At 44.8% G+C, this 576716-nt stretch overlaps 1 protein-coding gene across 3 annotated transcripts; it reads left to right on the top strand.

Annotated features, from left to right (window-relative positions):
- Positions 1–132315: 132315 nt before the first annotated feature.
- Positions 132316–433163, top strand: LRRC8D (leucine rich repeat containing 8 VRAC subunit D). Of its 3 annotated transcripts, none has more exons than XM_078646094.1 (3): positions 132319–132516; positions 160612–160755; positions 430138–433163. In XM_078646094.1, the coding sequence occupies exon 3, from the start codon at positions 430140–430142 to the stop codon at positions 432723–432725; it is 2586 nt and encodes an 861-aa protein (XP_078502220.1). In that variant the 5' UTR covers positions 132319–132516; positions 160612–160755; positions 430138–430139; the 3' UTR covers positions 432726–433163. The 3 variants fall into 3 exon arrangements, with proteins under 3 accessions (XP_078502235.1, XP_078502220.1, XP_078502226.1); XM_078646100.1 differs by having other exon boundaries at positions 132335–132516; positions 160615–160755; XM_078646109.1 differs by lacking the exon at positions 160612–160755 and having other exon boundaries at positions 132316–132516.
- The last annotated feature ends 143553 nt before the right edge of the window (positions 433164–576716 follow it).

Here is a 576716-nt window from a genome sequence, read left to right on the forward strand (position 1 = left end):
CATTTGCACATCACACACCATGGCACAAAAGAAAATGCCCAAATACACAGAGAGGGAGTTGTCAGTCATGGTAGATGAGATAATCAGAATACAACCACAAGTGCTTGGTACCCTGTTCCAACAGACATCATTAGCCACCAGAGCACAATGAGGGAAAGGATAGTCGACAAGGGCAATGCAGTAGGGACCACTCCGCGCTCCAAGCAGGAAATCATGAAGTGGTGGCATGACCTGAAGAGGATGGTGAAGGAGAAGAACAACAAGAACCGTCAGCTGGCTCAGATGACTGGTGGTGACCCTCCCATTCCACCAAGAACATTCACTGCATGGGAGGAGAAGGTGCTTGCCATACTGCATCCAGAGAGTCTCACAGGAATAGCCGGGGGAGTGCAGGCTGGTAATTACAAACGAATGTATACCATTACACTGCCATGTACTGTCTTGCACAACTACAAAGCATCACCTCCTAGGCCCAATTCCATTCATCTGCACCACCATGCCCAACACAGGTCTCACAGATGTAACATTCACCCCATCTGATTCACCCCAAAGGCAGCCAGCACTACAACTCCCACCAGGCCCCCTGTCCCACCCCAGAGCAAGACGTAGCACTCGCCCCACCCAGAAGCATGTTGCCGCCATTGTATCTCACCAACCAAACTGACAGGTAGGTAGCCATTTTCCCAGTAAGGGGTGTTTGGGGGTGGGCGGCCTGTATCACAACTCCCAGCAAGCCATCCTGTCCCATCCCTGAGCAGGATAGAGCACTCCCCTCACCCATAAGGATGTGTCAGCCATTACAATCCCCTCATCAAACATACAGGTAGGTAGCTATCTTAACAGGGAGGGGTGTCTGTGGTTGGGAGGCCAGCACTACAACTCCCAACAGGCCCCATGTCCCACAGTTCAGCAACATGGAGCACTCCCCCCACCCAGAAGCATGTGGCAGCCATTGTATCTCACCAACCAAACTATAGGTAGGTAGCCAACTTCATATGGAGGGGTGTATGTGGGTGGGAGGCCAGCACTACAACCCCCACCAGGCCCCCTGTCCCACAGCTGAGCATGATGGAGCAAACCCACCACCCAGAACCATGTGGCAGCCATTCCATTAATCACATCAAACTCAAAGGTAAGGAGCCCTCTTAACAGGGAGGGGTAATTGCTCACATCAAACTAACACGTAGGTATCCATCTTAACAGGAAGGGGTGTGTGTAGGTGGGAGGCCAGCACTACAACTACCACCAGGACCCCTGTCCCACAGCTGAGCAGGATGGAGCAAACTCACCAACCAGAACCACGTGGCAGCCATTCTGTTAATTGCATCAAACTCACAAGTAGGGGGCCCTTTCAACTGGGAGGGGTGTTTGCTCACATCAAACTAACCGGTAGGAAGCCTTCTTAACATGGAGGGGAGGTTGCTCACATCAAACTTACAGGTAGGAAGCCTTCTTAACAGGGAGGGGAGTTTGCTCACATCAAACTTACATGTAGGTAGCCATCTTAACAGGGAGGGTGTCTGTGGGTGAGAGGCCAGCACTACAACTCCCACCAGGCCCACTGTCCCACAGCTGAGCAGGATAGAACAAACCCACCACCCAGAACCATGTAGCAGCCATTCCATTAACCACATCAAACTAACAGGTAGGAAGCCATCTTAGCAGAGAGGGGTGTTTGCTCACATCAAACTTACAGGTAGGTAGCCATCTTAACAGGGAGGGGTGTCTATGGGTGGGAGGCCAGCACTACAACTCTCACCAGGCCCCCTGTCCGACAGCTGAGCAGGATGGAGAAAACCCACCACCCAGAACCATGTGGCAGCCATTCCATTAATCATATCAAACTCACAGGTAGGGAGCCCTCTTAACAGGGAGGGGTGTTTGCTCACATCAAACTAACAGGTAGATAGCCACCTTAACAGGGAGAGGTGTTTACTCACATCAAACATACAGGTAGGTAGCCAACTTAACAGGGAGGGGTGTCTGTGGTTGGGAGGCCAGCACTACAACTCCCAACAGGCCCCCATGTCCCACAGTTCAGCAACATGGAGCACTCCCCCAGCCAGAAGCATGTTGCAGCCATTGTATCTCACCAACCAAACTTATAGGTAGGTATCCATCTTCATAGGGAGGGGTGTATGTGGGTAGGAGGCCAGCACTACAACTCCCACCAGGCCCCCTGTCCCACAGCTGAGCAGGATGGAGCAAACTCACCACCCAGAACCATGTGGCTGCCATTCCATTCATCACATCAAACTCACAGGTCGGGAGCCCTCTTAAAAGGGAGGGGTGTTTACTCACATTAAACATACAGGTAGATAGCCATCTTAACAGGGAAGGATGTCTGTGGGTAGGAGGCCAGCACTACTGATAGAGCAAGAATTTGCATATTACGCGACTTGCTCGAGTCATGAACCTCGAATCTGTTATAACCCGGTAATCCAATTTGTTCGTTGTACTAATTTCCCTTTATTTTTGAATGTGTGTGTATCTTAGTGATGCTTGCCTATGTGTTTTTAATACGAATAACCCTTGTCTATAATATGGCCGCTGTTTAGAAATTTGCTTCTGCGCATGCGTTAGTCATACTCACGTGATGTGACGTAGTTTCAGTTCTGGAGGGAAAGGGTGCGCATGCGTAATGCAGCTAAGATGGCTGTCGGTGTATTAATGTGGTGAAGCTTGTGCAGATGCTCTCGTGTTATTGTGTGTTGCTCTAATCTATAACCGCATAGTATATTTTTATAATGATAAAAATAAAGTACAGGATCATGATATGTAATACATTCATTTATTTCTAAGTTTTAATTTGTTTTCGCTTACTTTTCATGTACCGCGTTAATTGGGGGGGTCCGAACGAGGCGAGAACCATCTTGAAGGTCCCTTCTGCGCATGAGCGCGCAGCCAGGGAGAGATGTAGCCTTGAGCAGTGGAACTCAGCCAGCTGGCAGCCACAGTCAAGATGCTCCTGCGAAAGCCATCTCTGACCCAGGAGGATGGAGCAGAATTTGTTCTTCATTTTGTAACAATTGGATTTCTCTATTGTATTCTGTGAAACTTCTCGTGGGAACCCCAATCTTGCTAGGCGGATCCCTAGAATGTAAATTTGGGCTTACAGTAGTCTGTTCTGATTGGTGTGTTAACCTAGCCTACTTTGGGACCAATCGAAATTGTGGATTCCGACACTTTGCAACATTGGGGGGTGGTACACTGACCCCAAAACAGTATAACTAGCCTAGGTTCAGCTAGAGAAATTGTCCGACTTGTCTGAATAGCTGACCTGTCACTGACCCAACGCTCTCAATAGGTGACTGATACAGAGGTGCTGCGGAGCACTCTGTCCGAATTTGACCATAGACTCAAAGGTTTTACTAAACCTTAAGAGCTGGCGGAGCACTTTGCTGGGGAGTTCGCTAACCCAATCGGGGTTCTGACTGATAGCTGCAGAGAGGGTGGAGCGCAGGCGTTGCTTCCAAACTGCGGGTGCTGGTCGTGCCTTGGTGGTCCTGTCCTGATCCTAATCTGGTTTTCCTGTCCTGTCCTGGGGTGTCCATTCTGCACCTGCTGTCCCATTGATGACTGTCCTTCCGTGGGGTATTTCCTGTCCTTGACTGATCCGTGGCCAGGGTTGGTTTTTCACACCGTTCTAGGTAAATATTGCTGAGAACTCTATACTGCACCTTCTATTTTCTGTCTTTGCTTTAATAAAGACATACCTTTGCACAAGTTAATTTTCCATGCTTTCCGCAGTCTACCTTATAAAGGTCAATGCATTTATTTCCATAGCATGTTCCTATGTTACCCTACCTTTTAGAGCACATTCTCTCCATACCGTTATAATTATAGATGTGGTTTATAATTTTTCTCCAGCATACCGTCCTGAAGTAATTGTTGCTATAATTTAGCATGCTCCATTCTTTCCCCTTCCTATAGGTGTATAGAATTTATCTAAGTTCTCTCCCTACCCCTGAAGTATTTTTCCAGTAGAGAATTCCTAGTACGTGCATAAAATTGCCCTTTATGGTTACCCATTCTCGAATTCTATTCCTGAAATCTACTTAGTATATTTCATGTTTTCCATCTCATAACCCATAAATGATTGCCCTTACACTTTTTTTGTATGGTTATGTGCTTTTTGTTATCTTGATTATTCGATTGCCTTTTAACTGTAAGCCTAATGCTCTCAGAAACTGATTACTAAGATAAAACTTTCAAAACTTTCAGTTGTCCGTGGTCATTTTATGAATATTAAAGTTATATGAAGTAGGGTTTGTATTTTTGCCTGCCTTCTTTCACAGCTAGCTCCCTGATCCATGGTGGTCATAGGTACCCGTAACGGTGGATTGGTAAGTCGGGTACACTAGAACTAAATAGGAAGGAATCAGGGTTGCTGATGGTAGGTTTGTGAGGTCACCTGATTAATGTATATGGTGAATTGAAGTTTATGGGCCCGATACATATATGGTAAAATTATTGGTCGGGTGACCCACGATCTCTATCAGTAATTTTCTGGTAGCAGAGGTGATGGTTAGGGACTAGTTAAAGTTAGGTAGGACTAGTAAAGCTAGTAAAGTTAGATGCTGCTAGTTGAGAAAACTATTGCTGCTAAAAGTAAAGCGTTTTAGTGGACTGATCACTCACGTGGAATGCTTTGCTTAGAAAAATTATGAAATGTTTTAAATTGTTTTTTCTATTGTACTGATACATGTATTAACCCATTCGTAAGTTAATGTTATATGTTCGTTGGGAATCCCCGGGGAATTGAATAGCAATTGGTGAAGAGAAACCACTTGCTTTGAGGTCACTGGCTTTTTTATTTTTGTGCAATATATATACCCAGGCAGACGAACAAGAAACGGTCTGGCTTTTCTTTAGAACATATTGTATATTATTCAAAATTCACACACAAAAACATAGAAATGGAGCAAAGAAATGTAATGATATCAAGATTAATCTTTAATTATGATAGAAAATGAATAAATCCATATAGTTAGTCTGCCTGGGTATATATATTGCACAAAAAATTGTTTCCCTGACCCAGGAGTCATATCCCAATCAGGGGGTCCTTGATACACTACACAGTTTGAGGTCACTGGCTCCAGGAAAGTTGGTGCAGGTTAGGCAGAACTGGAAGCACTAACTAGGGTTTTTCTGAATATATGTTTGAATAAATATTAGCAACGAGGTTCATTGGCAAAATTCCTATTGTGGCATAACCTAGTGTGGGTCACACCGGAAAAGTAGCGGGTTCATTGGAGCTTGAGTGAAAACAAAGGGGCTTGCTGGTGAAACTTTAGACTTGGATATAGCCCGGAAAGGTGGATGAGTCTAGGGAAGTAGCAGGTTCTCCAATGCTTGTGTTGGAGGATAGGCAGAAGAGATCTATCCGTAGTGTGTGAAAAGTAAATGGAAGTAGTTTACTTGCAGTGAAACAAATTCTTTTCTGTCTAGACACTTGAGTACAGTGGCGAATGTGTATTCGTTGTTAAATAACCAAGCACTAGCACTTTAGAAAGAAAGAAAGTTTCCGTTACCTTGTGAAGGAGGGAGTCAGTTGCGAAGCTGCTCTGACGTCACTCCGAGCCGCGCTGGGATTGGTAGACGCAGCGGGTGTGTAACGGAGCTGGAATTGTAAAGGAGGGGTGAGTGCCGAAGCAAAAGAACTGTCTCGCGAAAAGGCCGCGCACCCATTGGTCGAAACTATTTGAAACCGTGCACTTCATTGGTTGCACGAAAATAAAAGACGCACTTAGATTGGAAGTGACTTTGTAAACAAAGTCACTCACAGAAATCGTATGTGGCATTCGTATAGACCGCATACTAGACCTGATCCACGACATTTAGGGTTTGAGAACGATCAGTGGAAAGGTGTTAAAAACGACATTATGTACGGAAACAAGAGAAAACTATCCCTTGTAAATAAAGTAAAGAATTATTTCAAAAAGGATAAACCGATTAGAACCCGAGAAGGTGTTGTTGTGTTTCCGCCACCAAATACTCCCGCATCTTTCATGATGTTCGATAAAGGGTACCACTCGTGTGTATGGTTGGAAAATTGGGCGGAATACACAAAAGATGACGGAGTATTGGCTTTTCCGTTAGAGGGTACATTCAATGGCAGGATTTTATTTAATTTGAGATCCCGAATGAATGATTTACATCCCAGACCTAGATTGACGCAGTATGAAGCGCTAGAGGAATGGGAAATCGAAGCTTTTGAGAGGGATAAGCCCCGAATGGATAAAGGGTTAACTAAATTTTATCCGAAGTTAAAACAGGAAACTCGAGACAAAAAGATGAAACAATGGAGACAGAATATGATTGTAGAAGGACTGTTTCCAATGATGCCAGTGGGTGATCCTCCTGGGGGGGGAAAAGAAGACAGAAAAGTGCAAACATTGGGTGCCTATTGGAGAGTCGGATGATGAATTATTAGATGACCTGTTTATGAGAAGTCCGCCTCCTTACAATGAAAGAAATAGACCTTCCAGTGAAGGGGATAATTCTCGAAGACCTCCTCTCCGGGATGAGGCCAGATCTGTCAGTGGAGGAGGGGGTTGCCTCATACCTCCCTATACTGAGAGTTTAGGTCCCGTAGATGCAAGGGATATTTATCCAAGAATACCAGCTAGTGGGGACGCAAGATACTCCTGTGAAAGAGACTTTTGCTCTAGACCTCCCTATGAAGGGGAGGCAAGACCATCAGGTTCAGGAATGCCGTTCTTACAACCTCTATATGAGGAGGGACCAAGATCCCTAGGCACAGGTAGTTTGTTCCCAAGACCTAATTATGGTGAAGGACCAAGTGAGACGCATCCCACTGCCCGAGTTATGCTCCCACTCTAACCCCGCAGGTGTTACATGACAAATCCTTAGAGAGGTTATTGGAAGAAAAGGAGCGAGAAGCTCTAGCAAAACAGAGAGCTGAGATAGTTCAGAAAATCTCCCAGTTGAATACAAGTCCTGACGCCTTGACAATTCCGGTAACTATCGGACCAGTGGTTCCGTTGTATGGGGACCGACAAGGGAGTCCAAAAACTCCAGTCATTACCCCAGTCATAGCACAACCCAGACCAGAACCCTTAATCGTAGATGACCAGACGAGCGAGTGCGAGTCTGAGGTCTCACTGTTAGATCTGCCCATTAGGAACACAGGGAAAAGGATGCAGAAACGACATAATCCTTTCAATACGAGGGAAATTCAAATGGAATCGACTTCGGGTACTAAGAGTGTCACGCCAGTGACTCCTGAAGAAATCGAAAGATGGAGTCAAGAATTAGAAAAACAAACTCCGCAGACGAAACCTTTAGATCTCTACAAATTGAGAGTAGAAATAGAAGAATTAATGGCAGGAAATGTGGGATTAGACAGACTAAATACCTACTCTGAGGATGAGTTGCTGTTCATCTGTAAGAGCCTTACCCGGAATGCTAGAGTACTCCATGAAAAACTGACAGACACTGCAGCTAGCATGGGAATAGATATTTCAAAATCAAAACCCTTGCAGAAACCGTACAGAGCAGATTTTTCAGACAAAGATTTGGAAAGCCTGAATGTGTCAGGGAAAAAGGCACAGGTCAAGGAACTATTGACAGTGTTGCAGAAATGGGGAGATGTAGAAAGATGGAAAGCCAGGTGGGCCAAGAAGAAAGATGAGGCTAGATCTAAACAGGCGACCCCAGAATTCGTTCTAAAGGAAGCTAACAAGCCAGAGCAGTTATACCCTATGCGTGAAGTGCCAGGTGGAAAATACGTGCACGTTCCGTGGTCCAGACAGGATATTGTGTCCTTTACAAATGATTTCCCAAAATTGCGAGAAAAACCCGTGGACTGGTACAGACAGGTGGAAAGGTTTGTAAAGGTGCAAAAATGCCCTTGGAAAGACTTGGATGGGTTCTTTTACATTGTGGTCCCTGTAGATTTGTGGACCGAGTGTAAAATAGCCATAGCTTGGCCTAGTGAGGAATACCCGAGGTACTCTAAAACAGGGGAACCCTCTAAAGAAGTGATGAAAAAATATGAACAAGTAATTCAACATCTGAAGCTAAAAGTGCCCGCAAAGGAAACTGATTGGACTAAGATAGATAGAACCACGCAGGAAGGGGACGAGACTGTACACTCCTTTTATGAAAGACTGTTACAGGTGTTTAAAACATACAGTGGCATAGATAACATCGAGAAGAAGGATATGACCCACTTCATTTACAGGTTTGTAAACGGTTTAAGACCCGAAATTTGCCAGTGGATCAAAGATAATAAAATTTGTTGGCAGTCTAAGAAAATGGATGAGGTCCTACGGTACGCAAAGTACTGTGAGGACGAAATGGCAGAAAAGCGAAAGGCTTTGAAGGAGAAAGTGATGTGGGCACAAGTAAAATTAGCTGAACAGCAGGAAAAACAACTGAATAAATTAAATAAGAATACCCAAAATCAAGGTACTGGGGGTGGAGGAAAGCCCAAAGTAAAAATGAGCAGAGAGGAAGCTAAAAAGAAATTTCCCTGCCACCAGTGCGGAGAAATTGGACATTGGAGGGACGAGTGTCCATATTTACAGCATGATAATACCCAAACCCCTGATTTAATTCCACAGACGCAGAATGAAAAACCAAGAAAGACCCAGCAGCAGGTAAAATTGCCCCACGCGCCAAAACCTAATTTTAAGGGAAAATCACCGCAGGGTGACGACATAGAGATCTGGGGAGGCAATGAGAACAGAAATGCAGCAACTTCGTAGTATTTGTTAAATGACACTTTTTTCTGTGACGACCAGTACTGACGGGGCCTGAGAGGGGAGGACAAGGAGTGTGTACTTGGCGCCTCCTTGCCGGTAGACCAATCAGGGCCATACATTGAAGGAAAGGTTGATGGAAATGATGTCACCTTTCTGTTGGACACTGGTGCTACCCGTTCTACTGTGAGAACAGCAGACGTTCCAAACCTACCCCTCTCGGGAGAAGCAATCCAGTTAGTAGGTGTGTCTAATCAATTGATTAGTACCCCAGTTACTGAGCCCATGGAGATCACAATAGGGAACTTTAAAGAAATGCATAGATTTGTCGTTTGTGACACCAGTCCAGTAAACTTACTGGGACGTGATTTGTTGTGCAAAATGAACTGTACTATCTTTTGCACACCAAAGGGCGTCGAAATTCAGACCCCAGACGAATATGGCATCGACAAATTAATATTAATCAGACCTGACTCAGAAATTAAACGAATGACTATACAAGACTTACCTGAAGAACTTCAACAGGCAGTGAAACCAGAGGTATGGGACTTTACTGGAAAGGATGTAGGATTAATGGCAAATGTAGATCCCATACAAATAGCCATGAAAGAAAATGCAGTTTACCCTAATGCCAAGCCCTACAGGATGAGTGCCGAAGTAAGAGCAGGAGTTGCCATTGAAATACGGAAATTGATAGAAGCAAACATCATACAAGAAGTGATGAGCAGCCCGTGTAACTCCCCCCATAATTGGAATTAAGAAACCTAGTGGCAAGTACAGAGTAGTGCAGGACCTGAGAAAGGTAAACAAGATTGTTGTTCCTTGCTGTCCTATTGTCCCGAACCCCGCAGTGATTCTGTATCAGATTCCTTGGGACGCTGAGTGGTTCACTGTGATAGACCTATGTCACGCATTCTTTTCGATCCCATTGCATCCAGACAGCAAATGTATTTTCTCATTTGCTTTCAACAGTCACGTGTATGTTTGGAATCGTGTCCCCTAGGGGTACACAGAAAGCCCCTCTATCTTTAATCAGATCTTGAAAAAATGCCTTGAATCTTTAGTCTTACCTGGAAAGTCTGTGCCGGTACAATATATTGACGACCTCTTGGTGGCGTCCAAAAGTCATAGGGATTGCGTGATTGACACCATTGCCCTACTGAATCACCTAGGTGAAAAGGGACATAAAGTGGCCCCCGAAAAATTGCAGTTCTGCTCAAAATCAGTAAAATATCTGGGGCACCAGATAGAAAAAGGTGTCAGAAAAGTCACCTCAGAGAGAGTCAGAATAATTCAAAAAATGCAGTTACCCCGTACTCAGAAAGAAGTCAGAATGTTCCTTGGAGTTGTAGGATACTGCAGGCAATGGATTGTGGGATTCGCAGTCCTAGCAAAGCCTTTGATTAAGATGACAAAGAAAGGAGCAGAGGACCCAGTGGAATGGGATGATGAAAGCTTAACAGCATTCACTAAATTACGAGATTGTCTGTGTACAGCCCCTGCTTTAGGGATGCCTGACTATTCTAAAGAGTTTGCCCTATTCTGTGACACACGTGACACACGAGACAATTGTGCATTGTCGGTCTTAACTCAGGAGCATGGGTTGACTAGACGTCCAGTGGCATATTTCTCTGCCACTTTGGATCCAGTAGCTGCTGGATTACCTGGGTGTTTGAAAGCCGTAGCTGCAACTTGCACAAGTTTAGAACAGAGTGAATCCATTGTTATGGGACATCCTGTAACTGTGTATGTTCCACATGCAGTTGTGATTTTACTGACCCGAACTAAGACTCAGTATCTCACCCCTAGTCGGCTGACTAAATACGAGAGGATTCTCGTGGGTGCTGCAAATGTAGTCATTACTCAGTGTAATATCTTGAACCCAGCCACCCTACTCCCTGACTCAATGATTATAGAAGATGGGGGAGAAAACGAGCATGACTGCATTAACCTGACAGAATTCAGTACTAAACCCCGCCCAGACATTAAAGAAACACCCTTGCCTGTACATGATGAGGAATGGTTTGTGGATGGCTCATGTATGAGACACGAACTGGTGGGCCTAAGTGCTGCGTATGCTGTGGTCGCATTAGACAAAATTAAAGAAGCATCATGTTTATTTGGAATAAAGTCTGCACAAGTAGCCAAATTGATTGCACCGATAAGAGCTTGCAAATTGGGAAAAGACAAAAGAATAACAGTGTATACTGACAGCCAGTACTGTTATGGGGTTGTGCACGACTTTGGCCAATTATGGCTGCAAAGAGAATTCCTGACTTCATCAGGTACCCCCATTCGAAATGGAAGGGTTGTACAAGATTTACTGGAGGCCTTCCAATTACCAACAGAATTAGCAGTGGTCAAATGTGTTGCCCATAAAAAAGGCCTTGACGCTGTATCTTTGGGAAATGATTTTGCTGATCAAGTGGCAAAACAGTGTGCTAGGGATCGCATGTCAATAAATACCAAACTGGGAGGGACTGGAAACAGCTGCCAACTTATGATGTTTGAAGAAGTGCCTACCTGGGATGAGGTGAGAGAGTGGCAGCATGCTGTGCCATCGGAAGAGAAAGAGAAGTGGAGGAAACTTGGTTGATGACCAAGACGTGAGGATGGTGTCATTGTGGGCCCAAATGGTATGCCTGTGTTACCTAGACACCTGCTTGCCTCTATGGCCAGATTGATACATGGAAATTCACACACTGGTAGGGATGCCATGGTTTTGGTGTTTCAACAAAACTGGTATAATCCGATGTTCAGGAAGGTAGCAGAATCACTCTGCCAGAGGTGCTTGACATGCCAACAGTTCAACGCTGGGAAAAGAACAGTAGTTGAACTGGGGAAAATTGGAAAATCAGGAGGTCCCTTTGTAAGAATTCAGATTGACTTCATCACCATGCCTCGTTGTGAGGGAAAAAGATATGTCCTTGTCATTGTCTGCCTGTTTTCAAAATGGGTGGAAGCTTACCCTGCCAAACAGAGTGACGCCATAACCGTAGCCAAATTGTTACTACGAGAATTGATACCTAGGTTCGGGGTTCCAGTCACTATTGAATCAGATAGAGGCGGACATTTTCAGAATGAGGTAATCAATCAGCTCTGTAAATAATAATAATAATAATAAAGAGCTTATAGAGCGCTCAGTAACGCCATCACGGCGTGTCCCCGCGCTAAGCTACCAATGAAGCAGCATAGAAAACCCAGACTCTATGCAGTATATAGATGTGTTTTGAGCAGAGCCCTAAACCGCAAGCATTTGGAATCACACAAAAGCTGCACTGTGCACATCGTCCAGAGGCTTCTGGAGTAGTAGAGCAAATAAATGGCACTATAAAATCGAGGTTGGCAAAAATGTGTGACTCTACTGGCATGAATTGGATAACTGCCTTGCCTCTTGTTCTGATGGGACTCAGAAGTATTCCAGATCAGAAAACAGGCCTGAGCCCCCATGAAATCCTGATGGGAAGAGTGATGAGACAAGCATGGGTACCAGGATACAAACTGTTAAGCATTACTGATGATTTGGTACTTGAGTACTGCAAGCAACTGGGTGACCAAGTGCGTTCTATCTCTCGCCAGATTGGGGAAGACGCCGTCGCCAACCCGACAACTCCAGTTCACAAGTTGGTTCCTGGTGACTGGGTTAGAATCAAGAAGCATACTCGTTCGAGTTGCCTTGCACCAAGGTGGGGAGAAAAGCGCCAGATAATACTGGTGACCACGACAGCAGTGAAGTGTGCAGGCGTTCCCAAGTGGATCCATGCCAGCCATACACAGAAGGTGATACCTGACGAGGAACCTGGAGCTGAAGGTTGTCCAGCTGAGGGGTCTGCAGACGTCGGTCCTGAAGTAGCTGATGACGAACAGCCGAGCACCAGCCAAGATGATTGGATACCTATAATCGATCTCACTGAAGACCCAATCAGAACAAGAGAGCGAAACTACGAAGATAGAGAGTGGAATAGAGAGGACGAGACAGTCACAGGCGAAGACCCTCAGATTATTGAGATTCACGTCAAGTCTGAGGACGAAGAGGAAGGTCAGACAGGGACAGAACGAGTGATCGACACACCTCCACTAACTCCTGAAATTGAAAAGGGACAGACTAGAACTAGTATAAAAGTTTGAGCAGAAGAAAATCAAGGGATCGAAGTGCTTGAACAGGATCATATAGAACTAGAAGAACGTGTTCAGGACATAGAAACAGAGACATTCGAAAGCCAAAACCAAAATTCACCTGAACCAGGCCAGCTTAGTAACCAGGCAGAAGAAATAGATACAAGACCTGGGACTAGTCAGACAGGAAGGGAAGAAACAGAAGCAGAAGTGCCACAAACAAATGAAAATAAAAGAGCATTAGAAGAAAGCCAAATCACAGTGCCAGCCAAAAGACTAAAGAAAAAGAAAAATATCGAACCAAGATATATTAAGAGACTGAGATTGAGAATAAAAACAGTCGAAGAGAAACTTGCAGACAGAAGGAAAAGTCCACGTATTACAGAGCAAGCTGGAGAAAGCTTCAAAAGAAGGAGTGATCGAATAAAAAGACTGAACGAAAAATACCAGGATCCTGAATGGACATACTTAGTTTTGGAAGAATTTGAGGATCTTGATTTCTCTGACGAAAGTGACGGAGAACAGGTTGCCGATCTATTTGCCGAAGAAGACGAACTCACCTGAAGTTGCTCAGTGTAAGCTACCTGTGCAAAGTTACAAAGAGGGGTTGAAAACTTCTTCTGAGCAAAATGTCTGATTCAAGAGTGAATGGAAGGCCTAGATGCAGTTGTTGCTAAACATGCTGCAAAGTATGTATATGTAGTATAGCTATAGTGATAATAGTTTGGATAGGATTAACAGTTTTCATTCCTTTTATGGTAAGCAAAAATACTAATATTGACCCTACACAGACTATCGACACTGAAGAACTGACAACACGAAGTGTAGAAAGACGTGAAAAAGCACTCAGACAAACAAAACGAGACTTAGAAGCATCAGATGAGGAAGGACTACATTATCATGGAGTTAAGAACCAAACTCATTTAAATGTTTTCGCAAACCTGTTAGTACATTATGTAGAAACTATGGAGATAGAAGACTGCTATGTCTGCATGAAGCTACCTACTTCTGTAGCTGAAGGCGTGACTTATCATCACCTACCCTTGACATATGGAATTTCCTGTAGCATTTTAGCAAGCTTATTTTACAAAAGAGGATCGTTACAGTACTATTACTCTAACAATGACGTGATATTTTCTGAACTTCCTATACGTGGAAATCTGAATCCTGTACATACTAAAAGTGACGTTACACGTTATATGGGAGAATACTTTCTGACTATAGGTACCATAGACCTAAATGACGCACACAGAGATAACTTGACCTGTTCATTACATGAGCAAGAAAAAATGTTTTTAAATATGGCAGAGAAAAGAAGGGAGAGTTTCCAAAGAAAGGCAAATGACAAAAGACAAGAAACTCCTAAATGGGCTGAGAACATGGAAAGCACCTCAGATGGTGGGAGTGGTCCTGCTTTGATGCTGGATTTCGAAAGGAAAGGGAAACTTTGTCTTCATCGCGAGAAGACTAGTTATTATAATAACATTTTCATTGGTTCCAGTCAATGTGAACACAATTACAAGATAATTGGAGGATGGGGTTTCAAAAATGGGTCAGAACCTGTGTTTCCGGGAATTTATTATATATGTGGAAACAAGGCTTATTTCAAATTGCCGGATCACTGGTATGGAAGCTGCTACTTTGGCATTGTTTTCCCGAAAATATACCATGTGAATAAAATTGCTGGGAGCAGTGAAAACACTAATGGCTTAGTGCGTAGCAAAAGAGAAAGCGTAGGTGAAATAATGGGTAGTATTTTTAGTGCACTGATACCTGGAGTGGGAGTGGTTCTGAACACACACAGAATTTGCAAATTGTCCACAATAGTGGATGTGTTGTCTACTGACACAGCTCATGGATTTCTGAAGGTCAATACCGAAATGGTTGCGATCAGATCAATGGTTTTGCAGAACAGACTTGCGCTTGATACCTTATTAGCAAAAGAGGGCGGAGTCTGCCGGATGCTGAAGGCGCAACATTGTTGCACTTACATACCGGACAAAAGTGTACAGATCAAAAGATATGTGAAAAACATTACTAATTTGGAAAAGGAACTCAAACCACTGGAGGTTGACAGTGCCTGGAAGAGACTTGTTGATGGTCTCTCCAATGTAGGTCATTGGTTTGCTAACTTAGGTAAAGGTTTACTGTCTAAGGTACTGATGCCAATTGGAGTGATAGGCTTCATCATTTTCCTCATATTTGTCTGTTGCAAATGTCGCAAACACACAACGAAATACACTATGAATAGAAGAGGTGTGAAACGGAGTGTGGATGAGCTTGAATTGGAAGACTTAAATAATCAGATTTACAAAAAGGTGAAAAATTCTCACCCCAATAAAGAAGTGAAAGAGAAAATGAATCGCCTGTTGGAAGAGATTGAGATGTATAAGGTGTGAGAAAAGTTGGCATCTGGTTCCATTTTGTTTATGATGATAGTAAATATCATCAAAGAGGGGATTGATAGAGCAAGAATTTGCATATTACGCGACTTGCTCGAGTCATGAACCTCGAATCTGTTATAACCCGGTAATCCAATTTGTTCGTTGTACTAATTTCCTTTTATTTTTGAATGTGTGTGTATCTTAGTGATGCTTGCCTATGTGTTTTTAATACGAATAACCCTTGTCTATAATATGGCCGCTGTTTAGAAATTTGCTTCTGCGCATGCGTTAGTCATACTCACGTGATGTGACGTAGTTTCAGTTCTGGAGGGAAAGGGTGCGCATGCGTAATGCAGCTAAGATGGCTGTCGGTGTATTAATGTGGTGAAGCTTGTGCAGATGCTCTCGTGTTATTGTGTGTTGCTCTAATCTATAACCGCATAGTATATTTTTATAATGATAAAAATAAAGTACAGGATCATGATATGTAATACATTCATTTATTTCTAAGTTTTAATTTGTTTTCGCTTACTTTTCATGTACCCCGTTAATTGGGGGGGTCCGAACGAGGCGAGAACCATCTTGAAGGTCCCTTCTGCACATGAGCGCGCAGCCAGGGAGAGATGTAGCCTTGAGCAGTGGAACTCAGCCAGCTGGCAGCCACAGTCAAGATGCTCCTGCGAAAGCCACCTCTGACCCAGGAGGATGGAGCAGAATTTGTTCTTCATTTTGTAACAATTGTATTTCTCTATTGTATTCTGTGAAACTTCTCGTGGGAACCCCAATCTTGCTAGGCGGATCCCTAGAATGTAAATTTGGGCTTACAGTAGTCTGTTCTGATTGGTGTGTTAACCTAGCCTACTTTGGGACCAATCGAAATTGTGGATTCTGACACTTTGCAACATTGGGGGTGGTACACTGACCCCAAAACAGTATAACTAGCCTAGGTTCAGCTAGAGAAATTGTCCGACTTGTCTGAATAGCTGACCTGTCACTGACCCAACGCTCTCAATAGGTGACTGATACAGAGGTGCTGCGGAGCACTCTGTCCGAATTTGACCATAGACTCAAAGGTTTTACTAAACCTTAAGTGCTGGCGGAGCACTTTGCTGGGGAGTTCGCTAACCCAATCGGGGTTCTGACTGATAGCTGCAGAGAGGGTGGAGCGCAGGCGTTGCTTCCAAACTGCGGGTGCTGGTCGTGCCTTGGTGGTCCTGTTCTGATCCTAATCTGGTTTTCCTGTCCTGTCCTGGGGTGTCCATTCTGCACCTGCTGTCCCATTGATGACTGTCCTTCCGTGGGGTATTTCCTGTCCTTGACTGATCCGTGGCCAGGGTTGGTTTTTCACACCATTCTAGGTAAATATTGCTGAGAACTCTATACTGCACCTTCTATTTTCTGTCTTTGCTTTAATAAAGACATACCTTTGCACAAGTAAATTTTCCATGCTTTCCGCAGTCTACCTTATAAAGGTCAATGCATTTATTTCCATAGCATGTTCCTATGTTACCCTACCTTTTAGAGCACATTCTCTCCATACCGTTATAATTATAGATGTGGTTTATAATTTTTCTCCTGCATACCGTCCTGAAGTAATTGTTGCTATAATTTAGCATGCTCCATTCTTTCCCCTTCCTATAGGTGTATAGAATTTATCTAAGTTCTCTCCCTACCTCTGAAGTATTTTTCCAGTAGAAAATTCCTAGTACGTGCATAAAATTGCCCTTTATGGTTACCCATTCTCGAATTCTATTCCTGAAATCTACTTAGTATATTTCATGTTTTCCATCTCATAACCCATAAATGATTGCCCTTACACTTTTTTGTATGGTTGTGTGCTTTTTGTTATCTTGATTATTCGATTGCCTTTTCACTGTAAGCCTAATGCTCTCAGAAACTGATTACTAAGATAAAACTTTCAAAACTTTCAGTTGTCCGTGGTCATTTTATGAATATTAAAGTTATATGAAGTAGGGTTTGTATTTTTGCCTGCCTTCTTTCACAGCTAGCTCCCTGATCCATGGTGGTCATAGGTACCCGTAACGGTGGATTGGTAAGTCGGGTACACTAGAACTAAATAGGAAGGAATCAGGGTTGCTGATGGTAGGTTTGTGAGGTCACCTGATTAATGTATATGGTGAATTGAAGTTTATGGGCCCGGTACATATATGGTAAAATTATTGGTCGGGTGACCCACGATCTCTATCACTACAACTCCCACAGCCCAGCAGGATGGAACACTCCCCACCCACAACCATGTGGCAGCCATTGAATCTCACTCATCAAAGTTACAGGTAGGTTGCCATGTTCACAGTGAGGGAGATTTGTGTGTGGGAGGCCAGCACTCTAACTCCTAACAGGCCCCGGGGTCCCACCCCTGAGCAGGATGGAGCATTCCCTCTCACCCCAAAGCATGTGGCAGCCATTACATTGCCCTCATCAAACTAAAAGGTAGGTAGCCATCTTAACAGGGAGGGGTGTCTGTGGATGGGAGGCCAGCACTACAACTCCCAACAGGCCCCCTTGTCCCACAGCTCAGCAGGATGGAGCACTCCCTCCACCCACAACCATGTGGCAGACATTGAATCTCACTCATCAAAGTCACAGAGAGGTAGCCATCTTCACAGGGAGTAGTGTGTGTGGCTGGGAGGCCAGCACTCCAACTCCCAACCGGCCCCCATGTCCCAGAGCTCAGCAAGATGGAGCACTCCACCACATACCCAAAAAGATGTGTCAGAAGTTCCCCCTAAATGTGCCACAGAACAGGTAAGTAGACAGTGCATGCACCCTGCCATTTATCTCAAAAAGCATGGAGCCATATGACCACACCAGCCCTCACATCCCACTAAAATTGACATAGATCCAGTATCCAATTACAGTGTACAGACAGCTAGGCGTATATAACTGTCACAGAAAGACTCACCAAATCACACATTGAAGAAATTCAGGTCACAATGATGCACAGCACTGAATGCTATCTGTAAGTTCCACGGAGGCAGAGCTTGAAGGGCCATATGAAAACAAAGCAACCATGATCTGTAGAACAAATAAAGCATAGCACAGGACATGACAAAGGTATGCATTAGATAATGGCTAGTTCATGCACAGATGTAACACCTTCCAGGCAGAGTAATCAGCAAAGATGCTTCACATCAAGTCATAGTGCCGCTAGTCGTTAGATGACAACATGTCCTCGTAATCACAAAATCTGCAAGTGGGGCATGGTATCCATTGACATGTCACACCATGGACAAGTAATGCATGTACCTCCACATTATGTCATGATGCTCATTACTGTGCAGACTTACAATGGGAGAACTAGTGAACTGTGTGTTGCATAACCTGTAAATAAGATACATCAAACACCAAGCCTGAGGGGTGCACGTCAATGACCATTTCCCCTCTGTCCAACAGGTGACCAAGATATGACTGCAGAGGATGATAACACCAACCAGCAGAGCCAGTCTCCACCCCGGAACATGAACTCTATGAAGATGACTCCCTGGATTTCGAAGATGAGGAGCAATAAGCTGGCCCATCTGGCATGCCAGGGCGCAACAGGTCTCAGGACCCCACTGTCCCCCCCGAGTACAACAGTGCACCTCCGGTCTTATCCAGGCAGCAAAATCGTGACTTCAGGAGAGCAAAAGTAAGCTCCACTACAAGACGTGTCCTCCCATGAGCATCATTGTGGCGGACTTCACTTGGGGTCCTGGGATTCCGCAGTGGGCTCAGCAACCAAGGCCGGTTGGGATATGCAGAGCCACCTAGGTGAGAGATACACACACCAACTTTGTAATATAATTGTGGCCAAGGACAGCATGTCACACACACAGCACGCTACTTGACTCTGCGTACTCACCCACAATCCATTCACGCTCCGGAAGCAGATTAGCCATCAGCAGTGGCACAATGCTGTTACGCATGATGTACGAGTCATTGGCTAAGCCAGGAAATTTGGCCCAGACGTGGGAAATGATCATATCCGCCTGGCACACCACTTGCACTTTGATGGAATGGAACTGTTTCCTGTTCCTGTGCTCACGTCCCTGTGGTGGAACCGGCCAACATGTGTGCAGTCAATGGCACCAATAACATTAGGGATGTGCCCAAGGGCATACAAATCAGCCTTCACTGCTGCCCATTCATGCCTCCTGGGGAAATAGATGAATCTGTCCTTTTATCTCATCATAGCGGACAGGACCTCACGTAGCACCATGCTGAACATAGGTTGCGACATCCCACCTGCGCTGGACACCGTGTACTGGAATTAACCAGTAGCAAAGAAATGCAGGGCCGCCATCACCTTAAATATTGGTATCAAAGCAGTCGGATACGTTCTGCGAGGCCGCATGTGGGTGCCAACAGAGCACATAGGTCTTGTAGGGAGGGTTGATCCAGATGGTATTTCCGTATGACGTCTTCATCCTCCATGTCCGCCAGCACTGTGAAGGGACGATGCACATTTGGTCTCCTCCTAGGTGAGATGAAAGGGGACACATGTGATTGCAATCCACCATGTGATGTGTCCAACATCTTACGTTTTGATTGACACAACGCCAACAATGACTAGCATCAAACCTCAGCTTACAGCACAACTTACATGTAGGTACACCTTCTGCTACACTAGTCGTACACTTGTCCACTGTTCACATAGTGAGTACCTCAAAAACAATATCTGACTATGTGAATGCCCAAAAGTATATGGCCACATCTTGCATAACCAGCACTGCCAGTAGTTCATACAGCATATGTATGAAACAGCAACACTACTGTCTCCTACCTAGCTTCTGTACCTGCCACACCTTCTTGCGTAGTTCGAACAGGGCACACATCAACAACAACAAGTATGTGCGTTAACAACAAGTATGTGCATGAGCCAAGCAAAGTAGACAGTGAAATATGCACATTGTGTAGTCAGACATTCATCACTGTGAGTTGCTCAGCCTTATCACACATTGACATGTGTACCCATTGGAGAGTCCATCACAACACTGATCTGCGTACATGCCCAGAAATATCACAAGTGACATGTGAGGGAGTACATGCCAATGTTTTCAAACCTATACACCAACATGGCATGTGTAGTCAGCAGTGGGCTAAATGTTACATTGGCATTGTGTGCACTATCTTGTGCCATGAATCAGGTGTCTATTGTGCACTGTTGAGAACTGGCCATTGACACAGTATGATGTGTCCATAGGTGCTGTCAACGTGCTCCACCACCCATATCACAGTCATTGGCTCTAGTGGTTAGCAGCCATTTCACGGTAGCGACTGCCTGGCCCCAGCGGTGTGTCACTGCCAATGCCAAAGCCACACTCACAGTAGTGATATACATATAGCAAAATGGCAGTTGGCATGCTCCACCACCAAAATCATCGGCTCCAGTGGTTGGCATCCATTTTGCAGTAGCGACCGCCTGGCCCCTGTGGTGTTTCACCGCCAATGCCCATGCCATTACAGCCAATAGGAACTGCAATTGCGTTAGCCTAATGCATTTTTTAATATAGCGGTAGGAGTGCTACCCCTACCGCAGGCCGGTCATTGGATGCAATTGAAAGATGCACAATCGCGGTAGCGACTGCCTGGCACCTATGGTGTGTCACTGCCACTGCCCATGCCCTTACAGCCAATGGGAACCGCAATCAAGGTAGCCTTATGCATTTTTTAAAATAGCGGTAGGTGTGCTTCGGTACCGCGGGCCGGTCATTGGATGCATTTGAAACAAGCATTGGCATAGCCAATAGGCCTCACCTTTGGGACCATATAAGTATTAAATTATGCCCCACAATTTCCTTGGTGCAACATCAACTGTTGAAAGCTAAACACTTATAAGGTCCCACAGGCGAGACCTATTGGCTCTGCCAATGCTTGAAAAATCCAAAGGATGGCATGTGCGTCCCTGGTGGAGAACAACAATACAGGCATTGACTGATTCTGGCTGCCATCCTGTTTTACCTTCAGAAAAGCATTCTAGGCTTGGTAGAGATTCATGGGTTAAAGCGATGTTTAATGCCAGAGCGAATCTGGTGCTTTTCAAGGTTTTCACAGATAACGTGGTAATGACTGGTTGGCTTGCTGAGGTCTGATTGCAATCTGAACCAGAGTGGTGGTGTGTTTTAAAAATACTGCGGCAGGGCCGGCAACCTGATTCTCCAACCCGTGAGCGGAGGTAGGAAGGTGCAGCTCGGGAAGATTTCCTGTCGGAAATAACTTTGTGAATTTAAACAAGTTTTTAGTGAGGAAAGACCGGCAGGCTGATGGCAGCACCCGAGAGTTTTCCCAGTGCCTATCGCTTTTGTATTTCCGTGTAGGAGTGTCTTGGCCTGCCCAATCGAACCGTACTAGGAGGCCACTCATACACACTAGACTTTCGGTGCTTCCGTGGTACAGAGACGGAAACAAAAGATGTCGGTGTCCTTTGTGGGAAGCTAAACATTAACGACAATTGCCTGAGTGGGTTGGTACAGCGACTGACCGAAGAGTAAACCTTTTTTGTGGCACTCACTACTTTACATCAGTGATTGCATATCATTGCAAATAACACGTTTAATACCCACGTAATTAGGCTTATATTATCGACATCGGGAGGATGATTTGTAAATGTGCTATTTGAAAGTGCGTGCACGCGCATCTCACCAGAGAGTTCTTACCAGACACTGCTGTTTTACTAGCACACAACAGCATGGTTTGGAGATCCCTAACTTTAGAGTTTACATTGAAGGCAGGACGTGATGTAGAAAACAGAACATAAAATATAATGGCAATAAAATATTTATGATTTTTGTGCACAATAGATGCGAAAGTACATTCGAAGTTGGAAGAAGTGCTTCTATTTGCACATGGTCATGCAGGCCTCTGACCTCTTAATTATGTCTGAAAGGAAGATTAAGTTGTCAGCCCAGGAATTAATAGACTGAGGGCTCAAGACAACTTAATGTCTTTAATGGTTAGCTTACTTGTGCGGTCAGGATGCGTCCACTGCAGAGAGTCTCATTCGTGCTCACTGTGTCACAAGTGTGAAGTGCTCGTTTAGGGATGTTGACTTGCCACAGCACGCAGGAGAGGAATACTCAGCCGCTCCCGTGAAAGTGACGCAGCCGCGAAAGTGAAAGTGATCGCGATCGCGGGCTGAAAAGGTGCCCGCGAGCGATGCACTTAATGACCCATGACGGAGGAAAGCCAGATGGCAGCTGCGTGCGTGCCGGCACTTGTAAACGCAAGCTGGAGGCCAGCAAAAGCGTGTGGTAGCACTTTGAAAACCCACTTACTAAATGTCTCGCAGGGCATCACATGCGCTAGCTTAGGCGAGACCTAAAAAGCGGACCTGGAACACCAATTACAGCAGCTTAGAACCACTGAAACTACCCCAGGGGGCTATTTATGTGTGGGAGAGAGCCTCGCATTTCCACTGCTTCCAGACACTGCTGCCTGACACTCACCACCAACTGCTGCTGCTCCTGTCTCCAGACACTGCTGCCTGACACTCCTTACCACCAACTGCTGCTGCTCCTGTCTCCAGACACTGCTGCCTGACACTCCTCACCACCAACTGCTGCTGCCCCTGTCTCATGGACCCAGTGATGGCGAGGACTGAGAATATCAGGGTCCGTCCTTTCATCACAGAGGAGCTGGAAGTCTTGGTGGACGAGGTGCTCACACAGTATGGGAGGCTATATGGTGCTCCAGGTGTCATGGTAAGTATTTCAGAGTGGAAGTGAGAGTGGAGGGAGTGCACACATGAAGTTGATCTGCTGCAGTATGTGCCTGAGAGTGGAGGGTTGTGTCATACACTGCCTAGAATGCTGACTCCAGGGGAAAGGGGTGTGTAGCCTATTTTACACATTTCCCTGGCTGCACATCAGGATTCAAGGGGCATGCATTGTTTTTGCAGCCATACAGTGACACAGCAAGTTTGTTGAGCGGGAGTCAGGACAGAAATTGCCTGTGTGAATGTCCATCGTGGGTCCATGATGTTCTTCACAGGCTCATCTGTGACATTACCAAGGGTTTACGCCCAGAGGGTACTGATGGAAGTGTGTCTGACTTAATATTGCCACCATGTATAGGTCAGCATTTTGCACAATACTTAAATGCCAGAGGGTGACACTCTTGGTGGAAATTCACCTATGACACAGCACATTGTTGTACTTTCGTACTGACCCCTTTCCATTTTCATCATCATGTGTACTGACTCGCATGTGTAGGCACTGTTTGACCTCTCTTATTGTCCCTGCATGTGACATTTCTGATGCCCCACGTTGAACCTCAGTGTGAGCCCTCCTGGCCTGCACAGTCACTGACCAATTTGACAAGGACACATCACTGAATGTACAGAGTGACACATATGGCTTGTCTGCTAGACTATCCATCAAAGAGCTATCTCAGCCTTATAGACCTTGTTTGAAGGATGTGAGATTGTAAGATCATGTCCCTAAGTGTGACCTCAATGACGCAGTGAGCCATTCACAGGGCAAGGACATTGAGGGCTGTGCAGTGTTGGGCACAGTGTTTCTGCTCCGACACATCATTTCTAACGTAATGTATGTCTTGCTCACCCACGAACAGGATAGCAGATGAGGACCTCTTACACATAGCTTTCTGTGCTGGCATCCTGCATGTGTATGAGATGAGCAGGTACTGTGTCCACCCTCATACCTGCATGCATTTTAGTATGATTATCCCATGCTTATGCACTATGTATCATGCTGTATTGTCTCTGCTAAACATATCTGTGAAGTAGTGCTGAGTTAGTATCATGATCCTGTACTGAGAGATAGTGGTACATAACCCAGTGTCCCTGAATTTTCCCCCTCTTGTCTCCCATGCCTACAGCTCAAATTCCACCAGCGTAAGGCCCTGTGGAGGGCCATTGCACGCAAGGTTCAGGCTCTGGGAGTCTCCAACTGATGGGACACACACTGTCACAAGAGGTGGGATGACATCTGGTGGCTGAGCAAAAACGTGGCAGAGATGATGCTGGGGCTGCTCCCTCAGACTGGCAGGTTGGCACGCAGGAGCATGACACCACTAATGGCCAGCATCTTAGCTGTGACACAGCCTGAGCTGTATGCACGTATGAAGGACCATCAGCAAGCAAGCTGGGGGGTAGTATTCTGGGAAGGGTGGCTTTGGTTGTGAGTGACTGCATGTATTCCAAACCTGAGCCAGTGCTGAACTCTGTGATGTTGCTAGTGGGATGCAATGGCTTGTAAGTGGCCTCTGTGTTGGGTGGAGCTGTCATGCATTTTCCTTACCTGTACTTTTTCATGTCATTGAAGTAATGGCCCTTGACATTGCATTCTGAGTTGTGGCCTTATGGCATTGGCTGCATTGGGGGAGTCAGGGACATCCCATGGAAGTGAACGGCAGTATGCCTCATCTGAGTGTGCTTACATCAATGTGTGCAGTGCCTGAACTCAAAATTGTAAGAACTACACATCTGACACCAATGTACAACTGTTGTTGAGTCCCAAGGTAGGACATGGTAGATGGCATGAGCTCATGGCCATTGTGAACTAATATATATTGGAGTCTGTATCTGTGTTGTCCCCTTATGCTGACTCCTGAGGTGACTGTTTGGAGGTACATCTTTTCCCCCCTCAGGGCCCTAGGTATTCTCAGAGAGATCTGTATGTCTGGTTACACGGAGGCGCGGGCAGGCTATTTGTCTGTGTGGGCATCACATGGGTTACTATTGCCAAGTTTGCATGATAACACACAAATTTTGAGTTTGAAATTGAGGTTGCACAATGTTACTGCACAGGGTCGTGTGCAACAAGGGGATATCATCATCTTGTTTTGTGCTTTGCTTGCATATGATGCTTGTGTAAGAGGCACTAAACTGAACCTATGTCTCTGTCTCTTGCAGCATCTACAGTGGGCACAGAAGTACAGGGGTCGGACACCAGTGGTGAGGCATCAGACACGACTGCTACACACGAGCACACTGACACTGATATGATCAGCACCTCGGAGGGGGACATAAGTCTGCTTGAGGAATCACAGCCACAGACACCAACCTCAACGTCATCTGATGCCAGCTGTGACACCTCTATGTTGGTGGACAGAGCGAGCGGGAACTTTGGCTCCTCTTCCACCACACAGCGTCCAGTGCCCACCCTCCCACCTACTTCAACTAGTGCTGCACTTGCTCGCAACAGTAAGAAGGGAAGAGTGACCTTCCCCCAGGCACGGGTGCCCCTGCCCCTGTCTCCCCTGCTGCACTCAGCGTTGAGGCTATGGACTTTTTGCGCCAGCTGTGTGTGGGTCAAACAACTCTCCTTAATGCCTTCCTAGACCATGGCAAGAAGTTGGCACAGGTAGTTGCCTTCATGGAGGGGATTCATTCAGATGTGGGTGGGCTACACAGGACTGTCCAGTCTTTGTCCTCCACAATCACGGCAGCCATTCAGCTCTCACAGGCTCAGAGTCCAGCTCCAGTCCCTTTGGCCACCCCCCTGCCAGTGGGTACATCTGACGAGAGTGACTACACACCACAGACCTCAGGCTCAAGATACACCACACGCAGCACATAACAGCAGCAGTCCAAGCGGGCCAGAGAGCAGACACCATCCCCCAAACAAACCAAAGCCACCCCAGAGCGCAAAGGCAAAAGCCCTTCAGCTAACACTCAGGGGCATCAAGCCAAGAAGCAGGCCTCAGGGTCATATGCCACAAAGGCATCCCCAGGCAAGGACACTCCTGTTCCAAAAGCATCTCGCAAAGAAGAGCAGTCAGTTTCCGTGCCTGCTGTGAAACTGATGACTGCTAAGATTCCACAGAAAAAGCCCGCCGAGGTAGTTTCACCCACAACCTCTACTCACATCCAGACCCCTGTGAAGCTGGTAAAGGAGGTCACGGTAGGGGGTCCCCTGGTCAACAGGTGAAGGAGAGGAAAAGGCAAGGCCCCGCCAAGCGTACCTCCAGATCCTGCAGGTCCTCAGAGGGAGGCCCCTAAATCTGCACCTGATGCAGCTTTGGTGGAGAGTGTGCCTGTTGTCCCCACCCCACTTACCACTCCGCCCAAGACAATAATTCCCTATCGAGTCCCCAAGACGTGGAAAGGCAACCCTTCATATTCTCCCTCCCCACACTGTGTCACACGGCAGCATGACTCCACCTCCATGTGCCACCACACCACCCGGTCCAAGCAGCCCTCTGGCTCCCAAGGCCACTGATGCCTCTACCTCAGCTGGTCCTCTCTCTCCCAGGTCCAGTCCTCCAACTGGCCCGACACCAAGCCACCTCCCAGTCTGACTGACAGCCAAGACTGAGTTAAAGTCCCCCTCACACACCTGTCTCTCCAACAGCGGTGCCTGGACTGCCCATTGTGATCCCCCTAACTGTGTTGCTGACCATGGCAGTATGCAGTTTCACCGATTCCCTGTGCAGCGTCTCATGCACACATGTGGCTACTTGGAACTATGGACTGGCCACTGGCCTTGCTGTTCATTACTGTGTTTGCCAATTCCATGTGCAAGTTCTCATGTACCTACTCTGCACTTTGGACTGGCCACTGGCCTTGCTGTTCATTACTGTGTTTGCCCATTCCCTTTGCAGGTTCTCATGTACCTACTCTGCACTTTGGACTGACCACTGGTCTTGCTCTTGTCTACTTTTGATGCTTATCTGTTTAATATGTAATAAAGACAGTTAATCCTGTTGTTTGCTTTGTCAGTGTCCTTGCTAGACAATGGGTTTTCTGTGTGGGTATGGTTTAATGTAACACATGTTCTGTATGCCACTTATACATTGCCAAGGGCTTCCTTTACTTTTTCAGGGTTTTGCAGAGGTGACAGGCACTTCAGTTCTTCTTGACTCCGAAGCTTCGAGGTGCAATGATGGTTGTTTGTGATGAACTGCTGTTATCATAATCATGTTATGGTCAGGTTAGCTAAATTGTACACATGTCATCTTTGGATGCACTGCCAGAGTGGGATTCTATCCACAGGATTACAGGCAGGCTGGCCAGGGTCCATCCTGTCTATGGGATCTTTCTTGATGTGTGAACAGCAGTGTTGGTGTATGCTCATCTTGTGATGGCCAGTCATCCTAGTCAAATGGGTAAATTTCAATGTGTGCACTTGGGTGGTCACGAAGTGTGCAGTGTGAAGGGGGTGACTTTGTCAGTAGTGGTGATGTGTGTGTCCCTGCAATGGCAACTGCATACATGAGTCACCCAGGAGTTGAGTGCCTGTTAGTTTGATTAGTCAGCCCTGTGCTTGTGATTGTGTGCACATGTGGAAGTTGTAGGTTGTGCACTGTGTAGTGTGGTGGTGTGTCCTTTCACTTCTGGGGGACACCTACTTGTTGTTGGTGCCAATTGTGAGTTTGCAGAGTGTGTGACTGTGTTTTGTTGATCAGCCATGTGTCTTGATACTGTTTGTGCTCACTGTGCAGACCTGCTCAGCCACACTGACATTGTGGGTGTGTTTTCTCATGCATTGCTGTCACTTGAAGCATTTTTTGCTCCAGTATGGCATGTGGGATGTGGAGTTTTACCATCCCCTATCTGTGCTTCTGATGCTTACCCATTGTGAGTGAGCACTCCATCTATTTGTGTATGGTGTACTCCTGCCATGTCCACTACTGACGTACACACCACTTCACTCTCATGTCAGCTATCCCCTTGGGTTGCCAGTGTGTGCCTACCCACAACTTCATTTGTTACACTATGCTTTGTGGTGCTGATCTGTGCACAGAACCAATGTGCCACTCTAGACAGTTTCCCAATTGGTTATGTGTGATTTTCTTGTACTGGTTTGCAGTCAGGATTGCTCATATGCAGTGCAACTGTTTGTGCTGCACAGTCCTCTGGTCATGCTCGCACCTGGGCATCCCAGATTTGTCCATCTGTGGGTGATGGGTAAGCTGTATGTGTGTTTGATGAGGTACTGCTATCCTAACTGAGTGTGATGTGGTGATTTGTGGGGGTTCATGTTGCAGCACTCAGATATGTGTGCTACTGGTTTGGTTGGTGTGCACACACTGCTTGTTGTGCATGCAGTGCTGTGGTGTATGTTGCCTTGTACTTGCCTTGTGGGCATCCCCTGATGTACAGCTGTGTTTGCATTGTGAAGGATTGGCATGTGCATCTGTTGTGTGTTCCATGTGGATGTGTGCAGTGTTTGGCCTGTGTTGTTTCTTTCAGCTGACAGATGCTCTGTGTGTGATGTTCTATTTGCACGTCATTGTCTATGAGTTGTCTGTGCATTATGATACATTCAGATGTGGGTTGCAAGTGTAGTATGCATTACTTGTGTGTCTGTCACATGCACTTAGGAGTATTCTTGTTCCTGAGCTTGTTTTGAGTGCACCTTGGTGGTTTCTCCTCTCATATTTGACCTGTCACTTGTCAGGATTGTGCATGTGCATGTATGTGGTACACTGTTACACCATGTTGACTTGATGGGTGGAGTGGTATGTCTGTCTGTGTTTTCTTATTGGACCATTGCTCCCAGTTTGTGTCCGGATTGTTTTGAGATGATGCACTTCTTGTCTGTGTTGGGGTATGGTATCTGTGCATTGGTCCTGAGTGATGATGTTGTGTACTCCTGTTCTGTCTGGCTCCCATTGCCTTTCAACTGTTTGCACATGTCTGGGCTTGTTGTACTTCTGTGTATGTTGTTTGTGAAGTTTGTGTATGGCTATTGGTTTTGTGCCAGCATTGGTTCAGGCATCCCTGAGTGTGTGTATGATGTGTGTGGATGCACCCCAGGGAGTGTGATTGTTTGTCATTGTATTCACAGGACATTGTTTGCACCATTCTGTGTGTTGAGTGCTGCAGGTGTGAGGTTGGTGTAGGAGATTTTATGTGTGTGTTTGACAGTCATGGAGTGTGTCAATGGGCCCTGTGTGTTCTGCTGATGACATGCACATGGCAAGTAAGTAGATACAGATGTATGGCTGATCACTGTTTGACTTCAGACACTTCCTGTCATCCCTGTGCATATGCATGGCTTGCATTGCTGTCTCCTTGAGTTGTTGCACAGAGGTTGCACAGAGGTCACGGTGGTTTAATATCACTCACTGTGCCAGCCATGTGTGATTTGTTGGCCTAAGGGCGTTGTGATCTGTTCCTTCTCTTGCATGTGATGTACACATGCTTTGTGGCTAGCTCCTTGTCTTCCCATCACTGTCCACCTACCTTTGTCTTGCCCATTAATTGTCCTCCATTGCTGCTGACACCTGGTATGTGTATGTGGCTGTGTGTCAGTGTGGGATGTGTCTGGGTGGCTTGACAGGCAGTGTGTACAGTTAGCTGATTGTTCATATTCAGTGTGAGTGTTCATTTTGTGATGGGACTCATGTTTTCTTGATATGAGTGGAGTGTTGGTGTGGGGAGGAGGGTTGCTCTGGCCCTGAGCTTCTGTGCTGTGTGTTCTTTTTCAGCTCCACCTGCTGCAAGTGGCTCCCTGGTTGTTTGGTGTGTGTGGTGCAGTATCTGGGTTCCCCTGGCTGGTTAATTGTGCAGGTGGAGCACTGGAGGGGCACACAGCAGGTCCCCTAATGGGTTTGGGGGACCTAGTGTTTGAAGGGCGTAGTTGTGGCCCTGTGAATCTTTGTGGACAGCCCATGCCTGGCCCCGCCTACTATATTGTGCACATGTTTTCCTGCATCTTCACCGCTGCGGTGACGTGACCGGGAGATTGCATTAATTTTGCGGTGGATGTGTGACCTGGATGCGGAGGGGTGATTTAGTAACAGGTAGGACATGTGTGGGTACACTTGTGGATGTGTTCCTGTCCCCACCAGAGTGTCTGGTGTGGACAGGAACCATATATCAGGCCAGGAGTTGTGTGTTGTGGTTGTGTGCGGAGTTGTGTCATTGTGTACCTGTGGCGCTGTACACGACGGTGCATTACTTGCTGGTAGTGTATCAGGTACAGCACCAGGAAGACGTGTAGAGCTAGATCCATTGCGGTCGGGACCAGGTGGAGGGGACCGGGAGGCTTGTTTCACACTCTGCTGCCGTGCTTCTGCCGTTCTGGTTAGGTAGTTTCTCCACAGTGGTATGATGGGCTGTTTGGGGCATCCTGATTTGTACGGCGGTCAGGACGTCATTTCGTATGCCGGTTGGTCTCTATTGGCTCCCACCACCACGGTGGCGTGTGCATTTTTATGGCGGTTCACGTCGCATCGCGGCGGACCGGAAATGGGCTATGTTTGTCCATTGTAATATGCCGGGCGTGAGGACCGCTGCTGGCGTGCGGAAAATTACATTATTAAAGATTCAGTCACTCCCCTGATTGCGTCTATTTGCAAGCAGTCTTTAACCTCTGGCATAGTCCCATCTTTTTGCAAGACGGCACAAGTTCTTCCACTGCTGAAGAAGCCCACTTGAAACTCTTTCTAATTACCATCCTATTTCAAAAAGCTTCTACCTGTGTCCTCATTGGAAGATTTAAAAATAATTCTTATCCCTGATCCCCACTGTTTCAAGCAACAGTTAGTCCAGTTGCTCGTTATAAGTACACTGGACTACTGTAATGTAGTATATTTGGGACTTCCCCCTCTATCTAGCACATTATGCTATGTTATGCACATTTGTAAAGTTCCCAACTCTCACAGAAGTATAACCTGCGCTGAAGCAGGAGCTGTATGGACCGAGCCAGGGTCAGGGCTCGTTGAAGAGCCACATCTTCAGTTTCTTGCGGAATTTAAGTAGTGCGGAGGGGGCTCTGATGTGCAGGGGCCGACCGTTCTAGGTTTTAGGAGCGAGGTAGAAAAAGGCACATCTGGCAGAACTGGTTCTGCAAATGCAGGGGGTTTGCGAGTAGGAGCTAGCAGAGCGAAGGTGTACGGTTGGTTTATGGAATTCTAAGTGGCGGTACATGGGGTCAATATTGTGCAAGGCTTTGTATGTGTGCGTGAGGAGTTTGAAGAGTGCTTGTTTGTGGAATGGGAGCCAGTGGAGCTCTTTGAGGTGCTGGGTGTTGTTAGTATGAGATGGAGATTGAGCGTTAACCTGGCTGCTAAATTGTGTATGGTCTTGAGTCTTCTGCTCAGTTGGGCTTTGATTCCAGCACAGAGAACATTTTAAAGTCCAGCTTGAGGTGATGAGGGCTTGGGTGACTGTTCTGCAACGGTTTGTGGGTGAAGTAATTTGTTTATCTTCTTGAGCATCTTGAATGTGTAGAAGCAGGAAACTGAGACTGCGTTCACTTGGCTGTTCATGGTGAGTCGTTTACTATTCTGAGGTTTTTTGTATGGGTAGCCAGGAGGAGTGTGATCCAAGATTGCCTGACAACCAGGTGAAGTCTCAGAGTGAGGTGTCTTTTCCAAAGATTACTACTTCTGTCTTGTCTGTGTTGAGCTTGAAGCAGTTATTTTTCATCAATCTTGCAACTTCAGTCATGCAGACAGAGAAATTGATCTGGGTGTTTGGCGTCTTGTTAAAGAGGGTCTTTATGCTGGATATCGTAAGCATAGGATATGACGTTGTATTTGTGGGAGTGAATGATGCTTGCTAGTGAACTCTTGTAGGCATTGAACAGACTGGTTTTGAAGAAGGACCCTTGCAGAACTCAGATGAGGTTGACAGCATCTAAAATGAAGGAAGCCAGGCTGACAGAAAGGGTGTGGCCTATTAAAAAAAAACAGCGTAGGTTAAAATGATCCAAAACACTGTAACCCATCTTCTTCTACATTCACAAACATTCCAGCATATCACTGCATCTTATGGTGCACAAGCTCCCTATGCATTAGAGATGTCTCTTGAAGCCTCTCTGTTTCTGCCACAAGGCAGTTCATTCCATTACACACAGGAACTACATCTCTTCCCTTTTCTGGAGATACTCTCCTTCCAGACCTAAGCAATACTTCACTTCTCTCTTTGTCTCATCTCTGTTTCTAAAATTTTGCACTGGTGTGCTGTCTTTTCCTCTGATTACCGATAAAGCTTGGATTGCTCCCCCCCACCATCAATTCTGAATCTTACTTACTCAAGTTACATAAAGCTCAGAAAATACATCTGTTTCAATAACTCCTGTGCTCCTTGATTCATTTATTAATTTCATTACAAGACAAGGAGGCTACATTATGCATTAATCCTTTAATGCCACTCACAACAGCCGCTTACATCACAAAGGTAAAACAAAGAATTAGATGACATCACGTCAACAATATAAGGCATGAGCAGGAGTAGAGCTACCTCTTTTAAATGCGGCTCACAACAGATAAGTAGTCTTTCTCATCTTATCTCTAGTTAATGCCTATTTATTAATGCTTACTCTGATTTTATACTCATTGTATTTGCTTAAAGGCTTTAGGATTTGGCTTTGATAATCTTACATTGATAAACTTAAACTGTTTTTCATCTTAGCTCCTTAACCTAATCCCCGACCTCCAATCTATGGTCGTCGACCCCCTGTTCCCCTTCCATTACCGCTAGGTCTGCCATAACCTTTCTAGGGACTTTGGGACTGTGCCGCGCCGGGCTCTTTCTCATGTCGTTTTTCCTCGCATTTCCGATGTCCGGATGTGACTATGTCGTCTTCTCTCCATGTCCGCATGTTTTTTTGCCATTATTTTCAAGCGTTTCTCCCTTTTGGCAAAAACCTCGTTACAGCGCTCTTCATTAAGCGCGAGCCTCTGCCCAAGCTCCAGCGCGACTCCTTGAACAATACTGACGGAGAGGAATGAACCTTGGCAATGACGACGCGACGTCGTATGCCTCCTATGGTTCATTCCTCATTAGCCATGTAATGCTGCTCGAGCGCATCGGTTAAATCTCATGATTTTACCGTCAGAACTCAGACGAGGTTGACAGCATCTAAAATGAAGGAAGCCAGGCTGACAGAAAGGGTGTGCCCTATTAAAAAAAAACAGCGTAGGTTAAAATGATCCAAAACACTGTAACCCATCTTCTTCTACATTCACAAACATTCCAGCATATCACTGCATCTTATGGTGCACAAGCTCCCTATGCATTAGAGATGTCTCTGGAAGCCTCTCTGTTTCTGCCACAAGGCAGTTCATTCCATTACACACAGGAACTACATCTCTTCCCTTTTCTGGAGATACTCTCCTTCCAGACCTAAGCAATACTTCACTTCTCTCTTTGTCTCATCTCTGTTTCTAAAATTTCGCACTGGTGTGCTGTCTTTTCCTCTGATTACCGATAAAGCTTGGATTGCTCCCCCCCACCATCAATTCTGAATCTTACTTACTCAAGTTACATAAAGCTCAGAAAATACACCTGTTTCAATAACTCCTGTGCTCCTTGATTCATTTATTAATTTCATTACAAGACAAGGAGGCTACATTATGCATTAATCCTTTAATGCCACTCACAACAGCCGCTTACATCACAAAGGTAAAACAAAGATTTAGATGACATCACGTCAACAATATAAGGCATGAGCAGGAGTAGAGCTACCTCTTTTAAATGCGGCTCACAACAGATGAGTAGTCTTTCTCATCTTATCTCTAGTTACTGCCTATTTATTAATGCTGACTCTGATTTTATACTCATTGTATTTGCTTAAAGGCTTTAGGATTTGGCTTTGATAATCTTACATTGATAAACTTAAACTGTTTTTCATCTTAGCTCCTTACCCTAATCCCCGACCTCCAATCTATGGTCGTCGACCCCCTGTTCCCCTTCGCTTACCGCTAGGTCTGCCATAACCTTTCTAGGGACTTTGGGACTGTGCCGCGCCGGGCTCTTTCTCATGTTGTTTTTCCTCGCATTTCCGATGTCCGGATGTCACTATGTCGTCTTCTCTCCATGTCCGCATGTTTTTTTGCCATTATTTTCAAGCGTTTTTCCCCTTTTGGCAAAAACCTCGTTACAGCGCTCTTCATTAAGCGCGAGCCTCTGCGCAAGCTCCAGCGCGACTCCTTGAACAATACTGACGGAGAGGAATGAACCTTGGCAACGACGACGCGACGTCGTATGCCTCCTATGGTTCATTCCTCATTAGCCATGTAATGCTGCTCGAGCGCATCGGTTAAATCTCATGATTTTACCGTCTGCGCTATCAATCAGCTGTTTCTCGCGTCTGTGTTTTCCTGCCTCCTTTTCAAATCCGTCTCAGTCCTATTTCACAATATATCGCCCCATTATAAATTTCTTCTGAGCTCGAATAGATTCCTTTACCTCTAGCCTCATTTTAACCCTTTACCTTATAAAAAATATTTTTTTTAAAAAGGGGGTGATTTATAACCTTACTTTACTTATACATACATTAATTATTACCTTTAAGCTTTACCCTTATTGTAATAATTATTTAATTTAATTCATAATAAAAGAAATAACTCTCTTAACACCTCAGTTTATATAATTTTACTTACCAGCCATGTCTGATTTAGAATCAGATGATGCTGTGGCAAGCTCGCCCAATCATAACAGGGATGCTTTCAAGTCTTTCCTTCAAAGTGAAATGAGGTCCTGCATGTTAGATACATTGCGTGAGGTCATGTTTAATAAAAGGTCCCTTTTACTTGATGACAATACTTCAGATCCGGAAGTTGAACACTCTAAGGCTAATAAAAAAACTAAACATTGCCTAAGCACTGATGGAGGTCGCGCTACCTCAAATGAGATGGGAGGTCCAAGCACATCAAAAGACATGGGAGGCCAAAGCGCCCCAAAAGGTAAGGTTGCCCCTCGCGGCACGCATGGTTTGGGTGTACCTAGCGGCACGAATTTGGTGGGCGCCCTCAGCGGCGCAACTATTGTCAGTGCTCGTGTCGATCCCAGCTCTGAGGAAGACGAATTCTTCAACGATCCCGACGACGAATTCGTCCTGGATCTTGATGAGCAAGACACTGATGACTGGGACCTGAACACTTTCTCAGAGGCGGATTCCTCCCCCTCGTCGAAGGACGCGATCCTCGACCCTCTTGGTGGGGAAATGTTCTCCCAAAAAAAACATCTCCCACCCTAACAGTAAAAAGTGGTATCCACACGATCACGTGGCTAAATTCGTGACCAAGTGGCTGAGGAACTCTCTAGAAAGAGAATCGCGTAACACCATGAGGTCCGAGTGTCCTCGTCCATTCATAGAGGATAAAGTCTGTCAGACACCTAACTTAGACCCCGACCTGATTAAGTTCTTGTTTAAGTTAGGCAAGGATCCAAGAAAAGGCCTGGAAAGGGCTCTTAAAGCCTGCCAAGATCGTCTTCTTGACCTACTAGGCCCCCTTACTAGGATCCTCAACCTTGCTGAGGTATCGCATATTTCTAACACACCCTTGGATATAAATAAGGGGTTGGAGCCAGAGAGCCATAGTACTCCTTGGGAATGCTAGATCCTCGCTCAATATTGAAAGGAGGAAATCTGTGCTTAATAAAATCAACCCGAAACTCGGGGATCTTGCAGAAAAAGAGCCATCGTGTAAGCCCAATGGCCTCCTCTTCGGAGAGGATATGATTAAAACTCTTGGCAAATACGTCGCAACATTTACAGCTTTGGACAAAGCCCAAAACAATATAAAACGTGTTTTTGGTCAGGCCGGTAGAAGGGGCCGTTCTTCCGGCCGAGGGAATTTCTGGCCCTTCACTTTCGGAAGAGGAAGAGGTTCATCCGGTAGAGGCTTCTACCCCTCCAACACCAGGCAGTACTTCCCACAGAGAGGAAGAGGTTCATGCGGGAGAGGCTTCCCCGCTCGTGGCGCTTCCAACAACACCACCCAAAGTAAGTGCTTCTCTTTCTTCTTCCCCTCCAAAGGTCGGGGGCAGGCTCAAACATTTCATTCACGTCTGGGAATCTTTGACACGAGACCCATGGGTTCTCTAAACAGTTCAGGGTTTCAAAATAGATTTCACAGAGATTCCTTTCCAATCTACCACTCCCAATCCTCTGGTTCTTTCTTCAGAACATCTAGAGATCGTCAAAGAAGAGGTTTCTTCTATGTTGAAGAAGGGCGCAATAATAGAAGTTCCTTGGTCTCAAAAGAATTTTGTAAGCACCCTTTTCCTAGTCGAAAATAAGGACAAGGGTTGGCGTCCAGTAATAAACCTTCGGGAGGTAAACAAATACCTCGTCTATCGTCATTTCAAGATGGAAGGCATCCATCTGCGCAGGGAACTTCTACTCAAAGGAGATTGGCTGGTCAAATTGGACTTAAAAGATGCCTATTTTACCATACCCATGGCAATAGAACATCAACCTTTTCTCCAATTTATTTGGGACAATCGCCTTTTTCAGTTTCAGGCCCTCCCTTTCGGTCTTTCATCCGCCCCTTGGTGTTTCACCAAGATCATGAGAATGATAGTCTCCGTCCTAATTCGTCTCATCATCTATTTAGACAATATCTTGATAATGTCAAAATCTCACTCACAGATTCTAGAAGATCTGCAAACCTCCATGAACCTCATAGAGAACCTTGGGTTCATTATAAACAGGGAAAAATCCATCCTTTTACCCTCCAAATCTCTGGAGTTCCTAGGCTTCACTGTGGACACATCCAGGTGTCTCCTCTTACTCCCCAAAAAGAAGATTGCCAAAATTCGGAAGGAGATCAGATTTGTCCTCAAACACCAGTCTCTCTCCCACAGGGAGTTGGCCAGACTTCTTGGTCTTCTTTCTTCCTCGATCCAAGCTATCTTCCCTGGTCCCCTGAACTACCGTGCTCTTCAGAGAGTGAAAGCCAAAGCTCTCAGATCCGGACTTTGGTACGGAGACCAGGTTTCTCTGGACGAAAAAGCCAGACTGGAACTTTCTTGGTGGCTGGACAATTTGGACGCCTGGAATGGAAGAGCTATCTTTGGTTCAACTCCAGACTTCGTTCTAGAGTCAGACGCCAGCCTTCATGGTTGGGGTGCTCGTCTCCTCGACCAGGACACTGGTAGTGTATGGCCCCCTTCGGAGTCTTCCCACCATATAAATTTCTTAGAAATGACGGCCGGACTCTATGCATTGATGAGCTTCTGACAATCTCTTCAGGGCAGATCCGTTCTACGGAAGATGGACAACATTTCCCCAGTCTCGTATATCAACCGTCTCGGCGGTACGAGATCTGCCGACCTATCAGATCTGGCCAAGAAACTCTGGATGTTCTGTTTGGAACACAAGATCTCCCTGAGGGCAGAGTATCTCCCCGAGAAATCCAATCTCTCAGCGGATTGGAACTCGAGATTCCTAGTAGATTTCAGCGATTGGAAACTCAATCCCACCGTTTTCATTTCTCTAGCTCACTATTGGGGTCCTTTCGATGTGGACCTTTTTGCAAGCCGTTTGACTTTCCAACTTCCACAGTATTTCAACTGGATGCCAGACCCAGGTGCTCTCGCTGTCAATGCTTTCCTCCAACCTTGGGCTCCTCTCCGCCCCTACGCCTTTCCCCCCTTTGCTATGATCCAAAGGGTTCTGCAGAAAGTGAGACAGGAACAGTGCTCTCTGGTCCTGATAACCCCTTTCTGGCCGTCTCAAGCATGGTTCCCCACAGCTCTGGAACTTTCTTGCGACGTTCCCCTCCTGATTCCGGCTTCTCAAGGACTCCTCCTAAACGCAAACGGAGAAGATCACCACCTGGTTCTTTCAGGGAACCTGAACCTTCTTGCCTGGAAAGTGTCAGGCAATCTAACCAATTGTCTGGACTTTCGTCATCTGCTCTCACACTCCTCGGAGAATCTTGGGCACCTGGAACACACTACAGATATAATAACATCTGGAAAAAATGGTCTAGTTGGTGCTTGAAAATGGACTTGGATCCCGTGGAGGCTCCTATCGTTAATATAGTCAATTTCCTAGTGGAACTCTTCGACAGTGGTCTCTCCTATAGATCTATTAACTGTTATAGGTCTGCCATTTCCGCAGGACACTCTATTGTCAACGGTAAGACGGTAGGTAAGAATGTTATTATTTGTAGAGTCCTTAAAAGTATCAGACTTAAAAGGCCCCCTAGGCCTAAATATCATTCTGTTTGGGATGTTAAACTATTGCTTGACCTTTTTTGCTCCTGGCCTGATAACTCCCTTCTTAACAGTAAATGTCTTTCAATTAAACTTGCCTCTCTCTTATGTCTGGTTTCTTGTCGCAGGGTATCCGACGATAAGGCCCTAGATATCTCTTATAGGAGTTATGACATGTTTGGTGTTAAATTTGAAATTTATAGAAGAACTAAAACTATGTCTGATTTCATTTTCTACCCTCGTTTTGATCTCTGCAAAAAGCTTTGTGTAGTTGATTGCATTAAGGAATATGACTCAAGAATGAAAGACCTTCGTCCTCCTGGTGCAAATCAACTTCTGGGTTTCCTATGTCAAACCCTTTAAAACCATCTCCTCCTGCTCTATTGCTAGGTGGGTTAAGTTGGCTATGAACTTTGCTGGTATTGATCTCTCTAAATTTCAACCTCATTCTCTAAGAAGTGCTATGGCCAGCAAATCTTTCTGGTCTGGTGGTAAGTTGGATGTTATCCTTAAGTGTGTAGATTGGTCTAATGCTTCTACCTTTGCGCATCACTACTGCAAACCAATTGAACATGTCTCTGATGCTGTTATTCATGGCTATCAACATGCATAATGTAGTCTCCTTGTCTTGTAATGAAATTGCGATTCTCCTATTAACATGACCAGAGAATCTGGATTTCCATTAAAGACACGGAGGCTAACATTATCCCTCCCGTCCCTCCCTTGGACGGAGTATATATTTTGGGTTATATTCTTGATGTGTACTCATTTATCAATTTTAAGTATGCTTACATCGATTGTTACTGACTTTCTTCTGATTTTCATCAAACACTTGACATTCTTCATTTTATTTTCAGATAATTCGAATTAATGGATCTCCAGCATCCTTCCTTCACTTCCTTCCATGGATTTCAACCCGGATTTCAACCCCTTCACTGTCCTTGTACCAAGTTGCTATCCTGACTTCTCATCGTTCCTTCGCATTTAAAAGAGGCAGCTCTACTCCTGCTCATGCTTTATATTGTTTATTTATGTATTTATTTATAACACTTATAAAGCGCGCTAATACCAATCGGTGTCCTGGCGCTGAGAATGGGCCTTCGGAAACTAGAGGGAAAAGAGCCATGTTTTCAGATCTTTCCTGAATGCCAACAGATTCTCGTTTTGTTTAATGGTAAGAGGAAGGGAGTTCCACGCCATTGCTGCTCCCCTAACAAAACTCCTGCCGCCCCAGCGCGCCTTCCTGATGCGGGCTGTTTTAACCAGCCCCAAACTGGCCGACCTAAGCTGTCTCCCTGGTCTGTACCTTTGAAAATGATCCTGAAGGAACAAAGGGCCAAGACCGTGTAGCGCCTTAAAGACAATACAGAGGGCCTTGAACAGAATCCGCTTCCGCACCGGGAGCCAGTGCATCTTCTCCAGTTCCTTGGTAACTCAGGAAAACTTGGGCAGTCCCCCAATAAGGCGGGCAGCCGCATTTTATAGGACCTGAAGTTTGTTGAGCACCCCCTGTTGTGCCTCCAAAAAAAGACTATTACAATAATCGAGGCGTGAGAGTACCAGGGCCGTCACCACCATCTTTCTACTTCCCTCCGGTAGGAAGGGGAGAACCTTCCTAATAATTCTCAGGGTCCAGTGTATGGAGGAAGTCAACGCCTTAACTTGGGGTTCAAAGGAGAGTTGGTGTTCAATAATGATACCAAGATTCTTCACCTTTGAAACCGGAGAGGGCGGAGGTCCCATATCAATAGGCCACCAGTTGGGGCTCCAAAGGTTGGTGTTTGACCCAAAGATAAGCACCTCAGTCTTGGAGGAGTTCAATTTTAAGCAGCTTTTTGCCATCCAGGAACTGACTGCTGACATGCAGTCCTGGAACCTAGCTGCCACACCCACCTCTGTCCCCGGGAGCACCGAGACCACAATCTGGGTGTCGTCTGCGTAGGATGTTAGCTCGAACCCAAAGGATCTGATCACCGGGGCAAGAGAGGATACATAGATATTAAATAAAGTGGGGCTTAGGGAGGATCCCTGCGGGACCCCCCGGGGAGTTCGAAAGGTCTTGATTCGAACTCCCCCATAGCCACCACTTGTACCCGGTCTGTTAAGAAAGCTTTCAGGATGTTAAGTGCTTGACCCTGGACCCCGCAACCCTCCAACCGATCCACCAGCATAGCATGGTGGACCGTGTCGAAAGCCGCAGACAGGTCCAAAAGGATCAGCACTGCCTGGCCCCCTTCATCAAGCACCTTCCGAACCTCCTCTGTAGATTTAATAAGAGTGGTCTCGGTGCTGTGACCTTCTCTAAACCCATGTTGGGCCGGGTCTAGACCCTTCGAGTTATGCAGAAATGAACAGAGCTGGGAGTTCATGATTTTCTCAATCAGCTTAGCCAGCAGCGGCAGCCTGGATATTGGCCTATAGCTGTTGGGGTCCGTGGTATCGAGCGAAGGTTTTTTGAGAAGTGGGCAGATCGAAGCCCGCTTCCAAAGTTTAGGGAAGTCATCCTTCTCAAACATCAGATTGAATATGCAGGCCAAGGAATCTGCAATGGGAATGGCTGCCAGCTTTGCAATTGATGTAGGGCAGGGATCTTGGGGTGAGCCTGATTTGGTTGCCATCAGAAGTTTTAGCACATCGCCAGCATTAACTGGCTCGAAGGTCAAGAATTTAGCCCCCGGGGGTCCGGCCGGAAGATTCCCGTGGGACTTCTCCGAGAGACTCTGGGCCACCAGAGGTTCAAGAGAGGTAAAAATTAATTGAACTTTGTTCAGGAAGAAATTTGCTAATGATTCACAAAGTTCAACATTAGGTGGCACAGTCACAGATTTAGGAGAGGTCAGGCTGGCCACTGTCTCGAAAAGTTCCTTTGCTGAGTTCTTGGCCTTCTCAATGCGGTCCGTATAGTAGACACTCTTAGCTTTCCTAATGCTATCTTTATAAACCCTCTGACTAACTTTTAATCTCTCTTTATCTAGCTCGTTGTACTTAGCTCGCCAGATCTGTTCTAATTTTTTGCATGCTACTTTGGCTTCTCTGAGCGCGTCAGAGTACCATGGAGCTGATGGAGCCGACCTGGTGGGCCGACATCTCTTAGGAGGGGCCAACTTATAACAGGCCCTATCAATCAACTGCGTGTACTCGGTGGTAGCTATGTTTACGTCTGCAGACAAGGCCGACCCAGAGGCCATTAGCAACTCCTCCAAGGCTGTACCATCGATGTTTTTCCAAGCCCTGCACATCCTAATTGTTTGCCCCTCACACAGACGTGATGTCATCTAATTCTTTGTTTTACCTTTGTGATGTAAGCAGCTGTTGTGAGTGGCATTAAAGGATTAATGCATAATGTTAGCCTCTGTGTCTTTAATGAAATCCAGATTCTCTGGTCATGTTAATAGGAGAATCGCAATTTTCCTCTTACAGTGTCAGTGCCAACACACCCTGGGTAGTTGTGAGCTATAAATAAAAAAAATCAAAATCAATTCAAACCCATAAAAGACTGTTATAGGACAATATTATTTACCCCACCCCCAACCTTTCATTAATTTGTTTCATAAAATACATTTGAGGATCCAGAAAGGAAGATTATTTTGTCCCTTTTTCTTTATTTATTATAACGACTTTGTTTGGAACCTTTTATGTCTTTTGTTTACTTTAAGCTACATTTTCATTTTTAAAATGTTATAAACTTTGCCATATGTGATTGTGTATTCCAATGTATTGCATTGGGTAAGCATTGAGTACCATTTCCAGGCCCTGAGATTTACTGTTGGTTGGGTTCAATCAATCAATCAATCAATCAATCAATCAATCAATCAAGAATTTGTAAAGTGCACTACTTACCCGTGAGGGTCTCAAGGCGCTGAGGGGTGGGGGAGTGCTGCAACTGTTCGAAAAGCCAGGTCTTGATGAGTCTTCTGAGGGTCAGTAGGTCTTGGGCCTGCCGAAGGTGGATGGGGTGGGTGTTCCATGTCTTGGCGGCGAGGTGGGAGAATGATTTGCTGCCGGCGGTCACTCTTCGGATACGGGGCACAGTGGCGAGGGCATGGCGGGCGGGTGAGAGAGTGGAGCTGGCGGGTGGGGGTGTAGAAGCTGAGTCGGCTGTTGAGGTACGCTGGTCCAGCATTGTGGAGTGCTTTGTGTGCATGGGTGAGGAGCTTGAAGGTTATCCTCTTGTTGACGGGGAGCCAATGCAGGTCTCTCAGGTGGGGTATGATGTAGCTGTGGTGAGGGATGTCGAGGATCAGGCGTGCGGAGGCATTCTGGATGCGTTGGAACCGTTTCAGGAGTTTGGCCGAGGCTCCTGCATAGAAGGTGTTTCCGTAGTCCAGTCTGCTGCTGACGAGGGCCTGGGTGGCCGTCCTTCTCGTTTCGGTGGAGATCCACTTGTAGATCCAAGTTTCTCTTGGATCCCGGTATCACGGAGGCGTGTTCGTAGTGTGCGGTGGCAGACCATGTCGAAGGCGGCTGACAGGTCCAGGAGGATGAGGGCCGCGGTTTCTCCGTTGTCTAGCAGGATCCTGATGTCGTTGGTGGCGGCGATGAGGGCAGTTTTGGTGCTGTGGTTGCTGCGGAACCCGGACTGGGATGGGTCCAGGATGATGTTCTCCTCGAGGAATCTGGTCAGTTGTTTGTTGATGGCCTTCTCGATGACCTTCACCGGGAACGGGAGCAGGGAGATGGGTCGGAAGTTCTTGAGGTCCTTGGGGTCCGCCTTGGGATTCTTGAGTAAGGCGTTGATCTCGGCGCGCTTCCAGCTCTCCGGGAAGGTTGCTGTCTCGAAGGAGCTGTTGACGGCTTTCCGGAGATGGGGTGCGATGGTGGTGCTGGCTTTGTTGAAGATGTGGTGTGGGCTTGGGTCTGACGAGGATCCGGAGTGGACGGTGTTAATGATCTTGATGGTGTCGTCGTCGTTGACGTTGGTCCAGGAGAGCAGGCTGTTGGTGCGGGTGGTGGTTGTGGGGGCGGGGGTCTCGGTGGTTGCCGGGGTGGTCGTGGCATTGAAGCTGTCGTGGATGTCTGCGATCTTGCGGTGGAAGAAGGTGGCCAGCGAGTCACACAGGTCTTGCGAAGGTGAGATGTCGTTGGGGTTGGAGCTGGGGTTGGAGAGTTCCTTCACGATGTTGAAGAGCTCTTTGCTGTTGTGTGCGTTGTTGTCTAGGTGGTCTTTGAAGGAGGCCCGTTTGGCGGATCTGATGAGGTGGTGGTGTCTGTGGGTGGCGTTCTTGTGGGCTGTGTAGCTTTCTGGTGTTCGTTCACGGATCCAGTTCTTCTCTAGCTTTCGGCAGGTTTGCTTGGAGGTGTGGCGGTCTTCAAAGAACCAGTTTGCTTTCTTTCTGGTGTGGCTGTTGGAGGGTTTCCTGAGCGGGGCAAGGGTGTTGGCGCAGTTGTTGTTCCACAGTCTGAGGTTGCGGGCGGCGGGGTTGGTCGGGTCTGCGGGTGGGCTCCGGGCGAGGATGGTTGTTAGCTGGTCTTCGGTGACTTTGCTCCAGCAGCGGTGGGGGATCTGTTGAGTGCGGTGGTGCGTGGTGGGTTCCCAGAAGGTTAAGTGGATGCAGTGATGGTGTGAGTGTTTGATTGGTTCAGATGCACCGTCCATCACCACCCCCTTTTGTACCTCTTTGTTCGCCATAAGTAGGCAAGGTATGCTCAGACGTGAGTCCCTTGCTCACTTTGCCACTGGATTCAAGCAAGCCTGGCTGAAGACGGCTGAAATGCCAGAAACCGGTCCTAGGAAGCTTGTTTCCCGTCCACGGAAGGCATGGCTTGGCAGTTCGGGCTGGACTGTTCCCATGAGGCACAGGGTCAGACTGATTTGCATATGGCCATGTCTGAACTGGGGTGGCAGAGTGGGCTAAAGAACAGTGATGGATCAAACCCAGATCTGTTGACTGGGTGTGAGTGTTTGATTGGTTCAGATGCTCCGTCCATCACCACCCTCTTTTGTACCGCTGTATTCAGTGTTTTAGCATGATGGTAGAAATCTACCATCATTTTACTCTGTTAGTGCGTATAATCATTTATATCTGTTACTGTCTAATGGTTATTGCAGCACACCTATTTTACACTAGAATGATGCTGGTTCAATAAATGCTTATGGAAATTCGTCCCCACCATTTATTCTGTGTACCTCTCTGAGACAAAGTGAGCACGAGTGACTGAACAAAAAGTATTGCACTGTTTCCATGATCCTGAGGGATTAGGGTTGTCATGTCGATAGGTGCCAAGAACTATTCTCTCCTTGATAAGAGGGGTTTCTAGTGGCACTGTAAGCTACCTGGTATACAGGCTAACATAACCAGTAGGAGTGTCTAGAATCAGCCCAGACCCCAATCCCACAGTGCATGTTGTCTACACGTATTGATCCTATATAGGTTTATAGGCAACACTCCTAGTTTTTGCTGATTTTCTTTTCATGGCCTTAGGACTCTGGGCGCTTTTCCACTACTCTGCATTTGAAAGCGCATGCGCCCTTCCTAACCATGCTAAGAAGTCGTGCTTACTTGATTGGTTTAGGTGTTGTACCTGTGAGTGCCCTGTAAAAAAAATACACCATATACCGAGGGCAAGTACTGCAGTGGCTAATGGTGGGATGCAGCACTGATTGTGCCGCCCACCAGAATAGCCTTCCAAACATGTATCAAGCCCGCCATTGCAGGCCTGTGGGTTGGCAGTTGTGCCTGGGCTCAGTTTGGCTTCTTAGGGTAAACCTTGAGGTATAGAGCAAGTGGTTGATGAAATGCAGGGCAGGTACACATTGGTGTTCCCTGCTCAGGTGGTGAAGAACTCTCATGTGGGTTTTCCTTACCCAGGAGATTGACTCTTTCCATGGGACAACAGCAGGGTTTTGCTGATTCTCTTTTAGTGGCCTCTGGGCACTTTCCCACTGTAAATGCAGTGTTAAAGTGTGTGTGTCCTTCCTACACATGTTAGGAAGTGGTGCTTACCTTATTTTTGTAAACATGTCTCAAGCCTGCCATTGCAGGCCTGTGTGTGCAGAGTTGCACTTATGCTCAGGTTGGCCTTTCTAAACCACTGGTCAATCCTAAGGGGACCTTTCACTACCACTAAGGCATCCCTGCGGTAAGTCTTAAGGAGTAAAGCAAGTGGTAGATGACAGGCAGGGCAGGTACATGTGTGCCTAGTTAGTGAAGAATACCCATGCATGCTTTCACGACCTATGAGTTTTGCTATTCCTAGAGGTTAACATGGGGGAATGGGTGAAATTATTTCAAGCTGCAATAGTGGATTACAGTGGAGCAGAGCCATTATGTTTCCTACATTGTATTTACAAAGACAACCCCTCTCCTGGTGTAAAGAAGGATGTGTCATTAATAGCTTAGAAATACCACTTCTAGAAAGTTGGCATGTATCTGCTCTAAAACTCTTTATGTGCCTTTTAGTTTGACTCCAGTCCATACTGGATGCTGTGGAGCACATCTGTGCATTCCTCAGGGATAGCTATAAACATTGGGCATGCAACTGGAATGACAGACCTCTGCCGTATGAAAGCATGGCTAGATAGACTGGAGGGAGATGTTTAGACACTTGGCTTCTGGGAAGCCAGATCATGGCCCCGCTAGAGATTAAGATCTGCATTATACAGCCCCATGGCTGACAGGACTAATATTTTGGGGAGACATCTGTGGTTCAAAAGGGAAACCCTCTGAACCACCCACAGCTTTAAAGGCGCACTACAGTATAACTACTGCAGGATAGGGATAACTTCAGCAGGATAGGGATACATTTGTGTGGATGTGGGACTTGAGATCCTGAAACTGCGTGATGCACACTGCCTGAGGAATCTGTTGTGCACAAGGAAAATTACTGCCATTGGAAGGGACTGTACACCCTTCCAGAATAATGGCTGGCCTGGGCTGACTACCTGCTGCTCTATGGCATCCTGAAATTTGCTCTACAAGGGCTTGTTGGCTTGCCCCCTGTTCTCTTGCGGAGGTCTCAGGGACATCTAAGACCTCCCACGAGTGACCCACACGTCTACTTGTGACACCTGGAGAGCGGTACCCTCTTAAGCGGCCACATCGTCTGCTGGATCCCAACTGGTAGCCGGTGTGAGCGTGGAACAAAGTATTGTGCCTAGAGAAAAGTTTGCCTTGTGATGAGTCCTAAAAGTACTGCCCACATGTAAGAAGTGTGGCTCCTGCATTGTGGGCATCAATGCATATAAGCGTCTTGGTGGTGAACGGATTCCTCTGTTTGTGGGACTGTTTGGTGTTTGTGTTTGGTGGCCTGCTTCATCAATCGTGTTGCATCTCACTCGTGTGACACACTGAGTGCATGCTCATTGCATGAGGTATCTGATTCACAGTTTGTGACTCTCAGAGGTGAGGGCATACCCTTATTAGTGCCTCATTCTACCTTGTGCAGAACTGCTGAACTTGTGCCTGTGTGTGTGACCAGAATTGTGCGGTGCAACTTAGATCAATGTGCACCAGGCGCTGGGCCTCATTTGCCGGGAAGTGTGGAATGTGCAACTATTCATTGTGTGTGACTAGAGCTGTCTGGTACAACTCACATCAATGAACAACAGAAAATGTGCCTTATTTCCAGGAAGGTAATGAGTTTGCGACTCTTCATTGTGTGTGACCGGAACTGTCTGGTGCGACTCGTACTAACGCACATCAGATATTGTGCCTCATTTCCAGGGAGGTACGGAAATTTGCAACTCTCTGTTGTGTGTGTGAGAACAGAATTGTCTGGTGCGACCTGTATCAATACACACTAGACGTTGTGCCTCATTTCCAGGGAGGAACGGAATTTTCAACTCTTTGTTGTGTGTGACCTAAATTGTCTGGTGTGACTCAAATCAATGAGCACAAGATGTAGTGCAACATTTCCTGGAAGGTATTGAGTTTGCCACTCTTCATCGTGTGTGACCTGAGCTACCTGGTGTAACTCGTATCAATGTGCACCAGATGTTGTGCCTCATTTCCAGGGAGGTGTGGAGCAGTGGATTCAATGTTCCGGGGTGCCAGAATTGCATGGGTGCTACTTTGATCTACGTGTTTCTGGTGGGGTGTCTCCTTCTTCCAAGAGGCTCCCTGCTACATTCCCCATTCATCAGTTGTTCCTTTGGTGCTCACAGGGAGGCAGACCAACTACCCTCTCCTCACCCGACCTCAACGACTTTGTGTTGCCATGTAGTATTGTCTGGACTGGGCCTGGGTGGTGAGAGTAATTGACGGTGCTAAGGAATGTTTCCTGGAGCGATCGGAAGCAGGTCAACAAACTTCTCGACTATCCTGTGCTTCGCAGAACTGGGCTAGTGCCGGAAGGCACAGTGTGGAATCCTTTGATTGAACGACTATCTTCCTCAGCCCACTACTACTCTACATACAGTGGGTGAACTTTTAAAGTAGTGGCCAAACCCTCATTGGTCGACTGCTGACTAATTAGCACTGCTACCTACACCCAACTTCTTCCCTGGGACCCTGACTATGTGTGACTCTGGCCGCGAATATTCTAATATAATGGGAAAAGTTTTCTTTATCTAAAACCCGTGGGTGTGGGGAGTTGGGGTTGGCTGAATGGTAGAATAAGTCTTGGGCCACAGGATCTGCATGTGCATACTCAACTGACCTGCCAGACATCAGTACACCACATTACGGTGCTGTGTGCATGTGTGTGCGAGTGCGCTCCATACGGACCTGCCTAATATCCGTGGTACCGCTTATCGGTGCTGAGTGAGGGTGTTGGAGTGACTGCCTGTTATTAATTACACCATGCGGAAAAAAATATGGCCTACGGTGCTCTTTAAAGGTGTTGTAATTATCTGCGTACACATTTCTGATATCGTTGTCATCTGTGGTGCACCCAATAACTGTGTGGGATGAACTATAATTGCCAGGGTAGGCCTCTTTCTGATGTTTCGCACTGCAATAAGGGTGCTGGGGGCGGTAAAGTTGGATCGTTGCCAAGTGTGCATATTACTGATGTCTTTTTAACATGGCTGGGCCTAGTACTGCTACAATATTTCCAAATGTGATTTTTACACAGAAATGCATGATGTTCATGCTGTGTTAATTAAGGTGTGTGTTGATTACAAACTTTATTTACATTCATCATGTGTGAAGTATCTTTTGTGACAGTTTTCTTTGTGTGAGTTCTGTGCAAATGCTTTAAAAATTGCCTCTGAGATAAGCCCAACTGCACAGTGCCAAGCTACACAAGGGGGAGCGCAGGTTATACAGTGAGTGTAATCACCCGTCCCTGAAGGGAGTGGTAGGTTCTATGTGACTAGGGTCTCGCTTCATTCAGCCAACCAGAACATGCCAGTTCCACCAAATTATGAGATGAACTGAGGGTGCAGAGTGAGCTAGGAGATGTTTGGAGATGAAGAGAGAGAGGTGCAGCGTGAGTGTGGTTAACTTAAGAGATGAAGAGATGGTACTGGAAGAGGAGCTTAGGACACAGGCTCATGGTGCATGAGGTAGAGTTAAGTGGTTAATAAAGGGGTGCAGAGTGTGTGAAATAGAGTTAAGAGATGAAGAAATGGGTTCAGTGGGCGTAACATGAGGTTAGGAAATTAAGAGAGGGGTGCAGGATGTGTGAGCCAGAGGTGAGGTAAGAGCTGAGGTTAAAGGATTGTAGGATCTATAAAGCAGAACTGAAAGAAGAGTCTGATTCATAGTTTGTGAAGGAGAATGAAGACATTAATAAATGAGTGCAGGGTGTGTGATGTAAAGTTAAGAGATGAAGAAAGGAGTTCAGTGTGTGTCAGCCTGAGGTGAGTTAAGAACTGAGGATAGAGGGATGCAGGGTATGTGAGGCAATGATAAAAGGAGTTCAGAGTGTGTGAAGGGGAGGCATTGACTCATACAGCTATCAAACGCAGAGGGTGGAATGATGGCTCCCAAGCTAGAGGCATATTATCTTACCAGACAAGAAATTTGGAGAGACTGACATTAGATGAGGGAAGGGTACGAAAGCTTTAATAGAGAGAGGCAAACACACCACTGCACATATTCTTGAAAAAAAACAGCAAAGAGGGAACACCTTAGCTTCAACCACACACTGCTCCATACTGCTTCAGGTCCACTGAATCAAAACATACCTCTCACTGATTCCCAGGTAATAACCCCCACCTCTTCTGCTCTTGCACCTCCCACTTCTAAAGGTAAAGCTGCACCTGTGCTTCAGTGTACCATTTCCTGCTTTCCCTGAGGGTACCTCTTCATGGCTGTCCCTTGGTGTACCTTTTCCTTGCTATGCCCGAGCATGCATCTTCCTGGGTGCCTCAGTGTGCCACTTCCAGTGAAGTAATTCATTGCAGGGGCCATCAGTGCTTAATTTGTAAAAAAAAAACAAGTGCCAGTGCTCTCGTCAGGATGGCACTGCAGCCTCCACCACACATTACCTATGCTATTCTGCCAATGATAGTAACAACACTACTACTAGCATCTCACTCCTACAAGTGTCACAATTCTGACTATTTCAGGCCCCCCAAAGCTATAAGAATGGCTTGCGCTACAGGTAATAGTCATTTTTAATATATATTGAATTAATAATTAACTGTAGTTGTGGTCATCTCTAAATTAGCCTGACAGTCCCACCTTGTGTCACAAGTGCCCGTGTTGACAATTAAGTGCTGGTGCCGAGCACCAGAAACCACGGTCTCAAATTAAACACTGGTCCAGGTTGTAGACTCTGCTGCTCTCACTGTCCCCTGTGTTTACCGACAACTTCAAAGAGAGAGGGGGAGGGGGTGAGGGCATCAGAGTGAGGTGGCCCATATACATGAACTAGACGACACTAAGCATGCCCTTAAAGTGTTTAGAAGCAGCAACGAGCACTAGTGTAAACCTGTTTTTTTGTGTTTCCATGAAGTTTTCAAACTTTTCATGCAGCTAAAATACTTTCATGTTCGTTTATTTCAGTGAACCTGTGCACTTCCTCTTCTCAGAATAGTTATCTAGGAAAGAAAAAGGCTCTTGTTCAGGTGTTAATAAACCGCCCTTAAAGCATTGATGTAATCTAATGTACTAAGGAGAAACACTTGTACAAGTAAAAGAAGGGCACTTATTTGAAACCTGAAGGGAGTCATCACATTTTTAAATCAGGTTTGCAGCACAACTAACAAATTAATCTTTTTCATGTATGGGCTTGAGCATAGGATCTTAAAGTGGCTTACATGGTTCTTGGAAGAGAGGAAATGAGGGCAGGCTTCAAAGGACACAGCCGAAGGTCAGGGCACGCAAAACAGAATAAAAAGCAAGCTCCCGTTGACGCGAGTCTAGTCCTGCACAGCACTTGTCCTCCAATGCAATTCAACACTGCGAAGACAGGCTTCTAGCATTGGTTGCTGTAAGAAGCATGCGCAGTACATGCCATCTGACGTCATGACTGTGCCTAACTTGTACCCCCACCCTTTTCCAGTTTGTCACAGGATGGGGTCAGGGTCCGATTGGTACAAAATTAGGACCGGGCACCGAAGAACAATGTGGCCACATTTGTGAATAATGACCATTCATATAATGTTGCTTAGTATCGGGAGTAATGTAATATAAATTACGTTTTCTAAACTCGTGGGGTCAGTAGCATTGGCCAAGGCTAGACACATCGTTATTCCACTGCATCGCACCTACAGGTCACCACACCTGATCTTCAGGCCTATACATTTCTCTACTTTGGGTGCCTTAATGTGTTCGTCACCCATTAGTGCCTTATTCTGTGTTACTACCAAAGACCCCTCAATATCCTGTATTATATTAGGCCATGAGTCAGAGAACCATGCTCATCCTTCGTGTTTGGAGGCTACTGTTCACCCTCAAGGTACCAGGAGTCTTCCTCTTTTAGCTGTCACTCAGGAGTCTCTCTGCAAGTGATGCCTTTCGGGATTGCACACAACTTGGTACTTGATATTTTTTGTATTGAGGGTAGAAAATGTATTTACATCTGGAAAAGCTGCGGGCATTCACTCCAACTGCCTTTCTTTCTCTGTCCTTACACTCCTTTCTCACTTGCTGTGTGCACATCTTGTTCTCCCTATCACTGTTGCCCCTCTCTCTAGTTCTTCCTTTTTCTCGCATACGCTACTTTTCCTCTCCTTTCCTCTCCTTTGGGTCTCTAATTCTACCTATGTGCTTCACTCAGTCTCTCACATTTCTCCTCTCTCTTTGCCTATATTGTTCTCTGTCTACAAGTCCCACTCTCTTTCCTACTCCTGTCTCCCTTGTGGGCTCTTTCTTCAGTTATTTTTATATGTGTTATGCCCTTATTTCTCCTCTCATTTTGTATCTCTTCTTGAAGTTTTATTTCCTTTTTCTAACTTGCAAACCTTCCCTTTTTCTCCTGTCTTGCTCTCTCCTGTCAGCCTCTTTCACGTCTATCTGCCCTTGAATTTCTTTTTATTTTACCTAATGTTATATTCTTATGTGTCCCTTTTATTGCTTTGATGCAGACAGTAACGGCAAGTCCTCTTGTGCCTGGAGGCAGCGTTTAAACCAAAGGAGAATCCACAATTGGCATTTCCTTTACCATTCCATCCTTTTGATGAAGGAAATTCAATTGGGGGATTGTAATCTACATTTAGCACTATCTCCTGGAATGCCAAAAACCTCTAAACTAAGCCCTGAGTTAAGGAAAAAATTAGGATACTGCATGTGAGGTAGTAACCATCTTTCCTTTTTTCTCATAGACCAGTAAATGTTTAAACACCCTCTTCTGCCTTCCTCTCCATCATTTCCTTTATCATTCACTTTTTTATGGCATTTTATAAAGTGCAGCCTCTACCTAATGGTATTGGAGCGCTTTGCATGGACACATTCATTTTTTTAGGCATGGAGAGATTAGGGGCAAGATGTACGACCATTCATTTTTGCGAGTCACAAATTGCTTCAAATAGCGATTCGCAATTTGTGACTCGCAAAAATGAATGTACAACAGTGTCTCAGACTCTGTTTGCGATTTCCAATGGGTCGTAAATTGCATGCCTCATTTAATATTCATGAGGCTGTCACAATTTGCGACCCCATTGGGAATGGCTCGCACTCACAGGGATGGTGGCCTGCCTGGGACAGCAGACCACCATGTCTGTAACTGCTTTCTTAATAAAGCAGTTTTTAGGTTTCGCCTGGCATTTACTGCGCAAGCAGTATCGCGCAGGCGAAAACTTTTGTAAACAAGTATGGAGCTTTCTCCCGCCTCTGTCTTCCATTGGCTAGCTCCATAAATGGAGGCTAGCCATTGGAAGACAGATCTGCCCGTCATTGCCGGAGCAGATTCGTGGGCGTTCCCGCGATTTTTACTCATCCTACCCCTTTCCCTACGTCATGCGGCGGTGGGCGGTGTTTTTTTTTTTCTTTTTCAAGCGATGTTTTTGTCATTTGGTTGCCTGTGGTCTCCGTGTTATGTCATGCTTGGCTCGTGGCTGTCGTCTCCGTCTTCCGTCTTTGCACGGTATGTATGCTCCGGTTATCGTGCGTGGCTGTCGTCTTTGTGCCTGTGGTCTCCGTGTTTGCCTCGAACCATCTACATTAACATGGTGCTTCACACTGCACATTAGGACTATAATGTTTTAAGAAGGCCACTCTTCCAAAAAGAAAAGAAACGCTTTGTATTTGCAAAACACAAAAGAGAGCTCTCAGAACCCGTCAATGAAAGCTCTGGTTTAGTAGACACCGTCGCAGAAATCAAACCCCTAAACCCGGTCTAGTCTGCAGGCAGAGGCTCGTACCTCACACAGACTTGTCAATCCTTTGAAAACCACCGCCAGAGATTTATAACATCACATTATCTCGGGCTTCAATAATGCAAGAGCCGCGAGGAAGGCTTCGCCTGCAAAATATGATTTCTTTTTTTAATGCAAAAGAAAATGGGTGTTTTGCCGCGCAGAATATTCAGCTCGAGTGTCTTGTCGCTTGCACCCTGCAAAGTATGCTGCATTTTACATTCACCAATGCCGATTTTCAGGGAGTGATGTATATAAACAAAAAGAACTTCAACACAACAACGGCCGCTACACAAAACGAAAAAGACCTCAATGCACACACTTGAAGGCGGAGTGTAACAAACAAAGCAACACAATATGTACCAGGATTTCAAATAAATATCTGGCCAAAACGGTATGGTATAGAAAAAGTTCTCACGCCCAGATATTCAATGGTGCGCCCTGTGGCCAGGTGGCTACTGCCTGTGAAGCAGCCGGTGCAATGCCCGGGGCCCAGAGGCCTGAAGGGGCCATTGAACACCGATTAATGCTGTGTTTTCTACCGAATTAACAGGTAGGGGCATTTTCATTACTTAAGTTGGGACCCATGGCCCCCTAGCAACGCTGCTTGTGGCGAAAGCTGTGCACACTATGCAAGTACAGTCAGTACATTAACAGAAACAATTCACCTCTCCGACCATTAAAAGGCAAACTAAAGAAATCCAAGATCATCGCCTCTTGCTGCTCAAGCAGTGGCTGACATAGCCGACAGTCTGCGGGAGGCTGCCTCCGTCACTGAGCCTCATGGAAATTGGCAAGGAACGGCTCTCATAAATCTATCTTTCAAGTAACAGATTTAATTGGATTTTAATATTGAGCTAGTTAAAAATAGACGAGACAAACTTTTTGCTGTTGCCGAAAAAGTCCTCAACCTTAGATGTACCCTGTTCAGGTTAATAACTTAAGCATCTCAACCCGTCACGCTTTCCTCTTTGTTCTATCTGAACCATATTTAGCCCGCTGCAGTGCCAATGTCCTTTGTTCCCTTCTGTCCGCTGACCCTGTGGGTTGGAGGGGAAACCCCATCTGCGGTGATCCCAAATTTTCTCACCTAACATCCTTTGTCTTCTGTGTCAGTCAGTAGATTGTTTTTCACACTGTACTGTAGACGCCCCGGCTTCAATGAGGCTGGATACAACTTTACAATGTGGTAACGAGGGGCGGTCAGCCTCACTCCACTGGCCTTCATTAGCTCGGTGGGTTACTGGAGGGGCGCGCTGTGCGGGGTAGGGGGTGCATGACAAGCTGCCGCCTGCTGTCTGACATATGGTTAAGAGCCGTGCATGTGCGCACTGCTCCAGAGTGTGTGCGTGTGTGACTGCTCCAGTGTGTGCGTGCATGTGACTGCTCTAGAGTGTGTGTGTGTGACTGATCCTGGGTGTGTGTGTGTGACTGTTCCAGGGTGTGTGTGTATGTGACTGCTCCAGAGTGTGTGTGTGTGTATGTGACAGCTCCTGAGTGTGTGTGTGGGTGTGTGTGTGTGACTGCTCCAGAGTGTGTGTGTGTGTGTATGTGACTGCTCCAGTGTGTGTGTGTATGTGACTGCTCCAGTGTGTGTGTGTGTGTGTGACTGCTCCAGAGTGTGTGTGTGTGTGTGACTGCTCCTGGGTGTGTGTGTGTGACTGTTCCAGGGTGTGTGTGTATGTGACTGCTCCAGAGTGTGTGTGTGTGTGTGTGTGACAGCTCCAGAGTGTGTGTGTGTGTATGTGACTGCTCCAGAGTGTGTGTGTGTGTATGTGACTGCTCCAGTGTGTGTGTGTGTATGTGACTGCTCCAGTGTGTGTGTGTGTGACTGCTCCAGTGTGTGTGACTGCTCCAGTGGGTGTGTGTGTGTGTGACTGCTCTGGTTGTGTGTGTGTGTGTGTGGGGCTCTGGGTGTGTGTGTGGCTCTGGGTGTGGCTGGCACTGGGTGTGTGTGGCTGGCTCTGGGTGTGTGGGGCTGGCTCTGTGTGTGTGAGTGGCTCTGGATGTGTGTGTGTGTGGTAGTAATTGCTGTCTGCTGAGCTCGTCCGTAGGGTACAATAGTTCTCACATTTGCGAGAGATTAAGCTATTGGCAATGTAAATGACAATGCCATTTATTTATCTGTTTTCAAAACCAACACATAAATACAAATTTTGTCATTTACAATGCCAATAGTTCTAACTTCTCCAAAGGCGAAACCGTTGCATTGTAAATGCTTGTTTTTAAATGCAGCCTGTTTTCCTTAAAGGAAAACGGGATGCATTTTAAAAAAGAAGCATTTAACTTTCAGGTTTTGGTTTTAATTTTTAAGAGCAGGCAGTGGTTCCTGGATACCCCTTCCCCTTTGTGAGTGTGTGCATAAACATTTTTTAAGGGCAGGCAGTGGACCCCTTTCTGTTTGTGAGTGGTTTACCACCTAAGTAGGTGGTAAACTGCGAGTGTTTTGCGACCGCAAATGTGGTCGCAAAACAACAGTACATGGCATGGTGACTCGCTATTAGGAAGGGACACCCCTTCCTAATAAGGAGAGTCACGAATGCTATTTTGCGAGTCATTGACTCACAAAATAGCATTTGTACATGCCTGGAACCTTGTTTGCGGTCGCAAACGGGCCGATCTCCCGTTTGCGGCTGCAAAAAAGGGTTGTACCTCTGGCCCTAGGTCATTTGCAAAGAATCACAAGATTTTTAGCCAACGCTGAGACTAAAACCGGGTTCCCAAGTTGGCAGCTCTGGTAATTATCTACCTCTACCCAAATCCTCTACCACTTTCCTGCCTCTCTCTTTTCTACTTTCGCTTTCCAGCTTTCTTTCTATCTTTAACGATTTCTGCACCTTTCTCCACTGTCTTCCATCAATTCTTATCCCTAATATCTCTCCTCTCACTCCCTCCTTCTGTCTACATCTCTAGCATACTTATGAACTCTCCTCCACCCTTCCTTTCTTCCTCACTTGATTCCCCTCTTCCTAAATTTATGTCATTCTTCTCAACTCTAATGTCTCACTTCTCCTTTTGTCTCTCTCCAAATTGCTCTCCTCGCTCAATCCATGTTATTACTGTTCTGCTCTCCCCATTTTGGCCCTAAATTAACGTTTTTTATATAAAAGCAAAAAAAAAAATAATAATAATAATTGTTTTGTGTTAAAAACATTTTTCTTTTTGCTAATTTTGTTTTTTTGCATTGTTTTTTATGTTTGTTCGTTAGTGAACAGAAGTCCCCTCCCAGTTTTTAAGATGACACGGTGGGAGCAGGCACCTGGGGCTGCTACTGCTACTGAAGACAAAGGTAGAGCCTCTTGGATGGTCACCACACGTTATCTCTCTTCCTGCACAGCTCCCTTTCACCCCAACCCCAGGTACCATTAGTGCTTGTTGTGATGCTTAAAAAGAGCACAGCCACTCCCAGGTGCCTCATTGTCACACTGAGAGACTGGGCATTGGAGGAGACCCACCTCATGCTGTGCCTGCTCAGTTTGGTCCATCATCCTAGTGCACAAGACAACAAGCCAGCAATTCTCTGTACTTGGTTATAATGAGCTCCGATCTTCACTTTAAGGCTACAGCAGCCTTTAGGGTCAAGCACCAGCAGCCAAGCCAGCCCCGGCAAATGTGATTTTATCTACATCTGAAAAAATAGCCCACCTGCTGGCCGTGGCCTCAGGTCCCCGGGCAATGGCTGATTGCCCGCCCTGCCAACACAATGCTGGATAGGGTGGCATCAGTGAGGTCTGTTGACCCCAACCCACCCTGCAATGACTGGGGAAAGGGTGGGGATCAGGTGTGAGGTAGTATTGAATGCCATGCAGCCCTGGGCAGTACAGGGCGATACCCAAAGCACCCAGAGCTGCTTGGAAAAGTGACACTGCCGAGTGTCATATGGGGGTAGATCCTGAAGATTCTGAACTATGGAAGTACAGGGGTATTTAAAGACAAGGCAATATAGCAAAAACATGTAGTCTGTCTGGCACATGTGTACTAGCACGTGTCTGTATAAAGTGCCTGGTTGCCTAACACTTGCATTAGTGAGAGTCAGAGAGTGACAGCCAGGCACTGGCTGTGTATTGTGCAGCTGCGCTTTTTATATATTAAATGGATATGGATGATAATTGAGATTACCATCTTCATTTGGGGCTGCAGCCCCCACACTCTAGATCACCCACCAACCCTGAAAAATTGATAATAAAATACCAAGTTTTTCTGAACATGAGCAAGTCTATTTTGCCCAGGGCCTCCACAACCCTTAAGAAAACACTGGAAATTGTATCACTATACATTATTTAAAAAAATATTAAAACGGGTTAGTGTTGGAGTGCTAGCATTATATGTTTGTGTGACCATGTGTTTGTGTTAAAATGTGCATTCACTTACTAATTTGAGGGGTGGGAGTGTAGTAAAATTGTGTTAGCTGAGTATCTCATATAGGTATTGTTGGGTTTTTCTTTATTATTCTAATGCACATGCCACCATGATGTTGAGTTCCATGTTGGAATGGTGGCATGTGGAATGGTCAGGGTTTGGCAGTAGGTTGTTGTGGCCTGCTTTGGCCAGTCCGTTACCTTCCTGCTGAATAAAGGAAACGGATTTTACTTACTTACGGAGCCTTCTGTCCTCCTTTTATCGGGATTTCCTGGACCAGGACTTCTTTGTGCAGTCTGTAGGCTGCAGTTTGGGAGGATTACGTGTCGGCCTCTCCACAACACTTCGCTGTTGTTATGCGTCAGTGTCGTCCACTGCAGTCTTCTCATCATTTGGTTTAATTGTTTCCTTTGGGGCGTTTGCAGTGGCGGCTGGTCCATAGGGTGCCCCACTATGCATCAACACAAAAAGAAACTGCTCATTGCAGTTCAGGCAACAGGAATGTAAGCAGATGAATTGACTGCTTTCACAATTCACAATTCGTCTGTTTGCATTTCTCCCAAACCATTAGATATGCTGTGCATGCCTAGCATAGTGCAGCATGTCTGAAGATAGCATCCTGCTCGGGCGGTGATGTGTTTTTGACACAGTTGACACAGTCGCCCAATGCCCTGTCAAATGCCAGGATACAGCCAAGTAAACAAGGGTCAGCCACCCCCAGTCGCATCCAGTACAAACAGAATCTGAATGTAAACTTTATTTGGGTGTGTATGTACAATGGAACCCGGAAACATGACAAGGGCGTGGTAAGTCACAAACCAATAACAATGCATGTTTGGGTATGGGTACTGCTACAGCGAGGCTCCAAAAATCATTTCTAATCATTACTCACCATTTCCCTGAAACCTTAAAACACACAAATCATGCATCAGTGGGGCCCATAACACTGCGCATTTACTCAATTCACTTACACTTGGCTTCAAGGCTTTTGGTGAATCGAAATGGAGAAATGCTGTATCATTTGGTGGAGCATCTAAACCTATTTAACTATTTATTATTTACACCTGCAATCTTAAAACATTTACCATGGTTTTATTAAAACATCATTTTAATTCAGACACACCACCTTAGTGGCAATGGATCTGCTAGAAAGAAAATTAGGCGTAGGAAAATCACAAGACCATCTTTTAAAATTTCATTTTCCCAATTTTATTAAAAGCAAACCTTTATTATGTCTGACATTTATGCATTAGTCAAATCTTTATTCAGTAAAAATCTTAAGCTTTATTTAAAAAATTATCATTTTATTTAGAGCTCAGAAAGAAGTCGCATTTTAGAATTCAGTTAAAGTTTAGCAAAGAATAGATAGTTCCAAATTCATTCTCTCCTAACATCCCTAACTAACACCCTCATCTTATCCTTCAATCCTGCAAAGCAAACAAGGAAAATATCATTAAAGTCTTACATCCTGGAATCGGTCAGCAGTCGGGCAGCATCTCCGATAGAAATTGAAAAGGCGACCCCTTCTAGTCAAATCCAGGGGTTTTTATACCCTATTTTCCTAACTTAATCTATCTAAAAAGTAACTATCATCCCTTATTCAAAATTTCATTGGACAATTTCGGGGAGGGTCAGCATCATCTCACCATTACAACATCATTTTCTCAATGGTTCAGCAGAAAAATAAAGGGTCTTTGTTTTAGGACAGTCTTTGGCCTAGCTGTTTCCTCTACTAGATACATCAACCAAATTTCACATGATCACAACGTTCAGGCGTCCCATGTATAATAAAAGAAAATAATGTATGCATTTTACTCTATGGTTGGTTAGTTTCACAAAACATGCAATCAGTAAATATTAACGTTATGGGACATTGACTTCAAGAGGGGTACACAAAATGTTGTGTTAGCCACCTCGCTCCATCAATTCCCTCATCTGGTGATTTTATCACCAAATAACTCTCAAAATTTAGGAAAATTTAGCAGAACATGTTTCAGTTCCTTTTCATTAAATGTCACCTATACTTTTGTCTCTTTCTCTTTTGAATCTTTGAAAAACTTTTCTTTTATTTCTTCCATTTCTATTTCATTCTTTTCTCTCATTCTTGCCAGCTTTTCCTCATTCCTTTTCTTTATTGACTTTCTAAAATCTCTTCTACCTTTGTATATACAGCATAATCTTATCATGAAAACTACTATTACTAGAATCGTTATTGGAATTAGTATTTTACCTATAATTAAACTACCTATTTCTTGAAACCAATGCTTAATTGCTGAGAAACTTTTACCCAGACTTACAAGGACACCTTCAACCTCCAGTGGTTCAATTTCGCTATGCAAATCCGTAATGTTTATAATATACTTTTCAATATTCTGACTTTTATCTGGGATATAAGTACAACAATGTTGCACCTTCAAAATCCCACAGACTCCTCTCTCTTTTGCTAAAATTATATCAAGGGCAAGTCGATTTTGCATAACCATAGCTCTCATAGCAACCATTTCAGTGTTGACCATCAGGAATACTCCTGCTGTGTCTGTTGATAATCGATCAACAATTGTGGAAAATTTTCTGATTCTATTTGCATTAAACGAAATTCCCACTGCTGGTATCAATGCTCCAAATACATCACCTATTATTTCTAACACAGTTTCTCTCCGTTTTCGACTTAGAACTTTACCTATCTCATGCTTTCCATTAGTACCTCTATCTACATGGAAAATTTTAGGAAAGACCAAACCCACATAACATGTCCCATACCAATGGTCCGGAAGTCTATAATAGGCTCTATTCCCACAAATGAAATAAATTCCAGGAAAAACAGGATCATTTCCTCCTTTAAATCCCCAACCCCCTATAATTCTATAGGTATCTTCACATTCACTTGCACCCACAAAATAATTGTCATACATTGAGTTGTCTCGTCTAATACAAAATGTTCCCAACATTGGTGCATCTATATTTATTGCCACATTCACTTTCTTGTCCTCAATATTCTCATCATCAAATGTATAATATTTCGACTTTGCATGTTTCATTTTCTCATTCCGTTTGTAAGCAATTCTCCTTTCCTCAACCATATTCAGGAATGCTTTCTCCTCAACTCTCATTTTACATGTCAGATTATGATTAAAAGCGTACTCGTGTGTTAACTCATCTATTTCTAGAAAATATTCTCCCATTACCTCTGCATGTTTTCTTTTATTTAATGTATTGCCAATCTTTAATTTTGCAAATATTCCATCCACATTGGAATAATGATATTCCAGTCTCCCAGTTTTATAAAACAAACTTTCAATCACACTACAAGTTACTCCATATGTAAGAGGAAGGTGGTGATAGGTCACCCCTTCTGACACTGATGCTGGCAATTTTACACAAACATAACAGTCATCAACATTCATTGTCTTAATGTACTGAAGCAGTAACTTTGAAAAAGTGTTCTTTGTGTAATCACTAATGGACCTATCTTGATGCAATTCTGGCTTGTACACATGAGTCTCACGCACCCTTTCTTTTTCACTTGTTTTACTTGAACTCACATTAGGTTTTAGTTTTGTTAAATTAGTTTGGAAAGGAATCACAATAGCTAAAATTACCCATAATATGATCAACAACCCCATGCATATAGTAAAGCATCTACACCATTTTCTAAAAATAGAACATTTTGTCTTGTGGTTATTCATTGCCATTTTCCCTAACACCATTTCCTCAACCTTATGTCACCTATGATTTTCACACCACACAGCACTCTAACAAATTTTCTTCGACCTTGTGTCAATTTTTATTCTAAATAATGCTATAATTAGATTTTCTAACAAGTTTTCTTCGACCTGGTGTCAACTCCGACCTCTTCTATATTTACAAAAAACCGTCTCACAGGACTTCAGACCTTCTTACTTTAATATCATATACTTTGAACACCTATCTTTTCTCTTAGATGACCTTTTTACTCACTTTTCCCAATTGATTTTGGGTCGTACAGATTTTCTTGACTACTGTTTACTTCAACAATTGGTGGCAGGACAATATATGTCCACTCAGGTGATTTGTATCTTTGATTTGGACGTCTTACTCCTTTTGGCCTTTGAACAATCTCTATTTTCTTTCCCAATGTTTCTTTCTGACTGGTAATTTCGTTTACTTGCTCTTCTTGTTCCTTTGTCGTATTTACTATTTTGAATCTCAATCCTCCAGCCCCTTTAGGCCAATTGTCTCCTTTGCAGACTTTCTTAGTCTTTGGCTCCATAGTGTTATGCTCCACTCTCCAAGCTCTTTTTCTTGTGCTTTTTCTTTAATGGAGTCTCATCTGCACTGTCATCAGTTTCACTTTCAGTGTCTTCTACTGTATCAATAATTATGATTTTCACAATGTCTTTGTTTTCATCAGATTTAGTTTTCTCTACTGTTACTCTGTTAGGAACTCTTTCATGACTGGTACTTGGAATCTCATCCTTGTCATGAGTTACTTCCTCTTCCCCAGTTTCCGGATTTTCGTTCCTGCTTCCAGAGTTTTAAGTTTGCGTTTCAGTTTTCTCCTTTTCAACAGCTCTCTCTTCACTTTCTTTTGCGTTTCTGCCTGGTGCTTGTCTTTACCGATTCTCGATCTTCAGGTTGATCTTCTGAATCTGGTATTTCAACAATCTCCCTTTCACCTTCACCTTCAGACGCAGAACTGGCTTCTGATACTTCCAGATGTCGACGTTCTTGTTGATCTTCAGTATCTGGATCCTTCTCTGGTTCACCCTCAGAATCAGAGTCAGTTGTACTTTCACTGTCGTATGGGTATTCAGGTTCAGGCACACGGATGGTGTGACTAGCATGAACCCACCTTTTCAATCCAGCACACTTAACTGCATTATTACTGACCAAGATAACTTGACGTGGTCTTTGCCACCTTGGTACCAAACAATTCCTTCTGCGATGAACTTTCACTCTTACCCAGTCCCCAGGGACTAGATCATGAGCTGGAGTTTTCTCTTTGGGATTTGATTCAGTTCCCACCTGGTGGAGCACAGAAGTTACCACATCAGACAGATTTTTGCAGTAATCCAGTATGATGTCATCATTAATAGTTAACAACTTATTAACTGGTATATACGCCTGTCTCATCACCCTGCCCATCAAAATCTCATGTGGACTTAATCCAGTTTTTCTGTCAGGTATGCTTCTCAGTTTCATTAAAACAAGTGGCAAAGCATCAGGCCACTTCATTCCTGTTGCCAAACACATTTTTGCAATTCTGTTTTTATTTGTTCCATTCACCTGCTCAACCACTCCTGAAGCCTCAGGTCTATATGCATAATGTAGCTTCTGGCGAATGTCCAGAGCTTTGCAGATCATCTGCAGTAACTCATTTTGGAAATGCGGGCCTCTATCCGATTCAATCGTCACTGGAAACCCGAAGCGCGGTATTATCTCACGCAAGAACAATTTAGCAACAGGTATTCCATCATTCCTCCACGTGGGGAAAGCTTCTACCCATCGAGAGAACAAGCAGATTATCACAAGAACATATCTAAGTCTGTTGCATGGAGGCAGCTCAACAAAATCCATTTGAACTCTTGTGAATGGGCCACCCTCCCGTCCTATGGTTCCCAAGCTTACAACAGTTTTTCTGTTTGGATTAGATTGCTGACAGACTAAGCATCTTTGACACAGGCTTTCAGCAATCATTCTGAATTTAGGATTATACCAAGTCTGTCTGAAGAGACGAATCATAGCATCTCTTCCAATATGGGCCTGACCATGATACATTCGAGCCATGTCTGAAATCATGCTATCAGGCATTAATGGTCTTTCATCTTTGTAAACCCAAATTTCATCTTCTTCCCTTTGTCTACATCCTGATTTTAGCCAAATATCTTTTTCCTCTGTTCCTGCCTCCTCCTGCATCTGCTTCACTTCCTGCCAGGTCTCAACTTCAGTGGTTAGCATTAAAGGACTTGGAACATGTTCTTCAGTTTTTTCTCGATTAATTGAAATTTGTTTCTGTGACGTGGGGGACCCAGACTCGGGCCCCCTGGTTTGCCTATTCATGTATCTCCTCTCTCTACACAGCACACAGACGCATGGAAGACTGCGGACATCAGATGCAGTCCGGTGATAGACACTGATGAACCCTGTTACTTTAAGTGGGCGGATCCGGATGTGGGACCGGCCCTCTTAGCCAAGGTAAAACCCGTCCCTGACAACACCCAGGTGTGTGTTACACCCGGAGGAGGAGGAGAGTGGCGTTAGGAGAGTGAGGACGGTGAGGAGAGGAGAAGGAGCGAGGATGGAGAGGCGTGGAGACTGTGCAAGGACGGAGCGGAGTGGAGATGGTGCGAGGAGGAGGACTGGCAGAAGAACGAGGACGTAATCGAGTGGAGAGGGGCTGAGGAGCAGAGCGTGAGAGGAGACCAGACGGACCAGGAAGGACAGAGAACCGGAGAAGGGTCGGAGGAGGCGGAGAGAGACTGCAGCGACAAGCCAGGAGGCCTACGTGAAGGTGCATCGCCCAGCCACGCTTCCCGGGAAGTGTGGCTAGGACAGGTACGGTCTCATTTCCTGGGTTGGGCGGGACGTAGACGGGACAACCCACACTGACCCTAACCGTGCACGTAAACCCCCTGTTCCCCTCACTTTCTCCTCACGGATAGCGGGGTATTTTTCTGCACGAGTGTTCCCTCACCGACCCCACCCTGATCTCAGTTAGCGGACAGCCCAGTAATATTGGTCTCCCTTTTGTTTCTTTTACACCGGATACCGGCCCCGGGTGCCACAACGGCGGAAGCCCGGACTACGCCTCCCAGAAGACATCGGGAGCTGAGAAGACGCGGACTGGAACGAGAGGCCACGGAGGACGCCGCGAATCCCCTTCCTTATTACCGAGTCCCGGTGCAAAAGAGAAAACTGTATAAAGCAATAAAACCTGCTCTACCCTCTACCCCGGTGTCCGTGGATCTGTTTGATAAACCACCTGAAACCCCACAAGTGGTGGAGAATGCGGGCATTAGAGGAGGACTCCATCAGGGACACAACGATGGAAGAAATGATCCAGGCGCTGGTGAAAGGTCAGGAGCAGTTGGGCTGGGCGGTAGAACAGCAACTCGCCGCCGCTCAATTGGACAGAGACACATTCAGACACACCGTGGTGACCCAGCTCGAGGGAATGCGCCCCACTGTCGACCCGACCAGCCATCAAGTAAGAGAGAGCCGACCGCCAGCCACCCCAGCAGGCATTTCCCTACAGAAGTATGTAACCGGAGAGGATCCAGATGCCTTTCTCACTAACTTTGAGAGAGTGGCACTGGCGTGTGGATGGCCCCTGGAGAAATGGCAGTTTTTCCTTGCGCCGCTGTTGACTGGCGAGGCGCAGGCAGCCTATCAGGTCGCCAACAGTACCGGACAGACCCCTTACGGACAAATCAAAACACTCATACTAGATCACCTGGGATTGGACGCGGAGGCGTACAGAGTGCGCTTCCGCAAGGAAAGGGGTCAAGTCGGGGACAACCCAAAAACATTATTTTTCCGCTCAAAGACAGCAGCGGACAAGTGGCTCACCCCGACAACGAGTACAAAGGAGGAGATCATGGATAGAATTTATCTGGAGCAGTTCCTCGAAGCCCTACCCTTTGGGACACAGAGGTGGCTCCGACAACACTCCAATCTGTCTACTACCCAGGCCATGGAAATGGCAAGCACGTATGTGCGCGCCCAGCCCCGATTACATACGACGGAACCGGAGAAACCAGCCAAACCCGCGCCCAGGCCTGAACGGAGGTTTCGGGCTCCCCCTGGGCTACCCATACCAAGACCAGCGACGGCAGAGACCCCCCCCCTTTCGAGGTCCGCAGTGTTTCAACTGTGGAATGTGGGAACACATCGCCCGCCTTTGCCCTCAGAAACGACACCAGGAAGAACCCATGGACGTCAGATATTTACCCAAGGCCGTCATGTATTCCGCAGAGCTGGGCGGAGCCTATCACGTGAGTGTTAAGGTCAAAGGTGTGGTAGTCAGGGCCCTCCTGGATTCAGGCTGCAAGCAATCGGTAATACAGGGTGGTTTCGTGAAGCCCCTTCAGGTAATGCCAGACGCCTTAGTCTTTATCAAATGTGTACATGGGGATGTTAAGGGTTACCCAGTGGCTTACATTCCCATTGCAGTAGAGGGAAAAGATACATTGGTTGTGAAGGTGGGGGTATTGAACGCCCTCCCCGAAAATCTTATATTAGGGACGGACAATCCTCACTTCCTTGATCTTTTTAAGGGCCGTCTTCAGGATAGGGGGACCAAGGAGATGGCTGTCCCAGCCCTGACCTCCCCTGATCCCTGGGAGGGGGATAGGAGCTTCAGGTTTGCACAGGCCAACGACACCAGCTTATTCAACGCCTGGGAACAAGCACACGGGGAACAGAACGATCCCCAACCCCGATATCCGTGCTTCCTGATTAAAGAAGACCTCCTATACAGACAAGCCAAGCAGGATGATCCCATGCAACTGTTAGTGCCAACTTGTTTTCGAGAACAAATCATGTTTTATGCTCAGACTCATTTGCTTGCCGGACACATTGGGAGTGAAAAGACAACTCAGAATGTCCTGAGGAGCTTCTATTGGCCAGGAATATACCATGATATCAAATCTCACTGTCAGACCTGCGACTTGTGTCAAAGGAAAAACACCCAAAGGGCCCCAGCCGTACCTCTACAACCCCTTCCCATAATCGGAACCCCTTTTGAGAGGGTCGGCATGGACCTAATCGGACCATTACCCCAGACAAAGAGGGGACACAAATACGCGCTAGTAATCGTGGATTACGCCACGCGTTTTCCTGAGGCGTTTCCCCTGAAAAATCCAACTTCCAGGAACATAGCGGACAAATTCATGGAGCTGTTCTCAAGGGTGGGGTTTCCCAAAGAAATCCTCACCGACCAGGGGACCCCGTTCATGTCGAGGGTCATGAAAGAAGTATGCATCCTACTTGGGCTACACCAGATAAAAACCTCGGTGTATCATCCCCAGACGGATGGCCTGGTGGAGCGATACAACAGCACTTTAAAGTCCGTACTGAAGAAAATGTTAACAGTGAATGAGACCGATTGGGACTTACTTCTTCCTCTGGCCCTGTATGTCATCCGAGGCCAGAAACAAAGCAGTTTAGAGTGCTCCTCCTTTGAGATGCTGTATGGGAGACAACCCCGGAGCCTCCTGGACATGACTAAAGAGGTGTGGGAGACCGAACCGACTGGAGAAACCAGAAACCTGTTGGAATATACCCCAAACCTAGAGAATAAACTTGGTAAAATCCGCGAGCTGGCCTTTGCCCATCTGGAAGTGAGCCAAAGAAGACAACAGGTCCATTACGATAAGGGGAAGAAATGGAGACAACTCGGTATTGGAGAATGGGCCCTTGTATTCCTGCCCTCGCCCTCAAAAAAGTTCCAGAACGAGTGGCAAGGCCCGTACGAAGTCATAGAGACGATCGGGAAGACCACCTATCGCTTGCGCCTTAGCGGAAGGAAAACCCAGATATTTCATATCAATCTTCTGAAGAAGTGGCTGGGACCAACCCCGGTGTCATCCAACCTAGCAACCCCGGTTGGGAACACCTCGGAAACCACGCTGGGTGACCTGGTAGTCAATGATGAGCTGTATCACACCGAGCAAGACGGACTACAAGAGATCCTACGCCCTTTTGAATCGATCTTTTCTAACCTTCCCGGCATAACTCGGCTGGCAGAACACCAGATAGAGACCCCTGCGGACGTCACGGTCAAACAGCGCCCGTACCGGATACCAGCAGCCAAGAGAGAAGCCATAAGGAGAGAAGTGGACGAGATGATCAGGCAAGGAGTGATCCGACCATCCCGAAGCGAGTGGTCCTCACCCATAGTGATGGTGCCAAAACCCGACGGCAGCAGCAGGTTCTGTATGGACTTCCGGGCTTTGAACGCTGTGTCCGCCTTCGACGCGTATCCTATACCCCGAATCGATGAGCTCATCGAAAAGCTGGGGGACTCCAAATATATCAGTACCCTAGACCTGACCAAGGGCTACTGGCAGGTGCCCTTGCGGGAAGAGGATCGAAAGAAGACGGCCTTCGCTACCCCAGACGGGCTTTATGAGTTCAACGTCCTCCCCTTCGGCTTACATGGTGCCCCGGACACCTTCCAGAGACTGATGAATGAGGTGTTACGGGGGCACATGAATTATAGCTCGGCGTATCTAGACGATATTATCATCTTCAGTCCGTCGTGGGAAGCACACCTACAACACCTACGGGTTATCCTCCAACAGCTAAGCGACGCCGGACTTCATGTCAATGCAAAGAAGTCCAGGATTGGATTCCAAAAGGTTAAATATCTGGGATACTTGCTGGGACATGGGGCCATAGAACCACAGATCGAGAAAGTAAGAGCCATCGCCGACACCCCATTCCCCAAGAGCACTAAAGACATGAGGGCCTTCTTGGGATTAGTGGGCTACTACAGGAGATTCATCCCGTCATTCTTGGATGTGGCAGCCCCCTTGACGGACACCTTGAAGAAGCAACATAAGGGACTCGACTTCCTCAAGCCAACGGCAGCCATGTGGAAAGCCTTCCAGACGCTCAAAAGAGCCATCACTACGAGCCCGGTGTTGACGTCTCCTGACTTTACGAGACCCTTCATCCTACACACGGATGCCTCAGACTTTGGCATCGGAGCCGTCTTGTCACAGGACTCAAGGGAGGGGGGTGAAAATCCCATTCTGTACATCAGCAGGAAGCTGTTCCCTAGAGAGGTGAAATATCCCACTATCGAAAAAGAGTGTCTCGCCATACGGTGGGCTATAGACAAGCTGCGCTATTACCTGGAGGGGCATCTGTTTGTTTTATATACCGACCACGCCCCCTTATTGTGGATGAGCAGGAACATCTCCAACAATCCGAGGGTTTTGAGATGGTTCCTTGCCCTACAACCCTTCCGATTCCAGGTTCGCCATAGGAAAGGAACTGACAACGTAAACGCGGACTTCCTGTCCAGGTTTCCTCTCCCCGAGCGGGAGAATCCTAGGGGGGAGGTGTGTGACGTGGGGGACCCAGACTCGGGCCCCCCTGGTTTGCCTATTCATGTATCTCCTCTCTCTACACAGCACACAGACGCATGGAAGACTCCGGACGTCAGATGCAGTCCGGTGATAGACACTGATGAACCCTGTTACTTTAAGTGGGCGGATCCGGATGTGGGACCGGCCCTCTTCGCCAAGGTAAAACCCGTCCCTGACAACACCCAAGTGTGTGTTACACCCGGAGGAGGAGGAGAGTGGCGTGAGGCGAGTGAGGACGGTGAGGAGAGGAGAAGGAGCGAGGACGGAGAGGCATGGAGACTGTGCGAGGACGGAGCGGAGTGGAGAAGGTGCGAGGAGGAGGACTGGAAGAAGAACGAGGATGTAATCGAGTGGAGAGGGGCTGAGGAGCAGAGCGTGAGAGGAGACCAGACGGACCAGGAAGGACAGAGAACCAGAGAAGGGTCGGAGGAGGCGGAGAGAGACTGCAGCGACAAGCCAGGAGGCCTACGTGAAGGCGCATCGCCCAGCCACGCTTCCCGAGAAGTGTGGCTAGGACAGGTACGGTCTCGTTTCCTGGGTTGGGCGGGACGTAGACGGGACAACCCACACTGACCCTAACCGTGCACGTAAACCCCCTGTTCCCTCACTTTCTCCTCACGGATAGCGGGGTATTTTTCTGCACGAGTGTTCCCTCACCGACCCCACCCTGATCTCAGTTAGCGGACAGCCCAGTAATATTGGTCTCCCTTTTGTTTCTTTTACACCGGATACCGGCCCCGGGTGCCACAACGGCAGAAGCCCGGACTACGCCTCCCAGAAGACATCGGGAGCTGAGAAGACGCGGACTGGAACGAGAGGCCACGGAGGACGCCGCGAATCCCCTTCCTTATTACCGAGTCCCGGTGCAAAAGAGAAAACTGTATAAAGCAATAAAACCTGCTCTACCCTCTACCCCGGTGTCCGTGGATCTGTTTGATAAACCACCTGAAACCCCACAGATTCTTAGCGCAATGCTTTGCAATTGCATCTGCGTAACTGTTACCTCGAGTGATATAATCCTCACCCTTTTTATGAGCAGAACATTTTACCACAGCCAATTTTTCAGGTAACTGTATCACATCAATCAGTGTCTTCACAAACTCTGCATTCCGTATGGGTGTTCCAGCAGAGGTCAAATAGCCTCTTTGGGACCAGAGCTGTCCATAATCATGAACAACCTCATAACCATATTGATTATCGGTCACTATGGTTACTTTCACCTCTTTTCCCAACTCACATGCTCGTATCAAAGCAATCAACTCCACTATCTCAGCAGAATGAATTCCTTTCAGACAAGATGCTTCCAACACTTCTGCCACTGTACAGACAGCATATGCAGCACTTAGAACACCACTCTCCGTTCTCAAGCATGATCCATGCACAAACATTACAAAATCTGATTTGAGTAAAGGTTCATCTTTGATGTCTGGACGAGGCTTTGTGCAATATTCCAGAACATCCAAACACTTGTGATCAAGCTCACCTTTCACTTCTGCCTCAATAGTGTCAGGTAACAATGTCGATGGGTTGACATTCACGCACCTTGCAATTGTCACATTTTCAGCTCCCAAAATTATTTTCTCATAACGAGTCATTCTGCTGTTGGTCATTTACTGGGTCTTTGCTCTAGTAAGGAGAATCTCCACTGAATGAGGTACATACACCCTCACAGGAAATCCCATCACAATACCTTCACTTTGTTCCAGACTTACACTAATTGCAGCTACTGCTTTCAGACATCCTGGCAAAGCCTTTGCAACAAGGTCCAAAACAGCTGAGAAATACGCAATTGGTTTTCTCATTTTTCCATGTCTCTGAATTAATACTGACAAAGCACATCCTTCTCGCTCACTGCAGTACAGTTCAAATTCTTTTTCATAATCAGGCATTCCCAAAGCTGGTGCTTCACACAATTTAGTTTTTAGCTGTTCAAATGCGTCCATCTCTGTTTTAGTCAGAACAATAGGATCTTTGATGTCTGCCTTTGTCAATCTCTGCAATGGTTTCGCAATCAATGAAAATCCACTTATCCACTGTCTGCAATAACCTACCATTCCCAGGAACATTCTTACCTGTCTTTGGGTTTTAGGTGTCTGCGTTCCTTGTATCATTTTAATTCTCTCAATTGTAACCTGTCTGATTCCTTAGGCAATTTTGTGACCTAAATATTGTACTTCTTTCTGATACAACTGTAATTTTGATGGAGACACTTTACGTCCCTCCTCTGCCAAATGATTCAACAATGCCACTGTGTCAGTTACACAGGCATCCTTTGTTCTTGATGCAACCAATAGATCATCAATATACTGCACCAACACAGATTCTCCAGGCATGCTCACATTTTCTAGTGATTTCTTTAGCAGCTGATTGAAAATCGATGGACTCTCAGTGTACCCTTGCGGAATTCTACACCATGCCAGGATACGATTTTGGAAACGGAACACAAAAATTGGTTGGTTTTCTGGATGCAATGGAACAGTAAAGAACGCATTGCACAAATCGATCACTGTATACCATTCTGCATCATGTGGTTTTTGGTACAGAATCACTGCTGGATTCGGAACAATTGGACAACATGGGACAATTTTATTAACCTTTCTCAGGTCCTGCACAATTCTAAATGTTCCATTTGGCTTTTTCAATCCCATAATTGGTGAATTACAAGGACTGCTCTCAATTTCTCGTAAAATTCCCTGCTCAATCATTTTGTCAATCACTGGAGTAATTCCTTCAATTACCTCTGCAGTCATGTTATATTGAGGTATATTTGGGTAACTCACACCTTCTTTTATAGACACTTTCACAGGATCAACCCCTTTCATCAAACCTATATCTTTTCCCGTGCAATCCCACACACTTTCTTTTACTGCCTCTTTCAGTTCAACTGGAATTTTCTCTTTCTCAAAAACAGGAAACAGGTTATCTTGTTCTGCCTCAATCATGAGCATTGTCAATTTATTCAAGCTGTCTTCATCTGGAGTCTGTAATTCTATGCCATCCAGTGAACAATATATGGCACAGTTCATCTTACACAATATATCCCTGCCTAGCAAATTAACAGGACTGCTATCGCACACCACAAACCGATGCTTATCTTTGTATGTCCCAATCTCTATTTCAACTGGTTTTGTCAAAGGAGTATTTATTTGTCTATTAGCTACACCTACAACCTGGATTGTCTCACCCGAGAGAGGAAGATTTTGAATTTCCACTGATCTAACAGTAGAACGGGTAGCACCAGTGTCCACTAAGAAAGTTATTTCCACATCATTCACCTTTCCGCTCACAAATGGACCTGACTGATCTACCTCAAGAGTGGCTCCAAGCATACACTCTTCTTCCTCACTGCCATTCTCCTCTTGCAACCAATATTGAGGACACACATTTGCTCTTTGCGGTCTTTTTACCTGCTCACCTCTGCTGAATCCTGTCTCTGCACTGTATCTCTGCTGATTTCCACTGTATGGCGGTGGCGGTTGCGGCACCTGACTTTGCTGATTTACTATCTGCTGTTGCTGTGGTTGCTGCTGATTTACCTCAAACAGCAGCTGCAGATTCATTGATGTATGTGCCCCATTAACTCTAGGCGGACATTTACACTCTTGTTTCCAATGCCCTATCTTGCCGCAATTAAAACATGGCATTTTCTTTTTCAATTCATCAATGTTCCCTACCAATTTAGGTTTGCCTTTAAACCCACTTTGATCCCCTGCACTCTTGTTCTCCATCTGTGCTACTTGTTGTTCTGCTACTTTCACTTGTGCCCACATGGCTTTCTCTTTTAATTTCTTTTGTTTTGCATCAATCTCCTCACTACAATATTTTGCTTGTCTCAGTACCTTATCTACTGAACTCGACTGCCAATCCATCATGCTATGTCTAATCATGTCTGAAATTTCTGGTCTCAATCCATACACAAATCTATACACAAAGTGGCTCATGTCTTTTTCATTTAATTCCTCATAGCCACTATACTGTTTGAAAACTAACAACAACCTTTCATAAAACGAATGCACAGTTTCTTTTGGTTCCTGGGTAGTCCTGTCTATTTTTACCCAATCAGTTTCTTTTGGAGGTATTTTGTTTTTTAACCATACTATCACTTGCTCATACTTCCTCATCACATCTGGTGATGGGGCTCCTGTTTTCTCATCTCTGGGATACTCCTCCCTTGGCCAATACACAGATATTTTACATTCTGTCCATAAATCCGCTGGCACTACTATGTCAAACAATCCATCCAAATCAATCCACAATACCTTTGACATCTTTACAAATCTGTCAACTTGCCTATACCATTCTACTGGTTTTTCTCTTAGTCTGGGGAAATCATTCGTAAATGACAATATATCTTGTCTGCTCCAAGGCACATGTACATATCCTCCTCCAGGAATTTCTCTAATGGGGAATTCAGTTGCCACTCTTCCCTTTTCTCTAATAGGGAAAGCTAGAGTAGATTTATCACTATTTTCTTCTTTCTTCTTTGCCCACTTGACTCTCCATTTACCTACATTACCCCATTTGCGGACCAACATAATCAAATCTTTTATCTGAAGTATTCTTCCTGCAGTGTTCATGTTTTCAATGTCTCTTTCTGCAAAATCTACTCTATACGTTTTCTGCAATGATTTTATTTTAGAAAATTCTATTCCACATTCGCTTGCCACTTCTTCTAGTTGATCATACATTGTCTTAGCTCTCCGTGTTATGCTTTTACATAAAAACATGAGCTCATCATCCTGGTAAGTTTTTAATCTGTCTGTCCCAATTGTTCCAATTATTAATTCCTCGATATCTATTTTTAATTTGGCCACATCCAGCACTTTTGATTCCTGCTCCTTTAATTTCAACGTTTTTATCCATTCACTCAATTCTCTATCTGATGGACCCATAGGCGTTTGTGTTAAATCTATTTTATCTGCACTTCTCTCTGGAGTAGCAGAATCAGATTCTGCTCCTGTCGGGAATCCGCATGTCAAATTTTTATTAAAAGTTAACTCTGGTGGATTTACACTCATATTCTGCCTTATTTCTGACAAATCAGGATACGTACTTTCTCTTGCTCTCTGTAGGCTTTGTTGTAACGGAATGGTTAATCTTGGCTCTTTTATTTTCTGATCATCGAATACTGGTATCACAGGTCCTATTGTTACTGGTACAGTTACAGCTTCCATATTTTTAGTAAGGTTCTGAATCAATTCATGTGCAGAACGCTCATAATCAGACATACTCGGCTGTTCATTACCTCGTCTTTCTGGACTTAACACAATTCTGTGTGAATCATTACTTTGTACAGGAGTACCTGAAATTCTAGCTTCTCCTATGGGTGCACTCGGGATATATCTTGTTTCTACTCTTTCAGGGAAATTTCTGAAATTTGATGGCTGTCTTGACGTTTCATCTACTCTTTCTTCCGTTATTGGGGCATTTGGGGTAGTCCATAAAGAACTTGGCTGATATGGGCGTGGTCTCCTATTTAATATTTCTTCTAAAACAGCATCCTCTGATTCACTTTCACCATAGCTTTGATTTCCTAATTCAGTATTCTTTTTCTTCTCTGTACTTTTCCGACCCTCATATTCTTCCGCCAATCTGACTGGATAAATGCCATCGCACATACTACTATTCCTCCATCTTCGCATTCTAGTCTCATGTGTTTCTCTCCACAAATCTCTACCTCTACCTCTTGGTCTAAGATACTTCCTCAACCTCTCACTTTCCATTTCATGCATTTCATCTTCCCATTCCACCAATCCTTCAAACTGAGCTGGTCTAGGTCTCTGTTCAAGTTTCATCATTTTGTCTCTCAAATTTCTCAAAATTGCCACATCAAATGATCCTCCTTTTGGAAAAGCTAACACACCATCATCCTTCGTATACTGTACCCAATTTTCCAACCAAACACACGTATGATAACCATATTTGGTCAACATATAAGAAGCAGGTGTTTTTGGAGAAGGAAGTACCTTTCCCTCTCTCGTAACTACTTCTTTGTCTTTTACAAACATGTTTTTCAACTTTTTGAACCATGAAGATTTCTTCTTGTCATCATCATATTAGTAGTATGACATTTTCGGTTACTTTTCCCTGCTTTCAAAAGATCGCGTACTACTCTGTTGCTGGTTCCGTAACACCAACCTTTCACAGCGCGGTTCGCACTAATGCACCAGTTAGAACATGATACGTCAGTATAATAATTAACCAATAGCCTTTTTTTTTTAAACTCTTTTTATTTGCAAAGTAAGTAAAAACAATACGTCAGTACATTTGTATATTCGAGTCAATTATATCACCAGAAAAATACATAAATAATGAGTTATACAGTATTAGAGAAATCGGCATTTGAAGAACAACAGTTTCAATCTACAGTCTAGAACATTTTAGGAAAGACCAAACCCACATAACATGTCCCATACCAATGGTCCGGAAGTCTATAATAGGCTCTATTCCCACAAATGATATAAATTCCAGGAAAAACAGGATCATTTCCTCCTTTAAATCCCCAACCCCCTATAATTCTATAGGTATCTTCACATTTACTTGCACCCACAAAATAATTGTCATACATTGAGTTGTCTCGTCTAATACAAAATGTTCCCAACATTGGTGCATCTATATTTATTGCCACATTCACATTCTTGTCCTCAATATTCTCATCATCAAATGTATAATATTTCGACTTTGCATGTTTCATTTTCTCATTCCGTCTGTAAGCAATTCTCCTTTCCTCAACCATATTCAGGAATGCTTTCTCCTCAACTCTCATTTTACATGTCAGATTATGATTAAAAGCGTACTTGTGCGTTAACTCATCTATTTCTAGAAAATATTCTCCCATTACCTCTGCATGTTTTCTTTTATTTAATGTATTGCCAATCTTTAATATTGCAAATATTTCATCCACATTGGAATAATGATATTCCAGTCTCCCAGTTTTATAAAACAAACTTTCAATCACACTACAAGTTACTCTATATGTAAGAGGAAGGTGGTGATAGGTCACCCCTTCTGACACTGATGCTGGCAATTTTACACAAACATAACAGTCATCAACATTCATTGTCTTAATGTACTGAAGCAGTAACTTTGAAAAAGTGTTCTTTGTGTAATCACTAATGGACCTATCTTGATACAATTCTGGCTTGTACACATGAGTCTCACGCACCCTTTCTTTTTCACTTGTTTTACTTGAACTCACATTAGGTTTTAGTTTTGTTAAATTAGTTTGGAAAGGAATCACAATAGCTAAAATTACCCATAATATGATCAACAACCCCATGCATATAGTAAAGCATCTACACCATTTTCTAAAAATAGAACATTTCGTCTTGTGGTTATTCATTGCCATTTTCCCTAAGACCGTTTCCTCGACCTTATGTCACCTATGAATTTCACAACACACAGCACTCTAACAAATTTTCTTCGACCTTGTGTCAATTTTTATTCTAAATAATGCTATAATTAGATTTTCTAACAAGTTTTCTTCGACCTGGTGTCAACTCCGACCTCTTCTATATTTACAAAAACCGTCTCACAGGACTTCAGACCTTTTTACTTTAATATCATATACTTTGAACACCTATCTTTTCTCTTAGATGACCTTTTTACTCACTTTTCCCAATTGATTTTGGGTCGTACAGATTTTCTTGACTACTGTTTACTTCAACAATTGGTGGCAGGACAATATATGTCCACTCAGGTGATTTGGATCTTTGATTTGGACGTCTTACTCCTTTTGGCCTTTGAACAATCTTTATTTTCTTTCCCAATGTTTCTTTCTGACTGGTAATTTCGTTTACTTGCTCTTCTTGTTCCTTTGTCGTATTTACTATTTTGAATCTCAATCCTCCAGCCCCTTTAGGCCAATTGTCTCCTTTGCAGACTTTCTTAGTCGTTGGCTCTATAGTGTTATGCTCCACTCTCTAAGCTCTTTTTCTTGTGCTTTTTCTTTAATGGAGTCTCATCTGCACTGTCATCAGTTTCACTTTCAGTGTCTTCTACTGTATCAATAATTATGATTTTCACAATGTCTTTGTTTTCATCAGATTTAGATTTCTCTACTGTTACTCTGTTAGGAACTCTTTCATGACTGGTACTTGGAATCTCATCCTTGTCATGAGTTACTTCCTCTTCCCCAGTTTCCGGATTTCCGTTCCTGCTTCCAGAGTTTTCAGTTTGCGTTTCAGTTTTCTCCTTTTCAACAGCTCTCTCTTCACTTTCTTTTGCGTTTCTGCCTGGTGCTTGTCTTTACCGATTCTCGATCTTCAGGTTGATCTTCTGAATCTGGTATTTCAACAATCTCCCTTTCACCTTCACCTTCAGACGCAGAACTGGCTTCTGATACTTCCAGATGTCGACGTTCTTGTCGATCTTCAGTATCTGGATCCTTCTCTGGTTTACCCTCAGAATCAGAGTCAGTTGTACTTTCACTGTCGTATGGGTATTCAGGTTCAGGCACACGGATGGTGTGACTAGCATGAACCCACCTTTTCAATCCAGCACCTTAACTGCAGTATTACTGACCAAGATAACTTGACGTGGTCTTTGCCACCTTGGTACCAAACAATTCCTTCTGCGATGAACTTTCACTCTTACCCAGTCCCCAGGGACTAGATCATGAGCTGGAGTTTTCTCTTTGGGATTTGATTCAGTTCCCACCTGGTGGAGCACAGAAGTTATCACATCAGACAGATTTTTGCAGTAATCCAGTATGATGTCATCATTAATAGTTAACAACTTATTAACTGGTATATACGCCTGTCTCATCACCCTGCCCATCAAAATCTCATGTGGACTTAATCCAGTTTTTCTGTCAGGTATGCTTCTCAGTGTCATTAAAACAAGTGGCAAAGCATCAGGCCACTTCATTCTTGTTGCCAAACACATTTTTGCAATTCTGTTTTTATTCGTTCCATTCACCTGCTCAACCACTCCTGAAGCCTCAGGTCTATATGCATAATGTAGCTTCTGGCGAATGTCCAGAGCTTTGCAGATCATCTGCAGTAACTCATTTTGGAAATGCGGGCCTCTATCCGATTCAATCGTCACTGGAAACCCGAAGCGCGGGATTATCTCACGCTAGAACAATTTAGCAACAGGTATTCCATCATTCCTCCACGTGGGGAAAGCTTCTACCCATCGAGAGAACAAGCAGATTATCACAAGAACATATCTAAGTCTGTTGCACGGAGGCAGCTCAACAAAATCCATTTGAACTCTTGTGAATGGGCCACCCTCCCGTCCTATGGTTCCCAAGCTTACAACAGTTTTTCTGTTTGGATTAGATTGTTGACAGACTAAGCATCTTTGACACAGGCTTTCAGCAATCATTCTGAATTTAGGATTATACCAAGTCTGTCTGAAGAGACGAATCATAGCATCTCTTCCAATATGGGCCTGACCATGATACATTCGAGCCATGTCTGAAATCATGCTATCAGGCATTACTGGTCTTTCATCTTTGTAAACCCAAATTTCATCTTCTTCCCTTTGTCTCCATCCTGATTTTAGCCAAATATCTTTTTCCTCTGTTCCTGCCTCCTCCTGCATCTGCTTCACTTCCTGCCAGGTCTCAACTTCCGTGGTTAGCATTAAAGGACTTGGAACATGTTCTTCAGTTTTTTCTCGATTAATTGAAATTTGATTCTTAGCGCAATGCTTTGCAATTGCATCTGCGTAACTGTTACCTCGAGTGAAATAATCCTCACCCTTTTTATGAGCAGAACATTTTACCACAGCCAATTTTTCAGGTAACTGTATCACATCAATCACTGTCTTCACAAACTCTGCGTTCCGTATGGGTGTTCCAGCAGAGGTCAAATAGCCTCTTTGAGACCAGAGCTGTCCATAATCATGAACAACCTCATAACCATATTGATTATCGGTCACTATGGTTACTTTCACCTCTTTTCCCAACTCACATGCTCGTATCAAAGCAATCAACTCCACTATCTGAGCAGAATGAATTCCTTTCAGACAAGATGCTTCCAACACTTCTGCCACTGTACGGACAGCATATGCAGCACTTAGAATACCACTCTCCGTTCTCAAGCATGATCCATGCACAAACATTACAAAATCTGATTTGAGTAAAGGTTCATCTTTGATGTCTGGACGAGGCTTTGTGCAATAGTCCAGAACATCCAAACACTTGTGATCAAGCTCACCTTTCACTTCTGCCTCAATAGTGTCAGGTAACAATGTCGATGGGTTGACATTCACACACCTTGCAATTGTCACATTTTCAGCTCCCAAAATTATTTTCTCATAACGAGTCATTCTGCTGTTGGTCATTTACTGGGTCTTTGCTCTAGTAAGGAGAATCTCCACTGAATGAGGTACATACACCCTCACAGGAAATCCCATCACAATACCTTCACTTTGTTCCAGACTTACACTAATTGCAGCTACTGCTTTCAGACATCCTGGCAAAGCCTTTGCAACAGGGTCCAAAACAGCTGAGAAATACGCAATTGGTTTTCTCATTTTTCCATGTCTCTGAATTAATACTGACAAAGCACATCCTTCTCGCTCACTGCAGTACAGTTCAAATTCTTTTTCATAATCAGGCATTCCCAAAGCTGGTGCTTCACACAATTTAGTTTTTAGCTGTTCAAATGCTTCCATCTCTGTTTTAGTCAGAACAATAGGATCTTTGATGTCTGCCTTTGTCAATCTCTGCAATGGTTTCGCAATCAATGAAAATCCACTTATCCACTGTCTGCAATAACCTACCATTCCCAGGAACATTCCTACCTGTCTTTGGGTTTTAGGTGTCTGCATTCCTTGTATCATTTTAATTCTCTCAATTGTAACCTGTCTGATCCCTTAGGCAATTTTGTGACCTAAATATTGTACTTCTTTCTGACAGAACTGTAATTTTGATGGAGACACTTTATGTCCCTCCTCTGCCAAATGATTCAACAATGCCACTGTGTCAGTTACACAGGCAGCCTTTGTTCTTGATGCAACCAATAGATCATCAATATACTGCACCAACACAGATTCTCCAGGCATGCTCAAATTTTCTAGTGATTTCTTTAGCAGCTGATTGAAAATCGATGGACTCTCAGTGTACCCTTGCGGAATTCTACACCATGCCAAGATACGATTTTGGAAACGGAACACAAAAATTGGTTGGTTTTCTGGATGCAATGGAACAGTAAAGAACGCATTGCTCAAATCGATCACTGTATACCATTCTGCATCATGTGGTATTTGGTACAGAATCACTGCTGGATTCGGAATAATTGGGCAACATGGGACAACAATTTTATTAACCTTTCTCAGGTCCTGCAAATTCTAAATGTTCCATTTGGGTTTTTCAATCCCATAATTGGTGAATTACAAGGACTGCTCTCAATTTCTCGTAAAATTCCCTGCTCAATCATTTTGTCAATCACTGGAGTAATTCCTTCAATTACCTCTGCAGTCATGTTATATTGAGGTATATTTGGGTAACTCACACCTTCTTTTATAGACACTTTCACAGGATCAACCCCTTTCATCAAACCTATATCTTTTCCCGTGCAATCCCACACACTTTCTTTTACTGCCTCTTTCAGTTCAACTGGAATTTTCTCTTTATCAAAAACAGGAAACAGTTTATCTTGTTCTGCCTCAATCATGAGCATTGTCAATTTATTCAAGCTGTCTTCATCTGGAGTCTGTAATTCTATGCCATCCAGTGAACAATATATGGCACAGTTCATCTTACACAATATATCCCTGCCTAGCAAATTAACAGGACTGCTATCGCACACCACAAACCGATGCTTATCTTTGTATGTCCCAATCTCTATTTCAACTGGTTTTGTCAAAGGAGTATTTATTTGCCTATTAGCTACACCTACAACCTGGATTGTCTCACCCGAGAGAGGAAGATTTTGAATTTCCACTGATCTAACAGTAGAACGGGTAGCACCAGTGTCCACTAAGAAAGTTATTTCCACATCATTCACCTTTCCGCTCACAAATGGACCTGACTGATCTACCTAAAGAGTGGCTCCAAGCATACACTCTTCTTCCTCACTGCCATTCTCCTCTTGCAACCAATATTGAGGACACACATTTGCTCTTTGCGGTCTTTTTACCTGCTCACCTCTGCTGAATCCTGTCTCTGCACTGTATCTCTGCTGATTTCCACTGTATGGCGGTGGCGGTTGCGGCACCTGACTTTGCTGATTTGCTATCTGCTGTTGCTGTGGTTGCTGCTGATTTACCTCAAACTGCACCTGCGGATTCAATGATGTATGTTCCCCATTAACTCTAGGCGGACATTTACACTCTTGTTTCCAATGCCCTATCTTGCCGCAATTAAAACATGGCATTTTCTTTTTCAATTCATCAATGTTCCCTACCAATTTAGGTTTGCCTTTAAACCCACTTTGATCCCCTGCACTCTTGTTCTCCATCTGTGCTACTTGTTGTTCTGCTACTTTCACTTGTGCCCACATGGCTTTCTCTTTTAATTTCTTTTGTTTTGCATCAATCTCCTCACTACAATATTTTGCTTGTCTCAGTACCTTATCTACTGAACTCGACTGCCAATCCATCATGCTATGTCTAATCAGGTCTGAAATTTCTGGTCTCAATCCATACACAAATCTATACACAAAGTGGCTCATGTCTTTTTCATTTAATTCCTCATAGCCACTATACTGTTTGAAAACTAACAACAACCTTTCATAAAACGAATGCACAGTTTCTTTTGGTTCCTGGGTAGTCCTGTCTATTTTTACCCAATCAGTTTCTTTTGGAGGTATTTTTTTTTTAACCATACTATCACTTGCTCATACTTCCTCATCACATCTGGTGATGGGGCTCCTGTTTTCTCATCTCTGGGATACTCCTCCCTTGGCCAATACACAGATATTTTACATTCTGTCCATAAATCCGCTGGCACTACTATGTCAAACAATCCATCCAAATCAATCCACAATACCTTTGACACCTTTACAAATCTGTCAACTTGCCTATACCATTCTACTGGTTTTTCTCTTAGTCTGGGGAAATCATTCGTAAATGACAATATATCTTGTCTGCTCCAAGGCACATGTACATATCCTCCTCCAGGAATTTCTCTCATGGGGAATTCAGTTGCCACTTTTCCCTTTTCTCTAATAGGGAAAGCTAGAGTAGATTTATCACTATTTTCTTCTTTCTTCTTTGCCCACTTGACTCTCCATTTACCGACATCACCCCATTTGCGTAACAACATAATCAAATCTTTTATCTGAAGTATTCTTCCTGCAGTGTTCATGTTTTCAATGTCTCTTTCTGCAAAATCTACTCTATACGTTTTCTGCAATGATTTTATTTTAGAAAATTCTATTCCACATTCGCTTGCCACTTCTTCTAGTTGATCATACATTGTCTTAGCTCTCCGTGTTATGCTTTTACATAAAAACATGAGCTCATCATCCTGGTAAGTTTTTAATCTGTCTGTCCCAATTGTTCCAATTATTAATTCATCGATATCTATTTTTAATTTGGCCACATCCAGCACTTTTGATTCCTGCTCCTTTAATTTCAACGTTTTTATACATTCACTCAATTCTCTATCTGATGGACCCATAGGCGTTTGTGTTAAATCTATTTTATCTGCACTTCTCTCTGGAGTAGCAGAATCAGATTCTGCTCCTGTCGGGAATCCGCATGTCAAATTTTTATTAAAAGTTAACTCTGGTGGATTTACACTCATATTCTGCCTTATTTCTGACAAATCAGGATACGTACTTTCTCTTGCTCTCTGTAGGCTTTGTTGTAACGGAATGGTTAATCTTGGCTCTTTTATTTTCTGATCATCGAATACTGGTATCACAGGTCCTATTGTTACTGGTACAGTTACAGCTTCCATATTTTTAGTAAGGTTCTGAATCAATTCATGTGCAGAACGCTCATAATCAGACATACTAGGCTGTTCATTACCTCGTCTTTCTGGACTTAACACAATTCTGTGTGAATCATTACTTTGTACAGGAGTACCTGAAATTCTAGCTTCTCCTATGGGTACACCTGGGATATATCTTGTTTCTACTCTTTCAGAGAAATTTCTGAAATTTGATGGCTGTCTTGACGTTTCATCTACTCTTTCTTCCGTTATTGGGGCATTTGGGGTAGTCCATAAAGAACTTGGCTGATATGGGCGTTGTCTCCTATTTAATATTTCTTCTAAAACAGCATCCTCTGATTCACTTTCACCATAGCTTTGATTTCCTAATTCAGTATTCTTTTTCTTCTCTGTACTTTTCCGACCCTCATATTCTTACCCCAATCTGACTGGATAAATGCCATCGCACATACTACTATTCCTCCATCTTCGCATTCTAGTCTCATGTGTTTCTCTCCACAAATCTCTACCTCTACCTCTTGGTCTAAGATACTTGCTCAACCTCTCACTTTCCATTTCATGCATTTCATCTTCCCATTCCACCAATGCTTCAAACTGAGTCGGTCTAGGTCTCTGTTCAAGTTTCATCATTTTGTCTCTCAAATTCCTCAAAATTGCCCCATCAAATGATCCTCCTTTTGGAAAAGCTAACACACCATCATCCTTCGTATACTGTACCCAATTTTCCAACCAAACACACGTATGATAACCATATTTGGTCAACATATAAGAAGCAGGTGTTTTTGGAGAAGGAAGTACCTTTTCCTCTCTCGTTACTACTTCTTTGTCTTTTACAAACATGTTTTTCAACTTTTTGAACCATGAAGATTTCTTCTTGTCATCATCATATTAGTAGTATGACATTTTCGGTAACTTTTCCCTGCTTTCAAAAGATCGCGTACTACTCTGTTGCTGATTCCGTAACACCAACCTTTCACAGCGCGGTTCGCACTAATGCACCAGTTAGAACACGATACGTCAGTATAATAATTAACCAATAGCTTTTTTTTTTTTTTAAACTCTTTTTATTTGCAAAGTAAGTAAAAACAATACGTCAGTACATTTGTATATTCGAGTCAGTTATATCACCAGAAAAATACATAAATAATGAGTTATACAGTATTAGAGAAATCGGCATTTGAAGAACAACAGTTTCAATCTACAGTCTCTATGCCGGAACTGTGGGTCTGAGGAGGCTCACAGATGTTACCTCTGAAGTCGTTCCAGCACAACCACACCTCCCCCCATTTACGTGGGCACCCTCGCACCATGTATACAGTCTTTTCTTGCAGCATGCACCAGTCCATGTCTTTTTTCCATTCAATTAGTGTCGGTGGGGCAGGAGCGCCTCATAATCGAGCGATGTTTCTTTTTGCCACCATTTGCCCCAGCATGACCCAGAGCTTCCCTTTCCTAGGCAAGTCTGTGGGCTCCCAGACGTTTAAGAGGCATCTCTTAGCCTCTGGTCGCAGTTCTACCTCCCACACCTCTTGCATGCAGCACACCACACGTCTCCAGTACCTTTGCACCATTGGGCAATCCCATAGTATATGGAAGAAAGAGCCCGTTTCACCACAGCCCCTCTTGCAAAGCCCCTCCCCTCCTCTACCCATTAACTGCAGCCTAGTGCAGGAGAGATAAACTCTGTGTAATATTTTAAGTTGAATGAGCCTAAGTCTAGACGAAATTGCCACCTCCTTAGGGGAGGCCAAAGCGCTCATCCACTCCTCATCGTCGATCTCAAGCCCATCCGCTTCCCACCTCCCCTTAAGGGAAAGGAGTGTGTCAGGGGAATTGTTTATCAGTTTTTTATATGTGAGGGAGATGGCGTGTTCTGGCATGTGGCCATCTAGCAGCCTGTCTTCGAGTGGAGAGGCTTGTGGGGGTTTGGTCCCCGGCGGTATGTTAGTCTGGAGGGAGTGTCTGGCTTGCATATATCTAAAGTACTCAGTTCTGGCTAGTTCATAAGTGTCTTGCAAGTAGGTGAAGGATCTGACTCCTTGGGGCCCCCATAAATCTTTAATGTGGGAGATACCAATAAGGTCCCAGTTACAGAAACCCTTCGTTTGTCCCAAGCTGCCTAATTTTTCGGACGACCATAGTGGAGTGGCCATAGTAAGAAGATTGGACCAGCCAAGTTTCCGCTGTGCCATGTGCCATATTTGCACCGAGTGTTTTGTTGGTCCTGTGAGCAGGTATTTACCAGGTCTAGAACAGAGTGCGGTTTCATAGTTCCCTCCGGGGAGTAGCCATCTGTCCATCCCATACCCTGGGTCGTTTCCATCGCTATATGTTCCCTGGTTGATCGCAGAGAGGTGTGCGGCCCAATAGTACTTGCGGATATCAGGGAGGGCTATCCCTCCGTCGTACCAAACCAGTGTAAGTTTATGTAGCGCTATTCTAGGTGTACCGGACCAGAGGAGGTCTCGCTGTGCCGCTTCCACTGCTACAAAGTAAGAGTTTGGTACCAGGTCCGGGTAGTTCTGGAGTGCGTATAGAAACCTCGGTAGGGCCATCATTTTAAAAAGGGCTGCGCGGCCCAGCAGGGATAGTGGTAGTTTTTTCCAAGTGTTGGAATCGCATTGGAGCCGCCTGAGAGGCAGTAGTAGGTTTCTTTCGTACATCTTAGTCTTGTCTGTGGAGACAAAGATTCCCAGGTACTTGAAACCGTCGTCCGCCACAGTGATCGGGCAAGTATTGGGAAGCCCAGGGGGGCCACCATGGAGGACGTAAAGAAGAGACTTGCTCCAGTTGATCCGGAACCCAGAGTTCTTCCCGAAACTTGTAAATATGTCAAGAGCCGCCATGATGGACCTCCGGGGTCTCGTTAGGTAGAGGAGGATGTCATCAGCGTATAGGGAGATCTTGTCCTCAAAGCCATCCGCCCATCGTATCCCTTTGAGGTATACGTCTTGTCTAATCCATGCAGCAAACGGTTCAAGGGAGAGTGCAAATAGGAGGGGGGAGAGCGGGCAGCCCTGTCTGGTACCCCTCTCTAGGGCAAAGACCTCAGAGACCTTGTTGTTAACTACCACGTGGGCTAGCGGCTCTGTGTAGAGGAGACGGACCCATGCTATGAAATTTGGGCCGAAGCCCAGTTTACGGAGCACCGCCATCATGTAGGGCCATTCTAGGGTGTCAAATGCCATGGTGGCATCAAGAGAAACCACCACCGCATCTTCTTGCAGGGTGTGACACCTCCCTAGTACACCATTGAGGCGACGAAGGTTGAGCGCCGTATTGTGATGGGGCATGAAGCCCGATTGGTCTGGGTGGACTAAAGTGGGTAGGACCGACTGAAGCCTATTGGCGAGAGTTTTGGCTAATATATTAGATTCTGCGTTAAGCAGTGAAATAGGTCTATACGATGCACAGGACTCTCCTGGTTTCCCTTCTTTAAGTATGGCTACAATAGTGGCCAGGCGTTGGTCTCGCGGCAAGGAGCCCGCCGCCTTGCTATTTTCAAACATGTGCTTAAGGTGTGAACTGAGGGCGTCCGGTTTTAACTTGTAAAGCTCAATTGGGAGACCGTTACGTCCAAGAGCTTTACCTGGGCGGAGGTCTGTGATTGCAGGTTCCAGCTCGGCGATGCTGAGTGGAAGCTCCAGGGCGTCTCGGTCAACGTCTGACAGGCATGGCATCCGAATGTCTGCCAATAAAGCTACAGAGTCTTCTTCCGGGCGGTCCAACCCCTTACTATAGACCTGCTGAAAGTGCCTTGCGAATTCCGCAGCAATCTCAGGGGGTTCCGTAACCACCGCCCCCGAAGCTGTATGTATTTCTGGCACGACTTTATTCGCCTGCTGCTTTTTATCGAGCCATGCTATAAGTTTACCAGCTTTGTCGCCTTGATCGCAGATCCTACCTGTCCTATCTTTAGCCACAGTTTTGGCCGCCTCCGTGACCAACTCCCTATATTCCGCCGTTTTAAGGTGTAGCCGGTGTTGCGTCCCTGGTTCCCGATCTGAGTGTGCAGCCTCCTCCAGCGCCCTTAGGTCTGTTTCAATAGACTTAATCTGAGCCTCCTTGGCTTTGCGGCGGCCGGTAATTGCCGACAGGGCCTCTCCCATGAGCACAGTTTTAAATGCCTCCCATAGTGTTACAGAGGAGCTCATCGACCCAACATTATGTTCGAAGTATCTAGTTATGGAGAGGGTCAGCATTTTCCTGAGCTCTTCATTTTTAAGGTACCAGGCATTTATCGGTGTTATGCAGCCCTCTCGTCTAGTCCCGACCGTAATGTGTGCCCAAACTGGTGAGTGGTCGGAGATACCCCGAGCTGGGTGTGTGGCGTCTTGTATAACAGTATCTTGCTGAAGTGGAGTCAGTATATAGTCCAATCGGGAGAATGAGTGGTGTGGGCCAGAGAAGAAGGTGAAGTGAGTATTAGTGGGGTGCATCAGTCGCCACACGTCTGTCAACCCAAAGGCCTCTAAAAAGTCAGCCAGCCATTTTTGCCCTTGGGGTGTGTCTCTGGGTGGGTGTCTATCTACGGTTCCTGAGACTACTGCATTGAAGTCCCCCCCGATGATCAGCTGACCGTCCGGAAGGGAGAGTAGGAGTTTGCCCAGGTCTGCGTAGGACTGGGTTTGAAGACCAGGTGGGATATAGGAGGAAAGCAGATTCAACCTGCGACCCTCCCACTTCCTGACAATGCTGCAAAGCGGCCCTGCGGGTCTGTTTCCGTGTGGTCAATGAGGAGGGGCAGGGAACGGCGCATAAGGATTCCCACACCTCTGGAGCCAGAAGTGAAGCCGGAGTGAACCGCCAGAGTGTATCCCCATCTATTGAGGGACTGGCATGCGTTACCCAGCAGGTGAGTTTCTTGCAGTAGTACTGCATCAGGGAGGTGGCGTTTAATAAATTGTAGGACGATTGTCTGCTTAAGCCTGTCACCCAGCCCGTTCACATTCCAGCTAAGGACCTTAAGACTCTTGTCCCTCCTCTTAGCCATATCCGTTACTGTGTGAGAAAATCTGACTATGCATTCTGGTGCGTCCCTCGACTCTGCGCAAAGTAGCAATACGTGACCGTAAAAGCCTCCCGACCCCCCCCCTTCCGACCCCCATCAATTCAAAACAGTGCAAAGAGAGATAGGTACACATATTAATGGGCCCATACCCCTCTTACTTCCTGGCCCCAACGGTCGCACACTCCCTCCCCTCAGAATAAACCCCCCCCACCCTGCTCCCTGCTCTGTAGGTTTAAAACTACCCACTGCCCCAATTAGCAGAGCGCCTTTCACCCAAGCCCAACCCCGAGAGAGGGAACCTCCCCCCCGAGGAAACTCTGTTAGGGAGAACGTTGGCCGGCCCCAACTCCAGCCGCCGTACCTGTGCCGCCCCCAGATCAGAAGTCCCTTGTTTCTGTGGGGCCCTCTAGGATAAGTCACATAGTCTCGGAATCAATGGTCCGACGGGGTCGCTGCCCATCCCAGTAACACAACACATATCCCACATATATGAATTATACATTACAGTTCGGCAAGGCGTGGTTCCGCATTCCGAGTCCTCATCGTGCTGCTGTGTCACGGAGTGAGTCTCAGCGGGGACTATTCAATCTAGAACGCCATGACCTTTGGCTGCGCTCATCTCCCTCCGATCTCCCCGCTGCGGATCCGGGGGAAGGGGCCCTAGTCTCCCTCCAGTCGTCGCGATCTTGTCGCGCCTGTGCCTCCAGCGCTGCCGTGTCGAGCCACTCCTGGGCCGCCGCTGGTGAGGTGAAGAACTTACCCCCCGCAATAATTTTGAGTTTAGCAGGGAAGAACATCATATATTTGATGCCTCGTTCTCGGAGCGCCGCTTTAACTCCCAGGAAGGAGCGCCGTTCTTCCTGTACCTGCAGTGTAAAGTCGGGAAAGAATCGGATGGTGGCCCCCTCGTATTGCAGATCTCCCTGTTGTCTTGCCGCTTGGAGGATGGCATCGCGGTCCCTATAGTTCAATATTTTGGCGATGATGGTTCTCGGCGGAGCCCCCGGCTTGGGTTTAGGGACCGGGGCACGGTGAGCTCGTTCAATTGTAAAGATCTTGGAGAGTCTCTTTGGCTTCAGGTGGTGGAGAATTGGATCCTCCAGAAACAGTTCCACACTTTGCTCCTCCGTTCCCTCCGGCACACCTACCACGCGGATATTACTCCTTCGGGTCCTCCCTTCCTGGTCCTCGAGTCGCAGGGCCATTTGGCGGTGCTGGTGGACGAGCTCGTTGATCCGACCTTTGAGCCGTTTTTCCAAGGCCTGCAATGTTTAATGTCCGTCTCGTTAGTTTTAGACCTATCCGTAGTCTTGCCTAGGTCCGTGCGTAGCAGGTTTACCTCAATGGAGATCTTGTCCATTTTGGTCTCGAGGTTGGTGCCCAGCGTCTGGATAGCGGCCATTATGGAGGTCAAGGAGGGCTCTGCTTGAGCCGTAGTGTCCTCTGCTGTCGCTCCGGGCTGCATCTGTCCCATCGGCACCGCATACTTATCGAGTTTGTTAGTCTGGGTCAACGTTCCCCCCTTGGGTCGCATGTTGGATATCACCGCCCTCACCGCCAAATCTCTGGGCCTCTGGCCTGTGGGTCGTTGGTTGTGGTTTTCTGCACTACCACCTCTCCTTTGCCAGGTCAATGTGTCCAATCCTCGTGTCAGGGCAGCTCCGCCACCTTTATGTGGAGCGCCGTTCAAGGCCTCAGCCCGCGAACCGCACCCAGGGGCGCCCCCCCTTCGGCGCAAAACAGCCCAGTCCGCCAAAGCCAGAAAGACGACCAGGGCGTATCCCCCCCTGGGGGCAGGCCTCAAAGAGCACCAATGCACTCCTCCGCAACCGGGCGTCGGCAGCTCCCCTGCCTATGGTCGCGGGCCGCGTAGGCCTTAATAGCTCGCTTGGTGACACCACCTCCGGGCCCGGGGCTCACGCGTCCCGCCCTCGTCTCAGGGCCCCTGCCTGTCCAGGCCTACGGCGTAATGATCCACTCTTCCGGCCACTGCGCCGCCAACCCCCTCAGCATACGTGCCTTGGGCCCCCCCGATGGCAGGGTTGTCCTCGCGGCTGAATGTCGCCGATCTCCTCCTCTCGCCTGGATACCTGCCGCACACACGGGGCCGATGTTGATGGCCGATGGAGCGTGGGTGGCGCCCCTTCAGACTCCTGTGCCCCTCTTCCGATTCGGAACTTGGCCCACACCAGATTGTAGTCCGCGGCGCGGTCCGGCGCCGATTCGGGCCCCGCCCACAGGAGAGAAGGCCTGACTCCGGCCCAATCCTCGGAGATAGGCCGCAAGCCGGGGCCTCTATTCCGGCTGCTCCCGGCTCATGGGCTCCAGGCCGATTCTCCGAGCCCGCCGCCGCACAGGAGATCGCGGCGATTTGCCCCCGCTGGGTCCTGAGATTCCGCTCAAGGCACGGAGCGGTAGCGCCTCACTTCAGGGGGCCGGGGCGCCGATGGAAATGCGCCCCAACCAGGATTTCATGCCGGATTTAAAAGGGACAGAAGTCTCGACGGAGCCTGGGTATTAGGCGGCCATCTTAATCGGCGCCTGGCCACGCCCCAACCAATAGCTTTTGCTGTTTTCTGTAATGAACCTATCAGCTCCTACTCTTTCTCGGTCACATGGACCAATCCCAGCGCGACATTTTTTACGTCACCAGCGCTCTGGCTTCTGCAGCGCCGATTGACCCCTCCTTTACAGGGTTTTTTTTTTCAAGAAGCCGTATTTACAAGATATTTTACTAAATCAGTTAGTAACTTACACAAAACAATTCCACTAATCTGTTTCGCTAATAAAGTGATAGAATTTTCAATCACACAAGTATTCTGTAACCGGAGTAGACGACGCTTATCTCCTCAGAATTTTTAGACTCGTCGATAAAGCAACACTACTGGCTTTACCCTTCTATCAGGCAACAACAAACTCGTTTCTCTAGGAAAGCACATACAGAGATGTTTTTCACCTCCTTAGAGACAATCCCAGAGTTTCACTTGAACGCGTATTGCAATTTCATTTACACACGTTCATACGGAAAACCCTATTCATATATACATGAATTCTGTTTTACCAGTAGGCAGCGCGTCCATCTAACCCACCACAAAATTCCTCTATTGTTAGCAAAAAGAGACGCTGCTCCTTTTACCCTTCAATCAAGCTCGGGTTAAGACCTATTACTCTCTCAGCAGTAAGTTTTAATCAGGATACACGGAATGATCCCTATGCTTGAAGGCTGAAATTTCATAGACTGTCCTCACTATACATTTATCCTTTCACACCTAAGGTCCCTAAACAGTGATATACGACGATACCACCGCAGTATTCGGCGATACTCCTTTTTTGAAACAGACTAATTCACTGTGCGACTTTACCTTGCCACACTTCCTCCGTCTGCAGACAGAGGCACTGGCTTCACCCAACACTTGGAAGCCTTTTCAGGACTACATATAACGTAATACAAACTCAACAGATGTTAGTCATAATTCTGTACAATTTTTATATAGCACTTTATACATATCCCTAGCTAATTTCCTTAGCAACCACTACTCTGCTACCAAGATATAACTGCTACAGCGCGGCTCCAAAAATCATTTCTAATCATTACTCACCATTTCCCTGAAACCTTAAAACACACAAATCATGCATCAGTGGGGCCCATCACACTGCGCATTTACTCAATTCACTTACACTTGGTTTCAAGGCTTTTGGGGAATTTGGAAAAGGAGAAATGCTGTAACATTTGGTGGAGCGTCTAAACCTATTTAACTATTTATTATTTACACCTGCAATCTTAAAACATTTACCATGGTTTTATTAAAACATAATTTTAATTCAGACACACCACCATAGTGGCAATGGATCTGCTAGAAAGAAAATTAGGCGTAGGAAAATCACAAGACCAGCTTTTAAAATTCCATTTTCCCAATTTTATTAAAAGCAAAACTTTATTCTGTCTGACATTTATGCATTAGTCAAATCTTTATTCAGTAAAAATCTTAAGCTTTATTTAAAAAATTCTCATTTTATTTAGAGCTCAGAAAGAAGTTGCATTTTAGAATTCAGTTAAAGTTTAGCAAAGAATAGATAGTTCCACATTCATTCTCTCCTAACATCCCTAACTAACACCCTCATCTTATCCTTCAATCCTGCAAAGCAAACAAGGAAAATATCATTAAAGTCTTACATCCAGGAATCGGTCAGCAGTCGGGCAGCGTCTCCGATAGAAATTGAAAAGGCGACCCCTTCTAGTCAAATCCAGGGGTTTTTATACCCTATTTCCCTAACTTAATCTATCTAAAAAGTAACTATCATCCCTTACTCAAAATTTCATTGGACTATTTCGGGGTGGGTTTTATTAAAACATCATTTTAATTCAGACACACCACCATAGTGGCAATGGATCTGCTAGAAAGAAAATTAGGCGTAGGAAAATCACAAGACCAGCTTTTAAAATTCCATTTTCCCAATTTTATTAAAAGCAAAACTTTATTATGTCTGACATTTATGCATTAGTCAAATCTTTATTCAGTAAAAATCTTAAGCTTTATTTCAAAAATGATCATTTTATTTAGAGCTCAGAAAGAAGTCGCATTTTAGAATTCAGTTAAAGATTAGCAAAGAATAGATAGTTCCAAATTCTTCTCTCCTAACATCCCTAACTAACACCATCTTATCCTTCAATCCTGCAAAGCAAACAAGGAAAATATCATTAAAGTCTTACATCCAGGAATCGGTCAGCAGTCGGGCAGCATCTCCGATAGAAATTGAAAAGGCGACCCCTTCTAGTCAAATCCAGGGTTTTTTATACCCTATTTCCCTAACTTAATCTTTCTAAAAAGTAACTAACATCCCTTAATCACAATTTCATTGGACAATTTCGGGGTGGGTGAGCATCATCTCACCATTACAACATAATTTTCTCGATGGTTCAGCAGAAAAATAAAGGGTCTTTGTTTTAGGACAGTCTTTGGCCTAGCTGTTTCCTCTACTAGATACATCGACCAAATTTCACATGATCACAACATTCAGGCGTCCAGGTTTGGCACCCATCCTAGGTTCCGGGCCACGGCAGCCTTGAACCTCCTTGAGCACAAGCAGTTCACTCTGACTTGCAGGCTTTTGGCGCGCCTGCGCTGTCCAGCTCTTGCTCACAGTTTACCCAATCGTCCATTTTGATTTAGGCCTCAGAAGCCACTTTTGGAACTATCACAGAAACAAACACAAATTCATGTTAATTTATTAAATTGAAACCCATTCTGTTTACCCCCCACCATACTAATATTTCCCATTAGTTGTTACCTAGCAAATAAGCCACATAAATGCGTTTTATACTTACATTTTCGACCACTTCTTAACACAAAAATGTGTACAATAAGCACATTTAAATTGCGTTTGTTTACAACTAAGCTGCACATTAGTTCACAACACAATAACAATACATATTAGCTAGTTTTATTGCAACATTCAAGCAAAATTAGTATTCCCATGTATAATAAAAGAAAATAATGTATGCATTTTACTCTATGGTTGGTTAGTTTCACAAAACATGCAATCAGTAAATATTACCGTTATGGGACATTGACTTCAAGAGGGGTACACAAAATTTTGTGTTTGCCACCTCGCTCCATCAGTACTATGCAGCCATTCTGATATGCACACTAGTCGATATTACAAGGTGCACTTCGTTATGCTTTGACATCCACCCCAATACTCCACCAAAGGCACCCACGCTGTGTTACTTATAAGTACATTCCTTACAGTGTAACCAAGGCACATATGTTGCACCTAAAATATGCAGGGGCATAGCTTCCATTGGTGCTGTGGAGCAGTGGCACCAGGGCCCAGACTGAGGCCCGAGGCGGCCACAACCCTACCCTGATTATTGATATAATTGATTACGCTAAATTTAGTCCTTGCCTTCCCTACTAAATTCAGAACAGATGGTCTTTTATTTGCCTGCTGAAAGTGATTGAGGGGAGTAAACAATTCTAAATTATACTTACAATTGAGTCATGTTTAAAAGACCACAGACTCCGAATTCCAGTTTATGGTTTTTATTATAAGGCCAAAAATAATTGAATATACACACACACCTCAGAATTAAAGAATATAGGTACACAAAAATCAATACAGAGTCAAATCTATGAATATAATTAATTCGGCATAGAGGCATAAGGTGATGAACTCCAGAATCAAAATGCAACCCAAAATTGAAGCTGAGTCTAAATTCTTTTTCATGAGGAAGAAAACAAAGGTTAACTTTCCCTACACTGCTCTCTCTGAGGGTCCTGCCTATCTCCCTTATCTCATACCTCCAAGATGTCAGCACATGTTGACTTCCTAAGAAGTACTCACGTCAAATGGGTCAAATAGCTTAAGGCTATGGAGCTTGTTCTAAGGTGCTTCTTCTCCTCCGAAAATGAAGAAGTCTCTCTCTTTCTGCCCCTGCGCATCATACAAAAAGACAAGGTTCAGCCCCCCTCAAATGTATCACGTGATGAACTGTTCGCTTGTAATATTCCCAAGTATCTTTCCATAGACTCTTTAATTAAGTTCTTCTTGTCTTCTAGTGGCCTTGATGTTCAGATAGACCAGGCACGGAAGGCATCCTCCCTTCTCACCTTTCAGACTCTTCAAAGACATTCCGGTTATCTCCTTAAACTTAGAATAACGAGGTTGAATTCTTGCATCTGCAGAAGGATGAGAACATACTGTCCTGGCACACAAAAATTATTAATTTAATTATTTGTTAAGCAAACAAGGATTTTAAACCGACAACAACCTGCAGTTCTGGGCCTACAATGCAGGCAACTTAAACGACACACAATTACATGTATATGAATATAATGTTATCCTGTACATTATGCATACAGGAATTATAAGTGTCTCTAATACATGTAACATCCTGCTTGAATGTGTACACTACATTTCACTACTTATATAGAGTAAATAAATGCGTCTTAATAAACATAAAACACTGCAAACGATAAAATACATTTGAGTGCGTGTAAACCATGAGTATAATACACCCATACAATTTAGAGTGTGATAAGTGCTCTATCGGTCTTCAAGCAGCAGCCAGCAGCCCCTTCTTGGTTTAGATTAGCAACTAGGGCTCCCTCTTGTCTCTACTGTCTGCATTTGAATACGAGGAAACAGTTTCAATTTCATCAGGAAACTGAAACGTGAATGTCTGAGTGGCTTAGGCTCTTAACCTTAATCCCAGGGCCCATTTATGATGGTCTTGCGGCTGTTTATGGCTTTGGGCGCCAGTGTGCCACCTGCCTGACACTAGTCTGGGTCCTGCCTGTCACTCACCACCAATAAGGACAACATTTGAACTGAAGACTGGACAGGAATTAACATCCCAAGTAGTTCTGCCCAGCAACTCTTGAACTCTGCATGCTGCAACAGAACAGGAGAGGATATTGTAGCCTTACGGCGGCTAGAGCTGCCGCTGACGACTTTGGAGCTGGGGAACCGGGTTTGAGACGACCCAGTTATTTAATCTCCCTGTGCCAATTAAAAATGAAAGTGTCTTTTTGTGTAACATTATGTAACTAGTGCTCATGCAAAAGCGCTCCCATACCTTCCGGTCAAGTTGACGCTATATAAACTAGCACTATTACACATCTTAATCATATGTGGGTGAGAATGCTCCAGACACAAAGAGAATTTCATTAAATTGAGAAAAAATCATAAAAATGCATCTCATACATCCTACCTTTGCCCGTTCAAACGTTCATTAGACTACCAAAATCACACATCCTGCTTCCTGTTGTTTTTTCAGTCTGCTGGCTTTTGTCAAACTCTGTGTAATTAAATATTGCAGAATAGCTCTGTATCTCTAGGACTCTGAATTTAAGTATTTGGCATGCAATCACTTGGACTATTCCTAGATTAGCTTCAGGTTGTTCCAGTTTCATGTTTGTCTTCTATTGTGATGGCCTTCCCCCTGCCGCTCTGATTGAGGTGGTTTTTGTTCAGTGCAGCACCTGGCAAAACCATTAAATAAATTACGGAAAAAGAACTTACAGGGCATTTGCAGGGGAACACGGAGCACATAATCCACTTTCATATGTTACCAGCCGCCACTGGCGTTTTGGCAATCTGGTGACGTAATTGACATCGCTGCTCGCGATTCTTCGGCAACTTAGCAACCGCAGTGTGCGTCTGCACGTTCATGTAGCCGGTTGCTTGGCAACATTCGTTATTTCACCAATGTTTGAAGCAGACGGCGAGTCTCAGCTGTACGGCAAATTCCTCTACGATGAGTTTCATTTTTCTCTCACCAAATTCCTAGTCGACGCTGTTCCCTGGCAGCACAGTGCTTCCTTGCTTCTTGCATTTGTTCTTTTGCAAGTCAGTCTACAAACCAGGCATTCTTTATTTGTTCTTGGCGTTTCGGTGATGCACACACCCTTTATTGCTTACGTACATTCAGTACCAATTCTTCATGAAGCGTGCACCGGTGACACGCACCCCCATTTCTGCACATTTCCTGTATGTCGCCTTTATTCTCAGTGACATGCACACTGCGTGACTTTGGGATTAACTTTACCTTTGTGCCTGTCTGTGTTTATTTGTATTGCAAGTGTCAGTGTTCATTGCATTTCATGATTCAACAGCTTTAATGCATTTCCTTTGTTTTTAGTGACTTACACATTTTGTAATTTGGTAGTCTTTTGCTGCCACTTTCCCCAGATAACTTTAATCTGTGGTTTAGTGTTTGAAACTTTTGTGTGTTCGTATTTATCAAATATTCCCAACATGCAACAGTCAGTTTTACCTCCTTGCCCATTTTTATCCACTCCAGAAAATCCTCCTGCGGAGTGGGAATAATGGCTAGAAGGGTTTGAGGTTCATCTAGAAGCAATTGAAACAGAAGTTTTTACTCAAAAGAAAAAGTTTGCTTTATTGCGACATTCTTTAGGCACTGAAGGGAGGAAGGTTTTAAAGCACTTACCTCCAGCTATAGTTATGGGTGAGGGTGATGCTGTAGATGAATACTCTTCCGCTATAAAAATTATCGATACGAGGTTTAAAAAGAAGTGCAACATCATTATGGAGAGATACGAGTTCTACATGAGAAAGCAGTTACCTGGTGAACCAGTAGAAGCTTTTATGAGTGATCTTAGAGTTTTAGCAGCAACTTGTGATTATAGAGCATTTGAGAGTGAAATGTTAAAAGATCAATTAGTTAAGAAAACTAATAGCAAAAAGATTCAAGAGAAGTTCTTGACAAATGAGAACTTAACTTTGGACAAAGCTTTAGAAATTGCCAAAAAGTGAAGACTACAACCGTATTTATGAACCAGATTGCTCTAGAATCTAAAGTTCATACAGCCACTGTGGAGAATGTTGTGAACAAGAGGGAAAAGAAAAATGATAGGCAAAGAACCCTTGAGTGTTACTGATGTGGCGGCAGAAGCCCTTTGGGTAATGCTTCTTTCTGTCCTGCGGTAGAAAAATATTGTGTGAAATGCAAAAAAAGGAGTCATTTAGCCAAGGTGTGTAGGTCTCAGCCTGTGGCGATCTTTGGGCTGTGGCAGAGCCTGAGGCCCGCTTGAGGTCTGCTGCAGGGGGAGACATATCGAGAGCTGTGCCCTGAAACTGCTATTGATCACGCCGCTTGGCGATATTTTTAATCTAATTTTTAAATTGTACTGTTGTGGTTTTGATGCACTAACCCCTCTTTTGTTGTGCAGGATCCCGGCGCTCTCACACTCCCTCACGGTCTTCCCTCTTTGATCCCCACCGGCCTCGGTGCCGAGAGAGTAGAGGGCGGCCGCCATTTTGGGAAGGGGAGTCCCACGAGCCTGGCCGGAGTTAGCGGTCCAGTGCTCGGGTGGGGCAGGACACAAAAGGGCCAGCTGGGCAGGGGCTCGCTGCGATCTTTGGGCTGTGGCAGAGCCTGAGGCCCGCTTGAGGTCTGCTGCAGGGGGAGACATATCGAGAGCTGTGCCCTGAAACTGCTATTGATCACGCCGCTTGGCGATATTTTTAATCTAATTTTTAAATTGTACTGTTGTGGTTTTGATGCACTAACCCCTCTTTTGTTGTGCAGGATCCCGGCGCTCTCACACTCCCTCGCGGTCTTCCCTCTTTGATCCCCACCGGCCTCGGTGCCGAGAGAGTAGAGGGCGGCCGCCATTTTGGGAAGGGGAGTCCCACGAGCCTGGCCGGAGTTAGCGGTCCAGTGCTCGGGTGGGGCAGGACACAAAAGGGCCAGCTGGGCAGGGGCTCGCTGCGATCTTTGGGCTGTGGCAGAGCCTGAGGCCCGCTTGAGGTCTGCTGCAGGGGGAGACATATCGAGAGCTGTGCCCTGAAACTGCTATTGATCACGCCGCTTGGCGATATTTTTAATCTAATTTTTAAATTGTACTGTTGTGGTTTTGATGCACTAACCCCTCTTTTGTTGTGCAGGATCCCGGCGCTCTCACACTCCCTCACGGTCTTCCCTCTTTGATCCCCATTGCCTCGGTGCCGAGAGAGTAGAGGGCGGCCGCCATTTTGGGAAGGGGAGTCCCACGAGCCTGGCCGGAGTTAGCGGTCCAGTGCTCGGGTGGGGCAGGATACAAAAGGCAATGTGCTTCCGGGAGCGCAGCGGACGGGCGCAGCGGGCGCGACGGCGGAGCGCCGAAGGCGCGCCAAAGGAAAGCCCGTCTGTGCCCGTCCGTGACCGCACGGGACCCGGGGCCTGTCATCATGCCCGGCTTCCCCTGAAATACTCTCCCAGGTACCTGCTATCCTTATGTAAGAACTACCCCATAGACCCTGCAATCGTCTCGCACATTTCGGCCGCAGGCATTGCCCGACTACCACCTCCACTGGAGGTTGTCAATCCTTTGTCTACACCTTTCATCAACCCCCCGCACCCGGGCACTTCTATCACCTTATTAAATACCAGGTCGGCAGTCGCGCATCAGCAGGAGATTTTTAACCTCCTCGACAGCGACAGTCCCGACATACTGTGCCTAACCGAGACATGGTACCGCCCTGACTCCCAACCCAGTGTCTTGGCGGCCCTTCCTTCTTCTTATTCCATCTTACGAGCCGATCGACCTGATAGCAAAACAGGTGGTGGGGTCGCTTTAATCTTCCGTGACAACCTCCGGTTTCAAATACTGGCATCCCCTTCTTTGCCTGCAGCGGACTGCCTGGTTGCGCGCTCTGTTGTACCCAAATCCCCCGTAACTTGTGTGTTGGTCTACCGCCCTCCCCAACCCTCTTCCCAGTTTATTCTTGCTTTCCAGGAGCTACTGGCCCCTCTAGTGGTTAATAACGCTACTGTACTTGTGCTTGGTGATTTTAACTTTTGGCCCAGTGATCCCGCAGAAGACCTCACCTCTAAGGATTTTACCTCACTGTTATCAAGCTTAAATTTTATCCAACACGTCCGTGCCCCTACACACACCCGGGGCCATATTCTAGATCAAATATGGACCCTTAACCTACCCACCACTAATCTGTCCATTGCTCCCTGCGTATGGTCCGACCATCATTTACTGTCATTTTCTTTGGACCTTTGCTTGCGAAATGCCCCTCTTGGTTCCAAAACCCTCTGGGCTAGGAGCTGGAATCGTGTTGACATTCCTGCGTTCTGTGAATCTTTAACTGCCACTTGCCCTGATCTCACTAATATATCTCTTCAATCCCAGCTGGCCACTCTGGATAGCTGGCTAATCCATCTCCGTGATCAAAAGGCCCCTTTGAAGAAAGTTACCATCAACTACCATCACCATGCTAACAAGTGGTTTACCCCTGCCCTGAAAGCAATTAAATTAACGGTCCGCCAAGCAGAACGGGCGTGGAGGTCGAAATACTGCCCTGCCAGTAAAACTAACTATACCGTCGTGCTTTCAGAGTATAAAAAAGCCATCCAACAGGCCAAGAAAGATTATTTCTCGCAACGCATATTGGCAGCAGAATGCCAGCCTCGTGAAATTTTTGCAACGGTTCACGAATTAGCCCTATCAGACAGGCCTTCACCTACGATTATGCCCTCTCAGTCACTGTGTAACTCACTGAATGAGTTTTTTATCGACAAAGTTGCACAAATAAATGCGCACATTCCCCTCCCGTCAAACCCTTCACTAGATTGCTCTCCACCACAGAATACCCAGTGCCTCATTCATATTCCGGAGGTAACTAGTGAGTCCCTCTTCCCGCTCCTTAAGCGTGTAAAATCAGGGTCTCCATCTGACACCTGTCCGCCCGCATTCTGACCCAGGTGTTCTTGGCTTGTCCTGTTCCTGCCCTCACTGTCTTAAATGACACTTTCTCCAACGGCCTAGTCCCTACTGCATTCAAATCTGCCACCATTATTCCCATTTTAAAGAAGCCCGGGGTTGACCCTTCTTCTTTAATTAACTATCGTCCCATATCCCTGCTCCCCTATTTGGGAAAGGTGGCTGAGGCGCATGTTTCTCAGGTATTGAGCTCCTTTATAGAGGACAGCAATTACCTGGCCCCATGTCAAGCTGGTTTCCGCCCACGACACTCAACTGAGAAGGTGGTGATCTCGGTCATGGACCAACTTAGGGAGGGACTCGACGTTAACACCCCCAAGATCCTGGTCCTATTGGACTTATCCGCCGCCTTTGACACTGTGGATCATGACATTCTTTTGTCACGTGTCAGGGCGGCGGGGATAGGAGGATCGGCATTAGCTTGGGTCGAGTCCTTCCTGATGGACCGTACTCAGACAGTTCATCTAGGCACCTTCTCAGCTCCTTTGTGTAACGTTAACTGTGGTGTTCCCCAGGGGTCTGCTCTTTCCCCCTTATTATTTAATCTTTATATTTTTCCACTGGTGTTTGCTTTACAGAACATGGAGGTCACTGTATATAATTATGCAGATGACCTGCAACTCATCTTTGATCTATCCTCCCCTTCAGGAGTTGGCAGCTTCCAGTCCGTCATGCTATTTATCCGAGACTGGATGAATATCAATCAGTTAAAACTTCATCCGGATAAAACAGAACTTGTGGCGATGGGCGGTGCTGCCAACCCCTGGTCCCCCTCCTTCTGGCCCCTCTCACTTGGGCCCCCCCCTCTTCCTTCTTTTTCAGTTAAAACACTTGGGATTATGCTTAATCAACTAACCCTTCACTCACATATTAACTCGGTGGTTTCTTCCTGTTTTTTTACACTACGAGTTATTCGGAAAGTTGCCAGGTTTTTCTCCACCTCTGCCTTAAAGCTGATCCTAATGGCCATGGTCCTGTCAAAGATTGACTACGGCAATATCATCTATAATGGAGCTCCTGCTTATGCCCTGCAACGCCTGCAGTTGGTACAGAATCAGGCGGCTCGCCTGGTTTTTGGCTTATCCAGGTCTCATCATTCGACCCCTCTGCTAAGGAGCCTACATTGGCTGCCTATAAAAAAACGGGCCAGGTTCAAGCTGGGGTGTTTGACTTTCCAAGCAAGAGCGGGCTCAGCCCCTGCCTTTATCAACTCGGCAATTCTTCCCTATATTCCCCCTAGGGACCTTCGCTCCTCTAGCCTGGCTCTGCTAACTACGCCTCGCTTTAAAAAGAAACGGTCAGGGGGGCAGAAGTTTGCTGTACTTGCACCCACCTTCTGGAATGACCTCCCTCTATCCTTAAGACTCTCCTCTTCCTATATGGAGTTCCGGAGGTCACTAAAAACATTCCTATTTCAGCAGGCTTTCGGCCCCTAGCTCTCTTCTTGCTCTCACTCAGTGACTTCAATAGCGCCATGAAACTGATTCAGTGTACGTGCGCTTTACAAGTCTTTTTAAATTCAAATTCAAATACATGTCAAACTAGTAACCAAAACGTTCTGTCAGTTGACAGCGTATCTGAGGTGGATTCTGATCCTGGCAGTGAAGAGGGCAATGAGGTTATGCTGATATCTGATGTTGGTGAATCACATGAAACTTCTGAATGCACAAAAATTGGTGAATGCACAAAAATGGTTGACAATACACAAATTTTGAATCTTGACTGTTTTAGTATCAAGTGTTTTTTTTGTCAAATTGGCATAGATGGTGAGAGTATTTCCATGATGGCTGATTCCGGTTCCTTCTTCACCCTTATTGGTCTAGAAGAATGGAATAAGTTAGCCAACATTTCCTTGAAGAAGTCCTTAGTTAGGCCTGTTGCTTATGGGGCTAAACCAGTTCAGATATTCGGAGAATTTGGTTGTGTCTTAACTTTTGAGCATCATTCCACTCCTGCCATGGTGTATGTGGCAAAAGATGGTTCGTCCTTGCTGGGATTGTTAGAACAAAAAAATCTGGGTATCATGTTAGACCCCAACAGTCCTCAGCAGGTCTGCTAAAAGAAGATTTTAAATCTGTCTGGACAGTGGGAGTACAAGACTGGAACGCGTCTTTTCCAGAGGTTTTTTGGCTAGAATCTTAGCAAAATCAAAGGTTTTTCACATCTTATAATTCTAAAACAAGGAGTTCAACCAGTGGTTCACAAACACAGACGTGTTCCATTTGCTATGAGAAAGGAGTTGTCCTTAGAATTGGAATGTTTGTGCCAGCAAGGTATCATTGAACCTCTTGAGAGTTCTGAATGGTTGTCCCCCGTGGTTTTGGCCAGGAAGGCTAAGGGTACCCTCAGAATGTGCATCGAATTGAGGGACTTAAATGAGAGAATATGGGTCGACAGACATACTCGACCAAACATCACTGTGATGTTGGGTTGATTAAAGGGAGCCAAACATTTTTCCACTTTAGACATGTCTTATGCTTATCACCAGAGACCACTAAAAAGAGAAAGCCACCATCTAACATCCTTTGTGACTCCAACTGGTGCCTACAGATTTAAAAGAATGCCCTTTGGTCTGCCATCCACTTCGGCGGTGTTCCAAAGGGTCATGGAGGCAATGTTTTCTTCTGTTCCCAATGTCAGATGTTTTCCAAGATTAGATTTTGGTGTACGAAAAAAATGTGGAAGATCACGACAAGTCTTTAGCTACTGTTCTATCCATTTTGACTGAAAGGGGTGTCACTCTAAGAGCAGAGAAATGCAAATTTGCAGTGAATTAAGTGGACTACCTAGGCTATAAATTGTCTGCTCCGGGTGGAACCTAAGGGGGATTTAGTCATGACCATAAAAGGTTTCCCCAAACTGTAAAACAAGGACCAACTCTGGTCATTTGTTGGAATGTTAGAATTTTATTCTAGAATTATTCCCAACTGCTGTGATAAAACACATAATATGAGAATTCTAATAAAAAAACAACAGTTTGTGTGGTCCTCAGTAGAAGAATGTGAATTCCAGTGAATAAAATTGGAACTAAGTTGTGCCATTCCCCTACAAGCATTTGACACTAATGATATTTATATTATCGTCACAGATGCCAGACAGTATGGGTTGGGTGCTGTGCTTCTTCAGAAAAAAGAAGGGAGGTAAGACGTGGTGGCTTTTGCATCTCACACCCTGAGACGTGCGGAGGGTACTTACTCTGTGATAGAGTGTGAAGCCCTGGTGTGTTGGTGGGGTGTGGATCATTTTAGGCAGTACTTGTGATGCTCCGAGTTTATCATCCCTATGGATCACAAGCCTTTAGTGAATGTCTTTACCACAAAGGGAGCCAGTAATGCCACTCCTCGGATTGCCAAATGGCATTACAGATTAATGGAGTTCCAATTTCAGTTAGAATATATTCCTGTTGCCAAGAATACTTTTGCGGACTGTGTGTCCAGGTTGACTCTTTCCAACGCTTTGGTAGAAGAACAGGTGAATGATGATTTTTGCGTTGTGGCCTCATTAGTAGAGTCTGGCTTTGGGATCATATCGGATGAAACATGGAAAACTGCTGTTCTGGGAGACAAAACCATCCAGACTGTAGCTAGTATGTTGAATAAGGGTTGGGTTCCCAATGATGGGGTAGTCAGTTCGTTCAAACATGTTTTTCCAGAGCTAAGCATGCAAATGGGCATGTTGAGGAGAGTAGATTTGTTGGTGGTGCCAGTGTCTCTGCAAGGCAAGATTTTAGCGTTGGCCCATGAGGGTCATATGGGCATGAGAGCCATGAAAAGGAGAATCATAGAGGTATTTTGGTGGCCAGGCATGGATAGATGAGTTTTACATTTGTCAGAGGCTGTGTAGCGTGCGCAGTAAGTAACAAATCTCAAGTCACATTTCCTAGACCCATTGAGGCGGTGCCTGCTCCTGACAAAGCGTGGTTCAAGTTAGGCCTGGACATTACTTGACCTATGTATGTATTGGATGAATGTAACAGGTTTGGTTTGGTTGCAGTGAATTCAGCATTGCATTGGCCTGAAGTGAAATTTCTTATGTCCGCTACCACTGAGGAAGTATTGGATTTTCTCCAGGCTTTATTTCTGAGGGAAGGTGCACCTGTCGAACTTGTCACTGACAACAGTGTGCAATTTATAGCCAAAGAGTTTCAAAGTGTTGTGAGTCATTGGGGCATCAAACACATCACCACCTCATTATATCATCCCCGCAGCAATGGTTTAGTGGTACGATGTAATAGGGTCTTAAAAAATAGCATCCAGTTGTCAGTAGCAAATGGTTTGGATTGGAAGAAGGAAATGGTGAATTTGTTATGCGCTTTGTTCACCACCCCAGTGCCATTACTAAGAAATCTCCTTTCGCCTCATTGAAGGGCAGAATGGCTACCACCAAGTTAGTAAGATGCTGGATGCCTGATTTGAATACAACTAAGGTTAAACCGGAGGCGGTGAGAGAAAATTGTGAAAAGTCTCAAAGCAAGTATGTGACCAAGGAACCTGTCAAAAGGAGAAGAAAGGCTCTCTTTAAAGTTGGGGATTGGGTCAAGGTGAAGTTGCCAGGTTTGGTTGCTAAGGGGCATTCTAAATTTTCCAGTCCTATGCAGATCATTGCTCTTGGAGCTAGATACGTCAAGCTCAGTGATGGGAGATGGTGGAACAAGGAGAGGTTGTCCAAGCAGAGGGCTGGCTCTGTGCAGGGGGTGCATACCTTCATCCAGATGAAATCCAGCTTCACACAAGATGAACCAGGAAGGGGCGTGGTCTGGCCACCTAGGAAGATGGCCGCCTAGCAGAAGAGCTCTGCTTCGGGTGGAACCCCTGACGGAGGTGCTGCTTCTATCAGCGTGACTGGGACTGCTGACAGAAACGTATTTGTAGTGCCCAGTGTGGCGGTATCGATTGAAGTGGTCTTCAGGGCGATGTGAGCTCTTTCCCAGCTCATTTACCTCGCCGAGATAATTGCCTGCCAGATGCGCACTGGGCCTGGTTGCGTAACTATAATCACCGGCCCTTGCGTGAATGCCGCGCGCCGTCTGTCACCTCACGGCAGGGCTTTTTGCTACCGCACGAACCGGAGATGAGGTGAATATGTTCTTTGCTTCAGGTTAACTACAAACTGTGAGAACTCCTGTTATTTTTCAGCATTTCAACTTTTTGCCTGGAACAATTTGCCTCGTGCATCTCCTCTGAAGGCTGAATTTATTACCTCAGCTTCTGACGCTTTCGCCCTGTTGCAGAGAAATATGAGGCTGTTTATTCATTTCAGGAGACAGTTCAATATAGTCTCTAGAGGGTAATGCAAACGTTAAACAAACTGTTTCAAGCCACAGTACTGGAAAATAATACATGGTCTACAGGAAGGCTACGAAGTGTGCTCAGAAACAACAAGTCAGTCATAACAAAATGTAATATGCTCTCCACTTAGAGTACACTACAGCACTCTGCAAAGCTGTTAATAGCCGGCAGTAGGGTGTCCTTTTTAATGAAATTCGCCTTACTATTGGGGAAATTAATGAACAAATAACAATTGAGAGGTGTTTATGCTCAGGTTGTCATAAATGTGCTTAAAATGCTACAGCTTAACATTATCAATTAATGGTGTATTCTTCAGAATACCTCTACATCTGCTTCTTGTAGTTTGAGTCCGTTACGCTATGGACTTACAGCGTTCATTATTTACCCATCTTATCTGCCAGAAGTAAAAGTTGTTTTTTCAAGAAGTGTAAAAGCGAAGAATGCCCATGAATATTTCAGGAAGCAGTCAAAGCACATTGACAGGAAACTTAATTGTTCTGCCTTCAAAAACCCTCAGCTTTCACGTGTAATGAATGCTGCATCATCTCCGCACAATTGCAGCTATTATGTGCCTGAAGCACTGCTCTAAAGTATATAAGACTGCACTTTCATCTTTTTTCAGTTATGCCTTTTTCAGCAATGCTCTATTTTGACTGTGTTGAATATTACTAACTTTTAATATTTTCCACATTAGCATATATATATATTACCTACTGGCGGTCGCCAGTAGGTATATATAGTTAGGATTTTTTCTCTATGGGATTTTTGAAAATTCTATGTCTAATAACTTTGGCGTTTGTGGACGGAATTGGCTGAAATTTTCAGGAAAATGGAACATTTTGTTTCTGAGCAGCCCCTGAAAATTTGGGGGGGGTTCGGCAAGGGGGGGCCGAGAAAAAAGGGGGGTCCCAAAACGCGTTTTTCCCATGTTAATTTCCATAGGGCGGTTGGCCTCACTTTTAGCCCAAACGGCTGAATGGATTTGCACGAAACTTGGCAAAATTGTAGGGACTGTTAGCCCGATGTGCCTTTGCTAGGTCTCAATATATGTGCTCCAGTGGATTTTGAGAAATTAACGTTAAAAAAAATATATATATCTGTAAGCGCGCTCCGGGCAGCGCCCCGGTTTGCGTACCTGACGCGTAACAGAACTTCGCGAAGCGAAGCTGATTGGCTCTCCGGTGTGTGTCAACATTCTAAACAGTCCGGAGCGGCCGCCATCTTGTCTCTCAGTAGGATCGAGAGACAAGAGGAGGCCAAAACAAAGGGGGAAATGACCATAAGGGGGCATAGTGGATCCTCCCTGACCCCCAAGTTTGATGTGGAGGCTTTAAAAGGGCCCCGCGGGGCAAAAAAAAAAAAAATGTTGTTTTTTTTGCGTCGGGAGCGCCCGGTACGCGCACCGGGAAGTGGTCTGGGGAGCGTACTATAAGGAAAAAAGAATGATAGACTATGATATTTTGAAATATTGTATGTTTATTGATTGTTCTTTTTGTTGTTTTTTTTATTTTTTATTTAAGTAGCAGTATTTATGATTATTAAATATAAATTTATTTTTGGGATTGTGCACAGTATACTATAAGTCTGACTTTACATTATAATCAATTTGGTACTAGTTTATGAATTACATATAAAAATGATTAAAGACTCAAACAATTTTTTAATATTAAATATAATTTTATTTTTCTGATTCTTTTTTAAAATTTAATAGAACGTCTAACATTTGACTGTCCGATATGTCTTCTTTTTGACTGAACATAACTTCCCACATTTGACCGGCCTCATATTGAAGTAAGAAATCCACAGATTCTACACATTGTAGAAGTTCATGGTCTCGTGATTCATCCATGAATTCCAAGTCAATGGGTTCAATGATTTCCTCATTGTTCATGTCTAGGACAATTTCAAAGGAAACGTTCTGTTCTCCTTCCATTTTTGTGCTGAAATTTGCATAAAAAATAAATATATCAGTAGAGATAGGGCACTGTTGGGTTTAAGTTCAGACAGGTACTTTTGAGGCGTGAAGTAGTACTATTAAAAAGTGCCTGTGAAAAAGCCTAAGTAAATTCATAATTATACCACAGAAACCTAAATCAATCCATAATTATAATAAACATGCCTTTCTCAATGTCTAACTCTTACAGAGGGATAGTATATAACTATCTGAAAATGTTTTCAAATTTATAAAATAACATCTTACCTTTTAAAAACAAGTTTAAGTTGTGAGTGAAAATGATCTTGCAATGTAGTTCAGGAAGTAGTAGTCAAAATGGCTGTGTTTCTCTCTCTTTTTTTTATATATATTCAGGTACATAACCAATCAAATGTCAGGTAAAAAAAAGTAGAAAATGAAAGTAACATTTTAATTGGTTGTCAATTCCAACACTTCAGATGTGTTTTGTGAAGTAATTTACCTCAGGGTATTTAGAGAGGTCTACAGGCTAAATGGCTAAATGGAATTTCAATCAAATTTGTGAAAATGGTAGGGATTGGTATGTAGTATGAGCTAATCTATATTTGGTGAAAGTGTCTCCAGTCGTTTTTCTGTAAATTACTTTCCCACCTTTTTTAATGGAGCGCTTCCCGGTGAGCGCCCCGGTACGCGAACCGGCAGCTTTACGGGAGTCCTCCATTTTGTGTTTCGGTAGAATTGAGATACAAGATGGAGGGCAAATAATGTTCAGAATGGGTAGAAGGGGGCACGGTAGACGTATCCTGACCCCCTAGGTTTTCTGAGGGTGGCTGAGGAGGTCCATATGTGCGAAAAATAAACATTGTTTTTTTTAATTTTTGTGCGGTTAGCGTCCGGTGCGCGTACCGGGTAGCGCTCCGGAAAGCGTAAATTGTGAAAATTAGTAAAAAAAAAGTTACATTTAAAATTTGTTTATGGTGATCATAGTTAGGGTAGCTCTGAGAAGAGCTTTTGGGTTTGTGGTAGATTTAGGTACTGATAAGTAGGTACCAATGCACAGTCTTAAATTCAGGATGAAAATTCTGTTCCCCTCATCTGAGAAGTGAACTCCATCTCCTCTGTAGATATCTTGCATGTAGTAACGCAAGTTATTGTTGTACATGGAGCCCATTCCATGGTCTCTCATGTAAGCTGAAACAGACTTATTTACATGCTTCCTCGATTTCTCAATTTGTGGACAAAATTGGTTCGACCACCTCCATTTCTGTCTTTGGCATATATTTGAATATACCAAGGCAGTTTGAGGAAAAAGTGCCATCAATTGGTCAAAGGTGTCCTTTAAAAGCATTTCCAGACCTACCCCAGTCAAAGTGCCCAAGTCATTTCTTCCACAGTGCACAATTAACAGGTCAGGTTTTGGCAAATGCAAAAAGGTTTTCACCAATGGTATCAATTGGTGACATTTTAATCCTCTGTGGCCAATCCACTTGATTTCCACATTTTGTAAATTGAGGTTAGGTAAATTTCTGTTATCAGCATACCTTTGAGCCCAGTAGATGTAACTATGTCCAACAATCCAGACAGAAAACATGGTGAGAGAAGGTTCTGCTGCAGTCAGATGAAGTGTGGCAATGAAATGGCAGTTGAAAAAATAAGAGTTTATAATGAAAAAAACTGTGGAGTTTCTGTGCTAATGAATCAGTAGCAGTGATTGGTGGATTTTGATTGCTGGAAACAGAAAGTTAGGGTGCATGGATGAGTTATTTGAAAGATGTAATTTGAATGGTCAAGAAAAAATCATTTTATGAAAGATTGCACTGGATACGCAGGTGTACTGAGAGTTCAGAGTTCAATTGAAACATTGTTGTGTGAAGTTGCAAACATGAGAGGTCTTTCAGGAGGTGGTTGCTATGCAAAAAAGGCAGAAAGGGCAGAGGGGGGAAGGGTGTTGATTTGAAAAAAGTGAGGGAAGAGTTTTGATTGGGTGACATGAGAGATATGTGTGATGAATTACAGCATTTCTGTGCTTTTTTGGCTGCAGCCTCTGGAGTGCATACCCTTTGTTCTGCTGAAGACAAATTGGTGTGTGTCTGAGACTGTTTTGAAACTCATAAAGTATTTGCTAAGGTGAGAAAAGATTCATTTAATTTATATAGAGAATAGTATGCTTTAGGGAGAAAATTATGAAGAAAGTTGTGTATTTAAAATGTTGCTTTGTGTCAAGTGTTTTACAAATAGATTTTGTTTCTTTGAGTTACATAGCCATGTTAAAAGTGACGCAAGAATGGTGTAAGGGTCTTAAAAAAATGCTTTCATGTGTCTTAGGGCATTTTAACTCACTTCCCCATGAATGTGGTTGAATAATTGCTTTACATGATGTGTTTAAAAACGTTTTTTTAAATCAATTAGGTTTCTTGATATGTACTGCTAGAGTTTCATAGGTTGCTTGGGGCATATTTACAAGGCTTTTGAGTTCCTTTGATGTAATTTTTCCCATTTTAATTTAAGACATTTCCTTGTGGTTCAAGGTCCTTGTAAATATGCCCCCATGTGTGCTTGGCAAATTTAGATTTTGATTCTTTGAGTTACATAGCCATGTTAAAAGTAACGCAAAAATTGTGCAAGGGCCTTAAAAAAACGCTTTCATGTGTCTTAGGGCATTTTAAGTCACTTCCCGATGAATGTAGGTATATAATTGGTTTACATGATGTGTTTAAAAAAGTTTTTTGAAATCAATTAGATTTCTTGATATGTACTGCTAGAGTTTCAAAGGTTGCTTGGGGCATATTTATAAGGCCTTTGAGTCTCTCTGATGTTATTTTTCCCATTTTAATTTAAGACATTTCCCCGTGGTGCAAGGTCCTTGTAAATACGCCCCCATCTGTGCTTGGCAAATTTAGATTTTGCAAAAATGGTGCAAGGGCCTTAAAAAACGCTTTCATGTGTCTTAGGGCATTTTAAGTCATTTCCCCTTGAATGTAGGTATATAATTGATGTACATGATGTGTTTAAAAACGTTTTTTGAAATCAATTAGGTTTCTTGATATGTACTGCTAGAGTTTCATAGGTTGCTTGGGGTATATTTAAAAGGCATTTGAGTCCCTTTGATGTTATTTTTCCCATTTTAATTAAAGACATTTCCCCGTGGTGGAAGGTCCTTGTAAATACGCCCCCATGTGTGCTTGGCAAATTTAGATTTTCATTCTTTGAGTTACATAGCCATGTTAAAAGTGACACAAAAATGGTGCAAGGGCCTTAAAAAAACGCTTTCATGTGTCTTAGAGCATTTTAAGTCACTTCCCCATGAATGTAGGTATATAATTGCTTTCCATCATTTGTTTAAAAACGTTTTTTTGATTCTTTGAGTTACATAGCCATGTTCCATACAGTGCTCACCTTCTGCGTAGTCTTTGATATGCTAGACTCCATCTGCACAATGAGATATCTAAGCAAAGGAAACACAGGTGATGTGATTGTGAAATGAGCAAAAGAAATTCCACATTTTTCAATTACATCACCTGTGTTTCCTAACTTTACGAATCACATTGTGCAGATGAGGTTTAGGCCTGTCCACGGACACAGAAGAGGTCTGGCCTTTGTTCAAGAGTGAAGTGGACATGACTTACTTCATTGGTAGGCCTGCACATGTATTATCTCCTCTGTACTCTTCAACAAGCCTAAATTTCATCTGCAACCCTGAGTAGGCCTCACCTCAAACAAACCTCTGGATAGGCCACACCTTATCGTCATCCTGAATCAATCATTTAAAATGTTAGGGACAGATTTATGATAGCCGTGTGCCTCTTTTGCGCCACTGTGCGTCACTTTTGTGACGCAGCGGCGGTGCAAAAGATTTGCTATGTGGCGACATATTTACAACTTGATGCATCTAGGCAGATGTGTCATGCTGTAAAGTCCTGTACCACATGAAACCGATGCAGCAGTGATGCAAAAGATGCACCATGTTGCAAGATAGGCCTCACTTCATCTCCAACAAGATACCGTCAGTTTAAACTGTAAACATTTAGGACTGTGTAGGGGGCATGGAGAAGCTGAATCTTCTGTAAATGTCAAAATTGTTGTATACAGTGCTCACCTTCTGTGTACTCTTTGATATGCTAGACTCCATCTGCATAATGAGATACCTAAGCAAAGGAAACACAGGTGATGTGATTGTGAAATGAGGAAAAGAAATTCCACATTTTTCAATTACATCACCTGTGTTTCCTAACTTTACGAATGACATTGTGCAGATGAGGTTTAGGCCTGTCCACAGACACAGAAGAGGTCTGGCCTTTGTTCAAGAGTGAAGTGGACATGACTCACTTCATTGCTAGGCCTGCACATGTATTATCTCCTCTGTACTCTTCAACAAGCCTAAATTTCATCTGCAACCCTGAGTAGGCCTCACCTCAAACAAACCTCTGGATAGGCCACACCTTATCGTCATCCTGAATCAATCATTTAAAATGTTAGGGACAGATTTATGATAGCCGTGTGCCTCTTTTGCGCCGCTGTGCGTCACTTTTGTGACGCAGCGGCGGTGCAAAAGATTTGCTATGTTGTGACATATTTACAACTTGATGCATCTAGGCAGATGTGTCATGCTGTAAAGTCCTGTGCCACATGAAACCTGCGTCAGGTTTCATATAGGCGTTTTGTTGCAGGTTGGGCATTCATTTGCATGAAAGCCCTGTAAAACTAACACAGTGAAATTTAGAAGATTTCACTGAGTCAGCTTTATAGCATTGCTGAATCAAATCCTTACGCCTTTTTGAAACAGGCATAAGGAGTGATGCACCATGCAATGTGTGGCTTGCCCCTGTGCATTGCAGTAGACATGTCGCGCTTACGACGTGATTCCTGCAATGTGCCGCTTTTGCGGCACAGATGCGTGACGCATCTGTGCTGTTTTTGCTCAATGGTGCTCCACATTGTAAATGCGGCACACCATGGATGGCAGAGCAGCGGTGCACGTTAACTGGTGCATCCCTGGGGATGCGTCAGTTAACATAAATCTGCCCCTTTACATTTAAGTATGAGCAGGGGACACAGAGTCGGTGAGGCTTATCCAAGGTTAAGAAGAGATGAGTCCTGTTCACTGAAAACTTGGACATAGGCCTCACCTCCTCAGCATCGCTGAACATGGCTAAATAATAGCTGCAAAATGTTACTCTTGTTAAACAATTTTACTATTATAGTCTCTGAGATTTGTCTCTTACTCTGCAACATCTCATTGTTGTTCTCTTTCTTTAAAGATAACGACAACATCAACCATGAGTGATAAAGAGCAATCCGTTGATCTCGATCTTATCATTGAACTTGTCATTGAAACGTCAGTGGAAGTAGATCCCTTGGATGATTTAAATCCTGAGGATGATGAAGAACATGATGAGGATGCCGATTTGTCAGAATTCTATGTAAAAATGACAAGTAGTGTGTTAAATTTTTGACGACTGTTATTGATTTACTGTTTGCTAATAGTGGTTAATAACATTTTTAATTATATTTTACCACAGATTCAACTGCAGATCATTTCAAAAGGACATAATGCCATCTAAAGAACGAAACCGAAAGGCTACAAAACGTCAAAGACAGCAGCTTAATAAATTCTTGCAGCAGTCCTCTACAATAAAAACTCGTTAAGTCACCAAGAAAGCTCCGGGTAAGACAACGAAATCATTCATAAGAAACATTTGTAGAAAAAAAAGTAGTACTACAGAAAATGTTTTAGTCGAGAAAAAGAGAACCAATTTAAACGGAAAGGAAAGGCCAATCAAAAATGTTACTGCTAGAGCAGGAGATAACTCTGTGCATGGTAGTAGAAGGAAAAATCAGTTTAGGGACATTCGTAGACGAATGTTCCGCAACAGGATAATTGGCAATTTGTTAAAAAATATTAAGAAAGGTCAACAGAAAGTGTTTTTTTATAAGAGAAAAAAAAAAGTTGAGAAAATTATTGATCAGGCATTTGAAATTAAGCGAAAGTTATTTATTTTGATAATCAATAGAATTAGGAAGCTAAACAAGGCAATTTATGATTTCAAAAGAAAAAGTAGATGGAAGAGAACAGTTAATCGTAGTAATTTTTGCAAAGTTTTTTCAGGAGAATGGATGCATAGTTCAAGTTGTGAGGCATTTTTTAATGAGGAGAGTTATTTCCAGGATAATGATTTGGTGCATGCAGTTGACACCAGTGGTCGAGCTTATGAGGTGAAAGATGGTTGTCCAGTTGAAAAAGAAAAACTTGTGACAACAGAGGCAGAAGAGGTGTTAGGTAATGAGGTTTTAGGAAGACGTCCTAAGGGACCAGTGTATATCTGGAAGTGTAGTAGTATTTGCAGTGTGCGACAGGATTCCATCAATTTGCTTTGTGATTTTGTACGGACATTTAATAAGAAAAGTTTAAAACAGAAAATGAAGTTGTTGCAAGAATTAGATCCTTGCAGAGTGAGAGAAGTAAAAACACACAAGAGAGCAGACAAGGTCTGGAGAAAGTGTGTAGCTGTAATGGCGACTATGCACCTGTGGATGCGTGTGCGAACAAGTGTCGTTGAAACCATTGGCTAGAAATAATCCCATCAGACCACCCTTATGGTGGAATTTGCGTCATGTGGGATGTTCACTGATCATTCCATGTCACAATCGACCATATAGTGCCGATGTAAAACTGGATGTCAGAAGTCTAGCCATGATATCCATCATGAAGTGATATTTGCTGAAGTGCAGTGCTCAAGTGACAGTGAAAAAAATATATAAAATTAAAATTGACTACGCAGGCGCTGTATGATCTTCAAAGCGCAGTCTGTGTGTCAAAGGATAAAACCATGCCCAGTAGTAAGACTACCTCTATGCGCTGTGCAGGTCGGTCGACATGTTTCAGCCTATGGGGCATTGCCCGGGCTTTCTTCAGGACCATGAATAGAAAAGCTACTGCAACTGTAAGTGATGTGTGAAGTGCAAACACAACTAAGGATATACTTAAAAAAGAGTACATATCTACCAGGAAACATCACATTTGTATGCCCACTGGAAGGAGAGAAGGAAATCTTCTTCCCAGCTTTGTGTGGGTGAAGACCTCACCTCACCCGGCGACCGCTCGGGAGTATGAGGCCCCGCTCTGTCCGTCGGTGCCTCAAGGTCACCTCCACTTCCGCTCGCTACAATCCTGGGAGGCACCGACGGACAGAGCGGGGCCTCATACTCCCGAGCGGTCGCCGGGTGAGGTGAGGTCTTCACCCACACAAAGCTGGGAAGAAGATTTCCTTCTCTCCTTCCAGTGGGCATACAAATGTGATGTTTCCTGGTAGATATGTACTCTTTTTTAAGTATATCCTTAGTTGTGTTTGCACTTCACACCTCATCAAATTCCTGCTTCTGAATACCGGACTTTACGATTGTATGCAGAAGATCCTAGGTTTCGACAATGCATTCCCTATTTGTTTCATCTCCTGTTTAAAAGCGATCTGTCTTATGCAGTGAACCACATCTTGAAAAGTGGTGTACAGATGCAAAACATCTCGGCAAGTGACTTTATGGATAAAGTCAATGTGCAAGACAGTATTTTGGATTCTCACCTGATTAATCTCATGGCGTGTCAGCGTGGTACTAATGAGTACTGGTACCGTCGTCATGGTGATTTAAAATGTATGCTGAGGAACTTAGGAACTCCCACATGGTTCCTCACTCTCAGCTGTGCCGAGTATGGCTGGGAAGACTTACTTGAATTTCTACGAGAGGCAAATGGAAACATGGAAAATATCGAATTCAAGACACCCGGAGAACTGTGCTCTTTGGATCCAGTGAATGTATGCAGGTACTTCAATCATAGATTTGAAGCTATGATGTCTTTCATCATGAACAAGAAAAATCCACCTCTTGGAGAGGTGTTGGATTTCTTCTGGAGAAAGGAGTACCAAGCAAGAGGTGCTCCTCATATACATATGCTGCTGTGGATCAAGGATGCACCTAAATTTGGAACAGATCCAGAAGACTTAGTGATGAGTTTCATAGAACAGTATTCTACATGTGCTGTTCCAAACGCAAAGGAAGACAAAAGCCTAAGAGAACAAGTTTTACGCTTCCAAAGCCATCGTTGTGGAAAGTACTGTCGTCGTAAATTCAGAAACAAGGACAAGTTCTACACCAAATGTCGTTTCGCCTTTCCACGACCGGTGATTTCTAAAGGAAGAGGGAACAGTTTGATGTCTTCGCTGCGACATAATGTGATGAAGAAATCACCTAAAAACACATACAATTTGAAAAGGAACGAAGAGTCCAAGTACATCAACGACTACAACCCAGTGATTTTGCCCATGTGGAATGCTAACATGGATATACAGTTTGTGGCTGATAACTGTATGGCTGTGGCTCGGTATGTGACATCTTACATCACCAAAAAAGAAAAGACAGAATTGAAGGATATGTGGGAGGACATTTCCCATGAAAAGAGCCTCAGTAAGAAGTTGTACAGTTTCAGTCTGAAGATGTTGTCACATCGAGAAATCGGAGCTTACGAATGTTCTGACCGGTTGTCTTCAGGAAGTCTCTATGCCAAATCCAGGAGTATCGTTTGGGCGATTCTTGGTCTTGCTGCAACGCGTAATCGAGTTCTGAAACCTGTGCGGGAAATTGAGTATTTGGCGGAAAAGGAGCCCAAAAGTACCGATATTTTGAAGACCAACATGTTGGATACATATTATCCAAATAGAAGCAGTCACCTCGAGAATGTTTGTCTGTATGAGGTTCTACAAAATTACATATTCAAGAGGAACATCAAAGAAGATATTGATAAAGGAGTGTATGCTGTAATTGAAAGTGAGGGATGTCTGGTCAAGCAAAGAAAATGCCACTTGGTAAACCATCGAAAATTGAGTGGCGAATCTCCTGAAAAAAAAGAGTTTTTCTATTTAGCACTTTTGCAACTTTTCAAGCCTTGGCGTGCAGAAGAGGAACTGCTTGGAGATTTCCTCTGTTACGAAGACTCTTTCAATGCCGCCAAGGAGACCATAGAATGTCCTGTTTTTCCCAAATATCTAGAAATGTTGAATGCGGAAATCGAGCAGGAAGCAACGATTGCAGCCGAGATTGCTAGAGACAGTTCTCAGGACAGTCAGAGTTCTGTTTCATTGAGTCAGGATCCACTAGGAGGACCAGTTATCGAAAATGAAGCTGCTACTGCCATGTTTGAAGTGGAAAGAGCCATGGCACATACTCAGGAGGATGCGGTTAACTTAGAAGACTTGGAAAGACAACTCAACATTGAGCAGAGGAAAATATATGACGAAGTTACCAACCAAATTGATCATGGATTAAGTCATGAGAAGAAAGAGTGCTCATGTACGTCGTTGAAGCCTGTCCGACTGAACGTGAGTGGAGAAGCGGGAACTGGAAAAAGTTTCCTCATTAAAGCAATTTCATGTTATTTGCAGAAAAGGACTGAGTCATCGCTGTCTTGTGTTGTCACCGCTCCAACTGGACTGGCAGCACATAACATTAAAGGTATTACTTTGCATCGTCTACTGATGCTGCCAGTAGAGCATGATAACAAATTACAATACCACAAGTTATCTGGAGATGCTTGTTGTGAAGTTTCAAGAGTCTTGAGGAAAATGAAACTTCTTATCATTGACGAAGTAAGCATGGGTTCCAATGTCATGCTTGCCTTTGTGCATTTGAGAATGGAAGAAGTTCTCAAAACAGAGTATGATGTGTTATTTGGTGGCAAACACATCATTGTTTTCGGTGATCTTCTGCAGCTAACACCAGTGAAAGGACAACCTGTGTTCAAAATGCTCACGCATGAAGATACCAGGAAGTGCCTAGGGAGCATTGGCAACGTCAATATATGGTTAAACTTCAATTATGCTGAACTGCGTGAAAATATGCGTCAGGCGAAGGATGAAGATTACAAGAATATTCTACAAGATGTTAGAATCGGAAAAGTGACCGAGCATGGGAAAGAAGCTTTACAAGCACGATTACTGTCAAATTTGTATCCAGAACAAGACGTTGTGCCTGAGAATATTTTTCAGAAAATTACTGAGAAGAAATCTGGAATATGTTTGATGCCAACTCTTGCAGAATGTGCCATCTTCAACAACAAAATGTTGCATTTAGAAAACCAAGAGATTGTGAAACTGGAAGCTATTGACAGAGTAGAGTATATGGGATCAACAATTATTTTGTCTGAGAATTTGAAATCAAATTGGATTCATTAGAGAAGACTATATCTAAAACTGCAGGTTTTGAAAAGACTCTGAATGTGTGCTTAAATTGCCGTATAATTTTAAGAAGGAATTTACATGTTGAAAGAGGTCTGGTAAATGGATCAATGGGTAATGTTGTTGATTTTGTGAAATACAGAAATAGAGATGGAATTGAATTTTTAAAAATTAAATTTGATGGCATTGAGGAAGTACAGCTAATTGGTCGTTGCTCTGCTAGGTTTTTGCTTGTAAAAGACTTATATGTTCGCCGTAAGCAGTTTCCTGTTTGCTTGGCATATGCGGTGACAATCCATAAATCGCAAGGTTTAAGTGTAGACAGTGCATTGGTGAATATTGGCAGTTCTGTGTTCAAGGAGGGTATGGCATATGTGGCCTTGTCACGAGTCAGAACTTTATCGGGATTGTACTTGATTGAGTGTGATGTCACAAACATTTGTGCGGATCTAGATTGTGTTAAGGAATACAATAGGTTAAGAAGAGAGTATGCGCCACATTTCCCTCAATATCCTTTGTTTGAGAAACGTGTGGTAGGCTGTAAACGAAGAAATGTGACCAATAGTAGGGAGGTTGTAGCAAAAAGACGAAAAGTCGATGAACCTGAAATTATAAGCGGAAAGAAAAAGGATTCTGTTGAAGATGTTGTTGGTTTTCAATTTGAAAATAGTTCTGGTGTCAACTGCTATGCTAATGTAGTGGTTAATGTTGTCTTTTCTCTAGAAACTTTAAAACAACAGATTGTGATCAATTCGGATCAAAGTTTTTGCTGTTTGCTGAATTCTGTGTTAGAGAAATGTAGCACTGATAGAACAAAAATAGAAAGTGTGTCTGAAATTCGAAATCTGTTAGACAAGTGTTCAGGTCAAACGCAATTCTCTCAAAATATTCAGCAAGATTGTCAGGAGTTTTTAATGTATATGCTTGATGTATTGCAAGATGAAGGTGTAGATGTAGATCACCTGTTTGGGCTTTCTTATCAATGGCAGCATGACTGCGAGAACTGTAGGGCATCAAGTACTACTAGTGTAGACTCAGAAAAATGTATATATTTAACTTTGCCAGACAGTAAATCAGTGTCCTTTAATAAGCTAGTAAAAGCAGCTGATCACAAGATGGAGTGTAGCCAATGTAAGTCTGAAATGTTGTCCACATTATTTATACGAACATATGGCCAGTATGTCATTTTAATGTTCCAACGATGTAGGCCTGATGGAACAAAATTGACAACTTTAATTAAAAAATTTGTGGCTTCGCAGTTGTCAATATCAGGAAGGACTTTTGTAACTGCAGCAATTATATATCATGACGGTCCTTCAACAACATCAGGACATTTCACAGCTTATTTGAAGTCTAGAAACGGCTGGTCATTCTGCAATGATTCTGTTTTAACTTTAAAAAAATAATTGCCTTTTGACCTTAAAAATTCTTACTTGGTGTTTTTACAACCAAAATTTTAGGGAAAGAATCTCGGGATTTGCTCTGAGGAATTTCAAGAGGTTCTAATGGCTCCTACACTATTTGGCCTTGAGGATAAGGGTAGTACAGAGTCAAAATTTATTTTTGAGTTTTAAGTAGTTACTGAAAAAAAAAGGTTTTCTTACAGAAAGTGGTGGGCACGGATTAGTTAAAGGACAACAGAGTATTTCCCAAAGCAAACGGTGTTCTTACCATAACACTTGATGTCATGGAAAAATAACTGCACTTTGAATGAGTTCAGAAAAACTGTTTCTTTTAATAAGCTAATTCAAGCAGCCAATCAAAACATGGAGTAGAGGTAATGTAAGTCTGCAATGCTGTCGACATATTTTGAACAAACTTTTGGTTATAATGTCTTTTAAAAATTCCAACTATATAAACCTGATGAAAATAAGTTTTCAACTTTAATTACAAATGTTGTGGCTACACAGTTGTTGATTTTAGGAAGAACATTTCTAACTGCAGCTATTATATGACAAGATGGTCCTTTGACAACATCCACTGTGATCAAGAGAATTAAATAATTGTAGTAGTCATAGAGGTAGTGTAATGTGCCTCATAGTAAGCAGTATCAGTGTCATAGGAAATGTGGAACATGAGTGAGCAAGAAGGGTGAGATATTACTAGTATAGGATTGTGAAAGTGATCTTGAACGTTTTCTTTCTGAAAGTTGCGGAAATACAAAATGACGGGATTGGCTTAGAAGAATTCCAAGAGTTATAAATGGCTCTTACACGATTTGGCCTTGTGGAAAAGTGCGGTAGAGAGCGAGAAGTCATTTATTGTATGTAACATATTTGTCAAAACGATGGAGCTTTTCTTTCAGAAAGTGGCGGGCTGAAAATAATAACAGCACAACAGAGTGTAAGCTGTTCATAGGATATCCTTCGACGTCATGGAAAGTAAGTTACTTTTCAGGAGTTCTGATTTCTGATTGGTTATGTTATATGGGTTTTTTAAACACAATCATTTTGATTGTGGTTTTTTTTCCCCGCTGTTATATGATGAATACCTTCAAGTCACTGTTTTTAGTGAAATTTGATAAATTCTGAGAACAGCAAAAATAAACCATTTAACATGTATAATTAATTCTGTACTTTTTGTATTTATGATATACATTTAGAACTGTGTAGGAGGCATGGAGAAGCTGAGGCTTCTGTAAGTGTCAAAGTTGTTGCATACAGTGCTCACATTCTGCGTAGTCTTTCATATGATAGACTACATCTGCACAATGAGATACCTAAGCAAAGGAAACACAGGTGATGTGATTGTGGAATGAGCAAAAGAAATTGCACGTTTTTCAATTACATTACCTGTGTTTCCTAACATTACGCATCACATTGTGTAGATGAGGTTTAGGCCTGTTCCAGGAGACAGAGGAGGTCTGACATTTGTTCAAGAGTGCAGTGGACATGACTCACTTCGTTGGTAGGCCTGCACATGTATTATCTTCTCTGTACTCTTCAACAAGCCTAAATTTCATCTGCAACCCTGAGTAGGCCTCACCTCAAACAAACCTCTGGATAGGCCACACCTTATCGGCATCCTGAATCAATCATTTAAAATGTTAGGGGCAGATTTATGATGGCCATGCGCCTCTTTTGTGCCGCCGTTGCATCACTTATGTGATGCAGCAGTGATGCAAAAGATGCACCATGTTACAAGATAGGCCTCACTTCATCTGCAACAAGATACTGTTAGTTTAAAATGTATATATTTAGGACTGTGTAGGGGGCATGGAGAAGCAGAGGCTTCTGTAAGTGTCAAAGTTGTTGAAAAACTGTTTGTCCTTCAATCTTTTCCCTTGTCTTTTCTAATTTTTAAATACATGTTTTAATATTTTTCAAATTTTTGTTCTTTCTTTCACAGATTGAAAGTATAAAAATAACAAGTGACTAAGTTAACGACAATTATAAGGTAAATGTTTTGTACTCTTTTCGTTACATTTCTATCACATTTAACTTCTATTAGTTCCACTGCTTCATTTCTTTAACCCTCAGTTTCCTGCCTTTGCTACTTCTCTCATTCCTTTCTCTATTACTTACTTACTTTACTCCTTCCACTCCTTTTCTCAGTCCCTCTCTTCTCATAGTTCCTCACTCCTGTTCACTCACTCCGTCTCTATTACTCTCACTGTCTCTGACTGATCACTCTTTCACTAATAGTTCATTATGCTTTCTCCCTGTAGTTCAAGCACACTAAGGGGCATATTATCAACACAGGCAATAAAATTATCGGTGCTTTTATTGGCAGAAAACTGCTGCAAAAGCGGCTTTAGCGGCAGTTTTCTGCCGCAAAAGCGGCTTTAGCGGCAGATTTCTGCCGATAAAAGCAGCGATAATTTTATCACCTATGTTGATAATATGCCCCTATGTTATTTACATTTCTTTGCTATTTCAATCATTCCTTTTCTGTTACTTCTTCTTTTCTGCTTTCTGTTTTTTCTCTCTGTTATTCCACATGTTTTAATCTTATTTTGAACATTCACTCACATTCTCTAAGAAACTCTTGTTTATTATTCTTCTACTCTCCTTTTTTTCTTCCACTTCCTTATCTATTTTGTTTTTCACAATTATACCCTCTTCCATCTTTTCTTCGGTAAATAGATCTATTAAACAGTATCTCTGTGTTACTCCCTATAGCTGTCTTTCTTTTAACATTACTCTCTGTTTCCTTCCCTTATACTTACTCTTCTTTTTTTTTAAATTTTTTTTTGGTTCGCTCCCGGTTCGCGTACCGGCGAGCGAACCGGGAAGCGAACCAAAAGAAATAGAGGTTGTCAGAGTGCTAAACATTCTAGCAATTTTTTTATAAAGGGGAGGTAGTTCTGAAAAGAACTTTTTTTTTATTATTTTTGTTGTTTTATATTTTTTTTATTATTTTTCTGAACAATTTTTTACTTTTTTTGTATTTTTTGAACGGTTTTATATTTTTTTTGTTTTTTTTGAGGGAGAACAACGAAAAATAGGCATTAGAAAGGGCTCAACAGGAGCAAAAAAAAAAAATTTTTTTTGGGGCGTTTTGAGCACTTGTGGTTTTCAAATGCTCTGTTTATCAAATTGATACTCATATTTGCACATGAGAGTAGGTTACCACAATAAAGGCACACTATCTTCATGTGCACAAAATTCTGTTGAATGTTTGGCACAGTTTCCCGCGCCACTGGCCCCGACAGAGTTACCTGTGCCGATGTACTGGCCACAGGAGTTGGTGGGTTGTCTTGGAGGTGACGCTTCTCTGCAACGCTGTAATTCAGTGGATGCCACCTCTGCATATGACGGTGCATAGTATAGTTGCCGTAACTATACTTTTTATCTGTGCCTCTAGATAAAACATCTTTACATATGAGGCATGTCACGTGGCGAGCATTCACTTTTTTTGGCCTTGAGGAAAAGAAAAAAACTGCCAAATAAAACTATCCTTGTGGTGAGATATCCGGGGCTCCTCACGTAAAAACTGTCTTGGCGGTACTTCCTCTTCCTCTTCTTCGTCCTCTTCCTCCTCTGGGTTGGGAAGGAACTGTGGAGGTGGTCCTTCCTTCCTAGGTGGTTGTGGTGGTGGTGGGGGTCCACCAGCTGCAGCTACTACAGATGCCATTATTTTAATAAGCAAAAACAGGTCTTCCTCTCACAAAGATGAAAGTCAGAGTGAGGAAAGAAGGTGGGGCTTTCATCATTTGGGAAAAAAAAAATGTTCTAAACCAATGAAAAGTGTTATTTTTAGGTCACATGACCTAGCCTTACATCATTAGGAAACCAAAAGTGAAATGAACCAATAGAAAGTTTTATTAACAAGTCACATGACCTGTTACGCTTACGTTACGCGCTCCGCGCCGCGCCCCGGATCGCTTCCGGGGAGCTGCGCTTCAGGCCTCGGTTCGCGCTCCGGAGCACTTCCGGGTGCGCTAACGCGGCGCATCATAAGACGCATTACGCGGAAACGCGATACATCGCGCTTACGCGACGCGCCCCGGATCGCTTCCGGGGAGCTGCGCCTCACGCCTCGGTTCGCGCTCCGGAACACTTCCGGGTGCGCTAACGCGGCGCGTCATAAGACGCATTACGCGGCAACGCGATACGTCGCGCTTACGCGACGCGTCACGATGTTGTTTTCTAACGCGGCAGTTGCGCTAACGGAACGTTTACCGGTTCGCGGACCGGGTCGCGGCACCAAACTGAGCTAACGGGAAGCTACGCGGTGCGCGGACCGGTAGCGAAACAATTTTTTTTTTAAATGTATATATATACATAAAAAAATTATATTAAAAACATATAAAATATATTTTTCGATTTAAAGAAGAATACATTTTAAAGCTTTTGATATTTGCTATTAAAAAAACATTGAAATTCACTGAAAAAACCATAGGTTATAGACCATATATAGTTAGGAATTAGCATTTACAAACCCTTGAAAATTCACTGAAAAAACCATAGGTTATAGACCATATATAGTTAGGAATTAGCATTTACAAAACCTTGAAAATTCACTGAAAAAACCATAGGTTATAGACCATATATAGTTAGGAATTAGCATTTAAAAAACCTTATTTTACTCACACAAAACCATTGAAATTCCATATATAGTTAGTTGCACTAACTATATATCGCGCACCCGCAATCCACTGCTGATGATGTCACATATTACATCATTCATGACATGGTCAGTGACATCACTGATGACATCACTGATGACATCTCAAATGACATCACTGATGACATCACCGATGACATCTCATTTGACATCAATGACCACATCACTGATGATATCATTCATGTGACAATACAATGCATCTCCTCACATTTTAATATAACCTCTGTTACACCCAGTGTTAAATACAGAGTATAATTTTTGAAACCATTGACACACCAATACTAGTTACTACATACGCACTCACTAATTCCTACGTCTACACACACATTCACTCATTCACCCATACAATCATTCATACATACAATCACTCATCTTTACAACACGATCATATGCACTCATACACCTATACAGACACTCCCAATCTGCCACTCATCCATGGAGTTACTCACACACCTAGTCAGTCCTGTAAAGAATCAATCACACTTCCATTTTCTTGTCTATACAGTTAAACATAGAGCACCTTACATTTTCAAACATATGCTAACACATACTTACTCTCTTATACAATCATTGATACAAGTACACATTGATCTGCACAGAGTCACACACCTCCCAGCCAGCCACACACACACTCAGTCTCCCATACAAATACTTGGACAATCAATCAATAACCCATATAGTTAATCATATAGCTACTGATCAACACATGCAGCAGTTTACAGAACAACAGACATAATGATGCACAAATTAAGACAGTTTAGTCACTAACCCATGCACTCAGTGAGACACATTTAATCACTCACTCATACATTCAGTCATGCACCTACTAAATCCTTCGTCCAGACACTTATACTTCCACTCATTCTTCAATATGTAAGACATATTTTAACTTTACAGAAACATACAGTCACTGGATGTTGTCATCAGTGATGTCATCAGTGATGTCATTTGAGATGTCATCAGTAATGTCATCAGTGATGTCACTGACCATGTCATGAATGATGTAATATGTGACATCATCAGCAGTGGATTGCAGGTGCGCGATATATAGTTAGTGCAACTAACTGTATATGGAATTTCAATGGTTTTGTGTGAGTAAAATAAGGTTTTTTAAATGCTAATTCCTAACTATATATGGTCTATAACCTATGGTTTTTTCAGTGAATTTTCAAGGTTTTGTAAATGCTAATTCCTAACTATATATGGTCTATAACCTATGGTTTTTTCAGTGAATTTCCAAGGTTTTGTAAATGCTAATTCCTAACTATATATGGTCTATAACCTATGGTTTTTTCAGTGAATATATATATATATATATATTTTGTTTGTTTTTTGTTTTGTGCTCAGAACAACATATTTGGTGTATTTCTTCAGAGTGCATAATGTTATAATCTTCAATTTCTCAGCAACGCTTCATATGTTAGACTTCATTCTCATTTACTGTTTTCAACACTATTTCTGTATTTTTGAGGGGTGATTTCCGGTTATTTATATTTGGCAACTCTCCCACTGCGCATTGAAGGGCAAAGTGTTAAGACGTGCGCTTCTGTTCTTTCCTGAGTGTGCATAGGGCTCTGCTTGTTATGGTTAATGTGGCATTGTTCACCATCCACAACATTGTTGCTACACTTTGTGAGGTGATTTCCTGTCACATATATCTGGCAACTCTCTCACTGCGCACAGAAGGGCAAAGCATTTTGAGGCGAGCTTCTATTCTTTCCTGAGTGCACATAGGGCTTTGCTTATTGCGGTTAATGTTACATTGTTCCCCGTTCGCAACATTATTGCTATATTTTGCAAGGTGATTCTCTGTCACATATATTTAGCAATTCTCTCACTGCGCATTGAAGGGCCAAGCATTGTGAAGTGATCTTCTATTCTTTCCTGAGTGCGCATAGGGTCTTGCTTGTTGTGATTAATGTGGCATTGTTTTCTGCGATACTTCTACTAACACTCAAACGCTAAGAACTACTAGTCTTTATTGTCTGGTTTACCAGGTACCACTTAAGTGTGGTTCTCTTTACGTCTTCATATTATTCTTGGTGTGGTTTTTTTTTCCTCCCAAGTTACTTTTCCAGTTGGTATTACCAAAAACTTTTCCACAAATGTCTCATACTAAGAATGGCAATAAAGGCTCTAAGCCATCTTCTTTTGCAGAAGTGATTAAGCAACCTCGTGCTCCAATAGGGAAGAACTCTCCTTCACCAACCTCCTCTTCCTCCTTAGACACTTCATCTTCATTAACAGACACAACTATGGATCGTATTTTAAAGGAAGTGTCTTCAATAAGTTGTCGTCTAGCGGACATGGATGCTAACATCTCTTCTCTCGCGGCAGAGACCAAATCAATAAGAGCGGATATTGTGCACTTTCATAATAAAACAGACATCTTAGACCAAAGGCTTAAAGCAGTAGAAACACAAATGGATTCATTCAATAACAGAGGTCAGGATTTGTCATTTTTACACAGTAAAATTATTGATTTGGAAGACCGCAATAGACGAGACAATATCCGTTTTTTGGTTTTTCAGAAGGAGTTGAAGGGCAGAATGCTAGCTCTTTTTTGTGTAACACTCTTCCTAAATTGCTGGGAGTTACTTTTGATCCATTGCTAGAAATACAGCGAGCTCACCGGATTGGTCCTCCTCATAAGGGCTTCGACTCTATACCTAGACCTTTAATAGCACGTTTCTTGAGACATGATCAGGCTCACCACATTTTAATGCTGGCCCGTTCACAAGGTAAATACATCTATAATGGTCAAGAAATCCGTATGGCAGCTGATTTTTCTAGAGAAACAAATGAGCGGAGAAAGGCATTCCTTTCTATGAGAACCTTATTAAAGAAAATGGGCATTAAGCATGGTCTCGTCGACCCAGCACGCTTCCGGATTACCATCAATGGTGAATCTAAAGATTTCTACAATCCTGATGATTTACAGCTCTTCTTAGATAATTTGTCAATACAAGATGTGGAAATGCAGCAATCCGTCTCTGTTCAGAGCGTTCAAACTACCAAATATCCTCTACACCTTACTGAAGGAAGACACAGAGATTTTGGAGAACTCCGCCAACGTGGTAGAGACATTGAACGCTCTCCTCACACTCATGTTGATAAAGTATCTGCCCCTGCAACAGCAAATGTTTTCACTCAAGACAAACACAGGAACAAATCTCGCTCTGCTTTAAAATCCGCTTCAGAAGAAGAATGAAATTAAATTTAAGAGCAATCACCTGATTCTGTCTTAAACTGTACCTATGTAGTTTTACATTTATATTACATAATAGTTCTGCAATACGTCATTATATTTAGCTAATATTATCTATATTTGACATTTATAATATATACATCTTATCCTCTAATTATAGATTGCATACGTACTATAACAGATCTTAACAGATCTCCTACCCTTCTCCTTAAACTCTAGATATTTCAATATTTATACCTCTCTCTTTTCATGCATGAGATGTTTCTATATTTATATTCCTTTTTAGTTAGCAATTATTAGCTATTATCCTTATTCATACTTCTAATTATTCATATATTATTCTTTTTAATACTGATTGTTGAATTTTGTATCTATATGGTATACTTCTCCACTCTTTTTATTGCTGTCAATTATTATTGAATGTTAATCTATATGCTTATTCTTTTACATTGCCTTCAGGTAAGTATATAGGTATAGGTATGTGTATTGATACGCCTGCAGATACAATAATATATTTAAGATCAAATTAAATGTGTTGGCATTTCACTTTAATATGGCATTTTGTACCATCCTTCATGAATTTGTATTATTAGATGTCTCAATATTATTCTTGCTCTACTTCTATTTGAACTCAACATCTAGCCTGTTTTTCACGTTTTATATTAGTCCTAACTACAGAATACTTATTACCTCCTGAGGGGGTTTTGCCCGTGGTGGTGCTCTGGTGAGCCCAGATCCGCGGTCAAAAGTTCACGTATTGATTATATTTTGTATTTCTTATTCTATTTTTCTCTCTCTTTTTTCTTTTTTCTTCTATTTCTTTCTTTCTTATAATTTTCCTTGCTTCTTCTTAAACTCCATCTGATATCCTAAATACTTCGTCTCTCACTCTCCTGTAATTGCCCTTTTCAATACTTTCAGCACTTCTCAACACTTTTCTCATTGATTCATTGGTATTCGTAGATATGACTAACACCCGCCCTGTACGTATTGTAACATGGAATGTTAATGGTTTGACACATTACATTAAACGTAAAAAGGTACTTTCATATTTGCAGTCTAAAAAAGTAGATATAGCTGTGTTACAGGAAACCCACCTTGATGAGCTGGAATCCAACAAGTTATGCAGAGACTGGGTGGGAAAGTTCTTTCACAGTAGCATTACTAAATGTCCTTCTTCAGATACTAACCCCACCCGTAAATGTGGAGTGGTGATCCTAATTCGCAAGTCCTTACCATGCTCTATATTGAAGACCTGGGAAGATCCTGATGGTAGATATGTTTTTGTCTAACTACGTATTGGAGACGCCCATCTTTGCGTCGGATCAATTTATGCTCCAGTTGGTGCAAAGAAATCCTTTTTTCTTCAGTTGAACCGCCTGCTTTCTGAGATCAATTCCTCTCATTACTTGTTGGGAGGGGACTGGAATTTGACAAGAGACCCGGTTTTAGATAAGACTGGTCCTCTTGACAAGAACAACGCCTCCGATAGAGCCCTCATGACTGATATAATGGAAGACAATGGTCTTGTGGATCACTGGCGCCTTTCTCACCCGACTGACTTGGAATACACATTTACATCACCAACTCATGGCACTCTTTCTAGGCTTGATTATTTTCTTCTTTCTCAAAGAATTGTTCAACTTGTCCATGATTCTACTATTCTGGAAGCCTCTATTTCGGATCACTCTCCAGTTCTTGTTTCTTTACAGACGGGTCTAGCTAAGCCTGGTCGTAAACCCTGGCGCCTAAACATACACCGTTACAAGACCCCTCAGGGTAAAGCACAACTAAGTAATCATCTTCAAGATTATCTCTCAATTAATCAAAACTCTGTAACATCCAATAGAATCCTTTGGGCTGCTGCCTAGGCCACAATACGTGGTCAACTTATGAGAGAGTAGGATTTGTTCCCGGAAGATCATCACGGAATCATTTACGTACATTATTGCATACACTCCATTCGGCCAAATTCTTGCAAGAAGAAGCATTAGCATTATCACTTGATGCAGAAAAAGCCTTTGACCGGGAGGAGTGGCAGTATCTCTTCACAATCTTGGAGAATTTTGGATTAGGATCTCAATTTATACATAAAGTTAAACTGTTATATCAAGATCCTGTGGCTCAAGTTAATGGTGGAGGATTCCTTTCTGACTCTTTTCCCATTTGTAGAGGGACTCGTCAGGGCTGTCCCCTCTCCCCTCTGTTATTTCTCCTTACATTAGAACCCCTTGCTGCTGCTATTCGTCAGTCTCAGATTATAAAAGGAATACCTCTACCTATTGGACATTCAAAAATCTATTTATATGCTGACGATATACTACTTACCATAACTAATTTGTCACATTCTATCCCCTCCTTGCTTAAAATTATAGATGAATTCTCCTCCTTCTCTGGATATAAAATAAATTGGGACAAGAGCGAGGCCCTTCCAATTTCAAATTGTACTACAAAGGCAGCAATCCAGGGATTCCCTTTTCACTGGCAACAATCTTGTCTCAAATATTTAGGGATATTAGTGAATAAAGGCACAGAAGGCATGGTCACAGATAATATAGGTCCCTTAATTTCCCAGATGCAACGTGACTTCGACAAATGGAAATCTTTGGGTTTATCATTATGGGGCAGAGTCCAAGCTGTGAAAATGGTCACGCTTTCTCGTTTTCTTTACACACTTGGGATGCTTCCACTTACAATACCTCTCTCCACACTACGCCTCATTGACTCAAAAATTAAATCCTTCATTTGGGGATCCATGAAGCCTCGTTTAGCGATACATAAACTCAAGGCACATCATTCCAAAGGAGGATTGAGTGTTCCCTCAATAGAGCATTACTTTATGGCTTTACAACTGTCCCAAATCCCATACCTAATGGCAGATGAATCTAGTACACCACAATGGGTGCATATAGAGAGATATCTGTTATCTGCTGATCCAGGATTATCGGCCTTGTATGGGACAGGGGAAACATCCTTTACAACGAAACTTTTACAACGCAGTGCTTTTACAACGCAGATTTTACAACGAAAACCATTACAACGCATTGCGCTGGGGGGCGCTCTAGGATAGGGAATAGTTTTAATTTATTATCCAACACCTTCCCTACTATCCACGGGGACTGGAGTTGGAATAGTAAATTAAACTATTCACTATCCAGCACCCCAAAGCGCTATGCGTTGTAACAGCATGCGTTGTAAAAACTGCGTTGTAACAGCATGTGTGGTAAAAGCATGCGTTGTAATGTCATACAACCATGGGACAGGTACCAGTCGGTTTGATCCTCACAACCCTTTATTGGTTGCAATGCGCAAGGTTTGGCAAAGAGCACATCGAATTTTAGGTTCCAACTCACGTATTCATGTTAAAGCCCCAATTTGGAATAATACAGGTATACGAATTAAGGGTAAACTTATTCTCTGGTCTCAATGGAAAACAGCTGGAATTATCACCTTAGAACAGCTTCTACACAATGGTAACCTTAAGCCATTTAATTCATTGGTAGAGGAATTTGGAATTTCATTGCATCAGAAACAAAATTATTTACAGCTTACAACCTGTCTTAAAAAACTTTTTGGATTGCCTCCTTTTGCCTTACAAATTTCACCTCTAATACCGTATTTATCTACTTGGGGGAAATGTAAAGGAGTCACTTCAGGCTTATATAAAATATTCACATCACATTTATTCTCTCAATCCACTACTAATAATCTTAAGGAGAAATGGCAATCTCGATTATCCACCACTTACAGTGACCAAGAATGGATAGATTTATTACTCAATTTAGGTAAAGGTGCCCGGGAATCCAGATTGAAATTTTCTTTATTCAAATTACTCCATGACTGGCACTGGTCCCCAGTAAAGTTGAACAAGGCAGGATTACTTCCACATACGAATTGCTGGAGATGTAATAATTATGGTTGCGATATCATGCATATTATATGTGGATGTCCCATGATTCAATCTTATTGGCATTATATAGGCTGGACATTAAGTCACACTGTTTCATTGCAACTACCGCTTTCACCGTCCACAATTATATTACATGATTTCAGATCCTTTCAATATCTTTCTAAACCTCAGAGTAGACTTCTGCATACTGCATTAGCAACTGCCAAAATCTGCATACTCAGATTATGGAAATCTCCAACTCCACCATCTCCAGAATCCTGGCTTACAACAATTATACAAACTGCTTCCCATAAAAGAGTTATATATAATGTAAATAATCAGTTGGATCTGTTTAATCGAATTTGGGCCCCCTTCTTCACACTAGATGATGCTTCAGTGAGAGATAGTGCTTCTTCTACTTCTATGTCACATACCTATACATCTTAATCTATTATCAATTTCAAAGATCTTTCCTGTTTTTTCTACTATCTTTTATATCTTGCAAGGAAATTATTTTATTGGCTATGTTTACAGTTTTCCTCTTCTATCACATTATTAATATGATATTCAGATTATAACGGTTTTAGTTTTTTCTGCTTAGATTGATGATATTAGCATCTCTTATAATATATACATATCGCTCTCTTATCTTATTTAAATTTTCTATTGTATAATTTAGATTTTACTATATTTGTCATAATTTATCTTTTTACTTTCTAATGTGTTGACCTACAGATAGTGTCTATTATCTAATGCAATGTTTATATAATTAGAGAGTGTAATTAACATGCTACACATTTTCCTTTCCATAGTATATTGAAATGAGTTAATGTAATTTATTATTTATTTCACATATGGACTAGTATGCTGTTAAATATTTTATATGCATTGTTTTTGTACATGAAATACTAATAAAAATTATATCACAAGATGAACCAGGAAAGCTCCTGTTTGGTTCAAGGTTTATGTAGGTCATTAACATTGGTTTTTTTTTTATCGCTCCATTTTCCTGGTGTGTTCCCCACCCTTTGGTTTTTTCCTTTCCAGTTGTGATGTTTTGCTTTTTCGTTATTTTAAGGGAAGAGTGTGTTGGGTTCTTCTTTATTATTCTAATGCACACGCCACCATGACATTCAGTTCCATGTTGGAATGGTGGCATGTGTAATGGTCAGGGATTGGCGGTTGGTTGTTGTTGCCTGCTCTTGCCGGTCAGTTACCTTCCAGCTGAATAAAGAAAATTGATTTTACTTACTTACAGAGCCTTCTGTCCTCCTTTCATGTATGTAGTGTGAGACATGTTGCCAGACAGGGAGGCTAGGTCAAGTGCTGTTAGAAATAGTTTGTGTTCATACAGTTAACTTTAGTTACTATTCTATTCTAATTACGGTGGATGGAGTATTGACTTTCCAGTGTTCCATCCATTTTGTTTAGAATGTAACTCTGTCGACGGAAGCAGAAAAATACAACAGCAGTGGTGGATGCTTGACGGACTTTGGTCCATCAACCTGCCTCACTCTAAATCTGACGGCTGGAGATCCAGGGCAGTGAACAGGTAAACAGATGCTTTTTTAAATTAATTTATTAATTAATTTTTATTTTTGTGATTTTATATACATACAGCAAAACAATTGTTATATGGGTTTCCCCGTCCCTGATAATACAAGGTATGAAAGCAAAAAAGTACATTTTCGGCAGGGTCCCCTTGTGCTGGCTATAGATTGAGGGTTGGTTCGTCTGCGTGAGCTAAACTCTAATCCAGGCTCTAAGAGTCTCCTTGAATCAAAAATAAGGAATATTCTTTTCTGTAATGGCTGATCCACTGTACTATTATCATGTCTAAAAAGTTCGCTATGGATGCTCTTTGTAGGCACAGCGCGAATGGGGGGGGGGGAGGAGAGGGTCTATAATAAACTCACGAAGAGTGTATCAAATTTAGGCGCAGCGGGTGGACGACATTGGCAATGGGCATCAAGTGCGGGAGTGAGGTGCCAAGCCACTGCGTAAGTGTTGGCAGGCCGGAAGTATATGGGGTTACGTTTATAGGTGAAGCGCACGCCATGGGAATTCGGAGCTGAACTAGTCTGCACGCTGTGCAAAGGTGAGCCGCAAGGCGTGAGTGCGAGAGGTTCAAATAAGGAGTTCGTGCGCGCAGGGAGTGAGGTAGTAAAGAGCGGGGAATGCAGGTGTGTAGGGCACGGTGCACGGATGAAATGCAGAGAGCGAAAAACGAGTGGGCGTGGATACAATGTGCCATTGGTTACGCGGCCGGATTGCGGGGAGCGGTGCACATCTGCTCGACGCACAGGTCAGGTGCAGCGAGCCCCCGCGCGCGCAGAGGTGAAGCCCAGCCAGCAGCGCGCTGTTTTCCCAGAGCACCTTTAGCGGCTGCCCGGCCCTCTTACAGCATCACTCTTTGGCGCCGCCTCCTTCTCGCAGGCTGGGGCCGCCGCCGCCGGTGACTCTGTTTACAAGCAGCGCCCGTTCCTGAGCCGTGCGGTGCCCGGGCGGGGAGGCTGCGGCAGACCTCTCACTGCGGCGCCTGCGGGCCCAGGGCGGCCTCCATCATTGAGGGGAGCCCAGGAGCGGGGCGCCGGGGAGCTGTACAGGTATGTCTGCCGGTGCCACCCCCACACTCCTCCCTGGCCACAACCCACCCCTGGGACAGCTGGGCATGGTATGCATTAGCTGGAGGGCACGCTGTGCCCAGGGTGCTATAAAGCTTCTCTATTCCTTCCTACACCACTGCGGACTGGCTGCTTGGTGCCAGCGCCCCCGTCTTCCTGGGTTTTACTGCCTAATAATTCATGTGCACGGGGGACAACCATTGCATGTTGCTGTAGTCTGTAATCGGAGGGAGGAGAGAGGGTAAAATTACCGCGTAGTTAAGGTGTGTCTTCTCTAAAGTGCGAAGTTCTTGCACTCTTGGCTGGATCTATCCCACTTACGAGTCCTTGGACGCCTGCCAGCCTTTGGCAAAGCACATTGTGCGTTGTTGCTTTATTGCATGGGCTGCCTGGGCATGGGAGACAGACAGCATTCCTCCATTGGTCCGTTTGTGGTATACTGGGACCTTTTGTCATGCATTGATACTGCCTTCGCAGCATTGCGCCTTACTGACGCAGCAGTAACTCTGAGCACGTGTCATGTCTGTAGGAATGTGCATTCACAAACGACTTGGTCAAATGAAATTGTTTTTATTGTGTACATTTGGCAATGACAGGTTGTCCTAGAGCAGTTGTCAGCAGCCTGCTCAGTCCTGTGTTTTCTCTGTGCATTTTGGTTCGTATAGTTTTAGATCTCATCTCACATTATATTTGGAGGTTTACATTACGTCACTTTAAAGTAGCCGAGAAGGCCCCAGGTTACGGCCCAGTGACCCAGAACAGCGCACTCCTCTATGCCAGGATGCCTGCTGTGTATGCCTCATAGCCATAGGTGCAGAGTAGCTCCCTACATATCTCTCAACTTTAGGTGTGCCCCTGGTTTTATTCGTGCGCCTCCCATTGGAGAATGCAGAAATAGTTCTTTAGTGCTGGACTAGGGGCTGGGTGTGGCATAATGTTGTATCTCTAATTTAGAATTGTACTTGGATCTCTCTCTCTCTCTCCAAAGCTTCTTTTGTCCACTGGCACCCTCGGATATTCCCTTTCATTTTTGTGCCCACTTGTCACTTAAGCTGTGGCAGCTGAGCATTTGCTTTGGTCAACGCTCTCAAGGGTTCAGAGATGGTGGCCAAGTTAGGCACAAAGTAGCCACATTATGTAGCCATGCCTAGGAAGATCCTAACTTCTTTTGCTTTCTGGGGGTGGGGAGCATGTTCCTTATGGCTTACCCAAAAAAGTCAATAGAATTTTCAAAGAATGATCACTTGTCCTTCTATAGGGTAGGTCCTTGTTCTGTTTGTCCTTTTAATCTTCCCCACAGGTCTTGGTGTTGATCATCTATTATGATTGTTTTGTAAGGTAAAATGTATTATGCATAGTTAATTAAAACCAGTGCAAACATGTTACAAAAAGATCATAAAATATCACGATTTAAAACCGTTAAGAGAAAACTAAACATATAATTAACTAAAAGAGCAGTGTGGGTGTTGATGCGCTTTTTTACAAAGATTGGACAGTGGGTTCCTTTACTTCCTTCTGACCGTCTACTTGGTAACCTGTCCCTGCATTGATGGTCCCCGGTTTTGGTGGTTTTGGAATTCTTTGCTTGACCATCGCGAGGAATTTGACGTATCTGCAGTTCAATTTGGTGTTTTGAGGATTCAGGCAGGCGAGCACCGCTTGCCTTCTGGTGCTGATCCCTTTTTGCTTAAGCTGGTCCATCTATTATGATTGAATATATCAGAAGGTCTTTGCTAATGTTCAACACACCCTTCAGTCCTTAAAGTGTCTTCTGTATTGTATTCTGGAACACTTTGGCTGCCTCCAGTATTCCAAAGTTGAGGCGTTTACACCTTCTCAGACGTAAGTGGATGGAAAAAGTTGTAATGTACTTGCTGGCAGGGTCATGCATTGGCTGGTGGTATCCTGCATTCAAGTCCTACTTGGAGAACCATTGCACCCTATTGAGGTCCACATGTTGTTGTCCTTGGTGGGCATAAAATGTCTTTCACTTTGTATGGCCTTGTTAGTCAGCCTCATACAGATACACAGTTGGATGGCCTGCAGCTGTTTTAGCTTGGTGGTGGTGACCTGAGGAGACACCCATGGGGTAGGCCCTGACACCCATGGGGTAGGCCCTGACACCTATTCAATCATATCTATTTTTTCGAGTTCCGGTAGTTGTTTCTTTCCCAGCTGGCATAGTAGAAAAGGCCCCCTTCTTAGCCTTAGTCTGATTTCTTTGTCAAGGTGAAGCATGATAGGTGGGCGTTTTTCAACACCCAAGCTCTTGGAATAATTGCGGAAAGTCCTTGAGGATGTTGTCCACTTGGCACTATTCCAGTCTCTAGGTGAAGAACACTAAGCCCAGGTCCTTGATCATATAGAATCCTAGGTGCATACCACCTTCTTCTTCTGTGGTGACTTGGAAGCAGGCTTGAGTTTCAACATCCCCATATTGAATGGCTACATCAATGCCTACGGCAGTGGTAAAGGCTCCTGCCACAAGCTTATAGATCCTCGTGCTGTTGCGGTTAACTTGGGCTTCGGTTGAAGGGCTTGGTACTGTTCATTGTTCATAACACTGATTGATACACCAGTGTTGATTAATGCTGGTTACTGCATGTCTGCGATGGCTATCGCACAGATTGACGTTGCCTCCTGCTTAGTGCAAGCTATTAGAAAGATTTCCTCCTCGTCTTCCTCCAATGTGTGCAGTCTGTCAGGCATTGTGGGCTCTTCATCCCGATTCCTTCGTCATAGAGCTGGGGTGATGCCTTGACACGCTGGGAGTTTCTGCTCCTTTTGTCCTTCTTGCTGTATTCAGGTGAGGTGATTAGCCTTGCAACACTTCAAGCATGCTTTGCCTTGGTCAGGGAATTTATCGAGAGCGTGGACATCCAGCCTGCTGTTCCAGCATCAGGTCATTGTATTGTTTTGCATTCTAGCCATCTGATGTACTAGGGCTTGTATAGCATTGACTGATTCTATTTTTTAAACTTACCTCTGTAGTTTTACTTGGGTCTGTGGTTCCCCGTACTAAGTTGACGCAATTTCTTAGGCTCTGCTGTTCAGCAGTTCATGAGATCTTGCCAGTATTAGCATATCCTCTAGTCATGTTCCTGGTTGATGCATTATAAAGTGTCTCAGGACTAAACCACTGTACCACGACTTGATATGTGCTTTCATCTCTTTTGATTGGTCAACACTAGCATAGAACCATTGAATCATATTATCTTCCTTCTGTTAAGTCTCCCAGTATGGATTAAGCTCTAGGTCGAAGTCGGCATTCAACGCGGCTGTTGCAGCATCATAGTCTTGGTCAGCTCCTGTCGCAGGGAGCTTTCCAGTAGTTTGTATACCTATTCTCCAGTGAAGAGCAGTAGCAGAGAGATCTTCACTATGCCAACCATCTCTCTAGTGGCTTGCAAATAATTGCTCAGTCCGCCAGCCCATGTTTTCCAGTGATGGCAACAGTTGCCGGATCAACTTACTCCATAAAGAGTAGCAGTGTACTCATGGGCGCATGTGTGGTCACCCTCTGCTTTTGGGCCATCTGGGAAGATTTCTGTTATTTGGTCATTATGTGTCTTAGGCCATGCTTGACGGTCCTGAGCATTGTGATTGGGTCTGTTGAGTTATCCTTATCTGTTTGTTCGTACCTGCTGAAATAGCAATACCCATTGGAGTCATGGAGCCGCGTTTTCCTGTCACTTGGTTTCCTTCTTAGCATGTGTTGCAAACTCCATTTATAGGTTTGTTTTGCCCAGTATGAATACAGAGCCCTTCCCGACTCCAAGAACTGTGCCTCTGGGATTGGGTTTACAATCAATAGGTGTTTGACTATTCCCCATTTGTTGGTGCCTTCCCTGAGCCCACCAAATCAAAAGTAGATTAAGAGAAGGCAGAAATAGTCAACAATTGTCTTATGTATTGGAGCAATTGTGAAGGCAGTAACATAATAACAATCATTAGAAAGTACGAAAATTACAATTCTTTTTTTTCAAAGAAAAATAATTTTTCCAACCTTTTAATTGGTTCAGTATTTTGAAGAAAAAGTTCAAAGTAACAGCCAACACGTCCATACCCCCCTCCCCCTCTCCCCACCTGTTTGGCTTGGAGTCCTGGAGCTTCTTCGGGGTTGTACAATAATTCCAAATACATAATATTGGATACAAGTGGGTAACGGAGAGTGAGAAATATAAAAAAAGAGGGGAGAAAAAAAAAATCGCCATTACCTATTCGTCATATACACGTTTATCCAATTCATTCAATAAAAACTTTATTTCGGTTATTTTGCAAACCATAAAAGTACATATACAATATAAAATTCTTATCACACAAAAAGATGTAAACACATATCGTGTAAGGTGCCAAAAGTGAAAAAATATGCTTTCTTCCACAGATTAAGGTCAAAGCAGAGAATGAAAATATAAATAATACAAAATTCACAGTGAGTCATTACTGGTCCAGACAATTTCTCAGTTTAACAGTTAGTTTGAAAAATTCCTTGATTTGGAGGATACTGTCACTATGCAAAAGTTGTAAATACATTTGTACCGGTCTGATTTGTGTAAAATTAAGTTTTTTTAAAAAGTGTTACCAGGTAGCGCTTGCGTGGGAATTCATAAAACTTACATAAAAATATAAAATGCAGCATATCCTGCGGAGACTTTTAGTCGCAGCCGCAGGGTGCTGCCAATTTATTAAAAATGTCTGTTTTTGGTCTGATCAGCAGATGATGGAAGAGGTTTAACCTGAACCTCGTTAGGAGAAATTTTTCATGGGAGGTCAATGAGCCAGCCAGGTACGGTTCTATGGTTTCACAGGTTTTCAGCATGGCAAATTTCCTCACGCTTTGTTTCTGAAGCTCCACATCCTCCCTCTGGATCCTCCTATCCAGAAGGAAGGCCCGTTTAATGAGCTCCTGATCCCCTTTTACAATTTGGCTTGGGTATTCAAACAGTTCTAGACGACCAAACCTAGCAAAGTTGGATTTCAGATATTTTAACCAAGGGGTACACATAGCCTTATCCTGACTCAAAAAGTCCCTCACAATCAAATGGGTTAGTGGTATATCCTGGTTCAACCACAGTTTTAGCCAACAAGTCAAGGGACATAGAGAAAACAAGTCACTTAGATATTGCATCCCTAACTCTTCATGTACAGCAAGATTGGGGGTGCCACTGCCTACTGGGACACACAGGAGACGCTTCAGAAAGGAGTTTTCAGCAATCTGCAAGTGCTCACCACCAACATACCCCAACATTTCACTCCCATAAATGGCAGTTGCCACTGACTTTGTATTATACAATTTCAGCATTGCACAAATAGGTTTTTCCCCAATTTGGCAGCAAAATTAAAGATGAAAGCATTAACCCTCACAAGTTCTCCTTTCTTTTTTGCAAGGTGAGGGGCCCAGTTAAGTTTGGTATCAAAAAGAACCCCAAGGTAAGAGAACGTTTTTGTTAAAGGGATTACAGTTTCATCAATTTTAAAGGTGAAAGTCCTTCTTGGTTGCTGGCCTACTTGCATGACAAATGATTTTGAATTGTTAACCAAAAGATCTCTATCTGTCATGAACAATTTAAAAGCATTTAGGAGAGATTGGAGTCCCTTCTCAGTTCTCGAAATTAAAACCGCATCATCTGCGTACAGGAGTATAGGAATTCCCCGCCTACCGACTCTCGGGCAGTCTGCCGGGACATTCTGAAGCACGTTATCTAACTCATTAATATAAAAATTAAAAAGGAAGGGGGCCAAGATACATCCTTGGCGAACACCCTTTCTAATGTTAAAATTATTCGTTACACTCAGATCTTGGGAGTATCTCACGTTATCTCTGGTTTTGTTATGCAGATCAGCCAAAAAAACAACCAAACCACTATCTACCCCCTTCACCCTCATGGACTGCTACAGCTTTCCCCTGTTAACACAGTCGAAAGCTGAGGACAAATCCATGAAGGCGAGATGGATGGTGCCCCTTTGCACTACAGTGTACTTGCTTAATATTAAAAAGAGATTCAGGCACTGAGTTATTGTAGAGCGACCACTACAGAATACATACTGGGAAATGGACATAATGTTTTTTTCCTCTGCCCATTCAGATAGTCTCTGCAGTACCATTCTTCCTACAATTTTAACCATAGAGTCTATTAATGAAATGGGTCTGTAACAATGTGGGCTACCTTTGTCCCCCTTCTTGAAAACCGGGACAATTGTGGAGACACCCCATGATTGCGGACAACCATCTTTCACAGCAGCATTAAAAACAGACTCTAATATGGGTACACGTTTATCCAATGTTTCCAAGTGGGCACTGCAATTCTGTGCCGGGCGGGTGAAGGTAAAACATGCTCAGTGAGGTTTGAGCACAGGTGATCAAAATCAAATAACTCTATTACTTGGAGAATACTTGTGATGAGGTGGTCGTGAAATTCCACAAGTGGAAAGCCCAGAACGACCTAGAGATAATGCAGAAGGCATCTGTAATGTGCGGCTTAGACAGGCACACATAGCAAAAGGTACATGCGGCCTTGACTTATATAGAGAAAGGATCGCTCTATTAGGGGAGGCAGAATAGCCATATAACAGTTTTAAGAGGGATTTGCTCAAAGGAACAGACAAACGCTCTTTCCCCTAGCTCAGTGTGAAGTTGTGAAAATCAATGATAAATGGTTGTTGTTTATGTCAGATAGGACCGTGTGTCTTGGAAAAGTAATAACATTTGAAAGAAAGAACCAAGGACAGACGTGAGAAAGGATATCTAAGACAGAAATGTGTTGTGAGTTGTGTAGTTCTTACCTAGGGCTTAAGAAATTACATGGCAGGTATGAAGTTAGTTGCCTTCGGGGAAAAAATTAGAGCTATGCCTTGTCAATAGAGTGTGAGTGCAGAGCACGTATCGTTCTTAACAAGGTGCCACACAATGCTATAAAAGAAATACGCGGAGTCACTAAATAATATAGTACAAAAATGACTCCACTTCATGTAGCGGCACTGTGAATTATTAGACGTACCTGTTAATCCTGTTACTATCTTCTCAATTGCTTTAATATACAAGAACATTATTGACTATTTCTGCATTCTCTCATAGTCTAGGTAAGTTGTTGCAATTATTATCCTGCTTTCCCTTCCTCTTAGTTAATATCTCTTTTTTTGTTTCTTTTATTTTGTCTATCTTCTTGAATTCCACTCATCTCGTTTGGGTGAATGCTCGTGTTTCTATTCCCTCAGTTCCGTCCTTCTCCTGTGCTTTAATGTGGTGCACATAGTGTGATTTCTGCTGTCCACTGCTTGTCGAATGTTTTTTTTTTCCTTTCTTGTGGTCATGACCTCTGGTAACACTACAGGAGTGCACCAGCTCATCGACACTTGATGGCACTGGTCCACACAGCTTCTGCTGTTGCCAGAGTTCTTCGCTCTAACAAAGCGGAGATTGGCGGTAATGCAATGCACTCTGGTTTAAGGTGAGACAGGCCATGTCTTCGGAAGTGATGGGTTGCACCAGTGAAGTGAGCATGCAGACACTTGCAATGTCAATTTGGCTGGTGGTCTAGCTGACTTTGGGCATTGTTCGTGGCTGCAGGGTCATATCTAATTTAAAAGACTGCAAGGATCATCACCATCATCGTCATCATTGTAAAGTCTCAAGGAGGGGACCAGGTTATGACGCCTCAAACAGTACTCCACGTTTATTAGTTGCTTTGTGGGAGTGACCCCAAGCAACCACACTCCCTTTATTTATGTCTTCAGTGGTGCATCCCTAGGTCATGGGTGCTGGATGGCTCTCTAGGGTCATCACCAGAATGCAGATGGAATAAAACTGGGCCAGCCTCATTCTTATAATGGGTTTCTCTCAAAAGCAAGTACTGATCTGTTGTTTACATTATAACTGTCCCACTTCTGAAAACAAATGAAGTTTTCACTTAAAAAAAATCCTTTTTTCTGAACCCCTTTGCGTTATTTTGTGTTTAAGAGCCTTATATTAGGAATTGGAAAATGAGATTTGCGGTTTTGGTTCACTGCTGCCCCTTCCAGTCTCCAAAGACAAGCCTATTTAAGTCTATCCTGGGAGTACCGCTGTAGCAAGACCTTTTGTGATCAAGAGAGAAAGAGCTTTTAGAAGCACTACTGACAGGACATGGCTCCAACCATACGTAGAGGTGACCGACTCAGTGAAAGCTCAGGCCAGATGCCTGGCTCTGCCGGTGGTCCTTTATTATTATTATTATTATTATTATTATTATTATTATTTGTAAAACTTTTTATTAGCATTTTAGCCAAAACAAAAGCCAGGTCTGGTACAAAACATACACCAGTCGTCGTCATCACTGTACGATTCCATTCTGAACATTGTACATCAGAGAGCCATATCCCGTTAACCATATTACAGTAAAAGCCAAGGGGGCATGGGGCCAGTAGAATCCCCCCTTTAGGTCTCAGTGTGGTATTGCCTCGAACAAGTATGACTCATTGTCTTTAGCTGAAGGCCTAGATGGGCATGGTTCAATGGTCTTTCCAGTCCTTCCAAATTTTGAAATACTTGCAGGGGCACCACTTAGCCTGATATACCGGACGCTCTAGGCCCATACAGAAATCCATGCCCTTTGCTCCACCCCTCGCAGGACGTGGCCCCTATATTCTTCCAATCCTTAGCAATGTCTTGCTGGACCACTAGCTGTCCCAACTAAAGCAGTACCCTCTGATATCTGTTGGACTCCACCTCATCTGCAATATGTAGTAGGACCAGTTTTGACTCCCTGGGCACCCTCCAGCCCAGCACCATCCTCAGAGTCCCCAGCTCTCCTTCCCAGAAATGTGATGGGAGGATAGCTCCTGGAAGAGTGTAGTAAGTCCACATTAGCAGCGCTGACAACTCCCCGAGCCTACCAGCCCAATTATGAGTTGCCATGTCCTTGTACGATACATGTGGTGCAGTGTTTTGGGTTCAATAAGATGGAAGTGAATGGCCACCACTGCATATCTCTAGGCTGACCCTGCTTCCCGCCAATCATCATCTTTAAGTTGGCACAGGTCCCTGGACCATGCCTCCCTCACTGTCGCCATAGGATCTGGTTGTTGGCATAAGTGTTTGATATGGTACCAACAGCTTGTGTGTTTAGTGTCAGTGAGAAGAATGTTTGCCTCCAGGAGTGAATAAGTTGGGATTTCAGCGTCTTCGGACAAATAGGGGTTGAGGGCGTGTTGAAGATGGAGATAGTGAAAAAACTGGGAGCGGTGCATTTGGTATTCCACCTGCAGCTCTGAGAAAGCCTTTGGGGAGCCATTTGTGAGAATGTTTCCCAACTTCTTAATGCCAAGGGCATCCCGCCTGGCAACACCGTAAAGTACTGACACCTGGAGAAGACTAGTCCTCCTCCATAATGGGGTATTCAATGTCAGCCCATCCTGTGGCTTTCGTGGCCTCTTTTCATATAGTCAGTACCACCCTCGTGGAGGGGAGTGTAGTGTGTGGCAAAGCACCACCATATAGCAAGTGTCCGAGTTGTTGCAACCCAGGACCCAGATCACCGCTGCTTATGCCGGATCATCCGTCGCCTCGAACCACCGGTCAATAAGTATCAGTAGGTGTGCTCCTCTGTAGTATTTCAGCAGATCCGGATTGGTGATGCACCTTTTAAAGGTGGGCCTACAGCATTTTGCGAGGGCACAGCGGGAGCATCTCTCTAATCACAGGAACTCAGGTAAGGATGCACAAGGAGTCCACCGAACCACAGTTTTCTTTTAAGTTTCTTTCCACCATTTGTTAGTAGGCCTTACAAAAGTCCCCATCTTGCAGGCACCAGTGACTTGGGCGCCATCCTGCTGTGGGCTGCGGAGGACCCACAGCGAGGTCTATCTGTATGTGCAAGAGACCTGATAGGCCTCGTCCATAGATTCATGCATTGAGTACCCTTTGACTCTCATTTTTAAGAACTAGTAAGAAATAATCGAAACGGGAGAAAGTCTTGTGTGCGTTGGTAAGGAAGATATAGCAACCTATACCCTCTTTTCTAACATACGTGGCTAAATGGCTTGATTGCAGTGATGGCTGGTGCCTTTGGGCACGGCTCCTGGGATCTGCAGCCATCTAATACTTTTCTCCAGTATTTCAAAGAGTCTTGGTCAATGCATCAGTCCCTGGCTGCCTGCTTTAAAGTCCAATTAAGGGGCAGACAGGCAGGCACTGGTAGGCCGATCCTGTGTTTGTGCGCACGTCCCGGGTGATGATTTCCTTCCTGACCCGACCTTGCTGGCTGAATGAAGCCCAGCGTGATAGAGTGCCACGTCACTAGTTCTTTTATTGCTCAGCAGATTGTACTCCCCCACAGTGCAGTGGGTGTTAGAAGAAAGACTGCCTGGATGATACTGCCGCGTGCCTCTCACCAAAAACAGCTGCACCATCAACGGAAGCATGTGAGCGTCTTCGATGCAGCTTTCTGCTATATTTTAGTGCAGCCTGCTGCAAAGCCCTCAATACTTTGCTGTAGGTACACAAAAGACTCGGTGCTAGGTAAAGCGTGCAGAATTTTGGCAGAGCCAAAGGGCTGTAATGCCACTGTAAATGTTTACTTTATACATCCTCTAGTACATATTGTCTGATTAGTTATTTTTACAGGTGCTGTTTAAACCACAAATCGGGCAGATCGGCAGCTGCAGGAATTCCAAGCAATTGCCTGCTTTTAGATCTACCCTCTTCCCTTCTATTGTGCAGATGGAAAACAGTTTGATGTGTACAAAAGTCCGTATTTCGAACATTTCATACTTATTGAATACGAGCCCTTTGGTGGCCTCTCCATTTTAGGAAAACTGGATTTGCTCGATTAAGGTAACACGCGTCTATAGTTTCTGACCCACCACTTTAACATTTCAACAGCTGCCAGCACTTGATTGCTGTATCCAGTGACGCAAATAGCAATTTTCTCAACTGCCAGTGAATGCTATGACCACTGATGAGGTTTCCAAAATATTTTATATTGGGGTTCACTGAGAAACACCCTGCAAAAAAACCCATGAAAACCCAGACAACTCAGAACAGTTAGAGGAGGCCAACCCAGAAGCAATGGAGAGGAGGAAAGAGGAGTGCCTCACGCAGACCTTGGTTAAACGCTGTCCTTCCCATGAGGCTTCTTCATTTGTCACGCCACCCTTGTGACAGCGACACCTCTCGACGGGATTGTGGCGCAGAGCTGGGAAGCACAGTGGTGTTTGATGCTGATCATGAAGCTAATACATGTTGACAAACCATTGTCCATTGATGAGGTGCTTAACCTCTCATCCCCATGCTTGTCCATTTTGTGACTATAAGCGTTATTGTTTCAGGCTTCAAATAAGATAGTTGGAGTAACGATTACACCGCTACAAAATCACAAAAGAAAAATGCCTGTATTCCAGTTGCACGCTTTAATATGTTTATTTTTTTATAACTGTGTAACCATCAGAGTGCAAAAAGTATGTTACACTGACTGAATAGAGAGATCCTTTACATCTACAGCATATAAGTACAGCTTCACTTGGTTCTCTTTTCGAACTTGGCATTTTTAAATGGAAACAACAAAAATTTCATTTTGCTACTCCACTCCAACTACCCCAATCTACCACACTCTTCTCCAAATCTACCCAACTCTACCCCCTCCACACACCCCAAAATAACCCACTGCAACCTGCCCCTCTTTACTCTGATCCACCCCTACCCAACCCACTCCACCCCTACCCACCCCCCTAACTTTTAGCCATACTAAAAAGCAGCCACGTTAGTGTACAACATGGCTAAAACACATTGCGAAACCCAGTAGCTCTCGTATATGCAGGCGAGTCCTGTTGAATTTGCCAATGCTTGTTTTATTCCTGCATTGCTTTTTGAACTAAAATGGGCTTACTTTAACCCCTTCGCTGCGGCGGCAATTCCGCCGCAGCGCTAGGGGGGAGGGGGCGCCGAGCGGCGCTCGCATGCTCGTGACTTTCGGCTGTAAACTGGCCGTAGCATAAGCTCCCATAGAGAAATGGGAGTTTGTGTGAATCTCTGCACTGTGTGGCAGGCACCTTGATGAGGCCTGCCGCACGGTGCAGGGATTCACATGGGGCCACCATAGGTTCTCCCTCTGCCCCCAGCTGGAGGCCACAGTGTGAAGGGGTCCTGATAGGGGTCCCCAATATCGCTTTCTGACAGGCTTTCCCTGTCAGAAAGCCCGACCTTGAAAGCCTGTCGGAAACCGACATCGTAATCCCAACGGCGGAAACGCCATCCATTGGGATTAGTTGCCGGTCTCCTACTCGCCGACGGGCTCCTTGAGCTCATCGGAATCCAGCCGAAATGACTGGATGGTTTCAATTTCGATCGCCTGCATTGTTATGGGGCGTTTGAAAATTGAAACCACGATGGCGCTTGGAAAGCCTCTGAACTGCGGTCGGAGGCTTTCCGACCCTCATCATAATTGGGCCCTAAGTCTCTTGGGTCATTGAATTCATGACCCCAGGACCACTTACCAGAACTTTGAGGTTCAGCAGTATGCTCTTCAGCTGGAGTGCATAAACCCCTTGTGTTTGGTACTAAGGCTCAGTAGAGTGTCCTGACAAATGTGAAAAAAGACCCAGATGTGTTTAAGGTTGTTTTAAAAAAACAAATGCTTTATTTAAAATAGTTTGTGACAATAAGTATTATTAAACATTGCAATACGTGTATAACACACATTTGGTTATAATTATTGGCAACTTTTTGACAAAGTCAATAGTGCCCAGGGGAAGAATGAATGCACCCTGCCATCCCAAAGAGATCCTTCATCAGGCAAACCGTGACCGACATCCGAATACCCAAGGTAACCTGGTGTAGCAATGAAACACGAATCTAAGGAATTGGTGAACACTGTGAAAATTTTAAAAAGTGTCACAATTGCGAATATAGAACATGAAAACATAGTAACAGTCATGCCTAAAAAGCAGCAGATTCCAATGAGTCACTCTGGCATGCAAACCTCTACTAGAATAAAGTGCCTTTGGAAAAATCCCTCTACTCTTGTCAGCTGATGCAGGCATTAACAGTAGTTGATTACCAACCCTTAAATTATAATCTTAAATTGATTGTTCATAATGACTGTAGGGCAACTAGTAGAAAGCTGCCAATGCCCTGCAGCAGGAAAGCGGTAAATGTGCAGTAACAAATCACACTGTCAATAACAAGCTTTAGTTATCCATAATGTTTGTATTACTTACCATATAATATGGGCCCATTGTAAATATCAGTTTAAAGGATACTGGAAATGCTGTCTTCTGAGGGGCTCGGAAAAGTAAAATGAATTGCTCAGCATAGCCTGTCCTAGGCCTTCTGAGGCCCCGGGCGAAAGGGAAGATGTGAGGCCCCTCTAATTGCATATTGCGTCGCAAGAAGTGACATCACAGAAAGTGACTTCGCAGGACTTTTGAGCTTAGTTATTTGGCATCACTGAAGCAAACTAATGTGGATATCAGTAACATGGACAAAAAGTAGAGGGAATGGAAAACAGGTGAGCAAATATCCATGAGTGTAACACTTGCCGGCTCCTTGAATGATTGGTTGGACATGCCCCCAAATTCCCGCCAAGATCACTCCGCTCGGCTGCAGCACACAATCTGGTAGTCCCTGAATTTAAAAAGTCTCATTGTGGTGTACGAAACTTTGTAGGCAGAACATCACGACTTGGAACTCCCTTCCACTTTCACCTGAACGGATAACAAATCTGTTAGCATTCAGAAAAGCCTTAACGCTTGGATTTTCAATCAGTACCTTCCTTTCTTCACTGCTTACCAATTTAGATGGTTACCTGTTTGCTCCGAGTCCAGCGCCTAGACACCTCAGGGTATTAGTACGCTCTATAAGTCTCATTTTCATATTATTTCATTTCATTTAGTCTGTTTAGTGAATCACCATTTCAAGGGCTGGCCTCACATTTGTCTAAATGACTGGGATCACACACTTTCAGGGACACAATCTTCCCTGTTCACAGAAGAGTGACAGAACTGAAGTGGATGTACACACTTCAACAACTTGGCCCATTTAGTAATGTGCATTTATTTATTTTTTCTACCTGTCGAGAAACCTCTTCCATTCCCTGCATCTTAAGTGTAATAATTTTTGATGATTCTTTGAGTCACAACGTGGATTTTTGAACTGGTATTGCCTGTTTAGCGCTCTGAAGCGCCACATATTTGTGTAAAACCCATGTGATTTGGACCCAGCATCCCTTATCTCTGAATGTCGTCTAGACCGTAATTTGGCTGCCTTTTTTTTTCAGCCTACTCACACATTTTTTTTTAACGATTGCGGACATTTTGAATATTTTGCCTTTCTTTTACCCCTTTTCTTGTGTGGTCAGACACTTAATCTTCTGAGATTTTCAAGGTGTCCAAGTCCACGCTGGGGCACTTGAGGTGAAACAGACTCCCAGAGGGTCTCCTGACACTAGGCCTCTGCAGGCAGGCCATTGTATTGAAGAGTCTCTCATCACAGGAGCCTTCTCCGAAGCCACCATGACTGGCGGGACAGGGAGTGGCCAGGCTTTAGCAGCCTAGCTGATTTCAGAGCCTTGCCCGGTGTGGAGGCCTGGACTGCTTTAAACTTGACAGACCGCCATCCAGAGAGGTATTTTTGGCTGCTTGATGCCCTGAGAGCCGAAAGATCACCTGGCCTGACAGAAATCTTTGTGGGTTTTCAGAAATGCTCTTTCATAGAATGTGAGGATATGTGGTGTAATGGCCTGAACTGCCGCCTTTGAAACTGGGGAACCAGGTTCGAGTCCCAGCATCCGCTCTACATCCTGTGATTGTAGGCAGATCACTTAATCTCCCCTTGCCTTAAAATAAACCTTAGTCAGCTGCAATCTTTCCAATTTCTTTTTTGAGCTTACCAAACGTCGCTAGTTATTGACTCGACCCAGGTCAAAATTAGGTCCCCTCCCTCCTAAAACACGCCCACCACGCTGCCCTAAATCTAATGTGTAATGTCTGCTGTTCCAAGGTTCTGCATAGTGAGATAGCTAAATGAATAATTACAAACAGTCCCTTAGTTTTGTTAACTTTTGAAAACTGCGGGAGAACCAAGTAAGGGGGTGTATGAGTGACGTACAGCTCAACTCTCCAGAGGACACACAGACACACACATACAGATGTAATACATATTTTATATTGGATGTATTTATTATAATATATACTAGCAGGAGCGGAGCAGGTCTCTTACCTTAACATACTCAGTCACAACGACCCAACGAGGAGGCCCGAACCGACTCCTGCCTTGCCCACGCGGCCCGATCCGAGTAGTGACTCCACCCTGCTCCTCATGTATGGCGTGCATGCTGCGTCAAACTCACACGGCAGAGCGGGGGCTGGCCATAAAATCATGTCCAGGGCCGTCATTGGTAGCGCGTTCGCGCGCTACCAGATTGACAGCCCTGGGACCCACTGTCTGTCACCCGCATCATGAATTAGCAAGGCCGGCCGCCTGCCGCCCGCGTACTGCGCACGCCACCACCACTAAGACACCACCACCACCACTAAGCTAGGTGGTGGGGTGCGTGCGCAGACAGTGACGGACTAGTTCCCTTCTTCCCTGCCTCTTACTGCCTGCATCCCTGCACGAGCGCGAGAGTGCTGTGCGCAGCACTTTTGCCATTCATTCCCGCAACTGCGGGTCCGGCGCCGCGGCGGGGCCCCCTGAGCACGAGGCCCTGGGCAGCTGCCCATACCGCCCACGGCTAGGACCGGCCCCGTGCTCAAGCCTCTCTCCCAAGCCACACTGTCTGCTCCTGCCTCCCACCTTCTCTGATTTTACACTTTTATTCGGTTCTCAGACTCCTACAAGGATACACAATTGAGGCATAAGGCCTTTGAACCATGGAAAAAAGAGACTCTTTGCAAAATGCAACATCTCATGTCCCTTCCCAGCTACAGTCAATATTGGGTCCCTTGTGAACTGCTTTAAATTGTGTTACAGCACTCATCATAGAGGAGAAAAACCAAACTGGGTGACGATTTGCTCATGGTTTCCTCTTTCTCATAAGATTCCAGGAACCCTTTTCAGATAATATGGGCTTTTCCAGGCTAACTAACCAGCAGCCTGCCAGTCTTCCAAACTGATGCTTCCACGTCCGGTGTGTTCAGCTCTTCCTTAAACAGTGGTGAGCTAGAACCAGGAACTATAACTGTTTTTGACAAACCTTGCTTTTTGACTTGCGTCATTATTCAGTCTTTTGCCAGAAAGCCATATTGGTCTTGATGTCTTGATGTCTTATACATGTGTGAAATTGCTGAGACCGTTGCTTCATGGCTGAACATGCAATCGTGGTATTAATGATGTTGTAGAAAGTCAACGTAATGCTTCATTAGTAAGGCAATAAGGGAGAAAAATAAGAATGACTCAGAATACTCTCTATTTTTAATGTTAGACAATAGGGATACCTCGCAGTGGCACTTTAAGGAGAGACAAAGCATCCTCCCAAACAATGACAACTTAGGATGAATAATCGAGTTGGGGGCAGCACCCCAGACATCCACATAAATAGTCTCAATATACATGGTACTTGAGGAGAATCTCATAGCACGCAAGGAATCAACGAGATTGGGGGAACCAAAGAGATTGGGGGCACAATGAAACCACTGCCAATGTATGAGGCAAAATTTGAATTCTGACATCCACATACTCAGAGTTGTCTTCTCTTTACATCCTGTTGTCAACTATTTGTAAGTATGGTTATTTTTGTTTAACTAAATTAGGAAATTGATAGTATGTGGCTTGCTAAATTATCTGCCACAGATTTTGAAGCATAAAAAGATGGGCGGGGGGTGGTCTACTCACTTTTTATAATTGAATCTCACTCAATTGTCTCAGGAACTGGCTCTTTGTTGTTCTCTCCTACCAAACAGTGCAGGCTGTCTCATTTGTGAAAAAGCCTATTATCAGCTTACAGTGGGCTTTGAGTCCACCCACCACTTACGTTTGGTTGTCTTTATCACTTTCATTTGCTTGCTTTTTATTTGTTAGCTTGTGTTGACTTTCTTTCCTCTTCTTGTGTTACTCTCACCCTTGGAGTACAGACCAATTATTTAATCACTAAGCACTGCATGAGAGCGCAAGTGTTTTCTAGTTGTCTCTCTCGTGTGCTTTTCTGTCCTCCTCTGCCTCACTCCATGTTGCTCTTTCTTGCCCATCTGCATCTCCACTGGATCCCCCCCACCGTCTTACACTCTCTGTTGTGTTCTTCTCCCCATGTTGCTTTCTTGCTGGTGTGTGTTTCCCCTGAGTTCTGTTTTCCCCACTGACTGGCTCCTAATTTCAGCTGCCTACCACCTGCCCACTTCCTGTTGCTGCCCCAACCTAGTGTCTTTTATTTTTTTTTATGCAGTGGACCAACTAGAAAATTACCGCCGGCCCATCCATCGTAAAAGTTATTTTCTGCTACTGTATATTTATTTTTATTCTCTTATCCATCTCCGGATCGCTAAATAAAAAGAAAAATGGCTCCCATATGATTTTGTAGGCACTTTTAGATAACAGCACATGCACACATCTACAAAATGACAGACGTGTCATTGCACTTTTTTTTACATTTCTAACATTTTGCCATGTTTCACAGCATCTTACCCATACGCCACAGCATGGCTAAAGGAGATGGCAAAGCCAACCAGTCTCAAAAGCTTGACCTATTAGCTTTGTCAAAGCTTGGTAAGATTTATAGCTTTTACAATAGTATTTCCAGTTCCAAATACTTGTCCCAATCAAAGGAACTGGAAGTCTGTAGAAGTTGGGACTAGTCCACAGCCATGTCTATCAGCCTCTCCCCAATGCTGTTTTTTCAGATCATGAACAAGGGCCTATGTTGGTTATTACAACCATTCTCCTCACAGGTCCACTCTTGGGAGAAGCGTCATAGTTGTGCTTTTATTGTCAGTTGCCAGGTTACTCATTGATGGAATATAGAAATGATGTTGGCCATTCATGATTTGAGGACAGAGTATTTCTTCAAATTGCATTCTAGGTTACCCCCAAACTGCAGACAGTACCTCTGTGCTCTGAAGTAACCTAGGTAGCACCTTGTTCTATACATGTATTTACCAAAGAAGTTTCATCACACTCGTCCACCGTTTTTTAACGCAATCACTTTTATTAATGTATTCTCCCATAACTACTCATTGTAGTGACAGAGTTAGGTGGTAGAATTCTAATTGTTCAAGTACACAGGTTCTTAAACTTATTGTTTTTGCTGTTTATACAGTTTAGTAGTTTGCAAAATTCTTTCTTGCTCGTGATTACAGTGCTGGTCGTGTGGGTTGCAAAAGGCGCTCTTACATTTATTAAGAAACCTTGAATTGAATAGATTGATCAAAAAGGCAACCCCAACTACGCCTGATGATTAAACTATACCGTGCTTTTAGAAAGTGAAGGTGACTTGAAGCATTGGTTCAACCAATATTGTGGAAGAAGTGTGACATACCAGTGGTCACCTAAAAAAACATGCATTATTGAAGCCAGGAGGTCGTGCCTTTATAGTGAGCCTGCCAAGCTATTGGTTTTGCTGATGCTTATTTATAAAGTATTGCTTTACAAAATGCAAAAGAAAAAGACGCTTTCGAAGTAGTGAAGGAAAAGCAAACCCATATCTTAAGCTATCTCAAAACTCTACACTGAATTTGACATTTCCAGTGTTTTATAAATGTCACAGTTTATCTTTCAAATAGTTTTCTCTCAGGAACCTCTGAACAGCCTTTAACAAGAATAAGAGAGTTTAAATGAAAATGTTTGTCAAATCTTTATTTACTTTACTCTGGACTCCAGTCTGAAGCCTTCTCTAGCCATTTGGTCCTCTGCAGCAGCCCAGAGAGCAGATTTATGTGTTTTCTGGAGAAGGGACATCTCCTTTTCAGTAATTTTATCAACTCCAGCTTAGATAGTGCAGTAGCGGGCCCATCTACGGCCATTAATGCCCTTTCTGTGGCGAACTTGAGCATTTTTGCAATATGTGGAATGCATGAGATTAAACAAAACCAACTAAAGTCTGCTCTAAATCATAACCTGGCAAAAATATACCTGTTGCTGTGCTTTTACAGACAAGCTGGGTGTGGAGCAACAAAGAGTCTGGGAGTCTCACCTGATTGGTAGCCAGAAGCTGTCTATCTTTAAGTTGAAACCCAAAAATCAGTCTTAAAAGCAAAATAGTTCTTAACCCGTATTTTCTTCAGATCTTCTCTCTAAGTTTGCATGAAATAAATATAGTTTGGTTATTCAAAAAGGGGAATGCTGCTGCTCCATCTTTGACTTCAGCTAAGGTAGCAGTCTCTAATTAATAAACAGTTTCTGGTGGGTGGCATCCCTAATATCTTGTGCATACAGTCTGGGGAATGTAGGCGAGCAAGGACTTGGCAATTAGATCCTGCTACGTTCATGATAGCGATTGCAGATTCAATGGATGAAGTAACAATCACTTTATTTTTTAATAGAAGACATTACAAAATGTGTTTGCATACAAAGAGGAATTTCACCCCTACAGTCCCCACTCTCGGGATAGATTGAACGTAGGAAGACAGAATGATGTTTATTTTGTCAGTGTCTTCTGGGTACAATAAGCAGCTTTCAATTACAACTGTCATCTAGTTGGTGTGCAATTTATGGCATCTGTGGACGAGCTGATGATTTTGTTCATGCATTCTTCTATATATTTGTAAACCGATCAATTTACAGAGTTTTTCCACATTTCACTGAGCTGGAAATTGTGATCTCTAAATAACATCATTATGCACAAAAGTGCATCTGTAATGCAAATTAGGGATTCAATGGTGTGTGCTAGTATTGTTTATGAAAAGTTTGGTTTGCATTTTAGAAGAATGGATGGACTCTGCCTCTCTTTTTAACTTCCAGATTTAGCTTAATCCATCCATATCATATCTTTGCAGTGAAATTGAAGCAATGCCTATTATGGCCGGAGGAAGTGGTGTTTATAAAATAGCCCATATATTGGTGGCGCATTGGGATTAAATGGTAGCGGTGCAAGATTTCACAGACGTCAGTGATATTTTTCCAGCTTGAGGCAAAGAAGTATTACTGTTATCATCGATGAATAATACTAGGCAAAATTGAAGGCCAGCGGCATCGAAGCCTTGGTTTTTATTAGTCCTTTCAGCAGCCTGTGATACCTTTGGCCGCTCCATCTTTAACTAGCCCAGTCAAGTAAACATCCAAGCTTCTCCCTTCATCTAGGGCCTGTTGCGTAAAATACTTGCTTTCAGAAACCCAGTGCAACCGACTTTGCACATACAAAGTTTTGATTTGCAATGCACAAAAGTGTATTGAAAATCTTACTTACTGCTGCAAATTGCAGTTGTACAAATTGCAGTGTCTTTTAAGTCTAAAGGGAGATGGGACGGGCAAGGACATTCCTTTCCCCATGCTTCTAGTAGTAATATGCACAAATGCTTTGCAGCCATTGCTGCAGTTGCAAAGAGCGGAATGCTGCTAAGGATAGCCGCTAAATATCGGAGAAGTGAAGACTGTCAGGATTTGACCATTTAACCGGTGTTAGTCTTAGACTCCTGCCCTCACTTTCGAATGTGCAATTCTGAATGTGAGAAGTAAAACTGTGATGGGTGGAATGCTAAAATTATTTTCATCCAGAGGCAATTACTCTGGGCCGTATTTCATTCCATAACCTTTTGCTCACTTTGCAACTAAGGGAACAACTATACACAAATCCACCTTGGTCATGCACCACTGGCAAAGGCATAGTCTGGACAGCCAGGCCACGTCTTATCTGAATGGGAACACAAGGAGATCCTATCCGGTTTGAGCCAGGATCACAGTGTGCCACTGTTTGTGTCATTGCACCACCTGTCCCTTGACTGGGATCGCAGTGCATCCACATTATGAATGCAACTACTAGGTATGAGGTCAACTGTCTCATGCAGGCCTCCGTCCCAGAACAGGATACGTTTTGCAATAAGATGCTATTCGATTCATTCTTTAATACTAGTGGGCAAAAGCCAAAGGTGCCTATGTGTTGCGAGAGATTTGAGAATCCCCAGAATCACAAAGAATGAGGATGGTCGCAGGTCAATGCAAACCAACCTTTTTGTGCATGAGGCCCCTGATCATTCCCACTCATTGTGTCCAAACGATTTCTGTAGTTTCATATCAGGGCAATCTGAGTAAACCGTGGTCCCAAAAAAGTTTCTCACGCGGACCTCTGTTGTTCAGTGTCTCTATTCTCCCATGAAATACAATTTTTAACATCTTCAGAAGCAAATTGTGTATTTATTCTCATGGTGCCTAAATCATCCTTAAATTGAACAAAAATGACAGACCCTTAACATCTGCTTGCTAGCTTAACCATTAGAAGTGTATACATTGTCTGAAATGTAAAACCACAAAAACATGGTTCTGAATAGTGGTTTTAGTACCCACATTGTGGAACCCCATTCTCTGGCCGTGGTTGATCAGAGCATTTCCTACGTACCATAATCGATCAGTAAGACTTTGAAAGCACTAACAAACTGTTTCTGTATTTTGAGGATCCATTCCCGTTACCGACAACTATCCTTCTTATAATTTCTTGTCTTCACATTGCAATACTCTACACATGGATCTTCCTGATTATCCTTTGTAACAAACAATAAAGTAATGGAAAGAATGCTTGAAATAATCATCTGCTACTTCAGTCATTCGGGATGCATTCCAGTCCATTATTTTTTGCACTGTGTTCCTTTTGTAGCCGGACCAAGACTAATCTGTAGATGGCTAGTTTCTGTCTACATGGACATAGTGCACAAAAACGATGGACAGGAATGCCGCCTCAAGCGATTGCTAATGGGTGAGATTCACTCAAGCATTCCTTCCATCGCTTTGTTTCTTTTGCCGTTGATGCCTTGAGTGCTCTGGGTATAGCCAGCTGAGGGTCCAGTGGTGACTCCTATTGGACTTAAGCCATACTTCACTGATTAGGTCTACGTAGGGTGAAACTGTTCTGGGGTTGTTTGTGCCCCCATCTGGAGAGGAACTGACTTGATAGTTCGGGCTGGGCTGTTAGTACTGGAGCAGGGCCAACATTTATTTCCATATGCTGATTTCTGTCTAGAGTTGGATAGTCATTAAAACAATGATGGACAGGTTTGTGGCCAGGCGCTTGCCAGTTGTTGAGGTTAATCCAAGCATTTCTTCATCACTATGTTGTTTGTTGTAGTAGGTGCACTAATTGCAAAATTTATTCTGATGTGGATCCCCTGATCTCTGTGCCAAAAGACTCAACCTGTACCTCACTGATCAAGCCTAATTAAGATGAATCTGTTCTGTGGTTGCTTGTGTTATGATCTGGAGGTGACCTGGCTTGGCAGTTCAGGCTGAATGGTTCTTATTGGACCAGACTGAGACTGGTTTGTCTGTGGGTGGTTTCAGTCTAGAGTGGCAAAGCGGGTGAAAAATCATGGATCGGAATGTGTCCCAAGCAATCTTCAGGGATTGCCACTTTAGTGTTTATTGCGGTAGACTTCTTAAGTGGGACATGTATGCCAAATTTGGGGGACCATGCTCACTGTGCTTAAGTGCTGGTACTAGCCATGACTAGTGTAGAAGCCCTGCAAATAGGTATTAGTACTATAACTTCGAAACTTGAGCAGCTGTGTTGCGATGTTTTCTACTAATGCAATGGTGTCACGTTTGGTTCCTAGGTACACATTGCCCACCAGGTGCATTGTCTGTGTGTTGCTGTAGTTTATCGGCTCCTATCCTAGTCCACTATGTGTGTGAAGCTGAGATTCTCTGTGTTTTTTTCCATTTCCAGCTCTTTGGGCCAGATCCACAGACCCAAGGTTATTATTTAACTTCTCCTCCAGTTGACATTAGTTTGAAGTCAAACCAATCGTTAACAGTCAACTAGAGATCAGTAATCTTGGATTAGGAAACAATGCATGAATAATAATATCTGAATGTATCCATACTATTGAGAACTTTACCTTCACTGTGGGCTAAACATGTGACAGAGGAGTGATATTTAACAAGCGGAGCAATCTGTCCCCACTGATCTGTGCTGTGCTTTCTAAGAACTACTTTACAGCTAAAGTAGCATGGGCATTCGTGGGTTGCTACATCTGCTTAAACCTAGACACACCCAGGATGAAATTCTATTTACTGCTGTTGAGCCATTTACTTTAGAGTGCGTTTGAATCAGCAGCCCAAAGTCAACCTACACCGTAAACCTGTGATGGATGATTTCTAGTAGTAAGATATTGGGTTCCAGTGGCTGCGTTAAGACTGAAAGATGTTCTGCTTCGGCATGCAGCTTGAATTGGAAAAAATCGAGATTGAACTAAGGGAGTGGGAGAGTGGATCCTTCAAAACCAGTTATGTACTGCCTCTAAAGATTCAGATTCTGGTTATTCACCTCTGTGACGCAGCACCAGTGGGAAACAATCCCACTGTTGGTACATGATGAGAGGAAATGCTCAATTTTATTGTGCTCCAATGCATTTCCTCTGTCTCCAGAAATTTTAGGGAGGTGGGACCACATGGCAGCTGGAGATCTCACCAGTGGTGGCTGGCATGTAAGGGGAGGGGCATGGTGCATGTGGAAATTTTTAGAAAAATCAATAAATAAAACGTACCTGATGTCCTTGCTCCGGACCTGTTCTTTACTGGAACCGGGTGCTGGTACTCCCTTGCCCAGTTCTTGCACTGCTCACATGCAGCATGTGAGCAGCACCAGGACTGGTGGGAGCGGCCTCAATAGTTGCTCCACAGCGCTCTGGAGGCCTACACTTACTCTCAACTTAACTGTCTTAAGACAGCTTAGTTGAGTGGTTCAAAGCATGCATCAGCATGGAACTCCCTCCCTGTTGAAATTCGTTTGATGGAGGACCTTTTGACTTTTCGGAGGGCGATAAAAACTTTCCTGTTTTAGTTGCTCTGTCTTTATTCTCTGTTGTGTTGTGTTTTGCCTTGTCCTTGCGCCGGGACGCTCCTTGGCTGGAGTATCTGTGCGCACAATAAATCACCTTAACATAACATAACATAACATGTGTGGCTGGACTTCACAAGACGGCCGGCCAAAAAGACATGTGCACTTTAAGCAGTGCATTAGCCAGCCCACCCTCTTCTCTGCTGCTGCCACTTAGCAGATGCTCGGCTCAGAATGAAAAATAAAATGGTAATAAATTGCCATTTTATTTTTCATCTCTGTTGCTTTGGAAGGAAATTTTAAGTGAGGTGATACTCCTCCTCTTCAATGGAGGAGCCGCCACTGGATCTCAACCTCTTTGTTCTGTCTCCCTCTGGTCTTCACAGACCTAAGAAAGGTGGGGAAAAACAAGCTGGGCTCTTCCTTCATCAGATGCCTACTTCTTGATTACCACTGGCTTACACAGATTCATTCTCAGAACGGCACCGGCTCTCTGCTCTCAGGGTGAGAGTGCAGACTGCGGCTTTGGGCAGGGGGACGCACAGAGTATGGTGTGGGATGGTGGCAGCGGCGCACCATAGGGGTTCCTTATTTGTATGGGGAAGGGCCAGTGTTAGGAATGCTCTACGGGTACCTTTTTTGCCAGGTATGCTAGGGTATCAGTGAGGAATGGGAAAGCATGGAAGGGAGTTTGAGGGGGATGCAGGACACCTGGTATGGATGTTTTGCATTGGGATGGGAGACAGTTGCCGAACACAAGGTAAGTGTTTTTTTATTTTGAAGTTGGAGGGAGGGCCTAATGACCAGGTTGGCTGGGATGCGGGACATCTGAATATATATATATGGCTCCCCCATGACTCCTCTTACCACTAAGCTGCTCGTGTGAGCTGGGGTGGAGTATGTGGCGGCATAGGTAGAATGCAATTGTAAATGGGGAACTGTTAATAAGGGGAATGTTTTCATAATGGGGTTATGAGTGACATTGTAGATAATTAAAGTTTTGCTCTTGTTGACTAATGGATGTGGGTGACCACCTCACTCCAGGAGGTCATTAGGGGCACTATCTCCTGTCCTGAACCCTTCACTTACAAATCATTGTTTTCAGCTGTGTTAGTCTAATTTAAATCCGTAGACCTAAAACGAAACTACAACATCTAGAATGCATTTGATTTTCGTAAAGTCCAGGACTGGATGCAGTATATATGAGAAAAGTGGTCACCATAATTGGATACGATCCAGTTACCCATCTATTCTTCTAAATGTCTCCCCTGACGTTCTGTTCAGTGGGAGTACCTCAAAATGTTTCCAGAACACTGAAAGCTTCGGATATACCTCCCTTAAAGGAGCATCTACGTTTTGCTAAAGATTCCTTCACACCAGTCTTTGTTACTTCCCTTCTCCCCGATACATTAAATAAATATTCATCGATTGGAGCAGTAAAATCTCATGAATATATATTGATATTTGTAAATCACTTATTGGACACTTTGTTGCCTTAGTGAATAGCAGGGATTATTGTTATTTAGCGTAATGGCCCAATATACTACAGGCAATTTCTCCTTGTGCTTCGCAAATTACGGAGGTGAGGGTGGAACTGAACAGAAGTATTAGTGTTTGTTTGCTCTAGAGTGCCACATAGTCATTTATTTTAGAAAATGACTTCCCTGCGCATCAGGCTTGATGTCCTGATGCTATGGCAGGTTTCACTTCTTGATGGGGCGCAGCCCAAGGCACAAAAACTGGGTACAGGTAATTTAAGTCCATGGACAGGAGGACAAGAACCGTACAGATGGGAAACAGCCATGACAACGCGGGTTTTACACCGCGCTGCCATCACAACGCAAGTCGTTACAATGACTTGCGCTGGAGGGCACTCTTGGTAAAGGAATAGTTTTATTTTCTATTCCAACACCTTCCCTACTGTTACGTGGGCTGGAGTTGGAATAGAAAATTAAACTATTCCACAATCCAGCGCCTACAGCGCAAGTCGTTGTAACGACTTGCGTTGTAATGGATGCGTCGTAATGGCAGCGCGGGGTAAAGCCTGCATTGTCATGAAATTACATCCGTACAGAGATGTGCAAAGGGCGAGACAGAGCAGTCAATGACGATCAGAAGACTGGAACCATTGATCACCCCCCGATCTTACATTTCTGATTAGTATCTAGACTTGTATTGTGAAAGGAGCGAATTGTGTGCCAAGCGGAGAGGATGTGCCAAGCATTCTAGGTCGCTTTTCAAAGTGAGATTTTATGAAACCACCCAAGCCGCCTTCCTTTGATGAAATTTCACGTGAGGTTAACAAGATGCAGGAAGGGGTCGTTTAGGGACTCTTATCCCCCTTAGTATGTATTTATTCTTTCCTGATTATTTTGACCGTACCATTTTTGTTGTCGTGGTGTTCTCCAATTCACCATACATATTGGAAGCATTTTATCTGCTCTGGATTTGAAATTACTCTGCTGAGTGCACACGTCTTATGTGACACCTTCAACTAGTCGTGACCTTTACATGCAACACTTTGCATTCTGACACAAGCAATTTTCTTCTTCATATTATGAACATATATGTTTGTCTCTGAATGTAAAGTGTTGGTTAAAAGTAGAGTTGGTTAAAAGTAGAGTAGAGTTGAGTGCCGTAGAGTGGAGTACAGTGAAAGAGTTGAGCATAGTGTTGTGGAGTGACATGGAGTGGTGTAGAGCAGAGTGGAGTAGCCTAGAGGGTGTGATGTAGAGTAGAGTGGCATAGAGCTGAGTTGTCACAGAGTGGAGGGGCGTTGAGTACTATGTCATAGAGTAGAATGTATAGCGGCATAAAGTACAGTGGTGCAAAGTAGTTGGTGTTGGTGCAGTCGCGCAGGGTGCATTGATTTTGAGTAAAGTGGTATAGAGTGCATTGGCGTAGAGTGCAGTGGTTGAGTATAGTGGTGTGGCATAGAGTGACACCGAATATAGTGCAGTGGCATAGAATAGAGTGGTGCAGAGTAGAGTATAGTGATGCAGGCTATATTTAAGGGGCTTAGAGTGGCAACATTTTAATTGCAGTGCTGCAGAGTGGAGTGCTGTAGAGTGGTGTGGTGCCTAGTAGTTACCTAGAGTAAAGTGGTGCATTGGTTTTGAGTAAAGTGGTGTAGAATGCATTGGCATAGAGTGCAGTGGTACATAGTAGAGTGGGGTACAGTGCCCTGGCATAGAGTAGGATGGTGAAGAGTAGAGTAGGGATGGCTCTGTGCCAAAGCTACCAGGGGCTGAGCTCAAGTAAATTTAGTGACTTTGAGGGTTTGTCCTGACAAGGGTTGTTTGTGATTGTTGCATGATTTGGGCTGGCACCCACCCCCAATAATTTTCTAGATTCCTACAAAAAATATTGACAAACTTTGGCAAAGTTAAAAATGGGCAGCTAAGGCCAGAACGGTTGCGTTTGTCAGTTCTTGGTTTAGTTTGTCATTGCATGGCTCTTTATGCTAAATCGTTTGTATTGCAGAATATGGTCAAATAAAACTTGTTTTAAAACTCACAATACGAAACTCGTGTATAAAGCCCTTACTGACTTCGTTTTAGTGTTAGTGAATATTAAATACACTGTTGTTTGAAATCACTTTCCTTTAGCTGCATCAGCTGGTGTAACGTTTGTCATCAACATAAAACGTAAGCTTCAATTGCTCTTAATATATTCCGCCTATTGGTAACGGCGTTTGCTTATTTTTGCCAGAAATAAATGATGTATTTCTGTCCAAGAACTGTGAGTTCTTGGCCATACATATACTCTTAACGCACAGCTGTAGCACAGAATGGAGGTGCAGAAGCCAGGATGTGGGGCAGATTAATCAGCCTGACATATCGGAGTGTTCTTGTTACTTTATATTGCTAGTAATAGATTGTGTTTAAAGCGCACATGTGCTAAATGTGCGCACTGTGCTAAATGTGCGCACTGTGCTAAATGTGCGCACTGTGCTAAATGTGCGCGCTTCCACTGTTTTCGCAAGTTTTCTGGGGCGATGCTGAACAGGAAAGCCTTTATAATTCTCCAATGTGATGCTGTGGAACTGTTGCTCTTCCTGAAACCCCAATCGTCTGATGTCTATGGTGCACAAAAAATGTATACAGTGCTGTTTTTATATAGCAAGTCTGTTGTGAAACAGGAAGCCTCTCTCTCCGTGGCTGGCTGAAATGTCATCTCTCACCCTTTTCAGCAGGAAGCGCTCTGATCTCTGATTCACGAGAAACACGAGGATGTGACTCGCGCCAGTGGAAGCCTGAGGGGCTGCGTGGTGCACGATGAAGTAACGCCGAGGGGATTTGTGTGACCTGAGGCGGGGAGCAGCACGTTTGTGCAGGTAGGCCACGGCGACTGCTTGCGAGCAGAGCTTTCCCTACTCACACCGTGACGAGAGTGAAAGGAGAACCGGTTCCCGCAGGCCCATTGTTTCTGCATTAATATTGCATGTTGCTGAACCTTTAATCCTTGGCACAGCCTGTCCGTTACGTCTCACTGGCACATTATGTTCTCAAGAACAACCATTAACAAGGACCGCAACGTCCACGTGTACATCATGCATGCAATTCGAATCACTGTTTTTTGTGTGTAGGCTCGTAACCCCATTTGGTTACTCTCTGAAGATTTACCGAACTCATCCTTACCAGCGGTAACTAGTGGTCGCAGCTGACAAATGGACCTATGCAGTTTACAACTTCAGCCAGACAGTCCTGGTTTCAAGTCCGCACCGCACTGAATGCTGGGACGTGTATGCCCATGTGCAGTGCTTAATTTGTGAAATCATGAGTGCCGGGGCCAACATTTTCACTCAGGTGCGGAGGTTGCCGTATACCAAGGCCGTCTAGTTTTCTTTTAGTCTCATGGGTCATGCCCGTGAACTCCCCATTCTTCACCACCAACTCTTTTACCGCACTTCTGCAGGCTCGGTTTAATCCCCACTTCCTACCTTCTGGACTGTTTATCGTCTTTCGCTTCCTCCTCCTTGTCCCCCTTTTCTACCTTTCTCTTTTACTCTGGTGAAAGTATGATGATGAAAATTAAGTTGGGTCCTAAAAATTGAGTGCTGATGAGGCCCACATGTAGCCACCTAAGGCAGCGCTTACTATTCTGAGGAAGTATCACACATTTTACTCTAGTTTAGTTTTTTTACTTATTCATTCATTTAAAAAAAATACAATCCCATTGTGCAATTCATATGAAATAGTCCACATAAATCTTCCTAGTTGGAGAGTTCGGCGAGTCCGCAAATTAATATGGAGAGCCTTACGAGAGCTGACCCAGTGGCCTGGCTCCAGTCTCAAACACTGCGCACCAGCAATACCATCAAAATGTTTGTCCTGGAACCCATCACCAAAGGTCACGTAAACCTAGGATAAAGATTCTTTAGAAATAAAAAAAATATTTCTTCCTTACAATCCTAGATTATATCTCTGCAATGGCATTTATTAGAAGTGATAGTTGCTTTTCTTTGTGAATAGGCTTAGTAGTCCCTCCTTGGTACCGCCTTGTCTGCATTTGTAACCTCCCATAACCACTGGACTTTTTACTTGTGTTGTTACCCACGACATCACAGCACGCTGCACTCTTTCATATTATTAAAAATGTTTTTTTTTATTGCACGCCACAGTGACGGCCACACCTTTGGTTTATTTGCTGCGCCAAATTCGGCCCCATGTGTTTTTTTTTTTTTATTTATTAATTCACTTTTTGGTTGTTGCATATAAGTGCCCCATGCTGATGATGTTAATAGAGGCCATGCCCCTTACTGCAGACGAGCTGCGTCTAAAGGAAGTTTTGCGGACGCAATTAATGTAAAAGCGGGGTATGGGGCTTTTTTTTACAAAAAAAAGCATTTGTTTGTCAAATGCTTTTTTTTTGGTAGTCAAACAAATGCTTTTTTTGTGTGTAAAAGTACCCTATACGGCGCTTTCACTTTAAAAGTGACCACGGAATTCTATTTAGACACATCTCGTCTAAAGAAAGGGGCGAGGCCTCTATTAACGTGAAAGTGTGGCATGGGGCTCTTGTAAACGACAAGCATTTGCAATTCAATAGGTCTCGCATATTAAAAAATTTGACCTATTGGAATTGCAGATTTTTTAAACACACAAATAAAAGGCATTGTCATTTACCAATGCCAATAGCTCAAACTCTCACAATTGTGAGACCTATTGCATTGCAAATGCTTGTTTATAGATGGAGCAGCATTATTGTCTATTGACCCAAACAGGAAAGGTTTTTTGCACAGTGCACGTTCTGAATTAGTTTTCTTGGAGGTCCTCTAAAATGTGACGTTGAAGGAAAAACAGGAACAGTGAAATAAACTAACTGCATAGGATCACACAGTTTGGTTAAGCTAGGATTGATTCCAAGTTTCCAGATTTCACGTTGTGCAAATTAGCAACCAGAAGGGTATCTCTTTCCCATTTTATTTCAAAGTTTAATATTTTATGTTTACTTCTTTGAGGAGCTAAATCAGTCTTAAAAATGTACAAATAACATGCTAAATTAAGGGGACACAAGAAGCCTTTCTGACAGCGGCGGCCCCCCCCCCATCCCCCGATTAGGACAGATGAGCATTGCCCCCCTGCTGCCAGTGCAGTGCAGCAAAAAATAAAAATAAAACAGTAATAAAATGAATTACCGTTTTATTTGTCATTGCTCTCAGCCTAAGCAGTGTTTGGGGGCGGGGCTGCTGCTGACTGGCAGCAGGGGAGGGGCGCACACGTCACCAGTTTACACTGCTAATCACTTTGGCCGGCCGTCTTGCAATGGCCAGCCTGACTTGCGCAGTGTAAACCTCTCCACCTAGCTATCTCAGACAGTTGGGTGGAGAGCTGGAGCGTCAAGGCAACCCGCTCCAGTCAATCTTGATGCTGCTGTCATGCTGCTCATCTGCAGCATGAGAGCAGCGCCGGGATTTGCAGATGGGGGTTGCTTGAGGCTCCATGAGGTGTACCTTCGCGCTGACTGCAGAAGAAAGAAGAAACAGCGGAGCGAAACGTGGGTGAGTAGATTTTAAATTGTTTTATTATCCCTTTGCCCACACCCCACCAGTGTTGAGGGTCACAGCCTGCCACTGCTTTCTGATTAAAGTAGCAAAGTTAAAGGAGGCAGGGAACTCGGTGGCCATGGCTTGTTTTGCATAAATATGGAGTTACCACATAATCCATCATCAATGCATTACCTGAGATTTTTACCCAAATTTTTTTTTCTAGTTCGCAGGATCAAAAGTTAGTAGAATCGCTGCGACCCATAATGTACACAATGGAAGGCCCTATGCAAATGTTGACTGGTCCTCTTAAAGTTTCTTATTACTGTAATAGGATGTTATACGGCTACTACTGAGATGAAACCTTTATCCAGACGGCATTAAATGCCAAAATTATGACCTAATAGTATCACAAGATATCTCTCATTAGGTGTTATAATTTCAATTTCTTGCTGCTTAATTTATTCAACTCTGCCGTATAATTTGGTCCTCCCCTGCTGCACACTAGCAGTGACCCTTACTATAGGAGTAGCGCATCAATCACCTCGGTAAGGGAATTTACACATTTGACAAAACAAAAGGTCTACAGACCCAACGCCATTACATATCTTCACACTAACCGAAGGGCGGTGCAGACCCCTGCTGCAGACTTGACAGAGCTCGCATCGTGCAAGCCTTTTGCATTTTTAAATGCCCCTCCTGTCCCCCCTTCCGGGGTAGAGGCAGAATTAAAATGGGTTGTACGTCTGTCTAGTATATCCCCTCCTGTATAAAGACCATGGCGTGCAGAGCTGGGTAGCACCTTTGCAGCGGGGGCGATTAGAGCTTGGACAGTGAGGTAAGAGTTTGGCCGGCCAGCGAAAGCCACACAAAGATTCGGCTCGTTTAGGGCTCCTGGATCCACGAGGACCTCGAGCCGAGCCAAAGCCTGGAATCTGGCCCGAGCCTTCAGGGGCTGTCTGATCTCCATCTGGTTAAAGCTCTGAATTCTGATGTGTTGGCAGGGGTGTGAAATGTACTTTATTGAGTGAAGACTTAACCTGCTTGCGTGGCGTTTTGATGGAAAATAAAAAATAACATACTTGTAGTTGTTAGTGTGCTTTTGAACGTTTAGTTAAAATACGCTAGGAAAAGCAGAATTGAGGGATAAGGATATTCTACATTGGACGTATTGGAGTATTCTTGGCAGACCGGGAATGATGGCAACATCTTCCCTTGCTCGTCGATAGCATGGCACAGAGATATCAAATGATGTCATGCCAACGATAGGTGGATAAACACGTCCTCTTTTTTCCCTCCTCTTAGTTATGGCACTTGAACTTCTGTCATTGTAACTGGGTAAGCCAACCTACAAATCCCAGAACACAAAGGAAAGCCAGGCGTGGATGTTTAGAGTAGCCCCTTAAATGAGGCACTTTAAGGTATTGGGTGCCAGGAAGTGCCCCATTTAATCTCCACAGGCCTTCCTTTCAAATAACCTCATCGCCAAAGTCTTTTTTCCGGCTGCAGTTTCCTAGGTTTGAAAGCAAATCGATGTCTGTGGGTTGTATTAAGTGAGCATCTGTTCTTGGCACAGACTTGAAGATTTTGTCCAGCGTGACTTTACCATTGCGGCCCATTACAAAAAATTAGGTAGTTTTATTTCACCATTAAGTGCAATAAAAGCAACACAAAACAATGCACTGGTCTATGCAGGTGCCTAAAGACAATGGGGTGTGAGACTGTGTCAAATGCTGCAGAGGTCCAGGAGAATAAAGGCTGCCGTGTCGCCTTTGTCAAGGAGCATGTGGATGTCATGTGTGGGTGTGATGAGTGCTAATTTGGTACTGCCCTGAATCCACACTGAGTGGCGCTGGAGTTGGTGATTGCTACGGTAGTCGATTGACTAGTTTCTCTAAGACCTTCAGCCGCGGTCCATGCAGTTAACAGTGGTGGGGCACCGAAAGGGGGTATTTCGAGGGACAATGCAGAGGGAAAAATAAATAAATGACTAATTTCCCTCTGCATCGTCCCTAAAAATCCCCCCTTAACCTGCCCCACCGCCTCACCGCGGTTATCTGCACGGACCGCGGCTAAAGACCTTTGCAGGTGCAGGTATAAGGGAGATGGGTCTGTAGTTGGAATGTGTGGCTGGGTCAGTGGATAGGTTTTTTTGAGCAGGGGCTTGACGGTGGTATATTTACAGCCCTCTGGAATGTGGCTAAGCCAATGGAAGCATTGAGGATGGGTATTAGTGCTTCACTGATCGGTAGGGATCCTATGATTAAGGTGTGGTGGAGGCGAGGATCAGATGAAGCCCCTGAGTGTATTGTTCTTCATGGTAGCAGATATTTCGACTGTGGTGACGGCAGGCAACAAGGTCAGTGTTCGTTCATCGGCTGTGATGGGAGGTTGAGTCGCCACAGTAATGGGTTCCAGTTGAGGGTTGAAGTTGCTGTATTAGTAGGTGATTTTGTTACCAAAGAATTCTAATAGCTTGTTGCAAAGGTCTTGTGAGGGGGGTGATGTTGATGGAGGCGGTAGGAAGCATGGTGAAATATTTGATGTCTAAAATGTTCTTGCTGTTGTTAGGGCTGGTGTCGATGTGATCTGCAAGAGCTCTGCGATTCGTGTACTGTATCTGCTTGTGGTAGTGTCTTAGGGCTGATTTGAAGATGTCTTCATCTGCTGTGCCTTGACTTGTTTCTCAATTAGCGTCCAGTTGCTTGAAGTTACATGTCGTCAGCTTGAGTTCCTCTGTGTGTCAGCTGGCCTCTGGTCGGGCTCTTGCGAATGGGTTGCACTTGAGGGGAGCAAGGTGTGGGTGCATGTGGTGATCCAACTTTTAAGGTTTGTGAAGGTTTCAGCAAGTTGCTGGTATGCTTTAAACAGTGCTCGGAGAGGGTGGAAAGCCACATCTCTTATGAGATGTTATTCCACCTGTGGCGGTGGTTCTGGTGGTGGGATGGGTATGCTGAAACTGACTAGGATGTGGTTTGTCCAGGTCATAGTTGCTGGCTTTTCCACTGTGATGTTGCTGATTAAGGAGAAAATCTGGTCCAGTAGGTTTCTGGTAGTGTGGATTTAATAATGTGTTGGTTAAGGCCAATATTTTCGTAGTTTTCTAAAACGGCCATAGAATTTCGGTTGGCGTGGTATTCTCGGTGCGACGTAAGGTTTGGGAGGTGGAGGATGGTGCTGGATTTGATGATGAGGGGTTCAACGAAGTCTGCGATGTCACTGGCGAAATTAGTGTGAGGTCCTGGGGATCTGTACATAAGGGTTCTGCTTAAGAAGAAGTTTGGTGTGATGCGTCTCTTGAACATGAGGTGTTCCATTAAGCTTGGTAGTGTCTGTGTATGTCTTTGAATAAGAAAGCAACTCCAACTCTGAGTTTGTGCTGATGGTCATGCTTAACAATCTTGTAGCTGGCAGGGATGGCTGTAGCAATGTCCGGTGCTGAGGTTGGGTTTAGCCATGTTTCTGTGAGAAAGAGCAGGTCCAGTGCGTTGGTCATGCAGTAGGTCCCATATCTCCGTGGCATGCTTGGTGAGCGAGCAGGTGTTGAGGAGCATGCATGCAAGTGTTTGTTTGGGTGGTGTTTAGTCTGCATAAAAAGGTGGCTGGTTTGTGTGAGCGAGTGGGGTGCTGGGTGCCGCAGGTGTGGGAGTGATGTGTGTAGCGTCTGTGGGAAGGTGCATGAGATTCAGTGATGTTACTTCCTGTGCAGATTGGCAATTGGAAAAAAATCTATATCTTTCTGTTATGCAAATTGCAATTTGAACCCCAGGCTTTTTCTATCACTATGACGATGCAAATTTGTTAATCCAGGTAGGGGTTTGGTTTTCAAGCAAATTAACTCCCTAATGCACCTCTAACATGGGAGTTAAACACAGGCATTTTCTACCCCACAAACAAAACCTAAAAAAGTTTAATCTTGGGCCTGCAAATTTCAGTGTGGCTTCCCATCTAGATTTCTTTTTGATTTTTCAGACTTTGAGTTGAAAAAGTTAATCCGTGGTCACAAACTGTTTCTCAGATCATGATCTCACTTCTTTAGAAAAAGGTCCATGTGAATTTCTATTTAACTCCAAGAATGGTTTTCAACAAAACTCTTTCATTAGATTTAGAATGGAAAGCTGCAGTTCCTTTAATCATAAAATATTTTTTTCAGAATAATCTAGCTACTGCTCGTCTGTTAATTGCTTGGGGTGCTTTTAAAGCTTCCTTAAGGTGTCCTGTTATTGCGTACATTACCAAGATCCATAAATTAAGAAATCTAGGCATACTGTAATTTCAAGAAGCTGTAGACAAGGCAATTTAAATTATTTCTACATCTAATTCGCCTGTTAATCTACAAAAATTGTCACAGGCCAGACAAAATCTAAAGGACATTAAAAAAAAAAATCTGAGGAGCTCCTCTGTGAGAAAGCCATAGAGTAGAAATGTTATGAAGAAAGCAAGCATATAGGGAAAATTGTTGGTTTCAGCAGGCAAAGTTAAGGGTAATAAAAGGGGAACAGTCGTTACACTACGGCCTCAGCCACGTGTGTTCCGACATTGCAAGCTCTACCACACATGCCTTAACCAGGCATATGCATGATTAAGGCAGTGCGCGGTCTGGCTGCTGCAGAGACGGAATCAGGAAGACCTTGCCAGGAAAAGAGCAGCGGTGAGGTAAGTGGGGCTGGGGTGGGTAGTTTCCTGGGCTGTGGAAGTGGTCGGGTAGATTTCTGGGCTTGGGGTCGGGTTGTTTTCTGGGCTGGGGGGTCGGGTCGTTTTCTAGGTGGGGTTGGGGTAGATTTCATGGTTGGGGTTAGTTTTCAGGGCTGGGGGGTCGGGCAGTTTCAGGGCTGGGGGTTGGGCAGTTTTTTAATTAGGGGTGGGGTATTCGGCCTAAGGGCAGTGGAAGGGGTTGGGGTAGTTTTATGGAGAGCATGGGGTGGGAGGGGGTCGGGGTAGTGTATGTTAAGGGAGAGGGTTTTAGGGCTCAGAGCGGGGGGAATGGGTAGTCAGTGTAGTTTCTAGGGCTTAGGTGAGGGCAGGGTAGTTTTTAGGGCTCGGGGGGCAGATCGTTTTTTTTAATGGGGGTTTGGGTTTTAGATCTAAGGGCAGTGGAAGTGGTCGGGGTAGTTTTAGGGACAGCGCAGGGGGTCGGGATCATATATATGGACTAGGGACAGCATGGTGTTTGGGAGGGGGGTCAGGGTATTTTAACCTCAGGGCGGGGGCAGTTAGGGAGTTTGTAGCATACGGCGGGGAAGGTAGGTCACAACCTTAACCATGGATACTCCTTTACCATTCATGCCTTTCCCACGAAATTGCCTGGTAAAGGCATGCATGGTTAAGACGCATTAGTGGTTCAGTCTGCATGGTAGAGACATGAATGGTTTAGCCATGCATGCCTCTATCATACAACCCCACAAAATAATGGAAATTATTGATCTAGAGTGTAAGTTACCTCTAAACTAACAGGACATTAGTCAAAGGTATTTCTTGTTCATTATAAATCAGTTTATCAGACATCAGAAAATAATACCTAAGATCATATTATTCAATTTCCTGAGAAATTTAGCTTTCTAAATGATGTCTTGATCAACAAGAACAGTTAAATAGGCACACACCTCCTGCTTAGATGGATTAGCAAATTCAAAAGCAAGTGTCAGTGGGTATACCTATCGAAGACTACAAAGAGGTTTCCCCAAAGCATAAAAACATTACGGTCAAACTTTTTAAAATTAAATCCTGGTAGGGGAGTCCATTCCAATTTTCCTTTTGGAAGCCATTTTTATCAGATTTAACAAAAAGGGAAACTTGTCACTGATCCTAAACTGTATAGACTGATCAGCCTTCTGAATGCTTAGTCAATTGCAGAAAGTAAATTCACAGATCCCAAAATGGCTTTTTGCCTAAGAGATCCATTTCAGTAAATACCCATTTTTTGGTTCAGGCAATTGATTACTTTGCACTACATGTTCTCAAATCAGGAGTAATTGTTATCTGAGTGGGAGCTTGGCGTCTCGATCTGGTGAATTGGACGCACTCTTTCTTATACTTCAAGCATTTGCATTTCCTGACCATTTTCTACAAATTAAAAAAAATATTTACTGATGCTTCTGTTAAAATTGTAATCAGTTCATTGGAGGCTGGCAAAATCGAAGTGTCCTGGGCTAACCGGCTAGTCCAATATAGTCTACCTTGTTTGCTCTCTTCATTGAGCCGCTAACCACTACACTTGTCTTGATGCTCACATATATTTCCTCCTATTCCTGCCTTGTCAAAACTGATTTTTTTTTGTTGCTGATGTGCTTAATTCTCTATCATTTAGCAAAGATATCCAACATACAGCATGCACTAGATGAAATTAATTATTTTACTTTGATTAGTGGCTACAAGATCAATCATAGGAAATTTGAGTTATTCTTTTCTATGCATCTAGCTTTGATCGTCTTTCTATGGTAAACAATAGATATTCTCCTAATTCTTGTTTTTCTTTTCCGTTGTAATACTTGTTTGTAAATTCTGATAAATAAATTATTTAAAAAAATAGCTTGCATCCATAACTCCATCTCAATGCACTGCTCATTACCTTACATGACGCCAAAGATCACATCAAAATGACATTAATAACGATACCACTGTTGTGGCAACACAAATAATTGTGAACACATTAAAGGCAGTTGTAAGGCTTTAGTACCAGTAGTGGCATTCACTGCCATCATATATATCACAGTCTGTGATTGTAACTTTGCCGTTATGTCTGAGATGTTGTTTCTGTACAAACTGATTTTTTGATTTTTGAAGTACAGCTGCTACATTCACTCAAGATACTCAGTAATGACTAGATGACTATGGAGTCTAGATGGTGGACTATCTACAGTATAGAGAAGCTATGAAGGGCCTGGAGAGATGGGAGCTCTTATGATCTCCCCATTCTCACTGGTGTGGTAAGGATGCAATGCCTATGTCCAAAACTGGCTTAAAACACATCAGCACTCTCCTGCAGATAAATTGTCAAGTTGGGAGCAGAGACCCATTGGATTTGCTTGTGCAGAGTGGCTGAGGAGGTACTTGCACAGTTTCCTTCAAGATAGATGACGCTAGGTCAGTGGCATACTGAAATCTTAGGAAGGACAACGTTTTTAAAGCGTGCCTCTCATGCCTGTTGAGGCGCCACTCAGTTGGCTTGTGCATGCTCGACGAGCTATAAATATGCATGCAAACTTCAACTGATTGAGGAGAAGGCTGTCTTATTTACCTTTTTGTTTACCAACCCAAGATGGTGGACACCACTTAGTGTTAAATAAAAAATATATATTTTTTCACTTCTGTAAAAGTGAATGTCTTAAAGTGAAGTGTCCTGCCTGGAATTGGCAGCTCGTAAGTCTTCCATTTAAGAACATTTTTATTTTATGAACCTCAAGAGGTGGTGGAAGCAACATAGCAGCAGTTGGGGAAAGCAAGGAGATTAACTAAAAAGAAATGCTGCTGTGGGGGAGAAGGGAGCAACACTGAGCGCTTGGGATGGAGGCAAGCATCGAACGGAAAAGCAGCAAAAGGGAGAGAAGTGGAAGTAGAGGGAAGCAACATGGAGCATAGAGGTGTATGGGGGAATCAACACACAAAGAAGAGAGAAAGCACACTCTTGTTGATTGCTGAAAGAAAGAAAAAAGTAGTTCCCTAAATGTGAGCAGTTGAAGAATACAAACGGCCTATCAAAAGGATGACAACAGGGGTTGTGGTGCCAGGGGTGGGGGAGTAAAAAAAATGACGAGAAATGTAAGCCGTCCGATAAGAACCAAGCAGATGAGTGGCCCTAACACAAACACATGGTAAGCACTGTACGTTTCTGGTATAGTCCACAAGAGGCATTCACCTATAGACCGCTAAAAGCTGAGATCTAAAAATATACAGTGCTGTAAGGACCCCATTTCCTTTCTGTAGTTTTCCCTTTTCCTTCTCCTTACACGTTATCAACAAATATATAAGGGCAGGGCAAGTCGTTAATGCTTTGGTGTCATTGTGCGTCAAAGGGTTGCGTGTGATATCTCCTTTGCTATCCCTGGAATTTTGATGAATTGAAGCCTGTGGTCAGCTCCTGCTAAGAGCGAACTTTGTAATGCTGTTGCAATAAAAAACAAGCATTTTCAATGCAATAGGTTTCGCATTTACGCAAGTTTAAGCTATTGCCATTGTAAATGACAATGCCTTTTATTTATGTTTTAAAAACAAAAACAAACATAAAAGGCATTGTTATTTGCAATGTCAATGGCTGTGGAACACAAGGCAGTGGAGCTTCATAAACGCTCCATGCGTCATTTTATCATGGTGAAACTGTACATGGAATGGAGCCCTATTTGTCGTTGGAGTTGTCGAATTATCATTGAAGGCTCCTGACATATTTTTGGTTTAACATGTTTTATCAACTTCTGTTACCAAAGGGGTCCTGGTGCAAAGTCTCAGACCTTCCGCCTTACCACTATGACGGCGTTTCTCTTTCTTACTCTCTCCCTATTGCCCAGATATGCCCTACATTAAACCACCTGCGGTTTAAATTTATCAGCCCACTCCTCTTGCCAATGAATTTCAAACAAGATAGGCCTGCCATCTCGTTCTGCAAATGTTAAAATCACATAACATTTGTTTTATCTGACTCATTTATTATCTGGGGTTATTAATGGGAGGTGAATGTTGGCATCTGTTCTTTTTTTTTTTTTAAACAAGTGGGTTTTTTGACTATCATAGAAGCTTTGTTGTTTCCATTATTTATTATTTCTAATAGAGGCATGCTAGTGTTAATGACTCCCATGCTATGTATTTTATGCTTTTTTTATGTACACTTTTGTGATTTTCGTGAAAAATAGAATAACGTTTTACTACTACTTACTATCACGTCATTATCTAGAGCACATGGAATGGAGCTGAGCCTAATCAAATATGGAACCAATTTAAAGAATGTAAATAGAGATAAATACATCCAGAGTAATTCTTACACATGTACAACTGAACCTACAAATAAACAATTGAATCAACTAATATATGTTTGGACCAATGAATGTACAATCTGCACAGTACCAGCACCGCACAACATCACATTTACAGGATACAACGTAACAAGGAGCAATTGAACAGAATGTATAAGACACCTTATGTAGTAAACTAATAAGGCTTGCAGATGCCCTCTACTAAATATACATAGAAGAAACACATTGAAACTGGGCAACTCCATACTGTACACTACACAGATCTACAGTCTGTGCTTATTTTGACTATGGAAATATTGCCAGCTAGGAAACTCAGTCACTGCACCACATGATGTAACCACAGATTTAGGACTATATAGACATTGCCCACCTCAGATGACCAGCTACCAGGTGGTCATAAATTAAGCATTTAGAAATACAAGAAATAAGAGGCAAGTGAAGAACATAAAATCAAATCTAAAGTTCTTTCCAAAGAATGCAACCAGTCTGTTTGTGCTTGAATGTTCTTTCATTTCTTTTCTTTCGTCTCAAGAATAGAACAAACATTTGCAGTCAACGCATTTCGCTCAAGCATGGGCTTCTTCAGGGCAGTATTGTTCGCATAGCAGTAGTATTACAGTTGATATATGACAACGTCCTACCAAAGTCCTACGTTGTCCATTCCATGCTAATTATATACAAATAGAAGCTAGAAAAAAATCAGCAAAGATAGGTTGACCTTGGAGTTATGAATCCAACAGAGTAATCCTTATCTGAGGTATAATTATTCCAAAGAGCAAAGTACCATGTTCGTCAAAGCCGTTTGGCCGCTGCGTCCAGATCCACAAAAGGGTTTGCTGCACGTGGACATGGACGCGGCAGGCCAGACAGCTATGCCGAACATGGTACTTTGCTCTTTTCAAATAATTATACCTGAGATAAGGATTACTCTGTTGGATTCGTGACTCACAGGACAACATATATTTGCTGATTTTTCTAACTTCTATATATATATAATTAGCCTAGAACGGATGACTTAAGACTCTGGTAGGAGGTTGTCATTTATCAACGTTAATTCTACTGCTATTAGAACAATACTGCCCTGAAGGAGCCCATGCTTGGGCGAAACGTGTTGGCTGCGAATGTTTGTTCTGTTCTTGCGATGAAGGAAAAGAAATTAAAGAACAATCAAGCACAATCAGACTTGTTGCATACTTCGGAAAGAACTTTGGATTTGATTTTGGTTTTAATTTGCATCTAATTTCTGCTGCTTATTTTGAGACGATGGTTTCAGGTGGGGCCCAACTGCACTTTTTTTTGCAGACCGAGACTTGTTTTTGATCATTAGACATTAACCCAGAACATGAGAGAGAAGGCAGCAAATGGGTATGGGTAGAAAGAGGAGGAGAGATACAGAAAAACAGTGGAAAATAGAGATAGCATGGATGAAAAAGAACGTGCAAGATTGAGTTAAAGAGGCAGGTACAGTATGCTTGTGGATGAAAGGATCTGAGGTGAAATTAAAACAAGAGACCCTTGGTGTTATTTGGCAACCATGACATTCGGTATGCAGCACCGGCGGCCTTTTTTTTTTTTTAACATGCTTTATTACATTTTTATACAAGAACATATTAGCATTTCTGTTACAGGGTTTGCAACGATTCGTCCACTCGCCTTTAGTCTATATAATTCTATGCATTCCCTACCTGTCATAACAGTCAAGAAGGACTGGAAAATAGAAAGGAGCATGAAAGCAAGGGGTGAAAGAAGAGATAGAGGACAGGCACTTGAGATTTATATTGCTTATACATTAAAGATTTGAGCACTTATTCTTTTTACAAATTTAGCATTGGATGTACTTAGGCCCGGACATTCACTTAATATAAAGTTTTCAATATGAGTTAGGAGAACAATGCGGACAGATAAAGGCATTTAAAAATATGTCTCATGTAAGAAAAGCTACCCAGGATTCAGGGCTGTACCATGCACTCATATCAGGCATCATTGGATGAAGGGGTTAGGGGCAAAAAAACATGCATGAGCCCTAAAGCGGCCACCAAGTGAGGAAAAAAAGCAGTTTGTGCGAGGTTTTTTTCTGTCTGTGAAACAGGAAGGTGAATGTCTCGGATCTTCGAAACGGTCTACACCATTTTAAACCCCCCATGTTCTTCAAGTCCCTGTAAGAGCAAAGATATGACGATGTGTATATTAACTAGCAGATCAAATCAGAAAATAAATGGAAACTACAAGTTGTATTCGCGTCAGAAAAAGCACAATGTAGCAGCATCTCAAACAAAAGCATCCCTTCAGTAACTCGCTATTGAGGACCAGACATTACAAATGCATGCAATCACTTCCGTTGTTTACTCTGCATGTAATAATCACTGAAGTGTGTATTCCCTAAACTGGAACTGCATAGTGGAAGGGAGGGCGGCCTCACGCAGACACTAACCGTTCACAATTGCCACCTTACCCTCCTCTGACATGACCAACTCTCTCTCTCTGAATGCAAGAGCTCCCGTGGCTCAGACAACCAGAAACTTCCCTCTTTCGTCCCCTAATTTAACATTACCGGCGATACTTCTTAAATCGCCAGCTCCCTCCTTGTAATATGTCACAAGGCTGCTACAAACAGACCCTTCTATCATAAATTATGACTCCCCGAAAATGCACTGACTGCTCCCCAAAACGCACCAGTAGTGTACCTACCCAGGTGCGCTCTTCGGGATCTTCTTTCTACCACCAGGTTTCCTTGCCTGTCGTATGACAGACGTCAGTTCAAACGTCACGTGAAACCTTCGAGCTCCCGGCTCAGCAAGAAGGAGGGACACTCATTGAAAGCAAAGACGGGCTTGCCTGAAGACGACCTAAGCCGTTTTAAACATGAGATTGAGATGTATGGATAGTAAATATCCCAAGGATTTAGCTCAGACCCGTTAAAAAAATGATAAAAGCTGAGTGTGTTATTTATTGTGCATTTTATTTTACTTATTTAATTTGTGAAAACGGACCACGTGATCATACATAGTTTTTTCCAATTGCTCACACCAGTTATATTTCTCAATATCCTGGAAGATGCCTTCATATGTTTAGTTTTACGCTGAAAAGAAAAGCGGTTTTGCAAGACTAATCCACAACGTCAGCATTAAAGAACAATTCAGGTCCCGGGCCGGCCAGCCAATCAGAGCGCGGCCCGGGAATGACGTCACGGGGGTGTCCCGGGCCGGCAGCCAATGGCAGCGCGGCCCGGGACAAAGGGGCGGGGCTTAAAAAAAGCACCAGAAACGCCCCCGAATCGCGTTTTCGAGAGAAAACGCGATTGACAGCCTCTGCCTCCCAATGGCTAGCCTCCATTTATGGAGCTAGCCAATTGGAAACAGAGGCTGTCCTAACCTCACTATTAGAAACAACAGATTTCGATCTGGGAGTGGCTTCGCCCCTCGCCAGGTTACGAAACCTAAAAATAACAGTGAGTTGCGACACACTGGTGGGTCATGAGTCGATTTTTGGAAAGATGCCTTTAAATTCTGGATTTATTGTGTCACATTTGCTGTGCTTCAAAAACAGAGGCCAAATGTCAGCCTAAGTCTTCTACTGCTTTATTTATTTTTTTAACAAGGACTGTTGTTAACAAACTTCTGTCACTGAGAAGTCAGAAAGAAAAAGCGAATTATGTGACAATCTTGTTGGAGTGCATGAAGTGTGAAAGGAAAGGTTATCAGATGTCATTTTTTCGTAGCACACAACAAAATGGAAATACTTGTAAATGAAGTGTACGCATTTAGCAGTTAGTAAAGCAAAAATGAAGCCCTTTTTGTAATACTGAAGTGTGATGGAACCGACTTTAATGGGATCAGAACAACTCAACATATAATACTGGTGACGAAGAAATAAATATTCACTGACACCTATTGCGCACACATCATTTGTGTCCAATATAGTTTTATCAGTAAGATTGTATGCCTGTTCGAACTTAGTGACCATTTCAATGGAAAATGTGCCACCTGTAAATGACAATGTTCCGTTTCACGAAAGTTTGTCATATTAAAAAGTGGGTCGTGGTTCTAAAATGTCTGGGAAGCACTGGTGTGGAAAGAAGCTTTGGAAGAAGGACTTTTAATATTCGTAGGTGCTTGTGTGATATCACTCTTCACCTTGTCGTGCCTCGCAGAGCCACATGTACTGACACAGAGGTTTATTTTTTTTAAATATGTTCCACTGCGTTCAACCACCTGCTTTATTTCTTTAAAGAGTGCCTGCTTTCTTCTTTGACTGCTTTTCACTTTGCCTCTTTTTTTTTCTTTCTAATCTTTGTAATCATTTCCCTACAGCCGGTTAAAGCTCGAATTTAGTAGTTGCTTTTTTGCTGTGTCAGCACAGCAGGTCAACCGTTTCGCAACTATGGGCTGGTTTAATGTGTTGCTCTTGCATTCATGTTCACGCTCCTTTGTGCCAGCTTGAAACTTAATGTACATTTATATTAAAATAGCAAATATGTGTTGTGCTTGTTTGTTTAACATTTTTCAAAACCTGTGACTGTCAGTCGCCGTCTTTTCCCTCCAATCCCAACTTATCCACATAAAATTATCATTTGAGCTACTTTACACATTCTCGAGCAACATAGTAAACCATGCATAGGTTTGGCCAAATACACTGCGACCATATGAACTTTTAAAAAAAAGTTAACATTATTTTCACAATCTTTAAGTTTAGCGAACGTCAGCATGCATGCTTTTCATTGTGAGGTATGTTGTGTCCTTCAGACAGGTTGGACCAACTCAGCTAATCGGCACTAGGCCTGACACGTGGCCCTAGGAATAAAGGATGCAGACACGGGAGATAACTTGTTGGCTCTCCGTGCGCCCGTCTCAGAATGGCGTACGTGCGTGCGGAGCCTTTCTTTATTATAGGCGGTCACATGACTTCCACACTACACGCCCCTTACGCCAGGGGCGGATTATGAGCCCAAAACACAACATTCCTCCTAAAACAAGAAAAACTCAAAACAACAATTCTCAGACAGCTGCACCCTTCCGTCTTGAGGGGTAGTCTATTGTGCTAATCTTCATAGACTTCAAATTCACTTTCAAAAACTGCTCCCAACCCGTAGGACACATTACGGAACATTGTATTTAACTCTGATACATAGAACAGTCTTACGTGAGATAATCGCGTAGTCGACAGGAAGGCGTCGGGTTACGTCTCAGCCTTTGATCCACGCCCCTCTGGCTTGAACAGTCTGTCTCTGGGGCGGAGCCGGTCTCAGGCGCCTCCAAGTCGGGCTCCTCCGGATCTGACACCCCTTCCTGGGCCTCCGCACCGCCTTCTGTTTCCTTGATCACCATCCTCGGAGTGTTACTTTGTGTGATCTCGAGACTGGGCGTCGGCTCCCTGCCTGGCAAGTCCTGGGCAGTTTCAGTTTCGGTTACCAGAGGTGGTGAATCCGAGGCGCTCAAACCCCCATGGAAATGTTTAAAGTGCGACACATTCCTGGTTACAGTCTCCCTTCCACGGACCACAGTGATGCGTGTTCCTTTAACACCAACCACTCGCCAGGGTCTTCTCTCATAATTCAAACGAAACTTTCCGCTCGTCACCCTGTTACGGAGAAGCACCACATCTCCTCTGCTGAATTGTGTCACCATGGCTCTTCTCTTGTGGCTGATTTTAGCAAATGCAGTCTCTCGCTTGCGGGCAATTATTTCTTCATTCACGGGGGCAGGGGCCCATTGAGGGTGGTGAGGAATGGAATCGGGTACAATCCGTCCCATTAGGAGATGCGCCGGGGCTATCCCAGTAGTTGAATGGGGGGTTTGTCGGTAGCTGCGAAGAAACGTGAAAATGGCCATCTCCACGGACTGTCCTTTGTCATGAGCAATGCGAATCACTTTATTAAGAGTCCTCATGAAGCGTTCCGCTTCCCCATTCGCTTGTGGCCATCGGGGAGTGATGCGTCGATGCCGAATGCCCAGAGATGACAGGTAGGTGGCCAGTTCCTGTCCTTGAAATGGGGGTCCATTGTCTGTGCGGATTTCGCACATAGCTCCATGGGTGGCAATAATCTTCTCTACCTTCGGGATCACACACTCTGCGCTGGTGCTGGCTATTATTTCCACTTCCGGATACTTGGAATGGTCATCAATCATGACCAGCGTGTAGTTCCCATCCGGGAGGCTGCCAAAGTCCATGCTGACCTTGTCCCATGGCTGTTGTGGACGAGGTTCCACGGCAATCGGGGCTTCCCGAGGGGCTTCCCCCGTCACCTGACACGCAGCGCATGCCCTCACCACCTGCTCCACCATGTCATCCATCAGAGGAAACCACACCTTTGTCCGTAAGCGTGCCTTGGTTTTGACCATGCCTTGGTGACCTACGTGCGCTAACTGTATGACTTGATCAGTGAGGGCCGAGGGTATCACCAGGCGATGCCCCCGCAGAAGACAACCGGCCTCATCTTCATTGAGCTCCTCTCGGACATGGTACAGACTCTCCATTATTTTCTGAGCTTCGGGCGTGAGCATCTTCCACCCCTCCTTGGCCCGATTCCAGTTAGTCGTGTGAACAAGTTCTTTGGCCCTCTGGAGGCAGGCGTCCTGCGCTGTGACACTCACAATGTCGCTGAGAGAGATGGGACGAGGGCAAGATCGCGCCACCACCCACCTGACATAGGCCTCTGTTTCTTCAGCTTCCTCCATCTCCTCAGCCGTGGCGGGTCTGGGATGTCGGGACAGATAATCTGCCGGGTTCTTGGCTCCGGGCTGATACTCGATTGTACAGTTGTACTCCTGCAGTTGAAGCAGCCACTTTTCTATGCGAGGCGGGGGTTTGGATGAGGTTCCCGCAAACAGGGACAGCAGGGGTTTGTGATCGGTCACCACAGTGAATGGCTTGCCATATATGTAGAGGTGAAAATGTCGGCACCCCCAATGAATGGCAATCGCTTCCTTCTCAATCTGCGAGTACCTCTGTTCCGTGTCCGTGAGAGATCTGCTCGCAAAAGCAACAGGCGTCCAGTCGATGTCGTCTCTCTTCCTTTGCAGGAGAACCGCTCCCAGTCCAGCAGGCCCCGCGTCCACAGCGATAAGCGTGAAGTTGCGGGGATCAAAGAAAGCGAGAGTGGTGTTGTTGGACAGAGACTCTTTGATGTCTCGGAAAGCTTTCTCTTGCTCAGGTCCCCAGTGCCAGGGAGTGGAGTCTTTGGTGAGGTCCCGCAGGGGGAGCGTGAGGTTAGCCAAGTCTCTGATGAACCGACCACAATAGTTGACCATGCCCAGGAAGCTCCGGACTTCAGTAACGGTCTGCGGGGGTGGCGCATCTTTAATGTCCTTCACCTTATCCGGGTCCGGGTTGACACCCTCGGCTGAGAAGACGTAACCAAAAAACCCTAGCCGGTCCCGCAGGAATTCACACTTTTCTCGGTGGAGCGTTAGTCCTGCGTCTTTGAGTCTCCGAAACACTTGGGCCAGCCTTTGATTGTGCTCCGGGATGGTGCGGGCATGTATCATTATGTCATCACTGACATTTATCACTCCAGGTATTCCAGCGATTAGCTCCTGGATGACATTCTGGAACACCTCCGCTGCACTGGAGATTCCGAAGCTGAGGCGAGTGTATCTTCGAAGGCCGATGTGAGTGGAGAAAGTAGTGATGTTGCGCGACTCCATGTCCAACACCAACTGGTGGTACCCTGACCGCAAGTCCAGCTTGGAAAACCAACGGGCACCTGCCATCTCTCCGATGAGGTCATCTATGGTGGGCGTGATGTGGCGCTCCCGTTTTATGGCAGCATTCGGGAGGCGCATGTCCACGCATATCCTGACCGCTCCGGGTTGCTTCGGTTTCCGGGTGACCACGATGGGCGAAACCCATGGGGTGGGACCCGAAACTTTTTCGATTATGCCTGCCGCTTCCAGTTTGGCCAGTTCTTCTTCCACCAGCGGCCGTAGATGGAACGCAATGCGGCGGTGTCGCAGAGCCACCGGCTGCACCGTTGGGTCAATGTGCAGATGAATTTCTCGGCCTTTGAACTTGCCAATGCCCTCGAAAAGGTCCGGGTACTCCATGAGGAGATGTTGGACAGATTCCTCGTGGACCCCGAAGGCGAATGTCACCACTCCCAGGTCTTCCGCCGCTCTGCAACTCAGCAGCATGCCTTGGCCTTCTTCTGACACGAAGACATTGGTTTTGATCGTCTTGTTCCCATGGCGGATTACCGCTTTGAACTTTCCTCTAATCTCGAGAGGGGTGTCTTGCCCATACGCGAAGACAGTGATAGGGGTGGGACGCAGTGCTGGAGGCGTGGTCATGGTCCTGTAGAGGGAATCACTCATCAAGTTTATGGATGCGCCCGTGTCCACCACGGCTATAAGATCTTGGTCCGCTACTTGTATGGCGCATTGGGGCAGGGGCCTGGTGCGGCGGGCAGCGGTGCCAATCATGTGCACCTTGTGCACCGACCGTTCTTCTTCTTCGTCATCATCCATGTCACTGTGACTCTGTTCCCCCTCCACTATGGCCTGCACAGCGGGGCGTGGTTTACGGAAGTTCTTCGATCGGCACACCTTTTCAAAATGATTCTGCCGGCCACATCCCGAACACCGCTTGCCCCGTGCTGGGCATTCTGCCATCTGGTGTCGCGGACCTCCACAATACCCACATGACTGTCCCGACGCTCCACCCTGAATGGGCGGTCTCTTGGGCCACTTGGTGGGCGTGTGTGTCTGTATCTTGTTGACCGGTTCCACTTTGACCGATGCCTGCAACGCAGCTTCCATGTGCGCAGCCCTAGCTTTGGAGAGTTCTTTCGTGCGGCCAAGAGTTAGGATGTCCATCAGCGGCTTGCCAGACTCCTCCAGAATCCGTTCCCTTAATTTGGCCGACGCACATCCCTGTATGATTTGCCCCCGAATTTCCTCAGTGGTATCTTGAAACCCACACGTGAGCGCCAACCTCTTGAGCCTGGTGTGATAGGTGTCCAGCGATTCCTCGGGCAGCTGGCGCGCTTGTCGAAACACAAATCGTTCATAATCTTGATTTGCCATGGGCTCAAAATGGGCATTGAGGGCATTAATCAGCGTGTGATGAGTTCTGGGGGTCGCCTCCGGGAGGGTCCGAGCAATGGAGTGTATGTCCTTGCCGCCGAGATGTAACACCATGGCCCGTTTCTGTTCCTTGTGCGTCTTCGTAGCTTCAAAGAACACTAGTAATCTATCCACCCACTCCTTCCATTTGGGAGCGAGCGCAGAGGGCGCACCCTCCACCACAAAGGGTTCGATGGGCGGAATCGTCGCCATCCTCCCAGGCGCGCTTGCGCGGAGGTGGAGTACGCCGCACGGCACGAGCACCACGAGCCGAGGGACAGGCTCGCGGCCGCCACACGGGGCAGGAGGCAGGTACTCTCACCCAGCGAAGATCCAGCAGCCACCCTCGTCGCCAATTGTTGTGTCCTTCAGACAGGTTGGACCAACTCAGCTAATCGGCACTAGGCCTGACACGTGGCCCTAGGAATAAAGGATGCAGACACGGGAGATAACTTGTTGGCTCTCCGTGCGCCCGTCTCAGAATGGCGTACGTGCGTGCGGAGCCTTTCTTTATTATAGGCGGTCACATGACTTCCACACTACACGCCCCTTACGCCAGGGGCGGATTATGAGCCCAAAACACAACAAGGTACTGCAGCCCGAGTACCATTTGCTTCCCCTGTATTTACTCTAAACACGGAAGAGCCAGTTCCTGGGCATTGGGAGGGAGATATGTGTGTGTTGGGCTTCCATATCATAATGATCAAGAGATGGTTGCTTGGTGCATGTACATATTAGCAGCCATGGTGCAGGGATTGGAGGAATGCCACCTTGGTTTGTTCCCTCGCATTAGATCAATATTACAACATCCTCAATTCAAAAGTGATCGAAAGCGGATACGTATTGTGTTGTTTATTATTGCCTTTCTTGATTTTGCTCATTCTGCTCTGAACTGCACCCGCTATGGACCCATCCCTACAGCTGCAGCTTCCTGATAGAAAGAGCGACCCCACTTCTAGGCTCAGAGCTTACAGATTTCCAAACTGTTCTCCTGGAGCGCGTGCAATATTCAAACATGTGAATCTACCTCATCTTTCTCACTTCTAGACGGTCCTTTGCCTCATGCATCTACGGTGGAAGTGAACTTCAGATTTCCGCTCCATGTACCAAGAAGATTCTCTCCTCAAAGAAGCCTGGAATAGGCAAAGAACTTTTCATTTAGTTCAAGTCCCGGCCTTGTTCATTCTGCTCTTATTGTCACTGCCTACCCCTCCATCATGTCTGATAGTACTGCCTAGGTAGGTGAACTGTTAAGTCATGTGTAGGAGAGTAGGGTCTGCTTCCTATGGTTACCCCACTTTTTGCTGTTATTCTCTGGTTTTTCGACTCTAGTCTGGCTTTGGCCCTGCTAATCAGGCCCACAGCCTAGCTGTTCTCTCTCTAAATTGATACCATGTACTTTAGGTACATACCAGATTGATTACTGGGTCACCCTTGTGAGCCCCTGTATAGTGTACCCTAGGTACCCAGGGCATAGGTGCACCCTAGGCCTACCAGGGGCTACAGCATGTATTGTGCCACCCCTGGTTTGCCTTCCAAACTGACACCACAGGTCTGTTCACACAGCCTGGGTAAGGTGGGGCAATCACCCCTTACTTAGATATAGTATACCTATATCTATATATACATATAGACACATATACACCTATAAGACACTCCTAAGGCAGACCTCGACAATCCTGGAAGCAGAGTGCTTGGTTTTATGTGAGAGGGTGCCCTAGCATGAGCTGAGCCCCTCTGCAGCTTTTGGAACCATCTCCTTATAGCTGTTCTATGATATAGCCATACCATATACTCTTAAGTGCAATATAATCCTTGCGGTTAATGCTAACTTTGGTTTGGCTTTATCAAAACATGTCGTGTAAGGTGTCAAACACTTTGGAATACTACCTACCCCCCACCCGCGCCAGTCCTGACGGCGGGGGTAGCATTCCACCCTTCTAGAGGGAGAAGACATGTAGTTACTGGTTTACCCGGTTAATGTTAAACAGAGCCTTAGCATCACAAAATGGATGCTGGTGCCACAGACACAAGTCTGATCTCCTGCTGCTGGACGAAACTCCGGCACGGGAGGCCTGCACAATAGGTTTCCTGTCCAAGGAGGTGCTGGCACCTCCCCAGAGAGGCTTTTGTGTATTGGGGCAGGGAGGACTGCATTCAGTTAATGCTTTCCAGACACTGTCTAGAGCACACTAGGTGCTCCATGCATTTCCCAGTTCAAGCTGGTTGCTGGGGCACTCTGCCCCAGCTCTGGCGCGAAAGTGGACAAAGGGAAAGGGTGTAACCACCACCTTCCCAGGTCCACCCATAGTTAGTATAAGTATAGGAGCTGTGTCCCTAGGACTTTAGAAACTTTGAAACACAAATCCTGTACCTTCGACATTCCATTTCGACTGGAAGATGGAAGACATCTCCCTTGTGGTCAAGGAGTGACCACCCTGTTCAAACAGGTACCAACAGCAACTTCAACTTTGCAAGTCTGCATTTTCGAGGCTCCCGCCGGATCCCGAGGAATCTGCGACACAGGACACAGACTTCCAGACATCTCTGATGCTGCTTGACGTTCCCAGCAAAGCTGAGATCTGTGGCGGACACGAGAGATGTGGCACCGGAACTCCTGGACATCCTGCATTTTGCTAACTGAATCGACTCCCGAGGTATCTCGCAGTTGTGCATTGGAGTACGAGAAGCCCCAGCCCCGAGCACCATTTGCACCAAAGCTCAGGCCTCGTGTCCCGTGGAGCACGCTCTTGCATTTCAGCTCAACATGTCTTCCCTGTTCCTAGTCCGTTGGCGAGTGAGCCCCTGGAAGACTCCATTTTGAATCTAACTTGCTTTCCTGGTTACTCCAGGCTTGCTCCAGCTTCCCAACAAAGGAGAAGTGCCACAGATCTTGCTGGTCTGCACCAAAGCCAATCTCGACATCCTGCGTGGATTGTGTTTGCCAATACTTGTTGGGTCCAATCCGTATGCCGACACCGCAGTCAACTAGATCCTTTGTGGGACAGCTCGAATCCAGCTCCTGGTCGTCGCCAACACCTCCTGGAACTCGTGGCTGAAGAGGCAAGCTTCACCTTTTCACCTGAAATCACCCGACATCACCTGGTTCCTTCCAGGTTCCATCCTGCTCACTGGCAAGTGACCCAGACTCTATCCCTTCTGCTTTCAGACTCTTCAGATCTTCGATCCACCCGGACACTTTTCCTCTGGTCGCCTGCAGCACTTCTTTGCAGCTCTCCATTGAAATCGACGACGAAACCTGACATCAAAAGACACCTATGCACCCGGTTTCCGTGGTTGAGGTAACACGAGTACTCTGGTAGTCTCGAGGGTATTGGTCCTCCTAGTGTCTAAGTCTAAAAGGGTTTCATCATAGTCCATCCGGAAGTATCCTTAAATTGTATGATTGTAACTTCTTTGTTTCCCATAGAAAGTCAATGGTAACCCGCGCTTGTGTTTAGACACTGCACGCGTCTCCCGTGGGCCTCCTACTTCCTAACCTTTGGTTGTTTAGAGTAGCCCCAGCGACGCCCCAGGCCTGCTCTCTAATTCTCACATGGTGCTTCTACCACTATTTTAGTATATGGTTTGTGAGGCCCCTATGGCAAAACGTATACTGTGCAACTTATCGTATGCTAATTGAGTAACTTGTATTGTACTTTTACCTCTGACCTCCTAAAGAGTGCAGAGGGGTTGTGTTAAAATAAATACATATATATTTGATATATACCTTGTGTGGTGTCCTTTCATTTGGTACTCAAGGGATTATAATTGGTAAAACAACTTGCTTAATGCGCTCTCTGAAGTCTTAGCCTGATGACTGCTGGTCCATGCTACCACTAGGATAGCTTTCTATAAGGTTGACTTTACAACCACCATCAATAAGGGTCGATTAGACTGGTGCAAGGTGCCCACTAGAACTAGTGGACATCATATGCCAGGCTAACTTCTCACATCATGCCTAGGTCCTCTCCATCTGCCTTGATTAGTGAAGGGTTTGGGACATTGTGTGGGATAACTTCTGGTGTCTTTGTGTTGTTCTTCATTCCCACTTGCTGTACGTTGGTGTGGAGGTGAATAGAAGTAGCAGAGTAATCAGTGCCTTAAAACACAGTTAAATAAGAGGGGACTTTTACACGCATTAGAGGAAGTGGTAAGAAGAATGGAGAATTTGCCATTAAATGCATAAGCTAGGTACGTAAAGAATATTGTCTGGTCTACTGAAGTGGGGGAGATTGGGGGCAGGGATCCTCCACTGCTGCAGTTCTCCTATAGGAAGTAGGTGGATTTTTAGAACACTGATGAACAGGGTGTGAAGATCGGGTGCAGATCAAAAGGGAGCAATTTCCAGTGGCAAATTAGCAGATAGGCAGCCTTGTATTGGTAGAGGAAGGACTGTGTGTCACGAGAGGTATTGGTGGTGACTTAGGAAAAAGGACAACTCAAAATTACTCTTTACCAGGTTAGTTGGGGATGAAGATTTGGGTTCCCTATAGAGAGGAAATGGCTCTTATAGAAACCCTTTTGATTACTTTACAGTGACTCCCTTTGCACCGGCATGATTTCAGAGTAAATCATACTGACTTCAAGAGGCGTCCAGGAGAAAGTAGTTGTGGCCTCGAACAGCCTTCTCGATGTGACCATGGCTCCCTCTTCTTTTCCACACTATATATGTAAGTCGTTGGATCTCTCTTTGTGTGAGTTTTGATTCCGATTCGACCCACCTTTATGTTTCAATAAATCTTATTGACCTCTTAATGTAACAGCGTGAACCCCCCCCAACACTACATCTTCCACTTTACATAAAAAAGCACTGGCCAAAAACCTCATCATTTAGTCTATTGAAGGCATTGTTATATGCGTCTCTAAATATCTTGCACATGTGAGACCTCTGAATCCTTCAGCAAAATAGTCGATTGGTACCCATAGTTTTCCAAAAAAGCGTTCTGACCCTTTAATGCTATGGGTTCTCTTATCCATTCCAAAAATGTTCATAGCGTGTTACACTATTCCTGGATGTGTGTTTGCTCACCACCTTGCCAGTAAAAACTGTTTGACATTATAAACCCCTGTTGATTGGCATGAATCGGTTAAAGTATGATCTCATCTAAACATAAAGCCAGTGTATATGAACACCTTAACGTCAACATTCAAGCGTGATAAAGGGCTGTTGGCTCTACAATTTTCAGGAACTTTTCCTTGCTTTATTAGGATAGACACTTGGCCAGTAAGGGTGTTATAGGGCCTACTTTGAATTGGTTAAACACCATGGCCTGCCCTGACCAGTGTGTTTTATAGTAGTGGGGAGGGAAACCATCTGACTCTGGGGCTTTTTCTATCTTTTGATCATCGACGGCTTTAATCACTTTCTCGGAAGTGTCTGTGCTTCTAGAATTTTCCACTGTTCATCGGATGAGACCTAACTTCTCCAAGACATAGTGGCCACCTCTTCTAGCACCATCACCTCCTTAGCACATAATTGCTAGTAATATCTTTGAAAGACGTCTAATATATAATTTTGAGGGTAGTCTAGTACTGTTTGCTGCCCTTATGGCCGTGATGAGTGATTGGATCAGCTTCCTATGAAATGTTGATGGCATTAGCCTTCCCACTTTTTTACCCCCTTTATAATATTTTTGATTTGCCCTGACTAGTGTGTACTACACCTTCTTACGTTTTAGAGCTCTCAGTAGCCCCTCAACTGTCAGTACCGTATGCTACTTTTTCGTGACAATATTGCCTTATAGCATAAATTTAGCTCTTCATTTTTTTTAAATGATCTTTATTGATTTTTACAGCAATAATTAACACCCTTTCCCCCACTTACCCCTGTCAGACAGGTACCCATATAATGATGGCATTTTGCTTTTCCTATTGTAAAACCACAAACGTATTTTAAGGCATCATACATTTAAAGCTAGCATGTGAGACTAGAGCAACTTTAAAGAACTTAACCGAAAGAAAACAGAAACACCAAATACAATTAAACAAGCAATCGCTAGAAGCGTCAAGTTTGAGCTATGCTCTCAGCAGAGCCCTGAGCCAAACTCCATTGTAGCAATGGAGACCAAATGCTTAGACCCCTAGTCCTCTGTTGAGTAGCCTTTCGTTTATAAATTGCAACCTCCAGGTTCGAGATAGCTAAGAACCTAGCTAACCATTGCTGGAAGGACGGTGCCGTTGGGTCCAGCCACACCGAGGCTATACATAGACGTAAAACCGCCATTGCAATAAAGATTAACTCATGGCCATTACCAGAATGATCCGTATTGCCGGCCCCTAGCAGAATTACTTCACTGGATAGGACTATATTCCTTTGTAAGACAGTAGTCCGAAATGTCTCTATGTCTCGTATTAACTTTATTAGCCCGCTACATAAGGCAAAAATATGATCCGAGTTGGCTTTAAAGGCATTGCATCTAGGACAGCATGTTCCCTTGCCATTTCCCCATTTGGCAATTTTGTCTGGCGTGTAATAAAGAGAAAAGCAGGTTTTATAAAACTGGGTCTGTAATTTAGTAGACATGAGGATGGATTGAGAGGGAGAATAGGCATGTTTAAATCCCTCAGCAGATATATCTACTGTATCCTGCCATTTCTGGAATGTTTTCTCTAGATCATATGGAAGCATTACTATCAGAGAGGAGTAAGCTCCTCCAATAGTGTGGGCCCTAGATTGATTGATTAACTCGATAAAAGCGGTCTCTTTACTCCAATCTTTCCCCTCTTTGTTTTCGTATAAGAAAATCCCTTATTTCTAAGTATTTTAAATAGTCTCGCCAGTCTTGGTGGTTCTCCGCTTTTAACATTTCAAACGATTTATTCCCAGCTGGGGTGAAAAAACAACCTAATTGTGATAATCTGGCCCTACACCATTTAAGCAGGAAGTTGTCTTTAAAGATGGCTCCTGGAAGTACTGGGTTATCTACTAGGGGTGTGTAGTATAAAAATTGACCTAGCTTCAACATCTTCCTCACCGCCTTCCACACTTTAAACCCGCTTCAAAGAGTTTTAAATGTAACTTTCTTATGGTAGCTATCATGCATATCTCTCCAAAGATAGCCTCTACTTTTGCTACCAAGCAGTAATTGAAAGATTGTTGGCGAATTGCCCCCCACAGGGTCCTCATACCCTGAGTTTTGTATGAGCTCGCTACTGTATAGTACTACCGACGCCCAATAATACATCCTTAAGTTAGGGAGAGCTAGGCCCCCTCTATCTTTAGGGAGGGTAAGGAATTTATAAGCAAGCCGGGGTTGAGCATAGGCCCAAATAAAGCTGGCAAACATACGTTCTATTGCCTTAAACCAATGGTTAGTGAATACTAAATAGATTGATCTAAATAAGTACAACATCTTTGGAAAGTACACCATTTTGACAGCGTTCACTCTGCCAGTGATGGACGGATGGAGATTGTCAAGGCGACGTAGGTCTTTCTGGATTTAGCCTCTCATTGGTTTTATGTTTGTCTACCAAATTCTCCAGATTGGAGCAGATGGCCACCCCCAAAACAGTTGCTGACTCCACCACCCGGGGATCAATCATCCTGCTTGTTTTATTTTAAATAATTGGTGTCTTCCCTTGATTGAGAGCATGACCGGAAACTAGCCCAAAGATGGTAGGTTCCTCCTCAATATTGGGCATAGTTGTGCTAGGATCAGCGATGGTAATAGTTACGTCATCGGCGTATGCCAGAGTTTTAGTTGGATAATTTTGGAGCAGAATTGGTGGTATACTCTAATTTCTCTCGAGTTTCCGAATAAAGGGGTCAATATATATGGCGAAGAGGAGTGGCTAGCAGGGACAGCCCTGTCGAGTTTCACGGGATATTGTGAATTCTTTGGTGAGGCTTCCATTCACAGATACCACTGCTCTATGGTTAACATATAGTTTCTGCACTGCTTTAATAAAGCACTCCTCAAACCCGACTTTGGCCATGGTAGCCATAAACCCAGGAGACCCTATCGAACGCCTTCTCAGCGTCTAGAAGAATTAGTGCCATAGGGTCTCCGGCCACCTCTGTACCATCGAATAAGATAATCACTCTATGTATATGATTGATAGTAGATTTCCATTGACAAAGCTGTCTTGACATCGCATAATCACCTTATGCACAATAGGAGCAACCCTATTTGCCAACATCTTGGAGTACATTTTGGAGTCTGCATTAATGAGCGTGATAGGGCGGTAAGATCCTAGCTGTTCCGGGGGTTTATTCTTTTTAGGGAATATTATTATTTTAGCTCTGACCAGGAGCTAGGAGGTTGACCCCCGTCAAAAATGTGAATAAATAGTTCTAATATAATATCCTTGATTTGCTCTAAGAAGATTAGATAGAACTCAGAAGGGATGCTATCCAGTCCAGTGGCCTTCCCTTTCAGGAGATTTTGAATAATAGTTACAAGTTCCTCCAATTTGGGGGATTGTCCCAACATGTGCTGATCCTCCTCATCCAATTTGTCATAGTCACCACTCTCAAGGTATTTTTTCTATCTCAGTTATATCCCCCCGTCCTTACTCCATATACAAAGTCTGGTAACATCTCCAAAAGACCTCTCTAATAAGCTCTGGGTCAGATATAGAACCTTCCACAGGATCGTGTATTTCATGAATCAGATTAGAGGTGGTTTGTTGACGCATGTGCACGGCTAGCTGATGACCCACTAATTCATTAACTTCGTAAACAAACTCTTTCCTGGCTGCAGCTTTCCTCACTGCTTTCTCAGTGAAAATATTGGTAATAGCCGCCTTGGCAATTGCAATCTGACTTTGAATTTTGGAGATTTCGTCAGTCGTATTGGCCCTCCTTGTAGCTTCTGATAGTTCTTCTTCTAACTGTCTAAAACTCTCTTGCAGGCCTCCCATTATGTCCCTCTATGCCTTGTCGGCTCTCATAGAATACTGTATGGTCTCACCATGAATCCCAGCTTTCAGGGTGTCCCAAACTATATTGATCGGGGCACTGCCTGAAATATAAGCTAAGAAATTGGGGATCCATTCTTTCATGTGGGCGCGATATTTGTCACCCTCTAGAAGGATTTTTTCAAAGGTCCTGGATATGGGCTCGGTTTTGGCCGGCATTACATTTAATGAGCAAACTAGGGGATTATGATCGGAGAGTATTCGGGGCAGCTTTTCTGTTCGGCATTTGGTCTTAAGGGAGTTAGACACAAACATAAAGTCAATTCTGGCGTGAGAAGAGTGTGGGTTATAAAAAAAGTATACCCTGTACCATTGGGATTAGTTATCTGCCAGCCATCTACTAATCCATGTGTGAGGCATAGATTTGAATACTTGCGGCTTTCGGCCTCTGTATACCCATTCATCTTTGATCGACCAGTTAGTTGGAAGATTAATGTTAAAATCCCCACAGACCAATATCGGTAAGGGCCAGTGTGCGAGTTCATTGGAGATTACATCAAAAACAGCCGAGTCATCACTATTACTCCCATAGACCGTACATAATGTACATTTTAAGCCCTTGTCGTTCTGATATTCGGTAATAGCCCCTCTACCAAAATTGTCGGTTTTAGATCGACTAAAGGTCAGTCTGTTACCTTTAGCTAAAATAGCTACCCCCTGAACCCAAGCCCCCTGTGAAGTTGCGCAAACCAGCCTATACCCAAGTGAGTTCAGCAGTTGTCACTGAGACCCATCTATGTGCATTTCTCAGAGGCACACAATGTCTGCCCCTCAAGCCCATAATCCTAATGCTACAATTTGCCTTTTTTTTTTTACATCGTTTAGGCCACAGATGTTTATAGATCGTATTTTTAGTGCCCCCATGTGTTTAAGGGAGTTGAAACAGGAACAGAGCCGAGCTTATAACCAATTCCAATGTTACCATCACTCTGCCTATACAAGTTTGTGATGCCTAAAGTGAATTTCGCCCTTTTTGTCACCCGTCCTGTCTGCCCGACCCACTTCCTCCCTCCCCTCCCCACCCTCCACCAATCTTGAAAGTTGCCTGCCCAGCGCCGGGACAGGGAACTGACGTCTGTCATTCACTCCCCCATGAGCCCGCTGAGCCACCTCCCCTGCGTACAAAACTAAAAAAAAACAAAACTAGTGAACCAGAAAAGATAAGAAGGAGGAGAAGAAATAGCATAGAAACCCTAGAGGAGACAACACATCTGCATTACTGCTCAAGACTGCACGTTGCAAACCTGAAAATGCATTTTAACGTGGTAGAACAATAATCATTACTTATGTCCATTGATTTTGTCTAGGTAGCTTTTGGCCTGAATATCTGAGATAAAGCTTCAAGTTGACCCCTGAAAGATTACTTTAAGCCTTGCTGGATTTTGAAGATACACTGTGGCCCCCAGTTTTTGGAAAGGATCAAATAGTTGTCTGAGTCTCCATCTGTGCTCCACTGTGGCGTGCGCGAAGTCTGGTCGAGACCAGAATGATATACCTTAAAAAAAGTGTTTATTGGTGGGTCTGACAAGGTCATAGAGGGCCTGGCTAAGCAGAAAGTTGCCAAAGAAAAGCAGCATAGCCCGAGGGTGTTGTTGGGAGGCCGGGCCCTTTTTACTGGAAAAAAGAGGAAACCTGTGAGCTCTCTGGACCTCCTTGTCCCAGTCCCAGTCCTGGAGTTCGGGAAACGCTCCCTTAAGAAAAGTTACCATTAATTTCCTTGGGCCATCCTTTTCAATCCCTTCTGGAATCCCCAGAAAGCGAAGATTATTCCACCTCTGCCAATTTTCTTGCTCCTCAGCCTTCCACATTAAATCTCTAACAATGCCCTCGTGTTCGTCATGCTGAGTTTTGAGCAAGGTAACATAATTTTCCAGGTGCTCAGTTCGCAGTTCCACCGAGGCCATGCGATCAACAATTTCATCGCACGTCTTCCCCACCTTGCGCACAGCTCCTTGTAGTTTCTTTGCTGCCAGTCGTGACCTCCGGCTATCTGCCTTTGCTTGGAAACTCCTGATGGATTGTAGAATGTCAGCTAAAGCTGGTTCGTTGTTTTGCCCACTCCCACTGCACACATTGGGACACCCTGCCACAGCTTGGGCCCCCCAGAGGTTGCAGCAGGTTTAGAGAATGAAGAGAGTGTGTCCTCATACACCCATTTTAGGTCTGTATTATCATCTTTATCGGATGTGTCCCCATCATTGCCATGGGGTTCCTTATTCCCCTTTGATTTAAGCCTTTTTTTGAGAGGCGCTTATGCTTCATAGGGTCAGTATTGGGTCAGTATTGGAACCACTATACCATTTGGCGCCTTCCTCCCTGCTGGAGATGGAGATACTTCTATCTGAGAGTTCAGAATCCTAGGTGAGGGAATAAAATTTGTCCTGACAGTCCGGAGTTTTGAGCGTATACTCCTGCTGAGAGGGATTACTAGCATGTATATGGGGAGGGGGGGGAGACGATCTTGCAGGCTCCCTCAGAATGGATTCATGGTGGCTTATTTTGCTAGGGTCTGGGGCTACCAAGCTGCTGCGTCATGCCACCCTCAGGGAGAACAGAGAGTACAGTGGCTGTTGTTGATGTAGCACTGTCTGAAAACTGCGAGTCGCTCACTGAGAATTCCAGCAGGGGCGGGCTGGGCCCAACCTTTTTCATGCTCGCCTGATTGGATCTCACTATCAGTGACAGCAACAGCAGCATCAATAGAGGCGAGGCCCTTTTCGTCCCTTGGCATGGCCCCAAAGCTTGTAGTTATTAGTGGTTGCTGTTTCCCTGTTACTCGTGCGGGGCCTTTTTTAATTGTGCAGAATTTAGGGCGTCCAATCCATTTGGCCTTTTCTCTGGGCATCCCGCTTTTTCCCCTTCTCCCCCCGCTTTAGCCTTGCCACCCGGAATATCCGGTTTCTTCTGCCCGGTGGTGGCTGGAAGAGTATTTCCTATTACGGGTGTATTTTTGGATTTCCCCCTACGCGCCCCCTTCCCTGTCATTCTTACTTGTGAGTTACGGTCTGCACAGAGATGACACAGGGAAGGGCAGCGCAGCGAGAGGTTTCTCCAGCCGAAGGTACCAGGCTGGGTCCGATGACTCGTGTGGAGACGGCAGTGAGCGCAGCCTGCAGCAGCGCTGTGGGATTGATGCTGTGGAATGATGGATGAGGCTGCACGCAGCCCTGCACAGATCAAGGATAGCTGATTCCCGTCCTCGTGGCGATGCGGCTGTTTGATCCAGAGGCTGCAGGTCAGGACAAGGTGCACGTCCCTAGGGGGGTGTTTCAAGACCATTCCTCACGGTCCTCTCGCTCAGCACTTGTTTCAGAGGTAACGCGGTTGCTCCCATCAGGTTTCTCAGTAGGGTTCTACCGGTTCAGCATCGGTGAACTCAGTACGCGGGGTGATGCTCAGCAGGGCAACTCATTGGCGTTGTCAGTCAGCCGCCATCTTCCTTCACAAATTTAGCTCTTCAAGTTGATTGTGGAGGATGGATTGAGTCTTCTTTTTAATTTCTTTAGCCTAGCTGATGCTGCGATGCAAGATCCTCTTAGTAGTGTTTTGAGGGAATCCCGTAGTGTTAAAAAATGACATTCCCCTGTAACTTTAATGGCAATTAAAATTTAAGATTTTTTTTGATTTAGGCTAGAATTACTTGTCTGGTCACTAAGAACTTTAGAAGACTATTGTCAAGATGCCACAATGGAACACCAGCCTACCCAAACACCCTCCACTCTCCACCGTAGATTATATTGCAAGTCCCGAGTGCAGTGTCTCATAATATGATGAAGTCCTGATTAGACTCCTGGAGGGAGCTACATAAGGTGTGGTCCACTGCGATCACATCAGTCCTGGAGTAGGACGTATGACTGCTGAATGGTGAAAATATTCTGTTCCTCCCAAGTTCAAATAATGCCAAGAATCAACTAGCCCTCATTTAAAAGCCACCACTGTCCCTCATCCGATAAAAACACTGTGCTGCCCCACTTCCATGTCCTGTTTTGTCTCTGTGGCTGTCAATAACCAATTTCCAGTCACCTCGATGATTGTGAATGGCTTCAGTGCTAAACTCAGACCTTCAGACAGTTTGTTTGCTAAATAAATAGCAGCCAGGGAAATTGCCACACCTCTTCGTAGCTGTGTGAGCAAGTGCAAGCAACACTCTTTGTTCGGGAAGGAGGATTGCAATGAGAATCCATTATGTGGTGTGCATACAATGGCACTGCCCTTTGCTTTTGTTTTGGCTGAAGCAAAATATTGCATAGGACTTGAGTGAAATTTATTTCTTCATGTATCTCCTGCCAGTAAATTACTCTTTTGCTGTAAACAAATGTCACCTTTGGATCCCTTCGGTGCCTTAAGATTGCTGTTATTTTTTGGGGGACATTGAAACCCTCACATAGAGAGATGAACAACTAAGTGCCCTAGTCATTTATGACTGTCCTTAATGTCTGATCCTCCTAGCCTCCATTGTTTTGTGCCCAACACCTGTTGATTCAATTAATCAACCTTGGGTTGATGAGGCTGCCACATCCCATCCCTGACAGCAGGACGTATGTGGGGCGAGGGTGCATGTCTGAACAATATGAAGTGAAGGTGGGATTTTACTCCCTTCTCCATGGACAGCTTCCATTCTCTGTTTATCCATAATATAACATGCAGTACTACTGTAACTCCATAACGCATGGTTCCTGATGAGTGCTGTGGTATAACAGGAACATCTTTGGGCCATCGGACTGGAAGAGAGTTCCAGCAGTATATCTTCAGACTGAAGAACAACCAAGTTGTGTTACTCCCAACCCAGGGAGTGTGCAAGGATTGTGGCGTATTGGCAACATGTAGGCCCAAAACAACTTACTGTGGTATAGTTGGGTTTCATCGTAGATTGGTTGAGAGTGTGATGTATCCTAAGCCTAAAAGGTTTTAGCAATACTACTACATAGCTACGCACAATAGGACATGATCAGGGATGTCACACAAGGGTAATCAAATGAAATGTTAGTGGTATGGCTTGTCCCAGCATAAGACACTATATACTTGCTTACCATAAGAGGAGAGCGGTACTGAAAAGGTATTTAAAGGTATTCTTGATGGGGATTCTAGGACACTGATGGGTTTGTATGTACCCAATATAGTGCATTTACACTTTTAAAATAATCTGTGGCTACGCTTATTGCTTGAAGTGTATGTTCTGTTCATATGTTGTGGTTATTTTGAGTGCGTGACAGACCTGGCCTGGTGTAGTTCGTTCCTGCTACTGACTGGAGCAGCTATCACCAAATTAGCAAATTATTTCTGCACTTTGAAGGATAACTGGTATTTAAGAGATATCTGCTGAGATACTTACCTATTAGACAGAAAATACTTTGTGCTATTCTTTCTTACATCCTTGACACACTTGACTAGATATGTTTATCACACTTTCACATGTAACAAGTCTAACTGTTAACATTGTATATCTTGGTAAAATTGTGAAAATAATAGTAATAAGTGATCTGACACTAAAGTGTGGCAGGCGACCCTCGGATGCACCAACTTGGAAGTTACAAAAACAGGCTCTACAGCCGATGGTATTCCGAGAAGTAGTCAAAATTGTTGTCATTAATTACTTTTTTGATAATCGGGAATCAGTCGCCGACTATGAAATAACATGGGAATGTTTTAGGGTAGTATTGAGGGGGTACATGTTTTTAAATTGAATGATGGTCAGACCGGTGTGGTTAAGGTAACTGGCAACACTACACAACACAATAAGACAGCAGGAAAAAAAGGAAGCACTAGACAATACCCTGATAATTGCTCTGCTATACCTCAAGAAATTATGTACCCAAATACCGGAGATGCTTGTACCACCAAGATTATACACATAGGGATGGTGACAAAATCGACTGAATTATTGCACATTTAGTAAAAATCAAGTGGCAACAGACCACCAATCACAGCAACATACAACCCAGAAGGCGAGGTGGTATATACTCTGACTTAGATAAATGAGGCTTCCTTGAAAACTATACCTAGCACAATAATGCTCGGGAGCGCCAATATTGTATGATGGAGGTACAACTACCGTCCTTAACCCCCAAGAGAGGAGAGATAGCCTAGATTCCCCTCTTACTGTAGTAGATATAAAAAAAATCCCATTGAATAATTGAACAACAGGAAGGCTTTGGACATTGAGGGCTCCCAGCTGAATTGTATGCCCCTTGTGATGAGCATGGCTGTTGAACTGCATCTGTGATAACTCTACAGTGCCTCTGAGACCGGGTCTCTGCCTGCTTCAACCAGGGAGGTCCTCTTCATGGTGAATCTTAATATAGTCTTATATCGCCAACTCTCAATGTTGAACACAGATGGGGAAAGTCTTGGCAACTAAATTGATCGCATTCCTAGATCTGGTACACCTGGAGCAGTTGTTTTTTCTTCCCGGTAGAAGATTTTAAATGTATTAAACAGCCTCACTCAACATGAAGCACAGATAATGGTAGGCTCTATAGATGTCGAAAGGCTTTATTTTTTGTTAAATATTTTTTATTAAAGGTAAATAACACAGGAATACAAATATAATCCGTTCGGATGAAGATATGAGTATACAAGTATACAGTAATAACATCTATAAACAAGTGAATTAAAGATAGAAGATCAAAATATTGTAAAACACTTGTACTAACAGTCCTAAAAAATGACTGCTAAATAACACATAATGAAGATAGGACTTAACTTTTGTACTGTATACTAAGAACCTGTGTAAATAGGAGAAGGCATACTATATTAAAAAAATATATATATAAAAAAGAGAAAGAGGAAGATAGAAGAAGATAGAGGGAAGAAAAGGAAGAAAAAGAGAAAATATTGAATATAGAGGAAGAAGTTATGGGGAAGGTGAATCCTATGATAGATAAGTAGTGAATGGTAACCATAGTAGATCAGATTTAATTTGTAAATGAATTGAAGCATGAGGCCACCAAAGCAATTCTATGTTCATCACATAATAAATTCCACCAAAGTAAAAAGGATATTTTAGAGTTGTCTTTCCAACATGTTAATATAACCTTAAAAGCCACAGAAATAAATAAATCAAATAAAATTGATTTGGAGGGAATTTGATCAAAGTCAGGCGACATAGTACCTAAAAATACATTGTGAATGTTAAATTGAATTCTATAAGAAACAATCAATATACATTTTGACCAAACAGCTTTCCAGAAAGCATGAACCTAAGGACAATAATAAAGTAAGTGTATTAAAGAACTTCAGCAGTAAGACATGACCAACAAGATGGTTAGACTGATTGGTTGAACTTGTGTAAAAGCAGGGGAGTAATAACAACTCTATTATAAATAATATATAAGGATTGTATGATATTTGCAGCTTTGGATGTCTTGAAGAGTTTTTGCCATAGCTTGTCCCATTGAGAAACAGATAGTATTTGGGATAGATCCTGTTCCCATTCTAGCTCAATATTTGGTTTATTCTGTGTGCAGTTAGCTGTAGATAAAGTTTTATATATAAACGAGGCACTAGGAATAATGTCAGTAGAAACTTGGGTCAAGGGTTATCAGGAGTGAATGAAGTTTGAACTGGCTGAGAAATTAAATTCTGTAAACAGCTCTGGAGTGTTGGAGCTAAAATGTTATACTGCTGAATACATGAATCAGGTAAATTTAAATGTTTCTTGCAATTTTTTTTTTGTTTTGTTTTTTTGTCCTCATATATGCCACCAGAATTCTTGTGCTCTAAATGGGTCTCACTGTTGCCTCTTATACTGTTATTTTCGTGTCCGCCCTGGAAACAGTATCATAGCAGACAGGGATGTCCCAGAGGTAGGCTGCTTTCCTTATCCCACTCCACAAAGCCTATTTTGGGCGCCCTAGGCCTAGTGGAGGACAGGACCGACACAACCTCTGGCATAATCACAGGACCGCTCACCTATTTATCCAGACCACCAGTTTAGACCAAACATTTTCAGTACTCTCGCTACGACCTGCCAAGTCCATTTTACATACTTCCATTATATACTTCAAACATTCTGAAAATCTAGGAGGAGACGCTGACTTCCACTCCATGCAAATTTGTCTCCTTGCGATGACTATTATATAGAAAATAAACTTAGTGTCCAAACTATTAATATTATAATCATTCAATAAGCCAAAAAATACAAGTCTGCGAGAGCAAGTAATAGTTGAAGAAAGTACGTCACTCAAAAAATCCATTATCGCTTTCCAATAATCTTGAATAGCTGGACATTCCAAAAAAATATGAACATCATCAGCTGTACAATGGTTACATCGGGGACAATAATAATTATTACGAGTGATCTTATGCAATTTGGCCGGAGTCCAATAGACTCTATAAGCCGTAAACAGGTGATTACGTCTTAAATTGGCTGGTTTAATTAGCCTCTGTGAAAGAGTAAACGAATCTGACAAAACTTTGCAGATTTCTTCAGGAGGATCAGGTATGCAGTTACCCCATAGTTTTTTCACCTCCAAGTGCAAAGTACTATCCTCTTCTTTAATCATCAGATTGTACCAAAATGAGAGTTCTTTTAACCATTTCCCCCCTCTGCCAATTGCATCAAGAATGTCTGTATCTTTCTCCCTTTGCATATTTTGACTAGACCACCAGGCCGATAGTTGATAGTATTTGAACCTAGTCAACTGTCCGTTAGTTAATTGTGCTAAAGAATTCCAATTCACTAAACCTGAATCTCCCCAGAGATCTCCCCATTTTTTTAACCCGGCTGTTTTCAAAGGTTGTGACAGTTGATCCTGAAGACATTGAGGTGTACCAGGAGAATCCCATATTGGAGTGTGTGTATGATAATAAGGGATATCAAATGTCTTCCTGATAAACCCCCAATTTCTTAAAGCAGTCAGTAGAATTCTGAGGCGAATTTAAAAAAAAGAATTTCTGGTCTCCAAACTTAAATATAAAGAAATCGTGGTCATAAGGTAAATCATTTAATAAGGCTTGAAACAGGCGGCCCTGTGCAGATGCATCTAACTTGTTTGCAAGGAGCCTAAAATTTTTAAAATGGAATGCATGACAGTATAACATTAAATCTGGGAGGGCTAACCCTCCTATTTTTAAGCCCCTTCTCAACTTCTTCCATGCAATTCTAGTTGACTTGCAGGCCCATATAAATGATCCTATTTTGCCCTGTAAAGTATTAATGTCTTTATGTGAAAATGATAGAGGGATGCAGTTGAATAAGAAGGTTAATTTTGGAAGAATTGTCATCTTAATGAGGTTAACACGACCATATATATTCAAAGGCAGGCTCCCCCATCTTATTAAGGTTTTATTAATGTCTTTAGCCACCATTTGCCAACTGAGTGATGTAATGTCTTTTACAGATTGGGTTAATTGAATTCCCAGGTACCTCATTGTCTGTTTTGCACCCGATATGTGTATATTGTTGTTCCATCCCATAATCTCCGTTTTCTCCTTATTTATCTGGTAGCCTGACAATTTCCCAAATTCTTCCGATAAGAGAAACAACCTTGGTATTGCTACTGAATGATCAGAGGTGTATAAGAGAAGGTCGTCTGCGTACAATGCCACTTTCAGAGACAAATTACCGAGCTGGAATGGTTGAATTATGTTGTCCTCTCTGATTCCACAAACAAAAGGCTCCATATACACATCGAACAAGAGGGGAGATAGGGGACAGCCCTGCCTGGTACCACGAGATATATCAAACCACTCAGATAGGATTCCATTAACTAAAACCTTCTCCTTTGGATTATGATATAATGATCTAATCGCCTCTATAAAAATAAGAGGGAACCCAAATGCCTCCATTGTGACCCATAATTACTTCCAATTGACCTGATCGAAGGCCTTAGCCGCGTCTATGGCGATCAGGGCAAGCGGAAGGTTTTTAACGCTGGCGGAATCCATGGCTCCTATTGCTTGAAATGTTAATTCATTTAACTGTCTCCCTGGTATGAAGCCTCTCTGGTCAGGGTGAATTGTAGATTTTATGACCTTCGATAGTCTAGTGGCTAGGATTCCAGAGTAGATCTTCATATCAGTATTTAGCAATGAAATGGGTCTATAGGACTTTTGTTTGGTTTTAGTATGAGCGTTATAATGGCTTCTGCCCATGAGGGGGGTGTGGAATAGCCATGGATTAATAATAAGTTAAAAAGGTCCCTTAGCGGAGGTATTAGTTGATCATTATTGTCTAGATAAATCTCCACTGGTAGCCCATCTGAACCTGCAGCTTTCCCTCTTTTCATTTTCTTCAATTGTCCTAGAATTTCCCCTTCTGTGATCTCACTTTCCAAATAAGCTTTATCCGTTTCAGACATCTGCGGCAAATGTTTTGTTACCAGCCAGGATTCTAAATCCTCACCCTTAGGATCTTTGTCTTCCGTATAAAGACTACTCATAAAAGACCTTGCTTCTTCTCTAATCTCTGCATCCGTTTCCATCAAATCCCCTGTCTGCCGTTGTACTAGGGCTTTAATGTTGTTTCTCGTTCTCTCTTCTCTGGCTTTCCAGGCTAGGAGGGCTCCACACTTTTCTCCGTATTCAAAATTTTTTAATCTACTAGACTCCCATTTTTCTTTAAGAATTCTCTCGTCCGAAATTTTTAACTGAAGTTGTAAGTCTGTAAGTTCCTTCTCTAGCAAATGTGCTCTACTCGAGTTTGTTAAAATTGCATTTTGTAGTTCAAGATCCTTACTTGTTATTGCTACCAAGTCTTCCTTTCTTCTTATTTTCCTGCTCTTTCTCTTATGATTTATTAATGAACTTAAGACTCCCCTCAGATAGGCCTTATACGTTTCCCATACAACTCGCGGGGAGGAAGTTCCTGAGTTTATTAAGAAGAATTCTAATGTTTTGTCTTTAACTTCTGCTTTTATTTGATCATCTAATAAAAGTGATCTCTCCAGTGTCCACCTAAGTTTTAGAGGAGTTGTATTCAGTTCAATTACCATTTCCAAAACAGCGTGGTCCGATAGCCCTGTGGGCGTAAAGGAAAGGTAATTGATATCTTTGAGAAGGTGTTGATCGACTAGAAAGTGATCAATTCTTGAATAATTCTTATACTTCTTACTATAAAAGGTGAAGCCTAATTGAGTTCTATACTTTTTTCTCCAGACATCTACTAAAGTAAAATCTTTCATTAAGACATCCAGAGTGGCAAGTGATTTTAAGGGAGCATGATATTTGGCTTTAGAGGTTCTATCCAATTTTTGGTCAAAGACCAGATTAAAATCACCGCCTAAGATTAAAGGGCCAGTTGTCGTAAGTAATGCTATTTCAAGTTTGGACAGAGGGCCTGGATTATCCTCATTTGGACCATAATACACTGCAATTGAGTAAGGGATATTTTGAATATATATTTCAGCAGCTAACCATCTTCCCGATTGGTCTGTCTCAAAACTTCTTAAAGTTATCCCTCTGTTTGCTCGAATTATGATAGAAACTCCCCTTGTGACACCTACTTGCCTGGAGCTAATTATTTCTTGAACCCACCGTGACTTTTTAAAGAGAGAATTACATAATGCGGCCTCTAAGTGTGTTTCTTGTAACATTATGATTTGAGCGTCAGAGTTTTTTAAGAATTCACGAATTCTATTCTGTTTTATTTTTTCCCCTAGACCGTTAATATTCCAAGACAGGACCTTCAACTTATATGAGTTAATCATGAGTCTAGTATCCACTCATACCCATCCATGCCTCTGTACAGAATACATTTGTTTATATATGAGGATTTTTTTATTTTTTTTATTTTCCCCCCTAGCCCCCCACCCAAAGAGCCCCTCCCCCCTGAGGAACCCCCCCTGCATACCTGGCGATGACTTCGCCTTTCGGAGCAGCCGGGTGGTGTCCGTGACCAATAAACTAAGTTTTAGCGAGACGAACTAAATCACAAATAAATCATATCTCCTATTTTATCGTACAACATTTTTATGCAATGATTTGCTTTCTCAAATTTCCCCCACCAAATTTTTTATTTTTTTTTATTTTACGTTTTCTCCCCTCCTTAAGGTGATCGCCAGTCTTTCCAATACTATTCCTCCTGCTCGCTTCTCATTCGGTCTAAAAGGTTATCAACCTCTTCTGGCTGTGTGAAACTGTACGTCTTATTCTTCCACATAATCCTGAGCATAGCCGGGAATCTCATTTGCACCTGGGCTCCCAGTGACCTCAGATCCGGCATTCTGGTGCCCAGCTCCCATTGTCTTTGTGCGGTTCTTGCTCCAATATCCGACCTAATAAAATAAGGACTGGACTTGTAAAGGAGATCTGTTTTTGAAAGAGATCTCCTCAGAATAAGCTCCTTAACACTGTATGTTTGGAAGTTTACTAGTATTTTTCTAGGTGCTTTCCTATCTGTACGTCTCGTATAAGGGTCTCTGTGCACCCTTTGAATTTCTGCCTCCAAATCTATGTCCGGGCGATCTTTTAGGACACCTTCTCTCAGGAGTTTACAGACAAATCCCTTTATGTCCTCCAACTCTTCCCCTTCTGGTATTTTCAAAATCCTTACGTTGTTCCTGCGTGCTTGAGTCTCCAACCGCTCAATATCCATAGCCAAGGATCTGTTCTGGACTTTTAAGTGCTCTATATCCTTTTGGTTTCCATGTACTGTTTTGTTCAAAGCAGCTGTGTCTGTTTCAAGGTTCCCTGTACGAAGAGTGACCTCCTCCAGCTTAGATTCTAGCGCGTCAAATCTATCTTGTATAGTTTTTTGGTTAGTTTCTGATATCTCAAATTTCGACATCATATCGCCTCTCAAAGATCGGAAAAGGTCCCCTAACCTGTCACTCTCCCGCTCACATAAGTCCTCAGAGCTTCTCCTTATTCCAGAAATCTTTTGAACAGAATCAGATTGATGATCTTTACTTACTTCCTTTCTCCTTGCCCCGGCTTCTAACTCCTTAGTGCTACTTTGTGTAAGTTTTACTGCTCCAGACTGACTCTTGAGGTTCGTGTCCTGCTGTCCTTGAACTTCGTCTACTGGGTTTACTTTATTTGCGTTAGCCGGAGTACCTGGTGCCGTAACTCCTTCAGTCTCAGTCCCAGGAGGATTTAGCTGTCCTAAGTTCACTAAACTCAACATATCTGTTCCCTCCTCGGCATTTTCCATATTTTCCAGATTTTCTAAAGCCCCGTAGCGGTTTTTTAAGGGTACAATGACAGTGTTAACCTCCGACTGCACAGAAGAACACCTAGCCTGATCTAAGACCTTGAAGAAAGATTTGAGGGATGGGGTGCTTTTGACCACCCGGCTCTCAAGGGGTGCTCCTTTGAGTTTTTTAACTAAGGTAGACTTTTTCTTTCTGCTTTTACAAGGAGTTAGCGGCATGGGCCGCTCCCTCTCTTCGAATTCAAATTATAAAGCTCCTTTCTCCTTTAATTCAACCCTCGATCTCAGCTGGTACCTGTTTCTTCTTATTGGGGGGATATTTCCTTTTATTACAGGATTTAAGCTTGCCTCCACGTTAACAGACTCGACTGTCCCAGATATCGCAACTTCCTTTAACTTTAGTCCAACTGACTTAGTACCTTTCAAAAATGCTGGCTCTTGTGCTGGGACTTTCCCTAAGACAGCATTGCTATCTTTGTAGGTAGAGAAATCAGTCTGCGTTTGATCCATGCAACAACCCGACCTCCCAGTAATAGGTCCGTGGGTCTCTACCGCTTTAATCCCTTTCTCCCCACACCTCACAGCGAAAAAAGTAAAGCTTCTTTCTCTCAGACTCCGTTTTGCGGGATTGCTGCTCGGCAGTGTATGATGCCAAACCTCCGAGTTTCAGTTTAAATAGCACGGAGCGAAATCTGCACCATAGGCACCGTCGGCGTTCTTCCAGTGTGGAGAACAGGTAAGCGCCGGTCCGTAGAGGTCCTAGCGCCGTTTTTTTTTTTTTAAACAATTTTTACCTGCAGGCAGGCCAAGCCAGTGTAAGTGCGTTTTTCTCCCCCGCTCGCCGGTCTATAACAAGGTTGAATGCATCCGAGTACAGTCTGACCCATAAACTCTACCGGCATCTCTTGATCAGAGTGTTTCAGAGTGTTTCCCCTCCAGCTGGTCCGGATATGCGTGGTCCTAGTGCCGCCTACTGCATCCTCCTCTCGGGCGGCCGGCCGGCCAGCGACCTCGGAAGGAAAACAAACAGAGGTGCCGGCTTAGCTTAGCGCTGGACAGTAAAGGGGGAAAACGCATCTACCGCTTACCTATCAGAGGGAAGCTCGCGACCTCTCGCTATAGCATGTCATTCGTCTGAGTCAACGGAGAACACCTCGGTGCTGCCGCGACCGGCTCTCAGCCCGCCGCCATGTTCCTCGTGGGCGTGTCCGAGGTTTTTAGGTTCTTGCAATTGAGGGAAAGGTAAGATCATATTATTGACAATCATTTGATTGACATAAAAAAGACCCTTTTCTTTCAAATGTTTGCAATAAAATGATTTGTGACGAAATTTGATGAGTTTATTAAACCATAGTGAGGAGGTGAGGAAAAATTGATATTTATCAAAATTCTTAAAGAAAAGTGTATGTAAAAGATATTGAGAATATTTCCAAATTGGATATTTGGAAACAAAAGTACATTTAGTCATAAATACACTATCCTGTACTGAAACATCGTTTAACAATGAACATTCAACAGTGACCCAAGAAGGTTTAGGTAACTCCTGATAGTCTTTAGACATAGCATAAAATTGACCGATCAAAAAAGCATTATGATATAGTCTAAAATCAGGAAATCTGACACCCCCCTCGGTTTTTGGACGAAGTAATTAGGATAAGGCAATGCCTGCACGCTTATTATTCCAAAGAAACTTAGTACATATAGAATTAATATGTGTAAAATAATATTTGGGGATTTTGAATGGTAACATTGACAATGTGAACAGTACCTGGGGAACAATCATCATTTAAATAGTATCTAGTCTGCCCCACCAAGATAAAAATAAAGGAGACCAAGAATTCAACAAATTGGTAATTTTTAGTTTTAGAGTAGTAAAGTTATGGGATAGTGTATCACGAATATTAGAGGAGAACCATGTGCCTAAATATTCAATTGTTTGAGGACACCCTGTAAAGTTGGTAAAATCAAACATATGTCAGTAACATGAAGAGTTTAAAGGTAAAATCTCGGTCTTGGAGAAATTTAGTTTATAGCCTGAAACATTAGAGAATGGTGAGATTTCATGTAAAAAGGGGAGTAGAGAAGAAACCGGATTGGACATATAAATAAGAACATCATCTGCGGAAAGTTTAATTTGGTGGGATTTCAGGGTAAAACCAATAATAATAGGGTTACTTCTAATTCCTTCAAGGAAGGGTTCCAAGCATAATAGGAAAGGTTATGGGGAAAGGGGGTGTTAAAGGGGCGACTGGCGCAGGAGTAATGGAGTCCGAAGCTTTGAGAAGTGCTTTTAAAGAGGGCTTTATTTTTAGATAAGCTTTTCGTTTTCTGCTGGTTATTCTTTCTCTTGCAAAGGCTGCAGGGTCCGTCTTGTTATACTTCGGGGACGCCAGGCTGAGAAATGTCCGGTACCAGGTGGAACGCTCCGGTCAGTCCGAACCCAAAAGCAAGAAAAAAACACAAGGGCAGAAATTAGGAGTTTTGTTCGGGACTTTGCTAATGCGAGGGACCGGGTAGTGAGGGAAACCGAGTGCTCGAGTGTTATGCACAGCTGACTCTACTGTGCTCAAGTGCTCGTGAGAGGGAAAAGGGTGTGCGGAGACTGTACAGGTACTTTACACTATTTACAGGCGGGATTCGGCAAGGCAGACTGGTTACTTAGACCCACCCAACCCGCAACCTTGCCCCGTACCTGATCGAGCCACGCTCCTCCCGTGGGAGCGTGGCGGGGCGGCTCGTGAGGACGTTGGCCTCCTGGCGTGATGTTACTGCCTCTGTAGTCTGGAGCCCGGTCCGTCCCATCTTCTTCCTCCGCTCTCTTCGGTTGCTCGATTCTCCTTCTGTCGCACTCTCCGTCTTCTTCCTCCTGGGAAACGCCGTCCGTCCATTTCCTGGTTCCTCCTCCTTTTGATGTACCTGCCGCGATGACGCTCAAGAGGGGAGGAGTCTCGTTCTCTGGGAGTCCCCGGTTAAAGGTACCCTGTCTGTTTTCCTCTTCGTGTCTCCATAGGGACTCCGTGTCTTCTTGCCACGAAGACGGCTGGAATGCCAGAAACCGGTCCTCGGAAGCTTGTTTCCGGTCCAGGGAAGACATGGCTTGGCAGTTCGGGCTGGACTGTTCCCATGAGGCACAGGGTCAGAGTGATTTGCATATAGCCATGTCTGAACTGGGGTGGCAGAGTGGGCTAAAGAATGGTGATGGATTAAACCCGGATCTTTTGACTGGGTGTGAGTGTTTGATTGATTCAAATGCTCCGTCCATCACCACCCCCTTTTGTACCGCTTTTGGCCGCCATAAGTGTGGCAGGGTATGCTCAGACGTGAGTTCCTTGCTCACTTTGCCACTGGATTCAAGCAAGCTGGGCTGAAGACGGCTGGAATGCCAGAAACCGGTCCTCGGAAGCTTGTTTCCGGTCCAGGGAAGACATGGCTTGGCAGCTCGGGCTGGACTGTTCCCATGAGGCACAGGGTCAGACTGATTTGCATATAGCCATGTCTGAACTGGGGTGGCAGAGTGGGCTAAAGAATGGTGATGGATTAAACCAGGATCTTTTGACTGGGTGTGAGTGTTTGATTGAATCAGATGCTCCGTCCATCACCACCCCCTTTTGTACAACTCTCTAAAAGTGGCATTTTCAGAATTGTATCATATCACAAGGTGATGTGGTGACCTGCTGGAGATGAGATGAGGTAACTTGTGCCCTGCCATTGTATGATGCTGTCTACCTGTCCTGGGTGGAAGCTACACCTTAGAGCATTTAAGACATTGGAGGAGGTGGTCTCACCTATGTAATGTGGCATGCTTCATAATCGGCCACCTCATCCAACCCTGGTATGGTGGTACTACCTGGGTGGATTCAACCTCAAGTGATTATTTTTGAGGAAGCTCTTAAAAATGATTTTTATGGATAGTCTTCCAGGATTCCAGTTGTAATTAGCTAAGAATACCTAAAAGTAGACCACAAAGGATACTTTATTAGGTGGGATTTTCGGTATGGATAAAAATACTGAAATGTATATTCAGAGGACGTTTCTGGGTACAATGTCCATGACGTGCCTCTATTGTGCCAGCATGTTTCTTCCCTTAAGTAGGAGGTTCTTTGCCTAGCTTAGGGATCCTTGTGAGAACCCTGACAAATGCCCAAGACCACGTTAGGCTACTTAAGGGCAGATACATGTTAGTGCAACAGAGGTACTTAATGCCCACACCTTGAGGTATTTTTAACTACTCCTTAATTTCCACTAGTAGCATTTAATTTACAGGCCCTGGGTACATGTAGTTCCCCTTTACACGGGACTTAAAAGTAAATTAAATGTGCCAATTTGGTGTGAGCTGATTTCACCATGCTTTAAGGAGACAGTACATGCACTTAAGCACTGGTTAGCAGTTCTAAGGTAAACAAAATGAGATTAGCAAAAATTGAGAAGAAAGGCAAATAAATTGGGGGAAGGCGACCCTAAGGCTGACAAGTCTAACACTTCTTCCTTTTACATCTTTTTTTATTTTTAGAAAATGTACATTATCGTTGTTTTCTATTGCACAATCTCCCTGCAGTGAAATTGTATTCATTTTGTACTCGCAATCCATATGCTCTGCCTGTGCAGCATTATGCTTTCCTTTTATTCGGCCCTCCTGTGTTTTATAAAAACGTTCAAGCAAAAATAAAAATGTATGTCAGGGCTCCACTTTATGTCATTGAACCATTTGCTTAAATGTTAGCGCACGGGGGGATGCCTTTCAAGATATTTTCCTCAATAGCTTGTTACCTTCATATATTTCTGTGTAAAAGTCTTCTATACTGCATATCTTATTTTGCAAGGGATCCCTGGGCACCTCCTATTTTCACTATTGTGTCGGTGAAAATCTATCTTGGAATTTTAATTGTGCACTAATCTGGAAAAAACAAATGAATACTGAAGTAAAAATAACCGTTACAGACAGGCCTGAGCTTAGCTTTTCCTTTCAGTGTGAACTAATGTAATGTTAATAGAGCCTGAAAGTGCATGTTATTGTTTTATTCCAAATCGTTATTTTTGTCCATTTTGCTTACTTTGGTCGCCAAAGAGAATTCATGGTCATGTGATGTTAATTTCTGTCATAACCCTTCCTGTGAAGTCCTGTCACATGCAAAATAGAAGGATCTTGAATGTTCTTTTTTTAATGGGGCACCCAGAAATAGCTCAAGTAGTGTCACTATTTGTGCTCTTTAAAGTATCTTGGTGCTCTGCAGTCAAGTGCTTGCTACTCATCGCCAAACTCATGTAGGTAGGACCCTGAATCGGAGTCTGAACTCCTCTTGTCTCCATAGAGCCTTCCTCTACTTGATATACTGTCCCCCTGAACCTTCGAGATATATGCCGCCCCCCCCCGAGGCAAAAAGGCTCTCAAGTCTGGGACCTTCGTTAATGAGTTTTGTTTTTCTCACCCATGATTGCACTTCAGGACTATGCAAACAGTTGGCATTTGCAATATAAATACATTTAACATAACTCAGATAACTGGCTGCTAGGTCTCCCCCTCAAACTCTAACACAAACAGCAGTGTTTATGGCTCGCTTAACCTATCTTTTCCTATTTACCCCGCCCACCTCCTTTTTTTTTTTGCTGAATCCATAAATTAGATAATTATAGTGTACCGTATGATGCAATATAATAAATGAAGTTCTTATGGAGATACTTATTTTTCTATGCTATTAAAGACAAATACAAATATAAGCATTTAAATAAGTAGAAGAGGGAAATCTTGTTAAAAACTTAAGATATGGAAAGAATAACTTGTGTGTATTTGTGTTGCAGTTTGTTGTGGTTATGCGTTGTTTTTGTACTGTTTTGTGCTGCATCGTTGTGGTGTTTTGTACTGTATTATGGTCTTGCATCATGTTACATTATTTTGCTTTCTGTTATTATGTCGTGTTCTTCTGTGCTCTATAATCACTTTAAATGAGTCTACAAATGCTGCTACATTTCCAGCCAAGGTTACACTTTATTTTTTAGTTCAAGTAACAATGTGTCGAAGAATAGTACTTCCAGCACTCACTTTATATGAGATAGACCCCTCCCACGATTATTCCTTTTGCCTTATGAGTGCTCGTTTGCTACCACTTTCAGTGTTAATAATTACAGAAGAGTTTTAGGTCTGCACCACTGTAATTACTTGGCGAGGGTCTCGCCTTCTGTTGCTATGACATTTCCATTGGAAATTATAAACCAACCTGTACATTAAATATTTCAGAAATAATGAGTACAGGCGTGTTATCGCCATGGGCTGTAATTACCTTCTCGTTTAGCCTGCAATTTACAATACCTAGAGGAATATTGTTTTAACTTACTTTGTTAATTACAGAAAACTGTATTTTTAGAGAGAAGAGAATTTCGTCTCAGAGCAACACAGCAAATATCGCCGCTTTGAAGTCAATAGCAGGTTCAAAGTTCAGTCCTTTGTGAAATCTAAGCAGGTCATACAATTCAGTAGATTACAGTGACCACAGGAGCATGTTAATAGTTTATTTACAACAAAAAAACATCTTCGCTTGTAGAATGCTTTTTTTTTTAATGTATTTTTTTTTTTTTTTTACCCAGGCCAGTTTTGTTTAAGAGAACACAGACTCCTGGTTGCAGTGTATATTAGTTTATTTTAAAAAAATCTCTTAGCTTATTGAATGTGTTTTTTTTACCCAGGCCAGTTTTGTCTAAGGGAGCACAGATTCGTGGCTCGAGTGTATATTGTGTTACTTTTTTTTTTAACTTGAACAGAAAAACAAAAAAACACTAGAACTCAAGACGGAGCAATCATTGGCAAAGCCAATCAGGCCCATTTTGCCAATGCTGAATAGGCGAGGCTATAATACTGCAGGCTTTTTACATGCACTGCCATTAGCAAAGCCAATAGTGGCGACCAGCCATGCCAAAAGTATCAAACACTGTTTTCTATACTTTTAAGATTACCACTGCGTTGTGACGCAGCATGCATTGTATTGTCACATTGCATTAACACACTGACAATCATCCTGAAATTACAGGAAACAGTGTTCCATGTACTTTGAAGATGGCTGCCACACTTCCTGATGTAATGTAACGATGCAATGAACATTAAATGCAACACACTGCCCATCTTGAAAATCTACAAAACTATGTTTTTTGTACTTTGTTTTCTCGATATTTAACATGGCTGGTCACATCTTTTCTTTGCCAGTGCAGGCCTATTTTAAAATCATCTGGGATTGGCAAAGCTTGTAGTGGCTGTCATCATGGAGAGGATGAGCACTTACCAAGAGGAGTTAGATGGACATTAATTCTATAGTCTGCTGGAAGTGTATGACGGAAAAGGGCGGTCTCTAGAGATTCTCTGTATCTTATTTCCTTGATGGCAGACTTATGTTGGAGGGTGTTCTGAAAATATTGCATAGATCTTCTTTCATAAAGGGAATGCTGTTATGGGTATTGAAACCAATTGATGCAGAAAGATATAACATGCACTAGATGGGGGCTGTGAACAAGTTGTAATGGTAATGTCATGATGAAAAAAAATTAAAAATTAAAACCCGAATGAGGGCACTCAGTAAGGTACTGGCAAGACTCTGGATTGCTATACACTGGGTGGCATTCAGGGCCCCAGATATAAAGGGCAGGCAAAACAGGCGTAATGGAGTGGGCACATGCAGATAAACAACACAAAGCCTAGCAGGAGAGATAAAAAAAGTCACAGGGACTTAGTAACTTGGAGTGAAATACTTACTAAAAATTATTTATCCTCCCAATAAGACTCCTTGAATTGTTACCATGAAACTATTGGGAAATGACAAAATGATGGCGTTTGTGGGTTGGACATTGTGGAAGGGGGATACCACCTACCTCAACCGGGCGGCACCCGTGTGGGGGTACCACGACCTCTAACCCTCCTGCGTCTCTGACGACCGGGAGTCCTTCTTCTTTATTCCCTGTGCAGGTACGAGACCAGAGGACCAGACACCGGCCCTTCCCAGAAACGGAGAACCCCGAACACCTGGAACCCGGAAGACCCAAACCGGAAACAGCCTACCGGGGAACCGGAAGTCCCGAACCGGAAGCAGTCTACCGGGAAACCGGAAGTCCCACCCCCTTCCCAGGACCTGGACGTTCAAAAGCCGACGACGAAGAGAGGAGAGCGTTCCCGATAGCCGTCTCGTGGCAGGAGACAGCGCGCAGCGAACCATTGACGGAGAGCGGAAGGAGTGCGAGGATCGAAGACGGAGAGTTGGAGGACGTCTGGACCGAGGAGTGGTGGAGTCCTCTGGAGGTGGCTGGAGAGCGGCCGTAACTCTCGGGAGAGTTACGGCGGGGCACGTGAGTACCTTGTTACCGTCTCCGTGTCCCCTTTGTATATAGTTGTAACTACTTGTAATTGTATAGAGATTGCACGCACTGATAGAGCACCCTTAAGCACTGTATATAATAGAACACTGCACTTAGAACTTGTATCATAGTCCCGACACCCCGATCCACCACAGGAGCACCTCTCTTATACCCTTTCCACACCTCCTTGATCCCTTCCCGTCTACCCCCTGCCCGTTCCCCTCCTCACGGTCCTCTTTATTCCCGCACGACCCTGGTGTTGGTAACAGTACTTGAATAGTCCATGCTGGAAGGACTAACCCCTGCTTCTCTATCTCCCTCCGAGGTTATCCCAACGCCCAGGAAGACGTGAAGACCTCCGGACGATCCATCAGCCGGTATATTCCTGGGAGACGACTACAGCTTCACCCCAGACCTCTGCACCGACTCCTGTTTCACTTGTTAAACCGAACAATAAAAACAGCTAACATAGCTCAATATATACGGCCTCCACGCCTGTTATTCCGGTCCGCAGCAACCCCCAGTCCACACCTGGTGTCAGAAGTGGGATCCGGAAGCATGGAGGCCGCCGTGAAGCAACTCGCAGAAAGTCAGGATCTTCTTGGGAAGATGATGGAGCGGTTTCTCAAGACGGCCGAAGACGACCGTGGCCAGCTGCATGACGTCCTGAAAGATCAGGGCACCGCTCAAGACCGAGCCCGTGGGAAACTTGTCGAAGTCATGGGGCAATCTAAACCCGCGACTACATTACCCTCAGTGGTATTACAGAAATACGTTTCAGGAGAGGACCCGGACTTCTTTTTTACAAACTTTGAGCGTTTGGCTCAGGCGGCTGCTTGGCCAGTGGATCGCTGGAGCCACTATCTTGGGCCACTGCTGACGGGGGAACTCCAGGCGGCGTTCCAACAGGCCAACATCCAAGGGCTGACACCGTACCAGGATATAAAGACATGCATCCTTGAACGGCTTGGGATCGATGATGAGACCTACAGGGCACGACTGCGACAGGTGCGTGAGGGACCACAGGAAACACCCCGAGCCCTGTCGTTTCGCATCCAAGACCTAACCAATCGCTGGCTGAAGCCTGCCACGTCTACCAAGGAGGAAATAATGGCTAAGATATACCTGGAGCAATTCCTGGCCTCCCTTCACCCGGCTACACAGAAGTGGGTCCGTCAGCACTCAAGACTCACACTAGACACTGCGGTCGAGATTGCAAGCGCCTTCAGCCGTGCACAAGACTCCCAGAAGAAGGACGAACCTCCAGCACGAACGATCCATGGAAGTCATCCCCGAACACTGAGGCCATTGGTACCTCGAAAACCAGAACCTATCCCTTTTGTTCCCTTTCCGGTGATTCCAAGACCAAGTCATCCCGGCCCTCAATGCTACCACTGTGGGGGATATGGCCACATTGCACGGTTCTGTCCCCAGAAGGAGGAACCAATGGAGGTTGGACTGGCTCGGAACTATGTGTGTCTCACCACGGATGCCAGTCCTCCTCCCTTCCGGTGTCCGGTGAGGATTGATGGCTACCCCATGATGGCTTTAGCCGACTCCGGTTGTCGGCAAAGCGTGTTAAGGCCTCAAGAAATGGCCAGTCCAATGGGGCCTATGACTGGCACCGTTGACATCCAATGCGTACACGGTGACACCAGAAGATATCCCACCACCCGGGTACAGGTACAACAACCCTCCGGAGAAAGAAGTCCTCTTAACGTGGGCCTAGTACCCAACCTGCCGGAACAGGTTATCCTGGGTAGCGATTACCATGGACTACCCCGTCTGTTGCATGATGCTACGAATTCCTTGGAGAAATGGTGGTCCGAGGCTCCCTTTTCCAGAAACCCGCCTCCCGTAGAGCCTACAACCAAAGTCCCAAAGACCAGACGGCAAAAGAAGAAAGAAAAAAGGACATACGCCCCTGCCTATCCTGTTCAGGTGGACCCGCATCCATGGGAAACCGACCGGGAATTTCGTGCAGCCCAACAAGAGGACCCGGTGTTACAAGACGCCTGGGGACGTGCCCAGGAAAATGAGGATCCCTTGCACGTATGTCCCTATTTCTTTAAACAAAATGGTCTGTTGTACAGGAAGGGCGGAGCCCAACAAGAACCACAGCTGCTCGTTCCCGGTCCCTTTCGCGACAAAGTACTTTTTTTGGCCCATAGTCATTTGTTGGGAGGGCATTTCGGGGACGACAAAACCGGACAAACGATACTGGAAAAATTCTATTGGCCTGGCGTACACAAACAAGTGAGCCAATACTGCAAAGAGTGTCCGGTGTGTCAAAAGAACAGTCGATACCGGCCCCCAAGAGTTCCCCTTCAGCCGCTCCCCCTCATAGATGTCCCGTTCACTAGGGTTGGGATGGACCTGATAGGCCCCATGTTGCCTTCAAAGAGTGGATGTCGGTATGCTCTCGTTCTCGTAGACTACGCCACTCGGTTTCCGGAGGCCGTTCCACTGAAACATCCCACCACACAAAACATAGCAAGAGCCCTTGTAGCCATCTTCACCCGAGTGGGTTTTCCCCGAGAGATCTTGACGGACCAGGGAACCCCGTTTGTCTCTTCTCTCATGCGTCAGGTATGTTCGCAACTGGGCATTAAACAAATCAGGACCTCGGCCTACCACCCCCAGACCGACGGACTCGTAGAACGTTATAACGCGACCCTGAAAACCACTCTCAAGAAATTGTTGGGTCTAGAAAGTCGTCGCTCGGAGGAAATGCTTCCGTTGGCCCTCTTTGCTATCCGTTGCAAGGTCCAGAGCAGCACAGGGTATTCGCCATATGAACTACTCTACGGAAGGCCCCCTAGAACCCTCCTGGATATGGCACGGGAGGCATGGGAAGCCGAGCCCGATCGTACCCGACCCCTGCCCGAATATGTTGCCAACCTCAAGACTCACTTGGGCCAGATCAGGGAAATAGTGAGGCAGAACCTATTGACCGCCCAGGCTACACAAAAGCGACAATATGACAGAGGAGCCAAAGCCAGAACCTTCGCCCCCGGAGACCTCGTGCTACTCCTCCTTCCCTCATCCGATCACAAACTGCTGGGACAATGGCAGGGACCATATCCGGTGACGAGACAGGTAACACCCGTTACATACGAAATAGAATTAGATCATACCCGTAACCAGAGACAGATCTATCACATCAATCTGCTTAAGAAATGGGAGGGCCCCCAACCAGTGCTGTCCAACGCGATTGATCCCGGGAGCCCACTCTTCGAGAGTTGTGTAGATCCAGACCTACCCCCGAAACAACGGGATGACCTCAGGACTGTCTTGTCCCCCATACAAAAGGTGTTTTCCACTTCTCCGGGACACACCACGGTCATAGAACATGCGATCCATACAGAACCAGGAAAGGTCGTGAGACAGCGCCCCTATCGCGTCCCAGAAGCCCGCCGGAAAATCATCCAAGAAGAAACCCAAGAAATGATGAAAATGGGAGTTATCGAGCCGTCTATTAGTTGCTGGAACTCACCCATCGTGCTTGTTCCCAAACCCGATGGCTCCACAAGGTTTTGTATTGACTTTAGGGAAGTCAATAAAGTTTCGAGTTTTGATACGTATCCGCTGCCCAGAGTAGACGAGATGATAGAACGCATTGGACGGGCTCGCTACATCAGCACGCTGGATCTCTGCAAGGGATACTGGCAAATCCCCCTGAAGAGTGAGGACAAAAAGAAAACGGCGTTTTCTACGCCTGACGGACTTTTCCAATTCAGAGTAATGCCTTTCGGGCTTCATGGGGCCCCAGCAACCTTTCAACGGGCTATGAACATTGTTCTGCAGCCTCATGCCCGATACGCAGGAGCATACCTTGACGATATAGTCATATACAGCGATGACTGGCCAGAGCATCTGTCCCACCTGACACGGGTGATCACCTCTCTGGGGGAACACGGGTTCACTATTAACCCCGCTAAAACCACTCTTGCTGCACAAACAGTCAAGTACCTTGGTTACCTCCTTGGGAAGGGGGTCATACGACCCCAAGATAACAAAATAAAAGCCATCCAGTCAATACCCTTCCCACAAACCAAAAAGGATCTCCGGGCTTTCCTTGGGCTTTTAGGATATTATCGGAGGTTCATCCCTAATTTTTCTCAGTTAGCCGTGCCCCTAACAGATCTCCTAAAGAAGAACACGGGAACAGAATCCTTGTTACGACATCCCTCCCCTCTGATGCTGACAGCTTTTCGGACCCTTAAACAAGCACTGCTGTCTGAGCCGGTTCTCATCAGTCCTGATTACACGCGACCCTTTATTCTCCAAACCGACGCCTCAGAACAGGGACTGGGAGCAGTCCTCTCCCAAAAAGACCAGGCAGGCATAGAGAGGCCTATCCTCTACCTTAGCAGGAAACTCTTCCCTCGTGAGATAAACTACGCGGTAGTCGAAAAGGAAGCCCTGGCCATTAAATGGGCCATAGAGAGCCTGCGCTACTATCTGGAGGGGCGGGAATTCGTTCTATACACGGATCACGCTCCTCTAGAGTGGATGGCACGCAACAGGGGACATAACGCCAGAGTGCTCCGTTGGTTTTTATCCCTACAGCCCTACAGATTCCAGACCTTGCATAGGAAGGGGGCCGAGCAGGGCAATGCGGATTACCTGTCCAGATATCCCCCGCCATCCTCCCCCACAAGAAAGACAGCTAGGGAAAGGGGATGTGGAAGGGGGATACCACCTACCTCAACCGGGCGGCACCCGTGTGGGGGTACCACGACCTCTAACCCTCCTGCGTCTCTGACGACCGGGAGTCCTTCTTCTTTATTCCCTGTGCAGGTACGAGACCAGAGGACCAGACACCGGCCCTTCCCAGAAACGGAGAACCCCGAACACCTGGAACCCGGAAGACCCAAACCGGAAACAGCCTACCGGGGAACCGGAAGTCCCGAACCGGAAGCAGTCTACCGGGAAACCGGAAGTCCCACCCCCTTCCCAGGACCTGGACGTTCAAAAGCCGACGACGAAGAGAGGAGAGCGTTCCCGATAGCCGTCTCGTGGCAGGAGACAGCGCGCAGCGAACCATTGACGGAGAGCGGAAGGAGTGCGAGGATCGAAGACGGAGAGTTGGAGGACGTCTGGACCGAGGAGTGGTGGAGTCCTCTGGAGGTGGCTGGAGAGCGGCCGTAACTCTCGGGAGAGTTACGGCGGGGCACGTGAGTACCTTGTTACCGTCTCCGTGTCCCCTTTGTATATAGTTGTAACTACTTGTAATTGTATAGAGATTGCACGCACTGATAGAGCACCCTTAAGCACTGTATATAATAGAACACTGCACTTAGAACTTGTATCATAGTCCCGACACCCCGATCCACCACAGGAGCACCTCTCTTATACCCTTTCCACACCTCCTTGATCCCTTCCCGTCTACCCCCTGCCCGTTCCCCTCCTCACGGTCCTCTTTATTCCCGCACGACCCTGGTGTTGGTAACAGTACTTGAATAGTCCATGTTGGAAGGACTAACCCCTGCTTCTCTATCTCCCTCCGAGGTTATCCCAACGCCCAGGAAGACGTGAAGACCTCCGGACGATCCATCAGCCGGTATATTCCTGGGAGACGACTACAGCTTCACCCCAGACCTCTGCACCGACTCCTGTTTCACTTGTTAAACCGAACAATAAAAACAGCTAACATAGCTCAATATATACGGCCTCCACGCCTGTTATTCCGGTCCGCAGCAACCCCCAGTCCACAGACATGCAATGTGTATTTTCTAGGAGAGAGTTGCTCACTAAATAACTGTTCAAAGATATAATTGAACTGTATGTGAGGATGGTTTTGGTTGTTAATATGCTGTTGATTAATATGTTGATGTAACTCTGAAAATTTCAATAAATATAACTAAAGGCACAAAGTGGGCTCAAAACACACAGGAATGTTCAGTGCAACAACATCTGGTGCATCACCAATGCTCCCATTTGGTGCCCGATGCGCTGTGGAGGAACATAGTTATAGGAGAATGGGAGAGTGAGTGAGGTGGTGATATTTATAAAATCATAACAACTGAAAAGTGTCAGCTACTGGAGAAACACAAAAAAGACTAGGAATAGGAAATACACTATGCCATTGCTTCAACTGTTTGTCTGTTTGGAAAACAAGCATTAATATGCAAATGATATGTATCCAGCAGCAAATTTTATTGAGGTCTTAATGGACACCAAGCGTACTTCAAATTAGGTCTTGTGGGGAACTAGGACTGCTGAAGATGCAACACCCCAGGTGCCAATATATTACACCTATTTATAGCCTACTAAAATTTACCAGAAAATGTTCCCATTTGTAGATAGAAATGGCTCAAAAAGTTAATTTGACAACCTCTCGACATTAATTTACCGAAGTTAGTTATCTTGTTCAGCAGTGACTCAGCATAGCCAATGATTAGCAATGCTCAAATCGATTGGATTGTCAGGTGCCTACCGATGGCAAAAAAGATATTTAAACTGTAGTGGTAGATGATTGCCATATTACAACTGGCTCTCAGTGAGCATACTGGGTGCAAATTTGTTGGAGCTCTGTGATCAAGATGTGCTACCTTTGTAGCTGTGAGCAGACATTCTGTAACAAATGGTTTATAGACTACATTCTTCTTTGAGAGAATATTTAGGTCACCGTATATATCTTATATTTAACTTTTCATAATAGATTGTAAAATATGTTAGGCGTGTTTTCTAACTAGAGTTATCTTTACATTGTTTGTAACTTTTGTATTAACTTACTGTTAAAACTATGCAGTCTAGACTGATGTATATGTGTTTTATATCTTGCCTGAACCGCACATGTATCTTCTCTTTTGAGACCTTTTGTTTTCTGTTAGTGGGATTAGAGACTGCCCATTGCTTTCTATTGGTTGGCTTCATTGTCTCTCTTTTGCTTTCTTCCTATTGGTCAGCTGCTGTACCCTTACTACTTCGTGTATTTGTCCAACCCTGGAGCATGGAGGTGTTATTTGTGTCCTTCCACTGCTCATTTTTTAGGTTGTACTTTTTCTTTGTCTTGGAGTACTCTACCAGAGTGTGTCTTCTGCAGTTTTCTTTGTGTACTTCTCCTCCCTCCATGCTCATCCCATGTCTGTCTGCTTGCCCTCACCCACCCCCCTTTTGTTGCCTTTGTTGCTCTGTCCCTGCAAACTCTCCCTTACTATCTTAATTCAGGCCACTTTTGTAAGCCTGGTTATACAGTGCATGTTTTACTACAAAAATAAATGGTGTGCAGTGCAGCTAACTCTTACACCCATTAATTTAGAAACCATTGTGGAGACAGGAGCAGATATTGTCAGACTAAAAAGCGGAGTCCAAAGCAACCACAAAGTATAAGTGTGTGGGCTGGGATACAAACCTGGTGCTCCTTTGTTGTAACACAGTTTCCTAGTAGCATTAGACCATTGTTGGAATTGATTGGCTGACTTTTACCTTTCTTCTGCTTGCTTTTTGAGCATTCACGTGCATAGCTTTTTTCTCTCATTTGCCGATGCTGCATAGCATTGGCAAAAGGCATTTTGCTTTTTAACAATACTGTACAGCAGTGCCAGACTGCATTGGCAAACTAAATAGGTCTCAAAGGCGAGGCCTATTGGCTTGCCGTTGCTTGTGGTATATAACTGAGAGAGCGCAAATCAAGAAAAAATATAGAAGTGCACCATATTTACAAGCACGTTGTATTAGTCTAGTAAACATTATGTAAGGGTGTCGAATTTATAGAGTGCAAGTATATAAGAGTGTTTAATTAAATTAGAATGCATATATCTGTGTGAGAAGCTAATGTAGAATTGTGTAGAAATGTTAAGATGATGTTGGAATCCTATGTTATGTGGCTGTTGGAGGGGAAAATGTAATTCTGCTAAACGTAGAAATGTGTAGGCCACATGGCAGTTCACAGAGAATACAAGAAACTGATGCATTTCCACATAATATGGATTTTAATATTATTGTAGTTCAAAGTATTATTGATCATAGAACTGAAATATGTTTTATATAAGTTTATATAATCATTGTGTGTAATAAGTTAGAATACTGTTTAGACTAAGAAATTAAAGGTTTGCAGAGCGCATAGGCCCGTTTCATGTAATTCTAATAGGCCTGAATAGACAAAAATCGTTTCTTTTGATCTGCATGTGCTCGTTAGAGAAAGGTCGTGTTAGGCACAAACTGTGAAGCCTGCTCGATGGTTTACGAATTAGAAGATACGGTGGAGGCCGGAATTTGGGGCCCACAGTACAAGTGTCTGTTTGCAGGTGCGAGGAGGTTTTAATCAAGAGAGTGATGAATAGACTTTTGTTCAAGAGAGCCAGGCACAGGCCTGGAGGAGTCTTCAGGAATTTCCTGGGGGTACCGTCCTGCCGGAGAGGAGCCTGGGAAGCAAGGTCAACTCTAACGAAGGGTCCAGAGGAGTATCAGCATGGAACATACCAGAACCAACACCACGTGAGGGGCGTCTCTAAGGGGCGTTTCTATTGTAAATGTGATTTTGTATTAGGGACAGCACCCCTGGGTGGAGTTAAGGCAGATGGTCTGAGGAACCTAAGAGAGCGGATGGGTAGGCAGATAGGTTAACTGCGAAACCTCGATTTACAACGAAGACTAAGGGAAGTGTGTGATCTTCTTTGGAAGTCACCACGGCTGACACTTTTTTTTGGTTAAGAACTTGTTAAGTAGGGATGTCACTTAGTCTAGTGTAGGGACAGTCTAATCTAAATTTTCCTTTCTGTAAATGACTCACAAGCTACAGCTTGTGTCTATTCTTGCAACTTTGGTGATTCTTGAATTGGTTTTGGTGATATTCTTCTGCCGACTAAGAACATTTTGAAAATTCATGTTTGTATTGATACCCGTATATCTTTTGAACCTCATTTTGAGATGTTTGTATCTCCAGTTAACTTTGGCTTTGAAATAAACTTTTGAACCTTATTCATAGTGAGTGGTTCTTTAGAGTGGTGTAAGTCATTAACTGATTGACCTAGTAGTGGATTGCCTTTTACTCAATGACAGGTACCAACGGTTCAGTCGACCTGAGTTGGGATCTAGATCTATAACTATAGACCAGAAATCCCGCGTTAACATAACCATATGTATGTTATATCCTTAAGTATTTGACATAGAGAATGTCGGTGCATTTTTATTAAAGACGTTCACAAACCAGTGTCCACATTTAAATTTGAATATTGCTCCAAATGGGATCAACAAAGACATCAAAGCCATGAATAAAACATGAGACTCCATCACCGTTCGTGCTGTAGAATTGTGGAAGATTATTAGCTTGAAGGCTGCTTGACCATCCACAGGTGGGGGCTGAGTAGGGCAAAAAATAGACCTGGGCACCAAAATAAAATTGATCCCATTAGTGAATCGAAGAGCTAAAAAGGTGACCCTCATCTGCAAATAGGGGCCCTTAAGAACTTGTAAAGACAGTTTTATAGATGTTTTGCAAGATAGCAGAGACTTCATGCATTTGTGCTTATTGCAGGCAATGTTGTACCAGTACTGGGGAAATCAAAAGTAAGACTGGCCCACCTGGCTAAAAAACATGCCAATAGACAGCAAAATAGCAACCCACATACTGACCAGTTAGACAAGCCCATCAGGCATTTCCTGATTGCCTTATACGCCAGTCTGACGGTGTCCACAGGGCTCCTTGAGGCTCATGTGAACCGCTGATGGACATTGCCTCACACAAAAGTGGGCATGGAGCTGCAGACGTGCACCACTGCAGCATGTGTTTTGAATACTACTGGAGCTCCCGGGCCCATGCTTTTTGCCTATATAAAGCGCATGGATATTGTGGCACACTTAAAACAAATGTTTTTGTTTTGATTTAAAGCAGGTAGAAAAGCAAGCATTAAATAAGAATTAATAGATTACAGTACAATTCCTCTTGCGCCACACAGCCAAGTAATAAATAATTATGAAGTAAGCATTTAATTAAGAAAGACACCACAGCAAACAAATAATCTTACCCCCTTTTTTAAGCAAAAAGGAACATACGATAATTCAATTCAGTTGCTTATGGTAAGATACAACATCTTAACTTTGCACATTGTTTCATAGAGCATTACGAAAATCTGATTTAAAAAAGGAGTGAACAAGCAATAGGCGAATACCTGACCAGACACCTAAAAAACCCATTAATAAATTAATTGAACCTTTTGTTAATTATTTCTTGCATATATATTTATTTATTTTTATTTTCCTGATGTTATTAGGCCTCAATCTACCAGGAGTTAACCCAGGGTATTAACCCATCCTACCTTCCCTTTCCCATATTTTCTGAAATTTGGAGACCGCCCGGAATCAACAGAACTCTTCTACACAAGCTCCAAACCATCCAGAACGCCACAGCCAGACTCGTCCTTGGGACCCCGCAGCACGAACACATGACCCAACAGCTGCGAGACCTCCACTGGCTCCCTGTCGAGAAGAGAATAACCTTCAAACTGCTCACCCACGCCTACAAATCCCTCCACAACATCGGCCCCAAGTACCTCAACTAGAGAGTTACCTTCCACGTGCCCAAAAGAAACCTCCGCTCCGCCGACCTCTCCCTTACAGAGAACTCCCCGCATCAGCAGAAGCAGAGCAGGCGGAAGAGTCTTCCCCTACGTCGCAGCCAAAGCCTGGAACGAACTCTCAGTCCACATCAGACGCTCCCCTACCCTGCACGCCTTCAGCAAGAACCCCAAGACCTGGCTCTTCTACTGAACTGCAGCCCCCCCCCCCCGCTCCCCGAGACCCTCACGGGTGAGTAGCGCGCTTTATAAAACCCTGATTAATTTTTTGAGTCCACTATGAATAGAGCTCTTCCGTTCTTTTAAGCTGCTACATCTCAAGTACTCACTGTTCAGGAGAGGGGGCTTCTCTCGATTTTCCATTTTTGCAGAATCAGCGATTTGGCCACTACGTTCGAAATTAAGTAGAATTTGTTTCTGATAGATAGTTTGATTTCCCAAGTTACATATCTCAACGAGAGCCCCATATGGTTCTGGTGGTATTGCGATTTGAAGCTTGGCCACTACCTATTGAAAAGCTTTGCTCCGCGAATCGTAGCTAATACTGGGCAGGTAAAGATTATATGCAGCCAATCCCCTTTGTCCGCCTGACACCTGAAGCATTGTCCCGATTAGGTTGGGAACATCTTTTGGAGCTTAGCTGGTGTATAATATAGTAGCCATTTTGGAAAAAAACACCATCCTCTTAAAGTTAGCTCCCTTTATGGCCTTATGGGCCCATGAATAATAGGTATTCCAAGTAGAGGGTTCTATATTGCAACCAGTGGCGTGCGCAATTCTTGCTAGGGCAGCTGGTACCACCTTGGGATATAGTTGTTTCAACAGGGTATCGTACCATTTGCCAACTCACGCTTGACCCAAAATATAAAATTCATAGGTTAATACAGAACTTGGAAAGTCCTCTAGGGATTTGTTATCATAAATAAAATGCTGAATTTGGGAATATGATTAAAAACAACCACTCGGAGACTGATGGAGTGCCCTTTTGAAGCTACCTCCAAGAGCTTATGGTTCCAGCTGTTAAAAAGTCCTTGAGCCTACGAATTCCTTCTTTCTTCCACTTCTGAAAACACCCTCTTCCTAATGGAAGGCCTAGCAGATAGCACTCTTTCAGTTGAATATCGGGGTGAAATTGGGGGGAATTGTAGATCTCCTTCAGTTGGTTAAATCTCCAGGGTATTACCAGGGGAAATTTGTACTTGGAGCTTGGGAAATTTGAAGAAGAGGAAGAGTTTGATAATTGCTTCTCTCACACACCAATCTAAAAAAGATGCTTGAAGATATGTATTGAAATGTGGGGTTGCTAGACCACCTTCTTCAATTGGTAATTGTATGGTTTCCAGCTTGGTCCGAGGCTTTTACCTGACCAAATGAAATGCCACAACATCTGATCAATTTCTAAATAGAATTTCCGGGGAAAGTTTATATTAACATTGGAGTAGATAAACAGCAAAAGAGGTAAAATCATCATTTTATTTAGAGCTATTCGCCCAATGACAGTAAGTGGATAGAGCTACCACGAATGAAGCTGCTGCCGCCCCTGTACCTGCTGTTCTGATCTCGTATTCTGCTTTTAAAACTATTTGTTACCAGGCTGCTTTGCGAATTTTGCACATAATAGTTCGGAGGATAACAGCGAGTTAGGCTGCTCCTCATTTCCTTCACCCCCCAGTTGTTGTTTGTGTTTTTATAGTAACGCCACCCGATTTTAACAGCTGTTCAGCGCTCTTGCACATTGCACTTTACCCCGAGAACAACAGCGAGTTAGGCTGCTCCTCTTACTCCCAACTCTTCGGTCGCCGAATCCCGGGCTCCGGTCCACCACGGCTGTGTGCCGATTGTGTGGAGAGCCATTGGGAGGCAGGCGGACCAACCAGTGTGATCCCTGTAAGCCGGAGGGCGGAGCCAGGAGCCCGCGCCTCCTGCTACCCCTCCACTTAAAGCAATGTGTTGGTCGAGCCGCAGCGGACGGGCGCAGCGGGCGCGACAATGGCGCGCCAAAGGTGCACCTAAGGTAAGCCTGTCTGCGCCCGTCCGCGACCAGCCGGGACCAGGGGCCATACCCCCTGCTGGTGTCGCTCAAAACCTGCCCACCCATATTCGTTATTCCAGCAGTGAGCTCCTATCCTTTGCTGATAAAGGGGGTTATAACGAGGGGCCCTGCATTCAGATCGGCCCGGGCATGGCTCATGGACCCATTTCATGCCGCTCTTGTAAATGGTCTAGTATGGGGCAACTCCAACTCGGTCATCAGTCCATGTATAACGACACCAATCTCCTTTGCCTATATCTCAACGCAAGATCCCTACCCAGGCATTCTCTGGATATTTGGGACCTACTTAATTCAAAAAATCCTGACCTGGTCTTTATTACCGAGACCTGGCTATCTGATAACAATGCTCCAGACATAGCAAATGCGGTCCCCATGAATTATAAAATCAATAGACAGGACAGATCTGGAAGTCGGGGAGGGGGGGTTGCTGTTGTTTTCAGAGATCACCTGACCTGCCTCTCGGAGCCGGTAATAGTTTATGACGAAGATCAAACTCTATCTTTCCAAGTACTCCTCGAAGGCCATACCATCCTAGCCGGAGCGGTAATTTATAACCCTCCAGGACAACAAGTTAATATAGGTGCTAAACTGTTTACTCAACTTCTACCTCACTGTCTAAAACACAAAAGTTATTTAATAGTTGGGGACTTCAACATTCATTATGAGAAAAAGGAGACCCGAGCGGTGACCCAATTGGAGTACGACATGGAGATTCTTAATCTCAAACAAAGGTTAACGGGCCCTACTCATATAGCGGGCCACACACTAGACCTACTGTTTACCAACATTGATACCACTACTGTTCTGGAGGTCTTGCCATTACTTTGGTCAGATCACTTTCTCATAACCTTTATGTTAAGTCTACCAACCAAATCACCAAAATCTAGGGCAGCTCACTTGATCTCAAAGCGAGCTTGGAGACTAATTACTGAGGCTAGCTTTGATATGCACTTCCAAGAGGTTAACATCGAGCTCCGTGATGACTCATCGGTATGCTCAGACGCAGCATCACTAGATTCTGCAATACTCCAAACATGAAACAAATTAGCCCCCATGAGGAAATCCAGGACACGACTACACTTGGAAAAATGGTACACCCCCCAATTAAAAAATCTTAAAAGAGAATACCAAAAACTTGAGCATTTATGGAGACAGTCCAAGGATAGTGCAGCTAAGCTAAGTTACGTGCTCAAGCGGAAATTTTACAACCTCATTGTAAAAAATGCGAAAAAGAACCACTTTTCACAACGCATTTATGATAACTGTAACTCGGCTAAGGAGCTTTTTAAAATAGTGAAGGAGCTCAGTAAACCCGCCAGCACCTCCCAAACACTTGTCCCCTCGGTAGAGGCGTGCGAACGAATAAATACCTTCTTCACCGAAAATTTTTTGAAAATGTACTCGACCTTCACCCCCCAACACCTCCAAAGTACCATTGGAAAGCTCCCCGATACAGTGACCATATCTAAAATTACACCAGACCCCCAGACTCAGAACCTACACCAACCTTAGACAGTTTTGAGTCATTTACAATGGATGAGGTCCTAAAACTATGTGCACAGTTAAATCCGGCTCTCCACTGGACCCAGGCCCCCATTTCGTGTTTTCAAAAATTTCCCCCACACTTTGTCCTCTGATTACACAACTATTTAATAAATCCCTAAAAACTGCAACTTTCCCGGACATTTGGAAACACGCGTCAGTGGTACCCCTCCTAAAGAAGGCTGGATCGGACATCTCAAACCCTGAAAACTATCGGCCCATCTCCCAGCTCCCCTACCTTTCCAAAGTTCTAGAGAAGCTGGTCAATGTACAACTGACCAGATACCTAGAAACAAACCTTCTCCTAGACCCTTCACAGACAGGTTTCAGGGCCAATAACAGTACGGAGGCAACGCTTCTGGCAGTGTCGGACAGTATCAGATCTTCCACCAACCAAGGTGGGGCGGTGGCACTGATACTGCTTGACCTGTCAGCGGCGTTTGACAGGGTCTCCCATAACTGCCTGCTGAACATTCTTCGCAGCAAGGGAGTAAAATCCATTGCATTAAACTGGCTACACTCTTTTCTGAGCAATCGTACCCAGGCAGTACACATGGGACAATTCCACTCCAAATCGAGCCCCATCAGTTGCGGAGTCCCCCAAGGTGCCTCATTAAGCCCCACTCTCTTCAATGTTTATATGTCATCTCTTGCCGATATTGGAAGGAAGTGGGGCATTGGCATCTGCTCTTACGCTGACGACACAGAACTGATGGTGGCTCTGGATGAAAAACCGGAGACCAATAAATCTAAATTGCACAATTGTCTCTCAGAATTGGCCCAGTGGATGCACTCACACTGCCTAAAACTGAATGCCGGGAAATCCGAGATCCTACTGTTCGGCGGCGCCAAACGTGTGTGGGATATTACGTGGTGGCCGCCCTCATTAGGAAAGGCCCCCACTCCGAAAGAACACGCTAGGAACTTAGGCATCATTATGGATGACGCCCTATCCATGAAAGAGCATGTGCAAGTTCTCTGTGGGAAAGGTTTCGCAATCTTGAAACTTCTAGCCAGACTGTTTCCCTGGATCCCTCTGGACTGCAGGCGTGCTGTCACACAGACTTTGCTGGTCAGTCGTCTGGACTATGGTAATGCGCTCTTCGTGGGGATGAAGGAGCACCTGTTTACACGTCTGCAAGTACTGCTAAACTCTGCAGCTAAACTCATATGCAATAAAGGCAAGCTCGATTCCGCCTCGGACTGCCTGAGAAAACTTCACTGGTTACCTATGCGCCAAAGGTCGGTTTTTAAGCTGCTCTGTCATGTCCACAGGGCCCTCTATAAAACCGGCCCTATCATCCTCCAGGGAAAGATTGAATTCTACGTCCCCACCAGGAACCTACGCTCTCTCCAGTCCGCCCCAGCAAGAACTAAGCGCATATATAAAGCCAGGACTGGTGGACGCTCATTCTCCCATCTGGCTGCAAAGAAATGGAATGAGCTCCCCCTTGATTTAAGGCTTACCACTAACCACCTCCTGTTTCGAAAGAAATGAAAGACCCACCTCTTCCCCAAACTCTAATGTTCACTCTAGTACAGCTTGCAGTAGTCTCAGTACTGGTATAAGCGCCTTGATATCCTCTGGGATGAGTGTTGCGCTCTACAAATACCACAAATAAATAAATAAATAAAGCTGCCATTGCGATAGTAATGTCCGATCTTTCACCAAAGAAGATAGGTATTTTTATCTCACTCAACTTTTCTGATTTTTATCAACTTAACTATCTAAGTTTCTGATAGGACGGATGGCTTTCACCTGATGTTACATTTCCGTAGGTAATATGGAAATGGAGGCATTGAAGAGCAACATTTCTGATTTTGACTGGTGTATTCTATACCTCCCCAGCTCGGAAAAGGCTTAAATTCTATTAAAGGTTGTTTTAATATATTCCTCGATATTCAAGTACAGGATCAAGTCATCCACAAACAATTTAAGTTTGGAAGCACCAAGAACCGGGGTTCAATTCGCGAAACTTGATGAAGAGATAAGGCTAACAGTTAGATGAATAGTGTAAAACGAACCGGGGAGATCGGACAGCCATGGTGAGTGCCCCAACTATTTACATGTTTCCCTGCCAAATGCGAGTTAATCATGACCTTAGCTTGCGCTTGATTATATAAGTTGCCCAAACACTTCACCAATTTTGATGGAAAGCAGAATCTAACCATAATGGAAAATAAAATCTCCCACTGCACTAGATAAAATGCTTTTTAATGATTTCTGTCATCATGATAAACGCCTTGATGTTATTATTAGCAGAAATCTATGGCTTGGAGGAGAAAGTTGGTGTCTGCTAAGATAGTCGTTCCCGGAAGTAATCCAGATTGAGACTTCTTTGGTCAAAGGTGTTATTCTAGAGTAAAATATTCAGGCCTAGATTTTGTAATCGCTATTTAGCAGGCTAATGGGGCGATATGAGCCAGGTTAATCTATGAGCTTGCCTTTAAAAAAAAAAAAAAAGCTAATGATTACTGCCACCAAGAAATTGGAAGGAATTTCACAACCTTCTAAAATCTCATTAAAAAGAGTGCCCAAGAAAGGAGCCAGCTGTGGGCTAAAGATCTTGTATACCTCTGCAGGTAGGCCATTGTTCCCACAGGCTTTCCCATTAGGGGAGTTCTTAATCACTTCAAATACCTCTTTAAGAGTAATGGGAACAATGGCCTCCTGCTCTTGACTGAGAATTGGTATATAAATGCCATCCAAGAAAATATTTATTTCCTCTGTCCTAGTGACTAATGGGGATGTATAAATATTTGTATAATGGGTTAGAAAGACGTTATCTCATCTGATTGAGATGCCATCTGACCACTGTCTCTATCTTAGATGGATTTGATAATAGAGTTGTTGTGTCTCCTTTTCACTGACCATGCAAGAAGTCGCCTGGCCTGCTCACTTTCTTCATATAGTTGCTGAAAGCTGAAGTTCTGATTTAAAATTGTCTGGGAAAAATAATTTTCTTTCAGGGCTTGTCTAACTTCACCTAATTTTGCACTAGAATCCTGCACATCCCCCCCTAAAATGGGCCAGAGTGGCATGGTCGAGCTTCACCTGTAGATCTCGCTCCTTTTCCATTTTCAGCTTTAGGACTTGGGCATTAAAGGTAATGACCCCTTCCGTATGAAGGCCTTGCAGGCCTCCCAAACAGCAAAAGAGGGAGCTGACCAAATATTCCTCTTTAAGAAGTCTTTCAAATTCGAGTTCCTGGCTACCACCGAACCTTTATTAATTAATAATGATTTATCAAGAAACCACCTTGGTCTATCTGGTTGCTCAAATTTAGTGTTCAATTCAATACAATAAACTGAATGATCTGAAAAGGGATTGGACCATATACCAGCATTCTTTGTGGTCCATTGAAATGACACCAGAAAGAAGTCAATCCTGGAGGCCGTATTATATCTTTTTAGAGGAACAGGTAAACTCTTGGGAGTGAGGATTATCCAATTGACATGGATAAACTAAAGCTAGGTCTTGGAACTTCTTAGCTAGAAACTCTCATTCCTGGGGTTTATTCTGCGCCTTATTAATACGGGATTAGTCCAATCTAACCTCCTGAAGAATGGTAAAATCACCCCCATCAGCAAAAAACAAGAGCAGACCCGCCATACTTCATACAGCTCACTTAATGCTGCTATACCGTCTTCAATAGGGCCATAAAAGCTTGCTAGATAAATATATTGAGTACCTATTACTGTTTTAAGAAAAATTCCACGTGCCCATACGATCTCTAATATTTGTCCTTTGAAGGTCTGTGCTATTAGAATCACCACCCCTTTAATAGCTACTCCAGTGGAAGCATAAAATGCTTGAGAGATACCTATTGGCATTTTGGGCAACTTGAATTGAGCTTCAAGATGCGTCTCTGGAAGAGAATAATTTGAACTTGGGCTGCCAGAAGCCAATCTAAAGTGGATTTTAATTCAACCTGATTGGTAGCACCATTGATATTGCATGATGTTATTTTGATGGCATTAATCACCATCATAGTACATAAGAAACAAATTCCATTATGTGATAGACAACAATAACCCCAGCATTTAATGGATTGTATCTCTCATTTTGCAAGTCTTGGCTCATATACAAAATCTTGGTAACATAAGAGGAGCCTAAAAAGTAAGTTCTCCCTGCGTTTTCACCCCTTCCCATCCGTTATTCTCCCATATTTCTCTCCGCCCATCCCTCCTGCTCCAGAGGCCTCACCCGTCCTAGGCCTCCTTCTGAAGCTATCCTCCTTCCTCCCTCCTCTCCTGCCTGAGAGCTTTGACATAGCACTCTGTACCCTCCACCAAAGAGGCTACACCCTGGATGGCCACTGTCTGGCTGCCCCCTTTATCAATATCACATATACCAATAATGCAATATCATGTGCGGATAGAGCAATTTTCATAGAGCTACTTTGGTTCAATGCAACGTATACCTGCACGCACCCCCCTCCCAGTCTGTTGATCCTTGAAAAGCTTATCTATACATTGATACTTACATTTCTCAGGGGCTGCCGTTTCTTGTCCCTGCGGTTGCCAGATTTTGCTTAATCAAATGCAAGAAGTTTCTGGCCACATCAACAGAGTGGAAAATCCTCACAAGCCCCACATAGAGAACCTTATGTTTTGACTGCTGCAAAATGCCTGCTGGGGCCCCATGGTGCTTGAATTCATCAATAAGAGCAACAAACTAATTGCGTCGACGTGCCACTACAAAAGACATGTCTGAAAATATGCGGAATGAAAAGTTCTAAGAAGTAGTAAATGATTTCTGTGTTCTAGCGCATGATAGGATTTGCTCTTTAACACGAAAGTCCCTAAAATGTACTAGGATTGCTCTAGGATAGTTGCCATTAGCTGGGCGAGTAGAAGGGACCCGATGGTTAAATCAAGCCCTTCTCATTCTTTTTACGTGAGAACATGCTTAAGTATCAGATCAGAGACTAATGAAGTGACGGTTTGTCCTGCCTCATAATCCTCAGGAATTCAAACAAATCTTAGATTTGCCTGTCTGGATCTATTCTCTGCATCATCGAGCTTGAGCTGCAGCTCCTCTTGCTCCGTTTGGACTTCCATACTAATTTCAATTTGATCATTGTTTGAATCCTCCAGAGCAGCAACCCTCTGCTCCATGTGGGTCATACAGCAGGGAGTCGGAGATTTGGCTAAACTGTTCACTAGTTTTTTTATACTAGCAGGAGGGCCATGTGGGAAGTCCCGTCAAGCTTCATGGCTGAATTCGCTTCTGGGTGAGGGACGTGCTGGATGGTGGTACAGTAGCAGGCAGCTCTGCTCTCTCCTACGGCCCATTTCCCGGCTTCTATGCAGTGCCGCAGAAAGTTTGCGGAGATCCTGTGGTCCTAATTGGCAGGGTCATGCAGTGCTTTTAGGCTGAGCTCGCTGGATCTACACTCCAGGAATGCGCAGTGAAAAGATCCCAGCTGGCAGTCTGCACTCGCTACTGCCAGACTCCCGATGGCCCGATGAGAAGCCTCAAGAAGGGCTTTTATCACTACCGGCAATGTCTAAGCCGGCTTGATTAGAAAAAACTTTAAATCTACTCCTGATTGAACTACTTGAGATGTAACTATCCCCAGAGATTCTGGCACACTTGAAGATGATTCTCCATTGGATTGTTCCCAGTAGTGGATTACAGTGACAAATGGCAGTTTTCACAAGTGAGAACAGCCTTAGCCAACCTTGCATTTTCTCAGTAAGCACCAATATGAAACTGTACTAGACCACTGCACTTGTATAAGCTTTCAGAGAGTGGTTCCTATCAGCCTGGAATTTAAGGAATTTTATTTCATTTTCTGTCAACATAATTCTGTTGTGCTTCAGTGGTTGGGTTTCCCTTTACAACCTTTAGAGAAACTCTAAAAGCATGGTTTATTCTGAATATATGTCCATGCTGGCCCCACCCTATCCGAGGTATGACACCATTATGTATTTGTGGTTGTCCTCTTAACACCCATCACTTACTGCTTGGCTCAAGACTGAAGGCAAGCGGGGTCTTCTCAGCTGATCTTTATCATTAACTAGATAAACTGAGTGGTAGGCCTTCTTGTTGGCCAGTGTTTGGACTACAGTAAGCCAGTAGCTCCTCTTTAAGCTTTCCTGGATATGTGGATTTATGTGAACACAGGTTAAATGTTTACCTTCATCGTGCTTTGTCAGCCTCATCTTCCCCAAAAGAAAATCTTCCTAGTGCTTCATGTGACAAGTCACACTTACAGATAGTCGCCCACGTGTTGCCGTCTGGGATTTAAAGTTTTGCTTTTTGCATTATTATAAGTAAACATTCAAAAAATGTCCAACATGCTAATTGCTGTGAGATACACGGCCAGGACTAAATACGTGTGTTGGCAGCTACCTTTGGGACGCGGTGGCAGCTATGCAAGACTAGTATGTTTTGTATTAAGCGTATCTTCCGAGTTTAGCTCCCAAAACCAATCACTTCTTTCACAAAGTAAGTTAATGTCCCTCAGTTTGTAATTCAGTTTATGTGTATAATAAAAAAATATTTGCCCCAGCACTTTCATACAGTCTGATGCAGGCCCCACATATGTGCCAGTGCCACTCAAAGGCCCTCATTGTAAAACAAGAGGTAATCTCACTTTTTGTGCAAACAAGTAATTGTGGCCGAATCTTCAGCACAAATGTTTCGTAAATACCACTCTGACCTGGTGGTTTTAAATGCACAAACATAGCCATGAAAGACCCAGGGAAAATTTTGAGTAAAAAATCACAATAAGAATCGGAGACTTGTAGCTCTTTGTAGTGCTATGGTTATCGGAAGCGAGAGGTAATTCCCCCATTTGGGAAAAAAACTGTGCGACAACGTTTCTCTGGTGAAATTCTGTCGAGTAACGAGGACTACTGTGTTAAAGCAGATATTGCACGTTTTGTTGAAGTGGAGAACAAGTCACCTTGCTCAGTTTGTGCCCGAATTTTCTATATATCGGATAGTTTATAATGAACCACCTGCGGTCCCAAAAGCTTATTGAGGTCGGTGTCAAGAGGGAGGTCACAAAGTCACCACCAAAATTAATCGTCGAAGTCTTCGTCTTTGGGTAAGTCGAAGCCCAAGAAGAAGGTGAAGAAGCACCGTTGTTCTTTGCTTTCTCCCCGTCAGTCGGCTGACTGACGTGGACAGTCATCGTCTTTCGGCTCTGCCCGTGGAGCCAAATGGGACGGCTCAGAGCTTCCCTCCCTTCCCGAGAGCCGGAGTGTCCCCTGCCCAGCTTTGTGCATTTTACAAAGCTCTCCACTCCATCTTTGAGCAGGCCGACTCCACTGGTGCAACTTCGGGCCCCACCGACTTGGCTGGGGGCTCTAGTCCTTCGATGCAGGTGGCTTAGGGGCCTCAGGGCCCCCAGGGATCCAGGCCTGGATCCGGTTAGGTGGCGGTCAACCTTATGACACCTACCCCGGAGCAGATTCCTTTGACAATACCTCCACCACTTGTTGTGTCCCCCAGCCGGCGTTGACCCCGGCCTTCCCCTCGATATGGACACGGAGATGGACTGGCATCGACCGACACTGGTACCAGCGCAGGGGGGGTACTTTTGTACCATTGTTCATCCCTGGCATTCCTTTTTGCCCTGAGTGGCAGCCAGGTGAGGATGAGGATGAGGATGACTGGGAGGAGTCTGTTGACCCTTTGACAGACCAGCTAGAGGAGCCGGACTTAGAGAAGTTGGGTGAAGCCAGTGGTCTTGATACATCCTCAAACCCTGGTGTGATTTTTCCGCCTACCATGGCCACGGAGGATGGAGCCTCTTACGCTGTGGTGTTGAATAGGAAAGCTGAGGCCTTGGGCCTTGAGCTTCCTATAATGGCAGTCAGGACTAACCTCCTGACTGATGTGCTTCAGCCGGCAGGAGCCTCTTCGGAGCCCCTGCTGCCTTTCAATGAGGCCCTCACAGACATCCTATTGGGCACTTGGTCCAAGCCCAGCACAGGGGCTCCCGACGCCACTGCCCGGCACCAGGCGACCCACTTTTCCTCTCCCAACACCCTCCCCTGAGAGCTTGGTGGTCCAAGCCTCAACCTCAAAAGGGACATTCTCTACTTCTCCCCCAGATAGGGAATCCAAGAAGCTGGACCATCTTACGAAGATGTTTTCTTCCGCCAGCTTAGGACTGCGGTAGGTGAACACCGCTTGTCTTCTGGGCCGTTATGCCCACTCTGTGTGAGATATGGTCACGCAAGTGCTGCCACAGTGCCAGGAGGAGGCACAGACTGTACTCTCCTGTGCGCTTGTTGAGGGTAGAGATGCAGCAAAGTTTGCCATCCGCCGTGGGCTAGACACTGCAGACTCGCCTGGCAGGACGACTTCTACGTCGGTAGCCCTGAGATACTACTCCTGGTTGAGGTTCACTGGCTTCTCCGGGGATGTCCAATCGACCCTTTTGGACATGCCCTTTGATGGCCGTCGCCTGTTTGGTGACAAGGCAGACAATGCGCTGGAGCACTTCAAAGACTCTAGGGCTACAGCCAGATCCTTGGTTCACCCTACCACCTTGCGGCCTGAGCAGTCTGCCGTTTGCCCCTTTCATGGCTATGGTAGGGGTGCCCACCACATTCCATCCAGAGCCACAGGCCGGTGCAAGCTGCTCAGCCTCTGCACAGCCGGGGATGTGGGACTCAGCGCCGTGGGTGTGAGGGCCAGCGGACGGGCCAGTCCGCAGTCCCCTCTCTGCAGCAGTCTTCAAACCTTCCTAATCTGACCTTTAAAGGCCACCAGTTGCTAGTAAGCAGCAGGATACACCATCACCTCCCCCACTGGCACAACATCACATCAGAGAGGTGGGTTTTGCAGATAGTCCGAAGGGGCTACTCCCTCCCCTTCAAGTCTACCCTTCCCTCAGTGCCACCAACCCTCCATCACATGTTGGAGGATCACTCGGCCCTTCTCCGTCAGGAAGTTGCGGCTCTATGTGCCAAGGGAGCTATCGCATGATTCCCTGTGCTAGATGTAGGTCATGGTTGCTTCCCCCACTACTTTCTGGTGCCCAAGAAGGACAAAGCCCTGTGTCCTATCTTCGACCTCAGGGACGTCAACCGCTTCCTCCGGAAGGAGTTCTAAATGTTGACATTGGCTCAAGTCCTTTTTGTCCTCGACCCTGGAGACTGGATGGTGGCATTGGACTTGCAGGACGTGTATTTTCACATCCTTGTCTTGCCTGCCCACTGGCGTTACCTACGGTTCACGGTAGGCCACAAGCATTTTCAGTTTATCGTGCTCCCCTTTGGCCTTACCAGTGCCCCTCAGGTGTTTACGAAAGTGATGGCGATGGTCGCAGCTCGTGTGCACAGGTTAGAGGTCCCAGTCCTCCCCTATCTCGACGACTGGTTGTTGAAGGTGAGCTCGCCCCAGGCTGTTGTCGCCCACCTCCAGACTACGATGGACATCCTGCATTCGCTAGGGTTCACAGTCAACATGCCGAAGTTGCACCTGAACCCTTCTCAGACACTCCTTTTTATCGGAGCGGTTCTGGACACAGCGCACTTTGTCTTATTCTCCCGAGCAGCGAGTCCGGGATATTCAGGCTACGATATGATGTTCCAGCCTCTATCCCGGATTTCGGTGAGAATGATCCTGAGGCTACTGGGCCTCATGGCCTCCTGCATCCTGCTGGTGGACCATGCCAGGTTGCTAATGCGGACTCTGCAGTGGGACCTGAAGTTCCAGTGGGCGCAGCATCAGGGGAATCTGTCCAGATCTCAACAGGGACTGCACATCTGTTGCAGTGGTGGCTCATGAACCAGGATTGGGTCTACGGCAGATCCCTCTCCCTTCCCCAATCAGAGTTCACAGTGGTGACAGATGCATCACTCGTGGAATGGGGCGGCCACATGGGAGAGGCGGAGATCAGAGGCATCTGGTCTCCGGCGGAGTCTGGGTTCCACATCAACCTTCTGGAGCGCCGGGTGATTTGTCTAGCACTGAAGGCATTTCTTCCTTCCGTCAAAGGAAGAGTAGGGCAGGTGTTCACAGAAAACACTTCCGCCATGTGGTATTGCAACAAACAGGGTGGAGTGGGGTCGTGGACCATCTGTCAGGAGGCCCTTCGTCTCTGGAAGAGGCTGGAACATCAGGGCATGTCCCTGGTGGTTCAACACCTGGCAGGTTCCCTGAACGTCAGGGCGGATGAACTCAGCCGCCGGAGCTTTATGGATCAAGAATGGCGTCTTCACTCGGAGGTGGTGCAAGGTCTCTTTCAGCATTGGGGAGAGCCTTGGTTAGATCTAGTCGCCACCGAAGAGAACGTGCAATGTCAGCAGTTCTGCACGTTGGAATTTCCAAGGCGACACTTCCTAGGCAACGCTTTTCATCACAAATGGAGTTACAGTCTTCTATACGCCTCTCCACCTATACCACTTCTGCCCACAGTTCTAAAGAACATCAAGCGCAACCAGGCCCATGTCATTCTTGTGGCTCCCAACTGGGCAGGATCCCTAGCTCTTGAACATGGCCATCGATCCTCCGATCACACTGCCCCTGCTGGAGGATCTTATGTCACAGCAGCAGGGGACGATCCTCCTCCCGAACCTGTCTAGCTCCATCTCCCTAAAATGTTGTGGCATGGTGTGAAGCAAAGGCTGTGGATCCCCTTTCTGAGGTTCTCCTCTTCCTGCTTCTTTGGCCCAGCAGGGCTCTGCTCTGGGCAACCTTAAGGGCTATCCTTCAGCCATTTTGGCCTATCTTCGCATTCCTGATCAGCCTTCTCTTTTCAAGTCCCCCATTGTAAATTGTTTCCTGAAGGGCATTACTCATCTCTTTCCTCCTATTCATTTCGTAATGCCCCAGTGGGACTTGAACCTTTTTCTGACTTACCTTATGTGCTCTCCTTTCGATCCGCTACATAATTGTCCACTCAGACTCTTGACCTTAAAGACTGCTTTTCTGGTTGCCATCACCTCTGCTCGCAAGGTTGTCTGGAGGTGCATGTTGCAGCATCTCTATGTGATTGTCACCATATTTGTGCCTGTGATCTTCAGGCTTTCTTCTACACCTCCTTTCCTTGCTGTTCATCTGGAAAAGGTTGTCCTTCGAACTAGACCTTCTTTCTTCCCAAAGTTGTTACTTCTTTCCACATAGGACAGACCATCACTTTGCCCACCTTCTTGCAGCGCCGGCATCATTCTAAAGAGGAGGAGAGGCTCCACCCTCTGGATCCAAAACGTGCAATCTCATTTTATCTGGATCACACAAAATATTTCCGGGTGGATGATCAGCGCTTTGTTGGCTATGTGGGCGACAAGAAAGGTCGGGCGTGCAAAAATGAACTATCTGTCGATGGGTCGTAATTTGCATTAAAATCTGTTATTCCTTGGCAAAAAAGGAACCACCAGTAGGGTTGCGCGCCCATTCCACCAGGGCGACAGCAGCCACGACTGCTTTGGGACGTGAAGTCCCCCTCAATGACATCTGCCAGGCAGCCACGTGGGCATCATTTCACACGTTCACTGAACATTACTGCCTGGACAGCCAGGCTGGAGAGACAGCTTTTTTGGCCGTTCTGTTCTCCAGGACTTTCTGGTGTGTACTTGGTTCGCAGACCCACATCCATGGATGGTATTGCTGGGGTATCTATTCTAAGGTAAGGAATCTATAACTAATAGTCTCTTTCAGATGAACAAGTTACTTACCTTTGGTAACGTTATATCTGTAAGAGACATATATTAGTTATTGATTCCTAACCACCGCACCCATCCTCTCCGTTCTGCGAACTGACTTCAAGAGTAAGGGACTCCCTTTCAGGGCCCTAGTTTTGTGTACCGGTGGTCAGTGTCTTGCATGGCTCTGAGCTTCTGGTGTGGAATGTCGTGTAAAGAAGTGACGTCCGCGCACAAGGGCAGCATCTAAGTAGATACCGCTATGTCATTCTGGCAACTACGATGCCAACGACGAACGACGAGTCGACCAACGCCATCTACCGACGTGCTGGGGTACTGCTGAAGAAGATTTTCCAGATTCAGTCTGACGCCTGGGGGTAATTCTAATGTAAGGAATATATAACCGATATATGTCTCTTTCAGATATATCGTTACCGAAGGTAAGTAACTTGTTCTTCTCTGTTAATTTAGGCGCTTTTGAATTGTTAAGCCAATACTCGATATTTTAATTTTTTGTTTTGTTCCTCTTTAGACTGCTGTTTAAAATGAAGTCTATGCAGTGAACTCCGCTCCACTCGCAGGATATGCGGAGTTTTCTGCACTCCGCGTTACGCGGAGCTTGCAGAGTTACATTTTTTTCCTCTCTTCGCTGATCAACATCAAGTTGACGAGCACGAGCAAGGAAAATCAACCACCAGGCAGGGCCGGACTGGGAGCCGAAACCGGCCCTGGCAAAGTGCTCGGCCGGCCCCCCCACTCCCGGGGGGGGGGGGAGGTGGGGGTTTGGGGGTGCGGCCGCGCTCTTTGCCAGGGCCGGGTTTCAGACGATTTTGTTACAGGGCTGTTTTTTGCAGCTATGCTGCACAAACGGCCCTGTAACAAAAACGGCCCCCAGGGGCCCAAAACCGGCCCCCACCCATGCGGCCCACCGGGGGATTGCCCGGTGCCTGCAATGGCCAGTCCGAGCCTGCCACCAGGTGAGATTTCTCAACGCGGGCAGTCGGATTTCTCAATTTGAGTGACCGCGTATGCTCGTGACCACTCGTGTTGAGAAACTTTCTGTTTGCGTTGAGAAAGCTGCTGCTTGGATAGAAAATCTACTCAGGCGGCAGAAAGGAAGCAGCCCCCACTTGCGCTGTGCTTGGTGCCATTCGCGTTAATTTCACTGCGCAGACAAACACCTGGCATTTTTCTAACCCACTCAGCTGCTTGCGGAGCTCAATGTAGCACGTCAGTATTTTTTAACTCCGCAGAGTTCTGTGTAGCGGACCTCCGCCCAGGCTTATTTAAAATACTGATGACCAGGTCTGATTGTGACTGATATTAAGCACTTTGTCGCCTGCTGGAAGATTTTGTTCTGCATGATTTAATTAAATGCATACATTTGGGATTGTTGTAAGGAGTTTTATTTCATTGGAATATAGCTTGGCATACTATGCTATATGGAGCTAATAACCCTACTGCAGGGGTGGGGTTACATGAAGTTCATTGTAAGCAGGTGTCTTTATAGCATCATCATGAAGGACCAATAAATGGCTACAAAATTTAAAATATCACCACTAAAATGCCCTTGTTGGTCGGGAAAGTTCTTACATTGGATATGCCCAACTGTGTTTTTTAGACAGCTGAAATGCCCTACCTAAGGCTACTTACCCATGTTGTCTGTCAAGGCTCTGTCTCGTGTAACACAGTGCACGAGATCTGCTAGATCTCTGCATAGTTGGATATGGTATCCCCAACTAGGGTGATCAAGTGTTAGTCGGAAACTCAGCAGGATGCAACACAATTCAGAAAAGCCTCTAAGCTCATTTTTTACGACTGCTACCCTCTCCTTCCCAGAGACACTCTTCCTCATTTTTGTATTGTTAACTTACACTGCACTTTTATTCAGCTGCCATCAACTAAAGTAAATTGCCAAAATGAATTGCATCTCTGGCCCCCAGGTGAAATACTCAGCATTTCTCACTTCCCAAACGCGGGTGTTCATGGATGAGTGGATGAGTGGCATCCTCAGACCAATTCCCCTTCAAATTCATACACTAATGCTTTCTTGGGCCTTCTTCTGTCCGTTGGGGTAATTTGCCACGTTTCTGAGAGCTCACTCCATCCATAGCAGCTTGCATTGCCTACACATCCATGTCAGATTACTATTTTCTTGGTCTCTTAGCTTGCGTCTGTTGTTCATTATTTACCCAATGACCCTGTGACCGAGACCTTATGGTGATGGGATAGCGAGACGTGTAGGGTTAAAAATGAAAGTGAGATTTTGGGTGGTGTGGCAGATACTAGGACAGGGGACAATACAGAATATGGGGTACAGAGAACGGACATGACTATAGGAAGACTTTGGGAGATTGGTGAAAGCGGGCAGATATCTCGAGTCAGGGAGAGCTATACTCGAGAGCACATAGATGTGGGCATGGGACCAGAGGGGCGTGGACATGTGAAAAGGACACCGACGCTACAACCGAAATATGGTAACAATGAAAAGCGAGAAGAAAATATTGAAGCAAGAAGAGGCAAATCCTGGATCAGGGTGATGTAAACTGTGGGGCAATGAGTGTATTGTATGCTGAGACTCCTTCTCCCAGGCAAGGTAACAGGGCCAAGGACATAGGAAAACACTGGCACTGAAACAGAGACATATTACACTGACAAGACAATGATATTGAGATGGGGAAGCACAACCCTTGACAACGGTATAGGGATCACTCTAAAATTGGAAAGTTGCAAAACTGGGAAAGGAGCATACTGGCATTAGTTTTGGGGGTTGTTGATATTAACATTGGGGCATAGCAACAATTGGCCCTAGAGCATGGTGACTGGCACAGAGAGACTCTGACACTAGAAAAAGAAAGAATTGAACATGTGACACTGAGTCATAGAGACGAAAACAGACCCATGAACATGTATGATCTTTGTCCGGTGTGACACTGACAAAACGGGAGGGATGCAGGCTCATTAACGCTTGCACAGGTGTACGCAAACACACCAACTCTGAAACAAGTAGACCCAGACACTAGGGTAAGGAGACCCACTTAGTGAGCCATAGGTGTCTGTGCTGTGAGACCTGGATCTGGAACACTAAAAACCGTACACTGTGGCAATTAGACTGGATGTGAGGATTGAGAAACTTGGATATGGTGACAGCGAAACTGGGACAAGGGACCAGGGAAACACCGTCACTAGGGTGGAAGGCTGGCACTGGGGCATAGAGATACTGTTGCTGAGGCAGAAAAACAACACAGGGACAGTGAGATGCCACTCCTGAAGCTCAGAAATACAGAGCGACACCCATAATAAAACAGATGTTAAAACAGGAGTATACTGTGAAGAGGTGTGATGCTGCGAGAATAATATAATGACCGGGAGACACTTGTATTGGGGTAGATGGACAGAGAGGATTTTTTTGTGCGGTTGCCTGCCGCTGCTAATTTTGCATTTTATTTTATGCACCCTGAACTGTCACTTTTTAATAGAAAATAAATATTCCCCAACTTTTGCCCAAAAGATGTCAAGTGGCTGGTTTGTGCACGAGACTGCGGAAGAGGTATGTAAAATATTCTGTTAATAGTGTATGCCTCAACAGTTTTTCTGTGTTCTCATGAAATTTTCAGGGAAATATCACAAATATTTCTCCCTATCGAAGTCCGCTAAATCAGCATTGCAGGCCCCCTTGGCGGTTCAATCACGCATGCTCACTGGCTAATCTCCTCTTGCACAAGGCACTTATTACTCCCCCTCAAGATAAATATCTTGTGGCCTCTCTGCGTTGGGAGTGTGACCAGAAAGTGCAGAAAGGCAATTATAACTGACCAGTGGACTACCCTTAAAGACACCGCCAAGACGAAGGATAGTAAGGCTTTTGGAGAACAGTATAAAGTATTTGGGCAATAGATCAAACCGGCTGCCATATAAGGGGACAGGAGTGGGAAGTGCATTTTAAAGTCATCTTTGCTGCCAGTAACCTAAACACACGAACATTGACGCTGTCAAAATTGATACTTTCACTTTCCTATTTTTACCTTTGTCAGAAGTCACGGCTGCCATTCAGGAGAGTAAGAGCAATAAGGCGTGTGACGATTTTATGGGCACCTTTATTGACAAATGTCTTTAATTCCATGAGCCATTACACAATTCCCAAATCCTGGGCGCTTTCAGTCATAGTGTCCATTTTTGAAAAGGGGAGTCACACTGAGCCTAAAATGTATCGATCTATCTACCTGATAGACATCCCTGCTAAGATGTTTGGAAGAGTCCTATCCAATAGGATATTAAAATAGGCCAATTGAAAATAATGTATTGAATGAGTGTCAGCTAGGTTTTCGAAATGGAATAGGTACAGTGGAACAATGCCTGAATGTGCATCTAAGTATAGGCAAATACACCGTCGAAGCAATCTAACCTGTATCTTGCTTTGATGGACTCGTCAACAGCCTTCAACTGTGTAACCAGAGCTAAGTTATAGCAAATTTTAATCGAAATGGGAATGGACACATTACTGGTGCACACTTTAATATCTTTGCACCATGAGAAAAAAGCCTTTGCATCAAGGGTGTGTGCTTGCCCCTTTGTTCATTAGGTTGAGACTGAGTCAGCGTGCATGCGCTGCTCTGACGATCTCCTGTAGTAGAGTATGGAAGAGAAGCCCCGCTCACTCTCCGCCCATAATTGTCATTGTTGTCTGTCTTTGTCCTTTGTAAATGCAGGCTTCTGATTCAGTAATCGGTTTGTAAGTCCCTCTTTAGTATCGCCTTTTCTTCATTTGTAACCTCCCATGGTTACTGGCCCCTTTACTTCTGTTGTTACATGGTATGTGATTATTAATCTGTAAGCACCATTTTCTTTTTTCTTGTTGGTCCGCCACCACAAGAGGAAACATGAGCATTTCCCCCATGCACACGCATGTCCACCCTACCCCTCCTTCAACACCCAGAGGTAGGGTTTGGTGCTCGGGAATATGGCACCGACCTCAATGCAGCTGAATGGGTTGGAAATGTGGGGCCCTGTTCCCTCTTCTGTCTCTGCCGCCAGCACCCTAGTGGTTTTCTTCAAAACAAATAGCATAATTCACTTAAATGCCACTTGCTGGGGGTTATAGCTGTTAGGCAATGAACTGATTGGCACCTGTTACTTTGACTTTACCCTCTTTGGGAGTGAATTGATCATTCTCACGGCCAGTTGGAGAGCTGCTGCTGACTGCGAGGCTATGCTGCCTACAGCTTGACTCCAAGCACAGCCTGGAGCAGGCAAGTAGCAGACATGATACCATCAAACTTTAGCTTAATGTCAAGAAAAACCCAGTATCCCTAGTTAAGCCACTAGCCGAAGATCCTCCTAAAATCTACTTCCCTCTCTGGCAGCTTATAGGACAGTTGTCCCAGTGATGCTAGCTTGAACGTCTTCACCAACCACAGCATTACTTTAAATCTACCTAATTCTCCATATTATCTTTTTCCCATCCCACGCAAGCTTCTTGGTCCATAGAGGCAGCAGCCTACCCAGCTGATAAACACCAAAGATCTATTAGTATCTCCTCCCACCAGCACACTGAATCTTTGTACATTTCCTTTCTCCCTCATTGAGCATTCTTACATTCCATCAGAGATATGCTTGCATACATGGAACCCTTTCCTATAATTTCAGCAGTCTTAGCTTAAAAAAAACTTCATAGGTAGATGTGTTGGATGAGGGATTCAGAAGGTTGAGGTGGTGGTGGTTGTTCACTCCTTGCTTCTCTCCTTTTTATGTTTCACATAAAGCGCACTAAAGCGATGTCCGCAAAAGCTATTGTAACCAACAACAAATAAAAATTTTAAAAGGGGCTTAGAGCCCGCCTCAAACTTTCTGTTTCTTGCCATTGGTAGTGCAGGTGTTGGCAGGCTCTATCTACCCTTCACAATCCCTCCCACCGCCTCTCCCATCCTTGTTGTTTGCCCTAGCCCCCCAACACCACCAGCTTCCTTTTTGCAATCCCTTCCACCCAAACTCATGTCCTTTTATTTGCCCCTGCCCTACAGCGGAAAGCGATATGACGACCAGCGCAGGCCAAGCCATAGTGCTTTTTTTTTTTTAAAACTTTAAGCCATCTTTGAAATACATTAAAGCCAAATAGCTGTCGCAGACTATTTGACTTTGTTAATGTTTTTTTTTTACAGATGTTTCACTGTAGCATGAGCTGCTAAGCAATATAGTTTAAAGTACATTTTAAAAAGCATTTTTATGAGCAGCGTTAAAATATTAGTGACAAGGTAGCCCGTCTCGCAAACATATCACTTTTCAACAATAATGTTCCATGAGTTTTTCCTCAAAGGTTAAAGCATCAGGGAGTTAAAGAGATCCATTTTATGTTGTTGGCTAGTGCAGGTGTTGGCAGGCTCTATCTACCCCTCGCAATCCCTCCCACCACCTCTCCCATCCTTGTTGTTTGCCCTAGCCCCCCAACCCCACCAGCTTCCTTTTTGCAATCCCTTCCACCCAAACTCGTGTCCTTTTATTTGCCCCTGCCCTTCAGCGAAAAGCGATATGACGACCAGCGCAGGCCAAGCCATAGTGCTTTTTTTTAAAAAAGCCATCTTTAAAATACATTAAAGCCAAATAGCTGTCGCAGACTATTTGACTTTGTTAATGTTTTTTTTACAGATGTTTCACTGTAGCATGAGCTGCTAAGCAACATAGTAGTACATTTTAAAAAGCATTTTTATGAGCAGCGTTAAAATATTAGTGACAAGGTAGTCCGTCTCGCAAACATATCAGTTTTCAACAATAATGTTCCATGAGTTTTTCCTCAAAGGTTAAAGCATCAGGGAGTTGAAGAGATCCATTTTTATGTTGTTGTTTACAGCCAATTACAAATACCTCGCTATTACGTAAGTGGTAAATATGCTGTTTTATGGCTGCAGATTTCAAGCAATTAAAGTAAATGGGTTAAGAAAAATGCAAGGGCATGAATATTTTAGCACAAATCATCTTTCATGGGCAAATATGTCATTAGGCTTCTTTAATTAGGAAGAGTGATTTATTGCGGGGATTCGTCTCTGACCACCCTTAAACAGCTCAGCCACGTTGCAAATAAGGGCTTTGAAAAGTGACGTTTGACATAGTAGATGGTTCCAGTTTAAACCACTGACCTTCAATTCGTTCTTTTTCGGGATGCAGCACAAATGACCAGTTGGGCGGTCAGTAAACAAAGCATTGGCAAAGCTAATAGTTTTTGCCTCTGCAAAATCTATTGATTTTGTCAATGTATCTTTTTATTGACATGTTGCACAGCAGCATGAGGTGCTGTGTAACATGGCTTAAAGTTTAAAGTGTTATGACGCGGCCATCGTTTACACTCCTAGCACCTTTTTCTTTTAAGACCTGATGCAAAGTAGTGCAGTGCAATACATCTTAAAAGGGAAAAAAAGCAATACGAAGTGATCAAAGCAGGCCGTGTGATAATGCTTTTCTTTTTAACGTTAAGCTATGTTGTACAGCAGCTCATGCAGCTGTGCAACATGTCTAAAAATACATTGAGAAAATCAATTGATTTTGAGGAGGCGAAACCCATTGGCTTTGCCAATGCTTGTTTCTTTGTGATCTGAATGTGTGTTATTTCCTGTTGAATTCCATCATCTGTAAAATTTGAGCATTTTCCGACACTGGATTGTGATGGTTGGGACTCAGTGCTCATTCAGTAGTCTGGGTGGGTTGCTGTGTCTTCTTGACATTAATGCCTTTGTTCCTAGGGTCCTATCCTGTGATTGCCCAAAACTGGGCATTTACTTGCCCTCTCCTGTACCATTCCTTAATTAAGGGGTCCCCAGCGCCTCCCCTCTTCTGTCCTCCCTGATCACGTCTGTTTGCCAGATTGCCCATCATTCCAGTAGTAGGTCTAGCTAACTATGAAGTTGTTTTCCACTGCACTTGCTTCCTCTGTTTTGGGTAAACTCTGGGGGTTTCGTCTTTACGGCTCCACCTCTTCTCGGTTAAACGGTGCTAGGAAGGCTTCCTTCATTGATCTTTTAGAGTCCTCGTATTTATGTCGTGTGACTCCTCTGACATCAAGAACATCACAATGGCTTGGAGGGTTTGTTATCAGCCTCCTATTGTTGGTAAATATTTGGACACATGCTGTATAGGTAGTTGCTGCCACCTCGTACTCCAAGTGCAGGGCAGGGTTGTCATTTTGTCTAATTGCAAACAAGCATTTACACTGCTGTAGTTTAAACACATTAGTATTTATAATCTCAAAGATATTATGTTTCAAATATGTACATAAACTGTTACCAAATAGATTTATTGACTCGCAATGTTACTTTAAAATGATTGCGTGTCAGCTTCATTCATACTGTTTGCTTCTTAGCATTCTGCGGAGTCATGAGTCGTTCTTCATTGCACAAATGGTGTACAGCGTGCCACACTTCACGTGCGGGGACAGGGAGGTGAGAGCCACCTCATGGTCATGATAGATCAGTTTACAAGCAGACAGCAATGGGAACATTGCAAAATGCAGCTGATGGATGTGAAAGTTACGCAGTTACAATGTTTCCTGTTGAATAAACGTTGTGTCCAAATGTACAAAATGAGCCTGTACATGGCCATTGTTAAACATCCCCAGGTTATGGGTCTTCAGTTTGCTAGGGAGCATCTTTCCTCCAGCTCTTTGTGTAAGGGAACTGCTGGGTGTGATTGCCATGCTCACTTACCTGTGTCCGGATAATCTGTGATGGACATTAGTGTGGCTCTAAGTTTGTAATGGTGCCAGTATCGGTTCCTGGGAGTGTGGATTAAACAGGCCACTTGGCTCCCTTAATGAGAACTCAGCTAAATGAGGGAATGTTCAGGATTCGTTGCAATCTACCCTCAATCTACCCAACAGAAAGAGAGGGTTAGTGGGGTGCCTCCGACCTCTGGGTAGGTATGGCCGAGAAGTCCAACGCTTCATTTAAGAGAGGTTGTCTATGAGGCGCGTCTAAATAAAGTGCAACATGGTTATAAAAGCAACAGCAAAGTGTTGGTTCTCAGCTATGGTTGTGTTTTTATAACAAGTGTAATAATACCTCATATATCTTAACTATAGGTACAGTATAAATGGTTAAAATTAATAATGGAACGCACAATACAATCAAAGTAAAACAAAAGATGCTAGTGTGAGATATTATCCTCATAGTGAGAATGTTATTCTAGTGTAAGTACATACTGACAGAGCAGTTGTTAAAACATTGTAGAGTAATGCAACCATGATCCTGGCTATTCACACTATACAAAGTTTGCGAAGGTTCAGGTATGGTGAAGCATCGGGGCAAAGCCGTACAGCTATGGACACCGCTAAGTTTGGAATTAACCTTTTGTGATGCCTTAAATTGACAGCATAGGTAAAATGAGGTACCGCCTCTTCCCATGAAATGGGGTTCATTTGCGGTGGTTGTTAGAAATTGCGACCTTAGAGGTTTTGAACATTGAGAACATCACACAACAAAGCAGATTGCAATGACAATTACAGTGTTGAGAGTACCTGCAAGATAGGGGGACAGCTTCGTAAAGTTTGTGTCTAACTTCCCTGGCACCAGGGAGGTACGCCAACCTCCGGGCGCTGTGGATGTAAAGAGCAGTAGCACAGAACCTTTGAAGGTACCGAACTGACCACAAAGATGACTGAATGTGGCTAGCAGAAAGAGCACGCTTGGCAAGGGGGAAAAGAGACTTAAATAAAATAAGAAAGTTTGGGGTAGGGAAGTGTGTCTTGGCCAGGCTGAATCGCTACTGTCTTGACTCCACTTGCAGCATTCAGTCTCTCAGTAGTCTATTTCCATTGATGTTGTGTGTTTTCAGAGCACAGTGTGTGTAGAAAGACCTGATGTAATCAAGGTTGAGTCTTCAGCAGCCAACCATTATCTCATAGTGAGGGACAGAGTGGACCCGGGATCATCCAGTCAGTAATGACGACTCCTTGGGGCTGGTTGGGTTCCTTTAGGTAATGCACGGTCCGGAGCTGCCGCATGGCAGTCAACCAGAGGGTCTACCAGGCCAAAAGATTTGTCCTATTCGGGAGGAAGTTGACAGCAGACCAACTCAACACACTTTGGAAATGACACAGATTCGCAGTCCAAATTATGTTGATTGACCGGCTGGGCGGCTCCTGCTTATTTTATGAAAGCTGAGTGGGTGGGTAGAAGCCCACTGCCATTCACAGTCCAGTGAATCTGTGCAAGTTAAAAGATCCAGCAAGCAAACTAAGTCAAGTTATGTCTCCTCAAAGAGAAGCGTGGGTTAGCAGGACAACTACCCATGTGCAAAGACTTGTGCAAAACCCTTGGGGTGACTACTCTGGTGGAAAATCATATGCTTTTCCTCCAAACAGTCATAAATGCAAAGGAGAGCAAGAAGAAGTGGGGGTCGGATTGCTCTTTGTGGGCAGCACTCATTCTTCATCTTACAATTGTTATTCCTACAACAAAATGCATGTTTACAATCAGGGGTAATCCTAAAAAGTGACACACCTGTAAGGTTTGCAGCACAATTTATTTCACTCAAGATTGATTGTGTGTAAGGTTTGCGAATATTATTTTTAAAGGGGCGGGGGCTGTGTCTCCGAGCATTTGGACTGCAGTTTGCGGGTTTGTCATTAGGCCTATGTGTGGAGTGCCAAGGCAGTCTTAAAAGAGCCCAGCCTCAGTTTGAGGATGTTGATGGGGGCTGCCTCTAAGATCTAAGGGTCGGGAGACGAACAGGGGTCTCCAAACTTGGGGATTATCCAAGGGATAACCCGGAGGATTGCCAGTTTGCAGTTCAGGGTCTTTGAGTTTAGAGGCACCTCAAATTTAAAACTTTACATGGAGAACTTTAAGGGGAAAATGTCAGTGTGCCATATGCTCACGCTTTCTGTGCTTCATCTCTTTACTTTTACCTGGGTCCCCATCTTTATTTCCCTTGGTGTCTGTTCACTTCGTGAGTCCTATTACTTTGTCTTGTGGCAGGGAGCCTGGAGACCAAGTTAGTGATGAGGAGCATTTTGTTTCTAGCACAAACGTGGATGTACTCATCCTGCCCTGCCTTTGCTGTGTTGATGGAAACCTCCATGGTACTGGTTTCTATCATAATTGTGACCTGTTCGCCAGAGTGTGGGTGCGTCTAGTTCTGTGTGCACTAATCTGGAGGCTCTGGGTAGGTTTGTGCATTGAGTTATGGCTCGACTGGGTTGGTAGATCCCTTCCTAGATACAATTAGTGATCCAAAGCCTGGACTTGTATTGTGTCACCGGGTACACTTCTCTGGAGTTGGTTGCCTCTATGTCTTCATTCCCCCTCTCTTAAAAACATCTTGAATAATTTCACTTGTACGTCTTGCATGTGTGTTCAAGCAGAGCGTTCTCTACCTAGGACAGCAGGGATCACTGACACAACATCGACAGACAAAATATCGAGAGGACACAATATAGAAGTAAAAATATCGACTCCAAAAATATCGACTTCCTATCTTCAAACAGGTAAGTACAAAAATATCGACTCCAAAATATCGAGTGTAAAAAATATAGACTGTCAAAATATCGATTTTTTTTAAATGTCTTAAAAGTAAATTAAAAGTAATATAATAATAAATTAAATTAATTTAAACCTATTTAAAATACTTAAATAAACGTAAAATTGAGAAATAATTAATGTAACTAAATAAAATATATATATTTTAAATATATATATATATATATATATATATATATATATATATATATATATATACAGCTCCAAAATCCCAAAAGATACCCAGCCGGGTTAATCAGGACAAATAGCACTCACAAGCACGACAGTTGCTTTCAGCAGGGGGTAGATTTATTCAGATAGACGCGTTTCGGGAGAAAACTCCCCTCGTCAGTATTTACATCTGTGAAACTGAATACTGTGCCCTTATCTATGTTTGTCATGTATCATGAACATAAACGAGGGACTACGCAAAGCGCCTCATGAGCGCCATCTTTGAATGTACAAATACATTGTTTACCAGACATTGCTTGCAAGTGTGTTACACCATCAATTGCGCCGTGTATCGGCATAACCATCATCTTAATAATTACCCACATCGTTTATAATCAGAAAACCATTAGTATCTGAATTACGTGGCTAGGATGACTCAAAAACAACTTCAACCTGTGTATCGAGTCAGAAATCAGACATAGAAACATCAGGTAAATCTCGCCGTGGATCGGCAATGGCAGCCCCTATGGACTGCCTACTTAAGGTGCAGCAAAATATGCAGCAATGTACTTTACAAATGTTTTTTTTTTTTTTTTTTTTTTTTTTTTTTTTTTTTTGGTCCTCATCTCACCTGACAAGCCTCTGCGGGTCTTATGAAGCCGCCTTCGTTACTGGTCGCCCCTACGGCTTACCGCACTCGCTTGGGTCATCCGACCAGTCCCATTGTTTTGTATGGGACCCTGGTGTAATCATAAGACCAATGATGTTACAATAATCTTAAGTCCTTGCCCCAGCTCACCAAGGGGTGCCAGATATTCAAGATTTTATCTTCCGCTCCATCGTACTCTAGTCGCGCCATAGCAAATGCAGCTTTGAGCCATTCCTCCCTTTGCGGGGGTAGGGCATCCTTCCACCTCTTACACACTTCCCTTCTTGCCAGCAGTATCAAATTCAGTAATAGGCCCCTATCTTTCTGCGAAAGGTTCTGGCTGAGTTGACCATCGTCTCCAAAAAATACCAGTTGTATATTGATCTCAATGTTGGTATTAAATATGCCCAGTAAGTTGTCCCCTACCTCAGCCCAGTATCTTGTGAGTGCTGAGCACTCATAGAAAATATGTAAGTCATTTGCTAAGGGTTCTGCGCATCTAGGGCATTTAGGAACGGGAAAAGGAGCAAACTTTGCAATTTTTGCCGGGGTGTAGTAGAGTCTATTAATAACAAAAAAGTGATTTTTCTTTAGGCAGGCAGGTTTAACTGATCTGTACAGGGTCTTCAGTGAGGGTTCATACAAAAGGTCTGCTGATGGTCCAAGTGGGGATCCTGTCCACACTGCTACAGAAGCGGGGGTCTTATGGTCTTCGGCATCTAGCAGACTGTTATACCAAATAGATATTTCCTTATTCAGTGGGCTTGTCTCTTGCAACAAGTCTTCAATCTCCCAGTTTCCGCTTATCTCCCGCTTTTCCGCCTCATACCATGATGTTAACTGTATGTATTTAAATCTTGAGAGCCCGGTGCCAATCTTAGCTCTCAGATAATCCCAGGGGAGTATCCCCCCACTGTCCAACAACTCAGACCAGATTTTGACACTGGCCCTCTTTATCGGCAGTGCCAAGCCATCCTGCAAGCAGCCCGGGGTCCCTGGGCCGTCCCATATAGGGGCATAATCAGAATAGTATCCAATGCCCCATCCATGCCTGAGCCTACACCAAGTCTCCAAAGCTGTCCTTAGAACCTTCAGACGTACCCTCTTGAAGAACCTAGGGGATCCAAATTTATACAGAAATGCTTCTCCGTTACCTCCCCCTTCTACCCGCACCATTTCACCTAATAGCCTCCCCCAAGCTGATTCCCCTGGCTTAACTAACAGCATTCGTATGCTTTTAAACTGGAACGCATCTGCATATAGTCTTACGTCTGGAAGCGCCAGCCCTCCTTTTTTTAATCTACGTCTAAGTTTTTTCCACGCTAGTCGAACCCCTTTATTGCCCCAAATGAAACTGTTGATCTTACTCTGTACTTTACTCAGGCTTTTACTTGAAAATGTCAAAGGAATTGAAGAAAAGAGGTATGACAGTTTAGGAAGGATGACCATCTTTACTAAGTTGGTTTTTCCATATATAGTCAGAGGTAGATTTTTCCATCTGCTGAATAAGCTGTCAATTTCCTTTACCACCCTTTTTAAATTTAACTCAGGGATCTTTTCAATTTCCTTCACTACATAGATCCCCAAGTATCTCATCTCTTCACTTTCTGTCCCTGTCCACTCCAAATTCCAACACATCACCTCCGTCTTGGTTTTATTTACAAGAAACCCAGAAATTGCTCCAAACTCGCGCATACGCTCTTCCACCCTTATAATAGCTGTATCCGGGTCGCTTGTATACAGAACCAGATCGTCAGCGTACAGAGCTATTTTTGAGCTATAATGTTCTGATCTGAATGGATAGATTGACTCATCCAATCTAATCGTCTGTGCCAACGGCTCCATATATAAATTAAACAAAAGGGGTGAAATCGGACACCCTTGCCTCGTTCCTCTCTGAATTTTAAAACTCGCGGTGAGGAACCCGTTCAAGAGTATTCGGGCAGAAGCACCCTGATAACAATTCTGCAGGGTCTGAATAAAAATAGGACCAAAACCCATAGCCCTCAGGACCTCCCATAGGTATGCCCAGCAGACCCTATCGAACGCCTTGGCCGCATCTACTGCGATAACGGCCAAGGGTTCTGTCTTCTTGATAGCCAAATCAATGTTGCCTATAAGAAGCTGTGTTTGTTCCTGTATATGTCTACCTGCGACAAACCCTTTCTGATCTGGATGTATTAACCCAGGTATCAGTTTGGCCAATCTCCCTGCTAAGATGCCCATAAAGATCTTATAATCAGCGTTCAGCAGGGAGATTGGGCGGTAAGAGTCTGCCTTTTTTGGGTCCTTACCTGGTTTCAATATCAGAACTATTATTGCTTCTTTCCAAGTATTAGGGACCTTTCCATCCAGACCATAAATTGAGTTAAAGGTGTTTTCCAAGGGTTTGGCGAGCTCCTCTTTAAGATGTTTATATATTTCACTCGGGAGCGCGTCTGATCCTGCAGCCTTTTTATTCTTAGATTTATTTATCTGAGCTATGATCTCATCTGATGTAAAGGGAGCATCTAAGTTGTTTTTACCTTCTTCTGTGAGAACTGGAAGTTGTTTGTTTCTGATAAATGACTGAATCACACCTGATCGGGGAGTCAGATCTTCCCTATACAGATCTGAGAACATGGAGAGAAGACATGTCTGTATGTCATCTATCTTATTTGAGATTTCCCCGCCGGCGTTTATTTTAAGTTCTTTTATGTCATTCCTTGTCCGGTCGGCTCTAGCTTTCCATGCTAATAAAGCACCGGCCCTCTCTCCATACTCATAATTCTGCATCTTACCAATTTCCCACTGTGCTCTACATTTAGCTTCTAGTTTCCCTCTATATTCTGATCTTGCCTCTTCTAACTTTCCCAAGATTTGAGTAAGTTGTTCCTGATCCCTATTACTAGCCCCATCCCTGTCTCTCTCCAGGCCACCTATCCTCTCTTCGATACCCTTTAATACCCTGGCTTCGATCTTGTTCTTATAACAGATGACTCCATGGAGTTTCCCTCTGAGCCAGGCTTTATAGGCGTCCCAGACAACATCTGGGGTTGTTGAGTCGGAGTTCAACACAAAAAACTCAGAGGTTGAGGCCTGTACAGCGGTAATCACATCAGGGTCCTGCAGCTTGGTCCTATTAAGGGTCCACCTTAATGCCCGTCGCAGAGTTTCCTTGAACTGATACACAATACGTAAAGGTGCATGATCGGATAAATGACCCGGAAGGACTAAAATCTCTTCTATGCTAGCTAGTGAGCCTCTATCAAGGAAGATATAATCAATCCTGGAGGAATGACGATACTTTTTGCTAAAAAAAGTAAAGCCCTTCTCATTTCCTTTTATTTCCCTCCATAGATCTACTAGATCCATATCGTGGATCATGTTAACTAACGCCCTACGTACCTTCACTGCACCTTTATAATGACTTACATTAGATCTATCTTTAAGAGGGTCAATCAAAACATTAAAATCCCCCCCTATCACATATGGTGGTGGCTCCAACATCAATCTTGATTGCAATTTATAGATATAGTCGGGGTCGTCTGAGTTCGGGCCGTAGAAAGAGGCACAGACCATATCGCGATTTTCAAATGCTAAAGTAGCGATCAACCATCTACCGGAACAATCTGACTGTACTTTTTTAATATTACAGGGTGTCCCTTTTTTAATTAATATGGCTACCCCTCTATTTTGGGCTGTTTGTGTTGATGCACCAAAGCTCTTAACCCAAGTGATTTTTGAAAAAGTTGCTATGCTCTCTTCATGGCTCAAGTGTGTCTCCTGTAGCAAGCATATTTGTGCAGTTGACAATTCTAAATGCTTGAATATAAGCCTCTGCCTCCGAGGGCATCTTAAGCCATTAACGTTCCACGAGATAAAAGTTGCCCCACTACTCCTTGAGGTCACAGTAGCCATCCTCCTCGTTTCCTACCCATGAGTGTTGACCCTTTTTTTGAGGCTAGACTTAACACATTACTTAAAAGGTTTAGATGAGGTTGATTTTTTTTTCCATTTTTTCCCACTGCTCCCCCACCACGTGCACCCTCCCTACCAACCCCCCCCTCCCCTAACCCCGTGACCTCTCTGCCCTCTCTGCCCATGAGGAACCCTCCCTGCTAATAGGCGAAGGCCTATTTAGCCATCTTCCCCCTCCATGAAGCAACTATAAGATCACAATTATTGTTTATAAAAAAAAAATCCCTACCTATTACACATTATTTTAGTAAAAGACCCAATTAATCTATCTAAGTCTTTATCGCTCCCTACCCCTATTTTTGGTCTCTAATCTTAGCTATGAGGGCATCCGCTTCTTCCCCAGACTTAATCAGGTGCATATGGTTATTCCACATAACTCTCAACTGTGCCGGAAACTTCAGCTGTGCCTTGGCTCCTAAACTGTTTAACACCTCTAGTCTTTTCCCCAACTCCCATTGCCTTGCAGCAGTGATATGTGAAATATCAGATCTTATATAAAATGTAAAGGGGTTAGAGCTATTGAAGTGGATGGGACCTACTTTCAATGCATTGGAGAGAATCTGTTCTTTTATAGAGTATGTCAAAAAGTTAACCAAGATTTTTCTGGGTTTCTGCTTTGTAGGATTTCTCTTATAGGGGTCACGGTGAACTCTCTGTATATCCCGCAGCAAGTCCACCTCTGCCATATCTTTCAACACTGTCCCCCTCAGCAGAGCGATAACAAACCCCTTGATATCTACCCCCTCCATAGATTCTGGCACATTAAGGATTCTCAAATTATTCCGACGTGAATAATTTTCCAAACGTTCAATATCTTCCTTTAGTTCTTTATTCTGTGCGTAAAGCTTTGTAACCTCTGCCTCAGTAGATCTCACTGACTCCTTTATCTTAGGAAGTTCCAGCTCCATTACTTCTGTCCTAAGAGTGACTTCATCCACCCTCTTTGTCAACTCCTCACATGAAGCCTTTATTGCTGCTTGGTTGGCCTCCGAGACATTAAATCTGTTTGCCATCTCAGCTTGATTAGTTTCAGAGACTTTAAACCTGCTTGTGATTTCTTCCTTCATGGCCAATAGAATATCTGCCAGCGAACCTGCACTTGCATCTGGTTTATTTACAAGAAGTGTAACACCCATACCTGAACTATCAGTGGGGTCGAGCTGACCTTTTGATACATCTTGCAGATTCCATGCACTTTAACCCATCATTGTGGGTTAAAGTGCATGGAATCTGTAAAATTGATGGAATAATGACTCTGAGATGAATTGTATTTTTGTATTTTGGTGTTTTAAACAAGTTGTGGCTTGGGGTTAAAGATGCTATCTTTATTAACTTTTTGTTAACATTTGTAAAGTACATTGCTGCATATTTTGCCATTGCCGATCCACGGACAAAACCTGGGAAGATATAAGATACTTGGGTTTAGCATCTATCCCCACCCAGGAAAGAGGGGGAGACAGACTTCTGAAATTGAGACGTTTGGAGTCTAAACTTATAATTAAGTTCAAAACAAGACAGCCAAGAGGGTTGAACGCAGACGAGGAGATGCATGTACACCTTTGAAAAACACTGATCATTGACCTTATGTACAATCCTGTGTGAAGGAACACAATACGGGCCAAAACGCAGAATCAAGGGAAATGTGTGGGACATGGGGCACTCAGCCATGAACGTAGTATAACGTAAACGTTATATCAATAGGTCCATGATGAAAAGTGTTTATTGTGAAAGCACAACATGGACTATAATTGCGAATTTAATTTAATAGTTAGCACATAATTTTATTGTTATAAAATTTATGTTAGAACATTTCTTATAAGGAATGTTACCCACACGTGAATCCCAACATGAATGTTTTGTTTGTTTGATCTTGAAAAACATACGTTTAAATGTATAAACTACAAGGCCCATAATTCCTCATTCTTGTAAAACTGAGTGAATAGTATAAATGGTGGAAAGTGAAAAGGGACTCTTGTAGAACACTGCCGTGACCAAGAACGTTAGTTCGAAACGCGTAGGAGTTTTTGCAAAGAGACCTAAAAATAAATTATCGTGTTCAAGAGGAGTGCCGCGTCCTTGCCTTTTGTTTACAAAATTACTTGGGAGACACGTTCCCGGTCTCCAAACGCGTGCACCAACCAATGGAGTTCCCTCTGCTACGGGGACATTTGTGAGGAATATATATATATATATATATATATATATATATATATATATATATACACATATATATATATATATACACATTACCTACTGGCGGTCGCCAGTAGGTATATATAGTTAGGATTTTTTCTCTATGGGATTTTTGAAAATTCTATGTCTAATAACTTTGGCGTTTGTGGACGGAATTGGCTGAAATTTTCAGGAAAATGGCACATTTTGTTTCTGAGCAGCCCTTGAAAATTTGGGGGGGGTTCGTCAAGGGGGGGCCGAGAAAAAAGGGGGGTCCCAAAACGTGTTTTTAACATTGAGTTTTCCATAGGGCGGTTGGCCTCACTTTTAGCCCGAACGGCTGAATGGATTTGCACGAAACTTGGCAAAATTGTAGGGACTGGTAGCCCGATGTGCCTTTGCTAGGTCTCAATATATGTGCTCCAGTGGATTTTGAGAAATTAACGTTCAAAAAAAGATATATATCTGTAACAGCGGACCGGGCAGCGCTCCGGTTCGCGGACTTTTCGCGGTACGGAGCTTTGTGAAGCGAAGCTGATTGGTTCTCCGGCGTCTGTGAACATTCCAAACAGTCCGTAGCAGCCGCCATCTTGTCTCTCGGTAGGATCGAGAGACAAGAGGAGGCCAAAGCGAAGGGGCAAATGACCATAAGGGGGCATAGTAGATCCTCCCTGACCCCCTAGGTTTGATGTGGAGGCTTTAAAAGGGTCCCGCGGGGCAAAAAATAATAATAATAATAATAATCGAACGGCTGAATGGATTTGCACGAAACTTGGTAAAATATTAGGGACTGGTAGCCCGATGTGCCTTTGGTAGGTCTCAATATATGTGCTCCAGTGGATTTTGAGAAATTAACGTTCAAAAAAAGATATATATCTGTAACAGCGCTCCGCTTCGCGTAACGGAGGTTTGCGAAGCTGATTGGTTCTCCGGCGTCTGTAAACATTGCAAACAGTCCGTAGCGGCCGCCATCTTGTCTCTCGGTAGGATCGAGAGACAAGAGGAGGCCAAAGCGAAGGGGCAAATGACCATAAGGGGGCATAGTAGATCCTCCTTGACCTCTTAGGTTTGATGTGGAGGTTTTAAAAGGGCCCCGCGGGGCAAAAAAAAAAAATAATAATAATAATCGAACGGCTGAATGGATTTGCACGAAACTTGGCAAAATTGTAGGGACTGGTAGCTCGATGTGCCTTTGCTAGGTCTCAATATATGTGCTCCAGTGGATTTTGAGAAATTAACGTTCAAAAAAAGATATATATCTGTAACAGCGCTCCGCTTCGCGTAACGGAGGTTTGCGAAGCTGATTGGTTCTCCGGCGTCTGTAAACATTGCAAACAGTCCGTAGCGGCCGCCATCTTGTCTCTCGGTAGGATCGAGAGACAAGAGGAGGCCAAAGCGAAGGGGCAAATGACCATAAGGGGGCATAGTAGATCCTCCCTGACCCCCTAGGTTTGATGTGGAGGCTTTAAAAGGGTCCCGCGGGGCAAAAAATAATAATAATAATAATAATCGAACGGCTGAATGGATTTGCACGAAACTTGGTAAAATATTAGGGACTGGTAGCCCGATGTGCCTTTGCTAGGTCTCAATATATGTGCTCCAGTGGATTTTGAGAAATTAACGTTCAAAAAAAGATATATATCTGTAACAGCGCTCCGCTTCGCGTAACGGAGGTTTGCGAAGCTGATTGGTTCTCCGGCGTCTGTAAACATTGCAAACAGTCCGTAGCGGCCGCCATCTTGTCTCTCGGTAGGATCGAGAGACAAGAGGAGGCCAAAGCGAAGGGGCAAATGACCATAAGGGGGCATAGTAGATCCTCCTTGACCTCTTAGGTTTGATGTGGAGGTTTTAAAAGGGCCCCGCGGGGCAAAAAAAAAAAATAATAATAATAATCGAACGGCTGAATGGATTTGCACGAAACTTGGCAAAATTGTAGGGACTGGTAGCTCGATGTGCCTTTGCTAGGTCTCAATATATGTGCTTCAGTGGATTTTGAGAAATTAACGTTCAAAAACAAGATATATATCTGTAACAGCGCTCCGCTTCGCGGAGATAAAATTATATCTGTATTACCTAGCTGTTGCTAACACCAGTTAGCGACAGCTAGTAGGAGATAGCGACCATCTTGGGCCCCACTTTGCATGTGAGTGATATTTATCACTAATGACATGCAAAGTGGGCATGCCAAGATGTTAGCGACTGGAAACAGTCGCTAACATCGCTATCTCCTATTATCAACTTTTGGAAATATTCGCGATAAGCGCGAATATCTCCAAAAGCTAGCACCTGCCCTGAGCAGTTCTTAGCCATGTTATCCAATGGGAGGTGGATAACATGGCTAAGAGCATTAGCTCGGTAATGCATGAATATCGCTGAGTTTTCAGCGATATTAATGCATTGCGGTCGTTTTTTATCGTATTTGCGATAAACCTTGATAATAGCAAGGTTTATCTGCGATAATTTCTGACGATGCTTAGCGTTAAAAAAATCGTTGCTAAGCATCGTTAGGGATAAATATCGCTTAACTTTGGTAATATGCCCCAACGTCTGTTAACGTTCGATTCGAAGGAAATCAGGAAGTGTTGAAAAACATTGTCTGCGCCATCTTGTCTTTTTTCAAATGCCACACTTTTGTCGTGCACGGCAGTCATTTTAGATGCCTTGACCAGACCCACTCTGTGCACGCTGTCGATCCTTAGCATGGCTCCCCACCCTCGCAAGCATCTCCCCCAGGCAGTGGTCACCCCCGCTCTCTGTCTTATGCATGGGTAATAAACCTCCCCCCATCTGCGCTGCTCTTCCCTGAGAATCACACCCTGTGCCCGCCCGACACCTCCCTTTCGCCCTATTCACTACCGCACCCTCTGACACTCCTTTTCCTCTGTGTCCGATTGTCCAGGCCGGTCCTAGGGTATCAGCTAGCCCTGCAGATGTAGTTTATGGCCCCAGCTGTAAAGAATCACCCCTCTTCAAAGGAGTTATAGTAGATCAAGGCCCACACTCGATGAGATCCGTCACAGCAGACGCGTTCCTATTATCTGAAAACCATCCTGTATTGTGATTGGGGAGGGGACCGAGCCTGAAGCGGAAGATTCCAGGGATGACTCTTTGTACATCAAAGTTTTTACAATTATGTGTCACATTAAAAATATATAGCACTCCGACAAAGTAGTAAGATTATAAAACTTTAATAACTTATAAATATATACAAGAAAACAAAAACAGTAATAACATATAAACATTTTTAGGGAAAAACAACGAAGTAGCGGTCGGCTGTGCGAATAGTCCCAACGCAGCACAACGTCCAGATTTCTGGCGTGGGGCGTCGCGGGGGGTGGGTCATCAGTAGCAAACTGTTGTGCGAATAGTTCCAAGGCAGCAGAACGATGGCACCAAGGTGATGTCCAGTAAGTTGCCGCACTGGTTTTGGTATCCTACAATGCTGCTCCGAATAACGGCGTGGGGCGCCCCGGGGGAGGCGGGGTGAACGGGCCTCTCCAGGTGGAGTCTCATCTGTTGTAGTGGGGCGCCCCTTTACTGTTTCAGTTGCCATTCCGTCCGTTTTTGGCCAACTGTGTCAAAAGCCGCAATTCAGCTGAGTTGCGCCCACTCTTGCGGTGCAGCGATAGGCGGCTGTCACAGGACTCTCAAAATGGCGGCAGGCTGTTTCCTTTTTGGGCCTGGTCCACTGAAATGGCCCTGGGACACCTTGGAAATCGGACGCTTGTCTGCTAGGTCTTGGACCCCATTCTCGAAAGCGTCCCCTCCGCCTTGAGGATTCATCAAAAGTTTTGGGGGCCCCCGACTCCTGTAGGCTTCTGGTGGGGAGCGGCTGCCATGATTGCTCGCGGAATGACCACGACGGAGCTACGAGATGGTGGTGCTCTCATGCTGACGCCAGCTTCAGTCTGAAACATCCAGAAACAAGGTGGGGCTTTCATCGTTTGGGAAAAAAAAAAGTTTTCATCCAATGAAAAGTGTTGTTTTTAGGTCACATGATCAAGCCTTCCATCATTAGGAAACCAAAAGTAAAATGAACCAATGAAAAGTTTTATAAACAAGTCACATGACCTGTTATGCGGCATAGGGTATAAAATGCGGAGAAAATACGTTGGCACGTGAGGCGGCGTCAGTAGCGGACCGATGTGCGAATAGGCCGAAGGCAACACAACGTGCCAAGATCTGGATGGCACCGAGGTGGTGTCCAGCAAGTTGCAGCACTGGTGTGGCCATCCTACAATGCTGAAAGTCGGCGTGGGGCGCCCCGTTGGCCTGTGAGTTTGCGTCAGTAGCGGACCGATGTGCGAATAGGCCGAAGGCAGCACAACGCGCCAAGATCCGGATGGCACCGAGGTGGTGTCTAGTAAGTTGCCGCACTGGTGTGGCCATCCTACAATGTTGAAAGTCGGCGTGGGGCACCCCGTTGGCCTGTGACATGGCGGCAGTAGCGGACCGATGTGCGAATGGGGCCAAAGGCAGCGCAACAATATTTTCGGAATAGAAGACACCACAAGGCGCTGAGATGCCAAGATCCGGATGGCACCGAGGTGGTGTCTAGCAAGTTGTGGCACTGGTGTGGCCATCCTACAATGGTAAAAGTTGGCGTGGGGCGCCCTGTTGGCCTGTGAGATGGTGTCAGTAGCGGACTGATGTGCGAATGGGGCCAAAGGCAGCGCAACAATATTTTCTGACTGACACCACAAGGCGCTGAGATGCCAAGATCCGGATGGCACCGAGGTGATGTCTAGCAAGTTGCTGTACTGGTGTGGCCATCCTACAATGGTAAAAGTCGGCGTGGGGCGCCCTGTTGGCCTGTGAGATGGTGTCAGTTGCGGACCGATGTGCAAATGGGGCCAAAGGCAGCGCAACAATATTTTCTGTATGGAAGATACCACTAGGCGTTGAGATGCCAAGATCCGGATGGCACCGAGGTGATGTCTAGCAAGTTGCTGTACTGGTGTGGTCATCCTACAATGCTGAAACTCGGCGTGGGGCGCCCCATTAGCCTGTGAGATGGGGTCAGTAGCGGACCGATGTGTGAATAGGCCGGAACCAGCACAAGGCGCCAAGATCCGGATGTCACCGTGGTGGTTTCATAGTTGAGAGGCACTTCATCTGCAGTGGGGCGCCGAGATCCGGATGGCACCGAGGTGATGTCTAGCAAGTTGCTGTACTGGTGTGGTCATCCTACAATGCTGAAACTCGGCGTGGGGCGCCCCATTAGCCTGTGAGATGGCGTCAGTAGCGGACCGATGTGTGAATGGGGCAAAGGTAGCGCAAGAATATTTTCTGAATAGAAGACACCACAAGGCGCTGAGATGCCAAGATCCGGATGGCACCGAGGTGGTGTCTAGTAAGGTGCACTGGTGTGGTCATCCTACAATGCTGAAAGTCGGCGTGGGGCGCCCCGTTGGCCTGTGAGATGGCGGCAGTAGCGGACCGATGTGCGAATGGGGCCAAAGGCAGCGCAACAATATTTTTGGAATAGAAGAGACCACAAGGCGCTGAGATTCGGTTAGCACCGAGGTGGTGTCTAGCAAGCTATGCAGCTGAGTTGCGTGCGCACTTGCGGCGAATAGGTCGAAGGCAGCATAACAATGTTTTCTGAATAGAAGACACCACAAGGCGCTGAGATTCGGTTACCACCGAGGTGATGTCTAGCAAGTTGCCGCACTGGTGTGGCCATCCTACAATACTGCTCCGAATAACGGCGTGGGGTGCCCGAAGGGGGGGGGGGAGGCGGCGTGAACGGGCCTTCCTAGGTGGAGGCTCGTCTGCTGTAGTGGGGCGCCCCTTTACTGTTTCAGTTGCCATTCAGCTGAGTTTCGGCTGCTCTTGATGCTACAGCGACAGGCGGCTGCAACAGGACTCTCAAAATGGCGGCCTGTTCTTTGGATTTGGGCCTGGTCCACTAAAATGGCCCTGGGACACCTTAGAACTCGGACGCTCGTTTTTTTTTCCTTTCCTGTACATGCAAAAAAAGGTAAATGCCCGGTACGTTACACGCTTCATCTGCCACGATGAACTCTCCAGAGGAACCGAAAAAAAATATAGTTATGGTAACTATACCATGCATCGTCATATGGAGAGGTGGCACCAATTAATTATAGTGCTGCATAAAAGAGAGATTTGGAGGAGAACCCCTGACCTGCTAGTACATTCATCAAAGAAGTGGCACTGACAGCATCAGAGGCAAGGGAAACGGTCCCAAATATTTAGAAGAACTTTGGAAAGATTAAAATGACATGTTTAGATTGTGGCAAATTAATTTCATGTGGACAGATGAGTGTTACTCTAATAAATACAGCATATGAACATCATCATAGTCGATGGTTGGTAGAGACATTTTGACTATATCCTGGACCTGCCCGTCCTCGCCCAAAATGGCGCCGGAATAAATGGGACTCGTAACTCCTTGTTGTGTACTGGTTGCAGAACCTTGAAATCACGAGATACGTATGCAGTTTTGAAGCACATGGCGGGCGGGGACGAGAATTGATTGAATATTTCGACATCCCTATTGATATTAAGTTCTGATGTGTTATTGATTACTGTACTATTGAAAGTTCGAATTAACGTCACCCATGGTACTTGCCCGCAAATGTATATCTAGATAATTTTATTGTAACTGGCCCTGTCGTATTTTAATTATAAAATGTACGTCCACCGATTCCGTAACTGTTAGACACCTTAGTTCTTGCAACCTAATGGCCCGCCCGTTACGTTCCTCTACAGTGTAAATGTCTACTCATCATATACGATGACAGTTTGCTCCGTGGCCGGCCCACGTGGTTATAGGCTCGTATTTGTATAATGGAATTTTCACAATAAAGGTTTTTAAAAGAAAACATGGTAGTAGTATATACATTGGTAAAGTTTTTAATAATAGTCACTGTTTTAGAATCATTAAAAGGCAAGTGAAATAAAGCAGACCAATTACATGAAGGGTAAAAGGTATAATACGAAGGAACGCAGTAAAGATAAATGGTCAAGGGCTGTTGTGTTTTCTATTCCTGCAACATAAAGTGATCGATAAGAATCTCATATTCAGGCGTATCGGCGTCTAAGACAGCAGGTCGACCCTCTTTTGCTCAACGGCTCCCTCATGGGACGAAGAAACGCCCTTTTTCTCGAAAAAAGAATATATTTTACTTGCAGGACAGTTGTAAATTTTCCGGGAAAGTACATTAGCCTGGAACATTATAACATATATTTAAGAAAAAATAATGTTCGGAAGTAATAAAAAGCGTAATTTTAGGTCATATGACCCAGCCTTTCATCATTAGAATAAGAAAAGTAAAATGAACCAATGAAAAGTTTTATTAACAAGTCACATGACTTGTTATGCTTACGTTACGCGCTGCGCGCCCCGGATGACTTCCGGATGCGCTAACGCGGCGCGTCATATGACGCATTACGCGACAACGCAGGTCCAGAATATAGTCAAAATGTCTCCACCAACCAGCGGTCGGAACACAACCCCTTTCAGCAGGCTAAATAGTTCTGTTAAATGACAACAGAAGGGACAGGCAACAAGAACCATTAGTCAAAGAGGGGAGGGCTAGTTCTTCTCTACCGGGTTACATTGGGGCGCTACCGGAACTGATCGAATTGGTAGTCTACAGTGTTTCTGGATGTTTCAGACTGAAGCTGGGGTTAGCATGAGAGCAGCACCATTTCGTAGCTCCGTCGTGGCCATTCCGCAACCAATCATGGCAGCCGCTCTTTATCGTTATTTTGGGCGGGGTGGGTGGCGGAGCCGAGCTGTTTTGCAGCCATCATTGTGTGGAGTTCAGTTCATTTCACTAGTTTTGTATTTGTCATGAGGGGTTGTTCCTAATGTTTCTATTTTAGCGAGGTCAAAAAGAGATCCCATTAGTGGCCTACTGATTTTGCTCGATTCCTTTTCTTTTTTTTTTACACGATTTTTCGTTATCTGCAAAGACTAAACAGAGTATTGCGACTCTGTGTTTGTTTGTAAATAGAGAATGAACCAAAGAGAACCAATTCTAAAACAGTAAATACTTGGATTACAATCAATCAAATGGAGAGAGAAGCAGGCATGACGTATTACAACGGGGGCAAAGGCCTGCGTTAACTACCCTTCACTATGTGCAAAGAGAGAGTACTCCTAATAGAAATGAGGGGGGGGGGCACCATTCAAAGCAGATCAGTGTGCATAAACACGAAAATGTTTTCACTTACCACGTACTTGACATTCGACAGCTTATGATATTTGCTATTAAAAAACCATTGAAATTCACTGAAAAAACCATAGGTTATAGACCATATATAGTTAGGAATTAGCATTTATAAAACCTTGAAAATTCACTGAAAAAACCATAGGTTATAGACCATATATAGTTAGGAATTAGCATTTAAAAAACCTTATTTTACTCACACAAAACCATTGAAATTCCATATATAGTTAGTTGCACTAACTATATATCGCGCACCCGCAATCCACTGCTGATGATGTCACATATTACATCATTCATGACATGGTCAGTGACATCACTGATGACATCACTGATGACATCTCAAATGACATCACTGATGACATCACTGATGACATCTCATTTGACATCAATGACCACATCACTGATGATATCATTCATGTGACAATACAATGCATCTCCTCACATTTTAATATAACCTCTGTTTCACCCAGTGTTAAATACAGAGTATAATTTTTGAAACCATTGACACACCAATACTAGTTACTACATATGTACTCACTGATTCCTACGTCTACACACACATTCACTCATTCACCCATACAATCATTCATACATACAATCACTCATCTTTACAACACTATCATATGCACTCATACACCTATACAGACACTCACACTCTGCCACTCATCCATGGAGTTACTCACACACCTAGTCAGTCCTGTAAAGAATCAATCACACTTCCATTTTCTTGTCTATACAGTTAAACATAGAGCACCTTACATTTTCAAACATATACTAACACATACTTACCTTGTTATACAATCATTGATATAAGTACACATTGATCTGCACAGAGTCACACACCTCCCAGCCAGCCACACACACACTCAGTCTCCCATACAAATACTTGGACAATCAATCAGTAACCCATATAGTTAATCATATAGCTACTGATCAACACATGCAGCAGTTTACAGAACAACAGACATAATGATGCACAAATTAAGACACTTTAGTCACTAACCCATGCACTCAGTGAGACACATTTAATCACTCACTCATACATTCAGTCATGCACCTACTAAATCCTTTGTCCAGACACTTATACTTCCACTCATTCTTCAATATGTAAGACACATTTTAACTTTACAGAAACACACAGTCACTGGATGATGTCATCAGTGATGTCATCAGTGATGTCATTTGAGATGTCATCAGTGATGTCATCAGTGATGTCACTGACCATGTCATGAATGATGTAATATGTGACATCATCAGCAGTGGATTGCGGGTGCGCGATATATAGTTAGTGCAACTAACTATATATGGAATTTCAATGGTTTTGTGTGAGTAAAATAAGGTTTTTTAAATGCTAATTGCTAACTATATATGGTCTATAACCTATGGTTTTTTCAGTGAATTTTCAAGGTTTTATAAATGCTAATTCCTAACTATATATGGTCTATAACCTATGGTTTTTTCAGTGAATATATATATATATATATATACACATAATATTTACAAAACATATGCAATATTTTTACCGTAGGATAGCGAAAGGGTTAAAATTACTATTCCAACTCCAGTGAGTGCAACAGTAGGGAAAGCGTTGGATAGCGTAGGGGTAAAATCTACTATTCCAACTCCAGAGAGTCCGACAGTAGGGAAAGCGTTGGATTGCGTAGGGGTAAAAATTACTATTCCCACTCCAGCGAATGCAACAGTAGGGAAAGTGTTGGATAGCGTAGGGGTTTAAATTACTATTCCAACTCCAGTGAGTGTAACAGTAGGGTAAGCGTTGGATAGCGTAGGGGTAAAAATTACTATTGCCACTCCAAAGAGTGCAACAGTAGGGAAAACATTGGATAGTGCAGGGGTAAAAATTACTATTACCACTCCAGAGAGTGCAACAGTAGGGAAAGCGTTGGATAGCGTAGGGGTAAAAATTACTATTCCCACTCCAGTGAGTGCAACAGTAGGGAAAGCGTTGGATAGCGTAGGGGTAAAAATTACTATTCCCACTCCAAAGAGTGCAACAGTAGGGAAAGCGTTGGATAGCGTAGGGGTAAAAATTACTATTCCCACTCCAAAGAGTGCAACAGTAGGAAAAGTGTTTGATAGCGTAGGGGTAAAAATTACCATTCCAACTCCAGCGATTGCAACAGTAGGGAAAGCATTGGATAGCGTAGGGGTAAAAATTACTATTCCCACTCCAGCGAGTGCAACAGTAGGGAAAGCGTTGGATAGCGTAGGGGTAAAAATTACTATTCCAACTCCAGCGAGTGCAACAGTAGGAAAAGCGTTGGATAGCAAAGGGGTAAAAATTACTTTTCCCACTCCAGCGAGTGCAATAGTAGGGAAAGCGTTGAATAGCTTATGGGTAAAAATTACTATTCCCACTCCAAAGAGTGCAACAGTAGGGAAAGCGTTGGATAGCGTAGGGGTAAAAATTACTATTCTAACTCCAGCGAGTGCAACAGTAGGGAAAGCGTTGGATAGCGTAGGGGTTTAAATTACTATTCCAACTCCAATGAATGTAACAGTAGGGTAAGCGTTGGATAGCGTACGGATAAAAATTACTATTCCAACTCCATAGAGTGCAACAGTAGGGAAAGCGTTGGTTAGCGTAGGGGTAAAAATTACAATTCCCACTCCAGCGAGTGCAACAGTAAGGAAAGCGTTGGATAGCGTAGGGGTAAAAATTACTATTCCCACTCCAAAGAGTGCAACAGTAGGGAAAGCGTTGGATAGCGTAGTGGTAAACATTACTATTCCCACTCCAGAGAGTGCAACAGTAGGGAAAGCGTTGGATAGCGTAGGGGTAAAAAATACTATTCCCACTCCAGAGAGTGCAACAGTAGGGAAAGCGTTGGATAGCGTAGGGGTAAAAATTACTATTCCCACTCCAGCGAATGCAACAGTAGGGAAAGCGTTGGATAGCGTAGGTGTAAAAATTACTATTCCCACTCCAGTGAGTGCAACAGTAGGGAAAGCGTTGGATAGAGTAGGGGTAAAAATTACTATTCCCACTCCAAAGAGTGCAACAGTAGGGAAAGCTTTGGATACCGTAGGGGTAAAAATTACTATTCCAACTCCAGCGAGTGCAACAGTAGGGAAAGCGTTGGATAGCATAGGGGTTTAAATTACTATTCCAACTCCAGTGAGTGTAACAGTAGGGTAAGCGTTGGATAGCGTACGGATAAAAAATACTATTCCAACTCCAGAGAGTGCAACAGTAGGGAAAACATTGGATAGCGCAGGGGTAAAAATTACTATTACCACTCCAGAGAGTGCAACAATAGGGAAAGCGTTGGATAGCATAGGGGTACATTTTAATATCCCCACTCCAGTGAAAATAAATTAATATAAATCACATAATAATAAATTAAACAATTAATACATTTTAATTCCCACTTAATATATAATTGCCAATTAAAAATTAATTAACAATTTATTTAAAATAAATACCAATTAATTAATTATCATGTTTAATTAAATTAAATTACTTCCACCCTATTTCCCTATAAACCCACAACCCGCTACTAAAAATAAAATATTATTCACATAATCAATTAATCAAATAATAAAATGTAATTATCAATTAACAATTAATTATCAATCAAAAATTAATTACCAATTCAAAATAAATACCAATTAATTAATTAACATATTTAATTAATTATAATTAAAATTTTTCCCACCCTATTCCCCTATAAACACACAACGCGCTACAGAAAATAAATTACTAAAATTAAAATATTTAACAATTAATCAATTACAATTAATTACCAATTACATTTTAATTAATTACCAATTAATAATTAACAATTAATTCTAAATAAATAACAATAAATAAAATAACATTTAATTATTTATAATTAAATTACTTCCCACCCTATTCCCCTATAAACCTACAACCCGCTACAGAATTATATTACACAAAAAATAAAAATTAATATTAACTTACCCAAAATTCGATATTTTTGTTGTCTATATTATGTCTAGTCGATATTATGTCCATTCTATACTTTTGATGCGATATTATGTCCATTCTATTCGATATTCAAATTTTCTAGTCGATATTTTGGTAGTCTATATTGTCTAGTCGATATTATGTTCATTCTATATTTTTTACTCGATATTATGTCTAGTCGAAATTAAAAACTCGATATTTTGACTCTACACCGACAGCAGCCTGTACACCCACACTGTTCACAACTCCTACTCGTGATGATTGGAATACAGTTTCAGCCAGAGGACTAGCAGTAAATTATTTGAGAATCCATTGTGAACAGTGACACTCTTCAGCCTACAGATCCTGCACAATATTAGAACCGACAAGATGTTGGATGTGTCAGGGTGGGTTGTGGTGTGCATATTATATTACCAATGATGCCTAAACTATGGTTTGGGGCAAACAGCCCTGTGCCATCTTTCTTAGTACCATGAGGTGTCTCTCTGACCGATTCTCTTTCTGGGTATGGAATCCATCTCTAGAGTAATATTACAGTGGTTTGTTGATATGTAACCAAGAGGTGTGGCGCCGCGGCCAGGGCGACTGACTCCGGAATCTGGGGATCACGGTTCGATCCCCAGCACCGGCGGCAGGTTAGCCCAGCACCATGTGACTCTGGGCAATAGCTTGCTTAATCTTCCTGACGGCTCCCAGCGCCTAGAGACCCTTACGGGTGATTGTGCGCATTACAAATGTGGATTTACTAACCATATGGTTTATCTTGTTAGCAGCAAGAATTCAAAAAAGGTGTTTTTGACTAATACCATTCTGTGGCCAAAGGTAGATTTTCTAATTCATAAATGCTTTAAAACACTACGTATCATACGTTTTGGGTTCCACATATATGGCACTTGTACCATTTAAGGCGAATAGGCTGTATTTTCTACCTAAAGGGGATTTGGATCAGCATCCATTCAATCAGTGACTTTTGCTTTGTAACCTCGGTCACTGGTGTGTGGCATTGTGAGTCACACCTTACAGTATTTTGGTGTAATCCTTTTCCTGTTATCTCTGGCAGCTATGTTGTGTCATTCCAACTCCACTGCGACGCATGATGGGCTGTTTTACACCCCGTAAGGGCCATGCGGCACTGAGAAAAGCACCTGAAAAATGGATGTTGCTGTATTTTCTATAGCAGCGACTATTCAAATTCCTTTCAGTGCTCACTCCACAGTGCTGCTGTGACACCCACCAACTGAATATATACAAGACAGCCACCTTGGAGTGGTATTTTACATACTCTATTATTATTTTATCGTTCCAAGATTACAGCTGTGTTCATAATAATTTGTTGAGCAGTGGGCCAGCACTAGGAAAAAATGACTGAAAAATATGTATTAAAGAAAAGAAAAAAACTTTGCTGTAGCATCCATTTTTCATGTTTTTGTCTATGCTCAACAAGCATTTCTAAATGGCACGCAGTACAAATTTTGAACCTTTTTACTTTAGGTTTGTTCAGTTTAGCAGGGTACTACCATATCTGTTGTTATAAATTGTACTTTTTTATACTTGAACCCAGGAATGTGTAATGCTGTATTGTTCAAATGTTAGAAAGCCCAGGAAAAGGCAATTAGTTCCAAATTAAGACTGAAGACATATGCATTCCAGTCTGCCTTTTCAAACAAGATAAAACTTGTTTAGGCCAGGTGAAAGCTGTTTTCATAAATGTTCCGTTCGAGGATGTTATAGATAACCACTTGGCAAATGTAGTTATGTTGAACATAATCCAAGCAGTTCCAAACTCTCCTCGTACACACATAACAGGGTTTGTGCATGTGGCACCAGCAGTGCCAGATCCCCCCCACACATACTGGTAACAAGTACCTCATTTTATTCAATAGTGCATGCTTCCCTTGCACACAAACAGCAAAGACACCATAGGTACTCACTTGCTCCAGCTACAGAACGGGTAAGTCACACGACGTAGCAATGCAAGGTTCACAAAGACATTACTACAGGGAAGGCTGTAAATTGCAAGCCTCTCTCACTCAAAAGTTGTAGGGAAGTTCCCTCAGCTGGAGAACAGCTATAGGGCAACAGCTGCAACGCGAGTTTTAGTGACACAGAACGTCTCAAGAGGACTGGAGAGGGGTCGGGTCGGGTCAGGGGAGGCAGATGGAGGGAGCCACAATAAAATACTTCAGAGCATCAGAAGGAGGGAGGGAGCCGAGCTCTGACCTGCGGAGCACTGCTGTGGGTAAGTGGGCAGCGCAGAGCCTCACGGGAGCACAGAGGAGATCAGGAGAGCACACAAAGAGACAAACTAAATAAATAACACTGGGATAGTTAACAACAGCGGTTGCTTTGTGTCCCCGCATGCTTTTCAATTCCCTGCTGTGCCTGTTGCTGGACAGCTCGCTTCCAGCAGTCGATGGCAGCACGAGGACCTTCACAGTGCACACACGGGTGTGGCTTAAGGGCCAGAGGGCCGACTTTGAAGCTGGGAAACCAGGTTCGTGTCTGGCGGGAGGTTCGAGCATCCTGTGATTCTAGGAAAACCACTTAATCTCCTCATGCCTAAAAAATTATTATTATTTTTTTATTTTTTTTAAATGAATGCGTCCGTCTGTAATGCAACTGGTGCTCATGTAAAAAGCGCTCCGATACCTTGGAGTCGAGTTCGTGCTATATAAAACTGCAAAAAATAATGATAATTGCTGACTACATGTACATTCTGAAATAACAGCTTGTGCAAAAGGGCGTCTCTAAAATCACAGCCTCTGTAATGGGCACTTTTGGGAGCCAAGGACAGTGTGATTTAAGAGGTATTTAGTAGGCTTGATCCACCTTACTTGTGGCAGTGGGGTGTCGACAGAGACTGAAAAGGGCGCTTTTGGAAACGTCGTTCCAAGCTTTTTCTATATTTATACACACGGTTACTACACTTTTCATTAAACACACAATAATTCCCTAATTGCTAATTGTGACTTTGCCCTGCCATGGAATGCTGCTGGCCATGTTGCATGCAGTGTGACCTAGGGGAGACGGCATCCTAGTGTTGCTCCCCTACTAGGATGGTAGATGAGCCCATGGGGCCACCGTAGAGGGAGAAGGTTGATCCTCCCCTCTGTTTATGGCCCGGGATGTCGGGAGGGGAAGAGTAAGGCCAAGAGGATTCATAAGGGGTCACCTCCTAGTGCAGGGCCCTCACATTCTCGAAGGGCTAGGGGTAGCAACGCTATGAGGAGAAAGAGCATCTTCCTGTGTTGTAAGCGGAGAGTAGTGGCTGAACAGGGAAAGAACAATAAAGCCGTACAGAAGCCTGTTTATCCCGAGTCAGGTTTGTGGGGCTAGCGGCATCTTGGGAGACAGTATATAACTGCATTTATACGTAATTGTATTCATTAACAAAGCATTTTCACTTTCAAATCCGTGAATCTGTAGATAAATTTGATGCCTCAGTCCATAGGGAATGCCATTTTCCCACTGCAACTTCTTTCACCCAAAGTTGATGAATATTGTCTTGAAAGCTCAGCTTTTCAGTATTCCAAACTTGTTGAAGATTTGCCAAAATTGACTCGATATATATAAACCCGTCCAAATTCTAGTCACTAATTGAAATATCATAAACAATGCCATATGCAACTTAATGCTCAAATGCATCAAAAGTCCCTGAGAAACGTACGCCATATTTTGCAAACATCTGGTTTTTATCTCCATTTGGTGCCTTTTCCATCTTATGTGTTAAGATGTTTTTGGATTATTAAGCAACAATTACGTGTCCAGTGCGCATGTCAGTGTTCTTTATATATTTATAAATGTTCATGAACTCAGTATAATTTGTAATGACAAATGTAAATGTAGGGTTTCACGCATTCCAGGAAGGGCATTTTTTAACTTACTATACATGTTCTGCAGTTTAAGTCGTGCAAACGTTCTTGCTTGCCCAGCTATCTCACCCACCACATACAGATTTAGGTCACACGTTGTGGTAAGTTAGAACAAAAATACGCACATGAACGTCTATCAAAATTCATCTGCAAACTTGGCAAGGCAACGCCTTGGTGGCCACAGCCAACACATACCACATAGACAGACGAGTTCCAACTCTTATGTTCTTCTCGAAAAAGAAACCAAAACAGATGCTAATGAACAGAACACATCAACAAAGTCGAAGTATCTGAGTAAAACAGTTTCACCACCCGCATAGACATACAGATGACAAGTTATTGTGTGTCTGAAAAAGTAAAAAAGAAACAGTTTTTTAAAAAACTCTTTATTGAAAATTGAAAGCAAGCAATTATTGTCACTAATACATTGTTACAGTACATGTCCATGAATACAGTTCCTTCACATTGCAGGTGCATTTCAAATACAATAGATATAAACATATCAGTAGTCGGCATTGTAGGTCTCACCTCTCATTGTTACCCATGTAAGGACGAATCCTCAAACGGAAAACATATCATTCATCTGCTTTTATTCCACTGCCCCCAGATCTAGGTCCATTTCTGAGGACAACCTCTCCCTTCATAAATCACTCTTTCAGCCTGCATGCACCAATCCATGTCTTCTTCCCACTCGAGCGAGGATTCTCAGACCCCCGTTTTGACCATTGTTGTATTCGTGTACTATGTTCTGTGCAAGACCTTTAATTGTATATGACGGAATCGAGAACGTATTGCCACTTCCCGGGGCGATGCCAGTGCTTCCTGCTACTCTTCGTCACTCATATACCCGATATCTTCCACCCACCTAGCTCATAGTTTTCCCAGAGGGTCCGGCATATTATTTGATATCTTCTTATATGTTCGCGATATTGCTTTTTTCTTTAAATAATAATCTAAAAGTCTATCCTCCGGGCAAAGAAGGCCGGGAGTGCAGTACCTCTAGGTATTGCCTTTAAAAGTGCGCTACGCACCTGTAAGTTGTGGTAAATAAATAATTAATTACCGGTACTATTTTTCTATGCATTAACTGAAAAGGATAGCTCAATAAATAAGAGGCAGAATCCGTGGTATCTGAGTCATACGGGCTTTAATCAGATGGCTCGAGCCAATGGACCATCGGGTTCCATCACCTGCTAAGGTTCAGGAAGGGACAGACACAGGACAAAAGGGAAGAAAAGCCTAATGTCATATTAACATCATACAGTATATATAGTAAAACAGTACAATTGCATTGAATACAGTAGGCGTAACAAGTGACAAACGGAAGATAAGAACATATGGGCGTAAAAAGAAGGCGTGCACAGGGCGTGCACGGAGGCATGTGATGTAAACGTCACAGAAGTGTCATAAATGGGTGGATACATGGAGGGGGCTACCTGGGCAGCTGGAACCTTTAACCTACTGGTGCGCGCAAACGGGTCATGACGTGTAACTGAGGAGAGCTGGGGGCTCTGACTTCTAGCACTAGAAGAGGAGACTAAAGTCTGGGATGTCAGAACGACCTGTACCTATAGCATATCTGATATCTCGTGTTTGGAGTACATGTTGCTCGAATCTAAAAGTCATCAAGGCAAAGGCTACTTGTCACTAAGGCTAGTGCATGCATATATTTCATAGTGTATTGCGTGTGCTATGAATATTCTATGGGTATTAATTCAGTAATTCTCTTGCATGGAGACAGGAAGACTAGACTATAGATGAGGATGTTTATGCGGTTCGTTAGCTAGGAATGTGAAACCGGGGAGCTGAACTGATAACTGTAAGCATAACATATTGTTGGCAGACAGGCAGGCAGGCCAGGCCGGGCACCGCGCTGCTTGGCAGGATGTAAGTGAAGGGTCAGGGATGCGGGCGGGGCTGCATCTCTCCTCGGAGTGGTTCAGGAGACTTGAGGCTTGAATCTGGTGTCCGGGCCCTATGAGGCCTAGAAAACGGGTGCAACTCGATGATTTTAACGTGCACAATGTAAAGACGTTGGCAACATAGGCCTAGAAGCCTAATTCACGTTGCTTTTACGGGGGCTGGATAACTGACATACTAACGTTGGACACAACTGTAATTGCGTCTTTATTCGGTCAAGGGGGTAAATATGCATATTAATCATGCACATATAACATATAATGGGGAACACGTAGGGACACATGACAGGGCAAAATTCAATTTTCCTCATTCCCTCCTTGTTCCCTACGTTTCCTTCAGGAAACATCAATATTCATGAGACCATCTATCTGTTCATAGAGCATCATTTGCTCGTCTCTTATCTTTCGGGAATGAGACTTTGGACGTGGAATACAAGAGGTAGCGCACAAGCCGTAAATCGCAGGGCCACATTGTAAACAGAGACAGCAACTGAATATGATCATTACTACTACTCCCAGGAATGACAGTACTTTCCATCCCAAGGCAGATATTATACTCCAGAGCCAACCGGACCATGTCCAGGTGCCTGGATTCTGGTGTAGCTGATGGGCTATTTTATGAAGTCTTGTTATTGCTGAATATACAGACGGTGCATTATTAGGAATGAAAATGCAACAACTAGATCCGATGACTCTACAAGCTCCGCCCCTATCGGCCAGTATGACGTCAAGAACAAGGCGGTTCTGAAGAACGACAAATCTCATAGCAGATTGCTCTTCTGTTAAGTTACCTAGGGCAGAAGTAGTCTCATTCACTACTGCTTCAAGGGTTCTGGTTAACCTACGTATTAATTTACTATTCTGGATAGGTCCTATGAAGAAAAAGAAACCTTTATTGAAATCTGTATACTGTTCTAAGGCAGTTTCAGTTTGATCGACAATTGGGGACTCGATCTCCCTTCTATTTCTGACGTGTACTAGATGTGTATCTCGGTGATAATCGGATGGGGCTAGGAAAACTGGTGGTAGTAGGAAGGCAATGTAACATGTTCCATCCCAATCTATGGGCAGACGTACATATGCGGTCTGACCACATACAAAATACGAATGACGTGAGGCTTTGAAAGTAGATTTCCCACTGTCACTATACTCGACCACAGTATTACAATCACTGTGTCCTAGATGTACTGAACCATTCCTTCTAACACATAATTCGCCTTTCACTGGTAGAACTGTTATAGCAGGCAAGTCTGGAGTAGTCTCGGACTGAACATTCAAAACCATAAAATTGGAGGAAAAATTACCTAGATCATATACTTCATTTTCTAGATCTAACCCTGTCCTATGGGAAAGACCTTCCTTATCTGGAAAACATGTTCTATTAAGAAGGGACTTATCGTCTAAGGATGATGTCAATGTAAACCATGCTCCACACGAACCATTGTGTGAAAACGGATAGGGAAAGAGTGGCAGAACTCCCTTCGGTGTCTGGTAAGGGGGGAGTCGACCACACACCCAACAATTAGTGGCATTGCTGGTCTGGTGTGAATAGTGTAACATACGAATGAAAGTATTGTTGCGCATTGCAAGTCGATAGGATAACTCGTGAGGGGGTAGTTCACTAAAAGTGTGCTCTACTGTATCATTAGAGGAAAGATGCGAACCAATAGGAGGAAAAAATACATGTAAAACATAACTTATACATGTGATCGTAAGACTCAGAAATAAAATAAACAATAAAGTAACAACACATCTGCTGCGCAGATTCTTGCAGTAACGTATTTTCTTGGAGTTTCTATCTCTCTCACTATGGGGGTCTATCTCATACATGTCAGGAACCTGTCTAACCGCTTCACCCGAGAGGGACTTAAACAATTAAACTGTCTGACTTGCTAGACCTTAACTTGAGTTTATACTCCTGCTGCGGAGTTTTCTCTAACAGGGGAAGTTTAGAGTCAGTATCGGGGCAGTCCTTGAAAAAAGTCTTTGGACGCAGTCCATGAAAACGCTTGATGTGGCTGGAGTGAAGCCAGCCCTTCCTGCCTTCCAGCTTCACGGCAGTCCTTGTGGTCATCAGAACAAGTTTCGGCTCCTTCCAGCGGGGCTCCAGAGGGCTTGAACGATCGAAATTCCTAACGAGGACTAGGTCGCCTGGAACGACCTCGTGCGGTTTCACCTGGGTGTTGTCTGGAAAGGCAGCCGCGACCTGTGAACGACAAGAGAGTAGTGCAGACATCAAGGAAGCTAGGTAATCTGTCAGCATATTACTGTCAACATCAGTGATTTTACGTGGCATAGGTGTACCCCACATGTTTGGGGGACGACCAAATACAACTTCAAAAGGTGATAGACCAGAACGGGAGTGGGCGACCATTCTCATGTAAAAGAGGGCAACCGGCAGGGCTACCATCCAATCTACACCTTTCTCTGCACAGACCTTCGCAATACGTATTTTCAGAGTCTGATTGTGTCTCTCGACGAGGCCAGCTGCCTCGGGGTGTCGTACGCAGTGGAACTTCCACTGGTACCCTAACAGAAGTGATACTTGTTTCATGAGTTCGGATGAGAATGGCTGTCCGTTGTCTGAATACACGACCCTGGGCAAACCATAGCGTGGGAAAAACTCACGAACCAACTGCCTGGCAGTGGTCGCGGCAGTATAATCTGGGACTGGATATGCTTCTGTCCATCTGGACAAAGCGCATACAACTACGAGGACATACTTGAAACCTCGACATCGATCCATCTGAATATAATCCATCTGGAGGACTTCAAAAGGGTGGTCAGGAGGATGGAATCCACCTTGTTCCACGGGAACACCTTTACCTAGATTGAACTGACAACATATCATGCAGGTACGCACTTTCTGCTTCGCTGCTGCTCGTAAATGTTTGTTAAACCAGAGGTTCTGGATGCTGTCTAACATGGCTTTTTCTCCTAAGTGTGCTGGACTATGTGCGGTGTTAATAATGACTTGAACCATAGAGTCGGGGAGAAACCATGTGGCTTTTCCCTTCGTCAACCATCCCTGATCTGTCTGGACCCCTCCTTGTTCAGACCATTTCTTGATTTCGTCTGGGGTAGCATGTGTCTGTATGTCTAGTACGTCTTGTGTAGGGTCCTTAACTGTCATACAAGTCGTCTGATCTGGAACATCTGTCTTTGTCGTGTTAACTGGAATGTCTGGAGTCTGAGCTGTAAGCTTGGCTGTTCGATCTGCTAGATCGTTACCCTGGGAAATGGCGTCAGTAGCTTTCGTATGTGCTTTGCACTTCATAATGGCAATGGCTGTCGGTAAATGTATGGCTTCTAACAGAGCTTAAATGAGGGGGCCATGCTGAATCTTGGCTCCATGAGAGGTCATGAAACCTCTTTCTTGCCAGAGGACTCCAAAGTCGTGAACGACTCCGAATGCATAACGTGAATCTGTATATATGTTTACTTTCAGGTTCTTGGCTAGTATGCAGGCTTGGGTCAGAGCGATAAGCTCTGCTGCTTGAGCAGACAAGGTGTCAATGCGATGTGTTTCTATAACTTCAGTGTCAGTAGTCACTGCATACGCGGCTACTAACTCTCCTGTACTTGTTCTCATACATGAACCATCCACGTAAAGTGTCAGGTCTGGATCAGGTAATGCAATGTCCGTCAAGTCTTGTCTTGGCTTTGTCATGGTGTTAATAACTTCCACGCAGTCATGTGTGGCAGGGTTTGATGTAATCGAGGGTAACAGTGTAGCAGGATTTAAAATGTTGCAGCGTCTGATTTCTATGTGTGGCTGAAACAGTGTCAGTTCATATCCTGTTAATCGTGCAATTGTCAAATGCGGAGTCTGTGTTCGGTTTAAAAGAACTTCCACGGAGTGTGGAACCTGTACTGTCAGGGAGTGTCCTAACACTATGGAATCACTTTGTCTGATAGCTAGAGCTGTGGCTGCAACTGATTTGAGGCACGCAGGCAAAGCCTGGGCTACTGGATCTAATGTGCTAGAAAAATAAGCACAAGGCTTGTGTTGTCCTGCTTGATCTTGCGTGAGAACAGATAATGCTGTACCATCACGTTCAGTGACAAAAAGTGTAAAAGGCTTACTGTAGTTTGGTGTCGCTAACACAGGTGCATTACATAAAGCTTTCTTTAACTCATTGAAAACAAGTGTATGTTCCTGGGTCCAAGGGAGGACAGTCGATGTGGCTGCCTCCTGTGTTGTCAACTGTATCAGTGGTTTGGCTAGATATGCATACTGAGGAATCCATTGTCTGCAGTAAGAAGTGAGGCCGATAAAAGCTCGTACCTCCTTCTGTGTCTTGGGCTGTGGAAGATGTGCTATTAACTGGATACGGTCAGGTGTCAGCTGTCTACCCCTCTTGGACAGCAAGTGACCAAGGTATACCACTTGCTGGACACAGAATTGCAGTTTCGAAGGGGACACCTTGTGCCCCATTTCTGCCAGAAAATACAGGACTGTCAGTGACGCACGTTCGCAGTCACGTTCTGTACGGGCTGTGATCAATAGATCATCGACATACTGGAGCAGGGCAGTGTCAGTTGGCATGTGAATACTGTCTAGTTGTCTTTTAAGTGCTTGACTGTAAATACTAGGACTTTCTGTAAAACCTTGAGGTGCACGTGTGAATTTATAACTTCTTCCATTTAAACAGAATCCGAAAAGGAACTGGCTGTCTGGATGAATGGGGACACTAAAGAATGCGTTCTTGAGATCAATAACAGTAAAGAACGTGGCTTCGGAATCAATGGCAGTCAATAGGGAAGAGATATCTGGAACCACTGGGTACTGGGGTATGATACATTTATTGAGTTCTCGGAGATCAATCACTAATCGATAAACTGGAGGTGCATTTGGGTCAGTACGTTTAAGAATCGGAATGATAGGAGAATTGCATACATTGGAGTCAGTTTCTACAACTACTCCTTGAGCAATGAGCTCGTCAATGATTTTCGATAAGGCTGCTACAGCCTCAGGGGGCAATTTGTACTGTCGGATTCGTGGTAACACAACACCTTGTTTCAGAGTGACACGATAGGGTGTAATATGCATACAACCTACATCAGTTGGGCCTTGCGCCCATAAATGCTGTGGTACATTCAGTAATCTTGGATCACAATCTCGTAACACATAATGACCTTTAAAATCACTTAAAAACAATCTCACTCCTTCCGGAGAGCAGCATATTACAGCACCTAATTCTTTCAATGTTTTAATACCAAGTACATTTTCAGGACATGATTTCGTAAGTAACAAGTCAGTAGTTCGGGACAATGGACCAACTTCTAGGGAAACTGGTTTCGATATTTCATTAACAATCGGCTTTCCTGAAAATCCCAGAGAAACATTTCTTGAGGTTGAGAGTGGAGCCCCTGGAACCTCGTCATGGCTGATGGTAGTCCTACTTGCCCCTGTATCAATCAGAAACTTTCTGTCTTTCCCTAATACTTGACTGCGTACATAGGGACCCTCTTGATCTACAGGAACCTCGATGAGAGGCAAGCCAACCTCCCTCTCTAGGCTGTTTCATGAATACTGCTGATATTCTGGATATTCTGACTGTGCGTACTGGTACATCTGTTGTGTAACGTGTTGTGTGGCAGCTATAGGCTGCGGTACTGTAACTGTCTGTTGTGCGTTCTGCGGTGGTTGCGAATTCTGCGGAACATGTTCCTGTCTAGGAGGTCGCGGTCTCTCTTTCGTCTTACCTGTAGCTATGTTGTGTTTCAGAACGGCACATTCGTTTATATAATGACCTGGCTGTTTACAGTAATTGCATGTCCCTTTAACGGGAGCTGCAGAATGACTAGTTTGATTCGTACCCCTCTTCTGACTATCTGCTGGAACAGACTGTGCAACTAGAACTTTCATTTTCGTGTCTTTCATACGTCTCCTTTCGTGTTCTTGCTCTTCCCTGATTCGATTCTGGTGATACTGTAACATCTGTAGCATTTGGGACGGTGTATTAGCTTGCCATGTACTCTCGACTTTTAATACTCGATTTTTAACTTGTGGTAAAGAATTCTCAACTAGTTTGGTAAAAAAAGATGTGGATACGATTCACTACTTGTTTTCAGACCGCTATTAATAATGAAACATTTCTCAAATCTGGAATAAAAATCACTAGTGTCTTCGTCTTGTTTCTGTTTACAGGCTGAGATGGCATCCCAATCTTCCTTTTTCGTGGCTAGTAATCTTGGCAAGACTTGTATTAACAGTTCGGGCAACTCTTTGGCTTTATCCCCAAGACCAGTACCTGGGACTCGTGTGTTATCTTCGTTCTCTAACGCGGTCCAGTCAATCTTTTTCTCTCCCACCTCCCATTCTTTTTCTTTGAGTTTTTCATATATGCCCGCAGGCAACAGGACCTTTAACATTTTTATGATATCGGGATACGTGTATTCTCCCATACGGAGCATGTCTTTTAATTCACGGTGGAACCCTGCTGGATCTTTATCGTGACAGGGCACTAACTTTTTCATTTCTAGTAGTTCTATTTTCGTTATAGGGGTGTAAACAAATACTCGTTCGAGCTCACCCCCCGTTCCCTTCACAGGATGCACTTCTCGCAACGGATTCTGTCTGTCTATGTAGAATGGGGGTGAAACAGGAGCAAAATGTGGAGTCAGGAACGTTCTGTATTTGTGGCGCTGTTCTGAAATGACACTAATTAAATCGGTACCTAGACCTTTCCATCTGTTTAGGAGTAACTCGTTCAATACATTATATAAAGGACCTGGATCAGAATGCTGATCCTCGTACAGTGTAATGAGATGCTGGATCATGTACATACCCACCAGTCGCTGTTCGTCTGGGGGCAGTTTCAGAAACATTTGAGCCACTACTTTGTCTGAATACGTGGTAGAATCACTAGTCCATCGAACTGCTGATCGGGCTAGTTCTTGTTCATGCATGGTACTAAGCTCACTGTAACCTATCCGTCGTTTCAGAACTTTATCGGTAGCCTGGAATAAATGTTCAAGAGAACACTGTTCTGGTACGGGAGGAGGAAAAGCTTTCTTGTAGTCTAGGCGTGTGTGTCTATCAGAAGGTCTCGTCCTACCTACATACGCTATTCTAGTGGGATTCTCGTTGTCTAGATCTTCGTCTGAAGAGTCATTCTCTTTCTCGGCTACTCTCATTGCTTCCTCCTTTTCGTGTATACATATAATTTCTTTACGAATCTTTCTGTACATGGTTTCTATACAATTTTGTGTCCTGTGTTTTCCGTCTGCTATATTGTCGCTCCATCTTATCAGGACCTTCATCTCTTCTTTGTCTTTATCAGGATGATCCTGTTCTCTTATTAAACAATTTATTAAAAATTGCAAAATCATGCCTTGAATCTCGACTTTCCTGTGTGCCATAGCTTCGTGAATACTTTCTGGTTTCTCCCCTGTGCGGATAAAATGATATATTCTGTCTAGATGTTTTTCCATACCTGGTATGGTAACTAAAAAATTTGCAACTCATCGTAAACGTATGGAATATACTATCATGTGATCTTCGCCTGGCACTGGATCATATCTACAATCAGTTCCACACTCATTAAGAAACCTTTTGAGGGCTTCGTACGTAGTCACCTTTGGCGTACGCTGTAACGCTGCATCTCTCAGCGTCAGTCGTTTTGTTTGAGGCGGGGTGATAGGAATACCACCCCCTGCTCCTCCTGAACTAGAATCGTCAATTAATACTGAATGTGCGGCTGCTGGTAATGTGACTGGTAAAGCAGGAGTACGTAATGTGGGTTGATCCTGGGGTACTGGCACATTAACAGGATTCCCGGGACCAACGACTGGAGGCACAGTAATTACGTTATTAACAGGGTGCTGAGGTTGAACTGGCGGGGTAGGATCCGTATTAGCATATTCTGGGACAGTGTCGTCTAAATAGGAAGAAAGAAAAATTTCAGCTGCAGTCGGTTTATGATGTAGCTTAGTCGGGACTAAGGGTGGCGGTAAATTACGGGGTGTTTCCGGGGTCGCCTTCGGCAAACCCTCGGCGAGAAGGGGATACATACCTTTAATAAGGGCATTTCTTTGTCTGTCTGACTGTTCTGCTCTAACTCGTTCACCTTCTTCTAGTAATTCCCTTTCTTGGGCTTTTTCTGAGGATTCCCTACTTAGTTCTGCTTTTCTGAATTCCTTCTCTGTTCTTTTATGTGATTCTTTACGCCACAATTCTATGGCATCTTTCTGGGACTGTCTGGCTTTCTTTTTCCATAATGCTTCTTCTACTCTCATGATGCACTCGGCATCCCATGTTCCTGAAACAGGCCATCTATATTTCTCTTCGAGATCCTTGGTGTAGTCCACCCATAAATCTAGATACAATATGGCATCTAAGCCATGCTTATGATACATGAAATGTCCAGGACTGTCCCTAGGAGGGACAGGAACTGATTCTTCGAGTAACGCTTTTCTGGTTCCTATCTGACGTAACTTTGAAAACAGAGGCATATTTGAACCGTACTTGAACTTGAACACACTACACAATGAACACAGTAATAAAATAGCAAAACAAATCACTCATACCACGACATCGAAAACACATTAATAACAGTTCGAACAGAATACACAGAAAACACAATACTTCGAAAACATAATACTGGAACTTTCTCGAGAAACTATACCAGAGAACAGACTTACTAGAATTACTGGATGCACTGCTAAAACAGTACAGAACATACCGGTCTCCTAAAGAGACACGTCATACCGTATCCACCTAGGTGAACACGTCGGACCGGATCTGTGTACCCAAACCCGTCGGACCGGGCACAAATTAATGAACCCGTCTAGATACGTTCCCAGCAACGGTACTCACCGGGAAGCAAAACTGAAGGCCTCGGACTGGACTGGACTGCTACGACGTCTGGTTACAGCTACGCACTACGCATGCACCTCGGGCTTCGGAAACAGGTGGGCCTCCGGATACCTCGGACCTTGCTCTCTCGGCTTGGGCTCTGGTCGGGACGATCCGCCTTCCTCACCGCCTCGTCTGGATGCCGGACCGCAGTCTCCGTCTCCTCCGTGGGCCTGAGGGAGACTTGAGCAGAAATATCTGCAGGTGCACAGTAGGGGTCCGTCACGGCTGTAGAAGGGTCAGGGGGCCTGCGTTACATCGCCGGCGCGTGGGGAAGGGGCTCGTCCCTATTCGGGCGCCATTTCTGTGGTAAATAAATAATTAATTTCCGGTACTATTTTTCTATGCATTAACTGAAAAGGATAGCTCAATAAATAAGAGGCAGAATCCGTGGTATCTGAGTCATACGGGCTTTAATCAGATGGCTCGAGCCAATGGACCATCGGGTTCCATCACCTGCTAAGGTTCAGGAAGGGACAGACACAGGACAAAAGGGAAGAAAAGCCTAATGTCATAGTAACATCATACAGTATATATAGTAAAACAGTACAATTGCATTGAATACAGTAGGCGTAACAAGTGACAAACGGAAGATAAGAACATATGGGCGTAAAAAGAAGGCGTGCACAGGGCGTGCACGGAGGCATGTGATGTAAACGTCACAGAAGTGTCATAAATGGGTGGATACATGGAGGGGGCTACCTGGGCAGCTGGAACCTTTAACCTACTGGTGCGCGCAAACGGGTCATGACGTGTAACTGAGGAGAGCTGGGGGCTCTGACTTCTAGCACTAGAAGAGGAGACTAAAGTCTGGGATGTCAGAACGACCTGTACCTATAGCATATCTGATATCTCGTGTTTGGAGTACATGTTGCTCGAATCTAAAAGTCATCAAGGCAAAGGCTACTTGTCACTAAGGCTAGTGCATGCATATATTTCATAGTGTATTGCGTGTGCTATGAATATTCTATGGGTATTAATTCAGTAATTCTCTTGCATGGAGACAGGAAGACTAGACTATAGATGAGGATGTTTATGCGGTTCGTTAGCTAGGAATGTGAAACCGGGGAGCTGAACTGATAACTGTAAGCATAACATATTGTTGGCAGACAGGCAGGCAGGCCAGGCCGGGCACCGCGCTGCTTGGCAGGATGTAAGTGAAGGGTCAGGGATGCGGGCGGGGCTGCATCTCTCCTCGGAGTGGTTCAGGAGACTTGAGGCTTGAATCTGGTGTCCGGGCCCTATGAGGCCTAGAAAACGGGTGCAACTCGATGATTTTAACGTGCACAATGTAAAGACGTTGGCAACATAGGCCTAGAAGCCTAATTCACGTTGCTTTTACGGGGGCTGGATAACTGACATACTAACGTTGGACACAACTGTAATTGCGTCTTTATTCGGTCAAGGGGGTAAATATGCATATTAATCATGCACATATAACATATAATGGGGAACACGTAGGGACACATGACAGGGCAAAATTCAATTTTCCTCAAAGTATTGAAAAGTTTCCCCTACTCCCAATTCATAGTCTCTTGAAGCTTGCCAAAAGGAATTATCTTTCCCTTCTGCCATTGGTCCTATTTATCAAACCCAGGATGTTTAGCCAGCAATCCCAGTTGTGCTGACTCCAATTGTGGAGTAGCTAATGTTATCTTACTTTTCCACCCCAGAACGGTTGTTGCAGTGTGCCATATTTGTGATTGATGTTGGTTTATATTGCGGTGCATTGCCACGCCCACCGTATATCGTTCTTAGGTAGTTTTCAGATGACATATTATATCTGTCCATTCTATACGCTGGGTCTGTTCGTGGTCAGTGTACCCAGTGGTTCATGACTGCAAGTTGAACCGCCCAATAATAATACTGGGTTGCCGGTAGGGCTATCCCCCCCCCCATCGTACCAACTTTTTGTGAGTTTATTCACTGCTATGCGAGGAACACGACTATCCCAGAGGAGTGTACGGATTTCAGCATCGATTGCCTGAAAAGACTTTGGTGGAACCGGATAGGAAGCATTTTGTAACATGTAAATAAATCCGGGGGAGTGCCATCATTTTATACAGGGCGACCTGTCCAAGCAATGTGAAAAATAAACAGTTTTGTGTACTTCAATTTAAGCAAATCACAAAAGTGTCTATCATATTTTATAAGATGTGCCACTCAAGTTTACGTTCATGAACTCTAAACTAAATGACAAAAAATGTAATTAAGTCAGAATGTCCTATGATATTCGCTGACATCGTTAAGTTAAAATAAAATAAAAAATATCCTACGCTGACTCACAAAATTCGTAAACCTATTACACCTAATGAAGTTCCTAAAAAATTGTATGTTCGATGAAGTTAAGTTTGATCGGGTGTTTAATACTAGGCACCTCATAAAAATCCAAAAGCTCACAAATTTTGCAGTTTGAGTATTCCCTCAATTCTCTACTCAACCATTCTCTCTTAACTAATGTTAGGCATTTTTCACAATCATAATACGATTTTCCACAGTCTACAATGTAAGGAATTAAACCCATGATAATTACATATGGACGGAATCCAGTTTTCTATGGCGCAAATATGCAATACTACGATACAGTGCTCATAAGTACTATCATACGCTGCCGTATTAGGAGTATGTAATAATAATACACAGTAACACCTTGGGACCATATCAGCAACCTCACCGATCAGGTCTTTAGAGGCCATGCTTTCACAAATTAACAATACCTGCTCACTCATATTATTGTCTAGTGAAATTGCCACTTCACATCAGTTCCATCCCAGCTTATTGTCCAAACAAGGATATAACTCTTGTGAATCTCCCATGTGCGTGGGGCAGTGTGTAGTAGAAAGCATTTTGGGGCCATAAAGATGCTGGCAATATGCTATATAAATACACTTAAGATCGCAAAGGTGCAGTTACTATGCTGTGCTGAAGGTTGGCTTCACTGTTAGTGGGAAATTTGTGCCCTGTTCAGTGCATGGAAGATTATGTGGCCTCTGTGTGTGTAAAGTCTGAGGGGGTTTCTTACATACACAAAGTGCTGTGCTCCTTCAGTAGTACTTCTTATGTTAACCACTGTATTGCAGACACAGTGCAACCTTGGGAAAATACCATTAGGTCACCTTAAGAATAGCAAATGGCCGGGCTTTCTCTTTAAAGCCCCATTAAAGCATTACACATGCCCCCACCTCTGTCCTCTAATGAAGCGCCTCTAAAGCACCCCGCTGTGATTTTACCACCTCCTCTGAGACCCTCCACCCCCACCACACACATTTTACAGTTAGCCTGTTTTCTTTTTCTCTGCCTGGGGCCATATGGGATCAATTCCTCTCCAAAGATTTTAGGGTTGGTTGGACTCGATAATAATATACAGGAACGAACACCACACACTGTCCAGTTGTGCCCCAGAAAGCTGTGGAGGAATTCTAATGCGCGCTTCCGGCGTTGGAACTGCGAACCTAGGTTTGAGTCTCAGCGTCAGCTGAACATCCTGTGATTCTGGGACAATTCTACCTTATGTAATTTTTATATGACATGTTTTTCAACTTTTTAAAACGTTTTTCCAATTGATACTGATACAAAAATCCGATGATGCCAATGCAACCCCAATGTAACATTGTTGTTGTGCATTGCAGTGTGCCACAGGTGTTTTCTTTAAGTCGTGTTTTGTTCCACGATGTATATAGTGGAATAAATTAAGCAAGAGTTAAGACTGCACTGCTACGTTAAAGTTGGCAATACAACACATTAAAGATGTTACTTATTTTTTAGAAAGGTATGGGGGTTGTTTGACAATTTAGAGCCCAAATTTGCCATTTTAAAAAGATCTTCGTACAGTTCGAAGATAACATGAATATAAAAAGAGATAATAAAAAAGAACAATAAACATTATGCAGCAGCGGATAGCCCCTTAGCTGAAGCCAGGAAGGAGAAGGAGGGAACATGCAGGGACCATAGTAACATGAGCCAAGACAAGATAACGATCAGGGAGGAATGGAGCTGGCACAATGTGCGCCGCTGCTCGCTCCTGAGACCCCTAGGCCATGGGAGTGAAAATTTGGAGGAAAGGCGGGACATGCACCTGTCTTTGGCCACTTGTGTGCTTTCAATATTGAAAGCCATGCGCAAAGGCCATGGAATGTGTGGAAGGAGGCAGACCTACACGGAGAAGTCTCTTGGAAGTCTGAAGGGCTTCCAAGAGGCCCTCTCCTAGGGCAGCGCATGCGCCCTGCATTAGGCGAGATCTTAAAAGGGCCCTCTTATGTACTGACAATCAATGTAGGCCTTTAAGAGCAGCTGTGGCTGATGAAACGGCCACTTTGCTCAGCACAAGTCTGGCCGCCACATGTACAATCTGCAGTTACTAGATTAGTGGCACCTGCATATAAACTATTGCAGTAGTCAAATCTGGACGTAATTAATGCAAAGGACACTGTTTTTCTTGCTGCAAGTGGGAGGTAGTCGGAGAATTTATTTTAAGTGATTGAGGCACGTCCCTGCCACTACTAAAGCTTGTGGGTGAAAGGATAAAGAGCCATCAAATTTCACTCTGAGGTTTTTTAGTTTTTCTACCTCAACTGTGGTAGGGGGCAGAGGTATAGAATTTGGCCACCACAGCATAGGGCCAAATCAGTTGGCTTTACCCAGACACATGATCTCCGAATTATCAGTAATACATTTGAAATGGTTGGAGTGCATCCAGTGGATGACATCAGTTAGACAAAGTTTAAAGTTAAGCTCAGAGCCAATGGATGCTTTGTCTAAAGCCAAACAAGCTGTGTCCTTAGCATAAGGTTTTGTTTCAATTCCAAAAGAAGAGATCGACAAAATTAGGGAGTGCCATATATAAATTAAATAAAGCAGGGCTAAATGACGAGCCCTGTGATACCCCTAAGGTGACAGTTGTTTTGGGAGATAGAAAAGGTCCTAATGCCACTGTTTCTCTGCAGTCCGTAAGGAAGGATTTAAACCAGGCAAGATGAAAATTACTGCAGTTTTTGATACGTTGCTATAGACTATCGTGGGAGATGGTATCAAATACAGCTGATAGGTCTCATAAAATCAGCATCACATTTTTTCCAACGTCTAAAGTTAGCTCTAGAGTGTCTGCTACTTTCAGCAGAGCTGACTCTGCAGAGTGCCTAGGGCAGAAGCCAGACTGCAGAGCGTGGGGAATATTAGCCTCTTCCAAAAAAGAAGTTAATTGGCCCTTTACCAAGTATTCACTCATTTTACCAAGGGCAGGAAGTAGTTTAATGGGCCAGAGATTTTAGAGAGTTGAAGGGTCTACGAGCTGTTTTTTCTGGGGCGGTTTGACGACTGCAAATTTCCAATCAGGTGGGACTTCTGCAGCAGTCAGTGAGGAATTCAGAATCTCTTCTCACTGAATTAACGATGTCTACAATTTTATGGAGGATGGGTGGGGGGAAAGGGTCAAAAGGGGATCCCGATTTACAGGACAAAATCACTTGTCGAGACAGAGCTAAGCTGATCTTGCTCTTTCTTCACTTCTGATAAGTATGAATTGGGACTTTCAATGATTGACCCACCTCCTACTCCATATCCCCAACAGTGTAGCCTTGTTTAAAATGATGATGTTTCCCTGCTTCTTCTATATTCTGCATAACTTTCTGATGATGTTCCAGCTACTTGGTTCCAAGCCTTAAAGCCATGATGTACTCCTTTCTTTGGGCCAATCATCATTCTATTACTGCCCTAGAATAATGTTGCCAATCGGTGTATGACAGAGGAATGGGCATGGCAGATGTCAGACTATGCTACTGGTGTTGCAGATCCTATTAATGAATGGTTAAGCGGTGTTGGAAACCGGCTATTTCGGGTAGGCTAAGGCTGACGCCAAAGCCAGGCCAAAACCACCATTCCAGTCAGGGCAAGGAAGTCACACGCCAAGATAACCCCTGCTCACCCTCTAGGTAGCATGGCGCGAGCAGTCTAGGCTAAACTCGGAGGCGATGTGTAAAGCATTTGCGTCAGCGCACGACAGCAACAACATTAAAGGCACACCACAAAAGAGACTCCACACAAGGTTATATTAAAATAACTTTTGTATTGTCAAAACATATCAGATAGAAATCACACATGTACATTGTGCCAACTGGCACGGCAATATTCACAAGGGATTATTTACAAGACAGGGCCACATGGGCCACTGTCTGAATTAACACTTTGCAGATATAGAAATACTTGTCAGAAATTAGAATAAAAGTATATAAACTTCACTGTAACACAAAGTAGCAGTTATAGATCACATCCAGTAACTACTGGGGACAGGTAAGTACCACCTACGCAACCCTAAACCCCTTAGGAGACTGTCGCGCAGGGGACCAGGACCTCACTAGGACCACCTGTACTAAAAGAACAACCACCTAAGTATCACACAGCATTTAGGGGTCTAAGAAAGAACACATTACCCATGATGTATGAAACACATTCAGAGGAGTAGTAAAGGAAAACCACCTAAGTAGCACACAGTGTTTTAGGGGTCTAAGGAAGAACACATTACCCATGATGCATAAATATACATTCAGAGGAGTAGTAAAGAAAAACATATAATGCATAAACCTACACATTCAGCGGTGTTAAGAATAAAGCACATGATGCATTAAAATTACATTCAGAGGTACCAGAATAATACAGTGGCGCAAAAGTCACATGATGTCTAAAACATTCAGAGGTGCAGGAATAAAACATGATGCAAGGAAATACATTCAGAGGTGCAATAACCATACAATTGCGCAAAACCTACATAAGCCACCACCTGTGGCAGTCCCTAGGCCAACTGGCCTTGTTGGGGCTAGAACGCCCTGAGTCTCCATGTCAGGGGCCTAAACGATGCAGGGGCCCACTACTTGCTGGGCCCCTGGGAACACTCACAAGGGCCTAAACGTTGCAGCTGGCACTAAGTGCTGCGCAGCTGGGAAGGCCTGGCACCACTGTGCCCTCGCTGTCCCACACAGGGACTCTCTCCTGAAATTGCGCCTAACCGGTGCAGCTGCCCACTAATTGCTGGGCAGCTGGAGAATCATCAACACTGCGCCAGGGCCCTCACTGGCCCTCAGGCGCAAACTGCGCCACGCTGGAGCCACACAGGCTCTACACACACCTATGTCCACGTTGGAGCCACACAGGCTCTGGCATTACTCGTGCCCAACGTTGGAGCCACACAGACTCTGGGCATCACATGCCCCACATGTAGTCACACAGGCTCTGCACCCACGGTGGGGCGACCCACTGCCATTCGGGGCCGCCCTTTCTCAGTGCCTCGAAGCGGCACCAACATGCAGCAGTGCGGGCCCTCAAGAACCCCTCGCGGGCCCTGTAATCACGGTGGGGCGACCCACTGCCATTCGGGGCCGCCCTTCTCCTCAGTGCCTCGGCCGGCACCACACGGAGCTATCTCCCCCCGCAGCCCTTCACTCACCGGGGCTTCTGTGCGGCGGGGGCGGGCTTCGGCGGCATCTGCGGAGCTCCTGCTCCACGCAGACTCTCCTCGCTTTGCCCGGTCCCCCGTCTCGGGACCGGGACTCAGGGTGGAGCCAGCAAGGCTCCCGGCAGCAGTCCCTTCTCGCGGGAGCCTCGCTACTCCCGCGCCGGACTTCTCCCTCTCTGCAGGGCTCCCTCGGCACACGGGAGCCCTGCCAACCGCCCGCCTCTTCTCCTCGGGGCTCCCTCAGCCGAGAGGAGCCCCGCGAACGGCCGCCATCTTCCGCGCCTTCTCCTTTCTTCTCCCCGCTGACTGCGGGGCGGGACTTCCGGCAGGCCACGACAGGATTGGGCGGCCGGTCAGTCACTTCCGGGTCACCGCGGGCAGCGCGGCGGCCCGATCCTTAGGCAGGCAGGCGGGGGCTGATTCCTCCTACGGGCCAGATGCCTTAGCGCGCCCAGCGCTATAAGCGGACATAAAGCGCTCCTAAGCGCTAGGAAAAGTCCAGATAAAGCACCCTCAAGCGCTTGGGGAAAATGACGCGCTCCAAAGCGCTAGACAACCGGCAGAGCGCTCCCAGGTGCTCGGGAGGAAGCTCAGCGCCTCCAGGCGCTAGAAATACAGTTCCAGCGCTATCCACAGGGCAATGCAGCTCCTCCACGCTGCCAAAGCCCCAGAGCCTCCCAGGGGGGCAAAGCCAAGTCCCCCCCTCAGCCCAGGCAGGGCAGAGGGGTCCCCCAGGAATCCAGGCAAGTCCATCAGGAGTCCAGGGGCTGGGCAGGACTCAGGGATTCCCTGAGCCCAAGCAGCAGCACGCCCCTGGCAGATTCAAGTCAGAAAACAAGAACAAATTGGAAGGGAACACAGCCCCTTCTTATACACAGAAAAGGCTTTGAAGTCTTTTGAAGTCTTTGTGTAAGCGAGCCCTAAGCCCTGGGTGTATCTGGTTTCCCTCTCCTGTCAGCCTCAGGTCAGAGGTGACAGTGGATTATCAGGAGGGAGAGCCATCAGGGGTGGGCCGCCAGGCACAGCCTGGTTCCACCAGACGCTCTTTCCTCCCCTCCCTAACAGCAGATGGGGGCCTTTCATCTACGGCTGACTCAGACCCCCTCCTCCAGACAGTCCATCTACCAGCAGGCCCAGGCATCCAGGGCCAGGCCCATCAGCCAATCACGTGCTAGCAGACTCACTACACAATTATGCCAACTTCTAAAAGTGGCGCTTCTGGACTAGATACAGCCGTGCCGCATATACCATTATGCAGCATTCAGTCTCACGAGTTCACACATATCAAACTCGCCCCTGCACTCCCCACGCATCAGGAATCTACCATGGGCATACATATTTCCCATTCATTCCTATGGGAGGGCAGGGCGCTCACCATCCATACACAGAAAGCACACGCACTTTACACTGTACCACAGTGAAAAAGTGCGCAGAGGCCTAAAATCACCAACCCAGGTTCCAAAAACAGGCTAGGAAAAAGCAAAAAGTCACGGGGTGAACCTGCCCAAAGGACCGGGTCCAACACATCCCCCTTCCAGCCAAAACGCAGGGTAGACCAATCACTACACTGATGGCCTTCACTGCTTTGGGCGACAAAACACGGGACACGGGCCTGCACGGCAGGGCCACCTTCCAGTTTTTTCGCCACTCTGAACCCACATAGATTTCCCTCAACAATAGCTCTCTGGCACAACTAGGATACCCCACTGGTACACACTAGTCATCCACAGTCAGGACCAGACCCTAGGCCATCCAAATGTCACAGGTCCTAACCAATCCACAGAGTGGGGGCAGAAGCCCCTGGCACACAATAGCCAATCTCCACTCTCTCTTTCAGTGTAGCTACACTACCACTGATCCTTCAACCTAGGGACCACACCCTCAGGCTGACTAGAGGTCACGGGCAAGAATGCCCCATCCTACCTCTACTCCACCAATGTTAGAACTGGGGGTCTCTAGTTGGTAGAGGTAAGTACCTTAGACCAAGCAGGGACCCTTGCTTCCAGTCAGGGTGAAGGAATAACCCTCACAGGGAAGCACTCAACAGAACACAACTCTCCTACCAGATCAGGACCTCACCCCGTCACTGGTCTACCACCTGGAAACGATTTCACTTCTGAGGTACAAAGCACACAGCACAGTCCCTCTTCAAGCAGGTGGGGGGACACAGCACACAGCAAAGTCCCCTTTCCTCTACCTTAGTGGAAACAACAAACTGCAGGCGGGCCCCAGAACACACAGCAAGGGCAGCCCCCTCGGTCTCTTCAGCTGATTCACTTTGGTAGAGTTCCTCTTGACCTAGAAGTTTCCTAATCTCCCAACCTAGGATTTACACCCTTAAGTTGCACCGGGGTCAGAAGTACACCGTCCTTCTGCACCCCCTTCCAGTTCCACTATTACAGGCACGGTATGTCTCAGGCTAGACAGAGCACACGCCAGCGGCGTATCAGCGACACACTCTCCTCCAGTACTCCCTATCACAGGGTGATTCTCAGTATGTTCCCGGCTAGACAGAGCACACGCCAGCGGCGTATCAGCAACACACTTTCCTCCCACCGGGGTCAGAAGTAAGGATACCGTACCTCTGCACCCCCCTCCAGAGTTCTGCACCCTACCACCTTGGAGCGGTACCCCTGGAAGCCAACAACCGGCCAGGACACTGATTACAGATGCCCTTCCATCCAGGTCAGGCTGAACCTGAACCTGGCCTCCCCCCTCCTCGGGGAACGACCTCCAGAGGCCCCAAAAAAATGGTCAAGCACTCTAGACAGTCAAATGCCCAGCGAACCAGGACTTCTGCACCCTCCACTTAGGAGCGGTACAGCCCAACACTAGGACCGCCGGAGTTCTGGTTACAGAAACTCCCCGTCCTCTAGACACAGGAAGATCCTCCTCAAATGACTTATAAGTACAGCCTAGGCCCCTGACCTGGCGCTCCCTTAGGGAACCCTCCAGGCCCCGAGACAGGGTTTCGGGCTAACGTGGGACACACCGTCCCACACTCACTCCACCTCCACTGAGACAGGACGCGAGCCCCTACACCCCTACCATCCTAATGGTACCAAGCTGGGCTACACATGAACCTCTTCACCTACACAGGATCATCAGATACACAAGCCACTACTTTTAGAATCACTCCCTAATGTCTCTGCACGACATCCAGCACACCGCCAGACATCCACCTCACGTGCAAGCTCCTTAAAAAAACTCACACAACTCCTCCAGTTCAACACAGCACTCATCCACACACTCCCCCTCCAGACTGGTGAGACAGTTCCTCACTGCCTCTGACTCTCAACCTGTCACCCTCTTACTGAGCACCCGGCACCATACTCTGGGAAATGGGAATGGGAATTCACGCACTGGACACATTTAAGCTGCCACCACTGGATCCTACCATACTGGGGAATCCTGACACACACACTACACTCAGGGAATAACCACCCTCCTGAGCAAGCAATTTCTCCTCCACCCTCCCTCTCTTCCATCTACCCACACAGGGACAGGAACGGGAATTGGACACTGGACCCAGCAAGGGATTCCTAATCTATGGGAACCTCCCCTCTCTACTGGCGTTCCGCCCTGTCATTTTCTCTTATCTGCCACTAAACATAAAGCGCAGGAACACCATCTGAAAATGACACTTTTGAGGAAAAACAAAATCAAAAACAATAATCCCAAATATGTGACTATCTGAAAAACGCAGAGTTTTTGTAATGTAGCCAGTTGTCGCTATGGTACTGAGCAAAGGCAAGTCCAAATCCCACCGCTGACCCACCAATGTTGGAAACCGGCTATTTCGGGTAGGCTAAGGCTGACGCCAAAGCCAGGCCGAAACCACCATTCCAGTCAGGGCAAGGAAGTCACACGCCAAGATAACCCCTGCTCACCCTCTAGGTAGCATGGCGCGAGCAGTCTAGGCTAAACTCGGAGGCGATGTGTAAAGCATTTGCGTCAGCGCACGACAGCAACAACATCCTAGGCACACCACAAAAGAGACTCCACACAAGGTTATATTAAAATAACTTTTGTATTGTCAAAACATATCAGATAGAAATCACACATGTACATTGTGCCAACTGGCACGGCAATATTCACAAGGGATTATTTACAAGACAGGGCCACATGGGCCACTGTCTGAATCAACACTTTGCAGATATAGAAATACTTGTCAGAAATTAGAATAAAAGTATATAAACTTCACTGTAACACAAAGTAACAGTTATAGATCACATCCAGTAACTATTGGGACAGGTAAGTACCACCTACGCAACCCTAAACCCCTTAGGAGACTGTCGCGCAGGGGACCAGGACCTGACAAGGACCACCTGTACTAAAAGAACAACCACCTAAGTATCACACAGCATTTAGGGGTCTAAGAAAGAACACATTACCCATGATGTATGAAACACATTCAGAGGAGGAGTAGTAAAGGAAAACCACCTAAGTAGCACACAGCGTTTTAGGGGTCTAAGGAAGAACACATTACCCATGATGCATAAATATACATTCAGAGGAGTAGTAAAGAAAAACACATAATGCATAAACCTACACATTCAGCGGTGTTAAGAATAAAGCACATGATGCAATACAATTACATTCAGAGGTACCAGAATAATACAGTGGCGCAAAAGTCACATGATGTCTAAAACATTCAGAGGTGCAGGAATAAAACATGATGCAAGGAAATACATTCAGAGGTGCAATAACCATACAATTGCGCAAAACCTACATAAGCCACCACCTGTGGCAGTCCCTAGGCCAACTGGCCTTGTTGGGGCTAGAATGCCCTGAGTCTCCATGTCAGGGGCCTAAACGATGCAGGGGCCCACTACTTTCTGGGCCCCTGGGAACACTCACAAGGGCCTAAACGTTGCAGCTGGCACTAAGGGCTGCGCAGCTGGGAAGGCCTGGCACCACTGTGCCCTCGCTGTCCCACACAGGGACTCTCTCCTGAAATTGCGCCTAACCGGTGCAGCTGCCCACTAATTGCTGGGCAGCTGGAGAATCATCAACACTGCGCCAGGGCCCTCACTGGCCCTCAGGCGCAAACTGCGCCACGCTGGAGCCACACAGGCTCTACACACACCTATGTCCACGTTGGAGCCACACAGGCTCTGGCATTACTCGTGCCCAACGTTGGAGCCACACAGACTCTGGGCATCACATGCCCCACATGTAGTCACACAGGCTCTGCACCCACGGTGGGGCGACCCACTGCCATTCGGGGCCGCCCTTTCTCAGTGCCTCGAAGCGGCACCAACATGCAGCAGTGCGGGCCCTCAAGAACCCCTCGCGGGCCCTGTAATCACGGTGGGGCGACCCACTGCCATTCGGGGCCGCCCTTCTCCTCAGTGCCTCGGCCGGCACCACACGGAGCTATCTCCCCCCGCAGCCCTTCACTCACCGGGGCTTCTGTGCGGCGGGGCGGGCTTCGGCGGCATCTGCGGAGCTCCTGCTCCACGCAGACTCTCCTCGCTTTGCCCGGTCCCCCGTCTCGGGACCGGGACTCAGGGTGGAGCCAGCAAGGCTCCCGGCAGCAGTCCCTTCTCGCGGGGGTGAAGGCGGGGCTCTCCCGACCACATGGGAGCCTCGCTACTCCCGCGCCGGACTTCTCCCTCTCTGCAGGGCTCCCTCGGCACACGGGAGCCCTGCCAACCGGCCGCCTCTTCTCCTCGGGGCTCCCTCAGCCGAGAGGAGCCCCGCGAACGGCCGCCATCTTCCGCGCCTTCTCCTTTCTTCTCCCCGCCGACTGCGGGGCGGGACTTCCGGCCGGCCGCGACAGGATTGGCCGGCCGGTCAGTCACTTCCGGGTCACCGCGGGCAGCGCGGCGGCCCGATCCTTAGGCAGGCAGGCGGGGGCTGATTCCTCCTACGGGCCAGATGCCTTAGCGCGCCCAGCGCTATAAGCGGACATAAAGCGCTCCTAAGCGCTAGGAAAAGTCCAGATAAAGCGCCCTCAAGCGCTTGGGGAAAATGACGCGCTCCAAAGCGCTAGACAACCGGCAGAACGCTCCCAGGCGCTCGGGAGGAAGCTCAGCGCCTCCAGGCGCTAGAAATACAGTTCCAGCGCTATCCACAGGGCAATGCAGCTCCTCCACGCTGCCAAAGCCCCAGAGCCTCCCAGGGGGGCAAAGCCAAGTCCCCCCCTCAGCCCAGGCAGGGCAGAGGGGTCCCCCAGGAATCCAGGCAAGTCCATCAGGAGTCCAGGGGCTGGGCAGGACTCAGGGATTCCCTGAGCCCAAGCAGCAGCACGCCCCTGGCAGATTCAAGTCAGAAAACAAGAACAAATTGGAAGGGAACACAGCCCCTTCTTATACACAGAAAAGGCTTTGAAGTCTTTGTGTAAGCGAGCCCTAAGCCCTGGGTGTATCTGGTTTCCCTCTCCTGTCAGCCTCAGGTCAGAGGTGACAGTGGATTATCAGGAGGGAGAGCCATCAGGGGTGGGCCGCCAGGCACAGCCTGGTTCCACCAGACGCTCTTTCCTCCCCTCCCTAACAGCAGATGGGGGCCTTTCATCTACGGCTGACTCAGACCCCCTCCTCCAGACAGTCCATCTACCAGCAGGCCCAGGCATCCAGGGCCAGGCCCATCAGCCAATCACGTGCTAGCAGACTCACTACACAATTATGCCAACTTCTAAAAGTGGCGCTTCTGGACTAGATACAGCCGTGCCGCATATACCATTATGCAGCATTCAGTCTCACGAGTTCACACATATCAAACTCGCCCCTGCACTCCCCACGCATCAGGAATCTACCATGGGCATACATATTTCCCATTCATTCCTATGGGAGGGCAGGGCGCTCACCATCCATACACAGAAAGCACACGCACTTTACACTGTACCACAGTGAAAAAGTGCGCAGAGGCCTAAAATCACCAACCCAGGTTCCAAAAACAGGCTAGGAAAAAGCAAAAAGTCACGGGGTGAACCTGCCCAAAGGACCGGGTCCAACAAGCGGCGTGTGGGGAGACCCAGCATATCGTTCGGAACTCTTCATCTTCGGTCTTGATAACGTAATATTATGGAGAACCAATTGCCGATCTCACAGAACCTACTAAAGTGGTTTTCCTGGTCTTGCACGAAGTATGAATGGGTGGGTTAAGAAATCCATACAACAGATCCTTCTCTGGAAATGAAATTGACTTCATCACATAGCACAGTTGGAGGGATTTAGGAAATGGGATAAAATTGGTATTACCTACCTCAGCAATGTCTGGCAGGGATCTGGCATGAAATCTTTTTCAGACTTGCAATCTCAGTTTGCATTTTAAAAAACCCAATTTCACAAATACAGGTCTGTCACACACTCACATGCCACCAATTGGCGATATAGTGGAAACCCCAGCATACAGTCCAATCAAGCTTGATGGAAAACCTGTGGAAAGGGGGCTCCCAATGTATAAATCACTATTAATCAAGTTCCCTCCTAGATTTGTAGCCCTCAAGCATAAATTATACACCTGGGTGGGTCCTTTAGATGATGCAGATTGGAGGAATGCTTGGATTGCCATCAGGACTATAACCATCTCCCCCGTCTGAGACTGGTCCAACTGAAGTACTTGCATGTAACCTATTTCACTCCGCGGCTTCTGTGGCATGCACACAGACTTTTTAATCCTGCCTGTTGTCGATGTTCCAACCAAGAAGCTTATTTCTATCATGTGGTTTGGTCATGTCCAGTGATCACTAAATATTGGCAGGCTGTTGAAAGAGTACTCGCCCCAGTTCTGGAGACACCAGTGAAGTTGTCCCTCATAGTTGCCCTATTGGGGGTTCTGGATGGCCTAGGGGTCACCCGTGGGGAGTTCACACTGGTGGGAATGGCCACAACCCTGCCCAAGAGGGACATTGTCCGCTACTGTAAATCATCTCTTCTACCTACCATATCAGAATGGCAGGCCACCATGGACTAGTGTGCAAAGCAGGAGGAAACTATTTATCATGCTAGTAGCTGTCCCCAAAAACTTCTCAAAATTTAGGAGAAGTTGGTGGCATTATTACGGGCTAGTTAATGAAAACTGTGATGTTTGATGGCCCATTGTTTACTGATACATCTCTTTGTACAAACTGCTGAAAAAGTCTTGTGATCCAGTCCAGGTTTCCTGGCGCACCGGAGCAGCAGCAGCAGTGGTGGCAGGACGCGAGTAGCAGCAGCAGCGGCAGCAGGTGGGGGTCCCGCATTGCACCGTACCACCCCGAGTGAGCCACGAGCGGGAACCAGAACAGCGGCTGGGATCCAAGAAGCTGGGGTGCTGAGCGGAGGAGTCCATGTGGGGGTCCGCCCGGCCAAACGTCGTCACCCCAGTCGCAGCCTCACGGCTCCCCTACGGCTCCCGCGGCCCCGGCGGCTATCCTAAGGGCCCCTCTAGCAGTCAGAAGACGACCAGCGGACCAGTGTACTGACTGACCGAGGCAGCTGTGAACAACCGTTACAACGAAACTATTACAACGCACTACCATTACAACGCAAACCATTACAACGCATTGCGCTGGGGGGCGCTCTAGGATAGGGAATACGTTTAATTTTCTATCCAACACCTTCCCTAGTGTCCACGGGGACTGGAGTTGGAATAGAAAATTGTACTTACCACTATCCAGCACCTCTAAGCGCTATGCGTTGTAAAGGTTTGCGATGTAAAAACCGCGTTGTAAAGGCAGGCGTTGTAATAGCCTGCGTTGTAACGTCATACATCCCGAGGCAGCAATGAAGCTAGAACACTGCCCCCTGGCCTTCCTGTTCTCCTCTTCTCCCCATCATGCCTAGACTGCCCTAACCCAGCGCTTTTCCTGCAAATTTATACAAACAGTGACCAGACTCGCGGCACCCATGGCCAGGAGCAGGGGCTGCCGGGTCCATCATCCACCATCATACGCCGACCCTGTCACTGTGCAGAGAGGTGCAGCTTTCAGAAGGTGACCAGCAGAGAGGTATGCTCATGGTAAACGAGCGCTGTACGTCGTGGGAAGCAGGGCTGTTGAAAGAATTACTCTGAATCATCGTACCCTCCCGGAGCCCTCTAGAGCCCCCTTTGTGGTAAATCCCCGAGCAAGTGACAATTGACCTTGGCCTGCTTAGGGAGAAGTTGCCTGGCTCGGCACACACCCGGTGGGCTAATAATATCTTGGGAGTATTGCAGGGGGCCAGTGGTCGCTGAAAAATCGAGGGACAAGGATTGGACCTCGGTGCTGGAAGTCGAGTGAACAGTTGGCATCCAAGTCCTCAGGCGGTGGCAAGGCTAGTGGTGGCGTGGCTTACAGGGGTAGTAACCAAGCGAAGACAACTGTCCAAAGATCACTCAGCCCTCCACCAGGACCCAGGGCATAGACAGGCGCCTTGCTCAAACTCCAAACCCCAAGGAGAAAAGTTTAAAGCTACTGCGGCACTATATAGTCACTGACAAATGGGCACCCCTACTGAAGGATGACAAAAAAAAGAAAAAGCCACCCAGAGTCAAGAAAACGCCCTTGTAAAGTCAATCCCCCCAACTCGAGAGTCACCCAGAATCCTAAGGAGCGCACGGAAAACCGTCTGTGACAAAAAGTTATTTTTAAAATCCCTAGAAGCATGTCTCATAATTCAATTCTTATACAAATGTCCACCTAATGATGAGAGCTCCCGTCCCAACAGAGCATTCAGGCAGGGCCAAGGCCAGTAATGGAACAAACCACCTGCCAGGGACCCCTTCCAACAACAAGTTCCTGGCGATACAAGAACAAAGTACAAACATCAGAAGCATAAACATCGAAAGACGCCGGTCTCAATCTTGCTCCTGGCCGTGTCGTCCCCCAGGAACTAAACATAGACATGCAAGTGATCCACCCGTTGACACCACTGCCCTAACCCGAGGAAACCATGAGTAGGTTGTGACAGCCTAAACACAACATCAACTCACTCAGCAGTCCCCAGTTCAGCCACCTCCACTAGTACCCACAGGATCTGGACCAACTAAGACAGACGAGACAGAGCGTCAACAAAACCTTGGGTACCCATCACCGATATTTCTTCAAATCTTGGAAACAAACTTACAAAGCACACTGGAGCTCAACCCAAAGCTCTTCAGAATGGCCAATGCTACCCGGTTTTCCCACTCCCCTGCACAAAGTTCTCAAAGCTACAGTCCTCAGGAGAGCAGTCTCATTAACGACCCAAGATCAACTTCACCCGGCGAAACAGTCCACTCCATGGCCTGGGCACTACTCTGGCAATCGAATAAAATGGAGTTGCAAATCGACCTCCAATCCACTATGGCACAATGGCTAGTGGAACTGAGCAACAAGGTGAACTTCATAGAGAACAAGCTTAGCAACAGTCAGAATGACCGGCTCTGCACCTGTTCGTGTGTAGATCTCATGGACAAATGGGCAATACTTCCAAAACTTTTAACAGACCTGGTAATCTCATTAAAAGCTCAAACAGGATGCACCATGGCCCAGACGAACAACAGTAGTACTGCACCAATCTCAAACCTCGCCGACTCTCACGAGAACTCAGCCATAAACAATTCGGGCAACTCCTTAACAAAGCCCGACACTCACGGCCTTTTCATTTCCACTAAACTCTCCATCAGTCCACCTAGTCCCAATTCTAGCTCCCGAATCTTAAATCCAGGGAAGAACCTCGAGGGCAACGCCTCCACTCAGATAAGGAAAGAAGAACCTCTTTCAAGGAGGGCCAAGAAAAAAATTAAAGAAATAAGAGAAAAAGGCGAAGGCATCAAAAAAAATCGCCGTCCTATTACCAACCCATATTTTAAATTCACAAATTGACAAAGACAAAACACGGTTCTATTCAATTTTTGCTAAAAAGCACGTCCCAAGCAACTCAAAATCCACTGCACCAACCACTTTGGATGCCAAATAAGAGACTGACAGGCCTTTTCCCTGAATGGGGGACTCGCACAGTCCATTAGGCCCGGCAATATCAACTCAACTACCTCACCCATAAAACATCATGAAGTTAGAGCAGAGACGTCTACCATGCGCATCCAAGGTACAAGGTCCAGATACCAGGGACAAGATATCTCAGGGTCTCTTACTCCCGGACGCCCAGAGATCCTGGGATCAAACCGCTCAGCCATTCCAAAGCACCATCTACCGCCCAGAGCCACGCCAACAGGACCCCGGCCCAAGCCTTGATTCAAGTATTGTACAGACGGGTCCAAGTATCCAGCCTAAAGCAGACCAATTTTGAAAGGGTCAGGCTAGTATCTATTATTCTACAATTACATTAAGGATTCACCACAAATATAATTTATCATAGTTCATCATCATATCTGGTTTATTTTTACAGTATAAATCCAAGAAAAGAAGAAAATCACAATTATTCTCTGCTTTTATAATTCAAAGCATCTGTGTAACTCCATGTGTAAATCAAAGTATTAATGTTGTATAGCACATTCAGAAGACCCCTGAATGAGGAAACACTAACCCTTTAATCCTACGGGGTTGAAACGTAGACTACCTCACATCCTCATACCATAGGACCAAAAGAAATTGATTAACCGGGACCTATGTGCTATGAATTTAGGGAACTACGGACCATTCTAGGCTGTAAAGGTCCAATTGTATACAACTGTAATTGTGTTAATGTCACAACAGCTTTACCCAGTCCCCCACCAACCCAATCACCCCCATCTTACCCAAACACCTTCTTTTGTCTATCCTCACGAGAGCACTTTTATGATATCAAATGTGATAGAATATGCAGCAACATTAATACTTTGATTTACAAAAGTTATTTATGAATGTTCAGCAACAATAATACTTTGATTGTATAAAAGTTATTTATGAATGTTCTATCTTGAGAACCAAATATTCTCCAACACATGGAGTTACACAGATGCTTTGAATTATAATAGCAGAGAATTATTATGATTTTCTTCTTTCTTGGATTTATACTCTAAAAATAAACCAGATATGATGATGAACTATGATAAATTATATTTGTGGTGACTCCTTAATGAAAAATTATTTTCTAGAAGCTCTGCACAGGTTCAACCAAACGAACAACCTCTCAGTGAACCAGGAGAAGACCAAGATAATTATCTTTGGGAAGTACCACCGAAAGAAGACAGAACAAGGGCGCCTAGGTGACCTGCAAATAAGAACATGCATACGTTATAACTATCTAGGTCTCAGGTTATCGGAAAGGGCCAAACCTACAGCCCACCTGAAACATCTAAGAAGCAAGGAGGCCGGCATCATGTACAGTTTGAGAAACCTCAATCGACAACTACATAGTCTGACTGCAGAACCCATCCTGTAAGTCTTAAAAGCTAAACTAGTTCCCTCTCTTAACCACGACCACCTAGTCTTCCCTGGAGCCTTCACAAAGTTCCTCACGAACCACCAAATTTCTGCCTATCAGAAGGTTCTAGGACTCCCACGCCAGGCCAGGAAAGCAAGAGTAAGGTGGGAGCTGGGACTCACCCGACCGGACATTACCTGTTCAGGGGACATTTTAAAATACTATATCGGCACCCTGCTAGCTCCAGCAGACTCTCTGAAAACGCATATTAAAACAATCTTTGAAGAAGGTGGATCTCCATGGCAAGTTCAGCTGGCAGCAGCTACAAAACTGTTAGAAATAGACATCCAAAACTTGCACAACTGAAACATTCCGGTAACTGCATGGAAAAGATCAGTGAATACACAGGTCTAGAAAATATCCCATGAAAGAGACATGAAAAGCTTAAACCATCAACCCAATCTCTCATCACTGGACACTTCCTACATAGTGGGAAAACCACAGCCTTACTTTGAGCAAGCATTGACAGTCCTGGCCCGGAAAAAAATTACATACATGAGACTTCTTGCATTGGCCATCGCGGACTTTAACCAAGCCTGGGCCCGGAAAGGCAATTCAGCTGCATGTCGACTTTGTAGTTACCATCGTGATTCCTGGCTCCATCTGCTGTGCTGCTGCCCAAAGTTAACCAGCGAGCGGCAATGACTGGTACTTCCCATCTGCAGGTCGCACAGCCTTGTACGATGCAGAGAAGCCTCAGACTTGTGTTTCTCAGCTAAAACAGCTCAAACAGTCGTGCGGCTAGGGAAATTTACAGAAGCAATCCGGGCCGCACTGACACAAAAAATCGAGTTACAAAAAGAAACCAGCTGGCTAGCAAGCAAGAGAGACTTTGACAAAACCCACCTCTAAGTTTTATATACCTGCCCTTTACTGCCAGTTTGGATATCTGTTTTTAATGTTTTAACTCCCTTCTAGCTCGTAGCAACCTGTGTGGGGTTTGAACTCTTTTTTTTTTCTTTAGGATAGTGTAGCGATTTTAAGTAATTGAACAATAAAGCTTAATACGTGCTATCTCTTTGTAGTGGTGGTGACATATGGGATGTTCTGTTGGGGTATTATTAATACTCTGTACTGTAAATATTAAAGGAATAAAATAGTTTTTCTTACAAAAAAACTAGAATATATATTTTGTTTTGTTTCTATTTAAATAGTGCTTCATGCTATGCATGGGTTCAAAGCATGAAAAAATAAAACAAACCAATTTTTCTGCCATACCTGTGCTTCGGGTCTCTCAATGCTGAAGACAATGCTACACAAATTACATTATAATACCACTGCCTCTCTATTACAGTCTGATTTGAATCTTGCATTCTGTCTGTTTTTAAGTTCAATTGTGGTGATATACCGCTGCTGTGTATTTGTAGGTGTGGTAGGATGTGATAACTGAGTCTTTCATCCCTGTTGATCTATCCAGAGGCTCTTTATGGTGCAGATCACAAGTTACTCAGTAGTGGTATGGTGCAAACTTGGTACCAGTAATTACCAGAAGTGTGCAGTAACAAGCTTGCAGTACTGTGCAATACAAGTTAAACCCCACAGAATGGGTAATTACTGCATGCGCACAGAGTTACCAGGCTGTATTCCACATTGTATTCTCTTTTCAGAGCTGGATGTAAAAGCGTGCTAGGGCTGTGGTGGAAGTGTGCAGGGCAGGGGAGGGATGAGTGAGAAAGATTAAGGAAGGAGTGGAGAATGTATGTTGGCAGGCAGAGACCCCTGTGGCTCCTCTGAGGTTCCGGCAGGAGTTTTGGAAGAGGTTTAAGCGAAAATGCAGGCTTTTTCCACATAGATTGTACCTGCTAGGTTTTCTGGCCAGCAAATTTGGGTTTGTTCCCACATCCAGCAAATATGCATGCAAAAACACCAGACTTCATATATGTGTGCCTAACAGAATTCCACACAGGAATTCCTCTCCTTACAGCTCCCAGTTGGTCTTTTATGGGCATCTTGCAAGTGGGCTGATGAGAGAGAAGAGAGAGAGAGAGACACACACACACACACACACACACACAGCAGGAGTCATGAGAAGCACCAAAAACAATCGAAGCCTCCTCTACCTGTAAATGGCTTTGGTATGAATTCAGTGGTGGAAGTTGGCAGAATGTGTTAGGGACGATCTTTCCAAATTTTGTTTAATTTTCAGAGTACATTCCGCCCAATGCACCAAGTGGACTAACCAAGATTCAGTTCTGCAACTGTTCTGGTAACACATAGAGACATCTGCAGTGGTCATATTAACCAATTGAGTTCAATAACATGAAACCATGCATTTCGCACAGATTGTTTTAACACCGTTTTTATGTACTTCAATCTCTGAATGAACTGCAAAATAATTTGTACAAGGCTTTATTAAAGCCCCATCGTCATCATAGCTCTGCACGCTAAAGAATTGTGCGTGTCCTGAAAACTGCAGCATCCCGGGCTTAGGGTCATGGTGGAGGGCGCTGAAGCCTTTTAAGCCCAATGGGCATTGGGCGCCTAGCTTGGGGGTGTACTCTCCGAATCCGCAGTTACGTCTGTTGCACCAAGATGCCTTTGGGTGTATTTTACTACACAATACAAATATGGTACATTAATCTATCCTTAGATTTATTAGATAATCTGGGCCGTTAATAACCCATTATTAACAAGCTATCGACCAAACTCAAACCGCCCAATCGAGGTAAAACTGTTCAAAACTGAGGTAACAGACAGTTGCAAACACACAGAAAAGTATTATCCCTCCCATCCAATTGACTATCAGGCTACAGACCAAGCAGAGACTGTATACAGATCATGATCTGCCTATGAGCAGGCCAAGCAAAGCTCCCTGGTGGTACTACCTTCCTCATCCAGGCTTGAGAAATAAGGAAAAGCAACTGATGCCTCAGCGGCTCAAAGTAAGAAATTATTCTCCTTGGCAAACATAAAGCAACACAGTTCCTACTTCAATGTCTACCATCACTGGGCGATCAAAAGACTCCTTCATTTGGTCTAAGGATTCTAGGAATTCTCTCAAGTGCGTGTCCAAGTGAAGGGAGCACCTTCACTTAACAGAATTACGCCAGTGTTTAACTTGCACTATAAAGTGTGTTTTGCCCACTCACTAATACTGTCACGCCCAGACTTCTGTAGTGGTATGTACATAGTCTTCCCACAGAAGATTCCAAGAACATCATCAATTGGTCCTGACTATGAAGAGGACAGAGACCATCACACCTGTTCTCTGTGTCGAACGCTGACTGCTTGTGTAACTGGGTACAGAGTCTGGAATATCTGAACATACCATTCCATCACTACTGCAGGATCCCCCAGGTCCTTTAAAGAAGAGCACAGAGCGGGACACGCTGGGATCCCAAGGTCCTCGAACGGGAACAGGCAGACACCAGCCTCAAGACAGCTGCCAGATCTGGAAGGAGATGAAGGCTATCGTATTCCGCCAGACATTATTCCACTCCCCCCTCCCTGCCCCCTGGCTGCTATTGGATAGGTCCACAAAGATGTCAATCAGCCTCTTACCTAAACTGTTCAGTGGAAGAAACGATTCTGAGCCTTGATAGAACAGGAACCAGAATGCAATATCTGACGGCTTGACGATTACCTATTTCTTTCTGTTACGCTCTTGCTGCACCCCTGTCTATATACCCTCCTAGCCCCTCCTTCCTTCTTGCCACTCTAAATCGGCCTGAAAGCACCATGAGATGCCAAATAAATTGCCAGTAAATAAGTTCAGAAGGGCATATTTTATCAACCTGTGAAAGACGAAAGGTTGGTAGCCATATTTTAATACAACCCTGTGAACTGTAGATGTCTCCGTGGGCACGACGCCCACTGGGATCTATTACTGGCATAATGGTCCAATTTGTTTTATAACGAAACCTGCTTTTGCAGTGCTGCAGACAAGATCACTGCCACTCAAACATTTCATTTGAACCCCTTTGCCTCTGGAAAAAACTCACGTGTACCATGGCCTTGTATTTCATAAAATCAGAAGATATTGTCTTTTCAAGTAGCACTGTTAAAAGAAATACTTTCAGTCTTTTAGTAGCATTCAAAATGGCAGAGCTCATTAAATGGATAAGCATCATCTGTTCTCTCAACACGTCTTTCTCACTTTTGCCAGGTAATGGTAGCGACCTGGCGAAGCTCCCTTCAATCTCGAGCAGGCAGAAATGTAACCAGGCAGATTCAAACATGCCCTTTCCTTTGGTTTTACTTGGCTGCTGTAAGAAAGAAAAAAAGCTAGAATAAAGAACTGGAAGAGCGAAAGAATTTACTACCCTTGGGGCAAGCTTCGAAAGGCCCTAGTTATCGGCAGTGTGAGTCTACAGAGAGCTCAGACATAAGGTAGAATGGGGTGGGATATGTGCGACACGACGTGCCTGTACTTTTCTAATGTAACAAAAACAGTCCCCTACTTTTTTTTATTAAAAGACACAGTCTCCTATGCTGTTAAGCCAAGGAAGGAACATCTGAACAAGAAACAAGACTTATTGCCAGGATGCCTGCTGCCTCAAAGAAATGTAAATGTAATTAGTTAGTCTGCAAATTAAAGGCTGCTTGGAAGCAGTATTGGCTTTGATTGATGGAGTACACTTGAAGCAACATGATGCCAAAGTTGTATCCTTTTTGAGAGGTCTTTTAAGGGTTTTACTAGCTAAGCTAATGAGTGTGAGCTTTTAATGTACAGTTATAAAAAAAAAATTGCAATTGGTACTGTCTACTTATTACTAAAATCCGTTTTGAAAACACTTACATTTTTTTTGCCTTAAACCTAAATTTTGTGCATTTTGTGGCAGCCTATTTTACACTGTGTGCAATGCAAGTTTAAAATAATGACTACATATTCAAAGTGCTTTCTGGCACAGGCTGGGATCTCATAGGATTAAACATACTCGTCACTATTCCCGACTGCACCAACCATGATTCAGTTCTGTGGCTCCCAATAACCAATAGAGGTTTCATAATGTAAAATAGTGCATTTCCCACTGATTCATTTGACTTGCATTCATTTTTTAATTTAAGGTGTGCGTTATTTGACATGCAATTATCCTAAGGTGAAAGACCCACAAAATAGTTACAGATTATTTTGTTCTTTATAGCCACATCTTTGGTCCGCTTCCATGCTCACTGACGCTTCCTCCATTGCACTCTGGATCACAGTTCCAATACTTTTTAGGTGTCGCCTAGCGCTGGAGCGCGCATTCGCTCCTTACTCTGCGAGGCTTATTGTAATCGAGCAGATTTCCAAAGTGGAGTGGAAGCCCCACCCATGATTCTCATTGGCTGCCGTCATCCTTTATGCTGAGCGCTAGCCTCCAATTAAAAATGAGACTTCTTTGTTCCCGCCCTGTCTCCTTATGCCCCCACCCATCCCGACTGGATTGTTTGCTTGCAGCGTTACACGGTCTCCTTCATTACTCGGTGTAGGAACTTTTTTTATTAAAGTGAAAGCGCGATGGGTCAATGGCGATAGCTTGTTGATGGCTGAGACCGGGGGTATCCGGGTCAGAGCCCGGAGTACTGGAGGACAGGCCGGGGCATCAGCCACTGGCCCTCCTTGACACCCGTGACATTAAAGCACACGCGAGCCTCCAGTATATTTTCAGACATTTTCACGTTACGTGCACAAGGCAGGCCGCGCACAAGGCAGGCCACGCTCCCACCGTGATACCCATTCTACAAATCATGACTTTTCAAACACTCTCATAGCGGCTGAAGAGTAACAGCCTGAACAAAGCGCGGCCTGCATCTGCCCCATTAAACCCCGAGCAGATGGATCGCCGGGCATTCACAGCGTTGCGCTGCGTTTGGCTCCCCTGTAATGGCTCGTATTGTGTACAATTATGGCTTATTTTTAGAGCGGGGGCAGAGAAAAGGCGGTAACCCCCCCACCCCCGCTTTAAGTGCCAAGCTCATTTCTACACCAGGGTGTCCTCGTCGGTATTACATGCAGGATGTCACAATAACATTAGGAACACAGGGGGGGCGGAGGACCGATACCGTATGGAACAAACGTTCCGGAACGCTGTTCCGCCTGAGCTCCGAACAGCCCAAGGGCCAGAGCTGCTGGTTCATGTACGAGAGATTTAAGGGACCGGTTCCTGCTCTTCGGCTCCAGAAATGAACTGTCTCTCCCCCGCCTAGTTTTATACTTGGAAATGCTACATTATAAATGTTGACATGATCTGTGCCAAAACGCGGAACTCTGCAACCCTAGCAGGACCAGCAGAAGAGAGAGGCTGCCCTGCCCCGCGCATCCTTCTCTATGAGCAGCGCCTCCCCACCCCGAGGCGCGTGTGTCCCTGTGTGATCGTTGACAAGACTAGAGCAGCGCTGTACACCTCAGTTTCATCTTCGGCCCTGGCCATTGATTTCAACCTGGTCTGGATCCCACATGAGTGGCTTTCTCGACCTAAGGGCTTCGGGGAGCTGGCCAAGTGAACCACTAAAATACTGCTTTATTTGCATGACTTTAAAGGCTCAACAGAAAAAGACTCCTCTGTGATGAAATATAACTGCACGGTTTGGGGGACTCCTACCCATGGTACACGGACTTCCGCCTTTTTTGCAAATATACCATGTTCACCAATCGCTTGCTCTCCTGGCTCTTCGCTGCTGAGATTGCTTGCGAATGAGAGGTTTGCTCATGGGGCGGGGCCTTCCAGAGGGATGTATGTGGCCACCATAATCTGCTCTTTGAGTAGGGGTGGTGTGGAACTTCTTGCTATGTGTTTTTCACAGGGGATGGGTTGCCTAAGTGCAGGCGTGCAACGCCCATTGGGCTCAAAGGACTTCAGCCCCCCTGTTGTGTGTGTCCGCCCAGGCTGAGGCAGCTTCCCGGGCACACACACACCCGCACCTGAGTACTTCACAGGTCTTTCAAAGACCATTTACTTGCTAACGAGACTTTATTGTTCTTACACCCCCTGCATCTTCACTTTGCCGATTGCTGGGAGAATTAGCCCCCCCAACCCCTGAAATTTTTATTAGCCCCTCCTCCCGAAATTTCACTTTAGTTGCGCCTCTACCTAAGTGTGGTATATTGAGACCTGCCGCCCAGGCAATGAATCGGAGTGCGTCTGGTGCATGTACCACAATGGAAGGGCCCCTGCTGCTCTAGATGGTGGTCGGATTAGAGGGCGGGCGATGGGCTGGCATCGGAGCTGAGACAGTGGGTCGCTTTTCTTGGCAGCATGACAGCGGGCCTTTCTGGAACCTGTTGCTGGGGGCAGAAGGGCCTCTGTCGCCCCCCTTCCCCAACTGCACGGCGTAGGTGTCATTACCAATCTGTTGCTGGCCCGCCTATTAATGCATGCAGACCGGAGCAGGGAGCCTGAGCAGAACAGGCCTTACTGATATTCAGATGTGGTTCACCAGTGTGATCTGATCCGTGCACATGGAATGCGTGCTGGCAACATTTGCATTTGTTTTTTATATCTTAATGAAGTTAAGAAAACAAAAGTTATATGTCAATAGGTGCTTGAGAGCTCTTTACAGCTAGACCGACAGCCCCATAGGTTAATGTGGTCACTGCATGATAATGTTCATCATCAAAAGGTCATAAGTTCAGTTCAGTCCCCCATAATGCCATGGTTATAATATTGTTAGCTGTAGTCACAGGAGCCAAGTCTTATGTAAGGTGATTTTCTAAGCTTTTTGGGATTTTCTTTTACTGTTGGAACTTTCATACTGCATCAGCAGCTTTAAACGGAGCGTCAATTACTGCTCCCTCAGATTATGGCTTCCTTAAATGATACGTTTTTCATTGTTTTCTGCTCATTTTGAAATAGTAAACTTGGGAAGACGTCTGGATGCAATAACAGACAACCCTTTGCAATGCAATAGGTTTCGCATTTACGCGAGGTTGAGCTATTCGCATTGTAAATGACAATGTCTTTTATTTATGTTTTGGTTTTTAAAACAAATAAGGCATTGTGATTTGCAATGCTAATAGCGTAAACTCTCGTGAACCTGAGACCTATTGCATTGCAAATGCTTGTTTAATTTACTTCGACCACTGCCCCACAGACATGTTTACCTTTCTGTGAAGTCCATCTCCCAGCATTGAAAGACGTTAACACAATGGCACAAATTACTATGGGCAGGCACTGGATTCTCACATTAGATATGGCAGAGATAGTGAAAAGTATGTACAGGGGACTGTTACCTGGGTATTCCATTTCAAGTAAAAGCCCACCTTAGAGGAGCAAGCACAGTACGACTACCAACATGTGATAAAAGATGTCTGATCGATTCCCAGGTTCTCATTATTGGCTACCTGTTCCTAAGCAAGGTGAGCACTAAGGAGCCCGTCCAACAAACCAGTTGTACTGAGGCCTGGTCCTGCAGCGGCAACTTGGACAGGCTGGACTGGGGAACCTAAAAGCAGCATGGCAAAAAATGCTCAAACCTGCAAATTACACCGGGACGAAGTTAGCACATTATTCAGTGGGGCCCAACTTCTTGGCAGGGTGAACCGCGTCCACTCTGTGAAAAAAGTGGGTGGACGCTGTCCACCCGCATGTACCCCCGACTCGTGCCCTGCTTGAAACCTTCCTGTGTCTGCTGTAAATAAGTCCTGGCAGCTGGGGAAAGTGACAGAGGCACCAGCACGGGCTTTCAAAACCGCCTCCAAGGGCGCCTGCCCCCAGCGAAATGCCCAGTGGAATGAAAGACCTGTCCGGCCCTGCCCTGAGACACGTGTGAAGTGGACAATAGGAGGCCAGAAGAGAGCAAGCAGCACCACCGCCAGCCCTGCTCCAAGCCCACTATCACACAAGATGAGCCTCCTCTTTGCCATTCTTCCCATTTTACACTTAACTGCATCCTGCCCCCGAGATCTGCTATTTAAGAAATAAGCTGCTGTAAAGACCAGCCAAGTCCCATCACGAACGAGGTTTGTGCAGTTCCATAAACTGAGTGGCCAGTGTTTGATAACGATGCACATTTATCTCCAGATACTATATAGTTCAACGCCTTAAAATACAAATCTATGTACTCACCAGTAAACCAGGTCGAAACTGTGGGAACATTCTACTTTGCACAGACACTGCAAACAGTGAGGCTTTTATTCCAAAATCTACCATATTCTGCTCGACCTATATTTAAGGCATAAGATATTGTGTAAATATTCCAGGTAAACAAACTACCGACTACTGTGCGCACCTGCTAGATAAGAAGCTTCATAAAATGGCCACAAGGTAAACAGAGTTAAGTACCTGCTTCTGTGCAGCCCATCAAAAGTGCCACAATATCCTGCACCCGGCGAGCGGTCACAGATCAGATAACATACTACCCAGTGCATTGCTAATTACTCTGCAATTTACACTAAAGGAGCAGGTATTGTAAAATCCTACAGAATAATGTATCAGTTGCTGTGCAAGGTATAAAATTATAGCAGCAACTGCCAGACTCCACAGAACAAGGCAATATTGTGTCGACCAGCAAAATGCATTTGTTGAGCAGTATTTTATTACATGAAATTGCCAGCTACTCTGATGAGTCACTGATTATGAGTAGAAGCCCTAGTATTGCCAGTGCTTAATGTGAAAATAAAAAATAAAACTAAGCGCCAAGACTAGAGGTATTTCTCAAGAAATAAATCACTGCAGCTTGCTCCAACCACTGCCCCTGCCACCGCCTCCAAAGGCCAATACCAGTGCTACCCACTAACGATCGTACTCCTGCAGGTGTGACGATTTGGACAACAAAGGCTGTAACAGTAGTCAAGGCATGCTTGTGTCCTCTCTTAATGTTTATTAATTCAAGTACTGTGTTGCCATGTTTAGGTCAAAATTGGACAACGCCACCCGTACCAAAACGTCACAACGATTTCTTGGAAAATCGGCTTAAGCGGTCGGGGACCTCCTTTTGCTTGAATATTGATTTGTGCAAGAACTCATGTACTTTACAAAGAACTACTATTCCCTTGGGGTTCTTTACTGACGTTATAATGCCCGACTTTACGTCAAACTAGGCACCTTCAAGGTATACATATGCCTTCACTTGCTCTAGCAGGACACGGTGATGGTTCGGAGCAGTTCGACTATCTACTTGCCCGACGCAGCTCGCTACAGCAAGTACTGAAGGAAGCCGACCCTCCAGCTGACGCACTGATCGAGAGGCTACATTTCTCTCTGTGAGAATCCAGCTCCAGTGTTTCCAAGCTCCCCTTGCGGGGTGTTGGGAAATCGAGTCCTGAGACTGAGATACCAGACCTCCTTCATTCTAAACTAAGGTATGGAGCTGATTAGAACCTAGAGAAACCTTGGATAGATTCTTGGCAAAGAAAAACTAAACCTATGCTACACCACACTTACTCCTTCCCGCGTACTAGACTTAGGTTAGGTACATTGGGGTAGGAGTATTTTAGAAGCACCAGTGAGTACTTTTAGCCCTTGGTATTTATGTATGTATTTATATATGGTTTAGAAACCATACAATGCTCTTACAGTATTATTTTATAATATTGTTCTTGCTGTACGCATTATACTTTGTAGTCTGCATTTTGATTGTAGCAGTTCACTTTACTTGCATGAGAAAGAAGACAGTTCAATAAAACCTTTTATTGAAAACGCCCGTCTCTCTATTTCTCTGCACCTCTGTAGAAACGAAGCATACACAAGTGACTAAGTGAAATACTTATCCATTGTTTCCACGACTCTAGAGATACATTTCTTATTCTTGGGAAACAAAGTTGTCATGTTTATGCGGTTGTCAGAAACTGATCCCTTCTTGTGAATTCGAGAACGTTTCTAGTGACCTCTGAGCTAGCTGACACTCGCTATTAAGTTTATTTTATTCGATAGAGACCTAGTCGACCTCAGTCCTATGTCTAAACTATAGGATATACTATTCCAGTGAGCAAAGCCTATTGGGAATATAGGAACTACACTACAAACATTCTTTTGGCTGTCGCTGTATTTGGGTATTCAGCCCAGTGGTAGATGTGGGTGGCATCTGAGGGGCAGGACGTACCCATGTTGCACACAAGGTCCAGGATGCTCAGCTGCCAAGTTTTCCAGATCCATGGGTGATGACCTGCTCCAGTCCAGGGTTTTTCTCTGAATTTTGAACTTGTAGCCCCGGTTTTAAAGTGGAATAGAGACTAAAGGAAGAAACCTGGACCGGAGCGGCTCATCACACATGGAACTGGGAAACTAAGCAGGAGTGACTGCCCGAGAGTCACTAGAAGGAGGTATATACATTGCCAAATATATTCCAATCGCCCCTGGTCCAAATGCTTTTCCACTTACGGCTCATTCCAGAAAAGAGTACAAATCAGTCTAGCCCATCACTGTCCTCTAAAACCAATTTTAAGTGACTTGTGACTCAGGGTTAAAAAGCTGAACTCCTATAAGGGAGTCATAGCTACCAAGGTTTCAGATTGTGATGTGTGACATTTTTATTTTGTCAGCGTAATTATGAGGCTACAAACATAAAAATCCAAATAACTGACTAACCTATCCACCACTTAAAATGTACTTGCATGTTTCACTATACTAATTCAACACTAATCCTCTATGGGTCCCGGAGTAGATTGCTACCCGCCGAAAAAGTGCTTCGACACCTCGTCTGGGGTAATAAGCGCTATATAAATACAATTACAATACAATACCTACTGCCACTGTTAAGCATGAATATTAAAGCCTTTGCACTAAGAGATCAGCAAAACTGCTAGTTCAGTTAGAAGAAAATTCGGAGATGGCCCTGCATTTACAGTACCGATAGACAACTTTAGTTTACCCATTTTCTAAATGGACGTTTTGAACCATGTCAGCAGCGGATTACTAAATTAATATCTGACTTACCTGGTCTCTTGATAGTCGGAATGATCGACTGAGAGCGAGCCATGCTGCCCTGCAGCCTCAACCTGTACCACATGCTCTTAAAATGAGACTCACGCTAACTGGCGTGGTGAGTCCGGGTTACAGCTGGGCTGTGCCTGGGCAGGGCACAACAACAGTACATCTCGAGGTCAGGAGGAGGTGAACAGGTGGTCGATTCACGAAACACCGGCTTCCTCCTTTAACTCTGGGCCATCAGCAGGGTGCGCAGAGGAACCACAGTGAATTCCTGGGTGCCTTGGGGCCCGGCTGGGGAGCAGGAAATTTAAACACCCTGTCACAGCCTGAGCCATCCGGTCACGGGTCCTTCGCAACAAACAGTGTTCACGTGGGAGCTATCGCGACCTGGGGAACATCTACAAACAGCAGGTTTGGCGCTAGTGTCAAGAGCTTTTTGGCAGAAGAAAGAAAGCCTTCAATGCCATAAATAACAGACTGGGACCGGGTAATTATTGCAGTTGGTAAATAGATACCTCTGCAGAGTGGAGCTGCTGCGTCTCCTCGACCCCTTGTCTGTGCTCAACCCTCCTGTAGAAAGAGCGAGACGCTGTCACACCTGACTTCGCCGGGAAGTTCAAAAAGTGTGTGAAAGAGCCGCCATTGCCACCATTTTTTTTATAAAAACCAATATGCTGCACTTTCCAGGAAGTGCTGCACTTTAGAAATCAAAGGAGCGCATTATTATGGGGTTTCCTAAGGAGCAATTTTAACCCTGTCCCTGCCACTTTATTCTAACTGTAGCCCCCCCTAACAAGTTGTGCCACAGCGTCATGAAAGTAATGTCATTAATCATGCTGCTTCTGCGCTGTTTGTCGGGTGAATATTAAGAGGCCCAGCGTGCGCACCATTTAATTCTTGATGAGGAGGCTTGCTGAGTGAGGGGACCCCTGGAGTGTGCCCCCCCCCCACAACGCGAGGGCTGCGGGGGCCTGTGTTACACCCCTGGTACGGGATATTGGTTTGGCTTCGGTAGGCAGCGCTTTGAAATAGTTGTCAAATTTTAAGTAAATGATCTGTTATTATTTAACTGAGATTTACACTTTAAATACTCTATTGCCAGGTCCTCCTAGAGGGATCGATCTTGAAGCCTGGCATTAATCTCCAAAGGTCGAAGCAGCCGTGGCAAGCACAAATCGGAGATAGGGCGGTAGTAGGGGAGCGGTAGAGAGAAGGGTGCACGCAAAGCGAGTATTACAAAATAAAATTACAATTTAAAAATTTGCTAACATTCGTGCCAAGAATTTTCAATTCTATTAAGGACAGGAGGCGAGGATTATGCTTTTCTCAATTTCTTTACTGAACACAGCAGCCAATCAAAACACAGTAAAGAAATCAAAAAACTACACTACCCATAAACCCTGGGTAACCATAGAGTACATAGAAAGTATATAAAGAGTCATAGAGGTTCCAACTTCCTCTTTCTTTGTCCAGAACCATAAATAAATAAACAACAAAAGTCCCAAAATCCATTAAGAACGTCCCACAGAGAAGTCATCATCTGGAGGAAGGGACGAAGGAACTTCCCATAGTCACAGGAACAATAGTAGACCCACGAAAAGGAGAAACTCGTAACACATCTCATTTAAGGTCGGAGCCTGGAGGAAATAAAAACAGAGCCGTAAAGGCCATTCCAAAGGAAGGAGTACAAAGTTCAAAATAGGGCGGGAAAAAAAGTCATAGAGTAATGAACATTACAGTATAGCATAAATGCATATATCAATACAATATAAAGACTGTCAATAAGGGTGGGATAATCCTCGCCTCCTGTCCTTAATAGAATTGAAAATTCTTGGCACGAATGTTAGCAAATTTTAAATTCTATGTCAGGACGGAGGCTCCGATTATGCTTGTTCAAAGCTATCCACCACAACAGAAGCAACATCAACAATAGGTTTGAAATAAAATGTTTTAAATACAGATTCCGAAGACCAATCAGCGGCCTTCGTAATATCTTGGAGGCCAACCCCCAAGGAAAAAGCCTTTGAAGCCATAGCTCCCCGAGCAGAATGGGCCCCAAAGACAAACGTCAATGCCCGCTTCTAACATGAGCCAGCGTACCCAACGTGCCAAGGTAGCGGGAGAGACAGGCTTAAAAGGCTTTTGCAAAGCTATAAGCAGTTGACCCTGCAAATCATGTCGAAAAGGTGCAGTACTCACCTCATAATCCTTTATGCATTGTACCACACACAGCTTCGGATTGTGTGGAAAAGAAGGATAAGACACAGAAGACGTGTTACTTTTAGTACGGCGAGAAATGGAAAAAGAAACACCTTCCGGCGAGAAGGTTCGACCGGCAAGATCCAGTGCACGAACATCTGACACGCGCTTGCAGGACAAGAGGCATAGCAACATTGTCAATTTGGCTGACAATTGCTTACGAGAAAGCAATGAATTAACCGGCCAGGAAGACAAGAAACGCAAAACCACAGCGACATCCCATAATGTAACATACTTAGGGCAAGGAGGTTTTACCATCCGGATGCCTCTGAGTAATTTGGAAACCAAAGGATGCTCCCCAATAGGTTTACTATCCACTGGAATGTGACCAGCCGAAATAGCAGAACGAAAGTTATTTACCGTTCTGTATGCCAAACCAGAAGAAGCAAGAGAAGCAAGAAAATTTAGAACTAAGGTGACATCTGCAGAAGAGGGATCCACTGACCGTTGAGTACACCAATCACACCACCGTTTCCAAGCTGACGCATAACGTTTGTGTGTGTTGGGGGCCCAAGCTTCACCGATGAATCGGGCAGCGTCTGAAGAAAGGCCTGAGACTTGCAAGCGTCCCCCGAAATCCGCCACGCCACAAGACGGAGATGACCCGACAGAATGAGCGGGTGGGGCTGCAGAAGAGGATCCAGCAACAGGTTCCACCTGTTGGGGAGAAGGAGCAGCGGAGAGCAACTCATCTCCAGAAGAACACTATTACTGTTGCTGCATTTGTCCACTGTTGTTCTTTTTGTTCCCCCTGAGCCTGTGATTTATTTTTATTTCCCCGTGTTTCCCCTGTGCCCCCGCCCCGCTCCCCGCTTCCCGCCGCCGTGCCAGCGGCCACGCCCCCTTTCCTTTGTGTACCCTCCCCGCTCCCGCCTCCCAGCTCCTCCCTCCCTCCCACTTCGCCATATATGGCGACCGTGCGAACGCGCAGCGTTGACGCGCAGCGGGAGCGCTGATTGTGCGCCGAAGGCACGCCAAAGGTAAGCCTGTCTGCGCCCGTCCGCGCCCGGACCGCGCCCAGGGCCCGGACCCCTGGCCCCCACCGACGGAAGACGACCCGACGGTCCTACGACGCCACCGAACTCATCGCACTCAACGCCGGCAGACTCCTGGGCTGCTGCCGAGCCACCCCGAGACGCACCCACGGACCCTTCTGCTGAAACTCCTGCAAATTCACCTGCATCCGGACCTGCACCACTCCAGCAGTGCCCAAGACCTCGACGAGCAACAGCAGCAGCCACCTGAAGTGCATCCTGCTCAACACCCGCTCAATCCACAGACACGCCGTCGAGCTCTGGAACCTGATCGACACCACAACCCCAGACATCGCCTTCCTCACGGAAACCTGGATGAACGCCTCCTCAGCGCCCGACATCGCCATCGCCATCCCGGACAGCTACAAGATCATCCGGAGGGACCGCGTCAACCAGACAGGAGGAGGCATCGCCATCATCCACAGGAACTCCATCCGCATCACGACCAACACCGACGACACCCTCGCACCCGCCGAGCACCTGCACTTCCAGATCCACATCAACCCCAAGACCACCCTCAGAGGCACGCTCATCTACAGACCCCCGGGACGACGCACACAATTCAGCGAAGACATCGCCGACTTTGTCAGCCCGCATGCCCTCCCCTCCGCTGACTACATCCTCCTCGGGGACCTCAACTTCCACCTGGAGAACAACAAAGACCGCAACACCACCACCCTGCTGGACAACCTCGCTAACCTCTGACTCAAGCAACTGGTGACCACCCCCACCCACTTCGCCGGACACACACTCGACCCCGTCTTCTCCTCCAGAAAGGACATCGCCTTCAGCCACGCCACCGGACTCCACTGGACGGACCACAGCTGCGTCCACTTCAGCTTCAAAAGGACCACGATCCACCACCAACAGCAACAGGTTGCACGCAGAAGCTGGAACAAGATCACAGCCGACCAGCTCTCAACCTCCCTGAGTAAGAACCCACCCACCAGCGCTACGAACCCCAGCCAAGCGGCCACCAACCTCACGAAGTGGATCAGCGACTGCGCAGACGACCTCGCCCCCCTGAGGGCCCCGCCTAGCAGACCCGGCAGCAAGAAAGCCCCATGGTTCACCGACGAACTCAAGAACTCGAAGAAGAACTGCAGAGCCCTTGAGAAAGCCTGGCGCAGAGACCCAACACCGGACAACATGACTGCCCTCAAGCTCGCCACCCGAAAACACCACCAACTGATCCACACCACCAAGAAAACTGCATTCAAGGAACGACTGGACAACAACGCACACAACAGCAAGGAACTCTTCAACATCGTTAAAGAGCTCTCCAACCCCAACGCCGGAAGCAACGACATCACCCCTTCGCAAGACCTCTGCAACTCCCTCGCCTCCTACTTCCACAACAAGATCGCGGACATACACAACCGCTTCAGCACTCAACCGACGCACGTCACGACCGAACCACCGCCCCCACCACCACCCTCCGCGCCTGGCCCCCGATCAGCACCGAAGACACCGTCCGCACGATGAACTCCATCCACTCCGGATCTCCAACCGACCCTTGCCCTCACCACGTCTTCAACAAGGCTGACGCTGTCATCGCACCCCACCTGCGGGACATCATCAACACCTCCTTCAACACCGCTACCTTCCCGGAGAACTGGAAGCACACCGAACTCAACGCCCTACTAAAGAAGCCATCAGCCGACCCCACCGACCTCAAGAACTACCGACCCATCTCTCTGCTCCCGTTCCCCGCTAAAGTCATCGAGAAGACTGTCAACATGCAGCTGGCCGCCTTCCTCGAGACGAACGGATCCCTCGACCTCTCGCAGTCTGGCTTCCGGGCCAACCACAGCACCGAGACCGCCCTGATCGCAGCCACCGATGACATCCGAGATCTGCTCGACAACGGAGAAACAGCGGCCCTCATCCTCCTAGACCTCTCCGCGGCCTTCGATACTGTCTGCCACCGTACCCTAGTACAGCGCCTCAGCAACGTCGGAATCCAGGAGAAGGCACTGGAGTGGACCATCTCCTTCCTTTCCGGAAGGACACAGAGAGTCCGCCTCCCCCCGTTCAGATCAGAAGCCACCGAAGTCATCTGCGGTGTTCCTCAAGGCTCCTCACTCAGCCCAACCCTCTTCAACGTCTACATGAGTCCCCTCGCAGCCATCGCACGCCAGCACAACCTCAACATCATCTCCTACGCCGACGACACCCAGCTGATCCTCTCCCTCACCAACGACCCCGCCACCGCTAGAGCCAACCTACACGAAGGGATGAAAGAGGTAGCCGAATGGATGAAGAACAGCCGCCTGAAACTGAACTCGGACAAGACGGAAGTCCTCATCCTGGGATCCTCACCCTCTGCCTGGGACGACTCCTGGTGGCCCCCCGCACTAGGCAGCGCAACCAAACCAACAGACCACGCACGCAACCTGGGCTTCATCCTGGACTCCTCCCTATCCATGACCAGACAAGTCAACGCCGTCTCCTCGTCGTGCTTCAACATCCTACGCATGCTACGCAAGATCTTCCGGTGGACCCCCACCGAGACCAGGAAGACGGTCACCCAGGCCCTCGTCACCAGCCGACTGGACTACGGCAACTCCCTCTACGCCGGAACCACCGCTAAACTCCAGAAGAGACTCCAGCGGATCCAGAACGCCTCAGCACGACTCATCCTGGACATCCCCCGTCGCAACCACATCTCCAGACATCTGAGAGACCTGCACTGGCTCCCAGTCAACAAGAGAATCACCTTCCGTCTCCTCACCCACGCACACAAAGCCCTGCACAACCAATGCCCAGGATACCTCAACAGCCGCCTCAACTTCTACGCTCCCAAACGCCAGCTTCGATCGACCGGCCACGCCCTCGCCGCCGTCCCCCGCATCCGAAGAGCCACCACAGGGGGAAGGTCCTTCTCCTACCTCGCCGCCAAGACCTGGAACTCCCTCCCGACCCACCTCCGCCTGACCCAGGACCACCTCACCTTCAGGAAGCAGCTCAAGACCTGGCTGTTCGAGCAGTAGCAGTCCCCCCCTCACCAAGCGCCTTGAGACCCTCCGGGTGAGTAGTGCGCTATACAAATGCTTTGGTTGATTGATTGATTGAAACCACGCCTGAGCCCTCCAAAGAGCAGTGATGAGAATCATGTCCGAGAGAAAACGCCTCGTGCGGGCCAGAACCCTGGGAATCATCATGAAGGGAGGAAACGCATAGCACAGGAGAGGAGGCCAAGACTGGAGAAAGGCATCCGTGGCCATGGCCTCCGGATCCGGGCGCCAACTGTAAAACAGGGGAAGCTGTCTGCTCAGGCGAGAGGCAAAGAGGTCCAAGTGGCATTGGCCCCAAATCCGGACCAAAGTCCGAAACACCCGAGGGTGGAGACGCCAGTCGCTGTAATCCCAGAGGTGACAAGAGTTCCAATCCGCAATAAGATTGTCGCGACCCGGAAGGTACTCGGCAATAATCATGATCTGGCGTTGCAAGCATAGATGCCAAAAGTCCTTGGCGATCTCCAAAAGGAGTTTGGATTTTGTGCCCCCCAGCTTGTTGACATACCTCACCGCTGAGATGTTGTCCATGCGGAGGAGAATGCAACAGTTCATCACCTGAGGGAAAAGACAGCGGATTGCAAAAGAGCCAGCAAGAAGCTATAGACAATTGATGTGGAGGGATAATTCCTCCCGGGACCTACGGCCCCCTGTCGTCAGAGAACCGCACCGGGCTCCCCATCCCCAAAGGCGCGCATCGGACTCGATAACTATGTCTGGAGTCTTTCCGAACAGCGCACGACCGTTCCAAGATTCCATGTGGTCCAGCCACTATAACATCTCCCAGCGAGCATCCTCCGAAAGGGGAATGAGATCTGAGTAACGAAGGCCCTTCTGAAGATGCCTGATCTTGAGGCGTTGAAGAGCGCGATAATGTAAGGGACCCGGAAATATGGCTTGGATTGAAGAGGACAATAGACCCACAATCCGAGCCACTGTCCGCAAAGAGACCATCTGTTTGGACAAGACCATGCGCAATTCTCTTTTGATCGCTCTGATCTTCTGACATGGAAGAAGAAGCTGACAGGCTATCGAATCGATGCGGAACCCGAGGAAGTCCATCTTCTGCGAGGGTTGAAAATCCGACTTTAGAGGATTGACAAGAAACCCCAGAGATTGTAAGAGTTCTATGGACCATTGTAAATGAAGTTGCAGAAGAATAGGGCAATGAGCCATCAAAAGAATGTTGTCGAGATAGACAATCAAACGGACTCTACGGGCCCGCAAAGATTCCATCACTGGTCTCATGAGCTTCGTAAAGCACCATGGAGCGGAAGAAAGACCAAAGGGGAGTACAGTGTACTCGTACCATTTCCCCAACCACTGAAACTGAAGGAAGCGACAGTGGGGAACATAGATCGGTACAGACAGATAGGCATCCTTCAGGTCCAAACGGACTATCCAGTCCCCTTCTTGAAGAAGATCTCGAAGAAGATGGATATCCTCCATCTTGAAATGACGGTAAACAACCCCGCCGTTGAAATCCTTGACGTTGAGGACCAAACAGGAACCTCCCCCTTTTTTCTCCACTAAAAAAATGTTGCTGACGAAGCCTTCGGGATGACGGGAAGAAGGAATGATGGCTCCTTTCGCCAGAAGAGATTCGACTTCTTCGGAGATGAAGTCTTGATCTTGTTGGGAAAAAACAAGGGTGGATGGAAGGCGGTGTTGGAGAGGGCGTTCGTAGAACTCTAGTTTGAAACCTTGCACCGTCTCTAACACCCAAGCATCGCTGGAGATTAGCTGCCAATTGTGGAGAAAATTTTTTAGTCTGCCCCCCAAAACAACCTCTGATGCCAGAAGCAAGCTCACCTGAGTTGGAGGAATCTTGACGTCCTCCCTGGCACCTCCGTAGCCTCCCTTGCCGTAGTTGTTTCTGCCTTTCCGGGAAGGGTAGAATCTAGTTTTTCCAGAGCCATAGTTGTCCTGGCCACCTCCTCTCTGGGACTGACCACCTCGTTGAGTAGGCTGGTTACCTCCCCGGCCGGACGAACGTCCCCTTCGTCCGGCCCGAAAACCGGACGGAAGGCACGACGCAGGTTGGATTGCGCCTTGTCAAGACCACTGAACGTTGCAACAAAATTAGTTAATTCCTTTAGAAATGGAGGACCAAAGAGAAACCCTTGCGCTAAGGGGTCTGATTCGGAAGATGCGAGATCCGTCAGCTTAGGGTCCAATTTCATCAGAATGGAGCGACGGCGCTCTCAGGACAGGGCACAATTTGCATTACCCAAAATGCAGATGGCCCTCTGAGACCATCCCACTAACTCATCGGGATCAATCAGTGAGTTAGAATTTTTTGCACAATATCTAAATCCAAAATCTTGGTCAAAGGACCCAAGATATCTAGTAACTTGTCCTGGCAGGACCTCCATGATCTGTCCAGACCTTTCTTCGGGTCCTTGGCACACTTGCGCATATAAGTTACCATAGATGGATCAACCTCGGGAGTATCCGCTAACTTATCTGCCAGGTCCGGTCGGGGACACTCAGAGCGCAACCTGGCGCGAATATCCTTTTCAAAGGGACAACGAATATGTGATTGTACATATTCAGCTACTTCAGGAGAGGGAAGCCAAGCTGACGAATTTGGATGAATAATGTCATCCGGATCAAAGGTTAATACCTGTGGGATTGAAGGGGCATCGACGAAATGCTCTTTGCGAGCCTTCTTCTTGGGAGGCGGAACCACAGGATCTGAAGAAGAGTCAGTAGAAGAAGAGTCATCAGTCATGGTAGATACTTGGTGCGTCTGAAAAGACGAGAAGATCTTTTAGAAGTCTTGGAGGTGGATAGATTTTTAGCCAATTTAAAAAAATCCGCCTTATGAGGATTTTTAGGGGACTTCTTGGACCGACCTGAAGAAGGCATCCAACCTTGCTGAGTGGCATATTCAGCCAAATGTCTTTTAAGAGGGGCAATTGCCTGGTACAAGGCTTGGTCCATGTATTCAGCACCCTCAGAGCGTGCGGTCTCTTCCTCAGCGTAATAGTATGCCTCTTCATCCTCATAATATTCTGCCTTAAGGTAGGTAATATGCCCAAGAGGAGAAGATAAATATGGACACCCAAAGGGCACTTCAGGGGGAGCGTAACCCCAAAGCAAGCCAAAGAACAGGCACCAACCTGTCTAAACAATTTTAAAACGTGGAGGGAGGGCTTGCTTGACACACTCTAGGCAGAGCCTCTTTTATAATTTTACAACCCCATGTCTTTAAATAACACCAGGGCGTGAGGGGCCTAACGACAGGTATTAGGGCAAAGGCAGAAGCCAATTCACTTATCCTCCGAGGAGACACTCGAGCGCTCAACCGTCCTGTCAAAACTCCTCACAGGACCAAGTGCGCAGTACCACCGCCAACCGCTAAAGCGAAACAGCCGGTGTACTGCGCATGCGCCGAGTGAGCCTGACGAAAATGGGAGACGCGCGAGAAGGACGCGCGTCTCTCAGCCCCGCTCCCGCTCCACAACAGAACCACAGGCGCAAGAGGCAAGCCTGCAACCGGGGGGTGAGCACACGCCCCCGAAGCCACGCCGAGAAGCGGCGAAGAAACCAAAGCTGAAAGCAAAGCGCCGAAGGTGACAGCGCGAACACGCGAATCGGAAGGTTCAAATTAGCATATAGCGATACCGCTCCAGGCAAAATACAAAGCGCGCACAAAATTAACACCAATTAAGGCCAAATATGAATAATAAAGGAAATAGCACTTAACTGGCTGCGGAGCAGCAAAGAAAGAGGAAGTTGTAACCTCTATGACTCTTTATATACTTTCTATGTACTCTATGGTTACCCAGGGTTTATGGGTAGTGTACTTTTTTGATTTCTTTACTGTGTTTTGATTGGCTGCTGTGTTCAGTAAAGAAATTGAGAAAAGCATAATCAGAGCCTCCGTCCTGACATAGAATTATCAAAGTACCTTCTCAACACTTTCTCGCTGCGTCCCTCCACCATAGTCCTCCCTCGATGGCCTGAACAGGAAGCACACCCAGGCTCCCTGTCAGCCAATCACAACGCTGCCTTGTTGTGTTTTGGTCTGAGTGCCGTGTTTCGGTGCTCAGGCCTGGGCATGTTCTCCAAGCAGGCTGTAATGCAGCCTGTATGGAGAACATGAGAAGTGTGCAAGACTCGGGCCGGCCAAGCAGTCATTGCCGACTTAGGAGGGTGCTGCCACTCCTCCCCCTCACGCAACGTCTCCGGAAGTATGACCAAATAAAATGATACTAACGCAAGTTATCATCATTTTATTTTACCTCTATTTCACTGCTATAAATCAGCGGGAGACGCTGCTCTGCCTTTGCAGAGGAGCCGCCACTGGGCCTGAGGCCTCAAGGAATAGTTGTGGGATCAAGCATGTCTTTTTGACACAGATATGCAGAGACCAAGATTCTTTAAAAGATTTAAGTACAGACTAACTGGTGCAAAAAAGAATTGCTATTTTTTTTTTTACTAAAGTGAAATATAAATTCTCACAAGGTAGCTGTAATGAGGACAGCACAGAGTTTTGTATTTTGTTCCAAGACACTCTTTTTGTTTTCTGATTCTTTGGCTTTCCAGCCTTTGGGAGGAATCTTACCTGAAGTTAGGGCACCGAATTTAGATGTTATATTTCATAAAGTCCTGTCGTTTCAGTCGCTGATAAAAACAGTTTTTAGCCTATCACTTTACCAGCTTAAAAGGTATTTCACCCTTCCTTGCCTCGAAGCACAGAGCATCACTCATCAAAGGCTTAATTTGGCTTAAATTTGCTAGAGGAATTGTTAACCTTGTTGTATCCTCAGGTTTGCTGATAAAAGGGCAAAATATTTACAATAATCTGATTGATTCTCAACTCAAATCTTAGAAACCATATCATGCCTGTCAAAAGGCATCTCCCATAATTCCAAAAAAACAATACCCTCTGATGTATTCACAGATGCTGTCTAGAGGCAATGTTGGCAAGTTCTGTAACATCTTACTGTCCATCATATGGACAGCAAGATGTTCCAGAACTTGCCAATAAGTTTAGAAAATAGACAAATGCTTTTTTGATTCCACGTAAAGATATGCTGGCTCTTCCTGCATTTTCACATTATGGAATTGAATGTTCAGTTATTATGTGCACCTGGAGGCTTGAGTGTGAGAGACATTCTTTTTCACATTGATTCACACCGCGAAAAAGTTTAAGGATTCTAGATATTTTATACTGCTGGTCATGTTAATAGGAACCAGGATGGGTTCACTCTAACATATTTCTGAGGTAGTTTTGTTGCAGTGAATTAAAATTAATATTTCACAGTTATCTATTTTGGGAAGAGGTTTGAAGGCTTCAGAAAGGAATAACCGGTTAAAACCTCAAATTCTGACCCTACCTAGAATTGAAATCAAAGTGAAAATTGTATTTGACCATTTAGAAACGGTTTCTTCTGGATCCCGTGGTGCCATGTGTCTTTCCCCCCGATTATTATAGTACAGCTCCAATGGAAAATAAGAAAAATTCAGGAGAACACATTAGAGATATACGTAACTCAAGATGCTAATCATATGGACTATTTGCTTCAAAGCCATTAGCAGATGACCACAAAGGGCATATGGGAATATACAAATTATTTCCATAGGAAGTCTGCAACATTCTATTTGGAATAACTTTGGCGCTTGTTCACGAATCTTTGCCACATTTTCAAAACTGCTGGGGCGCTCTGGTCCGCTCTTATCCTGAAAGTCTCGGGGTGTTTTGTCAAGTGGGGGCTGAGAAAAAAGGGGGTCCCAAAACGTGTTTTCTCCATGCAATTTTCCATAGGAACCGTTCATCGCGGCTACAGCCCGAAATGCTGAACGGAATGACACCAAATTTGGCAAAGAGGTAGCCCTTGGATCAGACTCGTGCCTTTTGCTTAAATGGTGTAAATCTGTTCAGTAGTTCCTGAGAAAATCACATTTAAAATCACATATATATCAATGGCCGCGCAGGATCCGCACACCCTGCCGAGCACGAGCTGCATGCTAATTGGCTGTCAACACTCCAAATCAGGAAGTGTTGGCAGCCATCTTGTGCCTCGGTAGAACCGAGGCACAAAAACCTAAATAAAAAAACGCAAAAAGGGGGCAGGGTAGAAACACCCTGACCCCCTAGGTCTGTCCAGGGTATCTCACAAGGACCCCCATGGCCCCCCCCAAAAATTTTATTTTAAGAAAAAATCGGCACGCGGATCCTGTCGATTTAAAAAAATAAAAAAATAAAAATAAAAAAAATAAAAAAAAAAACGATGTGTTGACTCCTGCGCTTCTTTGGTAATTAGCCCCCGGGAGGGGTCAAATCCCGGGGGCAATACTTATGTAAAGGGGGGCTCGGAGGGGCCCCCGGGGACCACCACCCCCGGGCTTTTTTTTAATTATGTGCGGGGGTCTCTCAGGCCGCCCCAGCCCCACGGCTTCTTTCAATTTTGTGGGGGGCTCTCAGGCGCCCCCGGCGACCGCCACCCCCTGGGGCTTCTAGAAATTAGGTGAGGGCCTCTCAGGGCCCCCCAGCCCCGAGGACTGCCACCCCCGGGGCTTCTTGAAATTGGGTGGCGGGGCTCTCGGGGTCCCCCAGCCCTGGGGACTGCCACCCGCAGGGCTTTTTTAAATGTGTTGTGGGGGGCTCTCAGGCCCCCCAACCCCAGGGACCGCCACCCCCAGGGCTTTTAGAAAAGAATGGCGGGGCTCTCGCCCCCCCCCGCATCCCGGGGACCGCCACCCCCCCCGGGGCTCTAAATATGTAAGTTGGAGGGTACGTGACGGACCCACCAGCCCTGGGGACCACCACCCCCGGGGCTGTGTAAAATATGGAAGGTGGGGCCACGCGGCCCCCCTGCTGGAGCCTTGTCGAGGCCCTGGGGACCGCCACCCCCAGGGCCGGCTCCTGCAGTGTCCCGGAGTGCCCACCCCTGGGACACTGTAGTTTGCAATGACAGTGCAGGTGCCTTGCGGCTCCCACCCTGTCATTGCAAACTGCTCTGCTTCATTGAAGCGAGAGCAGGGAAACCTGCTCTCGCTTCAATGAAGCAAAGCAGATTGCTTTTCCACATGGGGAGCAGTATGTTAGCTGCTTCCCATGTTGAAAAGCAATGCCGGCTCCCTCAGGAAGCAGGGAGCCGGCTGGGACCGTGGGGGGATTGAGGACCCCCCCATGGCCCCCAACGGAGAGGATCAGCCCCGTGGGATGGGGTCCCTGGGGCTATTAGTGGCCCGGGAGGGGGGGCCATACGGCCCCCTCCTCAAATTGAAAGAAAAAAAAACAAAGGCCGGGCCAGGGGGGATGGGGTGCCCGGGCCATAAGTGGCCACAGGAGGGGGGCAAGGCAGCCCCCTTCCAAAATAATAATAATTTTAAAAAGGGCCTTGCCCCGGAAGATGGGGTTCCCGTGGCAAATTATGGCCTCGGGAGGGGGGGGGGGGCACACGGCCCCCTTCTCTATTTCTACTATTTAAAAAACGGGATTGAGCAGGAGGCCACGCCCCCTCCTTGCACCACTCTGAAAACGCGCCCCCCTGGCGCGTTTGCAGATGGGGAACAAATTCCCCTTGAATACTGGGGGTGCCTGGGGGTCAACTAGCGCACCCGGAACATCCAGTATGCGCCAGGGGGCTGCGTTGCAGAGAGGGATTCTGAGGTAACGCCCCTTTTTACACCTCTCTGCAACACAGCTCTGTGGTGCTTACTGGAGGTACCTGGTGGACTTGTTGGCCTCCAGGGGACCTTGGGATTCAAGGGGACTTAATCCCCCAACTTAAAACGTGCCATGGGGTGCGTTTGCACAGTGGTGAAGGTATAGGGCGGGCCTGAGGTGATATGTGTGCAAACACGCCCTGTGGCGCGTTTTAAATTGGGAGATTTAATTCCTCTTCAATCCTGAGGTCCCTTGGGGGCCAACTAGCCCACCAGGTACCTCCAGTAAGCGCCACAGAGCTGCATTGCAGAGTGTTGTAAAAAGGGGCTTGGCCTCTGAACACCTCTCTGCAAAGCAGCTCCCTGGCGCATACTGGAGGTACCTGGTGGGCTAGTTGGCCCCCAGGTTTTGTACGAGTGAAATGTCTAGCTAACTAGAACACCCCTGAAACCTATGGTTTTTACTGTGAATTTCTAAGTTTTTTTTTATTCTAATTCCGAACTATAACGTGCCTAAAACCTATGTTTTTTTAAGTGAATATATATATATATATATATATATATGCTAATGACTTATTCACATTGCTTTCTGTCATAGGCTTAGATCTCTTATGACTATAAATGTCATTGTTCCCCAGTGCACTGACCAGGATTCAAATCAGTGACCTTCTAGTTACATTCATAGAATTTGGAAGTGATTACTAGGGGTGGGCCAAACTCGCAAAGTGTTACTCCGCAGAATTCTGCGGAATTACTTAAAAACTCTGCAAGATTCCGCGGAGTTCTGCTAGGTACGGAATTTCGGCACGTCACGCTGCTTGCCATGATTTTTAGCTCCAGGAGCTTGTTCCATGCTTTAAAATCAGCAGGAATGGCACCATGTGTTGTGCCAGAGGGTGCTGCTGCTTTCTCGCAGCAGCATTCTAAACGCAAATGGTAGTGACCTGCAGCGACCGCGCGTATTGAGAAATCATTCTTGGACTCGTGCTAGTTCTCAAATGTTCTCGCTCGCGCTCACCAACTTAACGTTGGCGAGCTGCGTGAGGGTAAAAACTCAGCAAAGCTGCCGATGGCTGACTTTTTCTGAAACTGAGTGGGCAAAACTCCACAAAGTCCCCCAGCGGAGCGGAGTTTGCCACCCACCCCTAGTGGTCAAATTGACATAGCCGAGATGTCCTATCCGAAAAATTCCCACAGATAAATTCAAGTTGCATTGATTTTTCATTTAAGATGCACGTGTGCATTATATTTCATATCAGTTACCTGTAGGTGAAAGGCCAACAAAAGAACTTACATAAGATGTTGTTGCTTTCAGCCATATATCTGACACTGTCCCCTTTGCAGCTAGTATCACAGGTCCCATGCTTTTCGTTTCTTCCACCGCTGATTAAAACTCAGTTAGCCTTAATGAGCTGAAATTCAGTATCGGGTTTTCAATAAACCTCGTAATCCCCTGTGCGAGATCAGTGTTATTAGAATCCCAGCCTCGCTGTGAATTAATTTCTGCTCACTTCGCTAATCCTATTGCACTTCCAAATGTGTTATGTCTCGGCGTCCTTCCACCTTCAACACAGCGTTCGCCTGCTGAGTCAGCCTGCAATAGTCTACCGCAGCTGGCCTCCTTCGGGGTGGGCTGGAGCCATGACACCGCTCGTGTGACCTGCTGGAGATGCAGATGCAAGGCTCAGAAATCGCCAGCTAACCACGGGAGCTAAAAACCTTAGGGGAACTCTAAAGTGGCAGCCGAGATTAAAGCGCTGCCTGTTACGATGTTGCCCTTCAAAAACGTGTACGAGAGCGGGCATAAAGGGGTACACACTTCACACACCAGTGTGGACCAGTAAATCTAGTGACTGTAGCTGCCGACCTTGATTCACTGGCGAACAAAGGTTCGAATTCCGTCTTCGGCTCAGCAGCATGTGACATGGGCAAAACACGTATTTTCTTTGTGCCCAGGATTTTGTTTCTGTATCTTAAACAGGTTCTGTTGTAAAACGTTCCAGTGCCCCAGGCTCGCGCTATAAATAAACTGTAAAAAACAGAAGACGGCCATGCAAGATTTGACATCACTTAAAATGTGAAGACATAGAACCATTGTTCGTCTTGAGTACTTTGTTAGCCACATTTGATGATAGTTGTTAACGTGTAAATCAACCGTACTTCCGTTTATACACAACATATTGAGTACTTTATTTTTTAGCAAACGCTTAAATAGAGTTATGTCTGTGTGTGCTAACTATGCATTGAAACTGCCAGCGCCTGGGGCCATGCGCGGTTACACAGAATAATTGAAAGCAGGTAACCAACGCCTACAGCCAACATTGAGTTTGCATTTGCAAAAGCTCACGAAAAAAAGTTACAATTCAAAAATTTCCCTCAGATATTAGATATATTGTTGATGACTGCTCGAGGCTAAATATATTCTGGAAAGATATTTCTTATATCCTCATACTTCACCTCGGCCGTGACTCAGCTCACTGAAAAGAAAATCTTTTTGGGGATTAAACATGAGGTTGCTAGTTACGAGAGTTTATTAGCCACCATTATTATCGCTTGTGCCCGTTTATACATTGCGAGAGCCTGGATAAATAATATTAGCCCCACTGTTAAAGAAGTCTGGGTAGTACTTAGACAGGTGTATGAGTTGGAATCCGCTCTAGCCAAGGTTGAGGTCCTCGCCCTTGGGTAAAATTTAGAAGGATCTGGTCTAGTCTCCAATGGGATTAACTTCGCATCGCCATTCTATCCTATGCACCTTAATGTCTCTCCCTGCAACCTAGCTGTTCCCTTTTCCTTTCTGATTTAGATTTATTTGAGGATTTTAAAATGTGTGTGAATTTTACTTTCTTTGTCCCTTCAGTACTTTTATAGTTTTGTACTTTTGTCATACCAATGCCTATTGAAAAATAAAAAAAATAAAAAAAAGATATATTACTGCAAATGTTATCATTGTTGTGCTGAAATATAATTGCACCTAGGGCGTTACTATATTTCCATTTACGTGGTGCAGTTTTTATAGAATCTGATTTAACTGGCCCTTTGGCAGGGTTCATGTCAAATCCATTGCAGGTTGCTCAAGTTTCCCAGCCCCATGCATCAGTATGTCATCCAGGGCAGGTTTTGTTTCTTTGCATTATTTACAGGGACGCTATTTTTAGACTCCGATTCTACACACACAAAACCATAGTACATTTAGCAGTTATAGTTACGTGAGCTATCTATAACTTATGCCCCGTAATGCACTGCTTATGACCTCACAATTTTCATCACTCATGACATGGCCAGCAGGGGCGGCTCCTCCATTAGTGCGGAGGAACGCTGCCCCACTGCTTACTCGCAGTGAGAGAAGCAGAAACATAAAATTATATTTTAATACCATTTTATGTTTATGCTTCTCACGCTGCGAGAAAGCAGAAGACAGGTGTATGCCTGGTTGGGGGTGGGCGGGTCGGGGAGGAGTGGCTTGCACCAGTCTGAGTGCCCTGACTGTTTGGTTAGCCCTGAGGCCGACCAAACCAGGCATGCTCCCTCTACATTTTCTCTATGTAGGCAGCATGCAGCCTACATAGAGAAATCAACTTCCTTACAAGTGCCCAGCTGGGCGCTGTCCGTGACTCTGCACTAATCACAACAGAAGAGCCCTATTGGACAGACAGAATGAGTGGTTAAATAAGAGAGGGATTATGGGAAAGAGACTGACGGGAAGGTAGACGGAGGAGGACAGATGGTTTTTAACAACGCATGGCAGGTACGAGCTAAGTAGAATGTGCTAGTGGATCAATTACCGAGGGAGAAAGGGAGCGAGGAGATGTTGCGAAATTATGGTGTTTTCAAGAACGGAGGTGGGGGAGTTAAGATGAGAGATAGGTATTTCACAAACTGTTTACGAGCGGAGACAGGGTGATTGCAGATTGATACGTAGATGGTTGAAAGTGAAATACAACCGACACGCTGTTTGGTGGGATGGAAGTAGGAAGGTTGATTGGAAATCATGTGTCTCGAACGGGGTGAGGGGTTGGGTTTAAAAAATTGGAACTTGAGAAATAAGGATGGTTTTACAAGTAGGGAAGAAAGGATGAGGAAGGCTGTTTGTCGTACTAGTCATACATGTAACTACCGCGCTAGGTTTGCTAAAGTGTAAAAACGTTTAGTTGTTGTACAACAAATTTACTATTGGTTTGTAATGGGCAATGTTCTATGGAAGTTACAAACAGTATTTGTGATTGTGGTTATTTATTATTCTATTTACAGTGACCCCCGAAGAAGGGCGTTGAGCCCGAAATGCATTGGGTATTCTTTTAAAAAATAAACGCTGCCTGATATGAACTTATGCTTCAGTCCTGTTTATTCAAGAAGTCCGGATAGACGCAGAGTGAACAGTAAAAACTCGGAAATGGCATAGACACACATCATGTGGACTCGTATAAAAATTTGAGAAGAAAAAAAAGAGTATGGAATATTATGGAGTATTTGGATGAACTTGGAATACGGTTGAATAAACAAATATACATTTGCGAAATTCGCACATTCTGCAGTGCGATTGTTTGAGGCGAGATGAAGCCTTACTACAGCGATGTTTATAACTTTAGTGCCGACAGGGCATGGCACTTGATTCAATCAGCACGCATATCTTAGACATAAGAAGTTGAACTTAAAAATGAGGAATACTAGGTGTGCATCCTGCCCCCTTTTACAGTGCAGCTAATCACAACGCTGCCATTGCAGCGTTGTGATTGGCTTACAGGAGGGGAGGGAGCATGCCTGTTCCAGTTTCACTTCAAGAAAAGCGGGACCCAGCCGAGGAAGAGAGGCAGTGCGGGAACCGGTGAGGTAGGTTTTCTTCTTTTATTTTAACCCCCCTCACCCCCTGTGGTAACCCCCCCACCCCCCAGCCGCGAGTATTGCGACCTGCGACTGATGGCCAGTGACATCACTGATATATATAAGGAGTACAGTGGTTTTGGGGTGGCCTAAATAGGTCCTAAGGAGCAAAAGAAAAAATTGTTTGGAATAGATACTAAATCAATCTAGGAGCAGGGTATGTAGGGCAACATGTGTAATTTTTAATCCTTGTACTCTTAAAACATGTTGATTTCAAGGAATACTTTCAGGTGCTCACAAAAGTGACAGGGTGCGTACTGTAACTGAGTGAGAGTGAAATAAACAGAATACCACATAAACAACACAAAGGAAAATCCACAGGAATATATACAATGGGGAATTTCCGTTGGGGAGGAGTCGATGACGTTTCGATCTTTATTGAGTCAAGATCATCATCAGGACAAGGTGAGGGGAAACACCAATGACATCGATGGAAATACATCGCGGTGCTATTGCACCGCGACCTTTACATCGCATTGTTGTTGGCATCGCAGCATTTTACTGCGAATGCTACAACGGACCGATGGCATTAACATCGCATGCAATTACAACGCATGCGATGTTAAAATGCCATTACTACGCATAAAAAAAGGAACGGCATAATAATTGGGAACGGAAAATGTACTTTAAAATGGGAATGTACTTTAAAATGGGAAATTAACTTTATAATGGGAAATTAACTTTTTAATGGATTTTCGTAGGATTTAAATAAAACGGAAAACGTTAGAATATACTTATAAATCGGAAGATGATATTTTAAATGGGAAATGAACTTTATAATGGATTTTAGTCAAAAACGGAATTAGCCAGAAAGCTAAAGTTGGACATTGAAATGGACTACGGAAACAGTTACACTGCTACAATGGACGTAAAAATGGACAGTTAGAAAGCTTTTGCAAAAATGCGGACAGAATAAAAGATCATTTTGCGAAAAACGGACTAACAAATATAGCTTAGAATGGCCACATCGATGACAGTGAGAGGATGTGGCCTAGCGGGTAGGTGTGCCGACTTAGGTGTGGTTAACAAGGGTTCGAGCCTCCTATCAACTCGGAGACATTAAATGGGCAGCGTTAAATTACATTTTTATTAATGTATTACGGATGGATGCAGGAATTAAAAGTACAGCGCGACATTACCTTTTTATTACTGTATTACTGGATGGATGCATGGATGGGTGTATGGAAGGATGCATGGATAGGTGCATGAATACATGGCGGATGGATGGATGCATGGAACGATGCATGGATGCCTGTAAGGATGGATGCATGGATGGGTGGATGGGTGGATGGATGGATGGATGGGTGGAGGCATGGATGGGTGTATGGAAGGATGCATGGATAGGTGGATGAATACATGGCGGATGGATGGATGCATGGAAGCCTGTAAGGATGGATGGGTGGATGGGTGGATGGATGGGTGGATGGGTGGATGGGTGATGGGTGATGGGTGATGGTGGATGAATGCATTAATATGTGCGGAAATTGTGGCCGCAAATGTTGAATAACATGACAAATTGGGAAATGTGTACAAAAAAGTTTCATAAATGAGGCACATTAGTATGGGCCGAAATAGTTAACTAAACATTATTATGGGTGGAATTGAGTCACATTAATATGTGCGGAAATTATGGGCGCAAATGTTGAAAAACATGACAAATTGGGAAATGGCTGGATGGATGCGTGCATGAAGGATGGATGAATGGATAGATATGGCATACTGCAAGCATGGATGGGTGAACGGATGGGTGATGGTGGATGTTGCTGAATGTGCTAACAAGGTATTGCAAGTTGACACATATATTGGCTGCAACGCATGGTAAGGCCTGGGAGAATGTCTTGCTGAAATATTTGTACACCAATTTGTGGAGATTAGAGGATCTTTGCATACCAAACTGGTTTCTGAAACCTCCATGCATGATCCATGGGGAGAGATTTTTATTTCTGTACAATGTTTAGGTGTATGGTCGAAACTTCTGGAGCCATGTTTAGAGTGAAAGGGTTTCAGTGTAGAGATGAACTGTGGTGCAAGGTGGAATTGGACAGAGAAAAAACGATGCATTAAAAAAAAAAATTACACTTGTCCTTTGTTTAAACAAAATCAGAGACTTGGTGGTCTGCTGATCCACTCCAATTTGGAAGTTTGGGAACCAACCTATTTAGATCAGTTCACACAAATACCGGTTGCAAATTGCAACATTTTCTTGCAACCAATGTTATAGTACATCTGGCCATATTTCCCTATGGATTTCAGGGTGAAAATTGATTGGCCTGGTCTAAGTAATACCAACTCAATCTGCATTTGATAGCAATCACCACATTGCTTTTTCAAAGGGTCGTTCACTCACTCCGCTGTACGACTATATCTGCTCATACAAGATGTCCAGGGCTGGGACTGATGGGCGAGAGTTCTGCCAAGCGGAACATTGGCTGAAATACGAATGTGAATGGGGTGGGGCGGTTGTAAAATGGAATTGATGTTGCTTCTGTGTGCTTGCACGGACTGATTTGCATTACAAAATGCTGCCACGGAAGAATACTCGTGTGACAGTCACCTGCTTTAGCGTTCCGGTATCACTGAGGTGATTACGAGGTAGGCTTCCTTTGAGTGGACATATTCTTACCGCTCAGCAAGTGTGCTGTCAGGACTCGCGGCTCAATGCAAATCACTGCAAGGTCTAACATCAAAGCTGCTTTCAGACTCAGGGTTTGACATAACTGAACAGGAACCGAAAGGAAACAAACCGAGCCGCTCTCAGGCATGTCTACAGAGGGAGGCGTTATCTGAAGGAATAAGAGGCTCAGGCTGATTTGACAAACTTCGAGATTAAACTGTTTAATAGAGTGGGATAGACTCGTAAATCTGCTTTACGTTTGTTGTAAGTCTCTGCTTGCACCAGGATACACATTTAGCCTATTTACTCCTCGTTCTTTAAAAGCGCCCATGCAGTGCATATCATTACATCAACATGTAGCAATTATTTAGCAAACACTGTAAATGAAACATACTACACAGAACATAGACAAATGGTTCTTAGACTACCCCGACCAAGTATGCACTCTTTCTAGAAGTGGTCCCAGCCCACAACACCTCAACAGTTAAAAGAGAAACACATTTCGTTGTTTTATTGTTTTGTGTGTGTATATTCGTGCTGGGCTGTGGTTTGTGGGCTCAAACATCGCGTTGTCATGTCGCGCGATGTAAAGTCGCCGATGTGACAAGCTAACCAATTAAATGCCCGCATTTGCGTCGCAACAACGTGCGATGAAAAAATTGCCAATGTGACTGCTGTTGCGATGTTATGACCGCGATGAAAACTCCCGCGCGGTCTTTGTTTCCGATGGATCGTCATACAACCCAAGGTGAGCATTCTGAAATTTCTAGGAGTGTGGTGAACACTTGGGATGGAAGCCAGAGGGCACTGCTGGCCTGGTAGCTGGATCAGTCAGAGTGGGGGACGGGACCTTCTTATTAGCAGGAAGATAGGTATGGAGGCGGTATCCTCCGCGTCTGATTAACCATTCTGGTGGAAAAATCACTTGTCCGGTAGTTTAGGGTATGTTTTGGGGGATTTCGAAATTATTCACAATGTGGGCCCCATCAATGCCGGCCAACTGAACGTCTGAGCTGTGGTCCCGTAGTTTAGGGTGTCTTTAAGGGATTATTCAAATTGTGGGCCCCACAAAGGGCATGTTAAATGAACGTCTGGGCTGTGTCAAAATACCGGGCTGCTACCGGGATTTAATCTCCGTCGTATGGGGCATCTAATGGCCTTCCTTCCAGGTCATGGTGTCTGCCGATTAGTGAGGGCCATCACTGATGGCATCTTAAATTACCTCATCCAGTGAATGTGAGTGTTTTCTAAAAGTTAGCGTGTTAAAAATATATACCAAGGTGCCACAGATTTCTGGAGTCAAGAGCTGCAGGACAAGTTGACTTTGGTGCAGTTTTCAGCGAGGGCTGCAAACAGGCCTGTGCGGCTGAGGCCAAGTGAGGTGCTCTCTTCGGTCTTCACTGATTTTGCAGCTCTTTGGTGTCCTCTCTTCTTAGGTGATCAGGATCTCCTTTTCTGATGCCAGGGCCTCCCCTAAATATTGAACAGGGCAGTGGGAGTTAAGGTAGTGTGCGGTAGTAGCCAAAGGGCTACTGACCCTTGGGGGTCACTACACCCCCTACCACAAAGAAAACACCTCAAATGATCAAAGCCACTGGCTAAACATCACAATGGCAATAACCACAAAACTCAATACATCACCTGGTGCAAACACTACATCTGCATCTTAGCCCACTACTGGCGGGGGAGTCTTCACAGCGGGGTTCAGAGCTCAGCAACCAGGGTTCACTTAGAGATAGACATGTCTGCCCTCGCTCGGATTCCAAACTCCCAGTTTCTCAATCTTCAACACTCAGCTTTAAACACACTAGAAGATTTGCAAAATACCTCATCCCAGCACCAGAGGAATTTTACCAGAACTGGCCAAGTTCTAAGCAAGCATCCCCATGGCAGTAAGGACCTCTTACGTCCCTTACTCCATTCTCACATCTTCCAGCCTCTATCTTAATGAAGAACCGACAAGGCCTTCCAGAGTACACCAAACAAAAGCAATCGCTAGAAAAACAGAAATACCTTGAATGTGAATAACCCAAACTACTTGCAAGCACTGCTGTGCATGCAGCAGCAAGGCAGAGTCAGACAATAAGATGACATGAGGCCATGTCAAAGCCAATAGTAAGCACCTATAATTCTCAGCCACACAACTTGCAAGCACCACTGTGCACACAGAAAAGTTTGACGCAAGGTAAGCAAGAAAGCAAGATGACATGTGAGACCATGTCAAAGCCAATAGTAAGAACTCATAATTCTCACCAAAGTACAATACAATACACATTTCTGCACAACTGCTTATAGCATCACATACTTCATCCCTCAATGTACAACACGAGCACATGTGTGCACCAACACTTACAACTCTGCACTTGGAGACCAAAAAGTGCATTCCACACTGAAAGACAACAAGGTTACAGAACAGAAGAGAAGCAGGCATATGCAGGACCATCCTAAATTAAGTCTAGGATAAAATAAGACACTAAAGTGAGTTAAAATGGTGGTGGTCGAGGGTCATCATAGGGTGCCAAAATCACAAGAGTGGCTCTTTCATTACCGGGTGTTACACCCTCTTCCCGGACAGGCTTTTGCTTTGAGTCTCCTGAGAGCAAAGACTCTCATCCTGGGAGTTCAGAACAGCATCTCAGATGGCAGGCTGGCATTAGCCAGTCAGCAAGGACACCAGAGGCTGGTATGTTTTCAGGGGACACCTCTAAGGTGCCCTCTGGGTGCATGTATTGGTAAATCCAACACTGGCATCAGCGTGGGTTTAACAATACGACATGTTTGATACCAAGCATCTCTATTTTCAGAGAAGCCATCATGAAGCTGGGGGGACGCGATCAGTACCCGGTGGCAGAGGGCTGACGCTAGTTGTGCGTGTGGATGTTTTGCATTTCCTGACGATCTTGTGTGTGAGCAATTAGCATTTTAAAAATCTTTTTCTTCACTTACTTGTTTTAATACCCTAGCCCCGGTCCGACGCGGCTGTGTGCCGATTGATCGAAGGGCTTCCGGGAAGGTTACACTCACTTCCTGGCATGTCGGCAGGTCGGCGCTCTAGCCTTTGCGCGTCCTGGCCCACTTAATTCCCTGCTCTTGCGCACGCGCAGCGGATGCAATCAGTACCCGGTGGCAGAGGGCTGATGCTAGTTGTGCGTGTGGATGTTTTGCATTTCCTGACTATCTTGTGTGTGAGCAATTAGCATTTTAAAAATCTTTTTCTTCACTTACTTGTTTTAATCCCCTAGCCCCGGTCCGACGCGGCTGTATGCCGATTGATCGGAGGGCTTCCGGGGAGGTTACACTCACTTCCTGGATGGTTGGCGCTCTAGCCTTTGCGTGTCCTGACTCACTTAATTCCCTGCTCATCCGCACACGCAGCGGACGCGCGCAGCGGGCGTGCCAGCGGCGCACCGAAGGTGCGCCAAAGGCAAGCCCGTCTGCGCCCGTCCGCGGCCGTCCGGGACCAGGGGCCAGTCATTATGCCCATTTTTTTAGATATGCTTCCCAAAAACTAGCTGCACTTTGTGGTAATTGGACCCTCCCAGATTCTACTCTTCTACGCATCAAGGACATTGGCATTTTAAACCCCAGCCCCGTGGCTTCCCTCCCATTTCACTTAGGCCAGCCGAATCACTTCCTGCCCCACGCTATGGCAGATATGCCCCTTCAGCCCTCTCTGGCTCAGCCTACTTCCACGCCAGTTTCAACCTACCTTCTCAACCCTCGTTCGGCAGTAAAACACCAGCTCGAACTTTTTACATTTCTAGGCACTGTCAAACCGGACATATTGTTTCTTACTGAAACATGGTTTGCATCTGACTCCCTGCCAGATATATTAGCAGCAATCCCCGAGCCTTACTACATCTTACGCTCTGACCGCCCGGAGGGGAAGGTCGGAGGTGGTGTTGCTACAATCATTCATTCTAACTTTCAGTTCTTGCCTCTATCTTTCCCTACGATTGTAGCGGTTGATTATCTTGTCATTCGCTCTACTTCTACCACGGCCCCTTTAACTTGTGTTCTTGTCTATCGCCTGCCGCAGTCTATGACTTTTTTTGTCCAGGCAATCCAGGAATTGTTGGCCACGTTGTTGGTAAACAACTCCAGTGTCTTGGTGTTGGGCGATTTTAATTTTTGGCCCTCTGATCCACGGGAGGACCCTCTCTCTAAAGAATTTACTGACCTGCTTTGCAACTTGAATCTCTCTCAGCACATATATTCCCCGACCCACACTTTTGGCCACATCCTGGACCAGGTCTGGTCAACTAATCTGCACATCCCTACTCCTGTTATCATCCCATGCCCTTGGTCTGATTCCATCTAATATTTGGGCCCTAAATTGGGGACGAGTGGACATGCCTTCGCTCTGGTCCACCCTCTCATCCTCACCTCCCGACCTCTTTGACCTTTCTCTCCACTCTCAGGCTGTCGCAATTAAGAGCTGGCTCTCCTTAGCGTGCGATCAGTCGGCCCCTTAAAACATCTTAGGACGGGCGCCCTCATGACTCCAATAGATGGTTTGCCTCTGAGCTAAAATCTAAAAAATTGTCTCTCCGGCAGGCCGAGCAACACTGGAGGCTGAGGTATTGCCCGACCTTAAAATCTTTGTACCTCACGTTGTTACACGATTATAAGAAATCCATCTTGCAGGCTAAATCGGACTACTTCACTTCTCAAATTCTTCTTTCTGCTAATAAGCCTAAAGACATTTTCTCTATTGTTCACGATCTGTCGACCTCCGACAGAGTTACCCTTAAGCCGTCTCCTTCGCAAGCCCTCTGTAATTCTTTAAATGATTATTTCATTGACAAAATCATCACAATCAAAATCAATATCCCCCCTCCTATACCCAATTATTTCTGCCCTGAGCCCCCCTAAACCCTCACCTCTTGGAGCAGTTCCCCCCGATCTCTGGGGAAACATTCTCCTCTTTACTTACCAAAGTTAAATCCAGGTCCCCTTCTGACAGCTGTCCTGCCCATCTACTCAAAGAGATCTTCTCTGTCTGTCCGGACCCCCCATTACAACTCCTTAACAACTCCCTTTTACTGGGGACAGTCCCCGACCTCTTCAAATCCGCAAAAATTATTCCTATTTTGAAGAAGGCTACGGCCGATCCGTCCTCTCTTTCTAACTTTCATCCCATTTCCTTGCTCCCTTTCTTGGGGAAAATCTTGGAGAGTCATGTCACAACATGTCTCAGTTCCTTTATTGAGAATACGCACTTTCTAGATCCCCATCAGGCAGGCTTTCGTCCGGCGCAATCTACAGAGTCTGTCATCCTTCCGGTGCCAGACGAGCTTAGAGGCGGTGCCGATGCTAATTCTTTTCAGGCCCTGGTTCTCCTGGATCTGTCCGCTGCCTTTGACATGGTCAATCATACCATCTTGATCGATCGTGTCGAGGGCGCAGGCATTCGGGGATCCGCCTTGGCGTGGATTACCTCGTTTTTGGAGAATCGTCAGCAGGCAGTCCAGTTGGCAGGCTTCTCTGCTGCTCCGCGCTATATCACCTGCGGTGTTCCCCAAGGGTCGTCTCTCTCTCCTCTTCTTTTCAATCTCTATAACTTTCCTCTGATTTCCGCTCTTCAGAAATTAGATATCACGGTGTTCAATTACGCCGATGACCTTCAACTCATTTTCAATATTTCTTCTCTTCCTTCTTCTGGTCTTAACTTTCAATCAACCATGACCTTTATCAGTGACTGGATGAATCTCAACCATCTTAAACTTAACCCCGATAGGACCGAGTTGGTGCTTACCGGTGGGGCCTCCAGTCCCTGGTCTTCCTCCTTTTGGCCCTCTTCTTTGGGCTCCCCTCCCTCTCCTTCTGCTTCTGTTAAAACCCTTGGTGTTAGAGTTAGCAGTGATCTTTCCATGCACTCCCAAATTAGTGCGGTGGTGTCATCCTGCTTTCTCAAGCTATGCACTATACGTAAAGTTTCTCGTTTCTTTTCTACTGCAGCATTGAAACTTATCCAATTAGCCATGGTCATATCCCGTTTGGATTACGGAAATGCTCTGTATGCTGGTATTCCTGCATACGAGCTGCGCCGTCTCCAACTAATCCAGAACCAGGCTGCAAGGTTAGTCTGTAAATTTCCCAAACACTACCATGCCACCCCATTGTTAAAAACATTACATTGGCTTCCGCTCTCTGAACGTTCCCTATTCAAATTGGGATGTCTGATTTTTAAGGCTCTTACTGGCACAGCGCCTGCCTTCATCACTTCTAAACTTAAAGCTTACGTCCCCAATCGAGACTTGCGGTCCTCTTCTAAGCACTTTCTGTGCGTTCCCTGCTTCAGAAGGAAAAAACATGGTGGCATGAGTTTTTAGGTTTCGCCTGGCGTTTACTGCGCAAGCAGTATCGCGCAGGCGAAATCTTATGTTTACACAGTATGTAGCTTTGTCCCCCCTCTCTGTTCCATTGGCTAGCTCCATAAATGGAGGCTAGCCATTGGAACAGCGATCTGCCCGTCATTGCCGGAGCAGATTCGTGGGCGTTCCCGCGATTTTTACTCATCCCACCCCTTTGGGATCGTCATGCGGCTGTGGGCGTGTGTTTATTTTATTTTTTTCCCCGTGATGTTTTCGTCTTTTTCGAATTGCCTTTAGCCGGAGTGGTCTGCGAGATTTAAGTTGCCAGGAAGTTGTTGTTATTTGCGATCAGGTAAGCAGCATTTTGTTTATAATTTTATTTGCATGTGTATTTGCATTTTATTTGCATGTGTCTCATGTCGTCTCCCTTTTTGTACGTGTACCCCGTCTCATGTCGTCTCCCTGTTTGTTTTACGTCTTTGTGTGTGTCTTTGCTATCGTCTCTACATGCCCCGTGTTGTGGATGTTCCCCCGCCCCCCCTCCCGCTGTCCGTGTCTCCGTTTCCACCCCCCCTCCATTGCTCTCGTTCTGTGGTCGGCGTTGTTGCGGTCTCCTTTGCTCCCACTGGACACGCTGTGTCTGCAGCGTGCCTTGGGTGACGTGTAGCCGGGACCAGGTGGTGGCCGTCCCGCGCTGTGATATCCGGGGACAGGGAGGACCTTTGGGGCCTTTCTTTGCCGCTGAGCATCTGGGCTAGGGGGAGTCAGGACTGCCAGTCATGCACTGGGCTCCGAGCCTCGGGCTTGGATTGGCAGAGAAGGGGGTTTGAAGTGTTGCTAGGGGCCGGTTGCTCAGCCCTCGGTCTGGCGGCGCGTGGAGTGCTCAACGAGGGTCCGCGTCGCATGGTCAGGCCGTTCACGCGTCGGGTCAGTGGTTGCCTTTGGCGCCTCTGGCGGTGAGTCCCCTGCCCCCCGCTCCCCCCTTGTGGATGCCATGGTCCGCTGGACACGCTGACATGTTGCGGTGAGTGCCCGGGCATTGTCTCCCCCCTCACCTGCAGTCCCCGAGGCCGGAGGTTGTGTTTTGTTGCATGGGGGCAGCATGGGAAGGGACCGCGATGTGGTCCTGCACAGCCTTTGTGTCCCCTGGGGCCGTGGTTCCTCGCCGTGACACTCGCTTTGAAGATATTTAGTGGGAAGGCTGCCTGCCTTGTTTCCACCTCCTTTTGATGGGCAAAATTGAAAAACTGTACAATTGGTGTTGTTGATCTGCCCCGACCTGGTGGTGGTTCGACCCCAGCTTTTAGGTGCTTCAGAGTTGGGGGGTTTTCTTTTGCCCCTGTTGGGGGGGGGGGGGGAAGCCGGCATTGGGGTTGGAGGTGCGTTGCGGCCAGAGCCGGGTTGCGTAGTTGTGGAGCTGGGTCGGCCCGGGACAGCTTGTGTGCGGCTCGGTGGATGGGTCTCCGGGGAGCTCTCGCACAACTGTTTATTTGTGGGAGCACTTCAGTGCCGTCTGTGCGACACGCTGGGCATGAGTGCCACGTTCATTGTCCTTCTTGGGGGGGTGGAATGGGATGACTTCCATTGGAGGGAAGGCGGGTGTACTTGGTCATGCGCTGCTCCTGGGCGGCTCATATGGTGTGTCCTCGGGGTGTTGCACAAGTTTTCCATGCATACCCTTTTTATTAGGTTTCGCCTGGCTTCCCTGGCTGCGCTTGCTTCCCTGCCCCCTGGCTGCGCTTGCTTCCCTGCCCCCTGGCTGCGCTTGCTTCCCTGCCCCCTGGCTGCACTTTCTTCCCTGCCCCCTGGCTGCGCTTGCTTCCCTGCCCCCTGGCTGCGCTTGCTTCCCCGCCCCCTGGCTGTGCGTGCTTCCCTTCCCCCTGGCTGTGCGTGCTTCCTTTCCCCCTGGCTGTGCGTGCTTCCCTGCCCCCTGGCTGTGCTTGCTTCCCTTCCCCCTAGCTGTGCTTGCTTCCCTGCCCCCTGGCTGTGCTTGCTTCCCTTCCCCCTGGCTGTGCTTGCTTCCCTGCCCCCTGGCTGTGCTTGCTTCCCTGCCCCCTGGCTGTGCTTGCTTCCCTGCCCCCTGGCTGTGCTTGCTTCCCTGCCCCCTGGCTGTGCTTGCTTCCCTGCCCCCTGGCTGTGCTTGCTTCCCTGCCCCCTGGCTGTGCTTGCTTCCCTGCCCCCTGGCTGTGCTTGCTTGCCTGCCCCCTCGCTGTGCTTGCTTGCCTGCCCCCTCGCTGTGCTTGCTTCCCTGCCCCCTTGCTGTGCTTGCTTCCCTGCCCCCTTGCTGTGCTTGCTTCCCTTCCCCCTCGCTGTGCTTGCTGCCCTGCCCCCTCGCTGTGCTTGCTTCCCTGCCCCCTCGCTGTGCTTGCTTCCCTGCCCCCTCGCTGTGCTTGCTTCCCTGCCCCCTCGCTGTGCTTGCTTCCCTGCCCCCTGGCTGCGCTTGCTTCCCTGTCCCCTGGCTGCGCTTGCTTCCCTGCCCCCTGACTGCGCTTGCTTCCCTCCCCCCTGGCTGCGCTTGCTTCCCTGCCCCCTCGCTGTGCTAGCTTCCCTGCCCCCTCACTGTGCTTGCTTCCCTGCCCCCTCGCTGTGCCTGCTCTCCTGGGTGTGTGTGTGGCTCTGGGTGGGTGTGTGTGGCTCTGGGTGGGTGTGTGTGGCTGTGTGGCTCTGGGGGTGTGTGGCTGGCTGTGTGTGTGTGGCTCTGGGTGTCTGTGGCTCTGGGTGTGTGTGTGTGGTAATAATTGCTGTCTGCTGAGCTCGTCCAGTAGGGTAAAATAGGTCTCACATTTGCGAGAGATTAAGCTATTGGCAATGTAAATGACAATGCCATTTATTTATCTGTTTTCAAAACCAACACATAAATAAAAAAATTGTCATTTACAATGCCAATAGCTCTAACTTTTGAAAACGCGAAACCGTTGCATTGTAAATGCATGTTCTTTTTTGGCCCCTTCCTTCTGGAACACTCTTCCCCTCTGCATTAGGACAATTACTTCCTATATGGATTTCCACAGGGCCTTGAATACTCAGCTTTTCACACGAGCATTCTCCAAATAGGCGGCACCCCCCATTACCACCCCCCTCCCCCACCCCCTTGTACATCTGTCCTCAGCGCCAAGAAATCGTTTGGTCTACGAGCGCTTTATAAAACTTTTAACTTTAACTTGTTTTCACCAATGTCCAGCACATGTTTTAAATGGCTTGCCTGGTCACTTGTACTGGCAGTAGTGAAACACAAAGCACAGGGACATATCTGCTCATTCAGGTATGCCCTCCCATGTAGTACTAAACACCCTGCCTTAGGGCTGCCAGGTCTGCTTTAGTGGTGACTTACAACAATTACATGCAGTGGTAGGTCACATGGCACACAGAGATGCGTGTCATGTTGTGTTTTCCCTTTTGTCTGAACCAAGACACATAGCCTGCAATGACAGCCTTGCATGTGCTTGATGAGGCATCCCTTAGGGTGGCACAATTTTCTGCTGCTGCCTTTTGGGACCCTCTTTAGTACCTCAGGCTCTAGGTGCCAGGGGTACCATTTACAAGGGACTTACGGAGGGTAAACAATTGTACACTTTTAGGGAAAGGACATTGGTACTGGGAACCTGGTTAGCAGGGACCCAGTCCACTTCAAGTTACATAAAAAAAAACAGGCAAAAAGTGTGTGGGGGGTACTGCAACAGAAACCTAGTTTCCTACAGTGGGTGTTTGGTTAACTGAGTAGACATGTGAGTTCTTGTATGGATGTGTGAATGATTATGTAGGCGGCTGTGTGGGAGTGTGAGTGGCTCTGTTTAGAGGCTATATAAGTGAGTGGGTATGTGGGTGGCTGTATGTGTGAATAAGTGGCTGTGTGAGTAGCTTTATGGGTGAATAAGTGGCTGTGTGAGTAAGTGTATGGGTGTGTGAGTGACTATAGGTGAATGAGTGGCTGTGTGAGTAGGCGTTTGGGTAAGTGGGTGGCTGTATGTGTGAGTGAGTGGGTGTGTGAGTGGCTCTATGGATGAATGAGAGGGTGTGTGAATGGTTGTATGTGAGTATGAGAGGTTGTTGGGGGGGGGTGATTGGTTCTGTGGAGGATGTCCTCACTGATTTCATTTGAGATGTCATCAGAAATGTTGTCAGTGAGGTCACTGACCTAGTCATGAGTGATATATATATAGAGCCCTGAAAATATTTGCTATGTAAACCATACAACAAACATCATGTAAAATATAATAGTCTATTCAAAATTTTTAAGCAGTATATTTTTTTAACATATGGAAACTTTAACATTGATAGGGCACATTTTAGCACTGCACTAAAAAATACTTATTAAAAGTGATAGCTTTGTGCAGCCAATAGTCTGTACTGACATCTTTGAAAGTACCTTCATATGTGATAAGGAAGAAAAAAGAGTTTTGGTGAAATAAATTATTATTTGCCTAAGATCACACGATTTCAGCAGGGAAGCTGCTACTTCTCCTGGATTTCTGGTTTCACTCTGTACAAATTAAAAGCAGGCTGGTCCTGTTTCTGTCTTTATGGTACACATATTATGGTGGATTGGACTTAAGCTTGAGTGAATAACCAAGGCAGGTGTGTCAAAATGCGTTGCTTAATTGCCACTTTTGAAATAAACACCTTTGGAAGCCTTCAGTCCCGAGTGCGCGTTTGTTTTGTTGGACACCCCAAGGCCACTAGGAGCATATACAAATACTACTAGTCACTGAGGAGTTCCATACCCATATAGACAAGATACACCAAAAGCCTAGTTTCTTTAGAAGGCCCTGGAGCTCCAAAGTGACTGGCATTATCAATATAATGCATGGCAGGGAGTACTTTATTCCTGATAATACATGATCATACCATCATTTTTCCTACAAACTACTTAAATTTTTGGTGTGTTGCCCTTTCATGTGAAAAAAAGGGATATTTGCAGACAAGAAGAATAAACGTGCAACCTGTGGTGCAAAATTAAATGCACCCAAAGTATTTTTCTTGTTGCAAAAAAGATAATAGAATCAGCTGAATGCCATACTGATCACTTTTTCTTGTTCAGAAACATATTTGAAGTAGGGAAAGACCGTTCTGTCTCTCGCAGCTGTAGTTCTGATCTGTGGCCTGCCTTTCACCTTAGCTGCAGGTAGCAGGCACTGTAATATCAAAACTCAACTGCAATAACTTATTACAGTTGAGAAGTTACATCATTCGTTATTACAGGCCACTAGAGATGTCACAATTGCCGTAATAAAATAATTAGAGACACAATTTTATACACGGATTTCAGACCCCATGTATGATAAAGGAATAAATAGGACTGTAAATCCCAGAATGCAAAATAAAAACTTGGACAAGAGGAGTGACTCACGTATGAGTCTGAGAAGCCTGAAAGCTCTGCAGATGTAAGTGAATCTGCAAGGTTTTGTGTTTGCTGCTTCCAGAGGAATGAATATGACACAAATAATGTATGGCGTTTAGAGAATTTGCTCATTTTGTGGGAGTTTCTAACATGAGTTAACGATGATAAAGTTGCCCCTACCTTCTTAGTTTGCATGATTGGGTCGAGTGCTTGATGTTTGATTTGTGTGCATATCACAACAGCAGCTGAAAGAAGAGCTGCCAGTGCCACTCAGGTGGGAGAGGTTCTTGGCTCTCAGTAGAGTAAATGATGTCACATCTGTGTAAAGGTTATCTCCTCTCTGTCAATCTAAAGCTAACTTGCTGTCTAGAAAGTTCATCTCCGTAGCAGACCTAAACAAAGGAAATAAACAATTGAGAGGCTAGCAGGCCACGGGAAGTGATACTGTCTGGTTTGCTATCTCGTCCACGCTGCTGCAACGGAAGCTGTAGAAAAATGTCAGCACAAGAAACTCACGTGATCCCCTAAAAGCTGCGGAAAACAAGCAAGTCTGATGAGTAAAGATCTGATGTTTATGGTGTTGATAAAGTGACTGCTTTTATGAACTCTGCAGGCATGTACATAGCATTACATTGTTAGGTTACAGAGACATCGGTATCTGAATAAGTGCGCATGGATTGAACTGCTTCCCTGCAAAGGTTGCTTTATACAAGAGATTGGAAAAACCTGAAGACTAGACTGCCTTGTTACTTCCAATCGACCCTCCCAGGGAGAGCGTGGATTTGGTAGGTTCGGGAAATGGAAATATTCATCACCCACGGGGTGCGATTGCTCCTGGGAGAGGACACGGATTGAATGGGCGTTGATATTCCTGCCCTTGATTGTGGGTTCCTTCCTAGAGAGGCTGCATATAAGGTGTGTAGAAAGCATCCACATCCCTAGTTGAAATTATGCATTTATCTATCGTCCCTCTGCCCATTCCTTTTCTGTATTCCTCTCAGAATGTGTGTTGTCTGGGCCCTACATGTAGATTTTCTTTCTCTGTTACCCTGTGTGTTGTCTGTGTGCCTTTTGTTTTGTGTGGACGGCTGCTGTCAGACCCCAAAAAGCAGACAAGTACTACTGGGCACCAGTCGTGGTGTTTGAGGTTTTTTGCCACTGGTGGCCTGGGGACCATTCTACTATGGCTCTGCAAATGGGGAAAAGTACACCATTTCGGCACTTGACACTCTGGGTATTGAGTGCTAGCAGATGAAGGCTTTTCAGGTAGGTTGTGATAATGCCAGATCTCGGAATTCAAAAGTCATACAATATACACAATAATACGTTGTTTAGCCCATTGTTTATCTTACAAAAAGAAAGTACTATGAAAGCACATTAAGACTTAATACTACACAGTTCCATTGGGCTCAGCTACAGGGTTGTGATTCCAATTACGATTCTTAGGTAAGCGTTTACACTAGGCCTGGGCGTAAATTTCATTCCGCTTGCGGAATTTGTCATATTTTGACATTTTTGCGTTCCGCTGAGAGTGCGAAAATGTCAAAACCTTTGCAATCTGCCGCGAAACGAAAGTATTTTCTTGTTTGCGCTTTAAAAATGCGTTCTTGCGCGTGCGGTAGAGACTTACCGGGTCCCTGGGTTCGCCGACGAGTTTTCCTATCTGTTCGCGTGCGCCACAAGATGTTGGATTGTTGGTAGCTGGTCGCGCTATCCCGCGAGAGTTTGCGATCGCGAACTCGTCATTCAACCCGGAACAGGAAATAAGCATCGCGAGCAAGATGGCCACGCCCATTAGCGACGCATGGGCAAGTTAGAGATAAATTTCCCTGCGAGCACGCAAAAACACATGCAAGCGAGATTTTTAGCAATTTCACGATCGTTTGCGAAAGTCCATTTTGCAAATTCCACCCACCCCTAGTTTACTCCTTCTGTGGTCTCCTTTCCCCATTCTAGGAGTTTATCTAGTTTCTGTGGAACTTCCCCCCGAGAGTAAGCATAGGCACAGATTAGGCAAAAGTGCAGTTCACTAGGTGTCTAATCATGCAGAATATTTTTAAGCTCAGGTCAACATTTTGTACCTTAAATGGAATTGCATAAGTAACATTCAGTATTCTTTCTACAGAAGACGGTTTGCAAATCTGACTCAGTCTTTTGTGTATGGGCCCCATTATCTGGTCATGGTGCAGTTGTCACTTATGCATGTGTTAGCTTATTGACAGCAGACTGATTGTTTTTGCCAGTGCTTGTTTGAATTGTTTTCCATAAGGTATTTTTCTATTGCATTTGTCAGCGCTTGAGTGCAAGAATCAAACCTATTGGCTATTGTAGTACTTGATGAAAAATGTCTGCCAACTAACTTAGAATGGTTACCCCTTACGTGATTGCCAAGGAAACAAAGGTAGCCTGCAACATTTAACTAACTACCCTGAAACTGTCAGTGCTTACAATCCTGAAGATCGTTTACTTCACCGCTGACTGCGACCCCTGAACCGGTGTAGTACAAGGATACTCCAAAGCTGTACATTGAGTAAGTCAGTGAAATAATGCTTCTTGCATGGACTTTTGGTTCTAGTTATAACCATATTTAGAATTCGGGAAAAGAGATAGGAGACATTACTACTTACGGAGTAGGTCTTTAAAAAAAACATTTTTACACATTTTCTGAATGCGAGAATGTTTTTCTGTCCTAAACGATCGAGAAATACATGGTTTTAAAAAAAGCTCCAAAAGCCAAACCGTCTTTTTCCCTGATAGCAAATTTAAATTCTGAATGGCAAGGATAGTTTTGGTGGAAGATTTCAAGTTTCAGGACCCGTCATGCGGCTGGATGTTTTTGCAAAATATACTTTGGGGACAGGTTGTATATGAATAATACAGGGTGCTTTCACTCTAGTATTGTCTGACAGCTTATGAAGGTCTACGGTTTTTATTTTTATTTATTTTTTGTATAGCCTTTTTCTTTTAGCTAGTCCAACCAGCTGATGATCATAATATCAACGGGCTGTAGATTATGTAAGACTTTAACTAAGCAGTCTTTATAAACCGTACAAGTGCAGTCAATCACTATTCAGACCGCCATTGCACTGTTTTCTGTCCAAATAAAAGAAAGTATGTGCCTCAGAAGATACATTAAGTGAAAGCCGGCTTTAGTTTTACCTGTGGTAAAAGGGACATTGTCTTATCTTTGAGAATCCTTAAAACTCGAATTGTTTGTAGGCATGAGCTGTTAAAAAAATGAGAGCATGAATGGTAGAGAGCTCATATGGTTGATCTGGTGTAGACTTTTATTGACTGATAATCAGTTAGGGGTTATTATGTAGACCTGTGTTTGTCCCATTTTAACTCATGTGGCTACACGGCATTCATGACTTGATACCCAGAAGTTATTAAGAATTTAAAATGAACATTTTCCAACAATTGTTTAGAAAGCTGTTAGTGACATAATTGAAAGGTGGTACATTTCAGAATACATTTTAAGAAGGGTGGATTGAGCTCCGTTTCAATGTCTAGATCGGAGACAGGGAAGCCTTGCAGAAGGTCAGAAGTGAGTCGAGGAAGGGGCTGGGGGGAGGGGGGGTGTCACATTGTGCGTGGTAAGGCCTGGGACCTCGTGTCTAAGAAGGAGGAACACCCAAGAGGTAAGTAGAGGGGGACACTGGTCATGTGGTGAAACAGTAAACAATCACTTCATTATCAACAATGTTTCATGTGTTCGGATCACTTCACCCTCATCTGTGACTTTCAAAGCATCTCTGAGAAGAACCGGTCCAGCACTTTACTTTGGGTGGACCCAGGTCTAACACTGACCAAGAAGGGACTGAAGCCTGATACAGTTGGCTGACATTGAAGAATTAGCACGAGGCAGAGAGCTATGTGGTTAGTGGGGGCTCAAATGAGATTTTTGTTGTGCTGGGATGAACAGCAGAATGTTTGCTCCTCAAATGTTTGCTCCTCCTTTCTGGAAAGGAGGCATACAGCATTGAGAACACGGTTAGTGTGACAATGTCATCACTAGCTCTCATGAAGCTTCATAGACTGACCGAAATCAGCCTGGGATGGTGTACATTTCATGGTTAATAGAACATTAAGATCTGTATCAACTGAGATAAGCTACTGGTGGAAACAAAATTCACAAAGCTTTATAAGTGAGTCACAATTATTTTGCGTAAAGATTATAGGATGCCTCAGTACTTCCCGTCCCTGTATGGAACTCATAACCCGATTCCCGCATCATTGTGACTGATTATGTAATCACTGTGGGAGAAATTAGATAAAATACAACATTGTATCTGGATTTGATGGAGGTAAGCACTTTGGGAAATCTGCTTTGTAACTCTCCATGTAAACACATTGTGAAAATCGGTGAGACTGGTCCTGAATGGCTGTGATCTAAGTGGGAGCGAAAATAAATGTAACTGCTCCTTAGGCTGGGCTTTAAGTTGGATGAAATAACTGGAGGGTCTCTCAAAGGGGGAGAGCCTTAGAAAAAATAGCGCATCATACAGAGACGCCGAACCTTGAAAGGGGAGAAAGAACCTACCGCTCGGGAGGAACTCAGCCGCCGGGACACCCTGCCCGCCTCCCGCCGCCCACTCGCTGTTTCCAGCTCGCGAGTGGTGCCGCCGAGTGGAGCGCATGGTGGGGGGACTACACTCCCCAGCAGCCCATGCGGGCGTGGTCACTGGGAAAGGAGGCGCACATAAGCAGCGACAGCACCTGCTAAGGTGGGAGAGCCTTAGAAAAAATAGCGCATCATACAGAGACGCCGAACCTTGAAAGGGGAGAAAGAACCTACCGCTCGGGAGGAACTCAGCCGCCGGGACACCCTGCCCGCCTCCGCCGCCCACTCGCTGTTTCCAGCTCGCGAGTGGTGCCGCCGAGTGGAGCGCATGGTGGGGGGACTACACCCCCCAGCAGCCCATGCGGGCGCGGTCACTGGGAAAGGCGCCAGGAGGCGCACATAAGCAGCGACAGCACCGCCTCGCGGGACGCCGGGCGCAGCCCGGGCAAAGGGCGGGCCCTCTGTGGCCCTCCGAGGCCTGAAGAGACTGGACTGGGCCATAGCCCTTGGCCGACAAGTGACATCAATCCATCAGAACTGTAAGCTCCCGCTGGTCACACCTACCCCCCTTCTGGTGGCTTCTGCTAGGGCCCTGAACGGAGCTCATAACAAACGTTGTTGGATATAGTAAGTGGGACTTTTTTTCTATCTTCTGTTTCCAGTTTTATTGCTTATTGCTTCTATCATTTGGTCTAAGCGTATGGAATGCCGGGAAACTAGAAGCATGGCTGCGGCAGGCGCTAGAAAAAAACTGACTGGAACTCTTGACGATTTTATCGTCCGGACTAATTCTCTAATAGACCAAGGAATTGTATTGATGGAAAGAAGGGTTTCCCAAGAACTACTAGCAGCTAAAAGGTAATCCCTGGGCCATATCGGCTCTGCACGCACCCCCATAACCTCCACAAGTACCATCAACTCTGTATTGACCCACGCTGAGCTTCATAATGTCATCAATAGCCAGCCAGCAGCAGTAGTAACAGCATTAGACCTTACACCCTCCGATGCTCAGTCCCTGTCCCAAATTCAATCTGACCCTAGACCATCGGCTACTGTGGCCGACCCAAAGAATGATAACTTAACTCCTCGTAAGAGGGGGAAGCGGGAGGGGGCTATCCCTAAGCGTAGGCAACCCAAGACCATTATCCCGAACACCCAGAAAGCCAGCGAAACGGGACTTAGAAGCACTGGCACTTCTAATAGCGTGATAGACAGTATAGACAGTATAGAAGAGGGGAGGGAATCCGATATAGTACCCAACGAGAATCATACGGGATTGAAGAGCCCCGAAACGAGGCCCCGCGCTTACCTTTGAGTATACTGGATGACACCATCCTGGACAACAGCATGGCTGCCATTCTTGGGGACAGCCTTTTAGTCGATGGATCAGGAGCTGACGGACTGGGAGATTCAGTTGGAGGGGACGGGGATGAGCCCTTAGCACACGCCCTGACCAATGCCATTAAAACCCTATTAGCTCCCTTAGAGGCTAGGCTCCTTGGAATAGAAAAATTGCATCAGGAATTACAAAAGGACCTCGGACCCCAGGTATTACATTGTGCTAGTAGGGCAATCAATGATACTGCCCCAGCCAGTAACCCCCAACAAGTTAACAAATGTCCAGTGGTAGCAAAAAATAACACACCTAAGACGCCACTGTTGACTTGCTCCAACCCTGAGCGCAAAAAAGGGGGAGCTCGGACCCACGCATTAGCTGAGCCCACCAACCAAACTAAAACAAATATTCACGCGCCCCCAATCTTAAATCGGCTCCAATCCATCCTGCCAAGAGCCAGAAGCGTCGAAATATTGATTTACCACCAGAAGCCTGTCGTTTTGTAATCGTTTTGACAGGAGTACCAGAACTAGCCCCGACATCTTCAGAATCTTTCTGGGCGCTTAAAAACAAGGTATGCCACTGGTTATTAAATATCCACCCACTACCACCCAACACCCACAGTAACATCTTGATGGTTGAGAGAGCTCCCTGGGTGGGTCCTACTAGGAAAACTTTGCACGGAGATTGTGTCGCAGTGACCTTCGAGGATCCTCGTACCGTAGAGCACATTCGTATGGGGAAACCCGGAAATAACGGCACAGTGATCGTGGCCAGACCACTGTCTTATTTCTATATGCCGGAGGAGCAGCTGGACAATGGCTGGAGTTGGCTGAGGGATACCAACCACACCCTGGGAGGGAGGAGGCACAATGTGCGTAGGGACCTGAACTGCTTCATCCCAGGCAGTGGGGGAGCAGAGGGATGGAATTTGATACAGCGTAGAGGAGGGTGGCCCACTCACGGCGGAAATCAGCATAGCGACGAATGGTATGGCCTCCAATTTACACAACCCTCCTTTCCCTGCCACAATCGGTTCAGCGCACTAGAGGCTGTCGATTGACTTATGGATTCTCCAGGTTTGTCTTGTCTTTCTGCAGTTTCTACTGAGACTGCAGAAAACCAAGCCAGCGGATCACAGAGGCTATACGTAGATTGTGGCAACCCACTCTCAACGCCCTCCTTCCTGGTAACTGGGGACGATGACCATAAAGGTCCGTGCACCATCCGTACCTTATGTGAGAAAAGAACCGAGGTGGACAATTCTAATCCGCAGGATATCGGTAACGCCGGGCTTGCGGAGCTTACAGTCTCCTTCGGCCCTAGTGTTCCGATTTCCACCGATGGACATGGGATCGATCCTGCCACACTACACATTAATGGTAAAAGCAGAGACTTGAGCATTGTCTCTTGGAATGTCGCAGGTCTTGGGAATAAAATAGCTCTCCCAGATTGGAACGAACTAATAGAAAGGTACGACCTGTGCATTTTCCAAGAAACATGGTGCCTGGAACCAGCATATAAGCCTGGCTATTCGACTTTCCATGTCCCAGCAACTCCCTCTAGAAGGGGTCACCCATCTGGTGGCCTGCTTGTCTGGGTAAAAATTTCATTAAACTGTAAGATCTCCCACTTTCCTAACATTACGCCAGATTTGATGAGGTTGACGATCCGCGCTCCCCAAGCCCTAGAGACCTTGGAAGTCTTTAACATCTATGCCAGAGGAACACCAGGGGGTGGCAAATCTCCAACTATAGCCTTACTCGCAGACTCTCTCTGTAACTGTCCCCCGGACACGCTGCCGTTAATTGCCGGCGACTTTGACTGCACATTTGAGCCGTTGGCTGCCGACGGTGCGGTTGGTCTAATGGAGGAAGACGCGAGACGGGGAATCCCACAATTGACGATTGCACCGATTAAAAAGTGGTCACCTGTCATTCTCCAAATGAATGCCTTGGTGCTGGAACACGCTCTGGTAGCAGTGAACGGGCGTACGCCGTCCGACTTCTCCGGTGCGTGTACCTATAATAGGATTAGTTGCCCCAGTAGAATAGACTACATTCTGGTAGACAGGAGACTGTGGAAACATGTATCGGATATGGTGGTTATTCCATCTATCCACAGCGATCACAACCCCCTATCTCTTAGCTTGAGCAACCTGATAAACGAGGGGAACCCCCCGTCCGGCAATAGAAGAAGAATGGCGACTAGAGAAATAGTGCCCTCGAATTGCAAAAGGTACATTAAATGGCATAAATTTGCCATCGATGAGCAAAAGACAAATGCCCTGGGGGAGATCGTCAAAGACCAGACGGAGAAGCTTTCTATACTCTGTGCCGATGACCCGGGCTCTGCCCAGGTCAACACGGTTTATGAGGAGACAATAGACAGGATGGCCGTTCTCTTCCTTGATGGATGTGGGACAAGTCGGCCGAAGAGTGGGAAGCTCGCAGCCAGGTGGTATAACCACGAATGTAGAGGGGCTAAGTCTAAACTGATATGTGCCATTAAAGCACGGGATCCAACCGAGGTCCGCCTAGCCCGAGCCGTGTACAGGCGTGTACTGTCAGTGGCAAAGAGGGCTTGGGACGATTCCCACTGGGAAGAGTTAAAACTGGCCAGTCAGAATAGGAACGGGGAACGATTTTGGGCTTTAGTAAGACAAAATAATGAGGTTGGAACAGACCCACTACCGTACCATATTACGGACAGGGGAATGGTTTGACCACTTCAAGAAACTGTATGCAGGGGTAGGGGTCCCTGATAACACAGAAGCGACAGCTGAATGCACCTTTCTCCATCACGATACACCCCCACCTATTGATCCTATAGGGTTAAGGGAGGTAGAGTCTGCAATCAGCAAAATTGTCCAAGGCAAGGCACCGGGCCAGGACGGCATTCCTGCCGATCTGTTCCGTGCCACTCCCAAGCAATGGGCTAAATTCTTCTCCTTTCTGACCAATGCTCTCCTCCTTGGGTCTCCAGTCCCAAACTCATGGAGGGGAGCAGAAGTGATCCCTATATACAAGAAGGGGTCAAGGGGTGACCCTGCCAACTATCGTCCGATCAGCTTGATCGATGCTGGCCAGAAGGTGGTTGGCAGAGTCCTCCTTGAAAGGATCCTCTCTTGGGCAGAGGAGAATAATATCATCTCCCCCTTCCAGGCGGGATTCAGGGCCTGTACAGGCACTATAGACCAGGCTTTCAGGTTGTTACTACTTCATTGAAAGACAGTCTCGATTAGCAAGGGTGGCTTGTACTTGGCCTTTATCGATCTTAAGACCGCGTTCGATCTTGTCCCCCGAGGGCGACTTTGGGTGGTTCTTCAGGAGATGGGGTTCCCTCTGCCCATCCTACACCTACTGGCCCGTATGCATGATGGTACCTACGCACGCATCCGGTGGGGCACGAAGGAGCAGACAACAGAAAAAATTCCGGTGAACAGAGGTGTTCTCCAAGGATGTGTCCTGGCGCCGACCCTCTTTTCCTTATTTGTTAACGGGGTGGTCTCTTTTCTATCTGATATTGACGCTGATGCCCCTAGCCTGGCTGGTGTGAAGGTCCCTGCCATGCTCTTTGCCGATGATACCTTGTTAGTTTCCAAAACGCCCATGGGGCTCCAAAAATTGCTTGATCGGTTTTGTGTTTTCTGCAATTTAAGGGGCTTGGTTATTAACACTTTTAAAACAAAGCTCCTCTACTTTAACCCCAGTAGAAAATCCAAATGTTCACTCACTCTTAATGAAGGGCCACTAGAGCGGGTCAAAATATTTGATTATCTTGGGATCAGGATATCCGACCAACTCAAGTGGAAACCCCACATTGAAAAAATTGCTTTAAACCATAAACGGGTTGTGGGCACCATATGTAGGGAGCACAGATCCTCAGTATCAAGACCCATAGCCCCTGCTTTAGAGATCTATTCTGCAAAAGCAATAGGCAGTGCACTGTATGGGGCGGAGCTCTGGGGATTTAATAACGTAGACCCCCTTGTAATGTCTGAAAATAAATTCTATAAGGAACTATTGTCCATCCCCAGGAGCTCCCCTTGCAAGCCCGTCCAATACGATCTTGGACGCAGATCTATTAAAGATCTCATAATTCTGCGTCCGCTTCTTTACTGGGCTCGCCTGTGGCGTACACAAGAGCTTGAGAGTTACGCCAACGGTCTTAAAGAAGTCATGAGCTTGCAGGGGTCACATAAAATAGCCTGGCTTTCCAAAATGAAGGAACTCCTGATGCCCATTGGTCTTTGGGTGGCGTGGGAGTCCGGTGTTCCATTGTCTAAACTGGAAGTCAAGCAGGCTTATTGGCGGTGGGTCGACGCCCAGGAATCTAGAGCAGGTAACTTGGGCAGACTCACCGATGAGTTTCGCTTGCACAAAACCGTACCCCTGCTTGAACCCTACATGGACTTCATTAGAAAACCCAAGGATAGGGCCCTATATATACAGTTCAGAATGGGAACCCTACCTGTCCGTGAGTGTACCTCCAAATGGAAACCCCCCTATCAGACGCTTGCCACCTGTCCGCACTGCAGTACTGAACTGGAAACTGTCCCACATGTCTTTTTTGTATGCAGTGCCTATAAGAAGCCTCGATCCAGATGGCTAAAACCTGTCTGTCGCCTACTTGAGACTAGAGGCCATGTCCCAGCATTAAGAATTCTACAATCTAACCCTAATACAGTACTGGCGTGTGGGGTAGCCAAATTTCTGAGCTGGACTTGGGTGATCAGATTTAAAGCTATGAGATTAACTTTCTTTTAGGCAACCCCTTGTTTATTTTTCAAATCAAAGCTGTAAATGATTTAATACTGTTTTAACTTGTCTTTTTAGCTATTTATTAAGTGTATTTTAATAACATGAATTGTATTTTTATTGTTATGTGCTTTTAAGATATTGTTATATCGAAATAAAGCTTTGTACAATAGGTCTCGCCTATGTGAGAGCTATTGGAATGCCAATGTAATAAAGGACCTGGTTCAAATACGGATAAGCTACAAATCTGTGCTTAGCATAGTGTGCCGCCCTTGTATTTTGCTGTTTCTGTCATTGCATTTAGATATATGACATAACAATTAACATCATACCTACAAATCAGGACTGTTGGCTTTGTCAATAGTTTTTAGTTGCATAAGATAAATAAGCAGCAAGTATGGCTTGTATATTTTTGAAAAAGCTTCTACTTAAAGCCCTAGTGACACCACGACAATGTTGCTGCTAAGGTGTTTCAAAAAGAGAAGGGAAATCCAGAGAGAAAATGGCTTGTTTTAAAGGATTTCTCTTCCCCTACAACGCTCACCTGACATGGCATCATGCCATAACTTCTCCACTAGTGAGAAGTGAGCAGTGTGAGCACGTGCACATCCATGTGCCTGCTCCCACTGCAGTCCGGAAAAAAACTGCCCGCCTGTGCCAGAGCACAAAACAGAGCCCGGTGGGGACCCATTTCGAGGCCTCCTTTAAAAAACTGCCGGTGCTCAGCACCGGTGAGACCCGGCCCACTTAAAGCCCTGAGGAAATGTTTGATGCGTCGGTTTACTCCTCTACACTCAAACTGTACATCTTAAAGGAGGACATCTGCTTATCAAGATCTACAAAATGGAACAATGTAATGTGTTTTTTTTCTGCTTTGACATTTATTAACACACTTGAGTTTGGTATAATCACAGCACACTGCCACTCTTTCGAGTCCCAAATAGGCGTATTTTACAGCTATTGCTGGCAGAGGTGGCTAATGGGAAAGCCCTGTTTACTCATGAAGTGAACTGAAAGGGTTAAGCCGATTCATTCGTTGGCATACAAGCTCGAGCCAACCGTACATTGTATGTTATTACAAGTTCAAGACCGATGAAACATGAGCTCAGCACACACAGCAGAGGGTGTTCTGTGGTGATATAGTGGTGACATTCGCATCACCTAGCAATGAAAACAGGAAGTGCGCTATCACGGAACAACACACTCTGTGGTGTGTATCTTCACAGCTGCAGTTTCCTGCACTCACTGCTGGTCTTTTCTGTGCCAAGGTCACTAAATGTGCATTTTTGAATGAGGGTGAAAACACCAGTGTGGTACAGGCAGGACTTTAAGTGGGATGAAAAAACTTGGGGGGGGGGGGGGCGGGGGGCAGGGTTGGATTGGGATTAAAAATCGGCCAGGGGCACGCTAAACAAAATTGGCCCACATTTGCATATTGCCTGACCGCAAATAGTTTACAGTGGTGAAACACACCTGAAAAAGTGAGGCCACTTCTGCTCAGGCCCTCTGTCCCCACTCAATATGCATATATTAATGGTCAGGCCCAGCGAGAGAAAGGGAGTGACACCTCTGCCCGTTGATAAAAGGGAGGTAATGGATGCCCAGCTACCTCCAGAAAGGCCACTCATGCACCAACTGGGCCGCTGGTGGCATCCTAACAATGCAGCAGCCGCCCAAATCGGCCCACAGGCTGCTAAAAAAAGCAGCCACAGCTGAAATTCATATAGCGGCCCCACGGCACGACAATGTTGCTGCTCCACAGTTTAAAAAAGAATGGAAATCCATTGAGAAAATGACTCTCTTTAAAGGATTTCCCTTCCCTACAACGCTCACCTGACATTACGTCATGCCGTAACTTCTCCACAAGTGAAAAGTAAGCTGTGATTCATAGGGACGGATTAGTGCGTCGTGATAATGGGCTAGAAAAGGAAGGTTTAACAGAAGGAAATCGCCAAAAAAAGTAAGAACATGGTGGGGTTTGGGTTAATGTAATTGTTAGATGTTTTTTTCTGTATTAAGAGAGAAATAATTGATTTAAGAGACATACATTTATTTGTGGAAGATAAATGTGACTCCCTCTTCTTTTGACCAGCTCTCGCATTCTTGTGTAAAATTGACTGGCACTCATTCTAACTCATTTTGGCTTTGCATGAAATTTGTTGTCTTATAAGTTGCATAGTTCTAGGACCCTCATTAGAGTTGCCCGCAAAAAACCTTGTAATTTACCTCCCCCACTTTTACCTTTACCACGAGTTATGATAATTTCAGAATGGGGTAAATAACATGAATTAGGAGCTCTTGTCGGATTTACCATGTCGCTTTTCCCAAAAATCCACCCAGAAACATCACCTGCTTGAAGTAGGTGAAATCACCGGGTGGAATGCCACTGAGCCAGTGGTGTTCCTGCTGATCTAAACAGTTTAACAATCCAATTGAATTGGATATGTGCCCATGTTTGAAGTCTAATAATTGCATCAATATTGGGTGTGGCGACCATTCATCCACTGTTTGGGAAGTCATGCAGCTTGTGATCCATCAGATACTTACGTAAACAAATGCCTGTGTGATAACTTTTAAAGTGGACAGAATTCACCCAAATCCAAAATAAGATAAATCTTACATCCCTCCACACTTCTCATAATGCCAAATACCCTCTGATGCCTTTGACTTCTTTAGCAGACGTGGCGCCCGAGTTCCAGAAGAGACCAGGAGTCATCCCACCCTTTCAGTAGGTAGAATTGACATCTTAACCCGTCTCTTAGATGTGCAAATTAATATACCCAACATACCTAGTCTTGGAGTGTATCAACCACCCTCACCTACAACAAAAACAAGTTTTTGGCGAAGTCCCAAAATGTCCCGGTCATCTTTTTAGCTGTTTCTCTACACATTAATTTGCGCCGACAGTTAATCCAGTGTGTTGATAAAAACACATTAGTCAATTCAACCAAAGTGTGTCAGAGAAATGGATTTTAAATATTCTACTACAAAAGGATGATGTGTATCACTATTTCTATCTCTGTGCTCCAATGATAATATTGTTCCAAGCAGCAAACAAGTAGAAAATACAATTAAAGTTAAGTGAAGATGATGGGTCCAGAATGGCTAGTAGGCATCATGGTATTTTTCTGCTGGAGAAGGTACACTGACACTTACTACACTGGAGCCTTCTTACAGCGGTCCTGGTGCAGTGTTTCCAAGCTACAGTGATGCGTGGCATGAGTGGATTCATCTTTGGCTTCTTTCTACCAAAAAAGCAAACTCTGGTGTGCAATGTTTCAAAAGCACATACTACAGATAAGGCAGACAACCTACACACATTACGGCTGTTCGTTACTGGATGGAGGCTACAGCCTGTAGAAATTATTGTGAAACACACCACAGGGAAAACTGATCATTGGAAGTGATGTACTGTAATCAGGAACCATAACACATTTGTTAGACCTGGCACCATTGGCGTGGGTCTCCCTTCCATTTTTGCTGTTGCCTCATGTATTGTTGCTGGTGTTAGAGGCTTTGGGCACTGTGCCACTGCTATCCAGTGCCACAGTGCAAGTGCTCCCTATTGTAAATTGATGTATTAATCAGTGGTTCCATGTTTGGCTATTTGGTTTACCTGTCAGACCCTAGTCTAGTGCACTGAGTGTGCCCAGGGCGTGTAAATCCAAATGCTGCTAGTGGATCTGCAGCACTGGTTGTGCCATCCACAGAAGCAGCCTTGTAAAATGTGTCTAAGGTCTGCCATTGCAGAGCCTGCGTGCAGTCTGGTACTGTCATGCTGACTGGGCAAGTGCACCCACTTGCCAGTCCCTAAACCTTCCCTTTTCTTCATATCAGTCACCCCTATGTTAGGCCCAAGGGCAGGGTGCATTGGCTACCTGTTCTTCATAGGCCAGAATGGGCTGTTAGAATATTACATGTTTATAATCATAACTGTCTCAGAGAACATGGTAGAAATTCGAGTTTAGTATGCCTGAACTCAGAATGATAACATACATCTTTTAGTGAAGTTGGTTGTAACATTCTGTGTTTGCAAATGCCCCTTTTAGAAAGTAGGTGTTTGCTTGCCTAACCTTTCAAGCCTTCCTCTGCTAGTTTGTGTATTCCTTTGTCTGGTTTTGTGAGTGACCGGGCTGGGGGATTCCAAGAGACAGGACGAGTCAGCCCAGTGGTGAATAGAGAGATCTGCATCTAGATGGGAGAGAGGAGTTGCACCTGGACCTTGAATGGGGCTGTGCCTGCCTTCCACAATGCTGGCTCCACCCCCTGGGGAGCGGCTGATGTCTCTGCCCTACAGCCCGGATAAAGAGGAGTCCTGTAAACAAAGTGCTCCAGGACTGTACTTGCCTTCCACAATGCTAGCTGCACCTTCTGTGGGGCGTCTGATGGGCCTGCCCTGCACTGTGAAAGGAAAGGAGAAGTCTGGTAAACAGAGTGCTTCAGAACTGGGTTGGACTGGGCAAAGGCTCCTCAGAGAACAAAGGATTTTGGGGTATAAATTTGGGACCCTGATCCCAAGAAATGTGATCACTTTGGACTACAAGGAGAACCCTTTGCTGAGGAGAGGGACCTGAAGATACTGAGGAGAGACTATCCCTGAGCTGAAGTGCTGCTTGGGGGATTGGCCTGCAGTGGTTGCCTGACTGCCAAAGAAAGGAGAAAGAACTTTGTGTGCTTTACTTTCAACTTGTAAAGGATATCCAAGGGCCTGGAAAAGAGCTGGCCTCCTGCAGAAGTCTCAGGGACAACAGACTTCACCCACCAGCTTCCTAAAAATCTTCCTGAAGTGCCTGCCGCTGTGCTGGACTTTGGGGGGATTTGCGTGTCGCAAGGAGCTGGAAGCGCGACTCAAGATTGAGAAGCGTGTCGCAGAACTGCCGCTTCACAACACGCGATGCCCCGCATCACCGGAGAAGAGAATCGACATCACCGCATCGCCGGGAAGCATGTCCCAAGAGAGAAGGACCGATGTGGCTGCAGACGCCGCCGCATCTCTGAGAAGCGTGTCGCAGGGCCTGTCGCGGCTCGCATCATTGTGGAAGGAACTCGCATCGCCAGTAGAGAGGTTCGACGTCGCCGCAGACGCCGCGGCATCACTGGGAAGCTTGTCGCAGGGCCAGTCGCGGCTCGCATCTTGTAAAGTATCTCGCATAGCCGGAGAAGAGGATCGACGTCGCCGCAGATGCCGCCGCATCCCCGGGAAGCGTGTCACATCAAGGACAGAGCGTCATCCTTATTTCTTTGCACTCGAACTTCACTGCATTTCCATCGCTGCAACATTGCTTGTTGTGGAAGCGCAACGCATTGTAAGGTACCTTCACGCAAAGTGTTGCATCTCAAGATCTGAACTGAACCATCTACCATCTTAAAGTAACAGTATTGTGTATTTTTGTCATTTATGGTCTTGTGGTAACTCTATATAAAGTATACGGCAACATTTGATTGGATGGGGAAGAACGAATTTAAAATGTAATACGGGCAAAACCGAAATTATGCTAATGGGCCCGCAAAATGACTTTGTCCCAAAGCTATGGTGGCCGGAGAAGACAGAGGTACCGCCGCATACAACCAATACAGCACGTAACCTAGGTATCAAGTTTTATGCCGTTCTGTCGTTCAAACAACAGGCACTAGCGGTAGCAGGCACCTGCTTTAATGTCATCAAGGGACTAAGAAATTTTTTTGATCTACTCCCTTTGTCAGCCAGGAAAATGGTAGCAATCGCTCTCGTAACATCGAGACTTGACTATTGTAACATCCTATATGCGGGAACCAATAAGGTGGTCTTGTACAGGTTGCAGATGGTGCAACATGCAGCGGCCAGGTTGGTGCTAAAATGGCCAAAGAAATCATCCGCATCTGCCGCATTAAATACCTTGCACTGGCTACCAGTAATTAAAAGGGTCCTTTTTAAGATCCTACTAATTACCTTTAGAGCTTTTCACTCTTGGGGACATACAAAGGAGGTTCTCACGGTACCATCCTCTGCGTACCTTGAGGTCCTTCAATGCCAATCTGTTGTCGGTCCCTGCCTTTATACTCCGCTCTAGAGGTGGCAAATCCTTGCTTGTTCTAGGGTCTAAGGCATGGAACAAACTCCCCCCTCATCTGCGTGCCATGGAACGAGAATCCGAGTTCCGAAAGGCACTGAAAACCTGGATCTTTAATCTCCCTGATGCCAGAGCACTAGTGTGACCATCTAGGGCTGGACCTTTGAAAGCAGTCTGACCAGTGTTTTAGATCTCTCTGGTCAGCTTAGGCGCCTAGATGCTCCCTGGAGTGACAGTTGCGCGGTATAAGTACCAGTTTACATTACATTACATTACATTACATTACATTACTTATTTTTGATAGAAAACCTGTGTGGTGTCCATTTGTAGTGTTGTCACTTGGTTACTGTATGTGGTCACAATTGCTTATCACACCGCCTCTGAGATAAGCCTGTCTGCTCGTGCCAAGCTACCAAAGGGTGTGAGCAGGGGTTATTTTAGGAGTGTAATCTCCTTATCCTGACTAGAGGCAAGGCTCCCTATTTGTCACAAGTACCTACCTGTGCCAACTAGAGACCCACAAATCTAACTACATTCAAATGTTTGTGTATTTTAGGCCCTGAACAAGAGAATGTTTTTGGCGAAACATGTGTTGGCTTGGCTGCATTTCCTTGTTTCTGTTAATGAAGATTGGTATCAAGTTGATGATTGAAAAGAATGAAGATGAACTCCTTGAAATGTTAAGAATACTGCATAAAAACCATGAATAATAAAATGTCGAATGGATAACTTCAGTTGTAATTTGCATCTTTCTCAGTACATGATCTATTGTACTTTATTTCCTGAAAGGAAAACAGGGGACTGAGGAGTAGCGCTGGGCAATTTTCGCAATTTTTCGTTGCTTGAACCATGGATCAAGATTTGCTGTTCAGTCCGACAAGGCATCCCTAGCCTGAATGGGGCTTCCATTCTCTCAACAGATTTAATGTTTTAAAAAAGCACTTTTAATATATCTTGATAATTCCAGAATCCTCAATATTGTAGTTTTCCCAAGTTTAAGTCTTTTATTAATGGATTAATGGCAGGCACACAGAAAACACAAGCATAGCTGAGGGTCCCTTCTTAATGTGCTCAATCAAATAAACTCACTCCTATCTGGTGCTCGCATCACCTATTACCTGAAACCACCATTGATACCTGCATGCCGGCCTTTTTCTCTGTCTTTGTGGAAGCACCCAACTTCTACTTAATCAAAATGTGTACTCCTGGCTCCCAACATGTGGGCGGAGCCAACTCTCCTCTCTAGTGGTACTCACATAAGTGTCTGTCTACAGTTGCGCTGTCAAGCCAGACCATAAAAATGAGTGCTATAAGCATATGGTCCTCAGCAGACCATCACACGAGTAGTCTTCCATCATCCTAGGTGCTTCTTTAAAGAAGAATCCTTAAACTACTCTTAGTTGCATAGTCCTACCAGTGGTGGCTGGTGATCTTTGAAACTGGTGGGGCATAATACTTTCCAAGAGTTCACCCCATGTTTTTCAATATTTGAATAGTATAGACACCTCTCAAGGCAAATTTTGAAATTAAGAATCGCTTAATTGTGCCAGTGCTGGCATTTTTTAAAGTGTACCTCATTATGATAATCACTGCTTACAATATACCAGTATCAGAATGTTGCCATTGATACTGCCCATATACTATGGATCACCTGCATGGACGTATCCAGTATTTCACAGACAACATTTTGTCATAGTGTGCACCCCCCAAACCACCACCTCAGCCCCAATTAACTCAAGTATACCAGCACCAGCATTTTATCATAGGTGTTTCCTTATGTTAAGTATTACTTTAAGTATTTCAGAGTCTGCATTTTGCCTTGGGGGCCCTTCCTTATGCCAAGCATTACCTACAGTGTACCAGTGCCATATTTTGTCACTGACATCCCCATGCAAAGAATTTCTTCCAGTATTAAAGTGCCTGCAATTTCCCAAAGTGGCTCTGTGCCAACAGTTACTTCTAGATTTCCAGCGGTCAGTACTCTAGTGTTAGATAGGCAGGTCCTGGAGCCACACATCCCTCTCTATTGGTTGTGGTTATTCCCCATTTATGATTGGTGACATTCGGGATAGGCTCAGAGTCTTCCAAAGTCAAGTGTGTAGGAGAGTAGGGTCTGCTTCCTATGTTCACCCCCACTTTTTGCTTTGCTTTTCTGTTTTTCGACTTGGATGTGGCTGTGGGCCTGCTAATCAGTACCACAGCCCAGATGCACTCTCTCTAAATTTACACCATGTACTCTAGGTACATACACAATTGGGAATTGGTTCACCTTGTCAGCCCCTGTAGAAGTGTACCCTAGGTACTCCGGGCATAGGTGTAACCAAGGCCTACCAGGGGCTGCTGCATGTATTATGCCACCCCTGGCTAGCCACTCAAATAGACACAACTGGCTGATCACTCAGCTGGGGCAAGGTTGTATAATCACCCCTTGCTTAGGTATGGTATTCCTATACCTACTTATATATAGACACATAGTAACCTATAAGTCACTCCTATGGCAGGCCTTAACAATCCTGGAGGCAGAGTGCTTGGTTATGTGTGAGATGGTGCTCTAGCATGAGCTGAGCCTGTCTGCAGCTTTCGGAACCATGTCCTTATAGCTGTTCTATGATATTTCCATACCATATACTCTTAAGTGCATTATTAACCTCGCGGTTAAATGCTAACTTTGGTTTGGCTTTATCCAAACAGGTCGTGTAAGGTGTCATACGCTTTGAAATACTACCCCCTCGCCAATTCTGGCGACGGGGGTAGCATTCCACCCTTCTAGAGGGTGAAGACCTGTTGTTGCTGACTATCCCGGTTAAAGTTAACCAGAGCCCCAGCGTCACAAAATGGACGCTGCTGCCACCGACACAAGTCTGACCTCCTGCTGCTGGGAGTCCTTCCAGTCACGGAGGTTTGGACAATAGGTTTCCTGCCTGGAGAGGTGCGAGCACCACCCCAGACAGGACTTTGTGTATTGGGACAGGGAGGGCTGAATAGATTGAGACACTGCCTGGAGCACCCTAGGTGCTCCATGCATACCCCGGTTCAAACCGGTTGCTGGGGCACTCCAGCCCCAGCTCTGGCACGAAACTGGACAAAGGAAAGGGGGTGTAAACACCCCCCTTACTGGTTCCACCCATAGGAGGGACCTAGAAAGTAATCCAGCCCCCTTTAGTTGTATAAAGATAGGAGCTGAGTCCTGAGACTTTAGATTAATCCTGAATCGAAACTTGACATGAAACTCTGAACTTTCGACATTCTGCTGAAGCTGAAGACTGAAGAATCTCCCTTGTGGCCAAGGAGTGACCACCCTGGGCAACCAGGCACCATCCAGAAAATCAACGGCTTGCTTTGTCGACCTTCCCGCCGGAACCCGAGCACAGAGCCTGACAAGACCCAGACTTCCAGACCTCTCTGACCCTCTCTTCACTGTAAAAAAGGTCATGGACAACCAATATTTGCCCGGCGGTATCGCCTCTTTAACCCACAAAATATTAATCAATGAAGAGGCAGGCGCTGGAGACTGGAAGGCAGGAAACAAGGTTTATTCTCTCCGGAGGAGAACACATCAGTTCGGACAGCCAGTATCGTCACGAGGTGCTCTAACCGCATCTCTGAGGCCTGGCCTCTTATACACAGGTTCATGATTTTTATTGCAGGTAACACATTCTTGCAATGCTTTGAAGTATGAAAGGACATCCTCGGAATCTCCCCTTCAGGCCCGTTCCCACACACATTTACAGTTGAAGTCCCCACCCCGGACACAACAGGTGATGATTAACGCGCAGCTGGACATTCCGCCGATTCACGGAATGTGGGTGGTTGATCGGATCTCATAGGGTGGGGGCTTTGATCAACTCGAGGGTCCTTTAATGGGGGAAGCTTCCTACTGTACGGGGGGGGCAATAAACAGTATCCGCAGAGCCAGGTGGCGGCCTGGGAACGAGGAAGACAAACGGGCACACAGGAAAAAGGGGGTTTGTATCAAAGGGCCTGGGACCATGAAAGGAATGAAGGGAGGTGTCGCGCTGGGAACAGGATGGGATTCCGGGGCAGAGCTGCGCTGAAGAGGAGTTTACGACCCAAGGCATGTGAGAGCGGGGGGGTTGTCAGCGTGCGGGGGGGATGTGAGGGCGAAGGGCTGTGCTGGGGGCCAGTGGCGTGCAGAGGGTGGTTCTGATCGAGGCACCTAAAATGGCGGGTGCGTATGACAAAAAGTGTGGCATCAGGGGAAAAGGCAAGATGGCGCAGATAATGTTTACCAAACCGTACTAATTTTCCACAGTCCTCCCTTTAACATTCCCAAGACATCTTGCTGGCCTATTTCCTATCCATGTCCACTGTGGCGGTCATAAGTAAAGAAGTAGGAACCCAGGTGAAGGAGCTATAAACATTACATTTAAAATCTTTCATCTTAGGAGGCGGGCCTATCGATAAGCTCGTTTGCAGGAAAGTCATAGTAATGCAATATCGGACAAAAACGATTCTGTAGTGAGAGCGTTGGGTATATTTCATAGATGCTTATAGTCATTCGGAATATGAACTGATAGGTTATTACATATGTAAGTTCTTTTCGTATTCGGTTGGAGCATAATCAATACAATGGTGGCTGGGAGAGAAATGAGACGTAGTAAAAACGATAATCAGGGGTGTCATTGTTCGAAGGGGAAGTCTTATTGTCATGGACCTTTATTAGTGAGTTCTCAGCATTCTTTGTCGTCTTCTGTTGGCACTGTGGAGCACCGGCGGTGGAGCTATGTGTCCAGCTCTATTCTAGGTCCCGCGTTGCAGGGCATGACCTTTTCCTTGCTTTCCTGGTCAAAAAGGTCCTTTTCGCACTGTGTCCTTTCGAGTCGATTGTCAAAGAGTTCAGGTGGAAGAAGGGGGTGTGTGAGTAGTCCTTAGGGTAGGTCGGAGGAAAAGGGGATGGAGCAGGGCCAGATCGGGAACAGACCAGGGGGACGGAAAATTTTAGGTAGGCGGGCCCATGACCGAGTTCAGAGAGCGGGAACCTTTCGGCACATGTTGATCATCGAGCAGGGGCATCAGGTCGGCCCTTTCGGAAACAGTGCCTCGTCCTGCGACTCCTTACTGTTGCGGTCTCGCCTTGGCCAATGTCGCAGATGTTCCACGATCTGCAGTCAGGCCGCGTGCTCCCACATCCGGTCTCTCTCTCCTCCGACAGTGGTACCCTTAAATGAGTTTGAAAAGACAGTCTTTAGAGAATTGGCAGAGGAAGGTAATCACAAAAGTCCATTTCTCTCCCAGTTCCAAGCAACTGAGAAACATCCGTTACATTGGGGTTTACAACCAACATATAAATAATTGATGATGGGCTTGCTGGATTTCCTATAACTTTCCTTCGTAACTATTTCTTTGGTGTTTGTTGGTGTTACATTCATTGTCGTGGTACGAGATCTGGTACCTATTCATTGCATTTTGTTTATTACAGTCACGTCAGTTCTTCTGGCAGAGATCCACTTTCCTAGTACGAGCCTTACGAAGCTATACTGTTCTCCAGGGCTTTGTATTTTACGAAAAAGTGCAACGTGCTATCACCATGGTCTGATAGGTATCTTTCTGAGGAACGAACATAGGCTAAACAATTTTCCATTCTATCAATGCATCCTACCTTTCAGCTAAACATTTTACTTTTAACAGGGTTTATTGCAACAATTTCTTCATTTCGGTCTAATCTTAACTTTGCAAACATCATTCTAATTTCTACATAGTCTCTTACAACCTGACTACTTCATTAAAAACCGGGGGGCTTGCGATAACTATCCGACTCATTCCTTGGGGTGACCGGGGTCTTATGGAAAACAACTAGGAACATAGCAAACTGGGGTGAGGGACTATCGTCTTGCTTTGTGTCATGAGGGCGTTATCTAGCAGAAGGCCACAGTTCAGTTGGTAAGCGTTCAGTGACATTTCTCGAATTCTAAACTCTGTAGCTTGCTCATCAACAAATCATTTCTAGGAACAACGGCTGGCCTGTGTTAGTTGTAAGTCGACCCATCTCTTACAACCGGGGGTGAGGGACATTTTTTTTTTTTTAACTCTCGTCCGGGGCAGCTGATACAAGACTGGGGGCGTTCTGGGAAGATGGGGATGTTTCGATCACTTTTACTGTTTGGGTATTGAGACAATTCGGGACGGGGAAGGTCGCGTTATCTGAGGCATTTTTTTTATCATAGAAGCCACTGACATGTAGTTCCTTATTACGGGTTAGATTAGGGAACCTCAGTCGTCTTACCTGTCCTTTCCTTTTTGGCCAATTCTAGGTTTCATCAATATTTAGCAGAAAGGAGAGGTAGTGACACGGCATCAAGGTGATTTTATTTAAGACAAATTTGTGCAAATACTTGCGGTATTTGGAGCCAATTGGGTGGTGCACCAGGGGTGGCGGTTTGCCAATTAGGTGCTAGTCGTTGAGAGAGAGAGAGAGAGAGAGAGAGAGAGAGAGAGAGAGAGAGAGAGAGATATATATATATATATATACATATACATATACAACAATAGGCTAAATAGTACACGTGCGACATGGGGAGTGGCCGTGTATTAAGATAGGCTATTCAGCGCATTACACAACATGAGACATTACGGGTCTGTGTTAGAATTTCGAAAGCATGCAGTTTGGGATGGACGAGCATTAGGCCGGGTACAAGGGACATGCATTGAGTAAAAGGCACCATTGTGTCGCACTTCTCGCACTCTCGGTCCTTTGACTAGTTAAGTCAACGCTTCAGTCGCATAAAAACATTTTCTCATAGTTTCAGACATACGTGACATGTGCTCATTCACGCAACACGGATTAGGGGTGATCGTGTTTCATCATATCATACAACTTATTGGCTCTTTCGTTACAAGAGTAGTTTGTGGGTGTCCTTGGGTGCCACCTTGCAGCGTTAGTCCGCTTCATGTATCAGACATGGCGAGGCTTCAGATCTTCACCATACCTCAGTCGTGATTCCAATGTAACCTGTAGAGGGAGGAAAAGAGGGGAAGGGGGGGGACAACATTCGAGCATATCAAATGCATGGGCACGAAAGTCCTTTACTTACCACATACTCGTCTTATCTCCTCGGGATAGAATCCCTGGGGTCTTGGTTTCTGAAGCCAGGGGGGGGCAGTGTGTCCTTATAGGCCGTGTGTAGGGAAACGTTAAAAATCAGAGGCGCTTAGTGCGAAGTATCTAGTTTGTAGATGTATCTAGCTATCGGGGTCCTTAAATCTTTTCCAACGCTGTGATGTTCTAAGGCATATCAGCTCTTCGGCCAACTCTGTTCCCTAGTACCTTTGAGTGCCGTACCTTTATAACATTCTATCATTTACACCGCTTCACTTTACCCGTCCTCAGAAGTCGAGGTCCTTCTCCATGCGTTAGTTCCTGAGCCAGTCGCATATTTGGAGGCAGAGTATTGTGCCTTAGATTCGATCCTCCATCCGGGGCTGAGCAACCATCTTCTAATAACCTTAAAAAGAGAACAAAGCAGGGCGCACAGAAAAACTCTCCCACTGATCCCACATTTTACAAGCATGCAATACCTGTTCATAGTTTGGAAAACCTTTATTTGCACAATCGTTCAGCATGTAGATATGAGAGTGCAATCGTATTTGGCCGGACACGGCGATGGCTGAAGCGCGTACAGTAAGGGGGGGCTATTTTGCAGCATTAAAAACATTTAAAAGGGTTTATTTAGTCATTTGCAGGAAACTAAAAAGGTCTATCAATAGGTGAGGGATCAAGGGCATTCATTTCATAATTGGAAGCACAGTCAGACTAGTTGCAATCAAATTTCCTAAATGCATACCGTGGGCGTGTGTCACAAGCGAGGTTATGTATCAGTCACAATAATATCATAATAAATCGTACATTGAAACCAACATTTTTTCACGGGATCCTTTTACATGTTCGTCGAGTGAACCCTCCCTCTTTTTCGTCAAGTGTACAAAGGATCATATACATATCTCAGAACATCAAGTCTTATTAGCAAAAAAACACCACGAGGTGTTCGTAAGTTCTTATTGACACCGGCGCAATTTTGGGCGGGGCCGGGTTAGTCCGGAAGTAGCATCAGGGACAAAATGTTTCCCACAACCGGTGGTTGGACCAGAGTCCCTTTCGGCAGTTCAAAAAACTCGTGCTAACAGAAGGGGTGGCTATGTCGTGGTTATTTCGTTAGCGACCAAGGCAGTTGTTCTCACCGGAAGACTGCAGGGCTCCTGGGACTTTTTGTAGAATCTTCAAGGCTGTGGGGATGCTGTCGGAGGTGGGGGCTCGTGCCCCGGTGGGCAAGCGTCCGAGTTACATTGCTGGTCAAAGTTACTCTAGCGGCCTAGACCCGCCTTCCAGGGGGCCCAGACGCCATTTTGAGACCCCGCAGCAGCCGCCCTCCGTCGAGTCTGCAAGAGTGGAAGAGACTTTTTGGGGTGAAAAAATGGAACACCGTGCCGTAGGAGCAGGACATTCGGCTAGGGTGCAGCTGTGGCGCCCCCACCTGGGGGGGCGAGGGAGACTCGTTCGTGCCTCCTCCCTCTCCCAGTGCACCCCACGCCGCCCCTTTTCACGGGCATACATGATGGCCACCCCACATCCCGTGCTCCACAAGTACACTTGAGGGCCATCGTATGTCTTGTGCTGCGCAAGTATGGTCGCCGCCATCCTATGTCCTGTGCTGCGGAAGTATGGCCGGCGGCCGTTGCATGTCCTGTGCTGCGGAAGTATGGCCGCCTGCGGTGCATGTCCTGTGCTGCGGAAGTATGGCCGCCTGCGGTGCATGTCCTGTGCTGCGGAAGTATGGCCCCCGCGGTTGGAGGATTTCGGCGCCGGGCCGGGGCTGGGAAACCTCCTATCCGGGGAGGTGGGAGAGGCTCGTTCGCGTCGCCTCTCCCTCCCAGCCCACCCTGTCCCAATTCTTCAGCGGAGGTATTTGTGATGGCCGGACCAGGAGATACGAGGGAGGGGGTCATCTGCATCCGCCCCCTCCCTACTCGTGGCCCGGGGGACGCCACCCCAGGAAGAAGAGGATGGGAAGGCCATTTCATGCCGGGCCCGTGGTGCCTCCTGGACATCCCACTGGCGATCTTTTCGATCGATGGCTGTCAGCAGGCCCCGCCCCACACGTGCTGTGTGTTTCACCTTCCGGATGGGCGTGACCGGTGACCTGCGGCATTTCGGGAACTTCCGGAGTGGGGGTAGGTATTTTGTTTGGACAGGCATGTCTGGGTAATGGGGGGTTGTCTATGCAGGCCTGTAATTGCTCCTTTTTCACAGAGTGGGGGGGGGGGGCAACAGAGAGTAATCAGTCCCATTGCACTCGGAGTTTGAGTTCATTAATGGAATGTATACTAATCTGTCCGAGACTACTCTGTGTATTGTTTCTGTAGGTTATCCGAAAAGGGTGGTTTTTGTGTTCGGGAACAGTAGCCGTAGTACGGGGTTCGTCACCGGGTAACTTAGAGCTAGACTGGGTTTCCCGTCTTAGCGTGGTTCGATCTATGAGGACTCAAACATGTCGCTGAAATCGGTCTGGCGAAATCTGTGCCATCGGGCATAATCAAACGTGGTGGTTCTATCTGGCCTGTCCGTGTCAGTCTGATTCATCTTTGTCTCACGCCTTTTCCCTTTCTGCCGGCCTGTTATTTCTGTCGGCCCTCTGCTCTTACCCTTGTTCAGTAGAGTCGGGCATTGGGCTTTCCAGTGCCCGGAATATTTACAAAAAGCACATTGGTTTTGCCCTAAGTCTGGTCGTCCTGCGCGTAGTGTCGGGGGATTACTTTCGGGTCGTTGTGTCTTGGGGTTGTCCTGTCGATATATTCCTTTACACCGTTCCCTTCCTGCGTTTACTCCTTGGAACCGTGTTGCCGCTATCCCTTCCTTTTGCCTACCAGATGCTTGGAAGGTTGTCTGTCGCGTTTCTTTACCTACTCTGACTTCGTCTCTTTTCTTTCGTTGCATTGCTTCTTTGCGCCACATACCGAGACTGTCGAGCATAATAGGCGTTGTCTTACTACTACAAAGGGCTATTTCTAACGTTTCTATTTTATCAAGATCGAAGGATCCTATCAGTGGCCACTGTTTCTCTTGATTTTCTTTGGTATACTTGTGCCACAGCTTACTATAGGCTATGGTAACTAATCCATACTTTGTGAACATGTCTTTATTAGGGGTGCCTTCCAGCGGAGCTAGATGGTCCACCTCTAATAAACGGTCCGGGCTGAACCAACTACCAATCAGTGGGGAGAAGACAGACATGACGGCTCACAACGAGGACAAAAGTCAGCACTGCCTATCTTATCACTGCGTGCAAAGACTAGACAGAATATTTCTATTCTACGTTGTTTGCAGGCAGTGAATACCTCATGAACCAATATCAAACAGTCAATATTCGGTCAATCAAACAATCAGTGGGGAGAATAAGTAGGCCCGCAAAAGGTCTGCGTCCTCTACCCTTTCACTATCTGCAAAGAGGAACCTGTTCTTTCCTGTTTGCAGACAGAGAATCTCCAGAAAACAATCCGCGAACAGTAGTTCGGGGTCAAAAACAATTAATCAGTGTGGGAGAGGGAAATCTCCCGAGAACAATCCACGAACCGTAGTTCGAGTTCAAACAATCAATCAGTGGGGGAGAAAGATAGGCACGATGGCTGCGTTACCTATCCTTCACTGTTTGCAAAGAGAGAGAGCCTGTTGTTTCTCCGTTTGCAGACAGTGAATCTCCAAACAAGTCAACAAAGAGTAATACTAGTATTTTCCGAACAATCAAACAATCATTTCGCAATTCGTCGTGTTTACACGACCTTACCCGGACCGTATGGACAGTTTCTTGTCTTCCGAATCCAGCGCCCGATCGTCCTCTTTTCCTCGTATTCCTCGCGGCACTCCTGATGGTTCCCAGTCAGGACCGTAGATCACTCGAGAGAGGTCTGTTCGGAACCAGTGAAGTTCGGATGATCGGCTGCCAGACGAGGGTCTATTGGGCAGGAGCTCTCCCGATCGTTGCAGTCGTTCACTCTGTCGTCAGGACCTCTCCCACTGGATCCACGTGTCGCTGATGGGCCCCACGCTTGGGACGCCAATTGTAAAAAAGGTCATGGACAACCAATATTTGCCCGGCGGTATCGCCTCTTTAACCCACAAAATATTAATCAATGAAGAGGCAGGCGCTGGAGACTGGAAGGCAGGAAACAAGGTTTATTCTCTCCGGAGGAGAACACATCAGTTCGGACAGCCAGTATCGTCACGAGGTGCTCTAACCGCATCTCTGAGGCCTGGCCTCTTATACACAGGTTCATGATTTTTATTGCAGGTAACACATTCTTGCAATGCTTTGAAGTATGAAAGGACATCCTCGGAATCTCCCCTTCAGGCCCGTTCCCACACACATTTACAGTTGAAGTCCCCACCCCGGTCACAACAGGTGATGATTATCGCGCAGCTGGACATTCCGCCGATTCACGGAATGTGGGGGGTTGATCGGATCTCATAGGGTGGGGGCTTTGATCAACTCGAGGGTCCTTTAATGGGGGAAGCTTCCTACTGTACGGGGGGGGCAATAAACAGTATCCGCAGAGCCAGGTGGCGGCCTGGGAACGAGGAAGACAAACGGGCACACAGGAAAAAGGGGGTTTGTATCAAAGGGCCTGGGACCATGAAAGGAATGAAGGGAGGTGTCGCGCTGGGAACAGGATGGGATTCCGGGGCAGAGCTGCGCTGAAGAGGGGTTTACGACCCAAGGCATGTGAGAGCGGGGGGGTTGTCAGCGTGCGGGGGGGGATGTGAGGGCGAAGGGCTGTGCTGGGGGCCAGTGGCGTGCAGAGGGTGGTTCTGATCGAGGCACCTAAAATGGCGGGTGCGTAGGACAAAAAGTGTGGCATCAGGGGAAAAGGCAAGATGGCGCAGATAATGTTTACCAAACCGTACTAATTTTCCACATCACGACTGCAGCATAGCTGAGATCCGTGGAGGCGATGAGACACGTGGGACCGGACATCTTGGAAAGCCTGCAACTTGCTAACTGTGCAGCTCCTGAGGCATCCTCAAAGCTGTGCACTGGGGATTGAGAAACCCCAAACCCGAGCTCCACCTGCACCGAAGATCAGCCCTCCACACTCCACGAGTTCTGCGTGGGGCCCTTCTGCTTGTGTTCTGCTCGACGCGTTGTCCGGTTGCTGGCCCGTTGGCTAGTAGCCTCTGTGACGACAATCCTTTTGAACCACCTCGCTGGTCTGGTTGCTCCAGACTGGTCCTTGCTTACCTGCAGAGTTGAAGCACCTCAGACCTTGCTGGTCTGCACCAGAAGCCTTGGTTGTATCCTGCATGGGTTGCCTTTGCCAAGGCTTGTTGACTCCAATCCGGAAGTCGACCCCTCCATCTGCGAGAACCTTCGTGGGACAGCTCGTCTCCAGCACCTGGTCATCGTCGACGCCTCCTGGTCCCCGTGGTTGCCAAGACAAGCTTCAAGACAGCACCTGATTGCTCCTCGACGTCGTCTGGTTCCTTCCTGGTTCCACCCGGTCACTGGCTAGTGACCCAGACTCTGTCCCCTCTGCTTTCAGGTCCTGTTCATCTTCGATCCACCCTTGGATCCACCCGGACATCTTCCTCCTGGTCGCCTGCAGCATCTTTCTTCAAAGGCTCCATAGGATTCAACGGCGAAACCCGACACATCTTCACACCTATGCACCCGCCGTCCGTGGGTGAGGTAACGCGAGTACTTCGGTGCTCCCAAGGGTATAGACTATCCAAGTGTCTAGGTTTTTAGTTGTTTCCTCCTAGCTAAACCGGAAATGTCCTAAATCCTTCTAAATCTAACTTCTAAGTTCCCATTGACTTTGCATTGACTCACGCGTGTGTGTAAAGACACTGCACGCGCCGCCTGTGGGCCTCCTACTTCTAAACTAAGGTTCAGATAGTGTAGCCCCAGTGAAGCCCTAGGCCTTTCCTTTTCTCGGGACGTGGTACTTATACCACTTTCTTAATATATGGTTTGCTTCGCCCCTAGGGCCTAACCGTAAATTGTGCAACTTAACGTATTCTAACTAAGTATCTTGTTATGTGCTTTGGCCTCTGATCTCATAAAGAGTTCAGAGGAGTGTGTTAGTAAATAAATACATATATATTTTATATATATCCTGTGTGGTGTCCTTTCATTTGATATTCAAGGGGTTACATATGGTAAAACAGATGGGTTTACTCGCCCTCAAGAGTATTTTAGCCTAAGACTGTTCTGTCCACGCTACCACTAGGATAGCTGGTCTATAAGGTTGACTTACAACCATCACCATAAGGGTTGTTTGGGCTGGTGCAAGGTGTTCACTAGAATAGTGAACATCATATACCAGGCCAACTTCTCACAAAGTGTTCCTGCACCTATATCACAATGGGGCAGAATAAGGTACCCTGAGTCATTCTGCCCTGTGGTCAGTCTTACCCACTTCTACTGGGGTTGCTCTACTGGAGTGCCTTGGAGCATTCCACATTCTGACATTGCAGAGTCTGCAGTGCTGCCGGTGGTGAGTAGCACTCTCAGCTTTGCAGGAGCTGCAGCTGTTTGTCTGTGGTGCTCCCTCTGGTGTTGCAGTAAGTTCCTCTGATCCCTGTTGCAGGTTAGGGGCGACCATATGGGTTCAGACTCTTCAGTTTGGGGGTGCAGACACCCGCAGGTCATAACAGTGGCCTGCCCTTTCAGTAACAGCAAATCCAGGTCACTATCCTTGCTGTTCACAACAACCTTCCCTGCCCCCTTCCAAGCTTACAGGGTTGCCAACTTTACACAGCACAATGATCGGCACTGCAGTAATGCACCATTCAGGCCAACCCCCTCTGCCATACATGGTCGCAGACTTTAATCTGAGCACAGTGATGGCCTGATTGGTGCAGAATCCATTTCCTCACACCTCACTAGAGAGATCGATTCTCCAGGATTCCCCACTGGACCTCACTCCCTCCAAGCTCTCTCCTCTTCCTCACAGGACGCACTGGTCTTGGCAAGCCTGCATACAGTTGTGCCCCAGGCTCTGGGCAGGGTGATCTTGGATTTCTCTTGGTTATATCCCTGACCCTTGTCACATGTAGAAGTCTCACAGAGATTCTCCTCCTTAACATACAGCCCAAATGGCTGCTTCACAGTTGTCAATGTTGGGGGCTCAAGCTCCCCTTCCTATAGTCAGTTATCAAACCCCAAGTGTGATTTAGGGTATGAGTCTTTTGAATTTTGTGCTGGAGAACTACTTCCTTTTGAAGTGCCTACTCCTCTGTTCCGCCCTTCCTCCAGAAGCAGTCTATCACAGCAGGAGCGACTTCAAATCTGATAACTCCACAATACCGGCCATGTGAGTGACTAGAGGTTCATATCTGGATGTCAACCACGGTATTATGTGCGTCAAACTGTTACCCACGGTACCCAGCCCTACTCTTTATAATTCTCTTATCAGCTCCAGCTCAATCCTAAAATTTGCCCAGGCCCCTTTCTAGTGACGTCTAGATTCAAAGAGCACCCTTGGAAGTGCCCCACCCAGACCTCAGGAATGCTGCAATCCCAAATCTGCCTGGGGAAGTCCTCCACATCCTCATACTCCTCCAGTCACCCGTGGGCCTCCCAAAATGGAACCAGAATATTCTGTGTATTCAACCACTCATAGGCACACATACGCACATAAGACACTTGCAACCACATGCGAGCTGCACAGCGCTATGTAATAGCTTGTTGTAGGCCATGGCTGAATTAAGCACACAGCAGCAGAACTTTATTTGTAGGCCTTATTTGAGTGACACAGGCAAAAAAGGCATGTTCACTCCTACTGATGACTACACAGTATGCTGTTACCACAGTACTCGTTCTACTTGACTCCCGATAAATGCAGTAGCCTTTCGCCACTATGAGGATAGCGCTTTGTGCCCCTACTGGTCCAAAAGGACTGCAATCCATGAGACATACCTATGCCATGGTGGACGCATATGAGCCATGCTCAACCATGACTGAAGTAAAATCAGCACCAAGCATCCAGATATTGTTGCAGCTGGGGCACACAGCTGAGGTACACGCCTGTACCATGCAAGGGACTTTTCCGTCAAAACAACTTCACATGCACAATCCAAACATCCACCTACAGAGCACTGTGTAAACACCACACTGTAGATACATCATCGCTCAGCCCCCTGCTCTTCCTCTTGTCATCAGGAGCCTGGAGACGAAGCTGAGAGGGCTGACCTGTGCACTGGCAGTGTAGATGAAAACAGGAGCATCATTTCTCCCTAAACACTGTTGAGTTAAGTAACTAGCAGTTATGGAAATGGATAGTAAGTGGGATTTCACAGGAGGCAGGGCTGTCCCATGACGCCCCTGATAAGGAGCTGCCACTAAGTCCTACCAGCCCTCGCTCCACAACCATCCCTCCCACTATTATGAGCCTTCCACTGGTAGAAAGGCCAAACCAAATAGGTGTATCTTTGAGGGTGTGGTGAGTGAGCCTTACATTTGCACATGCCCATTATAACTCTGTCATGGGACTTTTATTATTTTTATTATTATTATTTGTAAGGCGCATCTAATCATTCCCAGGGGGATCTCTCGACGCTTGAGTAGCAGTCACCTATGAAAAAACAAATTATTAAACCAGCCAGGTCTTAAGCAATTGCTTAAACTGTGTCAGATTGGAGCAGGCACGGATCTCGTCTGGGAGGCTATTCCAATGGATGGGGGCTAGATGCTCAGCCAACAGCCAACTCTAAGTACTCTAGGGTACTGATGCACCTCCTAGTTCCCGACTCCGTGATAGCAATCCCATTCTGCATGGAGGCCTCTACTGGAAATCTATGTCTTCAGAAAGCCTGGCACAGAGCGTTTTTATTTCAGAAGATCCCCTTATTGCGGTCTCAGACCTGCTCAAGCTGAACACTTGATGGAGACCACCCATGCAGCATTGTGAATCCTTAGCTTCTAGTTGGAGCGCTTCACTCCAAAAAAATGGCATTCACTGTGCCTTCCCACTTTTTAAAAAATTCCTTTTAATCTGCCATGCTTAACATGTTTGCCCGGTTTAACCTAAACATATGGGTAAAGGAACAATGAATTACCTTGCAGTCATGCCCAGTGTTGTGTCCCTGGGAGAGTGCAAGTATTCAGAATTACAGTTTAAAAATTAAACAGTTTCAATTATTTTCTGCAGAGCTGCTCAAAAATGGAGCTCCAATCCGGTCTCAAATTGCTGTAGAGGGCGTGGGGAGCAATTACATCAAAGTATGCATGTTTATATATTGATATTTATGTAGCTTAACGCTACCTAGCAAGTAACGGATGGGCAGTTGGCAAACCATTCAAATGTATACACACACAATCAGGTTTGAGTTATTTGCATGAAACATATTTTTCGTTCCACTGTTGTATTACTGCACATATTTATAGTTTGAGCCGCACGGATATCAAGTGATTTGTCCAAAATCATACGATTTTAGCTAAAAAGGCCCTTAGCGATAGCATCCAAAGTCTTCAATAAAGCCAGTAGAATAAATGAGCACACGAAAGTAACTTATGCTCTGGCAGCCTCTTGCCCCTACTGACACTACAGGAGCCCAGGCCTTTTAGAAGAAAAGGGGGGCTATGCTAAACAGGTAAAACGTTTTTTATTTGGTCCTACAAATGTTATGAATTATTAAAAACTATTACATTTGTCATAACTATTCTGTTATTTTCATATTTTTACCAGGTACAATTAAGCAATAGTACAATTAAGCCGTAGTATGGAATGCATGTGGAAGAGGTGTGGCGCAGCGGCCAGGGTGCCTGACTCCGGACCACGGGGTTCACGGTTCGGTCCCGGCGCCGGCGGCAGGTCAGCCCAGCACCATGTGACTCTGGGCAATAGCTCGCTTAATCTTCCCGGGGGCCCCCCAACACCGGGAAACCACTTCCGATGCATGATTTGTCAACCTCCTCAGGAGGTCGTCACTGAAACTGGTAATGACATATTCGTGTGTGCATCGAGTTCAGATTTCTGTTTAGCAGTCTGGACTTGTAGCCCTGTTTATGCCATTACCAAGACAGGACGAGAAGAACCCATAAAGTAAAGGAAAACCCAGGAGTGGTTTATCAACTCGCGCGTGAACCTGTACATTTTTAACACACCTGTAAAGATGAATTGAGAACAAGAATTGCTAAATATTTGTTCTAATCTTACAAATTGTAAATCATATCTCATTAGAAGAAATCGAGCAGCTGCAACTACTGCATGTAATCAACTACACATGTAATCCATTTTTAAAAGAATGAATGCAGAATGTTCTGTGTATGATTTTTACGTTATGCTGTAAGAAAGTATTATTATCCTAACTGTTGTTTCTGTTGTGGCATCTGCATTAACGTAAGCAAAGCAGAAAGACTTACAAAGCAGCAGATAAGGCACATATAGGAATCCGTAGATTGGTAGATGGGCCTGATCACTTGCCAGCACAAATTGAAAATCGTTAAATCCAATTAGAAGCCTTCAGAGGAATACACTCTTCCTGGAGACCAGGCAGGACTTTTATTTTAAATCAATGAGCAGAAAGGCTAAGGAGCCATTTATGTTCTTCCTCCCAGCAGCTGTGATTAATCCTCCTTTTCTCCTTCTGATACCCACCCGGAACTTCCGCACAATCCTCCCGGGTGTTGAGACTGCTTTCTCTAGCTTAATGTGTCAACATATTCTTACCCCAAAATGTATCCGGGTATTATGATTGTGTTTGTTTTTACCAATATATTGTATCTACCTGTCCCTATCCCTTTGGCTCTCTTCCCCCCCCCCTATGTCCTTGTATCCCACCTGTTACTATTGTAAAGCGCTCTGATACCCTCACGGGTCTGGTTCGCGCTCTATAAAACGCTAATAAATAAAATAAAATCCCAGCCTGTCTTCATGGCAGTGGGCAGCAATGTCCGTAAGCAGGTCTGGACACTTCCAGGAGCTGCCTCTGCTTTACATACATTTGAACTTACTCTCAAACTTAGAAAGCGTTAGTGCTGTGATGTGCTAGCCGGTAGTTTTACCTACCTAATGCAGACATCCAGCTCTCTCATGAGGCCGACAGTAGATCCGTGGAAACGTGTGGGCTGGGGCTGCAGCCTGGCTTCAATCCACAAAGTGATTCTAATCTGCAGCTCCAAAGGGGTGGGCATTGGGCAGCACTGGCACCTCTGGAATCCGGCTTCTCAAGGCAAGAATGGTGGCAGGAGCAAAGCACACCATATTGAATTAAAGACAAGTTGCACTCATCGCAGAGCAATTTGGACTACTCTTGTCACTTTTCCTCTTACGTACGCCAAACCCACTGTGAACCTCTCCTGCAGCCTGTCCTCTTCCAAACAATAGCATACCAGTATGGGGTGGAGGAGGGGCTTGCATATTTGTTGACACCTGGTCAACCCTACCTCTCTGGGTCTGTGTGGACCCTGCCCCTAGGCCACAGGACCTGACATCCAAAATGAAGGAAATATACTAGCATTGAAAAATGCCTCACTCACGACCCTGATGACACAACACTGCCTTGTACCTCCAGGGTGAGTAATCTCTTGCTCAGTCTGTCACATGCACAGCTACATCCACTTTTACACCTCTAAAAAACGAGTGTGAGGGACTGTGGTCTTAGATACACCTTCTTGTACAATCAGTTGTAAACTACTCTGTTTGATTCACTCAGGTCCAGGTTGCATAGGCACTGGGGTATTGCACACCCGTGTCAGTTCACAGGGAAATGACAAGGTGGGTGAGAGTCACTCAGGCCATACTCCTGTACACCCAGATCTTGAGAAACACTCCAGCCTATGAGGTTCATTCAGATGTATGAAGCTCAGGGCCTACGTTCCTGTTAGGTGCACCTGCATGTAAAAATGCTGAGGTAACTGCAAATTGCCTGGCCTCAGACACTCTTTATTTGATCACTTGGGGATATCCCCCATCCGGTCCACCCAAATGTTGAACGCTGGATGGCTAAGAGTGATCTGAGCATCCAGTACCCATATCAGGTTTTACCCAGATATAAGATGCAGTTGTGGGGAGAATGACTCTGGTCTCCTATAAGCCTATTATGTTCACCTAAAGGTGAATGCCCCTATCAGATTAATACCTCTAACTGAATGTAGGATGCCAAATGGAAGAGATGCTACATCTTCAAATAACTGTCCGTTTATTACGAGTGAAAACACTTGTTGATCCACCTAATGGTAATGCACTATGTCAGCAGAGGGAGCCTCCATGCTTAAAACCCATGGTGGGAGCACCCAAACTTAAAATACAGAAGTGCAGAGGCTTATTCCAGCCTCAAATGAGCCTTTAAAGGAGGGTCTAGTGTACTGGCTAAGTCTCTGTGTTTTGCGCCAGTAGTTAGATTTGTGTTGTTGGTGCACTGGGTGAGGGGCTTACCGGTAAGAAACGCCATGCAGGCACATTTAATGCTAGCTAATAAAGAACAGACATTAAACAACAAAACACCTGAAAGGGAGACTGATCATAAAGCTGAAGCAGAGCATGGTCAGAAGCTAGAAGAGCAGTCAGAGTCCACCTGGCTAATAGTTTGGTCTTGCAGGGATAAAAGCAGTTAGCCATCCTAGAGAATTAATTTAGAAAAACCAAATGCAAACATCCAAGAAAAGCGGGATGGTGTTGCAGACATACCTCCTATAGTAAGGGAAACTCACAAAAGTGTATAATGCATTTCAAAATATTTACATATAATGTGACCACCTCACTCCAAGTCATTACAGACACTGTCTCCAGTGCTGAAGTTTTGATGTACAAATCATTGATTTCAAATGTGTAAGTCTAATTAGGAAAGAAAACAAGACTTAAACACTCAGAATGCATTAGGCTATCACACAAAAGTCAGGGCAGGAATCATTGCCCATAATTACGTGGATGGAGATAATCACATCGTCATGAGTTTAATGTTCTTGTCTTATGTCTTGGACTATAAGTTTACCACTCCTTCATGGCCATATTACACCTAAGAAAATGAAAGCCAACATGTGAGACCAACCAGCCAGACAGGGAAGACCAATAGCCCTATCCTATGGATGCCCAGCTTCTGTGGTACTAGCTGCTTCCGTTGTTTATGGGCATGGTGTGGGTGTGCCTGAATTGAGTTTAGTGGTTAAAAGGCACATGGACAATGTGATGATTAGAACGCAGGGCTTTGGGCCCCATATCCTTGCAGGGCCTAATAATGTCATAAAGGACTGTCTTCTTTTGCTTGTTTGATCTTTACCGCTTAGATATAAATGCCAGTGTTTGTCTATAAAGGAATTCATTCTAATAGACCAGCGTGAAGTGCCTCTACAAAGTTTGGCAACATTTTCATCCACCACGTTGTCAAAAATTATTCAAAAAAGAGAGGACACCTATTAAAAATATAGTATTTTTTTGTTTCAAAGATGAAAAAGGTTCGATGTTCTTTCTGAGTGACAATAGAAAATACTAGATATTAATTTTCCAATTACCTTGCCAGCACCCGTTTCACAACCTAAACTTGTTAGTTCCTTGGGCAAATATTCAGATGCACTATTGTAGTTATTGCTCAAATGATAGTAAAACATTCTAGATAAAAACATATTAAAAACATATTTTAAGAAATACTTTAATTTTCAAAGGATCAATTCTTAATGTTTCAAAAATTGCTAGATGAAACTAATCCCATTCGCAACCTAATAGGTTTTTTATTTTCGTTCAGTAATCATATAAAACAATAATCCTTATTTCAAACACTCTAGTTTCTAGACCTCAAGTACTCGAAAAGAGTTTGGATGAACCCTTTCTTGCTACTGTAGGAGTTGTCTTAAAATCTTAATGAGTGATGTGGCTAGCTGAATACACTCTCTGCAAAGTGCCACCTGTCCTTCCTGCACTTCTCCATAGATGAGGCGATAACATTGTAAATCCCTTCCCGTGATTAAACGGGATTGTATTGTGCATTTTAAACACATTTATTTATTCTTTTTCCACCATGAAACATCACAGGTACAGGTGTTTACCTTCATTTATTTGAGAAATACAAGTAACAGGGCTGCCCCCTAAACCTCCCATGACTACCAGCAGTACTCCCAAAAAAGAAAACCCCTCTAAGGAGATAGCTGTAGGTGTGATAGTGGGGGTGAGATGACCCGGAAGGAGGTTGAAAGACCAAAGAATTAAGGATGAGGGGATGGAAGGAGGGGTCTGGGGTGATCAAGAGGGTCATGTTCACACTACTTATCGCCGTAGCGAGGATAAGAGGTTAGTTCTAGAAGTCAAATATTGGGAGGGCCCTGAGCCTTTGTGGTGTGAGGCTGCAAAATTTGAGTTTGGACATCTAATCTATGATCACCTGCCAGAGGGGAGTGAATTTCTTCTATGTGTGTGCTAGACTGTGGGGGATAAGTTCCATGGTAAGGGTTTTAGCACATCTTGTGGAACCATATGGATGTGGGTGGCGGTTCTCATCTCTTCCAATAGAGAGAAATCAGTTGCTTGCCCACTACCGTCATATGTCAGACAAGGGTCCAGTCTAGTCCGAGCCCATTTTCCCCATCATCTCCGTTGGTTGTAGCCCCAGGAGCACCAAGGCAAGGTCAGCTAGGTTGGTGTATCCCAGGGTGACCTTTATATGTCCTGCAATTTCTTTCCTGAAGGTCTGGATGGGTGCACAGTCCCACCACTCATGCTTGAATGTTCTAATCTCTTGGTTGCAATGCCAGCTTGAGGTTCTGTGAATTCTGAACCCGTTTTATAAATGGCATGGTTTCGTTACGAATTTGGTAATAGCAAACCGTAACTAGTGAGTTCGGCAAGTACGAGTGATCTCGTCACGCTAGACTTACAGATTCACTACGTTTGTGGAGATTTCGTTCTGAACCGTGGTTTCCATTTTATGTATGGCAGCCATTTTGTGGTTGCCCTCACATAGGCCGATGACTGTGGTTGAACAAGTCTTTTAAGGATATGTACACCTTAGCTCGAGTTCGTGCTGACTCCTGTTTGACCTGAGTGAACTGACCCTGTTGCCTGAAGCTGACCTTGTTAAACCAGTTCCTGCCCTTTAGCTGATCAAGATTAAGGATCAGAGCACAGGACATCATAAAGTTTTACTGCACACAAACATGCCTTATCCTACTTCTATCTGTTTCTGTTTCTTCTTTTATGGTCTATTTACGATATGGGTTGTGGTCCTTTTTATTATGGGTTTGTCCGGCTTGTCTAAAGAAGAATGTTGGGTTTGTTCACTGATTGATTATGGGCCGGACAACTGTAAAATGGGTTTGTCGTCATGCAATACTTTTGTTGTAGAAACATGTGAGTGGTTAAACTGTAAACAAGGAATGTTTGCCTGAAGCATAATGTTTGGCATAAAAAGGGATGACTTGCTTTGTAAAGTTGAGCAGTCTCCTGAGTACTCATACCGTGATGATTTCCAGGACTTCTGTTACTGGCTGCAGCCAATAAATTTGATCTTTGACGCCACTCAGAAGTATCCCGTGTCTCTGTAGACAGGTGAACCCGAAGACTTTGAGCGTGCCCCTGGCGCCGCTGGGTATTAAATAACCCGGTTCTTCAGTTGGCGCCCAACATGGTGCGACTTCAGCGGTACCGGTCCAAGCCTGAGGATCGTGAGGAGCTTTGTGAGGAAATTCTGGAGGACGGCCACCACTTCATTGACCCCGGCATGTCGAACGTGGACTGAAGGTCTTTGCTGCGAGGCTTCCCGCTTTCCTGACGGCTACGAAGGACTGCTGCCCTGACTGTCGCCCTGTCTTGGACCCATTTTTGATGCTTTGTACGGCGAGACGATAGACGGGTCTTCTGGTGGCGTGACTGATACCTCAGTTAAGTATAAGTGGGTCGTTCCCAGTCCTTAGTTTTTGGTCCTTTGGTTCTTAGTTTGTTTGGTCCTTAGTTTTGATTTGAAAATTGCAATTTCCAAAGCCGAGGGTCTCGTATATTTACGAGTGTATCGGTAGAGATAATCCCTTGAAGTTTGAAGCTCGATTAGTGAGCGAAGATGCCTAATCGTAGCAAATTTGGTACTTGGTTTGGTTGTGGTTGCAACAGGGATTCCCGATTGGAGGATTCGTGTCCGATACCTCCGGTTGGAATTCCGACTTATGAGCTCTATTCTAAACACGGCGTAGGCCCCATTACGTTCAATGAAGTATGGGTCCACTACACTAGAAAAGATGGTGTCTTACAATGGTCCCAACATGGTAGCTTTAATACAGAGATTTTAGACAATTTAGAAACTAAATTATTTAGGAAGGAAGCCCGGCCGGCAATGTTTTACTCCTTTCGCCTTTGGCGTAAAGAAGCCAGACAACGAGAAATTAAACAAGCTAAAAGAGATAAAAGAGAAAAGGATGTATCAATAATGCAAGCTGCTAGGCAGTTTAAAGAAGACGAAGAAGATAAAGCAATTGAGGTGTCAGATAGGCAACATTGCATGGCCATAGATAAATGTTATCCGGCCTTGCCGTCTTCTCCTCCGAAAGCGATTGAAGATCTTGAAAAAGATTCTTTGATCTCTCATTTACTGAGATTGCCACCTCCTTATGTACAGGGTGCTACTGCGCCTCCATTACCACCGGTTGTTCCAACCTTTGTTGTTCAACCTCCTGCTGTTGTTCAGCCACCCGGTGCTCCACAGATGGTTTTACCTTCTTCTGTGCAACCCGCTCTAGGGTCGCCATCTTTGCTACCAACTTTGCCTCAAGCTCCTTTGCCTTCTACTTCTGTTTCTTCGCCTCCGACTGTTCTTATGCTTACACCTTCTTTGCCTCAGAATACTTGTTCTCCTGTTCTTATGTCTGCTTCTTCTCCTTCTGCTCGAAAACGAATGACCGAGACTGTTGTTAGTCTGTTGTCTCCATTGTTTGGGTCATTGAATATGATCCCTGTTTCGGAACGTAAGCAGAGTCGTAGTCCGCTTCCTAGTTCCGAGGAACGGACAGTGTTGGATTTGTTGGCTCGTAGATGGATTTTGATTGCTTCAAGGTATAATTTGCCAGCGGTTATGGATGTTTTCTTTCAGTGGGAACCGCCTAAGCAAAGGTATGTTTTCGATGTGATGTGTACTTTCCTGCGTCAGGAATGGGAAGATAATGAGTTGGGTCCGATTCCGCAGGATGTGCTTGATGTTCAGTCAGATTTTGCTAAAGGGATGATAGTGGACACTGATGTTACAGATGCTGTAGAGACGATATTGGCTTTTAGATCTACACTTCCGCCTCAGACGTTGTATGAACCTGATCCCTCTGTTAGGAGGAAAGTGAGACAGTATCCAATGAGAGAGGTTCCTCCACTTTGGAAAGAAGGAGACGCAACTGCTAATCTGCCTGTTTTGCCTCATTTTCAGCGAATATGGGTACATGTCCCTTGGAAGAGAGCAGAGGTCTTGGCTCTTAAGCAGGCCTTACCTGATCCTCGTAAGAATCCTGCTGGTTACTACAAAGAGTTGTCTCAGACAGTAGATGCGTGTATAATAAATTTAGCCGACGTTGACATGTTGATGGGTAATGTAGTTCCGCAACCTTTGTGGGCGAAGATTCGTCATGAGAATCATGCAGCAGAGTTAGGTGATACTTGGGCGAATATTGTTGCTGCAGATGGTAGACAAGTAGGAGATGCTAAACCTGAACCCTTAGTTGCAGAATTACCTGGTAGAATTATTACTTTGATGAAGACGATGATGCCTGCTTTACGAGTGAATTGGGATAAGTTAGCAGCATGCAAGCAGAAGAAAGATGAGTGTGTCTGACTTCTTCACTAGGTTTGAAGAGACGTTTATCGATCACAATGGTCAGGATATGAGTACGGAAGGTGGTCAAAGGTTGTTCGTGGATAAATTTGTCTTTAATTTGCTTCCCGAACTTTCTAATAAGTTGAAGGACTCTGAGAGTTCATGGGCCGTTTCTTCGTCGGCCCAGATATTGGCTACTGCTCAATATTACGAGAATAGGGATAAAGATGAGAAGGATAAAGTAGAGAAGAAGGAAGGATTTAAAGACGAAAGTTCTTTTGCAGCAAGCTTATCCGCCTCGTCAGAATCAGCCTCAGTTTCAGCAACCTCCACATTTTCAGAGATTTCCCGAGCCTTATGTTCAGCGATTCTTTCCTGGCCCGAATCAGTGTGCTTACTGTAGAGAGGAAGGTCATTTCAAGAATAATTGTCCGACTTTGTTACAGCGTGCGAATGGTGCACCTGGTCAGAGAGGTCGTGGTGGTTTTCAGCAAGCGCCTAGAGGAAGAGGTCGTGGTGTGATCCCCCAGAATGAGCGTTCCTCTTCCCTACAGAATTCTGCGAATTATTTTGATAGACAGAGTGTTCCGAGTGGTCAGTCTCCTCAGTACTATGTTGAGGATTACTATGTTGAAGGTGAGAGTGTTGGTTATAATGATAACTAGGACAGCCATGGACAAAGTAAGGGAGTAGTGTCAGTTCCAGTAGATCAGAATGGACCGTATGTTGAAGTGATTACATCAGGTGTAGTAGAACCTTTTCTTTTGGATACTGGTGCGACAAAGAGTTCTATTATGCATTCTAAACTCCCTGGTGCACCTTTGTCTGGCTTGACCAATGTTTCCGTAGGATTTTCAGGCGCCCCAGTTCGTAATCCGGTTTCTAGTCCTTTGTCCCTTTCTATTGGCCCTTGTGAATTGGAAGCCCCACTTATTCTAACGACTGGTTGTGGTGAGAATTTGTTGGGATTGGACTTGCTGAAAAGATTGTATGCGACATTGCATTGTTCTCCTTCGGGAGTACAACTTACTCTTGGTAAGAAAGTGATTTCTCCAATGTATTTGTCTAAAGATTGTTTGCCACTGGAATTACGTTCGCTTCCTGAAACGCTTTGGGCTACAGGTCCAAATGATGTTGGTCTTTTGCAGATTCCACCGTATGTTGTTACGCTAAAGTCGAATGTTAAGTTGCCTCGTATACCACAATACAAGATCTCGAGTGATGGTGAGAGAGCTCTTTTAGCGATTGTCTATGATCTGGTTGAGAAGGGTGTGGTTGAGGAAACGAGAGGTAACGTGTGCAATAGCCCGGTTTTGCCTGTTCTTAAGCATACAGATGCTTCTCAACCACCTGTGTACCGGTTTGTGATTGACCTCCGAGAGGTCAACAAGATTGTCGTGCCACAGTTTCCTGTGGTACCTGATATTACTGCATTATTTACTTTGATTCCTGCTTCGGCAGCCTGGTTTTCTGTCATCGACTTGAAGAATGCTTTCTTCAGTATTCCTATTGCTGAGGAGAGTAGGGATATTTTTGGCTTCTCATTAGGAGGACGAAGCTCCCGATTTAAGAGAGCTCCCCAAGGTTATTGTGAAAGTCCCTCAATTTATACTCAAGCGTTGAAAACTCAGCTTGACGGGTTTGTGTTGCCAGTTGGTTCTACTCTTATTCAGTATGTCGATGATTTGTTGATTACTGCTGATGACGAAGATATTTGTAAAGAGGCTACTCTTTCGTTGTTGCGATATTTGTCTGACCTCCATCATAAAGTGTCGTCTTCGAAGTTGCAGTATTGCCGCCAAGAGGTAACCTACTTAGGTCATCTCTTGTCGAAGGAGGGAAGGAAATTGACCCCAGAAAGAATTCAAGCAATTGCGCAAATGAGTGTGCCATTGACACAGAGAGAAGTTCGTGCTTTTTTGGGTATTACGTCATATTGTAGACAATGGATCCCCAATTTTTCCTTGTTGGCGAAACCTCTGTTAGCATTGACTCTGAAAGATACTCCGTATCCTCTTCTTTGGTCTGATGAATGCCAGAAAAGTTTTTCTGAATTACGTAATGCATTGTGTTCGGCTCCTGTGTTGGGTACTCCAGACTATAGCAAGCCTTTTACGTTGTATGTGCATGAGAGAGAAGGATGTGCGTTGTCAGTGTTGACACAATCTTTTGGGGACAAGCAGCGTCCATGTGCGTATTTGTCAGCAACGTTAGACCCAGTTGCTAAAGCATTGCCGAGTTGTTTGAGAGCTAAAGCCGCAGCTGCCGTTTCTATTCGACAGTCTGCTGATTTGGTATTGGATAATACGCTGATTGTGATGGTTCCGCATGCAGTGGATACTTTACTAAATAGGACTAAGACACAGCACCTTACTAGTGCACGTCTTTCCGGTTACGAGTTGACACTGTTGGCTAGCCATGTTCACATTAAAAGATGTAATGTGTTGAATCCAGCTACGTTGTTGCCGATCTCTACAGAGACGGATGCTCAAGAACAGCATGATTGTTTTCTTCGTACAGAGGAAGAAACAAAGGCTAGAGTGGATCTTAAGGACACTCCTTTTGAGAATGTTGATGGTACGCTGTGGGTTGATGGTTCGTGTTTTAAGCTTCCGAATGGTGAAACGACCGCAGCATATGCTATCACAACTTTAAATACAGTTGTTGAGACAGCACGCATACCACAGAATTGTGCGCATGCAGCAGAGTTGATTGCACTGACTAGAGCGTGTGTGTTGTCGGAAGGAAAGCGAGTGAATGTTTATACCGATAGTCAGTATGCGTTTGGTGTTGCGCACAGTTTTGGACGTTTGTGGAGAGAGCATGGGTTCCTTACTTCCCATGGAACTAAAATTCAGCATGGGCAGTTGGTGAATGAACTTTTGGAATCTCTCACTCTCCCAAAGCAGATTGCAATTGTGAAATGTAGTGCGCATAAGAAAGTTGTGGATGATGTTGGTCGAGGGAATGCGTTTGCGGATGAAGTTGCGAAGGAAACAGCGAAAGACATGATGAGCCGTATGTATGTTGCAGGACCAGCAAGATGGGTTATGGCTGGTGGAATGTGTGAAGACATGATAGAAAGTGTGAAAATGATTCAGGCTGAAGCTACAGAAAAGGAAATGAATGTTTGGAGAGAGAGTACGGGTATGTTGGATTCTACGGGTTGTTGGATTGAGTTGTCGGAACACCAGCGATGGTTGTTGCCAGACGCGTATGTGCTCCCAGTGGTTACAATTGCTCATATAAGTTCGAAAGGAATATGTAAGTTGTTGGCTCCAGTTTGGCAGAATGCTGGAATCCCGAAATGTGCAGAGAACGTGGTGAAACATTGTATGATTTTTCTGCAATATAATCCTGGTAAGGGAACTCCAACTCCAGCTGGTCATTTTGCTCCTCCGACGTATCCGTTTGAGGTGATACAGTTAGACTATATTCACATGGAGAGATGCAACAATCTGAAATATGTTCTTGTGGTTGTTTGCGCCTTTTCTAGATGGATAGAGGCTTACCCCCTAAAAGATAATACTGCCTTGTCTACAGCCAAGGTTTTGTTGAGAGAGTATTTCCCTAGGTATGGATTGCCGAGAATTGTATGGTCAGATAATGGAAGTGAATTTGTGGGTCAAATCATGAAGAAAGTATGCTCTGGATTGGGAATCAATCAGAAGTTCCATGCAGCGAATCCCCCCAGTCTGCTGGGCTTGTTGAATGTTACAATGGTACGCTTAAGCTGAAATTAGCTTCGGTACAAGCGAGCACCTGTCTTACATGGCCAGATGCCTTGCCGTTGGCTCTTTTGTCAACAAGGACGACTGTGCATTCTCGAGTGGGACTTAGTCCGTATGAGATTGTGTTTGGTCGTCCAGCGAATGTTTGGGGAGTGCCTCGTCGCAAAGAATACAGCAGTATTGAACACCCTATGTTGGTGGATTACTTACATGACTTGACTGCTAAATGACGTTATCTCCACCAACAGGTCTATGACAATTTGCCGACAGCTACTACAGATCCAGGCCACCTACTTGAACCTGGAGATTACGTTCTTGTGAAGAATTTTCAGTGTACCATACCTTGCAACCTAGATGGACCGGCCCCTATTTGATTTTGTTGGTTACTAGAACCGCTGTTAGAGTAGCAGGCAAAAAGAACTAGGTGCATGCCACCCACTGTAAAAAAAGTTCCTTTGCCTTTACCATATGATCAGTGGGTAAGGGATGGTATCGCCGATTCTGATTGTGAGAAGGTCCTTAGATTCGTTCCATTTAGTAATGCTCATTTAACATGGACACGGTCTGAACGTGAGGATGATGATGTTCTACAAGCTGCTGTGCCTCCTCATCTGAAGATTGACACCACCAATCCGCATCTTCTATTCAAAGAAAAGACTGTGCCTGACAAAGAACGCTATGATTTGAGACCAAGAAAGATTGTACATATGGACAAATAAATATTTTCTTTTTATGTAGTGAATTTACACTTTGGCAGATCAAGAAACTTTTTTGTCTTTTTCTTTTTCGAACCACCATCCGGGTTCAGCTGTAGGGTCGCGGTATAAAGACTTGGGATTGCAAGCCGTGTAGACACAAGGTCGACGGTTCTGGTTGGTCCAAGGGCGTTCCCTAGACTGACAGGCGCATTCCTTAGCGGAAGAGAACCAACTGCAGCGAACAGCATGGTTAGAGGATGGAGTTTTTTTATGCTGCCCAGAATGTTAGGAAAATGGACTCTAAAGTCCGAATATGTATATTGGTTCGTAGCAAGTGTTTTTTAATAATGTGTTCTTTAATGCTTTTGAATATAGCATTAGCTTGTGTGGGTTTGGTTTTCTATGCCACACAACAGCCGTTTGCACCTACTTCCCAACCTATGTCTTTTCCTACTACTGTTTCTTTACATTCTTTTCATATTTTACCTGAACACGAGCAAATTAGAATGTCGGAATTTGTGAATAATTCCTTTGTGCAACTTCTCCATCAACACCAGTTAGTAGTGAACACCACTAATTGTTGGGTGTGTGGTCTTATGCCACATACTATGGATAGAGGTATTCCTTATCTGGTTCTGCCATTCAGTTACAATGGGTCCGTATGGGCATATCAGACGATGTTTATTTATGCCATCGAAGTCTATCCCCTGCGTTCCTTGAGAGATACCTCAAGTAATAAAGCTTTGGTAAAGGGAATAACAGATATGAGTAGAGATATCGAAACATATAACACTATTCCCAAGGATGAGTTACTAGCATATGTTGGTTGGAATGCAACCAGATATAGTATTAGTCTGGGTGAGAAGCAGAGACGAAAAAGGTCACCTCCGATTTGGATTGTACCCCATCATGGTTATTTTTGTCTGCAAGGGAAAGGCAAGAATCCGAGAGCTCAGTTAGGGAAGAGTGTTTGTACTCAGACGTATGTCTTTGCGTCCCAAACTTCCCCACCGTTTTTACGAGCTAAGGGCAGGTTTTTTGTCTGCTATGATAGAGCATATACATGGTTGCCCCCTGATTTTTCGGGAACATGTTATGTTGCATATTTGTTGCCTCCTACGTATACTGCTGCTGTAGATTACCACAGAACGAGAGTTGTTAGGGGTGTCTTCAGTGAGGAAGATACTACGGGAAAAGAAGTGGGAGACTTTTTCAAGGGTTTCCTACCGTTTTGGGGACCTATGGCAAACAGTAGAAACTTACGGCAATTGACGAGAGTGGTTGAATGCACCATAAATGAAACTGCCAGTGCCCTTAGTAATCTGACCGCTGAGCTTCAAGCGGATCGCCTTATGACATTACAGAATCGAATGGTTTTGGATGTCATACTTGCGGACCGAGGTGGGGTATGTAAAGTGATCCAATCGAGTTGCTGCGTTTTCATACCAGACAATGCTCCTACAGTATACCAGGCCATTTCTAAGTTACATAAGATCTCTGAGTCTATAAATGTGGATAAAGGAGATTGGTTGTTGATTGGATGGTTTTGGGAACTGTTATCGACCTGGGGATGGAAGATTCTGATGATCATTGGGATGGTTTTAGCGATTCTCTTCTCATGTTGTCTCTGTGTACAGTGTGGCCCTGCCATATGTGGCCTTTGTACTACTATGTGTGTGAGAAGACCTGTCTCGAGAAGTCCTGAGTAATAGGATGATGCTCCAGCAGTATCTTGATGATCTGATGAATATTGACATCGACTCAGACACAGACTGAGTGATTGCCTATGTAAGGGCAAAAGGAGGGTCTGAGGTTCTGTGAATTCTGAACCCGTTTTATAAATGGCATGGTTTTGTTACGAATTTGATAATAGCAAACCGTAACTAGTGAGTTCGGCAAGTACGAGTGATCTCGTCACGCTAGACTTACAGATTCACTACGTTTGTGGAGATTTCGTTCTGAACCGTGGGTTCCATTTTATGTATGGCAGCCATTTTGTGGTTGCCCTCACATAGGCCGATGACTGTGGTTGAACTAGTCTTTTAAGGACATGTACACCTTAGCTCGAGTTCGTGCTGACTCCTGTTTGACCTGAGTGTACTGACCTTGTTAAACGAGTTCCTGCCGTTTAGCTGATCAAGATTAAGGATCAGAGCACGGGACATCATAAAGTTTTACTGCACACAAACATGCCTTATCCTACTTCTATCTGTTTCTGTTTCTTCTTTTATGGTCTATTTACGATATGGGTTGTGGTCCTTTTTATTATGGGTTTGTCCGGCTTGTCTAAAGAAGAATGTTGGGTTTGTTCACTGATTGATTATGGGCCGGACAACTGTAAAATGGGTTTGTCGTCATGCAATACTTTTGTTGTAGAAACATGTGAGTGGTTAAACTGTAAACAAGGAATGTTTGCCTGAAGCATAATGTTTGGCATAAAAAGGGATGACTTGCTTTGTAAAGTTGAGCAGTCTCCTGAGAACTCATACCGTGATGATTTCTAGGACTTCTGTTACTGGCTGCAGCCAATAAATTTGATCTTTGACGCCACTCAGAAGTACCCCGTGTCTCTGTATTCTAAGACAGGTGAACCCGAAGACTTTGGGCGTGCCCCTGGCGGCGCTAGGTATTAAATAACCCGGTTCTTCAAGCTGTGGTTGGAGGTTGCGGGGTACATTATGCTGGAGTCTGGCAGGGGTGTGGTACCATTGGACCATCACTTTGCACGCCAATTCACTCGGGGATGCTGTGTAGAGATTTTGGTACGGTCGCCTATAGGAGTGCCCAGACTTTAGAGGGTATGTTCTGCCTCAAGTCTTTCACCCACCTCATTCAGTTGATAGGGAGGGAGCAGGGTTTATAGTTTTGGATAGCACTGTAGGCTTTGAATATCTGTTCCTTTGAGCGCTCAAAGGTTCTTACCAGCTTTTCCAAGTAGGTAGAAGCCTTGTAGCTGCCGCCAGATTGGAGGAATGCAGTACCCAGTGTATAATATGGTAGTACTGGAGACGCATTTCATTGATGATGTGGAAATTCAGTTGCCATTGTTCAAATGATTAACGATGTCGGCCAAAAGATGTCTCCCATAATTCTGCAGAGACCCCTCTCCCACTCTGGGACGGTGGTGGGTGGAGGGCTGGCATGAATTCAGTGTTTCTAACAATGGGGTGTAGGAAGATGGGAAGGCTGTGAGCCCCTTTCTGACCACCATCTGTTCCCAGGCATCTAGAACCGTCTTTGTTGAGTGGTGATGTAGGCACTGTTGGGGTGCACATGTCTTGGTAACCATGCAAAGTCACAGAGCAGTTGACAGGTAACCACCCTGTCTGTGTGCAGCTAATATTCTCCCTTTCACTGACTGCTCAGTCTGAGGTATAACGGAGATGGGCCGGCCAGTAGTATTCCAGAAGGTTGGAGCAAGCCAAGACCCCTCTGTCTCTAGTGAGCATTACAATTTAGTTGGAGATTAATGGAGATTTCTCCGCCCAGACAAATATGTGTATATTATCCTGGATCTGAAGTATGTCTTGGGTTGTTATGGTGGTCAGTAGAGTTTGGAAGAAGTATACTCTGGGGAGGATATTCATTTTAATGTTTATAATGTTTATAAGCCCCCCCGCACTCCCGCACTCACCGAGGTTGTCCCAGCTGACTAGCAGCTCAGGGCACCTCGTCACACCTAAAACGCGGCGGCCATCTTAGCTTGGGAATAGCCCCAGGGCACCCCAGTGGACACTATAAAAGGGCACCCAAGGAAGGCTTTAAAATCACTGTATGCTGGACTCCTCCTGAGGAGGATAGCCGGGAGGTAGTTGTGATTTTATTTGTTTACTTTCTGTGTGTAACTTGCTTTTAAAATTACTTTTTAAACTGTGGAGCGCGTGATTGAACTCTATTCACTGTCCTCCAAAGCATTTCCTTAGCGCAGCAGCACTCGCATTTACTCTTAGCCTCTCTGTTTACTTCTAAATGTAAACCTGCTTTATTCTGTGGCACGCGTGTTTGAATGCTAAACACTGCGACCCATAAGCTTCCCTTAGCGTGGTAAACGATCGGCTTGACTTACTAAGCCCCCCCACACTCCCGCACTCACCGAGGTTGTCCCAGCTGACTAGGAGCTCAGGGCACTTCGTCACACCTAAAACGCGGCGGCCATCTTAGCTTGGGAATAGCCTCAGGGCACCCCAGTGGACACTATAAAAGGGAAGGGCATGGCTCCGCACAGCGGACGCGTACTGCGGGTGCGACGGGGTCGCACCGGAGTCAAACCAGAGTCCAGCCCGTCTGCGCCCATCAGCGCTAAGGAAACTCCAGACGCCAGAAACCCTGTTAAAATCCAGAGCGGTAAGATAGTGTATTCAAAACCAGAGCTACTAAAGCTACAGCGCCCTGGCTGCGAATGCACCAAACTTAACCCTGTATACACCACTAAGCCCCTGGTATGCTCTTGCGGTTTCTCCCTACTAACCCCAGCTCGGCAAACTCCCCCGTCAATAGCCAAGCCCTCAAATATCAGAATTGGCCAGCTGAACGTGAGATCTATGTCGAAACACTATTCTGAAATCCACGATCTACTGTCTAACCACTCCCTTGATATTCTCTTTCTAACGGAAACGTGGCTCCAGGATGACATGGACACTGTCATAAACCTGGCCACCCCTACAGGATACACTACCCACACCCTAAACAGAAACTCTAGGGGTGGTGGGATTGCGATAATGACGAAATCGCACCTTACGTGTCAGCTAACCAAAGTTGATGTCAAAGACAGCGAATGCGCACGTTATAACATTAAAATCAACCCCCAGCTCAGCATGGTAGGTCTCCTGATCTATAGGCCCCCGGGAGCAGACGTTAAATTTACTAATTCACTTCTGGAGAACCTATGTTCACAGATTACTGAAACTGCAAACTTTACTATTATTGGGGACTTGAACATTCACTTTGACCGTACTGCAGACTCTAAGATCAACACATTACTGGCTGATATGGCTGCCCTTCATCTTGACCAACTCGTGAAAGGCCCCACCCACAGTGGTGGACATCTCTTGGATCCCATCTTTTCTAACCTGACCAACGCACAGGTCGAGACACCGATCCCTATGACCTGGACTGACCACTGTCTAGTGGTCATGTCAATACCCTGCAATAACATCCTGCTCGCTAAATCCACTCAGCAGGTTCGGAAAAGACCTTGGAGGAAGCTCCGTATAGAAGACTTCCTGCACTTCTTACAACTAGCCCTCCCCCACCTAGCGAAGATCCTGACCAAGGGTACGACCAATTTTGCGAATGGATCAACCAAGCCCTAGACACCCTGATACCAGCCAAATGGATCAAGGCACGCACTCATGAAACCAGCCCCTGGTATAACAATGAACTTTCCGCACTGAAAAAAGAGTGCAAAAAAGCCGAAAGATGCTGGAGAAGAAACTACGACCCTGCCCTCAAAAGCCTGTATATCCAGTCGCAAAAAACCTACCACCGTAGCATCTGTAGGACCAGGGCAGCTCACTACGCCACCGAGATTAAGAACAGCCACAATGCCTCTAAAACCATCTTTAAAATCCTCAAAGAGCTCAGTGCCAAAAAAACAGTGGCTAACCCAAACACCTCACCCGCACTGTGCGATAACATGGCCTCATTCTTTTTAGTGAAAATCTGGAAAATCTACAGCGCCTTTCCCACCATTCCCCACCTGACCTCAACAGACCCAACCTGTCTAGTATCCCGGCACTCAGCCAAGAAGATTTCACTAAAATCTGTAACAAAATCAAATCTGGCTCACCTGCAGACCCTCTCAAGCCCGAAACCTTCACAGAAGCTTATATAACAGTCCTAGGCCCCCTGAAAGACGTTATAAATTTGTCCTTCTCTACAGCCAGAATCCCCACCAAATGGAAACAAGCCTGGGTATCGCCTATTATTAAAAAGCCCACATTGGACCCTAATTTACCCGAAAATTTCAGACCGATATCACTCCTCCCATGGCCAGCTAAGATAGCAGAAGCCCATGTAAACACCATCCTGACCAAATACCTGTCATCGAATTCCATCTTGGACAGGTCACAACATGGATTCCGGGCTGGACACAGCACCGAGACAGCCCTACTAAGTGTGACAGAACACCTCCGTACCATTCTAGACTCTGATTTTACTTGATCTCAGTACTGCCTTCGATACGGTGTCGCATGAGGTTCTGCTGTTCAGGCTAAAGGAGGTCGGGATATCAGGAAATGCCTTTGGCTGGTTCAGAGACTTTCTATCAGGCAGATAATTCCGAGTCTCCACCCCCCCCCCTATCTCTCCAAAGAATGCCCCATTGAGCAGGGCGTGCCCCAGGGGTCAGCTCTTAGCCCCACCCTGTTCAATGTGTACATCCAACCCCTGGCAGAGGTAGCCAGGAGGCACGGACTGTCTCTCGTGTCCTACGCTGACGACACACAGCTAGTGGTGGCATTAAACGACGAGAGTGGCCACGGCGCCCAAAAATTCCAAAAAACACTCGTTGATATCACAGATTGGATGACGGCGAATTATCTCCAGCTCAACGCCGGAAAAACGGAGGTGCTGCTGGTGGGAAAAAAGACAGACAGTTGGGGTAACAACTGGTGGCCATATACCCTCGGCCAACCACCTGAACCAAAGGACTGTGTCAAAAACTTAGGAGTCTGGGTAGACTCTGCCCTAAGCTACACCCAACATACCAAAAAAGTGGCGGCCACCTGCTTCGGCCTTCTACGGAACCTTAGGCCTATCCTAGGATTTTTCGACCATCAAACCCGTCGGATGATAGTCCAGGCAGCCATTCTCTCAAGGCTGGACTACGCCAGCTCCCTCCTGCTCCCTCCTGCTAGGAGCTAACGTGGCAGAAAAAAACAGACTCCAGCGAGTCCAGAATGCCGCCGCCAGGGCTCTGGTAGGACTCCCCCGCGATACGTCTGTGGCTAGCGTACTTACAAAACTCCACTGGCTTCAAATGGAGAAAAGGATTAACTTTAAAACGCTATGCTTAGCGTTTAAAATCCTAAAAACTGCATCTCCCCCCATGCTCTGCCCACTCCTGTCCGTCTACGTCCCCCGGCGTACTCTACGTTCAGAGGGGCAGAATTTAGCAGCCGTACCTCGCATCAAACTAGCCAGGATGGGTGGCCGTTCTTTCAGATATCTGGCCGCCAACCTCTGTAATGATCTCCCAGACCAGATTCGAGGGATGCAGGATTTGCTATCCTTTAGAAAAGCAATCAAAACACTTCTTTTCTGTTAAACAGTATTCTCCCCTTTTCTCTCCCTCTGACCCCATCCCCCGTCTATTGTCTCATACAGAAAGCGCCGGGACTCCCCTTTGCTGGGGCAGCCATGCGCTATACAAACATATATAACATAACATAACATAACTAAGACCGAGCGGGCACCATTGTCAGAAGTCTTCAAGAATGTTCAGCTGGGGGATTGTGGTATTGAGTACATGAGCCATGGCCAGGTTGACCTTGAAGCCTGAGACTCTTTCAAAGTCCTCCAAGGTGTTAGGTAAGGCTGCAAGGGAGTTTGCTGGTCCAGTGAGTGTGAGGAGGATATAATCTGCGAACAGACTTACCTTGTGCTAGAGACTGCCAAATGGGATGCCTACAATCAGGTGTTCCAGTTTGATTCTGATGGCTAGCAGTTCAACTGCTAAGGCAAAGGGGGTGCAGTGGACATCGCGGTCTCATTCCCTGTGTCAGAGTGATTGGCTCTGTGCTTTGATGTTTACGCTGATCACGGCGGTCTGGTTAGTGTAGGCTGCCAAGATTTTCTTTATATAGCCACTTCCAATCTGGAGTTTGTGTGTCATCAGTCATGAAAGCCCAGCTTTCTCAGTCAGAAGCTTTCTCCGCATCAAGAGAAAGGAGTAAACCTAAAATCTCGCGCTTTTTGGGCTTTTTCCATTAGGTGAGGCAGGCAGCGAATATTGTGGACCCCTTGACGGCCAGGCGTTTTACCCGCTAGCATGGCACAGATCGTTGACGCAACACTCCATCATCTATGGGACCTTCCATGGGGTCCTTGTATGGGGTAGGGATCAGTTGCCAGTTATACTGCTCTAGAAATCATCGTATATGTGCAAGATCCCTTGTATATATAGAGTCTGATAGAATTTGCAGAAGGCCTCTTGTTTGACTTTTTTTTCACTGCCCAGGTTCCCACCTCTACCCGGGAGACGTAAGTCTTGGTCATATGGGCTCTTGTTTTGCGGGCAATAAGAGTGCCCACTTTGTTACCTCAGTCATAGAAGAACTGCCCTAATGTCAGGAGGGTGTGTTCTGCGTGATTGGTTCTGTGGAGTTTTAGTTAACCCCTGGTTATCGCCAGTTTCTGTTAGGAGTTTGGTGGGTTTTTGTTTGTGAGCATTGCCAGAGTCTCACCTCTGTGGCCTTTCCTTTCTCAAACCCTATGATTGTGCCCTGGATCATTGCCTTGAAAGTGTCCCAGTGTGTGTGTGTGTGTAGGGATTCCTGGGGAGGAGCAGTGTATGAAGTAGTCATTTATGGTGTTCAAGATCTCCGCCCTGTTCATTGGGTCCCTCTATATTTGAGCGTGTAGGCGCCAGGGTGTCGGGGGAAAGCATGGGTTTCTATGCCATGCAAGCTCCACATGGGTGTGGTCTGAGATGAATGTATCTGACATGATAGCGGAGAGAGTGGGTAATGATTATTTAGTCCATGGGAGAGTAAGAGGTGTGGACATTTGAGTACAAAGAGTAGACTCTGGTGTCAGGACAGAGGTCGCACCAGGCGTGTAAGTCCTCATTCTGGATTTCCTCTTTAATAGGGCTCACATTGTGCCTGTCCCCTGATGGGAGTTAGCATTTCTGTTCTGATTGGGGTTCCATGCTAGTTAAGGTCACCCCCCCCCCTACTACTATGTCCCCATGTGGTGCCTCAAAGTTGCTATTTCGGTGTGTTGCATAGGAACAGGTCTTGGGACGTGTTGGGGGCATAAATGTTAAGCATTGTAAGGGTTTTAGTCCCTTTGCAGGTGGTGACTTTAAGAAATCTACCATCTGAATCAAGCGTCACTGAGATAGAGGCATTTCCTATATGTTATTTGCAGAAGATTGTGACCCCTGATGTTTTAGTGGTGTGGGACGCTTAGTATTTGTGGGAATAGCAGCAGTGGCACATTCGATGGTAATCTGCTTTCATTAAATGGGTTTTTGTAGGAAGTTGACATCAGAGTCCTGTTGGTTCAGGTAAAGCCATATCTGCTTGCATTTGTGGGAGGAGTTTAAAAGTTAAGCCTCGCACATTTAGTGAGAGTAGCTTAAACGTTGGTGTGGGTTCTGTGTTGGCGTAAGAGAGGCCTGTCCCTATTTACTTCAAGAGGGGGGTGCTCATGGCACCATTTAGATAGAATCAATGTGTGGTAAACCTCTGCTGTTCCCAAAAGTTCCCCCCAAATGTGGGGAGAGGGAGGGGGAAAATGGGGAGGGAATCTGGTAACTAAGGTGGCCAAGGGGGCCCAACAGAGAAAGAGTCCGTGTCTGATATGTGAGTTGACCAGGCCGTCACATGTGGAGTTCGAGTCCCATGTTTTGAACAAAAAGGGTGAAGGCCCAAGTCTTTTCCAGAATGTCTGAGTGATGGTGAGATTAGGCAGGGTTGTGCCAGTGTTCTAGCTCCTTAAGCCTCCCTCTGGTCATTTGTGGTGCCCAAAGTGGTGAGTTTGGTGCGTTTTGAAAGTTCAGTGTCTCTGCAGGAGGGTGTCATGATGTGGAGTCCTCCCTGGTTGGGGAAGCCTAATTTCATCTTCTTTAATTGAGAGCTATCATCTGCTTTAGCGTCGTCTGAAGTATTGGGGGCCCCTTTGCCAAGATATGCTATTCCCGGTGGAAGTGAGCCATTTTCTGTGCTATTGCTTCCCCTCTGGTGGTTGGGAGTTTGGAAGGTCATCCTCCTTCTATTTCATGGGGAGTCCCAGCAATTCTTTGGCTTCCTGTAAAGAGCAGAGTGCTCTGCATCATTCGTTCATTGGAAGATGAGGCTATCGGCATGGCTTCATTGATAGTTGATATTGCCCTCTTTTACAGCTGCTGTGACCGGGCAAAAGCTTATACGTATTCTGTGACTTGTCAACTCAAGATATTGATAGAGTTTGGATCGTTGCTTTACGGAATATTATATCTGCGGAGCCACGGCCATGAATGCTTCTTTTTCCTCATAGTATTGAAGGTGGGAGAGGATAACGAGAGCAACCCCTGCAGTGGAAACACTTTAAACTGCTCTGTGAGGTCAATCTAATTTAGGGGGTGGGGCAAGTGTGGGGTCATCACTTATAGTATGGAGAAGGGGTCAGCCAAAAAGGTCATGATCTGGTTCCCTTCTGCCTCCTTTGGTATGCTCCTAATTCTGTTTTTGCTGTAATTCAATGTTCAGGTCTTCCAAGGCGTTTAGCCGCCTCCATAACATATCTTGATCCTCGGTCTGTGAATCTGCTTCCTGCTCTAGGTCAAGGCTCTGCTGCGGGGGAGAGGGGGGGGTTACTTGGAGAGGGTGGTGTTCACTATGGGGAAAGAAACCCTAGGCACAGTGGTTTTTAACACACTGCAGGTATATCAATTCCAGACATTCATTGACCCATCATTACCTCCAAATACCAACTATTTAAAAAAAATATATATATATTTCATTTATTTATTTACTGGTGTTTTTATAATTAAAAAAAATATATATATATAATATAGACTTTTTTGGCTTACAAAAGTATATTTCCATCTATTGCTTACAAAAATATATTTCCATATATTGCTTACAAAGATATATTTCCATATATTGCTTACAAAAATATATTTCCATATGTTGTCTTACAAAAATATATTTTCATATATTGCCTCACAAAGGGTGGTGTTAACTCCTCTGCAGGCTGGCTCTAACCACACATTATCATGGGGTGTCAAAACTCAGGAACAAGGTGCATTTGCTCTTCAGATATGCTGTGGTCCCGGCAGTAGCAATCGGCCAAGAACCCAGGGTCTAGATTCCCTCGCTGAGTCACCTAGCTCGTGTTGGGGTTCTCTCAGGGCTGTAGGTATGGAACAGGAATGGTTGCGGTTAGTCGGGTGGTGTGCTAGTGGACATCTGCCCCGTCCAGGCCAAGCGCCTGGGTAATTGCGTCAGGGCGGGCCACCCTGCTGCAGTCCTCTGCTGCCACATTGACTGCGCCAGGACCTATTCCCGCCTCCGAGGTACATCAGGGAGGCCCCACGATCACATTGGCTCCTCCATCTCCTCTGGCACAGGGGCCAATAAAGCTCTCGGCAGGCCTATAGAACCTACCAGTCTTCCAACGTAGACCTTCCTAGGCCTCCATCAGTGCAGCACCTCCGTTGACACAGGGATGGGGGAGCGCTGTCCTTTCGTCTCCTTATGGGGTAGAGGGGTATGTTATCTCTGTGCGGGGACCACTTTGGGGTTCATAGTGCATCTTGCGTTGTTCATCATTCAGGCACGGATGGAGAGAAGCTAAACAGATCTGCTGCCTACTTCTTGCTCAGCTTTGCCACACCCCTGCCGTGTGTATTTTTCATAGAATTCTGAACTTTCAGGTGTGTTAGATATTTTTTAAAAATAAAATTAATTTAATTTCACACAATTAAAGTGAAAATGTATTTCAAATCTATTGCTGAAGATAGGGTTGTTGGCGAGGTAAACAACAAGTATAGATGAGGGAGACTACAAATTAACAGGGAGAGCCAAGCCGAAATAGGTCTCGCGTTATAAATGCAAGACATATTTCATTTAAAAAAAGCGGCTGCCATTGTCCCGGGCTGCTTGGAAAGTGAAAGCACGCATGGTGTGCTGAATGGTGCAGGAAAGCATGTTGTGCCTGCAGTAGGAGCAACCCATTTAAGAAAATAGTGCTTACAGACTAAATAAGATGTACCATCTAACAACAAAAGTTAAAAGGCCAGTCCTCATGGGAGGTTAGAACTGAAGACAAGGCGGTACTAAGGAGCGACTAACCAGGCTCTTCACGAATCAGAAGCCAGCATTTACAAAGGACAATGACAAAAGCCAATGAAAAATATGGGCGGAAAGAGGATGGAGCTTCAAGTCCATACTCGAATACAGCATGCCTCGCAGAGCAGCACATGTGTTGCCCAGGCTCGACCTAAAAATGATGAAATAATACTATTACAAATTGTGCCGCATTAAATCTCATAATTTGCCTTTACTTACTGCATAATTCATTCAACCCTGCCACATAATTTGGACCTCTCCTGCTGCATAATTACCAGTGGGCTTGACTACAACCTTGTGTTAAAATGCGCAAGTCAGAAAATTCATGGGCAGAGTGGAGCTCGAGTTTTGACTTGGCCTACAGAAGAGAAACTGGAGCCAAGCCATTGAAATACTTGACATGTGAATCTGCAAAACACGTCTTGTAAAAATATGAGCAGGCTGTTTAAAATTCGGAAAAGTTATATGGATGTGGTTCAGTATACAACATTAGATTATATTTCTGAATAGATAGCTATGTATTTAAACTAATAGTTTAAAAAAATAAACTGTGAACGATTTAAGGAAACCCCCATCCACTATAATGCCCTGACCGCGTTGCAGTGAGCGAAGCAATCGGTAATTCCGTTTTTATTGTGCAATTTATATATGGCAAGTATGGTTATTCTATATAGAATGCATCATACCCTATTTAACCCTACCCAGTTGAAGTTTTTTGTTGTAAATAGAGTGCTCCCCCGATATCTGGCTGGTCTTCCCAGTCTTGACATCATCATGTGTCTAGTAGTTTGACTAAACACTATTCTAGTCTCTATGAGGGAGGAGTTTACGGCTGGATTAGGACTAACACTTCCGCATGGCAAACGTTATTAGAGTGCTCTGAATTAACCATGAGGGGGAACATGTTACTAAGCAATAGTCACTTTATTGTACAGTTAATTAAAACCATTATCTAAAAGATGTATAGGCCAAAGGCTTCCTAAGTCTTAAATCAGATGAACATGATTTGCCATGTCCATGAATTTAACAAACTTGCAGTGCAGTTGTGTTTTCTCACCATTTAGGCATTGTATCAGAGCTTGCCTGCAAGTTCTTACTCCTTGTTTATAACATGTGGGCGTTGTAGATTTCTCCGTTATTCAGACAGGGACAGAAATATAGGATGTGCAATATTGACTCGGTCTTGTATCCACAAAGTCTGCAGTTTGAGGGTGGCCTTGTCTTTTTCCATTTCGGTGTGAAGTCTTTTGTAGGAAAAGAAATAAGGCTGTGTGTCAATGATGTTAACTTTAAGTGTAATGAGAAGTGAATGCTCAAATATCTTTGTAGGTCTAGAATGTCATACGACCGATTGTTGACTAAGCATGTCCCTTTTCGCAAATACATCTCTATCTTGAGACAGTAGTAATGATTTGACAGATTTATTCGTTAGTTTTTTAAAGCAAGCATTGGTCATGGGGAGCTCCAAACTTTCCCACATTTGTAATGTTGTCAGATCTGTGTTGAGGTAGTTTTACCACTGATTATCAGCTTTGGTAAAATATATTTCTGTCCACTTAAGCCTGTTTAATGAGCCATTTGGGGGCGTAATTTCTACAGTTTGTTGAATGCTCCTTTTCCAGAAGGTTCTTGCTTGGATAAAACGAATTATCGGTGTATCTGGGCCTGCATGGTGAAAGAATGATCTATATAGACTGGCTTGTAGAGTGTCTAGCAAATTTGTGTCTCTGCCTCACAATATTTCACATCCACACATTAAAAAAGGTTGACATTTGCTGTTAATCACTTTTATAATTGGATCTAATAATGGATTGGTAAGATCCTTGGGCAAGGAACTGAGCTCAAAAATCCAGCTTCTCACTCTTGATCTTATTAGTTTGAAATGGGACGTGAAGTTAACATTTCTATCAAGCTTGACTGCAATCTACTTGTATGTTTTTATCTTAAAGATCTTTTTTTCCTATATGAACCAGCTGCTGGCTTTCTTTGCTTGTTTGGCAAGTGTTCTCCCCATAGCCTTTTTAAGATTCATTTCCAACAATCCGTTTTCTGTGATGTAACTTCCCAGTGATTTGATTATCCTCTGAAGGCCTGTTGACTCATTAGGATGATGCCGTCCGGATATTGAAGGTTAGTCAGCATTTAGTTTGCCAGGCTAGGAAAGTGAGAGACTACCTAATTTAAAGCATTATTTAGGTTTGCTGTATATGGGTTGAGTAACACGGGGCTAAGCCCTGTTGGAGCCCTTCCTTTGTTCATATTTTGCAGGTGGTTGTCTTTCCATCTCCCAGCTTGACTTTCACCTAGGTATTTGAATATAAAGATTCCATCAGACGCAAATGCTTTTTTGAAACCCCCCACCGGACCAGTTTTAGCCATAACGTCTGCCTTGGTACGTTGTCAACACTGATCTAAGATTAATAAACCAGGTGCCCTGTGTTTTTTTTTTACCCCTTTTGCCTCCTTGTGTGATTATTGACAAAGTGAGGAGGATAGACAGGGTGCTCTTGGTTTGTTGGAACCCAGTCTTATTGTTTAGCATTCGGTTTAGTATTTCCTCCCATGAATCCCACTCCTCCAAAAGCCTGCTGGAAAATTGTTTCACATCTACATCTGGTAGAACTAGATATGAGACTGTAGTTCTTAGGGTCTCCATGTCTGCCATTATTATAAATTGGCTGCAGAATGTAACCGCTCAACGAAATTTGGAATTTGCTTTAATGTTCATCATCCCTTGCATAAAGGTGAGAACATTTTGGACCAGTAATCTGGGTTTAATAAAAAAAAGTTTATTGGGAAAACCTTTCGAGCCATGGGGACACCACCTGTTTTTGCTTTATGTAATATATTTTGTAGTTGATCATTATATGTGCTCAAGAGTTCTGTGTCATTCAACTTCTTCGTGGGAGGATCTCCATTTGTTGAAGTGGGAATTCCACAGAGACCAATAATATGACTGGTCCATATTTCATCATTTAGTTGGCATTGTTGGCTCTGTGCTGCCCATATGTTAGCTTCTTAATAAATTCCCGGAAAAACTTAGGGTTTGTTGTTACTGAAAATTTGGTGTAGCTTTGTCCACTGCCCATTTTGATGGGTGATTTTCAATTTCCAGATAGGGTGTTAATATTGGTTGTTCAAGATTTCTTCTTTTGATTGTTATAGTTGATCATCACATATTTTTTCAGCTGTCTCATCTCTCATTTCAGTTGCCTTTTTTAGAATTTTAGTGATTTAGGTTACCACTTATTTCCAGATTTTGCTTCCCTCCATTTTTGCCCACTTTGAGTTTGATACTCCAAACCATTTTTTTATTAGATGTTCTACAAAACTTTGCCAAGTGTTCCAGTGGTGCGATTCCTTCCTTTGGTGTCATTTTTCTTGCCCATTCATAGCATTTGTCTTGTAAGCAATTATCATTTTCTGTCCTTGTTATTAGCCTATATTCTTGTATAAACGGAAGAAGGGCAGATTTGTTAGTGTGTAATCAAGTATTTATTTTGAAGTACTAGAGATATGGGCTGAGGCAGCTGGTTGATCTAATGTGAAATGTCTGTTAAAGCTGTCTAAGCCCCAACAAGTGCAATAACGAAGTAGAGGTGCCTACCGCCTTTTCTATGTGCCATGTTAAGGAAATGTGAACAGCGATATTCCATTGATGCTTTCCTAGATTTACAATATCGGATTCTTCTGTCCTTCGAGATGCATATTGAAGTCACCTATTATGAGCCAGTTCGTTACAAGGTATGCATGGAGTAGTTCACCAATAGTTCCTTCAAGAAGTTTTTGGCAAAATTAGGACTTCTATAAATGTTTAACAGCACACAGTGGACTACTGCTTGAGGCAATTTATGATTAGACCCTGTAACCAAAGTACTTCCACTTTTTCAAGACTGAGACTTGAGGTGATGTACAGTGATAGACCTCCATCTTTGCTGGACTCACCGGGTGCTTGCATTTGATATTCAGTGTATCCTATGAGGGGAAAGTTGTCCTACTTCAAGTTCTTGAAAAAGCAGGGTGTTATACTATGCCAGAGCTTTTGGATATCCCCGTCTTTAGTGATCTATTATACAACTCCGGCATTCCATGAGTAGATCAAAAAAATTGCGAATGTCGAAATTATTTTGCGTTATATTTCTACTGTTTTTGTTTCTTACCAGAGATGTAAAAAGCCAGAACCAGTCATCATCTTGTTGGCGAATAGTATTGGTGATCTTTCAAAATCCCCCATCTCTCGGATGATACATTTAGGATTCACGTTTTATTTTTTTTTAACATTTGCGTCTGTATTTATCCATATTTATTTTTTAGCCATGTTATCAGTATTTATCCACCCCACTCATAATATGACTTCTGTCTTGTTTTAACTATTTAAGCTGCCAAATATAACATAACAATACACCCACTGGATAATATTATCATTATACCACAAATGTATCTTGATGTGACATTATTCAAGGAAATTAGTTCTATATGAAGGGGATGATTCTTTTAGGAGAACAGGGGCTTGAATCATAGATACCGGTAATACAAAAATAGGTTCCCCTGACACCATTGATTAGACAGTTATTTTTCTTACAGAAGTCCCTTTTATTGACTCTGTATGTATTCAAATATGTTTTTTCTTTTTTCTTTGTTCGTTCTTTTATCACATACCAACTTTCCCTTTTTTTTATATATGTAATACATTAACGATATTTACAACATTTTTCCCATACTGTACATTTATATACATACACTCATTATTACCACTTTTGTATTTAAAGCAACTCAACTCATATATATACAAAGTCCTACTCAATTAAGGTTGTCAAGATAACACATTTTCTTGATCATATCCACATGCATAAATGGTGGTCCTTAACAGATGCGGTCAACAAAAATATATCTTCTGATTTAGTTCTCAGTACTTATATCGGGAACTGTGTCTTTTTTTTCCGATGTTAGTAAAAAATTTACATTCATTTGTATATGTATGACCAGTATTATATCGCCGACGCGTTTCGACCTTGTCGATGTGGGACCTGCACTCTTGTTTTTGTCAAGGTCTTCATCAGGGCTGGGTTTAATGGATTGTAGAACAAATTTTCAATCAGCCTTGGTGCTGACGGTAGGTATCCTCCACTGAGCCCACTGAGCCCAATGCCCAAGGCGGCAAGGAGGAGGGTGGTGAGAGCCGAGAGGTGTGGCTCCTGGAGGTACCCCAGCTGGCTGACTTCTGGTGTGGAGGAGAACCTTACCCGGGACCCAGCGTGACACTCAGAGAGCATCGGTGACCTGTGAGCACCTTAGTCAGAACAGTGTCAGCCACCCAGGAAAGCATCAAATCTGTGTTTGGGGCCCTGGCTCTTTGAGACAGTGGGTGTGCGGGCCACTTCTGTCCCCCCGTGTGTTAGGTGGACTCACAAGCAGACTGCCTAACTGCGTGTGGAGGTCACAGGATGGACCTGGCAGGAAGAGGTAGGCAAGGGGTCAAAAGACTGGGTCTAGAACAAGCTCCCCTACTGGCCAGAATGTGTATGTTTGTGGGAGGGGGCAGTGCCCATGGATAGCACTCCACACGAGTCTCTGTGGAAACAATGTATTATCTGTCATCGCTGTCCCTTAGTATTCCCTCTTGGGTATTTGAAGATTTTACTTTCGGAGTCAATCACTTTATCTCCCCATACCTACCAAAAATGAATGTGTCCTTGTGTTATGTAACTGGTGCCCACGTAAACCACTTTAATACCTTCAGGTGGAGTTTGCGCTATATAAAACAATCTACAATGTATGTGGTTGTTGTATCTCTTTCCTTAATTGTATGCATTTCCGTGAGTATGTCTTCTAATGGGTCTCTGGGTGGCCCCACCTTTCATTGTCTGGGATTTACTCCGCTTCTTTTGTGAATGTCCTTTAACTTTCTGCAGCTTCAGTAGTTGCAGTATGCTCCACTCTCAGTGCACACAAGTGGATGCCACCAATCCACCTCTTCCATGTATTTGCAACACTCCATTTGTTCCCACTGGTGCCCTCCCATAGTCGACTACCGCATTTGTAGCACTCTTACTATGCCGTAGTTTACATTTTAGCCGACCTTTCTATTATACCTCCTCCCCATATACCCTCACATATATCTTGGCGCTATTGGCAGTCGCTCCCTGCCCCTCAAACCTCACACATTATTTCATAAGAACTGTTCTTCCACTCGTGTTTTTACTAACATAAACCTCCTTCATTTCCAAATTGCCGATATTTATACTTTCCAATGGATTTTGTTATGACGGTGTTTCGGTTACTTCACCAAAAAGTTAGGCACAGTTGTATAGGCGACAAGTAGTTTGTTTATGCAACCTATAAAACAATTATTGTGAATCTCAGCATTTTGAGCACATAGATAATGCTCTGCTTTTCAAGGAGGATAGTGCTTCAAATACATGAAGGCTTTTAACTCCTCAGATTCTCATATATGTCCTTGCGTTGATGCTTTTCTAACACAGAGCCTTTCACATATCCGTGCACTAAAGGTTGCTAAAGCCACAAGGTGCCCATGTGACCTGGAGCTGGGGAACAAGGTTCGAGCCTTGGCGCTGGCTCAACATCCTGTGATCCTGGGGAAATCACTTAAGCTCCCAGTGCCTACCAATAATGAATGTGTCCTTGTGTAACGTGACTGGTGCTCATTTAAAGCGCCCCAACACCTTCTGGTCGAGTTAGCGCTATATAAAAAAACCAACAAAAGGCAGCAGCTTTCTTAAAGTATGCACCCAGGTTAGAATTTCATCCGTATCCAACAGGACTGCCTCACTAATGCTCCAATTAGAAAACTCAGCACTTAAAAAAATACTGCATTACGATGCAGTAACATTCCACTTTCGCTCTTAGTAACCAGCTACTCCTCCAAACACTTGCTGACTGTGTCTTTGCCTTGGGCCCTATGCAGTGCCGTGCTGCTATATTTGCTTCAACGGCCGGTAATGGCTCTCTTGACTCTGTGTTCACAATTGACCAAAATGTACATGAGTCTCTGGTTGCAAGTGCAGCGGTTAAATTTACCCATTTATCATAGTCCCATTCTGCCTTAGCACAATTAATCAGGCGCTTATATTCAATTCTCCTAGCTTGAATTTGGAATTTATTAGTCACAAACCGCAGTAGCTTCACCCTTCCACCGACTCAATTACAATAACTTTTATTTAAGTATTAATTATTAAAAAAATTAAAAGCCATTGTTATTTGGAATATCAATACATCCAAGTCACGTAAATACAACACATATTGCATTACAAATGCTATAAGTGTCACATTTGCAAAAGTTATAACTATTGGCATTGTGATACACAATGCCCATAACTCAGACTTTAATGCTGCGAGACCTATTGCATTGTAAATGCTTGTTCTGTATTTATCCGCTTTAAAAAATAGATGCAGACAGGAAACACATTGTTGTCTGTCTATGTAAAAATCAGTAAAAACGGAAAACAGGGAGCCTTGTTATAATTAATCTACTATTATTTTTATTTGGTTCTGTGTGGCCTATTGTTTCTCTTGAGCTTGAATGAGTCAAACGGAAAGACTGTTCTAACTGTTGGTTTATTTGTTTGGAGAGCTATTTTTAGCAGTTGCTTGTCTGGTAATAAAATAGTGGGGTGTAGCAAGGTATCGTATGCTCTGATATTTATTCTCATATGGAAATCTGATTTCTTTGTGAGAACTTGATTTGCTATACGGACAATTGACCTTTTGACTAGAGCTTATACCTTTCTATTTGGGCTACTTGAACATTGATAACATTTGTTGTTCAACTGGATAATTCTCTTACTACACGCAGTAATTTCAAGATGTTCAAAGGAGCCCTTTGATATGTGTATTTGGGAAGAAATAGCAATTTGTTTCTGTTTTTTTCACTCTATTCCAAACAAGTTTTCGCTGTATCGACCTGTCTTTTGCCCTTCATGCTTTTGCCTGTTTCTGCGGGGGAAAACAGATAGTTTATTGGCTGCCACTGCCGACAGTGGTTCAATAGTATTTGAAGCATATGGGTTTTCGCTGCTGTAGTTTGTGTTGGCTGGGGGTAATTTCTGCAGTACAGTTAAATTATTTGTAGCGATTGTTTTGATTTTCTGTTGAGATGTGAGATTTTTCTTCATAAGAGGATAGAATATTCGAAATAGGGTACTTGTGTTTGAAATTCTATTTGTTGTTCTATTATCTGTTTTTTTATCAGAGGTTTTCCTTGCTGTTTCTGGCTCAGAGCCGTTTTGGATTGTGTTGGTTTTTCAGCTTTGCTTGTGGATTTAATTTCTTCCACCAAGGTTTGGGGAGAGGATGTAGCCTTACGGCTAGAGCGGTCGACCTCGAAGTTGCGGAGCTGGGTTAGAGTCTCGGCAATGACGCTCAACATCCTGTGATTCTGGGCAAATCACGTAATCTCCCTGTGCCTAACAATAATGAATGTGTCTGTCTGTAACGAAACAAGTGATCTGATACCTGATATCTTCGGGTCTAGTTTGCGCTATATAAAACTCTATGTAAAACAAGCATTGGAGATGCAATAGATCTTGCCCTCGTTTAAGTTAAAGCAATTCTGTTTGCTATTAGGTGGTTTTTAAGCTTTGCATTTATTAGTGTTTTTCAAACTTTCATGTACATAACATGCATATGTATGCATATATGTATATGTATATGTATGCATGTATTATTAAAGATATGCAGATGTGTATATATATATATATATATATGTTTATAGATGTATGTATATATATATATACACATACACATATACATCTATAAATGCATATGCATATATATATATGTGTATATATATATGTGCACATAGAGAGAGCTAGTGGTGTAGAGGTAGAGAGAGAGAGGTAGAGAATAGAGAGTGAGCAGTAGAGAGTGAGTAGTAGAGAGTAGTAAAGAGTATGTAGTGAGTGTGTAGTAGAGAGTAGTAGAGAGTGAGTAGTAGGGAGTGTGTAGTAGAGTAGTGAGTATGTAGTATAGAGTGAGTAGTAGAGAGTAGTAGTGTAGTAGTGAGTAGTAGAGAGTGTGTAGTAGAGAGTAGTGAGTGTGTAGTGGAGAGTGTGTAGTGGAGAGTGTGTAGTGGTGAGTGTGTAGTAGAGAATAGTAAAAAGTAGTGGGTGTGTAGTAGAGAGTGTGTAGTAGACAGTGTGTAGTAGAGAGTGAGTATTCGAGAGTAGTAGTGTAGTAGAGTGTATAGTATAGAGCGAGTAGTAGAGAATAGTAGTGTGTTGTAGAGATTAGTGAGTGTGTAGTAGTGTGTGTAGTAGTGAATGTGTAGTAGAGTGTGCAGTAGAGTAGTAGAGTGTGTAGTAGAGAGTGTGTAGTAGAGAGTGTGTAGTAGAGAGTAGTGGGTGTGTAGTAGAGAGTGTGTAGTAGAGAGTGAGTATTCGAGAGTAGTAGTGTAGGAGAGTGTGTAGAATAGAGTGAGTAGTAGAGAGTAGTAGAGTGTGTTGTAGAGATTAGTGAGTGTGTAGTAGTGTGTGTAGTAGAGTAGTGGAGAGTGTGTAGTGGAGAGTGTGTAGTGGAGAGTGAGTATTCGAGACTAATAGTGTAGTAGAGTGTGTAGTATACAGTGAGTAGTAGAGAATAGTAGAGAGTAGTAAAGAAGTAGAGTGAGTAGTAGAGAGTGTAGTAGGGAGTGAGTAGTAGAGAATAGTGTAGTAGTGAGTAGTAGAGTGAGTAGAAGAGAGTGAGTAGTAGCAAGTGTGTAGTAGAGTTTGTGGTGGAGTGTAGTGAGTGTGTAGTATAGAGTGAGTAGTAGAGAATAGTAGAGAGTAGTAGTGTGTTGTAGAGATTAGTGAGTGTGTAGTGTGTGTAGTAGTGTGTAGTAGTGAGTGTGCAGTAGAAAGTAGTAGAGTGTGTGTAGTAGAGTGTGTGTAGTAGAGTGTGTGTAGTAGAGAATAGTTGAGAGTAGTGATTGTGTAGTGTAGAGTGAGTAGTAGAGAATAGTAGAGAGTACTGAGTGTGTAGTAGTGAGTGTGGAGTAGAGAGTAGTAGAGTGAGTAGTAGAGTAGCAGAGAGTGTGTAGTGGAGTGTGTGTAGTGGAGAGTGTGTAGTGGAGAGTGTGTAGTGGAGAGTGTGTAGTGGAGAGTGTAGAGTATTTCGCTATTCTGCATAAAGCTGATATCAGTTCTCCGCTAACTCGACATTTCTTGCATGTATTCACATACATTGTAAGTTTAGAACAGATACTTTACTGTACTAGAGATAGGGGGAAAAGGAGCCTGAAAAAAGGTATTTTACGAAAGGTACACGGAGGAACAGAGTGCTAACTGAAAAGAATAGTGACCAAAAGTTGCAAAATACGTGTGTTTATGAAAAATATGTTCCCATGTCCAGTAAGGGACAAACTAGAAATGTTGCAGTCTGTAAAGTGACTATTCGTGGATTTCAATAGGCCCATGATGGTGTGATCAAGGGGGTGTTGCCCAATCGACTTCACAGGTTATAATATACCCTTCCCCTTGGACTTTACTCGGGTCTCTTCCCTGATCGAACCCCTTTGCAGACACCTTTCCTTGATTCCCTCCTTCTCTGAGACATTCATAGCTTAAAGGACTTTGTGATGTTTTATGCCCAATGTTTTTCCTGATTTTTGTTTAAGTGTGGCTTAGGCTGACACTTCCACTTGACCCATAGAAGACTCATGACTTTGCTTCTGAGATGCTAACGCTTTCCTATTTTGATTTCTTTTATTTTGACCTGACTTCCTTTATGGCGTTTTCTCTGATTGCTAGAACCAATTTTCCCCAAACCATCCTCTAGACTCTGAATTATAGAATATTAATATATTGGAAAGCGAACCTTCGATTATTCTCTGAGCATCAAATTTTAATGTTCTTCTGCATAGCAGTTACATAACTGCTTGTCAGTCTACTATTAATTTTCCCTAGTTTAATTTGGTGTCTGGGGATCCCTGTTGTCATTTTATATCTTTATAGTATGGTGCTGAGAGTTGTTTATTAGAATTTGATTATTAACTTGTATAAACCTTTTGAACTTGGCTACCGATTCCTGGTCCTCATTGTGCAGTCAAAAAGGCTGCACTGTTAATTAACATTTGATTGACTGTTAACTCCCATCACCTCTCAGACGGACAAGAAAGGTCCCCATTGAAGGACCAATGGTAAGCAAGTGGGCCCAGAAAACATTGTATCTGGGGCAAAATGCAGTTCTTAGCCCTCCAGACTTCATTGTATATATAAGGAGGAGTAGGGACATAGATGGTTGCTTTCTAAAACTAACTTTGGCTGATATGTAGAGAAAAGGCAAATGGAACCCATTTAAATTATAGTCCCAGCATACATAGGCATGTTAGTGGAGGATGCTCGCCTTAGATTTAAGTTAGTTAACAAATTGTAAATGGGCTATTGTCTCCGAATTACATGACGGGACCCTGCACCTTTAAGAACCTTTTGGCACCGGGGTCTCTTTACACTGCAGCTGTACTTTAAAGTTAATATTTAGGGGCTAGATGGCAAAAAGGAAGGTGCAGCCATCTAGCCATACATGCACCAGCCGCGTTTTAATGTTGTCTTAGAGCTTAGTACTTAAATTAGACCAAGTTGTAACAAAGACCAGGCGGAAGGCAGACACAGAGGTGTGCCTGCCGCAAGCTCTACTTCCACGCCTTACAATGCACCACCACAAACGTGCAACTTACCCCCCACCACACACGTGCAACTTCCCCCTACCCACAAAGCTGGTAGACCCTCTTATCGTTTGACAACTCAGGCAGCTGGCGGAAGCCTGGTCGGGGAGGGGGTGCTCTGCAGCCTGGTCGGGACAGGATGCTGCAGGGCACTCACAGAAGCATTCTAGCCACTTCTGCAGTGTTATAGTTCTCCTAGAACGTTTTTGGGCTCATTGTCTGGTCCCAAAGCTTGGGCACTCTCTTGTCTGCTCTTTCTCTCCACAGAGGACTCACTGAACTGTGGGCTGCTGAAGCTTGCTGCCAGTGACCCCCCCACTCTTCATGAAGAAAGTCTACAGATCATCTGCTCCATATGGTGGAAGTTTGAAGGTTCTGACCAGGGAGTCAGCTGTGCCTTAAAGCAGCCACCCAGAGTTTTTCAGCCGTTCACTGCAGTTTTGCAGTCTTTCAACACATTTGTTTTGAATGGCTGAACTAGCTTCTGTTCTGCTGCAACTGCGTCCCACTCCAGCAAAAAGGCCCGCCAATAGAGTGGGAGGCAAGGCTAGCAGGATCAAATCAGCAGAGATCTCAGACCTGGCCCGCTAGTCTTATTACACTTCAAAGAGAGAGGGCAGGGGGTCAGTCCAGCAGGTGGAGGAAGAGTAGGAACGAAACAGCAGAGATCTAAGTCTTGATCCATGGTTTTGGTCAGTGGTGGTCCGCATGGCTTACGGGTGGCGTGGCGGGCCCGGGGGGAGGGGCTTGCGGTGGGGTCGCGCATGGTGCAAATATATATATATTTATTTATTTATTTAACGTATATTCTCTGCTCCTACTCTCCTCGTGCACATTGAGGAAGGAGGCCACACTGACCAATCACAACCCTGCTAAGCAGTGTTGTGATTGATGGCACCCATGCTCCCCAGACAAAAAACAACGCTGCAATGAAGCATTGTGATTGGTTTTGAGCATCCTGGTTTGACGCTCAACCAGGGAATGGGGGCCTGGGCATGTTCTCCATGCAGGCTGTAATGCAGCCGGCATGGAGAAAGGGGAAAGTGTGCATGTCTGGTTTGGACGGCTTGAGAGGGCTGACCTATCAGTCATTGTGCACTGCGGAGTGGGCAAACCACTCCTCCCCTGCCCTGCTCCAAGAGCAGAGCAGCCCAGCCCACCCACCCGCCCGCCTGCAAAGCAGCAGGCAGCAGCATAAAATGATAATAACGCAAAGTTATTATCATTTTATGTTTCTGCTTCGCACGGCTAAAAGCAGTGGGGAGACGCTCCTCTGCCATAGCGGAGAAGCCTCCCCTGGTTTTGGCTTGTGCAGTACAAGCAGATGATTTAAGTAAATAAACTCAGTTACGTAAGGGTATTCTGAAATTTGGCAGTGAAGTTACTGCGAACCAGCTATATGACTATGACTGCTCTGGTTGGGCAAGTAAGGAAATCGAAATGGAGCCAGGTTTCCTAGTCACACCATCGTCAACAATAGCTCCTCTCTTCGGTTTAGTATCAACTAACACTGCTTTGTGTTTACTTGCTTATTAGAGTCTCAGTTAGTAAACTGTGTTTAATATTGTGGACCTGCTCAAAACACGTTACCTGTTTAAACAGTCGAACACGGCACACAAATGTGTTGTTGAAAAAAGTAAGATTTAGCCCCAAAAAATTGATAAAGCAGACAAGAAGGAATGCTTCTAATATACAAGGCAGCTAGGCAGATTAAAAGGATTGAATATGTTTGTGCAGTTTTGTGAGAATCTTAATTGCATGAAAGTTAAGAGCACTCTTACTTAACTTGTCATGAACAATGGGAAATAAAAATATCAGCACCCAGCGGGAATTGCCTTAGCACCAATAATATTAGACAACAATATTTCCAGAGAGGCCAAATAAATAGATTATCAAAGCAAACAAATAACCTAGATCCTAGAGTTGGTCAGTTTACAAGCTATGAAACAGAAGGATCTATAAAGTGCAATTCAGGCCCAGACATGTATTGGGGTGCAGTGGAAACATTATTTATGTTCATGTATGCTTTTAGCCACACACAAAGTAATTTACTTCAGTGGGTGGGACTACTTTGGCTACATGTGCCTTGTGAGATTATACTTTTCTTTTAGCCAATGTTTTAAATTGGCACGGTTTGGCAGCTGCTCCAGTATTAAGTTTTCAAAAACCATGATAAAATAAGCTTTGACAAAGCCAAAAAGCTGGCAGCAAGCAGATTGGCTTTGCCAATGACTGTTCTTTTTCTCTGGAAGGAAGCAATAGTGTGCAGGATACTGGGCTCTTTTGGTTGACAGACCCATTGCGCAAGAGCCAGACCAGCTTCAAAGCCAGACACTTGTCATACCATTTTGTGTATGGCCTGCTGTTTTGTTCCAACCATTTCCATTACTCGTATGTGATTATTAGGTCTCCTGGCGTTTAACAGCGCGTCAGCGCTGTGTCCGCCAGGAGATTTTTTGTGGCTGACTCTGCTTCCCAGGAGACAGCACCTGGCCGCGCGCATTTCGCAAAAGGCGAACGGCGCAGGCCACGCGCGCGCAAACGCGCTCGATGTGGCTGTCTCCTGGGAAGCGCAAACACACAGGCACACCTCCCACTGCATGCATGCGCACACACATACACAAGCACACATACACGCACGGAGAGACATCCCCCCCCACCCCTCCGCCGTCGCACACACAGACACACGCACACGCACACATACAGGCATCCCCCCTTCCCCGCTCACCGGCACTCAGGACGGTTGCAGCCTCCGACCGCGGGGCTCTCCCTCGGGCATGGGAGCCCCGCGTCACCACTGCTCCTCCAGGCACTCCGTGGGCGCGGGCTTCACAAAACGGAAGTCCCGCCCCCACCATAGGTTTCGTTTTTAGGAGTGCGCGCGCAGTAGCGTCGTCCTCCGTGCCAGCAGCTCGGGGCTTACGTACAGGTAATATCAAAATAGTGCACTTCTGACAGTGCTTTCCCTTTTTTGTACATTACTGTTACACGATGAGATACTGCACTAAGGCATTGATGATACCAACATTTCTGGAGGTTTGTGCTGAATTATGATGCTGTGAGTAATCCTCTTGGGAGACCTGTAGCCCAACGACATGTCAGGTTTATGACGATTTCAAAAACTCGGAGTAAACCAGCGGCTTTAATTTGCATGGCAAAGAGTAAAATTGTCAGCATATGTCAAATTAATAGCAGTGATGAGTTTCAAATAGTACAGAAGTCGGCTGTGGTTGTTGGATGTCATTGAGAGTTGTCTGTTATTGTCTAATAAACCTACATGTGAACTTCCAGTGCTGGGAGAAAGTGCAGGCCTGTTTTGTTGTAGAATAACAGCAGGCGCTTCCTTTTCAATAAGGCACTCGCGAGACATTACAGTACCGTCCAAAGCTTTCCTAGTCCACGCCAAAGGGTCTAGAGGGGGAGCGGTGATGGTTTCACAGTCATCACCGTCTTCCGAAGCATTAAGGAGAGCAAAATAGTCTATAGAGAAGATTCAATACGTGTGATATAAAACATGAAGGAAGTAAAGTACACATCTCTCCTCATTCTCGGCAGGGTAACCCAGCTGCACAAGCTTGAAGTGAAAGTTACAGGAAGATGTTATTGAATCTGAATACTCAGCTTTTGATGGGGCAGCCGAACAGACTTACTGTGGTGTGTTTGGGGAAGACAAACGAGTTCTCGAGTGGAAGCCGCTCATATTAAAGCTGAGTTATGAGGCTGGTGTAGGTATATGTATTTCAAAACCATAATCATTTTCATGAAGTTCTCTCCAATAGTTCTGGGATGCGAGTTGCTAAGAAGTTACCTCTTTACCCTTCGATAGATTCTTTATTGTTGGCCCATACACCTTATATTATCCTGTGAACTCTCGGGTTGGTCCTTTTATTGTTACATATATAAAGACAAACACAAAAGTGATAGCCACATCTCGACAGATAAGCATTAATGATAATAATCACAACGAACACACAAAAAAATAATATGCACAATTATTTAAGATCTAATGTAAAAGTATATACCTTTGTCCTTTTACAGAATCCAATTGTTTAGCCCCTTCCTCGTTTTACATAGCCCATCAACACTCACTGTAGTCTCATACACACAGCACACTATAGGGAGACAGCACACTATAGGGAGACAGCACACTATAGGGAGACAGCACACTATAGGGAGACAGCACACTATAGGGAGACAGCACACTACAGGGAGACAGCACACTACAGGGAGACAGCACACTACAGAGAGACAGCACACTACAGAGAGACAGCACACTACAGAGAGACAGCACACTACAGAGAGACAGCACACTACAGGGAGACAGCACACTACAGGGAGACAGCACACTACAGAGAGACAGCACACTACAGAGAGACAGCACACTACAGAGAGACAGCACACTACAGAGAGACAGCACACTACAGAGAGACAGCACACTACAGGGAGACAGCACACTACAGAGAGACAGCACACTACAGGGAGACAGCACACTACAGAGAGACAGCACACTACAGAGAGACAGCACACTACTGGGAGACAGCACACTACAGAGAGACAGCACACTACAGAGAGACAGCACACTACAGAGAGACAGCACACTACAGAGAGACAGCACACTAGAGACAGCACACTACAGGGAGACAGCACACTACAGGGAGACAGCACACTACAGGGAGACAGCACACTACAGGGAGACAGCACACTACAGAGAGACAGCACACTACAGGGAGACAGCACACTACAGGGAGACAGCACACTACAGGGAGACAGCACACTACAGGGAGACAGCACACTACAGGGAGACAGCACACTACAGAGAGACAGCACACTACAGAGAGACAGCACACTACAGGGAGACAGCACACTACAGAGAGACAGCACACTACAGGGAGACAGCACACTACAGAGAGACAGCACACTACAGAGAGACAGCACACTACAGGGAGACAGCACACTACAGGGAGACAGCACACTACAGAGAGACAGCACACTAGAGACAGACAGCACACTACAGGGAGACAGCACACTACAGGGAGACAGCACACTACAGAGAGACAGCACACTACAGGGAGACAGCACACTACAGGGAGACAGCACACTACAGAGAGACAGCACACTAGAGACAGCACACTACAGAGAGACAGCACACTACAGAGAGACAGCACACTAGAGACAGCACACTACAGAGAGACAGCACACTACAGGGAGACAGCACACTACAGGGAGACAGCACACTACAGGGAGACAGCACACTACAGGGAGACAGCACACTACAGAGAGACAGCACACTACAGAGAGACAGCACACTACAGGGAGACAGCACACTACAGGGAGACAGCACACTACAGGGAGACAGCACACTACAGGGAGACAGCACACTACAGAGAGACAGCACACTACAGGGAGACAGCACACTACAGGGAGACAGCACACTACAGGGAGACAGCACAGTACAGAGAGACAGCACACTACAGAGAGACAGCACACTACAGAGAGACAGCACATTACAGAGAGACAGCACACTACAGGGAGACAGCACACTACAGGGAGACAGCACACTACAGAGAGACAGCACACTACAGGGAGACAGCACACTAGAGACAGCACACTACAGAGAGACAGCACACTACAGGGAGACAGCACACTACAGGGAGACAGCACACTACAGGGAGACAGCACACTACAGAGAGACAGCACACTACAGGGAGACAGCACACTACAGGGAGACAGCACACTACAGAGAGACAGCACACTACAGGGAGACAGCACACTACAGGGAGACAGCACACTACAGGGAGACAGCACACTACAGGGAGACAGCACACTACAGAGAGACAGCACACTACAGGGAGACAGCACACTACAGGGAGACAGCACACTACAGAGAGACAGCACACTACAGAGAGACAGCACACTACAGAGAGACAGCACACTACAGAGAGACAGCACACTACAGAGAGACAGCACACTACAGGGAGACAGCACACTACAGAGAGACAGCACACTAGAGACAGCACACTACAGAGAGACAGCACACTACAGGGAGACAGCACACTACAGGGAGACAGCACACTACAGAGAGACAGCACACTACAGAGAGACAGCACACTACATGGAGACAGCACACTACAGGGAGACAGCACACTACAGGGAGACAGCACACTACAGGGAGACAGCACACTACAGAGAGACAGCACACTACAGGGAGACAGCACACTACAGAGAGACAGCACACTACAGAGAGACAGCACACTACAGAGAGACAGCACACTACAGGGAGACAGCACACTACAGGGAGACAGCACACTACAGGGAGACAGCACACTAGAGACAGCACACTACAGGGAGACAGCACACTACAGGGAGACAGCACACTACAGGGAGACAGCACACTACAGAGAGACAGCACACTACAGAGAGACAGCACACTACAGAGAGACGGCACACTACAGGGAGACAGCACACTAGAGACAGCACACTACAGAGAGACAGCACACTACAGGGAGACAGCACACTACAGGGAGACAGCACACTACAGAGAGACAGCACACTACAGAGAGACAGCACACTACAGGGAGACAGCACACTACAGGGAGACAGCACACTACAGGGAGACAGCACACTACAGAGAGACAGCACACTACTGGGAGACAGCACACTACAGAGAGACAGCACACTACAGAGAGACAGCACACTACAGAGAGACAGCACACTACTGGGAGACAGCACACTACTGGGAGACAGCACACTACAGAGAGACAGCACACTACAGAGAGACAGCACACTAGAGACAGCACACTACAGAGAGACAGCACACTACAGGGAGACAGCACACTACAGGGAGACAGCACACTACAGAGAGACAGCACACTACAGAGAGACAGCACACTACAGGGAGTGCAGAATAGTGAGTGCAGAGTAGTGCGTGCAGAGTAGTGCGTGCAGAGTAGTGCGTGCAGAGTAGTGCGTGCAGAGTAGTGCGTGCAGAGTAGTGAGTGCAGAGTAGTGAGTAGTGAGTGCAGAGTAGTGAGTAGTGAGTGCAAAGTAGTGAGTAGTGAGTGCAGAGTAGTGAGTGCAGAGTAGTGAGTAGTGAGTGCAGAGTAGTGAGTGCAGAGCAGTGAGTGCAGAGCAGTGAGTGCAGAGCAGTGAGTGCAGAGCAGTGAGTGCAGAGCAGTGAGTGCAGTGCAGAGCAGTGAGTGCAGAGCAGTGAGTGCAGTGCAGAGCAGTGAGTGCAGAGCAGTGAGTGCAGTGCAGAGCAGTGAGTGCAGAGCAGTGAGTGCAGAGCAGTGAGTGCAGAGCAGTGAGTGCAGAGCAGTGAGTGCAGAGCAGTGAGTGCAGAGCAGTGAGTGCAGAGCAGTGAGTGCAGAGCAGTGACTGCAGAGTAGTGAGTGCAGAGTAGTGAGTGCAGAGTAGTGAGTAGTGAGTGCAGAGTAGTGAGTAGTGAGTGCAGAGTAGTGAGTGCAGAGTAGTGAGTGCAGAGTAGTGAGTAGTGAGTGCAGAGTAGTGAGCTGCCTCAAGTGAAGTACTCTGGTACCCAAGGATGACTAGCAAACAATATTATTCACAACGTTGCTTACTATTCAGCAACATTTGACAGTTTGCAAATGATCTTTATACAACCATTCAGAGTTTGATAACAAATTAATGTAACACATTGTAATATACAATGCCAATAGCTCAAACTTTAATACTGGGAGACCTATTGCATTGTAAATGCTTGTATATAAATAGAAATAGACCCAGGACGTCTTACAGAGGTATTTGAATTGTTTTCAGCGGGAACCAACACTGTTGCAAGTTTATCCATTTGCTTTTTAAAGGTAGGTAGCTATGCCAGCAGCAAGGTTTTCTGAGAACAGCTCTGTGGAACAACACACCATTAAACTGTTTCCATAGGAACTTCCAGGAAACGTATAAAGCACAGACATGGCTCCTATTAACTGAGGGAAAAAAAGTACAAATTAAAGTCAATCAGCACTCCCCATCTCACAACCATCACTCTGACTGATATTTTTAATTTGGTTTGATTCAGTGTATTGGTGACATTTTAGTAAATGGTTGCAGAATCATTGTATTAGGCCTTATTGGTTGATTCCATTATAGGGGTGGCATATGATACCCGAGAGATCCATTTGTTAACCCGTGTAATCTTGCACCCTTAATTATATTTTGTGTGCTTCTGTAAGGAACCTGATCAATCACTTATTAATAATAATGCAATTTCATGTTCAAAACCACTTGTTTCTCTCTAGTCCTGAAGAATGGCGCATAGCAGAACATTTGCATGGGAAACATCACTTACAACGCAACTTTTACCACACGATGCTTTTACATCGCAACTTTTACAACGCAAACCATTACAACGCATTGCGCTGGGGGGCGCTCTAGGATAGGGAATATATTTAATTTACTATGCAACACCTTCCCTACTATTCACGGGGACTGGAGTTGGAATAGTAAATTAAATAATTCACTATCCAGCGCCCCAAAGCACTATGCGTTGTAATGGTATGCGTTGTAAAACTCGCGTTGTAAAAGCATGCGTTGTAATGTCGTACATCCCATTTGCATATATCATTGAAACATGTTGGCTTTTTTATCTCAATAGTTTGAAAAGAAATCAAAATATCCTTAATATTAAGATCACGCCTTATTACATAAACTTGTGTTTACAGAATAAGTCGAACTGTTTGCTGCACTTTTGAGCATTGTCCACTTTGAGCAGCCAAGCCCTGTCCATAAGCATGTATGTTATCAACACTGCCAGCCCTATAAAGTTAAATTTTATAATAAAGGCCGTTAAATCTTCCAATTCTTCAAACGACTTTTAAATGCTGCCCAAAACGCTACAAAAAACACTGTTGTGAAAGTAAATGGTTTCAGGGCAACAAAAAGCACCTAATATCACAAAGTCAACTGTAAGAGAGACATTGACATACTAACTTTACAACTTTTTATAATCTCCTTTGCTTCTGGACTCTTGAACTGTTACGTAAGTAAACCCAGGATTTTTTTTAGATGTCCCAATATTACATAGGATTTTTTTTTTACTGTCACTGTTTACTTTTAGCGCAGTGTCCAGTCGAAAAAAATTAAGAGACAAAAGCACTGGAAAACATGTAGAGCTGTTGAAGACGATATCTTAAAGAGCCATATATGTAACTCTTAATCACTCCGTTACTGAACCACTATAATTGTGTGAAATGTTGCTAGATGTTTTGGGATATTGCGCACACCAAATCATGCAGTGATGTCCCATAGAGTGAGGGTATGTGAGAACAGGGGCAGTTCCTGCATGAGGGCGTTTCGGCGTCGCTCCCTCATTATTTTGCCCTAGGGTCCCAGGCAGTTGTGAGCTGTGTGAACAAAAATGTGTGTAAGAGTAGTGTCACATAGCCCGTGGCAGTCAGCAGTCTCGGCCACAGGCCGGTTCCTTTCAATCATCACCTCACAATTCACTTACATCTGCCTGGGCTTATGGGGGTGGGATTAGGAGCAGTCAGTACAACTGCGCATGTTCGGTTGAAGAAGCTTGGGGGTCGAAGCCGCATCCTCCCGGTCTCCTGATGAGCGGTGAGTTGTCCTGCCCTGACCAATCCAAGCATTGCTTAGTAGCGCCTGGATTGGCTTTTTTAGCGTCTCTAGGTAGAGAACGCCGAGCCTGTGACTGGGCATGTCCCAGCCTGGAGCATGGGGAGCATATTCACCAATCACCAACCAACCATGTGAAGCTGTGCAGTAACTGTACATTTTGCCATAGCTCTCAACCTCTTTCCCCGCCTCCCCTCTCTTCTAGCGTAAGTATACGCCATTACACACAAAGGGGCATGGAGAGCCGAGAGGAGAGCTCTGAGTTTCCGGCCTGACTCCGTCATCGTGGTAGGGTAAGATACTCAAATTTTTTCCAGATGCCACCACAAAATGAGCTTATCCTGTCCTTGTCATGCACATACCAACTGCATGGGGCAAAGGTCCTCGTTGAAAGGACCGGGCAGACCTGAAACGCTGCCTTGAGTCTGTGCAAGTTTCAACTTGTGCAATAGCAATTGCTCTACTCTCTCCTCTTGTAATGTTAACTTTGTTCAGCCATCTCCTTCCCCCGAGTCCCCAGGTCCCCGTGTGTCTTTTCAACCCCCACCCCACCAACAGTCTGGCTGATCAAAACCGTGCGCTCCCCTTCCTCCCACAAAGACAATTCTGGGCAAATCACTTAATCTCCCCTTGCCTACCAAAAAACATAAAATAATATATCCTTGTGTAATGTAACTAGTGCTCATATAAAGCGCTCTGATACCTTCAGGCCGCGTTCGATCTATGTAAAACTGCAAAAAAAAACTGAGAATATTGAAAAAATATGTTTTGCATTAAATCAAATTAGTGATTATTTGTTTTTGATAAATTCTCAGTAACAACTGCCTAAATTCATGTCACAAACTGTTAAATTCAATTGTCTGTACTACGGTCTAACAGCCGTGTGTCAATCTATGCAGCGGGCACGTGCCCAGTGAAGTCCTGCCATTCACACATAGCAGGTCACTGAGGCCGGTAAAGTGCAGTATGCAAATAAATCCCATCCATACAGATGTTATGCCACCTCTAAGCACATAAACTCAGAATGTATGCCATTAATGCAATGCTCATGTAATGATCTGTAGATTATTAATTAATGCCAGAGAATGAAAACACTTCAGCTCCTTGAGTGTGATGACGACACAGGATACTGTTCCTGGAACTGTAAGATGCATGTCTGTTTGCAAAGAGCGCCTAAGAATGTCTCTGACAACACATAGGATGAGACCACATGCAGAGTCCTGCAGGTTGTCATGAAACATGTCACATGCAAGCTTAACGTTTGATGCAGCCTGGTATCTATTGTATATATGCGTTCTGTGCTTGTTTATGTCCTGAAAATAGCTTGCAGCCTACGCAAAGTGGTTTGATGAAAGAAGGGGCTTCCAAATGCAAGAAATACAATGCAAGGCATGTGCCAGGACATAATCAAAACCACCTGGCCTGGTCAGAAACATTTTAAGGCATCGGCAAAGTAGGCTCAGCTCTGGCCCAGGGCTCCAGAATTTCCATGGTCCCCCTTATAGAGCCAGCGCTGCTCTGCAGAGATTGTTGCACTGATGACATTGAATAATCTTTAAACAAACTGTTTTAAATACGATTTTCCTTTAATTTATTTTGAATGTAGGTGGTGTGAGAGGCTAATATAGACATTTTTCAGAGAAATGCTGTTTGTTTTATGCAACATCCATATAAAAGATTTCTTTTAGATCAAAACAGGACCTCACATATGAGAAATGTGAGGGCGACAAAGAGATTATTTGCAGTAATATTAGTGAGCATTATTGATGTCAAAACTAGAATTCAATGATTGCCTTATTAACCTTCTTGCTTTTTCAAAGTGTGCTTGGAATAGGCACCATTTGCCCCCTCTTTTTTCAAACATTTTACGGGGAAAGAACACCCCTGAACCTCCCCTATATGGCTGGCAGGCTCGCTCGCTGCGCACACTCACCACCGGCCACTCATCACAAACTATTACGCCTCGCCGCTTTCAAATGTCTCCAGCCGCCACTGTGTCGGAATCCGTAAGGGGTAACATGGTTGCTGGATGTAGCTCATGGCTACAATTCCTGGTCGTGTTAAAACGCTAGTTATGTTGTATTCCAATACACCCACCTCAAGCATAATGCTTTCTGTCATGTCGTTGCCCACGTTCCGCTCATGGTAATAGAGAAGCTGTTGAGATGCAGACACATCACAGTATGAAAATCTCTAATCCATTTGTTCCATGGTACCAGTTATCTCAAAATAATTACCAAGAAATCTATTAGCCACAAACGTTTGGATTGGCAAGAGACCAGACGTGATGTACACATGTATTTGTTGGATGGTGTGAGAGATGGCTTTAGGAGAGTTTCGGTTCTCATTGCCCCCTCCCCATGAAAATAAAAGGAGCAGAGGTGATAAACGGAAGAAATTGCAGTAATTGTTTCTAAGTAAGGGGTTAGGGTAATGTGTTTCTTGGTAATTGTTTTTCACATAATTCTGCATGCGCTCCTGCTGCTGTGCTCTGCTGCAGGCTATGTTCCTCAATGACTTTTTGGATAAATAAAAAAAGAGAAATAACTTTTTTTTTAAATATATATTCATCAACCTCCACTATCCTAGACATACTTCCTGGAGAATTGGATAGAAGTACAGTAAACCTAAAGTCAGGCCCAACTCTCCTTTAATGATAACAACAGCTCCTCCAACCTAAAGTATTATCCAGAGTTGCAACGGTGTTGGGCTAAATATATTTTGCCAATAATATAAATAGGTTAGCTGTGTGCAGTTCAATTGAAGCTGCAGTAAATTTTTATTTCCAGTACAAATGAGTAGCTCAGTAAATGAGGTGTGAAATGTATAATGCTAGCAAAATGGTAATCGAGGGGAAATAGTTGAATTAAAATGGAGGAAGCAAGGGCAAGCTGCTTATGCCAGAACTGAAAAAACACAATGTAGCTGCTCATCAATGGCAATCTGTGTATATATGGATTCATTTATTGATATGATTTAAGATGCACCAACATACATCATCAAAGCCTCCGTCTCCGCACAGGTGTTAGGTGGGTAGGGATCAAAACAGCAACTGGAGGCAGGGGTGCAGGGAAAAATGGCAAAGGAGAGGGAGTCACAAAGCAGGTATGTAATGGCCGGAGGCTCCCTTGCAGAGTTTTAATTTTAGCACCCTTTGACGGCTGGTAAGTTATGTACTATGCTATTATATACAATCCCACTAATCATGCGACGCATGGTACATTATGGGTTGATGGTTGATAAAACTTGATTTTCTCATTTGTATGCGTAGGCTGGTCTACTCAATGGAGAAAGAGTATGGTTGCCCGTGATTAGCAGTCCTTAAATTATACAAATAAAATACCAAGTAATTTGAAAAATAATGCATGGCATTAGGAAGTGTCTCTGAACTTCCATGGTTGACATTCTCAAAGTTTGTGGTTTTAAGTTACTGCTTTCGCACCAGTGTACTTACAGTCACTTCACATAGGGTCTGTAGCAGAAGTCAGGAAATGTTTAGTTTCTAAAACCCTAGTTGACATTGATATTTCTCAAGGAATCTAAACGTCATTGATTCTTGTTCACCTTTTAAATGAAACAATTAATGGTTGTTCAGTTTACAAAATTATTGTTTTTTTTACTTGCAGGAATGTTTACCCTTGCAGAAGTTGCATCTCTTAATGACGTCCAGCCTACGTATCGTATTCTGAAGCCATGGTGGGACGTTTTCATGGATTATCTAGCAGTTGTCATGCTGATGGTTGCCATCTTTGCTGGCACCATGCAGCTGACCAAAGACCAAGTGGTATGCTTACCAAATGTGCAGTCCGCTGTAAGTTCAAAGGTTCAGCACACTGCAGCAGAAAATGAGGAAACTCCTTCTACACCAAAGCTGGATGACACAACCAACACAGGCAATGAGGAGTCGAGCATGAGTACGCCTGTTCTAGAAGGCCCATCAGCTGTAACTCCCGAATCCTCCACATCTGGGGCTAATCAACCTCTGTTGCTGTCCACAGCATCCACTAATCATGAGCCAAAACAGGACCAGAGAAAACCTGGAGGACGACAAACCTATTTGGATTATCAACAATACGTATTTATTAATCAAATGTGTTACCATGTTGCACTTCCATGGTACTCCAAATATTTCCCCTATCTCGCTCTCATTCACACCATCATTCTGATGGTCAGCAGCAATTTTTGGTTTAAATATCCCAAAACGTGCTCCAAAATTGAGCATTTTGTGTCAATATTGGGAAAGTGCTTTGAATCTCCGTGGACCACAAAGGCACTGTCTGAAACTGCATGTGAAGATTCCGAGGAGAACAAGCAAAGGTTAACTGGAGCCCACACTCTGCCTAAACATGTTTCTACTAGTAGTGAAGAAGGGAGCCCAGGTGCGAGTACCCCTATGATAAGCAAATCTGGTATCAAATTTTCTGCGGAAAGGCCTGTTGTCGAGGTACCTGGTATGACCATATTAGACAAAAAGGATGGCGAGCAGGCAAAAGCCCTGTTTGAAAAGGTGCGCAAGTTTCGTACTCATGTAGAAGACAGTGATTTGATTTATAACTTGTATGTTGTTCAAACTGTCATCAAGACAGTCAAGTTCATGTTTATTCTTTGCTACACTCTTACATTCGTCACAGCAATCAGCTTTGAGCACACTTGCGAACCAAAAGTAGAACATCTTACTGGGTATACCGAATTTGAGTGCACGCATAATATGGCTTTTATGTTGAAGAAACTGCTCATCAGTTACATGGCACTTATTTTTGTCTATGGCCTCGTTTGTCTGTACACTTTATTTTGGTTGTTTAGACGACCCTTAAAAGAATATTCTTTTGAAAAAGTTAGAGAAGAGAGCAGTTTCAGCGACATTCCAGATGTCAAAAATGATTTTGCCTTCCTTTTGCACATGGTTGATCAGTATGACCAGTTGTACTCCAAGAGGTTTGGTGTCTTCTTGTCTGAAGTAAGTGAGAACAAACTTCGGGAGATAAGTTTGAATCACGAGTGGACATTTGAAAAACTGCGGCAGCACGTCTTGCGCAATGCCCAAGATATGCAAGAGTTGCACCTCTTTATGCTCTCTGGGATCCCGGATGCGGTGTTCGATCTTACAGATCTTGAGGTGCTAAAGCTCGAGCTCATTCCGGAAGCAAAAATTTCTGCAAAAGTTTCACAAATGGCCAGTCTCCAAGAACTTCACCTTTGTCACTGCCCTGCTAAAGTTGAGCAAACTGCATTTAGCTTTCTTCGTGACCATCTAAAGTGCCTACATGTCAAATTCACCGATGTGGCAGAAATTCCTACGTGGGTTTATTTGCTCAAAAATCTGCGTGATTTATACTTGATGGGTAATTTGAACTCTGAAAATAATAAAATGATAGGTCTTGAATCTCTCAGAGAGTTGAGGCACTTAAAGACCCTTCATGTGAAGAGCAATTTGACAAAAATACCATCAAACATCACTGACGTAGCTCCACATTTAACAAAGTTGGTCATCCACAATGACGGTACTAAGCTTGTGGTGCTGAATAACCTTAAGAAGATGTTGAATGTAGCAGAGCTAGAGCTACAGAGCTGTGAACTAGAAAGGATACCTCATGCCATCTTCAGTCTCACTAACTTGCAGGAGTTGGATTTAAAATCAAACAGCATCCGCACAATTGAAGAGGTAATCAGCTTCCAGCACTTAAAAAGGCTGACCTGCTTGAAGCTGTGGTACAATAAAATTGTTAATATTCCTCCCTCAATCTCCCAAGTGAAAAACCTGGAATCTCTTTATTTTTCCAACAACAAATTGGAATCTCTACCCGCCGCCCTGTTTAACCTTCAAAAACTCAGATTTTTGGATGTAAGCTATAACTCAATTTCTTTAATACCAGCAGACATTGGACTGCTTCAAAACCTGCAGCACTTGCATGTCACTGGAAACAAAGTGGAGATTTTGCCGAAACAGTTATTTAAGTGTGTAAAATTAAGAACTGTAAATTTGGGTCAAAATTGTATCACCTCAATCCCAGAAAAAATAGGTCAGCTAGTGCAGTTAACCCACCTGGAATTGAAGGGGAACTGTTTAGATCGACTCCCGTCCGAGCTGCTCCAGTGCCGCCTTCTCAAGAGAAGCGGACTCATTGTGGAAGATCACCTCTTTGATGCTTTACCTCCAGAGATAAAAGACGCTTTGAATCAAGATACAAACATGATCTTTGCAAATGGAATCTAAATAAAATTTAAACAATTACAGCAAATGCAAGAACTCTAAGCCTCTAAAAGGCAGCTTTGTAGGAGGAATGGCAGTATATTCTAAAGCTAAGCACACAAAAATGATGCAACTGAATCGTGCAAATAAGAATCCTAATATTCAAAGAATAACTTTTTAAAAATAAATTCTATTCAGTTTGCACTGAAAAAATCTTTTCTGTTTAAGATGGTGACTTGGACACTGCCTCCATTTCTTTTTAAATTGTTTACAAAACTGCCCATCTGGGAAATTTATGTTCAACTTATTATTCTTTTATGCTAGCTGATATGCTATTTTTTTAAAGACATTTATTATGTTGATGTGTACGATTAAGAGGCAAAAATGAAAGTAAAAATTGCAAGTTATGCTAAAGATATTTAATGGTACTTTCACATAAAAAGATTTACTAAAATGAACAAACCTAGGCTTTATTCCATTATACTTGAACTATTGCCTGTTGTAAGTGGTATGCATGAAGTGCCCATTTCCTGTCAAATTAGGTGACTGTTGACTAAAGCTTGTGGGCAGAAAGAAATTTAGGGAAGGCCATGCCCTCTGTGTGTCATCCTAACTGTGGCATTTCCACACATTCGCTCTCTGTTGCTTGGAGAAGCATTCTTTATTAGCCTTTATATCTGTAATTGCCATAAAAGCAGATATAACAATAAGTTCAAATAAACCAGAATCTGTAAAATCATAAGATATAAAATATTTTTTTTTTAAAAGGGACATAAGAATAAGAAGTAGCTGCATATGAAGTATGGGACAAAGTTAATTTCAGAATGCCTAGACATAGTTGTACTGTAGCATGCGCTGGAAGACCATACTAAAAGAACACATAGAATTTATAAAATTAGCAGAAACCTTATTAAAAACAAACAGGTTATGGACACTAGGCACTAAGCAGCAACCGCGTGACCTTCCTGGGTCTCCACTTATATGTGAGAAAGCGAGAAACAGCAATACATTTGGTTGAGAGTGGTCTGCCTTAAGAGTCATAGTTGCAATTTTGTAGACCCTAATGCTCAGAATGGGGCACAGCGGCAAGATCCACTTCCTCCTATGTACATGATATTGTGGACAAAATACAGGACATGGACTACAGTTTTCTTAGCTCTAGCTTTCAAACTGCACTTCTCCATCTCGAATTGTAAACCTAACGTTTGATGTAGCAAGACAAAATCTCCATAATATTTTACATAACATTGTTAAAGTTAAACTGAAGCTCAGGATGAAATAAGGAGAAATTAAAGAGTACTTCAATGTTGCTTTTGGGACTGTGGTACACCAGCCTTCCTCTAGTTGGGCTACTTCAGCTGTAAGGTGAAATGCTGTTCTGCATAATTGACCGGAGAGCAGAGGGACAGCAGCAGTAGCATGCTGATCATCCTCCCCAGATTCCCCACTATGTGAATGCTCACTTTACATTTTAGTTTCCCCTTTCGCTCCACTCCACTTTTGTGAAGTGAATCTAGGCATAAATTAGAGGAAAGGTAATAAGTTAGACATGGAGAAAGGCAGCATTTACAGGAAGCTGTACTGGAATCTTAAAGAATACTATGATGGACAGGAAACATTCCAGAAGTGATTTGGAAAGAGCGGGTTGAAGGGAGAATTCTCATCCATTCCAGTTTGTACAACATAATAAATCTTTCGATGAAGAAGTAGAATGGAGTGATGAGTAGAGGAAGCTATACATTGACGGAAGCATACATTCAAGAATGAAAGGTGATGCTTGGTAAAGGGGGGAAGAACTGGCGATTGGGTAACTTCATTTATTTGTGCCTTTTGTGTATATGAAATAGACTGTGTGCTGCACATCTGTTGTCGTGTTTGAGTCCTCAATGTTGTTTAAAAAAACCAATGCAACAGCTGATAAGGACCACTTTCTGCTTATGTTCGACATATATACCTCATGGTCCCCAGTCTAAAATTGCCTACTCTCCTCTTCACCGTATGTCTGTTGTTTACCTTCTGTCCACTGCTTAAACCTCTACATATTTTCCTGCAAGGTTATTCCACAGATTCTGTTTTGCATGATAAACTATTTTCTAACCTACTTTTAAACCTCCCTATTTTCGTGTCTTACTGAAACAGCTGGTTCTAGTAAAATTATTTTCTTCTGTAAAATGTCTGCCATGTATGTTGATTTTATTTGCTTAAGTGCATGTATTTTACATTGTAAAACAAGTCTTTTAAAACGTATGTTTTAATTCATTCACCGCCTTAGTATCCTGTTTCTAGTCTTTTCCAAGAATGCATTATCCATCTGGACATGTGACTTCCAGAACATGACAAATTATTTCAGATAAGGCCTGGTAAGTGATAATTATAAGTGCTAACAGTGCTCGCTTTTTAGGTCGACATTCGAAACCTCATATATACTTCTGTATTTACGTCTGTTGTGGGCTTAAACCCACCCCCCTACTTTTGATTTGTTTGTTTCAATGTCATTTAAAAATCCTTGCTTGCTAGTGGTCAGCCTCCCCCTTTGTCATTTACTTTTCTCTTTCATTCCTTGCACCGAGCAGGGACCAAGTAATGTACCTTTATGCTTTGGTTGTTTATCTGTTTATTGGGGGGAATTTTTTTTAATTTCTTTCCTTCTCATATTACTGTTTGCCTGTGTTCAGCTACAATGCAGGTGGCTTCTTGCATTTTAATGCAACTTTCGCCCCTCCCACCTTACTCCATGTTGCTGCAAGCCAGCTCTCATCACCCTGGAGTCGCTGTTTGTGTTTTCAAAATTTTTGTTCCAGTGCTATTCTACCAGGTTTCCGTGGAGCGCATGAGGCATTTCAGCCCCTCAAACTGGACCCAAAGGTATTGAAGTACTTAACATGATTGTTTGCAGGGCAATAAGAATGATTTGCTCAATTCATGTTTTTGATCCGATACCGAGACCTGAACTTGGCCTCCTGTGCAAATTTAACGGTGCTTGGTGCTTTTAAAAGGAAATGTATAGGATGCTGGGCATTTCCATTTGTTTGTAATCTGTGTCTGTTAAAGTCATGGCTTTTGAGAGACTGTTCTCCAGACCCATCCAAATTATGGGCACAAAACACCAACAGCGTCCCTGCCAGGGGGAAGAAACAGAAAGAAAAGAATGAGGACAGGTAACCGCTGACCAAGTCTATCCTCCTGCCCTTAGCCACTTTCATTGTGACCAGAGAATCGCTGCTGGCATGGCCGTTCTTCTGTGGGTGCAGTTGCACTGGCTTCTTGTTTAAAATGTTGCCATGTATGCGGCCGTTTGGTATGAAGAATCAGGTAGGCCGCTCCCCACCAGTACAAGCATGTATTCTGTGGACCTGATATGAGCTAGCAAAATGCCACTCCTGCCCACGCCCAAAGGACTTGACGGAAAGACCAAAAAGAGCGGTAAGTGGCTGCACTTTGAATCCCACTGTTCAGCGATAGACCCACCTGCTGCGGAAGTGGGTGGTTCTACTTCACACACCCTCTAAAAGGCATGAAAATATTCTGTCATATATAACTCATTGTGTGTTTAACTCTGCCTGAACTCGAACATCCTTTCACACGCATGGCTGCGCATTTGTAGTTGTGAACTGAAGATAATGATCCAGAGTCAGACTGGAAGGCTTGCCGCCATAAAGTAGCCAACGCGCTGCAGTGCTGTGAAGCGCAGGGCAGATCAACAGACATTCTGTAATCCAACATTAACCTTTGATGATTGGGCAAAGGTGGCAGCAGGCTTTAAAAACAATCAAACATGAACCCTAAAAGGGAACCAAAAATACAATTGGGAAAAAATAAATTTCCCAAGCCAGATGTATGTTAAAGACCCACACATTTTACTGCGGGTGACAATGTTCCATAAGCATGTTTTTACTTGCTGTGAAGGCTACCTACATGTACCAAGGCAGTGCCAACCCAGTGAGCCAGTGTCGACAACCCCGAACAGGTGTCTTTCTTCTTTCTTACAGGTCAGAACTTCAATGTCCAGAACCACAAACAGTACAGATGACATATTTTGATTGGGCACATTCAACTTTACACACCTATGGTCCCAGACAGGTCTATGGTAGGTGTTTCCTATTTGGTCCTGAAGAACTGTCTAAGATCCTGTAAGGCCATAAGTCATGAAACATGTTAACCCTACGTCACTTATCTTGAAGTTGTCGAGGTTCATTGGCTCCTGTGACAGCACCCTTGTTTTTACTCCTGTCAAGAAGATCACCTTATTAAAACTGTTCTCTGTATCCCTTAGACTGTTTTAATACACCTAGTGCGCCACCCTACCCTCACTACATCCTCACTTTCACTTATCATTATGGCATACAAAATCAGAAGATCTCTGATAAAGAGCCCCCTTAGGCATTGCAACCCCGGCCCAATGAGAAGAAGTCCATTGATGAAGCATGACACACATCTGGATGTGTGTGGGCAATCAGTTCAGATCACTCTGATCCCCAGAGCCAGTCGAACAGCTCCCTTGCTGGTCCCGACCCCCAGCTTCTCAACTCTCCTTTTTTTCTTGACTCTTCTGGAGGAACAGCATCCTTCTTCTTCTTAATTTTGGTAAAGAGCCCCTCCTTATACTTTTATGTGCAATTTGTTGTTTTAAAGTGCCATGCCTTTGAATGACCTATTTTATGTTGTCACCTAACAGTAAAAGACTACCTACCAAAATAAAACAAAAGAAAGGAAAACGTAACCAGATTAGAAAGAGAAGAATTCCCCCGCCCAAACTCTTGTTATCAAACTTTTGTCCTTTTCTTGTCATATTTATTCACCATAGGATATATCACAACATTCCGTTAGGTTCTTGCACCCCTCAATCAAACACCCACAAAACTCTCAGTCTAAGAGTATGTCGACTGACTCCGGAATCTGGAATCACGGTTCGATCCCCAGCCCCGACGGCAGATTAACCCAGCACCATGTGATTTTGGGCAATGGCTTGCTTAATCTTCCTGACGGCCCCCAGCGCCTAGAGACCCTCTCGGGTGGTGGTGTGCTTTACAAATGTGGATTATTATTATTATTATTATTATTATTATTTTCTTCCACAAAAAGTCTAAAATTGGTAGCCATATTGCGACATAGGCATCTTTCAGTTTGTTGATATGCTCCAACAGTCCTTTAACCGCCATTGTCTCCCAAATTCACTAACTTCATGTATTTCACATAGGACTTGCTGTTCATTTCCAATGTCTAGCCTCTGTAAGATGAGCAATAAGTAGGAGTTGCTAAATCAACTGCTAAATCAACTTCCAGTGGTTCTCCCAATTTTAGGATGAAGGAGCGTACCTAGTATTGTGGCCGCACTTCCTTCCAATATGTTGCTATTTTAGAGCAAACTCTCTATACCTGGAGAGGTATGCCCACTTCGTTGTTTTTGCTCTAGCATTTATTAGTTATCTGTAGGTAAAACAAGTTGTTTTAACTTATCTGGTGTCAGGTTCCGCCTAGTCATAATTTCCAGTACTAATTCCTATACCTAAATTGTGTGGATACATTTTCATGTGTCTCCCCATACATTTCCCACCTTTTTACTGATAGCTTAAACTAGAGATACATTTCTCATTTTGACCTGTATGTCCACGTTCCTGCCACAATAGTGGAGTTTCTGGAGGAAAGATACCCATCACTTACTCGATTAGTATGACGTGAGAAGATTCATTCCTGTTGTCAATTGTCTTGTTGAGGCTTCCCTTTCCCAATGGCTGAAGCACTGCATGCCTCATCTGTTGATACCAGATTTTTTTCCCCTGATCTTTGAAAGACCTAATTTGACCCTTATTAAATGTATCAGCAATTATCAGGCATTCACATTCTCTCCAGATCGTGAAGCTGAATTGCCACCTTCTTGGCATGAACTTAGTGATTGTCTAAGATGATTGTTATTGGTGAGGAAAGGATTAATTTTGTGACTAGTGGCAATTGTGTCCCAAACGTATGGCATATTGTAAATTATGTGGCTGCAATATACACCTGGCCGCCTCGTTGATTTTCGTGGCAACCAGTTGAGGTGACCTGCCCAGTCCATATGAACCCAACATTTTGGGGTCTTTTCCCAGTACATTTAGTTGAGCCACCGTATAGTAATTGAGAATAGAGGGAAAGCCAACCCCTCCCTTTTCTGTCTGAGCTTTGTAGATTTTGGCTGAAACCCGAGGTTGCTTCCGTTGTTACACAACTTTCAAAAGAGCATTTTCCACATCCTTTAGCATTTATCTTTCTGTCCAAAATGGGAAGTACAAGGAAGGCATACATTTGTCTTGGGATCATTATCTAAAGCAAAGCAGACCCTGGTAAAGTATTTATGCAGCACACAAACACATGAAAAATCCCAAATCAATTTAGGTCAAGTAACTTCTAACAAATAAAATGACACACGAACAACAAAAATTCATTCAGTAGAACCAGAGATATTGACTTTTAGAGTTGTAAGTAAATGGCGCCAAAATAGTTCCTAAAGTACAAAGCCCGAACTTGTTTAAATGTTCAAGTTCAACCTGGAGAATATCGCCAGTTATAATTGCCATAATCCAGGGAATGCTGTATACAAGGACCTTTAGTTCTGCTGAGAGTTGTACCTAATATTGTTGATAAGCGACTTCGTGTCACTCTGCCTTGTTTCCCATCAGGAGCTGCGTGGTGCTGTGATGTGAAGTTCTGCATCATGCATTGTCACATCCGACCAGGAGATGTGAGACCTGTGTGTCCTCTGTCTAGTTGTGTCACGATGGGTTGGTTGCAGTGAGACCGCCAATCAGGAACTGTGAAGCGCTGTGGTACAAGGTCCTTACTTCGCTGGCAGGAGTACACTCTGATGCCAGCCACAGGTCCAGCAATTTAGGGGGCTCCTTTTGGGGTTTAGGACTCACTCTAGGCAGGGGCTACCAGAAGGGTAGGTCCAGATGCCGGTCTAGAGCAGGTGGTTAGCTGGGCAGTTGCAGCGAGGTCTCTGAAGCTCGTTGTGCCCCTGTAGCTCACACAGGGGCGCATGCAACTGACCCTTGGAGTAACAATGATTAGCCCGACATGAAGGCAAGCAGGTCCAGTCTTCCTTCTAAGACCGCAAGGCAGTCCTATAATCAGCAGGTCAGTTCTCTGGCATCAGGCTAGTCATTCCTCTGTAACTTTCACAGATTCAGAAATGTCCTGAAGAGTGGCTCTTGAGGTTCAATATGTATCCCTGGTCTAGCCTTTCTGTGTGCATGGGGGGAGGGGAACTCACTGTCATATGCCCACATCTCATTCTGGAAAGTTTTCAAATTCCCTGTCCAGTGTCCATATCGTCGGTGGTGACTAAAGACAGTTCAGGCCTGGTGTTAGATTTCTTTATGTGTGCAGGAAGCAAAACCCTTTAAAACGTAAGGGGGGCTGGGAACCACCCTTGAGTCATCCTGCCAGGATGGCCCATCCTGTCCACACCTAAGCCCCTTTTGTGTTACTGCCTGCAAGTAATACACAAACCCAACAGCAGAGCCATTCATAGTCATGCGACACAGGACAAATGGTTAGGACCAAAAAATGCCAGCTTTCTAAAAGTCACATTTTCAGAATTGAGACTTAAAATCTGACTCTCCCATTAAAGAGGATTTTACATTGCAATACATTTAAGAGTAAACAGCATATTTCTATCTGCCCCAAATCAAAAGTTATCATTTATCAATGGTGAAAAGTGACTTTAGGAGTTTTTCACTGCTAAGTCATGTAAAACCTAAATCCACATGTCCTTTGTTCTACCTACAATGCACGCTGCCATGTGAACCTTTTAATCACTAGCAGATGACTGGACTTCGATAACTCTTTTGAAAAAAGAATGGCTCAAAATTACCCTACATGGAGCCCTAATGACTGATTATTTATGAGCTAATATCGCACCCCGTGGCCTCATAGTCAACATCTTGCCTAGAATTTTTCTAGAGGATGGGCCCTTCAAAAAAGTGTCATGGAAGTGCACTAAAGACATATTGGTCTTAATCATTAACACCGCAAAAAGATTGGCTGATGCCCTCCGTGTTAGAATACAAGTGGCAGAAGCTGCATTGAAATCTTCCATTCCCAAAACTGCTTTCTCTTCCAGATTAACAGAGATTAATAATGAAATCACAGAGAACAGAGAGTACCAACTGAAACAAAAAGTTACAAAATTGCAAAAGGATGTAGCCAAGTTCGATAAGGAGAAAATTTACCCTTACCTTAAGGATGACAATACTACATCCAAGAATAGCTACTCATCTGATGAAAGCTCAGATAATGGCAGCAGGAGGGGATCATCTAACATTGATTCTAGTACTAGGAGCTGGGGAAACGACAACCAACGTAGACCCAACTTCCAACCATACCCCAACTTCGATAATGGGCCTATCTTTCAGGGTCCCATTCCTCCTCCATGGCAGTACTCCATGTACCCTCAAGGCCCTCCACAATACTTCCCCATGAATAACCCCCCTTTTTTAGTCAGAGGCTGGGGCAAAGCAAGAGGGCATTCAAAGAGTAGCACAGAAGGGGGTGCAGTGGCAGGACCAGACTCCACACTCAGTAGAGACGAGGACCATGAGCAGGGGAAGGAGGGCCTAGTGGTTAACCTTTCCGCTAGACTGCTGACAAATACCAAAAAGACAGTCCTGGAAAAGGGTCTGGGATTTGTCCCCACGCCCTTACCTGACAAATTTAATGAGATGTGTGAATTGCAGGATTTTTTCAGGAAGGTACGACTCAAGTCCTTCTTTCATGACAAGGCCCCACCTGAACAAGATGATCGTAGATTACGTAATCTGTCTAGGTTCACCCTCAACAACAGTTTGATCCGCCTGAGAGTTTAGCCTTTGAGGGTGCCGTACTTATGGAGTTGACCAACATCCCTAGAGCTCCGCTTATCCACTATCTATACAATGTTGAAAAAGAGGCAGCCAAGACACTATCTAATGATCCTAACATTACTATCAAACAGACTGATAATGGTGGGGCCATTGTAATCCAATCAACTACGGACTATGACAGAGACTGTAGATGCCAACTTGGCAACACAAATCACTACACCCCTTTAACTGTGGACCCCTCATCTAGACTGTCAGCAGAGATAGCTACCTTGGTTTTTGAGGCTGAGAATAACGGGTGGATAACTAAGAAGGAAGCTGACTTTCTGATAACCAAAGACCCTAAAACACCATATTTCTACACCCTCCCAAAAATCCATAAGAACACTACACCAGTCCCAGGGAGACCAATAGTGTTGGGCATAGGGTCCATGCATGAACCCCTCTCTAAATTCTGAGATCACTTTCTCCAGCCCTTGGTTAGGAAGATACCCTCATTTGTGCAGGACACCACTGACGTCCTCCGTATTATTGACAATATCAAGGGTTGAGTTTGGTCACCTTGGACGTGGAGGCGTTGTATACTAATATTCCACAATGAGCCACCTTGGAGGCAGTGGAGTCTAGTCTACTTTAGGAAGATTGGATTTCACCTACCCCAAACTTATTCATCATGGGCTGTGCCACCCTGGCCTTAACTTAAAACGTTTTTTAGTACGAGACACTACTGTTACATCAGACCCAAGGTACTTCCATGGGGAGTACCTTCGCCCCTAGTGTGGCCTGCCTGTACATGGCGTCCTTTGAGGAAGATGTCATTATGCATTCTAACAACCCATACAGAGACAACCTGACACTATGGAGGAGATACATAGATGATATCCTCATCCTATGGAAAGGGGACATAACCTGCGAGGCATTTTGCAATTGGATCAATACACAAAATGCATTCTTAAAATTCTCACACACTGTATCTAATTCCAGCATCCCCTTCCTGGATTTGAGGATATTACTCACCAGTTCTGGTCTGAGTACAACCTTGTATAGGAAGGCCACGGACATGAACAGCCTCCTCCTATAGTCTTCACCCAAGGGCACTGAGGAACAACCTTCCATTTGGTCAGTTTCTCTGCATTAGGAGAAATTGTAGTACCCTGTCTGACTACAAATAAGAGGCCCTACTTTCACAACCTAATTTGAGAGAGAGGGGCTACCCAGGTCAACAGGTTAGGAATTCTTACAAAAGAGCCATGAATAACCCATGAGAGGCGTTGCTTCAGACCGCGACCAAAGAACAAACAGAGACGCTTACCTGTGTTACCTCATTCACTCACAATTCCTCACTGATTAAGAAAATGATCAAAAACACTGGGGAATAGTTAACACAGGCGATCTGAGCCTCCCGCAACCAAGGTTTGCCTTTAAACGCACACCAAACCTGAAGGATATCCTTGTACATACCAGGCCCAAAACTGACCGGTGACCGGACTCAAGCATCTTAACGATGGATTAAACCCAGATCTGTGACTGGGTGTGAATGTTTTGCCATTGTGCAACATTCCGTCCATCTTGTGCGTTTTGCTGTTCACCCTATGTGGGAAGGGTATGCCTAGACGTGGGTCCCGTGCTCACTAAGCCACTGGAGTCAAGCTATCCTGGCTGAAGACGGCTGATAGTCAGAAACCGGTCCTAGGATACTGGATTCCAGTCCAGGGAAGACATGGCTTGGCAGTTCGGGCTAGACTGTTCCCATGAGGCACAGGGTCAAGACTGATTCGCATATGGCCATGTCTGAACTGGGGTGGCTTGGTGAGCAAAATAACGATTGATTAAACCCAGATCTGTGACTGGGGGTGAATGTTTTGCCATTGTGCAACATTCCGTCCATCATCTTGTGTGTTTTACTGTTCACCCTATGTGGGAAGGGTATGCCCAGTCGTGGGTCCCGTGCTCACTAAGCCGCTGGAGTCAAGCTATCCTGGCTGAAGACGGCTGATACCAGAAACCGGTCCTAGGATGCTGGATTCCGGTCCAGGGAAGACATGGCTTGGCAGTTAGGGCTGGACTGTTTCCATGAGGCACAGGGTCAAGACTGATTTGCATATGGCCATGTCTAAACTGGGGTGGCTTGGTGAGCAACATAACGATGGATTAAACCCAGATCTGTAGCTGTGGGTGAATGTTTTGCCATTGTGCAACATTCCGTCTATCATCTTTTGTGTTTAAAAATCTTGGAAGCTTACATAGCCTGATTAATCTGTAAATATTTACCCTTCACCTGCTTCAAGAAGGAGTCCTCACTATGCGCACTGCTGAATCTATATTCCTATCTGTAGTTGACTTGAGATGGGATGGCGACCAGGGATTAGTATCAGCCTTGATGCTACTGGATTTGTCTGCTGCTTTTGACACTGTCTACAATAAGATTTTGGTCAAGCTTGTGGAGGAGGCTAGCCTTCAACTATCCTATTTGAATTGGAATAAATCCTTCTTGTCAGACCATACTCCTGCAGTGCATCTCACAAATTTTTCTGCAAAAGCAATTTGCAGAGATTATGGGGTCCCTCAAGGCCCCTCACTATCCTCTACCTATTCAATGTATATGCTAAACCATTGATCCAAGAACTTGCATCTAGAGGTTGCAGACTCTCTAATTATGCTGATGATTCCCAATTATGGATTCACTTGGATAGAGCATCGGCCTCCCATCTTGGAATTCAAAACACATGCTGCTTCATTGGGAATTGGATGAACTTCAATCCTCTAAAATTAAACACAGACAAAACTGAGATTGTCACATTAAATAATAAGACGAAATTCTGGAACCAACTGGGTTACCCCAGAGAAATGGACTGGTTCCTGAGCCAAAAGCGTCGAACAAAAGCTTGGGCATTTTCATGGACAATAATCTAAGCATGAAACCACAGGTAAAATCTGTGGTATCAATATGCATGTTTATGTTGAAAATGCTTAGGAAAATAACACTGCTACTTCCACCAGAGGAACAAAAAGTGAAGGCAATTGTCAGTTCCAAATTGGATTATGCCTATCCCATTTATCATTTGGACACATTCTCCAAAATGAAGTGGCTTGTTTAATGTATCAACTTCCAATATGCACCCATCCTACTCCAGTGCTACAGCAGCTTCCCTGGCTTTCAGTAAAACAATGCTTCCACTTTAGAATTTGTTGCCTCATACTTCAGAGCATGAGGGGCTCTACATCTTACTTTCTAGCCAAGAAGGTGGAAGTACATTCCATTATCAAACCTAGGATGCACACATTCCAACCTTTTCTCTATCCCTAAAGTTCAGAAGAGTAGATCAGGTGGCTGTAGTGTAGCGATATAAGCACCATTAGTATGAAACACTCTTTCTGACCATCTCCTCCATGAATCTGAATTTAAGTTATTTCATAGAAATCTCAAGATGTGACTTTTTAAACAGTCTGCCTGTGTTGAGCAGCCGCCTTCTGTTCTGCTGATATTCTGTCTCTCTATTCAGTACTAAGAAACCTTTGGTGAAGATGTGCTCTATAAGTGTAGTCAATATGGTATGACTTGACAATCCGTTATAAACCAAGCCCATATAGAAAATAGACAAAAATACAAGGAAGCATCTTGGTTAACTTTCATAATTTCTCAATGATTCAATTTGGTTGAAGGTGTTAAAAAGCAAGATGTTTGTATTAAAGGATTCTTCTTGCTCCTTAATTTTTGACATGTGTCTTGCACATGGGAAAAAACAATAGGCCTTTGATAAATAAATGGTCAGACTGCAGAGCTTAAGCACTAAAGTCCAATTGAAATTCCCACTCGCTCCTAAATGTATGTGGAAAACAAAATGCACTGTCTGAAAAAACAAAGATGAGGCTGAACAACTAATAGACTATAAGCTCCTCTAAAAAGTAGTAGTAGAATCTTGAATGAATAAATGAATGACTAGACTTTTAGAGAACCGAGATACTTGGAGAGTGTGTCCCAGCGCTAAGGCAAGAAACCGGTTAGTGACACAAATGTTATAGGCTAAATAGATGGGTTCATAGCAATTTGCAAAAGGCAGGCTCTTTAGTCATATTTCTAAGTTGGACAAGGAGGTGGTTCCAGATCACTGCAACATTGGCCAAGAAGGAAGATCCTCCTCATCTCAATCTTTTAAAACAAGGGACCTATATCAGCCGTGCATCTCCCGAACACAGGGCCCTGAGAGGACCGTATTGCTGAATACTTATGTTGAGAGAGTGTGGCCCTTTTTGATGAAGGGCATGGTGGGCTAACACCTGGGCTTTGAAGACGATTCTCTTACTGACTAGGAGCCGGTGGAACGGTTTTAGATATGAGGGCATTGAAGTATGCCCAGTGAGTTTAAATAGAAGATAAGCTGCCGTGCTCTGCACTACTTGTAAGCACTTGGTTAGAGAAGGTGGTAAACCCAGGTATAAAACATTTGAGTAATCCAATCTAGATAGTATTGAAGGTTGGACAGCTATAATCTGAGCCTTCCAAGGAAGAAAGGACGGTAAACATCCTTTACAACGCAACGTTTACAACGCAAACCATTACCACGCATTGCGCTGGGGGGCGCTCTAGGATAGGGAAGAGGTTTAATGTACTATCCAACACCTTTCCTACTATCCACGGGGACTGGAGTTGGAATAGTAAATTAAACTATTCACTATCCAGCGCCCAAAAGCACTATGCGTTGTAATGGTATGCATTGTAAAACGTGCGATGTAAAGGTAGGCATTGTAAAAGTATGCGTTGTAACGTCATACATCCAGAAAGGACAAGAATGTTTTCAGTGCCTTCATTATCTAGAAGCACACTTTCACTACAGAAGAGATTTGGGCACTAAAATGAAATATAGCCATCAAACACCATCCCAAGATTTCTCGCCAGTTCTGGGAGAGACTGGGAGACTGCACAGTCCCTAGGCCAGCATACATTACATACCATCCACGTGATGGGTCCAAAAAGTAGAATTGTCATCTTGTGTGGATTGTATATTATTTATTCTCAGCCAGTTCATGATAGCCCTCATTCAGGCAGAGGAAGTCTCCATAGCTGATTCTGAAAGGCCCTCATATGAGAGTAGTAACCGATTATTGTCAGCATAGGACATGATTTATTTTAATGCCGTAGGATTCCACTAGAAAGGCAAGCAGAGACATAAGTATTGAATAACGCGAGACTCCGTGCCAATCTCTGAGGCACTCCACACTTAAGGGTCTTGGTAATAGAAACGTAAGGCATCATCCACACTGTCTGGTCTCTAGCATTCAGACAAGAGCTGAGCCGTATCAGTGCCGAACCTCCCAGCCCAATGTCTACCAAACATTGAAGTGAAGTATCATGGGATATGGTGTTGAACGCCGCCAAGAGATCTAATAAGATCAAGGTGGCATTATGATCCAGGTCCAAAGTCATTTTCTTGGTTTGGGCAATTCCAGGAAACCTGTCTCCATGTTGTGATGAGCTCGAAATCCAAACTGAGAGGTATGAAGAAGATGGTATGTTCCACAAACTGTTGATGATTAATTCTAATATTTTTGAGTCAGCTCGAAGGAGAGGAATTGGTCTAAAATGAGAAAAGACCAAATTATCAGCCACAGGTTATTTATTTATTTTTTTAAGAAGAGAAATATCACTTGCCTTTTTCCATGAATCAGAGGCATTACCCAAATGCAAGGAGGAACTGAACAAGCTGAGATAGACTGGTCAAATGGTATCAACAATTTGTCTTAGTGTATGTGGGGGCCTGGATCTGGTGGGAAGCCAGATTTACAATTCAAAAAACACACTTTTAGCTACTCCCCATAAGGTGGTTTAAATTGGAAGAGCTTGCCTTCCGAGGGAGGAATCAGCATCTTACGGGAAGATTCAATGGTGGAGACAGAGTTAGATGACAGTAAATTCATCTGGATCTTAACAATTTTATCTTCACAGAAGTTGCTTAACCTAGAGCATAGGTTCAAATTGGCTTCAAGAGGCAGGGTCCGTGATTTAGGGTCCATAAATTGGGACACTATTTTTAAAATCTTCCTAGAACTGTTATTAGCCCCTCTTAGCTTCTCAGTGTAGAAATTACTCTATGCCAATTTTAGATTCATATGGTATCTAGTTAGGGTTTGTTTATAGGACACCTTATCGTCATCCCAATAACGTCTTCTCCAAATTCTTTCCAACATTTTACAGTGTTTCCTTCGAGAAGTCAAGGGAAAAACAGGGCAGATGGAGTAAGGCTCTGCTTTCTAAGGGTTTGCAGGGTAACAACAGCACTCTAAAGTGGAATTGGAAGGAGTGGGGGGGGGGGGAGTATAACTAATCTGCCACGGTTGTAAATATAAGTCAATTCATGTTAAAAATGTAAATAAACCATGGAGTATGAAGGGGGCGAGCACTCAAATGGATAAGAAAACTCTAGAAACAAAAATAGAATGGAGGATCCCTCAGGGAGGGTGGCCACTAGGTGGGGAGCAAATGGGTAAAAAGGAAAAGAAGCAAATGGATAACTAACTGAGCTTTCCAACTTGGAAAGTGAATGGGCAGAGGTCTAGGAGAAGACAGCCATTATGGAATAGCTGAGCGAATGTGGTGTCAAAATAATAATAGTTCAAGAGGCTCACCTGACTGAGCCAGGAGGGTAGTAGCATGTTTAATAAACAGAAATTGATTTAAGCAGAAGTTTGCACTACGCAATCATGTATTACTAAAGGAGCTGATCCAGACGTCTAACTGCAGATTCCTCTCCTTTTGATTATTCCTCCAGTAGTTAGACTGCATCCAAAGCATTTTCAGCAGTACCTCTGCATGCCGGTAGGTGGTGTACCGCTGCTCTGGAATGGCATCCTCTTGCTCCGGAATGGATATGGGGAGTTGTTTATAGGCGCCACCCATTTACAATTGCTTCAGTTCCTTTCTTTCCGCTTCTGCAGTCATGGATCTGTAGCTATCATTTTTCTTTTAAAAATTCGACTACCAGTGTGCAATTGAAATGACACCTACGTTCTGGTGGAACTGTATAAGTGCTTAGATACAAAACATTTGCCTTGTATAGACAACACTGTTCAATAATATCTTACTTAAGGGTTAAACCTCTTCTCCACCATGGAACAATGCTACTTTTGTAATTCTACTTAAGCTAAAAAAAGAACAACCTTGGAACAGCTTTTCCAAAACTGTGGGTTGACCGGCTCGTGAGTTATGCCTCGAACTGTGGTGGCTCGGAAAGGTAATGATGCCTTTAAAATCTGTGCTTACCTTGTCACATTTGCTGGAGCTGCAAAGACAGAGGTCAAATATCAGGCTATGTTTTCTGCCAAATTGCTGCTTATTCTTTTAACATGCGGATTGGCGTTTACTTTTCTTTCTCTAACTGCAAAGTCAGAGGAGTTTTTAAAGGTAATTATGTGATCTTGCTGCAATACAGGAGTGTGAAAGGAAAGGCTATAGAATATTCATTTTTGAAACACACAACAAAATGTAAAGGCCTGTAAGGAACTGTATGCATCCAGCAGGTAGGAAATCAAAAATCAAGCACGGTTTTTGTAATTCTGTTTGCTGAAAACAGAGATTTTAATACGACAAAGCACTTTCCTTGGTGATGCACAAATGATAAATATTCACAGAAATACGATTTCCACACCTTATTTGCATGCTGCATAGTTTTATCAGTAAAACTCAATTTCTGTGGAAATGTAGTGCCCATTTTACTGGAAAATGTGCTGTCTTTAAGTGACAATGGGATACCAGGCAGTGCTTCAGTTACATAAAAAAATGGCCTCACCTCACGTCCACAAAAGATGGGTGGATAGCGAAAGTTTGTCCTAAAAATTGAGCTGTGCTTCTAAAATGTATGGAAATCACTGTCCTAAAAAAAGTGAATCTTACTGGCCAATCTCCTTGCTTAACACAGGCTTTGTGTGGATTTGGCATGGAGACTAGGGTTATATACCTGGCAGGCAGTTATATTACCTTGTACATCTGTTTATCTGCACTATAGATCTGACAACATCATCCAAGGCCCTCCTCTTAATAATAATCAATCAATTTCTGGCCCCCGACCTTCCCCGAGATTGTGTCAGCTGCTGAGTCGGCACGCAACCTGGGGGTGATTTTTGGCCCCAACTTGCAGCTGGATATGTACGTGAATAAGACCACATCCACGTGCATGATGCTGCTCCGTATGCTGCGCAAAGTTCTGCCCCTTCTCCCCGAGCAGGCTAGGCCCGAAGTAGTGCGTGGTACCATCTTGAGTCGTCTCGACTATTGTAATGCGCTGCTTCTGGAGGCTCCAAAAACACTGCTGGGGAAGTTGCAGCGGGTGCAGAACTTGGCCGCCAAGCTGGCTCTTTCCCGCCCCACTCACAGCTCTTCAACAGCAGCCCTACGAGACCTACACTGGCTGCCGGTGCACCTACGTGTTTGTTACAAAGCTGCATGCTTAGTGTTGAGGGCGGTGCATGGACAAGGCCCGGTTCCATTGCAGAACATGTTTGTTTGGTACTCCCCTGCGCGGTCCTTACGCTCTTCTTCGGATCACCTGCTCGTGGTACCGAGATTCCAGAGAGTGAGGATAGGGGGCCGCTCGTTTAGTGTCGCAGCGGCCAAGCTCTGGAACTCGCTACCACTGCCCCTAAGAAGCCAAAGGGACCTCCTCCCGTTTAGAAAAGCCTTGAAAACCCATCTTTTCCCCATGGTTGCCTGAGCAGCGTATGTGGTGTGAACGTTGATTCAAGTGCCAGGATGCCCTTGTGGTGACAGGACCGCGCTATATAAGTACACATACAATACAATACAATACAATAATCATTGATGCTGCCAAGACCTTTGACTAGGGCAATTGGAAGTATTTATGGACTTGCTTACAAGGGTTTGGTATAGCAATGTTTTTTATTAATGCTCCTAAAACTCTCCACATTAGCCCATCAGCCAGAATCCTAGTTAATGGATCTCTGAAAGAAGGCTTCTCCATAAGGAGTACATGTCCGAGGTGTCCTCTGTCTCCCATTATTTTCAATTTGTGTATTGAGCCCCTTGCCCAACAGGTCCATGCCAGTGGGAGAACAGTCCCTTTTAGGTTACAGGGGTTTAACGAAAAGATGGCACTCTAACCTGATTATTTAATAATCTGTCAAATAAAAATCCAGTAGGGACAATACAGTTGTTCGAGTTGTGGGCTACAGACTTTCAAGCACTATCAGGTTATACCCTCAATCAATAGAAATGGATTTAGTGATATGGAATTTAGAGAACTAGAGCAATCATGTAAAAAAGAGATAAGCTATTTGTACATTCATATGCACAACAATATAGACAGGATTTCTAAAGAACAACCTGGTTAGGATAATGGAAGTGATAAATACATTGCTTAGAAAATGGCAGCATTTCCCTCTATTTGTTTATAGAAGAGTGAACTTTATCAAAAGGTGTATTCTTCTCAAACTCCCTTTTCTTTTTAACTGCATTCCTTTGGTTTTCGATAAACACTCTTCACAAGGTCCAAAGCAATATAACTAATTTCATTAGAGCTTCAAAAGAGCTAGGATAACATCAAAACATTTTTTAATTAAATTAAACAAGCTTTTGCAATGCAATAGGTCTCGCATTTACGTGAGTTTGAGCCATTGTATATTAAAATTACTTTTACTTATGTTTTTGTTTTTAAAACGTAAATAAAAGGCTTCGTCATTTACAATGCCAATAGCTTAAACTCTCGCAAATGCGAGACCTACTGCTTCCAAATGCTTGTTTTTTTAAACACCACAGATCGTCGCCATTGCGATAGCGCTTGCACGCTGCTTACAGCCTCGACCTAAAAATAAAGGTGTGTCACCATAGTCACATACACAGGGTATCCACTAAAAATAGCATGTAGAATGTGGCTTCGTCTTTATTTTAAAGTATTTTCTCGATTTTCGCCTGCATTTTTTTTAACTTTCATTAGGGCAAAGCATACGTCCTTTGACATCAAAAATTAAATGCATGGTATTCGGTTAACAGAAGGCAGGCGGCCGCGTGTCTTCAAAGGTCAATGCAGAGCAATTCAAGCCATACTGACGGGATCATTTGTAAAGGAGATACCGATTCGTTTTTGCTGCAAGTAACAAAGCCATATGTCTAATAATACAGAAATATAAACTATGTAGTTTAAAAAAATCATGAAAGACACGATGGCTAACACACTGAAGGAAACCGCACAAATGCAGGCATGCGAATCTGCGTTTCTCAAAATACTTGATTGCGCAAGACTACATTCAAGGGATGATGGTTGTTGTTTACATTCAAGTTCAAAAATTGGAGACGCACCTAATAAACAATAAAAATTAATGCAAAAGTAAAAGAAAAATACGGAATACTTGAGTTTAAGAAATGTATTACTACTCAGCAATATATGAAAAGGTTTGATCTCATCTCTTGTAAAAAAAAAAATATATATATATATATATATATATATATATATATATATATATTTACATTTCAAAAATGGATAAAGGAAACTGGCATGGAGACGATTTTAAAAATCATTTTTAAAGTGGCAAACGCTGGATTGGTTCTTTACTCTGCACAAAGTCAATTCACTGACTCTAAAATCGTCAATCTGTGTCCACTACAGCACAAGGAAAACTTGGCAGCCCCCCTGCCTTGTATTACTCGTGCTGCAATGGAGACAGATATGGGTACAGTGAGGAAAAAAGTTGGAGGAATCAGTCCTAACAGGAATCACTAGTGGATCTAGCTACAACGAGCCACAACGCTGCCACATCAAGAGCAAAACTCCCATGCTATAGAAGAGGAGTCCACTCATTACGTTATGATTATTGATTATATATTTTACATCTTACATGATGTGTGTGGCCCAAGAAACTACCCATATGTTCTTAAAGGTGCGTTCCTGACACATTGAAAGACGGGCTGCTGAACACAAAACAAAGTAGAAATAGTACCTCCATCATGATGCTTGCACGAGAGGGACACTAATTAGGTTTAATCAATCTGTAGTTGAGCAGTGCTCCACACAACTAACAGGAAGTGAGGTACCATGATTGCAGCTAATGAGAATGATCAGAATGATCAGGCTATTGACCAATGTTGAGTGTAGGCGGGCTAAAAGCCCCATCTGACTTTTTCAACACAACAGATCGTTGCCGTAGCCTACAGGCTCGACCTTAAAAGGAGGCCTACCCATCTACATTTTACGATGCTTTTCACCTCCCTGAATGTGACTAATAAAGGATCTGTACTTAACATAATGTTAAATATTTTTAATGTCACTAATGGTTTTCTATATAGTTTGGTGTCCCTAAACTCTTTAAAGAAGTGTTTTGATTTCAAAACTACTGCAATTGTATGGTTCAAGGTTAAGTTACAATGGGAGGCGGGGCCCTTACTACACCCATATGGGACTCCCTGGTACACCTGAATACCTCAAAGATGCATTGAGCCACCTGCTCAAGTAGGCAGGCAGTTGTGCTGGATCCATTTTCAGATTGAGGTTGCTGCCTCATTGTTGGCGATTGTGAAAAATCCAAGCTTCACACAAAGAACAAGTAAAGCAAATTAACCACGCCCATTCAGCAGGAGATTGGTAAAGGTGTTGTATGTATCCTCTGGTGCACACTGTTTCAAATATATTAATATAGCATGGTGTAGTAGTGCACTGCCATTTACAGACAACATATTTTCTATTGAAACAGCCACTAAATTTGCACATACGTGTTTTACTTACAGAAGTATATATTGCACAAACGAAAATGTGTGTAAATCCGGATTCAGTAAATATTTATCATTTGCACATCACCAAGTAAAGTGTCTCGATTTGTTATGATCCTATTGAATTCTTTTTTTCCATCACACTAAAGAACTACAAAAAATATGCTTCATTTGTGCTTTTCTAACTTCAGTGTTTTGAAATATGTGTACTGTTACAGGTATTTACATGTTGCTATGAGTTAGGAAAACAAAACCGATATCCTATAGCCTTTCCTTTCACACTCCCTGTACATCAAGAACATTATCCGACAGTTCACCGTAAAAAAATTGCTATCTTTGTTGCTTATTCTTTTAACATGGAGATTGATGTTTACTTTTCTTTCTCTAGCAGCAATTTGTCAGAAGACACACCCTTGATTTTGACCTCTGAGGTTGAATGCATAGCAAATGCAACTAGATAAAAACAAAATTTAAAGGCATCTTTATTACTCAATCACCTTCTGAAATCCAGCATGTTATTTTGGAGGTGCTGCACCAGCCCCTGCACCCTTGCTTCCAGTGCCTATGGAGGCAGGCTGTTGTGGGTTTACTTTAGTTTCATTTGCAATGTTTGGAATGCCACTACGAAGGAGCGTTCTGAGGCAGACAGTTAGTCTGCCGGGGACAAGCTTCCGGGATGGTTGTGTGCTGTTTATGTGATAATCAAACCTCAGAGTTCATCAAGTTACACATGTCTCGTGTTGTTAATTGCAACACATTTGGCGAAGATTAGCTCGAGCCCTTTGATTGCCCCAGACAGTACCTGTACAACTGTATCTTCTGCTATTGGTCATCTCTCAGGCAAGTGTGGCACTTCGTTATGCTTCCGCCTTTGGGAGTGTAAATGTAGTGTCTCTGACATTAGTGGCGGGACAGCGACAATTCTTTTGGGACAGTTTCAGGCTCTAAACCTCTGTGTGTATGTGCGAGCTGTCAGCGCGAGCCCTTCATCACATGTCATCGTTCTCTGTCAGGCCAGTGCGGGTGCTTTTAGCGCAAGTGTGCCATTGTAACTCACCGCTCACTCTAGCCTGCAGTGCTTTCTCTCCCGTCAGCGGTTGTTCTACTGAAGTGTTTGACGCATGCTGTCACAACGCACCACACACTCGATGCCTACGACACTGGCATACTTTGAACTTGTTCCTTTGCTGTGGAGTCGGCAACAGGCTTGCGCCTACTTCTCATTATTTTGCCTGTCAGTTGCGCAAGCCATATTTGTATACTCGCGGTGGCAGGCATGCCTTGCCAATCATTTTCCTGCCATCTGCATAAGGGTCAATTGTATACCTTCAGTGACAGACATACCTACACCACTATTTATTTTCAAATCTTTTTTTATTTTCCAAAACAAGCAGCAGGCAAAAGACTGAACGTCACACAGCGATGAGCCTATATCCCACTCAGGGCCGGCCGCGTTATGAGAGAACACAGTAGTAGCTTTGGGGAGTCACCCCCTCAATCCTGTTGTACACAGCGTTTCGCCTACAACCCATTGGGGTCGGCCGCGTTTTGTGATATCAAGTACGGGTCGTTCAGTCATTGCAAGAAATAGCCCGACCCTTGGGGTCGAATACAAACAGGTAACCAACATGAATGGAACAAACGGACCAGTAAGGTCCAAACCCCTACAAGACAGTGGAGTGAGAAATAGCAGGATAGAATAGACAGGAGGAATAAGTAAAGAGGGAAAAGGAAGGGCAGCCGAAGAGAGTGCAGCGTGCGCCGAGAGGGGGAGCCTACAGAACATCAGGTCCAGTCCGGCGCTCCTGACGGCCAGGACCCAGCGCTCAAGGGTGCCTATGACAGCAGTCTATCTGGAGCAGGGGGGGGGGCACAGCGTCCTCGAAGAGTCGCAGCGCCCGGAGCTTAGCAGGCATATAGCGCGCATGCTCAACGGCACATACATATGGAACCAGGGGCTGCCAAACAGCTTTAAAGCGCATGTCCCGGGCTTGCAACCTAGCTGTAAAGAGCTCCATCATAATAACATGCCATAAATGCACAAACCAGGCTGCGATTGGAGGGGCCTCAGGCTTTTTCCAATACAAGGCTATGAGCTGCTTGGCAGCTCCCAGCATCTGATGCGCCAGTGTCCAATCGCTCCGGGTCAGCAGGCCTTCAGGTCAGCAGGTTTGACACCTAGCAGGACAGTGTTTGTGGCCTCAGGCAGAGGGAACACCCACCCTGATGTGTCTCAGGACCTCCTTCCAGAAGAGGGTCAACGACGGGCACGCCCACCAAATATGAATTAAATCCCCCATTGCAGATTGGCACCTCCAGCACTTAGGTGAAGAGGTAGGAAACATCTTGCACAGGCGCTGAGGCGTGTAGTACCACTGGGTCATGATCTTATAAGCATTCCCCTGCTGCGGGATGCTACGATACACTTTGGGTATGTCCCTCCACAGGGGACACCACTGCGCCGGGGCAATGTCCGTACCTGACACTGACTGCCAAGGTTGCTGATATGGATGTGAGGGTGGCGTCTTTGGGTGTTGCAGAATCTGATAGATCAGCGAGATCAAACCCTTTGACTCAACAGGGGTGCGGGCCAGCCGCTCGAATGGGGTGAAAGCGCGCGCAGCTGCCTGATAAGTTTCATCTCCGGGAACCCAGTGCCTCAACTGAGCGTATTGCATCCCCGCTTCAGGAGGGATCCGGAATTCCTCTTTGCAGTGGGCAAAGGATTTGAGGTAGCCCCCCTCAAACGGATCAGTGAGCACCCTGCAGTTTCCCTGCGTCCACTTGCTGAAGGTACCCGTGCGGTGCGCCGACGGGAAAGGCGGATTTCCCTCTATCGGGGTGTGTGGTGAGGGGAAGGTCGTGAGGCCCCTGCGCACTGCTATCGTATCCCAGATCTCCAGCACCGTTTTCGTTGGTACCGCCATATAAGCGCTCCGAGAGAGCGCCGTCCTATGATGCCACGCAAGGTCCCAGATGGTTCGCCCAGTCACTGCCCGATCCATATGCAGCCACCCTTTCTCGCTTTCAGTGACTCCCCACTCCACTATAAATCGGAGGTGCGCTGCCCAGTAGTAGTCCACTAAGTTACGGGAGGCCAGCTCCCCCCTGTCACGCAGTGCCATCAGGAGCGTCTGGGAGAACCGAGGCCTCCTTCCCCCCCAGATAAAATTTGTACGGTCGCACTGGAGGCCTCGTATGCAGTGTAGCGGGATGGACGTGGGGAGGCACTGACATAAGTATAGAATTCTGGGGAGGATAGACATCTTGATGGCATTGAGTCTGCCCAACCACGACTGTACAAGCGGTTTCCCCCTCCGAAGATCATCTAGCACCGAGCGCCGGCATTCCCGCCAGTTTACTTGCATCCACTCATCCAGAGAGGGGGTCAACTGGAGGCCAAGATAACAGATGTGCCTGGTTGCTTATTGGTATGGGACAAGCTGCTTCAGAAGGGGTATTTCATCTCTCGGAATGGTGACATTAAGGGCCCAAGACTTATTGTGATTGATCTTCAGGCCGGAGGCCCGTTCGAAAAGGCCCAGCACTGAGTGCAACTCTGGGAGGGATGCTTGAGGGTCCGTGAGCGCAAGAATAAGGTCGTCCGCAAACAGCGCCACCTTGTGCTCGCGGCCACCCAGGGGGATACCATGAATTCCAGGGGTCTGTCGGATAATTTCCGCCAAGGGCTCTATTGCAAGGGCAAATAATAAAGGCGAGAGCGGGTATCCCTGCCTGGCACCCCTGTAGATGGTGAACCGCGCAGTGAGTTGCCCATTGACTCGGATCCTGGCCTGCGGGGCTAGATATGGTGCCATGATCCTGGTGATCATCTTCTGACCTATCCCCATCTTATGTAGAACCGCTCGCAGGAAGGACCAGTCCACCTGGTCAAATGCCTTCTCCGCATCCAGCGATAAAAGGCAGGCCGGTATCTTCCAATGGCGTACTTTGCCCACAAGGTGAGCAACCCTGCGCACGTTATCCGCCCCCCCTGCCGGTTGCGGATGAAGCCGACCTGGTCCGGGTCCACCAGGTCTGGCATGTGGGGATCTAGCCGTTCGCCAGTAGCTTGGTGTAAATTTAAAAATCGGTGTTTAGCAAGACAATCGGGCGATATGACGCACATAGCGTAGGATCCTTTCCAGGTTTCAGAATCAAGGCTATTTCCGCGATACCCATATCGGGGGATGGCCCTACCTCGTCGGTGAAGGAATTGTACAACCTAAGAAGGTAAGGCCGAAGCTGAGTTTTGAACATGTGATAGGACAGAGGAAGACCATCCGGCCCCGGGGTTTTCCCTAGCGGGAGCTCCCGCATGGCTGTTGTTATCTCCTCTAGGGAGATAAGGCCCTCTAGGGAGTTTGCATAGTGCGGGTGTAGCGGCGTCCCAGTATAGGCTCCCAAGACCTCCTCCACTATCTCCGGGGGCGGCGTCTCCTCCTGATACAACGCTGAGTAGTAAGCCCTAAATGCCTCACACTTATCCCTCCACGCCGTAGCCCTCGTCCCGTCCGGCAGCTGGACATTTGTGATATGCGCTTTGGCCGCACGTACTCTCAGACGTCTCGCCAGTAGCCTCCCCACCTTGTCCCCCCCTTCGAAATACCTCTGCTTCAACGCCAGGAGGGATTTCTCCGCCCTGTTAGTACTTAGAAGCCTGAGTTGTCCTCTAAGATTCGCCAGCTGCCTCCTCGACTTTAGGGAGGTATAGCCCTGGTCCTGCAGCTCTGCTTTCTTGATATCTCCCACCAATCTATCTTCCAACAAGCGAGCCTCGCGCGTCCGTGCAATCGAAAGGGAGGTGATATGACCCCCTATCGTGGCCTTAAAGGCATCCCATACCACTGGGAAGGGCGTCTCCGGCAAATCATTACTAGCAAAGAGTCAATGGCATCCCTAATGCTTTCTACATCGGCCGCATCCCGGAGAATACCCGGCGGCAGACGCCACCTCGTTTCCCGGGTAGGGCAAGCGGCTGGGTCCTGCAGGAGCAACTCAACATGAGCGTGATCAGAAAGCGAGATATCGGACATAGTGACCCCAAGTATGTCTCGGTAGAGGGCGTGGGAAATAAATAGATAATCGATACGGGAATACGAGCGGTGTGCATGAGAGTAGAACGAATATTCCCTCCGGTCAGGGGAGTGGTAGCGCCATGCGTCTAACAGTCCTAAGTCCGCTATCTGCTTACGCAATGCCAAGTACATAGCCCCTGCTCCACTAAAGGAGTCATCGCTACGATCCACTTCCGGGCTCCAGACTAAGTTGAAGTCCCCTCCCAGAACTAACGAGGGATCCCCTTACGGCACCTGCTCTCTTAGGAGATCTCGGAGGTAACGGTCTTGCGTCTGATATGGGGCATATATATTACATAAGTTGTAGCTGCGCTGTCCAATCTCCACATGCACTCTGAGGAAGCGTCCATCCCCACTCCGAAAGGGCTTGGTCCCCCCGCCTAATGCCAGCTCTACACAATATTGCCACCCCGGCTGTCTTGGTATCTGCTGCAGCCCAAAACTGAAGAGGGTAGTTAGGATGTGCCATGCGCTTAGTGTTTGCCTGCAGAAGATGCGTCTCCTGCAAGAATATGATGTCAGGGCGTTGCTGAAGGAGATAATGCCACCCTTGCCTCCGCTTATTAGGGGAGTTGAGGCCCTTGACATTGAGCGTTAAGATCTTCAAAGGGCTAGGCAAGCTCGTCGTTATGGTGGGGTCCAATCAGGAGCCACCCATGCCTCCCCATCCAGCGCCAGCAATGCTCTGTAACCGCTAGGAGTGCCCAGCAGCATAGTCCCCATAGCGCTCCACAGCACAACCCCCCCCCGCCAAGCGCTCGTAGAGGAAAGAAAAAAAAGAGAGAAAGAGGCCAGTGAGGAGCAGGAAAAAAAGGAAGAAGAGATCAACAAGGCAAAGAGCAGCCAAACAGGCCACAAATCCTCGAACAACAATGTCGGCCAACGGGGCCATATTACACTGTCCCAAGTACAGGGCATCCTATACCCTAGAGTTTGGATACTCTCTGGGATGTCACTCCCTTAGGGACAGCCCGGGGTAGGTCTGTGGTAACCTCAAAGATCTGACATCAGGGAGCACCCACCACCCCCCACCCCCTTACCAGGAGCTGGGGTGTACTGTGGGGTACCATGCTGTAGACCTTCCACCGCGTGTGAGTGTACGTATAGGGCCAGCAGTCAACCCGTTAGGTATTGTGCAGATGCCCTTTTGATCATGGCGTCGAGGGGCGCGAGACAAGCTCCTCCGGATCTCCTTCTAGGGATCTAATGTGCGCTATAATATCTTGCTTGGCCTGAGAGGCTGACTGTTCGTCCAGAGGGGGGTGCGACGAGGGCGCTGCACAGTGGTCCAGGAAGGCTTATCCGGCTCCCTTCCTTGTCTTCGTGAGCAGGACGGACTCGCCGGCGGCGATGTTGGCAGATGAAGGAGCTGCGCCGCCTCTGTGTAAGTTCGTATCACTTTCCGTTTGGCTTACCACTGAAAGATAAGAGCAAAGGGGTGGCCCCATTGGTAGGAGATGCCCAGGGCTCATAACTTCTCCGTCACAGGCTTCAGGCCCACCGTCTCTTCATAGTATTAGGCGCCAGGTCCTGGAAGATTTGTATCTTGTGCCCCTTATATTTAAGGTCCGGTTTATCACGCGCCGCTCTCCAGATAGCTTCTTTCTCTGTAAAGAAATGGACCTGTGTCAAGATGTCCGGAATAAGTCCCGGCCTCCTCGAGGGCCCGGCAACACGGTGAGCTCGGTCCAAATCCGGCAGGAAGGCATTCTCATCACCCCATACCTCGTGGAGGAGCTGCGCCACGTACAGCATAATGTCCTTGCCCTCTTCTCCAATGGGAACCCCCCGGATGCGGAGGTTGTTCCGGCGACTTCTGTTCTCCAGGTCCTCCTGCTTCACTTGCAGTTCTATATTCTGCTCCTCCAGAACTGCCAGACGCTGCCACGGCTGTTCCTGATCTTCGGTACGGGCATCCATCGTCTTCTTCAGCCCATCCACTCAGTCCCCCAAGCCCGTCACCTCCCTCCGAAGCTCCTTCACACAAGTGTGGACCTCAGACCTTAGGGAGCCGATCTCCGTCTTGAGCTCTGACATAAAAGAGGTCATGAACGCCTGGGTGACCGGCATGGAGTCCCCAGCAGCCTGGGACGATCCCTCAGTGGTGGTGGACTGCCCCGACTTTCCCCACATCGCCATGACAGTATTGTCTCTGGGGGCTGCAGCCGGGTCAGCCTTGCCCCCTCAGGAGCGGGTCATCGCCAGCCTCGCTGTGTTCTGTAAGCAATTACAAAAATGCAGCCGCCTCACGCCCAACGGAAGATATTTAGGGGCCCCACTTCCCACTCTCCAACGCAGTGACTGCTTAGATCGTGGGGGCCCAAGGCCTCTACCCCAGGACGAGATACAAAGTGGAGTTCCCCAATTACCTCCTCGTCTGCTCATCAGCACATAGACGTCGCAAGGACCAGTCAGTCCCGACCCCCCACACACAAGGCCAGGGTAGGAGGAAGGGGTTGCCCCTCAGGGGTACCAGCCGCAGGAGTCCAGCGGGCCAACGTCAAGACTGCAGAGCAAGGTGCAGACAGCAGTCCCAATCCCCCGGGAAGAAACAGGTAAGGGCCTCAGTGGGTTCAGAGGGGCCCAGGCAATGCAATCATTCACCCCTCACCAGAACTGGCCCCACGTGTCCCCACACAGCCCCCCCACGCAGACTACAGTCCCCCCAGCACTCAGGACACACCAGGCACAGGGCAAGCAGCAGTGCAGAATCCCACCCCGTCACAAATGCAAAGTAGGGTATGTACCTGCCCCTCCACCTCCCTCCCCACAGGCGACCTCAACGGCCAACCCCCTACACCTCTTGTAGAGTCGGCTAAGCTTCTGCCCAAAAGTTCACTCACCCCCTGAACAACTATGGCGAGGCGGGTGCAGGCAAATTCACCACCAGCCCCAGTCCCTGAGATGATGTCCAATGGCGCTGCTGTCCATCGCCCTCCCGCTCCGGTGTTTAGCAATGGCCCCCCATAAGCCTTCCACAAACCTCTTCCACAGCAGCAGGGCACTGTGGAACCGGGGACCGCAGCGGGGGAGCAACTTCCTGTGTGCCTGGATATCCAGAGGCAGCAGCACTAGGCCCGTAAGGAAGTGCATACAACATGGCGGGCAGGGGCGCGCACTCCAAAGCAATCCGAGGCAGTCGCCGTCCTGATAGGCCTCCAGCTCTCAAGCCTCCAAGCCGCCTCCAAGGATCAAAGGAGGCTCCCCTGTCGCCAGACTCCGGCTACCCCTCGGCAGGCCCTCTCTGATCCCGCCTCCCTGCTCGCACTGCCAGGAGGTCAGTGTAGCCGACCAGGACACTGGTCCCGCCGGGCCCGGGGCAGTCACTAGGGCCCTCAAGCCCCACAGATAGTCAGACAAGGCTTCTCCTGGGTCAAAGGCAATTCCAGGCACCCCAAGCGCCGAGGAGAGGTGCAGGGGCCCACAGGCCCAATCAGGCCGCAAGGGGAGCTCCGCCAGGCAGTCCACAAAATGGCGGCCCCCGCCTCTAATCCGCCGTGTCTTCCCCGATTTTCTCCCGCAAAAGCCACCAGAGCCAGGAGCCCGCACCCCGCAGTCTCCACCAGCCAACAGCTCAGTGCCTTTTCGCCCCCTGATATTAAGGCCGAGCAGGGCAGGATGCGGGGAGGATGGTCAGCGCCCCCAGAACACAACTGCAAAATGGCGGACAGCGGCACCTCGCACTCTCCCCCTACGCTTCAGACGGAACAGCCCGCAATAACAGCAGCCTGCAGGCGGGTCCCCAGGATGATGGCTGCAGCTGGGGCTAAGGTCGATAGGTGCATCCGGGGGCCGGGGGGAGCGTTCACCTCTCGCAAGTCGTCTCGGCGTGCCACAGGTCCAGGTAACAAAGGCTGCCCGTCTCACCGCCAGCCGCAGCGGCCCCAGTCCAGAGCCCCCGACAGCACCGGAACCAGCACCAGAGGTCCAGCGATGGCGATCCCGTTTCCCCCACCGCAAGGCTCCAAGTCCCAAAGGCAGATCCAGACGGCCCAGTGCAGGAGGGCCACAGCTGGTGAGTGTCTAATTTGTCCCGCTCTGATCTTGTGCGCTCAGCCAGGAGTGAGACGCCTTCCGACACTTTCAGAGCCCATAAGCGCCCAGAGTAATGCCACTGGTTTCCCTTATCAGGAGCACCTTTCCTCGAGCAGTTTTAGGTCGCTGCGGGTGCCAGCTTGCGGGGTCACCACCCCCGCTGATGCGCTCCTTCTTGCTCACTCCTGGGCGGGGAGGGAGGAGGGTTGCCAGCACCGCTCGGGTCCTCCGCTCTCCAGGCCTGACCGCCGCCTCCGCACAAGCCTCAGGGCCTCCATCTGCGCCTGTCCCTCTTCTCCTCACCTTATCGCCTCAATCGCTGCCGCTCACTCCGCCGCCAAAGGGGGAGTGCACCACAGACTCTAGGGGCTCCCTGGGTGGCAGCGATCCGCAGGTCGGGCCTCTGTGCGGGCTCCACAAAATGGCGGCTCCCGCCTCGGAGTCCCCGTCGTCTCCTCGTTGTCTGCCCCCACTGTCTCAGGAGGCTGCCAAAGGACCATACTACAGATGCCCCAGGTCACGCTGGTCAGTGTCCACCTCCAGGGAGGTAGCGGTAATACCCAGCTCTGCTATAATAGCTTATGTTGGTGGCAGATACCGGGAACTCCCGGGAGACACGTCCTACCACATCGCCAGTCAGACCACGCCCCCTACACCACTTTTTTTACATGACCTAATTTTGCTTGTGCTTGCATACTTGCGGCAACAGGCACGCCTTGCTGCTGTCAGATTTTATACTTGTGGCTATAGGCACATTCTGCTGGGTTGGGTGTGGCCTGTTTTCGGCGACAGGTACGCCTTGTGTATTTATTATTCAAAGCACCCGGTGTGCTGCCAGAGGCCCACCTTGATGTCTCACCATTAGCCTGCCACCTGCGACCGGCATGTCTTGCATCATTTTTAGGTCTCGCCAAGCGTTGCATCGCATGCGCTGCTCGCTCGGCTAGACCTATAGTGAGAGAGGAGATTTCAGAAGGGGACTTGAAGCCCCGCCCATCATTTTCATTGGGTCGCGTCAGCGTTTATGCTACATGCTGGCTTCCCATTGAAAAGGATGCTTTTTGGCCACTGCCGTTTCTGCCTTTCGTCTGGCCCATCCGGACTGGCTTGTCTGCTTCACGGCTGTCGTGAAGCGCTTGCTTATCTTTAGGGTGGGGCATCTGTTTCTAATTAGCATGGCCTTAGCGCGGCCATGCTAATTAGAAACAGATGCCCCCCCTAAAGATAAGAAAGTCTGCAGGCTCTACCCTCCACACTAACCAGAGCATTCCCCGAAAACATCTGCATGCTGTGCGGCTGTTGGAGATCAGGACGTCCCGGTTTTGATGGCTTCTGTGGCTTTCACATTCTATGTACTGACAGGCCCCGGGGCACTGTATTTGGCTCGTTGATCTGCCGTGCATTACCACTCTGATGGCAGTGCTACACGGCACCGCTAAGAATGGTGCACGAGGGCAGAGGGGATTACGAGCTTCAACAAATGAAGCCCGCAACCACGGGGGAAAGGGACAGAGGCAAGTGTATCAAATAGCAAAAAAACGAACAGGACGAAAGTACCTGCCAATCACTGCCCAGCTTCCTCTCCTGGAAGCTGAGGCCTGCCCCCTCTTTCTGCAGCGACCGCCAGAACTGCTGCTGTGCGCATGCAAAGAGCTCTATAGACCCCGCCAGTGGAGAGGCAACTTCATGCACACCCCTTCCACGGGCGCATTACAGTCGTTGCTATGGCTACTGTTCAGATGCCACACAGGCCCTCTCACACCATCAACAGAATTCACACTGTTCGAAACAGCTTTAATTGAAATCTATTCGTCCTTCAGGAGACAGACTGGCATCACGTCTGCATGCGCCAATCAGCGCCGCCCATCGACACTGTGCACGTGGAAGAGTTGGGTACCTCTTTCACTGGGTGCAGGGCTTTCACGGGCCCACATGGCCACCGATGGCACGATCCCCGGCGGCAGGTCAGCCCAGCACCATGTGACTCTGAGCAATAGCTCGCTTAATCTTCCTGAGGGCCCCCAGCACCAGGAAACCACTTTCGGAGGTAGCTGTGCGCTTTACAAATTCAAGGTTATTATTATTATGGGGTGCCGAGCTCCTCGGTCTAGCAGTGGCCGTGGGGCCAGTACTTTATATGGGCAGGAGCATTAAGGTACTGAGTCCCTGCACTTCGTTCATTTGAAAGGGAGAGTACCAGCACTTCTCAGAGGCAAGCTGGTACTCTGGAGTAGTGAGTACCAACACTTTCCTATTTCCATGAAAAGCAATGCGTGGCGCGCGACGCATGTGAAGCTATACAAAATGGGGTGGTGATGGACGGAGCATCTGAACCAATCAAACACTCACACCCAGTCAAAAGATCTGTGTTTGATCCATCACCGTTCTTTAGCCCTCTCTGCCACCCAGTTCAGGCATGGCTATATGCAAATCAAGTCTGACCCTGTGCCTCATGGGAACAGTCCAGCGCGAACTGCCAAGCCATGCCTTCCCTGGACTGGAAACAAGCTTCCGAGGACCGGTTTCTGGCATTCCAGCCGTCTTCAGCCCGGCTTGCTTGAATCCAGTGCCAAAGTGAGCAAGGGACTCACGTCTGAGCATACCCTGCCACACTTATGGCGGCCAAAGCGGTACAAAAGGGGGTGGTGATGGACGGAGCATCTGAACCAATCAAACACTCACACCCAGTCAAAAGATCTGGGTTTGATCCATCACCGTTCTTTAGCCCACTCTGCCACCCCAGTTCAGGCATGGCTATATGCAAATCAGTCTGACCCTGTGCCTCACGTTTCTTCTAATTGGTTAATTAATTCCCTGTCATAGTAGGGCTACCAGGATAATTACAATTTGTAAGCTCTAGTAAGCCTCCGTTCCGAGGTCTGGAAACAGGCATAGCGTTTAGAAGCTCTGTCATGGTGAGGATCTGATCCAAAATTCTGCTCCTCATACTTTGCCCACACATAGCCCTTTAAATTAATGCCTGTCAACTCTCATCCATTGATTGTGTCACCTTTTCACTCATATTCACCCTTCTGACTGCAAAATCCCCCACAAACTTTAGTAGGGGTGACCCGATTTTTCAAACTTATATCACCTTTCAAAAATTTACATTCTTCATTCGTCTTAGTGGGATCACCCTCTTGATGTCTGATTTCAAATTATTTTTCATTCAAGATAAAACAGGCATGTAGTTTAGTTGGTAGGCGAAGACTGTTTTTGTTAAGGTCCTTTTGAGTAATTCTTTCTTTTGGCATAAATAAGTGTGTAACCTAGAGTAAGAGGAGCTGTGTTGTTACCATGAACATTGTTACTTTTGATCATTGAAGATCGATATTTATATAAATTCCCCCAGATGTAGGTTGAGGGTGGAGCAGCATGGTTTCCATGGGTCTGTGGAGTAGATGTTGCTCTTTTTACGCCTCTCTGTTGGGTGACTCTTACTGTCAATGGGATGGTATCAACTCAGCATCTACACATTTACTGTTGAACAAGAGTAGCGTGGGCTAATTGGTGCTTGAAGGCGATGTGGGCTATCTCTTGCAGGATGCTGTTTATCTTCAAGTCTAGGTGCCCTCTTCCTCCTTTAGTTTAGTCTTGCAGAATGTTTGTGATGTCAGTGTTAACCTAAAGCACTCTCTGTGCGGGCTTGCTTTAGGTTGACCAGGCATACAGGATGTGCAGGGACAGTTCCAGTTTTTCACTTTCGGTCCCAATAAATTTAGCACACGGGCCAGTTTCCAGATAAGCCTTACAGAATGCGGAAAGACATTTAATTAACACAGGTGATACTATATGGAAGTGTTGCATTTACTTTATGGTGTTGTGAATCTATCTAGGACCCTAATTAGATATCCCCGATTCATGCCCTTATGTGGTTATAATAAAACATATCCTTATAAAGGCATAGGAATCATGTCCATATTTAGTAATAGCCAATGCAGTCCAAATACGGCAAGGCTACTCCCATAGACTCCTAGAAAGTACAACGCCTTCTTTAAACAAACCAAGCCTCCAGCAGCCCGGGAAATCCCCCGCTTTTGTTTTGATTTGAACAAGAACTCCTGGAGTCCAGAAAGAACTGTTAGTTCTTAGTGACGTCTTGTGTCCAACCTTACGTCAAAACCCGGCACTTTCCAGGTATAAATATACCAATGTTGCCTTAAGCAAACACACGGTGGTTTGGAGCAGAGCGGCTATCTACTTGCCCGACGCCCAGCTGATGAGAGTGCCGAAGGAAGCCGACCCTCCCATTTGACGCTCTGAGAGAGACGCTGTCTTTTCTCCAGCCGAGAAATTCCAGCTCCGTTGTTTCCAGTTACCCTTGCGGGTTGCTGGGAGATCGAGTCCCGAGAGAGAGATACAAGACCTCCTTCATTCTAGAACCAAGGTACGGAGCTGATTAAAACCTTGAGAGAATTCTTGATTCAGATTCTTGGCAAAAACCAACTTAACCTAAACTGCAACTTACTTACTCCTTCCCACGTATTAGGCTTAGGTCAGGTACACCGGGGTAGGCGTATCTTAGAAGCATCAGTTGAGTACGTTAGTCAATGTTTTTATGCATGTATATATTTTATCCGTTTTAAAATATCATATGGCTCAGAAACCATATCAATGCTTTTACAGTATTATTTCATAATACTCCTTTTACTGTACGCACTTTACTTCATGATAAGTATTGCACTTGTGGCAATTCATTTCTCTTGCATGAGAAAGAAGACTGCTCAATAAATAACACCTTTTATTGAAAACACCCGTCTCTCTATTTCTCTGCACTCCTGGTGAAATTAAGCATGCACGATTGACTGAGTGAAATAGTTGTCTATTGTTTTCACACGACTCTAGAGATATACTCTTTATTCTGAGGGAGCAAAGTTGTCATGTTTATGCGGTTGTCAGAAACTAATCCCTTCTTGTCTAATCAGGAAAGTTAACTCCTTCCTGAACATTCGAGAACGTTTCTAGTGACCTCTGAGCTAGCTGGCAAAACTAATTAAGTTTAACATAGTCAGTAGAGACCTAGATGACCTCAGTCCTACGTCTAAACTGCTGTTTGTTATTCCAATACGCAGAGCCTATTGGGAATATAGGAACTACACTACATGGTGCCCAACGTTTGGTAAGGCGATAATCTAACGCAAGACATTAGAGTAACTCAGTCGTGCTTTTCACACAGACCCCTTTTCACGTAAAAACTCCAATAGACATCTGGAGTGGGTAAAAGGTTAATATCCGCCAGAGCTTAGTAGGATGAGAATCCTATGTATTAGTTTTTGGTTTAGTCAACGTTGAAGGATACAGTGTTCCAAAATATTGTGCACCTAATCTTTGTTTCCTTGAAACAAGATCTGCAACAAAAAACTTTCTGTCAGTAAAATGGGAGAAAGTGACGAAGAAAGAGAGAGAGCTAGAATAGCAGCTCAACTATTAACTGTCAGGTGGCGGTTTTCCGCCGTTTCGGGCGCCACAACATACATGCGGGAATACTCACTTCCGGCCGGAAGTAGTATCCCGTTCTAGTCCTCCGGCCAATGTCATCACTTCCGGGGGACTAAGTTTAAAGGCGTGAAGCACCTCCGGTTCGGTGCTTCTGATTCAGTTTCCCGAGTGTGCACGGAGCCCAGCAGACGGCAGCGGTTCGGCTCTGCCCAACTTAATCCCTGAAGGTTCCTCGGCACGACGAGTCACGGTAACGCTTTCCAGAGCCTGCATGCGTTATGTGACTTATTCCTGGCAGCTTGTTTCTGAAGGGCTTGGGTTGCGCTGGCCTGTGCTTCCCGGAGCCCCCAGAGCGCAGACGCTTACACCGGTTGCTGAGCACTAGAAGCGCTGTGTTCCATTGAAACCAGGATTAACCCTTCCCTGGCAGTTGTGCAGGAGCGCTGCTGCTTTCACTGTCAGTAAGCGCAGGAGCGCTGTGACAGACATTGCTTGTGTGTTCCCTTGCTTTTGGCAGTGGCGCAGGAACGCTGCTGCTATCCCTGTTAGTAAGCGCAGGAGCGCTGTGACAGACATTGCTTGTTTTTTCCCTTTCTTTTGGCAGTTGCGCAGGAGCGCTACTACTAGTGACCTAACGCGAGAAGCGTAGGAACACTGCTGATCTATGGCATGTGCCTACATGTACTGGGCCGCGCTATAGCGCTTACCCTGGAGTTCTAGTTCTGGTCCTTTACGCGCAGGAGCGCTTTCTTTTGTTTGTTTGTACTTGGTGGTTCTTGCGTAGGATCGCTTTCATTCATTTCTTCTCCAAGGCATCAAGGCACCTGGTCGCTACGTTGCTGGCCTCTTCCCTGGTTCGGCACGAGTGTGTCTTGGTGAGTACCGGAGCCAGGGGTTCCTTCCTGCATGTGTGTTGTGGGGTGTTCTATAGTGCGGAAATAGTTCCACGTCCTAATCTGGTCTTCTCTTATTTTCTCAGCTGTGCCAAGACCCTACCCTACGTCCCATCCACCAAGGCCACTCCTATTGCTTTATTGGCCCCCATCCCTGGATCCATCCAATCCATGACGGGTGTTATTCCCCGTGGGGGTTGTTTGGGAACAGGGGCGGTGGTCCCTGTCGTCTCTGCAGAAACGCTTCACAAACCCAGGTGAGTCTTGTGGGGCACCTGACATTAACGGGAGACACAAGTCTCCAAAATGAAGACCCGAATGTTATAATCATTCCGGTTAATGTAAGAAGAACTACAACTCTTAAACTTATAGAAAATGGACTATCACCGAGAGGTGGTACAGTCATATTCGTGGTAGAGTCCCATGAATATCGGCAGACAGAGGTATTTCTATTCATGGATACATTTTCCAGCACCAAACGCTGTAACACAAGACTTCCACTATTACAAAATAGAGGAACCTCCGGATGAATACGCTCCTTTTGAGGACGTTGAAATTCCACTAACATACCAAGAGCACCTGCTCTGGTTTAATGGCGCCCTAAAACATCAAAATCACATTACCAGGCTCGGTCCACTAGGAAGACCAGGAGCCACATGGCCGGTTCTAGCCAGCTACACACCACATCCAGACATTGACAAAAAATGTCAGAATGGGAACTTTTAGCTCAGCTAAAACTACTAATTAAAATACATAGACAATTGGTCCAATATGTCATGAGGACTTCAACAGTCCAACCAGCAATAAAAATTCCGCAACACACCCCTCACCAGGGGAACACAAATAAAATTACACCACAATAATACAATCAGCCATAGGCAAAATACCCGCAAAACGGGAACATATTTTATTTTGGTTAGCTCAAAAAATCACTCAAATAGGGGCAGTATTTCCGGATACCACACCTCATGAGAAACACAGAATTCTGACTATCTGCCTTCCAATGGGGATCGCACCACATGTGGAGGACTGTGAGACTCGGGGCACAGTCTTTGCTTCGATTTACACAAAAACACATGGTGTTCCGTCTATGGCAGTTATACCAGACGTACTAAGACAGATTCAAAATGAATACGGTCCAGAACCTGCTTTAACTCTGGGTATGAAATTACTGAAAGACTTTAAGCAGGTCTCGGCTATATTATTAGCCAACATAAAAGGAGAAGCAGCATCTGTGGCGATCCGCCAGAAATTGAAAGAAACCGATATAGCAGAACAACCTTTTGAACTATCATCAAGAGGTGGTACAGTCATATTTGTGGTAGAGGCCCATGAATATCGGGAGACAGAGGTATTCTATTCATGGATACATTTTCCAGCAGCACACGCGGTGACACAAGATTTCCACTATTACAAAATAGAGGAATCTCCAGAGGAATACGCTCCTTTCGAGGACGTTGAAATTCCACTAACATACCAAGAGCACCTGCTCTGGTTTAATGGCGCCCTAAAACATTAAAATCACATCACCAGGCTCGGTCCACTAGGTAGACCAGGAGCCACATGGCCGGTTCTAGTCAGCTACATACCACATCCCGACATTGAAAAAATATCAAGCGAAGAACTTTAGTTAAACTAAAAGAATTAACAAAGGCATATAGGAGGGAGGAGCCAAGCTCGCGACCGCAATGGCCGCTCTGTAGCTCGGCTCCGTCAGCCTTCCTGCCCAACACGCAAATCCTGTCAAATATCCTGCCCCGAGACGACACACTCGGGAACAAACGGAAACGTAAAGCATTGCTCTTACTCACCGTCTGATCTGGGGGCTCCTGCGTGCTGTGGTTCCGAGGCTGTGCTCCTGCTTGGTCCGGGCCCTTGCGGTGTGGAGACCGGAGCCTCGCCTGCTTGGATCGGCCGGGGTGGCAGTGTCGACGGCGGCCCCTGATGGGAGAGAGAGCCGACGGTGAGAGGCCGTTGTGCGATTGTCCCGGTGGATACTGACCAGGCCTGTTCTGGCGGCCGGGAGGCCCTGTGTGGAGTGCGGTGCGCCGCGGACGGGGGTAGACTGTGCAGGGGGTGCCCCCCCGTTGCTGCCTCGTCCGGCCATCCTGAAGCCCTGCGCCTGGAGTCGGCTTGTGATGCCCGCGGGTGGTGGTGCAGGCGGACCCCCCGAATTGGGTGGCACATCTTTCTGCACCAAGATTGCCATTAGTGGGGCCTGTGTGAACTCCAGGGGGGTCCTCGCTTAGGAGCCCGCTCCGGGAGTTGCGGAGGGTGGTGACGCTGCTGAACCCTCAAGATGGCGGCCGACGACCTGGGACACGGATTTCCTCAGGACAGCGGACTTGTGTGGCTGGATTGCGCGGGGGCCTGGTCATATGAGCGTGAGCCCGGTCATATGAGCGTGAGCCCATGATTGGTGATGTTCTTGACGCCCTGCAATCCCTGCATGCGGCCTTGGCCCCCGGTGCCCCTGTGAAAGGTGTGCGGTCCGCCGCCATCTTTGATGGACCGTTCTTCATGGACGCGGATCGGCTTCGTGGTGACGCTGCTTCTCCCCCTCGATCGCTGCGAGGAGTGCTGCAGCTGTCCATCGACAAGTCTGCAAGCCTGCGGCCCCGAATCTTCTGACAGTTTTGAGGGTGGAGTGTGGGGACGTGGGCTCCATGTTGGGGCCCGTTCCTGCCCGAATGTCCGAGGAGCGTTGTGGACTGCTGCTCCGATCTACTTTGGTGAGGTCGTACTGTTGTACTGCGGGGGAACCTCTGCTTTCCTATTCGGCTAGACTGAATTCCTGGTTTTTGTTGCTCTTGTTGTCATTGTTGAGAGATCCGGACTGCAGAGAACGATTCTTGTTTTGTTGCTGGTTACCGGGGCCCCCTGGTCTGTATCCTTGCCTTGTTTTGTTCCGATCGGATGGCCTCTCCATCTTGCGGTGTTTGCTACCCACTGCTACCTCACATGTGATAGTGATGTCTAGGAAGGGCCAGGGGTGAGCCAACCTGAACCCTGAGGACTACCGGTGAACGGATTGTGCTGTGGCTGACCCCCACTCATGATAATATGGACGATCCCCTTGTGAGTTTATGATACCTGAGACTGTGTCGATCTCGTTTAGACACTGTGTAATTGTGTGGGCGGGCGGGGGGCTAGGGCCAAACGCCTCGTTTGATGGTCCCCTTCCCCTCCTTCTTGATTTCTTTCCCCCCCCTTTTTTTTGCCTCTTTATTCCTTTCTCTCTTCTTGACTTCTCTATATTTCGGGTTCTGATTTAGGGCGACAGGCACGCTGCTAGGGGGGGTAGGCCGTAGCCTTCTGCAGGGGTGCAGGGTGGGGTGGGTGGGTTGGGGCTTCTTTCTGTTTTCTTTTCCTTAGTCCTATGGCCCTTTTGTATCCCTTTATCGGAGCGCCGCGTCTGTCCCTGTCTCCCATGGTATGCTTGAGGGTGGGGACTGGAGGTGCGTTGTTCTCCTTCTTGCGCTTCGCGCATTTCGATTACGATTCGCATGCCCACCTTGCTGGCGATATCCTTACTTCTTTGCGTGCTTATTACTGTGGGGTGCTTGCACCAGCGCGGCGTTCTCTCCTTCTTGCTTATATTATTTCTTCCCTTTCTCCCTCCCTTCTTCCCTCTTTTTCTCTTTTAGGTTAGTATGGCGGGTGATTATATTCACTGTCGCTATTCCGGTTCCTCTGTTCTGTTTAAAACGTGTAACTGGGTGATAAGTAGACAAGCGACGAGCCACGGTGGGTGCTGCTTTGCTATATGGCGTCTATTTCCTGTATGGTGTAAACTGTTGCTGATAACTATCCGTATTGATGCCCTTATGTTTTGCTGTTGCTTCGTGGCCCACTCTGGGAACTCGGATATTCATATACTGCAATTGATCCTGCGATACTCCTTATTTAAAAAATTAACCTTCTTTGCTCCTGCTCGATGGCTGTACCTATCCTTTCTAGTCAGAATTGGTTGCTTTTGTATTGTTGGCTGATTCCGGTGACCATCATTCCGGAATCATCGGCTGCTCATACTGTGTCGTGGCCGGCCTGAATGGTTGTAGGCCCGTATTTGTATATTTCTTATTGCACAATAAAGGTTTCCAAAAAAAAAAGGCATATAGAGAATTAGTTCAATTGGCAATTGACGGTACAAAATACCTGCAGAAATTGAAAGAAACAGATATAGCAGGACAACCTTTTGAACATGCCAGAATCATAGAAAAATCCTATGAAGAACTAGTTATAGATAGGTTGGGTGGGAAACCACTAAAACCACAACTAATAGAAAATCCGGAAAAAACTTTTATTAAAAATAATCTGAATACTCCAAAAAAGAGTTGGGAGGGTAATAAACAGTCCACTCCCAGAGAAATACGTTTTCAGTCCAGAGGAAGGTCTCCTCAGCGGAGAGATAGATCTCCAGAACGAGGAAGCAAGTCTCCCCAAAGGGAGCCCTCTGAGAAAAGATACAACCCTAGAGATAGGGATAAATTGAGAAAACCTGACAAATATCAACATATTGATACACGTCCCTCTCGATCTTTTCAGACTTCCTCACAGAAATCGGAAAGAAGAGGACGGTCAGAACACAAGGAAGAGCACGTCAAGTCCAAAGACAAAGAACCTGCTCATCAAAGTAAAAAATTACAATTTCCAAAAAAAGAAGGTAGCCAGTATTAAAATAAAACATGCCGAGGATTCTGAGGACACAACTGAAAAACGGAGAGTGGGCCCAGACAATGCTAGACAGCGCAGCAGAAGTAACCATAGTTCGCAAGATCCTGATGAATCTTCGGGAGACAGTGGACACGAATGAATACATTCAGGTGGAAACTGCAGATACCAGAGTTAGCAAACCCCATAAATTATATGCAATAACATTGCGTATAGAGGGTGACAAAACTAGGAAAATAAGAGGTCTCTTTTGGGATCACTTATCTAAAGGCTATGATATCCTGTTAGCTAAGAAAGACTGGCCACCAGAGTTTGTCAGGGAGTGCCCACATGGCGAAGAAATGGTTATGCCTGCCTTCTCAAATCACATTCCAATTCATAAAAAATACACATTTGCTAGAAAATGGGCAGTGGCCAAGCTCCTGCATTATATAAAAATCATGTAGGATGGGATGAGGATTCTCCTCCCCACAAAATCCAGTTAAAAAGTCAACCTACTGCACAAAGTCAGTATCCTGTTAAGCAAGAAGCTAAAAAATGAGTCAGGGAGATCTTAGATCAACTTGAATATCAGGGGGTGATTGAAACATGCACCTCACAAATGAACAATCCTTTGTTTCCTGTCTCCAAGCCAGACGATTCATATCATCTAGTTTTGGACTACAGACACTTAAACTCCTGTTGCAAAACATTTGCAGTACAAAACTCACACAATGCAGCACTAATGTATAACATCGTGCGCAAAAAATATAAAACGGCATTAGATATCTCAAATGGCTTCTTTTGTCAAAACATTGCACCTGAAAGCAGGTATTTGACCGCTTTCTCAACAATGGGGTCGCAAAACAATTCTGTCGACTCCCACAGGGATTCAAGAACAGCCCAGGATTATTCTCAGCAAGGGTAACAGAGTTACTACAAATATACGATGATGAGGCATTATCTTATGTCGATGACATCTATCTCACAGATGATGACGTGGAGACACACTTGAAAAGAGTGAACACCATAATACTTGGGTTCGCAGCTGAAGGGTACAAATTCAACTTTAAAAAGTCACAAATTGCTCACCTAACTGTCCTGTTTTTAGGATATGAATTATCAAGTGAAGGCAAAAGCCTAGCAGACCACTTCTTAGAGAAGTGTGCTGTACTCCAAGCACCAAAAATGCTGAAGAATTTACAATCAATATAGGTTTCCTGAATTTCGGAAAAACATACATTCTACATTATGCAGAGAGGGTTAAACCTCTCTACGAATTAATAAAACCTGATTTCAAACAAATTAATTGGACTCAGAAACACACAGAAATTTTAAGATCATTACAAACAGACATGTTAACTAAAACAAAACTGCAAACAAGCGCAAACGAACGCAACCTTGTAATCCGAGTCATCCCAGGAAGATGCGGATTCACGTACCTGACCTCTAATGAGGGAGAAACGGTACCAATAGCTTATAAATCACACTTGTACACACAAGCAGAAATGAAATTAAGTGCTACTGAAAAAATTCTAACAGCGGTTCAAACTGCTGTAGCAAAGGAATGAGCCCTAGTCCAAGGGAGAAATATATCTGTATTAACAGCAGAATCAGCCCTTGAGGCAGTAACAAGTCCACGCAATGCGAATGCTGTGGCATTAGATCCAAAATGGATACAATGGGAACATTATTTTGCTGCAGAAGACGTGAAACACGCTTTTGATCCGAAAATGAAAAAACTAGAAAATCTGGAATACGAACATGAATATCCTCTGCCAATCGAAATTCTGCCTCTAGAACAGTACTTCTGTGTAATCTACATGGATAGATTTGCACAACACTACGACGTGGATAAAAAATCCTACAATGCAGCGTGCCCGATTGTTAAAGGTCGCTGGCGCTTAGGTAAATTCAGACCGATAATCACCAAAACTGAATCACTCAGAAACTGTACAGCTCAGCGGAGCTGAACTACAAGCTTTAAAGATGGCGCTTGTAAATGCCGATTGCGAATTCCCGACACTAATAGTGTGCGATTCGCATTACTGCGTCCAGTCTTACAATAAGAGCATGCAGACCTGGATTCAAAACGGTTACAAGGATGACACAGGTGCCACAATAAAGCATAAAAAACTTTGGGAACAAGTAGTTCTTTTGCAGAAAGAACTACGAAAGACTCACTTGATACATACACTGAGTCATCAGCGTGATGGCGTTCACGTTGCAGGGAATTCATTGGCTAACAGAGCCGCAGCAGTTCAACCGTCTTCCGTAGTCACAAAAAAGCATACTAAAAAACAAATAGACGGTGAAACGCTACTAGCAGTAAAAGCCTCAATGAAAGGCAACTATGCGGCGTTACCTCTAAATTATCCACTCAGAAATAAATACATAATTGATGCAAACTCCGTTCCTTTTGCTCAAATCCCTTGAGTGGGGGATAGAGTAATTCCAAACACGAACCGGAGGGCTTACTTGATTCAAGAAGCACATATGGGACAGGGTCTGAGCCACCAAAAGATCTTGACATCTGTAATAGAATTACAATCACAATACTGGTGGCCGTGGATGTGCGTGCAAATTTACAACTTTGCAACTAATTGTCAGAACTGCAATAGAGATTGCAGTGGGGAACCGGACGAGACACCAGCCCAGATACCCTTATTAGAAAGCATCAGGCTATCTATACGCAAAAATCCAGAAGGAAAAAGGCGGTCCCATAATTATTAAGACGAAATTCACTTAAGATGTAGGCCCCAGCGCTCGGCTGACGCCAGAACTGTTATAAAAGATTTGCGAGTCTTTATCGGCACATACGCAATTGGCGTGCTACATTCTGACCAGGGTCCTGCGTTTAGCTATCGAGCTTACAAGGAGGCCATGGCCAGCATTGGCATTGCATTGCAGTACTCTTCTCCCGTCCATCCTGAGGGAAATGCGGTAGTGGAAAGAAAAAAACGTGACATAAAGCAATCTATAACGGCGAGGGTATTAGGTTCGGGTGATGGGTGGGTCAAACATTTCACAAGTGTCCAACGTAGTCTAGACAATCTGCCAAGAAATTCTCTAAAAGGTATCACTCCATACAATCTATTGTTCGGCACTAGAATGAAAATCCAGGACTTAGATTGTCAGACTTCAGTGGTGAAAGAAAAAGCCTTTGATATCAAAGAGCGTTTGGCTGTTTTACAGGACTTAAATGAAATAAGAAGAAGTCTAAGTAACACAAAGTTAAAGCCAACAGCCACTGAAGAAAAACCACCTGTCCCAGCAAGACCTGTCTGGATTCCAAAGATTGGGGATCTAGTCAGAGAGAAGATCGCGGTGAAGAAGGAATTTGGGCCTTCTTACAGAAAAGCAGTACCTGTCTTAGCTGTCAGCGGAACAAGATCAGTAGTACTACCGCCCCTTGCTGGTAAAAAGGAGAACAGAGTTGTATCAATCGACCTGGTAAAACCACAATCATGTGTCCAATAATAAGTAGTAGGCCCAGTGGACTCCCAAGAAGTAGCAGAAGACCAAACCTTGCTACAATCCAAGAGGTTCAAACTGAAAGACTAATCACTTTTGATAAACCTGCAGTGAATAAAAAAGGACTATGCAACAAAGCCATGGAACTTGTGCCTCTTGAAACCCAAATTGCAACAGTTCGTCAAGAAACACCTGTCTACAATGATGTAGCTTCGGACTATACTAATGTGACAAAAGAAGATTCAAAGACTAAAGAAAATCCGGAAGCAATTCCAACAATTGACAGAACTGCATCTGGCTACTTCATCAATTTCGATGACTTTTCTGATGATCCAAGTGAACATGAAGAAACGCCAGCAACAAAAAGTTTTAAACAAAAAATGACTGAACTCTTTCATCAACTCAAAGAAACATATCTGATTTCACCATGGATTGAATTTTGGATTGTGTTAGGTGTACTTTTCCTCCTGCTTTGGCTTATCATGATTTTATGTTTGGGTAGATTTATTGATGGAAAATATAGTACAATGGACACAGCAAGTCAGAACATCAACTTGGTCCTAAAGCCTCACAAATCCTCACACATCGAGAAAAGAGAACTGTCATCAGTGAACATCACAGCCAATCCAATACCCGGGGGGGTAGCATGGGACAAAACAGATTATGAAATCTATGGCCCGATTGAGCTCCTGAAATAACCACATCAGTTCAAGGTTTCATTAAGTGACTTTGTAAAAACCAAGTACTTTCTCTGATGATTGGGAAAATATTAATAATATGATGTCAGATTTAGTAATGTCAGCAAAATTCACAGAACAAGATTATTTGCAGGGTTCAGCAAAATATGAAGAAATGTACTGTATAATCATTATGGTCATCACTATTTGCATAAATCTGCTAATACTAGAAATGGTTTTAATTATAACCAATGGGAACATTGTGCAACACCGCCAAAAGGCAGCTCGAAAACATTTATGAGAAATTCCCATACTTCTCAGGGTTTAACACAACTGATCCAGAAACGTTTTCTTTCAAAATTGTTAAATAAGACAGGAATGAAAACAATGTTGACAAATACTAAATGGATTTATTCTGAAACATTTTATGAAAAAATGGTTACATTTGTTTTTGAATTTTGGAAAAACAACATTGACACAAAAACTATCTGGGGTACAAAAGACTGGCAGGTACAAGGCCTAGAAGCATTATTTAGAGCCTGCATGATCCCAGAACAGATAATATTCCTGAATGACACCATTCAACAAACAACCTGTCTCGGCCTAGCCAAGATAAAAGACTTAAACAAACCGTCTATTCCAAAGCCCATACCTGATAGTAATAGCACTACAGGCCCGACCCACCACCACCCGCAACAGGTACCTCACAGGAATTGGAGCAAGATCGCCGCAGACCAGCTCACCACCTCCCTCAGCCAGAGCCCACCAGCCAACACAACGTACCCCAACGAAGCAGCCCGCTACTTCACACAGTGGCTGACCGCCTGCGCCGACGACCTCGCGCCACTAAAGAACCCTCCCAGCAGACCCAGAAGCAAGAAGGCATCCTGGTTCACCGACGACCTCAAGGACTCCAAGAAGACCTGCCGCACCCTCGAGAAAGCCTGGCTCCTCGACCGGACCACCGACAACATGACCGCCCTCAAACACGCTACCCGCAAGCACCACCAGCTCATCCGCACCACCAAGAAGAAATCCCTGAAGGAACGACTGGACAACAACGGCCACGACAGCAAAGAGCTCTTCACTATTGTCAAGGAGTTCTCCAACCCCAGCACCGGCACCAACGACATCACTCCGTCACAAGACCTCTGCGACTCCCTCGCCTCGTTTTTCCACCGCAAGATCGCCGACATCCACAACAGCTTCGGCGCCCCACCCACGCACCCAACCGTCGAACCAACGCCCCCACCGCCACCCTTCGCACCTGGACCACGGTGACCACCGAAGACACAGCCCGCACGATGAACACCATCCACTCCGGATCACCGACCGACCCCTGCCCACACCACGTCTTCAACAAGGCCGACTCCACCATCGCACCCCAACTCCAGAACATCATCAACGCCTCCTTCAACACCGCCACCTTCTGGGAGAGCTGGAAGCACGCCGAGATCAGCGCCCTCCTGAAGAAACCTACAACGGACCCCACCGATCTCAAAAACTTCCGCCCCATCTCGCTCCTCCCTTTTCCTGCTAAAGTCATCGAGAAGATCGTCAACAGACAGCTGACCGCCTTCCTCGAGACGAACGGATCCCTCGACCCCTCGCAGTCCGGCTTCAGAGCCAACCACAGCACCGAGACCACCCTCATCGCAGCCACCGACGACATCTGGACCCTGCTCGACAAGGGGGAAACAGTGGCCCTCATCCTCCTGGACCTCTCCGCTGCGTTCGACACGGTCTGCCACCGCACCCTAGTCCAGCGCCTCAGCAACATCGGTATCCAAGAGAAGGCACTGGAGTGGATCATCTCGTTCCTCGCCGGAAGAACACAAAGAGTCCGCCTCCCCCCATTTCGCTCCGAGGCCACCGAAGTCATCTGCGGCGTCCCACAAGGATCTTCACTCAGCCCCACCCTCTTCAACATCTACATGAAACCTCTCGCAGCCATCGCACGCCAGCACAACTTTAACATCATCTCTTACGCCGACGACACCCAGCTGATCCTCTCCCTCACCAGAGACCCCGACACCGCCAGAACCTGCCTACACGAAGGGATGAAAGACGTCGCCGAGTGGATGAAGGACAGCTGCCTGAAACTGAACTCAGACAAGACGGAAGTCCTCATCCTGGGATCTTCGCCCTCCGCCTGGGACGACTCCTGGTGGCCCCCAGCCCTGGGCACCGCACCCAAGCCAACCAACCATGCACGCAACCTGGGCTTCATCCTGGACCCCTCCCTCTCGATGACCAGACAAGTCAACGCCGTCTCCTCATCGTGCTTCAACACCCTGCGTATGCTTCGCAAGATCGTCCGCTGGATCCCCACTGAGACCAGGAAGACTGTCACCCAGGCACTCGTCACCAGCCGACTGGACTACGGAAACGCCCTCTACGCCGGAACCACAGCCAAGCTACAGAAAAGACTCCAGCGCATCCAGAACGCCTCCGCCCGACTCATCCTAGATGTGCCCCGACGCAGCCACATCTCCAGCCACCTGAGGAACCTGCACTGGCTCCCCGTCGACAAGAGGATCACGTTCCGGCTCCTCACCCACGCACACAAGTCTCTCCACGACCTGGGCCCCAAGTACCTCAACGACCGCCTGACCTTCTACACGCCCACCCGCCAGCTACGGTCCACCAGCCTCGCCCTCGCAGCCGTACCACGCATCCGAAGAGCCACCGCCGGAGGAAGATCCTTCTCTTACCTGGCTGCCAAGACTTGGAACTCCCTCCCCATCCACCTTCGGCTGACCCAGGACCATCTCGCCTTCAGGAAACAACTCAAGACCTGGCTGTTCGAGCAGTAGCATACCCCTCCCCCCAAGCGCCTTGAGACCCTCCCGGGTGAGTAGTGCGCTATACAAATGGCATGATTGATTGATTGATTGATTACAGATGTGGAGAATAACGTATCCCATATTTTACACCAAAACAGAACAAATCCTGATTGGAAAAAATGGTTAATCTGGCCCACAGACACAAATAACTGTCAAGATAGATTCCTGAACAAAATACAGGGGTTCAAACAGACCAGGCCAGACCTATTCCCTGAGACAACATCCAGGGATAGTTACAACATACAGTGTAGGGAAACTATGCCTCGAATGGCTACAGAAATCCACACTGGCTGAAATTAAGCAACACTTGACTTTACTTAAAGAAGGTGCTGACTTGCGAGATTTCATACTGGGACCTCACAAACAGCGTCAAAAACGTTTCATATACGCCGGTATGTACGCTGCTTACAACGAAGCTTGGAAAGTGACGCAAATTGAAACTGCAGAAAAAATACGAGAAATTGATCGTATCCATTTGGAAAAATCACTTTCTGTAGTGGACAATGGGTTAACGGCTCTATCCTCCAGAATATATTCACTGGACAGCATTGTATCCTCTGCTATTGATATAATAGAGCTGGACTTGCTAATGTTACAACATGGTCAGTCCCAATTACGTTCTATTGTACAGCTAGGCTGGACTTTACAAAATCTGCGTTCAGGCTACGTGCCATGGCGTCTAATCAACATAACGTCATTATTTTCTATCTTTAACCTTACTGATAAACAAATCAGTTTGGCACAAAAAGGAGCAGACTATACGATTCTGAGCATTGAAAAACTTGAGAGATTACCATTGACAATGTCAGAGAGACCTGTCATTGAATGGATAATACACGGAACAATTACAATTCCGATAACAACTTTCCAGTTTAAGTATTGCCAAAAATATATACCAGCAGGCCTGTATGAAAGGTTGGGTAAAGGATACATCAAGTCAACCTGGAATTTACTTTATACACACAAATGTTATAGTGAAGAGAAAAAGGAGGTATTTCTTAGTGGTAACAATTGTAAAAAATCACTAAGCGGTACACTTCTGTGTCAAGGTATTAACTTGCATGGAGCCTGCGAAGGTTCATCAAATAACCTTTCATGTCACCTGCATGGCACTCCTGCAACACAGATAGAGCCATTTTTCAGACAGCTTTCCAATGGCAGCTACGTTCTAATAAGTGATCACAGCTGTTGTGGCATGGTGCCAGGAAAAGCCTATCTCGTGAGCGTTACTTCCATGGTCACTTGCTGTATGCAAGTATTGTATCCAAACAGCAATCCAGACATGGAGGTGGCAATATGGCCTTCTTTGAATATCTCGTCTATTCGAATTGATACTTTAAGCAGAATGAAGTCTATTATTTTACAGACAACTGTGCCTTTAACATCGTCCAAAGAGACGTGTGATCTGCAAGTTGCAAGGACAGCGGCAGAGATACATACCCTATTATCAACAAATTGCCCGTGCATTTCGTAGAAATGTTAGGTCAAATTTTAAACATGTCTTATACCAGTGGCATCGCACATGTATTTAAGACAATTGTTTTGGGACTGTTAGCACCCTTTGAAACAGTTCTGGGCATGTTCCCGAATTTTGTGCATTCTTTATTCGGCGGCCTGCCTCTTCTTTTGGGACTCGTAGCAGGAATTTTATTTTTGATCCTTCTGCTCCGATATGGCAAGCCAAGCTACAGACAAAACTCCAGCTACGATGGAAGAAACAATCCTAGCCATACGCTACCGAGACCGAATCACTAGAGTCCTCGGATTAGCCCGGCTAAGAGATCTGAATACAACATGGTTTCTTTCATTCAGACTAATTTGGCAAGATTGCATCTTACCTGTGCTTCGATGTCTGTTATGCGGAGAAGAATGCGTGTTGGACGTCTGTCTTACACTACCATCAGCAGTACCAACGGATATTGATACTTTGCTTGGTTCGGTAACGGCTCATGCAATGTGTTGTCCCCAGCGGCTACCTATTCTGATGACGGCATTCGTTGAGACTTCACCATTACGAGTAGGTGGTGGTGAAGTACGAGATGAAAGCAGCACCACACAGGTACAACCTTCTGTGAGCATTGCTGATCCTGACATCAATGATGGCAATCATTCTCACACATGCACTGTTTCGGCTTTTTCGAACTTGGTCGAACTTTCACCTGATGTTGTAGACCAATTTTTTGCAAGCCTGTCTGATTTAATGTACTCTCCCAACAACGAGAATAACTTTTAAAACAACAAGCACTCAGCGTTCCCTGAACTCTGAATTCGGCCTTCAGTTTTTGAGAAACAAAACTACTGAAAACATTTGGAACAATTTTTTCCCGTGAAAGCGAAATAATTTTTTCCACTTCCAAAATATTTACCTTTTTCTGGCACATGGTACTCTGCTTAAAGTAGAACTATTCTTAGAGAACAGAGCTTCTATTTTTAGAGACACTAGAGACAACATTTTACCTCAGCCTCTAGCACATGTACAGTATTGTATAAATATGTGATGAAATGGTCTCGACCTTCTTTTCTGTATTAAGAGCCATTTCATGAATGTCATTCAGCCAATATTTATATATGCATTTCCTGAATGATAACACTGCTTGAAAAACGTACACTATAAATACTCATTTTCGTGTATATACCATACACCATTTCAAATGCAATTTGCGTATTTTGGGGTGGGTTGGAAAACACATGCATCGTTGTATGTTTAGTATTGCTTAGTATTTAGTAATGATGGACATTAATACGTGGAGTGGGTGTTGTGAATCTATCTAGGACCCTAATTATATATCCCCGATTCATGCCCTTATGTGGTTAAATAATAAAACATATCCTTATAAAGGCATAGGAATCATGTCCATATTTAGTAATAGCCAATGCAGTCCAAATACGGCAAGGCTACTCCCATAGACTCCTAGAAAGTACAACGCGTTCTTTAAACAAACCAAGCCTCCAGCAGCCCGGGAAATCCCCCTGCTTTTGTTTTGATTTGTAGTACATGAAAGGAGATAGGTCCTTGGCGGGGCTGAGGGAGGGCTGGACCCTATAATATTGACATACACAAAATTGCCCCCTTTCTCAATGAATTAATATTTGGGGACTAAATAAACAATACCATTAAATCTAGTCCAGTATATTTATTTATACCTTTTTTTTGGAAACTATTTAAAAAGTTTTTAAATGGCGAAGAAAGAATACACAATACAAAGAATTACAAACAATTGCTAAATAATTAACAAGACACACTTCCAAATTATGCAAAAGGAAAACATCAAGTGTTACATCCAACAAACAATACACATTGCAGTGTCACAGTTTTGCAATATATTAAACCATTTCATTATCAAAAAAATTATTTTCATGAAGAGAGCCAATTCAGTTGTAAGAGCATGAAAGCATGTGGCAGTTTTGTTTTGAAGCACACTAAATGTTGTAGTTAGCTCTTGCTGGATTTGCCGACGCGTTTCAAGTTCGGGCCAGAAATGTCCAAACTATCATCAGGGCTCTGTTATTTCTCTGTATGTTTCTAAGAAGTTGACCTGTAGTGGTTTCTATTCATGGACACAGTCCTTATTTCAGGTCTCAACAGGGGACACTTTTACACAAAAATAATCTTAATATAAACGATCTTGCAATATAAGGAGGGGCGGAGAAATATCTTTTCTTGCCTTCAATCCTGTAGTGTGCACCAGTGTGGGAAAACGTTGTCTTTCCGTCAATCGATCTCACGTATACCTGTAACTTTACCGAGCAGGGTGCCGCCTCACGCCCCCAAACCACGGCCCCAGCCGGGGCTGCGGAACGTCGGAAACGCCTTTCTTTTTACTCTTCGCGTATTCCGATCACTAGTCCATAGTTCTCTTTACGAGCGGTCTGCTTCTGCTGCATACAGACAGTGCTCCTCAATGGGTTGCTGTTTGTTTTGATTTGAACAAGAACTCCTGGAGTCCAGAAAGAACTGTTAGTTCTTAGTGACGTCTTATGGCCAACCTTACGTCAAAACCCGGCACCTTCCAGGTATAAATATACCAACGTTGCCTTAAGCAAACACACGGTGGTTTGGAGCAGAGCGGCTATCTACTTGCCCGACACCCAGCTGATGCGAGTGCCGAAGGAAGCCGACCCTCCCATTTGATGCACTGAGAGAGACGCTGTCTTTTCTTCAGCCGAGAAATTCCAGCTCCAGTGTTTCCAGTCACCCTTGCGGGTTGCTGGGAGATCGAGTCCCGAGAGAGATACAAGACCTCCTTCATTCTAGAACCAGGGTACGGAGCTGATTAAAACCTTGAGAGAATTCTTGATTCAGATTCTTGGCAAAAACCAACTTAACTTAAACTGCAACTTACTTACTCCTTCCCACGTATTAGGCTTAGGTCAGGTACACCGGGGTAAGCGTATCTTAGAAGCACCAATTGAGTACGTTAGTCAATGTTTTTATGTATGTATATATTTTATCCGTTTTAAAATATCATATGGCTCAGAAACCATATCAATGCTTTTACAGTATTATTTCATAAGACTCCATTTACTGTACGCACTTTACTTCATGATAAGTATTGCACTTGTGGCAATTCATTTCTCTTGCATGAGAAAGAAGACTGCTCAATAAATAACACCTTTTATTGAAAAAGCCCGTCTCTCTATTTCTCTGCACTCCTGGTGAAATTAAGCATGCACGATTGACTGAGTGAAATAGTTGTCTATTGTTTTCACACGACTCTAGAGATATACTCTTTATTCTGAGGGAGCAAAGTTGTCATGTTTATGCGGTTGTCAAACTAATCCCTTCTAACATAGTCAGTAGAGACCTAGATGACCTCAGTCCTACGTCTAAACTGCTGTTTATGTTATTCCAATGCGCAGAGCATATTGGGAATATAAGAACTACACTACAATGGCTCATTTTTACTGTTGTTTATGTTGAGAGTACTGCCAAATGAGTTTTCTGGGCCCTTAGTTCGATGTAAAAGTGTAGTCCTATTTCTTTGTTTGTTTAATGTCCCAGCGTTCGGTTTTTGAAATTTAGCAACCCATGCTGAGTTTTAAATTATGATCTGTAATACGCATGTGGTCATGCAATTATTTATAATAAAATTAGTGTTGTCATTATTTCTATTTGGTAGGGTGCAGCTTGAGAAGTGTAGGCCCGGAACAGCAATGGAATCAAGCTGACGTGCTATATACTTTTTCACCAGTGTGCGTAAATGGTCACACCTGTTTACTCTTGGAAATCTACACCATGTAAAGGTTCCAGATACTTTTAAAATTCTACGAGTTCTGTGAAAGTTGTTAATGTATGCAGGCTGCTTAAATTCATAGCATAAGTATCAATAGTACAGGCGGTGCAGTGCACCAGACCTCGATGGGGTGAAGGTCCCAATGCACCCCAATTATGGCTGCATTTTCCTCCCAAACCGGTCCAGAGCTAGAAGGACCGTTTTCTGTCCATGCATGGTGGCTCATGCCACCCCAGCTAAGCCACTGCTTACTGATGCTTAAGGGTGCAACATGAGTAAGCAGGTCTACAAGGCCTGAATCCAGCACTCTGCACCGTCACCCACCTCGGCTACTACCCCTTGACCTCGGTGAGGACTATCTGGGTTTAAAGTCGAGTAAAAGAGCCTGGAAGTGACTTTGCAGGGGTCAACAGTGGGTAAAAGACATTGTCATTTACAACACCATTACTTGATTAATGCTTCACGAAGGAAAAAAAACCAATAACAATTTCAATGCCAATAGCTCAAAACAATGTAATTGCGACACCTATTGCGTTGTAAATGCTAGGGTGACTGGCTGGTGTGTCTGCTTCCTATGGGTCAATGAGGGGTATGAATGATTCCCTTACATTCTCAAATGTCTGGAGTTGATCCTGCATCTTGTATATACTTCTTTCATGAGTGGCCAATCGGAACATTTTAGTCATCCTTTTGAGATGTGTTAGCAGTTTTGGGGTACTCCAGGGCCTAAGAGTACATATATTTGCTGCCATAGAGCTGTAGACAACCACATCTTCCAAGGGAAAGTGGCTTCATCTGTGTATGGACACTTTCACTGATCATACAAAGGGGTTAAGACTGGTGTTGTCCAATGTGTGCCAGATGTCTGTCCAGTAGCTATGGAGTCCCGTACAATACCCCACTATGAAGTACAAATCGCATTCCGGTTATGTGCACCTCCAGCTGTGGTCATCTGGAGCAAGTGAGGGTCCGGTACCGGTTATGAAGCACTTTATTGTACGAAAACTTCATTCTGGCCACTCGCAGTGCATGGTCATGGGTTTCAATGAGGTCTGCTCAGTCCTTGTCCGTATATTGTATACCCAATTTCTCCTGCCAGTGCGCCTTTTTTATTTTGCAAACACAAGCAATTGCAAATGCCTTATAGAAATGATAAGATTAAAGTGCGGGGAGCCCCTGGCAGGAAAGCATTGGGACTGCCGAGCTGGGCGCAGCACTCAAGGCACTCTCCAGTGAGTCACCACAGGGCTCTGTCCCCCCAACACACTTTTTTTTTTACTTTAAAAAGCTCTGCACCGTCTTCACGGACACCGTGCTATGCAATGCAATAGGTGTTGCTTTTGGTATTGTAAATAACAATGCCTTTTAATTTTTTTAAAGACATTGCCATTTACAATGTCAATACCTCAAAATAATGCCATTGCAAGACCTATTGCATTATAAATGCGTGTTCTACACGTTATTGTTGTGGCTAGAGTCGGAAGGTCAATCTAATTTGTTCTGAATGTAGAAAAATTAAGCCTTGCTCCATTTCTGATACCTTGTTGGTGGAGGTGCACAATTGTTTGGTCTAAAGAAATTTCTATTGCACTTTGCATTGTGTTACTGGAGCCTTATTTATCTGTGTAGTGTAATCTTTCCTACGTACCCCAACATGCAAAATGGTAATATTCTGCCACCATTTTTAGCTGAACCTGGTATTCAAAAATACAAGTGGCTTCAGTGGTTTAAAATGTTTGACACCTACTTAATAATGGGGAAAGATTCAATGCAAGACGGAAGTTGGCTTTACTGTTTAATTGTTTAGGGGTGTAAGGGCAACGCATTTTTGGCCATGTACCCCCAGCTCTTCGGCCTGCTGACACTGAATGGGATGTTTACACAGAAGCCATCAGTAGACTGAAGAATAATTTCAAAGATGATACCCATATCATGGTGGATCACAATCGCAATTTCAGTCTATTGATACTTTCTTTTAGCTGAGTTGAGTTTTAGCCTCCACATGCAAATTTGAAGGGAACCTAGATAACTACTTTAGGGACCAGATTGTGGTTAATTGTTTCAATAAGCACATTTAGCAGAAGTTATGTTGCTGGAATCCCAGTCTCCAGAAAACGTTGGAAATAGCAAAAGGAATTTAAAGGTCAACGCAATCTTTAAAGTAGTTGAATAAAGGCAAGGAAGAAGTTGCTAGAGTGTTGTTTCATGGCCCCGGAGCTGTAGTAGTTAGGGTAAATTTTGTTAAAGGAAGGTATAAGACCCAAGTTAGATTTCGTTGATGCAATTAGCAAGATCCTGGAACCTACAGGCAAGAACCAGTTAAGGTACTTTTGTGGTCTGTGTGAGCATTATTCCAGATTTGCATTACAAACTGAACCCCTCAGGAGGATCTCATGTAAAGTGGTTGAATTTACTTGGGAGTCTGAAGCGTTTAAGATTTTGAAACAACTTATTGTTGGGGCTGCTGCCTTATTTCCATTTAAGGATGTTTCCAGGCCTATCATGGCTGTGGCTGCTAGTGGTATTGGGCTTGGGGCAGTACTGTCACAATTAAACAATGATAACAAACGCACAGTAGCATTTGCCTCCAGATGTCTATCCATGGCAGCGCGCAATTATACTACTATAGTAACCTATGTCTCCAGATGTCTGTCCACAGCAGAGCTCAATTAAAGTAGTATAGAACGTGAGGCATTATCCTATACGTAGGCCACCAGACATTGTGCAACATATCTGTGAGGACACAAGGTCTCTCTTATTCTAGATCCAAACTTTTGGTGTTTTTACTGTTCGAGATAAATTTGATCACGGCAAGCCCCCGATTAGTAATGTTGCATGAATTCAATTCTGATGTAAAACACATTCCATGTGCAAAGAACACCTGAGCAGATTTTCATTCTAGGTGTCCCATTGAAGGTTCAGTGGAAGAGATAGTTGAGGTCCAATGCTTGGTTGGTAAGGTAGACGATGTGGAAATTGCTAGCAAAACCATCTCATTTTCTGAACGGTAAGAGCACGCTGAGAAAGACACTTGGAGACAGTTCATCTCTAATGGTTGACCTCTTGATAGGAATGTTAGCGAAGAGTTTAGATCCTTCCACAACATTAAAGATGAGCTGTCCATTGAAGGCGAGTTGGTGTTGTGTGGGAACAGGCTTGGTCCCCCAAGCTGTTTAAGTAAGCATTTGATCTGGCACATTAGGGTCATGTTGGCAGAACTGACACTAATAAAAGGGTGCTTGATTTTCATTGGTGGCCTGGGATGGGTAATGAATTGGATTTATGGGTCATTTACCAGTTGGAGTCAGACTGACAAGTCTCTGTGGGTTTATCAAGCTCCCATCTGCCCGGTGGAGTATCTCAAAGGCCCATGTTAGAGGTTGGGTATGGATTTTGTTGGTCCTATGTATGATCTGCCAATTGTAGAAGGAGACTGTCCAGGTTGGCTTTGGTGGCTGGAGCAGATGTCTTATGGGCTATTAAGGATAGACTGTGGAGCTATCGCAACATGCAGCATTCCTCTACAGGTGTTGCACCCTTAGTTTTGTTAAGAGATAGACATTCAGCCAGTGATTTATCCCCTGAGTGAGTGCTAGATCAGACTGTAGTGAGTTAGAGACTTCCTAAGTGCAAGGAGGTGCGTTGCAAGGTGTGTGAAGAGCAAGCGAAGTCCAAGGCAAGATACAACATCTTCCACAATGGCAAGGAGGTGATTTTTCATGTGGATGATGTGTGAAGTTTAACAAGCCTTATTGGCAAAAGAGACTTGGTACTACGTTCTTCCCTACCACACAGGTAGTGAAATGTTCAAATCATTTGATTATTGTGGAATACGGCAACTGGTGGAGTTAGAGTAAGGCAGTCCTCATCGGAGGGAACCATGAGAGTGGTTCTGGTGCGAGTGAGGGAAAAACTATCTGGTGAAGTTTCTGGTACAGAGGTTGCTTGGTGGAGGGCATGAGTGGAGCTGGTCAAACAGAGTTACGGTGAAGCAGGTGGAGATTCCCGGCCTTTGCAGGTAAACGTGCCATCTCCTGGTTCGGAAGTTGGCCGTGCTGGAGAAGGGAGTGTGTAGAGTCAGGATGGGGCATCTGACTCTAGGTGCACTTCATCAGAAGCGAGAAGAGTACGCAACTTCAGGAATACTGTTCTCCCCTTGTACTTAAGTAAATATGTATTGTATTCGTTATTTGATTTTGCTGTTTGGATTGATTTTAACATTTTTATGTGTTTACTGTTTGGGTTATGCGCTCTAATTACTCTCTTTTAGGTCTGTTAAGGGGGGAGATCTATATATTGGGGGTTTACTTTAGTTTGCAGTGGAACCTCATGTTTGAAATGCTGCCACGATGGTGCTGGTTGAGGGTTCCGAGGCGTTCGGTTAGTCTGCCAGGGCCGAGCTGCCGGGATGGTGTGGGCTGTTGTTGTGTGAATTAAACCATGGAGTTTTTCAAGTTACGCTCGTGTTAATCGCAACACAGGTGTTGATGATAGAGCGCGCGAGGCCACCCGACCAATAAATTTCGCCGTTTCCGGCTTCAGGGCCCATATACTTTCAAATCACCATATACATCGATCAGGTGACTTCACGAGCTCTACCAATTTGTGTGTGAGTTCCCTACTATTATTTCTCAGTGCACCCGACTTACCATCCACCGATGCGGGTACCTAATGACCACAATGAATCAGGGAGCTAGCTGTAAAAGGAAAGGCAGCAAAATACAAACCCAACCAATAACATTCAAAATACTGTTTGAAATGACCACGGACAACGGGAAGTTTTAAAATGTTTATCTAAAGTTCATTTGCTTCATTCATAAGGTACATCAATATAAGGCAATCAATAACCAAGATAATGTAAATGATGTAACTGTAAAGAAATAACGACAGAGTAATCATTGAAATACTGATATAAAATGTAACGAGAAGATACTATGCTATTCAATAATATTTAAGCATGGGCGGACTATGTAGGTATAACTACAGGAGGGCCTATAAAGAGTAACACGCTTCACTTAAGGTGAACGGGCCTTTAAACAATCTAGGCAATGAGGTTCTAGACCATATCAGAAAATGACAAACTGCAATGCAAAATATAATTTCTAACAAGTGAGAAGACATAGGAACAAACTTATGGAAAAATGCAAATGACTTTCAATAGTTGCGGAAAGACATGGAAAAATAACATATGCAATGGTAAACTTTATTGAAGCAAAAGTTAGAAATTCAGAAGGTGCAAGATTTAAGAGGTTCAGAGCAATATTTACCTAGAAAGGTGTGGAAACCAAACCCTGGCCACGGGTCAGTTAAGGACAGGAAACCCTCAAGGAAGGATACCCCTCAAAGGACAGCAGGTGCAGAATGGACACCCCGGATAGGACAGGATACCCTCGGATTAGGAATCAGGACAGGACCTCAGGACAGGACAGCAAACCCTCAGGACAGGACCGCTCAGGACAGGACCGGAACCCACAGTTCGGAAGCAACGCCTGCGCTCCACCCGCTCTGCAGTTATCGATCAAGACCCCGATTGGGTCAGCGAACTCCCAGCAAAGTGCTTCGCCAGCACTTTAAGGTTCAGTAGAACCTTAGTCTATGGTCAAATTCGGACAGAGTGCTCCGCAGCGCTCTGTATCTTCAGTCACCTATTGAGTACGATGGGTCAGTGACAGGTCAGCTAAACCAGACAAGTCGGACGGTTCCCTAGGTGAACCCAGGGTAGATATACAGTTTGGGGACAGTGTACCACCCCCCAATGTTGCAAAGTGTCAGAATCCTTCAATTTCGATTGGTCCTAAGGTAGGATTTGGGTAACACACCAATCACAATTCAACATTTCAAGCCTGTATTTGCATGTTTGGGCACCGCCTAGTAAGATTGGGGTTCCCATGAGAAGCTACACGGCAAACAGTAGCACAATATTACAATGTAACATATAAGGAGCCACATTCGTTGTTCTCGCAGGGCAGAGGTGACTTTCTCAGGAGCATCTCGCCCATCGCTGCCAACTGGCTATGTTCCATCAGTCAAGGTCTACTGTGCTGCCGAAAGTTGCGCAGGCGCAGAAGGGACCTCCAATATGGCTCTCCTTTCACTCAGACCCCCATTCCCCGCGGTACATGAAAAGTAAGCGAAAACAAATTAATACATAATAATGTCATCATGAAAACACATCACAGGGTTTGTACTTTCTACTTATCATCATAAAATATACTTATGCGGTTTAAATGTTAGCTACATTGATACGGGCACAAGAGCAGTGGCACGAGCAGTACCACATGATGAGCACAGCTATGAATTACGCATGCGCATAAATTTCCCTCCACTTCTGCAGACGCGTCAGGACACGTGAGTGTGGCTGACGCATGCGCAGTAACTAAAATACAAGCGGCGGCCATTTTAAAGTACACGGGTTAAATGTATTAGAAATACACGTAGGCAAGCTTCGTAAACTTTGCCTAAACAAAAATAAACGTTAGTAGAACATACCTTTGTTACTTTATTACACATAAACGAGGTTCTTGACTTCGGCAAGCCGCAAAATATGCGAAGCTTTGCTTCATCAATCCCCTCTTTGATGATATTTACTATCATCACAAAAATGGAACCAGATGCCAACTTTCTTTCACACTTTATATAGCTCTATCTCTTCCAGCAATCGTTCTAGCTTTTCTCTCTCAGTTCTAGTAGGGTGAGAAGTCTTCACCTTTTTGTATATCTGATCATTCACTTCCTCCAATTCAATCTCATCCACACTCCGTTTCAACCCTCTTGCATTTACCTCGTGCTTCTTGGTGCGCTTACGGCATTTACAACAGATAAAAATGAGAAATATGATAAGACCTATAATACCAATTGGCATCAGTATCTTGAACAATAAGCTTTTACCTACGCTAGCAAGCCAATGACCTACATTTGAGAGACCATCTACCAGTCTCTTCCAGGCACTATCAACCTCGAGTGGTTTGAGTTCCTTTGTCAAATTAGTAATGTTTTTCACATATCTTTTGATCTGTACACTTTTATCCGGAATATAAGTGCAACAATGTTGCGCCTTCAACATCCGGCAGACTCCGCCCTCTTTCGCTAATAAGGTGTCAAGAGCAAGTCGATTCTGCAAAACCATTGATCTGATCGCAACCATTTCGGTATTGACCAGCAGAAATCCATGAGCTGTTTCAGTAGACAGCACATCCACTATAGTAGACAATTTGCAAATTCTGTGAGTGTTCAGAACCACTCCCACTCCAGGTATCAGTGCACTGAAAATACTACCCATAATTTCACCTATACTTTCTCTTTTACTACGCACTAAGCCATTAGTATCTTCATTGCTTCCAGCTTTTCCATTCACATGGTATATTTTCGGGAAGACAATGCCAAAATAGCAGCTTCCATACCAGTGATCCGGCAATTTGAAATAAGCCTTGTCCCCACAAATATAATAAATTCCAGGAAACACAGGCTCTGACCCATTTTTGAAACCCCAACCTCCAATTACCTTGTAATTGTGTTCGCATTCACTGGAACCAATGAAAACATTATTATAATAGCTAGTCTTCTCGCGGTGAAGACATAACTTTCCTTTCTTTTCAAAATCCAGCAACAGAGCAGGTCCCGCCCCACCATTTGAGGTGCCTTCCATGTTCTCAGCCCACTTTGGCTTTTTCTGACTTTCGTCATTAGCCTTCTTTTGTATTTTAATTCTTCTTTTCTCTGCCATGTTCAGGAACATCTTTTCCTGTTCACGCAAAGAACAAGTCAAGTTATCTCTGTGTGCATCAGCTATGTCAATGTTACCTATAGTCAAGAAGTAGTCTCCCATATATCTTATGGTGTCGCTTTTGGTATGTACAGGATTCAAGTTCCCACGTATAGGAAGTTCAGAAAAGATTACGTCATTATTAGAGTAATAGTACTGTAACGGTCCTCTTTTGTAAAATAAACTAGCTAAAATGCTACAGGAGATTCCATATGTCAATGGCAAGTGATGGTATGTCACGCCTTCAGCCACAGAAGTGGGTAGCTTCATGCAGACATAGCAATCTTCAATTTCCATAGTCTCTACATAGTGTATTAACAAGTTTGCAAAAACATTTAAGTGTGTCCTGTTCTTAATTCCATGATAATGTAGTCCTCCCTCATCTGATGCTTCTAAGTCTCGTTTTGTTTGTCTCAGTGCTCTCTCATGTCTTGCTACACTCTGTGTTGTCAACTCCTCACTGTCTGTATTTACAATTTCAGTAGGGACAATGTTAGTATCTTTACTTACAGTGAAGGGTATAAAGATTGTTAGTCCTATCCAAATTACTATCAGTACTACTATACTACATATACACACCTTGCAGCACGTTTTGCAACGACTGCAACTAGGTCTACCATTCACAGTTGAATCAGACATTTCGGCTCAGAAGAAGTTTCTCGACCCCTCTTTGTGTCTTTACACAGCTAGCTTACTTTGTGCAAATTCACGGTGGTTCGTCTTCTTCTTCTGCAGAGTACTCAGGGACGGGCTCTCCGTCGCTTACGTCAGTTATATCAAGATCTTCAAGTTCTTCCAAAACGAGTGTCCATTCAGGAGACTTGTACTTCTTGTTTTGTCTTTTTATTCGTTCACTCCTTCTTTTGGAAGAGTTTTCTTCTTGCTCTGCTATCCGCGCACTTCTCCTTGCTTCTGCACGTTTTTCTTCCACCGTCTTTATCCTTAGCCTTAGTCTCTTTACGAACCTAGGCTCAAGGTTGTTTCTTTTCTTTAATCTCTTAGTTGGTACTTGGACTTCGCTTTCTTCTCTTATCCTCTTATTCTCTTTAGCTTGTGGCAATTCTGCTTCACTTTCTTCTTCTTCTTCCCTTATCTCGCTAGTTCCAGGGCTAGCATCAAATTCTTCTTCCTGGTTACTAATCTGGCCCTGTTCAGGAATATTTTGTTTTTGGCTTTCGATTGTCTCTGTTTCTGTTTCTGTTTCTGTTTCCTGAACCCGTTCTTCTAACCCTATCTGATCCTGTTCAAGCACTTCGATCTCTTGATTTTCTTCTGCTCGAACTATCACTCTATTTCTAAGCTGTCCCTTATCCACATCAGGTGTTAGCGGTGGTGTATCGAACACCTGTTCTGTCCCTGTCTGACCTTCTCCTTCCTCAGTTTTGATGTGAATCTCAAGAGGCTGAGGTTCTTCGCCTGTGCCTTGCTTTTCCTGACTAGTCCACTCTCTACCTTCACAAAGTCGCTCTCTTGTTCGGATGGGATCTTCGGTCAGATCAATCATCGGTATCCATTCTTCTGGCCATATGCTTGGCAGCTCGTCATCAGCTACTCCTGGCTCAGCTTCCTGGACCTCTTCAGCAGGCTGGATTCTTGGCAGTTCGTAGTCAACTACTCCTGGGCCAACGTCTGCTGTTCCTGCAGCCTGACTGGTGCTGGGCTGCTCGTTGTCAGCTGCTTCTGGTCTGGCTCCTGCAGAGTCCTCTGCTGGATGCCCTTCTTCTTCAAATTCTTTGTCTGGTAATACCTTCTGGGTGTGGCCAGCGTGGATCCACTGGGGAATACCTGCGACCTTCACTGCAGTGGTTGTTACCAGGATTACTTGGCGTTTCTTTCCCCACCTTGGTGCCAGACAGCTTGATCGAGTGTGCTTCTTTATTTTGACCCAGTCTCCTCGAACCAAGCTGTGGAGAGGAGTCGTTGGATTGAGGATGCCGTCGTCTCCAATCTGGCGAGAGATAGAACGCACTTGGTCACCCAATCTTCTGCAGTATTCAAGCACCAAATCATCAGTAATACTCAACAGTTTGCTTCCTGGCACCCATGCTTGTCTCATCACTCTTCCCATAATGATTTCATGGGGACTTAGGCCTGTCTTGCGGTCAGGAACACTTCTCAGTCCCATCAGGACCAGGGGCAGGGCCTTCACCCAGGTCATGCCAGTTGCATCAGTCAGCTTTGCTAGTCTGTTTTTGATAGTTCCATTTACTTGTTCCACTATTCCAGAAGCCTCTGGATGATATGCACAGTGAAGTTTCTGCCTTATTCCAAAGGCCTTACAGAGTTCAGCCAGTATTTCATTCTGAAAATGTCCACCCTTATCTGATTCAATAATGAATGGCACCCCGAATCTAGGTATCAGTTCTTTTAGTAAACACTTCGCTACGGTCAGTGCGTCACTTTGGGGAGTAGGGTAAGCTTCTACCCATTTTGAAAATACGCAAACAATGACAAGGACATATCGTTTCCCTTCACAACGGGGCATGGTGATGAAATCAATCTGTATCTTTACAAAGGGACCCCCGGATCTCCCAATTTTGCTCAGTTCAACCATTGTCCTTTTGCCTGGGTTCATCTGTTGACATGACAGGCACCTCTGGCAGAGGGACTCTGCTACTTTCCTGAACTTCTTACTGTACCAAGTCTGTTGAAATACCAGAATCATGGCATCCCTACCAATGTGTGATCCTTCGTGTATTAATCTTGCCATTGTGCCAAGCAAGTGTCGGGGTAACACAGGCATACCAGTTGGGCCCAAAATTACACCATCCACACGTCTCGGTCTACACCCATCCTCCTTCCATTTCTCTCTTTCTTGCCAAGGAGCCGACTCCTGCCACTCTCTCACTTCATCCCAAGTAGGCACTTCCTTAAACACTTGAAGTTGGCAGCTGGCTCCGATCCCCCCTCGTTTAGGATTAACGATATAGTGATCTCTGGCGCACCATTGGGCCACTCGATCAGCATAATCGTTTCCCAGTGATACTTTGTCCATGCTCTTCTTATGAGCACCGCATTTTACCACTGCCAGGTAACTGGATGGCCTCTAAAAGGTCATGAACAACTTTTGCATTCCGAATGGGAGTACCTGAGGAAGTCAGGAATTCCCTCTGTAGCCACAATTGGCCAAAGTCATGCACAACTCCATAACAGTACTGACTGTCAGTATACACTGTTATGCGTAGGTTCTTCCCAATTTTGCAAGCTTTTATCATAGCAATCAATTCGGCTACTTGTGCAGACTTGATGTTATATAGGTAACCTGCTTCTTCAATTTTTGTTAAAGAGACTACTGCATAAGCAGCACTCAGGCCTCCTAGTTCATGTCTTAGACAGGAACCATCTACAAACAGCTCTTTATCATGCTCAGGCAATGGCGTTTCTTTTATGTCTGGACGTGGTTTGGTGCTGAACTCTGTCAGATCAATGCAATCATGTTCATCATCATCCCCATCTTCCATTTCCAGGGAGTCGGGGAGTAAAGTGGCAGGGTTCAGAATACCGCACCTAACAATGCTTACATTTGCTGCATCCACAAGAATCCTCTCGTATTTAGTCAGCCGACTAGGGGTGAGATACTGCGTTTTAGTTCTGGTCAATAGAATTACCACTCCATGCGAAACATACACAGTCACAGGATGTCCCATGACTATGGACTCACTCTGTTCCAAACTTGCACAGGTAGCAGCTACTGCTTTCAGACAGCCTGGTAACCCAGCAGCTACTGGATCCAAGGTGGCAGAGAAATAGGCCACAGGCCTTCTGGTCGTGCCATGTTCTTGAGTCAGGACTGACAATGCGCAATTATCGCGAGTGTCACAGAATAGGGCAAACTCTTTGGAATAATCTGGCATTCCCAACGCAGGGGCTGTACACAGACAGTTTTTCAGTCTTGTGAAAGCCATTAGGCTTTCATCGTCCCATTTTACAATGTCTGGCATTCCTCTCGTGGTCATTTTTATCAAAGGCCTGGCTAAGACTGCAAATCCCAGAATCCACTGCCTGCAGTATCCTAGTACACCCAGGAACATTCTGACGTCTTTTTGAGTACGGGGCAACTGCATCTTTTGAATTATTCTCACTCTTTCTGATGTGACTTTTCTGACACCCTTTTCTATCTGGTGTCCTAGATATTTCACTGATTTTGCACAGAACTGTAGTTTGTTAGGGGCCACTTTATGCCCTTTCTCACACAGATGATTTAGGAGGGCAATGGTGTCAACTACACAGTCCCTATGACTTTTAGACGCCAGTAGAAGGTCGTCTATGTACTGCACTAAGACAGAGTTCCCAGGTAAGATCAAAGTCTCTAGACATTTTTTCAAGATCTGATTAAAGATAGAGGGGCTCTCTGTATACCCCTGAGGGACCCGGTTCCAGCAATACACGTGACCTTCGAAGGCAAATGAGAAAAGAAATTTGCTGTCGGGGTGCAGGGGTATCGAAAAGAATGCATGACACAAATCAATCACAGTGAACCACTCAGCATCCCAAGGAATATGGTACAATATCACTGCTGGGTTCGGGACAATAGGGCAGCAGGGAACTACAATTTTGTTTACCTTTCTTAGGTCTTGCACTACCCTATACTTGCCACTAGGCTTCTTGATGCCCATAATCGGTGAGTTGCATGGGCTGCTCATTACTTCCTGTATGATGTTTCCTTCTAATAATTTTTGAATTTCCAGAGTGACACCGGCTTTCACTTCAGCATTCATTCGGTAGGGCTTAGTGTTAGGATATACTGCATTGTCCTTGATGGCTATCTGTATGGGGTCCACATCTTTCATTAGTCCCACATCTTTTCCAGTGAAATCCCACACCTCTGGCTTTACTGCTTCCTGGAGTTCTTGGGGCAAGTCCTGCAGGGTCAATCTTTTAATTTCTGAGTCAGGTCTAAGTAACAATAGTTTATAAATGCCATCTTCATCTGGGGTCTGAATTTCAACCCCTTTTGGTGTGCAAAAGATGGTACAGTTCATTTTGCACAGCAAATCACGACCCAGTAGATTCACTGGACTGGTGTCACAGACGACAAACCTATGCATTTGTTTAAAATTTCCAATTGAAATCTCCATTGGTTCGGTAACAGGAGTACTAATCAATTGATTAGATACACCCACTACTTGGATATTTTCTCCCGAGAGGGGTAGGTTTGGAACGTCCACTGTTCTTACAGTAGAACGGGTAGCGCCAGTGTCCAACAGAAAGGTGACATCATTTCCGTCAACCTTTCCTTCAATGTATGGTCCAGACTGGTCTACCGGCAAGGAAGCGCCAAGTACGCACTCCTCGTCCTCCCCTCTCAGGCCCCGTCAGTACTGATCATTACAAAGGAAGGTATCATTTAGCAGATACTGCGAAGTTGCTGTATTTCTGTTCTCACCGCTTTCCCAAACTTCTATCTCCTCACCCTCTCCCTGTTTTCCCCTGTATACCTGCTTGGGTGCTCGAGGCACCTGAACTGTTTTTACCTGGGGTTGAGTCTTTCTTGGTCTTTCTTTCTGCGTCTGTGGAGTTAAATCAGGTGTTTTTGCATTATCATCTGTCAATTGGGGACACTCGTTTCGCCAGTGTCCAATTTCGCCGCACTGATGGCAGGGAAATTTCTTCATAGCCTCTTCCCTGCTAAATTTGGGCCGGGGCTTTCCTCCACCCCCTCCCCCAGGACTTTTGTTCTCCGCATTTTTAACCATGTTACTCAATTGTTTTTCCTGCTGTTCTGCGAGCTTTACTTGAGCCCACATCACTTTTTCTTTAAGGGCCTTTTTCTTTTCTGCCATCTCGTCCTCGCAGTACTTAGCGTACCGTAGGACCTCATCCATTTTCTTTGTATGCCAACAGATTTTATTATCTTTTATCCACTGACAAATTTCAGGTCTTAAACCATTTACAAACCTGTAAATAAAGTGCGTCATGTCCTTCAAATCGATGTTATCAATACCACTGTATGTTTTAAATACCTGCAATAACCTCTCATAGAAGGAGTGCACTGTCTCGTCCCTTTCCTGTGTTGTTCTATCTATTTTTGTCCAATCAGTTTCTTTTGCGGGCACCTTTTCTTTCAAATGCTGAATTACCTGCTCATACTTTCGCATGACATCCTTTGATGGCTCCCCTGTTTCCTTATTTCTTGGATACTCCTCACTGGGCCAGTCTATGGCTATTTTACACTGAGTCCATAAATCTACCGGAACCACAATGTCGAAAAACCCATCCAGGTCTTTCCACAAACATTTCTGTACCTTCACGAACCTTTCCACCTGCCTGTACCAGTCTACTGGTTTCTCTCGTAATTTTGGAAAATCGTTCGTAAAGGACACGATATCCTGTCTGGACCAGGGGACATGCACATATTTCCCTCCAGGTACTTCGCGCATGGGGCATAACTGCTCAGGTTTCTCTACCTCCCTTAAAGCAAACTCAGGAGTCACTTGTCGGGAGCGAGCCTCTTCCCTCTTTTTCACCCACCTGCTTCTCCATCTTTCCACATCTCCCCATTTTTGCAGTACCCCCAATAATTCTTTAATCTGCAACTTTTTCCCTGCCACATTCAGGTGCTCTATATCTTTGTCTGAGAAGTCTGCTCTGTACGGTTTCTGCAAGGGCTTGGATTTCGAGATATCCACCCCCATACTAGCTGCGGTTTCGGTCAGTTTTTCGTGGAGCACTCTGGTGTTCCTTGTAAAGATTTTACATATAAACGACAATTCTTCTTCAGAGTAGGTATTCAATCGATCCAACCCCACATTTCCTGCCATTAATTCTTCTATTTCTACCCTCAGCTTGTAGAGGTCTAAAGATTTCGTTTGCGGAGTCTGTTTCTCTAATTCACGACTCCAACTCTCAATTTCATCCGGAGTTACCAGAGAGACATTCCTAGTGCCTGTTGCTGACTCTAATTTAATTTCTTTCGCATTAAAAGGGTTATGCCTCTGCTGCATTCCCTTTCCGGTCGGTTTGTTTGGCAAGTCCAAGAACGCAACTTCAGACTCGCACTCACTGGACTGATCATCTATGATTATCGGTTCCTGTCTCGGGGGTGCCATGACTGGGGTCATAACTGGAGTAATCGGATTTCCCTGACCATTTCCGTATAACGGGACCACTGGTCCAATAGTTACTGGAATAGTCAATGCCTCAGGACTGGTATTTAACTGGGAGATTTTCTGAATTATTTCTGTCCTTTGTCTAGCTAGGGCCTCTTGCTCCTTTTCCACTAGTATCCTTCTTAAAGTCGTGTCATGTAATATCTGTGGGGTCAATGGAGGAGTAAAACTCGGGGCAGTAGGATGCGTTTCACTTGGTCCCCCACCATAATTTGGTTTTGGGAACAATGTTCCGGTGTTAAAGGACCTGCGCTCTTCCTCATATGGAGGTTGAACAAAAGGCAGTCCTGAATTCGATGGTTTCTCTTCGTTTTCATACAAGGGTCTGGGAAAGAAAACTTTCGTACGTGAATATTTTTCTTCCTGGCTTGCGGGCACTTTGGGATATATCCCTTGTTTCCGCCGGTTCGGGTTTCTCAAAATAGGGCAATCCTTGACCACCCCCTCCCAGTCCTAGGGATCTGTCTTCTTCCTTGAGGAAGTGGCGTCGGGGAGCATCTCCTGCACTGGAAGATCGGGTTCCCCCGTTATAAGGTGGCGGACTTCTGGTACAGATGTCATCTATCAATTCATCATCTGACTCCCCAGGGGCCCCCCAATGCTTACACTTTTCGGTACTTTTCTCACCCGCTGCAGGGTTATGACATGCCGGCATCATGGGAAACAGACCCTCAACAATCATGCTCTGCCTCCACTGTTTCATCCTTTTATCCCTGGACTCCTGTTTCAGCCTGGGGTACCACTTGGTCAAACCCTTGTCCATTCGGGGTTTCTCTCTTTCAAAAGCCTCAATCTCCCATTCCTCTAATGCCTCATACTGCGTTAGTCTCGGTCTGGGATGCAGTTCATTCATCCGAGTTCTTAAATTAAATAAGATCCTACCATTGAAAGTACCATCTAACGGAAAAGCCAATACTCCGTCATCTTTTGTGTACTTCACCCAATTCTCCAACCACACACAGGTATTGTACCCTCGATCAAACATCATGAATGAGGCAGGAGTATTGGGTGGTGGGACAAGAACACCTTCTCTAGATTTAATCGGTTTGTCCGTTTTAAAATAATTTTTCACCTTACTTACAAGGGACATTTTTCTCTTGGTTCCGTACATAATATCGTATCTATTAGTCTTCCACTGATCCCTTTCAAACCCTAGGTGCCTTGGATCAGGTCGAGTTCCTGTAGTCTGCGAGTGCCACATACGACTTCTACGCTAAACTTTGTTTACAAACTACCTCCAATCAGAACGCGCTTCAGAAATCCGTGCGACCAATGGGTGCGCGACTCTGAATAATCTCCGCCAATGGGTGCGCGGCCCCTTCTTGAGACAGTTCCCACGCTCTGGCGCTCACCCCTCCTTTACAATCTCAGCTCCGCTACCCGCCGCTGCTTCTTCCAATCCCAGCGCGGCACAGAGTGACGTCAGAGGCGCTTCGCGACTGACTCCCTCCCTTCACAAGGTAACGGAAACTTTCTTCCTTTTAAAGTGCTCAGTGCTTGGTTATTTTACAACAAATACACATTCGCCACAGTGCTCAAGTGTCTAGACAGAGAAAGAATTATTTTACTGCAAGTAAACTACTTCCATTTACTTTTCACTCGCTGCGGGTAGATCTCTTCCGCCTACCCTTCACTCTAGCATCGGTGAACCTGTTATTCCCCTAAACTCATCCACTTCTTTCCGGGATATATTCCGAGTTTAAGGTTTCCCAGCGGACCCCTCTGCTTTCACGCTAGCTCCGAGGAACCTGCTACTCTTCCGATGTGACCCTTATTAGGTTACGCCACTATGGGAATTTTGCCAATGAACCCCGTTACTGACATTTATTCACACATGTATTCAGAAAACCCTAGTTAGTGCTTCCCGGTTATCTAAACCTGCACCTAACTTTCCTCGAGCCTGTGACCTCAGGACAATGGATTCTATTCACCACTTGCCCTTTCAATTCCCCGGGGAGTTCGGACAACACAGAACTAAACGGTTGACAAATGCATGGATTAATACATATAACAATATAAGAACAAGAATAATAACAATACAGCAATTCATGAATTCCAAAACAGCGTATTCACAAGAGAATGATCAGGTCTCTTAGAACAGCCGCTCTTCTAGCAGCATCAATATACTAGCAGCTTCCGACTCAACTAGTCCAACTAATCCCTGCCTTACTCTCAACTAGTCCCTAACCATCCTCTGGCTACCAGTAAAACTGATAGAGCGCGCGAGGCCACCCGACCAATAAATTTCGCCGTTTCCGGCTTCAGGGCCCATATACTTTCAAATCACCATATACATCGATCAGGTGACTTCACGAGCTCTACCAATTTGTGTGTGAGTTCCCTACTATTATTTCTCAGTGCACCCGACTTACCATCCACCGATGCGGGTACCTAATGACCACAATGAATCAGGGAGCTAGCTGTAAAAGGAAAGGCAGCAAAATACAAACCCAACCAATAACATTCAAAATACTGTTTGAAATGACCACGGACAACGGGAAGTTTTAAAATGTTTATCTAAAGTTCATTTGCTTCATTCATAAGGTACATCAATATAAGGCAATCAATAACCAAGATAATGTAAATGATGTAACTGTAAAGAAATAACGACAGAGTAATCATTGAAATACTGATATAAAATGTAACGAGAAGATACTATGCTATTCAATAATATTTAAGCATGGGCGGACTATGTAGGTATAACTACAGGAGGGCCTATAAAGAGTAACACGCTTCACTTAAGGTGAACGGGCCTTTAAACAATCTAGGCAATGAGGTTCTAGACCATATCAGAAAATGACAAACTGCAATGCAAAATATAATTTCTAACAAGTGAGAAGACATAGGAACAAACTTATGGAAAAATGCAAATGACTTTCAATAGTTGCGGAAAGACATGGAAAAATAACATATGCAATGGTAAACTTTATTGAAGCAAAAGTTAGAAATTCAGAAGGTGCAAGATTTAAGAGGTTCAGAGCAATATTTACCTAGAAAGGTGTGGAAACCAAACCCTGGCCACGGGTCAGTTAAGGACAGGAAACCCTCAAGGAAGGATACCCCTCAAAGGACAGCAGGTGCAGAATGGACACCCCGGATAGGACAGGATACCCTCGGATTAGGAATCAGGACAGGACCTCAGGACAGGACAGCAAACCCTCAGGACAGGACCGCTCAGGACAGGACCGGAACCCACAGTTCGGAAGCAACGCCTGCGCTCCACCCGCTCTGCAGTTATCGATCAAGACCCCGATTGGGTCAGCGAACTCCCAGCAAAGTGCTTCGCCAGCACTTTAAGGTTCAGTAGAACCTTAGTCTATGGTCAAATTCGGACAGAGTGCTCCGCAGCGCTCTGTATCTTCAGTCACCTATTGAGTACGATGGGTCAGTGACAGGTCAGCTAAACCAGACAAGTCGGACGGTTCCCTAGGTGAACCCAGGGTAGATATACAGTTTGGGGACAGTGTACCACCCCCCAATGTTGCAAAGTGTCAGAATCCTTCAATTTCGATTGGTCCTAAGGTAGGATTTGGGTAACACACCAATCACAATTCAACATTTCAAGCCTGTATTTGCATGTTTGGGCACCGCCTAGTAAGATTGGGGTTCCCATGAGAAGCTACACGGCAAACAGTAGCACAATATTACAATGTAACATATAAGGAGCCACATTCGCTGTTCTCGCAGGGCAGAGGTGACTTTCTCAGGAGCATCTCGCCCATCGCTGCCAACTGGCTATGTTCCATCAGTCAAGGTCTACTGTGCTGCCGAAAGTTGCGCAGGCGCAGAAGGGACCTCCAATATGGCTCTCCTTTCACTCAGACCCCCATTCCCCGCGGTACATGAAAAGTAAGCGAAAACAAATTAATACATAATAATGTCATCATGAAAACACATCACAGGGTTTGTACTTTCTACTTATCATCATAAAATATACTTATGCGGTTTAAATGTTAGCTACATTGATACGGGCACAAGAGCAGTGGCACGAGCAGTACCACATGATGAGCACAGCTATGAATTACGCATGCGCATAAATTTCCCTCCACTTCTGCAGACGCGTCAGGACACGTGAGTGTGGCTGACGCATGCGCAGTAACTAAAATACAAGCGGCGGCCATTTTAAAGTACACGGGTTAAATGTATTAGAAATACACGTAGGCAAGCTTCGTAAACTTTGCCTAAACAAAAATAAACGTTAGTAGAACATACCTTTGTTACTTTATTACACATAAACGAGGTTCTTGACTTCGGCAAGCCGCAAAATATGCGAAGCTTTGCTTCATCATTGAAACTTGGTGAGATCTGATGGAGGGAGAAAACGTGAAATCATGCAATTACCTCAGCATTAAAACTAATGGGAAAAAGCAGCCTAGAGAAGCTCCGAGCTCCCGATACAGGGCCCAGTCTATCCGCATGATTATCCGTGACCGAACCTGCCCATAGAAGTACGGGGAAGTGGCGGAAGATAACCGGTATTGTCTGCTGCCCATTCTGGTAGGAAACAGCGTTCCCAGAAGCTGCGGTGGAGTGCGGCGTTCTGGGGCCTACACGTGAACGACAGCCGGGACCTACAGTTATAAGAGTGCCCGGTGACAGCAGCCTGGAGATCAGGGAGGAGCGGAAGTTGCGGAGGGCGGAGCGCTCCCCCCCCCCCCTCCATCCTCGGAGAAACAGTGAGTGGTGGCGTTCTGAAGTGCGGCCCTGTGACAGAGGGCGGGGGCCGGTGTTGTCCCCATAGCGTGGACTGAATGTGCTTTCCTGGCAGTAGGGGCGAGAGCTGGGAAGAATCCCCTGCTGCCATTTTGTGACCGCTAGCTGCCGCCCGCTGCGGAGAGACTGCATAATTGACTGGGCTGAGGCGCAACATGCACGCCGTGCTTCGCGGGTGAGCTGCCTTTCACTCGCGGACACTAATTAATACAATGGCGAAGGCTGCCATTAATACTGCTGTTGACATTTGCCCCTGAGGGCTGCCCTGCTAACATACACAATTCAGGAGGGAAAATCGTCCGCTCTGTCTGTCCAAGGGGCATGGGCTAATATGTGCTGCTAAAACTCAGGACCTGGTGTCTGTCAACCCAGCTATACTAGGGGCGCCCATCTTCTGTAAAGTGGTGAGGAGCGGTGGGGGAACTGGCCCTCTGATTTGGCATCCTGCAGAGGCACGTGCTTGGTGGCGTACCGGCTCCATAAGTCTTAAAGCAACCCTGAGGATTGGGGGACTGACTCATCCGGCTGGCCGTGGTGGAATAGTGGTCTGTCCTGCAAACAAGAATCATCATCGGCCCTGACCCACGTGGAATCCTCTCTTCTGCAACCACCATGAGCAATAGAAAAGCGAAAGGGGCCAATATGTCAAAGCTAGACAAATTTGCATTTACTAAGTCGCAAGGAGATGCGCAGGACAAAGATTTCCCATCGTCAACAGGAGCGACTGGTGGTGTCACACAGGAGGTGACCCTTCAACACATCATGACCACCCTGAATAAGGTGGATTCGCGAATTGGGACCCTCGTAGTTGATCTTGCTTTGATCCGCGCTGATTTTAATAAAATGTCCACCAAAGTGTCGGAGGTCGCGACTACGACGGCTCGAATGGCATTTGACATGGTGGAATGGCCTTACTTGTTTGCAGTCCTGCGGCATCTAGGCTTTGGCCCCAAATTCTGTGCATGGGTGAACTTATTATACTCACATACTCTAGCACACGTGGTGGCGAATGGACATATCTCTAGAGACTTTCCGTTGGGACGAGGTACGCGCCAGGGCTGCCCGTTGTCTCCATTGCTATTCGCACTGGCGCTGGAACTATTGGCAGCTTGGATTCGATGGCACCCCATGATTCGGGGACTTAATTGGACTGCGACATGGGAAGACCGCATCTCCTTATATACGGATGATGTGCTCTTATACCTGACTTCCCCCAGACGCTCTATCTTAGTACTTTTGAATATTTGCGAAATCTTCGGTTGGACATCGGGGTATACCATCAACTGGTCCAAATCAGTTTTATTCATCCTGAGAGGCCCGCCCCCACTGCTCCCGGCGGACTGCCCACTTAAGATCACGAAAGACTCTTTTAAATATTTGGGTGTATGGGTGACGCCCAGGTCAGATGACTTCCTCCTTAAAAATTTAACACCCCCCCCTTGAGCGGTTTCGGCGTGATGTGGAACACTGGCAAGGCCTGCCGCTTACCCTCCTGGGCAAGGCAGCCCTTTTTAAAATGATGACGCTCCCACGATTTTTATATGTATTGGAGAATGCCCCGTTTCCCGTTCCACTAAAATATTTTTAAAAAATAGAGGCAGTCGTCTCGGGCCTGCTCTGCTGAAGTAAGCCGGCATGCATATCGCGGCGTAAGTTGATTCGGGGCTGCTACACCGGCGGTATAGCCCTTTCGGATACTCAGTTATATTACTGGGCAGCCCAATTGAAAATAATTAACCAATGGTTACATGCGCCCCAGACGGAACCAGCGTTCCAGGCAGACAGGCATGAGCTAGGAGAGGCAGGAATTTTCTCCACACTATATGATAGGGGTAGATCTTCCTCCCTCGTGGGACCGACGGCGCACACAATTAACATTTGGTACGCGGCACAGGTTTGTCTTAAATGCAAAGATACTATCACTCAAATGACTCCACTCTGGTCGACACGACAGCTGGGTAGACTTCGTAATAGCAAGGGATTCCGGGCGTGGGACCTGATAGGTATCTCCACGGTGGGGGATTTATGGACGAGGGGTGCAATGGTACCATTTGAACAGCTTAGGACCCGATACGAGCTAGCACCCACTGAGAGGTTTCGGTATATACAGATCAGTCATGCACTAGGCTTGGTTCGCCCGCCCGGCACCGATGTACCGGAGGCCACCCCTTTGGAGGACAGACTCCTTACTGAACACATGCCCAAAAAGTGACCTCATTCACTTATCGTAAACTAGTTAATAACATTCCGGACCCGACACTGAAACTTAAGCACAGATGGTCCACTGACTTGGGTGAGATTGGCGAAGCGGAATGGCAGACGGCGCTGTCATGCCCACAGGAGGTGGCATATCCTCGAGACTCCGACTGGTGCAGCTAAAGATACTCCATTGCGTATATTACACCAGGGTCACCCTACACACCAATGGGAAGGCCACACACTATTTTTGCCTTAGAGGCTGCGGAGAGGTGGAAACATTCTTTCACACTATATGGCAATGCCCCCAGATTGCAGCATATTGGGCCAAAATCATGAGAACATTGTCACAGGTGGTGGAGGTGTTGGTTGTCTCGGAACCGAATTGTTGCCTACTGAACTTATGGGAGCCGAATGATCTTTCCCACTCTGCTCAGGACTGGGTAACGCTGGGTGCAATGTTTGCCAAACGTAATATTGCTAAAAACTGGGGGTCCGGGGAGGTACCAACACTCAAAGACTGGTGCATGGATTTAGATGCTGCTATGATGGCAGAGAGAGTGGTGTACATGCACCGTGGGTGCCCCCGAAAATGGGAAAGAATATGGGGTGCCTGGAACAAATACAGAGATTATCTGTGCGATCCACCCATGCAAGAAGGGGGCAATGAGTCTGACTGGGGGATGGGGGGATGGAGGCGCTCCAGAGATATGCCAACAACGATAAATATGTTGCATTTGGCTTTGTTGGTGTGTATAATGTCACTGACGTCTGTTATTACCTACATTGCCCAATGTGTATGCCATTTGATTGTAGTATGCCCTGCTTATGTTTTCAATAAAAACTATTTGGAAAAAAAAAACTAATGCAAAACGTTCGTATTTCAATTTTTTTTCTAATATCATTATTAGTAGCAGCACAAAAAGAGGAAGTTACATTGCACGTGACATTGAAAAGGGCCTCCAAGCATCTTAGAAGATAAGCAAGGAAGTTACAAAAATGGTACGTACCACTTGCACAGCAGTGGTTTTAAAAAGCCCTCCACTTCACAGTGTGGGATCGATACTTGCCAAATGTGTAGTTTGAAAAATGATGGCAAGAATGTTTAAAACTCTTTATACTTTAGTCAAACCTGCTATGCTTAAGAGGCAGCATCTTTGTACTTTGCATAGGGCTTAATGGACCGCACGTATGTTATCCAAACAGACAAGGGCAAAGGAAGTTCTTTGTAAGAATTGCATTACTTTGAAAGCAAAGAATGTCCACATATTCGTGAACTGCCCCGCTTTGGACTTATTTTGGAGGACTGTATGTATGGCCATATCTGAAGTGATAAGAGAAGATTTCAAGTTAAAACCATCTCATTTGTCATTCAGCTAAACAAACAAGGTAAATTTGTGCAGAGGCAACAAAAACGAATATTTTACTTGATGTTGATTGCCAAACGTGTGGTCTGGAAGATATGGCTAGAACCAAACCCCCTCCCACCACAGATTAAGGAATAGATTAATCAAGTGCGTAGATTCTGTATTCAAGATTTAGGAAACACTCTAACGAAGGATTTTTTGGTGGTCAGGGAAATTCCTCGGCGCTTTGCTAATTAAACGCTAGTGTTTAAATGAAAACAAATCTGTATGGTGTAGCAAGGTGAGGGGATAAGCCCTGTAACCCCTCAATTGTGTGACGGTAATTGCCTCACAATAACAAATTAGACGAACATCCATTCTAGGCACACATAATAGTAGATAAACAGTATGTAGGTAAATACAAAAAACACAATGTGGTAGCCGCAGTTATTAAAGAAATATCTTCGGATGAGTTGGATGGCGTTCGATCTTTTAATCTTTCCTTATTCTAGAGTCAAAGAACAGAAGAAAACCAGCTGACCTGTGTTTTGTCGCAAAAGGAAAATGATTCCGCAACTTCCTCAGGGCTGTCTATAAAGGACAGTTGTTTTTGCTCAGCCGGTGATAATTCCAACCCGGCTGGGCTAAATACTCAAAAAGATTTGGTTGATCTTCGGGGTATCAGAAGTGCAGTGGAAAAGAACATCCGGCACGTTCTGATCATGTCCTGAGTAGTTGGACCAAAATTGTTTGTGACCTTTAATTAGGAATCCGTGTATCGGTAATGCTGTGTAGCGGGCGCCGTGAGGACGACTAGGTAATGAAAAGGATAATTCCAAAACCATATGAGATCTTCGGCGTGTAAGCCAGGACTCCTCGCGGCCGACCACTGTGTTCCGGGTTGTGGACTCAACCCGGAACAAAGTGATTGGAATTATCCTTTTCAGTATTTAGCCCAGCCGGTTTGGAATTATCACCGGCTGAGCGAAAACAAAGACAACTGTCCTTTATAGACAGCCCTGAAGAAGTCGTGAAATCCTCAGTTGCTTCTTGTTTGACTTTTTAAAAGTTTTTTTTTTTTTTTTGTTCTTTGAAAGGTTTGAGCTGCCTTATTTTGTTATTGTATTCTTTAAGGTTTCTGTCACACATTGGAGAGCTCTGCTTTTCCGGCTCTTCCTTGTTCCTTATGTGACTTGGTTGGCCACTTCCTCTGCATTCCTACGAATTTTCTATTGTGGTTCTGAGAAAAACCTGGTGGCATCCGGATTAGTGGGAGTGCTCTTGCCATCCTTCAGTGAAAACTAAGGACAGGTTAAGGACGAACGTTAACGCTTTCTTTTAACGAAAGACTAATGAGAAAAGAAGCGTCGTTTGTGTGGAGTACTGAATGTAAAGATGTATTTTGTCGTTTGAAAAAAGTATTTGCCAGGCTCCAACACTGGGGTATGTTGTTGCTAAATAACCTGTCTTCATAAGTACTAATGCCAGCAAAATGGTGTAGATGTTGTTCTACTTCAAAATATAGACAGACAGGATGTAATAGGCTTTACATTTAGGGTACTAAAGGGTGCAGAACTCAGATTTCCTTAATAGAGCTGGATGCTATATTATACTGTTAACATATCAAACATTTCCACCTTATTCTGTGGGGTATTTCATGCACCACAAGCATGGGTCATAAACCTTTGATCCATGATAGTTGGAGTGGAAGTGGGAGTGACGGAAGCACTACACCAAGAATCTCAAGATGGATATTAAGTATGGCACAGTACAATGTGAATGGACAGTATAGTAACCAGCTGATCGTTTTTAGATCTCGCCTAGCATAGCAGCGCGCATGCGCTGCTCGCTTTGCGAGGCATATTGTAGTAGGGTACGTTTTAGAAGTGGTGTGGAAGCCCCGCCCATATTTTTATTGACTGGCGTCATCGTCCATGATAAACGGTGGCTTCCAATTGAGACCGCCTATCAGGACTGGATCTTTTACTTGCGGCATTACACGGTCTCCATCATTAGTCAGTAGGCACTACGTTTTTTCACTCACCTTTGGCAAGGGTGGCCATGTGTTTATTTTTGCATCGCGATGCTAATATAAACAAGTGGATGCCTTTGCACAATGCCGACAGCTTGTTTTTTTTTCTTCTTGGAGCAGGAAGCTTTCACTCATATGTGGAGATAACACCTAATTTTGTGCGCATTTAGAGGCTGGCGATGGATGCATTGCCCACAGTGTTAAAACAGTTTGCAGCGGGTACTTGATTTTATGCTAATTTTTCTGCCAACACGAGAAAAACAAAATACCAATTCGGAGTGAGTAGCGAGGACAGCGTAGACGTGCCTGGAGATGATATGCATCACCTCACTACAAGGAAAGAGGAGTTTACCACACCAGTATTTGTCTTAAAAACGATTAAATCAGCTTTTTCACTTACGCAAGCTTGCACTGTGACATTCATCTCACAGATTCACATTTTAGGATACAGCTGATGTCTGAGAGACAGCTCTTTAGGACTGCGTGTACTCCAGGGAAGGCACTATAAACAGGAAAGCGCTGGTCCGAAGGATCTCTGCCCCTCGCTGCCTCAAGGTGGAATTCTCCCTTTATGAATTTTCTGGACTTTGGTTGTCGGCAGGGATTTAGATTGCAGACCAGCATTGGATGATGTGAGGAGGTTGCGAAAAGGTGTTATGCCCTGCTCTTCGGATTGTTCCAAGCTAGAACATGACTGGGAGAGAATAACAAGCTCACGTTTGTTATTGAATTTTCCCTTTAAATGGTTTTTATTAAATGTTTGGATGGAGTAACAGCTGTCAAAGTAATTGTACTTTTAATGGAACTGTTTTCAGAAGAAGAAATTCTAAAGACTTCGAATCCACTTCACATTAATTATGGGCGAAACATGGTGCATGGCTGAATGGAATGGTAAGGATCTCTTGCGTCTGCCTTTCTCCACTGAACTTTATGACTGTAAATACCTATGCTTTTAATTATGAATATTTGGTAGTGTAGCATGAACATATTATTGAATTAAATATGTGGCTGGGGCAGCAGGGAGTAGTCTTTAATTCCGTGCTCACAGCCCAACCTCCTGCTTCCATTGCAGAAGCTCGAATAGGAGCTGGTGCCAGGCAGCTTCTAGTTCTGGTGAAACCAGGGCAGACTGGGAGAATTGGTGGTGCTTTCCTCATTGGGGATAAATAAACAAGACACTAAAATTTGACAACCTCTCTAAAAAGAATGGTGTTCTTGACAGATACAGGACTGGAGGAGTGGGCCTAAGGGCAGGATGGTCATGCCAGGCTACATAATAACACCACAGTGCAGCGGTCAGTTGGGCTGTAGGTAAAGGAGTGAGACAGCAGTAGGTGAAGACAGGAGTAAGCTAGACCTTTTTAATCCCTCCACTTCCCCTAGTGTTTGTCCCAGAACAACTGTAACCATGTTAGCAATTAAGATAAGATGCTTTGTTAAGAAAAGGCTTAGAATGGAAGGATTTCTATTTTTTTGAGCTATGCATGGGTACGGCATTTGATCATTTGGGTGGCAAATCCTCAAATTCTATTGCAGGGGAAAGTGGCTGGGACACACAACGTTAAAGTGTCCACTAAGATGAGCAGAGGTGCAATATATAGTCTGTTAATCCTAGCTCTCTTGCCGAAGAGGTACCTGTACCAGAGTCATGAGGGAGAAAACTCCTTCAGAACATTAATTTCTTAGCTTCTTAAGTTTCTTCAGTCTCAAATTACATCAAGTCCATGGCTATGAAATCCCCTAGTGCATACTCAATGGGACTGAAGTTCACAAATTGAGCTTTGTCTAGGAGGAAGAGGCAGTTGCCAAAGAATCATTGGTGTTCCTCAGAATACTGACATGTTGTGTGACTTATCAATTGGAATAGCAGAGGGTGATGAGGCAATGGATTACCTGGTAGTGGATCTGCAGGAAAGCATTGATGAGGTTGAAGCTCCTTTCTCAGTACTTGGTGAGCTTGTCATTGAAGAGAAAAGAAGCTGGCATTTTCTAGTATGCATTGAAATTTGGCGCAATTTTATACTGGAAAACCTAGATAAAAGAAATGTGTACGGGTGTCCAGATGGTGATTAGTTCTGCACACTAAAAACTCCAGTTATTCAAAGAATGGGATTTAGGGACTCTACTTAATTTTGTACTTGGGCTCGTTCGTGAGAAATGGACTTGTCGGAGTAATGGTTAACAAATCGCTGCAGACTGTTGATCTACAGTCCTATTTTCAGAAAGATTAAAGGTTGGTAAAAACAGATCCATCTAAGAAAAGGAAATATAGGATTCCATTAGTGAGAAGAACGGTAGGAATGTGGCTGGCCATAATCTTCTTCCAGAAGACTTAAATAACGTATTGATGGATGATTGTGTACCAGTTGTGACCTGTGTTCCCATTTGGGTGCATGCCTGACTGCCCGCCAAGACACCCTTTTATCATCATGCACAGTGAAGTAGGGAGCCTGCACCCAGTACACTTATGCTGCAGAGTAACTGAAACCCTGTTAGATACAACACTGTTTCTGCGACCTGTGCACTATGTAGCCATAAGTGCAGGAGAGCATACCTCAAGTGGCATTGGACAGAATGCCTCTTGTCTCTCAAACCTGCATGGTGAAGAGGAACTGTTTTTCATGCTTCTGAGGGTCCAGTGTTCATTCATATGGTAATTGGGAAGGACAAACTGTAAAAGAGAAAGTATAACGCAAAGAGTTTCTTTAGTAAATTGAAAGCCTGCGGTGACTAGTTCTGAACTAGCTTATGCGACCTAAATCCTTTAATCTAACCTGTCCGCATACATGCATTATTAGCCTCGATCATCAAAGTGAAAAATGGGTGTGCAAATGTTTTTAGGCACCAAAGTGACATTGCAAATTCTTTGACCTTCTGTTGCTCTGTTTGTTTTGAATTCACTTAAGTGTGTGTTTTCTTCCATTTTGAACAGTAGTCCTAAATGTTTAAATGTAAATCAGCCTGAGGAATTTGTTTTTGAGCACAGACTCAAAACTTTATATGCAATGAGGTCACAACAAGCGTATTCCTGATTGTTTCGTTCCTATGTTTCTATCTTTCCAATTTCTAACTCTCCATCTCTCAGAGGGCCTTGTATAAAGAGCCAAACACAGCGGCCATTTTCTGACTTACAATGCCATATGAGGAGAACTTACCAGTACTATGAATGGAAACAATGTATTTGATAAACCCACAAATTGAGAGGATGTGGCAAAATGGATATGGAGGCATCCTGCATAGTTAAGCTGTTCTGACTTAAATTATTAGTCACAAACAGGTTGCATTTACTGCAGCGATTTCTGCATCCTTGACGGGATGAATACAGTAAAATTGATCCGGGGCAGTGTTCCAATAAGTGCCTCAGGGACGTAAGTGGCATATGCACCCACTTCTTACACTCCTGGGGCTCTTTGGATCTTAAGGAGGGGCTCTCCAAGCATTTGCGTCAACTTGCGGATTGAATAGGCTAGATTGTCTCGTTCTGCGCAGGACGCATCCACTGCACCACTGCAAGACCAGGAACGAAAGATTTATTTGTAGTAAGGGCTCAGGAGGGTTAATTCATTTACCTCCGAGATCTGCTAACCACAGCTTTGCTTTGTCATAAATAACCTTTGGGTGTTGACGTACCCGATACGGAGCGTTGTGTGTACCCAGCTGGTCAATGGTTTGTATGCTTGTAAAATAGCCCCATGGGTTAATGTATTTCTTGCTGGTATACTTGTGTAACGTGCAGGTAGTACATTTCAATGCTGGTAAAATGGTTGGTGCATCTGCTACTTGTAAATTGCAAATGCTCATGTTTGATTTATGTTTTTGAACTCCTTATTTTGATTTCCAAAGGTTGATAAAATAGTTACTTTTATAAGAGGTAGCAATTAAATCAATTCAGTTTGTGTTGTGTGTGATATCAAATATGTGTACATCTGCTTCCATAGCATACAAACATACATACAGACCTGAAAAAGAGAAACACTTTACATATGGGTTCATGAAGTGAAAATCAAAAACAATCTTTTTTTACCCTGATGGGCTGCTGACTTGGAATCTTTGCAATGAGGCATTTGAACTCAGGCAGTGGTTGAAGGAGCTAACAGCTACATGCATCATTGTAGGAATTTGCGATTCCTAAATTGTGAAAATTAAGGAATCACAATTTAGGAATCGCAAATTCCTATGCATTAAGAATTTGCAAAAGTTTATGCGATTTCTTAATTTTCCTTATTTGCGATTCCTTAATTGCGAATCGCAAATAAGGAATCGCTTTACATTGATTCCTATGGGCCTAGATGCCCATAGGAATCAATGGGAAGGCATTCTCATTTAGCGAATTCGCAATTAAGGAATCGCAAAATGAGAATGCAATTTCAAGGGTGCAGGGGGGGGTCCAAAGGACCCCCTCCCTGCACCCCTGAAATGTCACGTAAGTACATTTTACTCACACACATTTCCCAAGGGCATGTGTGTGTGTAAAATATAAGTTTAAAAATGCATTTTTTTTGCATTTTTGAAACTTTTCGCAAATTACCATGAAGGTTTACTTCATGGTAATTTTCCCTATCCAAATTGCGAATTCGCAAATTAGAAAAAATCATGCATAGGATTTAAGAAATCGCAAAATTTGCGATTTCTTAAATGCTATTGCAATTTCAGAAATCGCAAAAAATTGCGATTTCTTAAATTGCGAAAAATGAGAAAAAACATGATGCATCCAAAAAAAGATTTTTGCATTCGCAAACGGCCGAATTTTGCGATTCACACCGTTTGCGAATGCAAAACAGCTTGATTTATGTGGCCCTAAGACACTCCCAAATGTCCAGGTATGACTTCACACAGCACACACTGAAGGAGTGCAGGTGGTGCAGTTCATGTTCTAGTCTCGACACACTGCATTAGGACAATGTTAGTGGGACAGAGGAAATCGCGGAGTCATCAAATGGTTTTAACCCAGTTTTTATTGGTTTTAGTTGTTTCTTTCTCCTAGGACTAAGTCTATAATAAGGAATTATCCTTATCTTTATCCGGAGATCCACGACCTCTTAGGATGCCTTTTCCTTTTTTTCTACACTCCAGGGTGGTCACAGGGCCTATCGCCGGTCAGGAGCATGCAAATATGGAAAGAATATAAAGACTGAATTCAGTCGGGTGTCCAGATTTGTACAGTTCTCAGGAAAGGGGGTGAGGAGTTACTCGGTGCAAAACCAAAGGCAAAAAGTAAACAACTGGGTATTTTATGCCGGTAGTGCTCAGGAGAGGGTGAGTGACTGGGATTTTCGTAGGTGAGGTTACGGGGGCTTAAAACACTTCTTCCCCGCCCAGCCCGAGATACGCGAACGTACCTGTGTGAGCCATGCTTCCCTTGAAGCGTGGCTGCGCGACACGCCGTGTCGTTGGCCTCCTGGCTCTGGTGGTCTTCGGGTGGGCTCCTCTCTCTCCTCTTTGTCCAGTCTCCTCCTCTGAGTCGTCTCTTCTCTCTCGCCGCGTTCGCTTTCTCCTCCGGGTGTAAGACACACCTTCCCTTCTTCACTTCCTGGTTTTACCGGGTCTGGCTCCGCAACGTCATCAAAGGGGGCGGAACTGTCAGAAAACTCGGCCCAATTAAAGAAACAAGCACCAGTTTCGTCCGAGGGCTGGAATAGTGGTGGGTCTGCCATTTCCAGTTCTCCGGCTGCTCTGGGAAGAGAGGTGAGACAGGTCTATCCCTATTCGTTATAAGTGGAGTGTTCCCCTTCTTAGTGTCTGGCTGGCTCTCCTCGTCACAGTCACACTTAGGAGGATTTGTTTGAACTCTCGCATATGGGCCTGTTGATTGATATGCAAAAAATCAATCGGGGAAAGGCTCACTTGTCCTGCATAACCTGGGTATGCATTTTTTCGACGTGTCCTAATTAAAAAACCCTCATACACGTGTCTTGAGGATGGTGTGGGCAGTATATCTTGGTGCTCCGCCTATCAAACACGTGTCTGCATCATCATCGGGTTAGTGATTATGCAGCCTCCACCCGGAGGAGTACCCCTGTTTAAGACAGTAGTGATCAGTGATGTGTTATAGGGGCAAAATCTATAAAACTCTCGTACAGCCAGAATGTGATTTTAATAGGTCTGGATTCGAGATGGAAGTAAAAATATTTGGCGTGCATTTCAAAGAGTATTTAGGACTCTCACGCACTGTTTTGAGCTAGTATACTTAAAAAGGTCGACATGTTTCAGCCCTTGTTTGCACATGTGTGTCAGGTTGGCTTTCCTCAGGACCAGTGTACAGTGTGACCAGAGATCGTGGGTGTCTCCGCAAGTGTAGTCCTAGAAAGAGATTTTCCTTGCAAGGAGCAACGTGAAAGAAAACGATATATTAATCTTAGTCTTAGTAAGGTCTTGTGAGTACCTTACGCGGTTCAATTTGATGCCTCAACGGGTCAAGGGATTGAGCGAGGCCTGCTGCGGTCTCGTGGTGAGCACAACTTGTGCTGACTCTTCGTCTTCAAAACCCGGATTGATATGCTACATCATGACTTTTCCCATGGAGGAAACAATGGTGCTTGTTAATACTGAAGAACACCTCTGGCTTCAGAATATGTACAGCAGCCTCTACTTATAATGTTTTGGATTCCTCCTACTAGACTTTGCATATTAACCTTATCAAAATCAAACTACTTTTGTACAGGATTACATTTAAGAGAGTTGTCTAAATATCCCCAAAATAATTTATTGTGGCTGGCGTTAGTCCATAATATCTGCATCATGCCAAAGAATGAGAAAATCCATCAAAAAGAATATTGGGAAGTGAACTTTTAGATTTCTATTTTAAAGACAGGTTAAAACATCTAAAGCATGTCAACCTGGTTAAGAATGATTCTAGACTGACGCCCCTGTATCTTTATATAAGAATTTTTAAGGTGAACCTAACTTGCTGCTCATTACCAATACCGCATTTCTATCTATTACTTTCATCATACCTCCACACACATATACTCAGGACAGTGCAGATAAATATAAACTATTTGATGGTCAGGTCAATTTGTGCTAAAGAAGGTTCCAAATTCTACAGTTATTCCACTCTGAAGGTGGAAGTTGTAGAAGACCTACTTATACTCCTGTTGTTTCTACGATAATTCTACTTTGGCCAACACCATTACCACACACAGTAGACACAGTTTGTTTTCTTTGCGCAATCTCATTGTAGTTTATGGCTAGTGTCTGTTCTGCATACAGCCTAGGAAAGTGTACACACATTAACCCCCTGCATGCTGGTGACGAACCCCAGCCGTCACGCTCCGCTTGTGTGCTGATGACGGCTGGGGTTCGTCACGGCCCCGCCCTGTTCGTTTGTTTACCGCACAGCGGCGGAAACGGGCCAGCATCGAAGGGGTTAATTCTGTTAAAGCAGATAGAGAAAAAATATCGGAGGAAACACTGGTTGTGACTGAATGTATGACAGAAAATATAATTCCCAAGTCTTGTTCAGAAGTTATTACTTATATCTGGAGAACAACCCACCATCTGTGAATAGTAAAGGAATATAAGTGTATTAAACTGTGGCTCTAAAATATTTACCAGGATAAAGTCCAATATCTTTAATCGGTTCACAGATTACCTATATGATAGAGGTTGTATAAAAGCGTTATCACTATACGGCATTGCTTCAAATGAATACAAACATATGTGAATGCAATATAACTAGGCTATGCCAATAGCCTTCCATTAGCAGTACACATGGAATACTCAGGGAAGGCCTTTAACTTGGTCAGTTTTGTTGCCTCTGGAAAATACCACAAGCATTTGAGGATTACAAGAAGCATGATTTTAACAATTACGCTTTTTTATCGATTCCCTAATAGTATGATGTTGGTTAATTGATTGCTGACTGAAGAAGTGATTGAAAGAGGCATCAGCAGGTATCTCTACTCTCAACCATATTGTTCAATCTTTACATCATACCCCATTCTCAAAAATAAGAGCAAATACAGGTTTTATGCAATTCCCTTGGATGGTGTTACAGAGAAAGTTTGTGATATTTTCACAACACTGGACAGTTTAGTTAGCTAATTCATAGAGATGAATTCCCCAGGATGAAGGAAGTCATTAGTGAATTTGGTAGAATATCCGATTATGAAATGTATGAGAGAAAATCTGAAATGCTGACATGGAAAGCAGATTATAAATCACCTCCAGTTGAATCAGAGATTAAATACTCGTGAGAAATGGACTTGTCGGAGTAATGGTTAACAAATCGCTGCATACTGTTGATCTACAGTCCTATTTTCAGAAAGATTAAAGGTTGGTAAAAACAGATCCTTCTAAGAAAAGGAAATATAGGATTCCATTAGTGAGAAGAACGGTAGGAATGTGGCTGGCCATAATCTTCTTCCAGAAGACTTAAATAACGTATTGATGGATGATTGTGTACCAGTTGTGACCTGTGTTCCCATTTGGGTGCATGCCTGACTGCCCGCCAAGACACCCTTTTATCATCATGCACAGTGAAGTAGGGAGCCTGCACCCAGTACACTTATGCTGCAGAGTAACTGAAACCCTGTTAGATACAACACTGTTTCTGCGACCTGTGCACTATGTAGCCATAAGTGCAGGAGAGCATACCTCAAGTGGCATTGGACAGAATGCCTCTTGTCTCTCAAACCTGCACGGTGAAGAGGAACTGTTTTTCATGCTTCTGAGGGTCCAGTGTTCATTCATATGGTAATTGGGAAGGACAAACTGTAAAAGAGAAAGTATAACGCAAAGAGTTTCTTTAGTAAATTGGAAGCCTGCGGTGACTAGTTCTGCACTAGCTTATGCGACCTAAATCCTTTAATCTAACCTGTCCGCATACATGCATTATTAGCCTCGATCATCAAAGTGAAAAATGGGTGTGTAAATGTTTTTAGGCACCAAAGTGACATTGCAAATTCTTTGACCTTCTGTTGCTCTGTTTGTTTTGAATTCACTTAAGTGTGTGTTTTCTTCCATTTTGAACAGTAGTCCTAAATGTTTAAATGTAAAACAGCCTGAGGAATTTGTTTTTGACCACAGACTCAAAACTTTATATGCAATGAGGTCACAACAAGCGTATTCCTGATTGTTTCGTTCCTATGTTTCTATCTTTCCAATTTCTAACTCTCCATCTCTCAGAGGGCCTTGTATAAAGAGCCAAACACAGCGGCCATTTTCTGACTTACAATGCCATATGAGGAGAACTTACCAGTACTATGAATGGAAACAATGTATTTGATAAACCCACAAATTGGGAGGACGTGGCAAAATGGATATGGAGCCATCCTGCATAGTTAAGCTGTTCTGACTTAAATTATTAGTCACAAACAGGTTGCATTTACTGCAGCGATTTCTGCATCCTTGACGGGATGAATACAGTAAAAATTGATCCGGGGCAGTGTTCCAATAAGTGCCTCAGGGACGTAAGTGGCATATGCACCCACTTCTTACACTCCTGGGGCACTTTGGATCTTAAGGAGGGGCTCTCCAAGCATTTGCGTCAACTTGCGGATTGAATAGGCTAGATTGTCTTGTTCTGCGCAGGACGCATCCACTGCACCACTGCAAGACCAGGAACGAAAGATTTATTTGTAGTAAGGGCTCAGGAGGGTTAATTCATTTACCTCCGAGATCTGCTAACCACAGCTTTGCTTTGTCATAAATAACCTTTGGGTGTTGACGTACCCGATACGGAGCGTTGTGTGTACCCAGCTGGTCAATGGTTTGTATGCTTGTAAAATAGCCCCATGGGTTAATGTATTTCTTGCTGGTATACTTGTGTAACGTGCAGGTAGTACATTTCAATGCTTGTAAAATGGTTGGTGCATCTGCTACTTGTAAATTGCAAATGCTTATGTTTGATTTATGTTTTTGAACTCCTTATTTTGATTTCCAAAGGTTGATAAAATAGTTACTTTTATAAAGAGGTAGCAATTAAATCAATTCAGTTTGTGTTGTGTGTGATATCAAATATGTGTACATCTGCTTCCATAGCATACAAACATACATACAGACCTGAAAAAGAGAAACACTTTACATATGGGTTCATGAAGTGAAAATCAAAAACAATCTTTTTTTACCCTGATGGGCTGCTGACTTGGAATCTTTGCAATGAGGCATTTGAACTCAGGCAGTGGTTGAAGGAGCTAACAGCTACATGCATCATTGTAGGAATTTGCGATTCCTAAATTGTGAAAATTAAGGAATCACAATTTAGGAATCGCAAATTCCTATGCATTAAGAATTCGCAAAAGTTTTTGCGATTTCTTAATTTTCCTTATTTGCGATTCCTTAATTGCAAATCGCAAATAAGGAATCGCTTTACATTGATTCCTATGGGCCTAGATGCCCATAGGAATCAATGGGAAGGCATTCTCATTTAGCGAATTCGCAATTAAGGAATCGCAAAATGAGAATGCAATTTCAAGGGTGCAGGGGGGGTCCAAAGGACCCCCTCCCTGCACCCCTGAAATGTCACGTAAGTACATTTTACTCACACACATTTCCCAAGGGCATGTGTGTGTGTAAAATATAAGTTTAAAAATGCATTTTTTTGCATTTTTGAAACTTTTCGCAAATTACCATGAAGGTTTACTTCATGGTAATTTTCCCTATCCAAATTGCGAATTTGCAAATTAGAAAAAATCATGCATAGCATTTAAGAAATCGCAAAATTTGCGATTTCTTAAATTGCGAAAAATGAAAAAAAAATTATGCATCCAAAAAAAGATTTTTGCATTCGCAAACGGCCGAATTTTGCGATTCGCACCGTTTGCGAATGCAAAACAGCTTGATGCATGTGGCCCTAAGACACTCCCAAATGTCCAGGTATGACTGCACACAGCACACAATGAAGGAGTGCAGGTGCCGTTCATGTTCTAGTCTCGACACACTGCATTAGGACAATGTTAGTGGGACAGAGGAAATCGCGGAGTCATCAAATGGTTTTAACCCAGTTTTTATTGGTTTTAGTTGTTTCTTTCTCCTTGGACTAAGTCTATAATAAGGAAGGGACGCCTCCTGTTCTTTATCCGGAGATCCACGACCTCTTAGGATGCCTTTTCCTTTTTTTCTACACTCCAGGGTGGTCACAGGGCCTATCGCCTGTCAGGAGCATGCAAATAAGGAAAGAATATAAAGACTGAATTCAGTCGGGTGTCCAGATTTGTACAGTTCACAGGAAAGGGGGTGAGGAGTTACTCGGTGCAAAACCAAAGGCAAAAAGTAAACAACTGGGTATTTTATGCCGGTAGTGCTCAGGAGAGGGGGAGTGACTGGGATTTTCGTAGGTGAGGTTACGGGGGCTTAAAACACTTCTTCCCCGCCCAGCCCGAGATACGCGAACGTACCTGTGTGAGCCCTGCTTCCCTTGAAGCGTGGCTGGGCGACACGCCGTGTCGTTGGCCTCCTGGCTCTGGTGGTCTTCGGGTGGGCTCCTCTCTCTCCTCTTTGTCCAGTCTCCTCTTCTGAGTCATCTCCTCTCTCTCGCCGCGTTCGCTTTCTCCTCCGGGTGTAAGACACACCTTCCCTTCTTCACTTCCTGGTTTTACCGGGTCTGGCTCCGCAACGTCATCAAAGGGGGCGGAACTGTCAGAAAACTCGGCCCAATTAAAGAAACAAGCACCAGTTTCGTCCGAGGGCTGGAATAGTGGTGGGTCTGCCATTTCCAGTTCTCCGGCTGCTCTGGGAAGAGAGGTGAGACAGATCTATCCCTATTCGTTATAAGTGGAGTGTTCCCCTTCTTAGTGTCTGGCTGGCTCTCCTCGTCACAGACACACTTAGGAGGATTTGTTTGATTGAATTCTCGCATATGGGCCTGTTGATTGATATGCAAAAAATCAATCGGGGAAAGGATCACTTGTCCTGCATAACCTGGGTATGCATTTTTTCGACGTGTCCTAATTAAAAAACCCTCATACACGTGTCTTGAGGATGGTGTGGGCGGTATATCTTGGTTCTCCGCCTATCAAACACGTGTCTGCATCATCATCGGGTTAGTGATTATGCAGCCTCCACCCGGAGGAGTACCCCTGGTTAAGACAGTAGTGATCAGTGATGTGTTATAGGGGCAAAATCTATAAAACTCTCGTACAGCCAGAATGTGATTTTAATAGGTCTGGATTCGAGATGGAAGTAAAAATATTTGGCGTGCGTTTCAAAGAGTATTTAGGACTCTCACGCACTGTTTTGAGCTAGTATACTTAAAAAGGTCGACATGTTTCAGCCCTTGTTTGCACATGTGTGTCAGGTGGGCTTTCCTCAGAACCAGTGTACAGTGTGACCAGAGATCGTGGGTGTCTCCGCAAGTTTAGTCCTAGAAAGAGATTTTCCTTGCAAGGAGCAACGTGAAAGAAAACGATATATTAATCTTAGTCTTAGTAAGGTCTTGTGAGTACCTTACGCGGTTCAATTTGATGCCTCAACGGGTCAAGGGATTGAGCGAGGCCTGCTGCGGTCTCGTGGTGAGCACAACTTGTGCTGACTCTTCCTCTTCAAAACCCGGATTGATATGCTACATCATGACTTTTCCCATGGAGGAAACAATGGTGCTTGTTAATACTGAAGAACACCTCTGGCTTCAGAATATGTACAGCAGCCTCTACTTATAATGTTTTGGATTCCTCCTACTAGACTTTGCATATTAACCTTATCAAAATCAAACTACTTTTGTACAGGATTACATTTAAGAGAGTTGTCTAAATATCCCCAAAATAATTTATTGTGGCTGGCGTTAGTCCATAATATCTGCATCATGCCAAAGAATGAGAAAATCCATCAAAAAGAATATTGGGAAGTGAACTTTTAGATTTCTATTTTAAAGACAGGTTAAAACATCTAAAGCATGTCAACCTGGTCAAGAATGATTCTAGACTGACGCCCCTGTATCTTTATATAAGAATTTTTAAGGTGAACCTAACTTGCTGCTCATTACCAATACCGCATTTCTATCTATTACTTTCATCATACCTCCACACACATATACTCAGGACAGTGCAGATAAATATAAACTATTTGATGGTCAGGTCAATTTGTGCTAAAGAAGGTTCCAAATTCTACAGTTATTCCACTCTGAAGGTGGAAGTTGTAGAAGACCTACTTATACTCCTGTTGTTTCTACGATAATTCTACTTTGGCCAACACCATTACCACACACAGTAGACACAGTTTGTTTTCTTTGCGCAATCTCATTGTAGTTTATGGCTAGTGTCTGTTCTGCATACAGCCTAGGAAAGTGTACACACATTAACCCCCTGCATGCTGGTGACGAACCCCAGCCGTCACGCTCCGCTTGTGTGCTGATGACGGCTGGGGTTCGTCACGGCCCCGCCCTGTTCGTTTGTTTACCGCACAGCGGCGGAAACGGGCCAGCATCGAAGGGGTTAATTCTGTTAAAGCAGATAGAGAAAAAATATCGGAGGAAACACTGGTTGTGACTGAATGTATGACAGAAAATATAATTCCCAAGTCTTGTTCAGAAGTTATTACTTATATCTGGAGAAAGACCCACCATCTGTGAATAGTAAAGGAATATAAGTGTATTAAACTGTGGCTCTAAAATATTTACCAGGATAAAGTCCAATATCTTTAATCGGTTCACAGATTACCTATATGATAGAGGTTGTATAAAAGCGTTATCACTATACGGCATTGCTTCAAATGAATACAAACATATGTGAATGCAATATAACTAGGCTATGCCAATAGCCTTCCATTAGCAGTACACATGGAATACTCAGGGAAGGCCTTTAACTTGGTCAGTTTTGTTGCCTCTGGAAAATACCACAAGCATTTGAGGATTACAAGAAGCATGATTTTAACAATTACGCTTTTTTATCGATTCCCTAATAGTATGATGTTGGTTAATTGATTGCTGACTGAAGAAGTGATTGAAAGAGGCATCAGCAGGTATCTCTACTCTCAACCATATTGTTCAATCTTTACATCATACCCCATTCTCAAAAATAAGAGCAAATACAGGTTTTATGCAATTCCCTTGGATGGTGTTACAGAGAAAGTTTGTGATATTTTCACAACACTGGACAGTTTAGTTAGCTAATTCATAGAGATGAATTCCCCAGGATGAAGGAAGTCATTAGTGAATTTGGTAGAATATCCGATTATGAAATGTATGAGAGAAAATCTGAAATGCTGACATGGAAAGCAGATTATAAATCACCTCCAGTTGAATCAGAGATTAAATACTCGTGAGAAATGGACTTGTCGGAGTAATGGTTAACAAATCGCTGCATACTGTTGATCTACAGTCCTATTTTCAGAAAGATTAAAGGTTGGTAAAAACAGATCCTTCTAAGAAAAGGAAATATAGGATTCCATTAGTGAGAAGAACGGTAGGAATGTGGCTGGCCATAATCTTCTTCCAGAAGACTTAAATAACGTATTGATGGATGATTGTGTACCAGTTGTGACCTGTGTTCCCATTTGGGTGCATGCCTGACTGCCCGCCAAGACACCCTTTTATCATCATGCACAGTGAAGTAGGGAGCCTGCACCCAGTACACTTATGCTGCAGAGTAACTGAAACCCTGTTAGATACAACACTGTTTCTGCGACCTGTGCACTATGTAGCCATAAGTGCAGGAGAGCATACCTCAAGTGGCATTGGACAGAATGCCTCTTGTCTCTCAAACCTGCACGGTGAAGAGGAACTGTTTTTCATGCTTCTGAGGGTCCAGTGTTCATTCATATGGTAATTGGGAAGGACAAACTGTAAAAGAGAAAGTATAACGCAAAGAGTTTCTTTAGTAAATTGGAAGCCTGCGGTGACTAGTTCTGCACTAGCTTATGCGACCTAAATCCTTTAATCTAACCTGTCCGCATACATGCATTATTAGCCTCGATCATCAAAGTGAAAAATGGGTGTGTAAATGTTTTTAGGCACCAAAGTGACATTGCAAATTCTTTGACCTTCTGTTGCTCTGTTTGTTTTGAATTCACTTAAGTGTGTGTTTTCTTCCATTTTGAACAGTAGTCCTAAATGTTTAAATGTAAAACAGCCTGAGGAATTTGTTTTTGACCACAGACTCAAAACTTTATATGCAATGAGGTCACAACAAGCGTATTCCTGATTGTTTCGTTCCTATGTTTCTATCTTTCCAATTTCTAACTCTCCATCTCTCAGAGGGCCTTGTATAAAGAGCCAAACACAGCGGCCATTTTCTGACTTACAATGCCATATGAGGAGAACTTACCAGTACTATGAATGGAAACAATGTATTTGATAAACCCACAAATTGGGAGGACGTGGCAAAATGGATATGGAGCCATCCTGCATAGTTAAGCTGTTCTGACTTAAATTATTAGTCACAAACAGGTTGCATTTACTGCAGCGATTTCTGCATCCTTGACGGGATGAATACAGTAAAAATTGATCCGGGGCAGTGTTCCAATAAGTGCCTCAGGGACGTAAGTGGCATATGCACCCACTTCTTACACTCCTGGGGCACTTTGGATCTTAAGGAGGGGCTCTCCAAGCATTTGCGTCAACTTGCGGATTGAATAGGCTAGATTGTCTTGTTCTGCGCAGGACGCATCCACTGCACCACTGCAAGACCAGGAACGAAAGATTTATTTGTAGTAAGGGCTCAGGAGGGTTAATTCATTTACCTCCGAGATCTGCTAACCACAGCTTTGCTTTGTCATAAATAACCTTTGGGTATTGACGTACCCGATACGGAGCGTTGTGTGTACCCAGCTGGTCAATGGTTTGTATGCTTGTAAAATAGCCCCATGGGTTAATGTATTTCTTGCTGGTATACTTGTGTAACGTGCAGGTAGTACATTTCAATGCTTGTAAAATGGTTGGTGCATCTGCTACTTGTAAATTGCAAATGCTTATGTTTGATTTATGTTTTTGAACTCCTTATTTTGATTTCCAAAGGTTGATAAAATAGTTACTTTTATAAAGAGGTAGCAATTAAATCAATTCAGTTTGTGTTGTGTGTGATATCAAATATGTGTACATCTGCTTCCATAGCATACAAACATACATACAGACCTGAAAAAGAGAAACACTTTACATATGGGTTCATGAAGTGAAAATCAAAAACAATCTTTTTTTACCCTGATGGGCTGCTGACTTGGAATCTTTGCAATGAGGCATTTGAACTCAGGCAGTGGTTGAAGGAGCTAACAGCTACATGCATCATTGTAGGAATTTGCGATTCCTAAATTGTGAAAATTAAGGAATCACAATTTAGGAATCGCAAATTCCTATGCATTAAGAATTCGCAAAAGTTTTTGCGATTTCTTAATTTTCCTTATTTGCGATTCCTTAATTGCAAATCGCAAATAAGGAATCGCTTTACATTGATTCCTATGGGCCTAGATGCCCATAGGAATCAATGGGAAGGCATTCTCATTTAGCGAATTCGCAATTAAGGAATCGCAAAATGAGAATGCAATTTCAAGGGTGCAGGGGGGGTCCAAAGGACCCCCTCCCTGCACCCCTGAAATGTCACGTAAGTACATTTTACTCACACACATTTCCCAAGGGCATGTGTGTGTGTAAAATATAAGTTTAAAAATGCATTTTTTTGCATTTTTGAAACTTTTCGCAAATTACCATGAAGGTTTACTTCATGGTAATTTTCCCTATCCAAATTGCGAATTTGCAAATTAGAAAAAATCATGCATAGCATTTAAGAAATCGCAAAATTTGCGATTTCTTAAATTGCGAAAAATGAAAAAAAAATTATGCATCCAAAAAAAGATTTTTGCATTCGCAAACGGCCGAATTTTGCGATTCGCACCGTTTGCGAATGCAAAACAGCTTGATGCATGTGGCCCTAAGACACTCCCAAATGTCCAGGTATGACTGCACACAGCACACAATGAAGGAGTGCAGGTGCCGTTCATGTTCTAGTCTCGACACACTGCATTAGGACAATGTTAGTGGGACAGAGGAAATCGCGGAGTCATCAAATGGTTTTAACCCAGTTTTTATTGGTTTTAGTTGTTTCTTTCTCCTTGGACTAAGTCTATAATAAGGAAGGGACGCCTCCTGTTCTTTATCCGGAGATCCACGACCTCTTAGGATGCCTTTTCCTTTTTTTCTACACTCCAGGGTGGTCACAGGGCCTATCGCCTGTCAGGAGCATGCAAATAAGGAAAGAATATAAAGACTGAATTCAGTCGGGTGTCCAGATTTGTACAGTTCACAGGAAAGGGGGTGAGGAGTTACTCGGTGCAAAACCAAAGGCAAAAAGTAAACAACTGGGTATTTTATGCCGGTAGTGCTCAGGAGAGGGGGAGTGACTGGGATTTTCGTAGGTGAGGTTACGGGGGCTTAAAACACTTCTTCCCCGCCCAGCCCGAGATACGCGAACGTACCTGTGTGAGCCCTGCTTCCCTTGAAGCGTGGCTGGGCGACACGCCGTGTCGTTGGCCTCCTGGCTCTGGTGGTCTTCGGGTGGGCTCCTCTCTCTCCTCTTTGTCCAGTCTCCTCTTCTGAGTCATCTCCTCTCTCTCGCCGCGTTCGCTTTCTCCTCCGGGTGTAAGACACACCTTCCCTTCTTCACTTCCTGGTTTTACCGGGTCTGGCTCCGCAACGTCATCAAAGGGGGCGGAACTGTCAGAAAACTCGGCCCAATTAAAGAAACAAGCACCAGTTTCGTCCGAGGGCTGGAATAGTGGTGGGTCTGCCATTTCCAGTTCTCCGGCTGCTCTGGGAAGAGAGGTGAGACAGATCTATCCCTATTCGTTATAAGTGGAGTGTTCCCCTTCTTAGTGTCTGGCTGGCTCTCCTCGTCACAGACACACTTAGGAGGATTTGTTTGATTGAATTCTCGCATATGGGCCTGTTGATTGATATGCAAAAAATCAATCGGGGAAAGGATCACTTGTCCTGCATAACCTGGGTATGCATTTTTTCGACGTGTCCTAATTAAAAAACCCTCATACACGTGTCTTGAGGATGGTGTGGGCGGTATATCTTGGTTCTCCGCCTATCAAACACGTGTCTGCATCATCATCGGGTTAGTGATTATGCAGCCTCCACCCGGAGGAGTACCCCTGGTTAAGACAGTAGTGATCAGTGATGTGTTATAGGGGCAAAATCTATAAAACTCTCGTACAGCCAGAATGTGATTTTAATAGGTCTGGATTCGAGATGGAAGTAAAAATATTTGGCGTGCGTTTCAAAGAGTATTTAGGACTCTCACGCACTGTTTTGAGCTAGTATACTTAAAAAGGTCGACATGTTTCAGCCCTTGTTTGCACATGTGTGTCAGGTGGGCTTTCCTCAGAACCAGTGTACAGTGTGACCAGAGATCGTGGGTGTCTCCGCAAGTTTAGTCCTAGAAAGAGATTTTCCTTGCAAGGAGCAACGTGAAAGAAAAAGATATATTAACGTTGGTCTTAGTAAGGTCTTGTGAGTACCTTATGCGGTTCAATTTGATGCCTCAACGGGTCGAGGGATTGAGCGAGGCCTGCTGCGGTCTCGTGGTGAGCACAACTTGTGCTGACTCTTCCTCTTCAAAACCCGGATTGATATGCTACATCATGACTTTTCCCATGGAGGAAACAATGGTGCTTGTTAATACTGAAGAAGAACCTCTGGCTTCAGAATATGTACAGCAGCCTCTACTTATAATGTTTTGGATTCCTCCTACTAGACTTTGCATATTAACCTTATCAATATCAAACTACTTTTGTACAGGATTACATTTAAGAGAGTTGTCTAAATATCCCCAAAATAATTTATTGTGGCTGGCGTTAGTCCATAATATCTGCATCATGCCAAAGAATGAGAAAATCCATCAAAAAGAATATTGGGAAGTGAACTTTTAGATTTCTATTTTAAAGACAGGTTAAAACATCTAAAGCATGTCAACCTGGTCAAGAATGATTCTAGACTGACGCCCCTGTATCTTTATATAAGAATTTTTAAGGTGAACCTAACTTGCTGCTCATTACCAATACCACATTTCTATCTATTACTTTCATCATACCTCCACACACATATACTCAGGACAGTGCAGATAAATATAAACTATTTGATGGTCAGGTCAATTTGTGCTAAATAAGGTTCCAAATTCTACAGTTATTCCACTCTGAAGGTTGAAGTTGTAGAAGACCTACTTATACTCCTGTTGTTTCTACGATAATTCTACTTTGGTCAACACCATTACCACACACAGTAGACACAGTTTGTTTTCTTTGCGCAATCTCATTGTAGTTTATGGCTAGTGTCTGTTCACAGCCTAGGAAAGTGTACACACATTAACCCCTTGCATGCTGGTGACGAACCCCAGCCGTCACGCTCCGCTCGTGTGCTGATGACGGCTGGGGTTTGTCACGGCCCGCCCTGTTCGTTTGTTTACCGCACAGCGGCGGAAACGGGCCAGCATCGAAGGGGTTAATTCTGTTAAAGCAGATAGAGAAAAAATATCAGAGGAAACACTGGTTGTGACTGAATGTATGACAGACAATATAATTCCCAAGTCTTGTTCAGAAGTTATTATTTATATCTGGAGAACAACCCACCATCTGTGAATAGTAAAGGAATATAAGTGTATTAAACTGTGGCTCTAAAATATTTACCAGGATACAGTCCAATATCTTTAATAGGTTCACAGATTACCTATATGATAGAGGTTGTATAAAAGCGTTATCACTATACGGCATTGCTTCAAATGAATACAAACATGTGTGAATGCAATATAACTAGGCTATGCCAATAGCCTTCCATTAGCAGTACACATGGAATACTCAGGGAAGTCCTTTAACTTGGTCAGTTTTGTTGCCTCTGGAAAATATCACAAGCATTTGAGGATTACAAGAAGCATGATTTTAACAATTACGCTTTTGTATCGATTCCCTAATAGTATGATGTTGGTTAATTGATTGCTGACTGAAGAAGTGATTGAAAGTGGCATCAGCAGGTATCTCTACTCTCAACCATATTGTTCAATCTTTACATCATACCCCATTCTCAAAAATAAGAGCAAATATAGGTTTTATGCAATTCCCTTGGATGGTGTTACAGAGAAAGTTTGTGATATTTTCACAACACTGGACAGTTTAGTTAGCTAATTCAGAGAGATGAATTCCCCAGGATGAAGGAAGTCATTAGTGAATTTGGTAGATTATCCGATTATGAAATGTATGAGAGAAAATCTGAAATGCTGACATGGAAAGCAGATTATAAATCACCTCCAGTTGAATCAGAGATTAAATACTTGGGCATCAGTTACAAATAGCACTGCCTTTTAGTCCAGGTTAATTTGTCCTTGGCTGGAAGGCAAATTAAGGTAATCTTGATAACATCGACTAGCATGCCATTCTCTTTGATAAGGAGAATTTTTCTGCAGGAATTTATAATCCCCATATTCAATTTACTTTTTGGGGCCATCCATCTATGGATCGTAATAAGAGCAAGGAAGTGCAAGCCATAATTAGTGCTCCTTTATCTTGAGGCATACGGTTATCATGGAGGCCAATGAAACAGTCAGTATGTAAATGGAGTTGAGCTCTCGTTGTTGTAACTGTATTGTTGACATATTCACATTAAACATATCAGAGCCTTGATTACAAATATATCTTAGGGGAAGTGTCATATTAGTTGGAAGATATGAGGAGCCCATCCTTCATCAGAGGGCAATTGTAGAAATGCTTTTCCCCTAAGGATTTTAAAGATAGATTAAAAGTCCTCCAATGCAAGTTTAAATTATGGAAAGATTTTAGAAGCAAGAAGTCAGTCAACAGCATGGTTACAATCAGCCATTGTGGCACTCTCCTGGTAAGAGCGAAAGCTTTCAAGAACCACTTAGTAACTCTATTGGTACCAAAGGTGAATAGGAAAGTGAATCCATTTCAAGTGGGTCAATTTTAAATTTAAATATTAGCAACTATTACATAGTACTAATTTATTGACCCTGGAGGAAGGTGCATGGCGGCGCAAGGCTTTGGGGATGAACTTGCTACAGAACAAAATTTGAGCAGGAGTTTTCAAAGTGGCACACTTTACTGAAAACATCAATGAAGAAAGTTGGGAAAGACATTTGCCCACATCTGAGGTTAGAGTAGGCTACCAATACACTACTGATCCTCTATCCAAAACTGTTGAGTTTTCTGAACTCTAGAAAAGGCACGTTTACTCCCTTAATGAATTGTACTAGACACAGGAAAACTTATCGTAGTTACATTCTGAGAAAACAGTAGAACGTGCTAAGAGTGGTGGTGAATGCTGACGATTTTCTTTTTTTTTTTTTTTTTTTATTATTTTCTGGCAGAGGTAATACATACAAGGATATAACAAAAATAAGAGATCCAACAAAATTCTTTACAAGGAACAACCATTATGCATTTTAGATCCAATTATCAATTGGTAACCATAACTTCCGACCGAAAGTTTTCTTTTTTAGTCCTTTCAATTTATAAACTGCTTTATCCATTCTATAAACATTTAGCAGCTTTCCCAACCATAACTCAAAGGTTGGTGGATCTGCATCCAGCCATCTAGAAGTAATACAGGCTCGATAAATAGACATTCCCATGAACAAAAAATGTTCTTGATCTATAATTAAATTCCGAGAGGGAAAATAAACACCAAAGATAATAATAGTAGGATGGAGCATAATCCGTACATGTAACAAATTAGATAGAAACTTTTCAATCTTCTCAATATATACAGCAAGTTTAGAGCAACTATAAAACATGTGAATTGCATCAGCTGCTAAAGTTCCACAACGACTACAGTTAATACCTTTTACAGCTTTCCATTTTACCAGTTTTGCAGGTGTGTAATAGAGATCTAGGGTAGACATAAAATGTTGACTCTTAAGAGAGCTATTAATTAGTGTCTTATTGCTCATCTCAAACACTTTTACCAGATCAATCCCTGTAATACAGAGCTTTCTCTCCCATTTCAAAGTGTGATGATCAAGATCATTCGGCCTCCTATTATTCATTAACTGGTAAATAGTACCAATACGACTGTTCTTCCTAGAGCTTTCTAGAATATCGACAGTTTCCATGGTATCGGTTAGTAAAACATTTTTTTTTTCCAGGAAACTACGAATCTGTAGGTATTTAAAGAAATCGTTCCTAGATAAACCAAATGTCTCTTGTAGTTTAGAAAAGGACATAAAGGAACCATTTTGGTACAAATGACCAAGTGAATAAATCTGTCTCATGTGCCATCGGTAAATTACCATATCTTGGAATATTACGGGTAATGACTTATTATCAGTCAGAGGTGTGTAATAATTCAGTTTTGGGATTATACGTAAGACTTTATTCATTTGCCTCCAGATTAAACATGCAGCAAGAATCACCTTGAACTTTGTTTTTTTATAATAACTGGGTTCAATGACTTTCAGCAGGCATTGTCGCGCATGAGTACCCAAGAGCATTTCGAAAATAGAAGGTGAAGTGGCTGGGTCTGATACATAATCATAAAAAAGCAAAACTCGAAAAGTTTTCAGAGCAATAGCCCAGTAGTACAATTTAAAATTCGGAAGCCCCAGGCCGGCACACTCTGATGGAAGGGTACACCATTTTAAAGATCTTCTAGCACGGTGATACCCCCACAGAAACCTAGACACCATTCTATCTATTCTATTAAAGAGAGACATTGAAAAAAATAGGGGAATAGTACGAAAAAAATACAAAAATTTTGGAAAAATCATCATCTTAATAACATTAGTTCGACCATATAATGACAGGTGCAAATTATTGAATCTTTCTAACGTTCTGTTAGTAGATATGAGTAAGGGATCTAAGTTTAATGAAACAATATCCTCAACCTTGGAAGATAAAATAACACCAAGATATGAACCAGTAGTATTTAGTGGGATATCAGTAGGTTTACCCGCTTCCGAATGTATGATCTGGGTTTTTGTGATGTTTAACTTATAACCAGAGACCTTCCCGAACTCATTGGCCAGATTAATTATTGTGGGTAGTGCAGAGGAGACATCAGAAGTGACAATTGCAACGTCATCCGCGTACGCTAGAACTTTATGGTCAACTTCAAAAAGACGAACTGGTGGAATATTAGGTTCCAAAATAAGTCTACTCAAATAAGGTTCTAAGTATAATGCAAATAAAAGCGGGGAGCAAGGGCACCCTTGTCTAGTCCCTCTCGTGATTGGAAAAGATCTCGAATAGTCAGTTCCTAATCTTATTATACCCTTAGGACTAGAATAAAGTGAGCGCACCGCCTGAGTAAATTGTGGGGGGAACCCCTTCCCTTCTAGCACAGTCCAAAGGAATCCCCAGTCTACTCTATCAAACGCTTTTTCAGCATCGAGTAAGATCACCCCGACTGGGGATTCCTTTGCCTGTGCCCAATCTAGAAGTGTAATAACACGTTTAACGTGATCGGTAGTATCTCTACTTCTAATGAAACCGTGTTGGATATTAGACACTAAGCCGGACATTACTTGATTAAGTCTGTTAGCAAGAATTTTAGAATATATCTTGCTATCTGCCGTAATAAGAGATATGGGTCGATATGAGCCTAATTCTTTTGAGTCCTTGTTCTTCTTTAGAAACACCACTATAATAGCGGTGGACCAGGAGTCGGGTGGTTTCCCTTGAAATGCTGAATTAAAGATCTTTACAAATTCCGATTTCAGCATATGTCTGAATGTCCGATAAAATTCAAGGGGTATCTGATCAAATCCCATGGCTTTACCTGCCGCAAGACTCAGAATGGCTTGCTCAATCTCATCCCAGCTTATTGGGCGTCCAAATAAATCAGTCTCTCCATGCCCCAATAATAATTGGTTAGTAATGTGAAAATAATGTAATGGATTCAGAGTCTTATCTACTTCATTGTTAAAGTCATTGTACAATATTTTATAAAACTCCAGGAATGACTCTAAAATTCCTTCCCTACATTCATGATAGTCACCATTCCTGTCATTGACACCCTGAATTTCATTAATGGAAGATTTCTGACGGAGACGTTGTGCTAGAATTTTACCGGTGCGCTCACTATACTCATAGCGTTCGGTTTTGTATTGCTTAAAATCTAATGCTACTTTATCAGCAATATGAGTCCGTAGACCAGAACGTTCAATTACTAAACGTAATTGTGTATCTTCTATACCTATGTTATTTATGCATGCCGTCGCAAGATCCATCTCGATTAGCCTAATCTTATTTAACCTCTCCTTAAATTCTGTTTGTGTTTTTTTCCTCTTAAAGTTTGCGAAACTAATTGTCTCTCCACGTACGATTGATTTAAAAGCGTCCCATACCACTGGTGGGGAGGCCGTATCATTATTTATTGAAAAATAATCATTAATAGTAGTCGCCATAAATTGCAAATAATCTTCATCACATAACAAATTTCTCTGAAATGACCAAGATCTATTTGAGTTCTGGCGTTCAGTAGAGACCTCGATCTCAGCTATGATGGGATTGTGGTCAGAAATGACTTGGGGTAGAATTTCGACACTAATTTTCTCCAAAAACTGAGAAGACGTAAAAAAATAATCTAATCGGGCAAACTTTCGATGCGGACTAGAGTAGAAAGTATATCCAGGATGTTTAGAAAACATTTTATACCACACATCCGTTAGTCCATTATTCAAAACCAACTCCCTAAGGGCGCTATAAGTTCTAGGTTTGTAACCCATATATCTCCTTCCTGATTTAATATTCCAGTCAGCTGGCAAATGAATATTTAGATCCCCGCATATTATAATGGGTTGCGTCCACATAGCTAGTTCTTCATTAATCGTATTAAATACTTCCGCATCATCTAGGTTTGGCCCATACAAGCAGCATAAAGTGAATTTAGACCCACCAATAATTAACTCAGCAAGTCCCCATCTACCCCATTTATCAGCTGAAGTTTTCAAACACTTCCCAACACCCTTTTGCATACATATAGCAATACCCCTTTTTATACCCATCTGCTTAGAAACAAGTAACACGTCCAATCCCAGCCTATCCAAAAGTGAGCGCTTATCCCATGCAATATGAGTTTCCTGTATACATAATATATCAATAAACAATGCCTGAATCATAGAACAAAACATTCCAATCTTTTTAAAGTCATTAAGACCATTAATATTAATTGTACATATTTTCACCTTTTTCACTTTTTTCTCCATATTAAATTGGTGATTAAGAGAAAAAAATTAGCAAACATCAACAATGTATAACCCTCACTACTACCACTTAAATTCCAACTTAAATTCCAATTGAACATCCTTGCAACGAATACCTCTGCCTTACACCCCCACCACCAACCCTTACCCCTTCCCACCCCCACCCATTGCCCCAGAACCCCTCCCCCCACCCTCCCCATTATATGAGGCATAGGAACTGCCAGTTCCTAAAACGTATGGGTGCCGTGTCCCTGGGCCATAGCGTCCATACAGGAAAAAAGGGATGAGAAAAACTATTAGAAAAAGAGAGAAGAGGATTAGAGGAAAACGAAAAGAGAAAAAAAGAAGCTTGTCAGTCCTACTTAAAAGAAAGAGAAGATTGAGACTTCGACAGGAATATTAAACTAACAGCCGTTATAGCCCTTATAGTCCTACAAAATAATAGCCTTATATTACAAGAGTCCTTAGCATCTGGTTATCATTCAGATAGAGTCCAAGTATTCTTTGGCTTTGACCGCTGAAATAAAATATTTAACTGTGCCCTTGTATACAGTCTTTAGCTTTGCTGGGCCTTGAAGAAAAACGGCAACCTCTTTCTTTTGAAAATCAGAAATCAGTTGTCTCAGCCTCCACCGTTGGGCCACTGTGGCTTGACAATAGTCTGGTCGTACGAAGAACTGACAGCCGAGACCATCTGCTTTCTTGTCTGGTCTCGCAGACACATAAATGGCTTCACGGGCAAGAAAGTTATTGAATGAGACCAGAATAGCCCTAGGATAATTTGCTTGACCTTGTCGTGGACTCCGCACAGTGAAGGGGAACCTGTGTGCACGTTGTACCTCCCGTGTCCAATCCCAGTCTACCATATCAGGAAAGGCCTCCTTCAGTAGATTGATAATGAACCTCCGAGGATCCGATCCTTCTTTATTTTCGGGAATTCCCAAAAAACGTAGATTACTTCTACGGGCCTGATTCTCCAAATTGGCAATCTTATCGGACAGATCCTCTTTCAGGGCTGTAAAGTCGCCGACTTCCTGTCTCTGTGCCATACTTTCTTCTTCCAAAACTGCAATTCTGGTCTCAGCTTCGACAACTCTATCTGTGGTCTCTGAACACATCTTGATTGCACGGCGAACTGAATTTTTAACCTTAGCACAGGTCACCTGCGTACGTAAATTTTCGGCCTTGCTTTCAGCCCTGTGGCTCATCATAGTGTCAAAAATCATTTTCAGAGTAATCTCCTCACGGCCTTCACTACTATCTTGTACTATAGCCGAGCCAGAAGCAGAATTAAGGTTAGTTCCCACAGTATCAGTGACGTCAGAGGTGGGAGCAGATACAGAGTTAGATGATAAAATATTACCCCCTCTAGGTGAATTAGAAACAACTTCTTTACTCCCCACACGTAATGACCGCTTTTTCCAAATTTTTTTTTTTATGGTAGTAGCTGTATTAGCGTCCGGGCTCATACTGAATTCGCCATCAGAGGATAAGCTCTCACAGCTGATCTCGGCCCAGTCTTTGTGAACTCCTGTCGCCTCATCCGAAGAAAGTTCCGACAAAGAAAAGAACTTTTCGGAAGTTTCCTGATTAGTATGCTGTAAGGGGTCTCCCGTTGTTTTCTGTTGGTCATTTTCTACTAATACTGATGCTGATAGCGTGGGAAGAGAACAGGAGCGACTAATACCAGCACCCCCAGAGACTACAACTCCCATAATACCCTTCTTTAGAGGATTGGTCAGCAACAGATTTGGAGGATTATTTAACGGATTATTATCCATTTCGTCTGCAATAGTGGTTTGTTCAGGCGGCAATTCAATCAAAGCTATGCTTTGCGCGTTAACATCAGTTGTTATTTTTTTCCTGGCGACTTGCTTCTCAAATAAGGCAGGCAAAGTTTGTAATGTGGAATCCTTAACACTTACGGCCTCATTATGTTTAACAGGGGGCCTGCTAGTGTTCTTACCCTGTTTTGTTGTAGTGTTAGCAGGGGTTGGGGATGCAGCCTCTGAAGCCTCAGCCATCACGAATCCCTCGCCGCACAGTTCCGCTCTTCTCTGCGTTCGATCTTCGCCGTCTCTCCTGTTACTACGGGTACTGACAGAGGGGGGTAGCGGTATCTTTTTTTTCCCCTTTCGTGTGCCGCCTCCGCCTCTACCGGGAAAGACGCTGCTCTGCGCCCAGAACAGACAGAGTGTAGCACGCCACAGCGGAGACCGCCGACTTAGCTCTGAAAAATTCAGCAACATTCGTATAACCCTTCAGAGGGATACTTTGTATCAAGTTCAGCACGCCAGTACGTTGACAGACAGGAACACTTTCTCCGCAATACTTTTCTCTGTAGTAGAAACCTGTTTTGTACGGCGTACACACGGGTAAATCAGCCGGAAGTGGTCAACGCCTCAGGCGGCCCCCGTCTTGCGGCGTCCAGCAGTAAGAGAAGCGCCGATATAACGGGTAAGTGACCATGTGTGACCATGTGTGGCAAAGTAATTCAAACCAACTGTGTCACAAAAGCGCATTCATCACAGGCTTTTCCTCGTAAGAAAATGGATCTATCCTCTCTCCTTTTCTCCCGGACGCCTGGAGCCAGGGAACGAGCTGCTCACACAGCCTTCCTCACGGCAGCCATCTTGCCTAAACCCCACCTCTTCTGTCTCATTTAGGCAATTCCCAAGATTCCTAGAATGCTGACGATTTTCACACATTTTTCATGTGTCCAGGCTTATAGGCACTTTGGTACAAAGATCCTAAGTTTCTCTTCGGTCTCAATCAAATAAAGCATAGAGGTGAGCGAGGTCTTTCTCATTGTTGGTAATACACTTCCTAAAAGCAAAGAATAGAAATAGTTGTTTTTATCACCTATTTCTGCAGGTGAGAATGAAAATTTGAAGAAAGTAGAAGTTTGCCGATCCACCAAAAGTGGAGGATTGTTTTTTTAAATGTGATTATGATCTGTTCACAAGACAGATATATGGTAAGAAAGCTAAAGTCTGTTTTTTTTATATCTGGTTAAACAATGACTTGTTGAATAGTTTGACTCCACGACAATCCCAAGTCCCTTGTCTTTTACAGTGATACTTTCCTCAGTTTCAGGGCCCTCGTTACATACAAGATGAAGACTCCATAGCTTAAACTGGCCCTGCTTCGAAAACTTATGTCCTTTTAGAAGCAAACTTGAGAACTTCCACCCTGGCTCTTGCCATTTCCATCTCTACTGAGGCAAAGTTCTGCAGACCCACTTTCCTACCTCCACCGAAGCAAGTCCTCTGTGCAGCAGGATACCACATTAAAGGTCTTCACAAATAAGACAGATCACACTGACTATCCAGTCCCACCCACTCACCACCACTCACAACTCTACCCCTCACCCCTCACTGCCTGGCCCTCTATGCAAGCCTCACCACTGCCCACTTTCCCATTATAAGCAAACTCTCTTAATGCAATATCTCTTCTCTTCATCTCCTCTATCCCACTTCTTCTCTTATGCATAGTAAATCTTCCACTGTGTATTGCACAGCCCTGCTTTGTAGATGGTTTTGCACCACGCGAGTCATATACATATATAAATACATATGTGCTATTTTACATCTTTGTTCCTTTTCTAGGGCTCAGTCAGGAACGGCAACATCAAAATCAATGTCTTTCTTACCCACAAAAGTAGTATGTTCTCCAAGGCATTTCACTTAAAATCTATGCTCAGTGAGTCAGTTATTGCATCAGAAAAATGTAGATCTATAACAGAGGAAATGCCCACTATTGTCTACTCATTCTAATTCTTGAAGCAAGAAACTGTCTAGTCTTCTTTCTGTTCGGTCTCTACCTACATCTGACTTTGCTCTATTTGTCCTTAAATACAATCCTCTAACCCTCCACCCGCATGTAGTATATTGTGGGTTCTCGGGAAAACTGGAGAGAAAAAAATCAATCAAATCATCTGTACATACACCGTCTGAAAGCTACCGAAAGTGACTTTCTAGAGCGCAGCCCTTTCAGCTGATAAAATAGTTAAGCCAGTCTCTCTTTACTTTTTAGTTTAACTCTATTTTATTGACATTTATTCAGTTTACATATACACCCACCTACAATCAGTGGTCGGTCGGAGCGCTTAATTGGTGTAATAATTGCAATAGGTGTTTTTCACAAAACTAACTATCCTGCCTCGCCCTGCCCTCCATCTCCCTTTCTGCAGCATCTGTCTTGCTTTACTTTAGAATTCAGACTATCATGGGTCTCAAGCCCAGGGCATCTCTTCACCTCCAGTGGGTTTGGGTGTACACCCTCCATACCACACCTAGTCATAGTAGGCATGTACACAAATGGCAGAACACAACAAATATGTTTCTTACACAAAGCAAACCATAACAACGCTGAATATAAAAGATACATTCTACTTTTTTTTGCACTACAGTTTAGAGTTATGCTTTACAGAGTTGTATTTGGCCCCCAGGCTTTGACATGTTAAGGTGGAACACCTTTTCTCATAGCAATATTACATTTGACTCTCCAGAAGCTCAGACCAACACGCAATATAGAGGACAGCTTCACGACATTACTATTTGCCAGCAACTATTAATACGGCAATATTAAGTACAAAAAAGAACAATTTGTCTCTATGCTGTGTGGTGGAGTCAAGAATCTGAGATCCATTGTCTGTCCTAGTATGTGGGTATTATAGACAAGAATCTTCTCCGAGTATCCTTGGAGAATTGAACATAAAATAAACTTATGAAGTCTATCCATTGAGGCACGGGGCATCGGGGACACTCGCATTTTTACCGCTCCACTTACCAACTTTGTCTGGTGTATTGCAATGATAAAAGGAGACATGTTACTGAAGTCTGTATTTGAAAGCCCCATGGTAATGATGGGCTGATCACTTTTTGAGCAATACGGAGCCTGACGTACTGAGATCATTTGTTTGCCCAATTAAGCAGATCATCTCCTTGTGCCTCAAAAAGAAAAGTTGGGGATCAAAGGTATATTAGGGCCCAAAAGTAAAAGGAATAGGATGTAATTGATTGTAGGCAAATAAAATCCCTGGTAAGGATGTACTTGATGATAGTTAATAAAAACATTTAAACCTTAATGAATATGAGCTAGAGATTAGCCTGAACGAATCACAGAACACTTGAGAGGGTGCATGGAGGAATCGGAGTCCGGGACAGCTCCTGACAAAGGACTGATTGTGATCCGAAATGCATTGGGAATATGGGGCCTGGATGAATGCATTGATCTAAATTTAAACATGAAATGAAATAATAAACATGATTTGAACAGAAACAAGTTGGTAAAGACCATTTTTTATCAGTCCAGCAAGATATAGTCATGATAAAGATTGACAAGAATGGTTTAAGAGGGAGACGCTGTGTACCAAACAAGGAGTGCTTGAATGTAGACACTCCTGAGAAGGATATGTGCATAGATACAGAGATTATGTTCAGCATCTCCCAGGGGCTATACCTAGTTCCAGTGGACACGCCACTTCTCTATGGAAACCCATTAACACATTTGGAAGTTAGGGAGGGCTCAGCCCAGTCAGAGAAGCAGTAGCAAAATATATGCTCACCTGTGGTTTATTATGGGCATAAATGAGATTAAAAATTACTGCATCAGTTTCTTAAATAAAAGATGCAGACAAAAAGGTTGACATTGAAACTTGGCCATGGGTAATCATTGTTGTCATATTGACAAACCTGATTAGTGAGACTGGTAAATGTTGCAGTTGTTTGTGCAGTTTAATGCATTCATCTAATTTGTGATTATAATTTAGTTTAAAGCATCTAAATCAAACATGGATGAGGGAAACTCAATATTTAACTTAGTTGATGTCTCACAAATTATTAAAGTTCAATCCTCCAGCAAATAGCTCGTAGTTTGTCAGACTTTAGGTTCTTGAGCGTGAAACAAATTATTTACTTTGTTCTTCAATTGCTTAGTGCCGGTGTAAGATTTGGGGTAAGCACCATACGATCACCAGCAAAGACCTTTACTTAAATGACAATCCCTTCCATGTTAACTGGTGTAATTGGTTTATGCACAGGAATTTTCCTAAAACATGGTTCATAGAGTCCTGGTGCTAAATGATAACACTGCCAAGTTCTATGTCTAATGCTGAACCAGTCCGTGAGATCTATTATTATGAATTTTGCCCCAACAGCCATCTTCATCAATATCTCCCATTGCATGGGATAGACCATGATATTCAGCTGAAAGCTTGATTAGCAGCCAAAACCCAAAGGTTGCAAAAGGTTCTTGAATCACTTTTCCTCACTTGCACAGACACGTAGCAAGGATTTCCCTTCTTGAGGAAAACAGCTATCTCTGTGGTATTCCAACACAGTAGGGTCCGAATAAATGAAGTAGTTTCTTGGAAAATGACTAGAAAGATGGGGTGACTGAGAGCATTACCTTGGTCACTTCCTTGGAAGTTTGTCCTGGAGTCCATCCTACCCTGCAGCCTTACTAACTGGAAAAGAACTCAGGGCCTTCTCAATACCCTTCATTCTGACGTTCATTTCAAGCTGCTCAAAGTTTCTCCGAAGAACCGGCGTCTGCAGGCATCCGTTCTGAAGGTCGCTGCAGGAGTTGTCAGATTCTTGTAGTCACACGCATTGCAGATGAAACTCCTCGCGGTTGTAGTAGAGAGTGCCGGTGTCAGCAGGCATCGGGGCTGTGCAGCAGTGCGGCGTGTGGTGCCCTCAGGTCGCGGTGCAGGCAGCGGCTTGGTGACAGTCATCCAGCGGCATCGGTGAGACCAGGGCTGCTGTGCTCGCAGGTCACAGTGCAAGCTGCGGCGTTGTTAGTGTAAAGGCACTGTCATCGACTGACAAAATGGAGTCAATGGCGCGGCAATGGTAGGCCAAAGCTGCAGTGTAGGTTGAGAGTGGTCCATCATGTAAGTTACGAGCTGTGCCCTCGAATCATGGTACAAGCTGTGGCATCAAGGTCGCCGTGGAGCATCGATTTCAGGGAAACCAGGGCGGTGAAGCAGGGTGGTGTGACTTGCGGTGCCCACAGGTCACGGTGCAAGCAGTGGCTTAGTGATGGCATCAGACATCGTCTTTGGTGAGACCAGGGTTGTGGTGCAAAGTGCGGCGATGTCCTCTGCGGTGACTTCAGGACATGGAGCCGGTAGTGCCGTCCTTGTCGGCGTTGGGTTGTTTTTTCTTCATTTGCAGCACACAGTTCTTAGTGCTGGTAGCAAATGAACTTGAAGTATTTGCTGTTCCTGAGACTTCCTGAACAGGGGCAAGTTCTACGTCAATCCCTTGGAGAAACTCAAACAAAGAAGTTGCAAAAAGTTCAGTCCAGTCCTTTCTCTGCCCAAGTCAGAAGCATCCACTGCAGGCCAACACAGCAAAACACACAGCTTCCCCAGCTCATCTTCTTGGCAGGTTTCTGAGTCCAAAAGAGTTCTAAGGTCCTGGGGTCTGGGCCCCAACATTTATACAACATTTTCCTTTGTTCTCTTGTGACGGAGAGTCTCTGAGCTTAGTCCAAACCAGTTCTGTCATCTCTGACCCAGCTCCGTAGCAGAATGTGGAAACGGCATTGTGTAAGGCAGATCAGGCCTATTCAGGTGCAAGGAAATCTCCTCCCACTACTCGAAATGCCGCCTAGGTCTATTCAGCTCAGCCCGACTCATCCAGGAAGGCAAGACACACCTCAACCCCCCTCCCAGTGGCTATCTACAGTGAATGCACAGCCCCTGTCACTCCAAAGCCAGACAGTCAATCCACAACCTGGCAGAGGCATAGAGGAAGGTTAAGCAAGAAAATGCCTACTTTCTAAAAGTACTATATAACATGCAAGATGTCAAGATAGTACCTTTATGATAGTTGTAGAGGAACACAGCTGAGACATACGAGCATCATCGAGTCTGACTGCTTCTGACAAAAGAGAGAAGACACAAAATGAAGGAAGTGGTTAAATAACAGAGACTTGTTCATTGTAAATAGATCCCGGTACCACGCAATGGACCAAGTTACAACACCTAAAAAGAATCAATCGCTGGTGTTAATCAATTTCCTGGTTCCTCTACAATGAACCTTCAAGACCAAGTCCAAGTCCTGAGGAGAACCCCCCCAGCAGGAAGGGGTTTGAATCACGTTGACTCCAGCTTATGGGATAAGACATACTGGATGTGCCACAAGGGAATATCCTATATCTCTTTTTTTCCTCGCAAGGACAACACCCCTTGACACTACTATTTAGTAATGGTTTCCCACATCCATTGTGGTTGATAAGTTTCAGCCAGGCCTTGAAACTAATTTAGCTTTCTTCAGGACCTATGTGCATAAAGTGAGTGGTCAACAAGTAAAATTAGGAAGATAAATTATGTTCTGCACTCGCTAAGGTGCATTATAGGTAGGCGGTTAATACCCTCCCGAGATTAACCTGTGAGAAGAAAAATGACATGTAGGACAAGACAGACAAACACACAATTTTGACATTTAGTAGCTATTATGTTATTGTTTCATGCACAAAAATGCCGTGGTGTCCGTGATGTATTCGGAAAATAACAGCAAGTGCGGTATCGAGGTGATTGTACTGGGTAATTATCAAGTTATGTGCTATTATGTGGTAAAGTCAATAGCGGAATCAGATGGGGCAATGAGAATTACTAAGTGATGCCCATGAGTTTATGGCTCTTACTCTTGTGATTGACAAGGTGAAGCTCATGAGTATCCGGCAATGGGGTCAGGCTGGTGCGTTCTAGTAAGCACAAAAAGACACGTTTTTTTGTGGGTTTTTTGCAGAATTTTATTTAGCGCGAACTTGACCCGAATCCGAATCGGGTATCAGAGCACTTTACATAACACCAGTTACGTTACATGAGGACACACATTCATTTTTGTTAGGCACGGGGAGATTAAGTGATTTGCCCAGAGTCACAGGATGTTTTAGCGTCATTACTGAGACTCAAACCCAGTTTCCGAGGTCGAGCGCCCTAGCGGTTGTTTCTGAACGCGGCCAGAAGACCCCCTGCAGTATCGCGGTTCGAGATCCCCACTAATCCCCACTTATTTCGTCACAGGTCCGGACCCCCATAATAACCTACTTGGGTGCTTCGGATCCGCTGTTGTTACAAAGTATCTCCCTTTCTATTGTATGGGACAGATAGCCTTTGAATAGTGAAACACTAATAACACTGTATTTCACTATCAGGACATGTCACACACACCAGTACATGTCCTACCTTTCACATACACTGCACCTTGGCTATGGGGTACCCAGGGCCTACCTGAGGGGTGCCTTGCATGTAAGAAAAGCAAAGGTCAGGGGCCTGGCAAATGGGTACACTTTCCAGGTCGACATGGCAGTCATAAACTGCACGCAGACACTGCAGTGGTAGGTCTGAGATACACTTAGGTGGCTACTTCTTCTGTGGGTGGCACAACCAGTGCTGCAGACCCACTAGGAGCATTTGATTTACAGGCCCTGGGCACACCTGTGCATGGTACTAGGGCCTACGTCCTTCTGTGGGTGGCACAACCAGTGCTGCAGGCCCACTAGGAGCATTTGATTTTCAGGCCCTGGGCACAACTGTGCATGGTAATAGGGCTTTAGTAGTAAATAAAATAAGCCAATCATGGAGACACCAACCCATAAAAACATTTTACATGGAGAGCATATGCACTTTAGCACTGATTAGCAGTGGTAAAGGGCCCAGAGTCCTAAAACTATGTAACAAAGACCAAATAGCAAAAGTTCTGTGGGTATACCCGCTGAGAAAGCCAAGTCTAACAATAGGGATGTACATAAGTTGTCAATGTCTCACAGACTGCATAAAACATTGTCTGAAAATCAATAAAGTCTCAGCATCAGGCTCTCTGTTGAAATATAAGATTAATGTCAATAGAAGTGCCCTTTCCGAATGGAAGCTGAATTAAGTAACATTAATAGTAAAATATTACTTAGTAAATACTTTTGGAAAAGTGCCATTACTTGCTGCATATTTAGCAAAGGCTATGTTTGCACTCTTATTTTATTTGTGAACAAAAAAGTATAATATTAACATGACCGTAAAATAACAAGGGAAAGTACAGTACCGATTAGCGGGTAGCACAGTTACTTTGACAGACAATGGCATCAAACAGCAAAACTTTCTGAACAAAAAAAACAAAAAGTTGAAATTGAAATGTCATGTCAGCAGAGAAAATACATGCTCAGTTTTCATTGTAAGCTACATGTCATGTTTTACCTGCAGTCTAACCATGGGGGGAACATGATGCATATTACCAAACTCTAGTGGGATCATAAATGGTACAGTGCTCCCATCCTCACAGTATGTTAGGCTTGGTGAACAGCGCTGCCAAGTAAGAGAACATTATGATAAAACAGAAGAACGTCAATTGCCAAAGAAGTCTGGCCAAAAGCCAACTCACGTTATCTATCCTCGTAAAATTAAAAACGTAACTTAACTGAATTAGGGAAGACCAGAGTTTTTGCCCTACTGGTTTCTGCAGCTCCAACCCAGATGCTGAAAGATGAATAGAAGAAATATGAATCATAAATCTAAGAAAAAGGAAATTTGGCACCATAATCAGAAAGAGACATTCATTATTCTAAATGTATTCATTATATTAATATAATTTATATGTATAGAAAATGTTAAAAATACAATACGTTTAGTAGAACGTTTAAACAATTTTATAAATGTTATTTATGTTTAGATTGTGTACTCATTTTTCAGAAAATGTTTACGATCACATTCTAAATATGTTATAATAATCTATGTATTTGATGTATTAAAGTTATCACAAAATGTTTCAATTATTTAGAGTAATTACGAGTAATTAATTATATTTTTTATTTTAATTGTATATTTAGTTACATTATTTTTAAATGTTACTATATAGGGCCAGATCTAGATTTTGGCAGATGGAATACTCTTTCGCAAATTAACGGAGATCCAATCCACCGTATTACAGGATATCCATCACGTTTGTTTCAGAGAATCCCATCTGCCAAACTAAATCAGGCCAGTAGTTATTTAATATTTTTGATGTTTTCAATTGATCTGTAAAGAATATAATGTTTCAATAAAATAAAACTTGCTTTCAAACTGCAAGGTTGTATCGATTACTTTAGTTTTCTCTCTCTATATCCATCAGTGTAGTTGGCCATTCTCCTGATTTGCAACAAAGTAGTGTAATATCAGTAATAAAAATGAACTGTTAATAGTATACAGCTAGATTCATGAAGCCAAATTGCAAGCGCAATAGATGCGAATTCGCAATTGCGCTCGCAATTTGACAGGAAGGAATTCAAGAAACCCCCAAAAAAATTGCGAATTCGCAAATAAAATCGCAGAATCCTGGAGGATGGGCATTTGCGATTCTGAAATAGCGAGAAACCATGGATTCTGCGAATTCATTTGCGAAGTCGCAAAACAGTCGCAATTGCCATTCATGAAAAATCACAAAATGCGAAAAACGAGAAAATCGCATTTTGCGACGCACAAATTATGAAGAACTCAAATCAGGTGGTAACCAGTACTGACATTTTTTTCTTCAAAAAACAGTTAAGTCACTCCCAACAGGTGCAGGGCTGACCAAACACATTTAAGGACATGCAGCTGGAGCCTGGGGATTCCCACAATGCCTGGACTTTACATGCTGGTGAGGCGGCGTAGGCTGCAGCGAGCTGCACGCAACAGACGGAGGATACAGGAGCGGATATTCCGCCAGCGGGTCACCCTTCTGGGCCAAACCAGGGAGCAAATCTATGCTAAGTACCGCGTGAGTGGGGCTATGATAATCAAGCTCATCCGGGACCTAGACCCCCTGATGCAGCACCCTACAAGGAGGACCAATGCCGTGCCCACACATGTGCAGGTATTGTGCTGCCTGCACCTCCTGGCCTCCGGAAGCTTCCAGGGGATGGTCGCAGTTGCAGGGGGGATATCCCAGCCCACCATGTCCCGCTGCCTAAGGAGTTTCCTGGAGGCAATGCTGACCCGGCTACACCACTATATATCATTCCCCACCAGCCAACAGGACCTCAATGAGACAAAGCTGCAATTTTACAATGTAGCTCAATTCCCACACGTCATTGGATGTATTGACTGTACGCACATCCATATTTGCCCACCTGCTGAGACGGAGTACATGTACCGCAACCGGAAAAGCTACCACTCCCTCAACATCCAGATGGTGTGCAATGCCAAAACAATAATCACGGACATTGTGGCACAGTACCCGGGGAGCACACATGACTCCTTCATCTTCAGGCACAGCGGCATCCACACACGACTGGCCAGGGGAGACTTTGGGGAAGGACACCTACTAGGTAAGTACACATGCCCCAAATTTGTACACTGTGATCATGTAGCTGCGCAGAACAGGCACTCACCCTCTGCTCCTTTCATACAGGTGACAGCGGCTATGCTCTCCGTGAGTACCTCCTCACCCCATACCTCAACCCTGCAACACCACAGCAACAGCGATTTAAGAGGGCCTGCTGCTGCGGTGGGGTGCTACCACCAGAGGGATGGACTGGCTGCTATGGCTGGATGTAGCCTCACTTGTGTCGTCACCACCCCCCCCTCCCCCCCGGCCATGGTTGGCAGCCTGCATGGCCTGGACTGCAGTAGCCACATGCTCCAGGGCTGTTGCGACGTCCTGGCAGCACCGGACCATTTGGAACTGCATTGCCAAGGAGCGTCGCGAGAGCTGGGAGGTAGCGTTAACGATTATGTAGTTCGAGCGCGTGTACACCGACAGGCGGGTCAGCAGTTGGCGGTGTCTGCGGCGATTGAGTTCCCGCTGCCTGTTAATGGCCTGTGTGTCGGCCTCCATAGCAGCTGTCATCCGCCCAGACATCAATGCAACATTTTGGGCGGTCTTGTCCAGTTGCAGGTGGATGGCCCCAAGATGACGTGCCTGTGTCTGATGCACATGGAGCATCCTGCGCTCGATGGATAGCCCACCTGCTTGCACATTTAGCCCCCTACCAGCATGGGAAATGTTGGAGCGCTGACCCCTCACCAGTCGGCTGGACTGGCTCCTCACAGCCGCAGGGCGGCAGGTTGGTTGGCGAACTGGAGCTGGTGTGGCTTGTCCCACTGGGGACTGTGTGACGGGCAGTGCTACTGCAGCGCGTGCTGGCACAGGGGTGGCACTGGCCACAGGGGCAGGTGGTGTGATGAACGCTGGTGCGGGAGCTTGCACAGATGTTCCGGGCTGTGGGGAGAGATTTGTGTCTCCCTCTGTGTCCTCCGTGATGTCCATTACCAGGCCATCGCTGTCAGTGCTTGGGACTTCTGCGCCACCTGTGATGTAAAGTGGACGTTGATTAGTGACATGTTTCTTACCCATTTAGGCTTCCTACATGCATGCAGACTACCATTCCCTGACTGGCTGCAGGATTGACTCTCACTAAACATGTGTGGCTTAATGGGGCAAGATGGTAATTGTGGTCAGACTACATGTCCCACAATGCATTAGGGCTTTAGTGGTGTGCTTTGGCTGCATGACTGGGCTTTGATATGGGAGGCTCTGGAGTCTTGGACATTGTTAGGGGACAGGGGGTCGCAGTCGCATGGCACTTATCTTGTGTGTCTTGTGTGGGTCGGGAGGAGTCAAGCTGTGTCACACCCACGCATGCCTGTGGATTAATTGTGTCCTCCACTCGGTCCTCCAGTAGTGTATTCGGTGGGACAGTGGGCTCCCCTCCACCTGTCGCCACACGCTCCCCCAGCCTCTCCGCTATCTTCTCCTTTGACCTCCCTCTGATGTCATACCAGCGTTTTTTAAGTTCGTCCACGGAGCGCTGGGTCACCCCAACAGAGTTAACTTTCGCGCGGATGCGCAACCATAGCCGCCTTTTGTCCGCCTCGGCCACCCTCCTCGAATCTTTCCCAAACAGGCGATTGTAGTCCTTGCAGACTCCTTCTATTAAGAATTCAAGCTCTTGCTCCGAAAATTTGATTTTTCTTTTCCTCCCACTAGCAGATCCAGCTGCAGCTTCATCAGGCATGCTTGCCACTGGGGTGTCTCCTGCACAACTCCTGTAGGCACACTGGAGGGGACCTCTGATGGTGATGCTTCCTGTTCAGGCTCTCACTGCTGAATGAGGGTGGAACCTGCCTACTTCCTGGTTGTGATGTCATCACTGGGCTCAAGATGCGACTACCCGTTTTTGCGATCTCGCACTTAGCGAGATCGCAATTTGCGATCTCGCTATTTGCGAAATCGCAATTTCTAAACGGGAATCGGCCGATTATTTACCGATTTTCGGCAAATCGCAATCGGTGATTGCGGCCGATTGCGTTTCGCTTTTTTTTTCATGCAATTTTTCATGAATGCCAATCTGCGATTTCTTAATTGCGATTCGCTTTTTCTCGCAATTAAGGAATCACAGATTGGGACATTGATGAATCTAGCTGTTTATCTACTTCACAACAGTGAAATAATCATTCCACTGTGGTGAGATTCGATCCTGTCCCCTGTAAGTCGCACATAAATGTCAACAGGGAGTGCTTGATTCTGAATTAATAGTGTCTAAAGTTTGGGGTGGTGTCCCTCATCAGGGGTCACACACTTGCAAATTCACCACTATGGTTCCACTTCTCTCATTCACTTTGCAGTTGTAGTTCACCAATTAGGACTTTTGGGCTCACTGCACTGGTGCACATCCAGATTTGTTGGAGTGATGGGGGGGGGGGGGGAGAACTGCAAACCACATTCTGCACCATCATCTTTCATCTTGCATTTGACATAGGTTCAGTCATGCTAAGGAAACTGGTGAACAGGAGCTAAAGATTAGGACAAAGTTGTCATCAGCCAGAGCTGGATCCAGGAAACTGTCTGGCAAAAAGTAAGCATTTAAAAAATAAAATAGTGTCTTAATTGGGTATATTTTTTGTGTATGCACACACTTGAATTTGTAAGTGAATGCATGTGACCCTCAAAGTTGAGGACATGGACCCGATGCCTCTAGCGGGCCAGTTGTGCAAAAAATATGCATTGTGATACAAGTCTTTGGCTAAAAAAGAAACACAAGAAATCCATGTGTGTCTTGTTCCAGCCTCACCACGCTCTATCTGAGGAGTTGTTAGGATGTCAAGGTGAGCCATAGTCTCACTCCCCGTCCCCTACCGAGGAACTTATTCCACAGCTGATTATGATGCACCCCACATTCTCGGGTCTGTTGGCATGGCCACAACAGATTGAGGCTTTTAAGGAGACCATGCTCTGCATATTCTGCACTCTGCTGGCTCCTCTGACATACCTTTTGGCCCTCATGGATCCACGAAGGCCTACCGTCGTGTTACTGCTGGTGGGTCCTCCCTCAGTGTCGTCAGTGCCTTCTGAACCCGCTTTCGATTCAGCTAGGACACCAGAGCAATCTCCATGCCCAGTACCATGATCCATGCCTGTTGATACCATGTAAAAACCCGCGGAGGACATTGAGGGTTTAGTTTAGAGTCAAATCTCTCTTGATCACGGTAGGAGCTGCACTGGCGCTTAGTTCCCAGGCACGCTAGCTCCATACACTCTGACTCTTATAAGATGTCCCTTTGCCTAGGAGCTTCCCTCCAGTGTTACAATAACTGTCCGTCTAGAGCAAACCAGCTGTTGGTGATAACAATGCTGCCCCGCAATAGGATGGTGCCTATTTTTAAATGGGTCTATAAGAGGCCAGTGGGCTGGACACTTTCCCCTCACAGAGGGCTGGTCTCGCCCTTGGTTCTTCCATGAAAGTCTGCTTCATCACCATGGCCATTCGACAGGCGGCTATATCTTAGATCTAGAATTGCCTTCCATTGACGTGAAAAAACGCGTCCTCACTGAAGTGTTACAATCAGGACAATCCTCGTCTGAAACCCAACTGCTGTTCAACGAGGCACTACATAACAATCTGAAAATAGACAGCTAGCATGTCATCAGACACCCACTTCTGGTGACCCTGCCTCCCTACCTCAGAATCCAACTCCTGAGAACCTGGTACTAGAGGCCTCCACTAGCAGGACTAACCCTAATTTTTTTCCTACTATTCCCTTTGGACAATGATTCCAAAAAACGTTTAGACTTTTGGGAAGAGGCTGTTTTTTTCCTCTAGCCTCACCCTTACATCCGTCAGTGCCAGCTGTTTGCTTCGTAGATACTCTCATGAATTATGGGACTCGGATGCTGAAATTTTACCAGCAGTCCCCGAAGAATTTTGCACTAATTTAGGTCGAGATCATTTAGGATGGGGCCTAGTATGTTGTTAATTGATGTTTGGACACAACATACTGCTTAGGCAGAGCAATTGGAACTAGTGGAGTGCTCTGGCACCACACATGAATGAGATCCTTAGGCTTCTCAGATCGCATTCATGTGTAATTCATGAAAATGCCATTTGACTGGTTACTTGTCTTTGTTGAGCAGGCCGACTCTCCCCTCAAGTGCTTTAGAGATAAAAGCTACTGGACACTCTTTCCACACAGCAAGACAGTATCCACACCAGTTTCACTCCTTTTGAGTTTTTTCAAGTGGTCTCGCCTACACTGTGTCAATGCCACTACCCCAACAACAGGCACCCCAATCCCTTAAAGATCGGGGTAGAGGGTCTAGCAGGCAATATTCAGATCTGCAGGGATAGTGAACCTCCCAGACCCCAGCCCCTCTAACAGCCTTCAACATTAGTTTGACCTTAGCAGGGCGCGATCACTCCATGGGAGGCAGGGCCAGTCATTTTCTCCTTGGGTGGGAAGTCATTAAATCTGACAGGAGGGTCCTGCTGATAGTCCAAAGAGGTTATGCCATGCCTTTCCTTTGCATTCCACAGCATCTTCCACCCTCATCAGAGTGGCTTTTGGAAGACTCTTTGTCCATTTTACTGCAGGGAGTTCAGTCTATCATGGGCAAAGGAGCCAAACGTACGGTCCGGGCCATGGAGATCAGAACTGTGTGCTATTCATGCTATTTCCTTGTGCCCCAAAAATGTGTGGGCCTCTCTCCTATTTTAGACCTTCAACTTCTTTGGTTCTTCCTTCAGAAGGCCAAATTCAGGATGCTCGCGCTCATTGTTTCTGCCCTGGATCCAGGTGACTAGATGTGGGTTGAAGCTGCAGGAAGCCTATTTCCATATCCCCATCCTGCAGGCCTACAGGTCCTATCTGTGCTTCATTGTGAGCCCTAAGCATAATCAGATTACAGTGCTCCCCTTTGGCCTTACCTGTGCCTCTCGAGTGTTAACCTAGGTGATAAAACTGGTCTCAACTTATGAGGTAGGGGGTCTCAGTCTTCCCCTACCTTCACTGGCATCTGAGGGCAGGCTCACATAAGTCAGTTGTAGACCACCTTCAGGTGACAGAAAACCTTTTTACATTACTGGGGTTCAAGATTAAAATGCCAAAGTCACATGGGACTGCTTCGCAGAGGCTCACATTAATCGAATACATTCTGGATACGGTGTACTTTCGGGCCTTTCCAGAAGATCAGTGAGTCCGACCCATTTGACCTATGATCCTGGTGTTTCAGCCTCAGTCCTGGGTCTCAATAAGGATGGCTCTGATGCTTCTTAGCCTATTGGCCTCCTGCATCCTGCTTGTCTACTATACCAGATCACACGTGCGGGATCAGCATGTAGTAGCAAGCCTCAGCCAGGCCTACCAGTGCAAGGGATTTGCCCTTCTCTGGACAGAGTCCTTAGACCAAAAGCAAGAAGTTGGCACAGAAACTGGAATAGAAAAGACAAAGTTTATTAAACCTCATGAGGTGGAACTACATTCACACAACAGCCTTCGGTAAAGTATGAGGTAGCACACTAACTGGAAGGAGCTTGGTCTTTTTATACCCACAAAGGGGCTCAAATTAAGGCGGTACAAGGTACAGAATGCTGGGTTCAAATACATATAAGGTCATACAGAGAGTGTGCTAGCAACAAGTGGGAGGGACTGACAGTTACCTAATTCTGGTGGACATATCTTGACAGTTACGAGTTGGGGACAGCTGTATGCTCAACTGAGCATGTGCGAAGCAGAGGAGACTAAATGTATCTTGTCTCTAGGCAGATTTCAAGAGCAGTTGACAGGAAGGTAGGACAGAGCACATGGCAAACAAAATGGCCGACAGAAATACAAAATAGAGTCCGTAAACGGACAAGATAGTCTCTAAATACAAGATGTCTTCTGCTAATGCTTAACCTAATCATTGCTAAATTACAACAGACTACCCTTTCAGCATTAGCTGAAGACATTCGTCTATCTGGGGTAATCTAGATCTGCATCCTGTACATTGATGTACATCCTCTCAGTAATTTCATAGTTTAACATTTGTTGTTGTTTTGTAATATTTCTTTTGGTAGGTGTACAAGCAGTGATGCACATGGAGAAAAGCATAGGCCCGCATTGTATACAAGTACAGCATGTAAATAGTATCATCAGTAGTATACATAGAATTGTCAGTAGCTTCCAGTAACAAAGAGTGTCCATATCCAGTTCGAAAATGTCCATGTACCAGTCTCTGGGTGAATGTCTGCACGAATCTTATGTAGTTTAGAGATTGCATCACGTATAAAGACGCAGCAACTGCTACCGATGATGTGACATGCACCACCTCGATCAGCCAAAATCACTCTAATACCATCCTATTTTGGAGTGTTACAATTCGCAGTTCTTCTGTAATGTTCCCAAGTCCCATGGCTCTCTGATTGGTGACTGCTTCTACAACACGAGTCAATCGTCTGATTTTTCTGCTATTCAATGCAGCACCCACAAAGAACAAAACCAAATTTAAATCGACATATTGTTGCAAAGTGGTATCTCTCTGGTCAACCTCATCTGTACTTATTGTTCGTTTGTATCTATTCTTAGAAATATCATTTTACAACTTCAGATCAAGATGATATGATGCAGGTGCTAAAAACACAGGGGGTAACAAAAATAATATGTAACATACCCCTGACCACCCAATAGGTAATTGATAATATCCTTTATTACCACACACAAAGTATGTGTTGTGCGACAATGTAAAACTACTGTTATTAGCACCTTCAATATTTAATGTAGAAATACATTCACTTTGTCCTACGGGAATTCTCCAAGCACTGCCAATTCATAAATCTGCTTTAGCTCTGGTTACAGAAATCACAAAGGGTCCAGTATTTTGGATGGTTCTCACATTTGTGAAGACATATGGTGTAGAAATATTGTCCGGTTGGTACTCTTTCCATTCCCATTTAGTCCCTTTAGCTTGAGGATAACCATCTTCATCTTGGTAGCATTCTTTATTCAACCGAAAAATTATTCCACCTACAGATGGCTCTCCAAAAGCAAGCAAAAGGGCATACCAAGCTTGACATGAACCATTATGGAAAAACGGTAGAAGCGTTCCTCCTTACTTTTGGTGTGCAGGTATCATCCCACACACCCAACAATTGGTAGTATTGGTAGCATTGTGTGTATGATGCAACATCTGGATGAATGTGTTATGCAGATAGGATTACCGATGTTTCTGCTCATGATAGGGAAGTGTATAGTAGTGGTGCTCCAGTGGAGCTGGAGTAGTGGCAACAGAAAGCTGTCGAGCAGGAGCTGCTTTCTCAACAAACCAAGTGGTTTTTGCCATAATCATCAGGGCAAACAACGAACCATACAGCACAAATGATTCTTTTGTTATTCATTTCAATGACAGCGATGATCGATCTTTCTAAGAACCTGTTGAAAACAATCGTTGGAGCTCTTCTCCCTGGGTAGACGTCGATTTCTTCACCACGGGCCAAGACTGGTGTCACTACACTAATGCAAGGCTGATCAACCCCCCCTTGCCACATTGGCTCTCCGTTTCACAAACCCAGGGCGGTAGCTCAACCAGTCTCGTTCAACACTGCAGATTCTTTCCTCGGTCTCAAGTGGTATCGCGATGCTCCAGGAATCAAGTGGTCCGGGAAGTCTTCCGTAGATTCGTCAGGTGAGATAGCTTGACCTTTCTCCGTCTCCAGAATTTCTCAATGGTCGATCAGAGCAGCAGGTTCCACCAAGGCTGGCGACACGCGTTTACAATGCGTGCTGTGCACCCAGTTCTTTTTGCTCGTCACTCGAACTGCTGTCCTTGTAGCCAGCAGCAACTGCTCCGGACCTCGCCACCTCGGTTCCAAGCTGTTCGATCTGTCCAAGACCTTGACCATCACATAGTCGCCGGGACGGAGTTCATGGGTCTCAACTGTAGATTTGTCAGGGAGAGCTTCTCGAACCTGTTGATGAATAGAGGTCAAACTGTCGGTTAACTTTACCAAATAATCATTCAACAGAACACAAGGTACATCATGTATAGGGCGTGGCTTAGGAACTACCCAAATGTTCAATGGTCTCCCAAATACCACCTCGTACGGTGTAAGACCTGATCGTGAGTTTGGCACCGATCGAATGGCTAACCGTGCCAAAGGTAGTGCATCTGGCCACTTAAGGGACGTGGAAGCCAGTATTTTGGCCAGCTTCAATTTTAAAGTAGCGTTACACCTTTCCACCACTCCTGCTGATTGTGGGTGGAAGACTGTATGGAATTTCTGTTTGATCCTTAGCCCTTTCAGGACATACTCTACAACTTGCCCAATAAAATATCTTGGAAAAACTTCCTTCAGAGGCACCTTTGCTGTGGTAAGAGCAGTATTATCCTTTGTAGGGTACGCCTCTATCCATTTACTGAAGGCACATACCACCACTAGGACGTATTTTAGATTATTGCAGCGTTCAAGTTGGATGTAATCCATCTGCAAAACTTCAAAAGGTGCGGTTGGTGTAGCAAACCCTCCTGTGGGAGTTTGTGCCCCTTCGGGTAGTTACGCGCTATATAAATATAATTTTTCATTTCATTTAATTTCATTGTACTGCCAACAGATCAAACAGGACTGTACTATTCTTTTAGCTGTGCTGGCAATTTCAGGATGCTCCCAGACTTGTGTAAGCTATTTAGTTATTGCTAGAGCTCCAACATGTGCCAGCCCATGTGCCATTTGAACCATAGGTTGTAAATAGGCTGCAGGCAATTTCCATTTATTCATTTCATTGTTAGCCAACAACCCTCATCATCTAACATTCCTTCTTTGGACCATTGCTCAAGTTCTTCCACAGAGCCAGATCTCTGTATATCCAAAACTTCCTCTCTAGTATTATGCCAATGATCAGCTTGTGATTTTACTACGTACATAGATGTAGTGTTTCGCTGTATTGCAGTTTCACGGGCTATGCGATCTGCGAAGGCATTGCCTTGTCCTATTTTGTCAATGATTTTCTTGTGTGCGCTACACTTCATAATGGCAACTTTCTTCGGATATGTAAGTGCAGTCAAAAGATTATATACTAATTCTCCGTGCATTATCTGCATCCCGTGTGATGTAAGAAAGCCTCTTTCCTTCCAGAGTAGGCCAAAATCATGAACCACTCCAAAAGCATAGCGGCTATCAGTGTAAATTTTCACACATAAGTCAGTACTAAGCTCACACGCTCGTGTCAAAGCTATTAGTTCAGCTGCTTGAGCTGACTTCTGTGGTATACGAGCTGTTTCCACTACTGTCTCGAGTGTGGTGCATATGCGGCTGAGGTTGTGCCATCTGGTAACTTCAAACAGGACCAATCAGCCCACAGCTCCCCATCTACATCTGGAAGGGGCGTATCTTGCAAATCGATGCAACCCTTTGTCTGTTCCTCAGTATGGAATATACAATCGTGAGGCTCCTTTGATTGAGACTGAGTCGCAGGGTATGGCAACAAAGTGGCTGGGTTTAGTGTCGCACATCTCTTCAATGTAATATTGTAGTGTAGTTCCTATTTTCCCAATAGGCTCTGCGCATTGGAATAATATAAACAGCAGTGTAGACGTAGGACTGAGGTCGACTAGGTCTCTACTGACTATATTAGACTTAATTAGTTTTGCCAGCTAGCTCAGAGGTCACTAGAAACTTTCTCGAATAAACAAGGAGGAGTTTAACTTCCCTGGATAGACAAGAAGGGATTAGCTTCTGACAACCATAAAACATGACAACTTTGCTCCCTCAGAATAAGAGTGTATCTCTAGAGTCGTGTGAAAACAATAGACAGCTATTTCACTCAGTCAATTGTGCATACTTAGTTTCACCAGAGTGCAGAGAAATAGAGAGACAGGCGTTTTCAATAAAAGGTGTTATTTATTGAGCAGTCTTCTTTCTCATGCAAGAGAAATGAATTGCCACAATTGCAATACTTATAGTAAAGTAAAGTGCGTACAGTAAAAGGAGTATTATAAAATAATACTGTAAACGCATTGATATGGTTTCTTAGCCATATGATAATGATACTTTAAAATAGATAAAATATATACATACATAAATACATTGACTAACGTACTCAACTGGTGCTTCTAAATACACCTACCCCGGTGTACCTGACCTAAGCCTAATACGTGGGAAGGAGTAAGTAAGTAGCAGTTTAAGTTAAGTTGGTTTTGCCAAGAATCTGAATCAAGAATTCTCGTTAAGGGTTTAGTCAGCTCCGTACCTGGGTAACAGAAAGCAGGAGGTCTGGTATCTCTCTCTCAGGACTCGATATCCCAGCAACCCGCAAGGGCGGCTGAAAACACCGGAGCTGGATTTTCTCGGCTGGAGAAAAAGACAGTGTCTCTCTCAGTGCGACAAAAGGGAGGGGCGGCGGCTGTGGGCTCTCGCATCAGCTGGGCTCTCGGGCAAGTAGATAGTCGCTCTGCTCCAAACCACCGTGTGTTTGCTTAAGGCTACGTTGGTATATTTATACCTGAAAGGTGCCGGGTTTGACGTAAGGTTGGACATAAGACGTCAATAAAGATGTCACTAAGAACTGGCCGTTCTTTCAGTGCTCACAGGAGTTCTAGGACAAATCAAAACAGAAGCATGGGGATTTCCCAGGTTGCTGGAGGTTTGCTTTGTTTAAAGAATGCGTTGTACTCTCTAGGAGTCTGGGGAAGTAGCCTTGCTTAATTTGGACTGCATGGGCTACGACTAAATATGGATATGATTCTTATGCCTTTATAAGGATATTATTTATTATAGCCATATAAGGGCATACATTAGGAATATTGAATTAGGGTCCTAGATAGAAATACAACAATATGAGGTGCTAACAATGTCAATTCGTATCCTGTCAGGCGAGCACTAGTTAAATGCTGTGTCTTGGTCTGATTCAAAAGGGCATCTACTGCATGGGGTACTAGCACCAACAGTTTGTGTGACAAAACTATCCCTTCTCTCTGACGTATAGACACAGCTGCAACTGAACGAAAACATCCAGGCAACGCACGAGCAACAGTATCAAGAACTGCAGAAAAATATGCACAGGGATGCTGCTTGTCACCATGTGTCTGTACTAAAACTGACAATGCACATCTGTCTTTCTCGTGTACTAACAGGCACATGCATCAATATTGCTTTTTTTCGATTCCTTAATTGCGAAAAATAAGGAATCGCAATTAAGGAATCGCAAAATGCAATGCATCAAGAAATCGCTGAAAAAATTGAGATTTCTTAATATTGCTTAATTGCGACTCGCAAATTGCGAGTCGCAATTAAGGAATACCTCCCCATTCATTCCTATGGGCCTACAGGCCCATAGGAATGAATGGGAAGACATTCTCAATTTGCGATTAGGAATTAGCAAATCGCAAATTCAGAATGCAATTTCAAGGGTGCAGGGGTGTCGAAATGACACTTTGTTGTACCCCTGAAATCAATCTGTGCACATATGTTGTGCACACACATGCCCTAAGGGCATGTGTGTGCAAAACATGAAACTTTGAAAAATGTTCAAAAGTGCATTTTTCAAAGTTTTCCCAAATTACCATGAGGTTCAACCTCATGGTAATTTGCTCCCCCTAATTGCGAAATCACAATTTTTTAAAGTTTCATGCATTGCATTTAAGGAATCGCAAAATGCGATTCCTTAAATGCAATCGCAATTTGAGATTTCGTAAATATTTGCGAATTCTCAAATTGCGAGGGCCTTCACCCTTCATGCCTTCCAAAAGCAGATTTTGCGATCGCAACCGGCCGATTTTTGCGATTCGCACCATTTGCGACCGCAAAATCCTTTGATGCATGTGCCCCATAGAGTGTAAAAGCCTTCGTGTAATCTGGTGTGCCTAACACTGGTGCAGAGCAAAAAGCCTGTCTTAACTGGCGAAAAGCATTTTGACATTCATCTGTCCAAGGAAGAGGAATCAGAGTGTTCTTAGTCAAAAGTGCTAGCAAAGGTTTAACAATGTGTGAAAAACCCAATATCCATTGCCTACAAAACAAAGTCAAACCAATAAATGCACGGACATCTTTCTGGGTGGAAGGTACTGAGGTGTCTAAAATTGCTTGAATGCGATCTGGTGTCAGTGCACGGCCCTCCTTAGACAGAAGGTGTCCTAAATAAGTCACCTTCGGTCTGCAATATTGCAATTTCTTCCGTGATACTTTATGGTTGTGTGTAAGAAGAAAAGAAAGTAAGGACAAAGTACATTTTTCACACTGCTCAGGTGTATCAGCTGCCAACAAGATGTCATTGACATATTGTATGAGAGCCACTCCTTCAGACAAAGTAAAGGAAACGAGTTGTCTTTTTTAAATACTCGGACTCTCGGTGTACCCTTGAGGAACTCTACAAAATCTGTATGATCTGTTATTCAAAGTGAAACCGAACTAATATCGGCTATCAGGATGAATAGGAATCGAGAAGATAGCGTTCTTCAAATCCACTACCAAAAATGTAGTTGCTGTTGGAGGGACCAAGGTAAGCAATGTCGTTATGTCAGATACTAAAGGGTACTGTGGTACTACAATCTTGTTGACTTCTCTCAAATCGATGATAACTCTATAAATCCTAGTGTCAGCATCTGTTTTCAAAATGGGAAGAATCGGACTATTGCAAACATTATAAGGAACTTCTTCCACAACCTCCACCTTAATCAAATCCTGTACATTATGTGTAAGTGCTTCTTCTCCTTCTCTAGAAATTTTATACTGAGGCAATCTCGGCAGTACATAACCCTCCATGACACTGATATGTACTGGTGGAATAACCATTTGTACTACATCAGTGTCTGAAGTAGCCCAAAAAGTACTAGGGAGTGAAGCTAGTGCAATGTCCTCTTTAACAATACAGGATCTCTCAATCATGGGGTAGTTGTCATTTAAAATAACCCGTACTCCTTCCGGAGAACATCGTATTGTAGCCCTGAAATATTTGAGCATGTCAAGACCCAAAATATTGTCTGGTGTATTTAGAGAAAGCTAAAACGGACATGGAGCAGTAAACTTATCAACATGGAGTGCAAGTGGCTGTGACAATGGGCTAAGGGAAGATGTTCCATCGAAAGCTATTGATGTAATAGTTAAGCCAGACAGGGGAGCCCTTGGAATCAAGTGTTTAGACAAGGTGCTACAAGTAGCTCCTGTATCAACAAGAAACTGGTCAGTAGAACCCAAAACATGTGCTGTAGCATAGGGATCCCTTTGATCTACTGGAACTTCAACTGATTCCTTACCCCATCTTAGGCAATCCTATGCATAAGCAGAATCTTGCAAATCAGACGACTTATAGTCGGACATTTGATATTGGTTCCGTCTGTCAAAAGTATTAGCCCCCCCTGTCCACGCGTATTAGCATCAAACCTAGCACGATCATTTGTGTTTCCTCTAGGCCCTGAATATCCTGAGCGATTTCTCATTTGTCCCCGACCACGTGAAACCTGCTAGGCACGCAGTACTGGACAGTCAGAAAGCCAATGTCCAAATTTCTTGCAATACGCACACTAATCAACAGACAAATTTGAACCAGTGTAGGGAGGAAAGGACGAACCATGAGATCCACGTCCACCTCTATTATTACCTCTAGAAGGTGGGCCATAAGCCTGAGCCATCATAACCTTTGTTTTTAACTCTTTAGATTTTTTATCCTCCTTACTTTTTGCTTCTAATTCTTGTCGTTCATAATACTGAGCCATAGTTAAGAGAGAAACCGGAGAGGAGGTAGTCCATGAAGTTTCACTCGCCTTTAGGCGATTAGCTATCTCTGGCAAAAGGTTTGTGACATATTTATCGACAAACAGAAGCCTGCCCGTGTCCTCTGTCAATGACTGGCCACTAAAATCGTGGAATGCTTCTTCAAAGCGTGTGAAGAAGTCTGAAACTGATTCATATATCTTTTGCTTACAAGACGCTAACATAGTCCAATCTATCTTTTTAGGGGGAATAATCGTCCTTAATTTAACCAATATAGCTAACGGAAGATCCAAAATTAACTGACACGGTTTCTGTGCAGGTTTTCTATCTTTATCTAACTGTTCTAAATCTTTCCACGATGCCCCAAATGCCACAAGATCATCAACTTTAAGCACAGTTCTCCACATATCAGGCGGTAATATTAATCCAAAAAACAAATCGATATCAGACAAAGTCATAGTACAAGAGCTAATGGCACCCTCAATTTCTTCATAAGAGGCTGTTGGATTCTTTCGTGGATCAGGCAATGCATTTTTAAGAGCTATGACATCTGCACTATTACAAGGAGTGTAAACCCAATTTTAAATAAAGTACCCTTTCGCGTCGGTAGAAGTCTTATCATCACTTGTACCTGCTCCTTTAGGAGGAACATATAAAGGTGCGGCTTCCCACATGGGTTTCACATTAATTACAACATTCTTATCTGTTTTGGGCATCTGAGCTCGTGCCATGTTGATTCGGGATGTTTGTGCAGCTGCGTCTGCTGCCTTTTTCTCCTCCCGCAAACGGACTGCTTCATCACGCAGTTTAACCAAGCGTCTGATCGTGTCAGTCACCTGGGAGAAGACAAAAGAACCTTCACGTAATTGTTTACAATCAGCTGCTCTACTTCCGCCGAAAATTTCCTAAATCGTTCAACAACCTCTGCAGCAAATAGCTCGGTAAAATATTTTTGTTCCTTTTCTGACCAATTCTTAATAGTATCTAGAAGTTCAGAAGTAGTATTAGTACTACCATCGGCTTTGCGCGCCGCGGATCTAATCTCAGAGGAACGATCGGTAGTTAACATCGAGGGAGTATCTCGGATTTTATCCTGCTCTGTAGTAGAGTCCTCATCTTACTCATCAGGATCAGAGGGAAGAGTATACGGAGGTGGACAACGATCTAATAAGAGAGAATCATCTTGGGGTTTATTAAGAATAGGATAAAGAGGCCTACGAATAGCGTATTGGCCATTTACCTGTAACTGACGCTCCCTATCTTCCCTTTCTTTAATTTCTTTATTTTTCATTTCTAATGCTTTCGCATACACACTCTTACGTTGTTCTTTTTCAATCAAGGCCTGCTCATGCTTCATTCGCTCACGCACTTCTTTCTCCCGCATTCACACACAATCAAACATATCTTGCCTAGCCTTTCACTTAAACATCCGTTGCTCCGCGTACTGAATCTTTCGTAGATTAAATGACCCATGCATAGGCCAACGCAACTCAGAATCCTTACGGGTTTATTTGTTCCATAACGTGCTGTACAATATGGACGAAACACCATACTTAATATACATGTCCCTATTAGGCGTCCCCTCCGGAGGGGATGGTTGTGCTTGGTCAAGTTTCAAATTGGTACCACTACAAAAGCAACACATCCTACGAAGTGTGCTGGAGACAGGCATGCCAAACAATAGTGCAAAATATGCAGTATTAGAAAAAGTAGCGCTTAAGGTACTCTTCGTACGTTGCGCCGTTCAAACAATTTTCAATAGAGAAAAATCTCTACATTACCTGCCTATATGTATTGCAACACATATATATATTTATCAAACGAGATTCGATATTGGCCAATTTCACAAACAAAGCTGCAGTAAGTGTTACTAAACTACCTTACCAATCAAAGGCATCAAACCAACAGCAAGTGCCACAGAACGACTCTTACCAATCAAATGGTGTCCAGGTTCCTATGCCAAGTTCTCAAATCGACCAATGGTCACTGCATGGCAAATTAACAGAAGAGATCTCAGTCGAGGACCGGCGCCACCTGGATGGTCAGATCAGAAAGAAAGGGAAAACGCCGTGGATGCCAAGACTCGGGTCTCCTCCGGCAGTGATCATGTCCGAAGCGAGATTCCAATCCTTCGTCAGGACCAGTCCTTCGGGCATCCGAGTCGCCGATGAGCCCCACGTTGGAAGTGCCAATTTGTAGTAGCAAGCCTCAGCCATGCCTACCAGTGCAAGGGATTCGCCCTTCTCTACACAGAGACCTTAGACCAATAGCAAGAAGTTGGCACATATACTGGAATAGAAAAGACAAAGTTTATTAAACCTCATGAGGTGGAACTACATTCACACAACACCCTTCGGTAGAGTATGAGGTAGCACACTGACTGGAAGGAGCTTGGTCTTTTTATACCCACACAGGGGCTCAAATGAAGGCGGTACAAGGTACAGAATGCTGGTTTCAAATACATAGAAGGTCATACAGAGAGTGTGCTAGCAACAAGTGGGAGGGACTGACAGTTACCTAATTCTGGTGGACACATCTTGACAGTTACAAGTTGGGGACAGCTGTATGCTCAACTGAGCATGTACGAAGCAGAGGAGACTAAATATATCTTGTCTCTAGGTAGATCTCAAGAGCAGTTGACAGGAAGGTAGGACAGAGCACATGGAGAGCACATGGCAAACAAAATGGCCGATAGAAATACAAAATGGAGTCCGTAAATGGACAAGATAGTCTCTAAATACAAGATGTCTTATGCTAATGCTTAACCTAATCATTGCTAAATTACAACAAGCAGAGGGTCCTGAAGTCTCACTGGCCCCAGCACCCAACAGAGCCAGCCTGATTCCATCCAGGTTTCGTAGGAGAATGCATGAGGTATGTACTGGTGGCTGCTAGACCAGCAGCAGATCCTTATCCCTTCGCCATCCAGAGCTGACAGTGGTGACAGGCCCTTCACTACATGGTTGGGGAGGTTATCTCAGAGAGGGGAGAGATCACAGGGCTCAGGTCTCCTTGGGAGATCTTCCTACAGATCAATTTGCTTGAGCTGCAGGCCATTTGGTTGGCGTTGAAAGCCTTAGCGCCATCTATCAAGGGGGAGGCTGGTTCAGGTCCTCACAAACAACCCCACCACCAGGTGGTTGCAGCAAGCACGGTGTTGCGGTGTCCTAGTCCTTGTGTCAAGAGGCCATACACCTCTGGACTTGGCTGAATTGTCAGACCATTTCCCCAATCATACACTACCTAGTGGAATCTTTAAATGTCAGGACAGACAGGCTCCACTGGTGACAGTCGCTAGGTGTCCTTCTACAAAATTTGTTAACGCCAGAAAATGGGACAAGTTTGTGAAGTGGTGTGGCGCATGTAACACAGACCCATTGCAGTCCAAACTGTCAAATGTGTTATTGTTGGTTCTGCCTTTGGCCCAACAGGGACATAAAGTTGGCACTGTTAAAGGTTACCTATTTTCTGTTTCAGCCTTTTTGGATTTGCCGGACCCAATACTTGTTCAAATCACGCTTTGTGGTGCATATTATTAAAAATGTGGTCCCCATGTTTCCCCCAAACCTTTTCATGACACATAAATGGGACCTTCATTTGGTCCTTACTTTTCTTAAGTGTAACCAGTTTGAGGCTATACCTTATGTTTCTGACCCTAAAACGGTCTTTCTCATCGTGATCACTTCAGCTCATTGTGTGAGTGCGCTTCAAGCTCTCTCAGTCCAGCCATCTCACACCATCTTCTTCCACGACAAACTGGTGCGTAAAAACTGCAGCGACTTTTCCACTGAAGATTATGACCCTTTCACGTCGGAGAGTCCATCACACTTCTGATGATATTTGCTGCACCTCACCCCTTGAAAGAGGAGAGACTCCAATGTTTTCCCCCAAAACATTGCAGTGTTTTTACACTAATTGGACCTAAACCAATAGGATGCATGATGAGCTTTTTGTGGGTTTCTATTGGGCAAAGAAAGGCAAGGCTGTGCAGAAGTAGACCTTATCCTGATTGATAGTAAACATTGGCCAAGAAGCTGCCCCTTGAGGAATTGAGGGCTCACGCAAATATATTCAAAGCTGCTACCACTTCTCTGGCACACAAAATGTATGTCCTGGATATTTGTCAGGACACTATGTGGGCATTTTTAGAAACTGGGTTTCTAGTTGGCAGAAGTATGCACCCTGTCTAAGCACGAACCACAATCCTAGTCCGGGTAAGTCACCACATCCTCTAAATTATCCTGTGCCCACTGTCTGGTAGTTTGGCACAGAGCAGTCAGGCGTAATAGGAAAGGCAATGTGTAAAGTATTTGTGCAACACTTCAAACAGTAACACAGTGAAAACACCACAAAAAAGTCATCACCAGGTTAAAAGAAGAGAGAATATATTTATGAGTAAAACAAGACTAAAACAACAAAAATCTAATGCGTAGAAATTGATTTATGCATTTTTAAAGACAAAAAAAAAGCATAAAGCGCCACCTGGGGCTATCTGGTTGCTCTAGACTGAGTCAAATCCAAAAGTTCAGGCTGATCGCAATGGAGCACAGGTCAGATACAGGGACCAGCCTTGGCTGGATGCACAGTACCATGTTTGTGTCGATGACGAAGGATATGCAAGGAGCAGGAGAGGGAATGAGTTGTTGTTGATCCTTAGGATGGAGAGGGTGCATTGGCAACGAGCAGCGCAGAGTCATAAATGCATTGGAGAAGTAGATGATGTGCTGCGCAGTCTGCAATGCACTCGATCCTTGCAACTGTGATGATGTGATGTACTCGATCCTTGCAGCAACGGCGATGCGTCATCGTTGAGGGAGGGTGTTCAGGATTCCAAGCAGCACAATGCAGTGAATTTCTTTTTTTTTAACATTCTTTTTATTTGTTAACCTGTAAACAACATGCTTCATAAAAGTGTACAGTATATTCATTAGTGGAGCCGCACATACAAAACAGCTACCTTCACAATGTACCATTCTTCACTATTCCCACAAATGTTGTGCTATCGTGGATGATCTAGAACCACTTACACCCTAATGCCGTGAATGTTTAGCGGTACTTTATACCCACTTCCAAGGGTCCAGGACTGGATTGGCATCGCTTCGCAGGGCAAGACTCACAGATGGCAGAGTTCAGGTGCTGTAGCAGGTGAGTTGGAAGTCTTTTATCTCCCTTAACTTCATTCAGGAAGCAAACCTTTTGAGTCACTCTGGTTTGAGGTTCAAGTGATGTGGGTCCAGTCCTTCTCACCCAGGCGAGGAGGGCAGCAGGTCAGCACAGCAAGGAAGCAGTTCTTCCAGAGCATCAGTCCAACAGAGTGACAGTCCTTCAGCAGCACAGCAGTCCATTCCTGCCGGCAGAGTATTCACAGGTCCAGAAATGTACTGAAATGGTAGGGTCAGATGTCCAGTTTTTATACCCTGTGGTGCCTTTGAAGTGGGGGGGAACTTCAAAGAAGGGCTCAGTGCTCCCTTCTGCCCTCACTACAGACTCACTACAGGGGGTTAAGCGCAGTCCTTTGTGTGGGGACATGACACAGCCTATTCAGGTGTAAGTGTGAGGCTGTGCCCAGCTCCTCCCTCCCATCCTCTCAAGAAAACCAATCAAGTCACACCTAAGTTCATTTGTGTGTGATTGTCTAGTGGGAATGCACACAGTTCAGCTGTCACCCACCCCAAATGTGTATTGGAGACAGACTATAGACACAGAGCCAAGAGCAGAAAAATGTTATCTTTCTAAAAGAGGCATTTTTAAAATAGTAATGATAAATTTGGCTTTGCCAGTAAAGATGATTTATCATTACCATTCCAGAGGCAGTAAACATGTCAGATCAACTCACTCTCAATCAGGAATCATAGCTTATTAATTGTAATAATGAATCCCCAATGTTATCTATGAGAGGGGTAGGCCTCACAAAAGTGAAAAACGAATGTGGGTGTTTTTCATTACCAGGACATGCATATCTTTAAAGTACATGTCCTACCTTTTGATTACACACCACCTTGTCCTATGGGCTACCTAAGGCCTGCCCTAGGAGTGACTTAGAAGTATAAAAAGTAGGGTTTAAGCTTTGGCAGGGGGTTGTAAATGCCAAGTCGACATGGCATTGTAAACTGCAGTGGCATGTCTGAGACTGGAAGTGTAGGTAAATTAAGTATGCCAATTGTGGATAAGTAAATCAAACCATGTTTAGGAGAGTAAGCACCAGCACTTTAGCATTGGTTACCAGTGGAAAAGTGCACAGAGTCCTAAGGCCAACAAAGAGAATTCAGCAAAATTGGAGGCACGCACACAAAAGGTTTGGGGGCAGACTACCCTAAGGCTGATAGGTCTAACACGTGTCTCCCCGACCCGCCAGCTGAAAGTGGGGTGAGCTATACAACCTCACTAAGCCAGAAGAACCTGGAAAGACTATCATCATTGGTGTGGTCTATCCCAGACCCATGTTCCAAAGTAAAGTCCATTTGGTGTAGGGGGAAGAATCACCTTAACAATTTTGATTCTCACCCTTGATTTGTATTGGACACCTGGTCTGTCTGCACCCAGATGTGAGTCCCAAACAGGTATTGTCTCAACCTCTTCAGTACTAGACCACAGCAAATGGTTTGCTTTCAATAGCACCCTACTTATGCTCCCTGGGAAGTAACCTCCGAGAGATGAAAGGTACGTGTTGGTCTAGGCCCTCATTTAACTGTAAACAACTGCACCTTGCCAAGTTCTGAGGCATCTGTGTGTACATTAAATTCTCTGGAAATGCCAGGGGCCTTGAGCACAGCAGCTGTGCACATGACTTGCTTTACGGAGTCAAATGCTTTTTGGCAGGCTCTGTCCATATCACATTTCTGGGCTGCCTCTTCAGGGGAAAAGAATGGTGCCATATCCTGTGAAAAACCTCCTGTAGTACCCTGTAAGGCCTAAGAAGTCTCTCACCTTAGTGTGGGTTTTAGGGGGTACAAGGCCATGTTAGTTTTTATCTTGGGCTGGAGGTGCTGCACATTCCCTGTGCTGTTTAATATTGGACGGATTTGTTAGCATGAGCTGAAAGCCATTTTGTATTTCTGGCAGCCATTTTGTTTGCCATGTGCTGCCACATGCTCACCATGTGCTCTGTCCACCCTCAGTGTTGACTGCTCTTGTAATCTGCCTAGAAATGAATTATATTTAGCATCTTCCACCTAAGCACATGCTCAGAAGAGCCTAGCTAGTAGAATGCACCCCCTCATCTTGTAGAACTGTCAGGCTATTTTTGCTGTTGTATGGAGAAGTAACTCTCCTCCCACTTTGTTGAGCAAGCAAATCTTGCATGTCCATATTGGTCATTTTGCATGCTTACATGAGCCAGGGCTGCCCCTTGGTCTTATGCTGACTATGTAACCCTAAGCATATATAAGGCCCATGTTTCCTGTACTCCTTAGACTGCCTCATTCAGTTGCTAAGACTTCTGTGTGACGTAGTCTCCCTCATTTGAGGTCAATAAAGATGTTCTTTTTATATTTCAGCTTCTGTGCCAATTTCTTCTTTGTTGGTTTAAAAGGACCAAGTATCAGCAGGACCCCTGAGAAGGTTTCTATTTTCTACACTGCCCACCAGGGCAGGCGAAATACACCCCAGACCCCTGACCTATCTGGCACTTACTGGCATGGCGCACTTGCAGGACCTGAAGTACTTCCTGCAAGTGAAAAAAGGTGGTCCATCCAGCTGCTACTGAAGACATCTGTCATCCAAGTAAGCAGCATTGAAGGCCTCCATACCAGCGCCATACCTGCTTCACCAGCCCCTGGAAGGTGGCAGGGGCAATCTTTAATCCTAAAGGGCATCCCTCTAACTTGGTAGTGGCCCTCTGGAGTGGATAAGGCGGACCTCTCCTTAGCTTATTCAATTAGCACAATCTGCCAGTACCCTGATGTAAGATCAAGGCTACTCGTGAACTTGGCAGCCCTAACCTGTCAATCAGCTCATCAGCACGGGGCATGGGATAAGCATGAGCCTTGGTGACTGAATTGAGTGCCCTATAATCGACACAAAACCAGACTTCTAGTGTAGTGCCAGGGAGGTGGCCAGCTTTTGGTACCAGCACAACAGGGCTGGACCAGGGGCTACTGGAGGGTTACATCATTTCCAATATCTTGGATACCTCATCCTTGATGCTGGCCCTCACTTTATCAGGTAGCCTATAGATTGTATTCTTGACAGGGAGGCTATCTCCTGTGTCCACATCATGGATGCACAGATGGGTAATCCCAGGAGTGAAGGAAAACTGAGGAGAACGGGTCTGAAGACAGAGTAGAGGATAGATATACACCTTCCACTGACCCATCCTTCTCTTTAGAGGCTAGAAGGTCAGGGAGAGGCCTCACACTCCTCTTCGTCCCCACCACCTGTCACCAGCAACATGGTGACCTCAAGCCTCTCAAACTTGGTTTGAGACAAGCCTGTTAGTTTGTCGATGGTAGTGGGTGGGATCTTATAAGTAACTCCACACTCCTTCCACATTGGTTGCATATTGCATATAAGCAGACATGAAGTTGATGCCCCTGTCAGACAACACTTCCTTGGGGAAACCCTCTCTGGTAATGTTCCCCTTTAGGGCCACTGCAGTTGCACTCTTCAGAGGTATGACCTCTGGATATTTTATAGCATGGTCCACCAGCACGAGGAAAAACTTATTGCCAGAATCTGTCTGGGGATCCATCGGCCCTAAAATGTCGATGCCCACCCTTTCAAAGGTGGTGCCAATAACCAGGAAGGGGTTCAGGGTAGCTTTCAGTGTCTGCCCTGTCTTCCCACTGGCCAGGCAGTTTAAGCAGGACCTATAGAATGTATCTGAGGAAATATTCATCTGGGCCAGTAAAAGTGAGGGACAACCCTGCCCCAGATGAACTAACAGGGGTATTGCATGAGCCAGCTCCAGTAGGAAGGCCCTGTAGCATTGGGTATCAAGCAGTGCCCCTGTTGCCCCATGCACAGGTGCCCTAGGCTTACTATATAGGAGTTTTCCCCCCAGTAAATGTGGTGATCTCCAGCTGCCTCATGCTGTCCAGGGGTGGGCACTCTTTATGTGCCTTGCAGAACTCCTCCCTGGTGAGTCCTCTCTCTACTTGCCATCCAGCAAGTTCATTTAGGTCACTGTTAAACTTGGCCTCTTTTGGCGTGTTTCCGCTGAGTTTTTGTTTTCGGCCCTCCCGGTTTTGACTCTGTTTTTGCTAGTGTTGTGTTTCTGCACACTTTTCGCACTGCTGACCAGTGGTAAAGTGCATGTGCTCCTGTGGTAAAGTATGTTATGGACTGGTGTTTCCATGTTTGGCTGTTTGGCTTTCTTGTCAGCCCCTAGTAAAGTGCACTGAGTGTGCCAGGGCCTGGGAACCAAATGCTACACATGGGCCTGCAGCACGGATTGTGCCACCCACGTGAGTAGCCCAGAAAAGGTACCTCAGACCTGCCATTGCAGAGTCTGCACGCAGTTTTCCCATAAGCAAACGCCCATCTACCTCTCAGATCTGTGTTTGACCCTTCAATTTCAAACCTGACGTGTTTTCCTATGAGGATACTCACCCCCCTCTGTGCCATCCCTGATACTGAGGAGAGACTGTGCCCTGCCCAATTCTTCAGGAATTTCTCAAGAGTCTGCTAACATCCTATGGTGCGTTTCTTGTATAAAAATTACGTCTGGACGAAGATTCTTTAACCAGCATTCTATAGCATTTCTCTTGCGTCCGTTATTCAGCCCATTCACATTTAAAGACAAAAATATCAACTTATCTTTCATTGATTTTCAAACTTTTTTGTGCAATACTAAGATTTCTAAAGTGCAAGCAGTATAAAAATGTAAAATGTGCAATCTAAGCATAGCTATTTCTAAAGTTCATAAGGGAAATGATGCCACCATGCCCATACATAATTAGCTCTTGCAAGTTCTATTAGCCGAATCTTGTTTACAAGTGCAAAATACGAAAATATTCGGTCTAAAGCGTCCAACAGAGACACAAATGGTAAAATGTGCAAAATCAGCATAAGTGTGCAAATAGCATAGTTCTGAATAAAAAAAAAAATCTGTGAATATTGCACCATCCTAGTTGGCCATTGTCTATAATTAAGAAATGTGCAAAACTGCATTAACCGCATGGCTGCTGCACATGTTCCTCTGCTGTGCTAGACAGCAACAAAAACGGGTGTGGTCATGATGACCTCAGCTCGTCATGAGCACAGGAGCACTGTACTGCATGACGAGCTGAGCTCGTCATGAGCATGAAAGGGGTTCAAGTGTACAAAATATGCAGATCTCAGAGCCATATAGGATTGTAGTCTGAGCATGATACGTAATTGGCTTTAGCGAACTCTATTAGCCATATCCTATTTACATGTGCAAAATATGCAAGCATTAAGTCAAAAAGCACTAAGATTTCTAAAGTGCAAGCAGTATAGGGAATGTAAAATGTGCAATCTAAGCATGTTGCAATAACACTAGCAATACAAGCAATACTATGCATAGCTATTTCTAACGATCATAAGATAAAATTATTATTATTATGCGTTCTTATATAGCGCTTGATTACCCGTAGGCATCTCGGCGCTTGCCTTGGGAACCCGTCCTGGCTTTTTCCCTGTGAGATACCCGTACTGGGCATCCCCAAGGTGAAAACCAGGCATCCCGCCGCGGGGGGCCGTAGTGGAGATTAAGCAGGCTGATGCCCAGAGCTGCAGAGTGTGAACCCGTGATTCGAGTAGGCACCGAAACGAGAATTATCGAGTCCGTGGATATTTGGGCTCAAGACCCTGCCGCGTCGGGAATTGAACCCTGGTCCCGGGTCTGACCTCTGCTTCAGGGTCTACCTCCTCTAACCAGTGAGCCACACTTCTCCTAAAATGGTGCCACAATGCCCATTCATAATTAGTTCTTGCAAGTTCTATCAGCCATATCTTATTTAAATGTGCAAAATACGCAAACAATCGGCCTAAAGCATTCAACGGGGGCAAAAAGGGTAAAATGTGCAAAATCAGCGTAGATGTGCAAATAGCATCGTTCTCCAGCATTTATATAAATTATATTGCATCAACCCTGTTGACCTTTGCCTATAATGAATGTGCAAAACTGCATTAAAGTGTACAAATATCCGCATCTCAAATCCATATATGGACCCACCATGGATTATAAAAGTACTGCAATGCCTTAAAGTGCCACAGTTGAACCCAAGGGTCCCCCTTAGTGCAAAAATGGTACCTTGATAAAATGAATTCTCCCTTTCGAGCATTGTACACTTTGCTACCATCATAAATACTTTTGCTATGAACTCTCTTTTTTCTCCCTGCTACACCCCCTTCACCTTCCCCCCTCCCCACCCCTAATAAAAGGAACGGAAACCCCCAATGTCCCACTTCCGTCCCCTTCTTCTTTCTCCGGTTTTTTGATGCCATCTTGTTGCATCCATGTGCGCTTCCTGAGTCATCTTCCACCCGCCCATCATGACAAGGTGATTTGTTCATAGGTTACCAAACTTTTTCTTGAACCCTTCTGGTATTTTTACCGCAATTGGATTAACTCTGCTTCTTTTCTTACGTATTAAGACCTTCCAGGATTGACTGGGCTTCTTGCGTGTCCGTAAATATGAAAATGTTTCCTTTAGCTACCACCTTTAATTTAGATTGTTGAACAATCATCGCTTGAGCCCCTCTTGCCTTAAAAGAGCCAATCATTTTAACAAAATCTTTGCGTCTGTGAGCCGAGGCTGCTGACATGTCCGAGAAAATCCTGACATTTTTTACTTTGTCGGTATTAAAAGATCTTCTTGCAATAGCCAAACTCAGGATTTTCTCTTTAATCCTATAGTCAGAGAAGTTCATTAAGATGGTTTGTGGGTATTTAGAAATAGTAGGTTTATGTGCAGGTACTCTGTGTGCTCTTGCGATAGTTAGGTCACCTTGAAGCTCGGGTATTGCCTTCTTTAATAGTGCCTCAGTCCATTTTTTACCACATCTGTACCCTCCGTTCCTTCCGAGACACCTACTAGGCGTAGATTGGACCTTCTGTTATAATTTTCGAAATCCTGTAATTTTGCCTCCAGCTGGGATTTATCTTTTTTCAGCACATGGAGGTCCTTCTGCATGACGTTGACAGTATCCTCCAGTGTTGAGACCAGAGCTTCTGCCTCTATTACCCTTCTGGGAAGGTTACCTAAGTTTTCCTCCATCTTTGTGAGTCTGCTGTGCAGTTGTGATATTTCAAATGCTTGTGCCGCTTTGAGATCCTTATTTCTTGGAGGATAGTTATTAGCATTTCCTGCACTGAGCTATCTTTTGGCACCAGTAGTTCTGACAGAGTACTTAAGTTATTAGATAAAACCTCTACATCCTCTCCCCTCTGTTGTGGCTGTTGTAAAACCTGAATCTCTTGAAGCTCTGAACCTGTTAAGGAGGCTGAGGATGGTGTATTTAGGTGAAGGAGCGTATTCTCGTCTGTAACTTCTGCATGCTCATCAAGTTTGTATGTTGCATCTGGTTTTGGATGAGGATGAGGATACGGTTTAAGCTTTATTTGGGGCTGGGGCTGAAGCTGCGACTGTTCAACTTGAGAATCTGGAGGGTGTGCGACATTAGGTAGTGTAATCTGTTGTTGTTGCGCTGCTTGTGTAGCCCCCACAGCCTTTTCTCCAATGCAATCCTTCAGCTCCTCCGACTCAATTATAGATGATCCACTACCTGTTTTGCAACGAAAACAAGCACTGACGGGCATACCAGGTCAAATAATATGGGGGGTGATTTTAACTTTTTACAAAATCCTAAAATCGATTTGACTAAAAAAGACTGTTGCCAAAATAAACCGCAAATGGCCATTGCCTTGCAAAACAGATTTGGACATTCTTGATGGCTGGCGTCTTCAAAACCCAGCTAAATGTGAATATTCCTGCCACTCTGCGAACTATAACTCAGCATCTAGATTGGACTTTTTTCTAATCTCACATAGTCTCGAAATTAGTAGCTATGATCATTTCCCAAATGCATTTTCAGATCATGCATTAATTAGGATGGAATTAATTATAGGCAACTTGGAAAAGGAAGGATCTAAAAGATGGTATTTTAATAAAGTGAATCTTGCAGAACCGCAATGATGCGCAGAAATTGAGGAGGAGATACAGGTTTTCTTTAATCTAAATAGAGGCTCAGCCCCAATTAATGTAATATGGGACGCCTTTAAGGCTACATTAAGAGGCATAATCACCTCCAAAGAAATACCGAAACAAAAGGCTAAGAGCGAGGAAAAAAGCTGCTCTACAAACAAGTCTGTCACACGCAAATCAAGAGCACTATAGAATTAGATACCTAGCTACTAAACAAAAGGTATTGAACGCAAAAAAGAAAATGAGGGAATTCTATTACGACCTAGGAGATGCAGCTAGCAGTCTATACTCTCAGAAGTTATACGAAGAGGGTGAGTATACAGGGAGACTGATAGCTTGGCAAGCCAAAGACAATCAGGTTCGCAATAGAATTGACAGCTTATATGATCCAGTTGCCAAAACCCACGCGAAGACTACAAAGTCTATAGGTGAGATGCTCCTCAAGCATTACAAGGGGATCTACCAGACCTCTGAACAGGCTACAAACTAAACAATTTTTGATTTCTTAAAGGATTTACAAATTCCAAAATTAGGAAATGATTATAAAAAGTTGCTAATCGAGAAGTTTACAAAAGAAGAATTAGATGAGGTATTAACTTCTCTACCTAGTGGTAAAGCTACCGGGGAGGACGGTATCCCAGGCGAGTTTTTTAAAACGTTCACTGGAACTCTGCATACAGAGTTTTTGAAACTGGCCAATTATATGTTGCAAGGAGGACCACCGCCGGAATCCTTCCGTACTGCAGTTGTAGTCAGTATTTTAAAGAAAATGTAAACTCATATAGGCCAATAAGCCTATTAAATACTGACTACAAAATTTTTACCAAACTCCTTGCTAACCGATTGAATAAAATGTTAGGATTACTTATCGAACCAGACCAGTGCGGCTTCATAGCAGGGAGACAGCTCCACACTAATACAAATATTTTAATGGAGGCTTTGGATTTTTTTAATGTCAATAAGGTAAAAGCACATATTTGGTTTTTAGACGCCGAAAAGGCTTTTGATCTTGTCTCATGGAATTGCCTCTTTGCCATTTTGCAGAGTTTTAACTTCCCGACCAAATTTATATTTTTATTGAAGCAACTCTATATGCACTCTCAGGCACAGATTGTAATTAACTCAGTAAACATAGGGATAGGAAAAAGAGCTCATACGGCACCAATATCTGGAATGACGAATATAAAACTCTATGCTGATGGCATCGTTTTATTTTTAAATCCAAAGTCTACAAGCCAGTTGGAAATTTTAAAAATATTCGCTAATTTCCAAAAACTAGGTGGCTATAAAATAAATAAGACCAAAACGGAAATTATTCTATGTAATTGCACTGTAGACCCCTTATTAACTGAGTTTAAGCAAACATATAGTACCCGCCCTAAGAGGTATTTAGGAATTTATATTACTGAAAAAATTGAAGATTTTTACCCATTAAATTATATGCCAGTACTAAAGAGGGAGGGCTCTCAGTTAGCACAGTGTAATCAACTCCCATTGTCAAATATGGGACGTGCCGCCCTAATCCGAATGTCTATTCTTCCACTTTTTAATTTCCTTTTCAGTGCTGTTCCTTGTGCAATACAGGCTTCCTTTTTAAGCAAATAGATGGTATGTTTTCTTCCTTTCTATGGGCAAATAAGATACCGAGGTTGGCACTTAGCACCTTAAATTGCTCGATTACAGATGGAGGATTGTCCCTCCCAAATATCAGAGACTATTATGATGTGACATTTGCACATCACAGTTTTAGGTTTTTTTTCCCAGATGACCAAGAGGCAGATAATTTTTTTATAAAAAAGATCTTATTTGAACTCAATATCAGTGACCCAGTAAGAGTAACTAAGTACCCCAAGAAAGTACGATATAAGACCAT

The sequence above is a fragment of the Lissotriton helveticus genome, chromosome 1_1, assembly GCF_964261635.1.
Source record: "Lissotriton helveticus chromosome 1_1, aLisHel1.1, whole genome shotgun sequence".
Lineage (NCBI taxonomy): Eukaryota > Metazoa > Chordata > Amphibia > Caudata > Salamandridae > Lissotriton > Lissotriton helveticus.

What these genes read in the sequence shown, in the direction of transcription:
- LRRC8D (XM_078646109.1), top strand. Translation starts at nt 430,140, where the DNA reads ATGTTTACCCTTGCAGAAGTTGCATCTCTTAATGACGTCCAGCCTACG.